The sequence below is a fragment of the Ostrinia nubilalis genome, chromosome 11 (assembly GCF_963855985.1).
Source record: "Ostrinia nubilalis chromosome 11, ilOstNubi1.1, whole genome shotgun sequence".
Classification (NCBI taxonomy): domain Eukaryota; kingdom Metazoa; phylum Arthropoda; class Insecta; order Lepidoptera; family Crambidae; genus Ostrinia; species Ostrinia nubilalis.
In genome coordinates, this window is record NC_087098.1 from 13,755,047 (window position 1) to 14,196,752 (window position 441,706).

The 441,706-nt window shown below is 37.8% G+C and overlaps 16 protein-coding genes, 8 long non-coding RNA genes and 1 other non-coding gene across 32 annotated transcripts; 11 read left to right on the forward strand and 14 right to left on the reverse strand.

Moving 5' to 3' along the window:
• Nucleotides 1–48,533: 48,533 nt before the first annotated feature.
• On the forward strand, nt 48,534–62,452 carry LOC135076345 (spondin-1-like). Its single transcript, XM_063970837.1, has 7 exons — nt 48,534–48,865; nt 56,594–56,805; nt 58,750–58,854; nt 59,465–59,644; nt 59,958–60,205; nt 61,548–61,696; nt 62,192–62,452. The coding sequence occupies exons 1-7, from the start codon at nt 48,682–48,684 to the stop codon at nt 62,383–62,385; spliced, it is 1,272 nt and encodes a 423-aa protein (XP_063826907.1). The 5' UTR covers nt 48,534–48,681; the 3' UTR covers nt 62,386–62,452.
• Nucleotides 62,453–79,553: 17,101 nt separating this feature from the next.
• On the reverse strand, nt 79,554–85,306 carry LOC135076301 (uncharacterized). Its single transcript, XM_063970785.1, has 13 exons — nt 85,125–85,306; nt 84,788–84,988; nt 84,328–84,446; nt 83,585–83,714; nt 83,088–83,300; nt 81,768–82,004; nt 81,468–81,653; nt 80,874–81,392; nt 80,690–80,785; nt 80,472–80,609; nt 80,056–80,313; nt 79,864–79,915; nt 79,554–79,777 (listed from the first exon to the last, which is right to left on the reverse strand). The coding sequence occupies exons 2-13, from the start codon at nt 84,971–84,973 to the stop codon at nt 79,644–79,646; spliced, it is 2,268 nt and encodes a 755-aa protein (XP_063826855.1). The 5' UTR covers nt 84,974–84,988; nt 85,125–85,306; the 3' UTR covers nt 79,554–79,643.
• A 520-nt stretch (nt 85,307–85,826) lies between these two features.
• On the forward strand, nt 85,827–94,535 carry LOC135076356 (probable methylthioribulose-1-phosphate dehydratase). The gene is made up of 6 exons (XM_063970851.1): nt 85,827–85,977; nt 86,962–87,056; nt 89,548–89,661; nt 90,430–90,580; nt 90,976–91,178; nt 92,942–94,535. Exons 1-6 carry the CDS (start codon nt 85,960–85,962, stop codon nt 93,042–93,044), a joined length of 684 nt encoding a protein of 227 aa, XP_063826921.1. The 5' UTR covers nt 85,827–85,959; the 3' UTR covers nt 93,045–94,535.
• LOC135076348 (uncharacterized) lies at nt 94,526–102,338 on the reverse strand. Its single transcript, XM_063970841.1, has 4 exons — nt 101,973–102,338; nt 95,700–95,943; nt 95,261–95,503; nt 94,526–94,998 (listed from the first exon to the last, which is right to left on the reverse strand). The coding sequence occupies exons 1-4, from the start codon at nt 102,198–102,200 to the stop codon at nt 94,544–94,546; spliced, it is 1,170 nt and encodes a 389-aa protein (XP_063826911.1). The 5' UTR covers nt 102,201–102,338; the 3' UTR covers nt 94,526–94,543.
• A 3,579-nt stretch (nt 102,339–105,917) lies between these two features.
• LOC135076366 (uncharacterized) lies at nt 105,918–113,331 on the forward strand. Its single transcript, XR_010258245.1, has 2 exons — nt 105,918–106,960; nt 107,603–113,331. It is a non-coding gene; the product is annotated as an uncharacterized LOC135076366 (long non-coding RNA).
• Nucleotides 113,332–115,007: 1,676 nt separating this feature from the next.
• LOC135076336 (cingulin) lies at nt 115,008–298,678 on the reverse strand. 6 transcript variants are annotated; one of them, XM_063970821.1, is made up of 23 exons: nt 298,427–298,677; nt 286,019–286,547; nt 283,076–283,189; nt 281,763–281,846; nt 162,104–162,157; nt 142,670–142,738; nt 141,514–141,591; nt 138,908–139,057; nt 132,779–133,171; nt 132,063–132,584; nt 131,862–131,968; nt 131,651–131,783; nt 131,463–131,567; nt 130,900–131,069; nt 129,805–130,015; nt 127,899–128,108; nt 127,148–127,384; nt 126,400–126,585; nt 125,316–125,846; nt 119,402–119,599; nt 118,243–118,311; nt 117,337–117,416; nt 116,144–116,986 (listed from the first exon to the last, which is right to left on the reverse strand). In XM_063970821.1, exons 2-22 carry the CDS (start codon nt 286,403–286,405, stop codon nt 117,360–117,362), a joined length of 4,065 nt encoding a protein of 1,354 aa, XP_063826891.1. In that variant the 5' UTR covers nt 286,406–286,547; nt 298,427–298,677; the 3' UTR covers nt 116,144–116,986; nt 117,337–117,359. The 6 variants fall into 6 exon arrangements, with proteins under 6 accessions (XP_063826896.1, XP_063826891.1, XP_063826892.1 ...); XM_063970822.1 differs by lacking the exon at nt 119,402–119,599; XM_063970825.1 differs by lacking the exons at nt 281,763–281,846; nt 283,076–283,189; nt 286,019–286,547; nt 298,427–298,677 and adding exons at nt 224,900–224,951; nt 274,001–274,248.
• On the reverse strand, nt 247,661–250,197 carry LOC135075909 (uncharacterized). The gene is made up of 2 exons (XR_010258152.1): nt 250,005–250,197; nt 247,661–247,865 (listed from the first exon to the last, which is right to left on the reverse strand). It is a non-coding gene; the product is annotated as an uncharacterized LOC135075909 (long non-coding RNA).
• Nucleotides 283,946–285,940, forward strand: LOC135075937 (uncharacterized). Its single transcript, XM_063970385.1, has 2 exons — nt 283,946–285,193; nt 285,281–285,940. The coding sequence occupies exons 1-2, from the start codon at nt 283,946–283,948 to the stop codon at nt 285,938–285,940; spliced, it is 1,908 nt and encodes a 635-aa protein (XP_063826455.1).
• Nucleotides 294,553–295,153, forward strand: LOC135075910 (uncharacterized). The gene is made up of 2 exons (XR_010258153.1): nt 294,553–294,695; nt 294,871–295,153. It is a non-coding gene; the product is annotated as an uncharacterized LOC135075910 (long non-coding RNA).
• A 7,158-nt stretch (nt 298,679–305,836) lies between the features above and the next one.
• On the forward strand, nt 305,837–310,336 carry LOC135076343 (serine/threonine-protein kinase PAK 3). The gene is made up of 2 exons (XM_063970835.1): nt 305,837–306,737; nt 307,596–310,336. Exons 1-2 carry the CDS (start codon nt 306,038–306,040, stop codon nt 308,387–308,389), a joined length of 1,494 nt encoding a protein of 497 aa, XP_063826905.1. The 5' UTR covers nt 305,837–306,037; the 3' UTR covers nt 308,390–310,336.
• Nucleotides 310,337–317,024: 6,688 nt separating this feature from the next.
• LOC135075911 (methionine synthase reductase) lies at nt 317,025–319,151 on the reverse strand. The gene is made up of 5 exons (XM_063970365.1): nt 318,958–319,151; nt 318,723–318,869; nt 318,417–318,647; nt 317,504–318,208; nt 317,025–317,263 (listed from the first exon to the last, which is right to left on the reverse strand). The coding sequence occupies exons 1-5, from the start codon at nt 319,069–319,071 to the stop codon at nt 317,048–317,050; spliced, it is 1,413 nt and encodes a 470-aa protein (XP_063826435.1). The 5' UTR covers nt 319,072–319,151; the 3' UTR covers nt 317,025–317,047.
• Nucleotides 319,152–323,857: 4,706 nt separating this feature from the next.
• LOC135075912 (uncharacterized) lies at nt 323,858–327,904 on the reverse strand. The gene is made up of 10 exons (XM_063970367.1): nt 327,815–327,904; nt 327,672–327,717; nt 327,233–327,264; nt 327,133–327,153; nt 326,603–326,761; nt 325,287–325,467; nt 324,853–325,103; nt 324,537–324,695; nt 324,108–324,225; nt 323,858–323,950 (listed from the first exon to the last, which is right to left on the reverse strand). The coding sequence occupies exons 1-10, from the start codon at nt 327,854–327,856 to the stop codon at nt 323,937–323,939; spliced, it is 1,023 nt and encodes a 340-aa protein (XP_063826437.1). The 5' UTR covers nt 327,857–327,904; the 3' UTR covers nt 323,858–323,936.
• A 413-nt stretch (nt 327,905–328,317) lies between these two features.
• On the forward strand, nt 328,318–332,862 carry LOC135076302 (lipoma-preferred partner homolog). Its single transcript, XM_063970786.1, has 3 exons — nt 328,318–329,217; nt 329,443–329,678; nt 330,633–332,862. The coding sequence occupies exons 1-3, from the start codon at nt 328,423–328,425 to the stop codon at nt 330,871–330,873; spliced, it is 1,272 nt and encodes a 423-aa protein (XP_063826856.1). The 5' UTR covers nt 328,318–328,422; the 3' UTR covers nt 330,874–332,862.
• Nucleotides 332,863–333,814: 952 nt separating this feature from the next.
• On the reverse strand, nt 333,815–336,885 carry LOC135076305 (uncharacterized). The gene is made up of 2 exons (XR_010258241.1): nt 335,344–336,885; nt 333,815–335,107 (listed from the first exon to the last, which is right to left on the reverse strand). It is a non-coding gene; the product is annotated as an uncharacterized LOC135076305 (long non-coding RNA).
• Nucleotides 336,886–336,889: 4 nt separating this feature from the next.
• LOC135076303 (uncharacterized) lies at nt 336,890–345,500 on the reverse strand. 2 transcript variants are annotated; one of them, XR_010258240.1, is made up of 3 exons: nt 345,446–345,500; nt 340,397–340,507; nt 336,890–338,709 (listed from the first exon to the last, which is right to left on the reverse strand). It is a non-coding gene; the product is annotated as an uncharacterized LOC135076303 (long non-coding RNA). The 2 variants fall into 2 exon arrangements; XR_010258239.1 differs by lacking the exon at nt 345,446–345,500 and adding an exon at nt 345,244–345,322.
• Nucleotides 345,501–348,255: 2,755 nt separating this feature from the next.
• LOC135075913 (uncharacterized) lies at nt 348,256–351,376 on the reverse strand. 2 transcript variants are annotated; one of them, XR_010258154.1, is made up of 4 exons: nt 351,287–351,376; nt 349,613–349,694; nt 348,989–349,123; nt 348,256–348,335 (listed from the first exon to the last, which is right to left on the reverse strand). It is a non-coding gene; the product is annotated as an uncharacterized LOC135075913 (long non-coding RNA). The 2 variants fall into 2 exon arrangements; XR_010258155.1 differs by lacking the exon at nt 351,287–351,376 and adding an exon at nt 349,902–349,917.
• Nucleotides 351,377–351,459: 83 nt separating this feature from the next.
• Nucleotides 351,460–377,952, reverse strand: LOC135075939 (uncharacterized). The gene is made up of 9 exons (XM_063970386.1): nt 377,897–377,952; nt 376,555–376,646; nt 372,990–374,062; nt 369,269–369,395; nt 364,881–365,080; nt 354,652–354,803; nt 354,180–354,323; nt 353,512–353,655; nt 351,460–351,632 (listed from the first exon to the last, which is right to left on the reverse strand). The coding sequence occupies exons 3-9, from the start codon at nt 373,829–373,831 to the stop codon at nt 351,460–351,462; spliced, it is 1,782 nt and encodes a 593-aa protein (XP_063826456.1). The 5' UTR covers nt 373,832–374,062; nt 376,555–376,646; nt 377,897–377,952.
• A 464-nt stretch (nt 377,953–378,416) lies between these two features.
• Nucleotides 378,417–381,067, forward strand: LOC135076306 (nuclear pore complex protein Nup107). Its single transcript, XM_063970787.1, has one exon. The coding sequence runs from the start codon at nt 378,498–378,500 to the stop codon at nt 381,021–381,023; it is 2,526 nt and encodes an 841-aa protein (XP_063826857.1). The 5' UTR covers nt 378,417–378,497; the 3' UTR covers nt 381,024–381,067.
• LOC135076307 (DDRGK domain-containing protein 1-like) lies at nt 381,055–384,091 on the reverse strand. Its single transcript, XM_063970788.1, has 6 exons — nt 383,810–384,091; nt 383,433–383,528; nt 383,020–383,135; nt 382,481–382,612; nt 381,699–381,875; nt 381,055–381,413 (listed from the first exon to the last, which is right to left on the reverse strand). Exons 1-6 carry the CDS (start codon nt 383,901–383,903, stop codon nt 381,153–381,155), a joined length of 876 nt encoding a protein of 291 aa, XP_063826858.1. The 5' UTR covers nt 383,904–384,091; the 3' UTR covers nt 381,055–381,152.
• On the reverse strand, nt 381,506–381,578 carry Trnak-cuu (transfer RNA lysine (anticodon CUU)). Its single transcript has one exon. It is a non-coding gene; the product is annotated as a tRNA-Lys (tRNA).
• Nucleotides 384,092–384,219: 128 nt separating the features above from the next.
• On the forward strand, nt 384,220–385,955 carry LOC135076308 (transmembrane emp24 domain-containing protein eca). The gene is made up of 4 exons (XM_063970789.1): nt 384,220–384,449; nt 384,543–384,766; nt 385,152–385,295; nt 385,653–385,955. The coding sequence occupies exons 1-4, from the start codon at nt 384,266–384,268 to the stop codon at nt 385,800–385,802; spliced, it is 702 nt and encodes a 233-aa protein (XP_063826859.1). The 5' UTR covers nt 384,220–384,265; the 3' UTR covers nt 385,803–385,955.
• Nucleotides 385,956–386,102: 147 nt separating this feature from the next.
• LOC135076309 (UDP-N-acetylglucosamine transferase subunit ALG13 homolog) lies at nt 386,103–387,080 on the reverse strand. The gene has a single exon (XM_063970790.1). It carries the CDS (start codon nt 387,004–387,006, stop codon nt 386,488–386,490), a length of 519 nt encoding a protein of 172 aa, XP_063826860.1. The 5' UTR covers nt 387,007–387,080; the 3' UTR covers nt 386,103–386,487.
• A 3,568-nt stretch (nt 387,081–390,648) lies between these two features.
• Nucleotides 390,649–401,694, forward strand: LOC135076361 (ionotropic receptor 93a). Its single transcript, XM_063970859.1, has 19 exons — nt 390,649–390,823; nt 390,894–391,046; nt 391,133–391,378; nt 391,455–391,625; nt 391,832–392,049; nt 392,237–392,404; nt 393,083–393,250; nt 393,509–393,613; nt 394,029–394,135; nt 394,206–394,266; nt 394,351–394,453; nt 394,677–394,783; nt 395,084–395,246; nt 395,767–395,987; nt 396,370–396,451; nt 398,699–398,818; nt 399,293–399,371; nt 399,833–399,993; nt 401,570–401,694. Exons 1-19 carry the CDS (start codon nt 390,736–390,738, stop codon nt 401,665–401,667), a joined length of 2,619 nt encoding a protein of 872 aa, XP_063826929.1. The 5' UTR covers nt 390,649–390,735; the 3' UTR covers nt 401,668–401,694.
• Nucleotides 401,695–406,929: 5,235 nt separating this feature from the next.
• Nucleotides 406,930–411,863, forward strand: LOC135076365 (uncharacterized). The gene is made up of 3 exons (XR_010258244.1): nt 406,930–407,096; nt 410,653–410,885; nt 411,269–411,863. It is a non-coding gene; the product is annotated as an uncharacterized LOC135076365 (long non-coding RNA).
• Nucleotides 411,864–412,134: 271 nt separating this feature from the next.
• On the reverse strand, nt 412,135–417,721 carry LOC135076368 (uncharacterized). The gene is made up of 2 exons (XR_010258247.1): nt 413,037–417,721; nt 412,135–412,317 (listed from the first exon to the last, which is right to left on the reverse strand). It is a non-coding gene; the product is annotated as an uncharacterized LOC135076368 (long non-coding RNA).
• Nucleotides 417,722–441,706: the final 23,985 nt, after the last annotated feature.

Here is a 441,706-nt window from a genome sequence, read left to right on the forward strand (position 1 = left end):
TTAAAAACCATCAACGTCTGCCTGGACAGAGCCAGAAACTGACAGAGGCCGTAATTGCATGTCAAAACCAACACTACGCTTCAGGTATTAAAAACCATCAACGTCTGCCTGGACAGAGCCAGAAACTGACAGAGGCCGTATTTGCATGTCAAAACCAACACTACGCTTCAGGTATTAAAAACCATCAACGTCTGCCTGGACAGAGCCAGAAACTGACAGAGGCCGTATTTGCATGTCAAAACCAACACTACGCTTCAGGTATTAAAAACCATCAACGTCTGCCTGGACAGAGCCAGAAACTGACAGAGGCCGTATTTGCATGTCAAAACCAACACTACGCTTCAGGTATTAAAAACCATCAACGTCTGCCTGGACAGAGCCAGAAACTGACAGAGGCCGTATTTGCATGTCAAAACCAACACTACGCTTCAGGTATTAAAAACCATCAACGTCTGCCTGGACAGAGCCAGAAACTGACAGAGGCCGTATTTGCATGTCAAAATCAACATTACGCTTCAGGTATTAAAAACCATCAACGTCTGCCTGGACAGAGCCAGAAACTGACAGAGGCCGTATTTGCATGTCAAAATCAACACTACGCTTCAGGTATTAAAAACCAGTCAGCGTCTGCCTGGACAAAGCCAGAAACTGACAGAGGCCGTATTTGCATGTCAAAGTCAACACTACGCTTCAGGTACTAAAAACCAGTCAGCGTCTGCCTGGACAAAGCCAGAAACTGACAGAGGCCGTATTTGCATGTCAAAGTCAACACTACGCTTCAGGTATTAAAAACCAGTCAGCGTCTGCCCGGACAAAGCCAGAAACTGACAGAGGCCGTATTTGCATGTCAAAGTCAACACTACGCTTCAGGTATTAAAACCAGTCAGCGTCTGCCTGGACAAAGCCAGAAACTGACAGAGGCCGTATTTGCATGTCAAGTGAAGATTCGCCATCCTCCAAGAATGCTCCGCAAGCCCCTGGAGTCCACTCGCCGCGCCACGAGCCCATGTGCTCGGCGGCCTCCTGGGTTTTTCGATGCAGGACCCAGCCAGCAACTCCAAGTCATAGTGGTGATGCGCCAGCGCCCGTTCAAACTTGTATGGGCAGCACGTTCACTTCAAAACACACGCTCGGCCTTCCTCTGCACATCAAATATCAAAAATTATGGACATATTCGTCAGGATCGTCTTCCTCGATGTTCGCTCGCGAACCGAACATTGCTAGTTCGTTCGCCGAACGCTCGCCGCTCCCTCCGGTCACGCCGCCAGCGGGCAATGTTCGTGAGTATACAAGGGTAGATAAGAAAAGAAATACAAAAGTTACAGGACCTTGTTTGTAGCAAACCAGACAAAGCGCCAATATTCCTGTTCACTACGTCCTCCCTGGTAGATGCGCGGTTAGCGCTGCTGCTCCTGCTCCATGACCCCGGGGCCACCGCATCCACAGGAATGCGCCTCTCGGAATCCAGCAAAGGCAGCGCACGACACTCAGGGTCAGGGCGCGATATTGGAGTCGACGGTAGTACTAATGACGAAGACGTGGGAAGGTTACCCACTACATAATTATTTTGTTTGGTCAAACCAAAATTTTTACTAAGACATCGTCTTGTGATCCACCATCATGAAAACCACAAGAACTATCGCGTTGCTCACAAGATTTTGAAAAGTCGTCACGTACCAAGTTGATTCGACCTCCTGACTTCCGATTCCTCGCATCAAACGATAATTTGAAAATTTGACATGTAATGAACATTATGAATAAATTTCTTATTCTTATTCTTAAGCCGGGATTCTATTAAAATAAAATTATAACGCTTCAAAACTGATTCGGAAATTAACGAAATGTCCGACCCGCTGTCAATAAAAATATCAAGGGGTACATTTTGCACTAATGCGGGTAATTGTTATTGAGCTGAGATTTGACTCTGAGCAAAAACCCACACTTGAAGACCGACTCCCACTCGAATCCCCCAACGCTGCTTTTGAAAGCAAGAATCGACAAAATGACCAATACAAAACGTGCAATATTTATTACTAGGCTTGTTCTTACTCGGACACTAAACAAATCTGTGACGGATCGCTCCGAACTAGTACAATTGGTCAAATGTAGTTAGTTCATTTTCGTACACCGATTTTTTTAAATCAGATCGGACGAAAAACGTCTTTATTACTATCATCTTTAAGTACAATGTCGCAAAATACTCGCAACACACTCACAGAGCCGAATCCATCTCGCACGCGCGCGCTTGTCACCAATTTAACGTCTCGTTCACACCTATTTATTCGTGATCGGCTGTACTAAAGTGAACTAAAGGAATTGCTTCCTATAAGTACATAGTACATGTACTACACAAGCCTATTTATTACTCCTCCCATCATCCGGTGTCGACGGTGACGGTTTCGCAGTCGCGTCGCGCTGTAGGACCGCACTCTCCATATTTAGTTTCCTTTGGGCAGTTTCACCCTTTTTATTGCCCATACTGCCGCAAATGAGACACGTAACGATTACATCACAAACAAGCTCCAGAAAAACATTGGACGGTGTCACTTACAGTTGCAATCCACCCTCAAACGAGTCAATTCGCGACGAAATTTTCCCAAACACATCGTCGCGCGAGCTATGGCGGCGGCCGTACGATCTGTCACGGCGCCTACAAAAATCACCATGAGGGCTACGTGAATACCTATTCACGATTCCTAATAGGACTACGACGCGGAGTGTGTACACATCGCCTAGGTGACCTACCTCGATGCACACGTTCATTTAACGGCGGCATTCGAAATTCGAACAAACCCGACGTTTAATTGACCTACTTTTATCACGACACTGTCTACGAGAACAATCACGTTCTTTTTTTATCTAGACGAACGCCCGGTCGTCTTAACTTTTGCACTGATAATCAAACTTGCACTAACACTGCACTGATAATCAAAAACTAAGGCAAAAATAGATGGCAAAAACGGTTAGAACGCGTGGTCAATCCCACTTCTGATCTTAACGATCAGAGGTGAGAGTGCTTTTTAAAAGTAATGTACGGCACCAGCAAATATCGATTTATTACATAACCGAAACCAATAATTCCACAAATCAAATTAACGTAATAAAGAAATATGCCTATGACAGAAATAATGATCTAGGTCACAAATATCACAGTCCCTGAACCGAGAGAACGTCCGTCACAGCCAAGCGCTCGAGCAAAGTGTCGCGGCGCGCCGGTCTGCCGGTTTCTCGTGCCTTCCCACTCTAAGACAGAGACAATAGGATCGAACGATATGACGTCACGCTGACGTAGCGGGTGTTATTTCTAAGAATAGAGTATTTATGCTAGATTTTGCTTATTATTATTCTTCTTTTTGTGGTAACTTTATTATTTAAAGAATCTGCATTAATACATTAATATTTCCTAATTTACAAATGACTAATGCCCAAAAATCTAACACGCGCATCTCGTATTATCATCGCATAGAAATATCGCACGCCAAGCATTCATTTGATAATACCAAAAAGTTTCATAGTAACTATTTCTCTAAGTCTAAACAGTATTAGAATTACGTTCTACATTTATTAAAGTAGACGCAGATGATAATACAATCGTGTCACATAGAGATCCGATGACATTTGCGACTACCCTAAATTCTCCAATCGTCACTGCTGAAAACTTGATGCATCAAACATAAGTTTCATAGCAATTGCATCGGCTTTTAGCACGTTTTTGATTTCAAGATGGTCATAAGACCAGACATTATTAGTTCGATTTGGAGTGTTTGCAGAATTGTAATTGAACCTGTAATTGCTACCAATAATGAAAAAGCACTAAGAGGCATGTCTGTTATGTTTCATAGAAATTGGTCCGCTTGGCACCAGTTAGTGTGGCATAACTCTTAGCTTCACTTTGTAATGTACACTGCCCGCTTGTTTATACTCGGCTTTGTGGCAAGGTAGTAACACAAAATAGTAATTAGTATACTAAGCTAGATAAGCACGTCGCATTAAATTGAAGAAGACGACTGACTTTCGTGCGTCGCTTCTTAGCAATGACCCACATTATTATACAAAAGCAATGATAGGGTTATTGCTAAAAATATAAACAAGTAAAAAAATGTTGTATTATTTTTTTACAAACATTACAGTTACTGTAATGTTAGAAGTGCCAAGTTACAAAGGGTTTAATTGCTCGTACACTTTCGACAATTTTTTCTCTTAAAATATATTATTTAGATTTTTTAACTCCGATTATTGCAGTCTTAAATAAAACGCGCGATTAATACTTTTAATATTCCCACCCATTCACAACGGACAAAATAATATTAATAAAAACGGCAGATACCGTACATTCTAGCATCACTGCTCCACAACTGAGTTAAGTTTAGTGAGTGCGAACTGCGATGTAAGTAGGTAATTCTTTAGAAATATTATTAGAAAGAAAAAAATAATAAAAAATTGTTATTGGTCACCCTAACGGTGAATATGAACGATTAAGCTTTTAGTGATCATGGGTTTTTAAAATATCAACTTCATAATGCCACAATGCTTACCTTGATTTCAGTCACAATAATTGTGTATAGGTTATTTAAATAAACGGTAAATCTGTCTTAATAAAATAAAATTAACAAGAGAGATGAGTTGACATATCTCTACTTACTACTTTATACTTTCTACTTTAGTTTTATTTTATTTATTTTTCTCAAGTTACGTAACTGGACGTTAATAGGTGAGCCTACCCTATTCCTGTTGCAGTACCCATACCATCCAGCATCACTCAACTCTTTGTCCGCCCTAGAATCGAGCTTTTATCGAAACAATAGTAAGCCACCATTTTCGGTGTACCGCAGCACAATTGTGGAACGAACCACAATCTAAAAATGTCTAAGCTAAGTTACTAAAATTAATATACATATTATGTAGATCAGGAATTGGTTCCTGGACCCTTCTGGTATATAATATTTTTGTTATTCCTTAACTAGATGGATATTGTATAAAATGAATAGTCCTGAAGTTAAGTCCACTGCTAAACATAGGCGACCCCCAATGATTCGCACATCGCCCGGTTGGTAGCGGCCTGCATCCAGCGCCTTCCTGTTTTACGAGGTCAATCGGTCGGATAAAGTATGTATGAACCTACTAACTATAACTACTAACTAAATCTACTAATTTCAACACGTTCTGTCAAGACTGATGTCACATAATTTTAACGGTATTTTTTTGTATTCAAGGTTCTGAGATCCAAGCATGTTCATTGCAGAGAGCGTTAAACTAAAATAAAATTTTACATTTATCAACTCTCAATTTGTGTTTTTCTCTTCCCTGGAAATGAAATTGCAAATTCGAGGTTCATTCTCTAAAGTTAGATCCTGAAACCTCAATCAAACCTTAGGACCAACGGAACTCCACAATGTTTGGAACACTTACCGTCCGTTGTTCCCGCTGACCTAGAAAGCGTTAGTGTCGCTGTTTGCAGGCTGAATGGACCCGTTTCACGCTGCAGAGGAGCTCGCACTCGGGTATGCATAACACTGTAAAGTAGAGCCTATAGTGATGACGATAAGGCGGAAAACGGGTTTAAATTTTCATGTTGATGTTGCTATTTTTTAGATATTTTTAAACACGCCTATTTTTAAGAGAAATTCAATTTCAAAGTTATTACCCACTACATAAACAATGTCAAACAACTGGATTAAGTTTAAAGTCTATGAAACTCCTGTAATACGACTAAAACCTCAATATACCATACGTGTTGGTGGCAAATAGACCTCACATAAGCTTAAAAACAGCTTTAAATCCATGCACTTTTAGCTACCATCATTATGTCCTACAGCTATGCTGTTACCGCTTCATACCATGTCCCGCGTCTCCAGTGTCAGTAATATGCTACGAAGCTATAGATTTAAGAGTTTGAAAGCTTGCCATACCTTTAGGCTCTAGAGCCTTTCGCTTCTGCCATCACTGTGTCCTACAGTTATTACCGCTGTATACCACGCCCCCAGTACCGCTCTAAGGCCTCAGCCTCGAGTTTAGCGGGCAGCGGGGCGGGAGCGGCGGCGGCCCGGGAGCGGCAGGATCTTATGCGTAAAATCAAATAGACCGGTTCTCGAAAACAGCGGCGCGGGAGCGGGCAACGAGCGGGTAGCGCACTCCTTCTTTTGCCCACAATAAATCGAGCGTTAGGAATAAATTTGAATCGAAATAAAATTGTCGCCGCTGTTCAAACATTTCGTTTGCGAATAAAAACAAATATCTCGACAACACAACCCCGAACACAACACTTCGCCGCTAAAGCGCCGCGCGAGCTGCCCGCTTGTTTCGAGAACGGGTCTGCGTTGCCCGCGCCGCCGCCGCTCCCGCCCCGCTGCCCGCTAAACTCGAGGCTGAGGCCTAATACACTACAGTGTTACAGATTCAACAGTTTGACTATCTGTCAATAGACTCTTCTCTAACGCTTGAATAAAACAATAATAATAATAATAAAGCCCTTCTCTTTCGAATTAGAGTATATTTATCTCGTAATTCGGCGTGCCTCTTGGCATAGGCCTTCTCCAGCTCTTTCCACTAGGCTCTGGTCCAGCATGGTCCCAAGGTTAGGCGGATATCGTCTTTCCATCTTGTTTTCGGACACCCTTTCCTTTTAGTTCTACGGTCTTCTCATGGCTACCATAGGGTCACTTGTTTGCTCCATTTGTTTATCTTGCAGCGCAGCATATGCCCAGTCCATCCCCATTTTAATAAAAACGTTTCTAAAACATTTCGCTTCTGCTATTACTATGCTCTACAGTTACTATTGTATACCACGCCTCCTGCGTCGCTCGAGGTTACAGATTTAAGAGTTTGAGAGCCTGTCTACTACAACTGACAAAGAGCCTTGTGGCGTCTGGAATCGTTTTCCGCTAAGTTTTTTGCTGCTTAGTGTTTCTGGTGTTTCCCTCTACAGCTTAACGTCAGGAAGTGGTCGTGAGACGGTTAGTTGGTGTGAATTAGCGCTTGCGCCTTGTTAAAGTAAGAGCTTGTTGGAAGTTAAGTGCAGTTTCAAAGTTATGTTTAACCAGTGAACAGTGTTTTGTTTTGTTTAAAGAAACGCCCAGAATCGTTTTTAATAGTTACTACGATATTTTAATTACTGTTTAAACAAAATATGTTTTTATGAGTCTTGTTTTTTTTTTTTGTTATGGAAGTATTCCTTAGACTTAACCTTCTTCCTTGTTTCATAATGTACAAAATCAACTGTTGGACTATGTCACCCCAAATAAGTACTACCTACCTAATTATCTTTAAACTATTATCTTCTGTTCAATTGTTCAATTGAATCAATTATCTCTAACCTTAAATCTGACTCTGCCGCAGGCTGTGATAATATACCCACCAAAATCATCAAATTATCGAAAGCTGATCTCGCACCAGTTATCGCCCGTCTGTGTTGTCTATGTTTTGCCAAGGGTATCTTTCCATGTATGTTAAAGCGAGCTATAGTACATCCTATTTTTAAGGGTGGGGCTAGAGACGATGTCAATAATTACAGGCCTATTTCTGTCCTCAGTGTCATCTCTAAAATATTAGAAAAAACTATTAATAAACGATTGCTTGAATTTTTAAATAAGTATAGCATCTTATCGGACTCCCAATTCGGTTTTCGCGAAAAGAAAAGTACTGAGGATGCAGTACTAGAACTAACAAGCACTATTGTTAACCACCTGGACGACAAGAAAAAGGCCTTGTGCGTGTTTCTTGACCTAAAAAAGGCTTTTGACACCGTCTCTATCCCCATACTTACTGCTAAGCTGGACAGAATTGGCATTCGTGGTCAATTTCTTCATCTTCTTTCCGACTATCTGATGCACAGAACACAACGGGTTAAGGTGGATGATGATTGCTATAGTTCTGAGGAGACTTGTACAAGTTATGGTGTCCCACAGGGCAGTGTCCTTGGACCCACACTGTTCCTAATATACATCAACGATCTTACTAATACTGCTCTACTCAACGGTAAAATTGTGTCGTACGCTGATGACACAGCTCTATTGTTTTATGGAAAGAGTTGGAATGAGGTATTTGAAACCGCTTCTAGTGGCCTTAACACTGTAACCAAATGGCTAGACAATAATCTCCTTACACTGAACACAAATAAAACTAACTACATAACGTTTTCAATTACTTCATCTACTCAACCAGGCAGCAATTGTCAGCTTACGGCACACACTTGCGATGATCCTAATCCCAACCCCTTGAAGAAATGTAGTTGTCAACCACTACAGAGAGTCCCCTATGCCAAGTACCTAGGAATTTATCTGGACCAACATCTGAACTGGCAAAAACAAATTGATATGTGCACTCAGCGCGTCCGGAAATTGTTATGGATTTTTAAATATCTGAGACACATCACTGACCGCGATCTTATATTATATATCTACACATCTCTGGTTCAATCCGTCTTAACATACTGCCTGCCGGTTTGGGGTGGTTCCCACAAAACAAAAATGATTAAGATAGAGAGAGCACAACGCTCACTTCTTAAAGTAATGACCTTTAATAAAATTACATTTAGGACCTCCCAACTGTATCTAGACTGTGATGTTCTGACTGTGAGACAACTTTACCTCTTAAAGTGTGTCCTTAAAACTCACAAATCGATTATTCCTGATCCCAAAATAATAAGTAAACGAAATCCATTTTCTGTGGCTCATGCCCCAACTGTAAATACTAAGTTTGCTCGTATGCAATTCAAATCTCAATCTATCATCGTATACAACAAAATAAATAGTAAACTAAAATATTACAACAAACCTTATTTTGAATGCAAATTTTTGGTTACATCTTGGCTAAAACAACTCGATTATAACGGCACGGAATCATTACTTACAGTTATTATGTAATTAACACTTCTATGGCTACTATCTACAGGTTAAAGGTGCGAACTGTGGACATAGTGTATACTTTTATCTTCTCTACAAGTATTTGTGTATTATTATTATTATTATTTACTTTCTTTCCGCCCGCGGCTTCACCCGCGTGGAATTTTTCGGTTTTTATATAACCTATGACACTCAGCAATTTTGTGGCTTTCTATTGGTGAAATAACTTTTAAAATCGGTTCAGTGGATCCCGTGATTGCCCCTTGCAATTTAATAAATATACAAACACACAAACTTTACCTCTTTATAATATTAGTATAGATTATTTAATTACTTATATATCTACTTACTTATATGTCTATTTAATTCTACTTCTCACATATAACACTAACTCAAGTAACATTATTTAAGTAACATTTAACGTCATTTCAGCGAGTCTGTTTCCATTATTGTATTTAGACAGAGCGGTCTGATCCTAACACAAGTTGATAAAACTTAAAAGGATTAGATCCAAAACTTTGTTATGTGACTTGTTTGTATGAATAAAATATTTTGTATTTTTTTGTATTTTTGTATTCTTATTAAACATGATGACTCATATCTTACTAGCTGGAGGCAAATCACACCCGAAGGTGGTATAGGATTTATAACTAGAACCTCAGGGGAAGGTGGCCTAATAAGTTACAATCCATGACAGATAGCGGGAGATTATTTAATACCTAAATAAAGATCTTTTTTTTTTCTTTTTACCCTCCAAGTTTTTTTTTTTTTTTTTTTTTTTTTTTTATGCTAGACAAGGCAGGTATTTGACCGCAATCGCACCTGGTGTTAAGTGAGATGCAGTCTAGGATGGTACATATCTGCCCTGTAAGTGCCTATTCACTCTCGCCTTGAAAACGCCCGGATTATAGTGTTCAGGAAATACAGCAGCAGGCAGCGAAGTACTTTGGAAATAAATAAGGTAGGTTCAACAAGAAAATGAGTTGATAAAGTTTCTTTTTGAGGATCTCACCGAACGAACCTCTTCACGTCATCTCATCCTCGTGAGGTCATCAACGATGCTTGCTTAAAAGTAAAGCCGCAAGTCGAACGCACAGCGTTGAATAGAGCTCTGTGATTGGTTCGTGTGTCACCCTGTGCGCACTGTGAGACCTCGTAGTAATGTCTGTGAATACAGGCGTTAGTTTCGGCTGCAAAATTAAATGGAGGATTTGACAAACTACAATCCACAATCTAGCCGCAGTCAGTTGGGAAGGACTTATGTCAATATTATGACAATTTTTGTAAATTTTGTAATACTAATCGCTGCCACTTCTCCTTTAAGACACAAAACTACGAATTTACGTTCTATTCGACCTCTTAATTAAACTTAGAAGTGTTAAACATATCTCGAGTTCAACGTCGCGGTTGTTTAACGGTTTACTTTCGCGCCACAATTGGCTTTGTGCCTCTTGTAATTGAGTCTTCCAGCAACTTGGCCCACTTTTAGCTTGGTCCATGGACCACGTTGCTGGTTTAAATTATTAATGCCCGTTTTCACCATCGATCCTTATTTTTTAAGTGACTCCTATGGTAACACATAACAGGAATTTTGTTTTCATAGGGGTCACTTAAAAATCAGGGATTGATGGTGAAAACGGGCATACAATGTTCTAGTAATAAATTAAATACCAAATAAAAATCTACTCTGTAGGCCCAATTGCTGGAAGAAAAAATATTTAAAAATTCAATCCAGTGACATGGCCTGTGGTCCAAGCTAAAACTGGGCCAAGTCACTGGAATACTCGCCTCTACATAATCGAATAGAAAGTATTTTAACCGACTTCATAGAAAGGAGGAGGTTCTCAATTTGAGTGTATGTTTTTTTGTATTCAAGATTTACTATTTTCATCCTTTATAATTGCGCTTGTAATTATTGAGAAACATAAATAATGCATTCATTAGGCTCGTTGAAGTTTATCCGGAACAATTCCTCAAACGATCATTATCATTTGTTTTTGGTGACAAATGACAGTCCCTAAACGCGGGTGCTTTAGCCACGGCCGTACTCGCAATCCGATCTTGAAACTGGCAGCAAAAACTTACATTTGCAGTTTAATCAAATATAATCTCCCATCATAGTCTCGCGACAAGCTTTTAGTTATATAAATTGAGTAATGTAATAATTTGATGGTTTTAAAGAATGTATATTTTGTTTGATTCTTTTTAGAGCAATTAAAGCTTGTTTTTGAAAAATATTTTTTTAATTTTATTTAAACTCCATCCTTAACGTTAGGCACAACAATTTTAATGGTATGTTATTTTTAAAGGCGCGTTTCTGACCAAAAAATATTAAACATTTTTTTCCTCAGACCTTTGCTTTTCAGTAAAGAACTATCCACCTGTTTAAATATTTTTTTACAAACACTTTTCTAATAAATTACTTATTACTTTGAGTCATTTCTGCATTGTCTTTTTTAGATAAATCGTAGAGTCCGGTTGCTGAATACGGCCCTTCCTCCCCTCCCATAATCCACGGCGTCGGAGGCCACTAATGGTAGATTACGGACAAACAGACAAACAGGCGGTGAGCAACAATAAAAGACTCAAATTAGGGACACTTTTAATACATTCTTCGTTATTTGAGTCGTCTTGATTTTATACATTGATAGTAAAGTATTAATAGGAGTATTTAATTTTCATAGCGTCGTTTCAGATAAATGACGATCTTCCAGTTACTTGGCCCACTTTTAGCTTGGTCCACGGGCCAAGTCACCGGATTGAATTTTAATTTTTAATACTTTTTCTTCCAGCAATTGGGCTTTCAATAATGTGCATATTAATAAATTAAACACCAAATCAACAAAAATCTACTCTAGAATTTTGGAGAGGCGCGTGAACCAAGTTAAAGTGGGCCAAGTCGCTGGAAGACTTAATGATGTCCACTGCTGAACAAAGGCTTCCTCCAAGGAACAACAACCGGTCCTGCGCTGTTCGCAATGCAATCCTACAATGACCTTTACTTCATACTTTCATAAATGATTTTTACTAAGATTCTATTCGATACTGCTAATTTGTAAGCAACATGTCATTTCAATTAAAATAGTAAGACACGAGTCTTAACGCGACGTTTATTAATGAGTTACATTATGTACTCACGGCTTGACGTTTCGGCTGCGATGCTGCAGCCGTGGTCACAAGCAGACTGGCGGCACAGAATACATAATAGTAGCTGGCGGTTCGCGGCGTCGTCCGTTCGGGCGGGCTTGAAGATTTTCAACTACCCTCAAATTGACGACGCCGCGAACCGCTAAAACACTAACATGTCATTTCATCGTAATTTCCACAAACACCAACTTGGAGATAAACCAGGCTTATATTAATAACCTATAGTAAACCCTTTACCTTAAACATGTTACACACCCCTAATGCCCAAACCCTTTTGATTTAGCGAAAGTTACGTAAAAATGTTTAGAAGCGCTGGTCATGATTAGTGAGATCCCCGAAAACTGACCCGTCATCGGCCTTAGGAGATCTGTACAAATATACGAACGTATCTATTAGGGATCCCATCCACAAGACATGAAACCATTTTGGTTCGTTCTTCGTCCGATTGTTTCAGCCAAATAATTACCACTGCTGGACAAACTAAGGTCTCCCCCAAGGATTTTCACAAAGACCGGTCGCCACCTTCAACAGATCCTCAGTCCACCTAGTGGAAGGTCTGCCTACACTACGTCTTCCAGTCCACTCGAGAACTTTTCTACCCCAACTTCCATCAGTTTTACTATAGTTTGGCACTTAAGTTTGGCAATTTCTCAGTCTACTTTATTTTCTTTCAGTATACAATACATACGTTATAGCTAAAGTTGACGGAAAAAAGCACGCGGTCTTTCTTCATCCAATGGCATCAAAATGTTAAAACCGTCAAAAAATTGCTTACGCACTGTTAAAACTTCACTGACGATGTACAGAACCCTATTGAATTAATATAGCTCCAACTTGTCCAACTCGGGAATAACTTTTCTTTTCAAAAGGAAAACGAAGATACAAATAACTAGCTTTTTGTTAAATTCGCTCCCTTTTGTATGTAATTTTATTTAAGCTTCTTATTATAAGCTCTTTTTATTTATTGGTTGTTGTACCGCATAAGAACATAAAATATGCTTGGATTATTTCTTTATTTTTGCAGGTACTTTATGAGCTTCTTTAGCAAGAGTTTGGTATACTATACATGGTTTATTAGGTACCTACATCAAAATTTTATGTAACATTTTTAGTTTTTAAAAATATAAGTTCATTCGTTTGATAGAATGGTTTTCCTTCATCAATTAAGTAATTGAACCTCTTAATTACTTAAGTTCTAGTGGTTCTAGTCAAAGCATGAACGAATTTCAAATTACCTACGTTTTTAAATTGAATTCTATCTAATTTCAGTCACAGGTGGAGACTTTTGATTAGTTTAATATAAATATTTCTAAATCGATCATACGACATAATCTATGATTACCTTACATAGGGTGGATTCGACCAAACAAGAGTAAATACTAATCTCAGAATAAACTTGTCATTTTGACATAATTTCCCATACTGAAACTGTCAATGTGCCAGTTATACCAGGAGTTATTCTCAAATAAAAGTTGGTTAAGCGTTGTTTCCTCTCACTATAGGCCTTATACAGAAGCTCAAAGTTGCACAGCGTGCTATGGAGAGGGCTATGCTCGGTGTTTCTTTACGAGATCGAATCAGAAATGAGGAGATCCGTAAACGAACTAATGTCGCTGACATAGCCCGACGGATCAGCAAGCTGAAGTGGCAGTGGGCAGGGCACATAGTACGCAGAACTGACGGCCGATGGGGCAGCAAGGTTCTGGAATCGAGGCCACGTACCGGAAAACGCAGCGTGGGACGTCCACCCACAAGGTGGACCGACGACCTGATAAAGGTAGCGGGAAGGCGCTGGATGCAGGCCGCTACCAACCGTGCGATGTGGAAGTCATTGGGGGAGGCCTATGTTCAGCAGTGGACGTCCTGTGGCTGAAATGATGATGATGAAGCGTTGTTTACTGCTTACTGCAAATAAATTAATGAAACATCATGCAAAATAAGCATGAGCCCAATCCGCGGCTAGGTTTTACATCTAATTACCGAATTCCAATTAGCAGGCACAGACAAACCCACCGCATCTCGATAAAGGGCCATAAAACGGTGATATACGACTACTAGACTAATTAGTACGGTGTACATGTTGCAGTCAAACAGCGAACTTAGATAATCTTCGGTTATGCCTATTGCTCCATAAACACGCCGATAGACACTGGTTTATATCATTGTTGCAGATACAGATAGCATATCAATCATCAGTGGCGTCTCTATACATTTTAATACAAAATATTTCGCAATAAAAAATGTTTATTCTGACGTTCTATACAATAAGTAATATGGTACAATCACAGAATATATTTCTGTGTGTACAATAGCCATATTCAATATAAAAAGATTTTTTAAAAACGGACCAGTAGGTTCCAGAGATTAGCGCGTTCAAGCAAACAAACTTTTCAGCTTGGTAGTACCCCATCGCTCGTTACTTACTGAGTAATTTCTCCAACTTAATGTTATTAAATTAATGAGAAATAAAGTTCGTAATTCTGCGAAATGACCGGGTTTCTTTGACCGCGACACACATTCGCGGCTCGTGCATAATTCAAATGCCCGCGCGCAGGTCGTCGCTCGCATTCCACGCAGAAATAACATTACTCTATACATTTTAAGAGAGATGCCACACAAACGTTGACATTGCGGTGCGTCGCCGCAACGGTGCCGCAGCGGCGTCGTAGCAGTGCCGTTTCGTAGTGTCCACGGAAGACCAGCGCGTAACGTCGTGGCATTCCTGAGATGGTACAACACATGCTGAGTGACCCACTTTTTCAGTATCCTGTACATCATCATCATTTCAGCCATAAGACGTCCACTGCTGAACATAGGCCTCCCCTAATGCTTTCCACGTTGATCGATTGGTGGCAGCCTGCATCCAGCGCTTCCCTGCTACCTTTACGATGTCGTCAGTCCACCTTGTAGGTGGACGTCCAACGCTGCGTTTTCCGGTACGCAGCCTCCATTCAAGGTTCTGGAATCCTGTACATGTACAATTAATTTTATTTTTCTACTAAACTAACTATTTCATCTGTGTCGCATGCGATTTGTGGGAGGGCGGGCGGTGCTTCTTGCTTTGCCTGTACATAGTCGGTGGGCGCGGGTACATGGGCAGGCGTCACTAAGCGGAAAGAAGCTAAGTAATTTTTTAAAATTGTATCTTTTTAATAAATAAATTATGGATTTCCGCAAAGTATAGTCATTAATTACACTACTACTTACTACTACCTAGGTACTAAAGACTTAAAACACCCTTCTCTTTTCAGTCTTTGTTAAAAATAAACGTAGTATCATCACACTCGCGAGAATAATCGCCTTAACTTTTCCCTAATTAGTATCACTCAAATTCGTAACTCAAGCCGTAATTTGCCGTATTCTCTAAAAGCGGCTTTTACGGGCAATATACATAAGATTAACATCTCCGATGAGACACTCAGTGATAAATTAAACGTAGGCATCTCCAAATTTCTCTCATTCCGTTAACGTTTCACGTTTTCGACACATTTTCTTATTTCATCCCATAAAATTGCTTATTACCTATGACTTCAAAAACTTGGCAAAGTTAATATTACATGGTATTTTTAACAATTTTTAAACAGCTACTGTAGAGGCTGAGGTACCTAATGTAAAAGAAACATAATCATCATCATTTCAGGCACATGACGTCCACTGTTGAGCAAAGGCGGCCTGAATCCAGCGCCTTCTTGCAAACTTTTTAAAGTTGTCTGTCCACATTGTGGGTGGCCGTCCCACGCTGCGCTGATTGTATCGATTTCATTCATTTAGATTTTTTGTGGTTAGTGGGCAGGCCCTCCACTAGGTAGACCGACGATCTGGTGAAGATCGCGGGTGGTGCCTGGATACAGGCGGCGTTGGACCAGTCGTTGTGGAAATCCTTGGGGGAGGCCTTTGTCCGCAGTGGACGTCGTTTGGCTGACAACTAACGACGAGATTTTTTATTGATGATTTCCAATTAATTTGGACTAAAACGGCACCAACCCAAGTTCCTATTTAGACGTCTCCTTATTTGAATACCTCGAGGAACGGCGAAGTTGTTTTTGCGTGGCCCATGGAACAAATCTATTATTATTGTCTTATCTCGGGAAGCGAGCCGGCTTAACTTGGCACTCCCTTTATCTAGTTATACCATAAATCATTTTATCCTGTCGCTTTTTATTAGGACCCTTGGAGGACTGGAAACATGGTCCATGTTAGAAGCTGGTCGAAGTGTCTTCATGTCAGTCTTTTTAACTGTCGTATAAGCATTTGTGACATTAATTAGAAATTATTGCTAATGCGTCGATGCTGACGGTACAACAGGATATACGGTCGTGCTCGTACAGCAAGACTCGTCCCCAAGGATTTCCATAACGAACGGTCTTGCGCTGCCCGCATCCAGGTACTTTCAGCGACCTTCACCAGAACGTCGGTCCACCTAGTAGGGGACCTGCCCACACTGTCTCCCGGCCCGTGGTTGCCACTTGAGAATTTTTCTGCCCCAGCGGCCATCAAGTCTACGAGCTATGTGCCCGCCCGCTGCCTTGGGTGAGTCTTTTGTCCAGGAGTAATTTGGCTGAAACTCTACATTAACTGAATAAGAGCTGAATGGACTCTACATAACTAGCATAATAATATGATTATTCTACTGTCGTCAATTAATTTTGGAGATAGTAAGATATTTTACGCATGCTTTACTTGTTGTATTAAAGAGAATCAAGTCTACATAAACGATCTATAATCCATATCTCCCTTGTAAAACATCTTGATTACAATATTGTATCAAGATCAAATCAGACTTTGGTGTGGTGGTGTTATTTGAATGAAATAGGTATTCTCAAAAACCCGTAATAATGTGTGAAAATACGCTAGAACTTCATAAATTAGGCCATCCCTAGAAAGGGTCTTTTGTTTCTCTTATCTTAATGCGGTTTGATTAAGCCATTGTGTATCGTGAAGTCATTTGTTAGTTAATTAAGGAACCTACTCCCAAGTTTTTGGGAAGTCATATAGCTTAGAGACTTTTTGAAACGTCTTTTCGATAAACATCAGAGAGAGAGGCCATTTCGTTTCTTATTGCGTGTTTGCCAGACGTTTTTATTTTATTTTATTGTCCAGAATAAAATCCAGATTTCATACAAAATAATGCAATCGTTGCTTCCGAGTTGTGATAACAATTATATTGAGAAATAATCATTAACAAGATTAGGTATCTATCTTCTTCTTGCCGTGTCGACAATAAACCTATACAATATAGGGGAACCTGTTGTACTTAGGCCAGTTTTTCGAATTTTGAATTTTTGAAAAATAATGGTGATAGTTAAACTTGTCTAGTGCAGTTATATTTAAAGATCATTTAATTAACTACATAATTCATTCATAAAATTGTGTATAATTTTAAAAATTTGGGCATACTAGCTGCTAGAAAAAAAAGGGAAAACTGTCCTAGGTACAACAAACCAGATGTACCTTGGACCGTGTACGTTGTACCTATTTAAATTAAAATAAATGCTTCAATTTGTTAATTTTCTGTTAAATTATTATTTGAAATACCAATTATTACAGTTATTAGCAACAATATCTAAGTAAAAGTATTTTTAAAAAAAGATCCTCATCCACATTTTTTGTACTAATTATTTTTCACAATTTTTTGGCAACAAATCACTTAAGTTTAAGCCGGCTCTCCAGTCCATGTTTAGCCTTACACAATCAACAAAAATATGACATTATTTAACATTTTTTCTAGAAAATTTTGTTGACTGTTGATATGTTATGTCGTGTAGGACAAAATACGCGCTGGAGTGGCTTTAACTTGCAATGTAGTTTTTTTTATTTCTTATCATTTAACATAAATTCTAGCAAAATATCCATTAAAACCGCTTTATCAACAAAAATAATCTTAAAAAAGTCATATGAAGATAAAATAAACATAAATTTTAATAACATTAGAAATTAAAAAAATCTATATCAAAAACAGACTTTAAATTGCTATTTTGAGGTCTTCGGGGCATTGTATCTATAACAGTATAATATGTTTTTTTTATTACAATAAAATTCTCATTAAAACGTAATGAAAATCAGTGACCAAGGTACATCGCTAGTTGGGTGGTCAAGGTACAACATTGCGACTACTTCACTTAATAAGCATAATAAACCCACTTCCATTTGAGCTTAGGATCTGAAACTCATATCGTCCAGTAGCTAGATATATAAAGATTATGTTCTAACTATAACCGTTTTGTCAAACATGCAACATTTTTCATAAATTGACATTAAGTAAACCTCCAAAAACTCACTGCGTCAGTGTAAAATATTAAATTACCATTTTTTCTTGTACTTGCACGGCGTCGGCGAATCTTAGCTAACTTCACGTTAATGTTGACAAATAACGTATGTAATACCCTAGACAACTTTTCATAAAACCGCATAATTTAAAAAATATATACAATTGTTTTAGGTACAACTCTGTCCAAGGTTCAACAGGTTCCCCTACATACAGTGTCAGCTCAAAAATGAAAAGGTATCTATCTACATATTTTAGGACTGACGCGAAGCTGTACTGTCTAATTTCAATTAAGGCAACTGGGCCCAATTGTTAAGAATAATAAAGCACTAGAGTTTTAACAGTAGAGTCTGTGAATGTGAGCAAGTAAAACATTTTAGGTGCTTAGGCCCGCGTGCTAAGCATCTTGCGCGTATATTAAACTTAATACTTAACATGTATTATGCATTAAAAGACCAAAAGCTCACACATTTAGGAATCCACGCAGGAATCTAAACCCTCACCTTCTCAACCTGAGACCATTAGACCAGGCAGGTACGAAACCTCACAGAATACAAGGTACCAAATTCCCATTTCCAGTGCAATTTACACAGACCGAAGTCAGACCAATAAATTCCAGGACCGTATTATTGAATCTGGCCCGTCTCGGTCGCAGATTAAAACGGGCAATTGTATAATTTATGCATTGCCAAGCTTGGGGGTGCCATCGTATTTCACAAAACCAAAAACACCTCGCCAAATGCAACCGTATTACTGAAACTGTAAAGCGCGCTCTACACTCGCGCGCGATTCTTGCTGTGAATTCACGCCGCGATTCGCGCCGTGCACTTCGCGTTTATATGTGTCTCTCCACACTCGCGAAACCTCGCAGTCTCGTTCGCGGCCTCAATGGATGACGACGTGATTGTTGCTGCGGTGACGCTCTGTGCTATATCGTATTACAATTACCTATGTATTAAAAATAAGACACAAATAAAAAATGTAATGGGTTTATATATTTCACTTGAGCTTGCCCCACTATGAGTGGAATCCTTAACTTTCTTTCTATAGGTTCTATAACTGGACATAAGTGAGTCCTTTTTTTTTTTAAATTCACCCACAGGAATATTTAAAATGTCACTTATCCGCGTCCAGGCATAGTGGGTCTTATTTTTATTTTTATGGTACTTGTGTTTGGACTGCCAAAGTATTGGTTCGGATTGAAAACACTCGATAAATTTCAACTCAAGTTCATTATTCCATGCCTAGTACTCATTTAAAAAAAAAAGAACGTTAGTAAGTACGCAATAATGCACAACCACTTGCGACGGCGTCTTCTCGGCTATTGCGAAAAACTGCGAGTGTAGTTGCGTTCGCGATCGCGCGCCGTGAACCAAGCGCGAACCTTTGTCGCGGGACAAAAAACCGACAACGAACGGGGAACGGCGCGAAGCGTGAACGTGAACGCGCGAAAGTCCGCGAAACCATCTACACACGCGTTTCGCGGCTTTCGCGGCCTTTCGCGCCGCGAGTGTAGAGCGCGCTTAAGGTCCAACTGGACAATTTTTTGCCGCGAAGTGTGAACCACTTCGCAATTTTCGAGGTATCATTAAACGCTATGCAACCTCTGGAATTGTTTACAAATAAGCTTTACAAGATTTTCTTATTAGTGAAATTTTATTTTATGTTTGAATTTCGATTCTGATACCGGCTTTTGTGGGGTTAATCCCAAGGGTCACAGCTATAGAGCTGTGAGAAAAGTTTCCCTAAGATCCCATCATCAGATCCTGACTTGGTGACAACAATATCTTCATAAGATCTATAGTTTTCTTTGAAATAAAAATCGACCATTTGCTTTTCGAGATAAACGTAGGGAACGATGATAGAGTAAAAAGATTATGAGACATGTAGAGGCTCCGTAAGAGCAAAACATTTGACCATTTGTAAGTAGGTACTATACAAATAGTCTTTACAAATAAAGAAAATTTTTACTTTGACTTTGAACTCAGGTGGTGTGATTGAGAATCTCAAATACAATTAGATAAATCAAATCAAATCAAATCAAATCAAATATATTTATTTTTAAATAAATAAAGCGAAATGAATCTAATTTCTGCAAGCAAACCGCACCGATAAGAGAATACTAATCAACAAATCCAATACTATCGATGGGCTCCTCAAAACGGCACTAATTGAGGCATGTCCGATCATTTGTACCCAAAACTAAAGTTTCGCTCTTGTTAGGGTTAACAAATTCGGAAATCGCGTCCAAATGTTAACGAGAACCAATTTGTGGGTCCAATAGGCCCCGAGGCTCGGGGGATGCCGAAAACATCGTATTTTGTTAGAGGGTTGATTAGCTGCTTGTTTTTTATGCATCGTCTGTTCATTGCTTCCTCGTGAGCTAAATTAGATACTTTTGTGTTCGTAAATTCTCGTGGAATAAGGTGTTCACTTAGTAGAAAACATTTTATTAACAAACCAAATTATAGTGCAGTGCCAAAAAATAGGCCTTAATAAATTTTGTATGGAGAATTTAACGAAAACTCATTTTTTTCCATGTATGGATTTTTGCGATTTTTTCAGGAACGAAAAGTTATCTTAGGTTTATGAAATTTTGTGGGTAGATTGAGATAACAATACACAAAGAAAAAAAATAATACGTGTAAAAAATATCACATTTTGTAAAAAAAAAAATATTCTTTTTATTAACGGAAACGGACGCCACTTGGGACGAGCGATTTTTATGAAGATCTATTGCTAGTGAAAAAAATAAGCACAATATTTCATACGTTTACTTTATTACCTATTACAAGATTTACAAGGTTCAGACTACACAATTTTACCAGGATTTCGGTGTGGTGCCTGTCTAAACGAATCAGCAACATACATTATATACCCACACATGCAGCAAATAATTGGCACGGCGTGTTAATTTCCCAGTAATTTAGCACAGTTGATGCAATTTTGGGGTTATGTCTCCTAGCCTTCGGCCATAGGCGTAGTACAAATAGATAAGTAAGATAGAAAAGGTTTGCTTTCGCAACGATATTTATTAAATATCCGTTAAGGTTCTCTCTCGTTCTCTTTTACACCTTTAGGTCTATGAAAAATCGTTTACAGCGAAAGCACAACACATTTTTTTTTTCAAAACCGTACACTACAATAATATTAAGTGTTTAACTGGATGTGCCGTCGTCTGTACAACAAAGTAAAAAGAAAGAAAACATGCAATTACTTAAGCTATAAGAGGATTGGAAAATTGACTGACTGAACTTTCCGTTCCTAAATTCATCAGTAGTCAAGTAAGGATACTTATCTGGTTTTACTATGACATGAGTGTCATGACTCGCGGCCATATTGGATTATGTGACGTCATCTAACCGCCCGCTAAAATATGGTTAGGTGCTGCCGCCTGCTAAATACGTTATGGTCGCTATGAGTTTTGGATTAGAATCCCTGGAACATTTCAAAAATGTGGTGTACTAAATCCATACGTATTGTATGGACTATCATAACTTTTAAGTCGTCGTCGTTACAGTCAAAACTCAATGGTTGAGTTGCACCACCTAACTTTGATCGTAACTATAACGACGACCGGTGCTTTTTGTATGGAGTTTGACAGATTTTTGACGTTTGTCAAAGATAAATTAAGATGGTGCAACCCAGCCCGAATCCGTCATAACCACTTTGACTGGAAACACAACCAAATGGTTTGGCTGATTATGAGTTTTGACTGTAACATTACGATTTTAAAAACATTGAAATTATTCAAAACAGGCGGTTATCACACTGCGCCGCACTCCGCCGCGGAGCGCGTGATTTCATATAAAAAATCCCGCGCGCGGACGCGTTGTCAGTGTGAAGTGCCGCGCGTGTTTTCTACACAAACTGAGGTACTTGCATACAATGATTAAATCTGTCGTCCCGCGTACCGCGGTGGAGCGCGGCGCAGTGTGATAACCGCCTTAATGATCAAAAATTATACCATAACTACAACCAAAATATTATGCTATTAGCTTGTATATTATTTGGATGGCTGGCCAGCTACGTGGAAACCATATTTTGCGAAATCACCATTAAAGTTCGGATATTTTTTATAAAACCCGAAATTCCCGAAGCATGGAATATTATCAACCACATTAATTACGTTACTGCACCCATGGTGTCAATTGACGTTTACCAGTAAATCAATATGGCGGCGCGGCGTCCCCTGAGGCACATAAATTTAATAGAAGCCGTCAACTGTCACTAGATACCGCATGCAAGTGCGCAGCATAGGTATGAGCAGGACAACTGAGATTGTATAGGTACATAGTAGTTATAGCCTGACCAGGAACATAAAAACCCTGGCATAGAGGCGCGTCAATTGCATTTGATAGTGCAACACTGAGTACAGTCGTACCTGTGTTAAATTAATAGGCTAATTTTATGTATCAGGATTCAGGATTACGGGCTAATTTGATATTTTCATAAATTAACGAAAAAATATTATTATAGGTAACCTGGTTTAAATAAATTAAATGAAACCATCAATCGAGTTAGTAGGGTTTATTTTATTATTCATCAATAATCAAATTCAGAACTTGAATATTCAACTGCAATGTCTGCTCATGAACGCTTCAAACTCGGTACTTCTTTCCCAATTCCATAAAATTCAACACTTAGAAAGTGTCAAAAAACTTTAAAATAGGTAGTTGAAACAAACCACAGCTAATTTTCATAGTGGACTGTACTATACGATAAACATGTCAGTCAATTTGACAACCTTTGTCGAAAACATTATTCAATGAAAATATTGTCCGAACCCTTAGTATTTCTCTTCGACAAATACTTTAACACATTGTGAACCACTTTTCTTTCACGACTATAAAAAGATTTTAGCAATTTAATTCACAAAATCAATTGCGCACATTTAAAATAAAGTTTGTTTACACTTTGACAGCAATAGACTGACATGCAAGGTGACATGTCAATGAAGTTTTCAGTTACTGTTGCCATTAAAAGAAATTAGTACCATTAGTTTTCCGCAACATGGCGAGGGTTTTTATGTTCCTGCCCCCCTAGACAAAACGCACTTTTTGATCAAATCGAAAATCGAATCCGTCAAAACTCCATACAAAAAAGGGGCTTTTCGACCACTTATCGACTGGTTTGCGATTATAATTTGCACTTTATCTAGACCCACTGGTCAGGCTATAGTTGTTTTAACTATGAATCAAATAACTGGGCTTAAGACGTATGATCACTATTACTTATGTATTCTGTGGTATCATGGATCATCGGTGAAAACGCCGGTATTTGCCGTTTTAAACAGCCGCGTAGCCGGCGTATATATTTTTCATTAAAGATTCCTTGCTACTTATTATTCGTATGTCCTAGTAATCAATTAAAGAAAGTCATTGATGTAATAATAAAACTAGTTCTCTACCTACATTTTACCCAATACACCTTTAAAGCATACTTGTCATAAAACTCTTAGACGTGTTGCAAAAGCGTAAAAGGAATTCGAAATACGAGTAGGCGTAACCGATAAAACATAGAGCAAAAATATCTTAGAGCCAAAATGTGCCAATAAGCAAACATACGTGGATAGAAAGCTAAACAACCAACGGGATGCCGACGCAAAAATATGTCGGCGGCATTCGCGTGACGGATCCGCAACGTCGCCGCCGCGTCAGCAGATTTCGTCAACGGTAATCCAATATGGTCCGCAGTCGGACAGCACGCGGCCCAGGGTGGTACAAGCGATGTGCTGCAGCGACTTAAGCCTCTCTTCTTTAGGGCGTGCGGATCTGTATCGAAAATTAGTATGAGAAGCGCACGCAAATGCCCCATGCATAAATACCGCGCGAGTTTTAGGTTTCATTTTTTTTCTCATTAAAACCATACAGTCACTTACATGAGAAACAAGAAGTGTGGATAAAAAAAACTGTTCATAATACCTGTAGACGATGGTAGTGGAAATGTATTTTGGTTTTTTACATAAAGTAGTTACACACAATATTAAAAGAAGAATAAAAAGAATAATGAATGTTTGGCCCGATCCATGTTCTTCTTACTTAAGCACCGTGTTTTAGCAGATTTTTTTTTAATGAGTAGTTACATACATCCTATCTGGTACGAAGAGCCAGCCACAATGCGCCTTAGTACCTATCAAAAATACTGTAACTCTATTTTCAGTTTCATTGAATAAACTCTTTGTTAAATCTGAGAAGTTTATAAAGTTGAGTTGCACAACCTAATTTTAACCGTAACTATAATATTAACCGGTGCTTTTTGTATGAAGTTTGACAGATTTTTGACGTTTTTTTAAGTCAAAATAAGATGGTACAACTCAGCCTAAAAGTCGTCTTTCAAGACAGTAAAATTATATGGTATCGTCGACTCGACACTTGGTTGAAACCATTTAACTCTTTTATCCCCGGTTTTTATTTCCTTTCTTTTCCTTCTTTATATTAGCTATATTTTTTATTCTTCCTAAAGAACCATTAAATTAAAACCAGCTTATTTTATGTCATTCTATAACGAACTAACACCGTGTGTTTAGTCTGTTTGCTTTTGACTCAAGCCACACAACAAAAATAAAACGGTAAAATATTTTCAGTTCTGCCAAGTTTCATTTTGGTATTTTCGCTGAATTTTATTAAATTGTGACGTTTGATAAAAGTCGGGTCGACTTAATATTTCCGACCTAAGATTTATATTTTATCCGCTTGCAATCGGAAAAAATATTTTCATAATCAGATTTGCTCCGGAAAATCTTTCTGTACCATACTTCGAAATAGGCCGATCTCCGAAATCAAATAAAGGAAATATCCTGCCTTTCCGACAGATGGTAAATAATTAGAGTTATAGTTTCACTTACATTTTGAAAGTAAGGGCAGGTTTTTTCCATAAAAATATTAGTTTTTATTACCTAGATCATTATAACCAGTTACAATACACTCCTATACGTGAAAATTCTCCAAGAAGCGTTGAAGAGCATTTCTTCCCTTATCCCACTTGTTACTACGAGAATTCTACATTGCCTTGTTCTTGCGTGGTGTGCACTGGAAAACACCTAATTATTCAGGATATTATCAAGATTATAAAGCGTGGCGAAAACTAATCGTTCGTTCGTTTCAGCCAAATGACGTTCGCTGCTGGTCAAAGGCCTACTTTTCATAATTAACTTTTTTTTGTTATTACTTACAGTTACGAGTACATGATGAGGCAGTTTTACTGTTAAATACAAATAATTAAAAAATATTTTTTGAGCATAATATTTCAAGTATAAAGTGCTTAAAATTTTCCATAATTTTATCGGCAGCTCCACTCTAGCTAGACACATGCAAGAACTTGCATAGCAAGTAGAGTGTGCGAGACTTTAAAATATCTAACAACCGATGGCCTGGTAACCTCTTTAAAATATATTTAGGAGATACGACCATTGGACAGGGCATTTTAATTATAAGATGATAAAAAAAATATTCGTGGGATCTCTTTAATCAAAGACAGAAGTTACACAGGCTACCTTTTATTATTTTATTTTTCTTTATTCAGAAAACCACAGCTCTTTATATTATTTTGATTCAATTACAAACCTATACCTACTTAAAATAAATAAAGAACTTTTTTGAAATGAAATTTATGTTTATTCAACGACACAGAACAACGTTACGAAAATGCAAAAAAAAAACTAAAACTAAATAAAGTAACGTGCGTGTCACCGAAACGGTATCCACTCAGCATCATGCCGAGAGAGACACCACGACACTGGTCTTCCGTTTTTATACCTCTACTATCAAATACCTCTACATATTAAAGCAATATGTACTCTTAACTGAGTTTCTTGCGCTGCTTCTTCTCAGAACCGGCCCATTTACTGTCCTGAAGCAGTGGTAGGGTTAATACTGGGACGTGTAAAGAGTTTCTTACGCTGCTTCTTCTCAGCACTGGCCCATTTATTGTCCTGAAGTAGTGGTAGGGTTAATACTGGGACGTGTAAAAGTGATTTTTAAAAGCCTACTTGCATAAATAAAGGTTTTTAAGAGTTTTATTTCATAACATGTCCACTACATAGTGGTTTCATGGTCCACTAAGCTGCATTTTGCGGCAAAGTGTTGCCGCGGGAGCACCGTACGTAGTAATCTAATGTTTCCCCGCGCTAAGAGATCGCTTGTTCAACGAAGCGTGGTTTTGCTTCGAAAATATGTTTAGAAATTGGTAAATAATTTGAATTTTTGAATGTGACCATAGACTAGAGCAGTGTTTTTCAACCTTTTTCATGACACGACCCCCCTAGTATGAAAAAAATTTTGGCGACCCCCCGACCGTTCGCTATTTTTTTCATGCAATTTATAATGTTGCAAAGATGTTTGTAGGGACCGAATACTTCAATCTATACAACATTTGCATAATTAGATTTCGGATTAATCTGTCTTTATAAGATTTTTTTTTACTGAGGCAGTTTTTACGACCTCTCGCGACCCTCCTATAGAGGCTTCGCGACCCCCCAGGGGGCCGCGACCCACAGGTTGAAAAACACTGGACTAGAGCATGTAACAGAACAACAAGCAGCTCTATGAAACATATTGTGTAGTATAACCATCTGTCACGAACCAATTAATGTCGCACATTTTACCTGTATTGTCCTTACCACTCCGTAAGAACGTTACATAGAATGCATAGAAATATTCTAGTCCATATACTCATCTTTTAGGTACATAATTATCTTACTATCAGGCTCAGACTGAGGAAAGTATCTAACAGGCTATCTATTAAATTTTAGATATGATTACCTTCGTTGCGGGCCAATGGCTGCTTAGCTTTCTCAAAGCAGAATTAACCAACTCTGGACGGGTTTTATTTCTACACAGAATAATAATAAGTACTACGTACAGAAGTTTTACTTCGAGAAGGTATTTAAAAAAAAGTATGCTCAATGTCATTAACAATATGATGTAATTTAGCTTGTCTCAAGAGTCAAGCACCATTTTGTTGACCGTCAGTGATCGGTACTGCGCCGAAGCTATAGGGCTGGCTGACTTCGGTAAAATGATGTGACGTGAGGTGCCAAACTGCAGAAAATGGAGGAGGAAATACATGATTTAGCATGATTATCATGAATAATATTAACTACTTATTTACCTCTTAGTGTCTTTAGGCAACTTAAAAAAGTACATTCTGTGTTTTTATTATTATTTAGGCAGTTAAATACTGCACAGTATTTAGTACACCATTTTCTTTATTTTTTCCATCATACATAAGAATACATGTGGGAGATTAATTTATTTTATTAAAAAAATATATCTTAATTTAAATTTAAACAAGGAGTTTACAAACGACTTGTTATTCCAACGACAAAAAGCATTACGTGTTCTCCCCACCTTGCCTTGCCGCTTGTTTGTGTCGTATTATAAAAGCGCCTGCAGCGCGCAGAGGCAGTCAGTTGTTGGCCGACTGCGGGCCCGGACGGAGTTCGTCAGGTAAACTAATTGTATTATGTAATGCAATACCTATTTACTGTTGTTATAATTATAATATTATAATGGCTTGATACATAGAATATTTGGTTGAATAACAAAATGTTATTAAATATAAATATATAAATATCATTTTATATGATTTATAACTATAATAAATAATATAATTAAATACTTATATGTATTTAAATTTTAAATACAACGTTATTTTCAAACACTCTTGCTTTTTATTTTACTTTCTCCCATATCAGAAGTGGGATCTGAACAAAATTAGGGCATCTTGCTCACATATATTCTTGTTTACGAGTTTCAGAGACGCAGCACGATGACGAGTCAACAGCATCAGCCTGAATGATGCAGCCGAGACGCCTGAGTCACCTGACCCTGGACTTCAGCGCCACCGGCCTGCTTCCAGCACGCATGATGCTGGCCGGCCGAAGTGCTGGTTCAAGCACTAGCGATAAGGCGAGCAACCTAGCAGAGTACGTAACTCGCAAATGAAGGCAGTTGGCATGGAGGTGACTGAATCGCATTTGGTGGAAGCCGTAATACCAGGTATGTCAGACTTTCATATTTGATCGGACTTGTTGCGACTGACACCTAAAACCTTATACCTCAAGTATTATTATTGGTTTTCAACCAGGTTTGATCTATTGTGGCAGCCCTTGTCTTTAGAGTTCACTGCTTAGTCTCGTTGAGTCTATCTACCTCAAGTAATACAAAGCCTGAATTCTTACGAACGTAAATAGCCAGTGTCTGATGCTGATCGTGATCACGTTATTCCTTTAAAGAAATGAAATCTGAATATAAATTGCAGCGTTGCAAAACATTGAGCTATTAACTAGAGAAACAAACCTCATTAAAATGTGTTAAAAATGTTGCTACTGAAACGCGATGACATAGCTTGGAACCACTAGAATACCTTTAGCCCACGGCTTTAAATTTAGTCTGCAACGGATCTTCATAAATTATAGTTTATTCTGGGTTATAAACAGTAAAACTGTAAATTTCCCCAGAATCCGTTCAGTAGTTTTTGCGTGAAAGAGAAAAAAATACTTACATGTTAACATCCAAACATCCATACTAACTTTCGCAATTATAATATTACAATGCAATAGAAACAATTAGGTTGAGTGGAACCACCTAACTTTGACCACCGGTGTTTTTGTATGGAGTTTCACAGATATTTTACTTTTGTCAAAGTTAATATCTTTTTATTTGGTGTAACCTCCCCTTAGACATGTAATGGCGCGATGAGGTTTCCTACCCATGACAAAGTTTACCCAACTTTTTAAGTCATAAAAAAAAAGTTTAAAAAGACGTTAAACGTCAAGTGAAATAATTTTATAAATTTCTTATTGAATGTGTATTAGAAGTTTATTCAAATAGTTAAGACATTTTCTTTGTGAATATTTTTAATTTTTCTTAGTCTTCTAGTCAATACATTTTTAAAAACGGTGAATTGTGGTGGTTATTTTCCTCATTTGATGCTTTAACGGCGATTCAGTTATTGCACCTAATATCTCTTTTTCGATTTCTACAACATTTAAAACTAGGTTCTTACCTAGTGGAAACACTGAAATTAATATTTAAAAAAAAATTCCTCATTTTATTGTGTTTTTACTATGATATAACCACAGAAACAATAGACGTACATATGGAAAGTAATTTCAGATATTTTTGTGATCTTGAATCGCACTCTTTCACTGCGCATTTACCCATTTTTGCTATTTTTTCGTCCCGTGTCACTAGATCCGCGTCACGAAGAGCACTGAAATGACTTGAGCTACGATTAAGGCTGTGGCCTTAAGTTCAGTGGCAACACCTCGGCGCGGTAATTAGGGAAACGGGTGCTAATGCTGGCACCCATTAGTGATCAGCACTCCCGAGATTTTTATGCAAATATTAAGGTTCACTGACTAATAAATAAGAAAAAAAAATGCTAAATGAAGAACGAAATAACTGGAAATACCGCGAAAAATATCTTTTCTGTCATGGTGATGCGCTACGTCAAATTTCTCGCGAAATATAATGAAAATTCGCTTAGACTGGATGAGTTTAAAATTCGTTTTTATTTGTTACTAGCAGCCTCGAGTTTTGATTTTATTTTTTAGGGGTTTTCCGGAAATTATTCGAATTTTTCCACCGTAAAAACCATCCTTGGACTACAACGATAATTAAAAAAAAAAAAAAAAATAATAGTAAAATTGGTTCATGCGTTGTTGAGTTATGCGCTTACCAACACATTTTGCTATTCATTTTTATGATTTAAAATTGGTTGGTGTGTTGTTTCTTTTAGTCGATAGGTAAATTTAGTACCGTTTAAAGCAAAATCAGTTATGTTACAACAAGTAGTTGGAAATATGTTTTTAGTGGGGAACCATTGATTATTCCCGGTGTTTGTTCGATCAATCAAGTATTATTATTGGTTTTCAACCAGGTTTGATCTATTGTGGCAGCCCTTGTCTTTAGAGTTCACTGCTTAGTCTCGTTGAGTCTATCTACCTCAAGTAATACAAAGCCTGAATTCTTACGAACGTAAATAGCCAGTGTCTGATGCTGATCGTGATCATGTTATTCCTTTAAAGAAATGAAATCTGAATATAAATTGCAGCGTTGCAAAACATTGAGCTATTAACTAGAGAAACAAACCTCATTAAAATGTGTTAAAAATGTTGCTACTGAAACGCGATGACATAGCTTGGAACCACTAGAATACCTTTAGCCCACGGCTTTAAATTTAGTCTGCAACGGATCTTCATAAATTATAGTTTATTCTGGGTTATAAACAGTAAAACTGTAAATTTCCCCAGAATCCGTTCAGTAGTTTTTGCGTGAAAGAGAAAAAAATACTTACATGTTAACATCCAAACATCCATACTAACTTTCGCAATTATAATATTACAATGCAATAGAAACAATTAGGTTGAGTGGAACCACCTAACTTTGACCACCGGTGTTTTTGTATGGAGTTTCACAGATATTTTACTTTTGTCAAAGTTAATATCTTTTTATTTGGTGTAACCTCCCCTTAGACATGTAATGGCGCGATGAGGTTTCCTACCCATGACAAAGTTTACCCAACTTTTTAAGTCATAAAAAAAAAGTTTAAAAAGACGTTAAACGTCAAGTGAAATAATTTTATAAATTTCTTATTGAATGTGTATTAGAAGTTTATTCAAATAGTTAAGACATTTTCTTTGTGAATATTTTTAATTTTTCTTAGTCTTCTAGTCAATACATTTTTAAAAACGGTGAATTGTGGTGGTTATTTTCCTCATTTGATGCTTTAACGGCGATTCAGTTATTGCACCTAATATCTCTTTTTCGATTTCTACAACATTTAAAACTAGGTTCTTACCTAGTGGAAACACTGAAATTAATATTTAAAAAAAAATTCCTCATTTTATTGTGTTTTTACTATGATATAACCACAGAAACAATAGACGTACATATGGAAAGTAATTTCAGATATTTTTGTGATCTTGAATCGCACTCTTTCACTGCGCATTTACCCATTTTTGCTATTTTTTCGTCCCGTGTCACTAGATCCGCGTCACGAAGAGCACTGAAATGACTTGAGCTACGATTAAGGCTGTGGCCTTAAGTTCAGTGGCAACACCTCGGCGCGGTAATTAGGGAAACGGGTGCTAATGCTGGCACCCATTAGTGATCAGCACTCCCGAGATTTTTATGCAAATATTAAGGTTCACTGACTAATAAATAAGAAAAAAAAATGCTAAATGAAGAACGAAATAACTGGAAATACCGCGAAAAATATCTTTTCTGTCATGGTGATGCGCTACGTCAAATTTCTCGCGAAATATAATGAAAATTCGCTTAGACTGGATGAGTTTAAAATTCGTTTTTATTTGTTACTAGCAGCCTCGAGTTTTGATTTTATTTTTTAGGGGTTTTCCGGAAATTATTCGAATTTTTCCACCGTAAAAACCATCCTTGGACTACAACGATAATTAAAAAAAAAAAAAAAAATAATAGTAAAATTGGTTCATGCGTTGTTGAGTTATGCGCTTACCAACACATTTTGCTATTCATTTTTATGATTTAAAATTGGTTGGTGTGTTGTTTCTTTTAGTCGATAGGTAAATTTAGTACCGTTTAAAGCAAAATCAGTTATGTTACAACAAGTAGTTGGAAATATGTTTTTAGTGGGGAACCATTGATTATTCCCGGTGTTTGTTCGATCAATCAAGTATTATTATTGGTTTTCAACCAGGTTTGATCTATTGTGGCAGCCCTTGTCTTTAGAGTTCACTGCTTAGTCTCGTTGAGTCTATCTACCTCAAGTAATACAAAGCCTGAATTCTTACGAACGTAAATAGCCAGTGTCTGATGCTGATCGTGATCATGTTATTCCTTTAAAGAAATGAAATCTGAATATAAATTGCAGCGTTGCAAAACATTGAGCTATTAACTAGAGAAACAAACCTCATTAAAATGTGTTAAAAATGTTGCTACTGAAACGCGATGACATAGCTTGGAACCACTAGAATACCTTTAGCCCACGGCTTTAAATTTAGTCTGCAACGGATCTTCATAAATTATAGTTTATTCTGGGTTATAAACAGTAAAACTGTAAATTTCCCCAGAATCCGTTCAGTAGTTTTTGCGTGAAAGAGAAAAAAATACTTACATGTTAACATCCAAACATCCATACTAACTTTCGCAATTATAATATTACAATGCAATAGAAACAATTAGGTTGAGTGGAACCACCTAACTTTGACCACCGGTGTTTTTGTATGGAGTTTCACAGATATTTTACTTTTGTCAAAGTTAATATCTTTTTATTTGGTGTAACCTCCCCTTAGACATGTAATGGCGCGATGAGGTTTCCTACCCATGACAAAGTTTACCCAACTTTTTAAGTCATAAAAAAAAAGTTTAAAAAGACGTTAAACGTCAAGTGAAATAATTTTATAAATTTCTTATTGAATGTGTATTAGAAGTTTATTCAAATAGTTAAGACATTTTCTTTGTGAATATTTTTAATTTTTCTTAGTCTTCTAGTCAATACATTTTTAAAAACGGTGAATTGTGGTGGTTATTTTCCTCATTTGATGCTTTAACGGCGATTCAGTTATTGCACCTAATATCTCTTTTTCGATTTCTACAACATTTAAAACTAGGTTCTTACCTAGTGGAAACACTGAAATTAATATTTAAAAAAAAATTCCTCATTTTATTGTGTTTTTACTATGATATAACCACAGAAACAATAGACGTACATATGGAAAGTAATTTCAGATATTTTTGTGATCTTGAATCGCACTCTTTCACTGCGCATTTACCCATTTTTGCTATTTTTTCGTCCCGTGTCACTAGATCCGCGTCACGAAGAGCACTGAAATGACTTGAGCTACGATTAAGGCTGTGGCCTTAAGTTCAGTGGCAACACCTCGGCGCGGTAATTAGGGAAACGGGTGCTAATGCTGGCACCCATTAGTGATCAGCACTCCCGAGATTTTTATGCAAATATTAAGGTTCACTGACTAATAAATAAGAAAAAAAAATGCTAAATGAAGAACGAAATAACTGGAAATACCGCGAAAAATATCTTTTCTGTCATGGTGATGCGCTACGTCAAATTTCTCGCGAAATATAATGAAAATTCGCTTAGACTGGATGAGTTTAAAATTCGTTTTTATTTGTTACTAGCAGCCTCGAGTTTCGATTTTATTTTTTAGGGGTTTTCCGGAAATTATTCGAATTTTTCCACCGTAAAAACCATCCTTGGACTACAACGATAATTAAAAAAAAAAAAAAAAATAATAGTAAAATTGGTTCATGCGTTGTTGAGTTATGCGCTTACCAACACATTTTGCTATTCATTTTTATGATTTAAAATTGGTTGGTGTGTTGTTTCTTTTAGTCGATAGGTAAATTTAGTACCGTTTAAAGCAAAATCAGTTATGTTACAACAAGTAGTTGGAAATATGTTTTTAGTGGGGAACCATTGATTATTCCCGGTGTTTGTTCGAAAGCCTAGTCATTGGCACTACCAATCGTTGTACCTCTTCCCCTACTTATCTAGTGTAAAATAATGTTCATCAATGTTTCCAAAGATGTTTTTAACTGAGACATTTTCAAAGGGACTGATAATCATATTCCTAGTACTAGTTCCACCACCGCTCAATCTACAAATGGTCAATTGAATGCCGAGTCTCAAAAAAAAAAGAGGCATACACTTGACCACTTTACTTTTGTAGTTATTGTTATGACAAATTTGAAAATTGCTTTAAGCAACAAAATACGAGTAATAAACAAACTTCTGCAAAATCAGCTAACCTTGGCATAATGCCAAATGATCAAGTACTTTTATTTTTGATATTTTTAAAATACCTTAAACATTGCTACTAGAAAGCTCGGACGTCACTTGTCACAACATGCAACAGCCTGTAAAGTCTTAACGATTTTGAAACATCAAGTGGCAAAAATATATTTAAAAAAATATATATATCTAACAATTATATTTTTATCGTGGATTGGCGCCCTCCTGTCAATGTATTGCTGGGACGGTTTATTGTCGGACATCTGTACAAAGTTTAATTAGGCAGCATCACACACACAGGAACAGGAATTGTGAAACCTTTGCCACAATATGGTCTATTTGTTTTGTTGTGTTTAATACTGTATCACATGTTGATAGCCCAATAAATAAATAAATAAATATTGAACTTCATTTTATAATAGAAATTAGTGGTGTCAGGCACGCAAACAGCCAAGTCTAAGGTCTTTATGAGGGTTCTGACTGCAATGATTGCTTCACGCTTATTTAAAACACCTCGGCAAGGGGCTGGAAAGATGTGGTTACAACAGTTCAAATGAGCAATAAATAGTTTATTCAATACATTCCAGCCACTTGACGGGTGCCATCGAACACCTCCTGCCACCTCTGCTCTTTTTATTTATTTTGGTTGCCTTGATTAAAATGTTTGTAGAGCAATAGCTTAAAAAAAAATTTTTGATAAACGTGCATTGAAAAAAAATATATAACTTGAAAAAAATAATCGAACTGCCTAAGGCGGGAATTGAAATTAGTTTGAGTACTGAAAATTATATTTTTAAAGTTTCGTGATTTGAGCTCATCGTTTTGTATACTCCTTGAATCCTGGCCAGATGTCTGGATGTATACAGGGTAATGAGCACAAATGTAAATTTTTGGCCGTGCCTTTGTGGCGTTTTTTTACCGAGGCCACACATTAAAAAAGAGGCTGTGCCGTACATTCGGCGTTTTTACCGAGGCCCACACATTAAAAAAGAGGCTGTGCCGTATAATTCGGCGTTTTTTACCGAGGCCACACATTAAAAAAGAGGCTGTGCCGTACATTCGGCGTTTTTACCGAGGCCCACACATTAAAAAAGAGGCTGTGCCGTACATTCGGCGTTTTTACCGAGGCCCACATCACTGGCACATCAATGGCTGTGCCGTATAATTCGGCGTTTTTTTTTACCGAGGCCGAACTTTAAGATACATACGATTTAAAAATAATGTGAATGATCACATTTTTGTCAATGATTGTATTATGTTGTTGATTTTCTTGATATATCAAAATGATTAAATAATTTATTTGCAAAGTGTTATTCGCGAGCCTGACTGTGTCGGCTGCTCGTCAGTATGGCCGTGTGGGAGATTAATTTATTTTATTAAAAAAATATATCTTAATTTAAATTTAAACAAGGAGTTTACAAACGACTTGTTATTCCAACGACAAAAAGCATTACGTGTTCTCCCCACCTTGCCTTGCCGCTTGTTTGTGTCGTATTATAAAAGCGCCTGCAGCGCGCAGAGGCAGTCAGTTGTTGGCCGACTGCGGGCCCGGACGGAGTTCGTCAGGTAAACTAATTGTATTATGTAATGCAATACCTATTTACTGTTGTTATAATTATAATATTATAATGGCTTGATACATAGAATATTTGGTTGAATAACAAAATGTTATTAAATATAAATATATAAATATCATTTTATATGATTTATAACTATAATAAATAATATAATTAAATACTTATATGTATTTAAATTTTAAATACAACGTTATTTTCAAACACTCTTGCTTTTTATTTTACTTTCTCCCATATACACGTGCGTGAGTCAATGTTCGCTCGTATGTGAGGCCTTGTCGAATAGTAATCCTGTAGGGGGCCATCGTGTGTGTTTTGTTTTCGATGTAAACTCGCGGAGATGAACGCCTGTTTCTACTCAAGTTGCAGGTTCTGGCTACATAGAAGTAGTGGTGGGTAATCATGGAATCTAAGACTCAAACTCAACATTGGACTAACAAAATACTCAGCTTTGAGTGCTAGACGACGAGCTTGAAAAAGACGCTTTGAAATTCTTATGAATGTTTCAACCAAATTGTACAAAAACTTATTTCGGTGAGAAATAAAAACACCTAAGTAGATAGGATTTTACAGAGTTATAAAATTGTTTCGTGCTCACGCACCACAGAAAGACTAAAAAACAAGCAAATATTGATACATTTTTGGTGTCCTACCACTTAGTATTGGTCTCCCTGTAAACACCTCGATCGCCTTAATGTATGCGTGGACACGGACCTTCTTTACCTATGTAAGTGCTCTGACCAATGTTTTATTATATTAGCATATAAAACAAACATCAGAGAAACGATATTATTATAAGAATTGAAAGAAAGAAAGAAAGAAAGAAAAATATTTTTATTTAGTCCAAACATCCTTAGACTACTTACAACAATAATTGCAATCATACTTTGTTTGTCACCTTGGAATTTGAAGATACAGAAAAAATTTATAACATTCAAATCTTTCGTCTATCGTAGCTTGTTGGCAAAAACTATTATATTTTTGATAAACTTTAATTTGAACACAAATAAATGCGTTACAATATTTTTAGATTTATAACTAGCACTAATATTAGAGCTTAAGTTGAATGAAGAATGTAGTTCATGAGTATGACGACACTGTACAGTTACATTGACGTGCAACTGATATTTTTACCGCCCTATATTTACCAATCCCCAAATATATTCACATTCAGCCAAACCCTCATTTCCCTTCCCCATTCAAATGCCCCATAAAGTATTTGTAAGTAATAGTCGAGAATATATAACGTAAGGTCAAAAGTAGTTCCCTGAGGAGTCCTTCCTAGATTTATGGGCTCCGAAGTTTCGAGAACATATGCCCCGTACATGTGTTAAGAGTTAGTTTTTGTTTAGCACAACTTGTATTGTTGCATTTCTCAAAAGATATTGAAGATATACTTTCACAAAAATATTGGGGTAGTAAAAAGTTGGAACTTAGATGGTTTATCATATTTTTTCTAGCACAAGTTAATATTTAGAAAATGTAATAACTTCTATACAACATGAAATTTAATGTAAATAATATCTATTAAGTATGCCTATTTCAACATAGAGAGCTACTAATTTTTAATACCTACTCATTTATAAAGAAAAATGTTTGTGATAGATACTTAATGTTCTTGGTTGTAATAAAATCTTTTTGGTTACTTAAAAATCTATTCTAATATCAATAGGCCAATTAATCCCAGTGTTAAAAATCCCGTACTGCTCGCTAAAATCCAATCTTCGCATCGTATTCAGAAAACAAATTCCCTGAAGAAAGTCAAACGTCAGATATTCAATATATCATTTCCTCACTTTATGCAAGCAAACTTAGTTTAAGTTGAAAACTTTCCTCGTTGCATAAGGACCGTAATTCAGAGCAACTTAAGATTTAGGTTCGGTTAAGTAAGGCTGGCTGGCTAACTTGGAGTTAAGTGCTAAGTTTGAACGTCCACTGCTGTAAATTGGTTACGTTAAAAGCAAGTTTTAATTTAGTCATACATTTTATGATTAAAACGGCTTTGGGTTTCAAGTTTCGGTACATAAATATTACGCTTTTGTGAGTTAAGTAAAATGTAATATCTACTACTATACTGTTATTTTTAATTAAAAAAGACGTTTTCCATTTGCCTCTGGTAAATAAAGTTCTATAACGATGAAGCACAATTCAATTAAAAAAATATACTGAAAATAGTTCTTTATTAATATCACGTTCACTATTTTGTTTTATGGTTGCGAAACGATTGTGCTTCTTCTACCCGTCAATCCAAACAGTTCGTCAATAATGAAAGGCAAACAACGCGAAAGGCAACACGAAAAAGGAATTAAAAGCTGGCCAGTAAATAATGAAAGCGTATTTTTGGGCGGGCTGATAAACCGCCTAGTTATTAATTCACGGCGGACCGCTCATTTTTGGGCGGGCGGGATAAATAAATTAGATGCCGCAGTACAGGTGTTGCATGGAACCGTCATCTGATTTGCGCTGTTTTTGTATGTACCGTTGAGACTTCATTTTTTTTAATACACAACGAGGAAGCTTTATATCTCACAATGGAAGCGAGCTTCACCCGGAATTCTCAACCACGGAGGAACTGGCTATCTTACCTCTAACTGCCGGACCACAACAATGCTGTTAACATTGTTGTTATGGCGACAGACTTAGGTAAGATGGTGGTAGCTAGCCAGGCGGACTTAGAACAAGACCTACCACCAACCAAACCGAACAGAAAAATCTGCTTCCACTGGGAATCGAACCCGGGACCTCTGCGTTTGAAGCAGGTGGTATTACCACTAGACCACAGAGGCGGTTAAATTATATATTCATTGGTACACATTCATGAAAGTTTCTGATTAACTTTGTGCTCTAACAATGTTAATTGACTCTGACTTGGCTGCTTCGCAAGTCAATTAGGTCTTTTTATGCCGTCGCCGCGTCGTCGGTCGGCTCGATGTGAGAAAGAAATTGATAGATAAGTACCTACTTTTTGCTATCTGAAACGATGTGATTGACCAAACAACTATGGTGTCGGTGTTGGACTGACGATTCGAGGGTCGGTAGTCCCCTTGTCGCTGGACTGTTGTGGTGATTCTTAACACAAGTTTAATGAAGCTTAGCTGGTAGAGTTAGTGATATGTACCTAGTTTAGGCTATTCGAGTGACGGATTATGCCCGACGTCGCCAGTTCGAAATGCTGGGTATTTTCTTTGTACAGCCGCGGAATGAAAAGGTTCGTCACCTTAGTGTCGGTTTTCGCTTGCACTAGGTACTGCAAGAGTCAAACCTGCCAACATAACCGTGCAAGAAACAGTGCTGCTAACATTTAAATAAATATGACGTTTGCTAACGAATAAGGTTTTGCTTGTTTATTTTTCTATCCCATCAGTGCAATGTTACAAAATGTAGTTTTTTTTATTTAATAGATAATGGCAGGTTGAACCAACAAGAAGGTTTTAGTTTATGAATCATAATAATCTTCTTGACAAGTTAAATCGTCAAACAACTTTGATCTGACTAATTTTGAACTTTACTGACGAACAGTTAAAGATTATTGTCTCTAACTCGAGATTATTTTGTAACATAGTTTCAAAAGGTAATATGTGCTCGCGATTCGTTGAAGGAATCAATTTGAAAACTGACGAACTTTCAAAAACTCCGTGACTGAGGACTGTACATAACTATTGAAAAAAAATTTGATTCTACATTTTGTAACAAAACTGCAGGGATTCCATCAACTCTTTATTTAAAAGAATTGTGGAATAAACCTAAAAAAGGCTACCTCCACACGTTCCTAAATCTACTTGTAAATAGAGGTAAAAGGCAAAAAAGTTTAAAAAATACACGCCATTCCACCAACGTTTTGAAGGGCCAGCATTGTTCAGGTCATAAATACAGAGTAACACACGTGTTGTCTAATATTAAAAGGGTCATTAACGACGGCCTGAGGAGGTAAAACATTACCCGGCAAAACACCGTAATATAACACGTGAGTCCGGCTCGCCCATCGAGGGTTCCGTACACACTTGTAGGTGTGCAAATAGTTTGTTGCAGAAAACGGGAAAAAAATACGTTTGTTGTACGGGAACCCCACTTAAATATTTATTTTATTCTATTTTATTGGAAACAGAAATACCTACCTACATCATCTGTGAAAATTTCAACTATCTAGCTATCATCGTCGCGTCCTTGATAATAGTCCTGGTAATAGACAGACAGACAGACAGTGGAGTCTTAGGCTGAATTGCACCATCTTCTTTAACATTAACAAACGTCAAAAATTTGTCAAACTCCATACAAAAACAACCGTTTATCGTTATAGTTACCGTTAAAGTTTGGTGGTGCAACTCAGCCTTAATGATGGGTCCCGTTTACCCTTTAGGTACGGAACTCTAAAAAGCTGTTGTTTATTCACGGTCATTCCCAGGACACAAGTCCCTTTTTTTTCCAACCATGATATTCCCTAAATTCTTTAATTTAAATAATTTTGAGTGGATGCCTGAAGTTATAATTTAAAGAATGTATATTTACGAAGATAGGTATTATGATGTTGTGCAGGGTTTCAGGATTGCAAAAATACACCTAGTTTTTTGACTGGTGCTTATCAATGTTAATACCCTACTGCGCCATGTGGCGTCTTTAATTTTGGTTATTAAGTCATTTTAAGTTAATGTATTATTATAAAATTACCTACTCTACTAAAAATACTACTACTGCGCCATAAGCCATCTTTAATTGATGTAAGAGACAAGCACCAAATTCACCAGTAATTATCACACTATTTTATTTCAGGAACCAACGCAAAGTTGTTTATGCGACGAAAAAAGCAGTTAAAACCGACAGGAAATATTGTGGAGGGCTAATTCCTTTTTACGCCACCGTTTTTTGGTAAAAAAGCGCAAAACGAAAAATTCCATGTTTTCCGGACAACTTGCACGGTCACACCGCTTCTTTTTTGTTTATTTTGCGCATGAATAACGGCGTAGTTGATAAGTTCAACGCATTTTTTAAATTAAAGTAGATTTTGTAATGGGTGCGAAGATTGAGTAAGAAATTAAAAAGGAAAATCTAACTTTCAAATTAACTTCAAATGAACACCACACTACGATAAAAAGAAATTTACAATGGGTTTCATTTATATGTATAATTGTATTTCTTTTGAATGTGTTATTATTCTCTTTTTGCTTTTACAAAATCTTATACTTAACACGTTGGACGACTCGAACAATAAAATTTCAATTGTGTCTGGGCGTTGAATGACTTAGGCCTTGTCCAGGAGAGCGAATTCGCCGCGAATGTCCACGCGCGAACTCAAGCGTATGTATACGAGATTTACGCGAGAATTTTCAACTCGCGCGTGTCTTGTGGACGCAATGTATAGGCTATCTCACCAACACGCGTATGATTCTACGCGCGTAGGATTCGCGACGAATTCGCCCTTCTGGACAAGGCCTAAAGTATATACAAGCAATATATTCCAACATAGTTCGTTAAGCTGATTCTGAAACTGACTGACGTGTACTATCAAAATACAAACTATGCGAATGCTTATCATAACCGACCCTCGTCTTTCAGCATACCACATCCGCGCCCGAATTCCTCCCCATCGGATATAACAACTTTGTCACATAGCTCCGTGTGACGGACGCAGTTTATAAGGTTAACGACACAACTTATAGGTTCAAAGTTGTCTATGTTACATTCAAAACACTTAATCGGTCAAAACCACTTTTGACTGAAAAAAGTACCTAGTTTTGACAGGATGCTCTTGATCAATATCACTTTTGACTGATTTTTCCAGTCAAAAGTGGTTTCGCGTTACCAAGCGCGTTAGTCAAAACCACTTTTGAGTGCAAAGAGTTTATTTATCCGACTGAACAAATGTAGGTATAATCTACTTATATTTTACCTGACGCTTAAATCTTAAAAGTAGTACCTAAGGTAGGTGTGATCATTTTGTATGCACAAATCTCAAAAATGTACACTTTAATTATTTTTTTGTAAAATAGTTGATTTCTAAGTTATTTTCACTGATCATCATAACACTTTGTATGAATTTTGACTGATAGGTATTTAAATCAGTCAAAACCACTTTTGACTGGTTTTTGCAGTCAAAAGTGGTTTTGACTTTTGTTTGACCGATTATGAGTTTTGACTGCAACATCTACAACTCTCGGCCGCAACTTTGCTAACTATCTCGTAATGTGGCCGAGGACACTCGAGTAATCCCGAGCGAAGATTGCAAACTTCATGATGGTTGCCAAACTTGAAATTTCGTCTGGACTTATTGGAATTTGAAATTTTAAGGGTCGGGGTAGTTTGAAACTACGCGTTACAACTTAATCTTCATCATCTTATACATACAGGACCAAACTTTTATCCGAGAATAACTCCTGGTATAACTGGCACATTGACAGTTTCAGTATGGGAAATTTATATGTCAAAATGTCGAATAACTGACGATTTATTCTGAGCTTAATATTTGATCGAATCCACCCTTAAAAGAAAGAAGAAGTAGGTACGTGACGTAATTATAAATAGTGTTCCTTAGTAATATTTAGGGCAATGTTTTTTGCTCCTTCATCATCATCATCATCATTTCAGCCACAGGACGTCCACTGCTGAACATAGGCCTCCCCCAGTGACTTCCACATCGCACGGTTGGTAGCGGCCTGCATCCAGCGCCTTCCTGCTAACTTTATCAGGTCGTCGGTCCACCTTGTGGGTAGACGTCCTACGCTGCGTTTTCCAGTACGCGGCCTCCATTCCAGTTTGCTCCTTAGTAATATTTAAAGCAATGTTTTACTTACAGATATTTTTATTTCCTCTTTTCAACCTCAAATTGTATTTTGCATGTCACCTTTTTGAGGTGTTATAATATAGATAAAGCTGTTTCTACCTAGGCATAATATACTTTTTTGTAACCAAAGTTGCTTAGGGTAAGTTGTACCACCTGAACTTCAACTTTAACTATAACTATGATCGTCAGTTTTGTATGGAGTTTGACAGACTTTTGACGTTAGATGGTGCAACCCAGGGTAGTTGCTTACTTTACCTATTTTCATTTAACACAAAAACTTATCTCGTAAGTAGGAAGTATATATCCTAAACCAACATATTTTTTCTAAAAACAATTTACCTTTCATGGCTTAACTGTTTTGTATCTTTGCACAGATCTGGGGAGATTGGTTCAGAGAAAAAGGTTTTGATCCTCAATTGGCTGGCAGAGGCACGTCCTGCTCTGTTGACGGTCCATTACTCTATAATCCTCATGGTATGTTTGATGGATTAGCTAAATCGTGGGTTTTATTTTCTGTTTCCGCTATATCGGCTACATCGCATGGACTTGCAGTTTAAAAATTTACGCTCGTGTTATAAATTCACAGTTTCATTCTGAATTCAGCAATTTCTGCTGATCTTTGATTTTGGTCTCACTATTTAGTTATGTACAATTTGGGATTTTGATTAGTAAAATTAATGATGCATTTGCCTATTTTCTAAACCAACCATGTTTTATGTTACGTAGGTACTTATTTCTAGAAATAAATAAATCCGATACCTAATTTCATGTAAAATCTGTCAATTAAAATGGTTCCTTGTCTGTTACATTTCCTAATTATACACAACAATGCACGTAAATTAATTTTCATGGAACAATCCTTCGTCATATTCATACCCTTATCAATTAATACACATCAATCCCTCTGATCACAATAAATAATTTTCACCTGCCAAATCCCTTGGTAAGGTCACACTTAACGCAATATCCCTAGGGATTTCCCCAAAATGGGTGCGGGTAGTCGTTATTACATCATCGCAAGGATCAGTTTAGAATGAAGACTGCGGCAACAACAGCTCACCTGCGGGACTGAGTGCTGGGTACAAAGTATAATGCGAAGTCGACACACCAAATACAAGCGCCAGACCATTTTTTAGGAAGTTCAGTGGGCGTAGTGTGTTTTTTTTATGCATAACAAGGCAGGTTTACATCAAAGGCATTCGACATCGACTGCGTTAAAAATATGTATGAAAATTTTAGTTTTTGCAAGTTTCCGCTGGGGGCGCTGTACAATCCGTCATATATTTAATGTCACTTTTTTACGCAGTCATTAGTGAAGACGTTTGATGCAAATTCACACTAACGCCCGTATTCACAAACATTACTATAAGGTCTCACAGTGCGCGTGGACGCACAGGGTCAATCATGAACCAATCACAGAGCTCTATTCAACGCTGTGCGTTCGATTTGCTGTTTCACTTAAGGAAGTATCGTTTGTGAATACGGGTATAAGCCCTCAGGAGGTTACAGTTTGCCTTATGTACCAACTAATTATTGCATGAAAGAATAAATAAATAAATATTTTTATCTTAAAATTAAAACATTACAATTCAAGCTAAACAATGGCATTTTATACAACATAAAACCAACTTTCAATTCAAAAAAGGTTTCTGGTGAAATACAATAACATTTTGTATGGGCCAAAAATCCTTTACAAAAATATTGTCATAGATTTCGTTTAGTCTATTACTTATGCCTTGATCACACGTACCGAGCAAACAGGCGAGACAGTGTTCTCGGCCGATTAGTCGGTGTGTATGAACATTGCGCCGAGTGCTCGGCCGAGCGCTCGAGTATGTGACTCGCTCACCCAACTGTCTCGACCGAGTAAACATTTTACTGTCTCGCCCGTTTACTCGGTACGTGTGATCAAGGCTTTAGCCTAGTTAATTTCAGAGAAGAAAGTATTCTGTGGCACAAGACAAATCATTGGACGTATCCAAGGAATAGTTTCTCTTTCGAACTGTCAAATTGATTAAATTAAATTCAAAAATTAAAATAAATCAATTTTTACATTTAGCCATTTGTTCGTTAGTCAGTACTTAGATTAGCACTTACATCTAAGGGCTACTTAGGACGTAAGCCAAGCCAGATAAGATGCATTTATTCACAGTAATTTAACATTTTAATGAATTTTTTTAACGCAGTCTCTACCTACGTAAACTCATGGTAAGCACACTGATCCATGCGAGAATGACTTTAGCATTGTTCTGGAATCTCGGTATACGATTGGTTAAAGTGCTGGCTGTTTAATTTAACCTGTGACCAGGCTCAGGCCGACAAAAGACCCGGTTAATTGGCAATTTGCTCATGTTTGCAGTACTATTGTGTATTCGCTGGTCAATTAATCCGAGCAATTAAAACACGACAGCTGCGGACTCGTCAAACAAATTAGGGACCAATACCAATGTTGACGTGGACAAGTATGTCAGCTTCAGAATACAATGAGTCGTTATGGCATATTCAATATGTTTTATATCGTGTTAATAATATTAAATTTCACTGTATTATAACTGAGCTGCAAGCTAAAAAGTTGGGCGTCTTTTAATGACGTCCACTGCTGAACAAAGGCCTCCCCCAAGATTTTCCATAGGACCGTTCAGGTCCTGCTCTGCCCGCATCCAGGCTCTTCCCGCGACCTTTACCAGATCGTCGGTCCACCTAGTAGGAGGCCTGCCCACGCTACGTCTTCCAGCCCGTGGTCGCCACTCGAGAACTTTCCTGCCCCAACGGCCATCGTCTCTACGAGCTATGTGCCCCGCCCACTGCCACTTGATTTTAGCTATTATGACGACCAAGCTAAAAAGTTGGGCGTCTTTTAAGTAAATCTATGTCAGCGACTTTAGTTCGTTTACGGATCTCCTCATTTCTGATTCGATCTCGTAAAGATACACCGAGCATAGCCTCCTCCATAGCACGCTTGTGCAACTTTGAGCGTCTGTAAGACCTGTAGTGAGAGGCCACGTTTCCGAACCATAAGTCATCACTGGTAACACACATTGTTTGTATACCTTAGTCTTCAGGCACTGAGGTATTTTGGACGAAAATATGTTGCGTAGTTTCCCGAACGCTGCCCAGCCGTGTTGGATTCGACGATTGACCTCTTTCTCGAAATTGGACCTACCTAGCTGAATCGTTTGTCCGAGGTAGACATACTTGTCAACAAGAGGTAATAGGTAGGTACTACGTCAAATTCTTACTAGTCTCAACTGACATACAGAACAGTTAGAAACTGCACTTCCACCACTAACAATAACTAGATTAAATGCTCAGCGTTATTCGAGAATATTCCCGTAGTTTCGGGTATCGGTCTACACATGACTGAGCATTAGGTCAGCATATCTGTAATCCTCATACAAAGTTCACCGATTTGTTATCATCCCATTCCGGGAACTGTTGGTTGAATTAACAATCTATTATAAACAATAATAAGCATGTCACTAATTTTAGTAAATTAAGTACTGAGACGAAATACAAATCTAGAAGAAATGAAAACTATTGGATAGGTACTCTTAATGTTTTGTAAAAATCGACGAATGCAAAATTTTAATTTTATTTTACCTTCGGTTAAATAATAAATCTGTAAACAAAATCCTGGGATAATAAAGACGAGATCCGCCAAAACATTCCACAAAGGGCTCGACGAAAGTTTTTTAATATCCAACGAAGTTTTCTGCCTGTTTATTTGATAACTTCTGATCTTTATTGAAAAATCGACGGTTTAAATATTATTTTGAATACTTGCTCGTTGGAACGGTTATTACTATACTAACGACAGTATTAAAAGGTAAGGCATCATTCATGTAACTTAGTTGTAATAGGTACAAAATTATAACAAATATGTTTAGTATGTCGACTGTGCATACAAGTAATACCAAACTGGAGGACCTTTTTTGTATAATAATTATCAACATTTTTTACTTTAACTAAGGTGTTCGAAGTCAAAGTCGAGTTTGAGGGTTATGACTCTACTAATTGAAATTAAGGATGAATGATCATCCATCCTTATTTTCAATTAGTAGAGTCGCAGTAGGTTAGGAGTTCGACTTCGTATACCGATTTTTATTCTTAATTAGCTGTCACACTGTTGTGTGAAATCCTTACAAACTCCCAGTCAGCCAATATAAAAAACAAATCCAAGATCACAGAGCGAGATCAGCAATAATGAAAAGCTTGAGAATTATTCGCTTGACTTGAAACTTTTTCCATCGGGCGACCTCCCTTCGGACTCTTAGGTCCAACTCAAATAAAACTCCTGTGTATTGAGACCGAGTTCAACTGAGTTGAGCTGCATCTCCTGCAGTTTACTTTTTATAACTAGACGCATAAAGTTTATATTGCCTCAACGGCTGGAGCCAACGGCGCAGATAAATCTTTATAGTCCAGTTCATAAAAAGTACTGAACAACTCTTGCAAATTGTTTTGGTTTATAGACTTACTGTAACCGTGAATTTAAATAAGAATCTTTAAACGTGCAAAGTTTATGGTACTTTCTACCATTTAACAACTTGAATATTATCTTTTAACTAGTTCTAATACTGGAACTTTAAATTGTAACATTTTTTAAGGTCACCATACCAGATACTGGCCAAAAGAAGCTACAATGGTGGAGTTTATGTCATTTTATTTATATTTTTACTATAAAGGATAGTGGCCTATAAAACGTTTTTAGTTCCAAGATTGTAGAAAATGTTAATTAAGAAAACTTTAACCACATTTCTTCTTAAGTAAGCGATTAACCGTGAAGCTGAAATTAATGTCGCAACCGTAGTTTTTGGGATTTAAAATCTTTTACTGTGTTTTAAAATTACAAAGCAAGTACTTTTTATTAGATTTTCAGTGCCCCGATTACGCTAATTTTAACGTCTCCAATACATACGCGCTTCTTCTCCAGTTGCGCTCCGTTTTTCATTCCAGCTGAGGTGCAAATTTGGTATCACGGTAATTGACGTACCTTCCTAGTATTTTCATTGTCACATGAGATATTTAGCTTTACGTTTACGTCTATGCTTCGTTTCAACTAGCTGGCAAAACGACACCGCGATACGGATTTGTCAAAACAGCTGATGTTCGTTCGTCGTACGGGCACGTTGAAGATGAAAATTTTTAGCGTAATCGGGGTCCAGATTGGCGCATGAAGGCGCTAGATGCAGGCCTCTACTAACCGGTAGTAGAGGCCTGCATCTAGCGCCTTCATTGTAAGGTCATCTGTCATATGATGACAATATATGCATAGATGTATGTTTACGTAATATTTGGCTATGTGCTCGTGTAATGGTGTGGGGTAGGGCCGGGGTCATCCATCAGCGGTGTCGCACCCACGTCACGTAGCCTCCTCAATCGCGACAGTAAACATAGGTCACCGCCATCTCCATAATATACTAAGGCTGGGTTGCACCATCTTACTTAAACTTTAACAAACGTCAAAAATCTGTCAGACTCCATACAAAAAGCACCAATTACCGTTATAGTTCGGTTAAAGTTAGGTGGTGTAACTCAGCCGAAGTACGTAGGCGGTTGAGGAAAGCAATGCAATTTTCTTTCATGTTGAGTAATTAAGAGTATATACATCAGGATATTAATGATTGGTCACTTGGTTTACTCCATTTACAATGAGTAATAAAAATAAATACTTAATTTAAGCCGTACCCACATCAGAATAGCACATCTATAGGCTTTATTTATTTAGTTCGTTTTTATAGAAACTTACGTGAAAAACAACAAAAGCTAGTAAAATTTAATTTTCATCATCATCATCATCTCAGTCATAGGACGTCCATTGCTGAACATATGCCTCCCCCAAAGCTTTCCATGCTGCCCGATTGGTAGCGGCCTGCGTCCAACTCCAACCTTTATGATGTCGTCGGTAATTTAATTTTACTAAGTTATTTAAAGCTAAAACAGTACAACAACTAGTAACCACTATGTTGACTGAAACTAAACTGAATTCTCCATTGAACCATTGTATGGTCATGATAACCAGTAAAACGAATTGATTCCCATCAAGTTCAACCCCCAAGATTCCTAATCTCGTGCGTCCCATTTAAAAACTGCGAACACAAACAAAATAAAATAAATACCGGCATGCAATTACAAACAAACGCGAAGTGGCCGGTCGCGCGAGTTTGTATCGTCACCATGTTTATTTCCGTCCAGAGAGCAGCGGGATTCCAAAATAGAAAAGTCCACCACATCTCACCGAAGCAACTGCACGCACGCGGAAACTCGACAAAATTAAATCAACATTCCTGTGACGGCGAAATTGAGTTTGCACAATTAGTTTAAAACAGACGTCCGCCCGCGATGGCAGTGCGGCATCGAGTGGCCGCCATTTTGTTTTTGTGGTGGGGTGTGTTTTGTGTGCTAGGCTGTGATGGTGATGAACTGGCGATCTACGAGGTGAAGCTGAAGATGCTGTGGAGTGAGGAACGGTTTCCTAAAGACTACCCGACTAACCGGCCTAAAGCTCAGTGGTCTATTGCCTTCGGTAAGTAGGTACTCAAAGTATTTGAAAAGTTATAGCATAGATAATAATATAATACTAGTGTTTTATTCATTTAGAATAATCGCATTATTTTCACAATAACCAGAGTTTACAGAGGTAACCCTTGATAAGATCAAACCTTTCTTTTGTCGGCCGTTTGGTGTAGTGGTTCGAAACGGACTACTATTCCGGAGGCAGCGGGTTCGATTCCCGCACAGTACAAACATTTGTGTGCATGAACATATTTGTTTGTATTGGACTGGGTGTTTTCTATTTAATAAGTATGTATTTACAAAAAAAAAGTATTTAAGTATGTTTATATCCGTTGTCTAGTACCCATAGTACAAGCTTTGCTTAGTTTGGGACTAGAAACGCAGTGTAAAATGTCTAAGGATATTTATATTTATTTATTTCTTATTTACCTATCTATACAGGAATCGAATAATTAATAGAATTAAATTTAACTTTTTCCGAAATCTGACCTAAAGAAAAGAGTCACCAGACTGTTTTTCTTGTTACTCCATTACATTGGGATCAACAAAACATTTGCATAATTATTTATCTAAGGTACTTGATACAAATAAGGCCTACGTTCTAATAAGGCCTATACATCAGAAAACACAGATAAATAAACCCAACCGGGATAATACTTCAAGGACACGTACTCATATGCCCTACAACCCGGTAGAGTGCAAGAGTGTCCCGATCCATGATCCCAGTACCAATTGGCACGCGTTCTTCTAAGGTGGTGGGTGATTTCGTGCTCTCTTATAAAAATCTGGCGATTTCATCTTAACTTTTCGGTAAAATAACGCTGTTTTAGATTAATCTTTTCTTAGTAATCGTTTCTAAATATTTCTTACTAGCTAATAATTACCTTAATTTGTACTACTGGCTATAGATGCATTATTTGTAACTTTTTAAAGACAACAAGAGCGAGATATCTAATAAGGCCTAGGCCTTATTTCAGCATGGTAGGCCATATTGGATACTTATGTCAACACCTGATTACGGACAAATTCATTAAACTAAATGAGTCAAAGAGTAACTAAATATTTATTTAATAAGAATGTTACTAACAGCACAGAATATAAAAAGAAAACAGAGTAAAAAAAAATTACTAAACCTGTAAAAAAAAGAAACAAAATACAAAACCAATAAAAAATAAGAAAAAAAGCCGTATGTATAATTCTAAAGGATAGGAGAATCAAAGCTGGTATTATCATGCCTGTCTTGAAGACAATGTAGCAGATATGCTACCATAAAGGACTGCTATTGGTGGTATCATAAAGATTGTGTAGGAGTTCGTAAAGATGATTCAGAAGCCTTTTTATGCCTTGGTTCTAACAAAAATTGAGATCTCATTTTGTTTACAAAAAATCAAGACTAAATGATGTTCCTAAACTGATTTATTTAAAAGGTTTTATGTGTAGGCCTTATTCGAACACGGTGTTTTAATAAGCCCTATACAAAAAAATAATATTGTTTGTTTTTGATATTTTTTTTGATAATTTAAGTAAAGAATCATTACTTTGTTATTATGAATATTTAATTTTATCTATAATTTATGTATTATTCTTAATAAGTGGAATTTAAGTTTATCTAGAGATATACAGTATATTTCTGTTTACTTGATATGTAAAATTTTGATAACGCAAACAAATCGACGTGTTTAATGTTATAAGACCGCATTTTGTTTAATACAACCTCAATTTTAAGGTCTACAGGCATTTGAATCATATAGGCCTTATTCCGTGTAGGTGATTTAATAAAGCCAAAATCAGTGGTTTCGTAATTTGCTTATTTTGAATAGATTTAGTAAAAAAATGTGTTATTTTTTGTAATATTGCTAAAATTAAAAGATGGAAGAAGTTAATTAACCTTGTTTTTGTTGACTGGCGTTAATATTTATTGAAATATAAGCATTTAAAGTTAGGTAGGCCTTATTTGTATCAAGTACCTTATTTTATTCAATAGTAACAAAGGGAGGCCTCAGTGAAATAAATAAAATTGTTGAGTAATTATCACTCTACTAACAAAATATTTGAAAATACATTATATCGTACCAGCTGATATTAGAGAAAAATACTCCCCTTAAATGAACCTTTAAATAATTAAGTTTTTTTTAAATCGTGGTCAGAAGCTACATACGTACTGAAATAAAAACCTGTCTTCAAGCTAAGTATTTACTTGAAAGTTGTCACCTAACTTTTATTTACGCAATTACACCAAAGACTTTGGTGACAATGGGTGGAAGCAGGAAAATGGAAGCTGAAAGAAAAAGTTCTTTTATCTGAAACAGTTAGCGATGCCCCGCGGCTTCACTTGAGATAAAAGGCATTTATTTGTCTCGGTGACAGGCGATGCTATCACGCAATGCGAAAGAGAAAAGCATCAAAGCAAATTTTCATGACTCTTGTACGCGTACAATTACATGTTTCTTACGAACGAGTGTATATTTTTTATGCTTTTTATCTTTAAAATTATAATTTTTGCTATGCCAAATGCGATTTGAGGTAATTTCTTCATTATGTTTTGTGACTTTTTCTCGTCATGTTACATATAGTTTAATTTAATAGTTATAATCTAGAGCAAAAAAAGAAAGACTGTGTGCTATTTTACCACTGGTGACGAAATGTATGAGCAAAAACATATTTTGTCTTGATTTTCTCAATGGTTACAAAGTCAAAGTGAAAATTACTTTATTTGCATGGACTATTAAAAATAGTGCTAACAAATCGTCAAATATTAAAATAAAAAATAACAATAAAAGATTTAAAAATCTTTTAAGTTTTGCTCTTAAGCAGCCTTTACATGTCTTTTTGCCCTACCAGCGCTTCGAGATCAACATTTAGCAAGTGCTGAGAAGAAGCGCCATACATCTACATTTTTCGTTCACCAATCGTGCCGTTCTTTTTAGGGACTCCTGAGTGATTTTATTGTTCTAACGTTTGTTCAGGAACGCTTTTGTTAGAAAAACAAAAGCCATCGTGGGAATGTTGCCGAATTGCAATATTGAAACCAATTGATACATTTTATTAACGTACCTATTGGTATATGAAAGCCAGGTCTTATTGACTGAAAAAATTTAAAAGTCTTTAATGTAGAAATTCTATAGTTAACCGAGTTAAGACCCTCAACTCAAAGATGATTGAAAGTTTGATGAAGACTTTGATTGGTTGAATTTAATTTAATACTAATCTCTAACTGAGATTTGATCGAGTTTTTGGCGTTCATAAAATGTTAAAGGCATCATAAAACACTGAAAAGTGACGGAAGAATTATGCGTGAAATTTTCAGTCTTAATAAAACTAGTTTTGATATCGATTAATATTGGAGTAATCGATTGTTGACATTCCTGTGCATGACCATTGGGAGGGGATTGGATAAAATGTCATTGGATAAAACATTTTGTTTGTGTGTAACACACAACTTACTTCCTGAGGCGGATCTATTTGATGTTCGACGGCTGACTCTGATAGTGTTTCAGAGCAGGGTTGTCAAACTTAAACCCCCTATCTACTAGTAAGATGTTACCGTCAAAAGTTATAATCGGTCTAAACCACTTTCATTTCAAAAGACTGTTTTTTGCATTTTTGGTTAATGTAACTTTTTACTGATTTTACCAGTTAGTCAAAACCACTTGACTGCAAACAATCAGCCAAAAGTGGTTTCGCCTGATTTAAAATGTTACCAATCAGTTAAAATTCATAAAAAGTTATGATTACCTAGTGAAAATTACCAGGAAATAATCAAAAATGTGTTATAAAACATGAAGTAACGTTTTATGTGATTTGTGCATGCAAAATGTTTAGTTTTTTATATCGGAACTTTTCAGCTCTGACAGACTTGATAAGTAAAATTATAAAAAATTTAAAACAAATTTTATTGTTGTCTGACAAATTGTATGCTCTTTGAGCGGAACATAGTGATACTACCTAAAGTAACATGTCACCATTTTACCTATGATTCACAATAAATTATTTTGATTTTGATTTTTGAAAACACACTTTCCCTGTAACACAGTATTACAATTAAATCACTAGTTCTATACAACCTGAATATTGGTACGAAAGAATCCTTCGAAAACAAAGCATTTCCCGAAACCGCAGCAAAAATTTAAACAACTCGCCAATTTTATAATCAAATTACGAAAATCGTCAGCCCTACCACCGCCCTCTTTCTGATTGAAAACAGACAAAAGGATTTTTTGCGTCCGAAAAAGGACAAAATGCCTTTCAAATAGCATTGAGCCCAAGATTTATATCCTGCTCGAGATAATTCAATATCGGCGGCTTTCATAATATAATGGAGACAACTTCGTTTTCTGGTCACGGCCGGATCGCCGCCCACAATACGGTATTTTCTTTCGATGCGAATTGGCGGGTTTAATTCGTTTTGGCTCGCAAGTGTGGGCTTGTCGACGGATATTAGCCTCTGTATCATCATTCGATGGGCGTTTTTGTCTTGCAGAAGTTTTTCAATCAATGGTTTAGCATAGTCTGCCAATATGCAAACTCAAACGTTCGGGCGTCCGTTCTACCAAAAGTATATCCCAAGGATTTCGATTCCTACGCTGCCCGCATCCAGATGCTTCCCGTGACCTTCACTAGATCGTCGGCACATTTAATAAATAATAAATAGGTGTTTACAGTGTTTTGTTCCCAACGAGTCACACCGAAACTAGTAACACTGTTACACGTTGGGAAAAAAATCCCATCAAGTCACACTGTTACTCGTTGGTCACACTATAATCTGTATTTTCTTACAGTAAGCTCAAAGCTGTAGATTACTTATGTATTTTTATTTTTAATGTATTTTGTACATCGTTTCTTTATAACTAAATCTCTTATATCCTGATATTAAAGGTGCCTAGTACTCTACTAAATGTGTAAACTAGTGTGCCTATACCAGTGTGAACTGTTACCCGTGTGACTGGATGGGATTTTTTCCCAACGTGTAACAGTGTCACTCGTGTTACTCGTTGAACAAGCGTGTTTAAAACGCTATAGTTAAGTAGGTACTAATACTCGTGTAAATTAAATCTTTTGACAGACCAGAGTTCACGCGTGCAAAACCGCGGGCAAAAGCTAGCTTTACATTACAGTACCTATCTAAAGTAAGCACAAAAGCTTATGCATCTCTGACCTGAAAAATAAGATGGCGGAGAATTTCCATAGCCATGAATTTTTATCACTCAACTATTAACCGGTAAAATGTTGCCAACGCTCAACTTTTAGATAGCTTAAGTATTTAAAATGCCAGCGAGGCGCTTTGTTAAGTGTTTCACTGTAAAATAAACTTAGGTTTATCTTTATACAAATACTAGCTGTGCCCGCGACCACGTACGTGTGAAAATAGTTTGAATAATATTTCCCGTTTTTGGAACATTTTCTTTACTGCTCCATTCCTATTAGCTGTAAGGTGATGTTAAATAGCCTCCAACACAAAAATGTTTCATTAGTATAAGAAATTGAGAGCCTATTCAAATAATATGTGTGATTTCCCTCTAAGTAAATAAATTGAGTCTTGTTACAAAATTAAATATGCCAGGTCAGGATTACGTAAAAATTATCACATTTTCACTGAAAATTTATTTTGAAGTCGTCATGTCCCAAAAATAGCGGGATCATTGAACTTTCACTGAGGGACGTCGGACGCGAATGAGTTAATTCACACCTAAATAGTTAACTAGCTAGCTGCATATCCCGGTTTCGCCCGTATTTAATGTGTGGCGTGCGTACCTACCTATAACTCACAGCACAGATCACAAAAACTAAAGGGAGATGTGAAAAAGGGGGCGGGGCCAGTGTCGCAACAATATGCCCAAAACCAGAACACATTGCAATGTGCCATTCAGTTATAATTATTATGTGTAAACAGTTTACATTGCTTTCGTAGTGCTAAAGATGATTCGAACGTTGAGTACTGATACTGCAGTGGATAATGAGTACATTCAAATTAATAGAATACATTCAATCGCACGTCACTGCATATGTAGTGGTGCTGTACGTACATTACTTGCAACCTGGTATGCAAACGAATGTGTAAGAAAAAGGCACTAAAACCGTCTGTTCTAATTAATCTATACTAAAATTATAAAAAGGTAAAGTTTGTGTGTTTGTATATTAGTTAAATTGTAAGGGGTAATCTCGGAATCTACTACTCTAATAGAAAGCCACATTATTGCTAAGTGTCATGAAAAACCGAAAAATACCACGCGGGCGAAGCCGCGGGCGGAAAGCTAGTACTTTTATAAATTGAAACTGTCATTCAGGAGGCTAATATACGATTTTTCGTCTTCATTAAACAGAATGGCTTCCCTTGGTAATTAGAATGAAACGCACACGAGGGGGACGGGTCTATTTGCATATCTCACTCAGAGTTCGAGCAAATGGCCTATAAAATTCTTCGATAAAAGCTAAGATAGAGCGTAGTGGGTGATTCTGCAAGATTAACAACACTATTTGAGTTTACTTTGTACTGCTAATGATAACGGTGTAAAATTACGCTTGGTTGACAGTTGGTTCAAAAAAATAATGAATTAAGTAAGTTTTTATTAATTTAGTAATAATTTAGTAACTTAAACTACCTACTAGTATTATAAAGCTGAGGAGTTAGTTGTCCAATTTGAAAAAATATGGTTTCTCAACTATCCTGGAATACTACTGAGGAAACCCCTGCCACTAGCTCTTTGCAGTCTACGGGACCATTCCCACCTCTCGTTCCCACCACTGCAACTCCTGTGTAGCCAGGATCTACAGCTTGACCGCCACAAAAACCCAACCAATGAAGGTCAAGTTTGTCCCGGGGGAAAGTTAAACTGTCATTGGACCCGCAACGAAATTAATCAGAAGAACATAGGAGGAGTTCGAAATTAAGGTTCGACTTCCCTCCATTGCAAAGCGGATGACAGGTGACAAACAAAGGTTTAAAACCTTTAAGAAAAGATTATGCACCACGGACAATAAATTAAATTAAGGGGGCCTATCTTATGAGCAATTAGCAACTACCTGCCAATAATATTTTTCACAAAATCGCTTAAAAGCACGGAAATTTTTCCTTGTCGCGACAAGATCGGTGTAATAAATTGCGGAAACAGATGTCTCTTTGCAGTCTGCTGAATTGGAAGCCTTCAATAGTCATGAGGTGTTGGACTGATGTTTTACATGAAACTGTATTTTTATTCTTTACTTAGGTATTAGCCAAGCATTTAGCTCGGCTCCCTCCAAGTACCCGTGAATCTACAATAGAAATCAATTGAAGGGTTAAGTGGACAAAGGTGTTATCTGACAAAACTGAAGAATCGACTTTTTTGCATGAACATAGGTTTTAAGTGATAATAAAATCGAGTAATGAGCTCAAAACACGCAATTTTGTTACGTGTCAAACGTTATCAAAGGCGTTATCTGACAAGCATTCATACATTTCAGGATTCAAATGTGGTATGAGCAGATTTAAGGCCTATTCAAACCTGAGCGATATTCGCTGCCGCTGTGGGTAGAGAGACGGTAGCGAATACCGCTTAGGTCTGAACAGTATTATTACCGCATACCCACTGGGTTTTCTCTGCCGCAGACGGTAGCGAATACCGCTTAGGTCTGAATAGGCCTTAACATTTTCAAACACTCATAACTCATTTTGTTAGTTAAGACCTTTGTCCACTCAACACTTCAATTGTTTACCGCTTAGAGTTTGAGGGGTTAAATGTATTTTCTCTCTTCTTTCCAGGTCAATCGCACAACAGTTCTTATGCCCTATACCATGTGGGTGAAGTGGCATCATCTCCCGTAAGAAGCTTTACCCAGTTTGGGAAGATCGACGCATTGGTGCAGGGAGGAGAAGAAGAACCGAGGGTCTATGACCAGTTTACAGCCCCAGCTGTGGGGAAAGGAACCGGGGAGACACAGGGCATTGTCCTGGTGGATGGAAGGCACAGTTTAGTACGTATGAAAATCTGCTACCGCCTTTTTGAGCTAAAGAAAGTCTACTCCGTGAAATAAGAATAAAATATAATAAAAACGCTAAAAGCATGAACTAACTGATATCGTCTATGACACTTTAGGAGGGTTTCATATAATGATTGCAATCTATAGGTACCTAATGGAAATTGATAAGTGTTGACGACAGTTATTATAACTGTACGTCCAATAACTCGTAGCATCTAATGATTAGAATAACTACTTCACTCCTTCAACAACGATACAAATTAATAATAATAATAATAATAATAATAAAAGCCTTTATTCACTGACCATTTTAACTTACATGCTATTTTTTAAGATAATAATATAGATATTCTTAAATCTAATTTAACATAGGTAGCACAATTAATTTTATTAGCAACCGCTTTGATCAGGTTGTCTGTCGACATAGGCCTCCCCCAATTGTTTCCACGTCTCTCTTTCCTTGGCAGACCTTCTCCATCCTTTTGGTAAATCGTCCTCCCATCTTTTGATTTGACCACCTCGTTGTCTTTTCCCGTTCCTCGGATACCACTCTATTACATCCTTAGTCCATTTCTCTTTATTAGTCCTCATTATATGTCCAGTCCAGTTCCATTTAAGTTTTCTTATTTTTTGCAACACGTCACTGACCTTTGTCCTTTTCCTTATTTTTGAAGTTGTCCATCGATCCCGTAATTTTATGTTAAGCATGCTTCTTTCCATGTTGCGTTGACAAACTATTAGTTTTTGGTTGTTTTTGTTAGTCGCAGGCCAAGTTTGACATCCATAGGTAAGACATGGTAGAATACATGTGTTATATAATTTGCTTTTCATTGCCATGGGAATTGTTTCATTTTTGACTATTTCTTTTAGAGACCAGTATCGTTTCCAAGTGTTGCATATTCTTCTATCTATTTCCTTAGAATATTGGTCTTTTATTGAAATAAGTTGTCCTAAATATATATATTCATCCACGTATTCTATTCTTTCTTGTCCTATTGCTATATTTTCTTTTACGGCATTTGTCATCACTTTAGTCTTCGATGGATTCATTGTTAAACCTGCTTTTCTGCTTTCGACATCTAATTGTTGTAACATAGTTTGCAGTATGCTTGGTTTCTCAGCGAAAATTACTATGTCGTCTGCAAATCTTAAATGATTTAGGTTCAATCCGTTAATATTTATTCCAAAACGTCCCCAGTTTAAATTTCTGAATATATTTTCTAATACTGCTGTGAAAAGTTTTGGGGAAAGTGGATCTCCTTGCCTAACGCCTTTTAGAACTCTAAATTCTTCGCCTTGTTGTTCAAGTTGGACTGTTGCTGTGGTGTTTTTATAAATTTCCTTTATGATTTTAATGTATTTTCCTTCTACTCCTTGACTCCTTAACGATACAAATTAGCCCACTATGAATATAAAAGAAAGCCTACTATTAATGTTCTATGATCTACCTACCCTAATTAAATCCTAAAATTTAATAATCTAGCTACAAATAATTTAAGAACAAATCTAAAAACTCACTACAAGACTTTCAATTATCTGCTACTGGAATTAGTATTGGATTATGCCCGTTTTCACCAACAATTCCTAATTTTTAAGTGATCCCTATGAAAACAAAATTCCTGTTATGTGTTACCATACCATAGGGGTCACTTAAAAATTAGGGATTGATGGTGAAAACGGGCAATAGTCCCCTTTTTCAGAGCATGATTGACCTTACATTTTGAATAATGTATCGTGCATGAACTATCATACATGAAACTAACGCCCGTATTCACAAACGATGCTTGCTTAAGTGAAGCAGAAAATCGAACGCACAGCGTTGAATAGAGCTCTATGATTGGTTCGTGTGTGTATGAGACCTCATAGTAATGTTTGTGAATACAAACGTAAGATAGGTACCTACTCGTATTATAGAAACACATTTTCTAACGTTTTCAGGTTTCATTAATATGCCACATGATACCATCACCCGACTGGTTCATCGGAGTAGATAGCCTTGACCTATGCGTGGATTCTTCCTGGGTGGATCAGATCACGTTGGATGTGAGTGCAGTTAAGTTATCTAGACAAAGTGACATTCGTGACAGTTTCGATTTCGTAATCGCTTCGCTACATCTTTCTTTTGTTAATTATTTTTACTGAATAATCGCGAAATCGATTATTATGGATGCTACTTTGTCTACATGTAAATGGTGTTTAATTGCGTCTCTTATCAGCAAAGTGGACAGATTTATTTTTCGCTTCTATTAAGTTTGATGAAGTACGCAGGCCGCTACCATAGGACGTCCACTGCTGAACATAGGCCATGTTCAGCAGTGGACGTCCTATGGCTGAGATGATGATAATGATGATGATTAAGTTTGAAATCACTTCAGCACCATGTGCTGATATAAGTAGAGACAGCTATAAGACTAACTTTGGCGAAAAAATCTGTTATCAATTCCCCAACTAATTTTTATCACACTTTCACTATAGATTTTAATTACGCAAACCACAACAAGTCAGTGTTTTTAATCAATCGCAATCCTCAATTCCTCACTCATTAGACTTTTTCACAATACTTTGATTAATCTACATTGGATTTCTATTCTTACATTCACCAAGTCTTTACTTTAACACCCAAATATGGTGGTATATTTGTGCTTCTTCACAGCTCGAGCCCTTAGACGGGGGAGCAGCAAGTGGCCTGACCTTCACTGCTCCTCGTTGGGAGACTGTCCCACCAGAACCGGTCACGAAGCACGGGCCCAGGGTGCCAAACCACCCGGCTGCAGGTTTCTACTACCCGAACTGGAGGGAACTGCCTGTGATCGCTAAGGCCGAGTTTACGAGAGTAAGTTATTATTACAACAATAACCTTTTAAAGCATCTAAGCTCCCATTGATTTTAGTTAAAAAAAAACTTGATAATTTATTATTACCAAAATAATAATTAACAGTTATGCTTCAACCACACCAACGCATGCAGATCGCCATTGCCGGCGCCTCACGGCGCGATCGTAGGGAAATGACAAGTCGCATGAACTGTCATGGGTCGCGCGACCTGTCATTGGCCTTTGATCGCGCCGGCGATGGCGATCTGCACGCGTTGGTGTGGTTGAAGCTTTAGGCTTGAAAAATACGTAATCTTAAAAACTCTGCCCACAGAAATATATTTACTCCACTGAGAAAGTTAACGAGCTAGTCAGAAAAGATATATTAGCCAAATTGAACCGTAAAGACGAATATAAAGGTGTCCTTGAAGAAGTTGTGAATGATGATTCAGACATTGAAGACATCAGTACAAAAAACTACGTGGAGCATCTGATGGAATTGGAGGAGGAACCATTCGGCACACCTATACCTAACCAGCCCGAGAACAACGTGGTAGTGGTCACTAAACCGCCTAGCATCACGTAAGTAGAGGTATTTTTTATTTATATAATAAATTATAAACTCCTTGGACATTTTACACTGCGCTTCTCTTTATTTAGTTAAAAGAAGGAAGAACGAAAAGAAATATAGTCAATTTCTTTACAAGATTACAAGAAGTAGGAAAGATCTGGGGAGACTGCGCAGGAACACTAAAATAACTAAAAAGTAAAATGTAAATAAGCTCCAAGAAAAGAACACATAAATGTATCAGCCGACCCGATAAAAATACATGTGAAAAAAAGTTCATCCCCAATTTTCCACCCTTGGGGGTTGTTTTTTTTATTATTAAATTTAAATGGGACCACCCTTGAGGTATTACCTATACGCCGAAAAAAGATTTGCTCAAATCGGTTCATAATTGGCGGAGTTATCGCGTAACAAACATAGAAAAAAAAACATACGGGTTGAATTGAGAACCTCCTCCTTTTTTTGAAGTCGGTTGAAAATAGAAAACTCCACCGAATGAATAATTATCCCACTAAAAATACCTGCAAAACAGACTGCGAGACTTACCTAATATATAGCCTAGATGCAGACCGTGTGCAGCACTCAGCAACATTAAGATTTATAGGTACTTTCACACAGTTGCTATTACTTTTCCATCAACATTACCATAAGAAGCGAATAAAATACTTTTATATTCATTTTATGACTGCTTTTAGCGTTTTGACAAAATTAAGGGGCGACTTGGTTTATTAATAAAATATTTTCTTCATAGTCAAGTTTCTGGTTAATGGATTCACTTTTGTTTATTAAAGACGACACAGGTCTAAAATACTTAAAAACCTTCCTCATAGATCACTCTATCTAATAAAAAAACGCATCAAAATCCGTTGCGTAGTTTTAAAGATTTAAGCATACATAGGGACAGACACAGCGAAGTGACTTTGTTTTATACTACTATGTAGTGATTCTACATACTTAGATTCTTCCTAAAAACAAAACGTATTATGAAGTCACTTGTTTGTCGTTATTGCGTGATGCGGACTGCGTTTACTTCTCGTCCAGTGTGGCAAATCCTTATATTTCTGTTTCCAGCTGGGCTGGGATATACCTACTTTATCGACGCCAAAATGTATGGGCAAAATCGATAAAATGGCGTGATAGCCGCTTATCGCGGCGCACATCATAGGCCTACTGTAGGCCTAAGATCCGCGCCGTGATAACTTTTATCGACGTCAAAATGTATGGGCAAAATCGATAAAATGGCGTGATAGCCGCTTATCGCGGCGCACATCCTAGGCCTACTGGTCAACAACCGATTGCAGCACGCGTCCAGTGTGACAGACAATCCATGACAAATCCTTATATTTCTGTTTCCAGGTCAACAACCGAGAGAGAGTTTGACGATGACCTAAGAAGCATGGATGACGTGGTTTTGGCTGTCGCAAGAGGCCAGAAGCTAGGTCTGAATAAACATCTGCCTAGGCACTTCAGGTCAAGACTTCACCACGCAGTCAATAGGATACAACGTAAGTTGCTAAATTCATCTTCCCCTTCTTCACACGTCGTACACTATTAAATTAAAAATAGTTTTTTAAGTTCCATAATTCCTACCTATTTCACATCGAGACAATATTCAGCTAGCTTTTAAGCTACTAATATAAATTATTAAAAACATGGAGTTATCCATTTATTGGTATACCTACCTAATGATTCGTTTTGCGCATCGAGACCCCTGAGGGCATAGCCATCAAAATGTTAAGGACTCTACACACTAACAATCGGCCCACGCCGACAATCGGTGGCGGCTTTATTATTACAAAATGATTATGTCGTAGTACGTAGGTACCTACTTTATATTAACGAAGTGATAGTATTTTTTTTTATTTGTATAGAGTATTAATGCTTGCAAATCGTCAAATATTTAAAGAAAAAATAATAATAAAAGAGCTTAGTTTTGTTCATGGAGACCAATACTTATATCACGGTTTAGGTTGTAATCAATGGGGTTTTTTTTCCACCAGCCGACGACTGCCTGGTCTCCGAGTGGGGGGAGTGGTCCCCTTGTTCTGCTACCTGCGGGTTCGGCAACAAGTACCGATCCCGACGAGTGCTCAGGGAGAAAAGGGGAGATGGTCGCCACTGCCCAGACCTGGTGGAAAGGGACCACTGCGGGGATGTCAACTCCTGCGCTCACGTCGACTACTTCCATTGGTGAAAAGGGGCAGAAACTGGTTGAAAACATAAAAATATTATCGAATAAAATTGTGATTTGTTTTGTAAAATATTTTTTTCCAAGATAACTTATTTTAGATTATAGGTTCCCCATACCACGCGAGTATCTATGATCGTACTCAGCTATACTATATTATCGCCCGTATTCACAAACGACGCTTGCTTAAGTGAAGCAGAAAATTGAACGCACAGCGTTGAATAGAGCTCTGTGATCAGTTTGTGTGTCACTCTGTGCGTCAATGCGCACTGTGAGACCTCACAGTTATGTTTGTGAATACGGGAAATTATTTAGTATGCAAGTAGACAATATGATATTTGAGTCGCTCTTTCTACAAAACAAGCAAATGTCAGATAAAGCGAAATTTTAACAAATCATAAGAGTTGTAATATTTCTGACCTTTGCCTTTGTGCCAGGCAGAAGTTTTTACTGACAGCCTGCTGCTTCATTCAGGTCTGCGTATGAATAATTAATTTAATCACACTAAACTTGTGAAAAAGCTGTTTTAGTGGGTTGTTCTGGAGGGAACCAACTTTATTGGGGTCCGGTGTCTATAAAATGCACACCTCTGGTGAGGCTCTATTTAATATTAAACGTCGAGCTTGACCGAAGCATGGAGCGTTTTTTATGTACAAGTGGGCAGGTATTTGACCGCAATTACACACACCTAAACATGCCACAATCTAGAGCTGTTTGTTACTTAAACTTTAGCTTTAATAAAAAAATAAATATTATGTGGATTTAAAGTGCCTAACCCCCTTCACACCACGCTAAATGTAATAATTAAGTAGGTAGGGTATTATTAATCCATCCAATGTTGCGCACACCGAGTTCTTTACTTTTCCTCGCATCTGGTAAATGTGTGATTTTTGACGCATTAACTAAATGGGTTAAACAAATATTTCAAGTGTCCGGATATGTTATATAAATACTTAATATTAATTTAAAGAGCCACAGCATCCACTTCTAAGTATAAAGGTAGAGCAATTCTATGCAAATTATGCAATTTAACGTTCTTATAAATGGCACAATCTGTGTACAATACACAGGTAAAATGTACGACGTTTGATTCGTGAAAAGGTGACACTAACATTACTTAGAACATTTTCATAGAGCGGTCCTTTAACTCCTATACGAGCGGTTCGTTGATCTGTTTTATGTTCTATACTCACCTTAAGAAAATTTACGATAGTAAGGGCCTACTAACCTCTAGTCGGAGAACGAAAACGAATCTAAACACGTTTACAGCCAAAGGTGGGTCTAACTAACCCCCCCATTCTTCAAAAGCGAGTCTTAAAATAACAAAACCCAGTCCAAAACACGGCAACTTATGCTTATTGACTTTGGCACGAGTTCGCAAAAATGAAAGGAACCCCTTGCGGCAGATGCGCAAGTAATTTTTGACATAAAATGTGTAAGATGGCGTTTTTTCCGTTATGGCCACTGCAAATGGCACCCCATCGATCGACCACCAGCACATTTGTATTCGTGCCGTGATCCTCTCAAAATCAAGGAGTATGTGATTCGATTTCTATACAGTGGGGGATTGGTATAGAGCTGTACAGCCTCGTCGTACGACGCCTCTAGTTTAATCCTAAAGCGTAGACCACCAACTTTTAGTTGGCCGATAGTTGGACCGGACTGTTAAACAGTGCACACATTACACCAATTTGGTATCGGACGATTCTCCATACAAATTGAATTCGGGCCCAACTATCGGCCAACTAAAAATCGGTGGTCTGCCTCTAGTTTAATGGCGAGAGGATTGCACTCCCTTGACTGTGGTTCTAGGTTTGATTGCTAGGGACAATGTGTAAAAAGCACCAAGCGTATTTGTTTCCAAAGTTTTCCAAGGTTGGGCAAACAATGGGGTAATTGAAACCGCGATCTCAACTACTAAAATCGAATTTTAACTAAATTGCAATGTTTTAAAGGAAGTTATAAATAGATACATAAGATCCCAGAATGTTGTGTTGTTGTGTTGTGTTGTGTTGTGTTGTGTTGTGTTGTGTTGTGTTGTGTTGTGTTGTGGCTGTGTCGTTGTCTGCACCTCGCGTTGTACCAGCTCCATACACTTAACTTGCTCACTCAATCGGAAACATCAATTGAGTGTCTCATCGCGGGGTACATACTAACGCAGCAATGCCGACACTGTGCTGGTGTCTTAAGTTAAAGGTTAAATAAACCCGCGATGGAAAGCCAGAAAGAACCAATCATAAATATCTATCTAGGACTCAAGTCACTCAGGACTTACTGACTCATCACGAAATCTCAGAAACTATGGTGGTTCCTTTTAGAACGTAGGTGCTCACTAAGAACGGAATTTACGAAACTCCACCCCTAAAGGAGTTAAACGGGATCCACGCGTGCGAAGTCGCGGGCGGTCGCTAGTACTTTGAACCGAACAGTCGCTCATATGACAAAACTTTCCGATCACTAACATAATTGGATGACTGTATGCATCTATTACTAGGATCGACAGCAATAAGAACTAATGAAGCGCACCTGAACTATTCCTCGAAGAGCACCAATTAAACAATTTATTGTTTTAATATTTCATTAAACTCTTGGTTTACTAGCTAGTCTAGTACCTACATCTAGATAATCTTAGGCTGAGTTGCACCACCTAACTTTGACCTTGACTATCACGATAACCGGCGTTTTTTGTATGGAGTTTGACAGATTTTTGATGTTCGTCAAAGTTAAAGTAAGATGGTGCAACCCACCCCCCATAGAATACAACTTGGTTATATCGCACCCTAAGGAGTTCACACCTAACAAGGGTTTCAATATTGATTAAACAAGCATTTCAGAAAGTTATAATTGTTCGGTGCTCGTACAAAACCCCCACAAGCAAATGAGGTCCAAGTGCTGTAGGAATAATGACCGTTTTCACCATCAATCCCTAATTTTGAAGTGACGCCTATGAAAACAAAATTCCTGATAGGTGTTACCATAGGGGTCACTTAAAAATTAGGGATTGATGATGAAAACGGGCATTAGATGCATATTACATTGAGTTCGTGTAAATGCATGAAACATTTTTCAGACGATGTTGTGGATCTCCTCAACCAATCCCAAAAATTTTTTTTCAGCCATAAGAAGACAAGCGATCGCCATTGACAAATTTTTAAGAAAAGGAAGACAAGGACTAACGAGAAAACTGGACATCCCTATGGACAAAAGAAGAAGACAGGCAACAAAAATCACTAACGCAACAAAATAATCTTGCATCATGTTATTTTGCAGACCTACACTATGAGTAAGAGTGACAATTTTGTCATTACTTTCTTCGCAGCTTTGGTATAATTCCTTCATTCCAACCACCGTCTGTATATCCGCTATAGGTATGCAAAATATTCGTAAAAATAAGGCTTAAACAGCCTTAGAAAAATTCAATCTTTAAACAGGTGTTGGTTTTTTACCAATAACCCTGTTTTAAAATGGTTTGTTGTAATTTTTTAGCCATTCCATCGCAAGTTTCGAATCCCTCAATGCCAGTTACATAGCCGAAACAAACCAACAAACGTGCCAGCGAAAACACGAACTTTTCAATTTTCCAATACATTAGTCGGAGGAGGATTGATTCTCGATCGCTTCCAGCATCTCCTGTGATTGATACTTTCCCGGGACGCTTGGCGAATACTCACTATACCGGGTGTAAAAAAACCATAAAAAAACCTATCACCATCCGAATAGGCAGGGCAAACCTACCGTTTGTTGACATTGCATTTTTCATATTCATAAATACTTATGGCTGACGATAAAAAACTAATTTTGTAATTTCATATGGCTTTACTTCAAGTGAAAATTTAAATGGTCAAATTAAGTTTAAATCAGAAAAGTTTAACTTATTCGCAGTGAATTACGAAATTATTTTATGAACAGAACCCGTATTAAAATACTAGCAAGTGACTGGTATCACGTCCAAAAACGATTAATTTCTTTCGTTCGTTCCCGATTCACTTCAATTCATTCTTACATGAAAATCACATTTTAGTTCAACGGAAAGCTCAGATCCAAGAGAATATTTTGTTTAGCAATGGGCTATAAGATTAGTGAAATTTCGGAAAATATTTAATAATAACAAAAATATCAATTAAAAAAAAGGTCACTTAGGGTCAAATCGGCGAACTTGTATTCGAGGTTATGAAAAATGGGGTAAGAAAGTGACAAGATGGTATCCCAGGGAAGGCAAAAGGAAGAGAGGCAGATCGCAGAAAAGGAGTGACGACGATATCAAAGAAGTGGTAGGAGTGATTTGGAACAGAGTGGCTCAGGAAAGATCTGAATGGTTGTTGGGAGAGGCCTTTGCCGATTGGCAAACAGATCTGCAGAAAATAAGAGAGAGGATAGAATATAAACTTCAATAGGTATGTAAAAATTGTTACTTTTGTTACATGTTTGTATGTAATCTGGGCTGTATTTTATTATTATTATATTACTTAGGCCCAGAACAGACGGTGAAACGCAACTGCAACGAAACTGCAACTGCTAGTTACTTTTGAGTTGCATCTAAGTTTCTGACATAGCATCCTTTGAGAGACCACACATGACGCAACCAGTTTGAAACTTTCAGTTTCAGTTTCATTCATCAGAATCATCACAAAGTTGCAGTTTCGTTGCAGTTGCGTTTCACCGTCTGTTCTGGGCCTTAAAGACAATATTATAATGTAAGAGTATGCGCACACCGTTGATTTTTCGTCGGCCGATAGTTTAGTCGGGCAGTTGATCAGTATGGGCATGTATGGGAGTGCGCACACTACGCCGATTCGATTTAGCCGATTCTTCATACAATTTAAAATCGGGCACAACTATCGGCCAACTAAAAATCAACGGTGTGTGCCTACTCTAATAAGTCATTAAGGCTGGGTTGCACCATCTTACTTTAACTTAGACAAACGTCCAAAATCTGTAAAACTCCATACAAAAGCACCGGTTATCGTTATAGTTACCGTTAAAGTTAGGTGGTGCAACTCAGCCTAAGTCATTGGTATTTATTACATAGAATATTTTCGTAAGTAAAGAATAACAGTGATACATTGAAAAGAATAATAGCTTTTGGATTTCTAATTCGCTAATTCTCTTCACAAAAGGTGGATTCATACACCTGACTCCATTGTTAGCCGCATGAAAGCCATCGCTGACACGGAGAAATAAATTGGAGCACAAATATCGCAATTTTGTCGATAGCCATTAGGATTTCCACACAAAATCCGCCATTATTAGACGTCTAAACGTGAGTATAGACTAGAGCATTCATTTGTAACAGATTAACGAGCCGCTCTATGATACTTTTATATTCTAGTTCTAGTGTATCACCATTTCACGACCCAAATATTAGGCACGCTCGCCGTTTGGTTACAACCTAATCGTACAAGCCAAGAGCGTACTGGTATCGTCTTGACTTTGCACAAGCGCAGACAATGCATTTCAACAAAGAGTGATCGAAATGTACAACGAAGTGTTACGGGTAAATGCACACTCGCTGTGAGCATTACGCCGAGCATTCGCAGAAATGTTACTGAGCTTTTACTTGTATTGTGCATTTGTGCTATTCGTTAGAAATCCTCGAGAAAATGCTTTAGTGAGTACTCACCTTTATAGTGTTCGTTTTCTTTTCTGTTATTTGATTGTCTTATAACCATTTACTCTTCAAGGATATTACAGTAAATGTAGATAATGTAAAAAAAACGATTAAACAACTTTTAGTCGGATTCCAATTTGTATGAGAAACGTCGCTGCCTGTCATCATTACTGTTCTGTTTTTGGGCATATTGCTACGGCACTGGCCCCGCCCCCTTTTCACATCTCCCTGTTAGTTTCTCTTATCTGTGCTTCACACATTTCTACGTCATTCGTACCGCTTCTTTTTCAGTTTAAAGACGTTCTTTGCTTGACAATGGCACTAATGGCGTAGTGGCCTGAGGGTGTTTTATTTTATAAAATTCGAGTAATACTCTATAAGCCTAACCAAGCCAAATATAGGGATTATATTGGTGGCCGCAATGTCCGCAGTAAAATGAAGTATCCAGCCATAAAACCTACATCGTCCGGACACAAATCTCCGGAGTAAGCCGTATTTATTTATTCAAATCCGAAGCACATATCTGAAGGCGTCTCATTCCTTTTACACATCGAGCACTAGTTTTACGACTCTGACCCTTCCTTCATAGAGTCACCACCAAGACATTGGAAAGTCCTGGTGAATAAGAACGGAATTCCGGAAAAAAGAGATGGTCCGAAAAAAAAACAGAATCGATTGAGACTAGTTAAATGGGTATCGATAGTTTCATTATAATGCAACATTTAACCTACCAAAAACTCAATGTCGAAACCAATGGGGTATAAAAGTTATAGACTGACAAAGTTTGTATGAAAAGTCATGAGTTACTTGTGATTTTTACCAGATTGGTCAAAAGTCCGTCTATTTCCAGCCAATTCCGGACAAATGGTAACCCTACTACGAGTGACCTTCCGTTTTATGTGCTGACCTTAAATAAGAAACGGTGTAAGGCGCATTCAACATTTTATGGTACTGTTTTTCTTTTCAATTTGCTGCCAAACTGATAGAGATAAGAGAGAACTATCTATTAAGTTTTATAGTGCGTAATTAGGGCCGATTGATAATGGCCATAGTTTTATAAACTACTTAGTCCTTTTCCAGAAGACAAAACCACAGAATTTTTATGATCTGTCATGAAGTGGTTCAGGCCCTAAGCTCCTGAGTAGCCACCATAACGGATCACTACTAAAGCCTGGTCCGTGAGCACGTAGAATTTTGTCCAATGACCCCAAGCTACCCATCCTTATCGCTGTGAGTGTGTGAGAGCGACAGCAATATAATTACGCGCGAGCGATAAGGATGGGTAGCTTGGGGTCATTGGACAAAATTCTACGTGCTCACGGACCAGGCTTTAGCCTTAGATTAAATAAAAAGGTCAATACGGCATACCTACATGTAGTTCTCTCCCCTTTATGTTTTAATACTACCTTTATGTCACTCATAATTACGCATGTCACTTGTCGCCCCGTTTGCTTTTTGCTTCTTATAACTAAGTAATTATCGTCCAAACAGAGAAAGAGTACTAGAAGGAGAGCTAGATAGAAAAACAGACCAAATAATATAGGATCGGTATCGAAAATCGTCCGCATCTCCAGAATCTCAAGTACCATTCTTGTGTTATCTGAAACATCTAAAACTAGATCACGAGCCTGCTCATAAATCAATCACGTGACCGCCTGAGGGCCACAAAACATTACAGAAAGGATGCTCTGTTGGACCTAGTACCAATACTTGTCGCGTTAAATAGTAGGTACTACTTAAACTTTCGCAAATTTATATACAAAACTATTTAGCTGGGCGTAGACCACCGACTTTTAGCTGGCCGATAGTAGAGCCAATTCTAATTTTTATGAAAAATCGGCCGATACCAAATCAGTATAGTGCGCACTTTCATACATAGGTACCTAGTCCATTCTGATTAACAGCCCGACCCGACTATCGACCGACAAATTAAACCCTCCTTAAAGTCGGTGGTCTACGCCTAGGCTTAATCGAAAAATCCAAATTACGACTACAAAAACGTCAACTGGACATTGTTGAAACAAATGAACACCCGTATACTGAAATGACTGCAACAGAGATAGAATCACCGAAAATAAGTTATCCCGTGATCTGATAGCAGATACTTCGGAACAGTGACAAAAAACGTGTACAGACCTACAGCAAAAAATAACCCTCCGGTGCAAACGCGAAAAATTGCGGTCGAAAGGGCCTCGCGGTGTGAGCCGCGGTCGCTTGGCGCAGACTGATGAAACTTTTTGTTGCGGTTATGGTATTGGTACCAGATTTTATCCCGGCTATCGGGCTAGGATGCGCGCCATGATAAAATCTTATCGATGATTTTAGACTACAAAATGTATGGGCTTATCGTCTAAAATCCATAAAATGGCGCGATAAACGCTTATCGCGGCGCGCATCCTAGGACTACTGGTATCCTCAAGACTTTTTCTTTACCACCTAATTTGAGCTGGTCTTCATTCAAGGTTTACTTATTTTGGTGATCACAAACCATTAATTTTAACTTCTTTATAAAACACTAACTTTTGGGGAGGCTTTTTTTTGGACTCAAAAAGTGAATTCCGACAAATTTTTATGCGACAAGATTAAACTCAGACGATTTGGAACTACGATGTTTCTCAACTCCGACAATACACTAGACCGAAATGTCTTAATTCCGATACTACGGTACTCCGACAAAATATTACTTCGGCATGACTTAACTAGGAAACGACGCGAGTTCGGCGATATGCTACTCCGACAGTAATTCTACTCCGACATGAGTAAACTTCGACTCACGCTACTCATACACACTTTGTGTCGACACTGTGTTGAATCGATACCTCACACACAATTTAGACACGAATATTATTTGGAATATACAGTGTGAGTCGTGCACTATGGAAATAGGTGAAACTAGATATATTTTTATCGACGGAAAAAATGACAAAAATATCTAAGAGGGATATCTTAATAAAATAAAAACAGTAATAACGCTAAATAACAGGCAATACTAAAAAAATACATAAAATACCCAGAAAATGGCAACAAATAATTAAAAAAAAATGTGATAGGGATATATGTATAGAGACATTTTACAAATTTAATACTACAGAGAATAACACAAAGTAATGAGAACCATCTGTTATAGGGGCATTATTTGGAGGAATTTATCAAATAACCAAAAAAACACGAATGAAAATGCAGATTTTTCTCCAAATGTATTTTTTTATTATTATTATTTGTTGCCACTTTCTGGGTATTTATATCCGACTGCACCAGAAGGAAGGTTATTTATGCATTTATTTTAGTATTGCCGGTTATTTAGCATTACACTGTTTTTATTTTACCAGGATTTACCTCTTAGTTTAAAAGTTATTACGTTTTCTCTATTACCCGACTACGCCAGAAGGAGGGTTATGTTTTTTTTATAATAAGTAATAGAAAGAAAAAGTAATAGAAGTAATAGAAAGAAAGAAAAAAAATCTATAAAAATTCAAAATACCTCAGATATTTTTACCCGGCTGCGCCAAAAGGAGGGTTATGTTATGTATGTGTTGCAGACGCCACCTAGCGGCGAATCGGCGCAGCGAAAATAAGTAATAGAAAGAAAAAGTAATAGAAGTAATAGAAAGAAAGAAAAAAAAATCTATAAAAATTCAAAATACCTCAGATATTTTTACCCGGCTGCGCCAAAAGGAGGGTTATGTTATGTATGTGTTGCAGACGCCACCTAGCGGCGAATCGGCGCAACACCGTTTTGGCGCGCTTCGACAGAGTCGTAACGGTCACGGCGGGACGAATCGAACGCACCCCGTAAAAAAAAAAAAAAACAGGGACGAATCGAACTCACTTTCGCTCCGGACGCCGACAAGAGAAGACATCTTCACGGAACTGTCCCACGTTTCACCTAGTGTCTATTTTATCGCTCGACGAAGTCTAGATTGTAGTACTAAGTGCTGATTTTAAACTCTTTGACGATTATTAAAAGTGTTTGAACACAAGTCTTATTCTCATTGCACGATGCCCCATTTCGCCCACAATATCTGAGGTTCGAATCCCTGACGAGCCGACATAAATGTATGTATATTTCTTTGGCACGGCCTACAGCCTAAACGGCTTGACCGATTTTAGCGTGAGAGGTGTCGTTAGATTCGTCTTAACCGTAAGAGTGACACTGGCTATATTAAAATTGAAAAAAAAAAAAAACCTCAAAATGGCGCATTTCAGGCGCCATAGTCTTCAAAAAAATTTTTTTTCTTAAAACCTATCAAGTGGGCTATCAAAATAAAGGACTTTTTAAGTAGCTTACAGGAATGTATTTTATTTAACTAAAAAGATTAAAATAAAAATTATTATTGAAAAAAAAGACAAAAAACCCAACTGTATAAAAAAAAAAACAAAAAAAAACAAGACAAATTAATGTTCACAGATGCAGTCGGAGGCTTCAAATCCTTTTGTTGGTTATATGCAATAATTTGTTATTTTTTCCGTCGATAAAAATATGTCTAGTTTCATCTATTTCCATAGTGCACTTAATCAAGACTCACACTGTATATATTCCAAATAACATTCGTGTCTAAATTGTGTGTGAGGTATCGATTCAACACAGTGTCGACACAAAGTGTGTATGAGTAGCGTAAGTCGAAGTTTACTCATGTCGGAGTAGAATTACTGTCGGAGTAGCATATCGCCGAACTCGCGTCGTTTCCTAGTTAAGTCATGCCGAAGTAATATTTTGTCGGAGTACCGTAGTATCGGAATTAAGACATTTCGGTCTAGTGTATTGTCGGAGTTGAGAAACATCGTAGTTCCAAATCGTCCGAGTTTAATCTTGTCGCATAAAAAATTGTCGGAATTCACTTTTTGAGTCTTTTTTTTGTCCAGCTACAGTGGACGCCATTTGGCTGTATCAAAAAAACACTAGCCTAAAAGTAGTAGCTTAACAAATTATAATGGTGAAAAACTAGTTCAAATAGTATTACGTAGTACGAGTATGAAACATGGTATTTGTTTCACGTAAAACGAAAAACCCTTCGAACCCCGACGGTAATTTTCTTTCAATCTAACGCTCCAATTGTCGCAGACTACTACAAAAGTCGGCCAACTTTATTCGTCTCCCTAAAGTTGCCTGATAAAGAAACAATTTGTATTCAATAAGCCTCACGAGCCCGTGGGAGTAAGTGCCGAGCCGAAATATCGCTTTGCTGCGAATTTTACGTACGGACCTAGAAGTAAAATTTCCATTTTACTGGAGCTGGTTACCGCAAAAAGTTTTTCACACATCTGATGTTCTATCACAATTTATAAATAAAGTCAATAATGACAAAAGAACAAAGTCTATGCGCTAAACATCGATAAGAAAATAATAAATGTATAACGGGATGCCCGTTTTCACCACCAATCCCAAATTTTTAAGTGACCCCTATGGTAACACATAACAGGAATTTTGTTTTCATATGGGTCACTTAAAAATTAGGGATTAAATGGTGAAAACGGGCATTAGGTTTCTGTCTCCTGCCTTTTTTTTTTTATCCACAACGAGGAAGCTCTTGGCCTGTATCTCACCTGATAGTAAGTGATGTCTCAGTCTCGCTAGCGAACTCTAACGCTTATAGTTTTACCTAAAGTCAACTACCCCTACTACCCCACAGGCTACCAGCATCTAATTTGTATGAGAAATCGACTAATCACCGACCGATACCAAATCGGTGTAAGTAATTATGCGCGCGCACTTTCATACATGTTCAAACTGATTTTCTACCCGACCCAACTTTTAAGACCATTTATTGTCCTGAAGCAGTGGTAGGGTTAAAACTGGGACGTGTAAAAGTGCTTATTAAAAACCTACTTGCGTAAATTATTACGTTTAAACAGTGTCTCTTCTAGATTATCTTTAGATCACCAAATATAAGTCTATGGTACAGTGGGCCAGGTTTGTCGACTGCCAAATGGGAACCGACACAGGTTATGAAAAGGGGTGGTGCGTGCGAAAACTGAAATTGCTTACAACTTAGAGATGTCTTTTGGTAGGTACAAACTGTAGCAACCATACACACACAACAGCGCATTACGGCCAAATAACATCATTGAGATAATAATTGACATAATATTAACATACGAGGGGTGTTGAGAAAGTAATGAAAATGGGATATTTTTAGCCATCACAAAAATCTGAAAAAGACATTTCTTTTGACAGATAGCCTAATTCCTTGTCCATTGACAGATAGCCTAATTCTTCTGGTAGCGTTCAGATGAATGAACTTAAATGAATTTTTCACCAGTTTTTAGTGAAGAATTAAGCTACCTGCCCAATTTTTTCAGATTTTTGTGATGGCTAAATAGAAATATCCCATTGTCATTACTTTATGAACACCCCTCGTAGAACACTCTATTAGAGTCGCATCTCAAACTAATTTTTAATGAATAAATTAACTAATTTTTAAAAATTTCGACCTAAGTAGCTCAGATCTTGAGATCAATCACTCGGCAAGCGAAAAGGTCGCAGGTTTGATTCCCACCTTAGGCAATTCGATTTTTTCAATTTATTTACATTTGTAAAATAAATTATTTAAAGTATGAAAGTTTTAACTCGATCGAATTTACTTGTCTCTTTAAGTGTTCACAAGTAACACCACTCCACTTTTATTAACTTTACAGCTAAAATATTGTAAATGTGTAAAATATTGCTGTAAATTAACAAGAAATAATAAACAGTTTACATAATACTTATTTATTTCCACAATTTAAAACACGACTGCGAAGTTAATTTTTTTTTTGTTTATGCCCGTGATCACACACCATGTCAAGGGCATACAAACACACTCACGCGCATCTGAAATCTCTTAAGAAATGAGGCAACTGCGGAGGGAGGAAGTCCAAATAATCCAAGTCTGACTGATGAAAAATCGGTCTATCTTCATTGTTCGAAGCCCCGCTTTTACATGCATCTTCACCATCCTTATTATTTGTTTTCTTACGTTCTCGTTCATTACTTTTGTTGCACAATCCTGATATTTCTAAAAGCTCGTTAGATACCGAGTTATATCTATCCTTATGAAACGGACACACTTCTTCTGTGACGTAATACGTAGATCTACTGTCTGATTTTACCTCTTTACGAGGCTCAGGCTTACAACAACAGGGTTTTATAACTATATGAGGCGATTTTTCATCAAATCGTGGAACACAACTTTCAGGGCATAATCCACAATTGCAGGATTTAAATTTACATTTTAACTGGTTTCTATGTAAATCGTCTTCTTGCTGCTGACAAAACCTAAAGCAACATTTAGGACTTTGACCATCGGAATTCACAGTATCAACCCCATGTTTCAACAACTCTGCACAGACACACTTGGAAGCATCACACGAGCAGTTATCGGGAAACGCGTTGCAAGTTGTTGTTATATTTTTGTTCACTGGATTCTGATTAAAGTCAATCTCTTGTTGATCTTTCGAACTGCGAACGCTACTAGTGGGATTTTCATTTTTACCAGTCTTTACCATTGTCTTGATAACTTTCTCGTCTACTAAAACATAAATATTTCCCGAAGGAGTAATCTTCAAAGACCCGTACTGACCTTTTGAAACATTGTCGTTGTTCAAAACAATAGTTATTTCACCTGATTCAGTTCTTTTGATAGGTATCATACCCTGGGAGTTGCTTGCCAAGTAACTCTTTAAATCATTGATGAAAGATTTCTTTGATTCTTTATTTAACACTACAGCGTATTGTCCAGATGATGTTTTTTTAAGTAAAGCAGAAGGTTCTGATAGCAAATCTTTACGATTATGCAGTCTTATTTTTACTCTTTCATACAGATTGGAATCACTACTGGATTTTGTTTCCAGCAATCGTGGTTTTTCTTTAGTCGTTTTAACTTTATCAGGAATTTGCAATGTATTAATCAAATCATCAAGTATTTTTGATGAAGATCTTGCTTTAGATGTTAACGATTTTGTATTAGAATCCATTGAAAATCTATTCGACTGCGCCGTAGTTCTAAGAATTTTAATATTTCCTGATGATGATCGCACAAGGCGTGCATTAGCGTTAAACATTTCACCGCTATTTTCAAAGTTTACCAAATAATTCCCAGACGCAGTATTTACTAATTCAACAGGGCATTCGTAATTTGAGTCAAGATGGTCCATTACAGTTTTCTTATATCGGGTTTCATATTCTTTATCTACCACTACAATGTAATTATCTGACGACGTTGACTTTAGTACAACTGGAGGATTTGCCACTTTTTGTTGGGAATTTTTGACACTTATTTTGTAAATATCATCACATTTTTTTGTACAGTAAGTTTTCTTTGTTTCCATAAACTTTACAACTGGATCTACTTTTACAATTAATAACTTACCCGATTGTGTTTTTCTTATCAGAGCATTAACTTCTACGCTTTGTAAATCTAATAAATATGACCCTGAATTTGTTTTGGTTAGTAAAACTTGATGTTCTTTACATTTGTCTATTATGTCTCCGAATATTCCAATGCTTGCAGAGTCGCTTATAATAAAAGCCTTATTTCCCGAATCTGTGTTAGTCAATTTAGCTTTTGTTGTAGTAAAGGTTCCATTCATATCTTTGATTTTTATTATAGCTTCGTTGGTACTATTATAATCAGTTGTAGGTTGTAATCTGGTATTGGGTTTTGATGACTCTGGTTTTATATCAGATGCAACCTGACATACATGTTTCGTGTCAATTTTTTCTGCCTTGTCAATTTTTTCTGCCTTGTGACTGGATTCATCTGTCGCTTTTTTCTCAGCTTTTTTAGGTGTGACAGATACCAAAATTGATGGCTTATTATCCAGATCTAATTTATTTTTATCAATTTTGATATCGGGTTTCAAAATACTGACGAAACTTTTGTTCACTTCAAATACAAGAGAGCCAGATGAAGATCGTTTGACAGATATTTTTTGTTTATTACTTGATGGGTCATTAGAAGGATTAAAATCCACAACTAAATGGCCTGAAGCAGTTCTTTGTAAAGATACTGCTATTTTATTACTGTGTTTCATTTTGTGTTCGATTTGCTTGATAATTTTTTCATCGAGTTCCATTGCTAAAGAACCAGACGGTGTATTGGAAAGTTTGGTAAAATGATTAACACTATCATTTTCAATAGTAACTTTGAAATGGTCTTCACATGAGCATTTCTGTGCTTCAGATCCAGCTTTTGATCCAGGACGCGAACCATCGAATTTAACGTTTTTATTTTCTAAGCAAGCTTTTTTACTTTCTGTGAGTTTAGAGGGCATTTTCTTAATTTTGGCATCCTTATTTTCAATTGTTTTACCAGAAACATCTTTTATTTTTATTTTCTCTTGAAGAGATTCTTCTTTTCTTTTCTGTGAAATTGTTGCTTTACTGTCTTTGGACTTTAATGATACTTGAATAGACTCTTTTTCTGCTTTATTAAATTCTTCTTTAGCTTTTTCGCAAATCAAAGCGCAGGTACCTTGTTCACAATGTTCAGCTTCTACTTTCAGATGTTTTTTATCTGTAAATAAATTATTCTCTTTCAATATTATTTGTCCAACAATGTTATAGATAAGCTAAACCAAAAATTATGTGGAAGTACAAAACAGCTGAAAGTAGAACCAATGTAAATAAATCTTACGTATTATAAACTTTCATAACATCATTTTCATCATAAATAAATATGTATTAACATAAAGTACAATAAGTAATATTCTTCTTCCTCTTTTTATCATCTCAACTATTCTTAATATTTCAGTTGAGGTAGATTTTCACAAATCGCCATGAGAATGATCTTCTAACTTGCTGTGAGAATGAACTTCTAAAATATTTGATTTGACATTTGATTCATTGCTGCTGACGTTGCTTATCAATGGACTATCTCCATAAGATTCACTGACAAACAGGTAATTAATTACTTTTGGCAAATTATCTTTCACAGATGTTATAGCCTGACCAGGAACATAAAAACCCTGGCATAGAGGCGCGTCAATTGCATTTGATAGTGCAACACTGAGTACAGTCGTACCTGTGTTAAATTAATAGGCTAACTTTATGTATCAGGATTCAGGATTACGGGCTAATTGGATATTTTCATATATTAACGAAAAAATATTATTATAGGTAACCTGGTTTAAATAAATTAAATGAACCATCAATCGAGCTAGTAGGATTTATTTTATTATTCATCAATAATCAAATTCAGAACTTGAATATTCAACTGCAATGTTTGCTCATGAACGCTTCAAACTCGGTACTTCTTTCCCAATTCCATAAAATTCAACACTTAGAAAGTGACAAAAATTTTTAAAATAGGTAGTTGAAACAAACCACAGCTAATTTTCATAGTGGACTGTACTATGCGATAAACATGTCAGTCAATTTGACAACCTTTGTCGGAAACATTATTCAATGAAAATATTGTCCGAACCCTTAGTATTTCTCTTCGACAAATACTTTAACACATTGTAAACCACTTTTCTTTCACGACTATAAAAAGATTTTAGCAATTTAATTCACAAAATCAATTGCGCACATTTAAAATAAAGTTTGTTTACACTTTGACAGCAATAGACTGACATGCAAGGTGACATGACAATGAAGTTTTCAGTTACTGTTGCCATTAAAAGAAATTAGTACCATTAGTTTTCCGCAACATGGCGAGGGTTTTTATGTTCCTGGTCAGGCTATAAACATTTATTTACGTTACTTCTAGACTGCGATAAAATAAGCATACTGATTATCTTCTCCTTATTAAAACGTTTCATGTTAGTATCACTAAGAAGTTCGCTAGCTATTTCAATTTCGTTCATAGTTGTACTGCTGTTATTATGAGACACAGCCCGAGAAGATATTTCTTTCAAAAAAGACTCAATGGTTACCCATTCGACATCTGAAGGTAAAGAATAATTCCTGGTTTTCGTTGTGTCAGACACAATTAAATCTTTTATTAAATCTTTGACCGTGTCGCAAACTATTCTTCCAAAGAGGGTAACACCAGAGTTTTGAATACTTTTCTCTCTATCAGATTCTTCCTCTGTTAATAACACACATTTAGATGTATTTATTGATTCCATTTCAAATGATTTTGTAACATTATTACTACCAATAGACTTCTCCATTGTTTTAAATGTTCCATGTTTGGGACATGTTACTGCAGCTATTTCTATGCCATCTTTCACACCAGTAACATACGTCTTGGAACATTGAAATTTACATCTTTCAGAGAAATCATCTTTAGACGGAGCAAATGTTAAGTCCTTGTTTCTTCTATAAATACAAACTGATTTTCTTTGACATAATCGTCTGCAGTGTTTTTTATTATTTCGTGGAAGAAAATCTGATGAAATACAGGGGCATATTGAGGTCATTTTATTTTCAGACGTTTTATTCTTTAATAATAATCGTTTGTTTGGAAAATCATAAAAATCACAACATCTGTATTTGTATCTTCCCTCATTTAAATCGGCACTGTTGTCTTCACCCACACTTGTTACCTAAGATGAAATATTGAGTTTTAGATGCAATTTCTGTAGCATTTATGGTGGACATGGTGGTTCTAGGGAGCAGATAAATAAAACCACCATGTTTTGTGTTAGGTTTATTTGACATAAGTATCACATTCAAAACAGTTAAAACAATAAATTTATCACCTATTTGATAAACGTAAATTAGATGTTGAATTCAATAGTTGCGCTGTACAATATTGATAGACTCATCACTTAGAATTGCATAACTCACTTTCTCTATAGGTGTCACATCCGTATATCTTCCCATGACTTCCTCAATTATTCTTTCACGAGGGTGGCTTTTTAGTTCTAGAACGATGAAAATGTTATGACGATGGTGTTCTAAGATGAGTTGTACTCCCACATAAATAGTGAAATAAAATACTATTTCTTACCTTTACGACACGAACATGGCTTAGCAGCTGCAGATCCACATTTGCAAGTAATCTAAAAAAATGTGAGAGAGAAGATTATACACTAATAACGTCATCAAAAAGCAATGATGAGAAACAAATTAAAAAAAACCTAATTCAAGTATTAGGTAATTAATTAACGTAATTTAAAACTTTACGAATGAACATAGATACCTGATCTTCAAGCTCAGATATGTCCGGCATATGTGGAGTGGCCGCGACGTAGCCTTTAGATTTGGATACTGATGAGAGTGAGTCGGGTCCAAGCACGCATTGTGCCGCCCTCATATTCTTGGAGAACTGACACTGCTTCTCGTCGCAAGGAGCTGGTCTCCATGCCGCAACTTCTGTGCCTACGCTGGGGACCGCGTGCAACGCACAGTCTGGACCGCATGAGGCCGACTCTCTGTGAGGGCAAACCATCACTTCACCCTGTAAATCAGAAATGAATGTATGTTACTGGCTGGAAATAAAAAGATAGATGCTTTTGGATTTTGTATGGATTAGCTGAGTCAATCATCACTAAAACGCATCCATGAAATGTGAAACTATTAAATGCACTACTGCTGTATTGTTAACATCAAACTCACAGCATCTTCTTTATCCTGCTGTGGGGGGCACGGTTCAGGATCATTTGGAGGTGGGGGTGCTTTTTTAGTACAGATACAGGCTTTAGGACCCTTCGGGCAATTACACTCGCTGGCGCCTCCCCATCGGCGGCATGGATCCTGTAAAAATTTGGTACAATTAAGAGTATATACTTGCAAAACCTTTAATGTTCACATTCATTAATTAAAGCAAGATCTACCTTTTTGGCAGCCGTTCCTTTATCAACTTTTGGTGCCTTTACTGTCTTAACTTGTTTCAAACATAGCATTAACTGTTTATAAGTCTCTGGGTCCATCTAAAAACAAAATAATGGGTTTATATTCAAATAAAATAATACAATAGAACTGTGCTATCCTTAAAAATATTTTTAAATAAATATTTACCTCACAACGAGTCTTCACAGCACCTCCAATAATAGTCAAATTTAAATTCTTCTTAACAGTAGTAAGGACGAAATCCTGCAAAATCTTCCTTGTTTCTTCGTTCAACTTCCCATTTCTACTTTTCTTTAAACAATTTAGTACTTGTTCGGCAACTGCTTTGCCAGGGCACGTTTTAGCTTGTCTCTCTAGAACCGTGTACATATTATCGAAAACATTATCTAAAAATTTCTGTTTTGTACTCATACACACACAATCCATAGCGCTGTCCGGGAAGCAATGACCATCTTCATATAAACAGTCTCTTTCTTCGGCGCATCGAGGGCAGTCGGTACAAAATTTCCTAACGTCGGCAGTGTCAGTACACTCATGACATCTTATGCATCTTACTTTGAATCCAGCTATTTCATTATCAATCTTAGCAATTTCGTCTATAATAGCTTGTTGTTTATTTTGACATTTTTCCCGACATTGATCGCAAGTTTTTTTAAGCAATTCTATTTCTTGTAATAGTGCTTCTTTCTAAAAATAAAATTGTTGACATTGAAACCAGTGCACAATCGTGTTACAATAATAAGAATAAAATAATTATCTCACCTCTGCTTTTAGATCTTCATTTTCCAGCTTCTTTTGCAATAGAACTTTGCAAATTTTTTGCAAGTCGTCCCTTGCTTCCTTTACGTATTGGTTGCCTTCTTCTTCTTTTTCATGCTTGTGATAGTTTTCTTCCGCGATGGCCTGTTTCAGTCTTGTCATTTCTACAGCTAGGCTTGCCACTTTGGCCTAAAATTCGATTAAAAAAAATTTTGCTATTCTAAATAATTATTGTTGACCAGCAAACAGTGCTAGAACATTTACATTATTAGTTAAATTACTTATACTGCAAAATAAGCTTACGTCAGAAGCAGTTTTCTTGTTACTAAACGATTTCTTAACGGCGGCTGTATCTTTTTTATTGCTCTCTATCCTTTTTTTGAAATTCTCTATTTCCATCTTGATGCAATTGACGTCATTAGTTTTTTCGTAAATTCTCTCTGTAATCTCTTGGTAGCACTTATTAACATTGTTTAATTGAAATTCTAAGTCTTTTTTGTTCTTACGCCATTTCGTGTTACTGGTTTCTACTTCTTTCATCTAAAATGAGAGAAAGAAAAAACTGATATTAATAATAAAATAGATAAGTAGAAACCTATAATGAACCGTTGCACGCGACACTTAACTGACAATTTACTTTTTTGCCATTTCTATTTACAATTTGAATTTTACGTCAGTGTTCCCAATGAAGAATGTTCACTAATTTTGTTTTTTAGCTTTCTGTATTCTCTGTTAAAAATAAAAAATACACGTGAAAGAATTATTTCGATACGTCAATTAGTTTCCAAGATATTGAATTTTAAAAGTGCGGGCGGCGGCCGGCCCGCCATTTTATGCGCGTGACGTCATATTACAGTGACTGGCTCATATTTGTATGGGTGGAATCTTGCAAGCTGAATTAAGACCCACTTCCAGGCAACCGATTAAGCTGAAATTTCGCAAACACATGTGATTTGGATGACCATGCAATATTATGATGACATGGAGCTGATCTGATGATGGAGCTGGAAGGTGGCCATAGGAACTCTATAATAAAACGACTTAAATCCATCGAGTTTGGGTTCGTTCGTTTTGTATTGACGAGTACTTTAATTCTATATAGTAATCAGGGTCTAATGATGGAGCTGGAAGGTAATTCGCAATAAAACGACACAATCGCATCAAGTTTGGGTTTGGTTCAATTTTAATTTCTGTGATGGGTCTGGGTGTTAATATGTATAATAAGTTTGTATTTACAAAAAAAAATGTATTTAAGTATGTTTATATCCGTTTTCTAGTGAGCGGATACTGTGAATGTACGTCACGCGGGGTCACGTGACCGTCGGCGGCACTCAATATTTAAGCGAACTTTGAATGCCTATAAAATCATAACTACTGGGTATTTTTGAATGAAATAAAAACTAATGTATTTGTAAATGTAAAAGCCTAACTGTAACATAGGTTTCAAGTGATTTTGCATACCTAGTAACATTCTCAATTTTTTACGTACGAGTTGTAAGTGAATAGGCATCTTTGCTTAATTTGGATCGCATTAATTTGTACTTTCAGGTGTGATTGTACTTCAAGAGCACTTAATATTTTTAGGACTATACTTGAACATGTTTTAAATAAAAAATAAGATACCTGCTTCAAAAGAACACCCTGTCTTTCCAAAGATTCTGCCACTTTTTTCTTATACGCTTCTTCCATGCATGACCACATGCAGTCAGCCTGCTTCAACATCTGAATGCCTTCTTTTTCTCTGTGTTCCAAGTGTTGAATTTGGTCTTGCAACTGCTTTTCAGCTAACATCAGCTCGCCTATTCTGATATTGCATTTCTTGTCGAACGACACAGCCTGTATAGGGTTACGAAGTACAAAATGATAGATTAACATTATGCTAGGTAGGTACTTACTGTATTTTTTTTAATCCTATACAAAAAAATAGAGAATACTCTTCAAACTACGTTATATTTAATTTGTTGTTTACAGTTAGTGGATAGATCAATTTTAACCATTAGTAAAGTGTCTAAATAACATTAATTAAGAAAGTCTAAAAAGTAAATTTAGAAAATGACACACGATGGAAATGTTATTTAGGTATTTGCAGTATTAAATTAAATGCTACATTAAATACTTACCTCTTTTAAGTTACATAAAACTTTACTCAAGGGCAGAGCTTCAGTCGTAGATTTAGGTGAAACTGATTTTGAGCTGCAGCATGTACCTCTGGCTTCTGGAGACTTCTGTTCTGGACTTTTGTCACACGTACTATAATTAAAATATGATAATTTCATTTAATGTAACACCTCATCCTTAGATAAGTAGCTTAACTTAGGTATACGCAGGTAGGCATATAGATATTCGTAAGATCTCGTGGTACAGAATTCCATACAAGATAAGTCGTAGCTCGTAGAACTGTTGGTGGTTGTTGAGCAGAATCAAATCAATCAAATGGCTGCATCTTTTTAGGTACCTTTCTTATATTAATTTATGTTTTGGGGGCGATCTATGTTTTGCTAAAATCAAGTGGCAGTGGGCGGGGCACATGGCTCGCAGAGCTGATGGCCGCTGGGGCAGAATAAATTCTGGAGTGGTACGGGCCGGAAGACGTAGTGTGGGCAGGCCCACCACTAAGTGGACCGACGATCTGGTGAAGGTCGCGGGAGGTACCTGGATGCGGGCGGCGCAGGACCGTTTGTTTTGGAAATCCTTGGGGGAGGCCTTTGTCCAGCAGTGGACGTCATTTGGCTGAAAAGAACTAACGAAAGAACGATTTTTTACACTATGGTATATTATTATATTGTGTTTCAGGTTTGCTTGCGCAGCTACTTACGCAGTCTGTGCTCTGTGGGTATGTGAATGATGTGATGAACAGACTTACTGTTTTTTCCTGCTGCTTTCATTGCTGTTGTTGCTACAAGCCATGTAGCACGTCACGTGCTGCGGCCGAAAACTCCGACTGGGCTTTGCGCTCAATCCCATGCGTTGACGGACTGCTTGCTAAAGTAAGTACAACATTTTTTTAATTGTCTTACTGAGCGCACCTTCGACTTCGTACATGTTAAAGACTAGTAAAAAGTGATAGGTGTTTGAAGGTCCTATTTTTTGGGATTTCGCTTATATCTCGAAAACTATTCACCCTCAAAACATGATCACTGATAAAAAAAACTGATTATTTGCTACAAGTTAATCAAGATTTTCTATACCTTGTATAGTTTTCGAGATATCTGCTCTAGAAAGTAAAATAATTGTAGAAAATACATTACAAAATAGGCTTATATTTTCAGGCTGAAAATGACTTGTTTGTAAGAAGTTATCTTTATAACTTGTTAATTTCTCACCGTCAAGTTACAATCGGGGTCTTCCTTCAGAATGTTCCAGAAGTCGCACATGAGTTTGATGCCGGCCTCATTGCCTGGCTCGCCGACCTCCTCCTCTGACCCTGGGCTGGATAGAGAGGACAGCTCTCTGATGAGCTCATCCAAAGCCTGGTAACGCCTGTTCAAGCAGTCTGGTATTTCGCGCATCTTGCCCTCGGACACCTTGCAGTAAGAAGTCAGAAAAGTTTACGTAGTTAACAGTTATGTACCTATTACGGCATAAACAGGCAATACGAGGTGACCATTTAGGAGGTCTTGCTGGAACCCCGAGCATGATTCCAAACTAAATTAGACTTACCTATTTAACAAAAAACTATTAATGCCAAATAAACCTAAGTGATTGGTTAATTCAAATTGTTTATTATTTTATCCTTGTCATGGTATGTAGTCACGGCAGTAATTTTAAAATTTATTTTCCCTAACGCTACAATTTTGGCATGCTAAAATTTTTGACAGTTATTTTGGGCCTAGTTTTTTTCTTTCAGAGCTATCTCAGTTTTTTTAAATCAGCCAGAACCTTCAGTACAGAAAATAATTAATAAAGGAAGTGTGGTTCTGGCAGAGTAAGGAACCTGCCACACTGGCGGATTACAAACGTTTTCAAAGCGGAGCGGTCACGCAGCGGACATGCCGCGTGTGGCAGCTCACTAAAGGTGGTGGTGGTGGTGGTAAAGGGCAGAGCGGAATACTCCCACTTTTCACATAAATGATATTGATATATCGTAAAAGGAGACTTAAGGCACCTTTTTTTGCTAAATACCTACTTAAATTATACTATTATTAACCTCCTCTAACCCGTCTGGCCAGCGTGGGGAGTAATTACCTACCTAACCAAATATAATTATTAACAATAACACCTCTATGAATAAAACTAAAAATAAAATCGTTTCATCAAAAAATATTATGACCTCTCCATTAATCCAGTTCTAGCTCGATGAGAAACAGTTGAACGTTAAAATAGAACTTTTGACAGCCATTTGACATTCGGTAAAATATTTTTATAGAAACAACAAAACAGGAAAACTGATAAGAATTTCGCGATAAGCATTATTTTAATAGTTTTTAATTTACATTTTCATTTCTTAAACCATAATTCCAAAGTACTAAAAGTGCCCTTCGATTTTCTTTTAAACATGTCAGACCTTGGACCAGTAAGTAAATAAATATCTACCTTGGAAGTTTTCTTAAACATCGTATAATAGAACCACAATATCTCTTTATACACTCTACATTAGCTTACCAGTGGGCTTCAAATACGTACTATTGAAGCCACTAAACAGAATAATAATAATAATAAGATCCCACATACATTACAATGCAAAAAGCGGCAATTTTAGATACATGCCGATTTCTTCAGAATGAACCTACAATCTCATCAGATTTATCACAAACACTTATGTAAAACCATTCACTTCGCAATGCCCGTAAATGGTTTTAGAACATACCAGCCCGGAGCATGGTCAGAAGTGAGCTGAGTTAAAGAATTTTATTAAATAATATTAAACATGCTTTAAAAACATAATAATATGTAAGTAATTGCATCATTTTACTCTTATTGTGCTTTTCAAGTAAGTATTTTGTATAAGAGTATTTATTATTTTTATTGGTTTTTTTTTTTTTTTTTTTTTTTTTATCACACAGCGCCAGCTAGCCCCAAAGTAAGCAACTTAATGCTTGTGTTATGGGTGCTAGCTTAACGGATATACTACTTATATACTTTTTTTTTTTTTTTGGGCCTTCATTTGCGCCAGCTCGACCAGGTTTGATCTATTGCGGCAGCCCTTGTCTTTAGAGTTCACTGCTTAGTCCCGTTGGGTCTATAAATTTCCAGATTCTTTGGAGCGTGATATCTGCTATCTCATCCGGGTATGGTAAAAGAGTAACAAACATCCATACATCCATTCTTACAAACTTTCACATTTATATCTTAGCCTTTTGGGCACTATTTCAAAGGACCAGGCTTGGTATAATCTTGTGTGTAGGATATAGTAAATAAAAAAAATCTAGCTCCTCATTAATGTCTTTTGCCATAAGAGAAAAAAAGTTAAATTATACTACAAAACATGCTTCTCTTCTGCATTTGTATAATAATTATTTGAATGAAATACTGTACAATTAACTGTTTTGAATCACAGGAGCACCCGAGAAATTTGATTCCGGAGTTGTGCAGACAGTTCTATCACCTCGGATGGGTTACAGGCACTGGAGGAGGCATATCAATTAAAGAAGGGTATGTTGATCTATTTCATAAACACCCCCCTATAATAATTTGAGTCTTTGCATTTTGGCATACTTTTAGTTAGGTTCATTGGCTAAGTTGCTTTTGGCGGATTGAATTTTTAATATTTATCCAGCAACTGGGCCCACCTTCAATGTTTTATATTGTTGTTATGGGGTTTAATTAATAAAGCGCCATGATTATCTTCAACTTGATTGTTTATTGCAATCTTACACATGCAAAATATAATTATTACAACGGAGCACATCAAAACAAAACTTTTCAGTCGGCCATTTTTCCACAGAGAGACCATAGACATGAGAGACCATAGACATAGAGCTAGCTTTTTTAAACTCTAAACCATAAATTAATGTTTAGTGTTGTCATTACTCAACATTTTATTATTAATTAAATACTAAATCAATAGAATTGTACTCTACAATCTTAGAGTGGGCCCAGTTGCCAGAAGAAATAATATTTAAAAATTCAATCCAGAAGCTTGGCCCGTATACCAAGCTAAAAGTGGGCCAAGTTGTTAGAAGACTCATAATTTTTACTGAGGCAATGCAATACAAGAAGTTAGCCTTGTGCAGTTACTGAATCATAATTACACCATTATTTTGATGCTATTATTTTTTGTTGTTATAACTTACTTAACAGGGTTCGAAATTATCAAGATAATTACGTTTCGTGATAATTATCAGATAATTATCGGATAATTATCAACAGTGTAAGATACATTTATATTGTTTCATAAGAAATTGTGATGTTACATTGAGAATATTGCGTTATGTTTTTGGTTACTGATTGTTGTTAAGTTATCCATCGCTAGTCGCATGAAGCGTTGTGAAAAATAGATAAATATTTTGACGCTAGTTAACGAGTGATCGTTATGGAGCTAAATAGATAGGTTTTAGAACTATCTATGTTAAATAACGTCCACCACAGTCCACACGAGTTTGAAAACTTCGAATACAGTTCACTTTTACGAATGCATTTTTTTGTTATTATCAAGATAATTATCGTGATAATTATCATTGATAATTATCCTTTCGAACCCTGTTACTTAAGTACCTGTCTTGATACTTGTCTCTTAGCTACAAATCTAAATCTGCTTTTGTTGTCGTTTCTATTCTATCCAGCGGTCCAGTCTTCAGGCCATTTCATGACTATCATACCCGTTTTGTCCTAGTAAAACAATTAGGTATTTGGTGCTTCAGGCACTACGAATCAGACGAATAGATTCTTGGCTGTTAATAGAGAAATGTATAAAGCTGCTTTTTGTTGCATAAATAGTATGCTGGGCATCCCAAAATTATACTATACAGGAAACTTTGGCCAAAGGATAAGTAATATCTGTTGGATGGTACCGTAATGCATAGTTAGGAAGGCCCTGGACCAGGGTTCGAAAGGATAATTATCAATGATAATTATCAAGATAATTATCGTGATAATAACAGGTGGATAATTATCGGTTGATAATAACAAAAAAATGCGCTCGTGAAAATTAACTGTTATCGAAGTTTTTGAACGTGTATTTCCGCACTTGCGTCTAGTGGTGGGCGTTAATCAACATAGATAGTTATAAAACCTATCTATTTAGCTCCACAATGATCACTAGTCATCTAGCGTCAAAATAATTATCTATTTTCCAACCTTGATGCGACTAGCGATGGATAACTTGACAAGAATCAGCAACCAAAAACATGAAAGTAACATTTATTTAAAACAATATGACAAATGTATCTTAAACTTAAGGCGGCCAACCGTCCCGCATTCTGCGGGACCGTCCCGTAATGACAGTTGCAATTCCGCATTGCAATATTTAATAAAATAGTCCCGCAAATCGTCCGAGGCGTCCCGTATGTCCCGCATTCCTCGTTTCCCATCGTTTTGCTCGCACAAAAGTGTTCCACATCAAAATACAAATGACTTTTGCCTAGCCATCGTCCAGTACCTACTCTGTTTGCCAGGAACAAACGCTCCTACGGAACGAGTTTTTTCCTTAATGAACAGCTTATGGACATCCGAAAAGTCGTCACTAAAAGTAGAAACATTACGTGCAATGCTAATTATAAAATTCAATATGGGGCAGCTGTGAAAACTTTTTGGACATTCTGAACCAAAACCCAGACCTATTAAAAAATGCCACTCATGTGAAAAATATGATTTTAAAAATAAATGTTAATTCGGTAGTAGTATTGTTTGTTTCTAATTTAAGTACACCATTAACAATTCCAACAAATCCTAAGTCTTATTGTGGATAGGGGTGGGTGTCCCGCATTGACTTATTATAAAGTTGGCCGCCTTACTTAAACTGTTGATAATTATCATGAAGCGTAATTATCTTGATAATTTCGAACCCTGCCCTGGACTAAACAATGTCAAATTCATGTTTAAAGTTTAGACATGGCGTACCGAGGAATGTAAACAATTCAAATGAAGCTTGTCTCTTTCTCTAGAAATATGATACCTTGATAATAATTTAATTTTAATTTTGCAGTGATAAGATTTACATCGCACCGTCTGGAGTACAGAAAGAACGCATGAAATGTGATGATTTATTTGTGCAGACAATCAACGACGAAGATTTGGAGCTACCACCAGCAGAGAAAAAGTTAGTCAATAGTTTATTGCAAAGTCTTATGTTGTTACCGAATAGAAAGATAAAGGCTAGTTTCCTAAAAAATCAATGACATAAAAAAATATTGGACATGATACTTTTATTTGTTAATCAAACAAGTACGTAGGTAATTACGAAGTTATGATGCGTTGAAGTTCCGCGTGACGTCACAAAGTGTTACACTTTTGAGCAAGCCTTGACGTCACGGGCATTCTTTGAACTTGGCGCCCTTTATCTCTTTCAATTTTCATTAGTTTGAAAAAGTGAAAAATACGTCTCGAGTATTTTTTGATAAGTTAACTGACTAATTCAAATTCTTGCTTTTTTAACCAGTTCTGCATTCTACAGGGTGTTAGGTAAATGGGTATATGAGCCGACACTAGTCCATGTTAACGTTGGGCATATAAATGGTATGGTGAAGTCAGAAAATTATCATCTTCATTTTATTTTCTATTAATATCTTCATTTTAAAAATTTAAATTTTCATACAAATCGGATTTTATAAAATTTATGTTGTATGAAAATTAAAAAAATTCAAATGATGATATCAAATTTCTGACTTCACCATATCATTTATATGCCCACGTTAACATGGGTTAGTGTCGGCTCATATACCCATTTACCTAACACCCTGTAGAATGCAGAATTGGTAAAAAAATATATACCAATATCCACCAATCACGCAGCATTTGGACCTCGCGTCTACGTATTGCCATCTGGCGGATTTTTCAATCGCGAAAACCCTCATTAAATTGTTTCCAGGCTAAAGAAAAGTCAGTGCACGCCTCTCTTTATGCTGGCGTATCGCGAGCGAGGCGCGGGCGCCGTCATCCACACGCATTCGCCGCACGCCGTACGCTGCACACTACTCTATGACAAGGAGTTCACCATAACGCACCAAGAGATGATCAAGGTAGTTACCTACTATATGTATACTTAACTTTATGAACTCAACGGCCGGCGGCCGCAATTACATTTATGGTTAAAGATATTTATTTCTCAAAAAGATTACAATGCAATCACTTACAGAGAAACATTAATTTGTCTTAATAATAATAAACAATACAAAAACGATTTAGCGTAGCAGTTCTATTAAAAGTGATTTTTTATTTTTATAAAGTAGGTAGGTGCAAATAAAATACAAGCCATCCAGTAAGTCACTGCGCGGCGCGGCGGCGAGCATGAATAGGTACAATTCGAAAACATGTTTTGTACGGGATAGGACACATTTAACATTTGAGCGAGTGGCTTATAGGCTGTTTTCATAGTAATTAGACAAATTTGAAATTTACAATTCTGTGGTTATAGGGAATAAAGGACGCGCAACTCGGTCGCTACCTCCGTTACGACGAGAAACTCGTGGTGCCAATAATTGAAAACACGCCCTTCGAGCGAGACCTAGCCGGCAGCTTGGGCGACGCCTTACAACGGTACCGAGGTACTAGCGCGGTACTGGTGCGGAGACACGGCGTCTATGTGTGGGGTGACACGTGGCAGCAAGCGAAGACCATGTAAGCATAAAAGACAATGCCGGAAATTGGCGTCTTCTTTTTTTCGCGCGGCCATCGACCAAACTTTGTTTTTTGATTACAAAATAGTGTAATAAACCAAACTTACTATGGCATGTATACCTCTAAACTCAGTCTGAACTGAGTTACGAGCATTAGAAGTTTGATGATTTTCATACTAGATTTGCTTTTTGCGCGCAAAGTTTTGTAAGAAATTGCAACAAAATAGTGAGATTGTATGTGTAAACAAACAATACCATCCATTAAAGGCTCCAGACATCAGTATGGAGCAGAATCATAGCATAATGTTCATACACACCGAGTACTCGGCCGAGAGCACTGTCTCGCCCGTTTGCTCGCGTAGCGTATTACACTTGAAAATTTCGACAGGTATATCCAGTGTCTAAGTAGCTCAGTCGCCCGGCAAGCGGAAGGTCGTGGGTTCGAGTCCCGCCTTAGGCAGTTCGATTTTTCAAGTTGTTGATTTAAAATTTAATTTGAGAAGTGCCTATTCGCTGAGAAATTTTAATAACCATGTAAGCATAGTCGCGCATCATCATCATTTCAGCCACAGGACGTCCACTGCTGAACATAGGCCTCCCCCAATGACTTTCACATCGCACGGTTGGTAGCGGCCTGCGTCCAGCGCTTTCCTGCTACTGAGTGCTACTTACCTTTATCACGTCGATCCACCTTGTGGGTGGACATCTCACGCTGCGTTTTCCAGTATGTGGCCTCCGCTCCACAACCATGCTGCTATTACGGTGTTCAGTTCTGCATACTTTATAATATGCCCTGCCCATTGCCACTTCAGCTTGCTAATCCGTCGGGCTATGTCAGCGACTATAGTTCGTTTACGGATCTCCTCATTTCTGATTCGTTCTCGTAAAGAAACAACGAGCACTATTTCCATAGTACGCTGTGCAATTTTGAGCTTCTTTATGAGGCCTATAGTGAGAGGCCACGTTTCGGAGCCGTATCGTCCCTTATACTTCAACACCGCGAAACTGCATTTTCGTAACTTTACCTTTAAAAGAAGTCACATTCTTGTTTATTTATACTTACAATAAATCCGTAGAGAGGTCAATTCTGTACATGAAATATATTTTCAAAATAACTATTAGGGGGTGATTAGTGATCGATACTGATGCCAAAAATGCAATCAGTAAAAATTTTGTCTGTTTGTATGTTCCTTATAGAAACAAAAACTACTCGACGTATTTTAACGAAACTTGGTACAATTATTCTTTATACTCCTGGGCAGGTTATAGTATACTTAGGAATTCCCACGGGAACGGGAATTAGCGGGAAAATCCTTTTGTATGAAAAATCTAAACCGCTTAGGTTAGACGCTTGAAATTTGGCATGCAGGTACCTTAGTAAACTTAAAGCTTAGTTACAACAGGATATTGCAAAATTCCCACGGGAACGGGAATTAGCGGGAATATCCTTTTGTATGAAAAAATCTAAACCGCGTAAGATAGATGAAGGGGGTAAAACGGGATCCACGCGTACGAAATCGCGGGCGGCCGCTAGTTTATTATAAACAAGAATTTTTTTCTTTTCTCCTGTAAAGTTACGAAAATGTAGTTTCGCGGTGTTGAAATTTAAGGAACGGTATGTCATCACTGGTTTATATACTTTCGTATTGAGGCATTGAGGTATTTTTCACGAAAAATGCTATGTAGCTTCCCGGTCACTCACTTATGTAATTTTTGCCAAAACCGAACTGAATTGAAAAGCAAGTTGTATGTTACCTGTTACAGGACCGAGTGCTTTGACTATCTCTTTGAAATGGCAGTGGAGATGAAGAAACTGGGGTTAGATCCCGCGCACAACCCGGAGACAAGTGAAAACGGACAACTTTAAGTACGGACGCATCATTTCAGCCACATGGGGAGCGATTCTCTTGGCACATCCACAATCCAACATTCATTTTCAAGTTAAGTGCCCAATTGTATTTTTATTTTTCATTTATCGATTTTTTTTTGTCCTTTACATAGACGACAAAAATCAAGATTTTGTTACTAAAACCAAAGATGTAAGTGACTAGCTAAAGTTTTAGATATTTAGAGATCAGATCGCTCCACTATACTTGACGCAAAGATCCGTGGCAGGCGGGGCCATAAGTAATTTTTGACACTCGCCAATATCTATAAAGCCTTGATCACACGTACCGAGTAAACTGGCGAGACAGTAAAATGTTACTCGGTCGAGACAGTTGGGTGAGCGAGTCACATACTCGAGCGCTCGGCCGAGCACTCAGCGTAATGTTCATACACACCGAGTACTCGGCCGAGAGCACTGTCTCGCCCGTTTGCTCGGTACGTGTGATCAAGGCACAAAAGCGAAAGGTCACTGACTGACTCACTCACTCATCACGAAATCACAGAAACTATAAGCGCTAGGAGCACAATATTTTGTGCTAGGAGTCTCAAATTTTGCATGGGGATTCCTTTTAGAACGTCTAAGACGGAATTTTGCAAAATTCAACCCCTAAGAGGTAAAACGGAGTCCACGCGTACGAAGTCGCAGGCAGCTGCTATTTATTATATAAAACTACCGGCGTTTCGGCGTTTTTCTATGCCTGCCTGTGTGACGTCATCCATAACCAGTGTGAGTGCGACGAGAGAAAACGTGATATGCACTGTTTTATTATTACACCGCCTGCCTGCCACGAGTCTTTGAACCGAGATTAACTGATCCACAGCAATGGATGGACAGATGACGGCACTTCAAACTTGTGTTTAACGTCAGATACAAACAATGACGCAATAAACACAATTAGGCCCAGAACAGACGGTGAAACGCAACTGCAACGAAACTGCAACTGCTAGTTACTTTTGTGTTGCATCTAAGTTTCTGCCATAGCGTCCGTTGAGAGACCACACATGACGCGACCAGTTTGAAACTTTCAGTTTCATTCATCAGAATCATCAGAAAGTAGCAGTTTCGTTGCAGTTGCGTTTCATCGTATGTTCTGGGCCTTAATGTAGGTATAATGTCCAAGAATAAGTTTCCGTCGTCCATACATTAAAGTGTCGGAACAATGAATACATTTTATAGGTAAATAAGCATAAATTTATATAGTCTATGTATTTTTGATACTTGTTAATATTATGATAAAAGCTGTAGCTCTATGTAAATAAATGTGCCATTTAACTTTATTGTATTTTTTGGAGATCTGTAGTTCATTAAAAAAATATTCGGAAACTATTGTGCTATTGACGACGACACAATCTAAACATAGCATATTTTCCATCAATATAATCAATAAGGTAGCTCAATGAATGTGATTATACTTATCGTTAAATTGTTTCTCATTTTGTTATCAAAAATTAAACATACTGAAACAGAAAACACGCAATTTATTTATATTCTATGTTGCTTTCCCGCCACACCTCTGCCATGATGCTTTGCGATATGACCCCCATATCGTTAGATTCTTCAGGGGACTTCTTCACGGTCCTTCTACTAACGCCATGAACGCTAGACGCGCATTTTCTCAGTATCAAATCCTTCATCTCTTGCAATTCTGCTTTTGATAGAAAATTTGTGTTGGAGAACTCATCATCTAGAGGAGGGCTTTCTCTCTTCGCCATTTCATACAGCGACATCAAATCCAATGTAGTTTTATTCTTCTTGGCGTAAATCGCTTGCTTCCTCCTCAGGATTCTCTTGAGGTCCTCCAGATAGGTCTTGTTTTCTGTGATCTTACCATCTATAATTTCTATCTCTTTCTCGTTAAGTTTTTTAAGGTCTTCGTTGGAGATGTTGAAGTTGTTCTTAACTTTTTTGGGCAATTGGCTGAAAGTTACGCTTTCTGGAAATATAATGTTACCGATTAAGGTCAATTCTTTTACCAAAGATGTGAAGTAAAGGATTTGTCACACTGGAGCGATCTGCGGTCAGGTCAAAGTGAACACAGCCACATCATAATGTTATGAACAAAATTGTCCAGTGTGACAAAACTTCTGAGGATCTACTTCCTTTCCTACCTAATGAAATCGATATGTCAAGTTAATTAGAAAAAAATGTGGGTGCCAAAACGCGTAGACGTAGCGCATAGGTGCACGTGCATTTACCTTCACCTTGATTTTCATTTCCGTACGTAGGTTTAATAGAAAAGAATGCTCGGAGTTTCTCCCTGGGCTGCAGACAATCTCCTAGGTATACGTCATATTCCACGCAAACCACCTTCTCATCGAGTTTTCTCAACTCGACATTGTTCTTTTTGAATCGAGAAAACTTTTTCGCGATAATTTTGATTCTCGGAATTTCACTGATGTGGATGTTTTCTGCGAGGTACAGGCCGGAGTCCAATTTATCTGTAAAATCCATTTAAGTCATGTGAGAGAAAATTAAGAATAATACAAATAATTAAGTCATTGAAAAGAAATATAAGTTATTTTAATCGATAAAAAATATTGCCAAACAAAGCAAACAAAGTTTTATGCAAAACGATTCCAGGACTTGTATCTATAAACCTTTATCTTATCACGTAGACTATTGACTCTCGCTCACCTTTATCTTGGCTTATGTACTTATCAATTTCATCAGCATTATCGATATTTTGCCACTGGGATCCCTCTGTGGTTTCTTCGAAGTCTGGCGCTGATACTTTTTTGTCCGACGTATATTGCGAACTATTTACTTTCGGTGAAGTGTTGCACAACACTTTCCGTAGTTCCTTCAGTTGGTTTATGGTTTCCGGAATGAGCGGGCTTAACGGGTCAAACCCGTACTGCTCTTGAAGGATATTCTGGTACTGGAAAATAAATGAAATTTACACTCTGATCCCAGTCAGGAACCAATTCATATTTCGTCGCTTGCCTCTAACTGACGTAACTGACATTTTGCAAAATTTTCAGGCGATTAGACAGATCGATTCGTCTTGCGAAATTGATTAAGATGGTGTAGATAGGGCATGCAATTCGGATATCCGGATATCCATATTATTCGGATATTCGCCACATTTACTATTCGAATAGCATCTATATAATTATTCGGTTTTTTCGAACAATGCGAATTCGACTTTCCTATTAAAAACTTGTAAAAATATCTGACCGCAAACTACTTAATAAAACTTAAAACTATTAAAACTGCAGGAAAAAAGTTAGCGGTAAGGTTAGATGAATGGACAAGTGCGCGCTATCGCAGATATCCCTTCAAGTGCCAACCAATATTCGCGAAAAAGGTTAAAGTGCCAGGCATAATTATGGTTTCCGATGGTGCTAGTGTTATGGTGTAGTTATCTCCTGTTGTAATGAGATTTTTTGTTCGCAGTAAATCAGCAGGAGTCCAGTGACTCAGTTGCCCTCAATGGTTTCTCAACTGTCCTGGAATCTACTAAGGAGATTCCTGACACTAGCTCTTTGCAGTCTGCTGAATAGGAAGCCTTCAATGGTCATGAGTTGTTGAACTGATGAGTTTGGATGATTTGAAATCCTGATTTGATATCCTTGTAGCGGAGTGTGTGGCTCTTTATTTCCTCTCTGACTGTGGGCAATGGCAAGTCCTGATCCTGATAGATGAGCCTGTTGCTGATATACCACGGGATTTGGTAAATCAAACGTATAGCTTTTGTCTGGAAGCGCTCGATTATGTCGAGATTGGAGTTGGCAGCTGTTCCCCACAGCTGTATCTCGTAGGTCCAGATAGGTTTAAGGATAGTTTTGTAGACCATCATTTTGCTACTAGTGTTCAGTTCAGCTGTGACTGGACTCCGACAAGCCACATCATGTTTCTTAGTTTGACATCTAGGTGCTTCCTCTTTGTCCATGCTTTCTCCAGGTTAGCCTGCGGTCCAAGTGCAAGCCCAGATACCTAACGTCCTCAGCGGCTCAGCCTGAGGTATTTGGATACCATTAAGTTTAACCGATGGGCAGGAGTTTCTTCTGAGAGTGAAGGTTACATGAACATGCATAGATTTTTCCCCGTTCGCTTTAATATGCCATGAATGGTACCATTTCTCCATTTCCGTCAGGCTTTCCTGGAGATAGAGTGAGGCCGTAACTGGATCGTCGTGTGTTGCCATTGTTACCGTGTCATCAGAAAAGGTTCCTGTGAATGTATGTGCAGTTGTTGGCAGGTCTGCGGTAAACAATAGGTATAGCACGGGCCCCAAGACACTACTCTGGGGTATACCGGACGTTATGTTGCATAGGGCAGAACAAGAGTCTCCAGATCTGACTTCAAAGCATCTGTCTTTCAAATACGACCTAAATATTTCGTAGAACGTACATGGGAGGTTCTGTTTCAGTTTGTACAAGAGCCCTTTATGCCAGACCTTGTCGAAGGCTTGACTTATGTCCAAGAACGCAGCTGAGCAGTATCGTTTTTTTCTAGTGCTTCTGAGATGATGTTTATGGTTCTGTGGACCTGTTCAGTTGTGGAGTCTCTTTCCCGCAAACCAAATTTGTGTTTGAGGTATCAGATCACCGATGTGGGGCTTCATTCGTTTGAACAGTATTTTTTTCGAATACCTTCGATTTATTTTTCAAGTAGTTATTGAAGTTAGATGATTGTATTAAGCAAATTGATCCTTATTAAAATGATTATGGACAAAAAAGTGTTTGTTTTAATTTACATTATATTGAAAATAGCAGTATTCGAAAAAATCGTTTTATTCGAAGTATTCGAATACCATAAATTTTAGTATTCGAAATATTCGAATACCAATATCGAACGAATAATGCATGCCCTAGGTGTAGATAACTCAGTTTCGAAAAAAATGTCAGATACGTCAGTTAAATAGAGGCAAGCGACGATTTAACCGACTTCAAAAAAGGAGGAGGAATTTGTTTGTGGCCACGTATGTGACAGTAGACCCTATAGGTATTGACAGCGCCAATTTTTCAAGAAATGAAGCTGAGTACCAAAGTATCATTTTCAGACTGGCTAACCATAATATGCTAGCCTATAGTAATCCCATCCCAACTAATATTATAAATGCGAAAGTAACTCTGTCTGTCTGTCTGTCTGTCTGTCTGTCTGTCTGTCTGTCTGTCTGTTACGCTTTCCCGCTTAAACCTCGCAACCGATTTTGATGAAATTTGGCATAGAGATAGTTTGAGTCCCGGGAAAGAACATAGGATAGTTTTTATCCCGGTTTTTGAAACAGGGACGCGCGCGATAAAGTTTTTCTGTGACAGACAAAATTCCACGCGGGCGAAGCCGCGGGCGGAAAGCTAGTATTTCATAAATACTTAAACCAGACTAAAATGAATGTTACGTTCAGCTCTACAGCTTTTTTTAGCTTACTCTGTGTTTAACGTAACGTTTAACTTACTTAGGTATTTTAAGCCATAATTTGTCATGCTGGATCAATGCAAAAAGTAAGCTAGGTACCTACTCTTTAGGAACGGGTTTTAGCAAGTCCGTCCTTATTTATTCCTCCTTATTTATTTGATCACCAACAAGGTTACATTGTATAGCATTGTACTTATCTGGTAGGATTGTCGCGACTCGCTCGCCAGTACTATTATTAGCAATGATTACATATCAGTGGTGCCCAGCTTGCCTGCGGTGGTCGGCCGATTGATAAGTAGGTATTACTAGGTATTAACTGAAGTTGTGTTTTCGTTAGTCATCAATTTGAGGCTAAATATTCTCATCATCCCGAAACTGTTTATTTGCAATAACCCTGGATTGCACATCTAACATTAGGCCTACTTCTATCGCACTCAGTGGACCAAAGAAGGTCGCAGGAAGCACCTGTAGCCTTATTCACGTAACAAAACTTCAACGACAACAAATCGCTCAGTTGCGATACTTGCGATCCTATCGATTAATCGTTCTATCGAAATGACCCTTGTGAATACGGATCCAGAACTGTTTTTCAATAGGGCGACTTCTAAACGTCAACGAGATTTTGACTGTGTCAAAATACGTGAATTAGGCCACTGGATGCGGGCAACGCAGGACCGACCATGGAAACCCGTGAGCGAAGCCTTTGTCCAGCAGTGGACCGCATCAGGCTGACATCGTAGATCGCTTCCCTTCATCCTCAATTCATCAAATTACCTACTTAGGTTAGCAAACAGCGAGGCTGTTAGGTCTTTAAACAGAAAATTGGACCGCCAGACAGACCAGCTAGCTACAATTAGTTACCTACATACTCAAATAGTTGGTAGGTATGTAAGTTTCTCGCCTCGGCCGAGTCAACGACCAATGAAAATGTACTGATAAACTGCCAACTTTGAACTGTTAATTATTGTGGGTTTTACCGGTAGCATCCACAATACAAATTGTTTATAATAACACGCACATTATGAATTGAACTCTGTCTAGCTTTATAAATACGTAGGTACCTACTAACTAACAAAACATGAACATGATTAACTTATGATTCTTTTTAGGGTTCCGTAGTCCTGACAAGGAACCCTTATAGTTTCGATATGTCTGTCTGTCTGTCTGTCCGAGGTTTTGCTTGGAAACTATTGGCACTAGAGAGCTGTAATTTTGTGGAGGTATGTACATATTAGTCACGCCGACAAAAGGGTAGAATAAAAGAAGAACGGTCATCTGTGACCCAGGCCCGACAGAAACGAGACACCTCAGTTTTTTCGTCATGTCTTAATTAGTTAAATTATATATTTTTTATATTCGAAATCTATGTATAACACCAAATTATTACCCTTTGTTTTTGTTCAGGCGTCATACAAAAACTAATACAAAATGCCTATTTATCACCAAAATTGGTAAATGTATGTACCTAAATAGCTGCTATGGAATGTATCTAGGCGACCTGGAGATACAGCCGGATTATACAGGGTGGAAACGAGAAGTTACAAAATCTAAAAATTCAATGTTACCAGCTTCCATAATCTGTAACCTATTATTGGTACCATTTGAAAGAGCTCGTGAAGCATAGGGTTTCTGATTTCTCGACTTATATTTTTTCTCGAGTTTCGAGAATTCTCGAGGCCAAAGTCTCGAGTTTTCTCGAGTCTCGAGTCTTTTAATGAAAACTGCTGAAATCGGTTGAAATTTAATAAAAACACAGGTTTTTTTAATTTAATATACCTACTTTTATGCACAACAATCAATATTAGAATTTAGTACCACTTATTTGGTAAGGAAAGAAACAAAAAATAAAATCTTCTTTCATAATTAATATTTACTAATAATCATAACAAAAGTCATAAAGTCTCGTGTACTTTAAGGATAAATAACAATAAAAATCTGAAGCTACAATTGAATCACTTGTTTTCTAAAGAACACAAGTCCAAATAGCAAAATTACGATAAATAGTTTTTTTTTATGAATAAAAAAAACTTTTGAAGAAATTTTTAAATTTCTTACAGATAACGACTTGAATAAACTTTACGAGGAGGCACGAGTACCTAACCTAACGTCTGTTAGGTAAGGTAACTATCTAGTTAACAAGTTTTTCAGTCTTTACATCAGGCAGAGTTAAAAATACATAATAATATAATTATCATACTCGTTGGTGAACATTATTATTACTTAGTTTCGATTAAGATCATTACTTGCAAATCAAATCAGTTAAAAAAGGAAAGACTAGGCCAGTCTTAAAGCAACGTTGACCTATTAAATAATTAAAAACTTACTTTTGTCTAAGAAAATAGGCTTTCAAGAATATTAAAGCTTCAAAATCGAAACTCGAGAATTCTCGAGCTCCGGTAATTTTTTTCTCGTCTCGAATGAAGCCAAATTTCTCGAGTTTTCTCGAGTTCGAGAAAGCTCGAGCAGAAACCCTAGTGAAGCACTTTCAGAATCAGTAACTAGTTTTTCGATATCTTGTATAGTTTAGAAATAATCGAGTGAGATCACTTATCGTTCCATATGTATAACCACCCTGTATAATCCGGTTGTATCTCCAAGTCACCTAGATATATTCCATAGCAGCTGTAATAGACATTTAGGTACATACATTTACCAATTTTGGTGATAAATAGGCATTTTGTATTAGTTTTTGTATAACGCCTGAACAAAAACAAAGGGTAATATTTTGGTGTTATACATAGATTTCGAATATAAAAAATATATAATTTAACTAATTAAGACATGACAAAAAAACTGAGGTATGTCTCGTTTCTGTCGGGTCTGGGTTTTTTTTGTATGGGGCGTGACCGTTCTTCTTTTGTAAAAAAATTTTTTTTGGAGTAGCTCCCCTACATGTAAAGTGGGAATGATTTTTTTTTCTACCCCATCGTGTGGGGTATCGTTAGATAGGTATTTTAAAATGGGTTAAGTCCTAAGGCACCCCCTTGGATTTTGGGGGTTACCTACCGATTCGACGATTGAAAGACAATCGCTCCCCCTCCCCCCGTATCATGACATAAACAGACGCAGACTTGCCATGCAGATGTGCGTCAGTGAGTACTAATCTGCGCGATTTGTGTCACCCCCTGATGGTTGGCACCCGGGGCGGACCGCTCAGTCTCAGTCCCTAGCTCTTCGCATTATAAAATCATCGAAACGCTTAGTGCGAGCTGATGGAACGTCGACAATGTAGGGATGGTACGCTAGCCTGCGTCTGGTTCCCGGTGATGGAAAGGGGCTGGTGGAATTAGGCCGTATAATTCCTTCGCACATTTTCCGAAGTGTAAACCTGTAGAAAACCGGAACTGATTCGAAACGAACCATAAATTATGTACCTAGTTAAAGCTACACTTTGTAACAAATATCCTTCGATCAACAATACCTACCAACTAGATATCAAGTCAGCGTAAAAATTACGTTTCGGGAAATAGAGCGCACTTAAGATCTAGTTGGCATTGTTGATCGAAGCAAATACCTATTCCTAAGTACTTAGTAAATTCTAAGAACCTGTTCAATTGGTGCCGTAGTATCTGTCAGTTGGCCGAAGTCCTCATGCGTCGGAGCAACATAGCAACACTTGTTCGTTGTAAACTTGTCTACCTTGATCTGGGTGCCTTTAACTTTTGGAGCCAAGACCTCTTCAAACTCCGCGACTCCCACGCCTTTGTTTTGCCTATCTTTCTCCACATTTCTCTTATGATGCATTCGACCAAGCCTGCGTTGGTTTCTGTTCATTTTGTACAGGATAAGTCATTTTACGAGTAATTTAATTCACATCCTCCAACAATAAATCCTTTGCGTGATAAAAATGTGCGTTGAGAAATACAAAAATTACATTAATGACTTTGACAGCACTAAGTTTTTTCGTTCACCTACTTTAAGTTTTCTATTTAACTCGTCTTCACTAAACGAAGAAGGCTTGAACATGGCTTGAACAATGGCTTAGACGATATTTTCACAAAAAAAAACTAAAAATCTTGATAAAGAAAATAACATCCATTTAGCTAATAGGTGTAAGCATTTTTAAATCGAGGGTGGCCACCAGGATGGTATTGGTAGAAGAAGATAGTATTAGTAGTTGATTCATGATGAGCTGTGTGTGATACCTACCAACAAAAATCGTGGGAACAGGAATACATCGTCCGATGGCAGACCCAAAACTACACACGGATGTTTAATCAAAAAGTATGGGTAAATAGCAGTAGGTGATAGGTAACAGTCACACGTTACATTTTATCAGCCAATGATTCGCTGATCTGACATCCCACCAAGGTAAATGTTTTTGGAGTGAACTCCTTCATGCACATGCATCGTCTTCGTTTCAGCCAAATAACGTCCACTGCTGGACAAAGCCCTCAAGGATTTCTATAACAATCGGTCCTGCGCTGCCCGCAGCCAGGCTCTTCCCGCGACCTTCACTAAATCGTCGATCCACTTAGTGGAGGGCCTGCTCACGCTACGTCTTCCAGCACGCGGTCGCCACTCGAGAACTATTCTGCCCCAATGGCCATCGTCTCTGCGAGCTATGTGCCCCGCCCACTGCCACTTGATTTTAGCATTTCTGCGAGCTATGTCAGTCACTTTGGTTCTCCTGCGGATCTCCTTATTTCTCATTCGATCACGCAGGGAAACTCCGAGCATAGCCCGCTCCATCGCCCGCACATGCATATGGCTTGCCAATTTTATGTAGACCAATGATATTATAGAACTATAGATATGTTACGTTCATAGAAATTACGATTTTAATCCGTGCCGAGCTATTCCAAATTGCACACATTGACAAATGTAACTGATAAGTGAAACAAAAGATACGAAATAGCACGCAAATGAAAGAGATAGCTATAGTTTTAACGATTCTGCACTAACTAATCTATGTCCGCAGCGCACGCATCCTTATCGCTCTAACGTCAAAACAAGATCGCTTTCTCTTTCATAACTTGAACATGGCGCATGGCGTCTTGATTGTTTGCATAAATAATTGAAAATATAAATACTAAATAATTTGGGTGTGTAATGTATGATATAACTACATATCATATAATACTTAGAGGATATAACATCAAATTATATAAAATCATTTAATATAATAATTATTTACTATAATAAACGAATAATATAATTTTAAAACGAATAATTTTAAGACAAATAACTATTAACTGATATAAAATGGTTTGATATAATGAATATTTTCTATAAAACTTACAATGTATAAAATTTAAAACAAATAACATTCAAATCATATAAAAATAAAGTGTCGAACAATCAAATGAGATAAAATTCTTTTCCTATAAAACTTAAATCATATAACAATAATGATCTACTATATAAAAATAAGTCGGGTTTTCCTCCCTGACGCTATAACTCCAGAACGCACGAACCGATTTCCACGGTTTTGCATTCGTTGGAAAGGTCTCGGGCTCCGTGAGGTTTATAGCAAAGAAAATTCGGGAAAAGGGGGTAAAACGGGATCCACGCGTACGAAGTCGCGGGCGGCCGCTAGTTTTATATAAAGTTCAATTGTTATAATAAGCATTGCATGCAGCAAGCAAGCAAGCAAACAAGCAAGCTAGCAAACGAGCAAGCAAGCAAGCGAGCAAGCAAGCTAGCATGCAGGCAAGCAAGCAGGCAAGCAAGCTAGCAAGCAAGCAAGCTAGCAAGCAGGCAAGCAAGCAGGCAAGCAAGCGAGCAGGCAAGCAAGCAAGCAAGAAAGCAAGCAGGCAAGCAAGCAAGCATGCAGGCAAGCAAGCAAGCAGGCATGCAGCATGCAAATTTGACTAAAAACTTGAGACTTCTGTCACGGCTCCGGCACTGCGGGGCTCTGGCGGTCCCTCGCGTGCTAATCGTCGCAGATGGCTTTCGCTCGACACCGCGTCTTCGGCTTGCTGGCCGGCTTCGCCGGCCAGCCTCAGCCGCGGCGCCTCGCTTCCAGCCACCTGCTCCTCAGCCCGCGGGCCGCCTCGCCCCTCCGTGCCTACGCGCTTCTAAATTACACTCTAGGGGTAGGGCAGACAAGACTACGTGGAGTCAGTTTTACGGCGATTCGTTTTTGTCACTAAAGTCATTTATAAGTCAAGCTAAAGAAGAACATACTAAAAGTTATATCTATCAGAAATAATATCAATTAAAGAGTATACCAAATAGTCGTTATAACAAATAATATTTATTTTATGTAATGGTTATATGAAATATTATTTATATTAAACAAAATTACATCAAATGAGTCTTAGATTAAGTAAGGTTTATATCAAATGTCTTTATGCGTTTTGATTGGTATCTGAAATGACATTATTAGAAATGATTTATTATATGAAGTAAACATTATATGTTAAAAAATTATATCAAGTGTTATTATAACATACGTTTATTATACAATATGAACGTTATTGAAATGAATTTATATCAAATAAACTTATATAAACTGTCACGCACCCAAATAATTTTGCATAATCACATGTGGTAAGAGATCCCTTGTATTTTGTTTACTTTAGAGTCATAATTGGTACACTTTCGAAACACACACGATGGCATTTTTTATTTATTTTGGTAAGAACACAGGAACTTACGGTGTGGTACACGCGATTGCGCACGACGCAGGCCACACGAAGACTAAACACAAGACGTCCCAATTGGGACGTATTTGAGTATTCACAGCGCGAGCGCTTATAACATATCTGCTTTTGTTTTTATATAATATCATTGATGTAGACTTTATGTATTGGTTATGCAGGTAATTCCCCGTCACTGTAGGTAGGTACAATATCAATAATAACTTACTATCAAAGAAGAAGATAATGGTTTTTATCGCCTTTGATACCTAACCATAGCCAGTGCATTGTATGATAAAACAACTTACCTAAGTAGGTACATAGTTCTTAAGTTGTTTTATACCTATTCGTTTCAATACAATAATATTATTACCTACTTGTTAATAAAAAATGTAATAAGTATTTTTTATGTTTTATTACATAAGAAACCTATAGATTTTAATTTTTAAGCATAACTGAAATTAACTTTAAATAAAAAAAAAACGGGTAATTTACGCCCATATTCACAAACATTACTATGAGGTCTCACAATGCGCATGGAAGCACAGGGTGACACACGAACCAATCACAGAGCGTTACTCAACGCTGTGTGTTCGATTTTCTGCTTCACTTAAGCAAGCATCGTTTCTGAATACCTACAGGCGAGTTCAGTGTGTTAGGGTGCGTTCCCATCCCACGGGAATTCCATTTGCGGGATCCAGTAATGCAGGGTCCCGCACTGTGTAAACAACATACACTTATTATAAGTGTCTGAAATTCGAATAACAAATTCGGATGGATCGGTTTTTTGCGGGACACTGCAAACGGGATGTTCGTGTGAACGTTAATATGTACCTATACCTACTGCTAAACGGGATCCTGCAAAAAACAGTTCGGAACAAGCCCTACTTTTGCGCGATTTCTTTAAAAAACTGGGCAGTATTTTTGTGCATATGTGATATGCAAACTATTTATCTGTCTGTGGAGGAACACTATAATGTGGTCGCGATCCTCATCAGTGAGGGACCGAGGAACAAAGATTAAGAAACTATTTATGTATGATACCTATCTGTTTAAGTGTTCTTTGAATCAATTTATTTGTTATTCTTTATCACATCAAACGATATAATATTATTATAAACAATTTAGCAGGCAAGTACTTTCCAAGTCTTATCATTGTTACTGTAAAAGCTTAAAACTGGACATTGGAAACTGATAGGTTACCTTGTTTATGCTAAACAAAGCAGGTAGCTATTTGACTGCACCTGATGTTAATGCAGTCTAGGATGGTACCTACATACCTACCCTGTAAGTGGCTATTCACTCTAGCCTTAAAGAGGGCCGGATTATAGTCGGGAAAGGCAGTGAATGCCAGTCCCTAGATGGTCGTATTATAAAAAGAGTTAGCGAAGCGCTTAGTGCGAGCTGGTGGATTGTCGACAATGCAAAGATGGTACGCTAACTTGCGTCTGGTTCCCCGGTGATGGAAGATAGGTCCCTACTTACCTACATCCTCATTCCTCAATCAATATTCCTTGTTTTCCGCCAATCCACTACGTCAACCTCCTGGTGATGAGTCTTATGCCCGTTTTCACCATCAATCCCTAATAAGTGACCCCTATGGTAACACAACATGAATTTTGTTTTCAATTTGGCCACATAAAAATTAGGGATTGATAGTGAAAACGGGTTCTTGGACAGGCTACTAATTTTACTGCACAAAAAATATTCTGTAATTTTAAGTAATCATTCTGTTGGCCATTTATTGTGTCCAGTTAACGGATTGGCGTATTGACTGTGACATAAATAAACCGCGATAAGATAAACATATTATGAATACAGTATTTTGTGGTATTACTTACATTTGTGCGCATCGGTTCGTACGTAACAGTCGCTGGATTAAAGAACTGTCTGATATCATCTTCAATACAATGTGGTTACGGAATTCATGAAATTTCTTTCATTGCAAATGTAAGTTTTACACTAACGTATTTTTATGTAGCCTCCAAATAAAGTGCACTTACCTTCTAAATACTTAATTCATTAATTGAAGCGTAATAAGGGTGTTATGTGTGAACGAACTGTTTATGTAAGATTTTTACTATCGAGGCGTTTTGAAGCGTCTCAATGTGAAAGACAGTGAGTGAAAATGAAACTGAAAATAGCATTGTAAGTACATAAAGCTGCGAAAAAAGTCGATCTATTGCAAAAATAAGCACTTATGTGACAAAGGTTGAATTCCCAACAGAGGTATAGGGATTTAATTCAAATGGAATCATTTTTAATTAATTTACTCAGTAATTATGGAAAACTGAAGGGAAATTGTGGATTAAATGGTAATGGTTGAAAAAAAATATAGGTACTTCACATAAATTAATCTCCGAATGTCAGCAAATCACATCAGAACGCGGCATCGTCTACATATTTTGGTTATTATTTTGTGTTTGTAAAATTTAGTTGGACGTGTTGTTTGAAATTAAATTACTGAGACATCAAAATTAACCCATAATACCTAATACATTAGATTAATAATAACTTTTACTGTAAAATTATTACTTTAGACATGGATAAGATTTGAATTTGCATTTCATTAATTAAACTATTTTGTTTTAGAAAACTGACAAAAAATTTGAACAATAACGATAATGGATCAAATCACGGAAAATCTTTTTACATCGTTGCGCTCAAAGAAAGGCGAGGACGAAAAATATCAAGAGGTGCTCGGATATTTAGACAGCGGAGCCAATCCTAATGCCGCTGATCCTAAAAGGAAGGATAACAGACCCTTGCACATAGCTGTGCAAAATAGTGATTCAAAAATCGTTGAACTCTTACTTGACAGGGGAGCTGACGTGACTTTGAAAAATGGTCTCGACAAAAATCCATATGAGTTAGCCAAAGAATTACCTGAAGTCGATGAAGAAGTAGTAGCCTTACTACAAACAAAATTCGGGCAATTAAACATCGTCTCGAATGAGGTTTCAAGAAAAATACAAGGCAAAAATCTTACCCACAGTAAAAAACAACTAGGTTTCGACAAAAGAGAGGGCACTGCTAGTGGTATCGACGGTCAGTTTTACGAATCAAAAATATTAAGTCTTATATTATTTCGATGCCTTACTGATGCGACAATCGAGTACTTTTATTTGGGTACGAATGTTAATAATGTAGGAGCACTGGATGACGTCTGCTTGAGATATAAAATATATGGAGAGTCAAAGGACAGAATGCTCTTCATGCAAGCTAAACATAGACAACAAGACGGCATAGCAAAAAAAGTAATAACTTTAGACGATTTAAAAAACTCCAATGATTATAAGCTTATTAAATATTTTGAGAGTTATGAACAAATCAAAAACAAATTCAAAAGTAACAAAGATGACATCATGTTCAAAGGCTCCTACGAGGACGTAGATTGTGATTTTGTACTATTCACGCCTTCTGACAATATTATTGAAAGAAAACATAAAGCAGAAAACTCTATTTTGCGGGGCCACCGATTCGAAAAACTTTTTTGCTCTCGTAAAAATATAACATTTAGCAACACAAACGAAAATTTTCAAATAAGCGATGTAGCATTACTTCAAAATTTAATTATATTTAAGCACGTTGAAGCTTTAGGTGAATTATTAAAGGCTTTTATCTTGACTGACAATGAGAAAACATATTCTACTATGTTGAAAAAGGACAATATTGTACAAAAGTACCATGCCCTTTTGACACAAAAAGTAATCCATGTAGGTGCTATTGAACAAAAAATACTTGAAGAAAAAAAACCTAACTTAACAAATTTTGGTGAAGGAACTTCATCACAGTCTTCAATTCAGGAAAGTAAGGTTTCAGGAAAAGAAATTGAAAATGCAAATCTAGTGGAAAAGTATCGAAAAGGAACTTTCCATAGCAGCTTCTTTGACGATGAAGATGGCTGTATGCGTTTATTGAGGGAAAAATTTTTTGAAAATAATAACCCATCCCAAAAAGGTGAAGAAAAAAAACGAAAAGATAAAACTAATAAAAAAAGTTATGAAACTGAAATTGAGGAATTTAAATTGCAAAAAAAATCTTTCAAACTTCCTGTATCGTTCGGGAAGCTCGATCTGACACTCAAGAAAGGTAAGGAAAAAACCAGAATAGAATATTTAGTACAGACAATTATTATGTTGGCAAATATTGCCAAATATGAAAAAAAGAATGTAATCAGAATTGATAAAAATATTTTCTGTAAAAACAAAGAAGAAGAAAAACATGTTAATAAAGGATTTATTGATAACGAAGGTGGAATTGCAGGTTTAGTTGGTAATTTGCTGACTTTTGACAGTGAGACAGAAACTTATCAATTTCGCGATGTAGAAAAAGAAAATAAAACACATGAATTGGAAGCAAATAGCAAACTTTTTTTAGAAGAACTAAATAAGCAATGTATAGAGCAATGTGAAGAGAAATGTAAAGATCAATGTAGAGAGCAATGTGAACATAAATTAGATATATATCAATTTAGATTTGACATTGCCATAGACGACTTTCCAAAACTTGCTTTTTATTGTACCGAAGATGAAAAACTTAATGCAAATGATTTTTTAAATAAATATTGGGTTTTAAGTAATCAATGCTCACAGAGTGAAATAGAAGATATTTTAAAAATGGAAATTGAGTCTCAATTGCGCCAAGAAAACAAAAATCGATTACTCCGAATACAATCACATGCAATTTTCTTAAAATTTCATGACCAAGTTCAAAAATGGTGGATGAAAAATAAAAAAGCTAATTATAAAACCAAGATGTGTCAATACTATGAAAAAGCTAAAAAAGAAATAGTCGATAGCCCTATATTGTCTGTTTTAAATTTTATTATGTTAAACAGTATCAAAAAGAATCTCTTCAAATTTAAAAGCGATATTATTGATACATTAGGGTTACAAATATTTATGAATGATCCAAACACAAACGTGTTTAACATCACTGCATCTGAAGGTTTTCTAACCATTATCAAATTAGCTCAGTTTTTCGAAAACCACGGAAACACTGCGTTTTTGGACTTTGAATATATTCTGGAAAATAAGTACTTTGAAGATATGAAATCGGAACTACAAACAACTGAGCTCGACACTTTCATATTCCTTCAAAAAAATCAGCAGAACACCCAAAACCTCTGCCAAGTTATTGATATTGTCAAGGAAAATAAGAAAAAGAAATGTTTTCTAGTGACTGAGAAAAAGATTGTTGATATCGTCAAATCTCAATGCAATGTCGAATGCCTTTGGCAAGACGACAATATTTGCGACCTAAATTCTGTTTGTGATAGTGATGATGTGTCCAAAAATTGGACTCTTATTTTTCAAGAAGAAGAAGTCAAATTTAATAGAGTTATAGAAGAAGAATCAAAGAGATTAATTAATTCTCACATACTTTTAAAGCTTATAAAAGGAGAAAAAATTGAAATAGGTAATCCCTTAACAAATATAAGATACAACGAGGTTAAACAATATTGCATTCCTCGTAATTTAGATCGCGGTGAAGAATTTATGATTAAATCTTTTAAAGATATCAACGAAAATGTGGTACTCATCGTGGCAGAGCCTGGTATGGGTAAATCGGTATTGATGAACCAACTCGCTATTCAGACAAAAGAAATAGAACATGAATTTTCTGATCTCAGTTCGTGGATACTATATGTAAATTTAAATGACTACTCGTCTGAATTTTCAAAGTGGCCTAACGATAACATATCGAAAGAAGAAGCAATAAGATTTATTTGTAAGACTGCTATAAATAAACTTTGCACAAACAATGGAACACAGAATATCGACAGAAGAACAAATGAAATAAATGCGTTCAAAATCAAAGTGGATGCAGGAAATAATGTGCAAGTAGAAAGTTTCATTAAGGACCCACTAGTCTCGTTTGAGTTGCGCCTGTTCATAGATTATTTAAACAGGGGAAATCTAATAATGATATTTGATGGGTTTGATGAAATCTGTCCACAATATGAAAAGAAAGTAATATGTTTACTAAAACATCTTACAAGAACCTTTCATCTACCATATTGTGAGTTGTTACAACCATTTGATCCTATGATCAATGTTAAAAACGTTATATCTTTGCTACAAAAAACAGAACCATCAACTTCGAAGACCTGTAATTGTCCTCGAATGGGTGCAAACCAGAACCGCATATGGGTAACTACACGATCATACAATCATATCAAAAACGTTCTAGAAACGGAGCTGGGAAGAACTGGATTTACACTTCGCCCACTTTCGAAGCATGAACAGACCATTTATTTAATGAAATATTTTGAAATACACTTTCGAATATCGGACTTGAAAAAAGAAGAAATAGACAACCTGAACATCTTTTTCGATTATATGCTTAATAGACTATCTGATGAAAGCCGACACATAACAATGGTAAGTGTCCCTCTGTACACTGTTTATGTCACACTAGTGAGCTTTTTTCATAACAAATTTTCTGCAAATCCATTAAATTGTTACTCAGATGATGAAGTGAGAGATTTGAAAAATAAATGTGCTGATGTTTACTCAGTTTTGACTAGTTATGGACCAGTTTTCGAACGACAGTCAAATGTTCGTGCACTTACTGCAGTATCAGAAAATCCACTTCACCTATACATGGCAGCGGAATATTTTTACAGCCAAATCAAATACAATGAGAGTGAAGACCAAGGTTATGATAAATGGGATATTAACACAGAATCGTTCAATTTATTCAAGAAATTCCTTGACATCAAATTCAAAAAAATACTTTTTGAACAAAAAAACTATGTGGATCCAAGCAAGTCTGCTATCGAAGAGACTTTGGAAAATCAAAGGTTAAAATTTGTTGAAGACCATAAAAAAATGGCCCTGTGCGCAATATTTAACCGTATCGATTTGGAACGGTTACTACCTGAAAGTGTTTTAGACGATATAGACAAAATCATGATACAAATAAACACTGGGAAGGAAAAAACTGGTATCATAGTAACAGTCATCGATAAAGTTCCAAGATTTGTACATTTAGTCTTTGCAGAATATTTTGCTATCGAGTATATATGTGATTTGCTAATTAAAAGTTCGAATTCTGAAATGGGTAGTCCTGATATAGAAGAACTATGGCGTTTTATAATGAATATAGTGCTATACAAAGCTAGTGGGGGCGTCCGTACATTCTTTGATCATAAACTAAGAAACGATTCTGGGTTTATGAATGTAATAAATTCAGAGCAAAATAAAAAGATAGTTTTCAAATCATTCATACAACAGGGGAAAGAAAACCAAGTAGTTCCGGAAGGTTTTAATTTTTCAATTCTCAAAACATCCCTGAATATTGCTGTTGAGGAAAATTTATTAGATATACAAAATTATATATTTGAGTGTATTCAATGTAATTTGAATGAAGAGAATATTGATGAATTTACGGAACTCACATCCAATAGTTTACTTCTTTTCAGTGCCCTTGGATCTAACAACGATGACCTAATACATAGATTTAAACAATGCTTAAATAATATATGGGATGATGATGATGATAAGTTTATTGACTTTGTTTTTCCGGCGTTTGTAAGGAAAATACTTCCATTCAAAATAAATCTACAAAATTTCATGTCTATATGGAGAATGGTGCAACGCATGATACCCCAACTTGCTGACGTGGACATCGATACAGCAACTGAAATTACGCCAAATATGAGAAGTGCTCTCTCAGATTACATAAAATTATTTTGGGAACTGGTTACTGATACATATAACTCTCAAAGTTAGAATTGAAAAAGTAAATAAAAGCTTGTAAAAAGAGAGATTTTATGCCGAAAACAAATATTATGACCAAATTAATTAATGCTTAATTATTATACAGTGGCCCCGGGCAAGTAGTGATAAAATTTCTATAGAAAATTTTATTGTGATTTTGATTGATGACTAATGAAGTATAATATTATGTAGATATAAGAATAGATGTTCTCATTTATTTTTCCTAGACATACAAATATACTATCTCGCTGAAATGTAACTCTCCTTCGCACTCACCCACACTCCTCCCCGCGTTCGTCCCGTCGCGTCTGTACCATCAACGTGACGTCACGGCTGCCTGGTGCGCAGTTAACTTAATTGGGTTGTAATTTTTTACCGATAATTTAAGGGTAAACTTAGTATTTGTTATTAACCCTTATCGCTAAGTTCTCGGAATAAAACGATTAATTATTATTGTTATAATAACAAATTATTTAATAAGAACAAACTAATTATATTGATTTTAATGTTAATTATTATACATGTATGAATGTTATATTGATTTATATCGATAATAGCCTATCTACATTATTATATTAAAAAATATTATTATGATAGTTGTTTTTTATTTATTTCTTCGAATTACCTAAGTACCTACCTACTCCAGCCGTTTTTGAATTTTCTATGAAATTACAAATAAAATATTTAAATGAAAACAAAACAATCATTTTAAGAAAGTAGGTATTTAATAATAATTCTGTAAAGAAAAATTTTACGTGGCATACCTACATTACAACCGGACTTCTTTGATGACTTCGATCTATCACATCGTATACAGGGTTAAATTTTAACTTCATACTTACTCGAAACTTTTCATTAATGTTTGCATTTTGCATAAATTCGCAGTCTTACCAATTACTAAGCATTCGCATACTTTGCAACTGCACGCTTTCTTTTATTCTTCTTATAGCCTGACCAAAAACATAAAAACCCTCGCCATGTTGCGGAAAACTAATGGTACTAATTTCTTTTAATGGCAACAGTAACTGAAAACTTCATTGACATGTCACCTTGCATGTCAGTCTATTGCTGTCAAAGTATAAACAAACTTTATTTTAAATGTGCGCAATTGATTTTGTGAATTAAATTGCTAGAATCTTTTTATAGTCGTGAAAGAAAACTGGTTCACAATGTGTTAAAGTATTTGTCGAAGAGAAATACTAAGGGTTCGGACAATATTTTCATTGAATAATGTTTTCGACAAAGGGTGTCAAATTGACTGACATGTTTATCGTATAGTACAGTCCACTATGAAAATTAGCTGTGATTTGTTTCAACTACCTATTTTAAAGTTTTTTATCACTTTCTAAGTGTTGAATTTTATGGAATTGGGAAAGAAGTACCGAGTTTGAAGCGTTCATGAGCAGACATTGCAGTTGAATATTCAATTTCTGAATTTGATTATTCATGAATAATAAAATAAATCCTACTAACTCGATTGACGGTTTCATTTAATTTAAAGGCACTGGGTCTCTATCAGAAGGAACTCTAGGGGTGGAATCTCCATTGGCGTGGGTTAACGGGCAAGGAGATAATATCTTGGATGGTTGACAATCACTTTTCCTACAATTTAACGTTCCACCAAACTCAACACGCTCTCAAAGATAACCTCGCAGCCGCCTGCTCACACTTGACATGACACAACTCATTGACAGTTATCTTTTTCTGCGCATCAGTCGGGTGTTACGTTTAGGAATCACAAACCTTCTGCTCTACAGATTTCTACAGATAACATAATATTAAGATTGGTACTATTAATCATCAATAATAATTTGCAGCATCTGTGTCCGGCGCCGACAAATTTATTTAAACCAGGTTACCTATAATAATATTTTTTCGTTAATTCATGAAAATATCAAATTAGCCCGTAATCCTGAATCCTGATACATAAAGTTAGCCTATTAATTTAACACAGGTACGACTGTACTCAGTGTTGCACTATCAAATGCAATTGACGCGCCTCTATGCCAGGGTTTTTATGTTCCTGGTCAGGCTATAATATTCATATTTCATAAACTTAGTTGGTTTTGGTAAAGGAGTTTCTGGTTTACTATGAGATATTGAGTCGGTAAAATCTTTGTACGGCACTTTCATAATTTGTGCACTTATCTGAGCTGCATTCGTATCAAATTCTTTGTTGCGAGTTGCGAGAGCTAGTGACGGTCGCGCTTAGAGAATGTGAGAGTTGTAATGTTTCAGTGGACAATGTGGACAATGGACATATTGTTACTATTATATTTGTAAGTTTTTTTAGACATGAGGACATTTGAGGACGCTCTTTGAGGCAGTTTTTTTCAGGCGTTTTAAAGGAATATTTGCTTGGGCTTCTTACTCCCCTGGAAATATTTTTGAGCTTTGTCTTGTTTACATGGACAGCATACTTTGTTTCATAGTGCAAAGCGTTCGAAAGAATCGCGGTTGGTGCACGAACAAATCGATATTTTTCTTCTCTACCTATGTGGTGGTTTACGCAAAGTTTTTAAATTTGAAAGTTTCATGCTGGCTTATATTGACAGTCGTGCTTCTTCGGGGGTTCTTTAGGTTTCGGCTCTTTTTTCGGTCGCGTGATAGATGCTGCACTGCGACAACATAAATTTGCTGACTTCACGACCTGCAAAATAGTTTGAATTTAGAACCCACCTAAGGGTGAGGCCCCATAAGTCCGTTGCGCTGCGTTGCGCAACGGACATGGGGCCTCACCCTAAGGGTCATTGGCTTATTAGGTAGAGGTACTACATGATGTCAGGCTGGATTATGCGCACTGGTTTCGAAAACGGGGTCTGTTGACGGCCGCTCACGCGCCGCCACCGCCCCGCTGCCCGTAAAATTCGAGGTAAGGCGTCCACTATCATCGCCCGCACCGAGCTAGCATTTATGCAGTGCTAGTAAATCATACAACGCGAGCCAATGGACGCGTACCTACCTCTAGGCAACATGGTATTCAGGTAGGGGCTTCCATTGCAATGAGGGTTTTCGCGATTGAAAAATCCACCAAATGGCAATACGTAGACGCGAGGTCCAAATGCTGCGTGATTGGTGGATTTTGACATATCTGTCAATGTCATGTCAAAAATAACCAATCATGCAGCATTTGGACCTCGCGTCTACGTATTGCCATCTGGCGGATTTTTCAATCGCGAAAACCCTCATTGGCACTCTTGATCATAATAACAAAGTTCAAATTCGTTACTTCGTTATTCGGCCCTTTGACTCAGGCGCATTTACCGATAATTTTCGGAAGTGAGACAAAGCGAAACGAAATGAAAGGGGTGCTTCTTACACTATCCATTTCGGTCATAGTCGCGTGTATGCATAGACACTATTATTACGAGATACATAGGTTGTAAGTATCAAAATAAAACACCAGTTTAAATAATATTTTTTAATTCGTCGAATAAAATTAATCTTTTTGTAAATAAAATCATTTTTTAAAGTAGACAAAGATACAAATCGCTAATTCGTGAGTGACGTTAGATACAAAATAACAAATTGATTTGTCAAAACTATTTACAACGGAAAAAAAAACTTCGAAAACGCAATAAAATTATTGGCACGAAAAACGATGAGTCAAAAAATCCGTAGTAGGTATCACACAAGCGATTAAAGTTTTTTGAAGACTAACGCGCTTAGTCTCTTTGCATTTGGTATCTAAAACAAGTTTGTTTTAACCCAAATAGCGACTCGAAAGGCCATAATGGCGCCTTAACACTTTACAAGTTTTTAAAACTTTTGCAAAGGTCAATAAATTGCAGTCTGAGATTCGAAATAAAAATATTTGACAACAAAGAGCGGACGTGTTACAATCTGGGGACAGAATATTCAGCTTACCAGGCATTTTTCATTATTTAGCTTTTAAAAACTCCATAGGCGATTAATGCCATTGGCTAAATTAGTCACAAAGCGTTCTGTGAAGAGAAATAAATACCCCGCGAAAAAGTTGCAAAGTACCGGTGAAAAAAATACAAGATTCCCCAATATCAATAAAACTGTCAGTCAACTTACATAAAATCGCTAATGTGATGTGACCTTAAAAATTAATTGTTCGATTTTTTTACATCGATTGAAGGTACGATTGTTCGATATGTTTCGCTTACGTTTATTATAAAGAGTATTATTATAATTCTATAATACAAACATTATGTACATTTCGTTATATTTAACTGGCTTAACTAATGAAGGCACCAGAGTGAGGTCGGTGGAGGTTTAACACCTGTAATGGAAACAAAGTTTTATACATTAGGCAAGTATTAGAAAAAAAGATATCTCTGTATATTAAAATGACGTTATTACGTTTAATTAATTAAGGTCAAACTAAAAAAACGTTTAATAATTCACATGTTGCTCAAAATTCTATAATAGATTTCTTACTATTTACATGTTAATAAAATTATAATTATTTCGTGTTATAATGTGGATTGCTTGTGCAGAATGCATTTTTTTTGCATTATATTTTAGATTATTTCGTTTTTATAATGTGGATTGCTTGTGCATAATGCTTTTTTTTGCACTATATTTTAGTTTAGTTTATGTGTATTAATTATTAAATTAATATGAACTTACACAAATTCGCACAACTATCGTCTCTAAACGTCTGTGCTCCAAACTATCGCATTTGTACCCAACGCACAAGATGGACAATTCTGAAAAAACATAACAAATTATAAATACAATTTTTATTTTATTTTAAACCTATAAATTGGCAAATTTTTTTGTAGAGTAGATCCACTCATTCCACTCCCATTCTTCCTGTGAATGTCGTAAAAGGTATCTTTTCACTGAAGAATAAACTTATCATTTTACATATTTCCCATACTGAAACTGTTAATATGCCAAACCTATTCTTCAGTTAAAAGTTATCCGACGATTGAAATATTAGCCCTAAATCCAATAAATAAATCTTTATTTTACTCACACAAAAATCGTACATAGTTACATAGTGAATGTATAAGATAAGTTTGATGTTCATTCTTGTGTGAGTCAGATGCCTATGCTACGAGTAGGTATTTAGTATACCTGTGGGTCTAGACAAAGTGCACATTATAATCGCAAACCAGTCGAAAAGTGGTCGAAAGGCCTTTTTTTGTATGGAGTTTTGACAGATTCGATTTTGCATTTAATTTTTGTCTAGGGGGCTGTATTACAGAGCCCCGATTACGGTAACTTTTAACGTTTCCAATCCAGACGCGCTTCATCGATTCTGCGATAAGATTGGTCAAAACAGCTGACGTACGCTGTTGAACGACCAATCGTATCGCAGAATCGAGAAGCGTGTCTGGATTGGAGACGTTAAAAATTACCGTAATCGGGGCTCAGGTCAACTAAACCCAACCGGTCTAGCCAGGGTGGGGAGTGTAGGTCAAATCCTCCATTTGCCTCTGGTAAATAAGTATGGGGCATGCTCCTACAGATAAGTCTAAATGACCTGTGATGCTGATAATAAATTTAAAAAGAAACATGGATACTTACAACAATACTTTCAATGGCATTCGCTAACTGCTCCTCCATAATCTTAACATCTCCATGGTCTAGCACTTCCTGTAACAATTGAAACAATATTTAATCAAAAGGCAAATTTATATTATAGTTATAGACAGACCAACCTACGCTATCAGATTCTACTCTGATTATGTGAATATGAATTATTGAATGCAGTTCTCTTTCTTTCCAAAAATAAAGGAATGTTTTCTTTAAGTAAAATTTTCTATCTACAGTATTAAGAGTACTTTCCCTCCAGGTGGCATTACAAAATTCCACCCTGTATATGTATAACTCAAAGGTGACTGACTGACATAGTGATCTGTCAACGCACAGCCCAAACCACTGGATGGATCGGGCTGAAATTTGGCATGCAGGTAGATGTTATGACGTAGGCATCCGCTAAGAAAGGATTTTACGAAACTCCACCCCTAAGAGGGTAAAACGGGATCCACGTGTACGAAGTCGCGTGCGGCCGCTAGTTGAAGTATAATTTGAAAACACAAAATGAAAGAAATAAATCTCTCTGTGCATGTCTCTCCCCAACTTTTCTGGCCAGCATAGGAAGTGTCCACAGCTGGATAAAGGCCTCCCCCAAGGATTTCCACAAAGACCGGTCCTGCGCCGATCGCATCCAGGCACCACCCGCGACCTTCACCAGATCGTCGGTCCACCTAGCTAGTGGGAGGCCTATCGCTACGTCTTCCGGTTATCCTTCGGCTTGGCTATCCTTGGGGGAGGCTTGTCCAGCAGTGGACATATTTCGGCTGAAAAGAAGATAGGAAGTGTATTGTGCCGGTATGCACAATACTTAATCTCTTCATATCTTATCTTGATCACGTTCACAGTGTCAGCACATTTATCACGTATAGTGTTGATGCTGTGACGTCATTTACCTATAACCTACATCGTATAAATACTCGTGTAGTACAGACTAAAGCCTGGTCCGTGAGCACGTAGAATCCCGTCCAATCAACGTCCAACCCGCACAGTCGCGACAGCAATATAATTACGCGCGAGCGATAAAGGTGGGTAGCTTGGGATCATTGGACGGGATTCTACGTGCTCACGGACCAGGCTTTAATATCAGAGACTAATACCAACTTTTGTCTCATTTATACGGTCTCCTAACATGGCACATGTATCATACCTCCTGACAGAGCTTGACGCTATCCGCTATCTCGGGCACGGCGGCGCACAGGCGCGCGGCGGCGCACGCGCAACTCACGCTGGCCAGCCGCGCGGCGCCGTGCACCACGCCCGCGTTGCCCGCCAACCGCAGCGACGCGAACTCGCCGCCCGCGCCCGGCACGGCATACGTCATCGAGGACACGGCGCGCTGCCACTCCTAAAACACGCGGCGGTATAAACCCGAACCCCTTTCGAAATAGACAACTGATTACAAAAAATATAGCACCTATCCTACTAATATTATTTCTGTTACCCTTTCACGCTACATATATTTGCTACCCTTCAAATGGCACTCGCCGCCGGCGCCCGGCACGGCGTACGTCATCGAGGACACGGCGCGCTGCCACTCCTAAAACACGCGGCGGTATAAACCCGAACCCGTTTCGAAATAGACAACTGACTACAAAAAATATAGCACCTATCCTACTAATTTATGTCTGTTACCCTTTCACGCTAAATATATTTGCTATCCTTCAAATGGCACTCGCCGCCCGCGCCCGGCACGGCGTACGTCATCGAGGACACGGCGCGCTGCCACTCCTAAAACACGCGGCGGTATAAACCCGAACCCGTTTCGAAATAGACAACTATCTGAGCAACTGACACTACAAAAAATGGCTGTGACATACGGACGGACAGACAGACAGACATGACGAATCTATGAGGGTTCCGTTTTTTGACATTTGGCTACGGAACCCTAAAAAGGGTTGGACCTATCCTACTAATTTATGTCTGTTACCCTTTCACGCTAAATATTATTTGCTACCCTTCAAATGGCACTCGCCGCCCGCGCCCGGCACGGCGTACGTCATCGAGGACACGGCGCGCTGCCACTCCTAAAACACGCGGCGGTATAAACCCGAAACCGTTTCGAAATATACAACTATCTGAGCAACTGACACTACAAAAAATGGCTGTGACATACGGACGGACAGACAGACAGACATGACGAATCTATGAGGGTTCCGTTTTTTGACATTTGGCTACGGAACCCTAAAAAGGGTTGGACCTATCCTACTAATTTATGTCTGTTACCCTTTCACGCTAAATATTATTTGCTACCCTTCAAATGGCACTCGCCGCCCGCGCCCGGCACGGCGTACGTCATCGAGGACACGGCGCGCTGCCACTCCTAAAACACGCGGCGGTATAAACCCGAACCCCTTTCGAAATAGACAACTGACTACATAAAAAATTCACCTATCCTACTAATATTATTTCTGTTACCATTTCACGCTAAATATAATTATTTGCTACCCTTCAAATGGCTATCGCCGCCCGCGCCCGGCACAGCGTACGTCATCGAGGACACGGCGCGCTGCCACTCCTAAAACACGCGGCGGTATAAACCCGAACCCCTTTCGAAATAGACAACTGACTACATAAAAAATTCACCTATCCTACTAATATTATTTCTGTTACCCTTTCACGCTACATATATTTGCTATCCTTCAAATGGCACTCGCCGCCGGCGCCCGGCACGGCGTACGTCATCGAGGACACGGCGCGCTGCCACTCCTAAAACACGCGGCGGTATAAACCCGAACCCGTTTCGAAATATACAACTATCTGAGAAACTGACACTACAAAAAATGGCTGTGACATACAGACGGACAGACAGACAGACATGATGAATCTATAACGGTTCCGTTTGTTGCCATTTGGCTACGGAACCCTAAAAAGGGTTGGACCTATCCTACTAATTTATGTTTGTTACCCTTTCACGCTAAATATATTTGCTACTCTTCAAATGGCACTCGCCGCCCGCGCCCGGCACGGCGTACGTCATCGAGGACACGGCGCGCTGCCACTCCTAAAACACGCGGCGGTATAAACCCGAACCCCTTTCGAAATAGACAACTATCTGAGCAACTGACACTACAAAAAATGGCTGTGACATACGGACGGACAGACAGACAGACATGACGAATCTATAAGGGTTCCGTTTTTTGCCATTTGGCTACGGAACCCTAAAAAGGGTTGGACCTATCCTACTAATTTATGTCTGTTACCCTTTCACGCTAAATATAATTATTTGCTACCCTTCAAATGGCACTCGCCGCCCGCGCCAGGCACGGCGTACGTCATCGAGGACACGGCGCGCTGCCACTCCTAAAACACGCGGCGGTATAAACCCGAACCCGTTTCGAAATATACAACTGACTACAAAAAATATAGCACCTATCCCACTAATTTATGTTTGTTACCCTTTCACGCTAAATATAATTATTTGCTACCCTTCAAATGGCACTCGCCGCCCGCGCCCGGCACAGCGTACGTCATCGAGGACACGGCGCGCTGCCACTCCTAAAACACGCGGCGGTATAAACCCGAAACCGTTTCGAAATAGACAACTATCTGAGCAACTGACACTACAAAAAATGGCTGTGACATACGGACGGACAGACAGACAGACATGACGAATCTATGAGGGTTCCGTTTTTTGCCATTTGGCTACGGAACCCTAAAAAGGGTTGGACCTATCCTACTAATTTATGTTTGTTACCCTTTCACGCTAAATATATTTGCTACCCTTCAAATGGCACTCGCCGCCGGCGCCCGGCACGGCGTACGTCATCGAGGACACGGCGCGCTGCCACTCCTAAAACACGCGGCGGTATAAACCCGAACCCCTTTCGAAATAGACAACTATCTGAGCAACTGACACTACAAAAAAGGGTTGGACTTATCCTACTAATTTATGTCTGTTACCATTTCACGCTAAATATAATTATTTGCTACCCTTCAAATGGCACTCGCCGCCCGCGCCCGGCACGGCGTACGTCATCGAGGACATGGCGCGCTGCCACTCCTAAAACACGCGGCGGTATAAACCCGAACCCGTTTCGAAATAGACAACTGACTACAAAAAATATAGCACCTATCCTACTAATATTATTTCTGTTACCCTTTCACGCTACATATATTTGCTATCCTTCAAATGGCACTAGCCGCCCGCGCCCGGCACGGCGTAGGCCATCGAGGACACGGCGCGCTGCCACTCCTAAAACACGCGGCGGTATAAACCCGAACCCGTTTCGAAATAGACAACTATCTGAGCAACTGACACTACAAAAAATGGCTGTGACATACAGACGGACAGACAGACAGACATGATGAATCTATAACGGTTCCGTTTGTTGCCATTTGGCTACGGAACCCTAAAAAGGGTTGGACCTATCCTACTAATTTATGTTTGTTACCCTTTCACGCTAAATATATTTGCTACTCTTCAAATGGCACTCGCCGCCCGCGCCCGGCACGGCGTACGTCATCGAGGACACGGCGCGCTGCCACTCCTAAAACACGCGGCGGTATAAACCCGAACCCCTTTCGAAATAGACAACTATCTGAGCAACTGACACTACAAAAAATGGCTGTGACATACGGACGGACAGACAGACAGACATGACGAATCTATAAGGGTTCCGTTTTTTGCCATTTGGCTACGGAACCCTAAAAAGGGTTGGACCTATCCTACTAATTTATGTCTGTTACCCTTTCACGCTAAATATAATTATTTGCTACCCTTCAAATGGCACTCGCCGCCCGCGCCAGGCACGGCGTACGTCATCGAGGACACGGCGCGCTGCCACTCCTAAAACACGCGGCGGTATAAACCCGAACCCGTTTCGAAATATACAACTGACTACAAAAAATATAGCACCTATCCCACTAATTTATGTTTGTTACCCTTTCACGCTAAATATAATTATTTGCTACCCTTCAAATGGCACTCGCCGCCCGCGCCCGGCACGGCGTACGTCATCGAGGACACGGCGCGCTGCCACTCCTAAAACACGCGGCGGCATAAACCCGAACCCCTTTCGAAATAGACAACTGACTACAAAAAATATAGCACCTATCCTACTAATTTATGTCTGTTACCCTTTCACGCTAAATATATTTGCTACCCTTCAAATGGCACCAGCCGCCCGCGCCCGGCACGGCGTACGTCATCGAGGACACGGCGCGCTGCCACTCCTAAAACACGCGGCGGTATAAACCCGAACCCGTTTCGAAATAGACAACTATCTGAGCAACTGACACTACAAAAAATGGCTGTGACATACGGACGGACAGACAGACAGACATGACGAATCTATGAGGGTTCCGTTTTTTGCCATTTGGCTACGGAACCCTAAAAAGGGTTGGACCTATCCTACTAATTTATGTTTGTTACCCTTTCACGCTAAATATATTTGCTACCCTTCAAATGGCACTCGTCGCCGGCGCCCGGCACGGCGTACGTCATCGAGGACACGGCGCGCTGCCACTCCTAAAACACGCGGCGGTATAAACCCGAACCCGTTTCGAAATATACAACTATCTGAGCAACTGACACTACAAAAAATGGCTGTGACATACGGACGGACAGACAGACAGACATGACGAATCTATAAGGGTTCCGTTTTTTGCTTTTTGGCTACGGAACCCTAAAAAGGGTTGGACCTATCCTACTAATTTCTATTTATTACCCTTTCACGCTAAATATATTTGCTACCCTTCAAATGGCACTAGCCGCCCGCGCCCGGCACGGCGTACGCCATCGAGGACACGGCGCGCTGCCACTCCTAAAACACGCGGCGGCATAAACCCGAACCCGTTTCGAAATAGACAACTATCTGAGCAACTGACACTACAAAAAAGGGTTGGACCTATCCTACTAATTTATATTTGTTACCCTTTCACGCTAAATATAATTATTTGCTACCCTTCAAATGGCACTTGCCGCCCGCGCCCGGCACGGCGTACGTCATCGAGGACACGGCGCGCTGCCACTCCTAAAACACGCGGCGGTATAAACCCGAACCCCTTTCGAAATAGACAACTGACTACAAAAAATATAGCACCTATCCTACTAATATTATTTCTGTTACCCTTTCACGCTACATATATTTGCTACCCTTCAAATGGCACTCGCCGCCCGCGCCGGGCACGGCGTACGTCATCGAGGACACGGCGCGCTGCCACTACTAAAACACGCGTCGGCATAAACCCGAACCCGTTTCGAAATAGACAACTGACTACAAAAATGGCACTCGCCGCCCGCCCCCGCCACGGCGTATGTCATCGAGGACACGGCGCGCTGCCACTCCTAAAACACGCGGCGGTATAAACCCGAACCTCTTTCGAAATAGACAACTGACTACAAAAAATATAGCACCTATCCTACTAATATTATTTCTGTTACCCTTTCACGCTAAATATAATTATTTGCTACTCTTCAAATGGCACTCGCCGCCCGCGCCCGGCACGGCGTACGTCATCGAGGACACGGCGCGCTGCCACTCCTAAAACACGCGGCGGTATAAACCCGAACCCGTTACGAAATAGACAACTATCTGAGCAACTGACACTACAAAAAAGGATTGGACCTATCCTACTAATTTCTATTTATTACCCTTTCACGCTAAATATAATTATTTGGATTTGAAGTACACAATGGATTTCGTTTAAACTTTACAGTAGGTATTATCGTTTTACATCAGACTGACATGTAGGCGTATTCATAACGATATTTCTGTGACAAATGTGTGGAAAAACTCACACATTATGTGAAAAGGAAAGATGGAGGGATGTATTGTTTCTTACTCGTTTAACATAAATAAATAAACCGTTTGGTAGGCATAAAGAAAATTTGAGACCCAGGGAAAATATAGGATAGTTTTTATAAATATTGACGCATTTCAATGGTCAAACTGAAATATAACATTTATGTAAGAATTAAGAATATGGTTTTTAGCAGAACCGTGTTTATCCCATCGGTTAAGCTTTCAACCACCATTTAGTAAGAATAAAGAACTCAGTTAACAAGGTATTTTAGTCACAACCTATTACGGTATTAGAATATAATCCACAACCATACTGACCTCTGTATCAGTCTTAGCGTCGGCGTCTCCTATGGACCTAACGAGCTCCTTCGAAATCGCCATTAAGAGGTAATTAGTAATTTTTGCTTTGGTTTCAACAGTCACTTCTCTGCCGCAGACGGGGGTTATGTCTTTGCAGAGTCTCGTCAGATCGTCGTCTGCGGTGTTATGTATTCTATCGAACAGGTCTTCGATCAGTTGGCTGACTAGCTGGCTCCTCATGGACGGGCAGGAGCACCTGGCGTCCGAGGTGATGTAGCTCATGCTGTGATGCATCCTCCCATAGTCGGTCTTCTTTGGCACGGCCGTATATATTGAATAGCCCTCGTCTATGTATTCCGTTCTCTCCGGCTGGAGTTCCACTCGCGACGCGTGGTACGACTGCCGCATAGTCTCACTCCTCAATTCCTCTAACTCCTCAGTTTTTATCGACAACTCGTGGCTGAGAGTTTTGATTTTTTCGTCACATTTCCTTTTGCACTGTTGCAATGCTTTCTGAGTTATAGCTAGCTGCTTTTCCAGAGATTCCACCTGAGAACACACGTCTTCTTAGAAGGTCTTCCATGACACCGCTGCATGCATATTTACATTCTTCCGCCATGCATTTTGTGAGCCCAACAATAACACCGTCGATTCCGAGTGGGTAAAGCCAACATGCGTCGCGTTAACGAAACAAACAAAGCGCAAACATTCAAAGCGTTAGCAAAAAGAGTGCCAAAGCATCAACACATTCAAATTTTAACTACTGTTTAATCCGAAACCATAGTTATCTAGTCATATTTTTAATCTTCTAATTAACCTTAATTAAACAAGGCATGAAAGTTCGTCAACAATTAGACGAAACATAAATCGGTCTGTTTTTATGTTCATTTTGGCAGTTATAAATAGGTATATTTAAAATCATGCGGAGCTTAAAATTCATTCAGTTAGATGTCATTGTACAATTAAGTGGTTATTAAGATTTTTTTTCAAAAACTAAATCTTTGATATCTCAATGTTAAGACCTTTCGCTAGTTAATTAGAAGATTGTAATTCAGTTAAAATAATCCCAAGTCGGAAATGGTGAGTTAGCATCAATCGTTACCTCTTCCTTCAGTTCGCTGTTGGTGACTTCCAAATCTTGGTTGTTCTTGCACGTCCTGTGCAGCTCCTTGCGAATGCACTCCAGGTCACCCATGAAGCTGACCTCTGTCTTCTTGGAAGACTCCCTGTGGCTCTTCAGATCGTCGTCCAGCTGTTTGTTGATCTTCCGCAGCTGCTCCATTTCTTTCTGAAAAGTTATTAAGGGACGTATAAAGTACGGATTTTTCAATACTAAAAAAGAACACTGCCAACAATTTGATTTTTACGCAAACACGCGTGAATAAAGTGGGTCCCTAATCCAAGATAATGATTTTACTCAAACTTCCATCGCAAACTGAAAACTAAGAAAGTAAGTGTTAGTACCTAGTTGAAAAAAACGAGCTTCACAGTAGTGTTTCCTGTATTCACACATTTTATTTCTTTAGAAAAGTTGGGAAATTTAATGGCAGTGGTCGCCGACATTTAACACAAAACTCCCGTGTTCACATCACCAACGTAGTCGTTTCGCTGTTATGGTTCCGTGGCGAAGGTGTGCTATAGGAGTCTCCCTATGGTTCTAGTAAAACCTACCTATTTCATACTAATGTTATCCAAATAAGGTCCCAAGGTGGACCGACGACATCATAAAGGTAGCAGGGAATCGCTGGACGCAGGCCGCTACCAAACGATTAACATGGAAAGCATTGGGGGAGGCCTATGTTCAGCAGTGGGCGTCCTATGGCTGAAATGATGATATCCAAATAATGCACCTTAAACTTCGCATCCAAAGCCTTGAAAGCCGTTTCAGATTTCTTGGCCTCGGTATCTGCTTTGCCAAACATTGCCACCAAGTTGGTGTTTTGAGCCTTCAACGCCTTTGCATCTCTTTCGGACTTCTCCAAGGCTATACGGAGACCAGATTCGGATTCTTCTACTTCTCGCAGTTTCTTCTTCATTGGTTCAAAACACTTCTTGTAAGTGTCCCGCTCGGATTCCAGTTTCTTTACCTGAAATGCACACAATTTTAAGGACAATCTTTTGGGTGACTGTGAAAAGCTATGTATTATATTTGAACATAAATACATAAAAGTTGTTGGATTATACCTATATCTATAATTTGTATTACCTACTTTCAACATGTGCCAAGTTTCATACATAGTCAGAGGAATTATTCGGAAGTTAGGACCGCTGACCGATTGCCCTGTCCTACAATGTTGTTCATACGTGATGCGGGCTGCGTTCACTTTGACCTGATCGCAAACCGCATCCTGTATAGAAAATAATGAAACGCTGAATATCCAAGTGATGCTGGCATTGCCACTTCAGCTTGCTGATGGGGCAACAAGGTTCTGGAGGCCACGTATGTACCGGAAAACGCAGCGTGAGACGTCCAAGGTGGAGGTGTTGGTGGAGGGTAGCAGGAAGGCGCAATCCGTTACCAACCGGGCAATGTGGAAATCATTGCCTATGTTCAGCAGTGGATATCCTGTGGCTGAAATGATGAACCAAGAGATACTTTACCTTCCCTTTCAACTGATTCTCCGTGGTCTGCGACTCCTCGATCTTCTTCTTGTAGCCGCCTTCCATCTCCGCCCACATGTCGTCGGCCTGAGTGAGCATCTCCAGGTAAGCTTGTTCGCGTCGCTCCAGCTCTGCCACTCTGCTCTTCAACTCCTGCTCGGTGATCAGTAGCGCTCGTATCTTGCTCCCCATAGTTGGATCTACTGGCAGCTGAAATTTGCATTTTATAAAGTTAAAGGGGAAGGTTGAGGGCACAAGAGCGCGCGGCACGTCGCCCATGCGCTGGACTGATCCAAACCGCACTCAATGATTCACTCCACGAGTGTACAAGAAAGGCCGCAATGAGGGAGGAATGGCGACGGATTGTAAAGCTTGCCACCAAATCAGGTGTGACGACCACGACCACTCTGGCGAGAGTGTAGCGACGAAGAAGGAAGATTATGTTTGAATTATGTTTTCTGACGAGGAAATAGCTTTAGATAGTAGGGAAGTACCTAATGTACAGTCGACAGCACATCAGACTACATTTTCGTTGCAAAGTCGCCCCTATCACAACTACGTAAGATACCACAGTGTTTACGTTGACGTGCTGTCGACTGTACGCTCCTTAACTGAGCCCTAGCATGTATAACTAGATCCATGAATTATTATAATGCTTTTATAGGTAACATTCATGTGCACGTACGTAGTTATTATGATTAATAAATTAATTAATTTTATCCATAATCTAATGACTAGTCTAATACTCTTAATTTTGGAGATAGATAAATTACTGTGTGAATAGATAGAAATATCTATAGGTATATTCATGTAAACCATACAAGAATGATACAAGAAATACCAAATCGAAACGGCACAATTTAAGCGGTCTCATCGGTAACAAGCAATCTCTTCCAGGATACCCTGGGAGTGATGATAGTTAAACAATAGGTATACTAAAAGGTATAAGTTGCACTAATTTCATCAACCAAACTAAATATTCTAGTAAAATGTTTAAAACTACACATCGATCACATTCTTAGATGTTCTGAGACTCTCAAGTCAATGACACGATAAAAATAATTGGAGTGCTTTCTACAGTGCGTTCAGTGCACATTACCGTTTGTTTGTTGTGTTCTAAGAGCAATTGCTTATATTGACGCGATCGTAAATCCCAACTAATATCCCAACTAATATTATAAATGCGAAAGTAACTCTGTCTGTCTGTCTGTCTGTCTGTCTGTCTGTCTGTCTGTCTGTCTGTCTGTTACGCTTTCCCGCTTAAACCTCGCAACCGATTTTGATGAAATTTGGCATAGAGATAGTTTGAGTCCCGGGAAAGAACATAGGATAGTTTTTATCCCGGTTTTTGAAACAGGGACGCGCGCGATAAAGTTTTTCTGTGACAGACAAAATTCCACGCGGGCGAAGCCGCGGGCGGAAAGCTAGTCACTAATAAATGTGCCGTCTTGTGATTCAATCATAAAGCACGATGATTGTGTTTCATCAGAGGAATCGTCATGGTCAAGGAGTTTAACGTTGTTACATGTTACGTACATTCTTAGTACGGTCTGATAATGATGTGTTACAGTGAAACATTCTATAGTAATTTTACTTATTTTGTTTCATTTAACTTCGGGAATTTGAATGAGATTTCAAATTATTTGAACAAATCGACTTTCCATTGAATTATTTTGTATCAGAAGAACAATAGATTTGACTCCATCTATTAAATTCAAACAGCATCAAATTATTCGATTACTATTCTGCATTACATTCTCATTGTCAGTCACAGTGGAAAGTTGTAAGGACAAAAATTCGACTTGTTAAATTACTTATTGATAAATAGTACCTATACTGCTGGGGCAAGTGAAGCCTGTATTACAAAACTTGTGAACACGTAATGATCGCAGGTAGAAGAACAAACCTTCTCGTTTTCTTTCTCCTTGAGGATTTCGTTTTCAATCTTGTTGATCTGCTCATTCAACTTTCCTTTCTTGACTTCAGCGCCGCAGACCGCCGCCGCCATTTGCCGTTTGGTCGTTTCCAACTCTTCTTCTAATTCCTTTATCCTTTTCTCAAGTCCCTTCCTGATTTTTCCTGTTTGATCCTCAATTTGCTTCTTCTCTGTTATGAGTCTGTAATCAACGTCAATTGTTATTAGATAATTAAAGAATCTTTTATACTCATGAACACTTTTTAATTAAGTAAACTGTGTACTGACATCATAACAAATAAAACAAACACTACCCAACTAAGTTTGTGTTTATTTATGTTCTAAAATATGGCCTTACTTTTACTATACATTGTTTATAAAATATTTAATTGCACTATTTTAATTACACTTAACAATATTTGTTACACAATTAAAATAATTGAAATATTACTGGTCTGTTATTGTTATAAAAACGATTTTTTTTCTTAAATAGCAAAATTTTCTTTGCAAACAGATGCAACGTCAATCATAATAATTAGTGCCTTTTTTGGACTTCGTGCATATCTGGTCCGCGTGATAGGAAAAACAAGACGTATAAATTGCAATAGATCCGCATGCTTGCCGAAATCCGCGTTACAGGAAAAAGGCACTTACACCTACGTAGTACTTAGTGCTCAGGACACATCGTGGCTTTTCTTTATTGCCATTCATAACACGAATTTTGCGATGTGGACGTTTTGCAGTGATTACAAAGCGTTGTGAGTTGTTTTTTCGCTCAATGATCGCAGAGACGATGGCCGTTGGGGCAGAAAAGTTCTCGAGTGGCGACCACGGGCTGGAAGATGTAGCGTGGGCAGGCCTCCTACTAGGTGGACCGACGATCTGGTAAAGGTTGCGGGAAGAACCTGGATGCGGGCAGCGCAGGACCGTTTATTAAGGAAAACCTTGGGGGAGGCCTTTGTCCAGCAGAGGACGTTATTTGGCTGAAACGACGATCTTTTCCAGTCTTGATTCTGAGCATAACCTACTTATTTAGAACGTTTTGTTTGCTTTTGATCGTAACAGGCAAACAGCTAAGAAACTTACTTGAGAACTTGTTGTTCCAACTCCTTGGTCGTGGGCGCGGACGACGTGTTGATGTCATTCCACGCCACCAGCGCGCCGCAGCCGGCTGGCTTCTGCGACTCCTGCTTCACTTGCGCTATGAACGCCTTCGTGTCTTGGCTGTACGGCGCCATTCGACTGATCAGCGCTCGCTGCAATCACGAATAATGGAAAATTCAGGGCCTGTCTCCTTTAGATGCTGATAGAGTCCCTAAAGCTTAGTAGGAACTTATACCATAATTTTGCGATACACAGATCTTGGATGGACATATCTGGTGGGAAAAGTCACCGGTAATAAGCAACCTGTATCAGGAACAAGACAAAATGGCCTTTACTAACGGATTGAATAAACAAAATGTATGGTGAAGCTTGTAGCGCAAGCTCAATTTGTCGCCAGTTTCCGAATCTTTTAGACGAATCAATATTTCATCAAAAATCGCCCAATTCAAAGGCCTCATCAATTATTTAATTGTCACACGTTATGTATTAAATGTAATGTATTAGCACAACTAGATGCAACCAAAAACTCGGCTTTTTAAAATTACCTGTCCCCCTGGCGACATGTTAACTCCAATAGCTTGCACGACATTCCATGCTATTAACGCTGGAACTGCCTTTTCTAACTTATCCAGCCTCGTTAAAAGTTCATTCTGGAACAATGGGTTAAGTAAACGTTAAACTTTCTTCTTAATTCAAATAACTACCAAACAGCGTCAACAGTTTATACGATTACCTCTCTAGCTTTCAAAGTACATTCCCTTTTACTAAGCTCGCCCATAAGCCTTTCGGCTTGCGCCCTTGAACACTCACGCTGCTCTGTCATGTCTCTTAGTTGTGCTGAGCAAAGCTCATAGTCCATTTCAAGCCTAAAAATAAAATAAAAATTAAGAAACCCGTCATTAATGGTGATACCCACTTGCAGAAAACTTTCTGAAAACACTTACTGCTGCCAATGCAATCGGGTGTCATTTTCGATTTCTTCTAATTCACAACAATCTTCCTCTAATCTTTCATACTTCTCTTGAAGTTCTGAAAGCTGTGATTCAAGCTCCTGTAAAAACAATCACATTATTTTTACAAGTTATCGTGAGAAACTTTGTGGAGTTTTTACCAGCAATGCGTTTTGGATGGTCAATATTAATTACCTGTATTCGATTCTCAAGCTGGAATTCTTTCTGTAACCTTTGCGCTAACTTAGCCTCCTTCACGTCCTGTGCTGCTTCATATATCGAGATTTTTCCCTCCAAAAACTTAAGCCTCCTCTCGTAATACTGCTTGTGTTTCTTCCCCAACTTCACGCACCTGCACTCCAGGCCATCTCCATCGTCCTTAGTACTTAATGTTCTATTTCTAACACCTTGCCTTTCAAGTTTCTCTCTTATACTATTCAGTCGCTGTATTTCGGTGTTCAATTCACCGCTGCATTCGAAACTTTCGTTGACGTCTGTCTGTGTACTTTTACACTCTGTCTCAACTTCTTCGAAAATTCCACTCTCTTGTAGAACGTTATTCGGTTTCCTCTCTTCGCTACAAAGACTTTCTAGGGATTCGCACTTATAACCTTTTTGTTGGTATGGTGTTACTGTTGCGATTGCCTTTTGAATTTTGTGCGATGGAATGTCAGGTTCAGATTTCAATTTCAGATCACATAATCTTCTAGGTTTAGCCTGTAACACAATTTAATTTATGTATTTGGTTCACAGGGAGTTCAATTTTTAATTCAAACAAACATTTCAGATGTCTCCTATGACCATTTTGCCAAATGTGACATTGTCAACTTTTAAATACAATTATTATAGGTACCTATTTAAGATCAAAAAATAGGTTGATTATGATTAAAATAAAAGAACACTAAACTTACTTGATAGCACTCATCTTCACTGACGGAACTACTTAAAGCTTGGAAATTGTAGAGCAACATCTGGACTTGCTCTAAGCACGTCCTATCCTCCGCGGATGCTGCGTTCAGTATCATTTGCTCGAGGTGGTCTTTCACTGGGTTGCTCTTCAACGAATCACTGGCTTCTGAGTTCCTGTCCAATATGTCGGCCAGGACTTGTGCCTTCGCAAAGTCTTCTTTGAAGTCATCGTGGGGGGTGCCTAAATGCCTTCGGGGGTTGCAAGGGCTGCTAGGTGTGTGTGGGGACTTGTAGCCGGAGTCCATCCGCTTGAGCTCAGGCGACGCGGAGTCCTTGATACGGGACCCCGGAGACACACAGCCTGAGTCAGAATCTGTCAGGTTGTCCCTAGTTCCCTGCAAAGAAAATTAAGCTTGAACCAGGAAAATATAAAAGTAACGTGTTAGGTAACGTGAGTGAATTGTTGAAATCCTTATCAATTTTCGGATTAACGCCAGACAAATGTCCACCTCTGTAAGTTTTTTAATTAAAGAAACCATAATGACTCTAACATTCACTGGGAAAATGTCTAATTGTAAAAAGAATATAAGTTGTGATTATGATAAAATATCTGACTTGACTGGGTGATTTGCGCATTATAACTCTAATGTTTTCACATATCGCCCACGCAGAGCGATTAGTGTAGGAGGCAACACTGTAAAAGGCAGTTCGAAAAATATAGTCAGCGTTAGATTTATTTACGAAGCGAACGATAATTATTTTGTTCAATAATATTTATAACAGAATCACAGCCGACATTTAACTTAGGTACTGTAAAAAATATAGACCGTTTGCAGGCACAATGTGGAAGAAAACATTAACATTTAACCTGTGGTTAAAGCAAGTAAATTACTAATGTAAATAAAATCCACACGTATTTTTGCAAGAAAACTAGGTACATTTTGACTTGCAAGAAACTACCCTCCTGAGATGTTTATAAATACACCATCAGGTGATCCGTCTGCTCGTTTGCCTGCTGTCACATAAAAAAAACTACTACATAAAAGTACTACAGTAGTGGCTAATACTCTTCCAAGGCTTCCAAGTTTGCAATGCACACTACTAGCATCATTAAGAATCATTTGATCCATTTGCGTCAATAGCTCCCGTCTTTTCCTAAGCACCGTATGGCCTCCTCATACCAGCAATGGCTGACCTCAGGAAATGAGCATAGAAGGCTGGCTCCGTACAAGGCGCGCGCGTCACGAGGTGAGCGAACGCCGTGTCCGCGTCCGCAAAACTATGGTGTGGTTACACATTGGGATATTACATTACACCAACAATATGTGAACCAATACCCCAAGAAAATTCTGGAGCCCACATATAAATTTTTCTAAATTCAAAATGTTAATTCTTTGGGATAAAAAGAGGAGAGTTTAGTAATGTACAGTTTAGTAATCATTCGCCAAGGTTTTGTGTAAATTGGTTGAAATATGAAGATAATAATAAATAAATGCTATATTTCTATAAATAGATATAAGTATCAAGTAAGTCGGTAATTCTGTGACAAACTGCATTTCACATGAGCGTAGCCGCGGGCAAAAGCTAGTACCTTATTAAATACACAGTCGCGATTGACACAATCGACTGATTCGACACGAGCCCGTTTCAAGGAGACGTCTGCCTACGTAACGATGACCTAAGTAGGTAAATGTTTGGCTTACCGGTTAGGACTTGAGATGATAAAACATAGTTTTTGGATTGACCAAACATCTTATGGAGCTTACACATGGTGACTTTTTGCAGCGATACAAACGCGCGTTTGACATCGCGATCGTCATCGCGATCAACATATAAAATCAATTCATACGCGTATTTAAATCGATGGAAACATGCTGCATCGCAGTTGCATCGAAGGGTGCTTCGCTAGTTATACACACACAAACGCAGTAGAGGACAAAAGAAGTTGGTATCGTCGCGTTTGTATCGATCCTGTATCGCGCTAACATCGATGCTGTATCGCGACTGTATCACGATTGTACCTATCGCTGCTTTTGGTAACGTGTATGTGTAAAGGTAGATATTCTGCATTGTTAGATGAGAGACGACGCCCAGTTTCCACTTAAACGAAGCAAGAGAGGAGATGTGTTTTAACTTCCAATTTTTTATTATTTCTTCATCTCTCCCCTCAACATTGGTTCGGAAATTAATGTGATCCATGGTTATTCAAATACATTAAACTCCTTTTCTCTCCACGTTGGTGGAAACCGGCCCTAAGACTTCATAATTAGAAGTTCATTATGCACTCTAAGGTGCAATTTGTGCATAATTTTAGTTTAATATGACTCGTGAGCTGACGTCATGTCGTGATGTGGTCTTACTCGTAAGTCATTTCCATACATTCTGTTGTGACTGGTCGATTCCATCAACGAATATAAATAAGAATAAAGTAATACTTGAATACATCAGCATCTAGTCTTAACCTAAGAAAAGCTTGTATTATTACCAGACGACAGATATTGTTATATTTTAAATTTAATATGACATTATAACATTGATAGCTAGTCTATCTAGGCTCTACGGGTCCCCTACGTTGTTTCGAACGCCGCTGTAGCGACGAATGCTGTTGCGATTTTTTTTGCACTGCCTGTTTTTCGAAATAGCGTCGTTCGCAACTACATCATTCGAGTTCATAATGTTTCGAACCTATGAGGCAGTGGAAAAAAATTCGCAACAGCGTTCGTCGCTACAGCTCCATTCGGACCTACATAGGGGACCCAGGCTCTACATGGTATAGCATAGTTCCTCCGTCTGTCTTTATGCTTTAATATAATTATTAAACTACACCACAGATTTTACTGTAGTTTTTATCAATATAATTAGACTCATTCAAGAGGAAGGGTTTATAAGGTTTACCTACATAGTTATCAGTTTTTGCACCCGAGCGACGCCAGGCCAGTCGCTAATATAATGTTATAAACATTAGGGAATAATAATATGTGTTAATGTATTAAAATGCAAGTAAAGTGTTATATTAAATTATCGTACAAATTTTAATTATCGTAGTAATATTGCAATGTTATTTTAGTCGGGTTGAATTGAATACGATGAAAGGCAGCCGACTTTCCCTGCCTATGTATTATTAATGTTTCCACACGTACCTACCACTGCGAATGGGAAACAGTTTCGCGTTCACACTCAATTAACATACTTGAACAATTATATCAATAACTTCTACACTTACGAAGTTACGTAGGTACAAATAGTACTTGAATCACAGAACATAGAAATCTATGTTTTGTGACTTGAATAATACAGGGTGACGGGAACGGACTTTTACTTAACATTAAATGGACAAAATTTTTTTTTATCGGTAAATGTAAATGCTATGAAGTTTGACCATTTCATTGCAGGCAAATCTGTATTAGTAAATGTCTTAATTAATTGGTTACTGTTTAAAAATTAATTACTAAGCGAAGATACAAAATTTCGGAAACGGAGAAGATTTGTTACTTGGAATTTTGTATTTTCCTGTGTTGTTTTTAAAAGCAGAAATGGCATGGCAAGCTATGAGTTCTCCGGCTAAGCCCTTCACCTATATCAGGGTTAGAGAAAGGCAGTCAGTCGATCAAGTTAGGTTTTTGATATTATGATGCTAACAAAATATCAAAATACACAATTAACACATCCTCTATAAGAAAAACAATAAATTATTACACATAATGATCGCTGTGGATAGAAAAAATATCGGAATATCGGATAGGAAGCTCTTGGTCTGCATCTCAAGTTCTCAACTGATGGAAAGTGATGATCAGGCCGAAGATGGAAGCGAGCTTCAACCGGAATGCAAACACAGAGGAACTCGCTATCTTAACTCTAACTGCTGGAACACAACAATGCTATCATTGTTATTATGGTGAATTGGCGACTGACTAAGATGGTGGTAGCTAGCCAGGCGGACTTAGTAGAAGCCCTACCGCCCTACCACCAACCAACCCAAACAGAAAAATCTGCCCCCACTGAGAAACTAGGAGTTCAAAGTTAATGATGATCTCTACATTACATAATCTATACTTTAATATTATAAAGAGGAAAGATTTGTACCTATTTTTGTATGTTTGTAATGAATAGGCTCAAAAACCACTGAACGGATTTTGATGAAACTTTACAGTATTATTGTTCATAATCCAGAATAACATATAGGCTATAATTTATGACGATCTGTGACAAACGAAATTTCTCGCGTACGAAGCCGCGGGCGGAAAGCTAGTACTACTTATATGAAATTAATTACACTTATTGCTTAAAAGTTACTGTGTATGTAGTATGTAGTTAAAGTTCAGCCTAACGATGGCGATCAATGCTTTTAAGTCTGGTCGCCATCGCACGCCGGCTGATCGCGTTGGTTTGGCTGTACCTTTACGTTCTTTAGGAAGGAATCTGGTATTTGTTTTTTCCTCTCACAAGACTAATGAGCAGAAAAACTGCACACACAAAATAAATAAAATAAAGAAGGTTCACACTGAAAGTAATCCGAGTTTTAAAGTTATTAACAAATTGATAATAAATTAGTTGATATAGTCTGACATTATAGGTTAGTAGTACTTACCAATACTTCATAAATATTATGGTGAACTACTTTGTAATATTATGTAGAGTCATAATAATATGTTAGTTAGATGAGATGGCTTTTAAATCACATTGGCAATACAACAATTTATATGTCTAAAACATAATAAAATAATAGGAGCCCTACATAACCTACCCTGTCCCCGCAGGGTAGGTATGCAATTTAATGCATTTTTACCCGAAAATACAGATGATTTTCCAACCGACCCATTTTCTTTGCGATCCAGTATTCACTATTTGGTAATTGCCTGTAAGTACCTACTTACATACCTACTTACTTATAAAAAAAACAATGTTTAAGTAGTTAATTTGCTAATGAACAAAATGCCATTGTCAATTCTGTCCTTTACTTGCCCAATGCTTAGCTATAACGGCAACATTTTGTAACTTCCTTTTGAATCAGGCGCATTGTATTAGCATAGGCCATTGCGAATAAGAAACCAAGAATGTGAATAAATACTACAATACTGTGTTGGCGCTCGCGTGTCTTTCACAATATATCGTATGTAATTGATTTTATTTCACTCATTCTAAAGATATAATCGAGAAATGGTTTATTCGTGTACGTTATGTTATTTATTAAAGGCTAGCTTTTGCCCGCGGCTTCGCCCGCGTGAAAGTTGGCTTGTCACAGATCGTTATAAATTGTTATTCTGATATATAAACAATAATACTGTAAAGTTTAATCAAAATCCGTTCAGTAGTTTTTGCGTGAAAGAGTGGTACGATGTTTTAAACTTCATTTGAAAATGATGACCCTTTTTTCAGGATAGTAGGATTATAATATTACATAGTAGGATAGAATGCAGAAGTGGTTCTAAACTACCATAAAACTCAAAATGTATTTGGAAATTCATCGATAAGTGGTAGCTTGACGAGCTAGTGACTGTATGTACACTGTACAGTCTGTATTTAAAATCACATAATATAAAAGTTAAAACTGGTTGACGTACGTAAGTTTCATAATCCATCGAATCCAGGCAATCCGTTGAGGTAAACTAAACACTTATTAATACACTACATCAATTACCGCTACACAGAATACAATTCAAACTAAGTAAGCCAGTAAGTAATCGCCAAGGCTTTCAAAAGAGAACTGCAAAATTAAATTATCCAACACCTCTACCTACCGCAATTCAAATGTATATTATTTCAACAAAACCAACAAACTTACTTCCTACAACTACAATTTTCTTACAACCTTGCTAATCACTCATGCATACACTGTATTGTTTTCAAACATCAGGTAGAAGATAAGAAAATAATCTAACTTGATTTATATTAAATTAATATAAAAAATCAATTTAATTGGACATATAATTTACTGATATAAGTACTCGCACACCAGTGTACCTCAAAAACAAATGCCACATTAAAATTCCACTATTGTCTTTTGTTTTTCACAAATAAATTTGTAATGGCCTCCAAACTACGCGTCAAAATAAAACAAATGCTGATCGATTTTCGAACAGCACCAGTCTTCTTTTGTTTTGTTTTATGAAAATGACGTGGATTCGGCTTACCTTATCAGGGTGCGCGTCTTCCAACTCCAGAAGTCTGAACTCCATGAGCTCGATTTGATCGCGCGCGTCGCGCAGTGCGTCCGCTAGCCGCGAGCACTCGCGCGCAGACGCGGCCGCGCGCTCCGCCGCCGATCGGCATTGCCCGCATGACTGTACAACGATAGGCGGACCATGAGTTATGCAAGAAGCGGGATAGTCGCAGTTTGTACGGTTAAGCCTAGACGCAAACCACCGATTTTTTATCGGCCGATAGTTTAGTCGGGCAGTTAATCAGTATGGGCACGAGTATGGACGTGCGCACATTACTCCGATTGTCTCTTCATACAAATTAGAATCAAGCCCAACTATCGGCCGACTAAAAACCGGTGGTCTGTGCATAGACTAAATGAGACACCAAAACCAGCCGGGCTAGGATGCGCACCTTGTACGCTTATCGACGCCAAAATGTATGGGCAAAATCGATAAAATGGCGTGATAACCGCTTATCGCGGCGCGCATCTTAGGCCTGCAGCAATACAATATTAAAACAGTGCCGTTGTAGCATAAATGCTCAGATATTTTCTGCCGAAGTGTAGACGTAGGGTTCAGAATGTTTTATGTCTAGTCACTCAATCAAGTTGATTTAACTCTAATATGATTTCATAAATCAGCTAATGAGGTTCAAGGTGTTATTATGCTTGAGAATTAAATTAAATACGAAGTGTGGTAAGGTAATGTACCTTACCCTATTCACAAGTTAAAAGTCGCAACTCATTATTCGGCTATGGATCAAACGACTTAAGGCAATAAACTGAATGAATAAGCTTTACGTGAAAATATTTGAGCCTCTCACACATTTGTAATAATCTGTTGAATCTAGGATGTGTGTTAAAAATTATAAGCTATATCTACAATAATCTACATCTATCATATTTACATTGACTTTAAACTTGTATTAAATTTAGGTAACTGAAAACTTTTACTGCATGATTAATGTCATGTATGCAAAAAAACTCATTTTCTTCCTTTTTACAAACGGCTAGACACTTTCGGATTAAGAAATTAATAAATCAAGTGGATTTACGTTAATGAAACTTTCACACCGCATGTATTTTGTCGGATGTTGCTATTTGGTCGTAGTTTTCTTTCAATTAAGTTTCGTTTTGCACTATTTATTTTACGAGAAAGGCTTATTACTGAATTTATTATAAATAATGTTCATGAGTGTAAGAACGGTACAAGATTGTATGTAACAGGTATTTCCACTTAACTGTATTCAAAGCTTTGCAATGTAATCTACTAATTAATATAAAAATAACTGAAAAATAACATGTCATTCCCAATACATATTATTATGTTCTTATTCATCATCATCATCGTCATTTCAGCCATAGGACGTCCACTGCTGAACATAGGCTTCTCCTAATGATTTCCATGTTGATCGATTGGTAGCGGCCTGCGTCCAGCGCCTTCCTGCTACCTTTATGATAGTTTCCTATTATGAACCCACTAATATATAATTAACACACATTATGTGTGTATAGAATGTTGTTTGTTTTCCTAAAAATAACATAAAAATATTTTTTTGTGTGAGATATTTATGAGTGTTTATATTTAGAATAAATCAGATTTAAACCATGTTATGTTCATCATGTCATTAATAGTGAGTATGTAAGTGTGAGAGACCGAAATTGACAAAAGCGTTGTCATGGGTATTGGGCACGAAAATAAGGGTTAGCATACTTAATAAACAACTCAGAGAAATGACTGGATGATCTTTCATAAGTATAAGATGCAAGGATTTGGAATGTTCCTTCAATTTCAAAGACCACGGTCACCCTACTCTGTATGTCACAATGACGCAACGTCAACCAATAGTTCACTGGGTGACAACTAAATGTTTGAATTGCAATCCTGACATTTTGTACGACGATGTTCTCTTGCTAGACCCAAGGTCGTACCGGATTCCTTGCGTTGTTAGTGTAGGTCGATGTTATGTTTCGATCTACGCACCACCAATGCATATTGATTAGTTTTAATTAACGATAAACGACATAAAAGACATGGTACAGATACATAATATTATTTAAAAATATCAATAAATAATTTGATCCTTTTTTATATTTTATGCTTTACATAAAAAATAAGTTCTTGAACCTCATCAAATCATGTTGACATGAAAAAAACAGAAGGAAATTAGGTTTATGTAAAAGACTAAATAATAAACCCTCTTATAAACACATTAAGTTAGTTTATAATCTAATATTTAATTAAAAACTTAGTTCTTGTAAGTTAAAGAAAACTGTTTTAGAAACGCCTTACAGAACATCTTGAGCAAATGTGTCTTAATGTGAATTTAAGCATTGCATAACATAGAATTTCTATGTATGTTCTGTCATCTGCTGTGCTTGTGCCTGCTAATTTTGACAATCTCATGTACCTGACCCAGACAAACTAAAAATGTCGCTTCAATTCACATTAAGACACATTTGCTCAAGATGTTCAGTAAGGCGTGTAGGCGCTTCGTAAGCTCTAAGTTAGCAGGTCATAGGATGTACAGAATAACCCGTTGTAACGTTATAGTGCCTTGTGTTAAGGTCCTGTCATATCTAAGAATGTTTACCTACCCACATATCGTTGAGCGGTTGTGGCGAGAGAGAAGCAGGCGCTGATGATACCGCGGAATCTTCGTCCGACGGGTTCTCCTGGAATGACGAGACTTTTGAGCAAGTCTATAAGCGTGGCAGGCAGCGGGAAATTGATGATGCAGTGTGGTTTAATACATACAGGGTGACTTTGCAAAGTGTTGCCAAATCTTTAAAGGAGCGACTCAGAATCAGTAAAATTTCGTACTTAAATAAAGTGTAAACTCTTTTTTAACGGCAAACACCTAATAACGATGGAATTTGTTGGCTTTTTTATTTATCTTGTTCTCTATCCGATTTACCGTGTCGAAAAATGCTCAGTCCTTCAATGTCGTCAATATAGAGTTTACACTGTATTTCAATCTGTTGCGTGAGTTTTAAAATTGGCACACATTGATCATAGAAAAATACGCACACACAGTTAACTGCAAAGATAATTATATGTGGAAATAAGCTCTTAGCCTTTAAAACGTAAGATTATGGGCACCCGCGAGTTATACATATTTTTTTTTTATAAAATTACTACCATAAAAATAATTACGATATAGTTTATAATGTTCCATAGAGCTAAAAAAAATTTCAACACCTTGCAATTTCACTCTGTATAACCAGGCCCCAGGCAAGCAAGTTTTTGGTGGACACCATAGTGAGGCGACAATAGGCCAAACGGTGTCGGACTGGCCGAGTTGAGATACAAGGAATGCTGCAACGAGTGTTCCAATGACTTGGCCGACTTTTAGCTTGGTCCACGGGCCAAGTTGCTGGAATATTTTTTTTAATATTATTTCATCCAGCAACTGGGTGGGCCCAGTCTTAGAATAAAATTATACTCTTAAGAGTAGATTTTTGTCGTTTAATTTGTTAATAAAAACATTGAAGGTGGACCCAGTAGCTGGCAGGAAAAATATTTAAAAATTCAAACCGGTGACTTGGTCCGTGGACCAAGCTAAAAGTGGGCCAAGTTGTTGGAATACTCGATTGTGCGACGTATGGTAAGCAAGTGAAAAAGGTCTTTTTGTAATTAGCTACTCGTATTACTTTATGGTACATTATTTATTTTACTGCTTCCAACATGATTACTATTACCTACTATTTTCTAGGCTTGCTTAGATAGTGAATTCGGATAAAATAAACTTACCCTGTAAAATGTTTCTTTTCTATGCTGTATGTCTGTTTTCAAATCTTCGCGGTTGGTCTTCTCTTTACCCTGCAACAATAAGAAATAAGATTGAGTTTTAAACAAATAGGTAGTTATAAAAATAAATGAAATAAAAAAGGAGTCTTCCAGTGACTTGGCCCACTTTTAGCTTGGTACACCGTCAAGTCGCTGATTTGAATTTTTAAATAGTTTTTCTTCCAGTTACTGGGCCCATCTTCAATGTTTTTTAAATAAATGAAACACCAAATCAACAAAAATCTACTCTGGAATCAAAACTCAAAAACAAGACCCTTTATTTTCCATAGTGATTAATGATTAACACAAATAAATAACAATGATTCGTTATCGTGCATGCCGACCTATGATTAAATACTATATTGTTTTCTATTTTTTTCACATAGCAAGTTAAAAGGGACTGAAACCTCTGAAATCTGCGCTAAGTCCTGCCTCCTGGTGATATTGTAAATATGAAAGGATATGAGGATGGATAGATGGTAGGGGCTTTGATGCTGGATGTTTGTTACTCTTTTACGATTAAACAACTGAACCAATTTAGTTGAAAAGTACCTGTAAGAGTTTAAAAGAGAGTTTAACTATGCCAGTTTTTATCCAGAACTATAGATACTTATAAGGCAAGATTGCATTGAAACACCAGCCTACAGTTGGATAACAATTAATGTTGTCTCTATTATATAAACACCCTGTATTTATCAATATGCCGGTAGTTACCGATAAGATTTCACTAGTCTAGGACAGGAAAGGCAACCGAAAGTGAACTGTCCCACGCGATCGGAGTATTAACGCGATCGAAAGTAAAACGCGATCCCAATACACATCTCAGTGCCCAGGCGGCATTTACACTGGACTACATCATTTTCTGAGTGTTCCAGTGACTTGGCCTACTTTTAGCTTGGCCCACGGGTCAAGTCGATGGATTGAATTTTTACCTGACTGCGCGAGAAGGAGGGTTATGTTCTTTAAAAAAAAATTCTTCCAGCAACTCTAAGATTCTAGAGTAGATTTTTGTTGGTTTGTGACAAGTCACTGGAAGAGCCCATTTTTGATGACCTTAGATTAGACACGATTTGAAACTGTTAAAACTGTTTTTTTTTTTATTTGAAATCAAGTCGGTGTCTTTGAAAAACAAAACTTTACCAAACTCGCCCACCCGCGCCGACAGGAGTCACCGACTTATAACGTGTTTTCAAAAGTCACAGACGACAAGTCGTCGACATGATTCTTCTAAGGCCGACACCACGACGACGTCGTGAGGTCGGTGGGCTTGGTTGGAGTCCTTTAATTAGGTTGATTGGGATTGTTTTTAAGGCTGTAATTAAAGCGACAATTTATGGAATTTCCCACCATATTTTTCCAAGTTATTCCTAAGTAATAACGCAAGGTGTAAATCCGCTGTTTGAAAACTCCACGGTTATATTCAGTAAGATCCCAGAAGACTGCAATGCGTGCTGCGAATACGTTATCGCGATTTCTTCACTGAGATCCAAAACACACTTTCACTGGGCATTGTTTGGGTAATAATTAGTAAAAGCTGCGAAAGTCCGTTCTGTATGGAGCTAATCTTCAGGTTATTAGAGGAAAACCTGGTTATGATAATCAAGCGAGGTATCTTAATTTGTTGCCGTAATTCTTTGTAATAAGATTGAAAGTTGCGTTGCGGATTTCTGTTCAAGGATTTAGGACGTAACTGTGCACGCACTGCTCCTGCTAGAATTTTTATTTAAAAAACCTAAACATAAGTTCTGTTGAAAATATTATCATTATACTTTTTTAGTATTCTCAATAATTTGGTTACTCCCAAGTTGATAAAAGCTTTTATTTACCTAGGTTGGTTGACTGATTTTAATTTATTACTGTCATTGAGACCATTAAATATCAAACAGACAATTTTGTTTACAAGAGGTTTGTTTAATGACATTATGGTAATTGTATTAATATATTTTGTAACCACAGCTTTTGCTGCATCTCACCAAATGGAAAGTGTTGATCAGGCCGAAGGTGGAAGCATGTTTCACGCTGCAACGAATCATCAAGTCTCTACATTTTTGAACTTTAAGAGCAAAGTTTGAAGAAATCATTAGCAAATATTGAAATCTGACCGTTTATACTTCCACTAGAACATAACATCCTGTGTTGCCAGTCGTATGTCCTTGATGCAGTTATGTCTCCGACAAGGCCCATTTAAAACCGTCTAGTTGCCCCAGTTCCCAGCTTGTATCGGAATGGTCTAATAGCAAACCTATAAATTACATACTATCACCGTTAAAAGCATTGAAGTAATATTACTTTAAAAAGTACAAATAAAATAGGTGTAAAATGGAACAAAAAAGCCGGCCAAGTGCGAGTCGGAATCACGCACCGAGGGTTCCTTACAAAACTTTAAATGTAAATTCGCAGTTTTTCTTTTTCTATGACATTTAGACACAAACGAATGAAGCCAAAATAATTTCATTCATAATACAAGTACTAGATTGACTGATTGGCATTAATTAATTCATTTAGGAATAGCACCTTTCTAATTTGATGCCGGTAATTACGAAGTAGAGCTACGAGTATTCGTAGATTTTCATTGACAACTTTCGATTTATCAAAGTCCCCCTAGAGAAATATTTTACTCGATACATTAATCTATCTATACTTATAATAAATCTGTAGAGATGTCAATTCTGTACATGAAATATATTTTCAAAATAACTATCAGGGGGTGATTAGTGATCGATACTGATGCCAAAAATGCAATCAGTAAAATTTTTGTCTGTCTGTCTGTCTGTCCGTCTGTATGTTCCTTATAGAAACAAAAACTACTCGACGGATTTCTTCTGAAATTCTTATGAAATTTTGTGTGTATATTCAGTAGTTTTAAGAGTAGGATGTTAGCTATTTTTCTTATTATCCTAGGTTAAGGGTTTTTCACGCAAACTATGTCACGGGCACAGCTAGTATAATATAGCTGCTCTATGAAATTCGTTGCAAGCTCTCTGACCCCATTGGAAATGTCAACTGAACCATCCATCTACGTAAACGAGTCGGCTTAAAAGCGAAATGCATTGTTTGATGCGGTTGAAACAATAAGCCATGGGAAAGTTTGACCCCCTGTCACGACCTACCACAAGGTACAGTCGTACGCACAAGTGGAAGAGTATACTCACCTTAAGGAAATTAACGCAAGGAAATCGAAGCTTAATACTAGATTTCGATCGTGTTCCTCCGTGGTTGAGGATTCCGGGTGAAGCTTGCTTCCACCTTCGGCCGTATCATCACTTACCATAACTCACCTGATGGTAAGTCACAGGCCAAGAGCTTCCTCGTTGTATATAAAAAAAAAGATTTAAATTCGAGCCTAAATCAATCCTGTCATTCTTTTAACTTAATTTTAGGAGCAGGATATCGTTTCTTGATTCAGCCTCAGATTCGTAAATACGGATTGATTCTATGTACTTTTTATGTACTTGACAGTAGTTGACAGTACGAGTCTCAGATCATAGAAGGGTTTTAGGGAAGAAACCTTCTATGATCAGTCTGAGGTACGAGCTAACCATTATGATATTAGAATTTGACAGCGGCGGCGGCAGGGCGCTGTGCGGAGCTGTGCGGAGCGAAAAAGAGATGTGGAAATAATGAGATCTGATTGGTTATTCAAAACACATCTCCGCTCCGCCTTGGTGGGACTTTAAAAATTAAATGCGCATGCATTTTCCATGCGCAAACGCGAGTGAACGGCCGGCCAGGGCCAGAGGTGCTGGCATGACCAATGCACTTATGATAACGATCGGTGTTGCAATGCAAGGCTTTATAGGCTTTGACAATATGCTAATCCACTGCGACGTGCTTTTAAGCGATTCTGTCAAAAATATTATAGGCAGGTAGATAATAACTCACAAGATAGGTCCCCTAAACGTCCGTAGTGCATATCTTTTCTTAAAAGTTACTTAAACCTTTGTTTTGTCATGTGTCATCCGCTTTGCACTGGAACTCACTCGAACCTTAACTTCAAACTCGTTCTATTCTTCTGATTAATTTCGTTGCGGGTCCAATGACAGTTTAACTTTCCCCAGGAAAAACTTGAGCTTTACCGGGAAAAACGTATTATTGGCGGCCAAGCTGTAGGTCCTGGCTACACAGGAGTTGCATCGGTGGGAACGAGAGGTGGGAATAGTCCCGTAATCCACTGGGAGAAGCTACAGGCTGTGTAACATTGAATGAATGCTTCACCAGACGTTATAAGCCCATAAAATAATGTTCTAGTCAATATTTTAACCCTCCTCTCCCTGTGTAGTCTGGATGAGATGATATTACCTAAGTTTAACCGTTAACAAAAATTTCTATTTTTAACCGACTTCAAAAAAATTCATTGTTTTTTATAATTCGTAATTTGTTTATTAAAGAGTACCTACCTACTTACTTTTTTTATCAGTCGATTGTAACATTTGATTTGGAAGATTTCACTGTGGGTAAGATCAGTCAAGTCAAATGTTGGAAAACTAAAAATATTCTACAAAATACGAGAATGAATAATTGATTTGTTTTTAGTATTTCATCACACCAATAAAATGACATAATACACGCGTGGGTAAACGTAGTAAAACACGAAAGCAGGTGTCATCGGAATCAGTAATCGGTATGTAGGTTGCACCTTCAAAACTTGGTGCACGTCAACTTTCTCCGGACTGCCGAATGCCGATGTTCCAAATCGATTAACGATTATAATTCGATTACGCAAGCGAGGATCGTTTCATTCCGATTCCGGAGTATCAATCAAGTTCTTAAAAACAAAAGAACGATATGGTAATTCAAACGTGTGACGCAACGAGGGAAACGAGCGTGCATTAAATTGGTTAAATCGACCTCACCGCGCGTGGCTGATCGTTAAATTCGATTAATTGTTGAACCAACAAGTTCTAAACCGTTTTATGTCTTCATACCACCTTCTATTCGGACACAAAGTACGTGGAAAGTGTTTTATGTGTGCTCAAATTGTTTCCTATTGAGTAATATTACTATTTTGTTCGCAAGCGTCATTATATTTATTTGGTAGGCTAAATTTTATTGCAAAATACATAACGTAATCTTATATTGCTTTTTGTAACTATCCAAAATATAAATTACTCCATCTATAAACGATAAATGTTTCCCACATTCATCGGTTATAAATTAACTTAATATTCAAAACTTTAGTATCATACTTAAATGTGTAAAATGTAAGTATAATAATTATTTATTGAGATACTTTAAGACCGTCTGGTCAAAATTGATAGCAACTCTTTAATAAAGACAATGATATTTTTCTGAACTAAACACTATTTCTAATCAAATAGAGATCAGATCAATGGATGACAGCAGATCGCGGTCGAATATAAATTCAATTAGTCTAATAGTTGTGATGTAAAGTGACAGTGGCCATTTTTCTTAGCTGGCAGTACCTCAGGTGTCCCGAGTGGGCGCGGGACAAGTGGCTCGCGTCCCACATATGGCCACTTTCCCAAACGCGCCGACAGCCGCGGGCGCAGGTCAAAAGTATGGCCACCTACTTTTAAACCCTGGGCTCTATAACTGTGCAAGACGATTTCAATTTATGGTCCCTATTCACACTTTGGTTTTTATATGCATTTCGGGCGGATTTTGATCCTAATTATCTTTTTCTATAGGTTTTAGGTTATAAAAGAATCTTATTTCGATCCCCACCGAACGCTATTGGTAAACCGATATAAACATACAAATTACTAATGCCCGGTTTCACCATCAATCCCTAATTTTTAAGTGACCCCTATGGTAACACATGACAGGAATTTCGTTTTCATAGGGGTCACTTAAAAATTAGGGATTGATGGTTACCATCAATTTTACCATCAGATGGTAAAACGGGCATAAAACTCTTTTAAAACTTAAAAAAAATGCTTAAATGTTCAAAGGACGTATTCAAAGCGCACCACACTGGATCGAGCCCATACAAAGCGTTGGACATCGCTTCCTTACTCAGTGTTTTTAAAATAAAATGAGATTGCGTCAACGTAGTAACTTCAAATTTTTACAGTGTAAGGTTGACAAGTTTATCTTTCTAATGTGATAGATTTTACTTATTAGATGGCAATTAATATAAGTGAAAAAAAATCTTAAAATATAGTGATGAAAAACTTGTATTTATTGTTCAATTAAAAGCAAATACTCACTCATTTTGGTCTGTTTCCATATTTAAAGAGTAACATAGTCTAACAATACTCTAAATTTATTCTCATTAAGTGTTAAAATTATTAAAGAAATATTTTTGTAAACGCCTGATTTTTCATTGCACACAATCACTTTGTTCGATTTTGTCGAGCTTGTTTTCATATTCTGTTAACTGTTAGATACATAATCTAACAATACTCTAAATTTATTCTCATTAAGTGTTAAACTTATGAAAGAAATGTTTTTGCAAACGCCTGATTTTTCATTGCACACAATCACTTTGTTCGATTTTGTCGAGCTTGATTTTATATTCTGTTAGCTGTTAGATACATACTAATGCAATTTTATAGGGACTTAGCGGACTACAAAACTGACTCCAATCAACAGATTGCCTAAGCCAATCTACGTTTGTAGCTAAAAACTGGTGCTCATTATAATGACACTACTTCTTCTTGCGACAAACAATGTCAATGAAATTATTGTTTTTTTTTTATAGTTATCTGATAAATAAAATGTGTAACTCAGTACCTACCTAACACAATCATAAATGAAGAAAAAAATACATACAAAATGTATGTATGGTATGTACTAAATTCAACGACAATCTTTTGAGATGATGACAATATGATTTTTTTACTATATCTGTTTTATAGTATTTCTTTATGTTCATAAAGTATTAACTACGTTAGTACTTACCTCTGTTTATCTGAAGAGAGTGTATGCGAAAACAGCTCTAGTATCCTAGCTAAAGAACTAGCGCGATCTTTCATCGTGGTTTTTAATAATGCATACAAATCTCTATTTGACTTGAGGTTTTTCATTTTAATGAGTATTTTTACTGAATTGCACACGATAAACAACTCATAAACCAAAATAAACATCTTTGGTTTACCTGACATTATTTTAGTGTAACGAATTTTACCTAAGTTAATTTTGCTATGCGGAAAAATGAGGCGCTTTTATTTAGTTTTTTGTGATTTTCTCGAAAATAGGGATGAATAAGGGTCTAAAAACTGAGTAATAATATCGCCCACGTTGTCATCTATCATCTCTCATTCATGGTTTGTTAAAGATCGCCCAAGATGTCAACTAAAACACGCAGTTTTCATTAAAAAAAATACCTTTTAAAAATACGTCAAAATAGCCAAGCTAGAAGTTTTTTAGGCACTCATTTTAACACACAGATTAAGATAAAGGTATAAGATAATACATTAATAAGTAATAACATAAAACCAGTGAACGAAATTGGATAAATTGACAATACAAACAGAAGTCAGAAAATCCATGATTTTGACTTTGTTCACTTTACGGTCGCACCACATAACTATGATAGTAGATCATGACTTGATATTAGTGATATTTGATAGAATGAAGTCTCATCTTTCAATTTATATGCAAATCAATCTTGTTTTAAGTAGTTGCATTTAAAGCACCATGTCCAACACCTTGTATGGGCTCGATCCACCGTGCGCACCTGAGAATGCCGGCTCTTCCGTACATTATTATACAATAATTACACATTATGACCACAAAGTGGGATTAATATGAGTCATGTAAGTCCGACGTTGTGTCCGACGTGTCAAATGAATCATAAGTCATGATTGCACAATCGATGTCAAAGCGTTTGTAAAGATACGAGAGAAAACTATCATGGAAGATCTTATAGTAGGTTGTTAAATGATGGATTTTGTCAATTTCCCTGATTTTTCTGAGCTCGGCCTCTTGGGCCTGGGGCCCGTGGCATTCTGCCAGCCCTGGCACCCGATAGTTACACCACTGTTTGGTGGTCCACTGCTATGTAATTATCTATGCACATTGCACAGTGACACTGGTGACACTGTGCATGCATAATTTTCATTGAAGCAGAGTTCAGCAGACCACCAAATAGTGGCGTAACTATAAGGTGGCAGGGCTGCCTTTTGACAGACAAAGTCATGCTTCATGGTCGAGCTAAACTCTTATGTTGCAATTGTTGCAAACCCATGCAAGTATAATATCGCTCGGAAGTAGATATCCGCTCCCAATCGATTAGTATCAACGGATATTGTTCTTATAAGACTTTTATTGGACGAAAGAAATGAATCCGACATAATATTTTGCAATTATTAGTTCTCACTACAAAAAACTTCATTCTACAAGAAGCATGTAAGTAACGATTTAATTAATTAACCTAAATCTGCTGGATAGCTAGTATACTTATCCATTTTGTGTGTAACTGGCCTTAACTATTTATTATGCAACAAAATCCCTTAAAGTCCCTCAGTCACGATGGTTTTTATGGTTTTACTGAATGAAACCAAACACAAAACCTGTCTTGAATGCATTGCACGCCCATGGGTAGGGTAACCATACTACAGGATGTCCACAACCCATCCTACAGCTGATTACGCTATTGCTAGATATTTGACCCTAATAGTTTTTTATTATAGGTGTTAAAAATGATGCGTTGCGATTATGATGATAGTGATTTATATACATCCATACATTTTTTATTGTGACGTGATAAAAACAACAAAACAAATAATATAAAAGAAATGCAATTGCATTGATAGTCAAAAGAAGTGTGGATATGCAAACGGGACTCTAGATTCTACTTGGTTAAATAAAATAGAGTCAAATCAGTCCACAAATGGTTTATGAAATTAAATAACTATAATGTCCGGGAAAAAATACTTAACTTTGGGCCAATCTTCATAAGATACGAGAGGTGAACCTGTATCCTTAATGCACCGACAAAAAAACTTATGCAGTTTTTTACGGCGTAATCCTTCTTTCCTCAGGTGTAAAGTCGAAAGTGGTCTAACACAAAAGTTGGAAAAAAATTGTCATAAAAAGAAGGTTCCGTGTAATGTTTTATGAACGTAGATAATGTAGGGTTAAAAAAAGAAGTTAACTTTGGTACGAAACAAGACAAATTGTTAATAACAAGTGAGATAAAATTGTTAATAAACAAATAACATAAAATACCAAAAATATTTACAACAACAAGGCAAATAATTAAAAAAAAATCATGGGACAATATACGAAAGTTATACTTGCTTATTATAATCTATACATTATATTAGTATAGATTCTACTTATACTAATACGATACTTTATTATCATAGAGCTGAAGAGTTTGTATGTTGAACATTTTAATGTAAGGAACTGCTGCAATCCTGTTCCTATTTGAGAAATTACTTGTGTTGGATAGTCCATTTATCGACAAGATTATAACCGTCTTGTTACAACCAATAGGAGCAGAGCATCAGTGACAAATGTTGCGAAGACGTGAAAAGACATTCAAAACTCATCAGTTTTATGAAAATTCGAGGAGCAGAGAAGTGTCTTTAATAACCAATCAGTTTTCATTCTTTCCACATCTCCTCTCCACTCAGTTTCGATGCAAATAAATCGCGTGGAAATTAAGAGAGAAGTCTCATTTTTCTATAGAATTTGACAAGGGCGGCGGCGCAGAGCGGTGCGGAGTGTGTTTTCCTTTCACAACAGCTGAGAGTTACGCATCGCCCAGAACACAATATCTACTCTCTTCTCCGCTCCGCTTTGGTAGTAATAAAGTTAATGTTCCTTCGGAATAGAGCAACAACCACGAGCTGTCAAACGAAACCAATTTTGCGTGTCACTGAAGTGTCAGTGTCAGGATTATTTCACTGTTTTGTACAATAAATCAATCACTGATGACTGGCATCACGTTTCTAAAGCACTTTTCTCATAAACATCCACGATTTCACTCACGTAAAATCTGAAAATATATCAGAATTCAAATTTTCAGCGTCACACTGCGTACCTCTGAACTGTCAAATAGTTGCAAAAAATGGTTCTGTTTGACGTGGCAGCGACAGCATTACTCATCTAGTTTTATCACACAGTGTTGCTAGTAGTGACATCTCGCTCACTCAGTTCTTTGTTGCTCTATTCCGCTAGGTATATTAACTTAATGAAATAGCCTGCTACCTTCGCCGCACATCTCTCGTCTCCGCTCCGCTCCGCTGGTGAAAACGTGGCCTTACTTTTGGCGCGGACCAAGCTTGGTTACGTTTGCTTTCGTCACGCGTTCGTTGGCCGCGATGCGCGTGAGCAGGTTTCACGGGTTCGAGATGTGGAGCATTGGGTTATGTTAAAAGAATAAATGTTAAATAAATACTAATAAATTCTTGGATATTATTCACCGCTATCCAGTCTCAAACTAGATTGTATCATTGATAATAATACATCAGAATATAAACTTAACATTTACTGCTTGGATTAGCTTAACACTGTTAAAAAATAAGTAAATAAATGAATCTGTTTTCGATCTTCCAAGAAAACAAATTATTTTATATTATCTACTTCCACAAACATTATGAATCAGTCATAATCTTTTGATATACTTACATAAACAGACTGACAGACAAGAAAGCTACTTTGTTTTCTACTATGTAGTGATTTACCAGAGACAAACGGAGTTACGGCGTATACGTCTATTGTACTCTCGTCTCCAAATATTATATCGAGAGAAGAGAAACTTCACCACAGTGACACCATGACTTGTGTATTCGGTGTTCCCACGACGTCCTATCTACACACGAGATGAACCTATGGGTGCGTGACAGTTTATATAAGTTTATATGATATAAATTCATTTCAATAACGTTCATATTGTATAATAAACGTATGTTATAATAACACTTGATATAATTTTTTAACATATAATGTTTACTTCATATAATAAATCATTTCTAATAATATCATTTCAGATACCAATCACAACGCATAAAGACATTTGATATAAACCTTACTTAATCTAAGACTCATTTGATGTAATTTTGTTTAATATAAATATTATTTCACATAACCATTACTTGTAATAAATATTATTTGTTATACTCTTTCATTGATATAATTTCTGATAGATATAACTTTAAGTATGTTCTTTTTTAGCTTGACTTCTAAATGACTTTAGTGACAAAAACGAATCGCCGTAAAACCGACTCCACGTAGTCTTGTCTGCCCTACCCCTAGAGTGTAATTTAGAAGCGCGTAGGCACGGAGGGGCGAGGCGGCCCGCGGGCTGAGGAGCAGGTGGCTGGAAGCGAGGCGCCGCGGCTGAGGCTGGCCGGCGAAGCCGGCCAGCAAGCCGAAGACGCGGTGTCGAGCGAAAGCCATCTGCGACGATTAGCACGCGAGGGACCGCCAGAGCCCCGCAGTGCCGGAGCCGTGACAGAAGTCTCAAGTTTTTAGTCAAATTTGCATGCTGCATGCCTGCATGCCTGCTTGCTTGCTTGCTTGCCTGCTTGCTTGCTTGCTTGCTTGCCTGCTTGCTTGCTTGCTTGCCTGCTTGCTTGCCTGCTTGCCTGCTTGCTAGCTTGCTTGCCTGCTTGCTAGCTTGCTTGCCTGCATGCTTGCCTGCATGCTAGCTTGCTTGCTTGCTCGCTTGCTTGCTTGCTTGCTGCATGCAATGCTTATTATAACAAATGAACTTTATATAAAATTTTATTATTGTTATATGATTTAAGTTTTATAGGAAAAGAATTTTATCTCATTTGATTGTTCGACATTTTATTTTTATATGATTTGAATGTTATTTGTTTTAAATAGTATACATTGTAAGTTTTATAGAAAATATTCATTATATCAAACCATTTTATATCAGTTAATAGTTATTTGTCTTAAAATTATTCGTTTTAAAATTATATTATTCGTTTATTATAGTAAATAATTATTATATTAACCTTTAACCGACGACGTGATTTTTTTGTCACGCCGTCTGCGACGTGCGGTCTGTGGGACCGCTATACTGTTTACTCAAAAAGTAATATTTTTTTGTATAAAAGTATATTGGTTTTATATTTTTTGAGAACATTATAGTATTACAAATAAACATACGTATAATTTGCGAGGAATCAATGTATATTTTTTATTTAAATATGGCTAAAACTTTTTTGACCCTTAATTTCATTGAAATTACACTAGAGCTCAATAATACCTATATAACTTGTAAATTTTAATCAAAGCAAGAAAAACTATACTCCTTCCTAAATATAGTGAACATAATGAATAAAATAAAAATAAATGACACGTGTACATTACATGCACAAAAAAAATTGACGTAGGGTAAACATCAGGCAAAATCAGGACATTTTTTTTACTGCATGCCAAGCATTTTCGGAATGCATAGGTAACACCTGTAAGATAATTTCGTTTTCAATTTAGATGGACTAAAATGTACGTCTTTTTTGCAGCTGGTGCAATGACATCAGGCTGATTTGGCATGTCAGAGCTTAGAATACAGTCACTGTTTGCTTTACCACCCGTTTCGCGGTATTTTTTTTACAGACTACCATCTTTTACATAATATTATGTTCAAATATCAATATATCATTAGGAAATGTCTTTTCCTAGGTTGTGGTGGCCCAGGATCCATCATTTTTACGAAAAATTAGTCGTCTAAAACAAAAACGCCATTTTCAGTATGGTACAAAAATGTCACGTAGTCTGCGACGTGCGGTCCCACAGACCGCTGTTGAACTTTAAATCGAATTATCTTATTAAAACTGCCCTCGTCGATGTAACCACTACCTGTAATGGCGTTTGGGCAACTAAACTCGAAGGTACTGAGACGCTCGGGACACGGGAGTAAGTAGAACATTGCAATCCAGAAATTTCAAAAACCGGAGCGGTCTGTGAGACCGCACCTCGTCGGTTAAAGGTTAAACGATTTTATATAATTTGATGTTATATCCTCTAAGTATTATATGATATGTAGTTATATCATACATTACACACCCTGAACCTATACCGTTTGACATAAAGCGGGTTGTACACTGCCAATCAAAAGCGAAAAATATCCAACCAATAGAAACTAAGTACCTAAATAATGTTCTAAGCTTTTTTAGATTTATCTATTTTTTATAACCTTTTTTTTTATTTATTTATTGAACAAAATAACCAAACTTTGCTGAAATAGGCAAATGTTTATCAAGTATTTTTTATGAATATAGGGTAAAGGTTTGAATACTTAATTGAAATGATAAAATAAATCTGCCTTGTTAAAAGGGTGAACGCATCTAACATGTTTTTTCGCATATGAGTTAAACTCAAGGATAGGGTACAAATACTTAACCATTTGAAACTTTTTAACACCGTTTCGATTTGTTGTCACATGCGCCTTTTTATCTATCGGGGGCAGAGATAGAAGCGGGACTATTCCCACGTTTCGTTCCCACCGCTGCAACTCCTGTGTAGCCAGGATCTACAGCTTGACCGCCATAAAAACCCAACCAATGAAGGTCAACTTTGTCCCAAGGCAGAGATAGAGGCGGTGAAAACGATGTCCACACATAAGAGTCACGTCTCTAGCATGAGCAAAATGGGCATACGCCCATAGCTTCGCATCGCCAATAGCTTTTGCTAGACGCGAGCCTTACATCATAGTATGACTGTACGCTACTAAACGAAGGTGACGACCCGGACTGCGTTGTATTTTACAGGTTTCTCTGTTTATGACCGACTGACGAGGCATGCCGACGGTCACATAAAGATGTTTAACCACAATCTGCGATAAGAGTAAGATAAAGAACGCATAAAAACACTAGCCAATGCCCGCGACTTCGCCCGCCGTCAGGGTTCTATGCCGCAATCAAAAACACTCGAAAAATATCGATAATATGCATTTTTCTATTTCCATATTGCGTTAAACGTATTTTTTTTCTTATTACTTACTTACCTTTTTAAAATGTCTTTTAGTTAGGTTGTACTCTAGTGGTTCCCGTTAACAAACAAACAAACTCTTCATAGTAAAGTATAGAATTAGTTTTGTTATCTAAATATATACAAGGTGACTGACTGACTGACTGACATAGTGATCTATCAACGCACAGCCCAAACCACTGGACGGATCGGGCTGTTTGGAATGCAGGTAGATGTTATGACGTAGGCATCCGCTAAGAAAGGATTTTACGAAACTCCACCCCTAAGGGGGTAAAACGGGATCCACGCATACGAAGTCGCGGGCGGCTGCTAGTTAATATAATAATTCGCTAATGCGAATGTGATCTAGTACCTACTACATACGAGTATCTCAAACGGACGACACCGACACTAAACGTGCCTCACAAGTGATCGTCACTAGTTACACAAGCAATTGAAAGTGAATCGATGTTCGTTAACTTAACAATCGATTATTATTTTTCGCCGATACATCGTAGAAAGGAGGTCGAGTCGTTAATCAAATAGATGGTCTCGTGATTACTATCGAATCAATCGAGATAATGACCGTTTTAAGGAGGAAGTGTTTCGAGTTACGAGTAAGTAGGTATCAGGATCATAGGCAACATTTCTTTTTGTATTTGATTTACCATGGTTAAACTAATTATGTAAATTTAATTTAATTCTTAGCATGCATTGTTCTGATAAATCTATAAAGCGAAAAACCAGTCACTGATTAATCACGAAATCTCAGAAACTAGCACCTATAAACTTTAATTTTGGCAGGTAAGTTCCATAGGGTCTAGACATACAGATAGAACGGATTTTACGAAATTCCACCCCTAAGGGGGTAAAACGGAGGTTATTTTACTCCACGCCTCAGATCATAGAAGAGATCCACGTGTACGAAATCGCGGGCGGCAGCTAGTAGGAAAATAGATCAATTATTTTTATGCTCCATTTGGTACGCCAACCTTAAGAGCCATTTTACATTTTCGTGCGAATTTCTAAGATTTTGGAAGCATGAATTACTATCTTAAGCAACACCCAGAGATTATTTAATAACTGCGAAAGATAGGTCAATCCTTGATGTTGACCATTAATGAAACGGATTTACTAAAACACTTTTGCTTAATTCACAGTGCCCCATCTCCCACAACCATTTTACGGAAAAATTGCCGCAGACTCATTTTCAAAGTCCTGTATCTATTATTTATGCTCATATAATAAGCTTAAAAACATATAGTAATCATCGGACATATATTCTTGTAGTCCAATAATGAAATAGATTCTTGAATTTCATTACCATTATTGAGTAAAATCTAAAAATAATTTGGCAAATTTGAAGATTAACGTCACATTTTGATCGTGGTTTTTGGTTTAAAAACACAGCAATAACTGCAATAAAAGTATCCCAAAATAAAGAATATTCATTGTAGAATTGATTTCTACAGTTATTGTTTAAATATTAGTAACCACTTTGTCAAAATATTGATGTGAATATCAGTATAAATTACAATGCGCAAGCCGACATCGATTAGTATGGCGCGAGCGCCCGTCAAGGCAGGACCTGTGTCATTTTTCCCGCCGTGACGTTTACGTGCGTTCGTGTCGTAAAGCGGTGATTTGTACGGCGACCAAATACATTTGATACTATGCCGAGAGGCTGTTTCGAGTCGGCCGGCCGAGCAGAAATTGAAATGATGAATTTTAATTTCTTTGACGGATCTGGGTGTAACTATGTATAATATGTAGGTACCATGTATTTAATTTAATAAATAAATTATAAAAAAGTATATCCATTATGCTAGCACCCTTAACACAAGCATATTGGTGGCCTACTTTTGGACTAGATGGCGCTGTGAAATTGTTCAAAGATTTGTTTATTTATTTATCCGCTTTGAGTTTTGTTTCGTGAAGAAGAAAAAGCGTTTTGTTTCGAGAGGGAAGCTTTGTTGTTAAATCTATACTAATAAAAGAGGAAAGATTTAATTGTTTGTTTGTTTGTTTGGAGGCAATAGGCTCCGAAAAAAAATTCTCTCACGATTTAGAATCCTAATTTTTTTCTATGTAAGCTATAAAATATTTTCAAAAACTTTAGTACAAAATCTTTGATAAAATTCGACGTTTAATAAATAAATTAGAAAACATGTTAATACTTTTTTTTCAGTACAATTTTAGTACTTGTTTTTCAGAAATTCTACGATTTAACTAAACTTCTAGTGTTTATATTTTATGCATAATTTATTAACTTCTAAAATATACATATATCCCATTGATAGATGACGTGCTTCGTATTTTATTAAAATTATTACCTGACTATGTTAAAAAGGTGTGGAATGTTATTTTGGAGATAACTTGGTTCCATAGAAATATAGAGAGACGCTAAGTAATGCGCTGAGTTCGAAACTCGTATTAGAAATTCACACACACAAAGAAATCAAATTATGTGCTCATTATCCACTGCGGTATCAGTATTCAACGTTCGAATAATCTTTAGTACTATGCAAGCAATATAAACTGTTTACATAATGACGTCGCTAACTGTCATCATTGCTTTCACAAGCAATATGTTCCAATTTGTCCCTTGTCACATTTCCCTTTAGTTTCTGTGATCTGTGCTTGTTTCTAAGTTGATATCAATGAAATTTTCCTTAGTACTTTTGATTTAATTTTTTTTTTATTTTGACACGTGTTTGAAAAATCAAGGTCAGATTACAATAAAATAACAAGTGAAAACGTAACATTGTATTGCAACTCGCAATTTCGCAATATTGATGAGGAGATTCCATTGGAAAGTCTGTATTCATTCCTAGGATTCCCCTAACACCATCAAATTCAAGAGAATTCAAGAGAGTGCAGTTTCCCATCTCATGCGTAGGGACCACGGTTTAAAATAGTGTGGTTGCATAGAGCCTGCAACGGGCAACCGCGTGCGCAGCTGCTCATACTAATTTTCGATAAAAAGCAAGTGTTGGCGCCCTCACGAGTTTTAGCGGAGTTCCATATGGTAGCGGGAGTAGACTTAATGGAAATCTATGCTTCTCCCACGACCAGTTGTATGTGGAATACTCCAGAGTATGCGCACACAATAGCCTGGTGATTTTAGCACCTGAAGGAAAAACAAAAAAACATTGTTTACAAAGAAATCTGCGGCAGGTGTAGTGTTTTAATTTTGTTTTAGAAAGATCTCATAATTTTGTAAGTATTCAAATATTTAAACATAATAATTTGTAGATGTTATATCAAAAAATATAATCATTTATTTTAACAAAATTAATTTTCTTAGAATATTTTAATTCTATTAGAACCATTTTCCACTTCATCGCAGAAGAAGTCGCGGGCAAAAAGCTAATATGAAATATGTAGTATTGCCCGCGGCTTCACCCGCTTGAAATTTAGTTTGTCACAGATCGTCATAAATTATAGCCTATACATTGTTATTCTGGTCGACGCCAGGGATGGATGAGCGTCGCTGTCGCTGGCGATAGGGTCTTCTGGTTCAGGGTTCATGGCGTAGGTCTCAGGCAAAATGAAATCCACTCGTAGAAATTAATAAACTCAGTGTATTCACGAAAATAATTACACACAGCACTAGAGTCGTATCGGAACTGAGTGAACCAAAGGTCTTGCGATAGGAACTTCCGACCCGAGTGATTATTGAACACAGACTGCCTAGTACTGCTGTACTGTACTGTAAAGTTTCATCAAAATCTGTTCAGTAGTTTTTGCGTGAAAGTGTAACAAACATCCAGACATCCACACAAACTTTCGTATTTATAATATTAGTAAGACTATTAAGAAGTAAGATAGTAAGATGAATTATTTTAGTTATTTGTTTACTTATAATAATATTTATTTATTTCTTAGCTCTGTCTGATAATGGATCTGGAGGAGATGCAATAGCCACCTCCGTAACAAAACAATAGAACCCTATGGAGTTTGGGCTTGTGTGATTCGCCTTGACGAATATTTCGTATCCAGGGTCCGATGATGGAGCTGTAAGGGGGCAGATTTTTTTTTCACTATGTGACTGTCTTTATTTTGTACTTAATATATATTTTACATATTATACCTATTCGTGTTTCATTATGAATCGAAATATAAAAGACTTATTAAACTCTATTAAAAATTTAAATTAATTTATCAAGTTTGAATACCTCATTCTACCTTAAAATTAATAACTTAAATCAAGTCTTAATATAGCACGGCTCAAGATTTTTTTGTCCATTTCAGCGTTCTTTTTACTCTTTTGACGTTGCGTTGACAGCTTTTACCTAAATTCGCGCGGAATATTTTTGTGAAATGGCTCTTAATATTATTATCAGCTCAGTTTAAGTTTAAAAGTACCAATTTTAAAGGGAAAGTTCATGTGATTAGAATGGTGTAATTTTTAGAGCTATAAAATTTGAAATCCTATAAATAATTCAATTAATAAACGTCATCTCATAGTATTATCTGTCTCAGTGCACTTTTTGCGGCAGGTGCGCTCATTGCGTAATGACGTTAATTTGACAGCTGTCAAATGCGGCCCAAGACGGAAAACTATTACCGCAGTGCAGTAATTACGGTAGATATTAACTGTCATGCTCGCTCATAAATAATAATAATGCTGATTGATAATAAAGAAATAAATTATTGTCCAAGGCACCTAGGTTGCAAATATTTTTTTATGATTCTTTTATCACCTGCATAACCTTCTTACATTGGCCTACTCAAAGGGTTACAAAATAATCATTAGGACAGTCAAAATCTGTCAAATTGACATTGACAGTGATCGATCGTACTGAAACTTACAACTTGATTTTTAGACCAGTCCAATGTACCTATTACCAAGATACACATCAGCCTTCGCAGAAAGATGACAAGTAATTTATTTTGGCTTCGAAATGAAAGCAATAATCGATTCATAGTCAAAAATTAACCTTAATTAACCACGAAATACCTGCATGTTCTTATTAGTTGTTATTTTGATAATAGCGCCCTTATGTCAATGTCATAGCTAGGATGATTGAGTGTTGAAATCGATTCTAAAAGTCGAATAGGTGGAAACGATAAGTGATGTCACTCGATTATTTCTAAACTATAAGATACTATACAAGATATTGAAAAACTGGTCACTGATTCTGAAAGTGCTTCATGAGCTCTATTAAACGGTATCAATAATAAGTTGAAAACGTTGCCCGGTTGGACGATGACGAACACTACCAGTCGCAACACAGTTTTTACTTAGCGGCGGGTAGGGGACGGAATCTGATACATTTTGCCACCCTCATTATTGCTTATTCAGTAGTACTTTTTACTATTAATATGATTTATGTAAAACTATATTGTGTAAACAAACAATGTACACTTACTGATAAGTTATGTTTTTGTTAATTAGTTAGTAAGAATAATGGATGGCTCAATAAAAATATTTTTGATTTTTGATTTTGAGTTATAGATTGAACTAGATCTATCCGAAAATTTATAGTTGCTATTGAGACATCGTGTCTTAAATACGACTTGTTTAAGGATAAGTAAGATTAATGAATTCGAACACACCTGGTCAACTCGCAGTTTCCTGCTCGCTTCGACGACACCCTCCATCCTTTGGTTCTGTAACAAAAGAACATATAAATTAATTAAATATTTATTTAAAAATTCTGGCATTAAGTGAAGGCGCACACCGTTGATTTTTAGTTGGCCGATAGGTGCCCGATTTACGATTTAGTACGCAGAACTGACGGCCGATGGGGCAGAAAGGTTCTGGAATGGAGGCCGCATACCGGAAAACGCAGCGTGGGACGTCCACCTACAAGGTGGACCGACGACATCGTAAAGGTAGCAGGGAAACGCTGGACGCAGGCCGCTACCAATCGATCAACATGGAAAGCATTGGGGGAGGCCTATGTTCAGCAGTGGACGTCCTATGGCCAGTGCCGTATTATCCATAAGGCACTTTAGGCCAGTGCCTAGGGGCCCACTATGACCAGGGGCCCAGCACCCCCGATTAAAAAAAAAGAAAAAAAAATGTTAAAGATTATTTTTATGCAACAAAACTCAAACCACCTCAAAACTTCGCCTTATTTTGGTTTACACATTAAATCGTCATATTTCGATATTGTGGAAGTTAATTCATTTTCGTAACGTTTAAGAGCGTTTACGCCGTTTGGCGCAAAAACAGTACTTTTTCAACTCGTTACAATCATTAACCAGTAATACTACAAATATGTTATAGGCATAAATAGTTAGGCAATTTCGTCGTCTAAATAGTTAATTGAGAAAATATTGCGATTAGTTTAGCATTTAAGAATTCTATCAAGATAAGTCCACACAGGTTTTGTAAATTTCCACTTTAGCGTCAGTTTAGAAGCTGAAATTTTTATAAAAATACTGTGAAAACGATTTAACAAACATTTATATCCTATAGCATAGATCCTTGGGCAAATAGTTATCTGAGAAAATTTTTAGATTTAAGCATTTTACAATAAGATATCACAAATTAAAAGAACGTGAAATACCCAAAAATCAAAGTGATTTTTTCACCAATATTCTTCCTTTATTCAACACAAAAATAGCTTAATATAATAGAAGAATATCTTATCTAAAATATTTACTTTGAAATTTAAAATAATTCATTGTAATTTTTTTTCTATGAGTATTTGAAAACTACTATAAATCGCCGCGCACGAATCGTTCAAATTCAGTCCGCCTCGAGGCGTTCCAGAGTGAGGTCACGTCCCTCGGTGCTCTGCTGACATGTGTCACGCGTACGTTGATCTTTGACAGGTAGCTGGACTTTTATAGTGTATCCGCAAAATCTTGGTGGTAGATTTTGCGATCACGTGGTAATTAAAATATTTTATTGTTATTTTTCATTACAGTCTATTTTTACTACAAATTCGATTTCAGACGTAATGAAAAGTAAATTAAGTTATTTTTAGCGATGAAACGAAAACGAATGACGAAAATTTGGAACAGCAAGTTATGTATGTATACCTACTAATATTATAAAAAGGAATAACACTAATAATTTATTTGCCATAAATAGGTGGTTACAGAATAGTTAATAGGAATGCTCTGCCAGCAGGGTCCCACCTAGTTGTAGGGGGAACATACACAACATATTACAGTCGGAAAATCTTTGCGGTAGGTACCTCGGATTGTAGTTAGTTGGACAGTGGTCATTTGACGGCCACTTGAATCGTCTCACCCCTAAGCTTTTGGCTACCGCCGGCGCACTAAGCCGGTTGATGCCTAATCTCGGAGGCCCAGCTGCACTGAGTCGCTGACTATACTTTTGCGTCGCGCGTTATATGGTCCTATATGGGGCTCGAGTATGGCACAGTGCTGTGTAGTCGTGGAGCATCCTACTGTTCAAAAAAGCGCAACGCATGATATCACTGACAGGCTGAGGTAATTCGTGGATACCGCATAGTATCCGCAGTCAGTCTATTCCCGGTTGTGGACACTGACTATGTCCCTACTGAGGATAAATGGGAAAAAAAATATTGTCATTAATGGCGACGTATAACAATCCTACTAATATTATAAATGCGAAAGTTTGGATGTCTGGATGTTTGTTACTCTTTCACTCAAAAACTACTGAACGGATTTTGTTGAAACTTTACAGTATTATTGTTTATAAACCAGATTAACATAATTATAGGCTATAATTTATGACGATATGTGACAAATAAATTTCAATAAATAAATAAGACGTGACTAAAAAGCGCAATCTATCGTCATTGGTTAAAATTTACAGCGCTGGACAAACTACTGTTTTTGACGTTCGTAAATATTCATGCGGGGGAAGCCGTGAAACGCCATCTATCAACATGATATCAAACAACAGATTTTACGAACTAAGGAGTAAAACGAGGTCCACGCGTACGAATTATTAATAAAATTAATAATATTTGTATTCATCTGGTCTTACTTGACTTTTACTTTACGTATGTCATGCACGATGACATTTGTGTCAATATTTGTGTACGTCCCCACTAGGCATAATTGGGATGTATTTTTCTAATTTGTCATAAGTTGTGAGAAAGCCTGTAGCTACAACTGGGAAAGTATGTGTCACCACTGGTGACAATCGATATTATTTATGCCATTTATCCTCAGTGGCGACAAAGCTAGTGTCGACAACCGAGAATAGACGCCAGTTGCGAGGTGACCATAGGTCCCAAGGGGAAATGTACGTGTACGTGCACCACGAGAGGTGGAAACCAAAAGGTAGAGGCTTGAGGATCTAGGCCCTAGAGTGCTGAAGGGTACGCCTGGCCGTCAGCCAAATTTTACGTCGCACCATAGAGGCAGTTCTACCTGTACTAGAGGAGTGGGTGCGACGGCATGATCGCCTCACACAAAGGGCGACCCAGGTTCTACCGGGCCATGGATGCTTCGGGCCATTCCTCCACCGTATAGGCCGAGAGCCTGTAGATGGTTGTCAGTTAACACTGCAGTCTTGGCACGTGAGTCACCGCAGCAGACTGACACGCTCCAACAGTGCCCAGCCTAAGCGAACGAGCGGCGGTTGGAAATGACCTCTCCCTACGAATCGGGAAGAGACGTGAGATAGATAGATAAATTGTTTATTTGTTGTAACACACTTTTTTTTAATGCTTTTAACACACACATTATGTATAGTTGCTATTGAAATTCAATCCAATATCGAAATAAAGTTAGTTAGTCAAGAAACACACTAGGTGACACCACTGGTATTTTGTTACACAGGTTAGTAATAATTTCAACAGTTGCAACATAACAAAAGTGACAAAACAACATAAGATAAAGATGACTAGCGTTTCAAATAGTTCCCTGCGTCAGAGTGATGTGTGCCGCAGCGATGCAAAAAGCAAAGAGCTCAGTATAAACACTACCCTCAAAAGGGCAGAACACTGATTTTCAGCTTTGCTAGAGAACGCATGAAGCGTACAGGTACGGAATGAACCCGCTCGCTTTCGGAAACAATATCTACATTAGTATAAAATATATGATGAGACAAATAATCTTATGGTATAGTGTGCTTACTTTCTGTGAAAGTGTTCTTTCACAGAAAGAAGCAGTGGAAAGGGGGAGCGAGAGGCCTCAGTCGACACTCCGGTTATCCGCCGCCGACACCCTGGGCGCAAGAGGACAGCTTATGGTCTCCAAATGTCCCTTCCTAACAGGCCTCGGTCGCTAGACATGGAGGTGTCTGGTGGCGGCTAAGGACGAATGCTACAGGCAACAGCCAATGGCGATGTCCCGCGTTCCCTCATATCACTCATATGGATCATGGCAGAAACAGTCAAGTTTTTAGTGGGTGTAGGGGCTACCCACCTTCTGGTAGGAAGAACCTCACATAACCCACTAGCTGCCCCCGCAGCTGGTGGGTATGAAATGTTATGCATTTTCCGGATAAAAAAAGAAAAGTAAACAGGAAAAGTTTGTTTTGAATAGAACCGATTTGAAAAAATCTCTCACCATTAAAATTCAAATTTTTTTCTGCTGAACATAGGCTGTATAAAATATTCTCAAAATAGTAAAAAACCTTTGATAATTTACTATTTGATAAAGAATTTACGTATTTATTATTGATTAGGACTAATGTATACCATTATTTATAATTATGGAGTCGGTGTTGGAAGATTTGAAGATTTTATAGTTTCCTTGAGCTGTCACTTGACAGCCTGGCACACTTTTACGATGGTGGATCAAAGTATTTTGGTTTGACTATAGAGCGTGAGAACACGCACACAGTCATAATTATTTTAGTGTGAATAAAACTAACGTCGAAATTACCTAAACTTGACATGCCACGCTAGACGTAAACGCTCTTAAAATCTAATTCTATGGCCTAAACCATAGAATTAGATTTTAAATCGGAAATAATTCCAACAAAAGATTTTATTGTTTTAATGGCTTCATTTGTTGCCCATTAATACTATCCTAGGTTTTCGACTTCGGCGGAGTTGTGCTTAAGTGGTGGGGCCCCTCGAAAGGGCCATTTTTGCGGTTTTACTGTTATACCGCGTAATAGACTTAGTGTATCGAAAACTGATCTTCATGACATTTGAAGGACATTCAATCCTGCATTGAATAAGACCAAATTCATATGTTTTGGACAAACTGTTCTCGTGCTTATCTTCGACAAAGTAGAAAATATACCCGCAGGGTCCCAAACCTTGAAAAGGGGCGCCTTAACCAGCGTATCCCTGTCAAGCCTCACGAGTTGGATTTACCCACAGGATTTACCTATCCTTGTTCCTCCTTCATCCTTAACTACGGTTGCTGCACCTCTTCTCTGCACTCTCCTGAACAACTCAGTGTTATCTGCTATGGCTGCCCCTCTTCCTTGCACCCTACTGCACGACTGTGTTGCCTAACCGTACGCCTGGGCCAAGGTTCGACGCCACAAAATCAACTTCATACGCGTGAAAATAGTTTGAATACAATTTCCCGTGCTTGCAACATTTTTCTTTACTGCTTCGTCTCTATTAGTCGTAGCGTGATGGCATATATCCTATAGCCTTCCTCAATTTACTAGCTAGTACACACAAAACTAATTATTTAAATCAAACCACTAGTTTCTGAGATTAGCGCGTTCAAACAAACTAACAAACAAACTCTTCAGCGTTTTAATATGAACCGGTTGTTGATTTTTGGAGTCGAACCTTGGACCAGCTGTAAGACTTGGCAACGCAGTCGTGCAGGAGGATGCAAGGAAGAGGGGCAGCCACTGTAGATAACACTAGAGTTGTTCAAGAGAGTGCAAGTAAGAGGTGCATCAACCGTAGTAAAGGAACGGCTGCACTGGGATGAATAAGGATAGACGAATCCAACTCGCGAGGCTTGATAGGAATATGCTGGTTGAAGTGGCCCTTTTCAAGGCTTTGGAGCTTGCGGGTGACGAGCCATTGGACGTAGAGAGGTATTAAATAGAGATTGCAACCCGGTATGTTTCTCAACCCGGCCGGGCCCGGTTACTTTCGTCGCCAACCCGGCTGGGCCCGGCGGACCCGGCCGGGTTGTGTGTTACCTTTACGCTCGCATTCACAAACATTACTATTAGGTCTCACAGTGCGCGTGCACGCACAGGGTGACACGAACGAATCACAGAGCTTTATACAACGCTGTGCGTTCGATTTGCTGCTTCACCGTTTGCGAATATGGGCGTTAAAGTATTTTATGAAAATTTATATACGTGTTCCTTTTAATTTCCCGTAACTTTAAGGCTATCCTATGAATAAAAACTAGTTAAAATGTCTTAAGAACATTTGGTTTCCTATACGCATATTTTCGAAGATAATATCATCCATCTTATTAATTAGAGTTTGTACCAAAATTGACACCCAGTTCAATTTATTTAACTATGGCGAATTATTTTATGCATTCAAGATAGAATCAAATGGACGGCGCATGATTGGGAAAGTCGACCCCGTGTAATGGGAATCGGAATAAGGCGAGGCAGAAGAGAAAAAGATAATTATGTTGTACTAGCGGCCGCCCGCGACTTCGTACGCGTGGATCCAGTTTTACCCCCTTCATCTATCTTACGCGGTTTAGATTTTTTCATACAAATGTTTTTTCCCGCTAACTCCCGTTCCCGTGGGAATTTTGCAATATCCTGTTGTAACTAAGCTTTAAGTTTACTAAGGTACCTGCATGCCAAATTTGAAGCGTCTAACTTAAACGGTTTAGATTTTTCATACAAAAGGATTATCCCGCTAATTCCCGTTCCCGTGGGAATTCCTAAGTATACTATAACCTGCCCAGGAGTATGAACAATAATTGTACCAAGTTTCGTTAAAATCCGTTGAGTAGTTTTTGTTTCTATAAGGAACATAAGGAACATACAGACAGACACACAGACAGACAGACAAAAATTTTACTGATTGCATTTTTGGCATCAGTATCGATCACTAATCACCCCCTAATAGTTATTTTGAAAATATATTTCATGTACAGAATTGACCTCTCTACAGATTTATTATAAGTAATATAAGTAGGTAACTATACATAGATGAAAAATAAGGCGAAAGAAATTGTTGAATTAAACAAAAAATTTAATGCCATGCGATTATTTAAAGTGGTTTTAACCCCTAGAGTTACAGGATATTGTCAGAAACACGTTGTATGTGAAAGGAAAAAAACTTTGGTAGATTTGGTATAAACAACACAAGTTGTTTCACCTACCGGGTCCGGTGACCGGGCCCGGTTTGCAATCTCTAGTTATTAATTATTATACGTATATTTTCTACTTTGTCGAAGATAGGCACGAGAACGGTTTGTCCAAAATATATGAATTTGGTCTTATTCAATGCAGGATTAAATGTCCTTCAATCATCATGAAGATCAGTTTTCGATACTGCAAGTGGTTTACACGGTATAACCGTAAAACAGCAAAAATGCACCTTTTGGGGGGCTACACCACTTAAGCACAACTCCGTCGAAGTCGAAAACCTAGGATAGTCTTAAAGAGCAACAAATGAAACCATTCTACTAATATTATAAATGCGAAAGTTTGGATGTCTGGATGTTTATTACTCTTCCACGCAAAAACTACTGAACGGATTTTTATGAAACTTTACAGTGTTGTTGTTTATAACCCAGAATAATAGGCTATAATTTATGACGATCTGTGACTTGAAACGAAATTTCACTCGGGTGAAGCCGCGGGAAAAATCTAATTAAAACAAGAAAACCTTTTGTAGGAATTATTTCCGATTTGATTGATTTTCATGTCTTATTCTACTGGCCTATTTGGTTTGGTATTACTGCTTTGGTTTACATGACTTTATGTACATTTTTATTTTTTAATGTTTATGTTAGTTTTATAAAAATATGCAAGATTTTCTTATTCTTTGTTTCATTTTTAAATGACTCCGATACTTCGTGCTGTACTAGATAGTGGCGAAAGTCTTTTCACTTGAAGGAAGGCGTATACCTTTGCAATGTGATGACTGAAGTCTGTTGGTACCTTCATTCTATTTCGTAATGTAGGCAGTAAAAATTAAATTTCTAATTTGCGGTTTTGTGGGGGGGCCCGAAACGAGCTGTGCCTAGGGGCCCCGAGATGGTTAATCCGGCCCTGCCTATGGCTGAAATGATGATGATGATGTGCCCGATTTTAATTTGTATGAAGAATCGGCCAAATCGAATCGGCGTAGTGTGCGCACTCCCATACATGCCCATACTGATCAACTGCCCGACTAAACTATCGGCCGACGAAAAATCAACGGTGTGCGCCTACTCTTAGAGTCGCCTCTCGAACTAATTAAGTACCTAACTTGAAAAAATTGAACTGCCTAAGGTGGGAATCGAATACGACCTTTCGCTTGCCGGGCGACTGCTCTTCCATCTGAGCTACTTAGACACTGGATGAACGACGAATGAAATATTATTATTAGGAAAATTCAACACGAATATCCAAAGGGAATATCCACGTTTGGAATTATCAAGTCATCCAGTGCTTTTCTTTTTCAGAAATCTCTAAAAACATATAACTCTACGTAGAATACATAATTGTAATCTCGTGACATGTCACGTTGAAACAATGTCTTTTCTATTCCTAACTACCTTATGTATTTCATTACCTCTTTTAAAGATCGAATAGATAACAATTTTAATTATAATCTTTTAGAAACTTTGCATATTCTTGTCCGTCAAACTTGAAGTTTATGGGCCTTGAGCAAAGGATACTATGGAATCAAGTAATGGACTTCCTAAGAACACAAAAAGAAGCTCGGTACTTCAAACGAGTACTACGGAAAGCAATTTAAGTCCGAGTGCGTGCGCGCATCCGCTGCCTGCGTTGTTGCAATTACAACTTTCTGCGGGCGAGATAAAGCACACTATGGACGTAAACTTGATAGTGCAGCTGAAATGTCGATATTTTTGCTATCGACAAATTATTTTCATTGACATTGAATAAGTCGAGTCGGAGGTCTTCTAAGAGTGACCAGTCCAACAAATACTAATGAGCTACTCGTAGTATGATAATAAGTGACCGTTTACTTTTTTCGAATCGAATCTATAGTTCGAATTAGCTAATACATTTCGATCTCCTGCCCGCCTGCCAAGCGTGAAGATTATGGCAAAACCGTCCATTATAGTGGAGGAGGCTCATAGTCCAGCAGTGGACTGTAAAGGGCTGTTGATGATGATGATGATACATTTTGAATCAAACGACACATACTCATAATATGTAAGACAAAAATTGTCTAAGTTAATCGCGACATTTCTGCAGCTACAAATATTATGCCTTAGTCAGAACTGCAGATCTTCATAATGGAGTAGTAGTGGATAGGGCATGGATACCGGTATACCGGTATACCGAAATACCGGTATACCGGTCAAAATTTTCGGTATTTTGATACCGGTATTTAAGGGGAAAATACCGGTATTTCGGTTTTTCGAAAAAAGTGATTAATTTTACAATATCGGCAGTTTTTCAACAAATGCAGTCATTGATAGGTTTTACACCATCTCTTTTTATTTTTATACTTATTTTTAATATTGATTCAGATGATAATGATTCGAATCATCATATCGATTCCAATAATCGATTGAGTCAAGTCAGTTCTGCTGATATCATTGAAGCGAGCACGAGCATCTTAATAAGCACGAAAATATACTTATTAATTAATGACCCTCTCTACGTCCAATGGCTCGTCACCACACGGCTCCCAAATCTTGAAAAGGGCCGTCTTAACCAGCGTATCCCTGTCAAGCCACACGAGTTGGATTTGCCTATCCTTGTTCCCAGGCGATCCTTAGCTACGGTTGCTGAAACTCTTCCCATCACTCTCTTGAACGACTCTGTGTTATCTACTATGGCTGCTCCTCTTCCTTGCACCCTACTGCACGACTGCGTTGCCTAGCCGTATACCTGGTCCAAGGTTCGACGCCACGAAATCAACTTTGTACGCGTGAAAATAGTTTGAATACTATTTCCCGTGCTTGCAACATTTTTCTTTACTGCTTCGCCCCTATTAGACGTAGCGTGATCGTATAATATCCTATAGCCTTCCTCAATTTACGAGCTATCCCACACAAAAATAATTATTTAAATCAAACTAGTAGTTCCTGAGGTTAGTGCATTCAAACAAACAAACTCTTCAGCGTTTTAATATGAAACTGTTGTTGTTGATTATTGGAGTCGAACCTTGGACCAGGCATAAGAATAGGCAACGCAGTCGTACAGGAGGGTGCAAGGAAGAGGGGCAGCCACAGTAGATAACACGAAAGTCGTTCAAGAGAGAGCAAGGAAGAGGCGCAGCAACCGTAGTAAAGGAACGGCTGGGATGAATAAGGATAGGCGAATCCAACTCGCGAGGCTTGACAGGAATACGCTGGTTAAGGTGGCCCTTTTCAAGGCTTGGGAGCCAGCGGGTGACGAGCCATTGAACTTAGAGAGGGTCATTAATTATACGCATATTTTTTACTTTGTCGAAGATAAGCACGAAAACGGTTTGTCTAAAATATATGAATTTCGTCTTATTCAATGCAGGATTAAATGCCCTTCACCTGCCATGAAGATCAATTTTCTATACTGCAAGTCCTTTATTTATACGGTATAACCATAAAACCGGAAAAATGCCCCTTTCGGGGGGCCCCACCACACCTCCATCGAAGTCGAAAACTTAGGATAGTCTTAATGAGCAACAAATGAAGCTATTTAAAACAAAACCTTTAGGAATTATTTCCGATTTGATTAATTTTCACGTCTTATTCTACTGGCCTATTAATAACTTTTCGTAAACGAGACTTACTAATCGTTCTTGGAAACATTTAAACAGTAAATAGCAGTATCTCAAGAAATACCGAAAAAATACCGAAATTTCGGTATACCGGTAATTGAAATTTCAATACCGGTATCAATACCGGTATAAAACTTATTCCGGTATTCCATGCCCTAAGTGGAAGTGGCAAAAAATAACATTTTGACTGTGACATCATTATTCCCAAGTAGCAACAGATTATCTTCATAAGGCATTGAAGATATCTTGAAGACTAGTAGCCTAATTCCAGCCGTTGTCTTGGCCAAGACAATAGTCGCACTCAAGAAAGCTTGAAGTTATGCCCCAAGACAATAGTAAGCAAAAAAGGGCACAATCCTTTGGAAATCACTGAGACAGAGTTAAGACAACGCTTAAGGCAGACTTAAACCCTAATTAAGAGTGTAGTTTTAAGAATTTCTAAACAAGTACTATAATATAACTTGTAGTATGACTGTAGACAAGGAAATAGAGTTGAAGATATCATGAATACTTATTTAAGAGTAATAATTATTTTTACAGCTAAGGTTTATTTAACTTCATGAAGAACTATGTAAGACACTTTTTATTAAAGAGGAACTTTAATTTAGTAAACATTGTGATCTTTAACACTAAATCAACTTTAGATAAAGGTTAATGAAAATGGCGATTAAATTATTTTAATAACTAATTTATATTATGTCTAGAATAGACCGTGAATGTCATTTTTGCATAGGAAATATAAACGCATTGTGGTTTCTCGTGTAAAATCAATGGATAATGTTATAAAACAGGAGGGCCTTGAAAAAAACCTAATAAGATAAATAAAATATTACGAAATTGTATTGTATTAAGAAAACTTTGAGGTTAATAAAATAATATTTTATTTTTGTGCAAACGTTCTTAGATATTTATGCAACTAGAAAAAGTGTAACAAAGACGTACTTCAATTTAAATGTCCTCTTGTTATGATATTATAGGTTAATTTCTGATTAATTTTTTGTTACACATAGCTCATAATGGCGGTAATTCTAATTTGTCTTAATGTAGCAATGTATAGAAGATTTTGATTTTGTAAGTTTAGTGAAGAAAGAGTTAAGTCTAGTTATACTTTACATAGTATTAGTTTAGAAACATTAGATTTAACTTACACTTAAACTTCACTTGACGAAGTATTACTTAAGTGCATATGGCATCAAGTAGATCTTTAGTTTTATTTAGTTAAAACTAGATAGTTTTTATTCTGTCTTAGTCTTGCTAAATTATTGGTGCTGCTATACATTAGAGAACAATTCATTTACTAACTAATTTATTAATTACATGATTTCTCCCTCGGATTGTCCGTGTGGAAGTCGGAAATGGTTCTAATAGGATTTTACGTTTTTAGTTTTGTTATAATAACATATAGGGCGGGTAAATTGCACCACCCGCATATTTCGTAAAGTATTCTTTGAACTCTGTAATTGCAACACTCAGCGATAAGCAATTTTTATTGAATATCGGCCATATGATTTTTGCCGTATTAATGAACACATGACGTATTTTATTGTGAAAAGTTTTTATTTAATTGTTTTTATGGAACTTTTTACAATTTGTGATTTTGTTAAATTTAATCACACAGTGTTTCTAATTTATTAAATGAGAAGATTGAGAAGCGTAAATAAGTGTGGATTACAATTATTAGAAACATTTTTCGGTAGTTATTATGTTAAGATTTTTTAAAGGTAGGCCTACTGTCATCTAGTTAGTTAAATTGTATAATATCATGTTGTACCTAACTTTACCATACAATTTCGAAAATATTTTAGACAATATTTTAGTAAATCATGTTTTGAGTTTACTTACAATAGCATAATTTAGTTTGCGGGCGACCGCACGCATTTTGTATCAAAAATTAATACAATAAACTGCGCACGCAGGTGCTTGTGCATTACCTTGAATTAATAGGCGTGATCCTGTTTTATCGAAATCGTCCCGTTAAGTGTATTTTTTCTCAAAATGTACTAATTCTAGTAAAAAAGTAATAAACTTAATCTTCAGAAAACAATTTCTAAGACAATGGTCTGTAAAAAGTCCTAAGTAAATCTACGAATACTTTATTTACTTTGCAACACTTAAATAATACTTTATCCATACTATTTAGTATTAAGTGAGCATACAAAAAATCTTAATTTAGTAAAATAAGATTTTTTTAACTTAAGCTAAGAATAACTTAAGACCAAATTATCTAAAGAATACTTAACTTGGTTTTGGGTATTCTTAATTTGCTTAAGTAGCGCTCGATGAAGAATATAAAGTCTTAAAGAAAAAAATCTCTATTCTAAGTTAATTTGGTTTTAGCTTAAGTGTAAATTTAGATAGAGTTAAGACAAGTAAGATTTTGCCATTAATACCAATTGCTACTTGGGTTATAAACTTAACCAGGCAGTGGTGCATTAGACTCCAAATCAATTAATCTTTATGTTGTAAAGAAACGAATTTCAAGTCCAATGAAAATATTATTTTCGTAAATAAATGTCCGTGTGACTGTCGATAATGACCGCAGCACTAGGTCTAATAGAGGCTGGCTGTACGACAATGCAAAATCACTCTTATCTCAAACCACTCAAGATTTACTATTTTTGAAAGCAGCGTAAAGGATGGAAAGCTCATGACTAATGATTTAGTGTCAGGATATCGCTCATCATAATCATGTGAAGACGCATCAGGGATAGGGTTGCCAGGTCCAAAATCACAAAAGCCGGACTTTGTGTTTCATTTGGCCGGACATTTTGCCCTAAAAGCCGGACTTAGTGTCAGCTCAAGAGTGAGTATTATCATCATCGGTAACACCCTGATGCGTGCGCTTCATATGATTCTGTGGCTCGACTTTCGCCTGGCGCGGCAACCAAATAAAAAGCCTAACAAAAGCCGGACAGGCCGGACAAGGCAATATTTGGCCGGACAAGACCCTAAAAAGCCAAACATGTCCGGCTAAAGCCGGACGCCTGGCAACCCTAATCAGGGATAATGTCCACTGTAACTCTACAACACGTTTCGCATGTTATGAAATGAGCGAATGCATTATAAAGCTCAGTTAAATGAGTTAAACTGACGTACCATCCAGAAACTGACCATGTGTGTAAAATCTTCGGTAGAAATTCATTGTGCACTGTCAGTTTTGGATATACAACAAAACTGATCAGTTTAACTGACTGTGAATGTCCAGATTTAAAATAAAAAGCACCATTAATATCTATTTAATCTATTTTGATTGCGGAATTTATCACACACTGTAAACGGATAATGCGATAAAAAAAGATTAACAATTTCAGTCAATGGCATTTCGCCGCTGGACAAAAGTTTTGGCACTAAAATCAACGAAAAACGATCTCTAGCTTTTTTATCCAGTCACTCACTGCCAGCTTCTTCTTGAAGTATTTTTTCACAGGAACTATTTATGAAAGTATTCGTAAGTAAAATGTACGATTTACGTTTTTACAAAATAATAATGTCTCCACTTTTAAACACCTTTTTAAGTATTTAATGCTCTATTATTTTCGACGAAAACTCAATTTCTCATAGATGAAAACAAAAAAATGTGCATTAAAGTTTGAAACACAGGTTGTTAATGGCAATAATCTGATTGTTTTTCCATACAAATTCATGTATGCAACAGCTAATTGTAAGTATGAGGAAATGATCAATCGAAATAATATGACCGTATCAAGATTTCGTCACGTGCGGAACCGAGTAAAGGTATTATTTTCACTTAACATTATACAATAACCAGCTTATTATGTATCACCCCGATTGGTAATTAGTGCATGAAACTAAATAAACCAAGTCTCAGACGAACATTTTGTAGTGTGTTCATCTTTAACCTCGAATTTACCAACAACAAGTAATTTCAAAACGTCTCTATTTGTGCTTAAATAGTGGGGACTTTATTTATTAATACATGATTCGGCGATATTCGTACCGCCACGCCAGTAAAATTCCTCTTTGAAAATATTCTATTGCCTTATTTATCAGGCAGGAATAATGTAGAATTCTAAAGGTGAAAGAAATGTTTGCAATCGGTTCAGTAATTTCGGAGCCTATTCAATACAAACAATCAAATCTTTCCCCTTTATAAGTAATATTGGTATAGATGTAGATAGATTAAAACACAAAATGACGTTTCCTATGGATTAAAAGGTATTCAACGAGCGATCTTTATAACGAGACGGGTACTCCTTACAATTAGTGCGATTCGTATGTAAATTAATTTCAAAAATAAATATTAATAGTTTAAAAAACTAAAACCACGCTTTTCATTACTGCAAGGCCAAAAATTTCGATGAGTTTCTTCTGCCGTTTCGTTTAGGAGTTCCTAGGGCCACCTCTTGAATTCATCATCAGGACCCTGGGCATCATCTAGCACTAAAGTACCTACTCGAAAAGACAAATCCAATGAACCCAAAATCGATGCCTTTCCGCTGATTCGTTTAAGAGTTCCTAGTCCCATTATCAGACCAGCTCTATGGTACCATAATATTGTATTGTCATCTAATCTACATAATTTCCAAGTTTCTTGATGATACAAGAATTAGAAGTGCGTGTAATTCAGATTCTAAGATTCCATTACAGTTGTTACATGTTTGTTTTCCTAACAATAAAATAAAAAAAAATAAAAAAAAATACACGATGACCTAATAAAAGCGTGTTAATATATTGCTTTCGCACTAATAAACCTGTCTTCCTTCAAATTCATGTTGATTCACTATCTTTGTTAAAAGATTTCTGCACGCCATCATTTCCACCCCTGCACATGGGAAACGGTTCGTTGGCCCACGATGCAAAGGAGAAAGCCGATCTTCTGGGCAAACTCTTTGCGTCCAACTCGACACTGGATGACGGGGGACATGAGCCACCGATTATACCAAGGTGTGAGAGCTGTATGCCGGATATCCGGTTCCACCAAAGCTCAGTACGCCTGGCTCTATTTTCCCTGGATATCCATAAGTCGAGTGGGCCCGATGGAATCCCTCCTATCGTGCTGAGGACGTGCGCTCCAGAGTTAGCACCGGTTTTAACGCGCCTTTTTCGGCTCTCCTACCTCTCTGGCATAATCCCGACCTCATGGAGGACAGCTTTGGTGCACCCGATCCCTAAAAAAGGTGACCGCTCAAATCCGTCCAACTATAGGCCGATAGCAATCACCTCCTTGTTCTCGAAGATAATGGAATCCATTATCAACAGCCAGCTCCTTCGGTACCTAGAGGCCCACCAGTTGCTAAGTGACCGACAGTACGGTTTCCGTGGAGGTCGCTCGGCTGGTGATCTTCTGGTCTACTTGACACATTGTTGGGCACAGGCGATCGAGACTAAGGGGGAAGCATTGGCGGTCAGTTTGGATATGGCGAAGGCCTTCGATCGGGTTTGGCACAAAGCGCTTCTTTCGAAGCTCCCTTCCTATGGGCTTCCCGAGAAATTATGCGGATGGGTCGCCAGCTTTTTAGCAGACAGAAGCATTAAGGTCGTTGTCGACAGTAAATGCTCAGACTCTATGTCTGTGAATGCTGGTGTCCCCCAAGGCTGTGTGCTATCGCCTACGCTCTTCCTTCTGCATATCAATGATATGCTGCAAATTAGCGGCATTCATTGCTATGCGGACGACAGCACGGTTGATGCCGCTTATACCGGCCGCGCAAATATCTCTCGGGAGAACGTCATTGAGAGCCGTAACAAACTTGTGTCCGACATTGAAACCTCCTTGAAGGAGGTCTCAGACTGGGGTCGACGCAATTTGGTCCAATTTAACCCTACAAAGACACAAGTTTGCGCGTTCACCGCCAAAAAGTTGCCGTTTGTCGTATCCCGCTGTTTCGAGAGCACTCCCCTAACTGCCTCAGCCAATATCGGAATCCTTGGTGTCGACATATCGAGCGAAGTCCAGTTCCGTGGTCATTTAGAGGGTAAGGCTAAATTAGCCTCGAAGAAGCTTGGTGTGCTCAATAGATCGAGACGGTATTTCACTCCAGCCCATCGTCTGCAACTTTACAAGGCGCAGGTTCGGCCTCATATGGAATACTGTTCTCATCTTTGGGCAGGTGCGCCCCAGTACCAGCTTCTCCCTCTGGACCGCATTGAACGGAGAGCAGCTCGAATCGTTGACTGCCAGGACATTTCGGATCGGCTTGACCCCTTGGCGCTGCGTAGAGATGTATCCTCACTGTGCATATTCTATCGCATGTATCACGGGGAGTGCTCCGAAGAATTATCCGGACTTATTCCTGCCGCCACTTTTCGCCACCGATCTACCCGACAGCACTTCCACCCCCATCACTTAGATGGTTGGCAGTCCACAACAGTACGTTTCTCTAGAAACTTTCTGCCCCGTACAACCAAACTGTGGAATGGACTGTCGTCTGCGGTGTTTCCGGACGGATACGACCTGCAAGCTTTCAAGAGGAGAGCGTATCTTTACCTTAAAGGCCGGCAACGCACCTGTAACGCCCCTGGGTCTGCGGGTGTCTATGGGCGACGGTAATCACTTACCATCAGGTGATCCGTTTGCTCGTTTGCCTCCTATCACATAAAAAAAAAAAAAAGAAAAAAAAAGAAAATTACAAGACTAATGCTATCGGAAATTGAATAAGTTTTAACGTAAAATCGTTTCATTTGAAATGGGTTCGGCTCGGACTGATTGGAAAGTAAGTCCAGTGCAAATGTTATAGGCACTTCACATGCAAGAATTAGACCTGTTAATGATCCAATCAAGGTTTCTGCATTAAAGCAACCTGTATCATTGTACAGTCAGCGTCAAATTGTAGTTCGTGGTATCCAGTGACCAAAAAAAAACACAACCTTATTCGAATTGTAACAAAGACGTGTTGCGAACTTTTTGGCTACTTTGAATGTCACGAACCATTTGACGCTGGCTGTAATTTAAAAAAGCAATCGAAAAGCAATTTATAATGTTTAAAGAATAAAAATAGAAGTTGGATTAGAAGAATCTTGGAACATAAACCAGTATCTTTTCCACAAACAGCACGCGTACATGAATAAAGTAATAAATGAGTGATTAACTATCACAAGCTACGACGGCGACACTTTAAACTTAACACTGAAGCATCTTATGTAGTTGTGTTAGGATCTATTTTGCAACAAAAAACTATGGTTTAATGTACTGGGGACTAGAGAAGCGAGCCATTGTGTGGTGCCGACACATTATCATAATGCAGGCAATGATCAGTACAAGTAATGGTTTAACCACCCACGGTGAAAACGGGTGCGTGACAGTTTATATAAGTTTATATGATATAAATTCATTTCAATAACGTTCATATTGTATAATAAACGTATGTTATAATAACACTTGATATATTTTTTTAACATATAATGTTTACTTCATATAATAAATCATTTCTAATAATATCATTTCAGATACCAATCACAACGCATAAAGACATTTGATATAAACCTTACTTAATCTAAGACTCATTTGATGTAATTTTGTTTAATATAAATATTATTTCACATAACCATTACTTGTAATAAATATTATTTGTTATACTCTTTAATTGATATAATTTCTGATAGATATAACTTTAAGTATGTTCTTTTTTAGCTTGACTTATAAATGACTTTAGTGACAAAAACGAATCGCCGTAAAACCGACTCCACGTAGTCTTGTCTGCCCTACCCCTAGAGTGTAATTTAGAAGCGCGTAGGCACGGAGGGGCGAGGCGGCCCGCGGGCTGAGGAGCAGGTGGCTGGAAGCGAGGCGCCGCGGCTGAGGCTGGCCGGCGAAGCCGGCCAGCAAGCCGAAGACGCGGTGTCGAGCGAAAGCCATCTGCGACGATTAGCACGCGAGGGACCGCCAGAGCCCCGCAGTGCCGGAGCCGTGACAGAAGTCTCAAGTTTTTAGTCAAATTTGCATGCTGCATGCCTGCATGCCTGCATGCCTGCTTGCTTGCTTGCTTGCCTGCTTGCCTGCTTGCTTGCTTGCTTGATTGCTTGCCTGCTTGCTTGCTTGCTTGCTTGCTTGCTTGCTTGCTTGCCTGCTTGCTTGCCTGCTTGCTAGCTTGCTTGCAGGCTTGCTTGCCTGCATGCTAGCTTGCTTGCTAGCTTGCTTGCTTGCTCGCTTGCTTGCTTGCTGCATGCAATGCTTATTATAACAAATGAACTTTATATAAAATTATTATTGTTATATGATTTAAGTTTTATAGGAAAAGATTTTTATCTCATTTGATTGTTCGACATTTTTTTTATATGATTTGAATGTTATTTGTTTTAAATAGTATACATTGTAAGTTTTATAGAAAATATTCATTATATCAAACCATTTTATATCAGTTAATAGTTATTTGTCTTAAAATTATTCGTTTTAAAATTATATTATTCGTTTATTATAGTAAATAATTATTATATTAAACGATTTTATATAATTTGATGTTATATCCTCTAAGTATTATATGATATGTAGTTATATCATACATTACACACCCGGTGAAAACTATTAACAAAATAAACTATGCTAAGAATAAAATATAAACTTTATACTTACTTACTATTTAAAACTAACACTCATGTGATCATTTATTTTTCGCTCAAAAAGAATGAAACTTACAACTTGTATGTGCCCGGAGAAAAAGCTTTAACGCGATGCAATAGTGGATAGCGACATCTGTTGATGGTAATTAACAATCAAATTATAATTACATATTACATACATTGTATTTGACTATACTGTCAAATGACATGACTTTGTTGCAGCATCCTATGTTGTTGAGAAATTGCTACATAAACATTTCTAAATGAATCTTTAAAATCCAAAAACAAACTTCCACAGTTTTCCATTGTTTTTAAGTTATTCACGTTGATTCAAAAGAGTAAAACTCAATAATAATACCACAATTATTATTTTTATGAAATAAATTATGTTCAAGATGCAACTTGTCCTTGTAATTATGAAAGATCGCCGCCTGCATAATTGTGTCTTTAATGAAGCTAATATATCATTTAACATGCAACATTAGGTATGCACTTTAAAACATTTACAAACGCTTAAATTGTAGAGTTGATTTAAAAATCATATGTTGCGCCATCGCTTGTTTATTTATAGTCAGTTTACATTATGCAGATGGTGGATTAGTTAGATGATAGATTAGTTGCATAACCGAATATTTGTATTGGTTTGTATAAATTCGTATGCTAATCGAACGCCCTTCAGTCCTAAATGATGTCATAAAATTTCACTTCCGTTTAATATGACATAATGCACGAGTGTCATTGCATAAGGAAGAAAGCGGGGCCCAGAACCCAACCCATGGCAACTCCTGCGATCAAGTTCGAGAAAAACAAGGTCTCATAAGGCCGGACGCTGCAACGAAGTCGCTGTGTTTCAATCAATGTTTATTTATTTCAATCAATGTTCGCAATCAATGTTAATTTTATTTAAGCTTTTGCACATAAAAGTGATGTACAGTGGCGGACTTATGCTGGCATTCTCTGCTAGTCAACCACGGGTCAAGCAGAAAAACTTACGTCCGTATTCACAAACGATGCTTGCTAAATTGAAGCAGCAAATCGAACGCACAGCGTTGAATAGAGCTCTATGATTGGTTCGTGTGTTACCCTGTGCGTCCATATGCACTGTGAGACCTCATAGTAAAGTTTGTGAATACGGGCGTAAGACGCACTTTGGGTGTCATGAACTATTTGACGTTGATTTTACTCTTTAATTACGCAATACTTCTACGTACGAATTAGAATCACGTTCCTCGATTTGTTAGAACATCTGCAAGAAAGGATTTTTTCCTGGCGGCTTGGGGACTGGAATTGAACCGCCACCGGTGCAGACTGAGAAGATGGTGAGTTGTCTGCACGTGAAAAAGAGGTTGTCCGGCTTGCAGAAATTTATATAAGTTACCGTTCCTTGTGTGAAATTAAAAAATGTAAATAAAACAGCTCCCTCTCAATTGACACAATTTATTTTTATCTCGTATGCTCCTATATAGTTAACAATTACGATATTATAATAACTACTGTAATAGTGCCAATCTCAAGGGATTCAGGGTCGTTAATTAGGTTCGGTTTGGTGAATATTATTGCCACTACAAATTTCTTAAAACTCAGCCTAAATATTAAAAGACTCTACTAGTTAAGATAACTGCGCGATGTCAGGTCGGAAAGACTCCTACTTGAAGGATGGAAAAGTGGGTACCTTGGAAGCCATGCGGTTATAAGCCGTTACCCTGAACGTTCCTCTCTTCTTCCGGGGTCTAACGGGTCTCGCACACTTTTAGGCTACAAGCAGCGTCCTCCACGGCCTCAAGCGCGCAGTACCAGATGAAGCTCTTGCATTTTCTCGACAGGAAAGCGTTCAAACTCTTGCAGAGACAGAGGTTTGATGACAAGGAGGAAATGCGAAGAGATCAGCAGTTCAGAAAGGAGTAATAATTATAGAAATCAATATGAAATATTGAAATATCTAAAATATGAAATGTAAAATCGTAAAATATGAAATTGTAAAATACGAAATTTGAAATATAAAATTTGAAATCCCGCATCTGAAACGAAAAATACACTGTCAGCATCACATGTGGAACGTGGCATTAGGTTATGAAAAACCCCGCAATGGGAAAGAAATACTTACGAAGGCTGTTCACTAATTTGAGCTTCGCTCGCAGCCCTCAGCAACCCAATACCCTCATCCGAATAGAATTTAGGGAATTTCTGAAAGAAACCATCACATAAAATACCACGTACTGGAATACGAAAAATATCAATCACGAAAAATAAATAAATTCTCCGACGGGAACTTACCTCATGTGTGATTATTTTAAATTATATTATGAAATTATCGTGGATGCATTCTGCAACACACGATTTAAAACACAGGGGATTACATCCCCGAAAATAATAAAATTGCGGTTGCGCAAGATCGACCAAAATTCCAAAGTGATTTGACAGCTCAACTGACAGCCTGCGAGTCATCGACATCGCAAGACGTTTCGTTTCGCCGCTTAGGTAAAAAGCAAATACTAATAAAAACCATGATGAAAACAATCTCCTGAACACTGAAAAATATTCTATTAAAAAATAGAATAATCAAAACAAAAACATTAGGAAATGTTTCAATAAAATATATTTGAATTGACTGAGCAAAAAGCGCCATCTATTGCAAATTAATTCAAAATCACGCCAATAGATGTCGCTAGTGGTATCCTAAATCCAAATATCGAGAAGAAATATCAATTTGTGAAAACAGCCAAAACTGCAACGCTACACATCATTAATCGCTTTCGTTCAAAACGTTATTAATTTGTGTTATGTAAGCAAACGTAACGGTTGTAATTAACCTTATTAGTTCAGCCGCTTGATTACCATCATTTGTTAGTAAACTTCACATCAAAAGTAAAACAAATCATAAGTCTATCGCCCGCAAATTATAGAAAAGATGGCCGATGAGTTACTTACACAATGTTCTATCGCCCGTATTCACAAACATTACTATGAGGTCTCACAGTGCGCGTGGACGCACAGGGTGACATACGAACCAATCACAGAGCTCTATTCCACGCTGTGCGTTCGATTTGGTGCTTTATGCAAGCATCGTTTGTGAATACGGGCGTAAATTTTTCCAAAACTTTGAGGTAGAAGGACAATGCTACAAAATAGCCTCCATCAACATACCGTTATGTCAGCAAGGTGTTTGGTATTTAACTACAGATAATAGAGGCTAGTCAACTTCAGAACTGGCTGAGGCACCAAGAAATGTGGAGATGAGCAGCTGTCTTCCTAAACTAGGAACAGGTGAAAGCTCCTTAAGACAAAGAACTGCGAAAACCTGTTAGTGAGCATTGTTTTTGCCAATGGCACGAGTGCATAATCCCAACTAATATTATAAATGCGAAAGTAACTCTGTCTGTCTGTCTGTCTGTTACGCTTTCCCGCTTAAACCTCGCAACCGATTTTGATGAAATTTGGCATAGAGATAGTTTGAGTCCCGGGAAAGAACATAGGATAGTTTTTATCCCGGTTTTTGAAACAGGGACGCGCGCGATAAAGTTTTTCTGTGACAGACAAAATTCCACGCGGGCGAAGCCGCGGGCGGAAAGCTAGTTGTTTTATAGTTTTAATAACGTACACAGCTCAATAAAATCAGCCATGTCGTCATTCCTTTCTGCCAAATGACGTTCACTGCTGGACAAAGGCCTCCCCCAAGGTTTTCCACAACGACCGGTCCTGCGGCGCCCGCATCCAGGCACCTCTCGCGACTTTCACCAGATCGTCGGTCTACCTATTGGGCCAACAGCCGTGTCACACTTATAAAATAAGCTGTTTTGTTTAAAAAAAAAATGAAAACTGAAACTTATTCGATTGAATGAAACTCAATTTGGAACATAAATAATAAATACAATCCAATTGGTTTGGTAATTTTTTGAATACATATTTAGATCAGTCACAGCTTGAAGGTCAATCGATCTGTCAAGAAACAATCTTTAATGTAGATTTGTATTTACTAAAGTGTTTTTTCAGAATACGTCTATAAATGCTCTTCTATTCTATACCCATTACCCACGGCTAAGAATTTTCTGGTTTTTCTACATACTACCACACACCTACCAATCATCATATTACTTATCCGCCCTAACCAATCGACTGTCTGCTTTATTCTAGCTGTGGCCATCTGCTCTTACGCAAGTAGCATCAGTTGGTCATAAAATTAAATTGTAAAGTCCGATCGGCAGATGCGTTAGCCAACCACCTAATTGCATGGTTCGACCGAGAAAACAGGTGTCTCCACACTCGCTTCTATTCACCTAAATGTCAAGAATAACAAGTGAGAAGTGAGAACAGAATCATAATTTATCTAACGTTTACAATCACTAAACTAGCACCAATTATTCAACATTTAATGCTGCATATTAATTCGACTGGCTAACATTTAACGCAGCTCAGTACCTGGTATATATTGTATGAACCTGTCCATTATTTTTTTAACCACTTAACAAGAGCATAATCTAAATAATTTATGAAACCATAACGTAATTTTTTCATCAACATCATTTCAGCCTAAAGAACTCTACTACTGGTCGTGAGCCTCTCCCAAGCGCTAATCGCTCGACCTCTCGCTTTATTCACCCCGACAAATTACTATCTTTTAAATTATTTTTATCAACAAAAGCGTTAAGCCTATGTCGGCCTTTTGTATATATTTTTTTTTGTTTTTTTCTTCGGCACTTTTTCGATTTTGGTTAAAGTACCTTATCCACGTATGAAAACTCACAATCTGTCAAAAATTCATACAAAGTAATTAGTGAAAATACTAGGAAATCATCGAAAATCGCTTCTAATCAATATCTTTGCTTTGGAAAAAAAAAATTATCAATTTCATAATATTTTATCTTTTTCCAAGCTGATAACCTGTTTACTGACAGAACCTCGCGATACATCAGAAACATGATGCTATGCGCAGAAAACTGCGCTATTAATATTATTCAATAGAAAACCGCCATTAAAGTATAGTTAGAGAGTGCGCGGACTTGCTTTCTCGGTGCAAACGAGCAACGTTATCAATAAGCCTTTAGTAAACGGTTAACTGGGGTCTGAGTTAGTCATAATACAAGTTAGAGTTAATTTGCAAACGTGATAAACATTATAGTTGATTGTTCAAGTCGATTAAATACTTAGTAACGAGGCAATTCTTGGATGGCGCAAAAAGTGACGTAGCTAGGTAACCAAGGGCCCTGGGGCAAATAAAAAATGGGGCCCCTCTGCTATCTAAACTAGTTAGGTTTTATCAATTTAGGGGAATTCCCTAGGTATCTTTCTTTGCTTAGCTTTCGAATTTATCTCTATTTATTTTGAAAATGGAAGAAATTTTTCAAAGTTCAGTTTAATTGAGATTTTCTGGTAAGGATTCAGGGGCCCCCTAAGCCTGGGGGCCCCGGGGCACTGCCCCGCCTTGCCCCTTAGTAGCTACGCCCCTGGGCTCAAACTTGGAGTGCAAGTGTGGTTTTGTTCCCCAGTCGACGAAGCACATTCTCGTATGTCGTGCCCTGCGTGCCCAAACAACTGCACGCAGGAAGATTTAATGAAGACTACTGACGACGCCATTCTTGTGGTGGAGTTTTGGGCTGACGCTGTGTAGGTTTGTTGTAGACACCGCACGAAGAAGAGCGAGGTAAACAAGATTTTTCGGGTTTGACGCCGTCCCATTCGCAAAATGGTCACACTCAGACAAAAGTTAAAGCTTACCATTTTTTAAACAATAGTTAGATTGAAAATGTAGTTTTTATTACCTATCTTTTCTTTTAAATAAATACGGGCCATCACAGAAATTGCTACGGGAATTCCTAGTATACTGCATCTTACAGAGAAATATTAATTGCTTCCTTAATTAAATGCGTATATGAATGTACTCTATCAAGAAACCATGTTACGTTCACATTATTAAAGCAGATAAAATATAAGTGGCAAAATTAACTGTATTCATTTAGATATATTTGTGGTCTTCTCCTATTAGACCCCATCCCCCAGACCCCATTAGTGGGTATGCGCAAAGCGTTAAAAAAGGATTATAATCTGATGGAATTCACAATTTTACATGTGACAGGGACATTTATAGAGACTCGGGCACAAGTTGTGGCGGTAGCACAACGCAATATTTAGCCTGGGCACAAACCACCGACCTTTAGTTGACCGATAGTTGGGCCCGATTTTCATTTGTATGAAGAATCGGCCGATACCAAATCAGTATAATGCAACGCACACTTATCCGTACCGAGTTGATCCCTTAGGTACCGTGTTGATAAGAAGGTTAAAGGTTATACCTTTAAATAGAAAGGAAGTTTTCGGTTTTCCCTCAAATTAAATGATGATGATGAATGAAAACTTTGGGGATCGCTTATTGTCAGTCATACTAATCAATGAGAATACAACTTAGTAACAGAATACCTGATAAGGGGGCGTCCATAAATTACGTGAGACAATTTTGGCCATTTTTCAACCCCCCCGCCCCCCTTGGTGAGATTTGGTGAGATTTTGCCTGACCCCCTCCCCCACCCCCCTAATCTCACGTGATATTTAATAAAATGCCTATTTTGCAATGTCTATGCTTCGAGTATTAGATTTAAGTATATGAAAAAATCAGTAACCCGTCGTTTAGTAAGACAAGCAATTGCTTTAACCTAGGACCAGTTTTTTGATTCATAGTTAAAATAAGTAATTGTTAAATTTTGCTACAAATGGTTAAATATTAATGAAAAATGTAAACTAATAGTTAAAAAATGTACTAAGTCAAGTTAAACATTGTTAAAAAAAAACATTTTTTTCTGTTAATTAACCACTTGTCATTTGACATCTGTCAAATTTGACTATTGGTTACTTTAACTACGAATACACAATATTTTCATACTAATGTAATGTCATTTTTTAGGGTTCCGTAGTCCTGACAAGGAACCCTTATAGTTTCGATATGTCTGTCTGTCTGTCCGAGGTTTCGCTTGGAAACTATTGGCACTGGGAAGCTGTAATTTTGTGAAGGTATGTATATTAATTACGCCGACAAAACGGTAAAATAAATTTTCTAGGGTAGCTCCCCTGCATGTAAAGTGGGGATGAATTTTTTCAAGGAAAACTATAACGGTTAAGATACATTACTTAGTTTAAGAGTAATAGTCATTTGGCTCATGTATTAGGTACCTATACAATTTCTTAACCAGTAAAAAATCCCTAAAAGAAAATACGAAAAGTGACTTTAGATGAAGTAATTGCTTGCTTCTGAAATATATTGTGGTAACGACAGACAACTACGGAACCCTACACTGCGCGTGGGACGACACGCACTTGGCCAATTTATTACGCAATAGCGATGCCGATGACGTTTTTTTTTTAATTTCGAATTTTCTTAATTTCGACATTTATTCTGCATCTTTAGTGTTCACAAATGCAGATGGAGGCATTTTTAGTTTAATTTGATTAGACGGTTTGGAATAAATTGTCATTATCATCATAAAAAAAATCATTTTTTTTACTTCAATAACCCAGTTTTCTGGCAATTTTACTCTATTTCTTGCGGGAAAAATTACGTGATATTTTCCGAGACCCCCCCTCTCCCCCACGTGAGATTTAGTGAGGTTTTCGTTGACCCCCTCCCCCCCCTTAAAGCCTCACGTAATTTATGGACGCCCCCTAAGTGCATTCAACGAATCAGCAAGATCAGCTATTCCCCGCACACCATGAGAACGCGAGTACGTGACTGTACGCGAGTTTGGTGCACGCGAAATGAGAATCGGTACGAGTTGAACGATCTGTCGCGTGACCATTTGCGTTCATCAGATTTTATGGCAAGATTGAGATAAAGCCTAGGCGCAGACCACCGATTGTTAACTGGCCGATAGTTTAGTCGGGCAGTTAATCACTATGGGCATGTATGGAAGTGCGCATATTCTTCATACAAAATAGAACCAACTATCGGTATCGGCCGATTCTTGACACAAAATAGAATCGGGCCCAACCATCGGCCAACTAAAAGTCGGTGATCTGCGCCTAGGCAAAGGGTGACGTGCCTCTTACGTCGGCATCATTGATTGACGAATGGCTTTCTATTCAATACAGAAAAATAAGACTTTAGTCCAATTTCACCGATTCCTGATAGTGTCTGATAGTGATATTATCAAACATAATACAAATAATCATCATCATCTCAGCCATAGGGTCATAGGTAGGGTACTAGGGCACTATTTAAGTTGTGAGCCTCGACAACATAACGTGTTGTTAGACGACATCTGATACTTTTAATGAAAAGTTTGACATTTTTGACTACAACCTTATTCAAAACTTTTTATCATTTGAGCACGTTTTGTATTATTAACATTGAATTGAAAATTATCTTGACTACAAAAACATGGAATTGACTTGCGGAAATTTACGCGCGAAGATTTATTATGACTTTCGACGTGGTTAATCAATACAAAACTGAAGCGGTCAGCCAAATTTCACTTTTGGTGATAAAGATCTGTCCTTTACTATTGTAAAACGCTAGTTTAAGAAGTATAATATTGTATGTCATTGGCTCACCAGTGAACTTTGCGAAAGTCGTCCAAAATGACTAATAGTGGCGGAAAACATTGCTGTTGTCAGAAAAATGGAAGAGAAACCTCGTCATGTGATATATCGTAGGATTGAGATAATCCTAGGCTTTAATTCCACCAGCAGTAATAAAATATTGTATGACCATATTATGGTTAATACGTTTTTTTCTCGCTGGATGTCACAAAATTTTTCAAACGCTCAATAGGACGCTTGTGTCGTTTAGTCCTTGGAAATGTTTGATAAATACGTTTAAAAAGCTTTAAAAGCCGTTTTTAAAATTGTGACAGTTGACGAATTAAGGATCTATGCATAATGATGCTGAAAATAAACAGCTATCGACTATGGAGGTGATTTAAGATGAACCAATTCCAACCAAAGTCCCATGCGCTCGGAACACTTTGAAACTTACGGTCGCCTATTTTTCCGAAATATCCGATTATATGACAGAAACGTCACTAGAGAAATGTAGAATGGTTAATTCTTAATAGTAAACAGCCACTTTTTTTCCAAAAGTCTTCAGTTTAATAAGGGAAACTGGCCAGCATAGTCGAATCGCCATTTGTGACGAAAATGTGAGCTTTTACACGTCTCGTCAAACAACTGACTATTTGAACACTCAAAATATGAAATAAACAGGTCCAACGCTACAAAATTCTTGCTTGGAATCTAAACACTTCTTTTGGTACCCATTATATTAAAATTAAATACGTGAACAGCGATTTATGTAGCCAGAAGCAACTGTCGGTGCGGTCAAAAACCATGTTTTGGAGGTGCCTCAAGCTGAGTGGAAAAAATGCTATGAAAAGTGTTTCGGACACATTAAAAAGTACATAAATCATGAAAGACAATACCAATAAACGCAATCAATACCATTTTAATAATATACTACTTTGTTTTCATAGTTAGGCTCACAACTTAAATAGTGTCCCACGTATCAGCGGTCAGGTACACAAACCACCGGACCAGGGTGACGAAAAACATAACCCTCCTTCTGGCGCAGTCGGAAAAAACAATAGACACGTGTACCGTGTGATCACACCGACGTTGAGCCCTTGTTGTGCCTCGACTTTGTTTGCATACTAATGTTCCCAATATTCCCATAATTCCTAGGGCTGACAAAAATGTATTTTGAATGTCGATTAATAAAAAGTTAAAAACTTTATTGTTGGAAGAATAAATATTTAAAAAAAATCTACTTCATATTATCTAAGATCGTTTAAAAACAATTTTGGTAAGTACTCGTAATACTGGAAATTGCCAAGAAACTAATTAAACTTTACAGTTTCATCAATAAAACAATAGGTACTTATAATTTATAATCATTGCACAATTAACATAAAAACCTTGATCACTGTAGAGCAATGCAATAAAATTTTATTGTAGCAGCTACAGTAATGGTAGTTAAAATAACTCTATTTGTTAGTCTTTCACGCTATACCGCCTATTAGCTGAAACCCAGAAACCATTAATAATACCAGTTTGTGAAAAAGGGACACAAGCGATTTCTGTAACAGACTCAACACAGGCAAAGCCCCGGAAAAAGCTTTTTGTTGTACGTTTATAACGTTACGATTTAAATATCCTCATAACCCCTTCTTATTATAGGACATCAACTAAAAATATATTTTTCGGTTATTAGTCTTTTTTGCGGTGAAAATACCTTATAGTAACATCTACGAGTACCTTTTTATTATTTTTGCTAGATTTCATGGCTTAGGATGTTTATTGTTTTTTTTTTAAGTTTCACAATGTGATTAATAAAAAAAGTACCTTGAATATTCAGCAGGGTTTTTATTATCGGGTACCAGACGAGGTGGCAACCCTACCAATTCATAAGAATTAGACAGTTACGCACAACCTTAGAATTGTCAATGCCCATTACAAGAACTTTCGGATTCAAACGGAATTAATTCATAAGATTCCTAAACGTGCTCGTGACTTCTGAATAAAGATAACTTGCTAATATTGGTAGGAGCTTCGCATCATCAAGTAAGCTTTAAACTCCGTTAATTCTATATTTAAGTTCGATTAAGTGTGAGGTTAAGCTTTAGCTCAGTTAGCTTTTACATGCTCGGGATCGTTTTTTTTTTTACAAATGTCTGTGTTAATCTTTTTTTTTTTACTTCAATTAAATATGTGATTCCGTGTGGTACCGCACACAGTCAAACACAAACCTAATGCAGTAAGACTCGTTTATGGTCTTTCTTTACACGTAAAACAATAAGGGGCGTGAAGGTTCCAAATAATGGCAGTGAAAAAGTCGTGAGCGGCGTGCGAGCGGCGGCCGGTCACACGGCCACCTATTTGTTAATTACTATTGTGCTCGGCCTCATTTGAAATAACTTGCCAGTGCCAGTGCCTCAAGATAACGTGAGAATGATCTGTTCTTGTCGCATTTCAACCGAACTCCGGCCAATGCTGGACAAAGATTCCTACAACAACCGGTCCTGTGTTGCCCGCATCCTTATTCCTAGTGCTTACCTTCACCAGACCGTCGTTTTACCGAGTAGGAGACGTGCCTTCACTACATTATCCGGTCGAAAACGATTCCCGACAATCAACAGTTCTACGAGCTATGCATGATCTGTTATTAAGATTGTAATGACTTGATTGATAGGAGCTTTCGTTGAAGTTCACAACTCATCCCATGCGAGTTGAATTGAAAATAACAAACGTTGAAACTTATACATTGATAACACTACTAAAATTAGATGTCACTCAAGGTTGGATATTCGAAAACAATTTAATCTGAATTCAGAATATTGACCTGAGTTTACCTTAGAATATTTTGCCAGAATTCCCCCGTACAGTTGAATTTATAAAAATGCAGGTTTGCAAAATGACTAGAACGGTCGGTTACTTTCTAGGTTAAAATTGCGAGTGGCCGAATACATTTGGAGATCTTTTAATTAGACTTATAATTGTTTTTATAACTTCATTTGAATTAGCGTGGGACTGTCTCAGTATTCATAATGAAATCTAGCTCGATGTCAATAAATATTGCAATTATTTTGTTTTATTTCGTCAAACGAAGTGAGCGCACACTCCGCAATCTACTTTTTGACCAATTTATAATATTTTTGCAACTTGCATACAATAACTATACATAACTTGCACCGGGTGATGTGGAAATTATTGGGGGAGAACTATGTTCAGCAGTGGACGTCCTGTGGCTGAAATGATGATGATGATGATGATGAACTTGCATAGATCGTTGATAAAACTTAAGTACTTTTACTCATATAAACATGTATCTTATTTATTATCCTCTACATATTTAGACAAATTATCAAAATATTGACATGATAAAGCTTATTGTGACTTAAGTACTATAGTTATCAGGAACGGTAGGTCGTCCCAAAAAAGTGACTAGTGCCCGTTTTCACCATCGATCCCTAATTTTTAAGTGATCCCTATGGTAACACTAGGAATTTTGATTTCATAGGGGTCATTTAAAAATTATCGATTGATGATGAAAACAGGCATAGGTGATTTTATGTAAGTAGGCTTTATTCACCAAATTCAACAACACAATGAAAGCGGTCGCAGCGAAGACACTTGTGTTTGGTGTTTGGTGCCAAGAGCCCAATGTTTGTTGAATGCAACTTGTCTATTTGCCCTTCCCACGTCTGTCCCTTTCTGAGTGTACATAACGTTTCCGTATTGGTTACACTAGTCACTAGCTGTACTGTCTATGTGGTGTGAAGGCTAAGCGATAGCTATTTTGGTATTAAGATATCAAACTGGGTTTAAATCATCTTGCTCGTTAGACAGTCAGTATTATACATTTTATCCTTACATGCTAATTATTGCGATTCAATTAGTATCTGGGGGCACGGCAGTGCCCCCGCCAAGTCGAGCGCGAAGCAAACACTGCCGTACCATCCTTTACTGGAACCATTTCGCCGCATTTTCAGGCCCCTATTTGAGAACCTCTGGATAAGAGCAGAACGCTGAAATTTTCGTTATCTAGTAAGCTATAATCACAGACTTAAAATCCAAAATTTCAAGTCTGTAGGTCATTTAGTTCCGAAGTTAAGCGAAAGCAAAGTTTCGCATTTATGACACTCACTCACTGATGATCATCAAAATAGAACTAGTACTTCCCATAAACTCAGAGAGCTGAAATTTGGTACAGAGTTAGGGTTTAATGGCCACATTAAGGGAAAACTATAAAAACTAGGAAAATCGAAGATCTGGAGTAACACCATATTCATAATCAATACTACTAGCGCCACACCGGCATCGTGGTGTTCGCCTGTACCGCTCACCGCTAGATGGCGCTAGCACTTTGAGCGTCGATTTTCTGCACCGCGGTGTCCAGATTTTTTTTCCTTTCTAGACCCCCCCGTCGATTAAGTTGAATGTTGTGTAATTTATTTACATTTCGTTGATTTCGTTTATTATATCGTAAGGTTCGCTAAGGTTAAGGTTATGTTATTAAAACCATTCTGATTCGTTGTCTATTTTAAAGGTCGTTGAGTTTATTTGTGTTTAACTGTTTAATATCGTAAAAAAATGTCGATAATATTTAAAGACGACGACGTTAAATAATTATGCCACATTCTACAAAAAGGAGTGAAATCCCACCAAAAACATTCTGTAAAAAATCTAGCCAAGTCTCGATGGAGCTGCTTGTTTATCTCTAAAAAGTAATGAAATCTAGACAAAGTCGTGCCAAGTCTATGGTTCCTTACTGCGATTTCTTTATTATTATAGTTAATGTTGTGTGACTTGGCCGTTGAACAATCTTTATTAAGATAATCATACATAAGTATTAATGAAATACGCAGCTTTATTAAGCCTACAATTGACTGGTTATTGAATCAACGTTTTCCAAGTGGCAATTTTCCATCATCAATGGATAGCGGTTCTGGCGACAGATTGGTGCAATGGTGTCATAGAGCACCTGGTTTTGTACACTTCAACGGCCAAGTCACACAACATTAACTATAATAATAAAGAAATCGCAGTAAGGAACCATAGACTTGGCACGACTTTGTCTAGATTTCATTACTTTTTAGAGATAAACAAGCAGCTCCATCGAGACTTGGCTAGATTTTTTACAGAATGTTTTTGGTGGGATTCATTATTACACGCTCGGGTGATAAAAGTTGTTGATTCTAATAATTACGTATTTTTGAGTGCACTATCGCAGATTTATAAGGTGGAAAGGGCTGGTATTTTTTCTAAAATTCTATATCGGAAAACACCTGTCTAGTAGGGGAGATACAGGTAGAGCTCTTCAAAGTTTTTATTTTTTTTATTTTCAGTGTTTGTGCAAATTGTACAATGTCTTTCGACCTTATGGATTTATTCTGTGCTTATGGTAGCCTTTCGAACTAAGCGTCACAGACGCAGCGTCTTTAGCTTTGTTCTTGTGCCACCAACGCCGCGTCACTAACTCGCTTCAAAAGGCTTTGGTCTTAAAGGTAGCTTTAAGACCAAAGCTAAAGACACTGCGTCAGTGACGCTTAGTTCGAAAGGCTACCTTTAATCATCGACAAAATTCGGAATACAAAACATTAAACCTTTTTTTTATCCTTTTTTACTCGCCATTGCGCGCTCTTGTATACGATTTTCTTATTTCCATTAAAAGTTAAACCAAGTGTTTTATTATGAAATTAGATTAGATCTATCATCTCTAATACTATCAACATGCCTATATTACACGGTCTGTGAGTTTGTATGTTGTAATTACATGTCTATGGTTACATGCGTTACGGGAATTAATGGCCTAATTGCTGCGTAATTTAATAAAACTATAAAATTACGACAACAATTTAATAATGACATGTAAGCGCTTTGGGTTTTCTGTAAGCTTATTATGTTGCTCATTAAAAATAAATAAAATGCAGGGGCATTACGCACACTAAGGGATTAGTGAACTCGAGTTGGTGTCTCCTCGGAGAAATGCGCGATACCAACAGTGGGCTGAGTGTGAGTTTACATCAAATATATGAAAATTTTAGTTTTTGGACGTTTCCCGCTAGGGGCGCTGTACAATCCGTCATACAAAGGCTGAGTTGCACCACCTAATTTGGATCGTAACTTTGATGATAACCGGTGTTTTATGTATGGAGTTTGACAGATTTTTGACGTTTGTCAAAGTTAAAGGATGGTACAACCCGGCCTTAATATAATTTTTTGTCATGTTGTAAACTCACACTAGGCCCTCAGCAGTGGCACCCGCGGAAGACCGCTTCTTGACACGCCCGTAAGCGCTTGTCAAGATAAATGCTGAGCGGCAGCCTTTTGACGCAGTGGCTTCGTAATCGTTCTTTTTTTTTACTTATTTTTTTATTCTCGTTGTGTCGTTATGCTGTTGTCTATTTAGACTGTGTCAATAAAGTTTTTCTATTCTATTCTATTCTATAAGCGGCGTAGTTTCCGCTTTCAACCTATCCCATAAACCTTCGTTCGTAAGTAAAGTCGATGTTACTTTGATCAATGTTTCTCCTACAATCCTGCTCACTAGTTGATTTGTGGCTTTTTCACACCTCACGGGTTTCGTAGTAAATCAGGTTCTTTCGAAGTGTTATTTTTCGGACTTTGAATGAACCACTTTTCTGTTTGTCGTAGTTATTTGACAGCCGTGTTAAGTGTCTAACAAACTTTTAGAATGAAATTGGATTTTTGAATGGTTACTAAATCTTTTTATTTATTTTTAGAGTTCCGTATCCATAGGGTGAACACGGGGCCCTATTTTTTTAAGTTATTTATTTGTCCAACCTACAAGACTAACGCCCGTATTCACAAACGATGCTTGCTGAAGTGAAGGCAGCAAATCGAACGCACAACGTTGAATAGAGCTCTGTGATTGGTTCGTGTATCACCCTTTGCGTCCACACGCACTATGACACACTCTAGACAAACCTAAAGAGGATTTAGGACGCTATCTGGATCAAATATGTAATTGCTCAATAATGAATAATAAATAAATAAATGAGACCTCATACTAATGTTTGTCAATACAGGCGACACTCTGTAAATTTTTACAACTTAATCTAAGAGCTGCCTTAATTATAAATTCTTCATCTCTTGGTTTTGTACTCGTACTATGCAGTATCTAGTTTATACGTCCTTGGTGTAACTTAGAAGCTGTAGCCAGCGATCCGTTGGATGGGTAACCTAAATACACTCGACGGCACATCGAGTGTGACAGTTGCACTGCAAAAGTCACTCTTATTATGCAGAAATTAATGTCTCGAGGTTAACATATTACATCTAACGTGATGTGTATTACAGAAGTCATGCTTGTCTGGCATGACGGAGATCAGAAGCATGGTACCTATAACATAATAAGAATGTGCTCTATTTCAGTATAATAAAGATCATAATTATTATTATGCTACAAAAAACAGATATTGACAGTACTAAACCATAGTTATGTGGAAGTCCTTAGAGGAGGGCTTTGTTCAGCAGTGGACGTCATTTGGCTGAAACGAACGATATAGTCTAACGATATGATCAAATCAAAAGAGGAATTCACATAATCAAATTTATTATACTGTAACAACTGGCATGTTTTTGACTGGTAGGTAGGTACATTAGGATCGACCTGGACAAGGCACATGTCAAATTAGAATGGAATATAGAAGTTGGCTTGACCATGATCTAGATTGAAGGTTTAGGAGTGGCTTTTAAACATAATTAGGTCATCAAAATGTAGGTACAAACAGTCTCCACCACATTTACTTACAATCCTTTTTGCTACGGAAATATAATTCTAATTAGGAAATATCGTGTGGGATAAAAAAAATATTACTTACCCCATTTACCTACAACTAGCTTAAGGTATTGGCTGACTACTCTATGAAATTTAGAGCGTGTCTTTTGACTTTAATTTTTATTTTTTAATTCAGTTTCTCGTTGATAGAGCAATGCGTAAAATGCAATACAGCCTTCAAGCATGACCTCCCATGAACCCAGCCAAATGAGTCTAATTTAGGTGCACAGACAAACAATAACCGATTACAGTAATCGATAACATTCGGTACGGCTAGTGACACCACACGACGCTATTTGGCAGGATTGACCAGGGCCCCGATTACGCAAAAATTTTCATCTTCAACGTGCCCGGACGACGAACGAACATCAGCTGTTTTGACAAATCCGTATCGCGGTGTCGTTTTGATAGCTAGTTGAAATAAAGCATAGACGTAAACATAAAGCTAAATATTATCTCATGTGACAATGAAAATACTAGTAGGAAGGTACGTCCATTATCGTGATACCGAATTTGCATCTCAGCTGGAATGAAAAACGGAGCGCAACTGGAGAAGAAGCGCGTATGTATTAGAGACGTTAAAAATTAGCGTAATCGGGGTACTGTGGGTCTAAACAAAGTGCACATTTTGATCGCAAACCAGTCGAAAAGTGGTCGAAAAGCCTTTTTTATATGGAGTTTTGACGGATTCGATTGATTCGATCAAAAAGTGCATTTTGTCTAGGGGGGCTGGGGGCGTAGTGTGAATTTACGTCAAACGCAGTGGATGTCGACTGATCGAAGATTTTAGTTCTTAAAAGTTTCCGCTAGGGGCGCTGTAAAATCCGTCATACATTTAGTGTCACGTAATGCGTTTGACGTAAACTCACACTACGCCCCCTGATTTGTAAGGATCGATAAAAATAAAAGCGGCGGGATTATTACGAATATCAGCAACCGGTTCTTACTTTTACAATTACAACGCAACTGCGAAAAATTTATGGAAACTAGCGCAACCTGTAAATTAAGGCCGGGTAACAGAGAAAATGGCGAAAATGAGGTTTTCATTTTTCATTTTTGAGGTACTAAACAGTAAAATAAAAGGCTAAGATTTTTTTTGGGCATAGTTGAGGATATTTTCTAGGGCTATTAACGGATGGAAACACGATTTGATGAAGTTGACTCGATAGAATAAATTCCCAAAGTTACCTCTATTCGTTTTCTAATTATGGTTTTATTTTTAAAATAAGCGATTTGAGATTCTGAATCTTTTACTAAACTAAAGTTCAGAAATAACTTGAGGGCTTTTAACGGATGAAATTTTTATATTGCGTCTTATTTAGTTACTATGTTAAAAAATGTGGAAAAAATCGCCCATGACGGCTTGGACAATCTCAATCAGTCGCGCGGTGGCGCTTACGGAGGACGGACGCGTGCCAGTTTTTTGGCCGTGACAGTTCTCGATTTGTCAATATTTTTGACAATGATGACTTTGATGAGTCACAGTATAATAATACCAGTGTTACTGGAGAAAGCTATATTTTTGATAATTAAGAATTCTGAATTTTTCTACCTATTGACATTTAAATCGTTGGCATCCTTTTAAACTAAGGGGCCATCCATAAAGTACGTCACACGAATTTCATGATTTTTTGAGCCCCCCCCCCGTCCTTGTCACAGGTGGTCACATTTCTGAGACCCCCCCCCTCCCTAGTGTGACGTCACATGTTTTGCAATTTTACATTGAAAAATTATTAAATTAAAACAGCAGTCCCGAAATTAGTTTTATTTCCATTTAAATTAAGTATTTTTTTTATGAAATCAACATTATATCAAATATTTGAAACAATTGAAATGTGATGTCACGAAACTTAAGACCCCTCCCACCCCTTGTCACACCATGTCACACTTTGTCGACCCCCTCCCCCCCACTTTACGTGTGACGTACTTTATGGATGACCCCTAAGACTCTACTCATGATACATTCCTCAAATATGAGACAAAACCAATGAGTTAAAATTACATTTTAATAGTACCTACATACAATCGTCTTCACTCTGTAGAAGAGCACACTGACACAAATAAATAATAAAAAATTAGGTCAGTGGGTCAAATATAGGGGCAGCTGCACGTCACTGAAAGACGATTCTGTTTACTCGGCATCTGGGCTGGAGAACATGAATCCTTGCTTACAGATGCAGATGTAAATAGAGTTATAATTGGACAAATTTTACATGAAATGTATAACAGAACTCAGTTAAAAGACACATACATGGAATACCAATAAGGTTGCGGAGGGAAAGCTACCTATTATAAACTAGCGGCCGCCCGCGACTTCGTTCGCGTGGACCTCGTTTTACCCCCGTTAGATATGATGTTTTACCTCATTTTACCCATGTTGATAGATGGCGTTTCACGGTTTCCCCCGAATGAATATTTACGAACGTCATACCGTAGTTTGTCCAGTGCTGTAGATTTTAACCAATGACGATAGATGGCGCTTTTAGACACGTCTTATTTATTTATTGAAATTTATTTGCCACATATCGTCATAATGTTAATCTGGGTTATAAACAATAATACTGTAAAGTTTCAACAAAATCCGTTCAGTAGTTTTTGCGTGAAAGAGTAACAAACATCCAGACATCATGACATCCAGACATCCAAACTTTCGCCTTTATAATATTAGTAGGATATTTCACAATACAAACTAATATTTACTACTTAGCATTTACTTACAGTAAATATTAGTTTGGATCGTGAAATATTTAACCCTCCGTGTACGAGGTGACTAAAAGTTACGTCCCGTACCAGGTGGGGTATGACACACCCCAATATACAAAGCGATAAAATTTTCATTCAACATTTTTTTAGGTGGAATTTAATATTTAATATTGATTATTTACGTATGCTAATTAGGTTTAGGAAATGCTCTGAGCTGAATTATAACATTTTTATCATAAAAAAACAAAAAGACAATTTCCGTTGTTCTTGTAATTTAGGAATCAGTTTCCTATGTATAATTTTTAATTAGTGCCTTTAATTATGACAACCGTTTTTATTTAACAAAGTACAAGTATTTACTTAAAATTTAAAAGTAAATTAAAAACTGGAAGGTTATAAATTTGTTTTGATCATCGGTTTTCAATTTACCACAATTCTGATGAAAGAAAATGAGTATGCTCAATGCATAAAATGGGAGCGTAACAATTTTATTTATTTATAAAATATGTTATTCCGTTTTAGTAGCCCATAAATTGTATCACCAAGTATAAATTGTAGCCCATAAGTGTATGTTCACACATCTTCGGATCTCAGTACTGAACTTCCAGATTCGCACTAAAAGTCATCTCATTTGACTAAAAGTGCTTGAAAATTTCAGATACCGTAAAAATCACGAAAAATAATATTTGTATTGAATTTTATTCAATTGACAAAGCTAAAAATATATAAATTACACCAAAACTGTTAGATTTTTTTTTAACTTTTTAACAACGTCCCGTACCAGGTGGGGTGTGTGACACCCACACGCACTTTAAAGGCATGTAACTCAGTTGGTAGTCACCGCTTGACTGATTTTGCAACGCTGATCGAAGCAGCAGTGTCATAATTCCAGCTACTGAGAATTTCAAATTCAGCACTTGCAAATTTTTAAAATTGTGGCTATTTTTAAAGGACTGGGGTGTGTCACACCCCACCTCGTACAGCGAGGGTTAAAATAAAAAAAAGAATAAAACAAAATAGGGTTTCAAATTACCTATCTATAATCTAATATTATAAAGAGGTAAAGTTTATGTGTTTGTATATTTGTTAAATTGTAAGGGGTAATCTCGGGATCTACTGAACTGATTTTAAAAAATCTTTCACCAATAGAAAGCCACATTATATCTGAGTGTAATAGGTTATATAAAAATATTTAGATACTTCTTTCTTTGTTTTTGTTAATTTAGGCTGAAGCTTTAATTGTAATATTCAATATTAAGATCTACTATCAAAATGTAAGAGGCCTTAGAACCAAAGTTGAGGAGTTGTACGCCGCTGTGCTGCACTGTAATTACGATGTTATTGTTTTGTCTGAAACTTGGTTGAATTGTACTGTCTTTGATTATGAATTGTTGGATCAGCGATACAACGTATTTAGACGTGACAGATCTACAACTGCTTCTAAAAAACGAGAGGGTGGCGGCGTGATGATTGCTGTCCTGAGGGAGCATGAGGTAATCCGTAACTTAATATGGGAGACTGAATGTGAGGACTTGTGGTTGTCGTTGAGGGTTGATGGAAACTTTAGGGTTCACGTCTGCGGTGTGTACATCCCCCCTCCAGTAAGACTTGATGAAATTGATGTATTTCTTACAAACACTACTGATATAATTCAAAATAAAATAAATGCCTCTTCGAATGTCATAATAATAGGGGACTTCAATCTTCCTAATATTAATTGGCTCCACGATTCCGAACCAGGCTACTCTTCGGCTGGGTCGTCACTTAGCACTACAGAAGGAAGTTTTGTGGACGCGCTATCTTTTAACGACTTACGTCAGTGTAATTACATCCAAAACGAAAATGGAAAAATTCTAGATCTGGTACTCTTCAATAGTCCCGCATTAATATCCGTGTGCAGGGCTGAACCTGCTATAGTTCCAATAGATCCCCACCATCCCGGTATCATTATTCGGTTGGGAAGGCCCACCAGGGCTTTTGTTAGGCCCAAAATGGTTAAAAGTCTCAACTTCCACATGTCCAATTACGATGAAATAAACAAAGACCTATGTAGGGTTGATTGGAGTCCCGTTTTGTTCGCTGAAAACATTGAAACTGCCGTAGATCTATTCTATGGCTTAACAATGCCCATTATAGAAAAACACACACCTTTGCGTGCAAAAAGTAACACGAAATACCCAGTATGGTTCAGTGTTCCGCTAATAAAAGCACTCAAGGAAAAGAAGAAGTACCATAAGAGATTCAAGAAATATGGCAACCCCTTGGACAAACTGACATTCTCACTCCTACGTAAACGCTGCGACGCAATGATAAAGTATTGTTACAATACTTTTAAAAAACGGGCCGACGAACATATGAGATCTTGTCCTAAATACTTTTGGAGATATGTGAAGGAGAGGAAATCTAATTGCACTTCCATTCCAAATGAGATGCGCCTCGATGAAGTTGTGGCAAAAGGTGGACAAGGAGTGGCAGATCTTTTCTCTCACTACTTTCAATCTGTGTATGGAACCATAACAAAACACAACAATTTACCCACTCATCCCATCATTGCTGATCAAGAGCTGAAGAATAATTGCCCTCTCCTTCTTAGTAAATGCATCATAACTGAGGACGAGGTTCTGAAGTCTCTGCAGAATTTAGACTGCAATAAGGGCCCTGGGCCAGATCTTCTACCTCCAATTTTCCTCAAAAATTGTGCAGACAACCTATGCAAGCCTCTAACAAGACTCTTTCAACAGTCCTTAGAGACTGGGGTTTTTCCAAGTAAATGGAAGCTAGCCCACCTTACTCCCATTCACAAGTCTGGAGACCAGAATAGTGTCAGAAATTACCGTCCCATTTCTATACTCCCCATAAGCGGTAAAATTTTGGAATCAATAGTGTACAAACAGATATTGCCTCACGTCCAGAGACAGATAAATCCCAATCAACATGGATTTCTCCCACGTAAATCAACTTCCACCAACTTGGTCGAATATATTACCGATGTTTCGCAGGCTCTTGACAATCAGGAGGAAGTGCATGCGATATACACAGACTTTCAGAAGGCGTTTGATCTAGTTAACCACGATCTATTACTTACGAAACTCGCCAATATGGGTATACATGGCTCCTTGTTGCGTTGGTGTGAGTCGTACTTATTAAATCGATCACAGCTGGTGGCTTTTCTTGGTTTTTCGTCGAAGGCTTCACCTGTACCGTCGGGGGTGCCCCAGGGTTCTCACTTGGGGCCACTTTTCTTCTTAATTTTCATCAACGACCTCTGTACTCGAATACAGAGCAATTTTAAAATGTTTGCAGACGATCTTAAACTGTACCGAATAATCTCGGATCAACATGACGTTACTATATTGCAAAACGATATAAATGTCATAATGGATTGGTGCGAAGCTAACGACATGCGTCTTAACCCTACCAAATGTTTCTTTTTAAGACTTACTAGAAGAAAAATACCGAAAATCGCGTCATACACAATTGGAAGTGTTCAACTAGAAGAGGTTTCGGTTATTCGAGATTTAGGTGTTATGGTTGATAGCTCGCTTAGTTTTCGAAATCATTTAGATCATATAATCGCCAAATCGTCTCGACTCTCTGGATTTGTCAATCGTCAGATGAAGTTGTTCAACCAGCCTTCTCTGACGATTAAGATATTCGTCGCCCTGATACGAGGTATTCTTGAATATTGCAGTGTTGTCTGGAGCCCCTGTTATCAAGTCCATATTGATCGATTGGAAAGAGTTCAAAGACGTTTTCTATACCACCTTGCGTATTCTGACAACAAATGCCGTAATTTAACGTCCTACACTCAACGCCTTTCGCACTATAAATTGGAGCCACTGTACATTCGACGTAAGAAGTCTGACGTAGTTTTTGCCTGCAAGTTGCTTCGTGGATCTTTGGAGTCTTCTTGCACCCTCGAGCGACTGTCACTCTCCGTCCCACGCCCAAGCAGCCGCCTACTGAATCGGAAAACTTTCGAAAATCCTCTATGCAAAACCAATCTCGGTCAGCATTCACCACTCTATCGCATTGCGTCGGGCTGTAATTCTGTTCGCACCGAAGTTGATATTTTTCACGGTTCTATCGCCTCTATCAAAAACAACCTAAGTAAATTTTATTGCTGCTCTAATGTTAAATGAAACTTTAAGTACATAGGCTAATAACTTTAACATTTTCTGTTTACACAATATTATTGTATGCATGCGGTGTTTGCATCTAGGAGGTTTTACATTATTAATGCCAACTAAGTTAAGTTTATTTTATGTATGTAACTTTGTAAAACCAGTTTTGCAGACCTAATAAAAAAAAAAAAAAAAAAAAATAAAAAAAAAAAAAAATAAAAAAAAAAAAAAAAAAAAAAAAAAAAACCAAAAAATTCCACGCGGGCGAAGCGGCGGGCGGAAAGCTAGTTTATTTATAATTATGTAAGAGCATAATTATTAAAGTCGAAGTCAAACATTCTTTATTTGTGTGGACCTATATTAACGAGAGATTACAAGAGATTACAAGGCGTCAAATATTTCAAGAAAAAAATTAAAAACTATTATAAAGCTAAATTTTGCTCTCATGGAGCCTTAACCTACTCTGACAAATTAAGACTTAGAGAAGAAACTAATAATAAAACTATTTAACTGTCCTGCAATGAAAAGCTTGATCGGGTACAACACCTCAAGTTATTTCAGAACTTGATTTCATTAAAAGACTCCGAATATCAAATCGCTTAGGTATCTAAAGTCAAACGATTCTGAAATGTCAAGTGGACTAATGAATAACCCATTAAGATAGTAGCGCCCTCCTGTCAATGACATACCTGGAACGATAGAGTTTTGAACAACTAATAAAAATGCTTTGTCCTAAATGACTGACGGATATCGTAGAGACCTGAAAGTTGGAAGGCGTGTTCTTTTTATGACGTAGGCATCTCATAAGAAAAGATTTTCCGAAATGGGGTCATGAAATGAAGGGGGTGAAAAAAGGGGGCAAAGTTTGTATGGGACAAAGTGATTCCTTGGTTCAATCTACTTGAAATTTAGTTTAACAATACCTTAATATAATTCATGAAAGACGTGTGGAACGGGTAGAAAGTAATTTTGGCAGTCATTTTCTTCGAAGTTGATATCAATACTACTTAGTGCCTTTGATTTAATTACTTTTTATTTTTACAAGTGTTTGAAAACTCCATTTCAGATTGTGTTCAATGTCAAGTGAAATCTCAAATTGAAATGTCTCAATCTCAATGAGGAGACTCTGTATTTATTCCTAGAATTCCCCAAACACCGTCAAATTACCCTTTCGAATTCAAGACAGTGCAGTTTCCCATCAGTCTGCTTCGTAATGACTATAAACAAAGCTCAAAGTCAAACTCTAGGGACCTCTGCTTAAACTCCCATGAGTGCACAGAGGTACGCAGGTAACCGCGTGTGATGCTCATAGCAATTTTTGATAGGTACAGAACCCCGTACATACGTCATACATATTATAGAAAGAAAACACCCAGACCAATACAAACAAATATGTTTCTGCAATTTTAGTATGATATTTTTATTTATTAATAAACAAAGAGACTGAACAAAATTGATGCGTACCTATACTGATTAATGTTATTAACCACATGCAAAGCTTCGTGAATTGCAACAACTATAATTAAATTTATTATCCAAGCTCTAAATAATCGCTACTAAGAGTAACTTATCATAAAAAAAAATCCAATCGCTCAAGCTCCCAAGGGCCTACCGATAGGTCGGGTGACGTAATCTTGAAATGCTTTAAGCCGGCGCAGAACTTCCAGAAGGTCGGGCGACGCCACGGCCACTTTGAACCGTGTTTACTTCTGCAGTTATATTTTATATTTATTCGATTCTAGAATATTATTCCCAAAAAGTCTGAAAGGTGTTTTAATTTGTATCACTTGGATATGATTTCTATTAGAAAGTGTTGTGAGTGTGACGCTTGAAGGGAAGGAAGTCAACCTAACCTAACCAACTGCGTATTTCTATACTGTGTAGCTGGAAATTGTGGCGGGAGCTCTTTGACGCGCTGTTTTCGGCGAAGAATTGCGCGCGCAGATTTTGACAGCGCGAAATACCTACTTTAGAAGAAATACCAAGCCTTAAACGCGGCGCTGTCATCAATCGCGTTTCTATTAAACAACTAGCAACCGCGTTGCTAAGAATTAATATTAATTTAATATTTGAATTCTGACCTTATATTTATTTGTACTAGTCTGAGTATTTTACATCTACAGGGTGTTAGGTAAATGGGTATATGAGCCGACACTAGCCCATGTTAACATGGTCATATAAATGGTATGGTGAAGTCAGAAAATTGATATCTTAATTTTAATTATTTAAATTTTCATACAAATCGGATTTTATAAAATTTATTTTGTATGAAAATTAAAATAATTAAAATAATTAAAATAATGATATCAAATTTCTGACTTCACCATACCATTTATATGCCCATGTTAACATGGGCTAGTGTCGGCTCATATACCCATTTACCTAACACCCTGTATAATAGTATGTTTCTACAAAAAAAATCTATTTAGAATGTACATCCGTTGTCTGACACCCATAGTTATTGTACTTTGCAAGTTTGTGAATACGGGACTGTCCACAAAGTGCCTCAATCGTAGCCATCCCAGTGATCGAGTGGATGCACCGACCACAGTTGCGCAAGAGTGCAGCAACTCGGGCGAGGTGAATGACAGCGCCCTCGGTAACCAGAAACCGAAACTAGGTGACACAATGTTTGGTCAGCATGGAAGGTGGAACTAGGAATTATAGAACAAAGATGATAGAATTGAAACAGTAGAAGTTCTTTATTGCGGTAAATATACTTATTATGCTTTAAAATATCCATACTCTATCTATACTTCTCTATACTAATATTATAAAGCTGAAGAGTTTGTTTGTTTCTTTACTTGAACGCGCTAATATCAGGAACACAAAAAATATTTTTGTGTTAGATAGCCCATTATTTTATCGAGGAAGGCTTTAGGCTATATGACATCATCCTATAGCCAATATGGACAAAGCATTAAAGAAAAATGTTGCAAAAACAAAAAATTCTAATTATTTTCACGCGTACGAAGTCGCGGGCATAGCTAGTCTCTAAATAAACCATTCATGATCAAAACCAAACAATCAGCCAGTCCATTGAATAACAAATTAGTGAATTATGCAACGTCAGCGGACGTCTGACATCGAACGGTTTTGACGGCTCGTCCGAGCAGACATCCATACAAAGGAGCCCGTAGTGATGGACAAGTTTGTCGATGTTGCCACCTAAATCTTTTAAGTTATTTACTACTCTGTCCACATGATGATATAACAAGTTAACTAACTCTAATAACTTGGCCATTATTAACACTATCGTGAAACCGTTGATACTTATTTACTTGAGATTATATGTATTTTATGAACTTTTTAAGATCGACCTCACCATGTCTTTACAGCGATCTCTCATAAACTAAACTCATCGAATAAATGTGGAAACTATTTACTATTTAGATTAAAAATGCTCTACACTTCGATCAGTTTGGCTCAAAGGTCAACTGGGAGAGTAACTATATGCCGTTAAGTTTGCCTTTTGTACTGCATTTTTTTGTATTTACAAAAGTTTTTACTCTTAGTTACTTAGCCATTTTTTTCTGTCATGCTAAAATAACCGCAGGCTGTCGAAAATCTATCGATACCGATACTATTACCCAGGCAGCACTACGGCAGTCATTACACAACAGCACAACACTTGTTGGACTTGTTAAACACTTCCGAATGTCTTGTATTATTGTGCATTGTTATCTGCCTGCGAAATTTTCTTCTTTATTTGCAAAAATCTGGTCTAATAAGAGAATGATTAATTCATATTGTTTAGAACTTGCTGACATAACACACTTATTGCTCGTAGATGTTATTTACGTTCATACGAGTATTATAAAATTATAATTGTAGGTACCTATATTTAATGCGTGATCTTATTCTTATTAGAAACTTGTAAAATGAAATCTTTGTCATAATAAATAATAATAATAGGGTAAAACACGATAAACAGTAAAATTAAAAATAGACTTTATAACAACGATTACTGTAAGGTTTAGATTATTTAATTTACTAGCTATTTTGATTTTTAATGCATTTCGATACATTGTTCCTTTATAATGAAAACTCTTGTTTACACTGATATTTATACTAGTGTGACTGGATGGGAATTTTTTCCCAACTCAACTTTTTTCCCAACAAGGTATGACTCGTAGGGAACAATTTTTCTTTTTTTTTCTGTTGGCCATATGGTGTAGGAACGGACTACTATGCCTAGAAGTCCCGGGTTCGAATTCCGAAATGATGAATTTTAATTTCTGTGACGGGTCTGGGTGTTTTCTATGTATAAAATTAAATGTATTTACAAATAAAAAACAAAAAAAGGACCTAAGTATGTTTATATCCGTCGTCTAGTACCCATAGTACAAGCTTTGCTTAGTTTGGGACTAGACTAGAGGCGCAGTGTAAAATGTCCAAGGATATTTATTTAATTTTGAATTTTTCTAGCAACCTAATGAAGCTAAAATTAACCTAGGTCTGCGCTTGCGCCTGCATTGCGAAATCATTTGGTAATACAGACAAAGATGTAGGAAGTGTGCAGACCTCGTGACCCCGATTCAATCAGTTATCACAACAGGTTTATGCACTTTTAACTTTTGATTGCTGAGTGCAGTAAATTATTAGTACTTTCTTTTTTTGAGACGAAACAGGTAAGTGTACCATAGATATTATAAAACAAAGTCGCTTTCCTGTCTGTCTGTCCCTAATCCCTATGTACTCGTATGCTTAGATCTTTAAAACTACGCAACGGATTTTGATGCGGTTTTATTTAATAGATAGAGTGATTCATGAGAAAGTGTTTTAAGTATAATTTGTACCTGTGAGAAGCAGGGGCGGGTCGCTAGTCTTTTAATATAATAATCTTATTATTTATATCAAAATTGTCATATTTACTGTTCCCACATACAGGTCTGTCGACTTGAATTTCCTATACGGAAATGTTCCATAGCTTTTTTCTCACCTACCACTCTTGTTCTGACACAGGCACTCGTTAGGTAAACGGCATTTAGCATTACAATTCTCATTTCTCACAGGTTAATTATGCCTTCAACTATGTAGGATAGTTACTGGCTACGTGTATATTTATTGTTTTTCCCACTGGGAATTTCTGTTTACTTATTTTTTAGAATCCATGACTACCGGGTCATTGTTCACGGCTGTATACCTAAGTACTGACTATATGACAATTAATGGTTTCCACTCTTCTTGAAGCTAACTTAAAAGGCGATTAAGGGACAAATATGCAATCATCAGGCGTCCCCAACCCCAACGTCTCCAACCCATTTGGTTAGTAGGTATGAGGAGTGTCAGGCCAAATCCTCCATTTACCACTGGTTAGTTAATAAGTGTTGATAAAGACTGCAGTGGACACTAAATGACCGATGACATGTAAGGGCTCTGTCAAGTCTATGGTAGAGATACCAAAAGAAAAGATTTTTAAAGTTTGAATACGAAAGGAATGATAATATCACTAATTTTCTTCAGAACATTAAAATAAGTTCAAACTGTTAGATAAATAACTGATAAAAGCTCAATATCTATAATACCCACACGGAAAAATGGTTTTATTCCAAATATTTACAAAAAATACTCAAATCACAATCAAATCATTAGATACACTGGAAGTTTTTCACACATCTCTATGTCGATATAAAGTTCCGTATCAGTTACGTTAAACATTGTATGCGTATTTTCTTTGTCGACTGTAGATTAGCATTCCTACACAAATGCGACAGTTCGCCAGTTTTTGCCGCATTTGATGGAGCAAACGTGAATACAATACAACTGGAAGATAAATTTGAATTAATTTTACTGTTCGTTCAGGAAAAAAATACAGTAAGGCATTTTTCAAAGACTTCATAGACACTTATGTTTCATTATCATCATCATTTCTGTCAAACGCTTTGTTTAACTGACTTTGTGTACGTTATGAACTGTCAAATGATTACGATTGCTTTACACAATTCCACCTCTGACCTCCACTGTAGAAGCACGACCCCTTTATAATATTTACCAAAGGGAAATGGAGGATTTAATATTGTGGATGGACATACAATTTCAGCAAGATTCATTGCATCTAACAGTATTATTGACTGTATCACTCAATGGTCTACGAGTACTACACTCTGGTGGCGATGACAAACACTATAGGATAGACCAGCGTTTCTTAACCTTTTATCCACGGACCCCTTAGGAAATCAAGAACAATTTTAAGGAAGAATAAGATAGCACGGCGTGCGTAGCGATCACGAATATTCACGAGTCCTTTGGTGGCATTTATGTATGATTGTTAAATGATCCAAAAAGATGTGGATCGTCATACATATGCTCGTGGCCCCATAAGAGTCCGCGGATCACAGGTTAAGAAACACTGGAATGTCTATTCGAATAAGACTATTCGTTGGACCGTTTTAGCTACAACTAAAACGTGATAAATATTTAACGGTTAAATCCGATGCTAATGTAATTTATACAAAGGACAGTGTTGCATATTAATCCTGCACCTCTCACGAATCGAACAGAATTTACATGAGCCACGAACCGTGCGATAATTAAAACAATTTCGCAGCCATGACCTTTGTACGCTTTTTGCATTTCTGATTAAATTTTGCAGACAGAATAAACGTGGTGTTTTGTATTTTGAAGGCAAATAACGTTCAAATAATAATCTATTGTGTTTATCTATCCTGACCTTATTTAATAATAATCTCTTCGTAGAACCCTGATAGAGTATGTAAGAGTCTTCCGGCAACTGGACCCACCTTCAATGTTTTATTAATAAATCAAACACCATAACACAAAGTCAACAAAAATTTACTCTAGAATCTTAGAGTAAGTATTACTAGTACTAGTAACTGGGCCCAGTTACCGGGAGAAAAAATATTTAAAAATTAGCCCGAGAACCAAGCTAAAAGTGGGCCAAGTCGCTTGATTAAATTTTTATCTGACTTGGCTCGTACTTTCTTCATCTGACTTGCACACAGACAAAATAAAGCATTTCTCAATAAATGTCAACTGCAATTTTTAAATTACGGTCAACTTTTGCATTATATTTGCATAGTTATTTTCCCACGTGCTTTCATCGGGTTTTATGTAGTAATGCTAATGAGTTCGAGTAAGTGAATTAATTAGCGCTCTGTCATTACTAGGATCCGTTTGGATGTGGTATAAATAACCATGATAAGGGAAGTCAAAGAAAATGTTCATTTGAGAAGTAAGAATAAATTAATTTATTACTCTGAGTAATAAAGTATTCTATTTTCTGAGTCAAGGAATGATTCCTTGACAGAAAATAGGTGTAGTCGATCATTGATTTATTTTCCGGGTTAACTGTTGCTTGGCTCTTTGGCGATCTATGGAGACTGGAGAGTTGTCTACAGAGGGCCTAGTGTGAGTTTTCATCAAACGCACTCACTAGTGAGCGCGTCAAAAAATGACATTAAATGTATGACGGATTGTACAGCGCCCCAAGCGGGAAACGTTCAAATACTAAAATTTTCATACATTTTTTAAGCGCGTTTGATGTAATGTAAACTCACACTTAGCCCACGGACACCTTTCGTTAATAAAAACAGGGTGTCCTAGAAAATGTAAAAACACATGAGATATATGTACTGGCTTGTTCCCACTGAAATCCAGCTTTGCGGGATCCAGTAATGCATAATCCTGCAAAACTGAACTATCGTGTCAACAAACAATGTGTATTTTCAAATTAAAAATTCGAACGGATCGGTTTCTTGCGCGACACTGTTAACGAGATTTTCGTATAAACATTATTAAAACACGTATACTTCTTCATGGGATCCTGCAAAAAACGGGATGACTCCGTGGGAACAAGCCCTAACTGTACCTACGATTATCAGATAGACGATAATTCAAAGGAATTTTAAGGTCGATCAATAAAATCAGTGAACCACTGTCAGGAACTACGGTCTTTAGACAAAGCCATGGCTCAATGGCTTAAACTATTATCTATTCATTGACCAAACTAGTCTATCGTTTAGAGTATTTATTGTTTTACTCTAACTAAACAATATTTTTACTAGTATTACTTACGTATGAAGAATAAAATAATGAATCGTTGCATTTTACCTGCAAAAGAAAAATATGTTTTAGTATAATGATCAATGTGGATAAAAAAAACATATCAAAATCACAATAAACATACGTAATTATAGGTTTCATGTCCATAAGGGGGTCTATAGGAGGCAAATCCTACTAATATTATAAATGCGAAAGTTTGGATGTCTGAATGGATGTTTGTTACTCTTTCACGTAAATTACTCTTTCACGTAAAAACTACTGAACGGATTTTGATGAAACTTTACAGTATTATTGTTTATAACCCAGAATAACACATAGGCTATAATTTATGACAATATGACAAACTAAATTTCACGCGGGTGAAGCCGCGGGCAAAAGCTAGTATGGTTATAAAAACGTCATTATACAGCCATTAAGCGCTGTGACTTGTGATCTACGCGCTTTGCATATCAAACTTCTGGAATTCTCAAATTGCCGTCATAAATATAACAGTGACACATACAGGGTTGCCCTTGCCAGGTCCAAAAACACAAAAGCCGGACCCGGTGCTTCATTTGGCCGGACATTTAACTCTAAAAGTCGGACATACCTTACTTAATATGACTCGGATCGGGGAATATCATCTTCGAATCGGGGTAGCTAACATCCCATGTCTATGTGTGCTCGATATTATTCTGTGGCTCGGCTTTCGACTGGCGGGGCAGCCACAGAAAATGCCTAACAAAAGCCGGACAGGTCGGACAAGATAATATTTGGTCGGACAAGTCCCTAAAAAGCCAAACAAATCCAGCTAAAGCCGGACACCTGGCAACCCTAGACACACGCTTATTCAGCTTCGCCTCGCATTCATAACGCTGCTAAGCATAATTTAAACAATTCAATTGTCTTCTGCGGTGCAACAATGCAGCGAGAGGTTGAATCAAAGCCATTGTTCGGAGCTAACAGAAGCCGCAGAAGCTGCATTGCAGCTTGTTTACAGAGAGAAAATTTTATAAACATGAATTGTTTATAAAATTTTCTTTAAAAAATTCATAAAAACAAACATTTTTGTTCAGGCGTAGGTACATAAGATTTACGCAATTCGCAACGACGCATCAACTTTTCACAAGAGAACGAAATCGAAACTTAAAACTAAATCAGGAATCCGACGTTTTTATGGGGACATCTTTTTTTGAAAATTTAGATATTGGTCCAGTAGGAAAACTTTGTTTATCACCTACTAATGAATCACCTGACTGACTATGACATGCAGATAGCTCCAAGCTGCATGATATATTTGGCTACCTAAGTAAACTTCGACAAACGTTACTTCGACATTACGTTATTCCGACACTACTTAATATAGACGCCTTAAGGATATTCGCCTTTGTCTGAGTAGTGTATAGTGTCGAAGTAAAGTCATGTCGATATTCAGTAGTGTCGGAGTAACTAATGTCGAAGTAACGTTTGTCGGAGTTCAGTTTTTGAGCCGATATATTTTCACAGCCTGTATATAAAATTCCAAATGGTAGGTCTGTTCGTGAAAATAGTTTCGAAAGGCGCAACCCACACCTGCTCCCAATAACCCAGTTGCATAGGTGATGGAGTGGAACATTATCGTGAGTATGCATTGATATGCGCCTAACCATGCAGATTTATGCGTGCGCCGCCGGAGTTGCGGCAATATTGACTAATATTAATAGCTGTTGACTGGACTCGAAAACAGCATCTAGTTGCATTTGCTACGAAAATGTATTAGTTTGATATAGCAAGGTCAACAGAACTTGGCTTGGTGGTTCCCGTAACTACTAGACTACACTTGGGTCGCGGTTTAATCGCTGCACGCTGAGTTCCACTAGTTGTTGAATTTTGCAAAATTCCGTCTTAGTGAGAACCTACGTTCTAAAAGGAACCCCCATGTAAAATTTGAGACTCCTAGCACTTGTAGTTTCTGAAATTTCGTGATGAGTGAGTCGGTCAGTGACTTAAGACTGATTTTATTTGATCAATTAAATTTTTTTTTTTTTCCTTTCTTTACACACATTTTTGACCTAGTTCCAAGTAATAATTTTTTCCTTTTTTTTTTCAGGTTTTGAGCATGCACAAGTTTGCGCTTACGTGATACTTGCTTACGCATCCGTTGTGTATGCCTTTGTTCATTATTACCTACTTTCATGAGGCAAATAATTAATTTCCTACTCTTTCATTCATATTATGTTGCCTTTTACATATTACCTGTGAAATAAATTATAATATATTCAAGTCTTGCAAGAAACTTCATTATAACACATGATTGCTAAAATTCATAACATTTTCATTTTTGCAATCGGTCATAAATCGTGATCAATTTAAAAATGAAACACATTTATTTCGTAACCATATCTGAATTAAATAGCTAATTTACGTCGTTTTCGTTAGAAGAAGCATTTAACTGTTAATTAATGACAGCGATCAATCAGTCTAATGAGCCGAAGAGATCCTTAATTAAATTAATTAATCAATGAAAATAAATAGAGAAATCACGGCGAAAGCATGTCCCAGAAGGCCTAAGAAGGAGTGTCTCGTGTTGGAGCTCTGTAAGGAAAGGCTGGCCCATATGCATTGTTTAATAATGACGGCTCCATCGAGCAGCCTTGAAAGGTGATACGACTATTAACCGACTGACTGGTCATAAATACTAATAACAACATATCATAAATATCTCAGTAATACGCACACCGTTTAATAATGAAATACGTCTAGTACCTTTGCTTCTATTCTGGCAATAACTAGTCCTTACAAGGCCATTGTGAAAGACATGATAATATGAGAGAACTATTACTTCGAATTCAGACTACACATGGCTTTTACTCGTACCTATATGCTAAGAATACTAAATTGTAATTATTATTACTGACGGGATTGCTACTCGTACCATGTAGGTACCTTAATTTTGACTTTCCGATATTTCGGCACTGTTGCAAGCGCCATGGTCACGGAGTAACTGAGGAAAGGTTGAGATGTTTCATGTTATAGGCAGATATATCGGTCTACATACTAAATTGTATATTTTGATCGATTTTTGTATAGTACTTACACCTAGTAGTAAAGTACATTTTATCTACCTATAACAAAGAACGCATTGGCAAAGTAATATGAATATGATTTAAATTTTATTTGCATCACCTGCCTACCTCTAAGTAAAGCTAATTGCCCGGGACTAGGCTCAACGTATCTAACTTTATAAATGATGTTGAAAAAAGACTCCCATAAGAGTAAGTGCTTATCTTAACTGCCACTGGTATTTCAGGTTATAGGCCTTAAGGCAGGCAGTGATCAATGATAATTTTCCATAGAACGGACCATCTGCCTGTATGAAGAGTAATTTTACACACGATACATACAATTAATACTACTATTCGTGTAATTCTTATTCATTTTTATATGAAGAATTAAAGAATCTTCTTTGTCATGTACCTAGCTTCTAAAATTATTTGTGCTGAAAAGTCAAATCGTTTCAAAATGTTGTTCAAACTAAAACAATAATAAAAGACTATACAAAACTCTACTGACAGTAAACTCTCTTAATGTGGAAATACACCTGTATAATAGAAAACTGAAGCCTAAGCGTGAACAAAGTCGCAAGCAATCTCCAGTGAAGTTTCTAATGACGTGGAAATCAGTAAAAGTATTTACGACATCGCACATTAATACTCAATCTTACCTTTTTAATGTACCCTCATAAAGTAATAAATAATTCCGCAGCAATAACGAAAAAAACTATGGCGAAGGGTGATTACTCGGTCAGACCACTTTGTTGTGGCCATAAACCTTTTACTTTCACGTCTTTAAACTGAGAAATTGTTGATTCGATATGAGAATATCATAATAATGAGGCTCGATATGGAACCTGTTGAAGAAGAAACAGAGTTTTCTCATCAAAGTAAGCCAAATCATGGGAACCTTCACTTCCTAGTGCTCTCTACAAATCAACTTTGAGCAATTAGTTAGCAATGAAGTAAAAGCAAAAAGTACGCAGCCTTTTCATTGCACGTGGTTTTTCTAGCAGTCGGTCAAGGCTCGGATCTGAGGTCGGATGCCATCCACCATTGTTAGTCGCTAGTCGTGAGCGCCGGAGCAGGCAGGGAACTGAATAGGGCTGTATTCAGTATGAGAAACGAGGCTGCATTAATGATGGGAGACGTCAACTAGCTCGAAGGCTATTCAAGATGCCACAAGCCATTGTAGTCGATACACACGTTGATGCTGGAACTGAATAATCCCAATTAGAATCATTAAAGTAGCCTATAGAATCTATAATTGTGATTTATAGACTTTATAACAATTACTATTTGTATTTCTATTAGCATTTGTGATTAAGAAGAGAAATGATAATAAGGCGGCCACGTCCAGTGCAATCAATTATACGTTTCGCGGCGTTCGTGACTTCGCGTCTCATTTGTGGCATGTTGTCGCACAATTCGGAAACTTTCCTACTTTACCATCACGACTTTTGATTCACATCTGTATTCTAAGAAAAGTAATAATATTGAATGTTTAAACACCAGAGAACATCGTAGTTTATTCATTATTCAATCGCGAACATGGCAGTTTCAATATAAAGTGACTAAATAAATTTACGTTTGTTGCCATGGAAAATCTAGAGCAAGGTCCATTTGCTTAACATCTCAGTAATTGAAATTTAATTGGTAATTTTTGTTAATTCTTGAAAGCAGATACGGAATGGGCTTAGTTAATCTACTATACGTGTCATTGGGTCAAATCTGACATCAAACGTAAAAGGCAACAAAACGTGGCCGAAAGTTGATCCCTGCAGAGTCCCTCCTATCAGTCTCAGGCATCGAGAGCTCGTGGCCCTCACCCACGGAGTCCGACTCTCGATCGTATCGACATCGGCGTACAGCTAATTTGGCTTAACTCCATCTAAAATCACATAGCTTCAGCCTCCAATTTAGGAGTTTACCTAATGCGTGACTCCGCGCATTATCACCCTTGTAGGCTTATTTCGATGGGCGATCTTTTCAATGGCCTTAGTGCAACGTAACGGAACATGATGATGGCAGTTTACCACAGCATCGTTTAATGTTATCTCTCAAATCTAGGAACATAATGTGATCATAAAATATTTAATCAGATCTAGCAAGTTAGCAAAGAGTTTACACAACAACTTATTGTTGAACAAAATTGGCTTGACAATAGCTGCCTGTTGCCATTATGATGAGTACCTATGTAGCGTGGCACTAAATCATTATTATTAGTCTGTATGGTGAAGCGCCATCAAAGATAATTTCATACTTTCAATAATAATTATCACAAATGATTATAACATTCTAGGGACCGCTGTTCTGTTTTTTAGTGTTACGCTATGTATGACCGCTATGTCTATCGAAAACGTAAACATACATTTACTTTATATACTTACATTTATTACATAATGTTTAAATTTTGATTATTGGAGCTTTAAGATACCTTGGATGATTTGCTACAAAATTCCACAGTTATTTGGGTAGATTAAATTATTCACTCTCATCCCCTTCTCCCCGTAGATCTTTACGTAATTTATCACCCATTAATTGATTAATTCTTTAACGATTTTCACACGTGCTCAGTTTAGAATTGCCGAAAGGTCCACCGCGTTCTCCCACGCGCACAAACTCGGCTGCCGGCACACAAACCGACTTGCGATATTTATTACACACCAAACAAATGCTCGGAGTCCATATAAGCACCGTGCCTTATACAGAGACCTATTATTCCTCGTTCTGGACGCCTGAATAGAATTTGATGAGATATAGATCTTATGTTTTTACGCGGTGTAATGATCTATCAAGGACATTCAGTATCCTAAGATGAGTCAGACGGTTCGGTGGCTAATGATTTGCGTATGCTAATTTTGACATTATTGATCATTGAGGACTCACATTGGTAAAACCTAAACAAACAATTCTTTATGCTCTTGTCATAAAGATGTTTTAGAAAGTGTTAATCAATCTGCCTTTTTATTTGCACAATACTTTGGACGGTTCAGAAACAAAATGACTACTTGTTTTGCTGTTGAACAGATGTAAATTAGATACATGTGGGTTTTGTAAGGTGATACCAGTGGCGGATTAACGTATAAGCACTACAAGCACGTGCTTGGGGCCCCTGTTCTCCAGGGGCCTCCATCCTCTGCTGGCGCGCCAGCAGAGGATGGAGATTGGAGGCGTTTCATTTCATACCTACATTTTATCGAGATTTAGCCTATGTTACTTGTAAGTAATGTAGCTTTCAAATGGTGAAAGAATTTTTAAAAACGGTCCAGTAGTTTTTGAGCCGATTCATTACAACCAAACAAACAAAGTTTTCCTCTTTATAATATTATAGTGTAGATAAAGTAAAGTGCGTTTTCCCAAATATACAAGTGGCGTTTAAAGAAAGAAAGAAAGAAAAATTTATTACGATGAACATCACTTATATATGACAGAGAAAAAGACAGAAATGGCACATAAATATTACAAGGAAATAAAAAGTGAACTGAGCAGTGAGCAGTGCTATCCTGTCGCAACAGCGATGCCCATCGCAATCGGATTCCACTCAGCATATGTCGTGGCCCACGGTGGGGAAGGCCACGACGCTGGTTTTCAGTGGGCCCCATGCCGAGTGGAAGTCACGGACACTAACCTAAACTGCATATCAACAAGGCCGTTTAAATCCTACTAATATTATATATTATATATTATATTATAAATATTATAAATGCGAAAGTTTGGATGTCATGATGTCTGGATGTTTGGATGTCTGGATGTCTGGATGTTTGTTACTCTTTCACGCAAAAACTACTGAACGGCTTTTTTTGAAACTTTACAGTATTACTGTTTATAACCCAGATTAACATATAGGCTATAATTTATGACGATCTGTGACATACTAAATTTCACGCGGGCAAAAGCTAGTATAAATATATAACAATAATAATAATGTGCAAACATTTGTTGAATAAACATAATTATAGTAAATTAATCCTTCAAGGCCGCGAATCTAGACACAATAGATAATCAATTGTTATGACATTAATTAATGCCGTCTGGGACTCAAGCGGTTAAAGATGCTACATAGTAAAATAATCTTCTTTTCAGCCAAATGACGTCCACTGCTGGACAAAGGCCTCCCCCAAGGTTTTCCACAATGAACGGTCCTGCGCTGCCCGCATCCAGGCTCTTCCCGCGACCTTTACCAGATCGTCGGTCCACCTAGTAGGAGGCCTGCCCACGCTACGTCTTCCAGCCCGTGGGCAAATATATTTATTTTATTTGCGAAATAAAATAATACCCGTATTAAAATAATAATAATTGTGTACCTATACAGGGTGTCCCGTAATGCAACGTCAAGCCGGAACTGGGTGTTGAGGCAAGTTATGCTTTTTATCAGAAAAATATAAAAAACAATCTATGTGGCATTTTGTCAAAATAATAGGCATTTAAAAAAAAACAAGAAAATCTACTCCCGGTGACGGTCTTTTTACTCGTGTTGCCACAAATCTTCACTTTTTCCAAAATTTTTTTTTGTTAAGTAACCCTGAATAATGCTTCTCTAAATTGTTATCAAAATTACGAAACCAGCTGCTCCAGCTTGGATGAAAAAAATACATTATTCCCAAAAAAATTTTCAAAATAAAAATTTTGCCTAGTTTAAACTGACTGTACTGAAAAAAAATTGTACTACGCGAGTATGGCAAGTGAAGTCATAATTTGGCGCATTTAGTAAGGATTCCAAAATGGTATAACACTTGGTAAATTCTTGCTGTAATTGTCGACAATTTTTGTTTTTTTGGAAATAATCCAGTTTTTAACTTTATCTACCTTGGTTAAAAAATATTATTCTAATGTGCCAAAAATTCAAGTTCAAAGTTCTGGCTTAAGTGAGGTGGAGAAGCCATTTTAAAAAGTATGAGCGGAACGGAGAGGGCCATCTTACCAAGCAGGAATGTTATGGATATCCGTAACCGATACTATCGGATATCCGAAATAAAAAAAATATCCATAACCGTAACCGAAACTGATTCAAAAGTTACGGATAGTTTCGGATAAAGGCGGAGTCTTAAGGGTACAATAAATTCCAAACAGAAGCATTATTCAGGGTTACATAACAAAAAAAAATTTAGAAAAAGTGAAGATTTGTGGCAACACGAGTAAAAAGACCGTCACCGGGAGTAGATATTTTTGTTTTTTTTAAATGCCTATTATTTTGACAAAATGACACATAGATTTTTTTTTATATTTTTTTGATAACCAGCATAACTTGCCTCAACACCCAGTTCCGGCTTGACGTTGCATTACGGGACACCCTGTATGTGTATATGTTACGGCTAAAGATAGGTGTGAACATAAACTTAAGATTAGCCGGCTAAACTTAAGTTTATCTTTGACGAGGTGTTAATGTTAGTTTCTTCTATCTTTAGCCGGCTAAACTTAAGTGTAACCGCAGGCCCTTGGCTAAAAATGTAGAAGGACTATTTTGACACGAAAACTTTATTAAAAAATAATCATTTTCATTACACATACTTTTATGTACCTATGTAGGTATTCAAAATTACAATTATTACAATAACAAAATATTAATTACTTAAAACAATATCTAGGTACATACCTTATCATTAAAATAAAATAATAAGGAACCATTTGGTCATTACAGAATCTTCTGTAAGTAGGTATTTAAAATTACAAAATAAAACAAAATAAAACATGTTCAGTGTTAATTACTTAAAACAATAATATCTAGTCACAATTGTTAAATAATATGGAGCTATTCGTTGTATCCCTACCGCCTTCTCAAGCCCTCCGCCGGCCTGGCGCGCCCATCGAATACATTTTTAGCCTTTTCGTTTTGGCTAATGTGCACATTAGCCGGCTAAAGATGGAATATCACGACGCAAACTAACATATTATCGAACTTTAGCTGCTTCTCGCAGATAAACTTAAGTTTAGCCGGCTAATCTTAAGTTTATGTTCACACATATCTTTAGCCGTAACATATATATTTATAAATGTATATGTTACGGTCAAAGTGATAAATGTGAAAATTATGAATAATCGCCGGTTGTTATGAATAATTACCGCATGATTTGGTAAATGTGATTAATATGAGGTCATTTATGTGTGTATAAAACTAAATAGGCGGCTTAGGGGTGGCCCAAGGGCCACCCCCGCAGCACCTTAACCTATTTTTCTCTTTAAATCAAAACATTATGTTATAGGCATCATGGAAAAGTAATATTATGCAAGAAACATTCCAAACTCATTAGCCAAATTATATTAATATATGATATCAAAACGTTCAAAAGTTTGGCTGTACACGAGCACGTACACAAGATGTTGTTCTCTTTTATGAAAAGACAATGCCGGAAATTGGCGTCTTTTTTTTTTCGCGCGGCCATCGACCAAATTTTGTTTTTTGATTACAAAATAGTGTTATAAATCAAACTTACTATGACATGTATACCTCTAAACTCAGTCTGAACTGAGTTACGAGCATTAGAAGTTTGATGATTTTCATACTAGATTTGTTTTTTGCGCGCAAAGTTTTGTAAGAAATTGCAACAAACTAGTGAGATTGTATGTGTAAACAAACAATACCATCCATTAAAGGCTCCAGACATCAGTATGGAGCAGAATCAGCGCAATAAAAAAATAGCGCAATATTTTGTTGCAATTTCTTACAAAACTTGCGCACAAAAAGCAAATCTAGTATGAAAATCATCAAACTTCTAATGCTCGTAACTCAGTTCAGACTGAGTTTAGAGGTTTACATGCCGTAGTAAGTTTGGTTTATTACACTATTTTGTAATCAAAAAAAAAAGTTTGATCGATGGCCGCGCGAAAAAAAAGAAGACGCCACTTTCCATACAAAATCTGGCATTGCCATTTGTTAGAACTAAGGTTGAATTATTGAATAATCACTGTTAAATGTGATTAATTTATCACTTTTACCGCGACTGTCGGTAATTATTCATAATAACCGGTTATTATTAATAATTTTCAATTTATCACATTAACCGTAACATATACATATATTAAAATAAACATGCGATGTGAAAAAAGAAGAGAAACATAAGAAGTGTGCTAGTGTAAGACTAATATCATTGTGGTTGCGTTTAGAATCTTTCACAGCTTAATGATTACTAACTGCTTTGCTGAACGATCCTTCTCACAACTAAAAAGGTGAAAAAACCCGCAAAGAACAAAAATCCGTCCAGACAAGCTTAATTATTTAGCATTAATGTGTATTGAGGCAGACATACTTCGTTTGCTCTGATTAAGGCAAGGAAAATAATGTTTTAAGTTTTACATTTTACCTACTACACTTTCTATTTTGATGAACTTTCATTTTATACTTTATACCTTCCATTCCATTCCTTCCATTTCCATTTAAGCAATAGAGGGCCTACACAGGCTCTGTGCTTAAGGCCTCGGATACTCTTAATCCGCCACTGGGTGATACAATGACAAACTGGGGCGCAGACGTTACGTGGAACGCGTCACACCGATACAGGTCAAGAGCGGCGGTCTGTTGTTAGTGAATTGTTTAGTTAAATTAAATTTAAACTAAACTAATAATTGAACTAAACTAACGGAAGATATTGTTCCAACTGTTACACCTTTTAGGAATTGTCCGTGAATCATGTGGGGCCTTATTAACAAAAAAGGTAAACGCGCGCTCAGCACATGTTAAAATTAATATGGAAATGACATTTTAAATCAGTGTTCAACGCACGTTTAACTTTTTTTTATTAAAGCCCATGAAGTTTTAGCAAATTTTTAAAATGGTTTTTGAGACAAAGACACACTATCTAAAATTCTACCTTCACAGGGTATAAAATGTCCATGCATTTACTGTCTTTAAGCGGGCAAAGTCAGTATGATTGTAACGAACCCCATAATATTATTCTCTAGAGTTTCCCTTATTTACCTTTCGGCTATAGCAGTATAATATAATAACATACACCTTGCTTAGTCATAGCCATTAAAGCCAAGCCTTAAAAATGAAACATTAGTACGCAACAACACAGGAGAAGTTACGGGCAAGGCCGGCATAAGAGAATACACATGCATACAAAATTTCGGGGCTGGTTGAAAGTTAAAAAACCAAAGAAAACCAAATGACAAGTTAAAATCCTTAATGCAATATTATTATGCTTTTAATCTGAACTGGTTTCGAAAAAATTTCAAGTTTGAGTTCTTAATACAAAAACGCCATTTTAACGTAAAGTCTATGTTTCATAACGATCAAAACTCGATTTAATTTCAGTCATAGATTCTATCCTGTGATTATTGAAATCCAACCAATCAAACTCCTCAATAAGTCTTACTTCATTACTAAGTAATAATGTGAAAGTTTGTGAGAATGGATGTATGTTTGTTTTGTTACTCTTTCACACAAAAACTACAGAATGAATTTTGATGAAACTTGACAGTAAAACAACTGAAATTCATGTGGACAAAGATGCAGTCATGCAACTGGGCGATGTGGAAATCATTGGGGGAGGCCTATGTTCAGCAGTGGACATCTGAAATGATGATGATTATGATGAAAATCGCGGGTGTAAAAGCCAATTAGTATAGCTTTTGTTCTGTAATATTTATGAATCCAGGCTCAGTACTGAATGCGGGGGAAAAAACATTTATGAAGACCGCATCATACCAATTTAATTTATCAAATCAAATCAAAAATATTTAGTCATTATTCGACTCTTCCAGCGACTTGGAAATAAATGTAATCTTATCTTATCTGAAAAATAAACAAACTTGGCCCCTTAGATTGGCCCAGTTGCTAGAAGAAACAAAAATTAAAAATACAATCCGGCGACTTGGCCCGTGGACCAAGCTAAAAGTGGGCCAAGTCGCTGAAAGACTTAAATTCCGACCGTCCAGTATTATGGTATTTATGACTTTTTGTTGTGAGATTGGTGTAGCGTGACTATAGTGTAATATTTAAGCCGTCCTTGACACTGTTTCTGTCTAATATAATTAATTTTGTTAATTTAATAAAGTAATTATTATGGTTATTACTACAACGGTCACACATAAGCTGTGTTTTGAGGCTTTGCTAAAAACGAGTTCATTCTTTTATACCCAAGATAGACTTCAACTCAAACTAGTAATTATTAAGGAATTATTTAATTCCTTCGCATTTCGAGGTAATTAGGAAAAAAATGAGTATATAGGTAATAAAAGGTTACGTTACTTTAAATGGGTTATTTAACAACAGGAACGTAATATTTTTTGCAAAGAAACATCATAAATAAGGAACTAATCAACTAGTCAGGCAGGGATTAGTAAAAAGTAAGTGAATGTACTCGTACATATACACAATTGTAATGACACAACCGACTAGAGGTGTCAATTATTTTGTCAATATGTCAAACCGACGCACTGAAGTTAAGATTTAAAAACAATGGGATTTAAGGGAAACTTCTCTGTACTCGTATCCGTCGTAGATAACAGGTGAATTTCTCAACATAATTATCAATGGATTCATTTCCTTTACTTCTTTTATACTCTTGATACACAAGAACCTTTGCGACTACGTAAATGATAAATGTACCTAGCCGCAGACCACCGACTTTAAGTTGGCCGATAGTTGAGTGGGGCTGTTAATCAGTATGGGCATGTATGAAAGTGCGCACTCTACACTGATTTGATATCGGCCGATTCTTAATACAAATTAAAATCGGGCCCAACTATCGGCCAACTAAAAATCGGTGGTCTGCGCCTTGGCTCACAACAATTACAGGACTTCCAGCTAAACATTGTCGCAAAAAAGTAACTACTACAATTACTAAAAAGGTATTACATACGAGGTATAGTGTTAGGCTTGATGTCATTCATACTAGGACACAAATATCCCGCGACTCGTATTAATTTATAATCATAATTATAGCCTGCAGGAAAATTCTGTAATTTACCAGTAGCATAAGGGAGGATGTATCCAAATTCATATTTACCTTAGGTAATTTGCTCTACGCTGACACAACTCATGTTTGCGAAAATCCTTACCTGAAACAAAAAGCAAACATATTAAGTAATAAATAAGGCTTGAATGATAATGACAGTCGTAGTTTTTTATGCATGTTATTATTTACGGGTAAAGTAAAGGTGGTGCAGTCGAAACAAATAAGGATTTTTTTGACTAATTCTTATACTATCCACAGTTCTACAGCTCTATCCTGATTATGCGATCGCAGTTAGCGAAAAACTGAACCAAAAAACAGGATGGCGTGCGGTTACTTGACAGTTCGTTTACACAGTTATGTTAATTGCCGGCTTCAGTGCGTCTGAGTGAGTTAATTGAGCCACATACTCACGTGGCTTTCGCAATAAGCTAGTTAATTAGATTTTTCTTTTTTTCGGTGCTGCATAACTGAAATTCGTGTGAGGATGTTCTAACGAAAACCACTTATTTCCGCGCCACGATTGCGGTTGGGCCAATTTCTAACATTTTCCGAGTGTTTGCAACGTATTGCAGGATGATGCAAGGGTTAGGGGCACTGGGTTTGATTCTCAGTCGGAATGAAAATAGTTTTTGCTTCCAACGTACTTAAATGAATGTAGAATCGATAAACTTCTAGTCATTAGAGACTGGACTGCTCTACTTAGTTGCATTTGTGGATTCCATAATTTTAGAACTTGTTGGAACTCGAAACTATGTATTTTCAAATAAATCTCACTTAAAAATTGCATAAAAAAAGTATGACATGTTTGCTCGGGCGGGCCTTTGCCCTTAACAGGTTGACGTCAACCAAAATAGAATCGTAACCTTTTACAGAAAAAGTTTCATTTAGAAATCATAACAAAAAGCTATCTTGTACAGTCGTCATATCGGACTCTACATTTGTTGTAAAATCGTTCCTATTGCAAGTGGATAAGATCGTTTACTTAGATCGTTGTCCAACTTACGCCCGTATTCACAAACGATGCTTGCTTAAGTGAAGCAGCAAATCGAACGCACAGTGTTGAATAGAGCTCTGTGATTGGTTCGTATGTCACCCTGTGTGTCCACGCGCACTGTAAAGCCGTACAGAAAGAAAGCTGGAAACTTATAAGCGCTTACCGGCGCTTGTCAGCGCTGGTCCGTTCGTTCACAAAGGAAGCAAGTTGAATGGCATTTTATATGGCAGCGTCCAGCGCTGACCAGCGCGTGTTGAAACTTGTCGGCGCTGTTCAGTGCTTATCGGTGCGCGTTATTTTCCTGCGCGGGTTACCAGCGCTGTCAAGCGCCGGTAAGCGCTTATAAGTTTCCAGCTTTCTTTCTGTATACGGCCTAAGACCTCATAGTAATGTTTGTGAATACGGGCGTCAGCCTTTTCCGATAGCCGCCCCGACGCGCCTTCTCCGCCTTATCAATGTTGATAATCACGACAACTTTCGCTCGCGAGGAGCTAGTCTGGAAATGGGAGATTCGTATCTCACGTTTAAAGATAAGTGATGACCACACGGACTGACTGCGGTGCCTATGGTCTAGAGAGAGGTGCCGGTGCCTGATAGATCCTGCACATTGGCGGTGGGCCCAGTTGCCGGAAGAAAAAAATATTAAAAATTCGGTGACATGGCCCGTGGACAAAGCTAAAAATGGGCCAAGTCGTCAGAAGACTATATTGAATGGCTTTGGAGAGAGATCACTTGCTAGTTCTGGGTAGTAGACTCCCAAAGTGATGCTCATACACATAAACTGTTTCAAACATAGTAGCTGAGTACTTAACCCCTGCGGTTAGGTTTTCAAATATTTAGGGCAGTCGCCAAAACGCTGTATATCAGCTGTATTACGGTCTACTGTAAAATCTTAAGATGAACAAGCCTGATGAATAAGAACGTTTACAGCCTTTTCAGCAAGCTAAGTATTTTTTCAAACTAGCCCGATCGTAGACGCAAAATAAAATTATTATTATTAATAATAATAATTACCTTTAAAGGTTCGTTCTTATTTTCTCGAAACTGCCTAGTAATAAATCACCTCCAAATACAGCTTTTTAGCCATTAACCCTGCAAAGTAATACACTTAACGAGGCTTTAGTAATATCCTCGTCTATCAACCAACGCCCCGACATTATCGTATAGAGAGGAAGTAATGTACTGCATAAATTCATAGGCTCAACACTGTGGTATCTTATATGCTATGTAATACGAGCTAGTTTGCAAACAAAAATGTATAAGCCTGGCCTGGTAAGGTAAAGTTAATCGACAATCGTAAGTAAATAAATAGATGAAAATCATTAGGAAGCTAATTCAAAATTAGGCATCAATCCATTAGATAAATCTACCACTGAGTTGTATTTGAGGTGTCATTTCAACTTAAAATTGGATGTCAATAAATTAATCGTCACTGATGAAGTGTGTCAGTTTGTGATGACAAACATAATCATCATCAAGCAAGTAATGTCATCTCCACTGTCAGTAGGTAAAAGCCCTTTACTCATTTACTAGATGTAAATGGAGGGTTAGGTCTACATTCCCCACTCTGCTGGCCAGACGGGTTGGATAGACCTGAAGTTCGTATACAGGGTGACAGGAACACTCGACCTATTCTGACATATTCCTTGAAGGGGGTAATACTAGAGGTCATTAGTCCAGTGAACCAGGGGTCAAAACTGGAACTAAGGAATTTTGCTGCTAATGATCTCTAGTATCTCTGTCAAGGAATAGGTCGAATATCCCAGTCGCCGGCTCCCCTCTATCTGGCAGAATCTCGTTACGCAGAAACTCATTTGGCATAACTGACTTGGCATAATCTTCTTTAACCGAATATTTATAAGGCATAAACATTGTTAAATATAATCATCGTTTGGTAGAATGTTTATATACCCAAATTTTCAATGGCATACTTTTAAGATAGCAGAATTTTATTTGTCATAATTTCGATTAGCATAATGTTTCTTTAGCACCATGATCATTTGGCATCATTATTTAATGGTATTCCAATGGTGGAATACGGCTTACATTTAGAGTGCCTACCCAACTTTTGGGTTTTCGTGTTTTTTTAGTGAATAGAGTCCAGCCTAAGACGTCCTTTTGTCAGTGTAAGATCGGCATGATCTAGTCTTCAAATGTACCAACGAAGGTCATTTTAAAAAACTTGTTGGACAACAAAACTATAGGTTAGGTTAGGTTAGACTTGCGACCTTACTAGACTAAGTCTAGAATCGCGTACTTAAATAGTTGATTTCCAATAAAAACTACCCAAAAAACGCAACTTAACCACAAAATTACATTTTCAGTTTTTTCAGAATCTAAGTTTCTGATCTCCCCCCATTCACAGGGGGAGTACCCTTACCACCCCTCTCTCCCCCCACCTCATCCCTACAACCCTTAATAATGCGATAGGGGAATAAACATTTTACCTTTAATAGTATGCCAAAAGACGATTCTGACTAAGAACTTTCTGCGATGTGATGGTTCTGCTTTTTAATTATTCGGGATATTAAAGTTATGCCTAAAGATGATTCTGCCTTACAAAAAACCAAATGAGTGTATGCCTATCGAATTTCTGCGTAAAGAAGATTATGCCATCCGTTGTTATGCATAGTAAAATTATGATTTAAAAAGTTCTGCGAAAAAAGGTAGAACCCCAGTCACCCTGTATCTCCCTTAGTCGCCTATTACGACATCCATCACAAACAGAGAAACGAATTGTTTTTGCACTGAGATTTCTAGCTTAAAAATGTTCGTACTGAACCAGTTACTGGAAAGAAGCAAACCATAAGTGCTGCGCCCTACAAATCAATGCCTTATGATATTAGAAAGAAAGTGACTTGGACATAGGTGAAAACGCGGGGCGGGTATATCATAACTAGGGTTGCTAACTATACTATTAAAAAGTCAAAAACAGTATTATACTGGTTTCCACCTAATACTTTTTACTGTTGTACAAAAATAAAGCATACAAAATACTGTTTTCAGCAAGCATCACTAGTGTCCATAGATATTTTTAAAAGTAAATGCCCAACACTATACAGTGTGACTAGACCTATTTTTATCGACAAAAAAGAGGTCAAAAAATTTTTGAGATTTTTTTTAAATTTTTTATAGAACTTTTTTTCTTCCAATTACTTATTGTAAAGAAAACGTAATAACTTTTAAACTAAGCGGTATATCCTAATAAAATAAAAACAGTAATAATGCTTAATAACAGGCGATCCTAAAAAAATACATAAAATACACAAAAAATGCCAACAAATAATAAAAAATGATACTTTTTGAAAAAAATCTGCTTTAAAATTCGTGTTTTTTTGGTTATTTGATAAATTTCTCCAAAAAATGCCCCTATAACCGGTGGTTTTTATTACTTTGTATTATTCTCTATCGTATTATCTTTGTAAAACCAAAAATCGCATGCCTCTATCCCTATCACAACATTTGCTATGATCGTTTGAACAAAGGCCTGCCACAACATTATTTTCCGCTACAGGTAGAGACAATTTTAATTTTAACTAAAATGCTTATTTTACTTCGAAATCTTTTGTTTTTATTTGAAATCTAACTTGTCTTTATCAAAATTACAAATCTAGAGCCATTTTCAGTTTCGTTGTTAACGAAGCGTTGAATGACGCGCCCGGAGAGGCTTAGTTCAAACGATCATTGCAAACGTTGTGATAGGGATAGAGATATGCGATTATTGGTTTTACGAAGGTAATACGATAGAAAATAATACAAAGTAATAAAAACCACCGGTTATAGGGGCATTTTTTGGAGAAATTTATCAAATAACCAAAAAAACACGAATTTTAAAGCAGATTTTTTTCAAAAAGTATAATTTTTTATTATTTGTTGGCATTTTTTGTGTATTTTATGTATTTTTTTAGGATCGCCTGTTATTAAGCATTATTACTGTTTTTATTTTATCAGGATATACCGCTTAGTTTAAAAGTTATTACGTTTTCTTTACAATAAGTAATTGGAAGAAAAAAAATTCTATAAAAAATTTTAAAAAAATCTCAAAAAATTTTTGACCTCTTTTTTGTCGATAAAAATAGGTCTAGTTTCATCTATTTTCATATGTACACTTTAACGTGACTCACACTGTATTTAGGTGCGCGATGTAGAGCTTAACTGTTTTTTTAATAGTGTCTGTTTTCCTTCTCCGCCCTCTGACATAAGTATCTAGGTACTTTATATTGTGAAAAAAAAGTTGGCAACCCTAGGTATAACCCGTCGAAGTGCTCACGCGCCGCAGACGCCCCGTGCCTCTTGCACGAAAAACTTTCGTCTTCGAATCGTTTGAGATTTAGAATCGCCATCGAATGATCGAAATATTTGACGTAGTTCACTTAGAGCACCCGCCCAAATAGCAAATTCACAAATAGCTCTTGGCCTAGTCCACGAAGAGCACCGATCCTGTCCTATCCTAAAGATTTAGTATGAAAACTCAACAGCGCTCCTACGGTTGTAAGGAGAGCTAAAAAACAATAACACGAATAGTTGTGACATTTATTTTCGTATCGAGATCGGATATAAAACGTGACGCGGACGTCAAGTGAACTTAGAACTCATGAGAAATGATAGCACGAAAGTATAGATTTTGACAATTGAGATTGTCGCGTTATTGGCATCGAGTTTTGTCTCACCGTCAATGTTTATTGAGAACATTTTATTTATTTATTTATTTATTTATTTATATGGCAACATTGAAACGCAAACGATTCGAAGCCGAAATATTTTCGTGCTAGAGGTACCGTACTCACGCACCGGCCACTTATTTCGACCCAGTTGTGAGTCACGGCTCATTTCCTAGGCAAAACGCCGACAGCTAGCAGGCACTCCTTTACAGCCCTGTCAATACTCGTAAATAATTCTACACTTTGTTTTTGCCGCTTTGGTAGCTTTGATATCTTTTGCTTTATCGATATGTTGTAATGGCCTACATTCTTATAAAAAGTCCTTTGAAATTATGTTCTAATCAAGTACAGCCCGATCGCCAAACGGCTAGAGTACCTTCTGAGGGCTTAGCGTGAGTTTACATCAAACGTCGCCACTAGTGAGCGCGTAAAATAATGACATTAAAATGTATGACGGATTGTACAGCGCCCTTAGCGGAAACATTCAAGAAATAAAATTTTCATATACTTTTATTAACGCGCTCACTAGTGAGGACGTTTAATGTAAACTCACACTTAGCCCTCTGTACACGCCCAGTTTACCCGATGAAGCTGTAAAAGCTCCTAAAACTACCAGAGAGCGTCCCTTAAAAAAAGTTCTATTTAACAACCGAATGTATTTTACAAAAGATTCTCAAGAACCAATCCTTCATTTTTATTGCACTGCAAAGAATGTACCAAATATATGGCTCTTGTATTACACAATTATTATTTTTTAACTTTTATTTAGCAGAATTTCATCATGGTTCACATCACTGCAAACTATGAAGTGATTATGGGTAATACAGGAAATGGATTTGGACCTACCTTTTGTACTTTAAGTACAGGTAATTCAAAACAAGCAAAATTGCCCTAACATCCCGGTAGTACTTAACGTAAATACGCTTTAAGTGTAGAATACATACAATTTACACAAGTATTTTCTCTCCAGCCTACACAGTACATACGCTGTAACGAAATAACCTGTATTTCAATATTACGTAACTAATTACTTGCCCTAAAGACAAAGTTTAAAACTAGTAGAGACATAAAACATTGTTATGACCGGATTACCAAAGCATAGTGGGCGGAGTTGCCACAACGTGGTTTTTGACACAGATACCTTAAATAATAATTAGTCTTATTACTTAATAATAACAGCGTATTATTATAGTCGGCAACATAAATATTTTGTGATATTACATCTGCCAGAGGCTTCGCCCGCGCACATAATCGTACATTTCCTATATCTGTGTTGATAAATGAACCAAATCAAATAGTTATAACAGCATCCTCGCCTCTTTGCCTCGCGGACACTCTTTTATATTTGAGTAGTAAGTAAGTTTATATTTTTTTTTGTTTAGAGTTAAGTTTGCTTTAGTTTTTAAAAAAATATTATTATTGTGAATAAATAAAAACTAATATTATAAAAAAAGATAAAATAATAAATTGCCATGTGACCTGTACTTTTGAAAGCGTCTAATTTCATGCTAGAAAACGACTGACTTGTAACACAAAGATCGTGCGTTAATATTACAACAGTTACAATTTGTCGGCCGTTTGGTGTAGTGGTTCAGAACGTGCTACTATGCCAAGAGGTCCCGGGTTCGATTCCCGGCCGGGCAGAAATTGAAATAATGAATTTTAATTTCTGTGACGGGTCTGGGTGTTACTATGTATAATATGTATGTATTTAAAAAAAAAAAAGTATATAAGTAGTATATCCGTTAAGCTAGCACCCATAACACAAGCATTAAGTTGCTTACTTTGGGGCTAGCTGGCGATGTGTGAAATTGTCTAAAGATTATGTCTAAAAGATTAAATTGAATTAACTTTTATACTCTTTCACGGTCACGCGTGACAAATTAATTATTATGTCATAGCAGAACCATTATAAATAAATAAATGAAAGTTATCAGGTTGTCTAACGCAAACATTACTTGAAAAGAAAATGACTCTTAAAGCTACGACGGGTTTTCCTAAGTTTTAATTGCAAATTGATAAACACCCAAGACGTAAGAGATTCATACCTACGCTATATCCGCGCATAATTCTAGTGTCAACAATATTGACCTACAAAAGCAAACCTAGACCGGGGTGATAACATTCTAAGCGCCACTCGAATTTATAACGACTCATGAAATTGTATGATGCTGTAAAAGATTGATTAAATGAGTTAAAAAGATACGTGAAGTACCTATAAATTTTTTGGCCACACTTTTTTCGTGATGAGGTGATCCGGTGAGGTCCATCCGTTATCACGGGTGACATTGGGAAAAAAGTTATCAATTGTCCTCTATTGTATGAATCTGCTGATATTTCTCTGTCAGTATATGATAGCTCATTAGATATTGTCCGTGGTGCATATCCTTTCTTAAAGGTTACTAAACCTCTGTTTGTCATCTATTATTAGCGTTGCAATGGAGGGACGTCGAACCTTAACTTCGAACTCCTTCTATATTCTTCTGATTAATATCGTTGAGGGTCCAATGACAGTTAACTTTCCCCCGGGACAAACTTGAATTCATTGGTTGGGTTTTTATTGGCGGTCAAGCTGTAGATCGCTACACAGAAGTTGCAGCGGTGGGAACGAGAGGTGAGAATAGTCCCGTTTGTCAGCATAGTGGTAGCCCTACATGCGTAACTCCTAGGCAACCAAATTGACATAATAATAAAGTCAGTGATTACCATCAGACACAACAATGGCAGGGCACAGCATCCGGGCGCATGCGCAATGAGTGGGCTACACTCTACGAGCATGGGTGACATAAAGAATAACTATAGATCTAGCGGACAACTCAGTGCCAGAGGTATGGGAGCGGCACGAGAGGGTTTTTTGTTACGTCAAGTGTCAGCGAGACTTCAGAACCCACAGATGTGTGTGCTCTGTCACGTCATAAGTTATGTCAAAATCCCGTGCCACTCATTGGAGCGGCCAGTGGCTGTGGTATGAACCTCAGCCACTGACGGAGGCGTTAGAACTATAACATTAGTCATACAGAAATGACAGCGATGAGGTCTATACCTAAGTTTTTAGAATCGACCACCAGGAGAAAATCATGATTTACTTATTTTATTTAGTTATTTACTGCGGTTATTAATTGTTTGGGCATGGCAAATCACTCTAGGACTGCTCTGCTTTATTCATCAAACCCAAATATTCAGTTTTCTATTTTAGTTAGCGAGAAGAAAACATTAACTTTATCGAACTGAAAATATAAAACTTTTTCTGAACGTTCCGTTTCACGCAACTTCACGTTTCGTTTCCCATTCATCACTCGCGTGATGTTTTATAATCTGCGAAAGCCGAGGCCAAACGCAACTCTATTTTTTGACTGAATAATAAACTAACTTGTCCCTACTTATGTAAGGTTAAATAATGAGTACGCACCATTGGATCAGCTAATGAGTGTCGAGTCGTGTAAATAGTGGTTTAGATATCACTATTTTACTTTAATAGAGATGTTGGAGATATCGATATTTGTTCTACATCTGATTGATGCCTGTGAATGTAATGTAATACGAGTATAAAGCTACGAATATCAATCATCAGAACATAGTTTACATAGTACTTAATGTTATAAAGCTGAAGAGTATTTTTGTTTGGTTGGTTAAACGCGCCAATCTCAGAAACTACTAGACAAATTTAAAAAAATATTTTGATGTTGGATAGCCTATTTGTCGAAAAAGGTTTGAGGCTACCATTACGATACAATCGGAGCAGTGTATTAATAAAAAAATATTCGTAGAAGCTCGCGGACAGCTACTTTTCTGCTTTTGCTCCCATTTTCTTATTTCTTCATTTCCATTATGCTTCATAAAAAATTCTTATTTAAAAGATACGTCGATAACTCTGCCAGGCACATAACCAAGCATCGCCACGCATCACTTAGCAGCAGCCTCAATTCGATATTTTAACGGCACGGTTTTAAATCGATATTTAACTGCACAAGTAACATCTCTATGGCGCCGACTGAAGTCAGGTTGGTAACGCATTCTGTTAATCAGACCGCAAAGCTGTTATTATGTGAAACGGACTAACCATTTGTCCGCAGAAACCAACATTTCGTAGAATACTGCGTATTGGAACAGTTTGGCAAATAAAATGCATTGATAATGCTAGGTAAATTATTTTGTATTTTTTTCATGGTACATTATCGGAATTATAGGTCCCGCGAATGGCTGGAGAACCAGGTGAAATCCATTCCCTCACCTATCCCGGACACAACCCTGACAGTTGTAAAGCTGTCAGAAGTAAGGAGGAAACTGAGAGCGGGACTTCTCCTACACAGCCACATTACCGACCCGGTGACGCTGCAAAAGGTTATCAGTAACCAAAACCCCTGGTACAAGGTGGACACCTGGCAGTGCATCAGCGCCTCGGTGACAGAGGGAGCAGAAGAAGCGGAGGAAGGTCTGTCGTCTAGGTACAAAGTAGTGTACCTGGTCCTGGGGATCCCTGAGGACCAAAAACAGACCATCCTCGATAGAGACCGTCGGGTATCACACCTGTCTGGTGGTGGCTACATCAGATTCTTCAGTAGCAAGGAGGAAGAATCGGAGGCCACCACCACAACCACAGCAGCGACGAAGGAGACGTCGACCCCTGAGCCTTCCACCTCAGCTCCCCATCAGGGTCAGAGCGAGTTGGAAAAAGCCTCGCCACTAAAGACGGAAGGAGGGACCAGCGAAGACGAAGATGGCCTCCTCAACAGTCCCTAAGTCCACCATCGACGTCATACAAACAAACCTCCAGCACAAACAAATAGCGGCGGCGTCACTACGCAGGGTGCTGGAGGTAAATAACAATAGGACCGTCGCCCTGATCCAAGAGCCCTGGATCAGAAACAACAAAATCTGCGGCCTAAACAACACAGGAGGTAAGTTACTAGTAAACACCTCCATTGATAAACCAAGAACGTGTATTTACATGCCGAATACGTTAAGCTGTACCATGTTAAATCAGTTCTGTTCCAGAGATGTCACCGCAGTGAAAACCGTGACAGAACAACAAACCCTAGTGCTAGCCTCAGTGTATATGCCAAGTGAGGATGCAGTTCCCTCACAAGAACTCACCGCACTGGTACAACACTGTAGAGAGCAGGCCTGGGGCTTGATCATCTCCGCAGACTGCAACGCACACCACCCGCTGTGGGGAAGTACGGATACAAACAAAAGGGGTGAGTTACTAACTGAATATTTATTCCAATCGAACCTGAATATTATGAACAAAGGAGCTGAACCCACCTTCGTAAGTTCAAGGTACCAAACTATAATAGATCTGACGCTGGCAACACATGAGGCGGCGGAACTGATTGAAGGCTGGCATGTGTCAAACGAGCCATCCTTTGCGGACCACCGACGCATATGTTACCAAATAAAAATGAAACTAACTGACCCTGTTCCATATCGTAACCCCCGTAAAACCGATATAACAAGGTATACCAAAATACTAACCAAAACACTTAACGATACACAAATGACAGATGTAACACTTAGCACTAACAATATAGAGCTAAACATACAACACCTCACAACTGCTCTAACGAAAAGCTACGTAGAGTCATGCCCAGAAGTTACTCCCAAAGTTGCGAACAAAGGTTCCTGGTGGGGGCCGGAACTTGAACGCCTTCGGAAAAAACTTAGGACACTTTTCAACCGAGCGAAAAACACCAGAACCAATGAAGACTGGAACAAATACAAAGAAGCACAGAAGCACTACAAGAAGCGGATCAGATTCCGTAGTAGAGAACACTGGCGCAATTTCTGTAGTAGCATAAACTCAACAAGCCAGGCTGCTAGGATTAAGAAAATCCTATCAAAAGGTGATCTCAATCTACTGGGCTTCCTAAAGAAGGAAGATGGCACCTACACGAACACGGAAGATGAAACAAGCACAATGCTGCTAAAAACACACTTTCCGGGTTGTAAGATCACATCGATCGCAAGGTGGCAGGATGAACAACAAAGCACACCGACAAACGAAGAGTGGAAAATCGCCAATAGTATAGCAACAGCGGATAAAGTAAAATGGGCGCTAAATAGCTTTCAACCCTTTAAATCCGCAGGACTGGACGCAATCTTCCCAGCGCTATTACAATGGCAAACAGCCCAAATACTCAAGTACCTAGTACAGATATACCGGGCATGCATAGCTTTCAAATACATACCCAAGCCATGGAGGGAAGCAAAAGTAATCTTCTTACCGAAACCGGGAAAAGAAGACTACACACAGGCAAAATCCTTCAGACCAATTAGTCTAACATCGTTCCTACTAAAAGGACTAGAAAGATTGGTAGACCGACATCTCAGGGATGGCGTGCTGAAAAGCAAACCACTACACCCCCAACAACACGCCTACAGGAAAGGCAGATCAACAGAGTCGGCTCTACACATGGTAGTACATAAAATAGAGTCGGCCATCACAAACAAAGCGTCAACTCTTGCTGTCTTCATAGACATAGAAGGAGCGTTTGATAAAACTATGCACAACAGCATAAACCACGCCCTGGAACAATTCAACGTAGAACCAGCCGTAAGAAGCTGGGTCACTGAACTAGTTAGTAAAAGGGCGGTTCAGGTGGTGGCGAACACGACTACCAGAGCAGAGGTTGTCAGAGGATGCCCTCAAGGAGGCGTCCTATCGCCACTACTATGGAACATGGTAGTGGACAGTCTGTTAAGGAAACTAAATGACAGAGGGTACACGGCCATTGGATATGCAGATGACATCACCATACTGTTAAACGGAGGGGCTGAAAACGTGCTATGTGAAATAATGCGTTCAGCCCTGAACATTGTTGAAAACTGGTGCAGCGACCACCAGTTGTCAGTAAACCCAAACAAAACTGAACTAATCCTTTTCACTAACAAAAGGAAACTACCAGAGCTCCAGCTACCAGAACTCTTTAAAACAAAACTCTCCCTCTCAACACAAGTGAAGTATCTGGGCATCACCTTTGACCACAAATTGAACTGGGCGAGTCACATTGAAAACAAGACAAAGAAAGCCTGTATAGCATTTTATCAGTGTAAAAGACTCATTGGTAGCAGATGGGGTCTTAACCCAAAGATAACACTTTGGCTCTACACATCAGTTATCAGGCCCTCTGTCACTTACGGATCAGTTGTCTGGTGGCCCAGAACAAAACTATCCACAGTAAGATCAAAACTCCAAAGCCTGCAACGTCTAGCAAGCATAGCGGCCACCGGTTGCATGAGAACCACACCATCGGCATCACTTGAGTACCTTCTGAATCTTAGACCCTTAGATCTCATCATTCAGGAGGAAGCGCAAGCAGCCGCTTTAAGACTTAAAGGAAACGGCCTATGGAAGCAAAACAAGGAGACAGGACACTCTGCGATCCTGCAGAAAACCATAAAAGAAATACCTCTCACTGAGGCACCAATCGATAGGATACCCTGTGAACACATTTTCGACCGAAGATATGATATCCAACTTACAGCGGAGACGCGAGATTACTCTGGAATCAATGAAGTTAGGATATACACGGACGGCTCCAAAACTCAAACGGGTACAGGAGCTGGTGTCTTCTCGAATGATCTTAATATAAGAATATCAACAACTTTAGATAAACACAATACAATTTTCCAAGCAGAATGCATTGGAATCACCAAAGCAGCACAGGCGGTAACAGCCAGAGACATCCGAGGTCTAAATATAAGAATTATCTCGGATAGTGCATCCGTACTGCAAGCGCTACAAAGCAACACAATAACAACGGCCCTTATATTGGAATGCCATGAAGCGCTCCAAGACATTGCAGCTGTAAATGGAGTTACCCTACAATGGATCAAAGGGCACAGTAACTCTTTAGGCAACGACGCAGCGGATGAACTGGCAAAAAGAGGTTCGGACACAACAGTATTTGGCCCGGAACCAATACTGCCGATACCACAAGCACAGATCAGGAACTGGCTGCGTTCCAAAACAGAAGAAAAACACCACACAGAATGGAAAAATAGCGAAGGATGCAGGCAAACAAAAGATGCGGTTCCGGACGTATCGAAAAAGTTCTCCCGCAGCCTCATCAGACTAAACAGGGACAGCATCCGCAAGGTTTTAAGTGTCATAACAGGACACTGTATGCTAAACAAGCACCTATACAACATAGGTGTCACAGACAGCCCACTGTGCAGGGGGTGCATGGAGGCAGAGGAAACACCGCAGCATGTGCTCATGGAGTGCAGTAGCGTGGAAGAACAACGGGCTCAATTTCTTCGATCACCGTCGTCGCTACAGGAAGCCTGCAGCAGCCTGGACGGGCTGCTCGCCTTCTGGGGGGATCTGGGGTGGTTGGAGTAGGAAGATAAACCACAAATCGCGCACAATGGCCCTATCATGAGGCTAAGTGCGGTATTCGATTGCCCTGCAAAACTAACTAACTAACTATCGGAATTATAGAAAAGGAAGTAATCTTCGCTCTGCTATTCATTTTCATACGAATATATCGTCAGTTGCAGGTTCACTTGGGGTAACTGACAAAATACGGTTTTTGAGTTAAATATACAGTTTTTCTTAGTTTTTTCTGCTCTTTCGAATGGTATACGTAAAAAAATTCTAGCTTTAAAAAAAATACAATTACACGGACATTTTCAGGTGTGAAATTTTCAGATTTCCTTCACAATTTTGGTGTAACTGACATTGTAATAATTTTACCAGGTTGAATTGGTGTATCTGTAATAATGTAAAAATTTTGCTACAAAACTTTGCAATTACACTGATTTGCTAAGGTTTATAACATGAAGTAAAATAGGAATTTAGAAAGTTTTAAGGCATATTACATTATTATTATACCAGCAGTATCAGTTAAAGTTAGCTCAACAAAAAAAAATTGAAATTGAGCAAACTATCCAGCCAACTAGGCGTCACTGCGCGTTGCTAACATTAACCTGTTGTTACTCTCTTACTTTTACTATTGTAGTACTCATGACCTTAATTCAACATTGCTTTAAAGAGGTGGGAAATTAAATCCATTTTGTTTTCAGTTTAAGTTGCCCCGTAGAGCTAAATACGGTATTGGTAAGTCAAAGCTTAAAAAAATATTGAAATTACTTAGTTTCACAGTAATACTTTAGTTATTTCAATATTTCTGTCTTAAAAAAATAAAATACACATATTTTCTTGATTTTCGTGGCTTTTTTAACATTTTTTAATGAATAAAATAAAAGTTACTTCTAATAAAATTTAAAAAAAAAATAAAGAAAACGACAAAATGTAATTTTTTTCATGAATTCTCTTATTTTTTAATACTTTTACATAAATTATACAGCAACTAAGTAAACAAAACCCAGCAAATACATCAAATTATTTTAATTTGGGCAGTACTTACACCAATTTGACCTATGTTTTTTCCAAAAGTATGGTGTAAAATTAGTGTAACTGTCAAAAGTACAAAAATACATTGGCGTAACTGCAATTTATTTCCTTAACTAAGACATATTAGATAATTATTTTTATTTAATCTAAAACCGCGTAGAATTCTAAGCATTTCTGTAAAAACAGATCCAAAAAAGGTTAAATAGGAAAAAAGTTATGTCCGATTTAAGACGAAAAAAAACTTTAAACGGCTCTACTGAAAAACTGTATTTTGTCAGTTACCCCAAGTGAACCTGCAACTGACGATATGTCAATATTTACTTAATCCCTTCAAAGTTTTACGTAGGTAGAGTCTGCTTTGTCTGTATGATGAACGTCAGCGTTCATACAAAGAAATAATTACAGTTTCGTTGCGATTCTATAATATGTTCTTCTTTACATTCTTCTTTACAAAAATCAGTTGCCAAACCTTGTCGCCATGTGTAACTAATTGTGACAAGCGTTGTGCCGAACCAATACAATTTTGAAACATTACCGAAACATGTAACTAGGTCGATGTCAACATTGTAAGTGGTCAGTAAAGCTCGTATTTTCAAAAACACTTGTAAATAATTGCTTGGCCTTTTAAAATTATGAAAATAATTTGAAAAGATTTAGGCTGGGTTGCACCATCTTACTTTAACTGTGACAAACGTCAAAAATCTTTCAAATTCCATACAAAAAACACCTGTTATAGTCATAGTTACGGTCAAAGTTAGGTGGTGCAACTCAGCCTTACTGTCGTATTTATCTCTAACTTTTCTTTTGTTGAACAAACACTTTTTTCGGTGAGCTACCAAAGTTTTAGTCTGCGATACTAATATTATTTGCTCAATTTTATTGTTTTCATAAAAATATCAAAACATAATAGATGTAAGTTATTTATTAATATTACAATTTACCCAAGCATTTGACTCACATAAAAAAACATTCTTGCAAAACTCACATATTTTTTTCAAATTTTGGAGCCAAGTAAGTTACGGCTGCTCATCATCATCAGGTCATATAGTCTCCACTACAAGAGCACGACCCTCTAATTTTTTTTTTATTATTATTATAGCTTTAAAAATCCACAGTTATTACAGTTATATTTAAAATTAATTAAGTATTTCTCTTGACCCACTTGGGTAAAAGCCTCCTCCATCATTTTGATGGAGGGTGGTGGTCTACTTCCCCCACGGTGACCAGCCGTATTGGGAGAGAGTTTTTGTTGTGTAAGATGTTGTTGTCGTTTACTGTAGTTAGATTTTCGTTTCCGGTGTGATGAGTTGCATTGGTTGTATTAGTTCCTGGTTTCGTTTGAAGTGGAGTTCGGTCTAGCTCGAAATGTATCGAATCTCTTGTTAAGTTTTTTTGGAGGGGCAGCTGTTATATTTTTTGTGTCTTTCTGATTTTCTTTTGGTGACTTAGATGGTGATCTTTTTGTTTTAGTTTCATCTACATCCCTATCCTTGACTACAAGTTTGTCGTATCTTATAAACGCTATCTTCCCTTGCCTTTCTTCTTGCTCTTTTTTCTCCTTTAGTTCTTTCCTTTTTATAAGGACCCTCTAATTTACCAGACTTAAATGGAGGATTCGGCCTGCAAACCTCACGCTGGCTAGACGTGTTGAGGAGAAGTTTACGGCTCTTAAAAAGGTGGGTCTGACTAAAAACTATCAAAAGAAAAGTGAGTTATTAATGACACTAAAGTGGCGTTTACTACAGCATAGACACCTGCTAGTGAATCACAAAACGTAATACATTTCGTTCATCAAATGATCTCGTAACTAAATGAATAAGAATGAGTTGTTACCGTTAGTTACCATCGCTTTACTTCAACCGTTTGGTTACGCAAAACAACTGGAGGGCGTGGAGTGGTAATATGCGAATACTAATATCGGTTTCGAACTTTTAAATTAGTTTGATGATCTTGTTAGGTAAGAAAATTGATTATCCAATAAATTGCTATGATTAATGCTTCTGTCGATGGTCGAGCATTAACGTTGCTTTATTAGTTGTCTATGCCACAAAATAGACATTAAAACTTTTAACCCATGTATTCCCAGAGGCACATGTTTTCTTGCAATGCCAATAGAAAAAACTGTAAATATGCCAAATTACATAAAAATCGAAGATAAATACTCGTAGTTCTGGACATACATAATATATGGCGCACATGCAAACAAAGAATAGATCATGCACAAGCCAATAAGTGTACCTCTTACTTTATAGAGCAGTAAACGAGGGTGTGAGATATGTGTATAACCTTAACCGCAGATGTTATTCAACACGGTTTATGTACAGGAGAAAAAGTGATCTAAATTCTAAATAGTTATTTTTTTAGCGCTACTAAGTTAATAACGCGAAGAAGAAGAAAATGAACTAAACTCCTTTTAACAATACATACTAAAGTCTTTTACCTAAAGTCTTGTACCTTTATGGTATAAATACCGATATAATCGATTCCATCAGACCAGCTAGAGTCTAGCTATTAGCTTGACTAAACGATTATAAAACTGTTGATATTCGCCGAGAATTTTTATCAATACATCATAAAGCGAACCAGTCATTCAGTCTTGAGAAGTAAAGCCCACTTACAGAGTCAAGGTTAACCAAGCTCCCCCAATTTTCCGAGACAATAATTATGACAACAATACCACTGTTTTCCCATCAACCACCCAGATTAACAACCGCTATAGAGCCACACAAAAACTTGTATGGCTGACGCATCATTGTGTTCATTGCTCCATTTCCCCAGTAAGACAGCATACCGCTATGCATGTTTTTTGCCGTGAATAAAAAAAAGTATAAGTGTGCTACTACAATTTGCAGACTTTTCTTTTGCAGCGCAACGACAATTTGATATACTGGTGAATCGCTCCAGTTCAGGTAGCGTCACATCCACAGATCACAGAAACTAAAGGAAGATGTGACAAGGGGGCGGGGCCGGTGTCGCAGCAATATGCCCAAAAACAGAACATATTGCTTTTGATAGCAATTATGACAGCAGCGACGTCATAATGTTTACATTGCTGGCGTAGCACTAAAGATTATTCGAACGTTGAGTACTGATACCGCAGTGGATAACGACCACATATTTGGATTACTTTGTGTGTGTGAATTTCTAATGGGACACTGAGTTTCGAACTCAACGCATTAATTGGCATCTCTCTATATCTCTATGGTCACATCTTTTGAAGGCACAGACGAGAGCACATCGAGATAACTGTAGCATCTTATGTAGTTGTGATAGATGCGATTTTACAACAATAATAGTCTGATATCGACGTACAACGGCCAATTCAACCGCAACAAACACTATCGAATCTTCTATTCATTTACATTGCAGTTTCGATACGGGACTATTCCCACCTCTCGTTCCCACCGCTGCAACTCCTGCCTGTGTAGCCAGGATCTACAGCTTGGCCGCCAATAAAAACCCAACCAGTGAAGGTCTAGTTTGTCCCGGGGAAAGTTAAACTGCCATTGGACCCGCAACGAAATTAATCAGAAGAACATAGGAGGACTTCGAAGTTAAGGTTTGAGTTCCCTCTAAAAATGAACAAATCAAAATTGATAAGTCATTCGAAAAGCGACGATGACCTCAAACATAAATAAATAGTAGAGACAAAGTTTATCTACAAAAAATGTGATGTTGTCGACCTCAATGGATCCAGTTTATACCCAGCACATGTGCTAAAAGCATATTACACAAAAAGAATGTGTCGCGTGACACTACCAGCATCCAACATCTCGCTACAATATCGATTCGAAGTCATAACAATCTCGAACCTAATTTTTTGAGCCGCGTGGTTCCACCAGTGTGGAATAAGACCACCCCCACTCTTCCCACGAATGGATGTCATAAGAGGCACAAAATATGAAAAAAGATAGGAGCAGAAGACAATCTATATACAAAATGCGCTCGGGCAACGCACACATAGACAACGCTCACGGAGACATCGCCAATAATCTCAGACCAGTCTAAACCAGTGCCAGCGGGAATGGCGACAGCTTTAGATGCGTCTGTGTGCGAATGCAAAATGGAGTACAATACAGGATGGGGTTGTCTCTATTTTGTGTAAGAGGCGAATAAGGGAGAAATATGCCAAAATCAGACCTCCCCAACCAGTCTAGCCAGCGGGGGGGGGGGGGGGGGTATAGGCCAAATACAATTTGCCTCTTGGCCGTCCGTTCCTTGGAGACTAAATGACCAGATGATGAAACAGATTATATTATTAATAAACATTTGAGTAAAACTAGGTGGACCGATAACATCATAAAGGTAGCAGGGAAGCGCTGGACGCAGGCAGGCCGCTACCAATCGATCAACATGGAAAACATTGGGAGAGGCCTATGTTCAGCAGTGGACGTCCTATGGCTAAAATGATGAGTAAAACTAATTCATCGCCTGGAACGGTCTTGTGTACGTACAAGCTGAATATTATTTTGTTGTAATTACTAAATTGTACCTTTACATTTTAGTGGCCAAGTAAGCCTATAAATCAATAAACGAACTAGATAAAACATAACAATATTCTGCATTAATTATGTACACTTAATAAAAAATTTACAGTTTAGGGAACCAGTTTTTAGCCGCATAAATATTCAAATGTAAATGAAAATGTTGGTTTTTTTTATAGATAATAAATAAATAGGTGTACCTGCTTACACGACAAAACTAATATTTATCGTTGATATAAGCCACGAATTATCTTATTAACGAAAAACACGCACAATCATTTGTCCAGATTTTTTAAAACTAATTAATCCGTTAATTTACTGTATAACGTTTAAACGAACGTTTAAAATTTTAAAAGAAATATTCAGCTAATATATTCATACACAATACATTTCTAGACAAGCGTGACTGAGCGCGTGCTATGTGTAGACTACGGAAATAAAGATTACTGATTTTTAACTTTCTACCAACTATATTTTTGTAGAGTAATATTTTAATGCTGTTTGTCCAACTTTTATTTATTGAGTAATGTTATAATTGCGTTATGACAACAAATTATTATTGTGCTACTATTGCTAACAAATTCGTTTAAATGGTCACTTTGACAAAGCTCCTTAAATGGAGATTTGTTATAAATTAATCAAAATAATTGCTATGCCAAAAGTTTGTGAAGAAGAGCGATACTTTTGAACAAGGAAACAATTTCTCATGATGATACGGCTCAAATTAATCCTAAAAAGCCTTCAATATCTCGTTCCTAATTTGAAACGGTTACCGAGAACGAGAAAACTGTTACACGACACACGGGAGACAAGAAGTAAGGGCCATGCGCACGCGCCTAGTAACGGAATCACGCATTAACGTTGGTCACAGACCCGCATCTGCCATCCGCCTTCGGTTCCGGTGGATTCTTTAGAAAGTATAGAAGCTTTTCTTGTAGTCCACTATTGGGTAACCACTTAATAGAAACGTTAGGTAATGTACTTAACATCATTAGGCTTTGAACAAACTTTGGAACCGTTTACATGTTGCCTTATGGCTGAGTCTACAAATTTTCCTCGATTTCTCCACAACCTGCTCTTGGGAGGGTCAAGTGGTACTGACTAATGAATCATAGAAGAAATTTCTCAAAATAACAATGATTATAGGATGGCTTTTCTTCAATGGTGAAGATAAAGATGTTCGTGACACTGATTCTGGTAAAATGCGGACTTTCTCTGAATACAAATTTGTATTTTGTTAAACATAAAATGACGGGTTTTGCTATATTTATGGATATGGCTCATGTGTTTCACAGAGATGCCGTGATCTAATATTGAAACGCTAGCGGCGCGGAACAGATGGGCATAGTTGAGGCGTTAACCTCAGTTGACATTGAAATTGAACTGAACCGACAATTTAGGGTCACGCGTACACAAACTCAATTCGGAGATTGGGTTTTTTTCTAATTTGACATCAATTTTTGATGCATTTCATGTCTTACTTTGCGAATTCGCTTTGACTTTCTAGTCCAACACGAGCCTAGAAAGCCTGAAAGTCTAGTTATTTTATTTGTTTGTTTATTTTAATTGTGTTAAAATTTGAATATTACATCTCAACTTCAACACCGGCAAGTTTAACTCCATGTTACGATCTATCCGAACCATGTCTATTTAAAGACAAACATTTTAATTAAAGACATAAACAGCATGAAATGATCGGCGGTTAGTTCATATTAATTGCCGCTAAGTAGCGCTGATCATTAACAAAGTCGTTAATTGGAGTGGTAGCGTTGATTGCATCGGGCTTAAAGCTTATCTTTATTTCTAATCGTAGTTTCTTTGTAAGGTTTATAGATGTATGATTGCTTAATATCATTACTATGTATTACATGTAGATGATGAAAGGTATAATTTATGGCCCAGTATAATTTTGAACAGCCATATAAGTAAACTGTTTGATCAAAAATGAATTTATTCACATAGCTATGCAGCTTCCTGACAAAAGAGTATTTGCTGAAGGAAGACTTCCATAACGACAGGTCCAGGACTGCACGCATCCATTCGCGCTCTACGCAACCTTCACCAGGTTCCACCAGGTATAGTCATGAAAGACAAAATCTTAATAGTTAAAAACCTTTAATCTATTGTCAGACAACCGCATGGTTAAGATACTACATTGCATCCGAATGGATTTATAGATTTATACTGACTTTACTATGTCTAGGTATAGATTTATACCTACTCGTAAGAGCATGCCGTTTTGAATCATCCGAAAGAGGGTGTGTTCTCCTTGAATCTAATATAACAGGTAAGATTCCTCCGTGGTTGAGGATTCCGGGTGAAGCTCGCTTCCACCTTCGGCCTGATCGTCACTCACCATCAGGTGAGATACAGGACACAGCCAAGAAAAAAAATACTTCGTTTGTTCCCAACGAGTCTCACCCAAACGAGTAACGTTACTCTGACTGACTGGATGGGACTTTTTTTCAGTATTTTTTTCAACGAGTACAGTGTTACTTGTTTGGGTGTGACTCGTTGGAACAAGCGACATACTTACATAAGCTATTTTCAAGTAGATATTGAGAAAATATTATTGAACTAACTTTATAAGAGGCTTAATAAGACACACCTGTAATTGCATTAGTTCATTCAGTGACATGTTGGATTTTTTTGTTTGACTTTTTGTGTCTGCCGCATTGGGGTCGACAGCCTCGTACTTCCTCATGCAGTGATCTCAATAGTTAGCTAAGTTTTGATACTACAGTTAAAAAGTAGTTTAAGAGCCATTTCACAAAAATATTCCGCGCGAATTTAGGTAAAAGCTGTCAACGCAACGTCAAAAGAGTAAAAAGAACGCTGAAATGGACAAAAAAATCTTGAGCCGTGACCGTATTAAGACTTGATTTAAGTTATTAATTTTAAGGTAGAATGAGGTATTCAAACTTGATTAATTAATTTAAATTTTTAATAGAGTTTATTAAGTCTTTTATATTTCGATTCATAATGAAACACGAATAGGTATAATATGTAAAATATATCTATATATATAAAAGAAAGTCGTGTTAGTTACTCCACTTATAACTCAAGAACGGCTGAACCGATTTAGCTGAAAATTGTCAGGGAGGTAGTTTAGAGCCAGGAGAAGGACATAGGATACTTTTTATACCGTTCGAAATAAAAAAAAAGTCTGCTTATTTATTGCCATTAAGGCGGAACAAAGTTCGCCGGGTCAGCTAGTATTAAGTACAAAATAAAGACAGTCACATAGTGAAAAATAAATCTGCCCCCTTACAGCTCCATCATCGGACCCTGGATACGAATAATGAAACACGAATAGGTATAATATGTAAAATATATTAAGTACAAAATAAAGACAGTCACATAGTGAAAAAAAAAATCTGCCCCCTTACAGCTCCATCATCGGACCCTGGATACGAAATATTCGTCAAGGCGAATCACACAAGCCCAAACTCCATAGGGTTCTATTGTTTTATTACGGAGGTGGCCATTGCATCTCCTCCAGATCCATTATCAGACAGAGCTAAGAAATAAATAAATAAATATTATTATAAGTAAACAAATAACTAAAATAATTCATCTTACTATCTTACTTTTTACTAGTCTTACTAATATTATAAATACGAAAGTTTGTGTGGATGTCTGGATGTTTGTTACACTTTCACGCAAAAACTAAATATAAAATAAATAAATAAATAAATAAAAACTACTGAACAAATTTTGATGAAACTTTACAGTACAGTACAGCAGTACTAGGCAGTCTGTGTTCAACTATCACTCGGGTCGGACGTTCCTATCGCAAGACCTTTGGTTCACTCAGTTCCGATACGACTCTAGTGCTGTGTGTAATTATTTTCGTGAATACACTGAGTTTATTAAATTCTACGAGTGGATTTCATTTTGCCTGAGACCTACGCCTTGAACCCTGAACCAGAAGACCCTGTCGCCAGCGACAGCGACGCTCATCCATCCCTGGCGTCGACCAGAATAACAATGTATAGGCTATAATTTATGACGATCTGTGACAAACTAAATTTCAAGTGGGTGAAGCCGCGGGCAATACTACATAATATTTCATACTAGCTTTTTGCCCGCGACTTCTTCTGCGATGAAGTGGAAAATGGTTCTAATAGAATTAAAATATTCTAAGAAAATTAATTTTGTTAAATGATTATATTTTTTGATATAAAATCTACACATCATTATGTTTAAATATTTGAATACTTACAAAATTATGAGATCTTTCTAAAACAAAATTAAAACACTACACCTGCCGCAGATTTCTTTGTAAACAATGTTTTTTTGTTTTTCCTTCAGGTGCTAAAATCACCAGGCTATTGTGTGCGCATACTCTGGAGTATTCCACATACAACTGGTCGTCGGAGAAGCATAGATTTCCATTAAGTCTACTCCCGCTACCATATGGAACTCCGCTAAAACTCGTGAGGGCGCCAACACTTGCTTTTGTATCGAAAATTAGTATGAGCAGCTGCGCACGCGGTTGCCCGTTGCAGGCTCTATGCAACCACACTATTTTAAACCGTGGTCCCTAAGCATGAGATGGGAAACTGCACTCTCTTGAATTCTCTTGAATTTGATGGTGTTAGGGGAATCCTAGGAATGAATACAGACTTTCCAATGGAATCTCCTCATCAATATTGCGAAATTGCGAGTTGCAATGCAATGTTACGTTTTCACTTGTTATTTTATTGTAATCTGACCTTGATTTTTCAAACACGTGTCAAAATAAAAAAAAATAATTTAAATCAAAAGTACTAAGGAATATTTCATTGATATCAACTTAGAAACAAGCACAGATCACAGAAACTAAAGGGAAATGTGACAAGGGACAAATTGGAACATATTGCTTGTGAAAGCAATGATGACAGTAGCGACGTCATTATGTAAACAGTTTATATTGCTTGCATAGTACTAAAGATTATTCGAACGTTGAATACTGATACCGCAATGGATAATGAGCACATAATTTGATTTCTTTGTGTGTGTGAATTTCTAATACGACACTGAGTTTCGAACTCAGCGCATTACTTAGCATCTCTCTATATTTCTATGGAACCAAGTTATCTCCAAAATAACATTCCACACCTTTTTAACCTAGTCAGGTAATAATTTTAATAAAATACGAAGCACGTCATCTATCAATAGGATATATGTATATTTTAGAAGTTAATAAATTATGCATAAAATATAAACACTTTAGAAGTTTAGTTAAATCGTAGAATTTCTGAAAAACAAGTACTAAAATCGTACTGGAAAAAAAAGTATTAATATGTTATCTAATTTATTTATTAAACGTCGAATTTTATCAAAGATTTTGGACTAAAGTTTTTGAAAATATTTTATAGCCTACATAGAAAAAAATTAGGATTCTAAATCGTGAAAGACATTTTTTTCGGAGCCTATTGCCTCCAAACAAACAAACAAACAATTAAATCTTTCCTCTTTTATTAGTATACATTTAACAACAAAACAAAACGCTTCTTTTTCTTCTTCACGAAACAAAAAATCAACAAATCTTTGGACAATTTCACAGCGCCACCTAGTCCAAAAGTAGGCAACCAATATGCTTGTGTTAAGGGTGCTATCATAATGGATATACTTTTTTATAATTTATTTATTAAATTAAATACATGGTACCTACATATTATACATAGTTACACCCAGATCCGTCAAAGAAATTAAAATTCATCATTTCAATTTCTGCTCGGCCGGCCGACTCGAAACAGCCTCTCGGCATAGTATCAAATGTATTTGGTCGCCGTACAAATCACCGCTTTACGACACGAACGCACGTAAACGTCACGGCGGGAAAAATGACACAGGTCCTGCCTTGACGGGCGCTCGCGCCATACTAATCGATGTCTTTTTTTTTTTTTTTTTTTTTTTTTGAAGGTACGCGCGCTGGTAGCTTGAGGAGCTTTTCCAGCTTCACCGGGCAGAGTGGCGAGTACAGAAGGTACTCTAGCCGTTTGGCGATCGTCGGTGCGCGTGCCGACGAGGCCGAGTGTGGGCTTCGCGAAGCGAAGCCCAGGCTCGTCCGCGTCGGTCGCAGACCGACGTTCGCGATCGGGCCGTATCGAGCGCATAAGGCGCCCGATCAGTGGCGAACCCAACTAGAGGGTTGCCCACCGCGGTGTTGGACCAAAGTCCAGCCTACGGCGGGCTCACTCTAGTGGGCCCGATCGAGGGGGACTACGGACGCGGCCTGAGGGCGCCACGGTAGGCTCGGACCTCGGCTCAGGCCGTGTCCGGGGGACGGATTGGGGAGAACCGGCCCGGTACATGTCTGTACCGTCCGAAATGGAAGGCAGGGCCTCGTACTCGCCGGCGAGTACGGTGTAACGAGCTACTGTGTTGTGGAGTAGTTGGCGTGCTTAAGGCAGTGATGTCTGTGTTCAGAAATTCGGTAATAGGATCGTCCGGGTCGTCTAGGACATGCCTAGGTCGTCGGTATTGGGCAGCGACATCTTTCTGGGGTGTATACGTGGCGGCGCTAACGATAAGAGGGTTCTTGTGGTTGATCGCTTTATCAAAGTAGCGGCGAGAGGCTTCTTTCATAAAGTGATCAATCGATGGGATCTCGAAATCTCTATGGAGATTCGTATTACGTACGAACCACGGGGCATCCGCGGCTCGGCGTAAGAATTTGTTTTGGAGGGTCTGGAATTTCTTAAGGTCTGTGCAGGAAGTGTGAGCAAACACCGGACTGGCGTAAGTCAACACTGGACGGATGCAGGTTTTGTAAATTGTCAACTTATTTCTAAGTGACAATTTACTTTTCCTTCCAACTAGGTGGTAGAGTCGGTGGATGTAGTGGTTTGCACGGCTCAAGACGCGTCTGAGGTGCGGAGCGAACGTTAATCTCTGGTCGAGGGTGACACCTAAGTATTTGGCCTCACTTTTCCAAGGAATAGTTTGGTCAAATAAGGTGAGATGGGTGGGGACATTAGGACGAGTGCGAACCGGAGGACGTTTCGCAGACAAAGCCCTAGAAAAGTACACTGCTGCACTTTTTTCAGGATTTACCTCGATACGCCACTTCCTGAACCATTCGCCTAATTGTGTGACTGCGCGTTGGAGCGCCAAGATGATGTAATTCCGATTACGTCCGGACTTGTAGAGTGCGGTGTCGTCCGCAAAGAGGGCTAAATCCGTATGCGGATATTTGGGGATGTCATTGACGTACAATGAAAAGAGGATGGGCGAGAGCACGGAGCCCTGGGGGACTCCGGCTCTTATGGGGCGGGGGGAGGAGAGGGAGCCATCTACTCGGTAACGAAAGGTGCGATTCGATAAAAAGTCACGTAATATGTGCACGAGACTGTCCGGCACACCGAGTTCGTAAAGCTTGTAAATCAAGCCATTGTGCCAGACTTTATCGAATGCCTTCGCTACGTCGAAGAATAGCACTCCTGTCCCTACGGGTGGCTTAGCAGTGAGGCCGCTAAGTATGTGCTCCGTTAAGCGGTGCACCTGTTGTACGCAGGAATGTGAGGCGCGGAAGCCAAACTGTTCGTTTATTAAGAGATTATTAGAAAAAACATAATCTCTTAATCGAGAAACAATTATACGTTCGTATAACTTACCCATGGTCTTTAAGAGACTGATGGGTCTGTAGCTTGTGGGGTCAGCCAGTTTCTTACCGGGCTTCGGGATGCCAATGACTTCTGCCTCTTTCCACGCGTCGGGAAAGATGCAGTGAGACATGGCCGCGTTGAAAATAGCAACTAAGAGGTATACTAGGGGGGCGGGCAGGGCGCGTAAGACTCTATTAGAGATACGGTCCGGGCCGGGGGCTTTGTTGGGACGGAAACCTTTGATTATCGTTCGCACCTCGTCGACGTTGGTCGGGTCTAGGGTTGTGGTCGGAGGGAGGGCGGCTCTACGTTCGACTTCGCTGTCCACCATGCGGAGGTGGGCAGAGTCTACTGGGAGGGTACTGGGGGAGCACTGTGCTTCTAGACTGTCGGCTAGACATTCGGCTTTGGCGTCGTCGTCAAACGCAAGCGTTTGATCGGGACGTAAAAGCGGTGGCGTGGACGCTACGGTGTCGGACTTAAAGGCTCTCGTCAACTTCCAATAGGCTTGGTGAGATGGCGAGATTTCTTTAAGTAGATCATCCCACTGATTGTTACGGAGTTCCGCGATACGAGCCTTGACAGCGCGCTGTAAGGAACGTAGGCGGGCTCTGTTTTCCTCGGTTGGATAAGCGTCGTAATCGCGAGTGGCTGCGTTCTTTGCCCTCAATAGCTCTCGCGCGTCGTCCGGCAACCTGAGACGGTGGTTAGCCATCGCAGGCACTTGCCTAGACGAGTCGCCAATGGCGACCGAGATGTGACTAGTGAGCGCATCGATCGCGTTAATAGTTTCGTGAGGCGAAACTATAACGTCGGGGATTGAGGACAGTTGTGGGCTCTGACTGTTCCCAAGTTTTACCTTGAGTTTGTCCCAGTCCACAACTGTCTTCATAGTGGGTGTAGACTCAGGAGAGCCTAGTTGGAGTACGACCGGGCGATGGTCAGAAGTGAGCGCGTGCATGGTTTCTATAGAGTGTAGGCGGAGGCCTATATTCTTTAGAATTGCCATGTCAAGAATGTCGGGCCGATGCTCGACATTGTAAGGATAGTGAGTGGGCGTCATAGGGACTAAGATATCAAAAATGAGTTCCTCAGAGAGTTCGCTTAGCATCATGCCGTTGGCAGTGGATGTTACGCAACCCCAATGAGTGTGTTTGCTATTAAAGTCGCCGCCAAGAATGACTGCACTATTCATAGCAAACAGGGCCTCAAAGTCGCTCCTTAAGGGAGTCTTGTTCGGGGAGAGGTAAACCGAGCCGATGAGGATGGGCTCGTGTCCAGTCATGGCTAGCCGACAAAGGGAGACTTCTAGGTTAGAGAGAGAAGGGGGATCGACTAAAGCACAGTGCAGAGAACGCTTATAGTAAATAAGCGTGCCGCCGCCACGTGTGGGCCTATCGTGTCTAATGATATTGTAGTTCGCTATCCTAGGATTGCGAATAGAGGGTGTTAGGAGGGTCTCTTGAACCAGAAAGATGTCGACCTGGTGGTCGGTAAGGAACTGAGTAACCTCGTCCTTCTGCTGTCTAAGACCGTTAGCGTTGAAAAAAGCTAAGGTGATTGACCGGGGTTTGATCCTAGCGGTGGGATTAGCCATTACGGAGCGTGGAAAGAGGAGATAGCGTAGCAAAAGTCTACGTGTTCGGCGAGGATAGATAACCTATCCATGATGTTGCCTTCGCCATTAGTCGCGCGCAGTTTTGCGGCGATCACAAACATCTCACCGACATTAATTTGGCCAAAGAAGTCTCTGACCAATTTAATGTCAGCCGCAGGTGAATGTGTAGGCTGGGGCTTGGCCTGAGGGGCCGGGACTTTGTGGGCCGGTGCCTTAGGGGCAGAGGGACTAGGGTTAGGCGCCTGGTAGGTAGGTGCCTTACTAATCGATGTCGGCTTGCGCATTGTAATTTATACTGATATTCACATCAATATTTTGACAAAGTGGTTACTAATATTTAAACAATAACTGTAGAAATTAATTCTACAATGAATATTCTTTATTTTGGGATAATTTTATTGCAGTTATTGCTGTGTTTTTAAACCAAAAACCACGATCAAAATGTGACGTTAATCTTCAAATTTGCCAAATTATTTTTAGATTTTACTCAATAATGGTAATGAAATTCAAGAATCTATTTCATTAATGGACTACAAGAATATATGTCCGATGATTATTAAATATTTTTAAGCTGATTATATGAGCATAAATAATAGATACAGGACTTTGAAAATGAGTCTGCGGCAATTTTTTCGTAAAATGGTTGTGGGAGATGGGGCACTGTGAATTAAGCAAAAGAGTTTTAGTAAATCCGTTTCATTAATGGTCAACAATAAGGATTGACCTATCTTTCGCAGTTATTAAATAATCTCTGGGTGTTGCTTAAGATAGTAATTCATGCTTCCAAAATCTTAGAAATTCGCACGAAAATGTAAAATGGCTCTTAAGTTTAATTTAGTAGTGTTAATTGCACTAGTCACTATTTGAAGCATTTTATGGCTAGTGTGTGCTTTTACGTGTTACCTATACGTAAATTGCTTATGGTTATTGTTATATGTATTATTAGTAACTATTTTACATTTCATGTGTATTTGAAATTATATTACTAACATAAGTACTCGTACATATTTAACATGCCTTTATCACGAAGAGTTAACTATGAAAATTTTTGTTCATCATCTTTTTTTACATTCATTTAGCTTATGCTAAATATGGACTACATTTAACAACTCTACATACTTTCCTAAACTAACAGGATCATTATGTTCCAATATTAGAAGAATTCACATCATTAGTTGCGCACACAGCAGTTCCCAACAAGTGAATATAATAGCGGAATAAAGATGCATTTCAAATACTTCAATCAGTCAAAGGAATCTTAAAAACGACAAAATCTAAAAAACATCAATTCAATTAGCGCGTTTCGAAAATTTTAGAAATATTATTCATATTCATTTATTCACTTTTTATTCATATTTTCAAATAATTACCTCACATTCCATGTAGTTCATTAATATCAATCTACGTTCACAGCATCGCGAATCGTTCACGGTGCACGCAGCCACGTGTTACGGTTTTCAACCGTTCCAACGCAGACTTTCTCTCAAATAGTTCAATTTGTGCGTCGAACACCATCGATAGGCCGCGGACACGACAGCTGACTATTATAATGATATCGACAATTGGCTCGGACACACGTAATCGATAGTTCCGACATCTGGACAATCATAAACGTCCGATTATACAGGGTGTCTCTGTAAGTCTCGATCAAACAAAAATTATTGATACTACGGCTCAAAGGCAACAACTTTCCCCAAGAAAAGGTTGTAATCTTCCAAAACATTCATGGTTTCATACAAACTGTCTTCAATAATCAACCAATTAGTACGTGGACGTCAATTTGTTTTTAAGAATTTGGATATTGTTCCAGTAGGAAAATTGTTGCATTTGCATAGTAGAATCAGTCCTTTTTCTTTGATCCATACTTACAGGGGCCTTATGCCCATTTTTACATTCAATCCCTAATTTTTAAGTGTACCCAAACGGCCAAACCTATAGCAAAATCCTTGTTATGTGTCACTTAAAAATAAGGGATTGATGGTTAAAACGGGCATTAGAGAATTAAGCCAATAATCCTCTATGACGATGCACCCTGTATAGACGCCGATATTTACGGCCACAAGAGTTCCCACTTAAAACAAATCACGTTCTCTATTCCATCGAAACAGGCAATATTTACATTCTTATTTATAATGCACTTGTATTATTCATCCATGATGGTTCTAGGAATGCTGGGCTTGCTGCAACTCGCAGGAAACGCGTCCGTTTTGTTTTCAACCAACGTCCAGTATTTCCTGGACTTAAACACCTTTTGCATACATTTCCGTATCCCTAGAATGCGTATAAGGATTTTTTGTTGACAGAACAGTCGCTTCTTTGAAATAATAATAAGCTGCATACACACACGATTCCATATTATTAACCAACATTGATTCAAGGCATGTGTGTGTCTACTATAGTAATGGGTTAAATTCCCACAAACCCACGTATTAAATAGATCTAAAGCGTTCGCTCCTTAATCCAGATTTTGTTTTCATAGTAGGTACTCGAAAATACTAATATTCCTAAAAAGTTCTTGTTACGTCAATAATAACAGAAGTCCAATTTAAGACAATATCTAAAGGAGCTTTAATTAATAACTGTACCAGTTCCCAGATAACAAATTGAAAACAATAAATACATCTCGCAAACCTGTTAAATGAGTTACAGATTATCTCACCGGCCAGTTTTGAAACCTGTGACATGAAGCCGACGAGTTTGGACTGCTAGCTGCATTGTATTCAAATGAAATAGATCATTTAGACGCAGACGCGACGATTTCTACACCAGCCCATAACGTATCAAGAACGGCTTCAAGGTTTCGGTATGGGAACCTGCATCTGTGGCAATAGATAATTATGAATGCCAATTGATTGGTCTTGCGAAACATTTTGAGCTGCGAGGTGCATGTGCTGAATTATTAATGGATTAAACGTGCCTTTTCCACATCCTTAACACTGATTAAGAATGATTTAGCGATCGTGTCAATGAACAAGTTATTGATTATTGCTGGCAAAGAAAATAATGTATTTCGAAGACCAATTAAATAAATTCGTGAGAAAATTTTAAGAATAATACGATAAAAATGTTAAGGGCATGCTTTATGTAATGTACAATAATTGGATAATTGGTTAATGACTGACTTATGAAATAGGTATTTCATAATTTCAGTTTATTATCATTATTTAACGCACCAAGGTTTAACATCGATTCTGATCTATCAAATTCTACTGCAAACTAATAGATAGTGTCTACTAATCAAATAAAAAATATTTATGAAGACCTTTAATTACAAAGCATACCTACCGGTTACGTTGAAACTGCATCATCATGATGTTAACAGTTATTGAAAGCCAAACTCATGGAGTGAAAGTGGGTTCAGTCTTCAGCCGTAGGAGACTAACATAATTCAAAGTTTATTATCAGCAGGCTTGACCTTTGTTCCCTGTCCAATAAATCTTCGAACAGCGATGGTTAATGGAGAACTTTTTATTCGAGCGAGACACAAAGACAACGGTAAGAAGTATTTGGTTATGTTCTTATCGTAGAAATACAATTTTTCTAAAAGACAAAACTTACTGAAGAAGTTTAATTTAAATGTCACCAATCCCAGCAGAGTCCTTGAATATTTAGGGATAGTGTGCACATCATCATAATATTTTACGCCAGAGAAATTTCGCATTCTTCTTCTTGTTGCATTCCTTGCAGTATAAACATCTCCGTATTTGTTCACAACAAATAGCAGCCCATTTGTGCGTCCACTGAAATCTCAACAAACACTTTCTCTAGCAAGTCATTGTTAGTGCTTGCAGGTAAATTTTTCTATTTCGATTGTTGCGTCATAGCCCTCATCTGACGCCTTATTTTCTTTTTCCAAGAGAATGATGACCGGCATTGTTTCTTTTTATTTTTCAACTCCAGCAGATGTTTTTTAAACTGCCATATTGTTCTTCGGTCCGTTAGTGTAATTTCGGTGACGAACCGTTAATGACAAAAAGAAAAGGTTTATGTTTTTTATATTTAACCCTTTTCTTGGCATTGTGCATTTAAAGATACGTTGACCAAAACAAAAATATGGGGGAGAAACCAAAAACTATATTTAAATGTTTTTTTAATATAACGTTAGCCCAAATACTACAGATTGTGTTACACAGTATAGAATCGCTACAGGCTGCACAGATTTAACAGTAATATTCAAAATGTCAGACCGTTGACAGGCGTCTACGCACCGGCTAATAATTTTTATTATTTTAGGTGTTTTTTTTAAAGAATATTGGTGATTATCTGTAGTAATATGGATAGTAAATAAAGGTTTCTTGATGATAGTGCTGTTTTTTCATCCCAAAACTTGTATAATTATTCTTGTACGATGCGGATTGTCCGAATGTATCTCTAAATGCACACTGTCAGATACGTAATAATTTACTTTCAATTTTGAATGTATCCTTAAAGACACATTGCCAGGTTCTCGTTGACTTTAGTTTATGATTTTTTCATAGATTTTATCGCATAAAAAAGGGAATATGTTATTAGTTAGTAATATTAAAAGTTGTAAATTATATGCCGATGTGGGTTTTAATTCATGTAATAAAGAATGTTGTTTTTAGACAACTTTGTTTTACAGCAACAAAATCAGGCGCGCAAAATGCTGGTTCTGGTTCCAAAATCTGGAACCAGGTCGAAAGTCAGTGGCGGTGACACTTCAGCTGATGAATTAGAAGCCGCACTTAGCCTCCTGATTCTCTTGGGTGGTTATCTTCCTACTCCAAATAACCCAAATCACCCTCAAAAAGCGAGCAGCCTATTCAGGCTGCTGCATGCTTCTGGTTATAAAGCTGGTGATTGAAGAATTTCAGCCAGTTCGACTGCTGCATAGTTCTCCAGAGAGTTCCAGAGATCCATTTCCGCTATCTTGCGTTTCCACTGTAAGTTGGGTATCAAATTATCTTCAATCGAAGACGTGAACACAGTTCGGTACCAGTTGGCGTCAATATCCCTCGTATTTTTTTAATGGTCTTGTAGGATTCCTATGTGTCCTATCTACATTTGCTTCTACTGGATGTTAAGAGAGGTGTGAGGTTCAGGAGGTACTCCAATGACGCTGATAGAGTGGTTCTCATACATCCAAATGCAGCTATACTTGCAAGGCGTTACAGACTTTGAAGTGGGTTTTTTACTTTGTTTTCAGTTTTTTGTAAAAGATACTTATTTTTTATTTCTCAAATAAGGAATAGCTTAAGGTTTTGTAGTCATTTTCATTTAAATAACTAATTTTTACTAACAAATAAACCATGTTTTAATTTACTACAAAGCTGGCAATGTGCACTTAAAGATACATACTATATTTCCAAAACTACATACCTAAGATTTTTTTTCGTATTTTTTACATGATTTTTATTCGTCCTAAATCCAATATTTATAGTGTAAATCACAAATATTAACCAAAACCGTCTTTGCCAAGTATAGGGTTAAATTATATTTAGGCGATCGGCCACTGGAAAGGTATGATTATAACAGTTTCGTGTTGTGTAATGTAGGTACTTATTCATCACTGGAAGAATTGCTAACTCATCGTAACTTTGCTTGATTATGGCTGTCTAAGAACATTGATGAAATATAATTTATGTACCCTACCTATTCGATTGTTGATATTTTTTCAGACAATTATATGTTTATTAAAATTTAGGTTCGTTCATTCGTGCGTTTGTTTCAGCCAAATGACGTCCACTGCTAAATTAAGCCCTCCCTAATGATTAAAATACGTCAGTTCACAGGTGAGCACATAATAATGGATGTCGTTTGTCTTAACACATTGACTGTGGACAACTTATTGCAATAATGACTCCGTGACTTATTAGATCAAGGTCTCGACCGTTATCTAGACGACATTCTTAGACGCTTTGACTGTCTAATGCTTGTATAATCATGCACCGACGTGACTGATGAATTTTATTCATGTTTATGTATGTTTTTATAGCCAACAAATGTGCTAACGGCAAATGGTTAGCACAAATAAGCGATTCAATCAAATTGAGTGAATTCAATCAAATGCATGTTGCGTAAGTTGAAATTATGGATGCAGAAGTGAAAGAAATAGTTGGTTTGGCGGTCATACGTAAAAAAGCGCATCATCAATAAATTGTCTAGCTACACATTAAATAAAGAACTGGGGTATAGATGCTAAATTAGCAATTCCTCTAAAATTTTAAAGTTAAAACGCATTATTCTTCATCAGATCTCCATTGCATGAGCACGACCCTCACGAGGTAAGTGGTACGACGATCTGATGTTGGTCACGAGAGGTGCGCTGGATGCGGACAGCGCAGTACCAGCGGTCATACGGGACTATTCCCACCTCTCGTTCCCACCACTGCAACTCCTGTGTAGCCAGGATCTACAGCTTGACCGCCACAAAAACCCAACCAATGAAGGTCAAGTTTGTCCCGGGGGAAAGTTAAACTGTCATTGGACCCGCAACGAAATTAATCAGAAGAACATAGGAGGAGTTCGAAATTAAGGTTCGACTTAGTACCAGCGGTCATGGAAGTCCTTGGGAGAGGCCTTTGTCCAGCAGTCCACGTCATTTGGCTGACACGAACGAGGGATACACACACTCCCTTTGCCAGACGGGTTGGATAGAGAAACTGAAATGTCAAAGTTATTTTAACTAAAAGTTTTAGCAATATTACGTCAGAAATGTAGCTCATTCAGATTGGATTTTTGGTTAAATGCTTATCACATTTTTGATGTAGTGTAAGTATTGCAATCAATTATTACGCAAATATTTTATTTCAAAAACCAAGTCGACTTAAAAAGTCCTCGCATTTAGCATTTATATTGTGTCCATTAATTGTGTTATTTATAATGACACTGACACAACTTTTATTGGTAAAGAATGTAATGTTTCAACATTTGTCCATACAAATTACAAACTACTTTCTAAATTACGTGTTTTACTGAACCAAATATTAATAAAGGTATTCAAGTCTTTATTTAAAGAACTGTTCTAGATTTATAATTGGATGTTATAATAATAAACAGCGTTTTTATTGAAATAACGGACTATTATAAAATTAAATTTGAGTATTTAATTTAGTTGGACGCGCTTTTTATGCGTTGGGGTCATCGAACTTCACAAAGCGACCACCGTCCAGCGTTGATTACATCTGATTCGAATTTCGATCGCGGTTCATTGTTATTTGAAAATTGGAATAATACTTTTCTAATAAAAGATTTAATCAGTTGCTTTAAAGTTTTTTGAAGAAGTTAGAAATGTGAAAAAGAAAGTTAAATATGAACGTATACGAGCCTAAATGAGAATCGCCATAAAGAAAAACAATTGAAAATTTTCTTAATGGCGAAAACTAAAAAACAATCTTTTTTATTTCGACAAGAAATTGATAACGTTTTATAATATTATTTAAATAATACGAAATAAAATAAGAACGAACTTAACAGCCTATTAATTGTTCGTTTAAATAGTTCTAGCAAACCAGGAGATCACGTAAATGCAAATCACGGCCTTGAAGTAGGTAAAACAACACTTAAAAACTCGTAGGAACTGCTAAAACTGCAGTATTTTAGACATTACAAGGCTAATTCAAACACTGCCGTTTACTTAAACAATGTGAATTCCACTCAAAGGTAAGTGTACGTACTTATTTATTAATTGAAAGAAAATAAATAGAAGAAAATAGATCCTATTTACAAACAATAAAAAGTAAATTATTCAATTAAAACTAATGACTAGTTAAAAATTTAGTTAAGATAAAGAATAAAAATTTAAAAGAAAAAGTAAAGTCCAGTAAATTCTGTTAACAGCCAGGATCCAATATCGGAAAGAAGTATAATCTTAAAAATGTTAGGACAAATCGCAATACAGTAATTCCTCATATCTTCATAATAGTGTCGGCATATGCAATGGATATCATATCAGATGTATTTACATAATGGAGTCTCGTTACATTCCCAAGACGATACTTTATGTAACTTACTTTTGTAATACCAATCAAGTGCTTATTACTAGTAACTTCTTGTATTTGTTGACTATCTTATAATGGATTGGAATAAATAAATAAATGAAATGAAACACAACTGGTCCTAAAACTAGTTACATTTTAGTTTCGATTTTTTGTTACATTATTGCACAGCCCAATTGCAGTTAGGGTCAAATCGTAAATACAATATTAAGGATACTAAATCTTGACGAAATTGTAAATTAAACTTTATTTCACGCACTAGTAAGCTTGCTAGTTTAGTAAACATTAAAAATATTGCATTAGAAACATAATAAATAAAATAAAGAAACAAAAAACACCGCCTCAGAAATTGCATGTCACATTTCATTACATTAAAACAAAGTCGCTGTGCTGTCTGTCCTACGCAACGGATTTTGATGCAGTTTTTTTAATAGATAGAGTTCAAGGTTTATATGGATACTTAGCACCCATGCAAAGCCGGGGCGGGTCGCTAGTCTCTGATAAAACAAGAATGTGGCCAAACAGATTCAAAAGTAAGCAATATATTAAAGAGACACCATTCAGAAGAGCGGTGAGAACAGTACAAAAGATGTCCTACAAATTGAAACTAATCTATGCAAATTCATCGGATGACCAATCACTTGCCGATTCCAGGTTAAGTACGTAGTTAATGAAACCGCATTGATTGTGTTTTCCAAGAGAATGACTGTTAACACACATACCTGCCCAGTTCAGTGCGAAAGATACATAAATAAAGTTAAACTTTACATGGTTGGCCTTTTGTTTTGATTTATTTCATTTTACAAATCGTGGCATACGTATAATACATCGTAAAAAAGAAATGGAAGCATGAAAAGTGAAATGAAATGAAAATGATGAAAAAGCAACTGCCATTAAAACTACCTACCTAATTAGATTAGCCTTATGTAAGGATCTACTTTAACTTGTGAGTGAAAAGTTTGCAATATTTTAATTTGAATGGGATGAAAACCAAAAAGACCATGATTACTAAAAACTGCCAGTTCTATGCGTTCCGAATTTCCACAGGAAAATTGCTGTTTTCAAAGTTATGAGTTGATAACGCATTCAATCAACAGCACACCAGACTCTATATTATTTTTATTGAAAAATATCCCATAGGCCTATTACCACTAGGTACATGATTGATCTTCTCTTGATCTGTCTTCTGTAAGTATAGTCAGCCTCAAATAATTCGTGCTACCCAAAGTAGCCAAAAAAGTTCGCAACTCATCTTTGAAACAATTGGAATAAGGTTGTGTTGTCAACTTTTGGGCCACTGGGTGTCACGAACTATTTGAAGCTGACTGTAACATCAGTGCTACAGTGAAATCGGCCACTCATGAGTATGCCTCACCGCAACCGGATCGTAAAAGGAAGTAATATCAATTTGCTTAGGCACAACGCAAGCTAATTGGCAATTCTCGCGTGCACAAATTTCGGTAAAGTGTATTAGGAAAGCAACCGCAGTCAACCACAAAATATCACTCCGTTAAATCTGTGATTGACAACACATTTTCTTTGATAGGGTTGACACTTGACACATGTCGAGAATAACGCAAGTGTTTTATAGTTATTTAATGATATTCGCCAATTATTCTTTAATTTCTTTAATGAATTTCACAAATCAGTGTAGTCGCCAGTGATATTTCAGCTTTAATGTGTTCCATTCCAAGTTGTCACAGGTTCTTTTAAAGTTTTAACAGTCGTTGATCTGCAACAGTCTTACATCCGACAGCTCTACTTTGTATTTTAACATAATTCGTATTAAGTATTTCGTTTGATGTATCGATAACCATTGACAACCCTGCGGTAATGAGCGGAACCAACAATCAACCACTCAGCGATTACTACAAAGATTCAGTAGGAAGCAGTTTTCTCTGTAACGCTTGGTCACACATGGCAAACGCACACAATGGGTGACCAGTGACCAACGTAATGGTAAGGGAAGTCAACTTTCCTACGTATTATAGATCGCTCGTGGTGCATGTTAATGAAGCAGAATTAGCGCCGGCAAACATAAACCTCATAATGGCCGATGACGCGAAATTTCTCTTCAAATAAAAAAGCCAGGAGTTGAGTAATCACTGTACTACCATAAAAAGAAAAGGTCTGACCTTTCTGGAAACAGCTGGTATCTTTAATTATGCAATGCTATATGAAACATAGCAGCTATATGCTATATTAATCATAGCAGATAATAATGTGGTTAATAGACAATTTGTTCTACAAGACGTTTCATAACAGGTCTAAGACTTGAGCGTATTCAGTTCCGATATAGAAAACCGTAAGGAACATGAAATCAAGACGCTGTGAAATGTAACACCTGTGACTGCTCCAAATAATATCACGTGAAACGTACCGTAACAGTTACGCGGCGCGATATGCCACGCTTTAACGCTGTTACGATCCGAATTTCCCGATCACACGAGAATAATAGCAATAAAAGAAATTTATTTTCTGTAAATAGGCTTTTAAAAAGCGCTTTTACACGTCACAGTTTACTAGTCTATAACCTTTCGGGAAAATATGAGTAAATGGGCGCTGAGAAAAAGCAGCGCAAGAAACTTAGTCATCTGAATATCTACGTTTTCTTCAAATGAACTTGAAAACATATTACATTATAGGTATTTTTGGAGTTCTTTAAATTCGTACTCTCTGTAAATTGTATTTTACAAAAACGCAAGTGAAAGTATGTCGGTATTTTGCTTTTGCTCACGTTGACAACTACCGAATGATTCATTAATACAAAAAAACGTGAACATTCGCAATAAAATTTCGAATCAGAAATTTTTTCGTGTACGAATATGAAGGACCATTAGTTATTTGTTACCAATTTTAAATGATTACTTACAAAAAATGACCTGTTGATAATGAAATGATTACATAAAAAAATTAAATAATTTTCATAATTTTTGTAATACAGACGACCCAGTGACATGAAACAAAGTTTAGAATAAGAATCAGAATACTTTATTCAGCATATTGTAAAGAAGTACAGTAAATATAAACCTAGAAGCTATGCTGAAGAGGCGCCCGCTCAGGAATGTTCGCGACCATAACAAACGCCATGTCGAGAAGCTGGTTTTCAGCGGGAACCAACATACGATGAGACTCATCAGATTTGTTACGAGCTATTTACACTAATTTTAGTCGAAGTGATTGTAGGAATAGAGCTGGGCTTCTTACAGGTTCATTCACTTCACATAAACCAATAGTGAGTGGTAAAAGGCAGGTTCTACCGACTCCTGCGCATCATTAAACTGCCGAATGGAATCGAAGTGTCGTAACACAAGCCACGCACTGCAGTTAGGTAACATTATGCAGTTATAGAGTTATTTATTCCCAATATTCATAAATATTTAAGAATTTGTTGTTTTGCATAGTATGGTATTGCAATAGGCAATTTAAACAGTTCTAATTAGCATGCATTAAACGGATTGTACAGATATAATAACCAATATAATTTACAATTCTTTCATAAACTTCAAAATACCTGCCTTGTCTTGCATAAATATAAGGTCACCTCCAAAAGACAGACGATATTTAAGGGACAAATAAAAAATCTTAAATTAATTCGTTTTAGATAATACAACCATATTTTTAGAAAGCTAGTTTTCGAGATTTTTTAATGTTATTTCGAGAGAACCCGAAGTGCTCAGTGAGGTCCGGAGGCATGGCATCGATCGTGCCAGACAGTGCATCCGTGTACAAGGACGTCACATCCAGCAGCTTATGTAAATAATGTGAAAATGACAGAGGGTTTAAAAATAAAAATATTACATTTAGTTTGTTAGGAAAAGTAAAAACAGAAACTAGCCTATTTTTTTTTGGTTTTAATACTAGGGTCCAATTTTTCTAATATAATTAGATGCCCTATTAAAATTTAATCAGTCTTTTGGAGGTGACCTTATAATATGTACGGTCGACAGCACGTCAACGTAAACACTGCGGTATCTTACGTAGTTGCGATAGGGGCGAGTTTACAACGAAAATGTATAGCTTGATGTGCTGTCGACTGTACCTACACATTTTATTAATATTAGACTCAAATTGTTCAATTGCCTCCCCAACCCGTCTAGCGAGGGTGGGGAGTATATGCCAAATCCTCCATTTGCCTCTGGTAAATTAGAGAGGGTCATGGTCCTGCAGTGGAGACTAAATGACCCGATGATGATGATGATGATGATGATGAAGAAGACTCAAATTAAGATTGAGGCGTATAATGATTAAGGCATGTTTAAGCCATTGTGGCCGCCTAAAGTTGTAGTACAAACAGTAGTAGATAGTGTAAGCAAGCATAGATTTATAAACAAACAAGATTAACAAATAAATGATTTGTTTTGATTTGAATGGAAACAAAATATTATGAAAACATTAATAGATTAGCCCAAATACAAGCAAATTATATGAAAATCATCCGTCCGGGCGTGAAACAGGTGCTAAAATAACGCGAACAAATTGGTATCAGCTGGTATACGTAATTGGTTGCAAAGAGCTGCCACACTATCGATAGATTTTCGATTACTTCAGTTGGGAACACTCGGATTTGAAAACTGTGTTATAATTACATACTTTTCCGATTGACGGATTGCGAATATGATGATGGAACCATTATATCTTTGAACGGTTGGCTATAAGTTCGTTTGTTCGTTTCAGCCGAAAGACGTCCACTGCTGGACAAAGGCCTCCCCCAAGGATTTCCACAAAGACCGGTCCTGCGCTCCGGCAGCAAAATCAGTAGCTTTTCAAATTTCGAGAATATCGATATCTATCCATGCAGAATACAAATAAAACACTACAATGAATTCGATTTCTACAGTATCGATCGAACCAAGGTGATAGACCCCAGCTATAGAATCACGCAATGCACAACGAAACGCACCAAAAATCAATTCACAAACTGTTCGTGTGATACGGCATCTACTCGTAACAAAGTAACTGCACAAATAAATTATTACCATTGAAGTTAATTGTAATTCGATTGAACCGTAATTTGATTTCAGAATGCGAGGGTTAAAGCAATTACCCAAATTGAAAGTTGTTTATGAAGTGATCATTACTATAGGCAAAATTTGTTTAATTTACCTTTATCTGGTCATTTAGTCTCCACTACAGGGGCATGCTCTTTCTAATTTATCAGAGCTAAATGAAGGATTTGACCAACCCAGAATTATGGAATGATAATGTAGTTAAAAAGAAATTAGAATCTTCCCACGGATTTGTCATACATTTAATAATTACATGTCCAAATAAAGGGTAGCTAGAGGCTAAGAAGTTACATAATGACAATCATGAAGATATCAAACTGTAACCCAAAAGCGATGTAATAATAACAGAGCATAAAAACGACTCAGATGTTAAATGCCGTTTAAGACCCACGCATATAATTTCAAACCTTATTACAATGAACGAGGTGTGTTTCGAACAGCACATAAAAATTCGATGCTGGCAACGAACGATCGATTTAATATTATGATCTAGAACGAATCATTCGATTGTGTCATTAGCGGGATGCGCGATACAAAAACCGCAAAAACTCTTCAATTCGATCAATTGAACTGAGTCGAATCCGAATTCGAAACGTTAAGCATGTGTTACTGAACACGTTATACAACTATGCAGACGGGATTTGTACTAATTGGAACATAAAGGACAATGACCAAATATGTATGGAGTGTGGTCCAAATGTCCACCACTAACGAGACTTATGTAGTAAAATAGTCTACTAAATACTGATTCATTATAACCAAACCGCAATCAAAAATATGCTGTCAGTAAAAAGTTATGACTGAATGAAAAGTCATGTTTTTTACCTTTTCATCCGAAAAATGTCTTGATATCATTCTATCTTTCGCACATTTTGGATTAATCTATGCATGTTATGTCATGTCGCTTAGTGTGCCATGTTAGATTCTGGCTAAAAGAAAAAAAAATAAGCTCAGAAGAAAGACAACAATATTGGAATTATGGTCGGGTGGTCGCTGCTCCGCCCCAATTGGTTGTAGGGTGATGTTATATAACCTAAAACCATCCTTAATAAATGGGCTATCCATAACAAAAATAATTTTTCAAATCGGACCAGTAGTTCCTGAGATTAGCGCGTAAACTGCTAGAATTTTTCATACGATCATAACTTTTTACTGACAGCTTATTTTTTTTTCGTCCTATACTGAAAGTTAATCTCTATTTAATGGACTATAAGCCAATATATGTCTCATTTGTGGTGGACATTTGGACCACTTTTGGTCATTGTCCTTTGAAATTATGTCCAATTTTCACATTTTCACATAATTCAAAACGTTTAATTGATGTTCCTATTAGGAACATTTTTAATAAAGGTGGTGTTAAAACGGTGTATTGTATCGATTGTTTATAAAATTAATTATAAGGCACTTTTAACAATACAACTTTAATTTTATGGGAATGTATGGTAGGAAATGTAACCGGAGATATCTTGCGCTGATTTCTTTTAAGATTTGGTTTAGACTCTGTGACTTTAATTGCATTAAGCTTTTTTACTACTCCAATAATATCTCCCACACTCTTATCACTAAAAAAAGAATTGATGACGGTCGCAGTATCTTCTAATATCACATCATCATCAGGCGCGTCTAGTACATCCACAGATTAGGCTCCCCTCTCCTCTAATTCTTTCAAACCGATTGAGTTATAAGAACATTTACACTGTAGGTAACTAAATAAATATTTTTCAAACTAGACAATTTTCTCCTATATCTGAATTCCCAACTTTGCTTTTGGAATAATACTGCTTAGTGTGGTCTCTAGAGAGGCCAGAGTTGAGTTAACGGCATCAGAGATGTGCCCCATCTCATTGATTTCAATGGCAATCGGACCTGTATCAGATCCGGTACTGGTTTTACTGTTACCACTGACACGGAGAACTCGCTCGCTAAAACGAACGAAAGTAACACAGACCAACAGTCTGGTTGTTTCGAAGATTCTGTTTACATATCCGCTAAATTGGTTGGAATATGTGAATCATCTAAGGATAATACCAACAGGTACAGATTGCCTAAACTGGAGTAGGTAATTGCGATTTAAATCCTCTAACTTTAAAGTGTTATAGTCGGATTGGAGGGAAAGACAAAACACGATGTACTTCATTGCAAGTACTTAAATACTACTGACTGAAACAAAAAACATAAATGTAGAGTTGTAAATTACTGACTTCTTAATTTAGGAATTGAACTAATATTGTTAATTGATACAGAGGTTATCAATAATTACTTCTTCTTCTTTTCAGCCAAATGACGTCCACTGCTGGACAAAGGCCTCCCCCAAGGTTTTCCACAATGAACGGTCCTGCGCTGCCCAGAATTGCTAAAATCAAGTGGCAGTGGGCGGGGCACATAGCTCGTAGAGACGATGGCCGTTGGGGCAGGAAAGTTCTCGAGTGGCGACCACGGGCTGGAAGACGTAGCGTGGGCAGGCCTCCTACTAGGTGGACCGACGATCTGGTAAAGGTCGCGGGAAGAGCCTGGATGCGGGCAATAATTACTACTAGCAAACAAATGACAGTACAGCGAGCCAGAATCCGAACAATGCGAGTCATCACACAACGGCGGGCTCATTCACAAACCGCCGAAGTAAACAAATAAACAATTAGCGGGACGATGGAACAATAACAGCGTTTGATGGCATCGCCCGTGTTTCCGCGGCTGCGACTACAATCCGCGAGGTCACACGTCAGCCGAAGAGCGAACGGTGAATGGATCTCAATGCCTCACCTCACTATTGTGGCAGACGTCCACTTCTGTGTCGTTATCGCAAATCATAGCTGATTTATAGCGTCCCAAAAGCTACAGAGAGGTCTACGATAGTTGAATTTATCGCTACCCGTACTCGTAATCATGTGGCTTATTAATCTTATGAACCAGTCGATGCTACGTCTAATGATTAGTTTTTTCCGCTGCATATGGTGACCCACTTATTGTCTAATTAAATCCTTATTCCGTTTAGTGAATTTCAGAATGATTTCTCTGCAGTTAATTGCGCGGGTCTGCAGGAAAAGACCCGTTGAATCTGGAGCATTGACGCAGACTTCTGAATTACGTTGAATAATTATCTCATTAAAATTTAATTATCACCTATAATTAGATAGTGCATTTTTATCTTTACCGTAATATTATATGTACATAGCTTATCATGGCTCTCAGTATCTGGAGTGCATGTTATCTCAGTTTTATCGGCGGCTCTTCAGTAACATGTGAATTTGGTACTTCTTTCAAAATTAATACACTCATACATTTTAATTCTGTCTTCATTGACATCGAAGGAAATTTTAATTGATTCAACAACACACGCTCCATCGTATCGAACAATGCATTGTTGTAATTCAAATGTATTGGTAAATATACAATCCATCACGTCCATCAAGATGATGATTATCTTAATACAACTTTCAATCTCAATGTTCAAGTTTTCTTTTAATAATAGAGAAAGTTACTGTAATGATTTCCAAATTCGTATTTACATACGCAATCATTATGATGTTTTAGATGATATAAGTTCATAAATGTCAACGTAATTTAGGTTTCATGAATTATTTATTGCACGGTTCAATTTTAACTTTCCATGTTTGGAAAATTTCTAACATTAGGTGAGAACTTGCACACAAATCCGTGGTATTCAAAAGTCTGGGAACAACAATCCGTCTACGTTCTTAGTGTCAAAGTTATGGCCTATAAATCTCGCTGTTGTATGGAGTTATGGCTGTGGTTATAGCACGCGTATATGAAAGGCCGGATTATCAAAAGCAGAGGCGAATACGGCGGCTTGTTCTTAGTAGAAAGTTCCTCAGCGACCGCCCGACTGTATGATCATTTATTAAACTGGAATCTCACTATTGGAGCGAAGAGGCACCGGTGCATTTGTTTGTTATGGCCATTAAAGGAATTGATCATAATTTAACCTTGTAGATGCTTTTTATGTGAACATAAAGTGAAGAGGTGTAGAAGAAGAGACTTAAACTGATGAGGCATTGCAGGTAATTAAACATAACTTTAATGGGGTAGAAACAAGACCACTTATGAAGATCTAAACGATTAGCCAACTAAGTCAGCTATTATGCAAAGAAATTTAGCGATACTGTGCCGCTTCGAAAGTGAAACGCATTCGCGTAGTTATCTTGAAACGTCAAACCTTTTAAGCGTTAATGTACGGTTTCTCCCAAAGGTGTTACGGTTGTTAACATTAACCAGCAATAGTACTTACTTATAGACAACAAGAAGGTGGTACATATGTCACTTGGAAGTTGTAAACATTGTGGGGACCATGGACCTATAAAAAAAGGCGGACGGAACTCGCGCTACAACAAAACTGTGACGCAAAATTTTGGCGTTTGTCTATTGTGTGAGTGAATTTAGGGATGCCATGTTAGCCAAAACATTTTACCCATTTATTTTAAGAAAAACATAGATCGGCAGATGTTACTTGAGGAGGTTAGGAACAAAAGGTGACATTTACGTATCAGCTTCATTTTTTTTTATGTTTTTTTTCTTACTTGGAAGGATAAATTCTATCATTATCTGCAAGACATTGGTTCTGAAGGTGCTTAATTTCATAGAAAAATCAACTTGAACTACTACTTTTGAAACAAAAAGTTACATTTTAATTCAATCTCAATAGTGATTTGTACATAATAATCAAAAAGTGTCATTTCCTTTGTAAATATTTCTGAGGCTTTTAAGGTCGGATCAAAACGGGTACATTATTTCTTAAAAAATAACGATTTGCCCAAAATAAATTATGACGACAGGTCGAATCGATATGTTTAATCGAATAACCTTATTATATGGAGGCAACATTTTTTTTTACTTTTGTGGTGCGGCGCTCCTTGATGGCGCTGTCTGTCCTGTCAGTTGTCAAACAAAACACTGACAGACAGAGTGACTTTTAATACCTTGTAATCTATGTCTATGTTTAACTAAATTTTAAAACATACATGAAAACTTTTAATACCTTGTAATCTATGTCTATGTTTAACTAAATTTTAAAACATACATGAAAACTTTTAATACCTTGTAATCTATGTCTTATTAACCCATAATATTAAAAACAAAAAAAAAACAAAACACATAAAGTTCAACAAAAATATTTATTTTCTTAATTTATTCATATAATTAAAAAGTGTAAATGTCACTTTCTGTTCCTAACCTCCTCACTTGGAAATGTAGACAGAATTTGAAAAGGATGAAAGGTAAATGCGTTGAGGTAGGCGCGAAATTTTCATTGTTCAAATTTTCTTACATTGTTTGCAAGTCAAGCATAATGTTGATCAAAAATGATTCACGCAGTTACAAATTACGAATCTTGTGTACATTATAATCATAATCTTATGCATCATCAATATAATTATTTTTATCTCTGATAGATTTTAACATACAACCTGACACTGACTTGCAATCAATGTAAGAAAATTTGAATTTCGCAGTTCCACATTTTTGGGAAGGATCAAATCTGCCTATGAAAATATATCCCATTAAAACAAAACTATTACGATAAATTATTTTATTTCTATAGTATGCGTAATAAATAACTAAAAAGTCCTAAAATTATTATTAATTTCCCATATTTCGGGTAATTTTCCCACGTAAATAACTGAGAACACTGGTCTTTGACGTATTATTTTTTCGAGTGAATGACGTTTGATTTCAATTAATTTCAATATTTTAATGTCGGGAAATAAGTCATTGGATTATTATTTTACCTGTGAAATGTGATTCCTTAATTTTTGTTTGTTCGAACACAACGGTTTTTACACAATTTCATCAGACAAGACATGTCGTATTCGTGTTGTTTTTTCGCCGCCTAAATGTGTCAACTGTGTGAAGTTTGCACTCGAAGTGGTGCGTCAGGGTGTGAATGTGTGCGTGCCGGCATGTACGTACAGGCAAGCTGGTGTATCCTAATGTCACAGTATTTTGTTGATGAGAATCCGTCCGACTTTTTTTATAGGTCCATGGTGGGGACAGCACCTTTAGCAACAACAATGAAAACGGATGGAATTTGTTCGCTTAGTTTTAACAAACGATAGGCAGCAAACGATAAGAAAAGGGAAACAGAAAGAAAATAAAATAAAAATATTACTTCAGTATCAACTTCTTCAGTGGAAATGCGACAAGAAAGTGGACAATCCTAATGAAAAGGAGCCTCTTTTCTGAAGCAATCGCGTAAAACCGAAAACATACAAATGACAAGCAAGCATAATCCGTTTACTTGGAGTGTTGAACTCTACCCCAGAGAGTAGGCCATTCATGCTCAAGTATTTTTTTGCATAAATTAATTTTTCCCACGTTTTTGGCGGTGCGGACAGGTGATTTTATAAAGGTTGATTACAAAACGTTTGCTCTAATTTTTTGCTAGTTTTGCAATTAGGTTTTTTTAAGGTGATGGAAGATGACCAACTAGATACTCTATAGTTGGCAACGAAAACTCATTACTATAGTCAAAAGTAATGTACGTTATGGGTTTTATTCGATTTTAATAATGTAAACAATGATTATAACTAATTGGTTCCGTTATTATAAAAATGGTTCCGAGAATGAAATGATAACAGTTGATATTTTACCATCAATAGGTGTAATAACAACGGTATTATGGGAACACATTCTTGTTTATACTGTTTTCATTATATCCGTAGCTAATTTTCTAAATTGAATAAAGTGAAACTTATTATCTTGTCGTAGCCTTTTAAACACGAATAATGATGTCTGACTTTAGTCTATAATTTTCATATTGTGTTCAACATGAACATTCGTGCCACACGGTAATCATAATACGAGCCTAGCCCTGAAGGTGCACAAAATAATCAAACAAAGAATAACAAAGCTACGTAGATTATAACAGCACATCTACTCGTAGTAGAGGTGATTAAATTATAAATGAACCTCTTTTTTAATTTTGTGTAAAACCTTTTTACAATTCTTAAGCTGGTTGTGAAAAAAAAGATTAATCTCCTTTTACGTCCGAACTCCGGAGGCATGGGAATCAAGTCCGCTAGAGCTTATAAAGTGAATTATACCGTTACTATACGATATCCCCGGTGTGCGGTTTCCTGACGAATATGACGGGTTATTCCTCATTATAATTACTCTTTTTTCCTGTAATGGATATCGATAACTCACGTGACTGGTATAATTATTATTATTAACGTCGATACATTACATATGCAAGCTTAAAATAATTAGTTACATGCAACGCAGTAAGTAGGTACCAGACCAATTATTATTATTATTCCACCAACTGGTTAAAATTGTGTCAGATAAAATTCATTTAAATTAAAAATATCTGAAATTGCGTCTCATTATTTTGATTAAGTGTCTAATTAAAGCGTTTATTGTCTCTACAAGTATTCTACTGCACGAAACGAATGTACTTTCTCTATTTTGCGCTGATTTTACACGTAATGAGTGGTAAATAAAACAATAAAGCTGGTACTTACGACGATAGAAAGTAAATCCGAAATACAAAGTCCCACTGAATCGAACGTCAGATCACGACTCTACGGTCGGCCCACAGTCACAGAGTTATTGGTAAATTATTATAATAAGCACTAACACAGAATGTTTGAACACTATAAAGTCATCCACACGCGGTGTCGCGGAACGTTAATTTGAAATCGGAACGCAAGATGTCAGATTGACGGTTGAAGATTCCAATATGGCGCCGCGCGTGCGCGCTCTACGGACGCTTAGGTCGGTCTGCGCTCTCTAACCGCGTCGCGCGCCGCGCACCGGTCCCAGACATAATCACCATTTTTTATCACTATCCCGCATCGTTTTTAATATTGTAAAGCATTATATTTAACCCTTGAGCTGAGATTGAGTGCGGGTGGCCTACGTAAAGCCCTTCGACGGCGTTCTCACGAAAGTGTGGATTACACTTGAACTGTATACGGTTTTTCTATAACGGAAATGTGAGTTGAGTGAAACAATATGCAATTTGACAGTGGGTAATTTAGGTGTGAATGCGTAGGCGTGGGAATTGATATGCGGAAAGTTGCTGACTCTACATTACTTTTCAGTTCCACCAACCAACAGTCATGAATGAAAACACTGTTTTACTGAAACACACTCCAAATTGCCTACATGTACCACACTCTCCTAGATGATTACAGAATATAATCTAATGTATATTTTGATAACCTACAATCAGATATTATCAGATAACGAAACAAAACTAAAATAAACACTTCTTGCTTATACCCTTTTACCAAGAAAATAAATGATGATATTATCATCTTAGCCCCTGATAATCCTCTTTTAGCCTATGGTAAGTCCAATGAACGTCACTAAGCTAGATTTCCCGCTTTTTCACGCAACCTCTACTAGGCATCTTCTTGAGGTTGTCAGTCCATCAAGCAGAGTTGCGTCTTACACTAATTTTGCAAAGACGACATTCAAGGATTCATCTTCACCTTTCACCTTTTCTTCGATGGGTAATTTAGGCTATACGTAAGTACCTTTTTGAACAATGCGTAAAACATTACTCATGCTTACTTATTGAGAATTTTGGATTTATGGTGAATAATATATCTTAAAAATGATTTAAAAGTTAATAAAATCGCCTGGTTTTAAAACTACAACTTTCCTTTGGCAGGATTTTTTAACCACTGACTGAGCTTCCCCAAGCAAATTGATGATATCTTGGCAAAATCACAGGGTCTAGCTGTGGTGACGTCACCCAGAATCCGATATAGCCTACCGATATTGATATTGCGTCGACCGCAGAGGCGAGTGGGAGCTGCGTACGCGCACTTTTCACACGCACTTGCCGGGTTTGCGCCTTTCCGAGATTGTTTTCATCACAAATATTTTATATGCGCGAAACTTCACCTTTCGCTTGGTCAAACATGCAAAATATTTAAAGTCGCCGCGAGTGCGACATTTGTCTTATTTGAGAGAGGAAAGTATACACTAATTATTTCAGTCGTTGGGCACATAGTACATACCTACCTGCATCCTACCTGCATTGTTTTTGCATATTGAAATTTGATGAATTATTAACGCCAAAAATCAAAAAAATATTTTACACAAAAACGCTTTGTAAGCTGTAAATATAAGAAAGATTTTGAAGTATTGGTAGGTACTTCTTATTGAACGGGATTTCACACACTAAAAATTAACAGCCAATTATGGAATCACAAAAAGGCTTTAAAACCTGAGAAGATAAATCAGAATAAGGTTTTTATCGCGATGCTTCGCAGAATCGGCTCAACTTTGTTGTCTTGCGTGCGAACAGGGATGCCAAGAATATTATTTAAGAACAAACTTTTCAATACTCCAAATAGACCTGATTATATTTTCAACCTTTTGATCGCGAAATGGCTCATCTTTTTGTCCTGTTTCATCTTTGCTGTGTAACTTTCAGAGGTCGACACTGCCACATGATTTATTTCTACTCAATCATATAGTTTAACCCATTTCGCCACATCACACATCAATCATATACAAAATCGGACCAATGGCACTGCCCTGTGGCACTCCAGTTTTATTACTTTTAAAGGTTCCTAACTATACCAAACTAATGAAATCTCTAACAACACTCAGAGAGTTAAAGTACTAAGACACGGGTCTTAAAGCGACGTTTATTAATGAGTCTCAGAGAGTTTTTTCGGTAGAGTCGAATAAAAAACATAGAAATATGTCGTTTCAGAAAGTAAGTGAGCGGGCTAAGATTTCAGAACTGGCAACCCTGTGCAATTCACCCGCAAAAGCATTAATAGTATCGTAAAACGAAACGACCGTTTAACTTGAGATGCAATAAGCGCTCTTAACAGAACAATTAAACGGTCCCATGTCGTGTTCAGTACTAATAGCACGAAAAACTTTCGTCTTCGAATCGTTTGCGTATTCGACAAAATTCGATATCCAGCCTTCGAATTCAACGATAACGTGACTATCTCGACGACACGAAACTAATTTTATGAACTAAGTGTTCACTTTACGTCACGTTTGCAGGGGCGCTGTTTAAGTTTGCATACTAAATCTTTTGATGGCGATTCGAATACGCAAACCACCGTAAACGATTCGAAGTCGAAAGTTTTTCGTGCTAGAGGTACTGACGTTGCTCTCCTATTTAAAATTTAGTGCAATTGAGTGGCATTATCGCGCAGAAAGTAAACCAATTAGTGGTAATATTTCAATTTTATTTGTTTTGTGTGTCATAACTTCGCCAATTTATTATTTACCTGCTCCATTTTAAAACCAATAATTCCTAAACTCATACATACTGTAAAACACTTGCGCACTGTTATGATAGTAAGTTTTACTGACACGAGTGAACTACTTTATAAAATCGGCATACTTTTGCTGAAACGAAAGCTTCATAAAACTCATTTATTTCTGCAAATATACTGAGCACCAAAAAGGGGCTAACCTTTAAAATTTTGATTAGCCTCAATACCGTCTATTGTTTTAATTGAATGAACCCAATCCAAAAGTTGTTACAAATCATATTTAAACATTATAATAGGCGTTCAAACAATACCAAAGGCTTTGCGAATAGAGAGATTAATGCAAACTGATTGAGATAGCCGTACTGGGCTGTGGTTAGAAATACAATAAGTCTCTACACAGAAGGTTCATAGCACTCTTTGTAGAAGTATAAAACTAGATGATAAATAAGTAATTAATGTGAAATAAAAGATGTACCTATAAGTCAAGTACCTAAGTCATGAGCTGGGATAAGACCAGTACAACTAAGTAGACACAAAAATTACGAGCTATCAATACAATGTTTATAAAATCTAATAGAGGTAATAAAATAGTACGCAGAACTGACGGTCAATGGGGCACAGCAAGGTTCTGGAGTGGACGTCCACCCACAAGGTGAACCGAAGACCTCATAAAGGTATCAGGAAGGCACTGATTGCAGGCCGCTACCTAAGGTCATTACGGAAATCAAAGAAATGATTATGATGATAAAATCCAATCGGAAAATTCAAAAGTTGAAAAAAGTTTGAGGAATCTCCAGCCAGCCAGCGTTCGTTTGGAATGTCAACAAAACGTTGTGGAAACACTGGGGTATAATTCCAATACTCTGAACTGTCCTATCCATGACATTGACAGCGGGGCGCCGCCGTTAATACCGGATCGCTGGTTCCGATTTTTGCCATGTTGGAAACCATATACTCGTAGTTGAACGATGGTAGCACCCCCCTGTCATTGAGTTTGGTGGGACAGTTCAGCGTGGGTCATCTGTACCTAAATTTTTCCATTGTGACTCGTTCTGCAACCATGCTCATTATCTGAGTTACAGCTCTGTTGAAACAATCCATAGGTTATCGCAGGCATTTCAGTTACCTTTGTCAGAGCGGACTTTATGACGATTGCGGATTTGCAAATCGATTTATTTGTCATTCCAATACGTAATAACGTAGATTTTATCGAATTGGAAATGGATAAATGAAAAGAAAATTGTGGTCTGATCTGTACGGCTAATAAAATGAGCCACACTACCACTCTTAATAATGGTTCATTCTTCCGATTCAAAGTTCCTTTCTATCTTTTTGTTACACACAAAAAGTAATTTGGGATCCTATCCCCTATCAACTATCTATCTATCCCCTATCTGTTTGTCTCACCAAAAGCTCTAGCATATAACTAACATTGTAGACTCTCATCATCCTCACCGAAGACTGTATTCAGGAATCCTTAACAAGGAACCAAGTTGATACTATTAGCCTAGGCGCAGACCACCGACTTTTAGTTGGCCTATAGTTGGGTCGGGATGTTAAGTAATCAGTATGGACACATATGAAAGTGCGCACATTACACCGATTTGGTATCGGCCAATTTTTTTTTTTTTATGTGACAGGAGGCAAACGAGCCAGATCACCTGATGGTAAGTGATTACCGTCGCCCATTGTTGCCATCGTTGGTTGATTCTTCATACAAATTAGAATCGGGCCCAACCATCTGCCAACTAAAAGTCGGTGGTCTGCGCCTAGGCTTAATCAAACCTTCAAAGCAGCATGCTGACCTAATAATATTACATAAAAGAAACCACAAAGTACTTAATATTCCAAAAATGACGTACGGTGTCCTCGAATCCCAAAAAGTTCGACCCTAATTACGCACGGGCACCTAACTCTCACCTGTGCTTAAAATTGCAAAGAAAATTAAATTCGGCCAAGGAAGGGTAATCACTTTCGGAAATTTCATACATTCTTCCGCCGTCTACGGTGAATGTAGTCCCTGTTGTTATACACATAAGAGCCATAATAAGATAAGTAAGTATAATTTCCCTAAGTGCCAGGGCTGCGTAACATGCAAAATGATTACGATCACACTTGTCATATTTAGCCTTCGCGTCTATCAACAGATTTTAACGCTAGTAAAAATATACATACAACGCATTAGTTAACTTACTTAAAGTAGATGTGTATATGTAGAGAAGCCATTATAGCCCTATGACACAGCTTTTAGAAAGCTTCCTACGAGTGTTTCACATCACCAAAAAAAAAACTGATAAAACGAAAGTGTATTCTACAATTTATCGTGTTGGATGGTCAATTTGTGGGCTCCTGTTGCACTTCTATAGAAGTTATAACAGACGTTATAACGTCATCGTAAAGTAAAATCTATATGTATTTTGTAAAGTTTAAGAAAATGCGCCATGTCTTCGTTGCTCTATCATGATAATTATGTAGTTACTATGTAATATTAGTGACCAGTTGGGTAGGCATAGCCTAGAATGTTTGCAGATTGAAATAGCAATAGACGTAGCATCGCCAACACCTCGTCAATGGATATACGAACTGATTTGGAATGTAGAGACCTATCAGATGAAAGCTAACATGGATCGGTTCTTAGCAGTTCTGTCCTGCAGAGGAAGGCTTAGGCCAGGTCCAGACACGCACGATTTCTAAGCGGTTCCCATTGGGCGAGGCACTGAAACGGCAACCGTGCGGTTCCAGTTTTGATATACCTAAAAATGTACGAGAACTTCCAGCAATCGAGCGATTATCGCTCCGTCTGAACCAGGCCTAAAGTGAATGTAAATGATGGGAAAGATACAATGATGAGCTGTGAGATATAAGATGCTAGTACCAGCTTACTGTCAACGAAAGAGGTCTCTATAATTTCAGCAGAATATCTTGAATCATAACTATTTTAATCATATTCAATAGAATGTATTAGATGTTTATCACTAGGAAAAAGAGAAATTACAGCCCTATGTTTAGAACTAAACGCATCCTAAGTAGCGGACGAGAGTCAACCACCGCGGGCGTTTTCGCACGCTCGGCTCGCCGGCTGATCGCACCACAAATTATTTGCGTGCATTTCCTCCGAAATTATGGCATTCTTAAGCATTAAATAGAATTGTATTCTTTAACTGCTAGCATTAAAGGAAGTTATGATGTTTTAGTTTAGCTAAGTGTTTACGTGTGTAGCTGAGTAATTTAGCTAATGCTATGTCTATCGGTGAACTAGGATGGGTTCATTGATCTTGTTGAGATATTAAAAGTAATTTTGATTATTATTAACTTTTTTTGCAACCAAAGCACACCCTATAACTACTTTCACTTTTTCTTTATTAATTGCTAATTAATGTTGTGACTCTGCATGATTTTTTACTACTAACTGTTCTGCTTCCTTCTATAACGCTAAGTCTGCCATGCACTCGGCGTCTTTAAAAATAAACTCATCGTGTGGGTCCATCAAAATAAGGATGCATCTACACTGCTGTGGCACATTAGGCATACTCTCACACCAACCAAGGAAATAGTTTATGTTAAAATACTTCATGTGTACCTGTGTTAAAACCCCGAACTTGTGGCGTATTACATTCCAAACAATCAGGTACAATACGAGTATAACTCATCATCATTTCAGCCATGTTTATCTAAAAGCTTTTATTTGCGGTGTTTTTATTTGTAGAGATACATATAAACATCGTCATCACCAACATTTAATATTCTAAAAGCAGATAAACACAACTTTTTCATGTAACCAAAAAGTTCCAATACAGTTTATTTATTTGTCTTGATATTTTTAACGACAGAATGATGTCGGATAGATTTAAAATTAAAAATCAAAATTATACCTTAACTTTTGGGCCCTACCAGCGCTTCGAGACAAACATAAAATATGGCAAGTGCTGAGAAGAAACGCTGGAACAAACTCAGTCACCACTAGTTGCCAGTCATTGTTTGAAAAATCCAACTATCCATTAAGTAGCTTCGAAGCATTCAGAGGGCTTAGTGTGAGTTTTTTTCAAACGCGCTCACTAGGGAGCGCTTCAAAAAATTACATTAAATGTATAACGGATTGTACAGCGCCCCTAGCGGGAAACTTTCAAAAAATAAAATCTTCATACATTTTTTAAACGCGCTTACTATTGAGCGCGTTTAATGTAAGCTCGCACTCAGCCCACAGGCCATAATGGCCGCATCCTTATACAACTGTTATCTAATAACACGTCTCCAAAGTGCGAAGACCTAGTGCAGCTGCACTGCACTCTGGTGGCCATAAAAGGTGACGAAACTCCTAAATGTCAACGCATCGTAAAACCAGAGGTGTGAAATTGTGAAATTGTTGGGTAACGTGTGACAGTGACGCCCGTATTCACAAGCATTACTATGAGGTCTCACAGTGCGCGTGGACCAGGGATGTTATGGATATTCGTAACCGTAACCGAAATTTTCGGATATCCGAAATAAAAACGTAACCGTAACCGATTCAAAAGTTTCGGATAGTTTCGGATGTAGGCACAGTCAAACAACAAGTCAGTCGACACCGTGGACGCACAGGGTGACACACGAACCAATCACAAAGCTCTATTCAACTCTATGCGTTCGATTTGCTGCTTCATTTATGCAAGCATCGTTTGTGAATACGGGCGTGAGGTGAGTAGGTATATTGCACATGCGTCTGTTTTATTCGTCATTCTTTAGTAATCAATCTTCGTAATAAATTGGGTAATATTACTACTATTTCTACATAATAGCAGTTTAAGCTGTTGTCCATTATGCAAGAACAAAAACAGTTGTTTTGTTGTTACATATTATTATTGCAATTACAAAACCAGTACAAAATGGAAAATTGTAGCCATTGTGGAAAATTTTATCCTTCCTGTGAGTCAGTTTTATATTTAACTTCTTGATTTATAAAAGTGCCATAATAATACTCGTACTATGTCAATAAGGTTGTATAAGTACTAAAGTAAGAACTAAACTATATTTAAAAGTAGGTAAGTACCTGTTCATTCTGGAGAGTCGTCGCCCGCGCCGCTTCTCTCCTCAGCTGTATTATCACCCGCTCCTTCGATTTTATTTCCTCCAGCTGTGAACAATATCATTAAACGATTTATTACACCATAAAAGAAAACTATACGCACCAAGCCTGATGGAAAACTAACCACTAAAACATCGCTGCGAGAATTGTTGCTATTACAATCAATACAGGCGTTTCGTCCGTTTAGGAGTGCGTGGGTGGAGCATAGCGTGTCTAAAATTGTGTCGTAGTAACAACAAATTAAAAAGGAAACTAGTCCACTAATATCGTAATTTAAGTCTAGCTTACAGAACTTTATAGTGCAGGAACTGACAAATTAGGAACGCCTACAAATACATTAGTTTTTAAAGCTAATTTAATTTAACTCTTCATTTTCTATTCTGAACTATGTCACTCAAAGAATACGTGTTAAAATAGTTCTGCCATGGTGGTGCTCAGTATAGTTAGCAAAAGGTCAAGTATAAATGTCCACGACGAATTGCCTGCAATCTTGACTAAATGACATCAGAGTTGGACAGATGAATAAGCTCTTTAAGGCGTGCTCGTTAAATTTTATCAACCGCAGACAAGGAGGTATGCATTTGATCTTGCGATATGACTTTAATAACGCATATTGGAGTTGCGAGATCAGAATACAGAGGTTTTGTTGTAGGCTTGATGAGGAAAACTGTAGGTACAACTTTGCAACTCAGTATTCCATAGAACGCCAGATATTTTTTTTTGTTCAATTTAATCCTTTTGCAGAAAAAAGCAAAGGCATACGCCCTACAACCAAGTCTTCAGTTCAAATGACGTTTTGATCTAGGTAAGTACAGCTTTATGTACGCAAACCCAGCCGAAAAGCCCTTTTAAAAAAATGACGAATTTTTATTTAACCGCAATCGCACCTGGTGTTAAGTTAGATACAGTCTAGGATGCTACATATCTGCCCAGTAAGTGCCATTCACTCTCGCCTTGAAATGGTCCGGATTATAGTGGTCGAGAAAGACAGCAACAGGCAGCGAATTCCAGTCCCTAGAGCTGTTACGATACTGTATAATACATCTATATATATAAAAGAAAGTCGTGTTAGTTACTTCACTTATAACTCAAGAACGGCTGAACCGATTTAGCTGAAAATTGTCAGGGAGGTAGTTTAGAGCCAGGAGAAGGACATAGGATACTTTTTATCCCGTTCGAAATAAAAAAAAAGTCTGCTTATTTATTGCCATTAAGGCGGAACAAAGTTCGCCGGGTCAGCTAGTTTGTGATAGAAGGATAATGTTTCAGGAACGTACCAGCTTATGGCATTGTGCTCGTGCGTCCCTGCGCGCGGCGTGCTCTAGCGCCTCGTGCTTGGCCGCTTGCGCGCGCAACTCGGCTGCGCGCGCGCACTCCGCCGCCTGAGCGACCTGCCGATGAAAAACAATAATTAATTTATAAAACTAAACTCATAAAACTCATTTATTTAAGTAGGCTTTACATGCCCCAGTATTAACCCTACCACTGCCACTGCTTCAGGACAATATATGGGCCAGTGCTGAGAAGAAGCAGCGCAAGAAACTCAGTCATTTTTATTTATTACCTAGATTTAGCAACAACAGTGCTTCACAAAGGCCTCCCCCAAGGTTGTCCAAACACTAGAACACGTCAGATTTACTAAAATGAGATGATTTATAAATTAAGATAAGGTACTCAATCAAATACGAAAACAGAACCATCGTTCATCTTTCTCTTTCACTTGCATTTATAACAATCACCAAGTGGCTTTTGCAATCTTGAACTTTTACTACATAATAAAGAGAAATACCGATATCAACACTTATTATAATGAATGTTCACTAACTACCAACAAGCTTTTTCTGCTTTCACAGTAGAATAAAACTTTCAAATGAATACGGAACCAAACAGAACTAAACTCATTAAGTTACCGGTTGGTTATACAAGCTCGTTAATCGTCAATTCACGTGTCATTTCACCGTTGAAGTTAATGAGAATGTATGAAAAGGAGTGGAGCAATATGACATGCAAATATTATTATTTACTTTGCACTACATAATTGACACCAGACTAATATGTAACATTCTACCATTCCCTTTCAACGCCTCAGTTAGATTTAGTGCTCTCTACCGCTCGTCCGCTCTACACGTAAAACTCGAGTCATAAAAATGTTAACAGCCCTTAAGATCATTTTACTACTACACTGCACACGTATTAGCACTTCCAATGTTCTATTTCAAGAGATCGAAACTTACCATAACGAGACGTATTACAAAGCAGAATACGCGTATGAAGTCGTAAACAAAATTTACAATGCTTTCCGACAATGGTTCTTTACTGTTACCTTCTGTGAATTTACTTACTTCGAAAATAGAATCCTGAAATACACCGAAAACATGGACTACGGATACCCCGTTTTACTATTGAATGGGTGCCCGAACACCAACAGAACTAGAAGCAAACCAAGAATCAACATTCATGGACAAACCGCTTACGTCATCACATCTGATTCTCTGACTCTGCAGGGTAGCGAGTACATCGTTGAAGCCTTGGTGAGAACAGGCGTGTTTAAACCAAGGAGCACGGTTATATTCGTCATAAACGTACCAATAACAAAAGACAACTACTTCTTCTACTCAATGAAAAACCACTTCAAATTACTGTGGAGCAGGAGCATCACCAATTCAGTGGTTATAACATTATTAGATGACAAGTTTTGGACCTTCACTTACAACTTTTTTACAGAGCAGATCATAGATGTTACTGACGTTAAAGACATTTTTCGATTGTTGAGTCATCAATACGACAATCTTAACGGGCACGAGTTAAGACTCAGTGTTTATACAAAGGTGTTCATTGAACCTACACTACCAGCGGCCTGTACTTCGAGATTGTGTCTTACAGTGATGAAGGAGCTTAACGCCACTTGTAAAGCAGTGCTCCCAAGAGATGGTAATACGGTGGGAGACCTCATGCCAAACGGGACGTCAACAGGAGTGACTGCAGACCTAATAGACGGATTCACTGACTTAGAACTGAGTTCTCGAATCCTCAAAAACTCCTACTACGGCTACATCGACACTACTTACCCTCTTTCCCAAGATGATCTATGTTTTATGGTCGCAAGTTATGACAAACAGTCGACTTTTAGCACAGTCACGAAAATGATATCAGTCACTATGCTCATAATTTTTATGACCAATTTCTTATGTCTTATATCTATAGCATTAGTGGCAAGAGAAATGGAAATACGACTTTGGGGCCTACACGAAAATAGATCAATAGGAGTGACTGTACTGGATCTAGTCAAATGTTTTATAAGGCAAACGGTGGATGTGAAATTTCCTGGATTTGTATACAGATTCATCATTGCCATAATAATCAATTACTCTTTAGTCGTCAATTGCGTTATCGACGTAAGTAATAACAAAAAAAAGTGATGTAGATATTAGAAAATGTACCTACTAGTATTATGTAAAACTTTTCATTCTTTTTCGTTTCAGGGAATAATTACATCCGCGATAACATATCCTCGTTACAGAGATAACATCAACTCACTTGATGAATTATTACGAAGCAATCTAACTCTTGCAGTACATAACCGGCATATCAGGCTATTCAACAGAAGCATAAGTGAAAATATACATTACGACTCTTTTATTAAACGTGTCGAGTTTGTCAATGATGTGAAGAAAAAAGAAATTATAGATGAGCGACTGTTCAAGTACGCTGTTCTGATGAGAAAAACTGATGCTTTATACATCAGCAGGAATATAATTAATAAGGATAACGGTCGACCTGTTTTCCATATTGTTCCAGAATGCCCAGTGCCCTGTTCAATCGTATACGGCCTGAAATATGGAAGTCCTTACCTTAACAAACTGAACGATATTCTTAACCACTTATATCAGGGTGGAATTCTGCAATATTGGGCAAAAACCGAGGAGTACAAAGGGAACCAGAAACTAATTAACGTTGGGAACAAAGATAAACCTCTAAATCTACGTAACCTTAAGGAAATATTCTTTGTGTGGTTTATTGGACTTTTCATTAGTGTCGTGGTGTTCTTTGTAGAAGTATGTGCACACATGCATCGCAACTTTGTTAGGCACATGCACAAAGTTCAGAGAAAAACTACTAAACCTATACAAAAACAAAATTAACACACTAAACTTACTGTTGAAAGCACTAATTAAAGAATTTCATGTTGTGATGTTATGAATAAAACAAATTAATTTTACCTTAAGTTTCTCTTGAAGACCCTTGTTCGCAGCTTTTAAAGACTGAATTTCCATCGTCAACTTTTTTAGTTCTACTATTTTGTTAGCTTGACTATCTTCGTTGACTCTATCTGGCTTATTTGTACGTATTTGTTTCTCTAGGGTTTCCTCTTTCTTTTTGTGTTCAGTCTTTATATTTCTAAGTGCGCTTTCGTGGTGAGCCTTCAGGGCTCGTACTTCGCTCCGCTCGACGTCGAGCGATTTCTTTAAGGTCACATTTTCAAGTCGCAACCTCTCGACGAGGCTCTTTAGTTTGTTAAGGAATGCTTCGTCGACGGTTCGCTTGTGCTCCTCGGGAGCTCCGGCGGAGATCTGGCTGCTGGCGGTCGAGGTGTCGGTGGACGCCATCTTGTGACGTCACCGGCGTCGTTTCTCAGTTCGGGATGTGCCCCGAGCGTCCGCGGTCTTTGGCCTCGTACTATGTACGGATCGCTGGTATGTATCGATTGTCGTTCGTGCTGTGGTTCCGGACCAGGATGAGATGCCAATTCTGGAATTTAAAATTAATATCGTTTTAACATCAGTGACAAAAATACTTAAGGCTAGTTAACAATTTAAATCTAGACATTCACGGTCAGTTAAGCTACTCAGTTGAACTAGAAAGAAAAAGAAAGAAAATATTTTATTTGGCCCAACATATTAAATTATTACAGTATACAGTTTACAATACTTGAACATTTGTGGACCAAAATGGCATCCGCTCAGCATTGTGTCCTGCTCTGGGGTAGACCCAGAACAGGACGCTGTTATTCTGCGGAGGCCACTTTTTTTTTAAGAGAGCGTCACATTGGACGTCATAAACATTGGCAACTGGCGTACATCCTAAAACTGACCGTGTAGGTGAAATCTTAAGTTAAAATTCATCCAGTTAAGATTTGCCATAGATCTACGTAATTTTAACCATTGCACTTTTTATGACCGCATCGTAAAATTTTTGAGTAAGAAAAATATAACTCCGACTCTACCAACTCTAAAATAAATATCATAAACTTTGTGGTTTATGCGCTGTACACCAAAATAGGATCTTAAGTACGTGCATTTATGTAGATGTTAACGTTTTGGAGATTCATCTATGCTAATAAATTATACAAGTCTAATAAAAATCATACAAGGCGTTATTTTGATGTTACTGCTTAAAAGCTTTGACTTTAATCAATGTGAACAAAACAGACCCATTCAAAGTCAAAGTCAAAGTCAAAATTTCTTTATTTGTTTAGACTAATAAATAGTTCTTACAAATCGTCATTTTGCTCTTAAGGAGCCTCTACATGTCTCATAATCTTTTTACCCTACCAGCGCTTCGAGACCAACATTTGGCAAGTGCTGAGAAGAAGCGCCACAACAAACTCAGTCACCACTGTCTGCTGGTTAATATAAATAAATAGAAATAGTAGTAGTATGTACATTCGATTCAGGAGCAGTTACTGTGTTTAAGATAATCTTAAGATAAAGTAGGTATCTAAGAAATGAAAAATATTGGAATAGATACAGAACAAAACGAAAGCTCTCGTAAAAAAACCGCGCTAGTTTTCCGAGATTAGTATCTTACTCTTATTAAAGCTAGAGTCAGTCAAATCACTATTCTGTATATCCCCATGACCTAGATTTTATAGGGAACAATAGGCTAATATGTTTGGTTCCGAATTCCGAATAGTCGTGTTGGTATATGTAGAGCGGGCACAAATAGAGCAAGTTTAATGGGAGCGCCACTCGACACCACGCCACTACGCTAATGGGGCGACGGCACGATGGGGAATCCAACAATATTGGGTAAAAATACCAGATATTTTAAGGGGGTTTTCAGGAAGGACCGTGAAAAATGTCTACTTTATGCATGATGTTAAAAGTAAAAGAATCTATCGGATGCAAAAACTATCCGAATTTATGTTATTTTAAAGAAAAAGCTGTTATAGTATCTTATCAACCACGAGTACACCACCTATTACATACTCCTGAAAATATTTTTCATTTTCCGAATAATAAAATTACCCTTTGCAAATCATGAAGTTTGGAACGGCTTGTATTGTATCAATTGACACCAGATCAGAATTATATTCTTATACCTCTACAGACCACGGTTCAAGTAGGTCAAACGTCTTTAGTTGCATATTGAATAACTGGCCATTTCGATATCTAGTCTTTATTCCTTTTATAACAAGACCTACAATTGAGCATACATTTCCAATGTGTGCTCAACTAGCCTGAAATAAATTAGGTTCGATTTAATAAGGAAACGCTCGCAACTCAAAGGACGCGTGCAATTGGAGTAATTACCGGGAATAGAAACTGTGACCTGTATGTATGCGACTTGCATTCACTAGGGCAGGGTTTCCCGAACCGTTTTTGACTATGACGCCCTTGGGAACTTCCCATTTTACAATTACCATACCATAGTTCTAGCCAAGTAACAAATTATCAGAAAAACCCGAAATAACTAGGATGTGCTTTTCTAAGCATAGTTTCTCTAAAGGTCTATTCCACTTTGATCACCTGGATTCCAGGTGATCATAGACCTCTTCAAACAGGGCTCAAATTTGGAAAGAACCACTCTCTACATTTATTTCCCGGGATTCCGTTGGGAAGCCCAGTACTAGGGCATTGTTGTTTTAATTTAACCGAAAAGTAAACATATGACAATAACACGGACAAAGCGGCCTAAACCTTCAAACTACGGCAAACAAGCGGGTTATTATCGAATATGAGTCATACTTTACTTGCTATGTGTTAGGATAGGAAATAGAATTAATTGATAGTACATACCTACAGTCAGCAAATAGTTTGCTGACTATAGGTATGTACCCAAATGGCTTTTTTTAAAAGCAGGCTTCCATTGACTTCTCGAACAAAACCAGAAGAAATCAGAAGAACTCTACGTGGTCAAAGTAAAGTCAACGACCGATTACAAAATACTGATAAATGAGAAGGAAACGGGGAGCTCATCTCTTCTAATGTAAAGCTTGGTTTGACCGGCGTTGGCAAGACGTTAGCTGAATGACCTTCACACACTGACACAAATAACTTGCTGACAGAGAAGCATTTCCTTCAACAAAAATACGCTAGCCGCAACCGAATTACAAGTTAGATCATCAAGACAATGTTGAATATTGAAAAAACCGGCCAAGTGCGAGTCGGGCTCGCACACCGAGGGTTCCGCCGTACAAACGTAGCGGTTTACAATTTATGACGTATTAAATCAAATTACTTACTTGATTCCGTTGCGAGTAGTGGCGAATTTCAAAATATGCGGTATGATTATTTTTTATTTATTTATTTTTCCTATATTTGCATTATAGGTAGGTACCTACCTCAGCGTTTTGAATTTTTGCGTTGATTTAGAATTTCTCACAGTTTAGAGGCAATTAGATTTAAGAAGTGTTTGATATGAATTTCAACTTTAATATCTCTACGCGTTCATGTGAAAAAGGGTAGGTAGTAAGTTTATAATTATTAAAAAAATATTTTATGTCATGTAAGCAAAAATAATATTTTAAATTTTATATAACTTCAAATTTATCATTTTCGCAATTTTTCCTTTATCTGTACTATACAGTGTGAGTCACGTTAAAGTGTACATATGAAAATAGATGAAACTAGACCTATTTTTATCGATAAAAAAGAGGTCAAAAAATTTTTGAGATTTTTTTTTATTTTTTTATAGATTTTTTTTTCTTCCAATTACTTATTGTAAAGAAAACGTAATAACTTTTAAACTAAGCGGTATATCCTGATAAAATAAAAACAGTAATAATGCTAAATAACAGGCAATACTAAAACAATACAAAAAATACACAAAAAATGCCAACAAATAATAAAAAATGATGCTTTTTGAAAAAAATCTGCTTAAAAATTCGTATTTTTTTGGTTATTTGATAAATTTCTCCAAAAAATGCCCCTATAACAGATGGTTTTTAATACTTTTTATTATTCTCTATCGTATTACTTTTGTAAAACTAAAAATCACATGTCTCTATCCCTATCACAACATTTGCTATGATCGTTTGAACAAAGGCCTGCCACCACATTTTTCTCCGCTACAGGTAGAGACAATTTTAATTTTAACTCAAATGCTTATTTTACTTCGAAATCTTTTGTTTTCATTTAAAATCTAACTTGTCTTTATCAAAATTACAAATCTAGAGTCACTTTCAGTTCCGTTGTTAACGAAGCGTTGAATGGCGCGCCCGGAGAGGCTTAGTTCAAACGATCATTGCAAACGTTGTAATAGGTATAGAGACATGCGATTTTTGGTTTTACAAAAGTAATACGATAGAGAATAATAAAAAGTAATAAAAACCACCTGTTATAGGGGCATTTTTTGGAGAAATTTATCAAATAACCAAAAAAATGCGAATTTTTAAGCAGATTTTTTTCAAAAAGTATCATTTTTTATTATTTGTTGGCATTTTCTAAGTATTTCATGTATTTTTTTAGTATCGCCTGTTATTTAGCATTATTACTATTTTTGTTTTATCAGGATATACCGCTTAGTTTAAAAGTTATTACGTTTTCTTTACAATAAGTAATTGGAAGAAAAAAAATTCTATAAAAAATTAAAAAAAAATCTCAAAAATTTTTTGACCTCTTTTTTATCGATAAAAATAGGTCTAGTTGCATATATTTTCATATGTACACTTTAACGTGACTCACACTGTATAACGTTTCGTGTCGAATTTCAAGATTCTGAGTTCACAGGAAGTACCTTGTAGGTTTTGATTCCCTAGCGTGTGACGGAAATTCGTCTAAGGTGTCGGTATAAACTGCTGTATCTTTTGATCGCGTTAACTTAGAAGTTTGATTTTTTTACTTCTTAAAGGGACAATAGATCTAGGTATTTGGTATAAATTTCAATTTGATACCTTTATTCGTTCGTGAGAAATAAGGTAGTAAGTTTCATTTTATTAAAATATTTTTATTATATTATACTAAAAAAATGAAATTTTCGCAATTTTTCCTATATTTGCATTATATGACAATGCTTTATGCCAAATTTCAAGATTCTGAGTTTACGGGAAGTATCCTGTAGGTTTTGATTCCTTTGCGAGTGTCGAAAATTTGTTGAAAATATCGACATAATCGGCTGTATCTTTTGATTGGCTTGGCTTAGAAGTTTGATATTTTCACAGCTTAAAGGGACAATAGACCTGAGTATTTCATGTGAATTTCAGCTTGATACGTTCACGCGTTCTTGAGATAAAGGGTCTTGACAGACGGACGGACGGACAACAAAGTGATCCTATAAGGGTTCCGTTTTTTCCTTATGAGGTACGGAACCCTAAAAATGTTGCCTCTATAAAGATGTCTGTTAAATCTGGGAGAGACCGATTTATAATGAAAAGACCGCGTAAATTTTGTCGTCCTTGCGTATTCTTTTCTTTTCTTATGTGTGTGTACAATAAAGAGTGTTAAAATTATCTACCGTACGTCGGTCAGGCTGGTGGTTGCGTACCGTGAATTAAGATTTCAGGTTCAATTGAGGCCTCGACTGACAGTCGACTTTTGAGCCTGAGTGAAAATTGAGATGCATTGTTTTGTGATTTACACTCAAGTCAATTATGTTAATCAATAATACAATAAGTAAATACTAATAGAGCTTAAAAGCTTTGCTTCGCGACAAATTGAAATCAAATAATCATACAGAACTCTACCTGTCTATTTACTATCTTCAGCCTTTAAAAGAAACTAAACAGTTTAGGAGATTGGTATAGGCATAGTTTGAAACTAATGGAATAACATCGAATATGTTTTCATGTAGTTTTATTTACCAAGGCTTCTTGTGGCAGACAGAAATGCACGCGGGAGAAGCCGCTGGCAAAAAGCTACTCTAAAATAATACATTCCACTTTATATCTAGAAATATATTAAGAGATTAATAATAATGAAACATTAATAAGCCACCCATAGTTACGCCACTAGCAAGTTGATTACAGGCTATTTAATTTTAATACCTTCATAACGGGTACTTTTCAATACAACCAGTATTGTAGAGAGTATTTTAGAGAGAATTCAACAAAATGTACCAAACTTAACATATTTTTATTATTATTTTAGTCGGAAAAGAAATCATAAAGAAGCTCTGCTATAAAATCTGTTTTCGTCAGAAAGCAAAATAAAAATATCTATGACTCTATCCATAGTCATAATAGAGGATGAAGCAAGCATGAGTTTTATATTATGTGAGTCAAGACAAATGATAATATGATTTACTAGTGAACTACTACATTTATATCCAAACATCATAATAGAAACAGTTAGTGTGAATTATAGGTAAATTGAGTAGAAAAATAATGGCGACTCGTTGAGGACCAGAGTCTCTACTTAGTGGATCTTCATTGTATTTAAATTAAAATCTGAGATTTATTTTATTTTGATTAATACTACCAGAAATCTATTTTGAAACCAACAACGCCAATATTAACGCGAGGTTTTAGTCGACTGAAGAACTCAATTCACTAAATAGTATTGTATTTATAACACAGGTTCTGGTTTCGTTTCTACTTTTTAAGCTTCGATTGGCTAACGTTAAGAATTTGTAAACGTTTACACACTTTTCTCATTTTAAATTCAATTACGTTGTTTCTGGCAAAAAATGATATTGTACATTTAATATCGGACTAAGAAAATGGAGCACAATGATGCGTCTGAGAATATTCATCAGCCTGAGGTTATCTATCATTACTCCGCTGGAGACTGTGGGTAATTACACGGCCAATGTCACGCTCCGGATATAGTCTATCTTCGGCGTAGTAAAAAATAATAGTAACACAACTTCTTGAATGGCGACCACGGGCCGGAAGTTTTAGCAGGCCCGACTAGGTTCAAAATCAAAATCAAAATTATCTTTATTTGTTTAGACTAATTAAATTAGTTCTTGCAAATCGTCAAATGCTCTTAAGGAGCCTATACATGTCTCATTCTTTTTTTGCCCTACCAGCGTTGTGGACCGACGATCTGGTGAGGGTCGCGGGAGGTGCCTGGATGCAAGCGGCGCAGGATCGGTCGTTATGGAAATCCTTGGGGGAAGCCTTTTTACAGCAGAGATGGGATCCTTTTTTGTTTTGAGCCAAAGTTGTCCCCTAAAGTAATTTTGTAACCCGCAAATACAGTACTTACTTGAATATCGGACTACTACAAAAGTTGCAAAATCCAACCTATTGCAAGTGCATAAGTTGCCGGTGATAAGCCGTTATCCTTGTATCCAACTGGCTGTGCAAAATGTCCCAAATGTAGTGAGAGAGAACTCTCGAATAATCCACTTTCTTATTAAAATCAAGTAAATTACTGCCGATGTCTTTAGTAACTGCCTGTTAAAACCTACATTCTTACTTGAATAAATACATAATATTGCTATCTTGGTCTAACTTCAGCCGGTACGAGGCAGACTTGGCATGTAAAGACGACAGCATATCAAATCAAGCTCCATGGCATCATAAGTAATTGTGTTAGATGTTATTTTCCAACAATATGATACAATGTCATGTGCTTGATAAGATACAGCTTCATACTTTGAGCACCTAATTAAAGAGTGCACCAACTATGGCGTCCGTACTACGAAAAGTGATTGCTGAAAATGTTTTTAACTACGGAACTATTCCCACCTCTCGTTCCCACCGCTGCAACTCGTGTCTACACACGATCTACAGCTTGACCGCCAATAATAACCCAAACAGTGATGTTTTTGACTACTCGAATTCATCTATACTATGGTGCTGACTGCTGAGTGCTGAGTCACAAGTTCCCAGAGCTAGTAGGGACCTTTTTGTTTGCCTATCATCGCCTAGCAACATATATTAGGGACGGGGCCAATGGCCTCAAAAGCTTTCAAAATAAAGCGTGTCAAAAATAAACAGGTTAAAGATTGCTCTACAAAGATTTGATTATCCATAAAACACGATAAGTTACCTGTGAAATTATTGCATTAATATCTTAAATTAAAAAATTAAAGCCAACCCCAGCTTTTACTTAGAATTTGCGAGTAGTCATTCTTAACTGGTTTCTTTTAATTGGTTATGTATTTTGTGGAGCTCTACCAGGTTACAAGTTAACAACTAATTTTAAACTCAAATCCCAATTCGTATACGAGTAACATACACAAAAATGTATAATCTCTTATGTAGTTGGATTATTTCTGTATCCTTTAGCACGTCCTTCCTCGCCCACTACCCACATAATAATATGTGATGACTGAGTCGTTGCGCCCATTTGCATTCTTTAGTAGATTCTGCTCTCGGCACATCTTTATGTGTAGACGAATGGTTATTGGGATGCTTTAAAACTAAATTGACACTCAATGGAAACGCAAAAATAATATGCCCTGCACTGCACTGCACTTTTTCAGAGTTTTCACACTAACTATCTATCTGAATAATGCATAGTTAATCGTGAAAGCTTGATAAAAGCTTCATATTGTATGGACGACAGCACAATCGTAGCAAAATCTATTGGCTCTGTGCACGATTACAGCGCCAACTAGCGTCCACAACTTTGTGGGCTCTGTCACATTAACATTTAGGTCGTATATTTGTGAAAAAATATCGAAATGAAAAAATAACAAATATTTTCGACTAATAAATTGTTGTGATATCACGATTTGGGTGGAAAAAAGGTTTTGAAATCATTTTGGTCATTCAAATCAAATGAGGTAAGTCCTAAAAGTGTGTTTAATTTTAATTGTGTCAGGGTTTGTTTACTTCATTTATAGTTGTAGTTTTACAGTAAAACAAAAAGAAAAAGCTACTTTAATGGTTTCATTATATAACAGTAAATATAATTAAATGTTCCTGTATCGCTAGTAATAAATTAAATATCGTTTTCAGATCGAAATGAGTATTGTTTTGAAGACCGGGTTTGTGAGTGTTACAATATCAAATTCCAACCACAAACCGTATTTAAAGGAAAGTTGTTGGTATTGGCTGGACAAGTCCGAGATGTAGAAGAATTAGGAACAAAACAAGGGCAGAGTTCAATAATTCACGCTCTCATCATAAGGCAAACATCTGTGCACAACAACTACTGTGACTCATTTTTGTACTACCACGTTGTATAGTCTAGTTATTTCCAAATTGTAAACGGCTATTAAACCAGCCCTATCGAAATACAGTCCACTCTTTTATTTTAGTTCCCAGTAGGACCCTTTTCATGCGATTAATTAATGATATTAAAATGTATTATGTAGAATCGCTTTGCCATTGACAAATACATCTGATGACAGAGCTTACATTATTTCTACTTTTGACCACCATGAGCGCTGCGATAGATTATGGTACCCCCACCTAGTACTTCGCACCCAGCGAATAGTCAGGTACTGTCTACTAGTAGGCCTACTACAGAACATACGTAATTAGTGTTACAAACTATAGCTGTACCAATCTACACGTGTTTTAAAGCGCCTTTAGGTAGAGTTACAGATGTTTTATGAAAAAAGAGTTGGCTGCAAAAAACCTGACATGGCTTAGGTAGGCTCTACATTACAAGGTCATGGCTAAGCAGCCATGCTAGTGAAAATTCAGAATGTTTTTTCTTTCAATCAGCAATGCCTGCTGTTGGACTGTGAAAACTTTGTAAGGGAGAAACAGCTGAATTTATGCCGCCCAGAACCGCTCGTTGTAGAGTTCTGCACTGGATTTCTGAAGCAGGAAATCAGCAAGTATCGGAATATTACATTTATATTATATTTTACGCGTATTGTTTAATAAAATGCCTTTATTTGGTAAGTGGCTCCATAAGCCAATTAGTATAACTTATATTTCGGAGATTTGTCAACTCGAGTTGCCTTTCATTATACCGAGAACGAGAAATCGTATTCAATTACCATAAAAAAGAAATGGCCTGAATTACATTCTTATGTAAAGACAAATTAATTATCAATTTGCAATCGAAAAAAAGCTGCTTATTCGCCTGTGTTTACGTTCAGTCACGTCGTTTTCGATTTCGAACGACCTTCCGTAGAAACGGTGGCGATGGCGAAGTGCCAAGCGAAGTCGACGCATTTTGGATAACTTTGGAAGAAATGGAAGAATATGCGTAATTCGTTCAATGTTTTCGCAATGCGACTTTTCAGTGTAAATAGTGAGAAGCTATTTAAGGTCATTCCTATTGTAGGGATCGATATTCCCACGTAAGACTTCCTTGAGCTTTTAAATGTGCGGGCACGCCTTTTTCTGAATCGTAAGGTGAATGTTGTTTAATTTTTTTTACAAATTACGCCCGTCTTTTAGCGTTTAAAGTCGGAAATTCTTAATCGCGAAAAACACGTCTTTCATCACGACTAGAGGTATGAAAATCAAAACTTGAATTGTATTTTTTAGGCTCCTAAAACATGGATAACTTGATGGTAAGTAAATAAAGATCATTAAAATGGCCGTATTGTTACATACCATTTGGGTTTGTGAGGACTTACAGACAAGATATTACAGACAAGGTACTTATAAATTGAACAATACTTATCATAGCAAACAGGTCGCGCTGCCCACTCGACGCTTTTACCTCTACAGATGTAGCAAATTTGCATTTCAACGACTCTACAAATATGTACTTTACATATACACGCTCTTGTTTTAGCAAGCACCGCAATAATAAGTACCTACCGTTTGAGCCGCACTCACTCAAACCGGATGCTGTATTAATTTATTCACATTTAAATGCATGAAAGATGATTACGAATACTCAAAAACGTAGCTCAAAATGTTCAATTTCCGTTCATAGGACCTCAGGCTGCCTTTTTCATTTTCATAAATACATAGGTACAGTCAGCGTCAAATACACTGGTTATCACAAAAATCGACCCTCCCGCGACAAGCACTTTCAAACGTATGCATCCTCACTTCCCACCAATATTGGCACCATTTAAAAGCCTAGTTCTAAACTTCATTTCATTAAAGGAAAGGTTTAAACCCCAAAAATGTGTCTGTAGAAGAATCCAGAGTCACTTCTTCAAAAAATAGGTAGTTACGCTTGAGCCAACTTTTGTGGCTATAAATAAAACTGTTTTATAAGTTGGGATTAATCGCTATCCATCTGTTAAAGAGGACACGTGAGATCATTATTTGGTTTTATAACCATAAAAATTGGTCTAATTGAGCCCAAAGTGAGGTCTTTTTTCAAGTCACATTTATTGTATATCGCGTTTATGTTAATCGTTTATTAAGAAATTAAATGTGTTTTTCTTAAAGGATATTTATTGGGCTTTCAAATAACACCAATATTGTTGGGGCACGAGAGAAACGAGTTTTCCTGTAAAACGTAGGTGGGCCGATTTTTGTGATGACCAGTATAGTTCGTGACACCTAAAGTGCCCAAAAAGTTTACAACACAACCTGATTCCAAATAACAAAGACGTGTTGCGAACTTTTTTGCTACTTTGGGTGATACGGAATATTTGACATTGACTGTACCTAGTTGGTACAGCCTTCACAAGTACACCTAGCTTGAATAATAGACAAACTAAGCATTTTCTATCCACAATAAATAAATTTGCCACACATTGAACACCCAAGAAGTTTCATAATTAATTTTGCTTCCAAATAAGCCGAGCTTTAAATAAACTGAAAAGTTACCAAACTTACCAAACGTAAAACTGTTTACACTATCGTGAAAATATTGATTGCCAAGCAAATCGACGTGTTTACCCGTGTCGAACGCGTTGCATTGTAAACTTTAACACATTGTTTTCACGGTACATTTTGCGTGACCGCTGTTATTTATAGTAGATTCATAAGAAACTAGATTCCATAGGGGTCGCTACCCTACCTCACTTCGTCACGCGACGCCATAACCGTAGACTAAAATAATATAACGCTAAATGTAGAGTCATTTAGACCATAAAATATCCTATCTAATCTTCTTCTTTAAAGTAGGTGCAAAACTGAGTTCGGATTCCTGCCAGGCTATGATGCGAGCCGTGTTAAAAACTGTCGACGATTATGGACGACAAATGTATGGACTTATCACGTAAAATCGATAAAATGCCTATGTTAAAAGATTATCCCTACTAGTGTCATACAGGCTTCATGGGCCTTCAAACGTCTGAAATTTTTTATCAGACTGGCTTTAGGGTTCCGAAACAAGTACTTATACTCTTAACTGGGGACAGTTTTTCATATAACAATTTGTCCTGCCCAGTTTTGAACCCGGGACGCAAAATCAAAAGCATCAAGATTGTTGAACATTTCATAATTTCACTCTATTTTTTTAAACACAATTTTTCGCTCCAACAAATCTCTATGCTATGAGTGTACATGATGGATGACGTACCAGGAATAAATAGGACCTTGATGTGGTCTCTCAATTGGCCTCATTTACGCATACAGTGCTCTGATACATTCATCCGGGAGGAGATGTAATAAAAAATTAAAAATGCAAAGAGTACTTTACCTCAATCAAAAAGAATCCTGGCTAGTATATCCTTAAATCCTGCAAAACAATTGCACCCTTTTCACCGAAACACACAATTTTGATTTTGGAACTGATACGCGTTTCGCCGTTTTCCGCTTGATTTTTGAAAAAAGAACCGCACTGTCATGCAATTTTGTGGTTTGTAAAGAAGAAGATAGAGTTTATTTGGACTTGCGCCGCGGGTAACGGCAGGCGGACCGCGCGGAGTGGACGTCGTGACTGAGAGCCGAGTTTCAGTGGGCGGTCCGCCCAGCCGCGCTGTGACGTGTGCTGTGGCGCGCGTTATTCAGCAATGAACTATCGCGCACGTTATCAAAGACTCCAATGTACACAGACTACCTTTTCGTTCCAAAGTCGCGCCCATTATAACGACAAAGATACAGGGTTTCACTTGATGTTCCGTCGGCACCACTACACAGTACACAGGCTGTGCTGAACTAAAAGTTTGCTAAAAGACGGGATTACTTTCACAACCCCATTCAGTCAGCAATGTGACGCTAAGGTTGTAATTATTGACAAACTAGTATTTCAAATTTTAGGAACTTAGCCAATGCACATGGCACAATTTTTTTAAAGCTTTTCTAGTAGTTTTCTAGAAGTTAGTAGGCCATACAAATAGTTTTTTCAAAATGATCAAATATCATCCTGATATGAAAATCCATACATACGTGACATGAAAATTTGTTACTTTACGTTAATTGATTTCAGCCTAATCAGATTTATCATTTAGTTAGTTGATTTTTTATAATAAGGTCCTTTGAATTTCATGTGAATGTATTGTCTATCCCGAAAATATAATCTATGAAAATTAACAGCCTTGACCTCAATCAAATACCTTTCTAACTCTCCGAAACTTTTTTCAACATTTTTTGTTTCATACTTTTTGAACTTATAATAGCGGCTTTTGTTGAGCGCAAGTTTAAAATATTCTAGTAAGTTATATTGACTCATATAGGCACAGAATATAATTGGTAGAGATCACACAACCCACACGTAATTATAACATTATACACGTACCGATTAAACTGCAAGTACAACTTAATTATTACGATTCACTTTTTTATAATCGATTATTGAACACATTTAAAAAGTATTTTTGCTTATTTATAAGTGGAAAAAATAATTGCACGGAAATCAGTAGTAAAGATTATAGTTAGGTAAAATAAAGTAATAGTATACTTTACTAAAAGCGTAAATGCATGTACTTTATTTCACCTAAATGTAATTTTTTAATATAAACTTCACTTTTTTAATCCAATTTGTAACTGACATTTAGAATGTCACTTCCTACGATTCCTATTGGTTGATGTCTGTGATTCAAAAAACTTTTCTCTGAAATAATCGACTATTTTATGAACGAAACACGACATGGCGAGAATGGGAAGTACATAATATAAAAATATTTACCTTATACAGCGCCTTAATCTCTGTGAATCAAAGTTTAGTTATAATAATATGTGTGCATACATATTACAACTCCAAAGTGCATTGACCGCTCGCTAAAAACTTGCGATCTCAATTTTAGCATACAAGTATTACAAACTTTCGTAGCACGTTGTTTCCAAGCCTAAAACCACCACTGTCCACAACACTTCACAATATTTTCACAGATCTCACAAGCACAATATTCGACAGTTCAGAGCATGCATCCGATCTCCATGACACTGAGCGGACTCACGCAAGTAGACATGCAATAAATCTAGGGGTAGTAGGCTCACCACCAAAACCCCTACTCTTAACGTTGGTTTCACCAGTAATACAACTCCTTTAACTCCTTGTTGTACCTCGCTGGGCTATTTGACGCAACTGGCTGTGTTTTGCTGTGTGAGCAAAGTAAAAGAACCTTACAATACAAAGCACCTCCATAGTTTTGTAACACCACTTCTGAAAAACATCAATTCTATAAGTAAAGGCTTTTTCAAAAGTATATTTCTAATTCATCTACTTCTGAATATCAAAAACGCTGCGTTCTAAGTAGAGCCCCTATACAGGGTGTTAGGTAAATGGGTATATGAGCCGACACTAGCCCATGTTAACATGATCATATAAATGGTATGGTGAAGTCAGAAAATCGATATCTTCATTTTAATTATTTTATTTTTCATACAAATCGGATTTTATAAAATTTATTTTGTATGAAAATTAAAAAAATTAAAATGATGATATCAAATTTCTGACTTCACCATACCATTTATATGCCCATGTTAACATAGGCTAGTGTCGGCTCATATACCCATTTACCTAACACCCTGTATACCCTCTTATGAGCAAGAAAACTACAATCAAAAATGTCATTTGTAGAGTTTTGGTTGTAGGTGTGCTTGACTTAGTATATCTCTTCATCAATTCGCAATCAGGTACTGCTTCAATTTTACTGGAGTGTAACCCAGGGTTAGACCTTCTTGAAAGTGATCTGGAGAGAGCCTTCTGGACCAAGTTTACGGCATATCTGCAATGTAAATTAATTTTACACTCTTACGCTCTACAAACCGGGCGCACCAAGCATGACTCGTCTAGCGCTTTCATTGACACCAAACGAAAACGTTTTGCGGACTGAGTGGTGGTAAACCCGAAAATTATTTACTTACATCATTGTAAAATGTTACGGATTGAAGGATTACTTATCTTATCTAAATATAAAATTGTCGTGAACTCCTCCAAAACGGCTTGACTGATTCTTATGAAATGTGTGTAAGTCTGAGAATAGGGACGTTAAAGTATTTTTCAAACCCCTATTCAGGTGATAAGGGTTACACGCTTATGAAGTCGCAACTGTCGCAAGCACAGCTGTCTAGTTTCTCTGTAAAATCTTCTTCAGTACCATTAGTGTGATATTGTGACCAAATAAGTATACTTGACGGACATTATTATAATGTTAATGTAGCTAAAATATAATACTCTCGTGCCGTGAAGGAATAAATCATTGTAGTTTAGAGACATAAATGAATTGAGCGATAAAAAATAATTAAATCATTTCAGTGTAATACGAAGTTTTCCACATTGCGTACATGATGACAATTAAAATTTTATTACACGTCGCGCCTTCTATAACCGCATGCCACAGAAAAATAAATTAATCTCGTGATCATAAATTTATCAAATAAATTAGACTCTACGGTCACATAGACTCTCTATCCCGCTGCAGACTAAGAATCTGCACCGAAACTTTAGAAATCGCAAACATAACCCTTCTTCTGTCAATCGGGTAAAGTAACGTGAAAACTTCTTGGTGCGTAAGCGCATAAAGCACGCATGTTTCATTGGTCCGACTAACCGATGAGCGAATTCAAAAGCTATTGACCTAAAAATAACACCCGCGCCGGGAAAGAATTGTTTACTATCCGAGCTTCACTGTAAGTGAGAGAAATGTCAGTAAGCATGTGCAAAGCACTAATCGACATCCACACTTCCATTCTAATGCCTATTATGAATGCGAAAGTGTCTGTGTGTCACCTCTTCACGCTATAGGTGTATAACCTCCAAGAAGTGGGTAGAATCTAATTCGAATTACAATTAATGATATTATGAAACAATCTTTGATCCTGCTGATTATGAAGCCAAATTGTGGATGGGTAATTTTTGAAACAGCTTGAAGCACAACAACAAGATTTTCCTGTTTCCTTTAATTTATTATGAAAATCGGCCTAAACGCTCTACTCATGCTATTGGAAAACTTGTAACAACACGTACCTAGGTACTTACAACAATTTCTAATTTCTAACATAATATTTTAGCACAAAATAATTAGATATTTCTCCATTTTCTTATTGTCTGTAGTGCGATATGTAACTAAACTTACCCTTAACTAACTTACAATACATATGTATTGGCGGAAATTAAAAATACTCAATAGAAAACCGAAATGAATACCCAATTTTTCACTGTTATCTAGTGCAGACAATAGGTCCAGGCCAAGTTTCAATTTCATTTGTTGATAATGTTGACGCCGCTATAGGATAAAGATATATGTAGGTGGTACTAACCTAAATAATTAAATTAAGTAGGCAGTTACTTTCATTTTAAATAGGTGCTTCAAAGAACTGTAGTTAGCTACATAAGTAACTTTTTGCCCGGAAGATATTGCTTCCTAGCGATAAGGTCGCCTGACTGCTGAACTGTACCGTTCGAACTTCAAGTGGGAATATTTGCTTTTATGTGCGATGATGTGTGTAATTTTTTGTAGGTTTAATTAAATTTTACGTACCTAGTTAAAATACCCACCCACCACATAAAAAATCTAAAATGTTACCTTAATTATCACTGTTACGGGATTTTGCAACAAAACACTTTTATAATGGTAAATAGTTAATTTTAATTACCCTCCTGAAGTTTCAACTCGGTTGCACGAGTCATGGTCGCGGGCAGACTGAAGAGATGCGGAGTCGTCTGCTCGGGCGCGATGAATTTTCTTCACCCACCCGCATTTTTACAATATTTTCGTCCGTGGTACAGTCAGTCCGACATAATAGTACCTATTCGTTCAAAATATTATAATGTTACCTCAATCTTTAAACCCGTTTAAATAAAATGTTATTAAAAATTTTGCACTTGTGAACATCTCTTAAGTTAGTTGTAACTTTTAGTTTAGTTTACTTAAATAATAGGTAGCATAATAATAATATTATGTACCTACCAAGTTAGAAACTGGAATGCAGAAAGTTTGTTCGCATTTAAAAATTCTATCGATAAACGCACCTCACTGGTTTACTGCATCTTCATCCTATGGGATTGAAAACAAACAACTAACACTTCTTACTTAAACACCACCAAAATTGTAATCTTGCCATTCTAAAACCAGTTTTACTATCTCAACATTAAAGTAGTTATTATCAAAATAGCAGACTCTATCACGGAAGAATTTCAAAGGGAAATAAACGTAAAATAGTAAGTGTGCTGATTACTTTCTTTGACCATATGTTTTTCTTTCAAACTCTAAATAAATTTTCAACCTTTAAGCAACGCCGCGAAGGATTAAAATGCAGTGGATTAATCGTATTGCACGTGATATTGAACAGATGCATCAGACTTACAATAATAATCTCCATTGGTTATCTTAAAATGTTAAGTAAGTTACACTTTTACTAATACCTTTAGCAAACAAAATAGATATATCAGAATGGCACAAATCTTAGTGATTTGATCTTCAACTGTTGTAACAAGGCACAAGGTAGAATTAAATGGCCATAATCGCATGTACCGCAACAAACTGGACATTCGAAATTGGACATTTAAGTGGTTTAATGTCCACTCAAAAAGTGACCAAAAAGGGGGTGTAGAAAACTGGACATTCGAACAGTGAGTTGTAAAGTAATGTTAGTTCAATGCATTCGAAATGCTTAGGTAGGTAGGTACCAGCTCACGCACTCTACAACTGCTTTTTGAGTGGACTGTTAGTTACTTTTAACTTTTAGCTTCTATCATCGCTAAAACTGTAGCCCTGCCACAGCTATCTAGTATGATGATTAATCGATGGAGATTATCAGACGCCACAGTCCACAGTGGTCGCGGATTCGATGCCCGCACGCACGCATAATACCCACCACACGTGTATGGTATCGTCTGGGTGGATTTCTATGTAGGTACTGTGTTGTTAATGTTTCGTTAACAAGTAACTGTTACCTACCAGATAAGTGATCTACATTACATATACCTGGGTACCATAGCTGGGCACCGTTAATCAAATTGTTAACTTCGTTAATCGTTAAACCGTTACTAAAAAACTTAACTTCGTTAAACGTTAAAACGTTACATTTCGGATGATTTAACGCAAGTTAACGTTAATCGTTAATCCGTTAACATGTGATAATAAAACGCAAAAAAAAATTGTATGCAAAGTTCAAATGATTTCGAAATCTTGTATCGCGCATGGAATTTATTCCTCTTTTATGTTTGCGCTACATATGCGCTACATTTGCGGCTTTCGAACTTATTTGAACCTTGCATAAGTACATTTTTTTTTTCGTTTTAGTACAACTGCATTTCAGAATAAAAGCTTTTATTATAATTTTATTATACACTTTAGTTGTATCTCAATCTCAGAGCCTTGCCCTTGGTACAATTACAATACAATTTAGCACCAAAGTGCTCGAAAAGACAAATCCAACAAACCCAAACTCGATAAGTTTCCACCGTTTCGTTTAGGAATTCTTATGGCCACCTCTTGACTCCATCATCAGGACCCTGGACAAGTGGACATCATCTAGTACTAAAGTGCTCAAAATGACAAATCCAACGAACCCAAATTCGATGCGATGCCGCCGTTTTATTTACGAGTTTCTATGGCCACCTCCTGACTCCATCATCAGATCAGCTTAATGGTACCATAACATTGGATTGTCATCGTACTTACATAAGTATACTCAGCTCAATCGGTTGAGGAAAACTGGTCTTAAATTCAGTTGTAAAAAAAAATGCATTTTTTATATCGTTGCGTTGGTAATCTGGTTACAAAAACTGTTGTTTTGGGTTCTGGAAGTTCTGGAAGCCCGAACGTACTTGTCAGAACGCGTTTTTCAGCGTGTCTGCTGTATGTTTTTGGTAAATAGTAGGTACTGGATTAACGATTAACGGACTTAGGATAATTTAACGGAAGTTAACGAGTCCGTTAACATTTTTTAAAGTTAACTTAAAAGTTAATTCGTTAATAGAAAGGTTAACTTCGTTAATTAACGATTAACGGATTAACGAGTTAATGCCCAGCTATGCTGGGTACTAACATAGAAAAGGGTAGGTACTAAGGTGTGGGCGCTTTCAGTTCCTCGTTCTTTTGCGTAGTTTCACACTACACCATAGTAATAATGGTAATAATTAATCTGATAGTACTTACTGGTAGTAGGTACTGCTGTGACTACACTAAATACCTAGTGCACTGCTGCGCTGGGTAAAAATTCTTGGGAAATGGAAGGACCCAGATTAACTGGATATTTTTATAAGGTTCTATGTGTATGGTGGTGATGAGATGATTAAATAAGCGTAAGTGCATTATTGAAACTAAAATTATTTAAAGTCTGAAAATATTGAACCTTTAATCACAACATACGGTTAAAATACCTATTTTTTAAAATAGATCTTCATTCTCATACATTAGCCTTACTTAGATCGGATGATTCACCCTAAAATACCTAAATTATCAGTAAAACAATTGTACCAACTGTTGAGAAAAAATTACGTTCCGTTTGTCACTTTATCAATACTATAATTATTGAAAATGATAATGTTTACACTCCTTTGATTGAAATAATTAATCAAAAATTTAATTTCTTTGTTGTTATGTTTTTATATTTTGGTTTATAGTTATCAATTCATTATTCTTAGGTTTAATATTTTGTCAGCTAATATTTAAAGCTGCTTCGAACGGAACGTGTGCAATTATTTCCAATTTGACCAAATTGCTTTTTGACAGATGATAAAAAAGGCTCCCGTCCCTTGACTGTCCGTCCGCGATTAGAAACTTGTGTAGCCACTCCTATTTTATTAAGTCCAAATTATATTTTAATAATACGTGCCTCCGTGAAATGTAGTGATAATCAATCAGAACGTAATAGTGACATGGCTTAGTGATTCAGTAAGGTTATAAAGCAATCCATCACAATGAGTGGGCGCTCGGGTCGTGGAGTTTTTGGGAAACTGTTTTCCAAGAAACAGAGTAACAGAGATGAACGGGCTACTGAGATTGGTATGCCGACAAACGTCAAGCAACACATACACGTGAGCAAAAACACGGAGACTGGTATGCTCGAAGGTCTACCAGCTTCTTGGCAGCGACTTCTGAACGCTCAGATCACACCAGCCGAACAAAATGAGAACCTGGACGCGGCCATCCAGGCCGTCAAATTGCACATGTACATCATCAAGAAAGAGAAAGCACAAGATGAGCCCTTCAAACCCATAGTCACCCAAGAGGAAATCAACAGGGAAGATTTGGAAATAGAGAAATTATTGGACCACAAAAATGCTCACCAAAGCCAAGATTCTGATTTGTCAATCGGACAGAGCAGTGAGGAAGATGCTGGGTTTGTGGAAGCGTTTACACAGAGACAGACAATGCCAGCTGCGCCTACAAAACATAGTCTAAAGAAAAAGGACCCCACAATGGACTTATCTGCAGTAGTACAAGATTTAACGCTTATTGGCGAAGATGGTGATGAAAGCCCTATATTGAGGAAGAAAGAATTGATAAACGCGACATTGACAGATGAGGAAATATATGAAGAATTAAAGAGAATATGTAATAAGGACGACCCCTACGTCAGGTTTGAAAGGGTGAAGCAAGTTGGTGCTGGAGCTTCAGGTCAGTGTTTACAATTTCTTACTATCAAATAGTGACAATTTATTTATTGATGCCATTTTTTAAAAATTAAACAAATAGTTCAATACCAAGGAAATAGTCCAATTTATTTCAAACAACAGATCACCATGTAGTTTACCATGTCTTATCAAAGTAATATATCCTTTCTTTTCTATTTTTACTATACATAATCTAATCAATTTTTACGTTGCTGACAATTTGTTCTATGAATGATAATGGTGGACGCAGATAGTGCAAATGGTAGTCAAATAATATTATGTAGGTACACTGTAAAGCATGATTTTCCAAAAAAAGCTAATTAACTTAATCCCAAGCATGCAATGATGCAAATAATCACAATAATCATATTTATGACACATCTGAAGTTACATAAATTTTAATGTGCATAAAACTTACTTAACTTAGTAGTACTAGTAAAATTGATTTGATTTTGATTGACCTATGTTGACCAATTCAAATTACTCAGTTACCATAAATGCATAGGACATTAGATCAATTACTATTTTTGTTTAGTAAGTTTCATTTCGTCAATAGAAAAAACAGATTATTAAGCAAGGAACGTTGAAGTATACAGTTTTCCTCAATAATATTTGTAACTACTTTTTAATAGTCTGATTAAACTTTACCATATTATTTTAAATTTCATCGTCTGATATATCAAAGTTTATGACCTTTTTATAATTAATTAACAATTCAATCTTTGGTTTTCACTAAGATGTAAGTTGTATTTGATACTCAACTTTCTCCAATTAACCATTGAATGACACAGCTAAATTCCAATAAAATGCATAATTCATGTTTAAATTCGCAATTAACTATGTTCTCTTTTGTTCTCTTCAGGTGTGGTTTTCATTGCCATAGACAACAAGGACAACTCCAGGGTTGCAATCAAGGACATCGATTTGACTAAACAGTCTAAGAAAGATCTCATCCTCAATGAAATTAATGTGCTCAAAGGTTTCAATCACAAAAACCTGGTCAATTTTTTGGATGCATTCTTAAGTTATGACCACTTGTGGGTAGCGATGGAGTTACTCGATGGTGGCTCTCTCACCGATGTTGTGACCGAAGTAGTCATGAAAGAGGGCCAGATAGCAGCTGTATGCCGCGAGACACTGCAAGCGATAGCCTTCCTGCACTCCAAGGGGACTATACACAGAGACATCAAATCTGACAATGTTTTACTCGGAATGGATGGAACTGTGAAGGTCACCGATTTTGGATTCTGTGCCAATATTGTTGGTGATGAAAAGCGACAGACAATGGTCGGCACTCCTTACTGGATGGCACCAGAAGTGGTTACGAGAAAGCAGTATGGAAAAAAAGTTGATGTGTGGTCTCTAGGTATAATGGCTATCGAAATGATCGAAGGGGAGCCTCCGTATATGAAAGAGACGCCGCTAAGGGCGCTATATTTGATAGCGGCCGTGGGACGGCCTAAGATACCATGCTGGGAGAAATTGTCTCCACAATTCCAGGACTTTTTGGACAAGTGCCTACAAGTGGACGTGGACTTGAGAGCGACCGCAGATGAGCTGCTGGCACACCCCTTCTTAGAGTGCGCAATGGAGCTCAGAACTCTCACGCCGTTGATAAAGGCTGCCCAGAAGATTCTTCACAAAAATCTTGACTGAAACTCTTCCATTCCCATTTTTATATCCGTATTACACTTTTGTAGCAGTTTGCAATTTTGTATGTAATTTATGAATTTAAGGAGGTGCCAAGATGTAGACGTTGGTTTAGGTTGGTGTACAGGTTGATTATTGCTGTGGGTGAATTAATCCTATTCGTTTTGTGCAGATGCGTTGTCAAGGAAATGGTATTTCAGATACAAACTATAAGGTTCTAATTTAATTAAGATGCTTCATAAGATAAGCTTATTGTAATGTTTCGTATCTAGCATAAATCGCAGGATATTTATTCGACAGTACGCAATGCGCGTACGGCTTTATCAGTGCTCACAAAGATATGCTATCTGCTACTGATATAGGAGATATTTTAACATCACACTATAGGAGAAATTATGACTTGGAACTGTCGTTTTAAATTCGCGCTCCTAGTGTAAATGCCATAAATAAGTAAATGTTCATAACTTGAATCTTTCATTTAAGTTATGATAACTTTTTAATATAGAGTAAATTGTAGTGTTTAGTTAAGTTTACTTAAAATATTCTGTCCAAATTACAAAATAAATTAAAAAGGAATTTTTGTTATGTACTCATTGGATAAAATATGATTATGCATTTATTATATTCAGTAATGTTCAGAAAAAACTACAATGAGATTGTAGTGTTATCTAACAAGTGTTAACTACTACATATTTATTTTTGGGTTTTGTTGACAAAGACCAAGTTTTTACCAAAAATGTAAATAAAATATTGTTTACCTAGTCTTTATAACTATAGTGGCATTGGGTATTGATCCATTTCTACACTTCATATTTATGTTTCGACATTCCCTTCAGTTTTCCATCACTTTTTGTGGGCTTAGGCACATTAGGCAAAAAATAAAGACTGCATTTTGACTATTGTATTAGATTTGTATTATGAAGCAATAATGTGACTGTTAATCATGATGACTATGTATTGAAAATGTGTAAGGCGAGCAGAAGTATGTATTACAATTTTAATGTGAAAAGGACGAAAGTATTATCTTAACTTTTTGCTCTTAGCTCTTTTCACACAAGCGAAAGTCCGAATTTCTGCATATACGATGTTACAAATAGAGAATTAACTGCTAAACAAATATGCTAAGTTTAGTGCAGATTTGAGGTCATTTAAACTTATGGCAGTGAGTGATGATTATGCCAATTACCTTCAATTATACTCATGAACATCAATCCAAGGCAAGGATTTAGAAATAAACATGTGTTGCCAGTTGAATCCATCCTTATTAACACCGCATAAAGACTATTTTAGTATGCTCTCCTAGTAGATTTTAATTTTGATGGTTTTGATTCACATTTAAGTTTTAATGAACACATTCTATTGTGTATTATTTTGTATAATGTTAGAATAAGTCAATGGTGTTCAAATAATATTCAATAATTTACATGAACTGCTGTATTTTTTTCAGTCTTTTATTTTTATATTTGAAAGATAATATTCATCATATTTTTATATAAGTTACCCATTTGAAACATCAGTAAATAGGCCATGAATGTAAAACTAATTAGAGTCGAGTACAATGTTAAAGTATGATCTAAGATAAATTAATTATAATTAGTATTAATGCAGTATCACTTTGTATTTTATATTTAATTTTTATGTTTACATACCTACGTCAAGGTGTATAAATTACGTTCTGCAATTTTCTTATCAATTTGATATTTGTTACAATTATTGGGCATTTATAAACTATTTCTCCACCGCGAGTGCCTGCTTTGTAAAGCATTAATTAGTTATTAATAATTAATTTGATTGCATAGGCAATTATCTGTAAACGACACAACGAAGATTGCATAGATGTGTATGTCTAAGCTAGATTTTCCTATGATAATAAGCCTATATACACCAATGATGACACTTTTTGAACATTTTATTACTAGAGATTTGCCTATTAAATTATTTTTGTAAACTTTATCGATGTGTTTTTATTTTACGTGCATTTAAGAGCGTTTACGCCGTTTGGCGCAAAAACAGTACTTTTTCAACTCGTTACAATCATTAACCAGTAATATTACAAATATGTTATAGGCATAAATAGTTAGGCAATTTCGTCGTCTAAATAGTTAATTGAGAAAATATTGCGATTAGTTTAGTATTTAAGAATTCTATCAAGATAAGTCCACACAGGTTTTGTAAATTTCCACTTTAGCGTCAGTTTACAAGCTGAAATTTTTATAAAAATACTGTGAAAACGATTTAACAAACATTTATATCCTATAGCATAGATCCTTGGGCAAATAGTTATCTGAGAAAATTTTTAGATTTAAGCATTTTACAATATGAAATCACAAATTAAAAGAACGTGAAATACCCAAAAATCAAAGTGATTTTTTCACCAATATTCTTCCTTTATTCAACTCAAAAATAGCTTAATACAATAGAAGAATATCTTATCTAAAATATTTACTTTGAAATTTAAAATAATTCATTGTAATTTTTTTTCTATGAGTATTTGAAAAGTACTATAAAACGCCGCGCACGAATCGTTCAAATTCAGTCCGCCAAAGAGGATATAATTCACTACGTTTTCAGCAGTGTTGCCAGAAGGTTTCTTTTGTAACCTTTTAGGTTACTTTTGAACTGCATTGGTTACTTTTAGGTTACACTAATGAAAAGGTTACTTTTAGGTGATTTTTCAGAAATTGTAGAATTAACTTTTACAGGTTATTCAGTAAAAAATATTAATAGTGACAATTTAAAAATCATGTGAAACTGCATTTAAACATGAATTTGATTTATTATTTGTTTAAAAAAATGAGTTTTAGTGAATGTTTTTCGATAATAAAACGCAAATCCATGAAACGTTTTTATACGACCGGTCACTTTTCAGTCATGGAATGGTCAAAATTTTGAATTTAGGTAAACGATTGATGATCAATTGTATTCATTTTCCATACATGAACAACCTTACACAATCGCTCCGCACCCCCCCCCCCCCCCCCCCCCCGTATGAAGGTTACTTTTTTTTATATTTCTGGTTATTTCTGACAAGACCCGACTGGCAACACTGGTTTTCAGTCCGCCTCGAGGCGTTCCAGAGTGAGGTCACGTCGCTCGGTGCTCTGCTGACATGTGTCACGCGTACGTTGATCTTTGATAGGTAGCTGGACTTTTATAGTGTATCCGCAAAATCTTGGTGGTAGATTTTGCGATCACGTGGTAATTAAAATATTTTATTGTTATTTTTCATTACAGTCTATTTTTACAACAAAATCTATTCCAGACGTAATGAAAAATAAAATTAAGTTATTTTTAGCGATGAAACGAAAACGAATGACGAAAATTTGGAACAGCAAGTTATGTATGTATACTAATATTATAAAGAGGAATAATACTAATAATTTATTTGCCATAAATAGGTGGTTACAGAATAGTTAATAGGAATGCTCTGCCAGCAGGGTCCCACCCAGTTGTACCAGGAGGAACATACACAACATATTACAGTCGGAAAATCTTTGCGGTAGGTACCTCGGATTGTAGTTAGTTGGACAGTGGTCATTTGACGGCCACTTGAATCGTCTCACCCCTAAGCTTTTGGCTACCGCCGGCGCACTAAGCCGGTTGATGCCTAATCTCGGAGGCCCGGCCGCACTGAGTCGCTGACTATACTTTTGCTTGGTCCTATATGGGGCTCGAGTATGGCACAGTGCTGTGTAGTCGTGGAGCATCCTACTGTTGAAAAAAGCGCAACGCATGATATCACTGAGGCACAGCTGAGGTAATTCGTGGATACCGCATAGTATCCGCAGTCCGTCTATTCCCGGTTGTGGACACTGACTATGTCCCTACTGAGGATAAATGGGAAAAAAAAATTGTCATTAGTGGCGACGTATTAACAATCCTACTATCCTTCCTACTAATATTATAAATGCGAAAGTTTGGATGTCTGGATGTTTGTTACTCTTTCACTCAAAAACTACTGAACGGGTTTTGTTGAAACTTTACAGTATTATTGTTTATAACCCATATTAACATATCCTACTAATATTATAAATGCGAAAATTTGGATGTCTGGATGTTTGTTACTCTTTCACTCAAAAACTAATGAACGGATTTTGTTGAAACTTTACAGTATTATTGTTTATAACCCAGATTAACATATAGGCTATAATTTATGACGATATGTGGCAAATAAATTTCAATAAATTAATAAGACGTGTCTAAAAAGCGCAATCTATCGTCATTGGTTAAAATCTACAGCGCTGGACAAACTACTGTTTTTGACGTTCGTAAATATTCACGCGGAGGAAGCCGTGAAACGCCATCTATCAACATGATATCAAACAACAGATTTTACGAACTAAGGAGTAAAACGAGCTCCACGCGTACGAAGTATTCATCAGAGCCCCGATTACGGTAACTTATAACGTCAACAATCCAGACACGCTTCTCGATTCTGCGATACGATTGGTCGTTCAACAGCGTACGTCAGCTGTTTTGACCAATCGTATTGCAGAATCAGAAACGCGTCTGGATTGTAGACGTTAAAAGTTACCGTAATCGGGGTGCTGGTCTTACTTGACTTTTACTTTACGTATGTCATGCACGATGACATTTGCGTCAATATTTGTGGACGTCCCCACTAGGCATAATTGGGATGTATTTTTCTAATTCGTCATAAGTTGTGAGAAAGCCTGTAGCTATAACTGGGAAAGTATGTGTCGCCACTGGTGACAATCGATATTATTTATGCCATTTATCCTCAGTGGCGAAAAAGCTAGTGTCGACAACCGAGAATAGACGCCAGTTGCAAGGTGACCATAGGTCCCAAGGGGAAATGTACGTGCACCACTAGAGGTGAAAACCAAAAGGTAGAGGCTTGAGGATCTAGGCCCTAGAGTGCTGAAGGGTACGCCTGGCCGTCAGCCAAATTTTACGTCACACCATAGAGGCAGTTCTGCCTGTATTAGAGGAGTGGGTGCGACGGCATGATCGCCTCATACATAGGGCGACCCAGGTTCTACCGGACCATGGGTGCTTCGAGCCATTCCTCCACCGTATAGGCCGAGAGCCTGTAGATGGTTGTCAGTTAACACTGCAGTCTTGGCACGTGAGTCACCGCAGCAGACTGACACGCTCCAACAGTGCCCAGCCTAAGCGAACGAGCGGCGGTTGGAAATGACCTCTCCCTACCAATCGGGAAGAGGCGTGAGATAGATAGATAAATTGTTTATTTGTTGTAACACACACTTTTTTTAATGCTTTTAACACACACATTATGTATAGTTGCTATTGAAATTCAATTCAATATCGAAATAAAGTTAGTTAGTCAAGAAACACACTAGGTGACACCACTGGTATTTTGTTACACAGGTTAGTAATAATTTCAACAGTTGCAACATAACAAAAGTGACAAAACAACAGAAGATAAAGATGACTAGCGTTTCAAATAGTTCCCTGCGTCAGAGTGATGTGTGCCGCAGCGATGCAAAAAGCAAAGAGCTCAGTATAAACACTACCCTCAAAAGGGCAGAACACTCATTTTCAGCTTTTGCTAGAGAACGCATGAAGCGTACAGGTACGTAATGAACCCACTCGCATTCGGAAACAATATCTACATTAGTATAAAATATATTCTTATGAGACAAATAATCTTATGGTATAGTGTGCTTACTTTCTGTGAAAGTGTTCTTTCACAGAAAGAAGCAGTGGAAAGGGGGAGCGAGAGGCCTCAGCCGACACTCCGGTTATCGGCCGCCGACACCCTGGGCGCAAGAGGACAGCTTATGGTCTCCAACTGTCCCTTCCTAACAGGCCTCGGTCGCTAGACATGGAGGTGTCTGGTGGCGGCTAAGGACGAATGCTACAGGCAACAGCCAATGGCGATGTCCCGCGTTCCCTCATATCACTCATATGGATCATGGCAGAAACAGTCAGGTTTTTAGTGGGTGTAGGGGCTACCCACCTTCTGGTAGGAAGAGCCCCACATAACCCACTAGTTGCCCCCGCAGCTGGTGGGTATGAAATGTTATGCATTTTCCGGATAAAAAAAGAAGTTAACAGGAAAAGTTTGTTTTGAATAGAACCGATTTGAAAAAATCTCTCACCATTAAAATACAATTTTTTTTCTGCTGAACATAGGCTGTATAAAATATTCTCAAAATAGTAAAAAACCTTTGATAATTTACTATTTGATAAATAATTTACGTTTTTATTATTTATTAGGACTAATGTATACCATGATTTATAATTATGGAGTCGGTGTTGGAAGATTTTATAGTTTCCTTGAGCTGTCACTTGACAGCCTGGCACACTTTTACGATGGTGGATCAAAGTATTTTGGTTTGACTATAGAGCGTGAGAACACGCACACAGTCACAATTATTTTAGTGTGAATAAAAATAGCATCGAAATTACCTAAACTTGACATCAGTGGCACAAAATATAACAGAAGATAAACTCATGTATGTACCTCGCTTTGCATACCTCTCTCGCTCGCACGCTCGGCCGTCGCGCCAGGGTTGTCTTGTCATGTGTTGTGTTTATTTCGTTATGATAGAAAAATGTTACTCTTAATACTATGCAAGAAAGACAATAACAGATATCCACGTATACTTATTTATATTTAGTACGTTATTATAGTAATAGTTTGCAAACAAATACACGAGAAGGAAGTAGTATTTAGTTGAGTGGTTGACACTATTATCCAACTAATATTATAAATGCGAAAGTTTGGATGTCTGGATGTTTGTTGCCCTTTCACGCAAAAACTACTGAACGGATTTTGATGTAACTTTACAGTATTATTGTTTATAACCCTGAATAACATATAAGCTATAATTTATGACGATCTGTGACAAACTAAATTTCACGCGGGTGAAGCCGCGGGCAAAAGCTAGTTATCCAATAATTCCTAAAACCTCTCTAAAACAATTCGATATTCCTAATAATTGAGTTGGCTTTCAATTTCAATTGAAATTCAAATAAATAACTTACTTATAGCCTGCCCAGGAACATAAAAACCCTGGCATAGAGGCGCGTCAATCGCATTTGATAGTGCAACACTGAGTACAGTTGTACCTGTGTTAAATTAATAGGCTAACTTTATGTATCAGGATTCAGGATTACGGGCTAATTTGATATTTTCATAAATTAACCAAAAAATATTATTATAGGTAACCTGGTTTAAATAAATTAAATGAAACCATCAATCGAGCTAGTAGGATTTATTTTATTATTCATTAATAATCAAATTCAGAACTTGAATATTCAACTGCAATGTTTGGTCATGAACGCTTCAAAATCGGTACTTCTTTCCCAATTCCATAAAATTCAACACTTAGAAAGTGACAGAAAATTTTAAAATAGGTAGTTGAAACAAACCACAGCTAATTTTCATAGTGGACTGTACTATACGATAAACATGACAGTCAATTTGACAACCTTTGTCGGAAACATTATTCAATGAAAATATTGTCCGAACCCTTAGTATTTCTCTTCGACAAATACTTTAACACATTGTGAACCACTTTTCTTTCACGACTATAAAAAGATTTTAGCAATTTAATTCACAAAATCAATTGCGCACATTTAAAATAAAGTTTGTTTACACTTTGACAGCAATAGACTGACATGCAAAGTGACATGTCAATGAAGTTTTCAGTTACTGTTGCCATTAAAAGAAATTAGTACCATTAGTTTTCCGCAACATGGCGAGGGTTTTTATGTTCCTGGTCAGGCTATACCTCCCCGAATCAACTGGTAATTTAAAAAATGAAAATTCGGTATAAAATATAATGATGAGTTTAAGCAACCAAATACCGAACAATTATAATACGACTTTTTCTGTTCACTCATTTTCGTCAATTTCGCAAAACAAAATAATATCACAGGCGGTTGACCGGCGCGTGACTCAAGCGAACCACAGCGAACGTGTGGCGAACGTCTGTCGCGCCACGTCGCGCTCGCATTCGTCCAAGACAGTCTTGCTAGGAGCGGTGTCTATGTGTGCGTGGCTCGAGCGCATTTAGTATGGAGTTTGTCTTCTGTTATATTTTGTGTGACGTAAACGCTCTTAAATACTCCGGCCGGTGAGGCGGATTCAACGGAAACAAAAAACTACTCATACAAATTTAATTACATAATAAACTTTTAGGGACACCTGGAATAAACCGGCATTTCCTTGCGCTTTACAAACGCACAATCTGAGCATTATTTCAGCCACAGGACGTCCACAGCTGAACATAGGCCTTCCCCAATGATTTCCAGATTGACCGCTTGGTAGCAGCCAGCATTCAGCGCCATCCTGCTACCTTACAAGAGGTCGTCTAGCCCACCTTGAGAAAGTCATAGACGAAAGTCTACAATCAGTGTGTGTTAGTTACCAATGATGACTAATAAAGTCGTATGAAACGTGAGATCTCATAAACCTTATAAAGAAGTTGCACAGCGACTAGCGTACTTATGGAGAGGGCTATGTCGATGTTTCTTTACGAGATCGTATCAGAAATGAGATCCGTAAATGAACTAAGGTCGCTGATATAGCCAGACGATGAGAAAGCACATAGCACGCAAAACTGATAGCCGATGGGGCTTGGGGCAGCAAGGTTCTGGAGTGGAGGCCACGTACCGGCAAGCGCATCTGTTACATAATTAAAACAAATTGACATTAAACATTGACTTTATTCAACTCCATGCATCCACTAAATATCTTTTTCCTGTTTGCATATTTGCAATAAGTTTTTCCGCGTCCTGTTCGGTTTTTTTCTGATATTTAACTATGCATTTGACGAACGCCTCCCTAACTTGAACCGCCATATTCTTCATGTCGCCGCAGACAAAAATGGTAGCACCCTCGCTTATTAATTTTACTACTTGTTCGCCATTTTGCATAATACCATCCTGGAATAATAAAAGAAACATTATTTATTAATGAACTTGATTTTCGACTGCTTCAGTATGGCATTTGTTGTTGTTATAATAAAGATCAAATTCGTACTGAAAACAAAATTTTGTACACTGGACATTCTAAGCAAATCTAATTTATGCCATCAACAAGAATGGCTATTTAGTTTACAAGTATATATAGGCACAGAATAATAGGTAAGTATAGTATTGAACTTGATTCCAATATGCTCCTACCTGTATGTATTTATTGCTGCATCCATTTTCTATTCTTGAAAATGATGTGATCAGTTCATTAATTATTCTATTTTCTAAAAATCCATTTAACTCATTTTCATAAATAAAGTCTAATTTAGGGTTTCTACACCCAAAAAACATCCAGACTTCTCCCAATTTTACTCCTGACTGTTTTTCTTTTAAATCTTGCCTTTCTTCAAGGAACCCAAGATATGGTGCTACTCCTGTACCAGGGCCTATTAATATCAAGGGGATCTCCAAATTCTCTGGTGGTGAAAACCCAGACATATTTTTTCTGAGATAAATAGGTATTTTAGTATTCATGTTACAATCATCAATAGTCAATGATTTTAACTTGTCTTCTATATTATTTTTGCTATTTATTATTCTTTCCAACCATCTTGTTACAAGTCCTACTCTATTGTGTGCTAATTCAGTTACTGAGAAGCACATTTTTAGAATATTAGGGTTCAAACCACTATTTACAATTGAGTATGGCCTAGGCAACAACCTAGGGAGATTTGCTAATAAGATTTCAACAGGAGGTTGGCAAGATTTAAAGGTAGCAAACAGATCAAGAATGCAAAAATGCTTGTTTAGAATGTGTGTTGTGTATGCAGTGGCTCCTTCTTTACTACACAAGTATTCTAGTATCTTCCTCTCATTTTTGTCTTTTGTATGTCTTGATAATGCCAAAAGAAACAGCTGGAACAAGGAAAAATCAATCAGGACAAAGCTATCACATCAATATGCAGGAGCTTTGGGATGCTATGCTGTTACCCATATCCAAAAACAACACTAAAAATTTTTGTAACTATTACTTTAATTTCCTATTTTTGTATATCCAAATTAAGCAGAACTTGTGAAGACAACTCGATGATACATAAATGGTATTAATTAAAATACATATTACCTTTTTCAAGACACTTCTGATGTCACAGCAGTGTGTCAAGACATGTCTTATGGTAGACTTTGCTGGTATATGTACTGGTATCTTTCCTCCTTTTGAGCTGTTACACAAAGTGTACTGCACATCTGCTAGCGACGTTAGGTCCAATTGGTCTATAATGGCCTCCACTTCACGGCTTTCATTGTGCGCTATAATGCCTATTGTATCACCAGGCCTGAACGCAAATTTGCTACCCTAGAAATAATTAAAATTTTATTAATTCTTATTTAATTTTTTCTGATAATCCTGGTTAAATTAATTCTTACATACCGTTATATCAAAGGTGATTTCATAAGCAGCTTTGCAACCATCATCTACAGCTGTAAGGCGCCTGCAATCTTGTATGTCTGCTTCAAATACTTCACTAACAGCAAAAGGAAGAGCTGGTTCTTTTCCATTATATTCGGTAATTATTTCCTGAAGGAAACGTATAGAATACTTTATTATTTAACTATGTAATATTTTATTTAATTGTGATTTATTAGAATGAAAATTGAAAACTTACATCAGCTGACTCAAAACTTATTTTTATTTGGTTCTCTTTGTAACTTGGTAATGTTATAGAACTAGATTTAGCAGTACTTGCTAAAATATCTGTGATGTTGAAATTAACAACCATATTTATAAATATTTAAAACAAATTCAACTTCAATGCGCGAATGATTCACGACGATCGCAAAATTTCCCAACCACATGTACGGAAATACTAATTGTTAAGAATCGACCTTATTGTATTTAAACAAAGTTGTTTTTTGTATGTGCTTTTTTTGACATCGCCCTTGCCTCGTCTTGTCAAAACTGACAGTGACAATTTGTTTTTTAAATTAAGGTTTAGGATACACTGTCACAATAAATTAATTAAAAGGTACAAAAAAATCATTAATCATCTATATATATAAAGGCACTGGATCTCTATCAGAAGGAACTCTAGGGGTGGAATCTCCATAGGCGTGGGTTAACGGGCAAGGAGATAATATCTTGGACGGTTGACAATCACTTTTCCTACAATTTAACGTTCCACCAAACTCAACACGCTCTCAAAGATAACCTCGCAGCCGCCTGCTCACACTTGACATGACACAACTCATTGACAGTTATCTTTTTCTGCACATCAGTTGGGTGTTACGTTTAGGAATCACAAACCTTCTGCTCTACAGATTTCTACAGATAACATAATATTAAGATTGGTACTATTAATCATCAATAATAGTTTGCAGCATCTGTGTCCGGCGCCGACACGGCCAGCCTGACTATCGCACGGCCTCGTGCGCTTAGTCCAGGGTTTGTCCATCTGTAAACATTCAATTTCTCATTATCACAGCTCGTCCATTCCTGACTACAGAGCGTGCGAATATCATATCGTAGAATCACAATAAATACAGCTGATCAGGGCGTGATGACCCTCGATCAGGAAACCAAACCATTACAGCTGGCCCGGGCGCGAAGCCCGACCAGGAAACCAAAACATTACAGCTGGCCCGGGCGTGAGGCCCCTTCGACCAGGAAACCAGGGTTTAGGTAACATGGCCCGACGCGCAAGGCTTAAGCCAAGGCTCCTTCAACCATTTACCTCAAACCGCACCACTACTACTGCTGATCCAGGCATGCAGCCATGCGACCAGGAAACCAGGGTTTAGGTAACATGGCCCGACGCGCAAGGCATAAGCCAAGGCTCCTTCAACCATTTACCTCAAACCCAACTACCACTATTACTGCTGATCCAGGCATGCAGCCGTGCGATCAGGAAACCAACATTACACCAGCGTGGCCCGGGCGTAAACAGCCCCTTCAACCACGGCAACAGGGTGGCCCGGGCGACTTTGGCCCGGCCCCCCTCAACTCACTCAAAGGCCCTTCCAGTTTACGTCAATCACAATAATTTCCGTCAACCTGCACCAACTCTCAATGTCTGAGTCAGCATCCTCCATGTAAAACTTGATCAGTTGCGTAGCGTAGGTGTGCATGCTGAAAGATTTATCTCCTTTGAATAGTGCCCAATTCCTTCGCCCTCGAAGGTCTTCTCTACCCAAGGCACACTTGACGCCTCGTATTGGGATCCGCTGTGCATCTTGCTAGGTCCACTCTGCCATCTCCACCACCATTCGCGCACCACACGCGCGCCCTGCTGCTCCACCACGCGCGCACCGGCTCCGCCCGCGCGTTCTTGCTGCACGCGCGGCACCTGCTGGACTCCTGCTGCGCCGACCGCGCCGCGCACCACGCAGCGCTCGCCGCGCTGGCGCCGCTCGTGACGCGCCGGCTCGCCCGGCTGCACCGCCTGCCCGCGCACTCGCTGGCGCGCGACCTGCTGCGCGCCGAGCGCGAGCCGTTGCCGCTGCTGGCGCTGGCCGCGCTGTGCGCGCTGCTGCCCGAAGCGCCCGCGATGTGCGCGCTGCTGCCCGAAGTGCGCGCTGACCGCGCTGCCGCTGCCCGAAGCGCGCGCGCTGACCGCGCTGCTGCGGCCCGCCGCGCTTGAGCCGCCACCGCCGCCCACGCGCGGGCACCGGCAGCTGGCGCCGCTAGGCGCGCTGCACTCCACGCACCTTTGCACGCTGACTACTTTCGGCTCTGCTGGCACAAGAAATCATCATACAGTACATCTATACACCATCATACAGTACATCTAATGTCATCATCCTAAATGATTTATGGGATTAGTTAGGGTTCTTTGAACATTTTCACTTTAAACCCACACAGATTAGGCCATTCCACATAGCTTGTCATGTCATGCCACATGTTCTCCTCACACAGATATCAGGAGATCTCACGCAGAATGACAATGTCCGCCCAGCTTCCTGACAATGTCCACTGGTGTATGATCAACAAGTACATCATATACATTATTATTATTATTTTCAAACCATTCCCATAACCACATTATCAAAATATTAAGATGAATAACACAACTACTTATATCATCACTGACAACAAAACAATGCAAGTGAAACATATTGATGCTTAACATTGTGTTTGGGTGAACACCAAGTTGCTCCACACACAAATGCAACTTTATCAAAATAAACTTCTTGTTATTATCTTAGATAACAGCACAATTGCAAATACTTCAATGAAGTTACCATCCTCAAAGCATTCACAAGAAATACCCAAGTACTTTAAATAACTTTTTGCTTAAGGCTGCTAGCGGCAGTTGGGAAGTTCTAAAGTCTAGCAGTAGATTGTAGCCAATGAATTATTAAAATCTGTTCACACTCAAGTTAATTGTATGCAATTTCATGCCAATGACAAGAATAAGCACAGTTAAACAACCAAGCCGCAGTGGCACTGCTAGTCTCAGCTCAACCCTTGCAATAAAACATAATTCAACTCACCAAATATCACAGCTGATTCCTTTTGTATTGCATTTTCACTCACCAAATATCACAGCTGATGCCCGTTGTATTGCATTACCTTCTGTCCAACTCCAAATCACTTATGTGGAGTACCCTTGCTCAGTGTTCAGCTTTACTCTGGTATTGTGCTTGACTGATTTGCTCACCACAGGGCCAACCCGCTGACAGATAAGTCACCACATCTAAAACTCAAGTCAAATCTAAAAATATGCACACACAACATGCTACAACCAGTAACCTTTTTATTAAACAGCTAATAAATAACCTCAAGATTAAAATAATTTCACCATGTGAGAATTATTAACAATAATGGCTGGTACACAAGAAAACCTTTAATGTACCACGTTCTAAATCTTTTATGTAATATCATAATTGGATAAATTTTGGTCACCCACACTTATTTTCAATGTTAGTAATACAATCTAAATGACTGCTGGCAGTAGAAATTAATTGATAAGTTGGAGAAACTTAATAACTTATCTTATTAACATTATTGTTACTCAAATATAGCATTATGGTGTAATATAATGTGTCTTACAGTAACTATGAGTACACAATAATTATGTTTAACAATAATAATTAATTGAAGTATCAATCATTATAAGAATACCAAAAATATACCACATTCTCAACTGCATAACTGGCTGCTTTACTTAATTTCAATTACTCAATAATTAAGCACAATATTCGATGTTATCTCATCTTGTAGTACTCAATGTCATGAAAGAAACATCATGATACTAAAACTGATTTACACAACACAGATCTTAACTTCAATTTACTTGGATCAAACTAATTATTAATTTTTCTCCAAAATAATGCCAAGAGGTTACTCGGGCATGATCACCAAACTTATTTAATTTATCTGACCATATTCTATCTATTCTTTATTGATTTTAAATCTCAACAGGTTATTCTTCGCAGAATGCAAACATGAACAAATGAACACCTTTCAATTTAATTTGCTTTACTAAAATAACTTATTTGGCATTGAAATTAAAGTGAGCACATACCATAGCTTTCACACACATTCCTGGCATTATCAGTAAAGACTGACAATACTTATAACATTTGTTGCATCATTCACTTCCATGCATTATTTTGCTCAAAAGGAAATGTGTTAATATTGTTGCTGTTAGAATATTCGATAGCAATAATGAATCGTACCTGCTCTGGGGCCATCGTTAGTCAAATTGTTCACCACTTACGTGACCACAAGCCAAGTTACGGAGGGAGTATCTTCATAATTTGCGTCCATCATTTCTCGTACTTAAATACTTTTCTGCATCTCACACCTTTGTCAGCGTGGTTTCCTTGACATTCTCTCTTCATCATATTCAATTATAACCATAGAATCGTGGGCGTTTTGTGATAGCATTCGTGACAAATAACACGAAACATTGGTCACCTGGAACACTTTGAAATCACGTTACTATCATAGGTTTCAGATCCCACTTCTGATAAAGGCACTGGATCTCTATCAGAAGGAACTCTAGGGGTGGAATCTCCATAGGCGTGGGTTAACGGGCAAGGAGATAATATCTTGGACGGTTGACAATCACTTTTCCTACAATTTAACGTTCCACCAAACTCAACACGCTCTCAAAGATAACCTCGCAGCCGCCTGCTCACACTTGACATGACACAACTCATTGACAGTTATCTTTTTCTGCACATCAGTTGGGTGTTACGTTTAGGAATCACAAACCTTCTGCTCTACAGATTTCTACAGATAACATAATATTAAGATTGGTACTATTAATCATCAATAATAGTTTGCAGCATCTGTGTCCGGCGCCGACATATATAAAAGAAAGTCGTGTTAGTTACTCCACTTATAACTCAAGAACGGCTGAACCGATTTAGCTGAAAATTGTCAGGGAGGTAGTTTAGAGCCGGGAGAAGGACATAGGATACTTTTTATCCCGTTCGAAATAAAAAAAAAGTCTGCTTATTTATTGCCATTAAGGCGGAACAAAGTTCGCCGGGTCAGCTAGTTATTTTATAAATAAATGAATTCATTAAATTTTAAAAACATTTATTCAGTCGTATAATAAATATATTACAACAGTATTAATAATTAATGAAAAAAAACAATGTTTTATCTTATAAATTCATAAATCATTTTTCCATATTAATCAGAGAAAACTGAAAATAAAATAAAAATATAATTATTTCATTAATTTTAATGTTTAAATTAAAGTATTTAAATTTAATGAAAAGCGTGATATCTTATTTATTAATCATAGGGCAGTGCAAATTGTAAGCAGATGTAATAAAATACATAAAAAAATAAAATCCATACTCTCAATGGGAACTCCTGGATCATCAGTATGACCTTCTAGACACTCCGGGCAAACAGTTGTTTCACATGGATTTGGTGTTGATGTTGGGAATGAAGGTGTCATTTCAGCAGGAGGAGGCTTAAAGTAACAAAACATTTCAGAAGTGCGATCAGGAATAAAAAAATAAAATATTAATAGAACCCCTACTAATAGAATACAATAAGTTGCAGCAGTAGACATGTCATTTTCTAGCTTTGATAACAGACCTTTTGGCGCATTTGCCTCTTGATTGCGTCATTGTAAACGATTGTTATTTTTAGCAATAGCCTACAGCCTTCCGGGCTACTGCAGGCTCCCGGTAATGATGTTGGAGATGATTGAATTAATCTATGCCTGTTCTGGCATAGCATAGATTAATATCGTAACATTATACATTCTTTATAATTTACCTCAAGACGATACAAATAAGACAATCGGCAGGGATCCCACGAAGTACAAAGTGTAGCATTATGCATCATATCCTTACGAGGCTCGTCACCAAAGTAATCAAAAGTTATAACAATGTTATTATCTATAGCACACATATCCAAAAACTTGTGTACTCCCACCTGTAACGATAAGCTGTTACTGTAGCTATGAGTAAAAGCTCTTTAGTAGAATAGATTCTGTGATTAGAATACGGATTAAGTGAGTATCATGTACTAGCAAATTTGAATTAAGTAAAGTCTTCGTTCATAGGTTTATTAAGATAATCATAGTTCTTACCTTAGTTTTGTTACCACAATCTAAAGTTCCATTTTGAAAGTAGTTATTTTCTCTTTCACCGTTCCCAAGACAAAACATCCAACCTTCATGAAATGAATATTCTATGGGTGCCATTTCAGCTTCTATGCATGGATCAACAACGACAGGGATCGACTGCTTCCCATACGTGCATTTTCTTTCATGCATGTTTGCTTGAACTCTATATGCCTCAAGGTCAGGCTCAGAACCTTCTGGGCACTTGTAGTAATTTCCTATAAATTAATGTTATAAACCTAATGTTATAAAGTAGGTAGTACCTACTTAGGTAGTACCAACTTAATGTTATAAAGTAGGTAGTACTTACCTACGTGGGTATAATATATAGACCTACTATCAAACACACAAAAGCCAAAAAATTTAATTGAAGCGCTTAAAAGGACAGATTAGAAGTATACCATTTTGTATTATGTAAATAGTTTTGGTAGTGGCACTGATTACGGTCCTTACTGTCAAGCCATTCCCGCCACTCTTTATATTTTCCATAAGAACTTCTTGGGCAGCTCGTTGTTCTCTTGACCACTTTGCTGCTTCCTCAGCTAAAATTTGCCGGCTTACTTTTCCTTCCGATTGCAAGGACTGTAAATTTAAAATTAAATAAAACATAAAATAACACATTTTTATGGCTTTAAGAATATTTTTTTCATCGAAGGACGCGCGTGCGTATGTTACGTCTAGAGAATTAGATCCTGGAATCCCGAAGACATTTGTGATGGATTAGTCTATTATCCCGAATTTTGGGATTGTATTTGACTAATCCCGAGACTTAAGAGATTGTAAACAAAAAAATTAAATTATTGCGTGAAATGAAACTTATTCTTTATTTGATTTAATATTTATGGTTTTCATTGTTTTATGGCGCAGTTACACTATGCGGGAAATTGACCGAGACAAAGCGCAGGCACGCACACCGAAGTATGGGCGACGCACGGCGAAACTAACTGAAGTGTGTATTTACACGTTTACGTTTCATAATATGTCTTGGTCAATTTCCTGAGCCCCGATTACGGTAATATTTAACGTCTACAATCCAGACACGCTTCTTCGATTCTGCGATGCGATTGGTCAAAACAGTCAGCTGTCAGTCAACGTCAGCTGTTTTGACCAATCGTATCGCAGAATCGAAGAAGCGTGTCTGGATTGTAGACGTTAAATATTACCGTAATCGGGGCTCTGCATAGTGTAACTGCGCCATTGGTAGAAACAAGGTAGTGTTATTACAGAGCCCCGATTACGGTAATTTTTAACGTCTCCAATCCAGACACGCTTCTCGATTCTGCGATACGATTGGTCGTTCAACAGCGTACGTCAGCTGTTTTGACCAATCGTATCGCAGAATAGAAGCGCGTCTGGATTGGAAACGTTAAAAGTTACCGTAATGGGGGCTCAGGTAATGCAGATTTTCAAAACGATTTAATGTTTCTTGTCAAAATGTGTTGTTACTTGTAACTGTAACCCAATTAATGTGTGATCCTAGTTTGAAATTAAAATAAAAGGCTAAAATTATTACAAATTTTTTATTTTAATTGGATTGGATCGGGATTACGGGATTTCCTATATACAATCCGATCGAATCTTCTAGTTACAATGAAATCCACGTTGTTGATACCTACCACAAAACATGGATAGAAACTGAAGCTATGTAGTATCTTAAAACTGTTAATAAATACAAAATGGTTCTAGCGGTCTAGCCATTGATTTTTCCTTGATTTACCTGCGGTGGATTTTCCATAATCACATGAGGTCGTCCAAGAGTATGCTGCCATATCAACTGAGCAGCTACTTTGTGCTTCGAGCTATGATGAAGTGGCTGTATTTGTAATATTCCATACCATGCCAGCTCCCTATATACACTGTCTGGAAGGTATCCGGTCTGCAAATAATATTTTATTTAAAATTTTTGTTGTCAGTATGGTTTACCTAAGGCTAGACAGTTTTAATGATCAGTCTGAATTGACGTACATCCAAAAACTGAATATAAGATGTTAAACCTTCATAAATTTAATATACCTAAGTTAATTTAGCTTATGTTGTATTTTACGGTGTACCAGTATCTACACTGTCAGTTTCTTGGATGTTTCAGTTCAAGTTATCAGTTTATCTAACCGCAAATGTCCAGCTTAAGTTTTATATCTTTAATGAAACCAAGCAAAACTCGCATAAAAATTTGCCTTTGAAGCTGAAACTAAAAGATTCAAATTAAGAATATTAATAATAAATTGGTTTTAAAAAATTATAACTTACCGGCATGAAGTCCATATGCCACTATAAATAGTAATCATTTACGAAATATTATAACACAATATTTAGAATTATTATAATCATAAAATTGTGCCTAACTTACCTCTTCTTCTGTTTGCTCAGTGGTTGTAATTTCTATAAATATTAAAATGATTATTAGCATTCAAATTAATCTTATATGGTTATAATATAGGTCTCGGAACGAAAGTTGAGGTGAACACATAATATTTACACTGATGTAGGTAAGTAATATTTGAATACAGAACACAAACAACACACTGCTGCCTCGTTCTTGATTAATGTCTGGTGGAAGCGAAACAGACAGCACTCGTTGGTCCGATACGTGCTCTGTGAGTCTGACTACGCCAGACGCGCCAGCGCAGACATACAGAGACTTTTTTTGCCCGTTGAACCGTTGATGGCCTCAACTCTCGTTGAGCGACCTTTAAGTAACATGTGAGTAGTAGATAGTAGTCATTACTACTATCTAACTTTATTATCATTATACAATTAGACTTATAGCCAGATTTAAACTAACTAACCATCATCTTCGTCCATTGTATCGTCGGATGATAATACGAGTAGAGCCTGAAATTTTACGTACAAATTAGGTACATTATCGCAAAATGTAAGTAATGCAACTAAAAATGGATAAAAGTTAAAATATTTAAGCAATAAAAAATACCTGGTACAATAATGCAGTCAAAATGTTTTTTATAACACGCATGTTGCAGTTTATTACGTTATCAAACACTAAATGAAATTCGTTTTACGGCTGCCAATCATGCAAGTAAGCTATAACATTTTAATTGGCAGTTTGCGTTATTTTGTCGATTGCTACTACAGTCATGTTTAATTTTTATTGTTACTAATTAAATTAAGTCTCCTTTCAAGTTGAAATGTTAATATTCTGTCCTAAAAATCTTACTTATCTCGTACTTATATTATTTCGCAGCAGATAAACTAACAATCGTTACCTAATTATTTATAGTCTAATGACAATTATTAATGATTAACGAATGTCATTAATTTGTAAAACAGGTATTTTATCATGTACACATAGCCTTAAGCTGTCTAACGCACAACAAACTCACTCATTGCGTAAATCGGAATTTAAACACAGATAATACAACAAAAATGTCCTTCCCACAGATCTTTATCTGTGGTCCTTCCTCCCTGTCATTTTATTTTACACAAGTCAAACAATAGGAATAGGGTGTAACGATTTTGTTACTACGATTCATGAATGAAAGATTGAAATAAATTAATAAAAGTGACTACTAATTAGTAAAGATGAATACTCTCGACAAGCAGTTAGCGGATCTAAGGATCTATGCGAATGAATTGGATGCCAAATTACAAGACGATATAAATGCAGCAAAGATGAAACCATCCATCCCACCGAAGAAAACCAAGCCTCCGCTACCGCAAATACCCCAAAGTTATTCTGTAAAATCAGCCTGTGAGCCATCGTACTCTTCAAGACTTGAATACGGAAGCCGAACTAGTTCCACATATTCGAATTTGGTGCCAGTAAAGAGTTTTATCGTTAGGAACAATACAGCAAGAGCGCGGAGTGGAGATGTGTTCTTGTACAGCAACTTACTGCCACCAGGAGGCACCAACCACGTGTATTCTAACATTCCGATGCAACGCAACGCCGCTGAAAGTATCTACGGCGGTGGCGGTGGAGATACAAGATCAGAAGTTTCTAGAATGAGTGATTTGGGTGCCCAATCAAACTACAGTGAGTTGCGACGACCCGGCTCCGCTTATCCGCCTTCCTCGGCGTCTGTCAACGCTCAAGACTTCTCCACATATGGTGGCTCTCAAACGTCTTCAACTTATGAGTCCTTGTATGAACCCATCAACCCTAGGCCTTGTAGTCAGCTCTCAGGAACATCCTTGTATGGTGGCTACGTGGGGACAACAACAGAGCCAACTCCTGAACCCGATGAGGAGCTGTACTGCGGGAACTGCTACAGATGTGGGGAAAAGATCATGGGTGAAACCACTGGGTGTACTGCTATGGAGAGAATTTACCATATTAAATGTTTCTGTTGCCAGCAGTGTGGTATAAACTTGCAGGTATTTTTACAGAACTTTATAAAATTATCTTTTGATTATAATAAATTAACATAACTTTAACTCTAGAATTAAGCAACAACTATTGTATGCCTTCAAGGCGGAATGCAGCCGATCTATATTCAAATTCATTTATAATTTGACAACCTATTGTACCTGTGGTTCACAATAAACATATTTTGAATTTGAATTTGAAAGTTACTGAATCATAAATTTTACCTTTTTCAGGGGCGTCCATTCTATGCAGTGCAGGGTCGTGCCCTTTGTGAGAGAGATTATCTTGACACACTTGAAAAGTGCTGCGTCTGCGGAGATCCTATCCTGGACCGCATACTGAGGGCCACTGGCAAGCCATATCACCCCCGATGCTTTACTTGTGTTGTATGCCAAAAGAGCCTAGATGGCATACCATTTACTGTGGATGCTGTGAACCGTATTCATTGTATTGAAGACTTCCATAAAAGGTATGTTTTTTGTAAAGGAATTTCCTTCTTTACAGACTTTATTCACATTTCGCCACCGATCTACCCGACAGCACTTCCACCCCCATCACTTAGATGGTTGGCAGTCCACAACAGTACGTTTCTCTAGAAACTTCCTGCCCCGTACAACCAAACTGTGGAATGGACTGTCGTCTGCGGTGTTTCCGGACGGATACGACCTGCAAGCTTTCAAGAGGAGAGCGTATCTTTACCTTAAAGGCCGGCAACGCACCTGTAACGCCCCTGGGTCTGCGGGTGTCTATGGGCGACGGTAATCACTTACCATCAGGTGATCCGTCTGCTCGTTTGCCTCCTATCACATAAAAAAAAAAAAAAAAAAAACATTTGTAGTTCTTTTTCCACTTCAATTAAACCAGAACAGGCAGTGAAGATCTCTCTGCATGAGCATATGCTTTGCCATTTCTTCTTCCTCAGTTTTCTATAAACAATATTATTTCACTTGGAATCAACTTCTTAAAATATGGATCTAAAATCCATCCAACAAGTTGGACTATAAATATTTGAGTTAAAAAGTACGAAAATAACCAAGTTGCTGGATGAAAATAGTAGGAACTTTACATCCGTATTCACAAATGATACTTGCTTATGTGAAGCAGAAAATCAAACGCAGTGTTGAATAGAGCTCTGTGATTGGTTCGTGTGTGACCCTGTGCGCCCACGTGCACTGTGAGACCTCATAGTAATATTTGAATATGGGCATGAGCCTTTTTTTGTCAAGCTTGACTTTTTTTTTTAATTCCACAACGAGGAAGCTCTTGGCCTGTATCTCCCCTGACGGTAAGTGACGATCAGGACGAAGGTAGAAGCAAGCTTCACCCGGAATCCTCAACCACGGTGGAACTGGCTATCTTACCTCTAACTGCCGGAACCCAACAATGCTTTGAATGCTGACTTAAACAAATTAACCGTTACCAGATACGCGCCTCGCTGCGCTCGGTGTCGGGAGCCGATCGTTCCCGAAGGCGGCGCCGAGGAGACCGTTCGGATCGTGGCGCTCGACAAGAGCTTCCACATCGCGTGCTACGCCTGCGAGGACTGCGGCGCCTCGCTTTGCTCGCGGCAGGAGGGCCGCGGCTGCTACCCGCTCGACAACCACTTGTACTGCAAGGAGTGCAACGCGCGCCGCATACAGGACCTCTCGAGGAACATCAACTGAACACTATCCGGGCCTTTTTAAGGCGAGAATAAGTAGGCACTAAGCGCTTTCACATTCAGGCGATTTAGCAGCGCGTCTGTCGCGCGTTTGTCGCGCTGCCGAAAATTTCATACTATGTGATAGCAGATGCATGCCTTCACATTATAAAAACGCCACTGCCGCGCTTCTAACGCCCTAATGTGAAAGCGCTCTTAGGCGACTTTAGCAGCGCGAGAGACACGCTGACGATAATTTCATACTACTTATATGCCGCGCTGCTGTCGCGCTTCTTACCCTAATGTGGCGGCCTTACAGGGCAGATATGTACCATCCTAGACTACATCTCACTTAACATCAGGTGCGATTGCGGTCAAATACCTGCCTTGTCTCACATTAAAAAAAACTAATGCCCTCATTCGTAACAACAGCCCCTTAACACTGGTTCAGGATACTCCTCACAGCAAAACGACATTTGATAATGTATAGATCGTTCATCCACGAAGACGCGCCCCACCAATTTTTGGTCGAGGAAAGCGCGGGGTGCGAGAAGTTTGACCCGATCGTCATTATCATTATAGTGTGCGTGTGCAGTTAGCGTGTACCGATAACACTCAAACATTAGCGGAAGAATGGTGGGGCGCATGTTCGTGGACGGAACGATCTATGTATTTATTTGACTAGAACTGTGCACTATTGCAATGCAGGCAGCTTAAATAAATAAATGACACCTCAATACATACCTTCTCTTGATATAGGGCACTAGGCAATTAACATCATGATGCAATCCTTATTATTATACCTAAAAGTTACTCTTATTATACATAAGGTATTTGTTAAGTGAAATTAAAACCATAGCAAGGATTTACCAGACTTCTTGTCTACCTACAAGATTCATTGTTTATAACCTGCCAATTTTATATCTCCTTTCATGAAAGTAAAATTAATTTTCTAATACCTACATGCCTCAAATGTATTACATTTTCATTGACTTAGATGTCTTGCATAAAAACAAAAAAATGTTCCTGCAAGTAGGTAAATGTCGAATTGTGCCACTGTACAGAAAGAACACGGTAAAGAAAGAAATCATATTTACAATATTAACTATTTAAAATCCAGCTTCATAAGGTGCTTGCTTTATATTTCTAGCAGATAAGACATAAGTAAAGGGATTGATATTTTGTGATTTATAAATTAGTTTAATGTAATTAATTTAAAAATAACATTCCTTAACACATTTTGAATCTTAAGTGTGGCTGTGTAGATCTGATTGTCGTGTGAATATGCAGTATTAGTGTAAAGAAACAATATTGTGATTATATTTTTTAGGTTTGGTAGAATTTGATGTTACTATAATAATGTAAATAAAGCTGTAATGCTTATTATTATAAAGTTTAAACTTGTAATTAAATATGTAAGTCATACATAATGTTGGCCTCTGTTATGAGTCATTGTCATGTAAATCTTCATTGTATGAGTCATATTTGCACACTAATCTACTCATAGTTTAAAGCTACTTACGTTACATTCCTGTGGTTGAGGGAGAAGGTTGTAATTGTGTTGTAATGTTGAAAGAATGCACGCACATGTTTTATGTTGTCTGCAAATACATATACATACTTAATACTGCTGGAGACCAAAATTTTATTGTGTAAGGTGTTACACATTATATTTTATACGTTTTTTGTTTGACTATACATATAGTGCCATGTTATATTATGGAAAATCTGTACCTAAAATATTAGGTTGTGTTATTTTATACATTTACTCATTGTAATTAGATTGTTGTACTTAATTATTATTAGATTTTCTATATGATTAGTGATTAAGAATACTATTGAATCCTATAATATTAGTGTTACTGTGTTGGATATAATGGCAAACACTATCAAGTATTAAATATGCTTAAGGATCAAAAAGCATCCTGGCCAATGATAGATTTTTAGATTTTTTAGCTATAAAGTTGTATCATTTTATGGTTCACATTAAATCATAAAATTTACATGTGTATAATTTGTTTCACTCTGTAGTATCACTTGCATGTTTAGGCTAATTTTAGGGAAATTTGGATTAAAATAAAACAAAAGAGTAACTCATCAAATGTAACTTTTTATACACATATTTTCTCAAGCATATCTTATTAAGACTTGAGTCGTCATCTTAAAAAACCTTAACTACACTTATACATTACAAAAAGAAGACTTTGGCTTCTCTTCAAAATAGCAAAGTAAAATACTTGTTTTTTAGTTTACACACCCAATGCCTCCAAAAAATATGACACAAGAAAATGCTTCCCACTAACAATTAACAGAACAATTAATTTATACACCAAGCAGGATTAAGGATTCCGGTCCTTACAATATTTGTCTTTTACTTATGGGTATGATTATGTAAATATTTTTAAATGCTATGTGATAGAAACACTTCCTTTCTGACTTTTATATTATGTTATATTCTTGATACGGATTTTTAGTGAATTTCAAAAACAGTGAATATTCGTGAAGCAAGCTGCCTTACAATATCATACAAATGGGCTCTTAAGAATTCCGTGAAATTAAGCGATTTTGAAATTTTCCAGTGCTTTTTTATAATAGAGATCCCATATAAAAGACGTTGTTTTTTATTTAGTTTGAAATAAATTTCTTTGGCAGAAAATTTTATAATTGTTTAAAATGGTCACAGAACCCCTGGAAATTCACTCTTTAAGAGATTCATATAAAATTTATAGCCAGTCTATAAGTTACTATTCAGTGCCCAATTTTATCAGTAATTATATTTACATAAACGCTATGCGGCTTCAGGGCAAGTTAACACCAACTACTTTATCCTTATACTAACATATTTATGACGATAACCGGTGTGTTTTGTATGGAGTTTGACAGATTCCTGATGTTTTTTTAAAGTAAGTAAGATGGTGCAATACAGCCTAACATCTAAATACACTCAGCTTCAATATTTTTGATAAGATGAGAAAACTAAAACGGGTTAGTAAAACCCTTTCATATAGTTTTATCTTTATAAGTGACCAAATATGCAGGAAATAAATGTAGTTGCATCGTGAACTGAGGAATGTAATAACGGGCGTGTGTAAATCAATAAATTTTAATTACAAAACACTGGGTGTAATAGCAGTCACACTTGCTTTCTATAAAATTACAAACAAACTAAAATTCATCAGTTGTACAAAAGCATATACCTAAGTATAAAGTTGACAATAAACTTATACAAACACTAAAGCTTTGATAGTTTGGACTAAAATAAAATACTTTCGACTTGCGTACCAAAATATTTCACTGAATCACATTTCATTATTTACATCGATTGTCAAATTAGCATTCTTACAAAAACTAATGCTAAAACTACAGCTTATATTATAATGAAAGTTATTACTATGACCAACTAACGGTTAATTGAGGCTTGAATCATGTTTTAAACAATTTAAACTTATAAATTTCACAGTTGGTGACAACTTTTATTAGTTTAGGGTAAGTGTAACAATAGAATGTACTTGGACAATAGCATTTTTACTAAAATTGTAGCAAAATTATATTTTGCCGACACATATTCTAATATTATTATTGAAAGGACTAATGCTACAGAACCAGCGGATGCATTTAGCAGGGCTTTTCTTTTGTTGAAACTACAACACCAATAACGGCAGAGTGCCGAAAAAAATAATCCTGTGGCATTCTGAGTTAAATCAATCAGTATCGAAGGGCGAATGTTATCACGATGCTAAGAATTGCTTTTCAAATAAAGACGTGCACAATGCAGAGGATGGAAACTTCTCAGGAGAAGAATCATCAGAAGCTGGCAATCTCGCGATTGCAAATTGAATAGTGATAAGATAGGCGCGACCGTTAAACACTACTTTAGTAACGTTTATCAAAAGTATCAGTAAAAAGAATTTTTCTTTCTAATAGTGTGGATGATATGAATGAGCCATTGAATGAATTAAAATTATTATTTACAAAAACATGCTCAGTCTTCGATCAGTGATCATCATCTTTACAAATTCATTCCAATGGGTTTTTTGTTTTCAAATACATTTCCAATATCATTTTGAATCCTACTCCGACTGCTGTCTGTAAGACATGCATTCTATTTACAGGAGATCTAAAGCATGCCATTAGTTCTAAATTATAAAAAATACAGTAAATTACATATTCTTACACTATAAAATCATTTACATGCGTTTGTCATTGTTTTTTTTTGCACATTCAAAGCATATAACATCAATATTCATACATTTTAATGCCTACACCAGGGTTGCCCAATTTTTTTTTGCCAAGGAACCCTAATTGATTATACTTTTCCTAGCGGAACCCTCGTACTACTCCGCCCGCACGCCCTGCCCCTCCCTTGTGCGTAAACAAGTCGGTGCGAGCGAACAACGTCGGTTACGAAACTGTGGGATAATATTTTTTACGGAACCCTTGCGGCCTTTCCACGGAACCCCAGGGTTCCGCGGACCACCATTCGGGAACCGCTGGCCTACACATTAAAGTACAATGAGTTTCTGATATCATGTAATATCATCTCCCTTATTTTTAAATGACGGTAATATGTATTTGCTTACATATTTAAAAAGTTTTTACACCATAGAGCATTTCCTCTAAAAGGATTAGCAGAACTAAAATCAATTGATTGTATCCTTTGAAATATCATTACCTTCTCACATAACATTGAGCATTTTATTGTTGTTACAAATGCCCTTTAATTATCTGATTCTTCAGTTAATTTCGGTAACTCAGATTTGTTTTCTACTTAGTCCCAGTAGAATTTAATGTCTCTTTTCTATTGTGTGGCAATATTAATTTTGAATCAAAACACATGGCTCGCTTTGCTGAGAAACAAATGACAGCGCTATTTAGATCAAATCACACAATGCTTACACGCTCGTTCATAGACATCAGACTTTCACAGATAAGGCACGCGCACACGGACTCCTAATATGAAAATGGATACCGTCGCGTCGAATTTTTTTATTTTGTTACAAAATAGTGGCGATTTGATCCCACTATGTTCTACTCAAAAATCTTTATTCTGCATTAACTTCAGGAATAATAAGCCAGCTACGCAGTAAAGGAAATTTTTCAATGACGTAGACATCAGCGAGTTATGCATATTTTATTATCCTCTTTTACGCCTTAGTGTTTGTTAAGACACATAAAAACGTAGTTACGTTTCTAATGTCATTTTAAATTTAGTAAATGGAACTGAATCTCATGCAAGTAATGTAAATGGCCTAAACTCACGTATCAAATACTTTCTTCGAGTGATAGGGCTACGTGTGATACCCGGGACTGTCAATGTAAACTTTAAACCCTCATTGATTAGACACTCGTGCATTCATACCATCATCACCAATGACATTCATTCTGTGTTGCATATTGTACTTTGTGGCCGCAGTGATATATCGCACACCTAGATCTAAACTGAGACAACTCAAAATAGAAGATTTTAATTCGAACTCGAGTAGGCATTTGTTTCCAAGATATCTAAGAACCATGAAGAGCTTGTAGAATTGCTACTTTTAATTGGTTTATGATAAAATATGGAAGTGTAGTCCTCGACACTAGAATTTAGGCGATCATTTTGCGTGCAGATGGAATTGGGTACTTGACATCAATATTTCCAAGACGCATCTTAGAATTGCTATCCAAAATATATGGGATTGGTGCCTTTTACAGCAAAAAAAGTATGTCAATTGAGTGTGGTTTCAACTACTCAAGTTTTCCAGTTGCTACAGATTTGAAGTGGTATTACATATTTTGGCGCATCTAAAAGCGGTATTTTCGAAGTATGTCAATGTGGACTACCGTATTTGAGCTCGCTAGAGCGCCACTGTCTAGTAAGGTTCTGTCACTCGTTAGTGGCTAACGCCCGTATTCACAAACATTACTATGAGGTCTCACAGTGCGCGTGGACGCACAGGGTCACGCATGAACCAATCACAGAACTCTATTCAACGCTGTGCGTTCGATTTGCTGCTTCACTTAAGCAAGTATCGTTTGTGAATACGGGTGTGAGACTGTGACGGGTGCGCCAACTGTTGAGCGCAAACACGATGTATCATTGCATTTGCACTCACTTGTAGGTAGCGTCACTGTAGAATAAGGTTCTATCACTCGCCAGTGGCGCCTACTAGTGGACGAAAATACGGTTGCCCCAAGTTAATATTCCTTCGGAATAAAGCAACAAACGCGAGCTGTTAAACGAAACCGATTTTAGGATGTCATTTGTGTGTCAGTTTTCAGGATTATTTGAATCAGTAATCAGTTACCATTAAATCACTGAATCAGTCACCACGTTTATGAAATGAAGCACATTTCTCATTTCACACGATTTCTCAGAACTCAAATTTTTAGCGTGCCAAAGAGTGCTAACGAACTGTCAAATAGTTGCAAAAAACGGTTCTGTTATAGTTTATCACACAATGTTGCTGCTAGTGACATCTCGCTCGCTCAGTCCTTTGTTGGTCTATTCCGCTAGGTATTAAGCCGCGTTTTCACTAGGAGACATTTATCCCGCGACTGTCGCCCGACAAGAAATTCACGTGTCCCGCGCGATGTCATCTACGGGTCGCGAGACTTGTCGCTTGTCGATGCTCTGCGGGCGTCGACATGCGCGATCTTCGTGTCCCTCGACAGTCGCCCGACAGCCTTTGAGTTAGTGTTGCCGATCGATAGTCGACTATCGATAGACTATCGATAGTCTATCGATAGTCAAACTATCGCAAGACTATCGATTGGCCTATCGATAGTATCGATACTGTCGATACTATCGATACTATCGATAGCTCAAAACGAGGCAATACTATTGAATATGTGCAATACTATCGATACTATCGATAGTATTGTTGCTCGTGAAGAATAAACTATCGATAGTATCGATACTATTGTCGCTTTTGAATAAAAAGCTATCAATACTATCGATTGTTCTAGACTATCGATAGTTTGGCAATTTACAATAGTATCGTTTACAATATTTGGGTATAATAGTCAATAGGCACAACAATAGGGTTATTGGAATACTTGAATTATTTCATATAGTTAACCATAACATTTAATTATATGTTTCCAAAATTGGCAATACATTTTATTTGCCGTACTTAACTAATGCAGGTAGTTTTAAATACAAGTGAGATCATTATTTTTAGTTATATGTTAGTTGGTAAGTCAAGCGAAACATTTGAAATATTGTAAAAATGAATTTAAACATACCCAATACTATTGCAAATTTACAGACTATCGATAGTCTAGAACAATCGATAGTATCGATACTATCGATAGTTTATTCTTCACGAGCAACAATACTATCGATAGTATTGCACATATTCAATAGTATTGAATCGTTTTGTGCTATCGATAGTATCGACAGTATCGATACTATCGATAGGCCTATCGATGGAGAAGGCTTTTTCGAATGAAAACTATCGATAGTTTTACTATCGATAGTTCGGCAACACTACTTTGAGTAGTGAGGACGCGTGTCGCTTTGTGTCGCCCCTCGGGCGACATACTGTTCACTACTGGCTAGTGTGAACAAGTCATATGTCGAGGGACAAAGTTGCAGAGACAAACTACGTGAATGTCGGCGACTTATCTCTGCGACATGTCCCCTAGTGAAAACGTGGCTTTAACAGTATGATGTACCCTTATTGCCAGTGGTGTAACTACCCAAATTGCAAGTTTCCGAGTTGCAACAGTTCAGCGGTGGTGCGATACAGGGTGTTCACCTGAAGGCGTTCTTCTCGAGCGCGGGCTCCCACTCGGCGTCGTCGGGGTCGTCGCCGCCGTAAGGGGACACCGAGAGCGGCGACAGCGAGCTGGTGTCTTCGTCCGGAGGCAGCTCCGGCTGGAAAAAATATTATAAACTCAATATGTTTTAAAATTATCACTTCACGGGATTTATTGCAACAATATCTATTTTAACGGTAAATAAAATATTTACCCTCCCGACGTTTCGGAATCCGGTGATAACGAAGTAGTCGCGTTCTAGGCCGTCTCAGAGAAACCCGGACACTGTTAGTGTAGTTTGTCGGACTGACTGTACCACTGACGAAAATATTGTGCAAATGCGGGTGGGTGAAGAAAACTCATCGCGCCGGAGCGGACGACGCCGCATCTCTTCAGTCTGCCCGCGATCATGAATCGTGCAACCGAGCCGAAACGTCGGGAGGGTAAATATTTTATTTACCGTTAAAATAGATATTGTTGCAATAAATCCCGTGAAGTGATAATTTTATAGTAAAAATGCAACATAATAGTTTAAAATATCAATATGTTTTATTTCTATTCTGTTACAGTAGGCGCGCGAGTTCATGTCCATCCTGAGGAATGCGGTAGTGCTGTTACCTAACTAATTATGCTAATTTCGATATCGATAATTATTACCAATTAAGTAGGTCAACCTTATCTACTTATTCCACATTTTTTGCAACTTATAAGTAAGTATAAGTAAATAAGTAAGTAAGTAAGGCCCCGATGGACATGAAGTCGCGCGCCTACTGTAGCTTACGGTCAAACGTCAAGAGGCTGTTAAATGATTGATGCTAATTCGAGAGGAAACACCACTGATAATGAGGGTTTTCGCGATTGAAAAATCCGTCAGATGGCAATACGTAGGCGCGAGGGCCAAATGCTGCATGATTGGTTATTTTTGACATGATATTGACAGATATGTCAAAATCCACCAATCGCGCAGCATTTGGATCTCGCATCTACGTATTGCCATCTGGCAGATTTTTCAATCGCGATAGCTCATTGATCATATTTATAAAATAATTGGAAATAATAAGTGTGTTGAACATTCAGCATTCTTGCGATTAAATCAATACGTTGATTGTCTCTACAAATTTTCAAATGTATAATTAAACAAATGTGTTTCATTCTCAATTTTATTAATTACCTATCGGTAATTTTTTTCACTTCAGCCCACTAATTTACTCATGCTTTTTCAACCTCAACCTCATGCAAATGAAACATTAAAAGGCATATCTGTGTTTTCGTAGCAGTCTCACTTATAATAATCACTGCATGATGCATGCATGCACACACAACAAATTAAGGATATTAGTTAAGTTAGCTGTAAATAGTAATTATCCCACCAAATGCGCTTTTATGTACCCATTTCTGCGAGCTAAATAATACTAATTTACAAGTAATGAGCACTTGGGCTGATTTTTCAATCGTCAGATAAACTTATAACTGAAGAATAAGTTTAGCACATTGATAGTTTCAATATGAGAAATATTATTATGTCAAAAAAAATCACAATGTTATTCTACAGGTAAAAGATCTGAGGATTGAAAAATCTGCCCTTAAATGACTAAATTCTTAAAAAAAAGAAACGAAAAACAAATGCTTTCTAAAAAAAAAACAAAAAAAAAGTGTTCATCAGTTCTACAAAACAAATCAAACTCATTTTGAACTTAAAAAAAGAAGCGAAAAACAAATTGTCCACTTATGAAAAGAAAAAAAAGTTATTTTTAAAAAACGAACGAAAAAAAAAGTATTTCATGCGGCGACGGTGTTTTGTTTACCTGCGGGCTGTCGGGCGCGGGCGGCAGGTGTCCGTCGGGCATGCACGCCACCATGGCCTGGTAGGCCGCGTCGGGCAGCGGGAAGCGCCGCGGCGAGTACGGCCGAACCGTCTGCAACACCCGGTATAGTCGGTCACGGACTGCGCACGTTTGGGACGAGGGATTTTTAGGCCACGAATAATGGACCTTATAGTTTCAACGCTATGGTTCAAATAGGGTTTTTGAAACCACCAATCAATTGGCGTACTTTTTAAAACTGTCAAAACGAGACTGCCATAGATTTTGTATGGCAATACTAGCCAGTGACATCACTATTTTATCAACTCAATTTTCAATTATAATGCAAACAAAAATCTTATTACAGGTAATAATTAATCAAGTTTTTAAGACCAGATTGAAGTGCCTTTTAAAAAAAAAGTTGTGCTTTAGAATCATTGGAGAGTGGTGGCAAATACCAAATTGCAATGTTTATGGTTTTAGCGAGCCGGCATGTATAGGAATACCGAAGCACCATCCCATGTTGCAATTTCAACCGTAGCGTTAAAAGTATAAGGTACATTATTATTCGTCACCTAAAAATCCCTAGCCACTGTTAATGTGCGCAGCCTCTTAGTTTGTTATTATGAAGTGGCCATGGCGGCTCGCAGCCCTGAATTTGAACGCGTGTTAACCGAGAAACGACACCGCGGTTAAATGATATTTAATTTAATACATAGCCCGAAATTCAGGTTCAGATCGAATTACTGAGTCTAGTTTCGAGATGAGTTTATATTAGATCCCCGTCAACAGCTAAACAAGCAATTTTTATTAAATAAAAAATACCCGAAATTAGTAGTTAGGGTAGCCTGGTAGTTTAATGTGAGCGAAGTAAGCATTCATTGTTAGCAAAACCGTTATCAAATAACCTAAAATTATTGTGTAAAGTTCCATGATCAATAACAAATAAATCAGTTCCCTATAAATAAAACCTAAATTCATTGAGTTCAGTATGTTTCTGTCTCTATTTATTTTCCTCCTCGATGAATGAAAGGAAACTGTCAGAACAAGCCAAACAAAGTTATTTTAATCTTAAGTTTATGGTGTGAATGAAAATAATATTTCTGGCGATCACACTTCATTACAGAGGGTATGAACTATTAATAATGGTCGGCAAGTTATCTTATAAATCTTTAAAAAAGTCTCATAACACTCGTCTTTGGGTTCGACTAAAAATATTAGGACTGAACTCTTTGAAGAGAATTAAGGGTTTGCCAAAAATAAAAAATCTGTTTCAGACCTTCTTACTGCTGCTTCATAATTTTCAGACTTAATGTCACTCAACAATCTCATCATTTATGAGATTGATGTCCGTTTTCACCATCAATCCCTTTTTTTTAAGTGACCCCTATGAAAAACAAAATCCCTGTTGTGTCACCCACAGATCACAGAAACTAAAGGGAGATGTGAAAGGGGGCGGGGCCGGTATCGCAACAATATGCCCAAAAACAGAACACAATTCTCGTGATAGCAATGATGACAGCAAAGACGTCATAATGTAAAGTTTATATAAGGTGTTATTTTTTTTACTGATCATACTTTACCAACGCATCTAATAAAATCATACAAATACAACCCAAGTGTTTTTAAAAAAAAATTCAGGCTAGTTTTTGTTTTTACTTTTCCTAACAAAAAAAAGATATTATTTTTACAACCATCCTGTCTTCACTCACTGCCTCTCTCTCTTTCTTTACTCATTTCATTCATACGAGTACGAACAATGGCCGCGCGCATTCATTCAACGTTCACACACATAAAGGTTAGATTACACTAAACCTACGTTACCAAAAATTATCACTCATGAGTATGTACGATGTTACGTCATGTTAATAGGTACTACGCGCTGGGAGAAACAAAATCTAGCTACATAAGTAGGTAAATAAGTGTATTTTCATTAGTGTAATAGCGGGGGACTTTTCCAACGAACCGAGGCGAATCATCCGCGTTAAACTAGAAATTTAAAAAAGGATAGCAATTGGAATTCAATATCTACGGTTTCGTAATGCCTACGCAATTTATTTAGAGACGTAATAAAAAATTGATAGGTACATACCTATTACTACTTCGCTTCGCTTCAGTGGAAATGCACCCTAATATTGAATATGAATAGGTGTTGTAAATAAAACTCACTGATCAATTTTCCTGGTTTTAATTCCTAAATTATGATTTGCCATCACACTTTAGATTCATTGATTTTACTTATTCACACATTTACCTATTTTGAATGTTGTTATTTAAAGTTCCTAGGTTATTATTACACTAATCACAATACATTTTGAACGTCAAGCCTTTGTTGAATGTTCACGTAAACACTGTCTTGCACTGTCTAATCTAGCCACGATCGAATTGAGGTAATGCTTTCGGGCTGCACACTTGCTTGCTGTTCACTAGACACCACGTCGGATGTTGTATTCACAATTCGCGCACTAACTTTTTTACGGAAAAAGTCCCTTTCGCGTAAACAAGCACTCATCTGTCCAAATCACACTGTAGGTATGTACCTAGGTAGACTTCCGCAATAACCATCGATAGAACTAGGTCGCGGTCGTGGCCCTCTGGCAACAACTCCTTGATAAGGCATTCCGTATTTTTACGCAAAAGCCGCCGTCTGCGGCGCTCGCATCTGGGTACCGCCAGCACTGTGCCGGTGATTGAAATTGAAATCCAGAACTTCGTCCTCGAAGCGCACGGAATCTCGTCAAGTCAGGATACGGCTGCGCTCCCTGAAGCGCTGCGCGGCTCCAAACAAGCAAGGTATGAAGGTTTTCGACTCGTCAATGTTTCTCGTCGGCCAGTTAGTGTGCCCGAAACATAATTTCACCTGCGTTTTGTTATTGATCAAGCGCGGCATTGTAATAAATCACACATACACTGCAATACGTTTGGGCGCATTGGACGGACTGGGACGATTATTTATGTTGTTGCGCTCCCGCATGCCGATCGGCGGCTCGGCGCGGGCTGTGGGCGCGGAGCGCAGTGTTGCCAGTCGGGTCTAGTCAGAAATTACCAGAAATATAAAAAAAAGTAACCTTTTTGAATAAAAAGTAACCTTCATACGGGGGGGGGGGGGGGGGGTGCGGAGCGATGATTGTGTAAGGTTGTTCATGGATGGAAAATGAATACAATTGATCATCTAAAATTCAAAAAGTGACCAGTCGTATAAAAACGTTTCATGGATTTGCGTTTTATTATCGAAAAACATTCGCTAAAACTCTTTTTTTTTTAACAAATAATAAATCAAATTCAAGTTTAAATGCACTTTATGACATAATTTTTAAATTGTCACTATTAATATTTTTTACTGAATAACCTGTAAAGTTAATTCTACAATTTCTGAAAAATCACCTAAAAGTAACCTTTTCATTAGTGTAACCTAAAAGTAACCACAGCAGTTCAAAAGTAACCTAAAAGGTTACAAAAGTAACCTTCTGGCAACACTGGCGGAGCGACTGGCAGCGATATCAATAATTCAATATGGCCGACTCACGCGGCGCGGCACGTGGCAGTGGTCGTTGCCCTCGGCCGGCTACTACGATAGTGCGTACAAACGAATACTCACCGCGCTCAAAGGATGATTTATTTTTTATTTTTTTCGAAACATTCTTTGTCGTTTTACTCGAAAACTAGCCTGAATTTTTTTTTAAAAACACTTGGGTTGTATTTGTATGATTTTATTAGATGCGTTGGTAAAGTATGATCAGTACAAAAAATAACACCTTATATTGCTTGCGTAGTACTAACGATTATTCGAACGTTGAGTAAATACCGCAGTGGATAATGAGCACATATTTTGGTTACTTTGTGTGTGTGAATTTCTAATGCGACACTGAGTTTCGAACTCAGCGCATTAGTTGGCATCTTACCTAATATAAGTTCCCAAACTCGGGACCCACCTATAGGAAATTTAGCTATTACCAATATACCTAAAATAAAGGACTTTTTACAGGCAGGGCCCACTCAATGTTCGCTCGCGACCCATAGTTTGGGAAACCCTGCTCTATGGTGTTATCATAGAGGTCACTTAAACATTAGAGATTGAGGGAGAGGTCCGACCGTCGACGAATAACGAGAAACGAGTAGAACTAGAAACTAAAGCCTTGATCACACGTACCGAGTAAACGGGCGAGACAGTAAAATGTTAACTCGGCCAAGACACTGATGTAAGCGAGTAGCTGTTCACACGTGTTTTGAAATTAGCACAGTCAGTTCAATTGCGACTTTTCTTTTTTCTCTAATCTGTGGACGTGACGTCAATCATTTGGCCGAGTGGCGAGTGGCGAGACAGTGCACGTTCAGACCTGCCGAGCGAGCGAGCGAGACAGTGCGGGGCAGCGGGAGCGTGGATACTCGGCCTAGTAAGTTGAACGGGAGCCGAGCTATTGTCTCGTCGCTTTGCTCGGCCGATCACTCGGCGCAATGTTCATACGCACCGAGTACTCGGCCGAGAGCACTGTCTCGCCCGTTTACTCGGCGATCAAGGCATTTAGTCGTTTACTCGCCGGCGGTGGGATCACTACCTGTAGGGCTAGCACGAAAAACTTTCGAGTTCGAATCGTTTGCCTATTCGACAAAATTCGATACTCAATCTTTGAATTAAACGATAACATGACAATTTTAATTGTCAAAATAAGTTTCGTGCAACCATTTCTCATACTAAGTTCACTTTACGACACGATCACAAGGGCGTTGTTGTAGTTTTCTTATTAAATCTTTTGATGGCGATTCGAATACGCAAACGATTCGAACTCGAAAGTTTTTCGTGCTAGCCGTACTGATGGTGAAAACGGGCCTTAGTGTGTCATCGTAAGTACCTCGTGCGGCGTTTGCGGCGGCGGCGCCACCGGCTCGGGCTGTGTTGGCGGCGGCTCGGGCTGGGCCTCGGGCGCGTCGGGCGCGTGTCGGCGGCGCGGCTTGCGCGCGTAGCGGCTTCGCTCGCGCCGAACAATCCAGATCCGTATAATTTGGATTAGGATTGAATATAGAAACCCAGCATTAGTGTGTCATCGTAAGTACCTCGTGCGGCGTTTGCGGCGGCGGCGCCACCGGCTCGGGCTGGGTTGGCGGCGGCTCGGGCTGGGCCTCGGGCGCGTCGGGCGCGTGTCGGCGGCGCGGCTTGCGAGCGTAGCGGCTGCGCTCGCGCCGAACAATCCAAATCCGTATAATTTGGATTAGGATTGAATATAGATGTTCGCGCAGTGCGCTTACAACCTTTTTCACCCCGCGCCGGACGTCACTATCGCCAATGCCTCTAAACAGGAAGTAAAGAACATCTCTAGCGGCGTCGTCCGGCCATCTTTACCTTTGGATCGAATCCTCGAGCGCGTAGCTCGTATTTTTCTACATTTTACCATTGTAAACGCAGCACATATGAAGATTAAACTAATCCTTATGTAAAAAGGACTCTTATTTGAAATCCTGAACAATAGAAACCCAGCCTTAGTGTGTCATCGTAAGTACCTCGTGCGGCGTTTGCGGCGGCGGCGCCACCGGCTCGGGCTGGGTTGGCGGCGGCTCGGGCTGGGCCTCGGGCGCGTCTGGCGCGTGTCGGCGGCGCGGCTTGCGCGCGTAGCGGCTGCGCTCACGCCGAACAATCCAAATCCGTATAATTTGGATTAGGATTGTATATAGAAACCCAGCATTAGTGTGTCATCGTAAGTTACTAAGTACCTCGTGCGGCGTTTGCGGCGGCGGCACCGGCTCGGGCTGGGTTGGCGGCGGCTCGGGCTGGGCCTCGGGCGCGTCGGGCGCGTGTCGGCGGCGCGGCTTGCGAGCGTAGCGGCTTCGCGCGCGCCGAACAATCCAAATCCGTATAATTTGGATTAGGATTGAATATAGAAATCCAGCATTAGTGTGTCATCGTAAGTACCTCGTGCGGCGTTTGCGGCGGCGGCGCCACCGGCTCGGGCTGGGTTGGCGGCGGCTCGGGCTGGGCCTCGGGCGCGTCGGGCGCGTGTCGGCGGCGCGGCTTGCGAGCGTAGCGGCTTCGCGCGCGCCGAACAATCCAAATCCGTATAATTTGGATTAGGATTGAATATAGAAATCCAGCATTAGTGTGTCATCGTAAGTACCTCGTGCGGCGTTTGCGGCGGCGGCGCCACCGGCTCGGGCTGGGTTGGCGGCGGCTCGGGCTGGGCGTCTGGCGCGTCGGGCGCGTGTCGGCGGCGCGGCTTGCGAGCGTAGCGGCTGCGCTCGCGCTGTTCGGCGCGCACGTGACGCGCGGCCACCGCCGCTTCGGATACGTCCTCGTCCTGAAAGATTGGGTTTGGTGTCAGGTTCCCAGCAGCTACTGACGAGACTGATAGAAGATGCTGGATGTGATACGGAGAGCCAAGCAAGATGTTTAATTGCAAATAAATGATTATGATTCCTTTATTCGATTTTCTTTCTTATTTTTAATTTTTTCTTTTTACAATGTAGTAATTATCAAAAAATAAAAATACATTATAAAAACAAAAATCTTAAAAATAGTTAACCCGCTGGCAGCGGAGCAGGGCCCAAGCTACCGGTGGTCAGGGTCACAGGCTGAGGAACCTCCGGACAATGCGTGCCGTGCTGAGGATCACCGCCTTTTGAATCTGACCCTTGAGCCAACCATCTAGCGAGAGCTTCTTTAGATGTTGGTCGAAGCTCTTCGCTATTAGCCCGTTCGCCGAGACAACTATCGGGACAATGATCGTCGAGTCAACATCCCACATGGCGGTCACCTCGTGGGCCAAGTCAAGGTATTTGCTTTGTTTTTCCTTCTCGGCCTTCACGAGGTTTTGATTATGATTATTATTATGATTAGGGACCTGTTTATGACCAGGACCTCATGAGTAGTCGCAGTAACTGGATCGCGCTGCGCGAGTTCGCGCACTCCTGGCACACAATCAGGCGAAGTTATGAGAAGAAGTGATGACATTTATCAACGATAGCAGTCCGACGCGAAGTACCGTATTTGTGGTGTCAAGCCCCAGAAGGGGTAGAATTGACTATGAGAAGGGACATGGATCAGATAAATTTGTAGGGAGTCAAGCAAAGCGCCCGGGAAAAAGGGCCCTGAGCAAGTACCCGCGCGCTCTCCCGAGATTCGGTTCGTACGCCGTGAGGCAGGAAGAACCATGGTGGTGGTGGGTTATATATGACGAGACTGATAGGGTAATTAATTAATTCGTCGCCGACGCCGCAGAGGGGCGAACCTTCTTTTTTTTATAAAATTATACTTCATCCTTGCCGAAAGACGTCCACTGCTGGACAAAGGCCTCCCCCAAGGATTTCCACAAAGACCGGACTTTGTCCAGCAGTGGACGTCTTTCGGCTGAAACGAACGAACGAACTTCTTCCTTGGTGCCTCACTGATGAAGAGCGACCATATTTGTGTGAGTAGCGTTCCTCTACGGACTGCGGTCATAAGCTGTGTGGACCGCATAAAATTATACAGGAGAGCAAAAAAATTACATAGTGCCTGAAGAACGGAGCATTTCTGTTTACAACTAAATTGTTGACCGTTTGTATGATGTTCACCCCTTCCCTTTGCGGCGTAGGCGACGAATTTATGTGCGAGATACAGTCATGTACAGTCAGAGTCTAACAGTACGCGACACCCGAAGTTGCTAAAACAACCTTATTCCAATTACAACAAAGAGGTGTTGCGAACTCATTGGCTACTTTGGGTGTCACGAACTATTTGAAGCTGACTGTACCTTCTAGGTGAGGAATTTCTCAGAACCATGAATAAGCTTATTTTTAGTATCACAGTTAATGGTATTTTGCTACAGTTCACAAGTGTCTAACTTCACTGGATAAAAAGACATGCAAAAACCAAAAGGAGTATAAAATACATACATCAGATTCCACTGAATATCGGTCTGATTTGGAGACCCCATTGTTTAGCGGCACTTCGGGAATCTCAAGCACTCGCCATCTAGAACAAACAATAACATTGTAACTTTTGACCAAAGCTGACCTATATTTAATTGAATGGTCGACCTTCTGCGACCCTCACGTTTGCACACAAGACAAAACCAGTGGGTTCGAATGTGCCACTTTTAGATAAGTGGCACATTTTGATCGAATCGAAAATCGAATCCTTTATAACTCCATATACAAAAAGGCCTTTCGACCATCTTTCGACATTTTTCCACTTGCGACTGGCAACGGCTCGAGTCATTGGGATGGTCTTGTTTTGATTGGGGTCAATACAGTGCCGAAATACGTAATATAAGTAGTCCACCCACAAGCTATAGACCAGCAGTGGACCCTCTTTGGTTGAAATCAATACAGAGCAAAAAGTTAAACGCGCGCTGTACAGAATCACCACCGGTTGCACCATCTTACTTTAACTTTAACAAACGTCAAAAATCTGTCAAACTCCATACAAAAAGCGCTGGTTAACGTTATAGATACCGTTAAAGTTAGGTGGCGCAACTCAGCCTTAGTATGGTACACTGCGGGCGCGCGTCGCACTGTCGCGACAGCAATATAATTACGCGCGAGCGATAAGGATGGGTAGCTTGGGGTCATTGGACGGAATTCTACGTGCTCACGGACCAGGCTTTAATCGATGTCAGTACTAACTTGGGCGTGATGATCTCTTTGTAGGTGAGTATCTGCGGTCGCGTGGCCGCGGCTACGCTCTGTGGTATGACGATGTTGTCGATGTCGTACGACGCCCGCCGCGTGCGACTTTCCGTGCTAGGTCGGCCGCGCCCTCTGAGGATAAACAATACAGCATTAAATACATAATAATAATTAATAAACGAAGTTATACAACTCTAAGCCTAGGCGCAGTCGATTTTTCGTCGGCCGATAGTTTAGTCGGGCAGTTGATCAGTATGGGCATATATGGAAGTGCGCACATTACACCGATTCGATTTGGCCGATTCTTCATACAATTTAAAATGGGGCACAACTATCGGCCAACTAAAAATCGGTGGTCTGCGCCTAGTCTAAGGCCTTCAAGCTATGCGTGAATCTTTTAGGAAGCTCGCTACATCATAGATAGCATCTGCACTCCCTGGGCGATATTGTATTTGTTTTTTAGAAGTAAGTAGGGTTTTGAAGAGCACTTTTACACGCCCCAACCCTACCACTGCTTCGAGACAATAATATGGGCCAGTGCTGGCAAGAAGCAGCGCAAGAAACTCAGTCACTATTGTCAGTAACAGTGAACAAATTAGATTAGAAATAGAAAAAACTTACCTTTCGCTTGATACAGAAGTGTCATCTTCCCTGTCTCTTTCTCGTATCTTCCGGGAAAGCGGCGGTCTTCCTCTTTTCAACCCTGAAAATTAAGATGAGAAATGTTAATTCTTATCCATAATTTATAGTGCAATTGACGCGTTGACTTGATAATGGGGAAAATAAAACGTATTGTGTTGTTTGTGGATCGGTTATTCACGCGTGGGGCGATTCTTGTGAAGCCTACTGGGCGCGTTTTCGGCGTGTAGGCGTGACGCAAAAACCTATCGATTTGTTTTCGGTTACTCACGCGTGGGGTGTTTCTTGATACCTACTCGGCGTGTTCTCGGCATAAGCCTGAACGTGGGCGCGAAGCAAAAACCTATCTATGTATGTATATGCAGATCGAATAAAGATTTTCTTGTACTTATTGGTCACTCACGCGTGGGGTGTTTCTTGTGAAGCCTGCTGGGCACTTGGGCGTGGGCGTATGCGCGTGGTGGTGACTGATAATGGTGACAATAAAAACTATTTTGTAGTGATTATTTGCAGATCGGTCACGTGGGGTGCTTCTTGTGAAGCCTGCTAGGTGCTTGGGTGTGGTCATGAAACAAAAACCTATCGATATGCAGATCAAATAAATATTTTCTTATCCTTATTGATTACTCACGCGTGGGGTGTTTCTTGTGAAGCCTGCTGGGCACTTGGGCGTGGGCGTATGCGCGTGGTGGTGACTGATAATAGTGACAATAAAAACTATTTTGTAGTGATTTGCAGATCGGTCACGTGGGGTGCTTCTTGTGAAGCCTGCTAGGCGCTTGGGTGTGGTCACGAAGTAAAACCTAGCGATATGCAGATCGAATACAATTTTTTTTATCCTTATTGGTTACTCACGCGTGGGCTGTTTCTTGTGAAGCCTGCTGGGCACTTGGGCGTGGGCGTATGTGCGACGCGTTGTACGGACTTAATGACCTGATGACGTTAAAACTTTTTGTGGTGGTTTATGGATCGATTACTCACGCGTGGGGTGTTTCTTGTGAAGCCTGGTGGGCGGCTGGGCTGGGGCCTGCGCGTGCGCGCGCGATAGTGACCGGAACGACGCGCGCGATACTAGTGCTGAACTGCTGACATTGATTTCCGTGTGGAAGGATTCTTGATGCCTACTCGGCGTGGTCTGGACGCGAAGCAGCGACAGACTATAGACACTATAGATATTTTATGGAGCGATTACTCACGCGTGGGACGTTTCTTATTACACCTGCTGGGCGCCTGGGCTTGGGCCTGGACGTGAGCATGGGCGCAAAGATTTGTAGATCGGCTACTCACGCGTATGGCATTTCTAGTGATACCTACTCGGCGTGTTCTGTGCATAGGCGCAAAGCAAAAACCTATTGATTTGTGTCAATTGTCCCCCCTATATTTTTGTGTATATTTTACGTCTGGACTGGTATACAATAAAATGTGTTCTACTATCAGTTACTCACGCGATTCTTGATGCCTACTCGGCGTGTTTTGGGCGTAGATGCGACGAAAAACCTATAGCTTTATGGATCGATTACTCACGCGTGGGGTGTTTCTTGTGAAGCCTGCTGGGCGCTTGAGCTTGGGCTTGCTGACACTTAATGTTTACCTACAGTTTACCTACTCTGTGGTGTTAAAATCTATTTTGTAGTGGTTTGTGGAGCAGTTACTCACGCGTGGGGTGTTTCTTGTGGAGCCTGCTGGGCGGCTGGGCTGGGGCCTGCGCGTGCGCGCGCGGTAGGGCCGCGTGGTGCGCGCCGCGCGGCCGGCCCGGCCCGGCGCGCGGTCGGAACCACGAGCGCGACACTAGCGCTGACACGTGGACTGACCTAGTGTTTGTGGAGCCGTTACTCACGCGTGGGGTGTTTCTTGTGGAGCCTGCTGGGCGGCTGGGCTGGGGCCTGCGCGTGCGCGCGCGGTAGGGCCGCGTGGTGCGCGCCGCGCGGCCGGCCCGGCCCGGCGCGCGGTCGGAACCACGAGCGCGACACTAGCGCTGACACGTGGACTGACTCGGGTATGTCTGCAAGAAGAAATAGATTGGTTAGCGACTGCTGTCCATTATGGCATGTGGTGATCTTATAAAGTGTTCATACGTGTTCAATTTTGGATAATATTGTTCCAAAATCGTGTTAGTACTTCGATTCGATTCTTTTTCTTTCTTATACTTAAGTACACAGATGGCCCGCGCCCCCCTTTAAAGGTCCTAAAATGTGACTAACGCGCGTTAGTTGCGATGCTGTAGCTTGTTTACGAAACGCGCGACAGTATCACTACAAAAAGTCGCCGTGGGCCAGGGCCCTTAGAGCGCTTTCACATTAGGGCGTTTAGTAGCGTGACTGCAGCGCGGCAGTCGCGTTTTTATATAATCTGAAGGCATGCATGCGCTGTCACATAGTATGAAATTTTCGGCAGCGCGTCTGTCGCGCGTTTGTCGCGCTGCTAAATCACCTAAAAGTGAAAGCGCCAAAGTGCGGCACTCACCCTGCGCGTCGCTCAGCACGGGGTGGTAAAGCCTGGTCCGTGAGCACGTAGAATCCCGTCCAATGACCCCAAGCTACCCATCCTTATCGCTCACGCGTAATTATGTATATTGCTGTCGCGACTGTGAGACGCGCGCCCGCAGTGAGTGTGCGAGCGCGACAGCAACATAATTACGTGCGAGCGATAAGGATGGGTAGCTTGGGGTCATTGGACAAAATTCTACGTGCTCACAGACCAGACTGTAGCAGGTAGGCACTGTCTACTGCCGCGCTGCAACTGACCCGCACTGCTTCTGACCCGCGTTTGGTATGTGGAAGCCTTTTGGATGTTTGCCTAGGTGCAAGCTCCGCTGTCTGTGAGAATGTGTAGTGGCGTTTCATCTGCCTCTTGGAACACCCTGTACTAAGCACTCACCCTGCGCGTCGCTGAGCACGGGGTGGTAGGCGGGCGCGACGCGCGCACGCCGCAGCTCTCCCCTAGTACTGGGCACGCGTGCACTCACCCCGTTTTTACTACTAACCCCGGCACTATGCTGATAGCGGACGGACTATGCTGATAGCCGGACGGACTATGCTGATAGCGGACGGACTATGCTGATAGCCGGACGGACTATGCTGATAGCCGGACGGACTATGCTGATAGCGGACGGACTATGCTGATAGCCGGACGGACTATGCTGATAGCCGGACGGACTATGCTGATAGCGGACGGACTATGCTGATAGCCGGACGGACTATGCTGATAGCCGGACGGACTATGCTGATAGCGGACGGACTATGCTGATAGCCGGACGGACTATGCTGATAGCCGGACGGACTATGCTGATAGCCGGACGGACTATGCTGATAGCGGACGGACTATGCTGATAGCCGGACGGACTATGCTGATAGCCGGACGGACTATGCTAATAGCACACTCACCCTGCGCGTCGCTGAGCACGGGGTGGTAAAGCCTGGTCCGTGAGCACGTAGAATCCCGTCCAATGACCCCAAGCTACCCATCCTTATCGCTCACGCGTAATTATATTGCTGTCGCGACTGTGCGATGCGCGCCCGCAGTGAGTGTGCGAGCGCGACAGCAACATAATGAGGGCTATCGTTTTAGCGCTCACCAGTTAGCGCCACTGTAGAGTGAGGTCCTGTCACTTGCTAGTAGCGAAGACAGTCGCACCAACTGGTGAGCGCGAAAGTGGTAGGAGGACTATCGCATTTGCACTCATCAAGATGGCGCCACTGTAGAGTAAGGTCCTGTCAATCGCCAGGGGTGCCAACTGTTAAGTATAAAAACGATAGCCCTCATTACGCGCGAGCGATAAGGATGGGTAGCTTGGGGTCATTGGACGGGATTCTACGTGCTCACGGACCAGGCTTTAGTGGCGTTTCATCTGCCTCTTGGAACATCCTATCCTAAGCACTCACCCTGCGCGTCGCTCAGCACGGGGTGGTAGGCGGGCACGACGCGCGCCACGCGCACGGCGGGCGGCAGCGTGCTGGCGGGCGGCGCGGGCTGCAGCGGCTCGGTGAGCACGTAGAATCCCGTCCAATGACCCCAAGCTACCCATCCTTATCGCTCACGCGTAATTATGCTGTCGCGACTGTGCGACGCGCGCCCGCAGTGAGTGTGCGAGCGCGACAGCAACATAATGAGGGCCATCGTTTTAGCGCTCACCAGTTAGCGCCACTGTAGAGTAAGGTCCTGTCACTTGCTAGTAGCGAAGACAGTGGCGCCAACTTGTGAGCGCTAAAGTGGTAGGAGGACTATCGCATTTGCACTCATCAAGATGGCGCCACTGTAGAGTAAGGTCCTGTCAATCGCCAAGGGTGCCAACTGTTAAGTATAAAAACGATAGCCCTCATTACGCGCGAGCGATAAGGATGGGTAGCTTGGGGTCATTGGACAAAATTCTACGTGCTTACGGACCAGGCTTTACACATTCTCACCGACTGCGGACCTTTGATGCGCAAGCGGAGCTTGCACCTGGGCAAACACATCCTAAGCCCACAAGATGTAAAACATATCGCCAGGATCAGGACCAGGCTTTAGTGGCGTTTCATCTGCCTCTTGGAACCCTATCCTAAGCACTCACCCTGCACGTCGCTCAGCACGGGGTGGTAGGCGGGCGCGACGCGCGCCACGCGCACGGCGGGCGGCAGCGTGCTGGCGGGCGGCGCGGGCTGCAGCGGCTCGGCGCGCACGTAGAATCCCGTCCAATGACACCAAGCTACCCATCCTTATCGCTCACGCGTAATTATATTGCCGTCGCGACTGTGCGACGCGCGCCCGCAGTGAGTGTGCGAGCGCGACAGCAACATAATTACGCGCGAGCGACAAGGATGGGCGGCTTGGGGTCATTGGACGGGATTCTACGTGCTCACAGACCAGACTATAGCAGGTAGGCACTGTCTACTGCCGCGCTGCAACTGACCCGCACTGCTTCTTACCCGCGTTTGGTATGTGGAAGCCTGTTAGATGTTTGCCTAGGTGCAAGCTCCGCTGTCTGTGAGAATGTGTAGTGGCGTTTCATCTGGCTCTTGGAACATCCTATCCTAAGCGCTCACCCTGCGCGTCGCTGAGCACGGGGTGGTAGGCGGGCGCGACGCGCGCCACGCGCACGGCGGGCGGCAGCGTGCTGGCGGGCGGCGCGGGCTGCAGCGGCTCGGCGCGGCCCGTGCACACGCCGCAACTCTCCACTTTGTACTCGCACGAACACCTGGAGATTGGTACAGTTTGGTACAATGTGCTACAATATAAACTTAGCCAAGCAAAACTCTCCACTATAAAATAAATAAAAAAATAAAATAAAAGGTATTTATTTCAGGCATAGCCCATAAAAGTGTTAGTAACAAAGGTCTTATAAACTATGGTTAGTAAATCACACAGTAACCTAAACACAATTAACGAACGACAATTTGGTGTCTTTAGTAAGATGGACGCGTGTCCAGCGCTGCATGATGGCACTGTCCACGTCCAATTATAGTGGAGGAGGCTCACAGTCCAGCAGTGGACTGTAGGGCTGTTGATGATGATGAAGTATAACTATAGCACTTAAATGAGCCAGTGCCGTAACGCACGTATTCAGAAACATTACTATGAGGTCTCACAGTGCGCGTGGACGCACAGACTGACATATGATGATGATATTGATAGTAAAGTCAGTATTCTTAATGGCCTAATACTGCAGCTGTTTGACGTGCATGCCCCGCTGCGATCCGTTCGCGTTAAACGCCCACCGGCCCCTTGGATTACTAGCGCAGTGCGTGCGGCAATGGCGAAACGTGATCGGGCATTCCGCAGCTTTAAGGATAATCGATCTAGTGATAGGTGGAGCGCGTACAAACGTGCCAGGAACCGTTGCAACAACTTAACTAGAGCAGCGAAACGCCGTTATTTCCATGATAACGTGCTCTCCTCTTCTAGTTCTGACGTCTGGAAATTTTTAAAATCACTTGGTCTTGGCAAGGCATCTTGTATTACTCCTTCCTCAACTTTCACTCCCAACGAGCTGAATATACACTTCTCCTCGGCCACTCTTTTGGACGTCACTACTAAGCTCTCTACGATCTCCTATTTAAACTCTCTTCCTATTTCCACACATAGCTCCTTTTCATTCTCCCCTGTCACCGTTGATGAGACCAAAAAGATCATCCTCTCTATTAAATCGAAAGCTGTAGGCCCGGATGAGGTTAGTAGAGCGATGATACTCATGATCCTGGATAACTTACTTCCTGTCATCACCCATGTCATTAACTCCTCCTTTGACAGTGGGTGTTTCCCTTCCGCTTGGCGTCTGGCTCATGTCATTCCGTTGCCCAAACTCTCCAACCCTACCACCTTAAACCAATTTCGTCCTATCTCCATTCTACCCTTTCTTTCTAAAGTTCTTGAAGCGGCAGCTCACAAACAATTTTCAAAATTTGTACTCGAAAACCGTCTCCTTAGCCAATTTCAGTCTGGCTTCCGCCCAGGACATAGCACTACAACTGCACTCCTAAAAATAGTGGATGATGTCAGGGCTGGCATGGAGGAGTCACGGGTTACTGTACTAGTCTTAATAGACTTCTCAAACGCTTTCAACACGGTGGACCATGACATCCTTCTTGCCATTCTATCCCACCTTGGAGTCTCTCCATCGGCTGCGGAATGGTTCTCATCTTATCTCTGCGGTCGGAGACAGGCGGTGCGAGTCGGTCGAACATGCTCGGAATGGAGAGATCTTGCAACCGGCGTGCCTCAAGGAGGTATACTCTCACCCATCCTTTTTTCTGTCTTCATTAACATCCTAACTTCTCACCTTTCTTCATCCTTTCATCTCTACGCTGACGACCTCCAACTCTACGTACAAGCTGACCCCTCTAATATTTCTGATGCAGTCTCGCAGCTAAATTCAGACCTTCGCAGTATTGCAGATTGGTCGGGTAGGTTCGGAGTAAGGGTCAATCCTGGCAAGTGTCAGGCGATAGTGCTGGGGGGCTCTAGGCAGCTGGCTAAATTGGATCTGGGATCGGCTCCTAGTGTTGTCTTTGACGGAGTTGTTGTTAACTATTCTCCGTGTGTGAAAAATCTTGGACTCGTCATTGATAGCACTCTGAGTTGGTCTCAGCATGTCAAGGAAACCAGCAGAAAGGTGATTGGTACACTGCGGGCACTGTACCGCTTCAAAAACTTTCTACCCTCCAGCACAAAGACCTTGCTTGTGCGGTCCCTGATCCTGCCTATCATTGATTATGGTGACATATGTTGTACGGACATCTCACAGGAACTCCTGAACAAGTTGGACCGCCTCCTGAACAACTGCATCAGATTTATTTTCGGCCTCCGCAAGTTTGACCACATCTCGTCTTTTCGCTCACAGCTTGGATGGCTTCCCATTAGACAGCGTAGAAACATTCGTTCTCTCTGTATGCTTCACTCAATTCTCTTCAATCCTGACTCTCCACCTTATCTAAAAGAGAGGTTCCAGTACCTTCATTCTACTCACAACAGAAATCTTCGCTCTAGTCAGACTCTTCAGCTTGTCACCCCTCGCCACACCTCCGGCTTCATGTCTGACTCCTTCTCAGTCTCAGCAGTACGGCTCTGGAACGGCCTTCCGGCGAATTTGCGAAAAGCAACCTCCAAATTTACATTTAAAAAGGCTCTGCGCAATTATTTTAAAGACTAAAACTTTTTTCTTATCTCTGACATGTGTTTTGTGTACGCCAATATTATTATTATGTTTATGTATTTAGATGTATGTCTATTATATTAATATGTATTCTTATGTTATTTATTTTATCTAATGCTATGTAAGTATATTAATTAAACGTCATATTTATTGCACCGCCTTAGTCTCTCTACTCGACCTGTGGTTGACTGGCAGATAATGCCACCTGGCATTAAGTCCGCCACTGTACAATTGTATGTGCAAAAGTGTAAATAAATAAATAAATAAATATGAACCAATCACAGAGATCTATTCAACGCTGTGTGTTAGATTTTCTGCTTCACTTAAGCAAGCATCGTTTGTGAATACAGGCGTAAGTAGCATTTTCATTGGTCGATAAGTCGGTCGTTATTTCGAATGGGGATGGGGAAGCCCCATCATCTACAACTACATCATCATTTCAGCCACAGGACGTCCACTGCTGAACATTGGCTTCCCCCAATGACTTCCAAATAGCACGGTTGGTAGCAGCCTGCGTCCAGCGCCTTCTTGCTACCTATATGAGGTCGTCCTTGTGGGTGGACATCCCACGCTGGGTAAGATAAGTAGCACATCGTTAAGTTACAACATGATATCAGTCACTGACGCTAGCCCAGCCAGAATCAAGAAAGCCAGAGTAGAGCAGAGGAGAGGAGCGCGCGGACTATTAAGATAGCATTCGGATCAAGACGACCGCGACGAGAGACCACGACCCTAGACCGCGACAGGCAACCGGTCGCAGGTCGCAGGGCGACAGCTACTTAAGATAGCATTCGGATCAAGACGACCGCGACGCGAGACCGCGACTCGAGACCGCGACCGGCGACCGGTCGCAGGTCGCAGAGCGACAGCTACTTACGAATCTTCGCGACACGAGTCGTGCGACCCATACGAAACTCAGTATGTTTGCAGTTACTAAACTAAACGGTTGTATTCCATCCATCTGTAAACAATAAAAATAAGTACCTTTTCTAATAAAAATGTAGGATTGCAACACTGAGTGAACGAGAGAGCGATAGGAGTGAGTGAGAGGGAAGGAAAAAAGGACATGGCGGCACGACGGTTACGGACAAAGTTGTAGCTCTGTATTAAATTGAAGAAAAATAAACGTATCATTGAAGAAAGTGCATTTCCTTGCGAAGCCCCGTCCCTACAAATTTTGGGGGCTCGTCCGGGATAGTTATCTTCGCGGTGGACGGTGTACTTCGCGGGAAAATCCCATCTCAAAAGTACGAGCACGCGTGTTCAACGACTACGCCATTACGACGCCATTGTACCGGTGTGTGATTCAGACGGAATCAACGACGAAAACATGCCGAACTACGGTAAAGAGCGACGCAAAAGCCGGCAAGACGATTACGAAGACTGTGCTGAAGACAGCATCCCACATAACCCGACCCATATGTTACAAATGACGGCGGAGTTGGTACCTAGATATAGCGGGAGGGATAGCACCTATCCCGTGACGCGTTGGGTCGAAGACGTCGAGAGCAACGCCGAAATATTTGGTTGGTCCCCGTTGCAGCAGCTACTGGTGGCGCGACGGTCGCTTACGGGCACTGCGCAACTATGGCTCCGAGCTGAACGTCCATTCAAGAGCTGGGACGATTTGAAGGCCGCAATTACTAAAGAATTCCCAGATACGGTCGATGTAAAGGCCATCCACGAGCTCATGAGCGCTAGAAAGAGGCGAGTGGATGAAACATGCCTCGACTACATGTTGATTATGAAAGAGCTGGGCAAACGTGGCAAGATGCCGGATTACGTTGCCATCAAATATATAGTGGACGGAATTGTTGACATCGAGACAAACAAGATGATGCTGTACGGCGTAACCACTTACTCCGATCTGAAAGAAAAGCTGAAGATCTACGAAACCATCGTGAGTAAGATGCAAAAATCGTCAGTGCCAAGAAATGAAGCGGAGTCATCCAAGCAGCAGCAAGGGCGGCAAGGTCACCGGCGCATCAGGTGTTACGGCTGTGGCGACGTGGGTCATGCATCTGCCAACTGCCCACACAAGAATAAAGGCCTAAAATGCTTCAAGTGCAATGAATTCGGCCATGTTGGTTCGACATGTACCCAAGTCACGAAGAATCCAGCTGTCGTGAAACATCGTGAGTCGTCGGGCAACTTCGGAAAGGCAAGGCAAGGCTACCAACAGCAAAACGCAATTTCGGCGAAGAGAGCGATGTTCGGAACGGTGAGCAGTGACGCGGCTAACTTCACTCCAGCGGACGACGGTGGCGCTCCGGGCGGGCGAACGGTGAACGACGAATCCAAGATGGCCTCGGTTGTCTATGGCAGCCATAATGACAGTGACAGCGACGACCTGTCAGTGAGTGAAGTTATGCAAGTGGTAAACAAACACTGTAAATCATTGAAGAAACCGATATTGACGGCTAAAATAGGTGGACACAGCGTAAAAACGTTAATAGATTCGGGAAGTGATGTGAACATCCTAGCCTCGGACGTTTACGACGCGATTGGTAGTCCGGAATGTGAACAAGATGACATCACACTTTCAGGAATCGGACTAACAACCGTCCGATCGTCTGGGAAATGCCAGCTGCGTTTGTGTATCGATGGACAATACTACGATAATGTAATATTTCATGTAATAAGTAGGAATTTTGTTCCGTATGATGCGATAATCGGGCAAGAATTTCTGAATAATGTTACAGTAATGATGAATGGAGGATCTGTGAGGTTTGTCAATAAAGAGTGGACTCAGTTAGGTTGTTATGTTAGCAATACGTGTTCTGTTGATTCTGTTGTAGGTCCCATGGCAGATCATAACTTAAGACAAGGGGTGATCCAATGTGTGGAAAACTACAAGCCTCAACAAGTCAAGGAGGTGCCACTACAACTGAAGATAGTACTGAAGGACGACGTTCCTGTGGTCCAACGACCTCGCAGATTATCACTTATAGAGCAAGACATAGTGGAGCAACAGGTGTCTGAGTGGTTAGACAATGGAATCATTAGGGTGAGTTATTCTGAATATAGTAGTCCCCTGGTGCTTGTGAAGAAAAAGGATGGTTCCACCCGTGTATGTATTGATTATAGAATGTTAAATAAGAAAATTGTAAAAGATGAATTCCCTTTGCCTATCATTGAGGATCTAATTGATAAGCTGAAAGATGCTAAGGTGTACAGTGTGCTAGACCTGAAAAACGGATTCTTTCATTTGAAAATAAGTGAGGATTCGATTCCTTATACATCTTTTGTTACCCACCATGGCCAGTTTGAATTTTTGCGTGCTCCATTCGGACTATCAATATGTCCCAAATATTTCATGAGATTTATCTCAATAATATTCAGGGATCTGTTAGTAAAGGGTGAACTTATGATATTCATCGACGATCTGTTGATTCCAGCTAAAGATGAGGCCCAGGCTGTCCAACGACTTAAAAGCGTGCTTTTAATCGCAGAGGAATATGGACTAGAAATCAACTGGAAGAAAGCAAATTTGATAAGTCAAGAAATTGAATACTTGGGTCATAGAATAAAGAATGGTGAGGTTAGACCTACTCCAGAGAAAATTGATGCTGTTCTACGCTTTCCTAAGCCGACTTCAGTAAAGCAGGTACGCAGCTTTCTCGGGCTGACCTCATATTTTAGAAAGTATATTGAAAACTACGCAATGGTGGCGAAGCCACTCACAGACTTGTTACGGAAGGACTCATCTTTCAAGCTTGAAGATGAGCAGCTCATTGCTTTTGAAAATTTGAAGAAAAGACTTGGAGAAGGTCCGGTGTTGAAAATATATGATGCTAAATTACCTACAGAACTACACACTGATGCATCCTCCATTGCATATTCTGCTATACTGCTTCAGCTGCACATAGATGGATGGCATCCCGTATATTACATGAGCAAAAGAACGAGTGATGCTGAATGTAAGTACTCGAGTTATGAGTTGGAAGCATTGGCAATAATAGAAGGATTAAAGAAATTTCGTATCTATTTGTATGGAATTCATTTTAAGATTGTTACAGACTGTCAAGCATTTGAAGCGACATTGAGGAAAAGGGATTTGACACCTAAAGTGGCTCGCTGGGTTTTGTTTTTGGATCAATTTGACTATGAAGTTGAACATCGACCAGGATCGAAGATGCAGCATGCAGATGCACTCAGCCGAAATCCCTGTATGACAATTGTAACCAACAGTCTTCATGATCAGATAAGAATGGCTCAGCAGAACGACGAAGGATTAAAAGCCATATGTGAGGTATTGCATAGTAGTTCTTATCTAGATTATTGGATTGATAATGGACTTCTTTACAAGGGAGAACAAAAGCTGCTGGTCATACCAAGGTGTCTAGAGAATGAGATTATTAAACAGGTGCATAGCAATGGTCATTTTTCTGTGAGAAAAATGAAGGAATTGATTATGAAGGATTATTACATAAAAGACCTGGAAAAGAAATTACAAAACTTTGCTGTTTCATGTATACCATGTATACTTGCAACCAGAAAAGCGGGTAAGCAAGAAGGTTACCTCAATCCAATAGAAAAGGAAGGCATACCGCTGCATACACTCCATGTAGACCATGTGGGACCCTTGACTGAGACGCGGAAGCTGTATAACTACATACTGACCGTTGTGGATGCATTTACCAAATTCACATGGTTGTTCCCGACTAAAAGCACCACCAGCAAAGAGACCATAGATAAGCTAAAGATACATCAACAACACTTTGGAAATCCAGTCAGAATAGTTAGTGACCGTGGAACTGCCTTCACAAGTGGTGATTTTCAAGATTTTTGCCGGGAAGAGGATATTCAACACATCACCATAACCACAGGGGTACCTAGAGGAAACGGTCAGGTTGAAAGACTGCACCGAACTATTTTGTCAGTGTTGAGGAAGCTGTGTGTTGAGAATCCATCAATGTGGTACAGACATGTGAATCGGGTGCAGAGAGCCTTGAATAGCACCTATCAAAGAAGTATAAACACTTCTCCGTTTCAGCTCATGATCGGCACTCAAATGAGATCGAGAGAAGACTTAAAAGTCCTAGAAGTATTGAGACAGGAAGAGTTAGACGAATATAACAAGGACAGAGAAGAATTAAGAATTAGGGCAAAAGAACAAATTCTCAAGGTTGAGGAAGAAAATAAGAAAACGTTTAATAGAAATAGAAAGCCTAGTTCTGAGTATCAGGTTGGAGATCTCGTGGCTATTAAAAGGACACAATTTGGAGCAGGACTGAAGCTAAGGCCGAAGTTTTTAGGTCCCTACCGTGTAACCAAATCGAAACGAAAAGACCGCTATGATGTAGAAAAGGTAGACATCAACGCTGAGGGGCCCAACAGAACATCTAGTTCAGCCGACCAGATGAAAAAGTGGCCAATGCCACTTGAGGATTGAAGAATAAGGTAAGCAAGTGGATGGATGAAAGGTTTATGTGAATGAAACACTGTCATCATTACTGTATCATTGTTGTTACTTTATTGTTTTGCCCTTAAAAGTACCTATAACATTTTAAGTGATATTTATGTCAATTGTAAACAACCTATACAATGTAATACTTTACCTTTACTGTTGAAATATGTAGTATTTGTCATGTTACTAATCTTTTTGTAATAATAATAACTTACAACACAAAAATAATTTGATTGTAACTGCTTCTTTCTTGAAAATGTTGGTCATTTTAGGACTGGGTTGGTCTGTATAACTGTAACTAGAAATATTTTATTGGTGCCTATACCTTATACATAATAAAATTACCAAATTATGTAAGTTCAGTTTAATATTTATCTTAGTTTTGGAAATGTTTTGATATGTCTTTATTAAATTAATAATAGTGCTTTGCATATTGGGCCGTGATCCACTGTAAGCATAGGATTAACTATTTGCTCTAATTGTACAAATTAGATATACATAAGCATGTTAAAGGTCGTGAATTATGAATGCAATTAGGTAATGAAAGTGATGATTGAATGTGGGTTGTGGTTGATTGCGTGGTACGAAAGGTTCTATGTTTCTTGTATGGATGTCTGAGGCCAGACATTGTATCAGGATGGCCGAATGTAGGATTGCAACACTGAGTGAACGAGAGAGCGATAGGAGTGAGTGAGAGGGAAGGAAAAAAGGACATGGCGGCACGACGGTTACGGACAAAGTTGTAGCTCTGTATTAAATTGAAGAAAAATAAACGTATCATTGAAGAAAGTGCATTTCCTTGCGAAGCCCCGTCCCTACAAAAATATGTATCATTTGAACTTACTTGTTTTATTTAATGCTTTTCCAATTTTTTCCCAAATATTGTCTCTCACTGTATTATCTTTAAAAGCTTGAAGTCTCGTATCGAATACAGGTGCGTTTTTACTTACTAATTCTATTAAAATTTCGTCTTCGTGCGAAGAAAACACGGCCATTTTGCATCTGTCGCGCCACGGCACTGCCTTGTGAGCGACCGAGTCGCGCGACGCAAGTAGCCGGCAGGCCACGCCCACACGTCGCGCGACTCGGTCGCTTGCATCCGTCAGCACTTCCTATTAATTCATATAAAGCAGTGGGTCGCGGTCGCCGGTCGCGGTCTCGAGTCGCGGTCTCGCGTCGCGGTCGTCTTGATCCGAATGCTACCTTTACGAATCTTCGCGACACGAGTCGTGCGATCCATACGAAACTTACTAATTCTATTAAAATTTCGTCTTCGTGCGAAGAAAACACGGCCATTTTGCATCTGTCGCGTCACGGCACTGCCTTGTGAGCGACCGAGTCGCGCGACGCAAGTAGCCGGCAGGCCACGCCCACACGTCGCGCGACTCGGTCGCTTGCATCCGTCAGCACTTCCTATTAATTCATATAAAGCAGTGGGTCGCGGTCTCGAGTCGCGGTCTCGCGTCGCGGTCGTCTTGATCCGACTAAAGGTAGCATTCGGATCAAGACGACCGCGACGCGAGACCGCGACTCGAGACCGCGACCGGCGACCGCGACCCACTGCTTTATATGAATTAATAGGAAGTGCAGACGGATGCAAGCAACCGAGTCGCGCGACGTGTGGGCGTGGCCTGCCGGCTACTTGCGTCGCGCGACTCGGTCGCTCACAAGGCAGTGCCGTGACGCGACAGATGCAAAATGGCCGTGTTTTCTTCGCACGAAGACGAAATTTTAATAGAATTAGTAAGTAAAAACGCACCTGTATTCGATACGAGACTTCAAGCTTATAAAGATAATACTGTGAGAGACAATATTTGGGAAAAAATTGGAAAAGCATTAAATAAAACAAGTAAGTTCAAATGATACATATTTTTATTAGAAAAGGTACTTATTTTTATTGTTTACAGATGGATGGAATACAACCGTTTAGTTTAGTGACTGCAAACATACTGAGTTTCGTATGGGTCGCACGACTCGTGTCGCGAAGATTCGTAAGTAGCTGTCGCACTGCGACCTGCGACCGGTCGCCGGTCGCGGTCTCGAGTCGCGGTCTCGCGTCGCGGTCGTCTTGATCCGAATGCTACCTTTAGAGAGCCCCTTTTTTTCTTTCATTTATTTTGACGTTCATAAGTTCCTGAATTTTGGTCTAATTGGGCTTTGACCACTATGTCAGATGTCTCCTACCAACAAAATAATGTAAAACCTCCACTCACCTGATGTCGGAAGGTTTCGCAGCTTTACTGGTGGCGAGGTGCAGATTGTGCATCTGCAGCAGCTTGCGCTTCTTGAATGTGTCGCGACGCAGCGGCCGGACGCGCGCGCACGTCTCGCCGTCGTCCGATGTTCCCGGCAAGCTGCCCTCGTAGCCTACCGGCTCACCCTCGAACTGAATCGCGCCTTTGGCTTCGCGGACCTGCGGTTAAGACGTTTCGTTAAAGGCTACAGCAAAGCTGGCAGGGCTAGCAAAATGCCACGGGCCCCTGACACGATGGGGCATCGCGATTCTTCAGGCCCCCTGACTAGAAAAATCCTAGATACGCCAAGGACCCCGTGTACAGAATTTGCCACGGGCCTCGGATGGTAAAATTACGTCACTGGCTACAGTCTCCTATTACTAAACTCTATACGCGTCCGACGGTCAGCGTCAAACGTTCCTTAACGCGTCTGAATGCTGCCTACGACGACGTCAACGTGAAAGAGACCACAACAGTACGCGCCCGGCAAGCTGCCCTCGTAGCCTACTGGCTCACTCTCGAACTGAACCGGGCCTTTGGGTTCGCGAACCTAAGGTAAAGAAGACGTTTTGTTTAAAACTGTCTCCTATTAAATATACGCGACATTCGACTTCAGCGTCAAGACGTTCTTTTCGCGTCTGAACGCTGCCTAAACGACGTCCACATCTGAAAGAGACCACCACAGTACATCTCTACAGTAAGTATTGTTGTGACGCGGCCTACGACCTCGTAGGACGTAGACGCTGTACGATGTCTACGGCGTTTATAGGAGACAACAGACTAATGGTTCGGAATAACTAGATACTAGAGTCTAAAGTGTCTGAGCACCGCCTACGACGTCGACGTGATCGTCTGGAAGAGACCACAACAGTACATCTCTACAGTAAGTATTGTTGTGACGCGGCCTACGACCTCGTAGGACATAGATACTGTCACGCAAAGCGAGTTGCCAGCATGTGCAACGGTGGTAGTAACCCGAAACTACATAAACAGCGTTTCGGAGTAGCCCTACTAATCCTTTAGACGGCACATTAGGGTAAAAAGGGGGAGCATGATTCTCAGTGTTCCTATTGGACAAAATGAAAATACAATTTTAGCCATTCTTGCTGGCCAACAACTATATTTATACAGCTTTTAATTGGTTTAATATCTAAAAGAAACAGACATTTCGCAGTACTTATTATTATTCTGTGATTTCGCTAACAAAATAATACATTCAGTGGTATCCAGGGAAACTATATTTATCACATCCATTCTAGGTAGACTGCATGCATAATTGAGAGAGACAAACATTCCCACTTAAATCACGGAATATTTTCTAGAATCTAGATCAAAACAGACCTCAAGGCTCAAACCGTACAGTGGACGCGCTTATGCGACATGTGCGTGCAATGCAACTGTCGGCGACGATGATTGGATAAAACAATCCCGGCCCCGCCAGCTCCGATCGCACGGAAATTGAATCTGATTAATTGGGAAAGACTTGATCCCGTAATAAGTTTTGGTTAAACCTTTAACAAGGCAATAAGGTTAACTGATAACACAACTAACGAATGTTCCGGCTGAACTGTAATCTCTGAAGTGCGAATTTATTACGCAGATGAATTTTGTAAGCTTTCTTCTATGTATTTAATTTAATGATACGTTACATAACATTACGTAAGATTTTGATTTGATATACCCGTATAACGAAACGATGCGAATCAAAATAGAAACTTGGATTTCAGTCCAGTCAAGAACTTGGAATACATTCTGAATATTGATTTTCACTACTAATTAATCAAGAATCTTTTATGTATCCTCATAAATGGAGAATTCTACATTTCATAAAACAAAACAATGTACCGAATTTCAGCTTTCTAGACTCGGTTGCATTAAACGAGTGCGTTTTACACTCAGATCATAGAAAGAGAATTTACATCAGTCAATCGGTCAAGACAAACGATTTTGTAAGAATGGATTGTCATGATTTATAAACTGAATACATAAATGATATTTTTCAGTGGGCTATTATACTATTTCAAAAAAGATCGACTAATAGAAGTTATTCTCCGTCGTCTGCCGCCTGACGGCGATCGAATGCATTTTTTACAGATCACGCAATATTCCTGCAATATAACCTATTTTTTTCGATCACGAACTGAAAATATAGACAAAACAGAATATATTTCCAACTACAAGTAGTCCCCCGCATCAATAAATTTCGAACCCAACTGAATATTTGAGTTTGAGATGATGAAATATTGTGCAATAAGACGAACCCTCCTGACCTTGATACCCATAGAACATGTCTCAACAAGCTTTATTTGCCTGAAAACACATAAGAACCGGTTCTTTGAATAAGAGAAAAAGGAAAGACAAAGTTGAATTAAATGCTGATATCGTTAATACATAGAAACTTTGAATGAAAATAAGCATCTGTTACATGTAACAACTAATAGCAATAGTAGAGAAAGTTACGTTTTTCAAAACATTTAATATTATGAAAATGTTTTTATACTATTCACGTTTTAAATGTACTTTAGCTGCAATTTAACAAGTACAATTAACTACTACACGGCGAGAGCATAGAATGCGTATATGCCATGTTGTGGGCGATCCCATCGAAATGGGAACTTTTTTGACACTTTCTCTTATTATAAGTTAAAAAACCAGTTCTTATGGGTATTCAGGCTACTAAGGTAGCTCATACATGCTCTATCAAAATAATATTACTCTACTCTCTAAATAACGCATGAAATATAATAATACTTTGTTAAAAACACATTTATTGCGTTCTTTGCTAACCAGCACAATGGCGCTGACCTTTCGCTATATTAGAGATTGTACACGTTCCTCCTTCGGTTCGATTCGATTCAATTCCCAGGTGAAAAATATGTAGATAAAATGAAAATACTGAAAACTGGCAGTTTGAAATACTGAACAGTGACCTGATGGAAAGTTGATTCCGTGCTTCGTCGGTCGGTTTTTTCAGAAGCTCTTTTTTTACACGTGTTTGTAGTTTGTTTGCCAGATGGGTACGAAATACCCATGTTATCGAAGTTATCGTGCTAATAGACTTTCGCAATCTTGCGACCAATAAGGCCGACTAACATTGACACCGTAATTTGAGTAAACATATCTTTGATTGCAATGTGGAATAATCTTGGGATCTCTGAGACAGTTTACTGTTTCAGTCAAGTTACGAAATACGAGTGATTGAAATTGACAGTCTATTAGCGCGGATATTTTTGTAAAGCTACAATCTCAATAATAGATTGAAGCTTTTGACTGGTTGGATCAACTTTAACCCATCACATAATCTATGGCATTGTTTTCAGGCGGCGATTAGATCCGTCTTATAGATAAACGACCGAGACAAGAGATTGGTTAGGTCTCTCGTCTCCTGACTGTCTCGCTCGCTTATAAATTGCCTAAAGTCAAGTAAGGCCCAGTTTCCACCAAGGTGGAGCCGAGAAGAATCTGATTTGTTATTCAAAGCACTTCTCTGCTCCACTCCGCCTTGGAAACTGGGCCTAACGGTCGCGGTCTCTGTCTCGATCGCTTGTCTCTATCGAGGAGCGAAGCTGTCTTTCCTTTATACGGACGTTAGTGTATGACACATGCTGTGTTGTTACAAAACATGTGGGACTGTTGTCCCACGCGCCTACACTTGTGTCTATGGCTGTGGCTACAGCCCAAAGTAACCACGATCCTGTTTGTGCAGCTTGGTGCTGGCGGATCTTGTATCTCGCTCGTAGCCAGCGGGGCTACTCCGAAACACCGTTTACGTAGTTTCGGGTCTATCTGTCACCGTCGCTCGCGCTGGCATCTCGCTTTGTGTGAGAGGGATAGCAACATTCGAAACTTCGGATAACGTTTTTCGAGTAACCACGCAGCACCAGCGCGCTGCCGCCTTTATACGGACGTTGGTGTATGATGATTAATGACACATGTTTTGTAAAAGTCCCTAGTCCTATTGCTCCAGTCTACTACAGGGTTTCTCAAAGTGGGGTACGCGAACCCCTAAGGTATCGCCATTCGACGCCAGGGGGTTCAAGATTTACGCAATGGTGGCAGAATTAAGGTTGAAATATTGTCAAAAATTACTCGTAAAATTGACTCCCCTGGGGGACTTAAATAGCTAGTTTAGGGGTTCGATGAAGCGCATGATGTCGTGCCCTAAATGCCCGAGCAACTGCACGCAGGAGGATTTAATTAATGCTGCTGACAACGCCACTCTTGTAGCGGAGTTTTCGGCTGACACTGTGTAGGTTTGTTGTCGACACGATAAGAAGAAGGGGTAGGTAAGCTGTCCCCCGGAAACTTGTAACAGGGTTTCGTGAAGCCGAAAGTTTGAGAAACCCTGATTTACTACAACCACGCACCTGTTTGTGCAGCTCGGTGTGCTGGCGGATCTTGTACTCCAGCTCCTGTATCTGGGCCTGCAGCCAGCACCAGCGGGACGCCACCGACGACCGCGACTTCTGATACGACCAGAGCGCGCGTTTCTCTCTGCAATGACGTCAGAGTTTTACATCCAGTGTACTGGCAGAGTAAATACAAATGAGTAGGTCATCTTCATAGAAACGCACCGAGCGCGGTTTGTATGTGAGCGCGTCAATATACGTATGCGGCGCGCACGCACACACTGTCAAAATTCGGCGCAACCACGACTGGCTCCCCGCTACGTGTTGGCGCGCTCACATACAAACCGCGCCCGTGCGTTTCTATGAAGATGACCTACTCATTTGTATTTACTCTGGTACTGGCGATGATGACCGATTTTAGAAGTACATAAAATATCTGTTTTATTGAAGAGTCAAGAAAATACATTTGATTTGGATTTAATACAGTTGAACTGAATTGTGCAGGCCTCCCTCTAGATCAGTGGTTCTTAACCGGTGGTCCGCGGACCACTGGTGGTCCCTGGAGGCATTCCAAGTGGTCCACGAAGTGCACTTGCACACCTTGGTCAAAACCACTTTTTACTGATTTTTGCAGTCAAACTGGTTTTGACTGATTATGAGGTGTTCCCTGACAAGACAGAAAGAAGAACGGTCATCTGTGACCCAGGCCCGACAGAAACGAGACATACCTCAGTTTTTTTGTCATGTCTTAATTAGTTAAATCATATATTTTTTATATTCGAAATCTATGTATAACACCAAAATATTACCCTTTGTTTTTGTTCAGGCATTATACAAAAACTAATACAAAATGCCTATTTATCACCAAAATTGGTAAATGTATGTACCTAAATGTCTATTACAGCTGCTATGGAATGTATCTAGATGACCTGGATATACAGCCGGATTATACAGGGTGGAAACAATAATAAGTTACAAAATCAAAAAAATCAATGTTACCAGCTTCCATAATCTGTACCCTATTATTGGTACCATTTGAAAGAGCTCGTGAAGCACTTTCAGAATCAGTAACTAGTTTTTCGATATCTTACATAGTTTAGAAATAATCGAGTGAAGTCACTTATCGATTCCACCCTGTATAATCCGACTGTATCTCCAGGTCACCTAGATACATTCCATAGCAGCTGTAATAGACATTTAGGTACATACATTTACCAATTTTGATGATAAATAGGCATTTTTTTTTTGATTGAACAAAAACAATGGGTAATATTTTGGTGTTATACATAGATTTCGAATATAAAAAATATATAATTTAACTAATTAAGACATGACAAAAAAACTGAGGTATGTCTCGTTTCTGTCGGGTCTGGGTTTTTTTTGTATGGGGCGTGACCGTTCTTCTTTGGTAAAATGGTCCCTCATGACTCAAAGGTTAAGAACCACTGCTCTAGGTGGACCGACGATCTGGTGAAGGTCACGTGAAAAGCCTGGATGCGGGCAGCGCAGGATCGGTCGTTATGGAAATCCTTGGGGGAGGCCTTTGTCCAGAAGTGGACGTAATTTGGCTGAAACAAACTAAATTACTACATAAAAATGCCTACCTAGTATCAGATTCACAATTTTTTTTTATCTATCTAGTATGAATCAATTTAAAAATATATAACCCCTGACTGAACATAAACCTATGCTGTGTATTTGAAGCATTAATTGTTGTAAGAGTTTTTCATAGCACAGTAAATATGTGGGAAATCATTGTGCCATAAGAATTTTCATACATAATTAAACTGGAAGCTGAAATTTGCCTTTTATGAGTTATCTATGTGATGCATGGTATTGATGTGCAAAATATTAGGATCATTTGACTACCTTTAAGAAGACATATAAATTTAATAAGAAAATAGTAAAAACTATACTTACAAATTACAATGTTTTTCCTTTTTAAGAAGTCAAGTCTTTAAAATGTACTTTTTTTCAATGGAATGATCATATTTTGTGCCCTATGCATGTATTGTTATTAAAATATAAACTAATTATAATGAGTAGGTGGCCATTTGAATAAATACAAATTAACAACAATATAAAACATATTTAGATCATTCAAAGTATTTATTTATTTATAAGAAAAAACAATTAATTTTTGGAATACTAATATTGTTGATTTAGATTTTAAATAGCCTTGAATTACAGGTGATATTAGAATGTAATTCTGCCCATTCAAGGATATTATAGCTAACCTTTTCAAGTCTGCCTACAAACTATCTAACATCAAGTACACTAGATTGTAATGACAAGTATTGTATTATGAGGAAAACTTTGAATTGAAAAATGATATTATTTTTATCACATAGATGGCAATGCCAGTATTTATATGTATTTGTATTATTTAATCATCACATAAAATGATAATTACAATTAAATCCAATAAGCACTAAGAGAAAATCTACATAAAATATACTTTCACCTAAGTAAATGTTAATACAGTAGAATCCCGATTATCCGGATCAATTAAAACCAGGGGTGTTCCGGATAATCGAAAATCCGGATAATCGATTTCAAAGTAAAATCAAACAAAAATTTACTTTTTACAATAGAAAGGGTTTTCAATACATCATTTAGAGTCTAAAAATCGACATTTTAGACCATTGGATGAATCCATTTCTTTTAAAAATGAACTAAGACGACGTCCGTACCGTGTTACGGTGGCGGTGCCTTCCGTTTTTATGGGTCCAGACCCTAAATCGGTAATTAGAAACCGTGAAGAATGAATCCGGACAATCGGATATCCGGATAATCGAAGTCCGGATAATCGAGATTCTACTGTATTTATTTAAAAAATGATAGGGAAAATCACAGCAAAGGGAATTGGATTTCACACAGCATAGTGTAGCCAAGTGATATAGTCTTTTTTAAATAATGGCATGGCAGAACATAACCTTGATGAAATCTGGCATAAAAAGCTAAGGGACTGGTTTCTTATCTTATCTCTTAGAAGCCTATGCATTTTTGTGTAACATTCAATAGGCCTGATAAATATTATTATTGCCAAATATTTATAATCTTATATCCACAAAGCTAATCCTATGTAAATATGGAAAGTTAACAGCTTTGGTCACATACCATTCCTTTTTTATATTCATTTATCAGGTCACTTTAGTGGAGTTTTAGGTGTTTAGATTTCATTCAATTTAAGTTAAATGATAAGCTGGATAACTAGCCCTGAAGGCTTCAAAGTTACAAGTATTTATAGCCTCTGTTTACATTTACAAAAGGTGTAATAGCTAATTAGATCCTTATAGGATGTTCTAGTAAATAATGGTTTTCAATACCTAATTTAAGGAAATAATTTTGTTTTGTAAACAAATTCCAAAACAACTTTAAACAAACCAAAAAGCTAACCTAAAATATTGGCATGCCCTTAAATTACTTTAATGCAGTTAAACACTACATAATAAAACTAACTAAATAAAATGATAATCTGATTCTTCAATTGAATGGGCCAAGCCTAATTGGACTTTTGCATATCACTACAGCAGTTATGGCAACAGCAGTGAATGATGCAATAGTTAACAACAGCATTGAAACTAGCTCATTGTTGGTTTAATCTAGCATTTCATCAGAGTTTAATAACTCTAAAACTAATTCACAACAATCACATCATTAGTGAGTCCTCCTATTTCCCCGATTTTGGTGTAGAGGGCAATAACCTCTGATAAGATATGAAAGTGAAACAACTTACATAGGCATTTGCTGTTGGTGAGGATTGTTGTATGTGACAGCCTCATCATTGCTCTCTGCTCCAGATGATGAGGCCGTGGCGTCAGAGTCCAGCTCGTGCCTCACCACAGAGAGGTGCGACCGCAGCGCCCCAGCCGTGTCCTCCAGACCAGCCAGGGTCCCCGAAGCTATACCCACACTATTCGATTTTGATGCATCAACTTTTGAATTCCCTGTACGGTAATACTTAGGGCCAATCACTGACCGCGAGGATGCGCTCGCCTGCAATGTAGACATTGTCTCTATTCTTTTCAAAAAGGCTTTGAACCCCACCGGTCTGCCCACTGCCTCCTTGCGAGCACCTTTGATGCACTTGTCAAAGCTTTGAGCGGCTTCCTCGGAGACTCTTTTTCCTATAGTCTTGGCTTGAAGTATTCTTAATCTTCTTTGTAGGAAAGCACAACGACGTTCTAAGCGTACTTGCATGGTTCTTACGCGATCTTCTGCAGCATCACTCTCAGATTCTGTTGTTTCGGTCAAGTCAAAGCCACTTAGTGGAAATATGGCATCCGCATCACCTGTTGATAAACCATCTCCTCCACTATCAAATGTTTTGATAGCTTGAAGTAAGTCAACTTGAGCAAGATCACTGCTGCCCAAATCGACAAGAATCTGTTCCATCTCTTGTGAATCTTTGGCAAGACTAGGCTGGTTTTGGAGACCCATATCGTCCTCCTCCATGGGTATCGCGAGGTTATCGACGGACGCGAGCGCCCGTCTACGGTGCGTGATGGGCTTATCAGTTTCCTCGGCGGCGTCGAACGTGTGGGCCTCTCCAGGTGTGACTGAGAGCGCAGGAGCCATGACACGCGCGTTGCCCGCCGCGGACGCCGGCGCCCGACGGGTCAGGGCGGGCTCTTTAGTAAGCACATCCCACCCTTATGTAACACTCACGATTTTAAACCGTTCACAACACTGACACTATTATGCACTGCACTAAACCGCAATCCAAAGAGCACATTCTCCGAATAATCAGTCTCCCGCCGGCTCCATAACGAGCCAACACAGACGGCCCGACTGCAGTTCGGCGCGCTTCTGAAAAACAACGTTTATGACGGATTACAGTCCGGTCTTTGTCTATCCACACAACACATTTTCATCACTCAACACAATTTGTTTACCAATGTGAGAAATTTATTCTATTTAGGCACATACTAATTCGAAATTTGACCCACGTGATAACGAAAAGAGTACGCTAGCGGTCGCAGTTGCTTGTTTCTGTACGATAGAAACAGGAAATGATACACTTCGAAGACACTTATTTGCTCACTATTGGAATGACACTGTTTTTTCTACAGGGTTCAAATGTTCACAACATCACTGTTCATAATTTAAACAAAGCATTGTATCAGGTTAATGGCGGAATATAGCCAAAAACATTATTTGACTGGAGTAGGTAGTAAGTAAACGCTCGTATTCCGCGACACAAACTGAACTGACGAAACGCCATAGACACAGTAATTATATCGCTGTCTCAGCAAAACATAGTAAAAATGAAAGAGAAAGATTACGCTGTCCTTGAACTAGGTGGTACTTGCGCGGTAAAGTCGAAAAGATACTCAAATATTTAACTGGTTTATTCGGTAGCATTTACAATAGATTCCTGAATTAGGATACTATCAATTATTAATAAAAACCCTTCCTTTTATCAGTAATACTTCATTTACGAGTAGAACAAATAAATTATTGAAAAAAGTAGTGAAACGACTAAGTAAGTAATTATTCCAATAAGTTTCCAATATAAAAAAATTGCCACTTTCACGATTAAACAAATAAATTGAAAATTATGTTTTAATATTTTCTAAACGTAACCTAGTTTTTCACAACATATGAAAAATAAAAGTACATAAAAAGTTCAAAACTTCCGGTATAGCCATAGGTAAGATAATGAAGTATGTACTTTATAGGTTATGTAGGTTTATCACTATCATAGACAAGTATGTAAACTTAAAATTAATTTACTAAGCAATTTATATAACTTTCAATAAAATTAACCTTTTATCAAAAACAATCGCAGCGCAAGGTAGTGATATAAAATACAAAGCAAAGTTATCAACATTCTGCGTTCCGTTCTACGTAGCAAAACAACGCGTTACTGTACTGTTTGACAGCTGTACTTAGACAAAGCACAGCTTATAAAAATGCTTAGAGAATTTTGGCCACAAGATAGGTTTCTAAAAGAATTTACCTATTTTAATTTTAATGATCGCGTAAACAAGTTCGATGCACAGTCGATTTTATGCATTAGTTTTAACTTAACCATTTTAATTATCGGTACCTAATACGTAACCTACACTGCGATAGACGGCATTCATTTAAAATCTATCTGCCTATCTATTTATACCTATCATGACTAAATTGAAAAATTTGGGCCTAAAAATGCATACTGATGCATAAATTCCGCTAGTTTTCTGAATCGCTGAAATTTATTTTAGCAAGACAGCACATAGCTAATTACCTAGTGCTAGTCACACAATATTTTAATTTATTAAACCAAATATGCTTCTCTTTTCTTCAAAATGTTCAAAGAAAGAAAATGAATTTAGCTGGTTCGTTTGTTGCTTTATAAGGCTGCTGCTAAACCTATCAACATTTTCCTAATAAATTTGCAGATAGGTTATCAACATACAAAATTAATTAAAAGAATAGTAATTTTAAGACAAAATCATTACTAGATCGACTTGTAAATAATTACTTATGTAAAATCATTTGTAATAATTGGGTTAGTTTCTCGAGTGGCGACCACGGGCTGGAAAACGTAGCGTGGGCAGGCCTCCTACTAGGTGGACCGACGATCTGGTAAAGGTCGCGGGAAGAGCCTGGATGCGGGCAGCGCAGGACCGTTCATTGTGGAAAACCTTGGGGGAGGCCTTTGTCCAGCAGTGGACGTCATTTGGCTGAAACGAACGAACGAACGAATTGGGTTAGACCGACCAATATAGGTATATTTTATTAATAAATGTAACAGTTTATGTACAGCCGTATTAGCAGTTAGTATGGAAAGATAATTCTATTAATGTCTAAGTATTCGCTTATAAACTTATAAGATCAATATTTGTTAAGGTTAATTGTGGCGTTTTAAAAAATCCAATGACCAATTTTGTTCGAATATTTTGTAACAAATAAGTCCAAGTGAAGTATCTATTACTTTTACTTCAAAAATTCCAAAATTATTTAGCCAATACAATTTACTAAAAAGACTGAAGCAATAACTAAAAGTAAAAATGTTGTTCTAATAAGTAATGAGCGGTATCAGTTCAATTATTTAATTTGTGTCACGTCTAACGTCACACCGAATTAATATAAACATAGCTATTTCTTGTGTAGGTGCATTTTTTGCTTTAAAATATTAATCAAATTAATTATTTCAAGTTTGGTACTTACTTAATTACCAACACCTAAATCCAACAATAAAGAACAAAAAAATTTATGTAAACACCTAGCTACTGAAGTTTATGTCTCAATAATGAATTAAAATATGGATTTTACCTGTAAATACTAATTACAACATTATCCAAACTTCTCACCTTTAAATTTTCCCATGTTGTATGATGCACATACAAAATACACTTTTCTTTGAATATTGTGGCTTCCCCACATCTTGAATTGCTCCTCATTTCTGCAACACCAAAATATACAACATTATATCAAGATTAAAGGAGAATAGTAATTTTAAATCACAATTATCTGTTTGCTACCTAGATAGTATCCCAAACCAAATTGACTGACAGTTGTATCTTGACAGCAAAAGTTGCAAATTATTTTGTCACACAAAAATGACATTAAGTTCAAAACTAAAAATACTTCAATAAAGGTAAAAAAAAATATATTAGTTTATCTATTGAGGCATATTTGTTTTTTTTTTGTGGTTCTGCCTTATTACTTACCTACCTACTTTATAGGTACTCACCTCACAGGCAAGAACTAAAGAAAATCCCAAGTCTTCAACAAAAGCTCATTAGAATGAATAACATAATAATTAACACAACAATATTCAGAAAAGGTATTAATAGTTAGGTAGGTCTGAGAGATTGATATTTTAATATTTACTTACAAAAAACACATTGAAAAAAAGTAATATAATTCATTAAAAAGATAAAATTTTCTTGCTATAGGTATTATTATTATGATTAATAAATACCCACCTATAATAAGAAATAAAAAGCAGTTAAGCTCTGATTTCATTAGAGCTAGAATATGTAAGTACAAATTACTGAATAAATGGTTTACACAAAGTAAATACCTACTTGCTAGCTTGCTTACCTAGGCTTCTTGACAATCATTGAAAAAAATCTTTTAACAATGTCTCAAGCACTTTAGTCCTATTATCTCTCAACTTCATTATATAAAATATTTTTAGTTATGTCCCTTTTAGTTTAGCAATTAGTTCTAATAAAAAAACAGCTGATGCTCCAAATCTTCAGATGGATTTATGGATAAAATGTAAAGAAATATTCAAAGCAATCAAAATAATAAGCGATTCATGCCCAGTTTTACAATAAGATAGGGGTGAATTCAGTTTCTAATGGTTACTTTGCAGTAACTATGATAAACATTTATTTACCTAAATTTTAGTGTTAGGTAGGTACTTACTTTTACTGAACTTACTTAAACTACTTGAATAATAATATTACCTACTACAACATAGCAATTCCTCAATAATTATGGAACTTAGGATTCATATAAAAATATTTTTTTGGAAATTAGCAAACCTTTCAAGGATATATTTTTAGATCCAAAGTTTTAAAAGCAACTTATTTCATTATAATTTAGAAACTAAAATAAGCAATTTGTAATGTATGCTTTTATTATTTTATGTAAGTATAGATTTATGTATGATAAACACAATTTGTTCCTAATTTTCCTTACCAGCCACAGCGCAGAAGAGTTCAACAGTGAATGTTGGTTGATGGTTTAGTTCGGTGGTTGATGCTGAAAGAAAGATAGGTTGAAAAGTTATAAATATCTTATAATACAAATCGAGTTTTTTCATGAGAATTGTTTTATTAAAATTTAATTTATAATAATTTACCGCACTTACGTTCAATAGCAATGTATATGATTACTAATTTGTTAAATCTTAGATTAAAAGTACTTAATTATGTTCATACTTCCGGTAGGCATCGTTCAAATATCATAAACTATACTTTTATATCAGCCAAGATTATGCTTTCATCGTATTATTAGAGTACCATTAATACTCATATGCATTGTTAATACTACTATTTCATATGTTTTAATTCTTTCTAACTACTCTGAAATGAAATATTCTTCTAAATGTTAATAGTTTCATCAAGATTATTAAAGAAGTGATATTTAGTATTTGAATGTGTGTGATATAATCTGTATCCAGCAAATGTCACATTGACATTGTCTGGCAGTTGACAAATGTTTGTTTCCGGCTAAAGCTTGTGCTGGGCGCAAAAATTACATTAGTTTATTAAATTCGATTAAAACTAGTGACTACATAATGAATTTTGATAAAAGTCTCCTGTTACATTCCTCACAACATACCCCGATTAGAAACAAGCGAAGTAAGCATTTGTTACACAGAGAAGACACTTTGAATTTGTCGCCGATACTAAATGAAACCTCAATTTTTAAAACTCTGAATGATACGAGCTTGAGGCAAGTTTTGGATGAATCTTCAGTGTTAGTTAACACAGGAAGCGCTGGTGATGGTTTGAGCGAGGCGTTTTTTGAGATAATACAAATAAGTCGTTCAAACGATGTACTTGATACATTAGCGAGGTTAAGTCAAGTTTGTTGCGATTCACTGGAATTGGTGGAACCATGGAACCGGTACAATGCTCACAACTACTGGCTGGCTGAAGAAGCCAATACCTGGAAGCTACTTTACTGTTTGTATTCCGATTCTATAACTGAACACCCAGAATCTTTGGACGACTTGATAAAAGAACCAACTTTATCGCAACAGGAATTGGTTGGTGCATTGTTTCAGTCTGATTCAGAGTTGCGACTGTTACAATTATTGGTTGATTGGTTGGAAGCTACTGCTGCTTACCAAGAAGAAGCCACTAAGACTTCCGCACCAGTGATCGGAAACAACATACATTGGAGTAATACACTACATCAATTGTTGATTGGGTCAAGTTTATTCAATAAAGAAAAAAATAAGGCTATGATAACTTGTATGGACCCAGATGCACCTAGGCGTCAAAATAAGTCAATACATTCAGATGATCTCAAGGATGATAATGATTTATGTAAAAGAATATTTACTGAAGTGAGATGTGGAAAATTTAAAGAAGCAGTCTCCTTGTGTATCAGTGCTGGACAGGCATGGCGCGGGGCGGTCCTACAGGGATGGATATTGCTTCATTATCTACCGAGAGAAGATGAAAACGCTCCCCTTGAAATATCTGGGAATCCTTCTCGAGATTTATGGAAATGGTGTTCTCTTGGAATTGCTAATAGCGTATCTGAAAACATTCACTACAAGGCTGCTGTAGGCATACTGTGTGGCCATTTGGCTAGTGCTATACAAGCATGCCAAGGAAACTGGGAAGATCTACTTTGGGCACATTTGAGGGTACAAATAGAAGCCAGGGTTGACAAGTTTTTACATGAACATCATTTAACTGCTGATGCTAACACTACTCCCATGGATGTTTTGGAATTGTTGCAAAATGAACTTCAAATTGAAGAACAATCTCTCCAACAAGTATTTGGTGCTGTAAAGTCATTGATGGATGGCAAAAAGGAATCAAACTATCAAACATGTCAACGTCACTTAATGCTTGGAAACATTAGAGCCATTATGCAAGACTCTTTACAATGGATTGACACTGCTGAAGAAAGGTTCATACGATTTTTGGCCCATCTCATATTAATTTTGAGACAAATGGGCAAGGACCCTCAACATGATGTAGGGGACAAGATATTGGAGAAATATGTTACCCAGCTTATTGCTAAGTTAATAGATGGATCCTCAGAATGCCCTGAACTGATTGCTTATTATACATCAACTGTGCCAATAGAACGTCAAATTGAATTATATGCTGAATTGATGGATCATATTCACAAAAGTGAGTACAGGCAGGGAGTCGTGAAGGCAGGCGATGATGCAGGCATTGATGTAGCAGCTTCTGCAAGGGTTGCTATAAAAAAGGCCATTACTGATATTCAACAAGGCTATGGCAACTTAGATTTAACATTTACTCAGACATCTTCGGTTGAAAAAGACAAAACATTGATCACTAAAGTTATTTCATCCCTGGAATGGTTGTCCCTCATTACCAACCAGTTGCAAGAAGCTTTATGGTTGAGTAATGCCATGATACGTACATTCATATTTATAGGAAATACTGATGCTGCATTAGCTTGTGTTGTTAATGTGAATAAAATGATTCCTGATTTTTTGAACAAAGTACCCACCAACTGCTCTGAACTGAGAGAGCACCTATGTCTGAAGGCTTACCTGGAAGCTATTGAAGGTTTTGCCACTTGGTACAGACATTTCATAAGTGGACAGCCAAAAGATGTGGAACCACTGCCTCAAGATGCAACATTCTCTGACAAAGTTCACCATGAGCAGAGATGCGCCCAAGTTGAGCAACAGAAAGCGCGCTGGTTGAATGCTGTGCTCCACCAATCGCGGCACACGAAGAATTTGTTGTACAACGTGTTATTATTTCCTAGTGGCTGGCTTCAAGATGAGAATGACAGTGTCTCCTCTGACAACTTTGATGAAGATGAAAAACAAGAGAGACTGAAGCAACTGGAGACGCTGAGACGTCTGTGTATACCTGAGGTTGTAATTCTAATCCTAAAAATTTTACAAAGTGGAGAAGATATTGATAGCCACAAAGAAGCATTGAAACTGTGCAACCTCATATCGGGTGAAAATAGAGGATTGTACAAGATGTTCACAAAGGCTAAACTTGTCGAAGTTTTGGATAGGATCAAGGAATCATCTCTTTTGTTATTAGAGAAAGGAAAAGATATGTTTGGTTACGAAATTAATGATGAATAATTTGTTTTTTTTTTTTCAATAAAATAAAACATTTTGTATAACAATGTGTTCATTTTATTTTACATATTGAATCTCCTAAAATTTTAAGTATCAACACATAAAATTAACAAATATTTTTCTTTGCAAAATCTATGACACTGTAACTGGGTTTAGATTAATTAATTCATTGCTACTCTCGGCTAAATCTGTTATTGATACGCGCCCCCTCTGTTTTATGAATTTCGCTACGTCTTCCAATTCTTTTTGCGATATGTAAATGAATTTCCCTCTGTCGTCGATAACACCAGTAAGATCGCCAGATGATTGGAGGTCTGCAATTCTGTCAATGGCTGCTTGTGTCTTCAGTTTGAAGTGTGCAGCCAAATCTTCTAGCAGCACGACTTTTTGTGCCTGGAATAAAAAAAACAACAAATTAAACATGGAATATTATTCACTCACAATAACTTAAAATTATGCAAGAAAATAAAATGCAAAAAGATATGCGCCCAACGTGGGGCTCGAACCCACGACCCTGAGATTAAGAGTCTCATGCTCTACCGACTGAGCTAGCCGGGCTTATGCCGGGACGACGAAATTTCATAACAGTATCTTGGTTTTATGCGTAGCCAGTCTATTTCTAAATATAGGTATAATCCAAATTGGTTTATTTGACAATAGTGTTAAGGTTGAGTTTACTTTGATGTATTCGATGAAGTCTCGCAGCAGACTCTCGCGGTCCTGCTCCTCATTTTCTTCGAAGCCCTCGCTGTCGACGCTGAACGCGGCCTTCATAGCCTCGTATTCCTCTTGCTCGCGCCTCTTACGCTCCTCCTCTGCTTTCCTTTCAGCCTCCTCACGTTGGCGTTCCTCTTCCTATAAAAACAATGGCATATTAAATTTCAGTATTTTGTGGTTCAGGTCGCCACCAACCGGCTATTGGAAATCATTGGGGGAGGCCTATGTTCATCAGTGGACGTCCTATGGCTGAAATGATGAAGCATTTTTGGTAGTTTTTTTTTTCTTTTAGATTATATTAGGTAGGTTTTGTATTTTTACTGGCCAAAAATCTCAGTCAGGCAAGGGTAAGCATCAAAATTATGATATCAAACAGTATTCCCATCACTTTTTCAGCTATAAGTATGTACCTGAATTTCTGGCAGCAATAAAATATACTTCTTAAGGTTCAGGCAAACCAACACGATCACAAGCGATCAGCCGGCATGCAGCGATGGCGATCAGACTTAAATGCATTGGTCGCCATCGCTGCGCGCCGGCTGATCGCGTGTGATCGCGTTAGTTTGGCCGACGCCGAATTAAAATAGAAAACATTTTACTAAGGCTGGGTTGCACCATCATACTTTAACAAACACTGGTTATTGTTATAGTTACGGTTAAAGTAACCTTACTTTGGATTGTACCACCTATTGCAAGTCAGTCTAAGAATTTGATGACTTATGAAATGAAATATTTAAACTTACCTCCTTTTTCTCCTCTACTTTCCGTCTCTCTTCCTCCATCTCTTCGTCTCTTTTCTTTTTCATCTCTCTCATTTGCTCCTCAGCTTCTCTTGCCTTCTTCTTCTCTAACTTAGCTTCCATCTTAGCTCGTTTCTGAAAAGATAATTTTATCAGACATTAGAAAAAAAACTTGAAACACTGCAAAATATTATTTATAGTTTCTATGTAACAAAGTTAGTAAATTGATAGTAAAATTTTATTATAGAAGATAAAAACCAATTGGAATTGATTCATTCATTCATTTCTATCATTCTTATTGAGGTCAATAAGAATGATAGAAAGTTGAAATGTCAGAATATTAAAAAATACCAAAATAAAATTTAAGTGAAAAATAGTTTTGTAGGCAAATGGGAGGTAAGATAGCCAGTTCCTCTGTGGATGAGGATTCCAGAAGAAGGTCCCTGCTGCCTTAAGACTGATTATCATTTTCCATCTGGTGAGAGGCTAAGAGCTTCCCCATTGTAGACAAAACAAATAAAAAAGAAACTCAATTATATTACCTTGGCACCCATTTTGTCATCAAATTCAACTTTGCCGGAAGTCTCCGGCATGTTTCCGTCATCCGCTTCTTCCTCCGCTTCCGGTTCATCGGCCAGGTCAACTTGGTGACGAGCAGCTGTGAAAATTATTTATTATGAAATTATACAAGTTCTAGAAACAAAGAATTTGACGTAGCCTTAGTGCTATGCCAATAATGTATGATCTTTCTTTTTTCATCCAGCTCTGCCAGCTACTTCTTAATTTGTTAAAAACAAATTATGTAATAAAAAATCTCTAATCTATTCAAATTATTGTTTAAACAGATTAGTAATAATTGTTAGGAGAATTTTATTTCCTTATCTATTTTGTAATGCCATGTAAATCTTATCTGCATGTTAACCTTCAGAGTAAACAGAAAAAATAGTAGTTATACCATTAGCTCTCATCCTAGCCCGCTGGTTTCTGACTGCCTGCACTCTGCCAGGGCCGCCATCTCTCTGCACTGCAGCTGCTCTTGGTCTGGCTCCAGCTGCAAACGGAAAATATAAGCATTTAAATAATATTACCTTCATTATGTTCTTGCAGTTGATATTCTAATAGGAATTCGTCCCGGATTTTTTTTTTAATAACCTCAATTGTTTAGAAATGTACATGTATCTTCAATTAATCTTTTACACTGAGAGATCTTAGGGGGATTTTAGGGGCTTATAAGAGGGATGAAAGGTCAGAATAGACGTATTTCATAGGGCTGTTTTATTGTATGATTCAGAGGTGGAATACAATTTCTTGTGATCAATTAATAAATCTTACCTTGTGGTTTCACTTGGCATACTTTTAAAAATGCAACAGAGAGCACTAATATGACTATAGCACTAATAATAGCAGCAACAATAAATGGATCCATTGTTGTAACAGATTTTCTGCGACAGATCACTGAAAACACCTAATGGTTAAGTTAATGACAAAGATAACTGTAGGTTACACAAATATAGTAGGTTTTATTATCATTATGCGTATTTTTGTTTATTGTGAGGCACAAAATATTTTAAGATTATTTTAATTCGATACGTCATCAACAACAATCGCTCTTATGTCAAATATTTTTTTTAATTACTTAAAAATGTGGAGACTCGTGGAGAGGCTAGTTTCGGACTCTGCAATCTATACGAAAATAAATGCTAAAGAATCGTTCAGAAACCGATACATGCTTGCAACGGAACAATCTTTTGACATTTGTGTTGGGGTGACGTGTGTAATGTCAATTTTATGTCGATTGTGATTTTGGTTTTCGCCGAATACAATATCCACAAAAATATGGAATTATTTAGGATTTCATCAGTTTTATCATTGTTCCTATTGTTGGACTTGACTTCGGCTTTGTATTTCCACATAGCTGAAGGGGAAAGGAAATGTTTCATTGAAGAAATACCCGATGACACTTCAGTAATAGGTGAGGCCTTTGAGTTCGTTTTATCTTATTAGAAAGTGTACAGTTAGGATGTTAATAAAAGTAGGGGTTTTAATTGAATGGTAACGTTTTCAGTAAACTACAAGGTGGAGTTGTACGACCCCCGGTCGGGCGGGTTTATGCCGTCGACTCCTGGCATCGGTATGCACGTGGAAGTGAGGGATAGCAACGACCGGGTGGTGCTGTCGCGCGTGTACTCGTCAGAAGGCATGATCTCCTTCACATCAAATGTCCCGGGAGAGCACGTCATCTGCATGTACTCCAATAGCACGTCTTGGTTCAGTGGATCACAGTTGAGAGTGAGTTCTTGCTGTCTACTATTGTAGTCCAGTCAAGAATTTGTGAATATTCCTTCATATAGGTACTCGCACAAAAAGTCACATAAAATGATTGTGACATCATGATATTGCTGTTATTAAACACTTGTGTCAACAAAGTTCAATTTTAACAATTCTCAATATGATTTGGAACTATACAGACCAAATATTTACATTTATTATTTGTACAACAATCTATAATGGTGTTAGTTGCCTTGCTGATCCAGTAAATGCAAAAAAAAATTCTTGATTTATGAAAATGACACTAAAGTAATAAAAGAAAATGCAAGCTGTAAAAGGAATATTACTAAAATGCTGAATGAAGACATCTTTCATGTTTACTAATTACTTGTTAAACAATTTCCAGGTCCACTTGGACATCCAAGTCGGTGAGCACGCTGTGGACTACGCCAATGTGGCACAAAAGGACAAGCTGACGGAGCTGCAGCTGAGGATACGTCAGCTTCTAGACCAGGTGCACCAGATCACTAAGGAGCAGAGCTACCAAAGGGTAAGAATATTTTTTTATATTTTTTTCCATTGACTCTAAATCTTATTACAATGGTACAGGACACCCAGTTTACATAATATTTGGCAAAATTCTTCAATACCATATGGCTTGAATATAATTTTTTATCATAGTGTTAATCATGTGTGAGTTCTATGAGGGTGTCATCTTCTTTCAGAAGAAACCCTCCTTAAATTATAGAATAAAATAAAAATTTATAACAATAACTAGATTTAGATTTAAGCTAGCTTATGAATATGCAGTTATATTAAAAGCTACTTTCCATTGCATTTGTTACTGTCCAGAATTAGTAATATTTAAAAATAATCCTGTTCTAAAAATGTTTTTTTTTAATTGCAGCATCGTGAAGAACGTTTCAGACAAACTTCAGAAAGCACAAACCAGAGAGTCCTCTGGTGGAGTTTACTTCAGACTGGTGTGCTCGTTGGCATTGGCTACTGGCAGATGAGACATCTCAAGAGTTTCTTCGAGGCTAAGAAATTAGTGTAAACAAAACTTCATTGTTTTACATTGTATTTTTCATTTTGAGTTCACTTTTCTGTTCTAAGTAGTTTAATACAAACAATTTTTGATAGTTTTGTTGTCCTGTTGTGTATTGTGAATGATCTGTATATTTTTCAATAAAAAAAAATTATTCCACAAGTACATTATTTATTCAAATTGACACAGCAAAAGTTGTAAGTAAGATTTTATCTTATTTTAATAATAAACAAAACATAAAAACTATACATCTTTGTATTCAAAATTTCAGCGAATTGCAGTCCTGCTGGACTTATGACCTGCTTTTGTTATCCAACTAACTGTTTTTTGTGTGCAATAAAGATTTTAAATAAATAAAAATATAAGTAATATGGAATGAAGCACATCACATTAATAGTTTATTGTATTCTATTTTATTAAATAAATAAATAATTTTTGAGCAAACAGCCATTTCATTTTGCACAGTCAAAACTACACAGTTTTCTTGCAAAATCATACATATTACAACTGCATAAGTTGCTATAGTGTTTAGGTTGATGTTTCCCTTTATTGTCTGTTTCTACTCTTTTATAAAATAAAAGTATAATAACACATTTTTCAAATCATTTAGACAAGGTATTATTATATTTATTTACACTTACTATGCTGTAAGATTAAAAGTTACTGTACATTATAAAACACGAGAAACTTACAATTATTTAGCCTTAGGTTTAACTCTAAACACATCATCTAAATACCTAATAAATAATGTTGGATCTGGCTTCGGGAATGGGTTCAACATACCAAAGTCTAGCATATCTAATGTACTTTCGATGGTGTCACAGGTGCAATAATACAAATGCCCGTCCACTTGTAACTGCTCGGCTAGCTCTATCTGATGGTTGTCCATTAGTTCCTCATTTACAACCACCAGTAAAGGTTTCCGAGCTTCTAGGACTTCTAAGCAGCTCCCAGCTCCTGCGTGACTGATAACAAGGTCCGCGTTGTTTATGTCGTCCAATATAGAATCCTTCAATCTATATGCGTTAATTTGAACCCCTTCTTTATCGTAAATACCTGGCTGGAAATCACTATTGCCGATTTGCAAGGTTATCACTTTGCAACCCATATTCTTTAGGCTTTTTAGAACTGAAGGAGTCATGATGGTCTCGACGAGCAAATCGAAACGTGTTGTACCCACCGTGATGAAACATTTTTGGTATTTTTTCGACATTTAGGTACTTGAATTTCTTTCAAAACTTCTTCAGATCAATCAGGTAAACAAACATTCAGCAATGACGTCGCGAAGTTGGCCGACTGTCATCTGTCATTACTGTCACATGTCACATGTCAAGATTTGACATTATGAACTTTTTTTTATTTTATGCAAAGAAAGATATAATTAATTTATTTTTAATAAAATGCGCTTGATATACAGGGTGTCCCAAAAACAATGGATAACCCTGTAACCATCGATAGGCCTCGCTATGATCTCCCTAACGTCCATTTTTGACCCCAGTAAAAATATCACCGTTTTCAAGATTTTTAAGTTTTTGTGCATTTTTAGAAAATTGCCACCTGCGATTACTTTTTCTCATGCCATTTCTACAAATAAGGATACTTTTCAATCTAGTTTTTTTCCTTATCACCAGGGATAGTTGGGCTATCAAAAGAAAAGATTAAAGTTCAACAAACTAGTTTGAACGTATGAAAATTTTAAGAAATTGCAGAAGAGAAGGAAAAATTAATTCATTGTCTTGTACTTTTGATCAGCCATCGTGTAAAAAAAATGTAGGAAGACCATCGTGCCCATTACCTTAAAAACTTCCTTGGTTAATTGAGATTCTAAAAAGGTATCACAAGCCTATGTATTCTCTATTATTTTTATCTTATGGCTACTTGAATAGCAACTAGTACGAAAACTGCAAAAATGAGTTTTTCTCGTAATGGTTACACTAGGACTGCATAGTGGCATTAAATACAAATGGATAATTTTTAGCGTAGGAATTTAATTATAGCAACATTTTATCATCATCATCATCATCATTATCATTTCAGCTGTAGAACGTCCACTGCTGAACATAGGCCTGTACCCTAATGATTTTCTTAATAACCGCTTGGTAGCGGCCTGCATACAGCACCTTCCTGGTTATCTTTATGAGGTCGTCGGTCCACTTTGTAGGTGGACGTCCTACGATGCGCTCTCCGGTACGTAGGACGTCCACTGCTGAACATAGGCCTGTACCCTAATGATTTTCATAATAACCGCTTGGTAGCGGCCTGCATACAGCACCTTCCTGCTTATCTTTATGAGGTCGTCGGTCCACTTTGTAGGTGGACGTCCTACGATGCGCTCTCCGGTACGTAGCCTCCACTTGGACCCTGCTGTCTCAGTTCTGCGAATTACTTTGCCTTGCCCTTTGCCACTTCAGCTTGCTGATCCGTCGGGCTATGTCAGCGACTTTAGTTCGTTTACAGGTCTCCTAATTTCTGATACGGTTTCGTAAAGAAACCCGAGCATAGCCCCTTCCATAGCACGCTGTGCAAAAAATCCACGTTTCCGAGCCGTGTATCATGACGGGCATCTGTCTATAGGCACATTTATAAGGTGTAAAACAAAGATTAAGTAATCACAAAAACGCAGAACGGACAGCCAATGGGGCAACAGAGTTCAAGTGGAGGCTACGCACCGGAAAGCGCATCGTAGGACGTCCACCTACAAAGTGGACCGACGACCTCATAAAGGTAAGCAGGAAGGTGCTGGATGCAGGCCGCTACCAAGCGGTCATTATGAAAATCATGGGGTACAGGCCTATGTTCAGCAGTGGACGTCCTATGGCTGAAATGATGATGATGATGATGATGATAAAATGTTGCTTTATTAAAATTCCTACGCAAAAAAAAAACATACGGGTCGAATTGAGAACCTCCTCCTTTTTTGAAGTCGGTTGAAAATTATCCATTTGTATTTAATGCCACTATGCAGTCCTAGTTTAACTATTACGAGAAAAACTCATTTTTGCAGTTTTCATACTACACTCGACGTCAAATAAATCGCACCTCCCGCGACAAGCATTTTCAAACGTATGCATCCCCACTTCCCATCAATATTGGTACCATTTAAAAGCCTAGTTCTAACCTTCATTTCATTAAAGGAAAGGTTTTTACCCCAAAAATGTGTCTTTAGAAGGATCTAGAGTCACTTCTTCAAAAAATAGGTAGTTACGCTAGAGCCAATTTTTATGGCTATAAAACTGTTAAGTTGGGTTTAATTGCTATCCATCTGTTAAAGAGGACACGTGAAATCATTATTTGGTTTTATAACCATAAAAATTGGTCTAATTGATCCCATAGGTGGGCCCAAAGTGAGGTATTTTTTAAAGTCACATTTATGGTATATGTTAATCATTTATTAAGAAATTAAATGTGTTTTTCTTTAAGGATATTTATTGGGCTTTCAAATAACACCAATATTGTTGGGGTACCATGATTGTGTCAGAAGAAAATCGTTAAAGTTCGCGTCGCGGAAGGTGCGGTTTATTTGATGTTGAGTATAGTTGCTATTCAAGTAGCCATAAGATAAAACTAATACAGAATACATAAGCTTGTGATACCTTTTCAGAATCTCAATTAACCAAGGAAGTTTTTAAGGTAATGGGCACGATGGTCTTCCTACATTTTTTTTACACGATGGCTGATCAAAAGTCCAAGACAATGAATAAATTTTTCCTTCTTCTCTGCAATTTCTTAAAATTTTCATACTTTTAAACTAGTTTGTTGAACTTTAATGTTTTCTTTTGATAGCCCAACTATCCCTTGTGATAAGGAAAAAAACTAGATTGAAAAGTATCCTCATTTGTAGAAATGGCATGAGAAAAAGTAATCGCAGGTGGCAATTTTCTAAAAATGCACAAAAACTTAAAAATCTTGAAAACGGTGATATTTTTACTGGGGTCAAAATTGGACGTTAGGGAGACCATGGCGAGGCCTATCGATGATTATAGGGTTATCCATTGTTTTTGGGACACCCTGTAGATCGATAAGGATTTATGTATTCTTTTGGTAAGCAATTTTTTCAGTTGAACATCGATAATCCTTTCGCACATCCATTAAAATAATATACAAGGATTTGTGCGATCGTACTCATACATCTTACTATTCAGTAGAGGCAACTACCAACTACGAGGCCGTTTTACATTATTACAATACTATCGTTTGCTCCAGAAACATCAATCTAATCCAGAAGTGATACACACGCGTCACGGTTACGGCAATCAGGCTTAGCCGGCTGCCGTAATTAGTGTGCATTATTAACTGCTCCTGACCTTTCGCTAGTCTCGTGCAGGGTGTCTTAAATGTCTCAACCAATTTTTCGGTATTATGATTCGAAAGATAGTAAAGGATTGAACAGAAAATAAAAATGTTCACGTTAGAAAATATTCGACAATGATTCATTTGACTTCATAATTACACAAAAAAATTACAGGATGTTCAGGGCCGGGAGTTTTAAGTCTTAGCAAGCAGAGCCTTGAGTGAGATGAGCAGCTCGACCGGAAATGCCCTATTTAAGGCCCTAAAAACAAGAGCAAAGCATTAGGTACCTAATGATGAAAAAATAAGTATTTATAAAGTTTATTTAAATTATTTAGCCGTTAATTCAAAACAGTATAGTAGGTATTAAAGAAAACTAGGTACTACAAGTAGAGCTTTTGTTTAGGTCGGCTGAAACTAAAACACCCTGTACATTTCTTACAGAACACGTAATGTTTTCACCGATTCTGATTTCATTCGCATTAATAGGTAACATGACCCAGCTGTGTTCGCCGACTTATTAGTTGGTATTTAATCATACCCTTAAATATTTAGCCTCTTTTTTATTGGAATAGCTTGGTTTTTATACGAATTATGACTGCAAGTTTACTTTGGGAAGGCGCGGCTTGTGGTTCGATCGTGCAGTGCCAACATGCGGATATGTTTGTTTGTTTCGTTGTATTTATTGCGAGTGTCAGGAGAGGAGTTCCCGTCCCTGATAACTGCGAATGCGTCTATAGGTTTGTAGAATAAGATTTACGATTCATTTTTTTCCTGAAAGTTCTTAGTTCAAACCGCTTTTTACCCTAGCCGTAGTGCTAGACCGACAGTTTCTTGGCGAGCAGTACCAAGCAACCTTGGACGAGCTCAAGGACTACATCAAGGAGTTGGCGAGGGTTGAGCTCAAACATGGTGGCGTCGTTGTGCATTACTTTTCGTGGACAACCATTAGTCTGAAGAAAGGTATTCGTTCTCTCTATATTATTTTGATTTTCCTACTACAATGGAGGATCTCCAGCTAGAACTTCACTATTAAAAATATGGTTCAGGTTTCTTGGCAGTGTTCAGTGTTGCATCATGCGAGGATACGTGGTCGCTGTTCTCCCGCACAGAAGAAGAGGAACTCCTCCTATTCGCTCTTACAGAAGTTGACTGCCCTCGCCTGCCGACGGATTCGGCCATAACCGTCACGAACGTGATGCCCGGTGAAGAACTGCCTCAGATTCTATTGGACATGAGGACAGAGATGGCTTTTAAGTGGAAGTCCGCTGTGATCTTGCATGATGATACGTTAAGTATGTGCCTACACTGACAAACGATATTTCTTGCTCTAAAGTTTCATTAATAGACAGTATTCCTGTCTTCCTTCAGGTCGAGACATGGTATCGCGAGTGGTGCAGTCATTGACGGTGCAGATTGATGAGGGAGCCTCCACATCCCCAGTTTCTGTGTCAGTTTACAAAATGAAGCACGAGATAAACGAGTATCTGAGGCGTAAAGAGATAACCAGAGTTCTGTCCAAATTACCAGTGAAATACATAGGTACTTAGCTAAGATATAGAAAGAATTAGGTATAATAGTTATGAGTAAATGAGAATGCAGTTGGTCCAATCAGCATGAGAGGTTCGACTAGTGGGACTAGCGATGAGTATGAGGGATTAGGGAACTGCCTAAGCCCCGTTTCGGCAAACTTAGTAAAACTGTAATATTATGACCAATTATAAAAAAATATCATTTATATCCTTCAGGCGAAAACTTCATGGCAATAGTAACGACTGAAGTAATGACTACGATGGCAGAAATCGCCCGCGATCTGGTCATGTCGCACACTCTTGCGCAGTGGTTATACGTCATATCGGACACAGACGCCCAAAACGGGAATTTGTCGAGTCTGATCAACGCGTTGTATGAGGGAGAAAATGTTGCGTTCATGTACAATATTACGGAAAGTAACCCAGAATGTAAGGTAAGTAAATTAGGTATTAATCAACGTAAGTATGAAGAAAAGACAAGACAGACATGGATTTGTTATATCCCTTGATTTTTATCTTTTCTTGGCTCATCTCATCATTTCTTCGCTCTTACATTACCATTGTCTCCTAATTTATAAAGTCGCTACAGCAACCTACGAGCCTATTATGATTTGACTTCAGAATGGGCTGATGTGCTACTGCCAAGAGATGATGAACGCGTTCATATCAGCACTGGACGCAGCCGTCCAGGATGAGTTCGACGTGGCGGCTCAGGTTTCTGACGAGGAGTGGGAGGCCATCCGGCCCAACAAGATACAGAGGAGGGGCATGTTGCTCAAACATATGCAGGTATTTGATGTTGTGACGTAGCTCTCAGGGACAAATATGCAAAGCTCTCCTTCTACGTCGCTACACTCTTACCAGAGTGGTCGTGGTCGTCACATCCGGTCCGGTGGCAATCCGTCGCCATTCCTCCCACACTACAGCCTTTCTTGTGCAATCGTGGCCATTGAGTGCGGTTTTGACCTGGTCAGTCCAGCGCATGGGCGACCTGCCGCGCGCTCTTGTGCCCTCAACCTTCCCCTGCACGACAAGTCGTTCAACAGAAGCGACGTCTCCACGTGTAATATGGCCAAAGAAAGTGAGAATGCAAAGTTCAGGCTTCCCTAATCCATTGGCCAGTTGCGGAGTGTAGGCTAAATTACTCCATTTATTTCTGGTAAATTAAAGAGAATCGTGCTTCTGCATACTAATGATGATGATGTAGCTTAGCTATGAGATCGTCTGCTTATTGCAGCTTTCGCTTATTGTTTAGGCGTAACAAGCCGCCCAGTATCTGAAGTTTTTGATAGGTACATCCTAAATGCAAAACAAGGCAGGTATTTGACCGCAATCGCATCTGATGTTAAGTGAGATGCAGTCTAGGATGGTACATATCTGCCCTATATCTGCCCTGTATCTGCCTATTTACTCTCGCCTTGAAAAGACCCGGTTTAAAGTGTTCATATGAACTTTTCCCATGTCCAGCAACACATATCAACTAAAAGCAGCTGTGGCAACTGTAGCACATGGCGAGCCCTGGCAGCAGACACTTGGGGTGCCACCTACCGGTCCTATGGGGACTCAGACCAATTATTCAAAGAACCAGACAACGCAACAACTAAAGGAGTTATAGAGCACGTTGATCTGCTGCAAGTGAGTAAATAAAGTTACCTAGAGCAACATTTTTTTGGAATACAGCATACAGCTAAATATTATTATGTAGTTATTAACCTATTTTGTTAAACTCAGTAGGTAAATCCTAACATTAACGTATACGTCGAAAGGGTATAACTATTCCGTATGTCACAGTTGCATACCTCAAGGGTTGCTCATAAAGTCAATAAAAAACAACATAAAGAAGGATAGACTGGTGCTTTATTTTAACAGTTCAGGATCTTATTTTTTCTGCAGGTCGGTTATTGGCGTCCAATAGACGCGTTGCGATTTGACGACGTCTTATTCCCTCACGTGGAGCACGGGTTCAGAGGAAAAGCCTTACCGATAATAACCTATCATGTAAGTATTTTGAAAAGTCGAGAATAGTCTATTACTATTTTGTTTAGTTGCGCACACACAACAACATCTGTACGACACCTCGATCGAGTTAAGCGCACCTGGCAGCCGTGATGTTATATCAACGCTCTGGTACGGACGGGACGAACGCGGGGAGGTGTGCGGGTGATTGCGAGGGAGAGTCACATTACTGCAAGGAGCACAGTTAGTTAGATCTGGTTGCATACCTCTTATGGTGCGTCCACCCACACTGGGCGAATATGCTCGCGCGGCAAACTCGACATCTTGCTTACTCAAGAGCAGGGTGAGCAGGATGTCGAGTTTGCCGCGCGAGCATATTCGCCCAGTGTGGACGCACCATTAGATTAAGAAGTGCCCGGCTACCAAGACATGTACTAAAAGCTCTATAATTTTCTAGAACCCACCATGGACAATTCTTCAAGTCAACGAATCTGGTTCAGTGGTCAGCTGCAGTGGTTTGATTTTCGACATCGTAAACCAGCTGGCCAAAAATAAGAACTTTACGTAAGTGCTCTATGATTTTGTTAAAGATATAGTTATTTTCCAAATTGGTTACGTTCACTTTTTGTTTCAGTGTTAAAGTGATTCTTCCGAGTCATGTGAAAAACTTGCTTTCTAATGATACTACGGCGGATGTAAGTTTTAATTTGAATAATTTTGAAAATGTTAATCAGTTATTTTTAGCTGCGAATAACACTTACTTGAACGATGTTTTGTAGATGATGCACAGCCAAGACGCAGCATTAACGTTGACAGCAATTGCGAAGGGCCAAGCTGCTATTGCGGCAGTTGCTTTCACAGTCTTTTCAGACCCGCCATCTGGTAATATACACAATTGAAATGAGTTACTTATTTCAATTCTTTATAAAAAAATTTAGGGAGGTTTTTTTTCGTCGCCACTTCCATGTAATTGGCGCCCAACGTGGGACTACGTATTTACTTTTGATATAAATGACTGATCGCCACTTCCATGTAATTGGCGCCCAACGTGGGACTGCGTTTTTCAATACTTTGATATAAATTATCTGATCTCTATCTTTTACAGGTATCAATTACACGCTAGCAGTTAGCACTCAGCCCTACAGCTTCATGATCGCTCGGCCACGAGAGCTTAGCCGAGCGTTGTTGTTCTTGCTACCTTTCACCACTGATGTTAGTATCTGCCACCCCCCATTACAGTAAACTTTTTTAGAACACTATGAATATCAAGCACAAGTGAAGTGATGCCAGTTCTATTTAGCTGTGATGAGCACAGCATACGGTGTAATAGCACCTCTTAACATGGCATAAGTTGCTTGAAGCTTGATGTAGGTACTATCGCAAGTAGCTGCAAGCAAATCGTATTTTGTAGTATGCATGCATGTACCTCATAGCCACGACATTTGGTTATTTGTTTGACGCTAGTTTGTACTTCACTTACCTCTTTTGTTTTTTAAATTCTGGCCGTTGCAGACATGGCTATGCCTGGGTCTTGGCGTGATCCTGATGGGCCCGACGCTGTACATCATCCACCGCCTGAGCCCGTACTACGAGGCCAAGGAGATCACACGCCAGGGTGGCCTGTCCACCATCCACAACTGCCTGTGGTACGTCTATGGGGCGTTGCTGCAACAGGGTAAGATCATTTGTATATACATATTTTTTAAAGAATTATGCGGGTTGGTAATGTTGGTTTAATATTGCGTAAAGTATTGTCATAAAGACCGATTAATATTTTGACAACAACATGTGATCTTATTTAAAACAATCTATAAAAAAGGAAAAATATTCTTACCCATTTATAGCCTGCACCTTAAAATTAAAAAAAATACCTATTAGAAATACAATGACGATTCACGATGACTAAATAGGTTTTCCTTATCAAATAATTTTATTTAAATTCTCATTACCTACTTTTGTGAAGGTATGTTTGTTCCATTTGCAGGCAGTATGTTCAGTATGTTAATTTAACTAGTATCATTGAATATTTAATAAACAACGTGCAATACAATGTATCTATGGTTATTTATCTACCTACATAGGTACTCTTATTGTAATAAATTGTAAAAACGAACATAGGTTATTTCAGAGATATAAATCATTTTAGCTAAAGAATCAGAGATTTGAAGTTTCAACTTCTAATATGACATTTTTAGGTGGAATGTACTTACCAAGGGCTGACAGCGGTCGTCTTGTGGTTGGCACCTGGTGGTTGGTGGTTCTGGTCGTGGTAACCACCTACTCCGGAAACCTGGTGGCCTTCCTCACATTCCCAAAGCAGGAGATCCCCGTGACCACCATAGGAGAGTTGCTGGAAAACCAACTCACGTATACGTGGTCGATTCAAAAGGGGTCCTATTTAGAGATGGAATTGAAGGTAGTTATTTAAATCGTCACAAGCGTTCAATATCAATATTCTAAATCTATTTTATAACTAGTTGCATTACGATAAAATAATTTAACTGTCCTGGGACACACTGTCTTCATTGGCGTTAAAGTTGCAGATCTTCGCTGTATTGCAGCAGATGGGGGTAGATGGGAATATAAACGCCATATATTAAGTGCTAACCACTACCCCGGTGACAAGCTTAAAGGGGGTGGATTGGAATAAAGGCTTTCATTGTAACAATCAAATCAAAAATGTAGTCTAATGTGCTGTAGACTGTCACTTGTCGATTTGTGGCTTAAATTTTTTCTAGAGATTTTCCTTAAATATTAATCTACATAAAGTCGTCAATTATAATCATATTTCATTCCAGAACTCCGACGAGCCGAAGTACGCGGCGCTGCTGAAGGGAGCCGAGCTGAGCGGAGCGGGCGCAGGCGGCAATCTGTCTTCATGTGGGTGACGTGTTTTAATATTCGCTTTAACATTTATAGCTAGCTTAGGGCCCTCGCCCACGGTGACTTTTTGTAGCGATGCAGTCGCGCTGCTGTAGCGCGTAGGTAGCGCGTTGCCATCACTTCTGTAGTGCGTTGCAAATGCGACAGACGCGCGTTAGTAGCGATGCTGTTACGCGTTTCGTAAATGAAACGACAAAAAGTCGCCGTGGGTGAAGGCCCTTAGCCAGCAAAAAATGTAGGCTACCTGCTTGCTGGATTTATAACTAACCCCCGGTATCTGAATTGAGAGTCAAAGCTTTTATTTCGTACTTAGGTCTGTTCCAGTGCGTTTATACTCATGAGAATACTGATTCTCTACTTAAGTATGAAATTAGGCTATTTTCGTTTCTGAATTTGCTGAATTATAGTAAAAACCCACTAACAATAATTAATTAAGCTAATTTATTCAAATTATATTGGGTTTAAAATAAAAAGACAATTTAAGATAAACAATTGAAATGGAATTGTCTAATACAATTAAACCTCACATAGCACGATATTATGGTTGACATGCTTGATTACCAAATATACCTTATTTTGAAAATTATAAATAACTTGAAAAAATCGTTTATCCCACCAAAAACATTCTGTAAAAAACTAGCCAAGTCTCGATGGAGCTGCTTGTTTATCTCTAAAAAGTAATGAAATCTAGACAAAGTCGTGCCAAGTCTATGGTTCCTTACTGCGATTTCTTAATTATTATAGTTAATGTTGTGTGACTTGGCCGTTGAACAATCTTTATTAAGATAATCATACAATAAGTATTATTGAAATACGCAGCTTTATTAAGCCTACAATTGACTGGTTATTGAATCAACGCGGTTTTCCAAGTGGCAGTTTTCCATCGCCAATGGGTAGCGGTTCTGGCGACAGATTGGTGCAATGGTGTCATGGATTACCTGGTTTTGTACCCTTCAACGGCCAAGTCACACAACATTAACTATAATAATAAAGAAATCGCAGTAAGGAACCATAGACTTGGCACGACTTTGTCTAGATTTCATTACTTTTTAGAGATAAACAAGCAGCTCCATCGAGACTTGGCTAGTTTTTTACAGAATGTTTTTGGTGGGATTTCACTTCTTTTTGTAGAAAGTGGCAAAATTATTTAACGTCGTCGTTTTATCGACATTTTTTACGATATTAAACACAAATAAACTCAACGACCTTTAAAATGGACAACGAATCAGAATTGTTTTAATAACATAACCTTAGCGAACCTTACAATATAATAAACGAAATCTACGAAATGCAAATTACACAACATTCAACTTAATCGACGGGGGGCTCTAGAAAGGAAAAAAATCTGGACACCGCTTGCTAGTGCTAGCGCCATCTAGCGGTGAGCGATACAGGCGAATACCACGGTGCCGGAGTAGTATTTATTATGAATGTGGTGTTACTCCAGATCTTCGATTTTCCTAGTTTTTACAGTTTTCCCTTTATGTGGCCATTAAACCCTAACTCTGTACCAAATTTCAGCTCTCTGAGTTTATGGGAAGTACTAGTTCTATTTTGATGATTATCAGTGAGTGAGTGTCGTAAATGCGAAACTTTGCTTTCGCTTAACTTCGGAACTAAGTGACCAACAGACTTGAAATTTTGGATTTTAAGTACGTGATTATAGCTTACTAGATGACGAAAATTTCTGCGTTCTGGTCTTATCCAGAGGTTCTCAAATAGGGGCCTGAAAATGCGGCGAAATGGTTCCAGTAAAGGATGGTACGGCAGTGTTTGCTTCACGCTCGACTTGGCGGGGGCACTGCCGTGCCCCCAGATAATCTTGAAAATTTATAATTTTCAAATTAGTTTGAGATGCGACTCTTAACGCTAAAAATTAAATAACTATACCTTATTTTGACTAAACTTAAGTTATTTTAAAAGAAGAAACCAAATAATGTATAGGTAATGGTTCTGTCTACCTAGGATGGTCCTAAGTATGACCAAAGCGCTTGCAATTTCATCCGAAATCATAATTAATACAATGGCTGCAGAGGCTCATAATCGCTTAACAAAAGTTGAGGTGAATACACACACTAATGTAATATTTTGAATACAGTATACTCGTATTTTAGGCCTAGGATGCACGCCGCGATAAGGTTTTATCACGCCATTTTATTGTTACGTGATAAGCCCATACTCATACATTTGTCGTCTAAAATCGACAAGATTTTATCACGGCGAGCATCGTATGGTTTGTTGCAGGGAAGAAGCAGCTGATACGTATCCGCGAGCAGAGGCACGTCATCTTCGATTGGAAGCTCAGGCTGAGCTATCTCATGCGCGCTGAGCACATGCTCACAGATACTTGCGACTTTGCTCTCAGTGAGTGATTACATTATTTTCAAATCTGTATCTATAAAAGCGAAAAGTCACTGACTGATTGACTCACTCACTCATCACGAAATCTCGGAAACTACAAGTGCCATGAGTCTCAAATTTTCAATGGGGGTTCCTTTTAGAACGTAAGTGCTCACTAAGACGGGATTTTGCAAAATTCAACCCACAAGAGGGGCAAAACGGGATCCACGCGTACGAATTCGCGGGCTGCCGCTAGTAAAAGATATTGCTGCACAATGTACAAATAAAATATTAGGCAGGTAGTTGTAATAATACGTCACTACAGATGAAATGATCCTGTGAATGTCTGCCAAAACTCTCTCAAGACTCGTATGTTTGTTGTGTTGATGTTTTAATATAGACGATTCTCTCAAAAGTGTAGAGCAGATTGTAGTTTGTTGCACCTCTTCATTAGAAGACCCTTTTAACTTTATCCTTCTAAGGTTCCCTGTATTCTAGGTGCAGAAGAATTCATGGATGAGCAGCTGGCAATGGTGTTGCCCGCCGGTAGTCCGTACTTGCCCGTGATAAACAAAGAGTAAGTGATCACCATGGAAACTGATTCTGTAGGTTAAATGGAACTTTCATCCAGAAAGTCAGTCTTTATGTGGCCACAGATACGGATGGCCCTATACCTATAGGGGACAAAATATGGATAAATATGTTGCGGAACATGTCGCTGACCAACTACGTAATGTTCCCAGGAACAATTTTGCGGGACATGCGGGGATGTTGCCCAAAGAGGCCGTCTTGATTAGTTGTCTTGAAAAGTTGCACAATTAGGGAACAAACGCCGCAAAACTGTCACGAAACTCGTGTTTTACTCACAGAGCAACACGAAACATATCCCGGGTCAAGTAGAATGTTTCGCGACGAAACACAGGGGAGGTTTGGGAATGTTGCTACAACACATAGAATCTTAATTACACGGGACAATTCTCCCTTGTGTATCCTTGGCTTCAGTCTATCCCCACTATTATGATGACTTGAAATTTCCAGGATCAACCGTATGCAAAAGGCGGGGCTCATCTCCAAGTGGTTGTTCGCTTACTTGCCGAAGCGCGACCGGTGCTGGAAGACCTCCAGCATTGCGCAGGAGGTGAACAACCATACCGTCAACCTGCGCGACATGCAGGGCTCTTTCTTCGTGCTATTCCTTGGTACGTTGATAATAGAGATCACTTTAGTGTAACAATAGTTAAGGTTTTCAGTTGTTTTTTACACAACCACAAAAAACATAGGCTGTTTGCACCATCTTGCTTTATAACTTTAACAAACGTCAAAAATCTGTCAAACTCCATACAAAAAGGACCGGTTATTGTTAAAGTTGTTGGTGCAACTCAGCCTTAAGCTTAGCTATGATTTCTGGTTCAAAGATGATATGGAAAGCCGACGGTTATATCTTATGAAGCTCTAGAGCTCTACTAAAGTTCAAACTAATATTATAAATGCGAAAGAAACTCTGTCTGTCTGTCTTGCTTTCACGCCTAAACCACTGAACCGATTTTAATGAAATTTGGCATAGAGATAGTTTGAGTCCCGGGAAAGGACATAGGATAGTTTTTATCCCGGTTTTTGAAACAGGAACGCGCGCGATAAAGTTTTTCTGTGACAGACCAAATTCCACGCGGGCGATGCCGCGGCCGGAAAGCCAGTAGAGTCTATAAAACAATCAGGAACGCAAGTTTATGGCCGTAGCCTAAACTATGAAGCTCAAAGTCCACTAACATATCAGTAGTGAACTCATAGGCTGGGTCGTGGCTGAGTTTTATGCTCGGTGCGATTTGTCATGTAAGTTTTTATTTCTGTGGGCTGAGTGTGAGTGTACGTTTTTTAAACGCGCTCACTAGATAACGCGTTTAAAAAATGTATGAAAATTTTAGTTTTTGAACGTTTCCCGCTAGAGGCGCTGTACATACAATCCGTCATACATTTAATGACATTTTTTGACGCGCTCACGTGAGCGCGTTTGATGTCCTCTGAAAGTGGTATGGCGGTATTTCATGGCACTCGAGAGGATACCTGCAATTTCTGGTCGAAGCTGCTTTTATTTACTCGTACCTTTGGCATTTAGTTCTGATAGGTATATAATATGGATGGTTTGATATAGAGCCATATAGATCTAAACTCGTCTAACGAGTTGCAAGACTAGAATGGTAATACATTTAAAATGTCGTTACATATAAAGATATGTCGGCGAATGGTAATGTAATCAGTAGGTGTCTACTATACTAGGCAGTATCAGTAAGCGTGTTTGGTACTGAAGATTCAATTGTCCTTCAAAGCCACCTTGAGGCAACTATATAATCTAAGGTTTTAAAGAATATATTAGTACCTATGTACTTAATTTGTATTGCACAAATTACTAATAGTCGTTAACCCCTCGTCGTTTCAGCCGAATGACGTCCACCGCTGGACAAACAAAGGCCTCCCCCAAGGATTTCCGCTAAGACCGGTCCTGCGCCGCCCGCATCCAAGCACCTCACGTGACCTTCACCAGATCGTCGGTCCACCTAGTGGGAGGCCTGTCCACACTACGTCTTATTAACCTCCTCACCTCATATCAACTTAAATACCGATGCGTGTGTTACGAGTGGGTTCACCACAATAGTCAAGTCAACCAGCGTTCCTCGGATTTCGAGTCGGCCAGTCCAACCCCTTCACCGTTCGGCTATTGTGATCTTCGGTCAACAGTCTAAATGAAAGGACCCTTAATCAAACTATGTGTTTTTTTAGGGTTCTTCTCAGCATCGGTGGTGCTGCTCCTCGAGTGGTTTTGCAACAGACGGAGGAGGCGCAGTGAGGACGTCATCATCAAACCTTATGTAGAGTGATACTAAGGCTGTTTTAATAAATATCTTTTATGCAAATTATTGTTTTGATTACATAACACAAGGTGCCCCTTAACTAGTAATAAGTATACAAAATTTTGAAAAACCGAATCATGTTTCGGTGACTCTTGATGACGCACTCGTAACTGTATAAACTTACGTTAATCATACTATTGGAAATGTACATAAATTTTATATTCCTCTAAGTTAAAACACTTGGTTACGTGACGTTTTCATAAAATAGAATCGTTTTCCCAATTTTATATTGCTAGACTAGCTTTCCGCCCGCGGCTTCGCCCGCGTGGAATTTTGTCTATCACAGAAAAACTTTATCGCGCGCGTCCCTGTTTCAAAAACCGGGATAAAAACTATCCTATGTTCTTTCCCGGGACTCAAACTATCTCTATGCCAAATTTCATCAAAATCGGTTGCGAGGTTTAAGCGGGAAAGCGTAACAGACAGACAGACAGACAGACAGACAGACAGAGTTACTTTCGCATTTATAATATTAGTTGGGATTGCTACAGAGGCAGACCGATGAATACAAAGGTAGCTGATAAATTAAGGGGATGAAAAAACCAAGAGTTCGCTCTTTGTGGCGATTCTTGACGGAAATTCAGGTCCAGCTGTGAACTGATATCGTTAGAAATGATTACGACGATAAAGTTGGTATTATAATACATTTAGTATTGCAACTGCGTGTTACATTTGTATTAACAAAAATTTGATAAATTAAATAATAATTCTTAATAAGTCGTTAAAGACAAGTTTTCCGCCATCATCAAGTTTGAATATCACGTGGTCATCATGCAGGAGAGAGCTCCCGAGCATGCGGTGGAAGCGTGCTACTCACCTTGACTGGGGTTTGCACTCTGAACCGGTTTGCAGACATTTTAATTCTATTTCTAGTCCCATTAATGGCCTGTTAACATCTCTGTCAAAAATTGGCGCTATTTTGGAACGTTTTTACACGCTATTTCTTGCCTGCGATTGTGCCCGCGCGGGGTTGGGTCTCATGGATTCTGTTCATGGGTTTTAATTTAGAGGGTACCCTAACAGGAAAGTCCCGAAAACATCGGTCTAGTCGTAGCGAAGAAACCAATAAAATTGCTGCATTATCCATGCATTTTAACGCATTTAGGCTTCTCGTACACGCTAGGAAATTTCACCGTGCCTGCCACAGACAAGACAAGAATTTCGTTGGACGCCACGAAAATTTACCACACGTGTCGTGTCTAGCGCAGACAAGATTTTTTTCTTGGTCAGCGCCGGAGCATTGTATGTACACGGTTCGTGTGTAGAAACGACATTAATTTTTGCGTAGGCCCGGCGACTTTTCTTAGCATGTACAAGCGGCCTTATACTACGAAGCTTAAATGTTAGCTCGTGTTTCTATTACGCAGCATCTAAGAAAAAGTTGGTCAACGACCTCACATAATTCAGCAATGTTTTTCAAAGTTTTGCATAAGTAATTAGCATAATATAAGCCTACCACAGTATTGCTATTAAACCCTAATAGATAGGTACAGAGAATCATATTTATGTTTTAGCTGAGTATTAGTTTGTTTCAATAAGAGATCGTGTTATTATATTGCACTACACTATGCAAATAAAATAATGAGAGATGCAAGTTTTTAGTATAATCGAAAAATTATTCCAATCAACGTGACAGTTTGCCTAATGTGTAATACTGTTAATACATACTTACTAGGTACTTTTATGGTAGTTCTGGCAAAATTCCACTGATGTTTCACGAGGAGCAGACAAATGATGGCCATTATTGGAATCGCCACAATTTTTTTACCTTTCATCGGTTATCCAAGGCAACGTGTTAAGACAAGGGAAGAAAGGATTCTTCTTCTAAAAATATCCAAGTATTTTGAGCCAAACCTTTTACGAATTTCTCGCAGTTTTCGCATTGTCATTTTCTTGAGTCGGATTTCATTAATTCTGCCATTTGAGTGACAATAAAACAGATAAGTGCCTAGGTATAGGTCTACGTTAACTTGATAATGTATCAACGGAGTTGTTTTATGCCTGGTAGAACCTACAGTCTGAAAGATGTCAAATAAACAGGGTATCAGGTGTAAGTAATAAAATTACCATGTTAATCAAGAATTTATCGGAAATTGCTAATTTAAGCCACTGTTTACGTTTATGGCGGAAGTAAGGACTGTCTTTGTGTGTGTAGATTTATCATAAAAGGAAGGACAACAAACTTTATACGTTACTTTAAAATATGTATAAATGATATAAACATAAAAGTAAATAAAAGATTTAATGAATCTTTAATAATTGTACATACCTACTTAGATTAAAAGATTCATGAGTTCAGTACACGAAATGAAGTCCAGATACACAGAGGAAAATACATTAAAAAGATAAAAAAATAAAGAAAAAAGTGCTTACAATAAATCGATATGCAATACTGGGTGTACTGATTCGTAACTTTACCCGTCGCCAAAGTATTCAAAGAATTTGTAGAGATTAATTATGTTTTTAAGGGTTCGGCCAAACCAACGCGATCACACCGCGATCAGCCGGCGTGCAGCGATGGCGACCAGACCTAAATGCATTGATCGCCATCGCTGCTCGCCGGCTGATCGCGTGTGATCGCGTTGGTTTGGCCGAACCTTAAAGGAGATGAAGATCAGCAATGGATGCTGAATCTCTAGGGCAAGACCTCTAGCCAATACCTCATCCAGAGATAAAGATGACGGCACAAAAAGCTGAACACATGGCATCTTGTGCAGTCGTAATAAGAGCGGTTTTGAAACAAAAATGTATAATGTCAACCGCCTCTAGTGGTAAGACCACCTACTTCAGACGCAGAGGTCCCGGGCTCGATTCCCAGTGGCAGATTTTTCTGTTCGGTTTGGTTGGTGGTAGGGCTTGTTCTAAGTCCGCCTGGCTAGCTACCACCATCTTACCTAAGTCTGTCGCCATAACAACAATGTTAACAGCATTGTTGTGTTCCGGCAGTTAAAGGTACCTAAGTTAGCCAGTTCTTCCGTGGTTGAGGATTCCGGGTGAAGCTCGCTTCCACCTTCAGCCTGATCGTCACTTACCATCAGGTGAGATACAGGCCAAGAGAGCTTCCTCGGTGTGGATAAAAAAAATGTGATGTGCTGTTGAGTTATACATAGGTACTATCGGGGACTCTTCCGCCTGACCACTTTGTAGAAATTTTAGCGTAAGCGCATCGCTCCGGTCACGTGCTCACCCCGTCTCTAATTGGTTACGCATTTTACTATATTTTTACTACGACCAATAAGAGACAATCAGGGCTTAGGTTGCAATACGAAATACCATTGTGCACTTTATTGTCATACGGTTAAGGTTTAAAGCGAAATGTTTCTTTTTCTTCAATCTTTCTTAGTTTTAGGCTGAGTTGCACCACCTAACTTTGACCGTAACTATAACGGTAACCGGTGCTTTTTGTATGGAGTTTGACAGATTTTTGACGTTTGTCAAAGTTAAAGTAAGATGGTGCAACTCAGCCTTAGAATTTTAATAATAGAATTTGGTTACAAACAAATAGATATGTATTTTTTTAATATTGTGTTTTTATACGAGGTCTGTCTGCTTTTTGCTTTGGCGAACTGTCGACATATTCTCTGCTTTGTTTTTTTGTTAAGTTTTGTGATCAATAACCGATTGATTTTGTTTTGTGTTGACCCGTGCTAGTAATTGGACTGTTTGATTGCCTTTTTATTGATCTCCGCGCGATTACTGAACCATGTCTCTCAAAATAAATCTTAATTCTTATACATATTTACTTACACACTTATCTATACATTGCAGCATTGTTAACTGTTTAAGTATTATTTAGTTTGAAGTTTAATTGTTATTGATTTAAGACCTTGTGTAAAGACACTTAATGTGCAATAAAAAATTGAATTTGAAATAAAACTAACTTAATATTATAATATTTACGATAACCAATTACCTGGATCATTGCTACATAGTGCAATATTTGTATTAAATTGTAATAACGTAGATCAGTGTTTCTTTAAAACGGAAAACAAAAGTGACTAATGTATTAAAAATAAATAGAAACCTATTATAGGTTTTTATTTACATTCAAGGATTTAAGAAAGTTATTATGTAGCCAGATCTTACAATAATTGTTTTTAAGCCACTAACATTCCTTAACTCTTTACTAATTAATTCAATAACATATTGTTTATAAATTATAAGTTCCAAATAAATTAAATACCTATTAAATAAGTAAAATTCGAAAGTAACTGTATGATTTTGTATTTCTCGCCTTAACTAGCTAAACTAATATAATGAATGAGATTTACACTCTTAATATCAACAATAATTATAGAAAGGGCTACCTTTTTCTCGGGAAATTGCACAGTTAGAATGAGCGATACCAATTTTGTGACCCGAGCGGGCAATCGCTAGTTCAAATTTTACACGAAGCCCCATATAATATTTTGTAGCGATTCTTTATTGGGTTTCAAATTGACTAAAATGCGACGTTGCCAAACGAGCGCTACGGATGCGGGTAATAAGCAATACTCAATTCTAAACGCTTTAGCATAGAGCTTGGTTTGCTAGGGCAAACATCTACACTGGTGCGCCGACGCCGCTTAGACCCGAAACATGAATGAACGGGGGCGTAGCTTAATCGAGCGTGTGTGTGCAAACAATTTAGGCCCTTAAGGTGTCAAGGCGTCCGAGTCCCCGATAGTACCTAGGTATAATTATGCAAAATATCCATCATTGGTGTAAACACCACGTGTTTAGGATCACGTAGTCAAGCCAAATGATAACATTAAAATGAGCTCAATTTCTTTTCAACGAAGGTCTATAATAATTTTGATCACAGGTGCACCTCACGTTTTTAGTTCAGTTGTTTTTCAGTTCCCGAGGCTATAATGTTTTGTATTTAGTTACTTTAACTTCAAGAAGAGTTAATGAAGCTGATTAAGAACATGTACAGTCACCTATTTAAACAGACTTCATAATTTCTTGTTTCAGACTTTAGAAGTAGTTAAACAGGAAGGTTGTTATTTTAAAAAAATTGACGCAAATCAATAAAAATACCGTTTACTTGGGAAAATCCATTCGAATAGTCCAACGACAATGTATCCAATAGAATTGATAATGTGATCAAGTTCTTCATGTAAATACAGCGTGATCCACGTCACGAAATCAGTGTCAAGAAACGGGATTTGGTGGTCTTTAAGGTGTAGACATAAAGTTGATAATCGGTGGTGAATTCAGAAGCTCACGTTAAGCTTAAACTACATAAATACTGGTGTACAGAAACCGGCTACAGTCGGACGTGGTTCCTTCATCCAATTGGCCGTTTAGTAAATTTCTTTCGGAGTGTCGTTTTTATTTTTTATCAAAAAATTGTATGTGTCAATGACAAAATCGAAGAGAAAGTTCGCGATCACCGACAAATTTCTGCCAAGGTAAGCCTTACAGTACTAATTACTAACTTTTTTTTCCTTAATTTTAAGGATTGAGCATCTTGGGAGTTTGTTCATCGTGCAGTCCTATTTGGATCAAATCTCTACCACTCTATTATTTCTGTTTTTGGTTAACTCGAATCGTAAAACTCTAGTTGTTCTATATAAATTAATTAAATTTTAAAACTGTTAAAAGGAAAAATAAAGTGAAAGTTGTAACATTTTGCTTGCTCTGAAGTTATTTAAGCCTAATTTGAATTTTAAAACGTTTGGTGTATTACCGATAGTAAAAAAGCCCGTTATCTTTTGATTTTTGCTAGTCATTTCCTATATGAATCATTGAGATAATTTGTTGTTATTAGGAAAAACTGTGGAAAATGGCAGAGGAAAAATGACCAAATTTATTTATTAAACACTAAATTTTTACTCTTTTATAAAAAATATTTTATAACCTATATTCAGCTGATTTTTATTTTATTTTAATAGTGAAAGAGTTTTTCAAATCGGTCCAGTAACTTCAGAGGCTATTTCCTCCAAAGAAACAAACAAACAATCAAATATTTACTCTTTTTAATATTAATTAGTTTTAGGAAACACACTTTTATAAATATCTTATTTTAGTTTCATATATTACAGACAGGTATACCTTTTTAGTTCGTTATATGTTATGCCTAGCTTGATGTGACCTTATTATAATAAATCTGCGATAAAATTACCGTATTTAGAAGTCTTTAAGGTCTCGGTTTTTACAGAAACTGACGATTTGCAACGAAATAAACAAACCCATCAATTAAAAGATAAAGAAATAAAACCTGTTTTAGAAGTATATTAGAGACTAAACTAAGTATAAAGTTAAAATAGACATTTATTTCTATCTTACTAAAATAATTTTAACTTCGAAAATGTTAAAAATGAAAACTGTCTCGATAGTGCCAATTTGAATTGTTTAGCTTCTATGTTCTAGGTGAGAAAACTGACAATAATACAGCCAGATTGTGTTACTGTAACCATTCGATAAGTTTATTCAGTCACCTAATTAATTATTGAACATATTAATGAAAGTAAACTAAATATTATGTCGTATCCTGCGTGCCCAATTAACTGCAGGAAGATTTAATGAATGCTACTGACAACGCCACTCTTGTAGCGGAATTTTGGGCTGACACTGTATGTAATAGGTTTGTTGTCGACACGACAAGAAGAAGAATATTATGTAAGTAAACGCAGTTAACTAATTATTTTGTAAAAGGTAGGCATGTACAACTAAAACTAATTTAACTCGAAATTAAAAACGAAAAACGTAGCTCATTGTTTCATCGTACAGGCTGTTCTAAAAAGTCCAATTTCAGAGGGTAGTTTGAGAATCGAGTCACAAAACCCGTACTGCATTTCATATGCTGTTGCTGATACATTTAGATATAGTTACCTAGTCTATAAACTTGAGTCTAGGGTTATAATTCTATCGTTTTAAAAAGTCAGTATTCTCAAATCGGGAATCTTAGAAGCAGTGCTAGTGGTTAGACCGGTTGGTGTTTACTACGCCCGTATGTAAATCGGACCGGCGCACGCGCACGCGCCCGGTGTGTGATCGCCGCGATTATGGAGCCGATCGACAATCAATGTCGAATGAGTTTCATTTGTAGAATAGACAGGAAATAAATTAATTTAACATTGTAGAAGAGACAACAAAGTAATTAAGAAGAGGAAGTTATTGACTAAGTTCTACTTATTGAAATCGCGTGAAATCCAGTAGGGCTCATCGAATGACTGACTGACAATAAGCAACGATAAAAAAAAGTCTGATTATAATTATTTAGTTATGAAAGTAGGTACTTCAAATGTGAACATCACTACTAATCACACTGTGATACAAAGCTCTTAGTTGTTTTCAAATTTGATTAGGATTTATCTACCGATTTATGAATAAATCAGTGGGTCAAACACGAGGTTCCAAGTTTCCTTCAAACGAACATTTGCGAAGTAGTTTACATTCATAATCCCCATTATTGGATAATATATCTTGCAAAATTAAGTCCATGGAAAATTTTTTAAAACCTCGAAAGCTGATCATGATGAAAATTTTTACGCTGCCTCTACGTGTAAAAGTTCATTGACCCCGTGAGGCGAGCGATGCCTGCGTAACATCTATTTTATCATACATATTATTAGTTAGGATATTTAGATCAACTTTCCAAAGAGTAATAACTTAATGTGAGACTCAAATCATAATATTAAAGTTCTTACCTTTGTTTATGGGGCCAGTAGTTCGTTGATAGATGAGATTTTAACGTGCAGGTTCAATTTATTTAGCTTCCCATTCGCACATCATCGTTTTCTTTTAGCCAGAACTTTAGATTGGTTGTCAAAATTAATCAGAGCTGCTTTCCTTCGTTTGTTTATAAAAAAGTCATAAATGTAAAGAATTACCTTTACTTCTGGCGGTAGATATTTTGAAATGTCCTTCAAACAGGCAAATGAGACAAAAGGTCCTTTGTGATGACACAACAACAATCATTGCATCATCCAGTATTTCCAGTATATTGTAAGTTATTCAATATGCAAGCCAGTTTCCAGGATATTGATTAAATTACGATGCGCAAAAGTCAGGTATAAAGCTGTTTACTCGTTTGTTGGAATACATGTTTTAATCATATTGAAATATATTACTTGCATGTCAGTATAGCTATACCTACTCACTTATACGATCTATTTATGATAATTCAGTCACTCACTCGTAATACATTTATCGAGCAAATGGAAATGGAATCGGAAAATTGAAGAAAAAATTGCTGAAAATGTAAATACGATCCTTAAAACGAAATGAAAAAGTCTATCGAAAAAAATACTCAGCTCAAGTAAAGAGTGATCTGAAAATATCTGAAATAAAAAAGCACAGAACAAGTATCATTCTAGGGTATTGTATAACCTGCTAGGTTTTGTTCACAAGCACCTATTTTAAATTTTAAATATCAGTGAGCTAGCTCGAAAGTTTTATAAATGCATATCACGACTTATTTAAACTTGCCTGTAATTTGACGAGAACTATCGCAGCTTTTTACAGCTTTCAATTTTTAGTTCCTGCGCAGCTACCCCAGAGAGCTTGCAGGCTTTAAGTTCGGTCAAGCTGCACGAGGCTTTAAGTTCAGAAACTTTGGAGTTCTTCCGTTCTTATCGATTGCTCTTGCACGAAATGTTTCAATTAAATTAGGAACTATTAATGTTAGAATTTAAACGAGCTAAACTGACAGCAAATGGAATTATTATCAAAACCAGATACTCCAGAATATACTTCGTAAAATATAGATTTAATTTTATTCCTCAAACGTTGAGGTAAGGGATAGGTACTAAACATGGTGGCAAAACCAGATAAATCGCTTTGGATGCAGTGAGTTCAAGGCTCATCAGTTTAAATTAGCTTTTCTGGTAGTTGGTAAAGGCCCCCAGTAAAATGTGTAGGTAGTTAAGTAACACGTCATGTAGAACTAACTCCTTGCTTGGAGATCTGAAGTCTGAACTTCACGTGACTACTTATTGATCGTCAACTGTTTTCTTTTTCCAGGCTCGCTAAGAACCTCCGCACCAGAAAAGGTAGCCGTCGGGCGAACACCGGTAACCGCTTGGAACACGCGGTGCTCACGCACCTTCAGCACGTGCCGTAGATTCTCCAGCACTCTTCTCCTCATCATCCATCCCGGCACCGGCATCAGCGATCATGGCCCGTGGTGACGAATGCAAGACCGCCTCTAAGGCTAACTACGCGTGCAAGAACCTGGACGTCACTGCTCCGATGAAGTAAGTATAGTTAGTTAGTTGTCGGTTACAGTATTTGTTCAGAAGCATTTCTAAAGATGCAAGAAACAAAAAGGATTAAGAAGTAGCGTACGTCGTAGTAATAGCGTAGTAGTAGCGCGTGCAAGAATTCTTGCAATCCAATTCACATTATCCTGACCATTTAGCACGGTGTGCATTTATAATGAAGTCCAATAAGGATAAACACACAGTCTATTCACTCTAAGCGACACTTTGGTGTCCTTTGATCACCCAAGGATAAGAAGCCCACGTTGCTCACGTAGGTAATCTTATCCATGCCATGGAAGAAGAGAATTGATATAAAGAAGTAATTTCTGTTTCTTAAACAAAGCATAATAATAATAGCAACTTTTCTAAACTTCCAGCAAAACGGCGGCTCAAACCAGCCAGCAGCCGGCCAAGAAACAAGAGCAGAAGAAGGACTATGGAGCGTGGGGCTCCATCTACAAGGACAAGAAGAACTTCACAGATATGCACTTCTGCTGAGCTGCACCTGTGCCGGGCATTCATTGCTTCCATCATCATGTCGCAAACATTCTGCATCTGACCGGACCTATCCAAAAGTCGCAACAAACGGTACCATCTCACAACGGTAATTTAGAAATCACTTTACAAGACATAATTGGTGAAGAGTATCGTGAAATTCCAATAAATGTGCTGCAAGGACTATGAAACGAGTGCGGAAATCGAAACTCAAAATGGCTACAAAAATACGTTTATTAAATGCACCGTGTGTCTTCGCTCCGTCTAAAAATTGTACACAAAAACGTTGTTCACTAAAAGATAGGTTTATCCATCCACTAGCCGTATTTAGTCTTGTAAATGTGGAACCAAATAAATTCATGTAACTTTAAAGTTTGTTTGTGACGTACAGCTTATTTCCACGTCTTCATCATCGGGGTAGGGTATCTTTTCTAACAATGCTTTGTATTTCATATTAACATTAAACAGCATCCCATCCGTGACGGGTTTTTGTTCGATTCCTGAAGTAGTTTTAATTAAATTATACACTAGGCGTTGTTTTATTTTTTGGATTTGCCTTTTCTGCCTTAGCTCTAATAAGACATTACGTGAACTAGTGAAAATATCGGTTTGAGTATTTCAAGTTAAACGTTCTAAAATCTTAAGTTAGGTAGCTATAATAGCAATTAGCAAAGTAATAATTTTATGGGCTGAAGTAATGAAGAACTAATTTTCGGGCTTAGGGGACATAAAACAGTAAATAAACAAATAATTTATGTAATATTTTAATTAAGATAAATATTATTCAATTAAGGCCTATTTTAAAATGAGAAGTATCAGATTGCACTATTTTCTTGATAGTTTCGGTATAACTGATGTAAACTCCTCTAGAATGTACAAACTTTTTATTGTTTCAAGAAACCTCCAGACAAGTTGCCAACGAGAGCAAATGCTGAAATGAAGATGAATTTTTCAGTGAATATTAATAAGAAATGAGCCCAAGTAGGCATATCTTTTGGAAATAACAAAGTAAGTATTGAGATGATAAGCAATGTTGTTGATAGATAGAGCTCAACAAGAAATCAAATAATTTATGTTATGTTGAGCAGTTAATAATATAACAGTCAGTGTGTCGCATAGACAAGAAAAATTGGTATTATTGAGTTTTCATTTGCATAATTTGTGCTCATACAACTGCAACTATGTCAGAGAGAATTCAAATAAAAGCAATGAAACACAAAAGAGACGTTAACTCATTCTGCTGCTAGTTTCAATTTATGATTTTGTGCGAAGGCCATCCTAAAGAAAATTAACTAATTTAAAGCCACAACGTTGACCAGAGCTGCAACGAGGATGATGTTAAATCGGTTGGGTAAATACTCAACTGTTACCTGTCCTGTTACTCCAAAATATTATTTTGGTAAAAGGAGCCACTAAGGCTACATTTATCCTAAAGTACCTGTTATGTTAAAGCAATATCGATTTTAACAGTTCAAGATTTTCGCCCCTTTTCACTCAAGAGTCTCAGGTCATGATTATGTGTCCCACCAGGGAATCTATCCATGACCTCTACCTCTACTATACATTGAAAGTTTACGAGGTACGATATGGTCTCATACACATAATTTAGTTGTTGTAGTAGTTGCATAATTTACTTAGCATATTTCTTACCTGAGTTTTGTATTCAAATTTCCATTGCACTGATTTTTTCCTTTTATCTTTGTTCTTTTTGCTACTTCTTCTTGTCTTTCTTGAAAGTTATTGTAAAAGCAAAGTTGAATTTGCAGTTTTTTTGGGACTGGTTTTTATTCGTTCCACTTTGGTCGCTATTTCGAAATGTGGCTATGGTCATAGTGCTGGTGGTTTTAGATGGATGTATGGTGATGATGATGAGTTTGGGTGTTTGGATGCTATTGCACGACTGGGATGACCAAGGGATGACTGTTCTTTGACTGAAAGTCATTTGTCAGTTGTGTGTCACATACTTCTTTACAAAGAGTATATCACACCATTATCAAACACAACTCTTTAAAAAGTTTTTACTTTTTTGATTTTCTTACTCTGTCGCTCTTTAGTCTCTCTCTCACCTTCTCTCCTCACAGAAAGAATAGATCACTCTCAGACTGATGATTATAATTTGACCATAACAATGGCATTAGTTAGCCAAATTAATGATTTCTTCGTAAATATGCCGTAGTATCAGTAGTATGACGTAGATTATTTAAATTATCAAAATAATTACGAAACTACCAAACTAATAACCTTTTAAACAGTGTCGTCGGATATAGACAGACATGGTAGTAAATTAAACTTTTTATTTCAATCTATTTCCGTCCAGTTAAAAATAGTGTAGGTACCTTGAAAACAGCAGAATCGGTGTTTATGAAAAACGCCAGAGAGCTGTGTCGTTGAATTATTCATTAAACAGCCGACTCTTGACCCGACAATCCGCGGGTGCTCCAGTCGAGGGTTTTGATATTTTTTTGATTCTGTTTATCAAGAGGGCGAAGGAATTCAAAACGTAACGCTTTTTATGTAGCGCCGATGGCCCTGAAATAATTTAGTGGAAACGAGCCCCACGACAATCCAGTTTTGCGGGATTCAGTAATTCAGGATCCCGCAAAACTGGACGGTCGTGTGAACGACGATGACGACGACGACGAACGATTTTCCAATTCGAACCAGTAGTTTTTAAGATTAGCACATTCAAGCAGCCAAACAAACAAATTCTTCAGATGTATGATAGTAAAAAATAAGTAATAACGAAGATGAAAAATAACGAAGAATTTTCAAAGCCCTTATTTCCAATACCGTGTGATTACTAAGGGAACAGCAGCCTGCTTCCAAGCCTGGTCTAGTGCAGACTTACAAAGAATAATACATTATTCTAGTGCTTTGCATGAAAAATACTGGATATTGAATCCGCGCTGGGTATTGGAATCTTAGGCTGCGTGTACATTACATTTTAAATGGACTTTTAGTACATGACTTTAGCCTTAACAATCGTAGACCCATTGCATCGGCTGCACAGCACAATTTTTATTGTGTGTGCGTATTATACTAGCTGGATAATTTATTTAAAATTGTATGAATGTAGGTAGGCAGAAATAAAAAAAATCTCATTAAAAAGGCAGATAATTTAAGTTTTTTTTTAATCAATTATCGCCACAAGATGGGGCGGTATTTCAACCCACTTTCAGTTCGGTTTCATTTTCTTATTAAACACTCCAACACACCCATAGATCCTTTGTACCGAGTTTTTCTAAATGATCCCTGAATCCCCAAAATCTTACAGCATTACGGAGAGACTGAGGATCGTCGCTATAATATTTTTTACGGGTTCGGGTTTCCCAGGATTCTTATTATTTTGAAAACATAATGATTTTAGAAAATACTTCCTTATTGCTTCTAGCAAGCGAAACTAATAATGAAAATATCTGCTCTCTACATAATTATATTCGGTTAAGCGAAAGCTTAGTGTCATGTTGTATTAATTAATGACAATTGGACAAGCGGGCAAATGCCTCCGCCCAATTATCAATGAATAATTCAGGCGTTGCAGGGCATTTCCTTCGCCTGCCCGCCTCTTCCGTTCCGTTTACGATACTGCGCCGCCTAATTGGGATTTCTGGTTTGGTATTATTTACGAAAGGCTAAGCTTTTGCTGCGAGTAAATTGTAAAATATAGCCTTGCTTTGTTCGAAGTAATTCTTGCTTTCTTTTGGCTTGTTTGTATTAAAGTAAGTTTTCTTTTCTTTAAATTTTGTTTAAAATTAGGTATCTGTAAAATGATGTACCAATGCTACCAATCGATCAACATGGTAAGCATCGGGGGAGGCCTATGTTCAGCAGTGGACGTTCTATGGCTGAAATGATGATGATGCTGAAAATGATGTAAAAATTTTATAATTGATATTTTACTTACTGAAATGGGCCTTTGCGACACAGGCACGTGAGCAAGCTAACGAGTGAGCTTTTATGAATTAATTTTACACTAAAATAACTCTACATTATGTAGATCATGCAAGTATTGACAATTTAAACTACTACACACTCTTCGTCAAAGAAGCTACCGTTATAAAACTTTTAGCCGAAACTTTAGCACGCGCTATTGCGCTATACGCGCGGGCAAGCGTGCGCTCTCGTAGCGCAAGCGCAGATAAGCACTCTTGTGACAAGTAGGTTAACTGTACATTATTAAATTGAAAGAAGGTAGATAAGTGTCTTCGTTTTATTTTGTCTACGGGTCGAATCAAAACGATTGTTTTCCTGAAACTTTAGAAATAAAATAAAGTTTTGTTTCGCCTTACTAAATCAAACATAGCAATTTTAATAGTACATAGTTAGATTCATTGTTGTGGTATTCACAGAAACAGCCTGCATTCTTTACACAGCTACAACTTCTAGCGCGAACTTTAATCCCAGACTTTAGCGCGCTATTAGCCCGGGCACGCGGCGAGCGAGCGAGCGCGCGCTATCGACCGTAGTGCGGGCGTGCGCGCGCAACGACCTTGACTTTCACGATGACGCTTCCCGGAAACTTGCACGTGCATCACTATTGCAACTCTTTTGTTTGTTTAGACCGGGCCTCTTCATGGCGTGAGTGAGTAAGGGGTAGAGTCAAGTAGGGTAACAGTTGTAAAGATTTATGAAGCTTGTTTACAACCACCCCTGTTCCTTTATCCTTGACTTGCTTGACTACATACGGGCAGGTATTACCACCCTAGACTGGAAAAATACCTGCCTTGCTTTGCTAAAAAAACAATGCAATCTTTGGCATTTTATATGCTTTTGAGAGTTTAATTTTAATTTTGACTGGACTAGAACTTAATCGATGAAAATTGTTAGTTTACAAACTATTTTACCCGATACTTGTTACTCAAAATTATGCATGTTTTCTTTGTTAGCTAAAAAGCCGCTAGAGATAGAGATTTGTCGCATATCGGAATGCTGCGGCCTTGACTTTGCACTGCGCAAGCATAACTTTGTCTCGTGCCGTGAACTCGGAGGCAGGTAGAGTCTGCATTAACTTATCGTGGGTAAGTTACGCGACGGTAATTGACTGATAGGTTTTATTATCTTGTATCGTTTTGTAAGAATGTGTACAGTAGCAAGAAGCTTTAAGATTTTCTTTAGGCAGCAAAAAGTTATTAAAAAAACTTTTGGTTCGGATTCTTAGTTCGAGCCCTCACTGGACACTGCAGCTTAAACAAGCACTTGTCCACTATGGGACTGTCCGAAACAAGAACGTGCAGGATGTGCCAAGAGGCAGATGAAACGCCACTACACATTCTCACGGACTGCGGACCTCTGATGCGCAAGCGGAGCTTACACCTGGGCAAACACATCCTAAGCCCACAAGATGTAAAACATATCGCCCCCCAAAAGATACTGCACTTCCTAATGGATGCAGGACTCGGAGGCGAACTGTAAGGAAAACAGCGGCGATCACAATAGATCGATAACGGTCGCAGTGATACTAGGACTTTATTGAACTAGAATAGCCGCTCAACACAAATAAAAAATAAAAAATTTGGTTCGGATTAAGCTGAAGTTAATTTTACTTATTCTCTGTACTAATTGTCCTAATTGTGATATTTACTTACAGGTTAAATAAACGTTACAATCAAGTTTTGCAGTATCTTGAATAAATCAGTCTCTTTTCGAATCTAGGAATTTTATTCATTTCGCATCTAATAGTGAATAGTTTCGATTTTAAGGCGATTAGAGTCCTCAATGACCTTGGGCGTTTGACCTTCACGCCGCGAGCAACACCCGCGTACCCCGCACCAAAAACTCCGATTTGACACCGATCAAAAATACACGGGCATAGGTAGATACAGAATAGAAGCTCTTTCTTCATACATTACTGCCTATTATTTTAAACTTAAATTGATGAACCTTGATGTCGGTGTCATTTAACTCAGGCGTAAAGGTATTTAATAAAAATAACAAAATCCATGAACATTTTGTACGGGATAAAATTTTATTTTATTTTTCGTAAATTTTCTAATGCTTTTGTCGGTTCAGTCGTTCTCGAAATTTGAACAAACCCGACTTTATTACAAGCTTTTATTTAGCTTGCAATTTATGATGTATGTAGGTAATTACATAAATGTTTGTTCGGGTGGAATCTTGCAAGCTGAATTAGTTAGACCAACTTCCTGACGACAACTAGGCTAGATGACAAAATTTCAATTATTTGTCCGTCAGACAGATAATTAGAAAATATTAGACTCATATTTTTATTTTCTTTCATAATTAAATAATAACAGTGCTACATCGAGTTGAAATGGCGCGATACGCCACGCTTGAGTAGAAGTTTTACTCAAATGTGACGTCACGCGAGATTTCAACTCAATATAAGGGGGCGTCCATAAATTACGTGAGACAATTTTGGCCATTTTTCAACCCCCCCACCCCCCTTGGTGAGATTTGGTGAGATTTTGCCTGACCCCCTCCCCCACCCCCCTAATCTCACGTGATATTTAATAAAATGCCTATTTTGCAATGTCTTTGCTTCGAGTCTATTAGATTTATATGAAAAAAATCAGTAACCCAATGTCGTGCTACGCGCAGTGCAGGGTTCCGTAGCTTCCCGTCGTTTAGTAAGACAAGCAATTGCTTCAACCCAGGACCAGTTTTTTGATTTATAGTTAAAATAACTAATTGTTAAATTTTGCTACTAATGGTTAAATATTAATAAAATTTAAACCAGTAGTTAAAAAATGTACTAAAAGTCAAGTTAAACATTGTTATAAAAACATTAATAATGGAAATGTATTACCATATTTAACAAAATACCACACAACCTTGTCGAATTGCCAATAAACAAATTTAAGATACATATAAAAAATACCCTTATGTCCAAAGGGTACTACAAGGTTCGAGGCTATATTGATAACAAGGATGCGTGGTCAGTTCAGTCTGCACATATTTGATGTACTTAAATTTGACTATTCTTACCGTTAGATAATTCCTGGCAATAAGTAATGACTGAGTTTGTTCCGGCGTTTCTTCTCAGCACTTGCCATATGTTTGTCTCGAAGCGCTGGTAGGGCCCAAAAGATAAGGAGACATGTAAAGTGCCCCATAAGGGCTACCTTTTCTTTTTTTATTATTTTCTATTGACGTTCATAAGTGCCACTTGTGGTCTAAACTGAATAAATATTTTTGATTTTGATTTTGATTTTTGATTGATTTTTTTCTGTTATTTAACCACTTGTCATTTGACATCTGTCAAATTTGACTATTGGTTACTTTAACTACAAATACATAATATTTTCATACGTATGTAATGTCATTTTTTAGGGTTCCGTAGTCCTGAACCCTTATAGTTTCGACATGTCTGTCTGTCTGTCCGAGGTTTCGCTTGGAAACTATTGGCACTGGGGAGCTGTAATTTTGTGAAGGTATTTATATTAATCACGCCGACAAAACGGTAAAATAAAATGTTCATAAAAAAAATCTAGGGTAGCTCCCCTGCATGTAAAGTGGGGATGAATTTTTTCAAGGAAAACTATAACGGTTAAGATACATTACTTAGTTTAAGAGTAATAGTCATTTGACTCATGTATTATACAATTTCTTAAGCAGTAAAAATTCCTTAGAAGAAAATATGAAAAGTGACTTTTTCTGAAATATATTGTGGTAACGACAGACAACTACGGAACCCTACACTGCGCGTGGCACGACACGCACTTGGCCAATTTTTTACGCAATAGCGATGCCGATGACGTTTTTTTTTAATTTCGAATTTTCTTAATTTCGACATTTATTCTGCATCTTTAGTGTTCACAAATGCAGATGGAGGCATTTTTAGTTTAATTTGATTAGACGGTTTAGAATAAATTGTTTACCAATAACCCAGTTTTCTGGCAATTTTACTCTATTTCTTGCGGGAAAAATTACGTGATATTTTCCGAGACCCCCCCTCTCCCCCACGTGAGATTTAGTGAGGTTTTCGTTGACCCCCTCCCCCCCCTAAAAGTCTCACGTAATTTATGGACGCCCCCTAATACTGTAATTATTCGATTATGGAAAAAAATAAAAAATATGAGTATAATATTTTCTAATTATCTGTCTGACGGACTAAATAGAATTTCGATTTCATTACCCAGTCATCATCCCTATTGGAACGCATTAGTACCTAGTATTGTCTATGGCCTAAAAAAGCAAATGTTTGTACTTTTGTCTATTGTCATTCTCTCTGTGTCACTTATGAAGAATAAACTGAAAATGTATTTGTCTTTTTATTAGAAATCCTTCATCAATTGATTGAGTTAAAATTTCGGATATACATGTAATTCGGGTGACAATGCAAATTATGATGACATGGAGCTGATCTGATGGTAGAGCTGGAATTCCAGTGGCCCCATAGCAACTCCGGGATTAAACGATTCCATCGAGTTTAGGCTCGTTTGATTTGTATTTATTTATTATTATACCTAAATAATTTCATTAAATTTAAATAGCATTTATTGTAATAAAATGCAATTTTAAAATGTTATTTAATAATTGCATTACAATTTTCTAAAAATGCACAAAAACTTAAAAATCTTGAAAACGGTGATATTTTTACTGGGGTCAAAATTGGACGTTAGGGAGATCATGGCGAGGCTTATCGATGGTTGAAGGGTTATCCATTGTTTTTGGGACACCCTGTATAAGCAAGTACCTAATGTTATGTAAGTAGGTACGCTACTTTGAGAATCATGAGTCTTCAATTCTCTAAGGTAAACTGCAGGGTCTGATGATGGAGCTGGAATGTGGCCATAAGAATAGGCTAGTTTCTAAAAAAAAGACTTTTGGTCCGTCAATTTTACATTATCAAAAAATATTGGACACAGGATATTTTTATTTGTCAATTAAACAAGTAATTACGAAGATTTGATGCGATGAAATTCCGCGTGACGACACAAATCGCCACATTTTTAAGCATGCCTTGATGTGCCTCATCTTCTGAACTTTGATGCGCTTCATCTCTTTAAATTTTCATAAGTTTAAAAATGTGAAAAATACATTTAGAGTTTGTTTTGGTAAGTTCACCGACGGACTAATTCAAACTCTTGCTACTTTCTTGCCATATCCACGAAACATCCCTAAGTATTCTTCGAAATTATTACGATCTACAAATCTCTGCTACTACGCCGCAGTAAATTCCCCATCATAAATAAAAATATTTTTTTTAAAACAAGCTCTTGTATGCTAATAATTTTGGTTTCATGACATGCTCCTAAAATTCATCACCTCATAGGAGGATTTCAGTTTTTATCTGCGAAACTTTTTAATAATATAGGTACGTTTCATGGTTTGGTAATTTAGGGAAGTTTATTTGCACTTAACATAAAAAATATGGTATCAATGTACTGTGTACCTATGCACCTTCAGTGGCAACAACAAGGTCTACTGAGTACCTATAGTCTACTAAAGGCATGAAATAGATTAATTTCACTAAAAATTAAAACCAACTCCAAAACGACTCACCAAAAGGTGCCACTGACTCCGAAAATGGCTAATTTTGTAATCAGTATCCAAATTTTTTAATAAGCTCTATAGAACAATTCAATACCACTTTATCTTAATTTTTAGGGTTCCGTACTTCAAAAGGAAAAAACGGAACCCTTATAGGATCACTTTGTTGTCCGTCCGTCCTTCTGTCAAGACCCTTTATCTCAAGAACGCGTGAACGTATCAAGCTGAAATTCACATGAAATACTCAGGTCTATTGTCCCTTTAAGCTGTGAAAATATCAAACTTCTAAGCCAAGCCAATCAAAACATACAGCCGATTATGTCGATATTTTCAACAAATTTTCGACACTCGCAAAGGAATCAAAACCTACAGGATACTTCCCGTAAACTCAGAATCTTGAAATTTGGCATAAAGCATTGTCATATAATGCAAATATAGGAAAAATTGCGAAAATTACATTTTTTTAGTTATATAATATAATAAAAATATTTTAATAAAATGAAACTTACTACCTTATTTCTCACGAACGAATAAAGGTATCAAATTGAAATTTATACCAAATACCTAGATCTATTGTCCCTTTAAGAAGTAAAAAAATCAAACTTCTAAGTTAACGCGATCAAAAGATACAGCAGTTTATACCGACACCTTAGACGAATTTCCGTCACACGCTAGGGAATCAAAACCTACAAGGTACTTCCTGTGAACTCAGAATCTTGAAATTCGGCACGAAGCAACGTTATATAGTACAGATAAAGGAAAAATTGCGAAAATGATAAATTTGAAGTTATATAAAATTTAAAATATTATTTTTGCTTACATGACATAAAATATTTTTTTTATAATTATAAACTTACTACCTACCCTTTTTCACATGAACGCGTAGAGATATTAAAGTTGAAATTCATATCAAACACTTCTTAAATCTAATTGCCTCTAAACTGTGAGAAATTCTAAATCAACGCAAAAATTCAAAACGCTGAGGTAGGTACCTACCTATAATGCAAATATAGGAAAAATAAATAAATAAAAAATAATCATACCGCATATTTTTTTTTTATAAAACTCCGGACTTTGACGTAATTTTGGTTTAAGTGAAATGAATGGTGTCCATTGGCATAGCTACAGGTTTTACCTTAGAATACTTGTTTTATATTTGTAGATAGTTACCCTGCCTAAAAAAAAACCCTAGCTACGCCAAAGCTAGCGTTATTTGATAAGGATCAGATATAAATGTTACTGTAAAAGCTCGAATTGTAGTAAATCCTAAGATATTCCAGTAAAACCTAAGATCTACCAATGTCTAATGGTAAATGTCCCAAAAGGTTTGCGATTCGAACTCTTACCACCATTTCGTTGGTAAATCTTAGGATTTACATAAATGGCACGGTAAATTTTGAAAAACAAAACAGGTCATAACTCGCTCAGCGCATCTCATCATCATCATCATCATCAGAAATTACTTCAATTGGAAAAAATCGAATCTATCTTAATATTGAAGTTGTACTCTTTGTATCTCACTCACTATGTATCTAGTCGCTCACTTAGTAATGTAGTCGCACGGACAGAATTTTAATATCTAAAATGGATTAAACATAACCCACTTTTTGTAAGCTCGTTCTGCATTTGATTATATTAATCAATATTCGTCGTTAGTTAAGTTAATTTTTCGCTTACTCAAATTCATACCGCTCAAGTTATTAAAACAGTAAGTATGCCATCATCAGTGGCTAAGTTATTTTTTAGTCGATCGTGTTTAATTCCCCATTAGGAATTACTCATTGTTTTATTCCTAAAAATAACATCTACCAGCTGACAGAGGTAAAACCTAGCATATACTGAATTCGAATGGTAAAAGCTCGAAAAAATCGTCGTATTTTCAGAAATACTTACATTTACCAACTCATGTCGGTAAATCCTAAGACGTACACTTAAATCTTAAGATTAACCGTAGTTCGAGCTTTTACAGTAACATAAACACAAAATAATCTTGCGTGCATACCAATGTTATTTATACCATTTTGCAAGGGGAAAGGGATTTGTGGTTAGCCCTGACTACTTAAGGACAGGAAAAAATCAAATGATACCGCGAGCTAACTACGAACAGCGCCATCTATTGACAACCGTGCGAACTACGTAGTGTCGTTGCTCGGTGATAGGTGTTGCTGATTGCAGCTCATTGTTACAATACTTTTTATTAAAATCGGATTTTATTCCGGAGGTTTTACAATTTCTTACTACTTTCGCAAATCATTACAAATGAAGAAAGGAATTTACGGTGTGGTACCCTCAATGTACAATTAGATTTCGAGCGATACCACTTTTGGGCATTCTCCTTTTAAGTAGTTACTTTCCCCATTGTAATGTTATGAATTTCATTTTGCAATAAAAATACCATAGTTATGACTCGATTGTCGTAATGAACGAACTTTGTAAACCTTTCAGGTTTATACGGAACCCTCGGTGCGCGAGTCCGACTCGCACTTGGCCGGTTTTTTTTAATGTGACAGGAGGCAAACGAGCAAACGGATCACCTGTTGGTAAATTATTACCGTCGCCCATAGACACCCGCAGACCCAAGGGCGTTACAGGTGTTATTTTTAATTGTGGTATTTTCGCGAAGAAACATATTGAAAATATAAATTGTTTTCTTCACGTAAATCGATTAAGTTACAGATTCTGACTAGCTCCTAATTTGGATACTGATTGCAAAGGCCTAGTAAATAAATAACGTAATAATTTTTCTACTTGTATTTATCTAGTGCAGTTGTTTTGGAGTCAATTATAGTTTTTTTACACTAATAGATTCTATTCAGGTAGAAAATAGCGTCTGAGCGCGTCATAATTCAATTGTATCATCTGACTGCACGTACTCTATGAACAATTCTGACATAAAATCTATTGTCGAACAAAAGCTGGGTTGCACCATCTTACTTCAACTTTGACAAGCGTCAAAAGTCTGTCTAACTCCATACAAAAAACACCGGTTATCGCCAAAGCTACGGTCAAAGTTAGGTCACGTCAGGTGGTGCAACTCAGCCAAAGAAAAAATTCATTTTGATCGCTAATGTCAGTTTGCAGCGAGTGACACAACCTCCCCGTCTGAAGGCCAGCGGCCGACTGCCGCCCGCACCCCGCGAAGGCCCCCTCAACAGCAAAACGTTCGGAATTTATCAAAAGTAAAATTTATGAATGAAAGTAATGTTCGATTGAAAAACGCAACGTGTCATTTAAAGATTAAAGAATTCCTAATCTATTCGTGCAAAAATCTTTTAAATTAACATAGCCGTTTTGGAGGAGTAGGGAATTTAAGTAAAAAATCAATGTCCCGTATTTATTTTTTTAATCCAAAACAAAGAGACGTAGCGAAAATTCAAACGTCACAAATGTAGTCCTTGAACTGTTGTATAACATATATTTTTTTCAACTATTTCTATCCAGCAGTAAAAGAGGAGTAGGCTTTACAAAATGCCCATTTGGCGCGGATTGAGGACTCTAATCGCCTTAATGAAACATTTTACTTTTTCTAAGTGTAATATAAAAATTTCATAGAAGGTATTGAAATTCAATAAACAATTTTATAGCTTTCCCATTTCCATGAATAAAACAAATCACCCCAGGTCCTTGAATCAGCGAAAGCCTCGCGAGCTCTCACGGAACGCTTTCATAACTGAAATTCATAAAACACAAACGTCCGTAATTAAGCCTTCGGAAGTCGATAAACTTTTATTGTTTGAGTTGACAAGTGCGTACCGCTACTACGGTCGCGAGTTCAACGCTTTATCGATAAGGCAGGGCGCAGCACTGGCCGCGCGCCAGTCCGCGCCAGACGCCGCATGGCCGAGCGCGGCCGGCATCGCGTCGCGCCCGTACCCGGGCCCGCCAAGAAACAATACGCGTACACCCCCTGCCCGCGCTCCGAGGAGGTCGGAACAGACCTCGCCCTACAACTCATCAACCACCATGAACCAGAAACACCAAAGAAAACCAACGGTGAGTCAATACAAGTGCAGTGATCCCGCGCGAAAAGTTTTTACAACTTTTCAAACTTTTTAAGTGCCAGTGATCTAAAGTTCGGTAAGTACATATTTATAGCCGTTTCGAAATGTAATGTTTTCATAAACAGTTCTATTTCGAATTTGTCTCGTGTTTTCGAACAGCTGGAGCGGATTATGAGAAATGTTATGAAAAGATGTCGCGATACGAACGCAAGCAGCTGGAAAAAGTTTGGGTATTTATTATTTAGTTTGTTAAATGATCTTTGATAATGAGTTGGAGGACGTACGCTGCATTGTGAATGGATGCGTGCAGCGCCGTACGCACGCGGGTAAAATTAGTTCGAGCGTGTTTTGGCGCGCACTCGCGGTCGATTTATTATGCTATAGCAAACATTAATTACTTATCTGGCCTGTCCGCCCACAAAATTACGGCATGAGACGTGCCATTGACAAGGTATGAATGAAAGAATTAATTACAAATAGAACACCCAGACTCCTAGAATTATACGAGTAAAAGTAGAGCACTTTTAAGTGTTTTTTTAAACAACAATAATTGAATTTTACACATTTAAGTACATTTTTATCTAAGTTGGGAAATAACGAAAATCTCATACTCTTTAAAAATAAAATCCTATACTCTTCCTGGAGAGGTAATGAATAAATATTTATGACCCTCGAGGTTTGTAGAGCTTCGACTCGCATTTCTTAATAAAATATGATACTTGAAAACGTTGTTAGGATTTTGTTTCCAAGTGCTTTTTCCACAAGACACATTTATAAGAATTTTATCGTAATCCTTAAGTATATTTAATAAATTTTTAATCATAAGTTTAACTTTGAAGTCCCTGTAGTTTTTTATGGGACAGGAGGCAATCGATAAAATATTAAAACTGTTTAAATAAAATCAGTTGTTTTTGTATTTTGAACCCTGTATTTTTTCTTGTAAAGCTCTCAGTATTTGGACACAATTGTATGCTCTAACCTCTTTAATGACGGATATGTGGTCAAAAACTCACATTTAACATAATTTTCATAATATTAAATTTAAAAAATCCAAGCAATTTAATAAATACAAGGCAAGGCAATCACTTTAACTATACCAAACAATACTAGATTGTATTACGATTGGTCCATAACCATAAATAGCAGAAAGCGGATACAAACACTCTAAGGAATCAAGGTTCGGCTTCAATATGTGCAGGCGGGAAGCTTCACGGTAAGCTAAATCACATAAGGGTATCTTGTGTGGTCGTAATAGGGTCTATATTGCAATAAAATGTGGTCTGATGTGGTGGACTGTACTAGCCGGTACGGCAGGAGGCATCCGCATTGCGCCTGGAGCCCGCTTTGTTCCGCCCGGGACTCTACACGTTAGAGTAGGCGCACACCGTTGATTTTTCGTCGGCCGATAGTTTAGTCGGGCAGTTGATCAGTATGGGCATGTATGGGAGTGCGCACACTACGTCGTTTCGATTTGGCCGATTCTTCATACAATTTGAAATCGGGCACAACTATCGACCAACTAAAAATCAACGGTGTGCGCCTACTCTTATGCTCGAAATAAAATAGGCCTACAGTACGCGGTTTTAAAATATTTGCGGTAATATTTAAAAGAGAGATACAATTTATCACGGGATCTGTGACATAACATACGATATAATCGAAATTTCGGGAAATAAAAAGAAATAGAGACGCGGAGACAACAATTTCGCGAAATATCAAAATAGTAGTATTTTTAAGCTCCAACTTTTAATCTTTAAATAAAAAAATAGTACAATATTTATTGTTTTTATTAATTAATTATTTGATTACTAACAAGGTTACACATAGATTTAAGTGCGTCTTTGCGTGCCTTATCACTGGGAAGCGATCTCTGTCAGACAACCCACTTAGAATTACATTCTGAGATATTTCATTCGTAATAATTTCCTCTCAATAAAGGAGTATTTTTAATCTAAGCTAAGGCTAAGTTGCACCACCTAACTTTGACAGTAACTATAACGATAACCGGTATATTTTGTATGGGGATTGATACATTTTTGACGTTTGTGAAAGTTAAAGTAAGATGGTGCAACCCAGCCTAAGTTCTACTGGGGATTCACTGTACTGCTATCTGTATACTGCTGATATTGGCCGGAACCGCGGGAAATTAACTGTCAGAAGCCGCCACCAGTCTAATGTGTTACTTACCGGAATTACTGGCCGAACTTGCTTTGAATTCCGTTCCTATAAGTTTGGATATTAAGATAAATATCTGGGAATAATCACCCCATTGAAACATCTAAATGTTGTGAAAAGAAAAGTTTTTAACTGTACTGCAAACAAAACAAATCGAGGTGTTCCTTGAAGTGCACCCATTTTGAGACACACCTAATGAAGCGCATCTAAACTATTCCTTGAAGCGCACCTTGGATAGTTCACTTTTTTTACTGTATTACGGGAATAATTTATTGGGGAGGGGAATTCACAATATTTGCCTTCCCCTTCATATCTTTTTTATGTAACTGTCCTCTCCATAGGTTGTCTGGAAGAGATCACTTCATAGCGATAAGACCGCCTAGTTGTACCTTATGTGTTTCTTTTCTTTCTGTTCTGTTCTTTGGTGTGCAATAAAGTGTATTTATTATTATTATTATTATTTGAAAACATGAATATCTCGTAGATACTTTTCGAAACAGGAGGATAATTGCTGCTCAAAATTGATTTAAAATAGACAACCTTGGCGAAAAGGGTAGCCTAATATTTTGTGCACACAAAATTATCATAGCTGTATTATCAAAACCTTGAATACAAACTTTTGTGAAGGTCCAATGTAAATTGATTCACTTGATGAATTGTTTTAAAAGGGTTTAATGAGTTGTTTCAAGGTCTTATTATCTAAGTAGGTATCTCGAGTATTTTTTTGACGAGATAAGTTCTGGATCGGAGACAAAGTATTGTCATTTCGAATGAAAAAATTCAAACGGTTTATCTAAAAAACAAAATCATGATCAACAAAAACATCTCAACATTCAACAAAATTGCCTACAAAAAATGTTGAATATTGACATGTTTTTGTTCATTGTGTAACTATAGGGCAAAAGACCAGGAGACCTGGCTTTGCTTTTAAGTATTAAAACATTTTGGAGCTCCAAAACGTTTTAATACTATGCCTATAGAAATGAGTTATAATATTTTTTTAATTATTTCCACTGCCGCCCAAAGTAATCAAACTGCAACATTTCTATTATATCAAAGTAGAAGGAGTTAATACAAATCGCACTAGCTTACGACAAATGGCTAACGCATTTAAACATTATGGGCCCTAGCTTATGTAAATGAGATAATATTTTTAATTACTTCCACTGCCGCTGAAAGGAATGAAACTGCAAAATTTCATCATATCAATGTAGAAGGAGTTAATGCAAATCGCCGTAGCTTACGACAAAGGCCGTATAAAGTATTTGTGCGAACAGCCGGGCTTAACGAGGCGCGCTACAACAGGCATAAAGCCACACCGCGGTGTGAAGCACGTTTGTAAGCACTCAGATGAAACTTTTTGGGATGAAACTCCTTTGAAACGTTAAAGTAAGGATAACAAAAAAATCACTCGCATGTGGCAACCATTGTCCCATTGTACTTACTTAAGTTATTTTGGGAGAAGCCCCTAAAAGCAACGCAAAAGTGTAAAATTAATTAGAAGCTCTTAGGCTCGCAAAGGCCTTATTACAAACTTCCATGGCTCCAAACATGGTCGAAGAGAATCAAATAAGCTTAAAACAGTAAACTATTTAATTGCCATCATCGATTCAAAATCCTATTTTTGTAATGACCATTTTCTAATTTATTAAACCTCTCTTGCATTTAACATTTATTTATTTATCTTTGTTAAAGAAACAAACAGCCTTATCTTAATAATTTATCTATGTTAGTATTTTAGAGCTGTCTCTAGCTATTTACATTTAGCCCCTACATGTTAGTTTACATGTAAAATGTAATATATTCAGTCAAAGGTAATATAAAGCTAAGTTCACATAATTATGCTATTGAAAACATCAGGTCCCAGAGCCATTCCCGGGCGCGATATTACCTTTTTACCCCTAAGGGCTCCGTGACTCCGCAAATACATGCTAACAAATTTCATACAATTGTGAATATTGGGCCCCAATATTTACATGCTGGTTGCCATTGGATTTCTGTAAAAGCTAAAAGCTCTTAGGGTTGTCCACTTTGTGTCAACTAGGTCCAACCCTGTTTATCGTATACATGAGCGACATCCTAAATTTGAAACTCGAGGGAGCCGACATAATGTGTTATGCTGACGATACAGTGATTCTTTTCCAAGACTCCTCGTGGGATAGAGTTTATGAAAGGGCAGAACAGGGTCTGAAGACCGTCGCTAACTGGCTCAGTAGTAACCTTCTGACATTAAATGCCAAAAAATCTAAACATATAGCTTTCCACAAAACAATAAAAACACAAGCACCTGCCTCGAAACAACTTAGATTACATCTTTGTGACATGATGAATGCTTTAAATTGTAATTGCAACGGAATTGATCGAACTGATAGGATAAAATACTTGGGAGTCACAGTAGATGAAAACATGTCGTTTAAAGCCCACATCTCCAACCTTTCATCCCGCATTCGCAAAACTATATATATTATGAAAAACCTAAGGTACTCGGCTACTAAAGGTACTCTACTACTAGTATACAAGGCTCTCTGTCAATCACTATTAATGTACTGCATCAGAGCATGGGGTGGTGCCGGAAAAACCTTTATGATAGAACTAGAAAGAGCCCAACGGGCGGTAATTAAGGTAATGCTGCGCAAACCTTTCAAATTTAATACCAACCAATTATACAATGAAGCAAAAGTCCTAAGAGTAAGACAGCTGTACTTTTTAAAAGCAACAACCAGTATGCATAGCATTATTCTAAGGTCTCCTGAATACGAACAACTACTCAAACGGAGAATTTTTAAGATTCCAGTCCCAACGGTTCGAACTGCTTTTGCTAAACGCCACTCCAGCTTCCTTCTGCCTCATGTTTATAATAAAGTCTGTCGTAATATAAACATAAAAACACTTACAACACCAGGCGCAAAACGCGAACTCGAGTCATGGCTGCTAGGCCTTGATTATCTGGACACAGAAGCTTTACTTCCGCGCTGAGCCTCCATATGATGCCTTAAACACACTACATAACATCACAGCACTTTACTCACACATTACACGCACATTACACACACAACACACACACACACACACACACACATTACACACACTACCTCAGTTACTTTTTGTTTAGTTTTGTTTAGTCTAAGTTAAAAATATTCTAATTATCTTAAGAGTTTAATAACTGTTAATTGCCATGTACCGTGTGTCCTCACTATATTTTATCAACAATTGTTAACCTGTGTTACTTAAGGCTGCCGCGACACAAGCACAGCTTAGTGCAGCAGCCGCTAGATAAACAGACTGTAAATTTTTTTTGCTGGCAAATAAAATACTTTTACTTTTTTTTTTTTTTTTTTAATTTTTAGGGTACGTCTGTCGGCAGCTTTCTTAGGTCATAGAAAGCTGTAATTTTACGTGGATAAGATACGCAATTTATGTAGTTAGTAAAGTCACGTGCAAGCACAGTACAAGTGGTAAAATAAAATATTATTGAAAACATATCATTACAATATCTTTTCACGAAAAGTGAGAATTATTTTTTCGTCCATTCCATGGTGTACCTACTCGTACTTAATTAAATAAGTTTTTTTTTTATGTGGGATCTCGTATGTTAAAGATATTTTTCTTTTGGGGAAAGTAAAAGTATGAAAAAGTAGTGTTATTATGTGCCGTTAGTGAAAATGATGCTATGATGGAGCAAACTTGTTATGTTACTATGCATAACACAATTCACTCAAGAGGAGTTTTGTTATTGTTCCCTTAGGTGCAATAGCAAAGTTTTCTTGCGGGATCGCGGCCTCTCTGGCTTAATTTGCAGTCAGCATAATTTACAAAAATATATTCGTGTGACACCATGAAAACCGTAAAAGCAGTAGGCTTACTGCACAGATACAAGTCACACAAGTATCGCGTAAGGAAAAGAATCAGTGAGGGCTGGAAACCACGGAGACTGTCAAGAACAGGAATTTAAAAAAAAATTGAAACAAAATAAAGATGTTAGATTTTCGAACAAACGCAATACGGCTTTTTATTTTGCTCTCTTCGTAACAAAATGAAGAGAATAAGAGACATCCCGTTTTTTGCAGGATTCCGTTTAGTAGTATATAATACGTATTACGCGTTTTAATATTGTCATTCACACGAACATCCTGTTTGCAATGTCCCACAAAAAATAGATCCGTTTGAATTCGGAATACTGATGTAGAAGAGACCACCTTATAAGAATGCCACAAGTTGCAGATAGTTGGATAAAATAAAAAAATAAAATAAAATAAAATAGCTAGGCGGTCGGTACCATGGCGAGAAAATAGAACCATAGCAAGCATAAATCCTGACTCTTGTTATCTTGTAAAAACTATGCACGTGATACTGACTCGAAACAGTATTTGCACCATGGTTTTTTTTCTGTTTCTTCAACATAGTACTAAATTAGATCAAGGGACAGTGCGAATGTCAAACTTATCAACTTAACCATTAAATTGAGTTTACTGCATCCTATTGTGTTGTGGGTACCTGAAAGACCACGGTATCCACAAACACGGCTCCAAATGAAAACTCCGCTGATGAAACGTCCAGACCGACAAAAACACTCGTATGTTACATGTTTTATGTGCCGCGTGTGCGGCGCACGGCTGATTTTTGGCCAAGTTTCTTTCAGAACTTCAGTTTCTTCTGTTTTGATAAGTTTAATGTAAAAAAAAATAATAATGAAAATCAAATCGTCTAGTTTTTGCAAATATGCTTCCAAAGAGCACTTTTACAAGATACAAAAGCCTCCTTTGAGGGAAGAATTAAGAATAAAAAAATGTCACTAGTATAACAAACGAAAAAAGCGGTGCCACATCTGGGACCATTGGAAACTAGGCACCAGCAAATAAAACTTCAGCCATTAGTTGTTACGAGTTGGAAGTTGCAGAGCGCAGTATTAAAACACATGGTACTTACTTTTTACATTTCATAGTAGTCTACAAAGTTTAGCTGAACCTTTTAGTACGATTTGATTAGAGTTGAAACCAAAGATTCTCTAAAGATTACTACGAGAGATACATACGAGAAACATAGAGCGACATTTTAAGGAACATCGCTCTACAACTAATTGGTTATATTTTTGTGATAACATCCATAAAACCAACCAACCTAAATCTGTGTGTTATATTATCATGGATATTAAGTCTACTATATTAATTACATTATTTGGCGCCAAAAATTATAGAAATATGTAAAAATAGCTTTCCAAAATACGCGGTAGAGTAAAGAAGCTGCGCTATAGCACGTATCTATCGCGTCATAAACGGGACTATTCCCACCTCTCGTTCCCACCACTGCAACTCCTGTGTAGCCAGGATCTACAGCTTGACCACCAATAAAAAACCCAACCAGTGAAGGTCAAATTTTGTTATCGCGTTATTTATCGCGTCATAGTGAGAGATGTTTAGTCCGTTAGTGTGTGCAAGGCTTTCGTAAAGGCATCGGCCAACGAAAAATAGTGACTACTATCATAATCCACCTAACTTTGCTAAGTATGAAGTAGGAAAAGTGTCGCATGTTACTGCTATCGACATCTACTCAACTATGCTCCCAAAGTCCCAACTCATGTAAAGTCAACTGAACATCAAACTTTTCATTTTGTAGCTAGTTTTTTTTTTTTTTTTTTATTTATATTAGGAAGACCAGGGTTTACATAATTGATTATTTTACAGTTAATAACACTTGATAACCACTTATAGGTCCCCACAGATAGATTTTCATAATACAACTAGATATATGCCACGGTACTTAAATTAAAATCACCACTTGATGATCCATCCTTATTTTAAATGTAGCCGCATAGTTTAGGTTTAGATTGATGTTCTATGTCCCTTTGAGAAGTTGTTTCACTTCACCTGTGTTTTTAAGTTTGTTTCTAAGTAAACGGAACTGAAAAACGAGTAAGCCCCTGTTGTCCGAGTGATTTATGAACGCCCCAGCGTCCCACGTGTGGCTGCATGGTGTCGCACTCCGCATACATTTGAATAGATTACCCTTCAAAGAGATTCTGTGGGACTACAGCACTGCTCGATGGACTAAGTAGCTGGGCTTAATGTCTACACACTAAACCTACCGACCCGCCGACATGAGTCGTCGACTTTTGACTATCAAAAGTCGTCAACATGATTCTTTTGAAATAAAGCCGTTGACATCAAGCTGTCGGGCTTTATTCTAATCAACAGCTACCTAATTACAGCTCTACCTGTAATCCTAAATCCTAAAAAGTTACATAAATAATTAAATTAATTTATATCTATTTATGAATTACTAGTATCAAAAATGAGTAGGCGGGACAAATAGCTCGTAGAACGGAAGGTCAGAAGACGTAATGAAGACAGGTCTACACGCTAGACCGACGAAATGGTATATGTTGCAGGAAGCTCCCAGATGAAGGCAGTGCAAAAAAATAAGATTATGCCAAAAATATACAAATATGTTTTCATGTAAACTTAAAGATTAAATTCGAATGAAAAGCAAAACGAATCTCCGACTCCCGTTGCCAGCAGTGAGCCAATTATTTATTTAGCATTCACCCAAGATGTTGACAAACGTCGCACACAAATTGAATTCTGAAAGTTAGCCGATTTGCAAGTTGTCGCGAGCGATACCTACTGAAGCTTGCTGATGGAACTTTTATTACATCAAAGTTGGCTAAATATGCCGTTAAACTCAATGGAGAGAGAAGAGAGGTTGTACTTTGTAGTGATGATGATTAGATATCATTTTTCTCTTGCAACAGTCGACTGCCATAAGACTGACTTTATTTTTATGTTCTAAGATATATATGGGTTCATTCATTTACTTTATAATACGAAAACAACAAAAGATACCTTAAATACTAACGTAAAAGATTGATTACTTACTGCAGCTAGAACTGACATAATTAATATGTATGTATGTAGTAAATAAGTCTGTTTTACATACTTGTATTTGACAGCCTATGTAGCAATGTAAAAAATTAACATTTCTCATAAAACAGTAACCATTTTCAACAATAACCGGGCTAACAAAGCTAGCTAAGTTGTAGCAAGGAAGGAGCTGCCTGAAATAATATCTAGAATAATCTTCTCAGATCATTTACATGCTGGCTTTATTGCCTCGCACCGCGCGCGCATTGCTCAAAACATGTGAACTACGGCCTCGGCGAAATGGAGAAACGGCTTTGCGGACTTTCTTATGTTTTAGTTAGCATTTTATGTGTATTTTCTTTATCTTGTGTTGTATGTGTATGAGCGGAAAAAACCAGCCAGTACGTTATGTACCTACAGTCGCGGAATGAAAAGGTTCGTCACCTTAGTGTCGGTTTTCGCTTGCAACAAAGAGTCAAACCTGCCAACATAACAGTGCAAGAAACAGTGCTGCTAACATTTAAATAAATATGACGTTTGCTGACGAATAAGGTTTTGCTTGTTTATTTTTCTATCCCATCAGTGCAATGCAATGATGACATTGACCAATTGACAATAGTTTTTTTTATTTAATAGACATAATAATGGCAGGTTGAACCAACAAGAAGGTTTTAGTTTATCAATCATAATAATCTTCTTGACAAGATAAATCGTCAAACAACTTTGATCTGAATAATTTTGAACTTTACTGACGAACAGTTAAAGATTATTTTCTCTAATTTGAGATTATTCTGTAACATAGTTTCAAAAGGTAATATGTGCTCGCGATTCGTTGAAGGAATCAATTTGAAAACTGACGAACCTTTTCATTCCGTGACTGTACATATGTTGCTTTTACTTTTACTTCTTTTAAAACAAAATATGGTTCGAAACTCAAAGATATTTTTGTTTCTTAACATGTAGGACCCCACGCGGCTCTCCGGTTAGAATCGAACAATAAAATTATGTGTCTAGTGCTTTGGCAGTTAATTATTTAAGATTAATAAGTCAAGCTGTCTATAATAGTCTTCCTTCTCACAAGGCAGTGTGGTTTTGATATAAGACGGGCAAATCTGGATATCTAGTGAGTTGAAAATTGTCCCCCACTGCCACTGAAGTAATTATTCATTGAAGGATCTCGTTCTTACAAGATTAAGAACCGGGAATATAAAGTAGGTAGATACAAAATTATCACTACGGGATTTATTGCAACAATATCTATTTTAACGGTAAATAAAATATTTACCCTCCCGACGTTTCGGCTCGGGTGCACGAGAGTCATGGTCGCGGGCAGACTGAAGAGATGCGGCGTCGTCCGCTCCGGCGCGATGAGTTTTCTTCACCCACCCGCATTTGCACAATATTTTCATCAGTGGTACAGTCAGTCCGACAAACTACACTAACAGTGTCTACAATAGGTAGATACAGTCTCTACAAAAGCAAAGCTAACCACTACACTCGAGTATTTTCGCGTAAAGATACTACATCATCACTCAAAGTGGGAATCTAGCTGTCATGGATGATAGAGATGGTAACAGTAAGAAAAACTTTTGTAATGAAAGGGGGTTTTGAAATGAAAAAATCGTTAATAATACCTGAGAAAAGCCGTAAAAATAATTTAAAAATTTAGGGAACTAGACACAAAACTCATACTTTAATAATGTTGAGATTTTAAAATAATTTAGACAGAGCCTAGATTCTATTAATCATAAAAGTGATATGTAAATGAAAATATGTAAGTAGAGCAATGTGTGTACATAACAAAAAACAATGTAATAGTACAACAAAGTACCCGCTGAAAACCAGCATCGAAAATGCCTACCCTTATTTGTACCTATATTTCAAGTCTGTTGTTTATTTTGTGTCGAATAAAGACTTTCTATTTTATTCTATAGTATCTCAGTAATCGTACTAAATAGGTATTATACCTGCTACAAAAACAGGCATCCTTCTAGTAGGAACAAAAAACATCAATTTGCATAGATAGGTAGGGGAACCTGTTGTACTTAGGCCAGTTTTTCGAATTTTGATTTTTTGAAAAATAATGGTGATACTTAAACTTGTCTAGTGCAGTTATATTTGAAGATCATTTAATTAACTACATAATTCATTCATAAAATTGTGTATAATTTTAAAAATTTGGGCATACTAGCTGCTAGAAAAAAAAAGGGAAAACTGTCCTAGGTACAACAAACCAGGTGTACCTTGGACCGTGTACGTTGTACCTATTTAAATTTAAATAAATGCTTATATTCGCTTCAATTTGTTAATTTTCTGTTAAATTATTATTTGAAATACCAATTATTACAGTTATTAGCAACAATATCTAAGTAAAAGTATTTTTTAAAAAAGATCCTCATCCATATTTTTTGTACTAATTATTTTTCACAATTTTTTGGCAACAAACCACTTAAGTTTAAGCCGGCTCTCCAGTCCATGTTTAGCCTTACACAATCAACAAAAATATGACAATATTCAAACTTTTTTCTAGAAAAATTTGTTGAATGTTGATATGTTATGTCGTGTAAGATAAAATACGCGCTGGAGTGGCTTTAACTTGCAATCTAGTTTTTTTTATTTCTTATCATTTAACATAAATTCTAGCAAAATATCCATTAAAACCGCTTTATCAACAAAAATAATCTGAAAAAAGTCATATGAAGATACATTAAACGTAAATTTAAAAAACATTAGAAATTAAAAAAATATATATCAAAAACAGACTTTAAATTGCTATTTTGAGGTCTTCGGGGCATTGTATCTATAACAGTATAATATGTTTTTTTTATTACAATAAAATTCTCATTAAAACGTAATGAAAATCAGTGACCAAGGTACATCGCTAGTTGGGTGGTCAAGGTACAACATTGCGACTACTTCACTTAATAAGCATAATAAACCCACTTCCATTTGAGCTTAGGATCTGAAACTCATATCGTCCAGTAGCTAGATATATAAAGATTATGTTCTAACTATAACCGTTTTGTCAAACATGCAACATTTTTCATAAATTGACATGAAGTAAACCTCCAAAAACTCATTGCGTCAGTGTAAAATATTAAATTACCATTTTTTCTTGTACTTGCACGGCGTCGGCGAATCTTAGCTTACTTCACGTTAATGTTGACAAATAACGTATGTAATACCCTAGACAACTTTTCATAAAACCGCATTATTTAAAAAATATATACAATTGTTTTAGGTACAACTCTGTCCAAGGTTCAACAGGTTCCCCTACTCAAATAGTTAGACACGGGTCTTAACGCGACGTTTATTAATGAGTTACATTATGTACCTACTCACGGCTTGACGTTTCGGCTGCGATGCTGCAGAAAATTTTCAACTACCCTCATATTGTAATTTGTTACACTACTATTAGTGATGTTACCACGACACACAACACTCACAGTATCAGTATCCGTATTCGCACTTGACGGCGAAATTCATAATTTGCATAGATATACCAGGTGCTGCGTACGTCATGGTACGTCTGTCTGCGACTCCCGTTTGAGTTATGGCCCCCATGGGCCGGACTCAAGTGTCGCCTCCACTTGGATATTTCTTCAACACTTCGGAAGATCCTATCCCACGGGGTTAAAAGGCAAATTACAGTTATTTCTGTTGCTACAATGTGTTTATGAAACGAACTTTTGGAGATAATAAATGTGTCACTTAAAAGTTACACTGAAAATGGTTTGGTTACTGTGCACAAAAAAGGGACTTGCGATGCGAACGGAGGTTAACTAAGTATAAGCTAAACTTGGTTTGGATTTAGGTTAACACTCAGTTTGCAAGCTAATTTTTTTTTTCAGTGTATGCTATTTCAGCTTTTAATAAGCGTCCATCCCACAACCCATTCTTCTAGTGTTATGTCAAAAGAATGAAGTAAATAGACAAGATGAAATGTAGGCACAAACCTTGATAGTTTCACTATTTGTGCTGTAAATTATAAAGCAATTTAAGGTGTTTACCAGTCTAATGCTTGATATATGAGGTAGTAGAGCCAACCAGCTCTATTTGTTTTGAATATCACGTGACAGCGTTGATGGATCACCAGTCTATCTATTCGTAGGTTAGTATCACGTACCGTTTGTTAGGTAGAGACGATACGATATTGTTTTATATGAACGCGAAGCTTTTTGAAAGGTCGTTTGTCATGTAGAGTTTGGCAACTTTTAGCTATCCTGCAGCTATAAGTTGCGAGAATTCCAAATATTCGCGTAATAAAAAAAAATGTGTCACTTTATTTTTAATACAAGGGCAAAAAAGTGATATTCAGAACCAATATGTATATTAATACCTTTTAATATTTTTCGAACTATTATAAAACTGTTGTAGGTGTAGTTGTTGGTACTGCGTATAATATTGTATTTACTTATTACGATTTTTCTATATGATGAATATTAAGTAGGTACCAACTTTGATTGCGCTGAAAATTCTCCTGAGTGATGCTTTAGATACGTGAAGTTTAACAAAACCTTGTTAAAGTGGGTACAACAAGAAATGCCTTCAGCAATGAAGTTGGAGCAAGGAAAATGAAAACTTTTCAACTTAACTTTGTTGTGGCAACGATGCTGTAACATGTAATGTTTTTATTAGGACACTTTTATCAACTTTTTTCATCATGGCAAATAATGAATGTAGATTTATAAAAATGTGTTGCTTATTCGCAACATTAATTAAAAGTAAGTACATAATACCAAAGTGTAGTTTGATGTACTGTCGTCCGTACTTTACATTTAGATAATAACTAGCGGCCGCCCGCGACTTCTTACGCATGAATCCCGTTTTACCCCCTTAGGGGTGGAGTTTCGTAAAATCCTTTCTTAGCGGATGCCTACGTAAAAACATCTAAGTAAGGTACCTGCATGCCAAATTTCAGCCCGATCCGTCCAGTGGTTTAGGCTGTGCGTTGATAGATTACTATGTCAGTCAGTCAGTCACCTTTGAGTTATATACATATATTTAAGATTAGATATACTAACTGAAGGTTAAACTTTAACTTTATCTACATAGGTGTACTTACTGATGCGGAAGTCGGTAAATTGTTTTGATTGTTCATTAGGGAGTGATTATTATTAAATATTGTGCCAGTAATTACCCCATTTAAGCTTCCAAACTGCTGCTGTTGCTCCAGTGCTAATGCCTACTAATCCGGGTGTAAATAGATTGTTTTGTGAAATCCCTATTTAATGCAAATTAAAAGATTTTGATTTGATTTACCATTTGAAATGCTAAAATTGATGTAATAAAGTTTCTTATTGCTATATTAAAAACAATCAATAGTTTGGAAATAGAACGCTTTTCTTTTTATTTACGATGGCAGTTATCAAATATATTTTTTTTAACGAAGATGCAACTAAGGCTGAGTTGCACCGCCGTATTTAACCGTGACTATAAACATAACTGCGTTTTTTGTATGGAGTTTGACAGACTTTTGACGTTTGTTAAAGTTAAATAAAGTAAGATGGTGCAACCCAGCCTAAGGAATCGGCACGTTGTATTCGGAAAGCAGAATCGGGACAGAGTATCGATTTGGAAATAGTTTATTCATGACGCATTGGAGGAAACCGAAACCGAGAGATGCTTGGTGTTTTATCAGGTTTGGGAAAACGAATCCATTCGCAAATAATTCAAATATATTATCGGGCTGGACCTATACTTTATTATGATAATCGGAATGCCGAGCCTAACCAAACGTTTGTGAGAATAACACACTTATTCACCAACATTACTATGAGGCCTTTGAGTGCGCGTGGACACACAGGGTCCCAAAAACCTATTCATAGACAATACTTGAGTGGTGGAGTGACACACACGTGCCAATCACAGAGCTCTATTCAACGCTGTGCGTTCGACTTCGCATAGCGTTGCTGCTTCACTTCACTTAAGCAAGTATCGTTTGTGAATACGGGTGTAATATACTTAAGAGTAAATAGTCTGAGTGAGTGACAGTCATCGTTTTGTATTAGCAACCAAACATTGGTTTATAAAGTGGCATTGGAAAGCTTTATGTTTGAGTAGGTAAATTATTTACAAATCCTAAGCAGATACTAGGCACATAAGACTTATTAGGTATACACACACAAACCAAAAGATTAATAACGAAGAAGTTCATCATACACACTCATTTTATCAGACATTAGCAAATTAATATAGATGAAGTTATTCCGTTTAAGCTTTGATATAAAATTATATCCGAGTTGTCGGATTAAAGAAAAGGCGTCCAATCTTGGTAATTTTAATTTAATGAACCGTAGCAACAGCAAAACTCCTGTCCTTGTAAATAAACATTTTAAAAATGTAGCGCTCTTCTCAAATTTCAATCAAGCCGCTTCCTGCAGCGCTGACCGGGGCGAGAGTTATGAGTGCAATTTAGAAGTTAAATAAGTATATAGGAAAGCGCTCTTTTACTGCCTTAAAATAACGGTTAAAATAATGTAAAGTGGTTTATAATGCTTTTTTATTTGCATCTTCACATTAGCTAGCAATCGCAATATCTGGGAATAGTGGCAATAAAAACCTACAAATAAGCTTAAACGTGATTTTTCTATTAACTCAGTTTCCGTTCCGTTTGGTAATATTTGTATTTTCATTTGAAGTTATTGTAATTTTTTTAAATCTTGACCCATTGAAATAGAAATAACTTATCAAACCGACTATTGTCATTAAAAATCAATAATTCTATTGATCAAAGTCAAAAACAATGGAAGAAGCTGTCATGCTTCAGTGATTTATTGAATTGCCTTCAAAATACTAATCCGTATCCATTATCACTCGTTTTGTATTTTCTTTTGTACATGGATTCCCAATCTTTACCCAACCAGTTCGCAGCCTAATCGATTTTTAATTGACTCGAAGACATGTTCATTTCAGTTATCTTATAAGTAATATAGAGTAGGATAGATGAACCAGTGGGATAGATGCCGCGATTTTAAGTGCACTGTTACAAGCATCTAAGCCTAAAGTTAGGTATGTAACAGATTTCAGATTATTATCTGAAAATGAGATTAACTTTGCTTATTTCAAACGTCGTATAAGTTTATTAGCAACAGTAATAAATATTAGCTGAAAATGGAAATACTAAACCTTATAGGTTTGTTACAAATTATTAATTATCTGATTCTGAACTTAGTTTGTATTTTAAACGTTCAAAACTCGAGTCAAACTCATGTAGAGATCTAGGCCTTTAAGATGATTATTTCAATATTTAGACCTATCACATCAGGCTTTTAGCTATTCTTGAATATTTCTTTATCATAAGATACTGTATGACAAAAAAAAATAACTGCAACAAAGCTTTTTCTGTCTTTGTTTTACAAAACTTATTCGTACAAAATATGATAAACCTACTTCACCAATTAACTCTACTTTCTAACTAATGAAATGAAACACTCTTGTAGGTTGTTCTAACTTGTATTTCAGCACCACTGATTTACACAATTCCGACATTATGACGTCATCTTAATAGTACCTCTTGCTTTGAACGCTCAAATCGAACTGACTGTCCAGCGGCATGCCAGCGATAAGGTAACTTCCCCTTCCATCAGTGAAAGTCAACCGGTTCAAAACGACTTATCGACGGCATGCTCCGGAACTAGTCAAATGCAATACTTATTTCATAATTAGCTGTTTTCTTAATTTTTAAAATACTAATATGTATTCAATAAAAATCTAAAATAATTAAATTAAATAATAAATATGAAATAATTGGATTTAATACAAAATAAATTCTAAAATCATTCTAATGTCTGCAAAATGCCTAGGAAGTAATCAAATAAAGTATTTTAATTTA

Bases quoted from the DNA above. Each gene is read 5' to 3' on its own strand.
- LOC135076361 (XM_063970859.1), top strand. From the start codon at position 390,736: ATGCGGATATGTTTGTTTGTTTCGTTGTATTTATTGCGAGTGTCAGGA. The intron at 391,047-391,132 runs GTATTCGTTCTC...AATATGGTTCAG, and splicing joins AACCATTAGTCTGAAGAAAG to GTTTCTTGGCAGTGTTCAGT. The intron at 394,267-394,350 runs GTAAGTTTTAAT...GATGTTTTGTAG, and splicing joins CTAATGATACTACGGCGGAT to ATGATGCACAGCCAAGACGC.
- LOC135075911 (XM_063970365.1), bottom strand. From the start codon at position 319,071: ATGGTTGTTAATTTCAACATCACAGATATTTTAGCAAGTACTGCTAAA. The intron at 318,870-318,957 runs GTAAGTTTTCAA...CGTTTCCTTCAG, and splicing joins TAAGTTTTGAGTCAGCTGAT to GAAATAATTACCGAATATAA. The intron at 318,209-318,416 runs GTAATATGTATT...TCCTTGTTCCAG, and splicing joins TCAGAAGTGTCTTGAAAAAG to CTGTTTCTTTTGGCATTATC.
- LOC135075912 (XM_063970367.1), bottom strand. From the start codon at position 327,856: ATGCGTGTTATAAAAAACATTTTGACTGCATTATTGTACCAG. The intron at 327,154-327,232 runs GTAAGTTAGGCA...TACTATTTATAG, and splicing joins CTGAGCAAACAGAAGAAGAG to TGGCATATGGACTTCATGCC. The intron at 325,468-326,602 runs GTAAATCAAGGA...TTAAATTTACAG, and splicing joins TTATGGAAAATCCACCGCAG to TCCTTGCAATCGGAAGGAAA.
- LOC135076307 (XM_063970788.1), bottom strand. From the start codon at position 383,903: ATGGATCCATTTATTGTTGCTGCTATTATTAGTGCTATAGTCATATTA. The intron at 383,136-383,432 runs GTATAACTACTA...TAATTTTCACAG, and splicing joins GGCTAGGATGAGAGCTAATG to CTGCTCGTCACCAAGTTGAC. The intron at 381,876-382,480 runs GTAAGTTTAAAT...TTGTTTTTATAG, and splicing joins AAGTAGAGGAGAAAAAGGAG to GAAGAGGAACGCCAACGTGA.
- LOC135076343 (XM_063970835.1), top strand. From the start codon at position 306,038: ATGAGTGGGCGCTCGGGTCGTGGAGTTTTTGGGAAACTGTTTTCCAAG. The intron at 306,738-307,595 runs GTCAGTGTTTAC...TGTTCTCTTCAG, and splicing joins AGTTGGTGCTGGAGCTTCAG to GTGTGGTTTTCATTGCCATA.
- LOC135076356 (XM_063970851.1), top strand. The intron at 89,662-90,429 runs GTTAGTCAATAG...AATTGTTTCCAG, and splicing joins CTACCACCAGCAGAGAAAAA to GCTAAAGAAAAGTCAGTGCA. The intron at 90,581-90,975 runs GTAGTTACCTAC...CTGTGGTTATAG, and splicing joins CGCACCAAGAGATGATCAAG to GGAATAAAGGACGCGCAACT.
- LOC135076308 (XM_063970789.1), top strand. From the start codon at position 384,266: ATGTCGATTGTGATTTTGGTTTTCGCCGAATACAATATCCACAAAAAT. The intron at 384,767-385,151 runs GTGAGTTCTTGC...AACAATTTCCAG, and splicing joins TCAGTGGATCACAGTTGAGA to GTCCACTTGGACATCCAAGT. The intron at 385,296-385,652 runs GTAAGAATATTT...TTTTAATTGCAG, and splicing joins AGGAGCAGAGCTACCAAAGG to CATCGTGAAGAACGTTTCAG.
- LOC135076309 (XM_063970790.1), bottom strand. From the start codon at position 387,006: ATGTCGAAAAAATACCAAAAATGTTTCATCACGGTGGGTACAACACGT.
- LOC135076306 (XM_063970787.1), top strand. From the start codon at position 378,498: ATGAATTTTGATAAAAGTCTCCTGTTACATTCCTCACAACATACCCCG.
- LOC135076345 (XM_063970837.1), top strand. From the start codon at position 48,682: ATGGCAGTGCGGCATCGAGTGGCCGCCATTTTGTTTTTGTGGTGGGGT. The intron at 48,866-56,593 runs GTAAGTAGGTAC...TCTTCTTTCCAG, and splicing joins TCAGTGGTCTATTGCCTTCG to GTCAATCGCACAACAGTTCT. The intron at 58,855-59,464 runs GTGAGTGCAGTT...GCTTCTTCACAG, and splicing joins TGGATCAGATCACGTTGGAT to CTCGAGCCCTTAGACGGGGG.
- LOC135076302 (XM_063970786.1), top strand. From the start codon at position 328,423: ATGAATACTCTCGACAAGCAGTTAGCGGATCTAAGGATCTATGCGAAT. The intron at 329,218-329,442 runs GTATTTTTACAG...TACCTTTTTCAG, and splicing joins AGTGTGGTATAAACTTGCAG to GGGCGTCCATTCTATGCAGT. The intron at 329,679-330,632 runs GTATGTTTTTTG...AACCGTTACCAG, and splicing joins ATTGAAGACTTCCATAAAAG to ATACGCGCCTCGCTGCGCTC.
- LOC135076336 (XM_063970821.1), bottom strand. From the start codon at position 286,405: ATGGCGTCCACCGACACCTCGACCGCCAGCAGCCAGATCTCCGCCGGA. The intron at 130,016-130,899 runs GTAAGTTTCTTA...CGTTGATTACAG, and splicing joins TTGGAACAACAAGTTCTCAA to ACTCATAACAGAGAAGAAGC. The intron at 127,385-127,898 runs GTAAAGTATCTC...TGTGCATTTCAG, and splicing joins AGAATCAGTTGAAAGGGAAG to GTAAAGAAACTGGAATCCGA.
- LOC135075939 (XM_063970386.1), bottom strand. From the start codon at position 373,831: ATGGCTCCTGCGCTCTCAGTCACACCTGGAGAGGCCCACACGTTCGAC. The intron at 369,396-372,989 runs GTAAGTTGTTTC...ACGTCATTGCAG, and splicing joins CACCAACAGCAAATGCCTAT to AGAGAAACGCGCGCTCTGGT. The intron at 353,656-354,179 runs GTGAGTGCTTAG...GTGAGCGATAAG, and splicing joins CGTGCTGAGCGACGTGCAGG to GATGGGTAGCTTGGGGTCAT.
- LOC135076348 (XM_063970841.1), bottom strand. From the start codon at position 102,200: ATGAACAGAAACCAACGCAGGCTTGGTCGAATGCATCATAAGAGAAAT. The intron at 95,944-101,972 runs GTTCTTAGAATT...TTTATTTTCCAG, and splicing joins CTACGGCACCAATTGAACAG to TACCAGAATATCCTTCAAGA. The intron at 95,504-95,699 runs GTGAGCGAGAGT...TGGATTTTACAG, and splicing joins GTACATAAGCCAAGATAAAG to ATAAATTGGACTCCGGCCTG.
- LOC135076301 (XM_063970785.1), bottom strand. From the start codon at position 84,973: ATGCGCGAAATACCAGACTGCTTGAACAGGCGTTACCAGGCTTTGGAT. The intron at 84,447-84,787 runs GTGAGAAATTAA...TACTTACTTTAG, and splicing joins ACCCCGATTGTAACTTGACG to CAAGCAGTCCGTCAACGCAT. The intron at 80,314-80,471 runs GTGAGTTTGATG...TCTGATTTACAG, and splicing joins AGCAGGATAAAGAAGATGCT to GGTGAAGTGATGGTTTGCCC.
- LOC135075937 (XM_063970385.1), top strand. From the start codon at position 283,946: ATGTTAACAGCCCTTAAGATCATTTTACTACTACACTGCACACGTATT. The intron at 285,194-285,280 runs GTAAGTAATAAC...TTTTCGTTTCAG, and splicing joins TCGTCAATTGCGTTATCGAC to GGAATAATTACATCCGCGAT.